The sequence below is a fragment of the Ovis aries genome, chromosome 11 (genome assembly GCF_016772045.2).
Source record: "Ovis aries strain OAR_USU_Benz2616 breed Rambouillet chromosome 11, ARS-UI_Ramb_v3.0, whole genome shotgun sequence".
Lineage (NCBI taxonomy): Eukaryota > Metazoa > Chordata > Mammalia > Artiodactyla > Bovidae > Ovis > Ovis aries.
In genome coordinates this window covers 60798675-61361553 of record NC_056064.1, presented here as the reverse complement: position 1 = coordinate 61361553, position 562879 = coordinate 60798675, and the positions used below count along the sequence as shown (strand labels likewise).

The window sequence follows — 562879 nt, the reverse complement described above, 5'->3', positions numbered from 1 at the left end:
AAAGGGCTCCTGTCCATGCAGGAAGCTGCAGGGTGGTTAGGAGCCTGGGTGGGACTCTGCGTGTTGTTAGGGACAGCTGAACGGAGAACCCTGCAGCCTCCCCAAGTACTCAGGGCTCGATTTGAGGGGTAGAATTCTGTTTCAAGCTTTAATGAAAAACATAGGACTATAGAACCAAAGATGGTGAACTGTACTTTTTTTTTAAGACTCTAAATATAAATTGTTTCAATCCTTCACATTGTTTTCACCAGTTGGCTTTGTTTTCCCTCTTGAACTTATTTTTTAAAACCAGACAACAATAAACACACAGAGGAGCAGATGGTGGGGGTGCGGGGCTGGGGCTCAGGGCGGCTCAGGCCTCCCCTCACCCTAGCACCCCGGCTCGAGTCTCAGCTGCTTCTGCCAGAACTCAGTACCTCTCTTTCCATCAGGCAGGACGGTGGTGTGAACTGGGTCCCCGGTGGTGGCTGGGGCTGGGGACGAACGGCACAAAGCCGCGCTTCTTCCTGCCCAGCACGCACCGTCAGGAGCACCGCGAAGGTCGGCGCCGCCAGCCCCGTGAGTGCGCAGGGGGTGAGCGGTGGGGACCTGGGCAGCCCCACCCGACGGAGACCTGGCATCCTCGCAAAGCTGCACAAGACAGAGCGTGGTCTTTTGTTTTAATTTAAACTATCTATTTTTAATTGGAGGACAGTTGCTCTGTTCGTTTCTGCCAGGCATCAACATGACTCAGCTGTGGGCGCACACGTGTCCCCTCCCCATCCCACCCCCAGGCTGTCAGAGGACCAGATCTGAGCTCCCTGGGCCACAGAGCAAATTCCCGCTGGCTGTCTGATTTTACATACCGTAATGCATACGTTCAGCGCTTCTCTCTCCACGGGCCCCACCCTCTCCTTCCCCGCTGTGCCCACAAGTCTGTTCCCCAGAAGACAGAGCCCGCTGCTGAGCGGACCCCACACTGGGGGTGAGCACAGGGATGGAGTGCTGGCCCCCGAGCCTGGAATCTGGCTGCGGGCCACTGGGTCGAACTCACCCTTCAGACCCCATCCCTGTGAGAGGGAACAGCTCCGTCTGGGTCGGGCTGAAGCAAAGCAGTGGAGGCGGGAAATGACAGACGACCTACAGCCCGGATTCCCTAGAGAAGCCTGCAGAGTCTGGAGGACACCCAGAAGACACTGTCAGAGCCTCACGGGCTGCACGGCCGCCAGGGAACGGCGCATGTATTCATTTCTTTTCCCCGGTTCGTCTCTCGTTGGCCTGTTCATGACGCCAAGGTCACCCCAGCACCTAAGGATGTGAAGGGGAGTGAAATGGAGGGCAGAGTGGAAACAGGTAGTGGTCTTACAGCAGCCACTTAAAAAGTTACTCTGGGAGGACTCCCTGGTAGTCCAGGGTTAGATTGGGTGGTTGTGCTCACTGCCGAGAGCGCAAGATCAATCCCTGGTCGGGGAACTAAGGTCCCCCAAGCCGTGTGTCACGGCCAAACACCAAACCAACCAACCAACCAACCAATGTGTAGTGTGCTCCGAAAGTGTGACAGAATGCGTGGACCCAGTTCTGAGGCCCCTCTTGTGTAAGTGATGGGCCAGAAGCTAAGGTCGCGCTGAAGGTGGCTCCGACGTCATCACAGTCCTTCCCGCTGAACGAACCTGTTTGCCTGGGGCATCGCTCAGGACAGGGCCTGAGCCTGTCTTTTCCATCCAAAGGTGCCCCCAGCAGGTGCTGGTGAATGCTTTACAACAGACTCTGTGGGGAAAAAGCATAAATAATAATAATTTATGCCTGCGTGCTCAGTCGTGTCCGGCTCTGCGACCCCAGGCACGGTAGCCCGCCAGGCTCCTCTGTCCATGGGATCCTCCAGGCTAGAATACTGGGGTCTTCCCAACCCAGGTCTTTTGGATTTGCAGCTGGATTCTTTACCACTGCACCAGCTGGGAAGCCCAATAATAATTACATTGATATTTAAATGTACAGGAAATTCACAAAATAAATACTTTTTTTTAACTGCCTAATTTTAAAATATTTTTAACTTAAGTTAGAGAGAAGAGAGATGAATTAGAAGTTTGGGATTAACATATACACACTATAAAATAACCAACAGGACCTACTACACAGCACAGGGGACTACACTCAGTATTTTGTAATAACCTATGAGAGAAAAGAATCTGAAAAAAACGAGATATGTACAAGTCAATATAGACACTAGATATAGCTTAACCAAGACCATTCTGTCGTTTTTGAGACTGCACCCAAGTACTGCATTTCAGACTCTTTTGTTGACTATGAGGGCTACTCCATTTCTTCTAAGGGATTCTTGCCCACAGCAGTAAATATAATGGTCATCTGAGTTAAATTCTCCCATCCCCATTCATTTTGGTTCACTGATTCCTAAGAGGTCGATGTTCACTCTTGCCATCTTCTGCTTGACTGTGTCCAACCTACCTTCATCTGTAACATTTCAGGTTCCTATGCAATATTGTTCTTCATGACATCGGAACTGACTTTCACCACCAGACACATCCGCAACCATGTCGGCTCTGCTTTGGCTCAGCTGCTTCATCCTTTCCTTTCTCTGCCCTCTCCCAGTAGCACGCTGGACATCTTCTGAGCTGGGGGGCTCATCTTCTGGTGTCCACGTCTCTTTGCCCTTTCATACTGTTCATGAGGCTCTCACAGCAATGATACAGCAGTGGCCTGCCATTCCCGCTCCCAGCGGACCACGTTTCGTCCGAACTCCTCACTAGGACCCGTCGGTCTTGGGTGGCCCTGCCCGGCACAGCTCATAGCTTCTCTGAGTTACACAAGCCCCTTCGCCATGACAAGGCTGTGATCCATGAAGAGGGGAGAAACTAGAAATGTACGTAAAACTGAATCCCTGAGCTGTGCATCTCGAACTAACGCAACACGGGGGATCAACTGTGCTCACAAAACAATGAAAACGAATGCTCCTTATTTCTATCTTTAAAAAACTTAAATAGCGGTTTTGTTTCACAATGAATTTGCAAAACTCCTGAAAATGTAGTAGTGGATGGCCCAGCTCTAGTGGGGGTGCCCCAGAGCCCAGCAGGGCGCCCAGTGCAGAAGACACTCTAAGCACGTGCTTGCCTGTCACCCGGATGCCTTCAGAACGGCTGTCTCTGCCTCTGAGGGCCTGGGCAGGTCACTTCCTCTCCTCTGCGTCTCCATCTCAGGCAAGAGGCTATTAGTGCCTACTTCTTAGAGGTGCTGGGAGACTTAATTAAGGCTCGCTAAGTGCTTTGAAATCCACGGATGAAAGGCCCGGTCAGGGAGAGCTGTGTTATTATTCCGCATACCATCTTAAGAAGCGGATGTGATGATACCCACCTGGCACTTTTCATCTTCAAAGTGTCCCCCAGACATTAGCCGATTACACGTCACGGCTCCCTGCCCCGTCAGTGGGTGTCCCCTGGAGGGGGGCCCCTCGGGGGGGAGGAGACCCCTTCTCCACCCCAGCCTCTGGGGAGCACCTCTGCAGCACCTCCGGCCCCTCCTGGGCTGGCCTGCAGCCACGGCTCCTCTTCCCCCACGCAGCCTTTGGAACCACCTGCGTCTTTGACAGTGTGCAGGATGCCGCCCATCGAATGCCTTTCCTTCTAGGGCTCGTTCCCTCCAGCTGAGCACCTTGAAGTCTGTGAGCATCTCAACGTGTTCACCGTTCAGTTGGAAGTGCTGTCCCCACTGGTGCAGAAAATAATAGTGTCACACAACCATCAGATGTCAGCCATTGTTGAAACACGCTTTTGCCGTTCATTCCAGAACTCGTGGGCTTCCCGGGTGGCTCAGACAGCAAAGAATCCGCCTGTAATGCAGGAGACCTGGCTTCAGTCCCTGGGTCGGGAAGATCCCCTGCAGGAGGGAGTGGCAGCCTCCTCCAGAATGCTTGCCTGGGAATTCCCATGAACAGAGGAAGCCTGGTGTCACAAAGAGTCAGACATGACTTAGTGACTGAACAAACAGAACTTACAGCTTTGTGAGTTATTTCCTGCTAATTATTTTTACTTAATTCTTACTTTAATTGTCTTTTATTCTTAGCTTTTAAGGTGCTGAAACTTTTATTTCTTCAAAAATGTTCACCTAGAACCTTTAAGTGGAATAATTTTATAGAATCACATAATTTTCAATATTTATGAGATTCATAGGAATCCAATTTAAAAATAAAAGAGTCAGGTTACGAGCATAAAATTCTAATTACTGAAAAATTTTGGATTTTGCACAAAGACTGAAATTAGTAAACTTTCTCAATTCCTCATATAGTCCTCATATAATTATTAATATCCAAATTCATACTTGAAAATATATAAATATAAGCACAGGTTCATAGCTAAGTTACTTGTTTTGTAAATGAAGGAAATGGCACCCCCTCCAGTACTCTTGCCTGGAAAACCCCATGGACGGAGAAGCCTGGTGGGCTACAGTCCATGGGGTCGCGAAGAGTCGGACACGACTGAGCGAGACTGAGTGAGCGAAAGTCTTTCAATTTCGTTTCTGGCTAATTTTTTACAAAAATCTCTCTGACCCCCGTTCTCACTGTAACAGGAACAGAGGGGCACTGTATTAGGAAGACATGCAGATGATGAAATACAGAAACGGCGCCAATGACCCTGTGCCTCAGTTGTCTGTGCTAGTCACAGTATATGGCCACAGAAATGACAGGCTTTGAACTGCCAGCTGCGTCGTCCGCATTTTCCCCATTACTCCCTGAGTCCAGAGAGTCCAGGGAGCCATACGCTTGGTCTGTAGCCTTTGCCAGTTTCCATGCTATAAACACGCAGAGATCACGGCCAATAGCTCGATCCTGTATTTCTTTCTACACTTTTCTCCTTTCTTTATTGGAAACGTTTCCTTCCTCTGACTATAAAAATAACTTATGCCCATGGTAGAAAAATCAGAAAGCAGAGAAACCAGGATAATGTAAAATGCCAGCTGTCAATGATCCAATTTGATCATTACTATAATCACAATTATCGCAATAACGCTTATGCCTCTACGTTACCTAAGTAAGCCACGTGAAGAGCCACCTGATGTAAAGGCTGACTCATTGGAAAAGCCCCTGATGCTGGGAAAGATTGAAGGTGGGAGGCGAAGGGGACGACAGAGGATGAGATGGCTGGATGGTATCACCGACTCGATGAACGTGAGTCTGAGTGAGCTCCGGGAGTTGGTGATGGACAGGGAGGCCTGGCGCGCTGCGGTCCATGGGGTCACAGAGAGTAGGACACAACAGAGCCACAAAACAACAGCAACAAAGTCGTGTTGATTATAAAATATGGACAAAAAGAAGGGAATTGTCTACAGGTGACTTTCTGATGAATTTTCTGCTGTTACATTTTGGTCTTTATTTCTGTCTGGAAACAGGCATATCTATGGCTTCCCTTGTAGCTCAGTCGGCAAAGAATCTGCCTGCAGTGCAGGAGACCGGGGTTCGATCCCTGAATTGGGAAGATCCCCTGGAGAAGGAAGTGGCAACCCACTCCAGTATCCTTGCCTGGAAAATCTCATGGACACTGGAACTTGGGCTACAGTCCAAGGGGTCGCAAAGAGTCGGGCACGGCTGAGCAGCTAACACTGGACTGACACTGGGCTTCTCTGTGGCTCAGCAGGTAAAGAGAACAGGAAACGCAGGTTAGATCCCTGGGTGGGGAAGGTCCCCTGGAGGTGGAAATGGCAGCCCACTCCAGTATTCTTGCCTGGAGAATCCCATGGACAGGGGAGCCTGGTGGGCTACGGTCCATGGGGTCGCAAAGAATCAGACACGATTGAGCGACTAGGCACATATGTGCTGATATCTATATACATAGAAAATTGAAAAAATAAGAGGGTGTATAATTTTTCCTGATTTTTAAGCTTAACTTGTGTGCATTTCAGCGGTATTTCTGTAGCTCATCACCCCTCTACTCTGTGACCTGGAAATCCCATCCTTGGGTGGCTGCCCGTATTCTTCTGTTAGGGCTGCCGTAACAGACTGGCACAGACTGAGTGGATGAGGCACCAGAAGAGTGTTTTCTCCCAGGTCTGCAGGTTGGAAGTCCAAGGTCAGGGTCGGCTGACTTGTCTCTCCTGAGGCCGGCCAGGCCCTTCTCTTCAGCTTGTAGATGGCCAGCTTTCTCAGGTTACACCCTGAGGAAGTGGTAAGGCCAGGACCGGAAGCCCAACAATCTGCTTGAAAGGCCGTACGCTCACCGCCCCGCTACACTGCTTCTCTAGCCAAGTAGTATAGAGGCCCCCGTGAAACAAGTTGAGGTTCGTTGTGTTTATCTAGCTGTCTTCCTGCTGCGACGCTTCCTTAGGTATAAAGAAAGCGGCAGTGGATGCTTCTGCACTCCCATCTTTTCCTTTCCCTCAGTCTAGCACTCCAGCGCTCTTGCCTGGAGAATCCCAGGGATGGGGGAGCCTGGTGGGCTGCTGTCTATGGCGTCGCACAAAGTCGGACACGACTGAAGTGACTTAGCAGCAGCAGCAGAGCCCAGAACACACACCACTGGATCCAGCCGTTGGAACACATTAAGAGCTCTTGCTCTCAATCTCTTCCAGCATCAGGGTCTTTTCCAGTGAGTCGGTGATGCCATCCAACCGTCTCATCCTCTGTGGTCCCTTTCTCCGCTAACTGTAACTGTGCGTGTGCGACACACAAGCGATGTCCTTCCAGAGAGGCCTTCTACCTCTGCTTCCAGTTCATCTTAGAATGAAAGGCCAGGAAATGAGTTTTTGAATGATCAGCACCAGAATTCCCAGGCATTGTGGTGGCTTCTTAGAACTTTAACAATTTGGTTCCAAGAGAACAATGGCCCTTTAGTCTGACGTCCAAGGGACCTGTAGGTATTTTAAGGTACGTTTTTTTCTAGTTGTTCACCTTCAGGCCTATCCTTCGAGGTTATCTAGTCTCACCTCTTGGTTAGTGAGACCCGAGAAACTCTTTTTGCTCACAAGGAACTTGCTTATGAAACATGCAATGGTGGCTGTGCGTACATGCTTCGGTTTGACATGAGTTAAACTTAAAAATCAGGAAAACACACTCTGTGTTTTCAGTTTTGTGTGTTTATAGATATTAACATATTGCTGCTTAGCAACTCAGTTGTGTCTGACTCTACTGATTGTTCAGGCTTCTCATCCTGCTTTGCCCTTTTCCTCCTCCAGAGGCTCTTCCCCACCCAGGGACCGAGCCCACACCTGTGTCTCCTGCAGAGCAGGTGGATTCTTTACCTGCTGAGCGTCAGAGAAGCCACGGCAGTGGCTGTACTGGGGTTCAGATCACACACAGCAGGTGCCTGACCCCTCGATCCACTGAACTCAAGAAGTTACACGTGTACTAGCCTGTGCTCCACAAAGTGCCGAACAACTCCGCCGCGTTTTGTTCAGTCATGTATGCAGACACACTTACTGATGATCCTCTGACTCTTGGGTAGATGATCAACAGCCAGTGGGCGGGGCTTCTCATCCTGCTTTGACAGCAAACAGGTCCCAGAAGTTGCTGGAGCCCAAGTGAGGAGAGGAACGGCCTGACGTTTGAGTGGGGAACATCAAAATCCCGGAACATACGACTTTCGCGGTAACAGATAATCGCCCTATAAAATGCATTGTAAAAATAGCTGCATGCCGTCTTACCACCAGTTGCTTTGAATAAATAACACCTCTTTCTCTTTCCCAAGTTCCAAATGGAGAGAGAGAGACAGACAAGTCAGGGAGCTGGAGAGAATCTGACGAAAGCTGGATTAGAAGCGGAGCTCGGGGGCCACGACCAGCTTGCTAATCGACCTTCCCGCACTAGACACCCCCACCCACTGCGAGACCCCCACCTGCCTCGGCTAAGAGCCTTCTTGGGGGCAAGAAGGAAGCAAACGAAGCGCCCCTACCATCCTGGCGGAGGGGAACCTGGGAGGCGGAGCCAAGCACCCCAGGTCCTTGGCCTACCTCTCTGGTCGGACCAGCAAGTCCCGCAGCCGCCAGGAGGGGCCTGAGAACGGAGGCCTGAAGCCGAGGGGGCGGCTCCTCTGACTGCACCCCAGGGTGTTCCGGACACCGTGTTCCAGAGAGGGGCATGACTCTTGTTTTCTTTTTTTTTTTTTAATTAAAAAACATTAAAAAAATTTTTTTTTCCACTATGCGTATGGAATTTTAGTTCCCCGACCAGGGTGCAAACCTTTGCAGCCTGCACTGGAAGCAGAGTCTTAACCCCTGGACTGCAGGGAAGCCCAAGGGTCTCGTGTGGGTCACCAGCCTCGCCAAACACGTCAGAGCTGCCTCATTCATTGCACGGGTGATGTTGCTGCTGCTTGGAGCGACCTCTTAAAATACTTTACAAGTCACACTTTCTGATTTCCAAAGAGGTGTCTATATGTGTGTGTGCGCGCACCCATGTACACATGTCCTGGCCACAGCTATTGCCAACTTTCAACCATTTATCTAAAATGGATCTATTTACTTGTAAGAACCTTCACATCCTTAGGCCTCTGAATTCCAGTAAATTCCTTTCTCCTTTCAGGGCTCTTTTCCACAAAGAGAAGTCGGTGGTGCTGCTGCTGGCCGTGGTGGCCGAGGGTCTTCCTTTATCATTTTCTTACGGGAAGAATTCCCAGAGGATGAGATAAGCATCGGAGGCTGGGCTCGGTCCCCACCCTCCCGGGACCCCACCCCTAGGCCGCCAGCATCACAAGCAGGATTCAGGCGTGCTCCTGGGTCACAGCTCGCACCATCCGGATGTCACACGAAGAGCCCCAGCAAGAAACGGGACATCTGCCGGTGTCAAGGGTCGAGGGCAGGGACTGGCAACCCTTCCCAGCAAAGGATCGGAGAGTCAATCTTTGCAGCTTTGTGGGCTACATGGTCTCCGCCCCAGCAACTCAGATCTGCAGCGGCAGCGGGCAGTGGGAAAGCAGCCCCCAACAATATGTAAACAAACGTGCCTGGCTGTGTTCCAATAAAACTTTATTTACAAAAACAGCCGGCCAGCTGGCTCTGGCCCGCGGGCTGCAGCTGGCCCATCCCGGTTCAGGCACTGGGTGACTCTTTTCCAAGCACAGTTGACTGAGACTATAACAGCCCCGGCGGCGAGGGGGTCCAGCCCCAGCTCTGCCGCTGACCAGCGACTTCGGGGCAGTCACTGACCGTGCCTGGGGCAGCTCGGCTTCCCTCCTGCGTCGGCGTCTGCAAGCGGGCACTCCGGGGCTGCGTCTGGCCCGCAGATGTGGGTTATTTGGCTCGCGTAGTATCCAAAACATTTTGAATTCGTTTCCAACATTTCAGATGGGGGAGATTGCAAACGAAAATCCAGATTTCTGGCTGCTCTTGAAATATCAGAAAATCTGGCACCCGGGGCGCACATGCCCTGTGCCGCCCTCGCCCAGGGCTGCGAGCCGGGTCTGGCTGTGGGAGGGTGTGCACCCTGGAGGGAGGCAGTCCCCGCGGGCCCGCCCGCCCTCCGCAGGCGACGTGGTCTGTGACACCCCAGGAGACCCCGTGACTTCCAGCTCAACAGTCTAGAGTTTGCTGATTAGCGCCACCCCTCCCCCGCCCCCAGCCCCATCTCTCCACCTTCCCTAAACTCCTCGTCTCCGAGATCCACGCAGTGCCCGCCTAGACAAGCCTGTGCATCCCGGTTCGCCAGCTGCACCTCGGGCTCGAGGCCACGGTGTGCGCTCCATCAGTGCGGCAGAGTGACTCCCCGCCCCACCGGGATCGCCGGGCTCCCCTCCCTGGGGTCGGCAGGGGGTGAATTTTTCTGACGAGAGCCACCTATCCTCCACCGATGAAGCCTGCCCAATATGCGCTGCCCTGACAAATCAGCAGGGCTGACTGATGAACAACAGCAACGGCTCTCTCGCAGTTCTGGAGACTGGAAGTCCAGGATGAGGGTCAGGCTCCGGGGAAGGCTCCCTGCCAGGACGCCGTCTACATACATCAGTATGGATCAGCCATACTATACACACGTCCCCTCCCTCCGGACGCTCACTCCCTCCTCCCGCTCCATCCCACCCCTCTAGGTTGCCACAGAGCCTCAGTTTGATCTCCCTGGTCATACAGCAAATCCCCACTGTTTTACATAAGTTGGTGTATCTGTCTCCAGGCTGCTCTCTCCATGGTCCCACCCTCTCCTCCCTCAACAGCCCAGGCTCTGTTGGACTTGACTCTGTGTCATCCGTGTTCAGTTCAGTCGCTCAGTCGTGTCTGACTCTTTGCGACCCCATGAATCGCAGCACGCCAGGCCTCCCTGCTCATCACCAACTCCCGGAGTTTACCCAAACTCATGTCCATTGAGTTGGTGATGCCATCTAACCATCTCATCCTCTGTCATCCTCTTCTCCTCCCGCCTTTAATCTTTTCCAGCATTAGGGTCTCTTCCAATGAGTCAGCTCTTTGCATCAGGTGGCCAAAGTATTGGAGCTTCAGCTTCAGCATCAGTCCTTCCAATGAACATTCAGGACTGATCTCCTTTAGGATGGGCTGGTTGGATCTCCTTGCAGTCCAAGGGACTCTCAAGAGTCTTCTCCAACACCACAGTTCAAAAGCATCAATTCTTTGGTGCTCTCCTTTCTTTATAGTCCAACTCTACATCCGTACATGACTACTGGAAAAACCGAAGATTTGACTAGACGGACCTTTGTTGGCAAAGTAATGTCTGCTTTTTAATATGCTGTCTAGGGTGGTCATAGCTTTTCTTCCAAGGAGCAAGTGTCTTAATTTCATGGCTGCAGTCACCACTGCAGTGATTTTGAAGCCCCCCAAAATGAAGCCTCTCACCGTTTCCACTGTTGCCCCATCTATTTGCCATGAGGTGATGGGGCAGATGCCATGATCTTAGTTTTCTGAATGAGCTTTAAGCCAACTTTTTCACCGTGTTAGGACTGTACCATCTCCCCCCTCAGTTCTGATGGGCAGACGCACCTCCACCTTTGTACTTTTTGCAAATCACTGCCTGAGAATCATTAACAAGTCCCATCCCTTCCCTGAATCCTAGGAACACTCTAGGGGAGTGTAAGGGAGTGACTGGGTGTGCCCCAACCGTATAATGCAATCTCAACTTTTAAAAATTAAGACTAGTTTAAAACCTTAAAACCAACAGGCTGCCCACGGGCATACTCTTCCAAATTGCAACCTGCCAGAGACCACCAGCAGTGTCTGAGCTTATTGTTCCTGGGCCTATATTTGAACTTCTTGTCAACGTGCCGTTCATTAGAAGGGATGAGCTGGTCTTTTTCTAAATTCAGGCCTGGCAAATTGCTCACACAAAGCTGTGCAGAACTCCTGCAAACAGAGGCGGGGCGTGGGCACAGCTGCCGCAAGCATGTGTTTGCTTGGTATGTACTTGTTTTCAGTTGCACAATAGTAAGTAAACTTCTAACGTGTCATCCTGACAATAGTGTACTATGGGTTTTTACACCTATTCAAAGTTGAGACTGTTGCCTCTCTCGCATCTGTATCTATGACAAAGAATGGAAGCCAAGGTCAGATCTGTATGTACTTCAAACTGGAAATGAAATTCCAACTGCTTCTTGTTTGAGTCTTCAGTTTAATCAAAGAGTATTTGGGGACGCAGCAGGAAGGAGAGGGTGGGGCGAACTGAGAGAGGAGCCCGGGCACACACACTGCTGCGTGTGGGATAGTGGCCGGCAGGAGGCTGGGGCGCCAGCCGGGGAGCCCAGCCCGGGCAGCCCAGCCCGGGAGGCTGGCTCGACAGCCAGGGACCCCAGCCTGGGGAGCCCAACCCAGGAAGCTCAGCCTGGGGGACCCAGCCAGGGAGCCCAGCTCGGGGAGCTCAGCCCAGGAGGTTGGTGTGCCAGCCGGGGAGCTCAGCCTGGGGAGCTCAGCCCAGGAGGCTGGCATGACATCCCGGGGAGCTCAGCTCGGGGCTCCGTGATGACCTGCAGGGTGGGATGGGGGGGGAGTTCAGGAAGGAGGAGACATATGTGTACGGACAGCTGATTCACTTCGTTGTACAGAAACTAACACGACATTGTGAATCAATTGCGCTCCAATTTAAAAAAAAACGTATTCTGGTTAAAAGTGCTAATGCGCTTCAGCATCGTCGAGTGCTTTTTCTGCATCTATTGAAAATCCAGTTCAGCCGCTCAGTCGTGTCCGACTCTTTGTGACCCCAGGAATTGCAGCACGCCAGGCCTCCCTGTCCATCACCAACTCCCGGAGTTCACTCAGACTCACGTCCATCAAGTCCGTGATGCCATCCGGCCATCTCATCCTCTATCGTCCCTTTCTCCTCCTGCCCTCAATCCCTCCCAGCATCAAAGTCTTCTCCAATGAGTCAACTCTTCACATGAGGTGACCAAAGTACTGGAGTTTCAGCTTTAGCATCATTCCTTCAAAAGAAATCCCTGGGTTGATCTCCTTTAGAATGGACTGTTTGGATCTCCTTGCAGTCCAAGGGACTCTCAAGAGTCTTCTCCAACATCACAGTTCAAAAGCATCAATTCTTCGGCGCTCAGCCTTCTTCACAGTCCAACTCTCATATCCATACATGACCACTGGAAAAACCATAGCCTTGACTAGACGCACCTTAGTCAGCAAAGTAATGTCTCTGCTTTTGAATATGCTATCTAGGTTGGTCATAACTTTTCTTCCAAGGAGTAAGCGTCTTTTCATTTCATGGCTGCGGTCACCATCTGCAGTGATTTTGGAGCCCGAAAAAATAAAGTCTGACACGGTTTTCACTGTTTCCCCAATCTATTTCTCATGAAGTGATGGGACCAGATGCCATGATCTTCGTTTTCTGAATGTTGGGCTTTAAGCCAACTTTTTCACTCTCCTCTTTTACTCTCATCAAGAGGCTTTTTAGTTCCTCTTCACTTTCTGCCATAAGGGTGGTATCATCTGCATACCTGAGGTTATTGATATTTCTCCTGGCAATCTTGATTCCAGCTTGTGTTTCTTCCAGCCCAGCGTTTCTCATGATGTACTCTGCATAGAAGTTAAATAAGCAGGGTGACAATAGACAGCCTTGACGTATTCCTTTCCCTATTTGGAACCAATCTGTTTTTCCATGTCCAGTTCTAACTGTCACTTCCTGACCTGCACACAGATTTCTCAAGAGGCAGGTCAAGTGGTCTGGTAGTCCCATCACTTTCAGAATTTTCCACAGTTTATTGTGATCCACACAGTCAAAGGCTTTGGCATAGTCCATAAAGCAGAAATAGATGTTTTCTGGAACTCTCTTGCTTTTTCCATGATCCAGTGGATGTTGGCAATTTGATCTCTGGTTCCTCTGCTTTTTCTGAAACCAGCTTGAACATCAAGAAGTTCATGGTTCAGGTATTGCTGAAGCCTGCTTTGGAGAATTTGGAGCATTACTTTACTAGCGTGTGAGAGGAGTCCAATTGTGCAGTAGTTTGAGCATTCTTTGGCATTGCTTTTCTTTTGGATTGGAATGAAAACTGACCTTTTCCAGTCCTGTGGCCACTGCTGAGTTTTCCAAATTTGCTGGCATATTGAGCACAGCACTTTCACAGCATCATCTTTCAGGATTTGAAATAGCTCAACTGGAATTCCATCACCTCCACTAGCTTTGTTCGTAGTGATGCTTTCTAAGGCCCACTTGGCTTCACATTCCAGGATGTCTGGCTCTAGCTGAGGGATCACACCATCGTGATTATCCGGGTCGTGAAGATCCTTTTTGTACAGTTCCGTGTGTTCTTGCCACTTCTCCTTAATATCTTCTGCTTCTGTTAGGTCCATACCATTTCTGTCCTTTATCGAGCCTATCTTTGCATGAAATATTCCCTTGGTATCTCTAATTTTCTTGAAAAGATCTCTAGTCTTTCCCATTCTGTTCTTTTCCTCTATTTCTTTGCATTGATTGCTGAGGAAGGCCTTCTTATCTCTCCTTGCTATTCTTTGGAACTCTGCATTCAGATGCTTATATCTTTGCTTTTCTCCTTTGTTTTTTGCTTCTCTTCTTTTCACAGCTATTTGTAAGGCCTCTCCAGACAGCCATTTTGCCTTTTTGCATTTCTTTTCCATGGGGATGGTCTTGATCCCTGTCTCCTGTACAATGTCACGAACCTAAGTCCATAGTTCATCAGGCACTGTATCTATCAGATCTAGGCCCTTAAATCTATTTCTCACTTCCACTGTATAATCATAAGGGATTTGATTGAGATCATACCTGAATGGTCTAGTGGTTTTCCCTACTTTCTTCAATTTAAGTCTGAATTTGGCAATGGAGTTCATGATCTGAGCCACAGTCAGCTCCTTGTCTTGTTTTTGCTGACTGTATAGAGCTTCTCCATCTTTGGCTGCAGGGAATATAATCAATCTGATTTCGGTGTTGACCACCTGGTGATGTCCATGTGTAGAGTCTTCTCTTGTGTTGTTGGAAGAGGGTGTTTGCTATGACCAGTGTGTTCTCTTGGCAAAACTCTATTAGTCTTTGCCCTGCTTCATTCTGCATTCCAAGGCCAAATTTGCCTGTTACTCCAGGTGTTTCTTGACTTCCTACTTTTGCATTCCAGTCCCCTATAATGAAAAGGACATCTTTTTTGGGTGTTAGTTCTAAAAGGTCTTGTAGGTCTTCATAGAACTGTTCAACTTCAGCTTCTTCAGCGTTACTGGTTGGGGCATAGACGTGGATAACTGTGATATTGAATGGTTTGCCTTGGAGACAAACAGAGATCATTCTGTTGTTTTTGAGATTGCATCCAAGTACTGCATTTTGGACTCTCTTGTTGACCATGATGGCTACTCCATTTCTTCTCAGGGATTCCTGCCCACAGTAGTAGATATAATGGTCATCTGAGTTAAATTCACCCATTCCAGTCCATTTTAGTTCGCTGATTCCTAGAATGTTGACATTCACTCTTGCCATCTCTTGTTTGACCACTTCCAATTTGCCTTGATTCATGGGCCTGACAATCCAGGTTCCTATGCAATATTGCTCTTTACAGCATCGGACCTTGCTTCTATCACCAGTCACATCCACAGCTGGGTATTCTTTTTGCTTTGGCTCCATCCCTTCATTCTTTCTGGAGTTATTTCTCCACTGATCTCCAGTAGCATATTAGGCACCTAATGACCTGGGGAGTTCCTCTTTGGTATCCTATCATTTTGCCTTTTCATACTGTTCCTGGGGTTCTCAAGGCAAGAATACTGAAGTAGCTTGCCATTCCCTTCTCCAGTGGACCACATTCTGTCAGACCTCTCCACCATGACCCACCCCTCTTGGGTTGCCCTGCAGGCATGGCTTGGTTTCATTGAGTTAGACAAGGCTGTGGTCCTAGTGTGATTATATTGACTAGTTTTCTGTGAGTATGGTTTCAGTGTGTCTGCCCTGTGATGCCCTCTTGCAACGCCTACCATCTTACTTGGGTTCCCCTTACCTTGGGCGTGGGGTATCTCTTTACGGCTGCTCCAGCAAGGCACAGCCGCTGCTCCTTACCTTGGACGAGGGGTATCTCCTCCCGCCACCCTTCCTGACCTTCAACGTGGGATGGCTCCTCTAGGCCCTCCTGCGCCCAGGCAGCCACCACTCCTCGGGCGTGGGGTTGCCCCTCCCGGCCGCCGCCCCTAGCCTCGGGTGTGGGGTTGCTCCTTCCTGCTGCCACCCCTGGCCTTGGACGCGGGGTGGCTCCTCTCCACAGTTTCTGCGGCCGTCGCAGCCTGCAGGTTAAAAATGAGCAAAGGACGTAGGAAGAGTCACTGAGGCCTTTCAGCAACTGTCAGAAAGCCTCCAGAACTCCACAATTTATTAATTTCTTACTATGGGCCCATGAGGGGTAAAGCACTTGATATGTATTATCTCAATCCTCACTACAACCCAGAGAAGCAGGTATTATTATGATTACTCCTATTTGAAAGATGAAAAGATTTGTGTAAATTTTCCTTCATTCTATTAATAGAGTGAATTATATTAATTAGTTTTCAAATGTTGAACTGCAATCCTGGACAAACCAGACTTGGTCAACATGCATTACACCTCTTATGTGTGTCTGGATTTTATTTGCTAGTATTGGATTAGGATTTCTTGTATTGACCTGTATGAGAAATAACTTTATAAAAAATTTTTTTAATAAAATCTCTGTCAAGTTTTGGCATTAAGGTTATGCTTGCCTCAAAAACGAGCCAGGAATTTTCTTCCTCCTCTAGTGTCTCAAATAACTTATATAATACTTGTGCCATTCTTTCCTTAAATAAATGAAAGAATTCAAGTAGAAACAAAAAAGTATTGTGAAATTGCAAGGGGAATTGAGTCAAAAAACAAGTTTCTATCAACCTCTTATCTGTGTAAACTTTTGTGTTACTGCAAAACCAAAATAAAACTGTGGAAATCACTGACACATTGGTGACTGAGGCTGCCTTAGGAATGAACTGTCATCTAGATCACAGATAGGCAGGCTTTCCCTGTGAGGCTGGGTCATAAATCTTCTTGTTTTGCAGGACATACAGCTTCTGCCACAATCACTCAAGTCTGCCGAGCAGCACAAAAGCAGCCACAGAAAGTCCGGAGCAGCAGCATGCTTCTGTGCTAATGGAGCTTTATTTGTGCACCGTGACATTTGAATTTCATATACGGGGTTGGTCAAAAAGTTCATTCAAATTTTTCCATACAATGCTGCAGAAAAACCCAAACATATTTCCAAAATAGAATTTTTACATGCCATTTGTTCTTCTTCTGGTTTTTTCCAACTGATTAAAAATGTAGAAAACGGTCTTCACCCACGAGCCGGTCTCACACCTGTAACTCTCAGTTCAGTATTGCTTTCATCTACTGAAACAGCCGCGTGACGGTGAATTCTAGGCGACAGAGAGGGTGTGATTGGAAAGGGGGAAGGTGTCTGGACTCCCAGCAAGCTCAAGCTCTTGACCTGGGTGGTGGTTACGGGGGTGTCTATTTTGTCAACGTTCAATGAACTGTATGTACACTCACGGTCTTCGATCTTTCGAGTGTCCATGTGTGATATTTTACAGTGAAAATGTTTGAAGGTAAAAGACATAGAAAGTGACACACACAAAACACGGTCATTCTCACTGGTATGAAGAGACCACTGCATAATGGTTGTATAATGTATAATAGTCATGCTATTAATTGGACTGTATAAAATAATTATACTACTTTTATTCAAACGGCACTTTTCTTTATTGGATACATTGAAGGTTAATGCAAGATTTTCTTAGAGAAAAATGACTGCATTGCTAAAAACATTTGACACCAGCTGCCTCCTCAGTGCTGTCTGCTGAAAGCCTGTGCAGCAATCGGAGGAAATATTCTGTCTGCCATCCCCGTGGCACTGAGGCTCCTGTATTAGACAGCACTCAGCACGGGTTTTGATTTTTTTTTTTTTACTTGTCCTTCCATTTTGCAATTTGTTATTTAAGCATGTTTGTCTGGGTTCAATTCTCAGTTGCCAGCGGGTTGCTGTGTGACCTTGGACAACCTACTAGACTCCTCTGTGCCTTAGTGTCTTCATCTGTAAAATGTAGACAACGACAGTACCTACCTTATGCTGTGGTTGAGAGGATTCAATAAGAAAAGCAGATGCGCGAGCGCCGCCCCTGGTCTGCACTGGGTGCTCAGGGACTTTCCATGTAAATTGTTTCTGTCAGCCCATCGTAGCCTGTGAGACCAGGGATTGAACCCTGCCCCAGCAGTGAAAGCCTCAAGTCCTAACCACTGCACCACCACTGGGGATTCCTGCCATTGTAATTTTGGACAACTTCATCTTCAGAGCGATCCTCTGAGGTTTACAAAACAAGAAGTCATGCCTTCCGCAGCTCATAAACGGTGTGCGTGCCTGCTCAGTCGTGTAGGACCGTTTGTGACCCAGGGACTGCAGCCCACCCGCCAGGCTCCTCTGTCTGTGGGATTTCCCAGGCAAGAATGCTGGAGTGGGTTGCCATTTCCTCCTCCAGGGGATCTTCCCCACCCGGGGATAGAACTCGAGTCTGCTGCGTTGGCAGGCAGGTTCTTATCGCTGAACTGCCAAGGAAGTGTACAAGGAAAGAAAAAGCGAAAAGTTTTTCGCTCACCTCCAGTTACAGGCAAGCCTTTACGAATGGACATTGACCATTGCTGACTTTCTAGAACTTTCCCCATGGCTGGCTTTCTCAGATGGGAAGGACACTGGTCCCAAAGGCCACCCCCGAGTCCGCACACAATGCGTGTACTCCTTGGCCTGCAGTGGGTGGGGTTCAGATCGAAGGATAAAGTTCTTGGGGGGTTGAGATGGATATTTATGCCTCTGTCTGTCCTCGCCGCCTTTGATCTGCTATCCTGAATGGACAGGGCAGCCCGCATTGTTTGTGGGAGGGACAGAGCTGGTGTTTTATCAGATTACTACACACAGAATAGAAGGGTGGAGAGATGACAGGGCGGTCTGGAATTCGGATGGGCTGGGTTTCTGGCCTTGTGGGAATGTGTCAAGTTGGAGCTTTGCTGGTGGGGGCTGGAAATGGGGTCCGGGGGATTGGCAGGGGTCTTGTGGACCCTCCTGGGCACCAGAGGCTCAGCTGTGCGATTCAGCTCGCCTGTAGCCTGGGCTCAGCCACAAGGGGCTCCTGGCTGGGCTGTCGGGTCTCTGCTGGGGGCTGGAGGGCCTGAGGAGAGATGAAAACAGCCCGCTCCCATCAACAAAGCCCGGGACACCCTCCGCCCCCCAGCTGCTTCCACAAAGAGCTGGAGGAGCTCGGCGGGCAACTGCTGGTGGACTCCGCCCCGAGCGCGGCCCTGGCATATGGCATCGCCCCAGCTGGGCGCTGACCCTCCCGCCCCGGCGCCTGGACCCCCGCAGCCTGTCGTGGCAACAGCTGGGGGGCGGGGGCGTGAGGATCCAGCCTGGTCTGACGGGCGAGATGGATGGTCACGGGCAACGTGCCAGAGGCTCCCTCCCCACTTCTGTCTGGGGTCGGCCGAGGGGCTGGGGTCAAGGCCTGGGGAAAAGCAAGAATTCTCACTGGAGGGGCTCGGAGCCGATGAACTGGGGTACTGGGGATGGGGGTGCAGTTCAAACTGCACATGCCCCCAGCGGATGCTCCCTGACCTACCCCACCCCACCCCCACCACGGAGCAGGCCAGCCAGAAGCTGGCCAGGGAAAGGGAATTTTGCTGAAAATGTCTTAAAGGGAGGACTGATTAAAGTGACCCCTTTGGGCCCCGGAGGAGCCAGGCCCAGTGGCTGGGCGGTGGACTCCTCCCCTCCCTGACCCCTCCTCCTCTGGTGAGAAGGAGGGACGCAGAGATTGTCAGGTGGCTTGCAGAGTCTGGGAGTGGTCCTCTCTCAGCTGGGAGAAGAGGGGTGTGGACCTTGATGCCAGGCCCTGTGCAGGCAATGCCCCCGGAGTCAGTGGCCCCCAGCACCAGCCTGGGTTTGCCCAGGAAGAACCTGCCGTCTGCTGTCAGAACCTCTCCAGCTCATGACTGTCAAAACCCCATATATTCAGTACCCAGCACAGAGAAGACTGGATTCCTTTCTCGGTCACTTTTCAACTCAGAAATACCAAGAGCCGTTTTTGGTACCTATATCGGAAACTTGAAGGCTGCGCTTCTTAATAATAAGTAGATGGACCATTCCCTGGAGTCGCTCCCAAGTTCACGCTCTGGTGAAAAGCCGTGAGCTGATCTGTCCTAAGCTGTAGGACTTGGTTGAGCTGACACTCTTGGAGGCATCAGGTACTTCCACAGGCAGGTAAACTCACCTTTGCTCAGTTGCAACCCTGGGTGTAATGGCTGGGTGCCTTTCCAGATGCTGATCCGTTTTGGATTCTTGTGTTTATACACACATATTTGAAATCAGGGCCTGCATGAAAGTAGGTCAACTTCTGATAAACTGATCACCTCCAAATTAGAAGCCTCTGAATTAGGACATCAAAACAGCCCTGCAACTAACGAAGAGGTCCAGCTGGAAAGAAGGAACAGAGAGTCAGCAGGAGGCATGGGACGCCGTCGGATCTCCTGGACGGAGCGCCTGAAATGGAAATTATCAAATGGGTCTTTAGAACATGCACCCTTTGGTTTGATCAGCCTGCTGTAGATAACCTTTATTAAACCTGATCTGAAATTACAGCCACGGCCAGCGCTTCTTTGATGCTGGGGCCGTTTCATTTCCTGTTTATACGACGATACACGTTGCACTCGGAGATAAGCACTTCTAAAGGATATTAAGACATAAAAGTCCCTTGGCTATTTGCTGGCACTGTTTTGATGTTTTCTTGCTCCCTGGAAATTAGCATATCCTTTTCAAAGTCTTCCTCTGATGAGAGTAATCCTTTGCCACGATGTACTTGCTGAAAGTCGTCAGTGATGGTGTATTATGTAAAGAGACGACACACAAAAGGCCCGATGCTAGATTACTGATGATGAGGCAACCTGTGTAACGGTGGCTTGTGGCTTTTCTGAAACATATTCTGACACCCTAAATACAATGGGCTTCTGTTAATGAGGATTTGATTCTTCTGAGCTTTTCAAGAAACTTGCACAGAACAACTTTTTGAAGAAAACACCAGAAGGGCAAAGTCGAACATTTGTACTCATCGCACCAAGCTATGTTCTATCAAGACATTTCATGGCCTTGGATGTAAAAAATGATTGTAGACTTTCTGTGTTCCATTTTCAGAGCTGAGAGTTAATAAGTATGGATGGATGTTAATGAGATGGATGGAGATAATCTGGAAAAAGAGGTTTGGCCACATACCTAGAATTTTCGCTTAAATAAACAAGAGAAGAGAGAATGAGAGGAAGACAATTAGGAAGAAAGGAAGAGAGTAAGAAAGAAACAGGAAGACGAAGGAGGGTGAGAAAGAAAGATTCTTCCCAAGAGAGGCAGGAAGGAAACAGAGAGAGAAGGAAAAGAGGAAAGAAGGAAGCAAGAAGGAAGGCAGGGTTCTTAGAAGGAGAAACCATGGGAAAGTAAGAAGCCAAGATCTGGGAAAGAGGAAAGGGAGGGTAGGTGAAGGGAAGAGAAGAAAGAAAGAAAGACAAACGTGAAATAGAAGGGAGGGAAGGAAACACCAAAGACAAGCAAGGGAGGAAAGAGAAACTAGAAGGCTGGGATAAAGAAGCCGGAAGAGCAGAAAAGGGGCGGGAGGGGGAGGAGAGAGCTCTGTCGTCCAGACACCGGAGCGCTGTTCCGGGCAACGAATCTGGCCAACTTCACTTCAATTCAGAAAACGTTTAGGAAAAGCATTTTAAATTAACCTTATCTGAATCAATCAGCTTATCCTTAATCTAAAGTTATTCTGGGTGTTTAAACTGAAGGTCACTGAGCTACGGTCTGCAGGGTCATAGCCACCTGTAGGCAGAGCCGAATCCAGACTTTTGCTGACAAGGGCAGTCTTGAATTTTATTCTCTCCGTTAGGGTTCCAAGCCGGGGGACACTTGTTCTCCCACACATGCTGTGTGTGGTTTAGCCACTAAGCCGTGTGTGACTCTGGCGACCTCGTGGACTGTGGCCTGCAAGGCTGCTCTGTCCATGGGCTCCACCAGGCAAGAACCCTGAAACCTGTTAAAGAGCAAAGCAGCCTGTCGTCCTCTGGCCACAGTCATCTTTCTCAGATGGTTCTTCCCACTCTGAAGCGACTGCCAGTTCATATGCAGCAGATACTGAAGGTCCCTGCAGCAGGCACGTTTCCTTAGAGATCTTCACGCTTGCAAAGGCACAGAGTCCCGGGGGCTCAGCTTTCTCTCTCCTCTGTGCACTGCACGTGTGTTGGATTTGCAGTTTAAGAATCAAAACTCTTTTCTTAATTACAGGCATACCATTCTGAAAGTGGTTTAGAATGTTTCTTTCTTGGACGTTTGAGTCCAGTGTGGTTGTTAGAAGACCCGGGGGCAATGGAGGAGGCCAAGTGAAGGGGTGGTGTCGGCTCTGGGTACCACACCTCCAGATGCGGTCAGCTTCTGGACACCTAGGGACTATATGGGCACAAACTCACCTTTAAAAATGCAAGCCTAGGAAAAACTCAAAGAAAGATGGGGGTCGGGAAGGTGGGTGTCTTCTTCTGCCCCCATTTTGCTGCTTCCCAGGAGGCTCTGTAGTAATGAATCCAGCTGCAAGGCGAGAGACTTGGGTTTGATCCCTTGTTCAGGAAGATCCCCTGGAGAAGGGCATGGCAACCCACCCCAGTATTCTTGCCTGGAGAATCCCATGGACAGAGGAGCCTGGCAGACTACAGTCCGTGGGGTCCCAAAGAGTCAGACACAACTTAGCAGCTAAACAACAAGGAAGATGGGGACCCTGTCGTGCCCGCCTCTGCCACCAATGTCATCATGAAGCACCCCTGATACTTGTCCTAGAGGAAGAAACCAGTTATGGGCGGTCTCAAGTAACTCAGCGACAAAAGGTCTGACTCAGCCTGCTCTTTGATCAAATACAGAGCCTGAAACGTGTTCCGTAAGGAAGAGTCTTTGTCCTGCATAGATATTCCCAGAAGTGAGAAGCTGGGAATCTGGGTGAAGCCAAGGAATTAAAGGATTTGTTTACTCACAGGGTTCAGCAGATCCTTGCTTTAGACCGGCGAGAGTGCTAGTCGCTCAGTCGTGTCTTTGTGACCCCATGGACCATAGCCCTCCAGGCTCCTCTGTCCATGGAATCCTCCAAGCAGGAATACTGGAGTGGGCTGCCATTCCCTTCTCTAGGGGATCTTCCTGACCCAGGGATCGAATCCGGGTGTCTTGCATTGCAGGCAGACTCTTTACCGACTGAACCACCAGGGTTTAACACAGAGGATGGAGTCTACACCGTTCTAGTTGCTGACCTGACACTTCCAGGGCAAGAGACTGATATTCCTCTCCTCCCCACCAGCTCCAGGTCTCCCCACATGCCCACTTTCCAGCTTGGAAAGACTTGTTCACCCCGCAGGGTTTTTAAATTAAGAATTCAGGCTTCTCCACCCACATCCGTCCAGCAGCAACAATCCTCATCTCGAGAGAAGATTGATGACCGAGTGTGGCCCCGTAGCCAACGTAGGCAGCAGCGGTGCTTCTCAAACTCTCTGTGACTAGTTTGGTTTTCCTGTTTGTTTTGGTTTTCAGTGCGTGGTCCTGCTGCACAAGCCTAGCAGACAGCTGTCACCACCGTGACTCACTGTGAGAGCTGAGCAGTTCCAGAAACGTCTGTACACAGTTTAGCGAGACAGCCCACTGATCTTCTGTTTGGCTGTCATAGCGACATTAAATTGCTATAAAGTTTCTCAGTGCTCACTCTCGGTTTCTGTACTTACCTCATCAGGAGAGTTAATAACAGTTCGTGAATCGACATCAGATTGGGGGCCACACTTTAGGGGCCCTGGTCTAGGGCAGGCATTCCAGACCTTTTAATTATTACTTTATGGGTCACCAATTACTTGGTTACTTATAATAAAACTCACGTCTAATGGGCTTCCCAGGTGGCACAGTAGGTAAAGAACCCGCCGGCCAGTGCAGGAGACACAAGGGAGGTGAGCTCAGTCCTGGGTTGGGAAGATCCTCTGGAGGAGGAAATAGCAGCCCACTCCAGTATTCTTGCCTGAGAAATCCCATGCACAGAGGAGCCTGGCGGGCTACGTCCGTGGGGTTGCACTCGTGGGTGCATGCACACACACACACACACACATACACACACACACACTGTTGTTGATGGTGGAGGCAGCTGTAATGGTAGGGAACGCAATAGTTTCTCATTTTATCAATGAATTTGTATGGATTCCAAGCCAGTCATGAAGTATTAACATAACTACTGATGTATCATTGAGAGTTGTGGCAATTGTGAATTACTATAATGCTTGTGGGTTGTGATTTTGATCAGTATAGTTGGTTTTTTTTGTGTGAATAATATTTGTAATTAGAAAGAGGAGAAGGAATGAGGAAAAAAAAGCATGAGCAAAAATGATGCTATTTATATTAATGTCATGTTGAAAACAGGTAAATTCTATGTGTAATTTTAAGCCAAAATGCTAAAGTTTATCTTTGCTCATCCTTCAATAATAATTCTCGCCTGACTGAAATGATCTGTGGAGGAGGGATATGGGGGAGAAAAATCAAAACTCTTTTTAAAAAATATTTTATAGTCTGCAAAATTATGTTAGCTTATTTTGTTCATTGTCCCTTTTAATGTGACCAATTTTGATGTCTTTCCCTTACACTTTCTTTCTTACGGACTTACAGGATGTTTCTGTGAGTGCCATGCCAGGCCCCCTGCAAGCTTTCTGCTTCCTCCCCCAGCATCGTCGCACGAGAGTGCACGTGGGGCTGAGAACACGCGCATCCCGCAGGGCAGTGTGCCGTGAGCTGTGTCACGCCGTGTCTGGGGTCAGGACGCAGCACTGGTTTGCAGGGCAGTCCTTTCTCAGCCGTCTGGGGCCAATAGAGGAGTGGACACAACCTCAGCGCTCCCGTTCCTCCTGGGCTGCGTCAGCCCGGCAGAGAGGCGGGGACCGCTGAACAGTCCTGCCGCTGTTCAGAAAGGGAGCTTCCGCGGGGACACAGGACAAAGCAGGAAGCTGGCTGGGCCTGGCAGCCACGTTCCATGGACCTTTTTGTGAGCCACATCCCGGAGGACGTAACTGCAGTGAATTCTGCTCTGAATATCACTGATGCCATAGGAGGCATGAGGGGAAAGGGTCCCAGCTGGACATTCGAATTTGAGGAGTCAGGCCCTCCTCCACACACCTGTTCTGTCTTCCACATCCACAACATCTTCGGGGGATGTTGGAAGAACATTAATGAGCTTAGGGTCCATAAAGGACTTAGGGATGCTAGGAGCTGTGTACAAAGCGCACTTAGTGACCTTGTAGGCTTATTGAGCAGATGTGCTAATTAATGGACCAGGAGGCTTTGAAAATGGAAAACGTGATATTAGAATAATTGGCAAGTTCCTTCAGCCTGCTGCTTCAGCTTCCTCGTCTGCAGAGTGGGGATAATGACGCACATCTCACTGGGGTGTCAGGGAGCCCCACGTTAATTCTGACCTGCCCTGTGCTTTCATATTCGGGAGCGACATTTACAATGTGGTGCAACTTAAAGTCGAGATGAACCTGTGGGTCCAGACTTTTCACCGATGTTGCCCTTCATTGTGTAGACTAAAGCTTGGATGATCTCTTTGCTTTGACAGCGATGAAGGAGAAAGAGGAATACTCTTCTGAAAACGTTTTGAGTTTACACAAGTTTACTACAATTGCTTGAGAACGCAAGTGTTACTTTTAGCCTCTGGGAAGAGGAAAATCAGCCAATGCGGACCAGCGTCACAGAGTGAAAGTGAAAGCGTCAGTCACTCAGTCGTGTCCAACTCTGGGCGACCCCACAGGCTGTAGCCCGCCCGCCTCCTCTGTCCACGGGATTCTCCAGGCAAGAATGCCAGAGTGGGTAGCCATTCCCTTCTCCAAAGGATTTTCCTGACCCAGGGATCAAACCTGGGCCTCCCGCACTGCAGGCAGATTCTTTACTGTCTGAGCCACCAGGGAAGCTCTGAAGACATCCCACTAAACCCCTGGGGAGATGTCCACCCAAGTATCAGCATCTTCAGTGAGGGAGAAGAGCGATTTCGTTTTTCTCCATGAAGTGTGCAAGTTGAATGTCTAAATCAGATATGTGGTCGCTCACTCCACAAACTCCTCCAAGCCTTGGACACTTCTAGTTCACTGCTCTGCCATCCCCTGGGGAGGACCCTGAGACCTTTCAGGAGATCTCTGAGACAAGAACTATTTTTATGTGACCCCGAGACGTCACTTGCCTGCTTACTCTCACTCTCTCAAGGGCGGGGTTTCTGGAGACCATATGATATGTAACGACACTATTGCTCTGAAGACTAATGGAATATGTGCTTGTGTAAACTTGTGTTTTTATCTTTTCTGTTTTAATTTAAAATACTGCAAATATCAAGGAATATAACTTACATAGGCGAAAGCTTTTTAGAGTGTTTAAAAGCCTAAAAGGGGGTTCTGAAGCCAGAATGTTTAGGACCACTGCCCTATGGTGTGGTCCTTGTCCTCACGGACCAAAAGTGTTGCTATGGCTCTGCTCATCATATCTGCATTCCAGCCACAAAGGAGGAGAAAACTCCCTTCCTTCGAGAATGTTCCCAGCATCAGCACAAATCACTCCCTGTAGCTCATCAACTATACCTCGGCCAACTGCAAGGGAAGATGTAGTCTTTAGGCCACAAGCCCAGTTTAAAAGGTAGAGAGAAGATCTCATGCTTAAGGGAAAAAAAGGCTATTAGTAGCCTCTGCTACAGGTGAAATGTATAGAAACAGTATTCCTGCTCTTGAGATGTGGACGCACCATCTGCAGAGCATAGATGGCCTTCCTCCCACCCCTGACAGATGGTCCTGGAGACCCTCAAGTATCTCAGAGCCCTACCCACCCCCCCACATCTGGCCGCCCAGGTTGCTGTAATTTTCACTGACCCCTAAAACTTGGCTTAACCTGTGAGATGCTCTTCAAAGTTGAGTTTGAGGAACCTCTGTAACTTAGGACACATCTGAGTCTCTCAAGCTCAGTAAGAGCACAAAAGGAACTGTTATTCTCCCAAAGGGGATCACAACGGAGCTTAGGGAGAAAGACCCAGGAGTGAACATCCTTTTATGTGATCAAGAACCTAGAAGGAAAAAGCAGTGAGTTAAGTAGAGCCTGAACTGGTTAACTGGGGAGGACAGGGCTAAGGAGACAAAGAGGGAGGGCTGCCTCGGCCCAGATGGACCAGATTATTTTGCTTTGACTCGGTCTCTAACCTTCATCGATCGCCACCTTGCAAACTCAAACTGCTGCTGTTTATCACAGGCAGACGGTGTGGAGAAGCACGGACTGTTCAGGGCAACCTGTTCTCACATGGGAACCAGCTCCGAGTGTGGCCCTGTGCGTGGAGGGCCCGCAGCATGATCTTCACCCTGACTGTTCCAGCAAACCGGAACGTCTATTCCAGAATTCACATGGGGCCACCAGGCTGCTTGATTCAGGTGACACAAAGCTTTGTGTGTAGAATTCTCTTTCTCCTAGTGGATCCATTCAAAGCCTGCAGTCCTTTGGCCTGGAAGAAGAACCGAGTTTTCCCAATTTTTTGTTCATTTTGCTAATATTATTTTTTGAGGTTCTCATGAGAAGTGGCTGAAATGGACACGGTTCTTCGTGTTACTTAGAGTACCTGCCAGCACATTAGGGGCACGTAAAAGGCATGCATGGATGTTCAGTCGTGTCTGACTCTCTGGAACCCCATGGACTGCAGCAATCTAGGCTGCTCTGTTCTCCACTCTCTCCTGGAGTTCGCTCAAACTGATGTCCATTGAGTCGGTGATGCCATCCCACCATCTCATCCTCTGCAGCTTCTTTGATGAGAATTTCGTATTTGGCAATTCCACCATTTTCCTCTTCTTTCTTTTTACCAAAAGTGAGCCACCTTCTCTGTACCTCTGGGCCCATTTCTCCTGAGAGACAGTCTTCCAAGAACGGCTACTGGGGGTCCCAGCGCAGGGCAGGCTTTGCGGCTTTCCTTCCGTCAGCCCATCCCAGCGTTGATGGGTCCTCTGGGGTGGTTTCGAGCCTGTTTGTTCTTGTTGTTTTGCTTTGTGAGACTGAAGCCTTAGCCTCCCCGCAATTTGAGTGTGGGCTGTGTTGGGCTTGACATTATAGAAGCCAAAGCCTAAATGCTTTCAGAAAAATCCAAGCTCAAAGTCAGACTCGCTGAGCAGCGGGTGCAGGCTGCAAGAAGCCAAAAAGAAGACAAAAGCAAGCGGTTTCCTTCCGGCTTCCGAAGGAATGGCAATTACAGCGTGTGTCCCCGCCCTGCCCCCATCCCCCCGCTCTGCCCCCATCCCGATCACACCCGAGCAGCTCAGGCGTCTTGCTCAGGTAGCAAGACTTCCCCCCACTAACCCATCCCCGACTGGAGTCTTCGAACCTCTTTCAGAAGTCTTCTTTCAACCCGGACCATTCAATCCTGCTTTTATTCCCCGGCTTTTATCCGTGTAACCATGGCAGTGCTCTCCGGAGAAGAGAGGAAAATCAATGGCTGACCTGCCTGCAAGCCACACTCAGTTAACCTGGCTTGAAAGGGAAGAGCCCCCTGCGTTCAGGCCCCCCTCAGCCACCGCTGACACTCCACTTCTCTCTGGAAGGAAAGATGCCAGGACTTTGCAGCAAGGAGGGAAAGCCCTGGGAGCTGCCGGACCAAAGAGCGTTCCCAAGGGCCTCGGGCGCTTCGGGACACATACCCCCGGGATGACATGGGAAATGAGGTCAGGTTGATTTTCTGGGTGGCTGCAGCCTTAGGCTGGGCCTGACTACGGAACCCAGGGCCGGTGGCCTCTCTAAAGCGAAAGGCTCCTCTTAGAGATGGCAGCAGTGGGTGGTGTCACTCGCTCAGTCGTGTCCGACTCTTTGCAACCCCACGGACTGTAGCCCACCAGGCTCCTCTGTCCATGGGATTTCCCAGGCAGGAATTCTGGAGTGGGCTGCCATTTCCTCCTCCAGGGGATCTTCCCGACTCAGGGGCTGCCAGTCCCTCCTCCAGGGCATCTTCCCGACCCAGGGGTTGAACCTGGGTCACCTGCATTGCAGGCGGATTCTTTACCGCCTGAGCCGCCAGGGAAGCCCGTGCAGGATCTGTGTGCTGTATTCCGAAGGCCTGAGTTCAGCGTCCAGGTCTGTCAGTCTCTAAATGTGGAACTTTGGACCAGGAATCTAGCTTCATGAAGGCTCAGCCTCCTCATCGGGGAAAGGGGCTAATAACAATCCTGATGTCACAGGTTTGCCATCTTACCTGGAGGACTCACAAAGCTTGGCCTGGCTCCATACACAGGCCTGGAGGCCTGGATTGGGGAGGCGAGTGAGATTTGGTTTGGGGGTGCGGTGGGGGTGGACATAGCCTTGGCGACCCCACCGCTCCCCAGTCCCTGCACTGAGGTGTCTGATGGAAGGCCACAGTTCTTTCCATCACCTCTTCCTTCTTATACTCAGCACAGGGAGCTCAGCCCGGAGCTCTGGGATGACCTGGAGGAGTGGGAGGAGGGATGCAGGTGGGAGGAAGGCCCGAAACAGAAAGGAGCTATATACAAATACACACATGGCTGATTCACATTGCTGTTCAGCAGAAACTGTCACAGCATGGTAAAGGAATTGTACCCCAATTTAAAAAAGAAATAAAAATACCCTTGATGACCAAAAAAAAGCCTGCCAGACTTTTCTAAGAGGAGTCCTTAGAAGCCCTCTTAAAGAGTTCTTGTCAAGCTGGCACAGAGTTCTAAACCCTGCACTGAGCTGCAAGGCTGAGTGCTCACAGACCATCCCCTGCAGTCCCCCTCCCGCCCCGCCCCTCCACTGACCCCGCAGCCAAACCCCTCTCTCCCCATGCTCCAGTTCCACGTCCGCAGCCTCCATGAAGCCACATCATTGTTCTGGGATGACAGTACTCCCCTCCATGAGAAACTCCTGAATGCCCCTGCTTCCAAGAAGCCCGCCTGGATTGATCCCTGCTTTTGTTCATCTGCAGTTGGAATTCCCTTCGCCATCTGTCTGCTTCACACCAGCTTGGTTCTTTGCTTATGTTTTCCCTCTATAGAGTTCCTGCCCGTGTGTCTCAGATCGTGAACTCCTGGAGGGCAGAGCCTCAGCCTTGTAATTTTCTGGGTTCACCTTTGATGGTGGGGATAAGATGCTGTGGCCTCAAGGGGTGCGTGGCTTTTGATGAGTGAAAATGAAAAGCAGGGGTTTCCACGCCCACGGTTACTTCCGGTCAGGGGACCCGTCCTAATCCGCCATCACGGCTGCTGTTTCTCCATCACTATCTCATTTCTGCCAAATCACGCACCTTGAAGCCCAGCTCCTGGAGCCCACCTAGCCCCTCAGCTGCTGATGTGCGCCCCTTGCCAGAGTCAGCATCTGTCTCGGGTCCATTTTAACCGCCGTTCACCCTCAGCTCCACCGGCCAGACTGCACACAGGAGCGCTCTCGCCCTGCCTCTCAGACTCTGAAGTTTCTATCCACCCTCCTGAACCAAGAGGTGGACTGTCTGGCTAGGGAAGGTGGGTGTAATGATGCTATCAAAGGGGACCTTGCAGCCGCGATCTGACATGACCCCACCCCTTCGCCGAGGACCGAGATGACGTGGCGAGGCCCCTCGCTTTGGTCTTAGCGTGGGAGGAGCCTCCCTTTGCCCTTTAATCTGGGGCTTTGCTGCATCACACACTTTGGCTGATGAAACGTTAGAGAACGCGACACAAGCAGAGGCTGAAAATGCGTTCGTGCGGCCGATACTGCCCTCTGAGCCTCTGCTCTCCACGTGAGAAGCGTGACCTCTGGCTGACCCGGGCCCCAGAATGGACACATGCTGAGCAGATCTGAGCCCAACGCATGGTGAGAAGCTGAGCCTCAGCTTGAAGGAGAGCATTCCCGGCCCGATTCACCCCAGGCCACTCACACCCCAGGTGCCCCAAGATGGCTGAACAGGAATAAACAGTTATTGGACTTCCCTTGTGGTCCAGGGGCTGGGAATCTGCCTGCCAATTAAAGACACAGGTTTAATCCCTGGTCCAGGAAAAATCCACATGCAGAGGGGTAACTAAGCCCAGGTGCCACGACTACTGAGCCTGCGCCCTAGACCCCGGGGTCACTGCACTGAGCCTGCCCTCTAGAGCCCGAGCTCGGCAACATGAGGATCCACCGTAATGAGACGCCTGCACATCACAGCTAGAGAGTTAGCCTCCACTTACCACAACCAGAGAAAGCCCACACGCAGCAACAAAGGCCCAGGACTGCCAAAAATAAACAAACAATTGAAAAAAAACAATAAACTCTTCTTGCTATAGGCCACCGAGTTTTGGGTGTCTGGTTATGCATCACTGTCGTGGTGGTAGCTGGCTGAGATGGATGGCAGATAGCTCACCCTCGTACATCAGCTCTGTTTGGTTGGTAGCGACTGAGGAGGTGCTCCACTGGGTGAAGAAGGGAGACCAGTCGGGATTCAGCGTGAAAGAATTCCAGGATCGATTAGTGATGTCTGCCACAGGAAGGGTCACGGCACAAGGGCCACAGAGCTGCTGTGGGTCTAAAGGCTTCCTGATGGCTCGCCCTGGGGCCTCCCGAAGACAGGGCGGAGCATGGAATGTGGCCTGTTGGAAAGTAGAAATGCACACGGGGTAACAGGCAGCGCGCAGGCTGGCGTTTGCATATTCATCTTTCAGGCTGTCCTGTGTGCAGGACGCCAGCAACACATTCAGCTTCTTAGGAAAATGTACCTCTTCTATATAGGTGCTGCCTCTGAGTTACCAACTTGGTGTCTCTCACTCTAGGCAGATGGCCCCCAGCCTGGGGTCCATGGTGTAACACACACACCGTTTGGGGACTGGGTTTCAGCCTCCATTTGCTCTCTTGGATGAGCACTTTTGTGCAGTGCACAAACTGTACTACGGTACATGGCTGGCTGACAGGCACAAATGGGATGGAGATAAAAAAGAGGAAATGAGATGAAGAGAGACAAAAGTCTACTTTTCTCTAATGTCACCCCTGCCTAATTCCTTTGCTCTGGGGTTTCAAATGAGTCATCTTAGCACTATTTGACCTTGCGTTGTTTCAGGCCCAAAGTGCTTGTATATTCTGAGTAGTTGGAAGACTGGCTTAATTGAAGTGGATTAGCCTACCACCAGGCAGACGTGTTGTATTCCAGAACACAAAACTTCCAGCCCACTCAATTTCCAGTCTGGAAATGCTGGAAACTGTTAAACTGAGAACCAACTCCTTTAAATCTTTTGCTCACTCCTGCTTGCCAGGTACCTGGGAAAAGCAAACTGGTCATGTAAAAGGATCCTCTTCTGCAAGGTAACAGAAAACTCAAGTAAAGACTGACCCTGGGAATTAGATCGCTGGAGTTTGAAGAGCCAAATAAAAAGGAGTCGCATCTGGTTCCATTTTTCTTGTGAAATTATCTCACACTGACCAAGTAGGTCCTTTCCTGAGTATATAAATACAGAAGACACACACATGGTTGTTATCAAACAGTATTGTGCAAAATTAAATGGGCTACTTTATGGTGAAATGGAGAAGAATGGCAGGCATTTCAAACACATGAGTTTCTCTTCGTTGGGTCTGGAAGTGATCACTCATGAAGACAGCTACTTTATCTGCTCCATTGTGGAGCATTCTAGAAGGGACTTCAGGTATTGGGTTAAAACCAGCGACGTGGTCAAGCCCAAAACAGACCAGGGGCACGTGGAGCCCTGAGTGCCCAGTCCCTGGGGGAGGGCGCCTGCGTGAGAGATAGAGGCCACGCCAGCCCTGTGTCCCGAGCTGCTGCTTTGGGCGAGGGCCCTAATGTGTTGACCATATGTGAACTTGGGGCCAAAGGGGACAGACTGCCTGGGGATTTTCAATTATCTTTTGGTCTCAGAGACTCGCTGCATTGTTGCTACCTGGCTCGCATCCCCAGATGGTTCCAGGGAACGCACAGGAGATGAGAAGCAGAAACCAAGGAAAGAGTCCCAGCCCTTGCTCTGGCTGGGCTGGAAATTGCTCCGCTTGGAGCCAGAGGGCAGAATGCGCCAGGTGGGTGGGGCTGAGTGTCCCAGCCGGGCATTCTGCTGAGATGATCACAGTCCAGCTGCCGTTCCCAAAGCAGTGAATGCCCCCCACCCCCACCACAGGAAGTTTCCCACAGGCCCTCTGCGAGCAAAAGGATGGCGCTGGGAGGTGGGGTGGGGGTGAGGGCGGAGGGGAGGGGTGGTGGGGTAGAGCGAGACAATGACCTGTGAAGCCATAAAAGGTTACGAGGTTGGGAGAAAGCAAGAGCCCACAAAGCCGCTTCCCCTACTACTCCGCCATGGAATTTCCAGATGTTCTCATTTTTACAGGCTGACTTGGAGGGTCAGGAGCTCGCAGTAAATGGGGATCCATGAATGGTGTGTCGGTGGGTCAGAAAGGAAGGGCGCTGTGAACCGTCCAGGGAGGAGAGCTGGGTCCTTGTCCAGAATTCCGTTCTTTCACTCTCCTGTTTCCAAACTTACTGCCCTGGTGAGATCCAACCCAGTTCTCCACATCATCCAAAACAGCCCCACGGTCTCACCCTGGGACTCTGGGAGCCCTGGGTGAATGAAGACACAGGAGAAAATGTCACCAGCCTCTCAGAGTATGTGCAATCAGGGTTGGAATTCAGTTCTTGGAATTTTTGCATATACTTTTCTGGAACATTCAAGAGGACTGTGTGTAACAGGGAAAAGCATTGGAGAGATGGGTCTTTTCTTCCATCCCAAAGGATGAAGATGGCATCTAGTGTCCTCCTTTGACACAGAAGGCAAAACGTAGAAATGGATCAGATAAGACCTGGGGAAAGCAGATGGTGGCCCACAGCCTTAACTAGAAGGCGAGAGACAGGAAAAACCCCATTCGTTAAGAGTTTAGACTGTTCTGAAAGGGTCTGGTGGGGCATTTGAAAGAAGGAATCTGCCTCATGGGATGGAGTTTTCCATTTCCAATGGTTGAGTGGTGATGTGATAGGGGAAACAGTTAGATTTCTTTCTCATTTAATTTTACTTATTTATTTTTCCCGTGCTGGGTCTCTGTTGCTGCATGCCAGCTTTCTCTAGTTGTGGTGAGGGGGCCCACTCTCTAGTTGTGATGGGGGGCTGCTTCTTGCAGTGGCTTTTCTTGTTGCAGAGCATGCGCTTTAGGTGTGCGGCCTTCAGTGCTCACAGCTCTGGGCTTTAGAACGCGGACTCAGCAGTGGTGGCACTGCAGCACATGGAATCTTCCCAGACCAGGCATCGAGCCCGTATCCCTTGCCTTGGCAGATGGATTCTCAACCACTGGACCACCAGGGAAGCCCCGCCATAGATTTCTTCAGGTAAAGAAACGCGAACTTTAAATGAATTAAATAGAGCTGAGGAGTGTCACTCTTCTAGCAAGCTGGCTGGGGTGCTTGGAAACGCAGGGGCTGACAGCCTGTGGAGGGTTGTGCAGTCAGCTGAACCCATGGCTTTGGGCCCCAGTGGTCCACAGACAAGCGTCACTCAGCCTGGAAGTCCTAGCTTTCATCTATCACTTAGCAAGTTTCCTTTCCAACGAGCCAAGAGCATGGACCGTCTCTACCGATACTTGCCAAGTACACGCGACTTCCACTTTCCATTTTAGGGATAACCCTGAGATTCCTTTCATTTGCCTTCCATTTCCTTTGAAAGAAGAAATGCAGATGATAACCAAGGTAATGCTCTCCTGGGTGTGAATTAACGAGCTGTTTGTCAAAAGCTCGAAGCCTCAACCCCAGATACCTATGCAGAGCTGCGGTCACGCCACAGACAAAAGGAAAAGAGTAGGCAGAGAAGGGTGGAAGAACACAGGTGGGGTCTGCAGAAAGGCTGCGCTGCAGGGCGATGAGCGGGCCATCCGCTTCGCTGCCCAGCGTCTGGCCCAGGTATCGGGCAGGCCGATGCCCTCGGACGCTCGGCAGTGGCTGCTGCCCTAGCCCTCCCTTCCCCAGGGCCTCTCTCCAGGACCTGGGTCCAGCGTGGGGTCCCCGCCTGCCCCAGTCTGACAAGCTTCCAACCTGCCCTGAGGACTTGAGGCTACTCCAAGGCTGAGAGGAAATAAAGGCTGGAAACCTTCAGGAAGAAAAGGGCCAGGTGATCCCACCTCGTTTCTTCAGCCTCTTCTTGGCATGAATTAAAGAAACTCTCTCCTTGAAGCTGCGGGTGTCTAAGAAGAACTTTGATATTTCTAAACATTTACAATTCTCTTTTATGCAGTCAGAAAATGGGCGAGGAGATCGAAAATGTAAATCTTTAAGCAAACGTGTGTGTCAGAGAGATGCCAGACCCCTTCAGAGGAGCAGGTTATCCTAAGAGGCAGCCAGAGAGAGAAACGAAGACCACGCCGTCCAAACAGCTGGCCCCGCCCGCCGGAAGGGGCGGGGCTTGTCCTGAGAGCCAATGGGAGGCCACGTCTTGCTACGACAAAGGACGAGGACTTCCGGGAGGTGCTGCCAGGGTCTTTTGGTCCAGATCTCACAGGCCCTCAAGAGTTAGAATGGTAGGGAGAGATGTATCTGCCTCTTCCCTCTCTCTTGTCTTGACATTGGTGTCCTTGATCGTACGGTCTTTCCTCTGGGGACATCATTATAATGAACTGAACCTTCTCTGGAATCTCTTAGGAAGACAGGCTCAGGGAAAACTGTGCTGATCAACTTGGTTTTGTCTCTCTTTCTGCCTCCTTTAATCCCGTCTTCATCCCTTCTAATGAAATACCTCGTGCAAACAGTAATCAAACGGAAAATATAATGCATATCAATGAAATATAAAACGCTAGTGATAAATTTAACACGAGTCATGCCGACCTTAGAGGAATAAAGTGTTTACCTTCTACTGGAAAACCTAAGGAGGATGAGTAAATGGAGAGACAGCCTTTGCTCTTGGATGTGTGGGTGCAACACTGTGCTCCGTGGCTCCGTCGTGACTGTTTGCGACCCCATGGACTGTAGCCCGCCAGGCTCCTCTTTCTGTGGGGATTCTCCAGGCAAGAATACTGAAGTTGGTTGCCATTCCCTCCTCCAGGGGATCATCCCAACTCAGGAATTGAACCGGGGTCTCCTGCATTACGGCGGATTGTTTGCCAGCTGAGCTACAAGGGAAGCTAGAGACAATATTGTTAAGAGGTCCTTTATCCCTAGATTATTCTGAAAACTTAGCACTAAATAAAATCTCAATTATGAATGGAGAGAGTAGCATGGAAACATATACACTAACGTGTAAACTAGATAGCCCATGGGAATTTGCTGTGTGACTCAGGGAACTCAAACCAGGGCTCTGTGACAACCGAGAGAGGTGGGATGGGGTGGGAGGGAGGCTCAAGAGTGAAGGACCATATGTAAACTATGGCTGATCCGTGTTGATGTATGGCAGCAACCAGCACAATATTGTAATTATCCTTAAGTTAAAAATTTAAAAATCTCAGTGAGAGTTTTGGGTGCTTAATAAACCCTCTGAATCATGAGGAAGCATAGAAAGATGAGAATAACCAGGAAATCCTTCAAAAGAAAAGATTATAGAAGGGTCAATAGCCCTCTCAGATAATGCAGCATGCTATAAAATTACATTGATGTACACAGTGTCATACTAGGAAAGAAAAGGCAGATTAATGGGACAGACTAGAGGGTCCAAAATATACCAATGTAAATTTCAACGTTCAGACTCTGTTAAAGGGTATTTTCTAACGAGTGGAGTAAAATAATTTATCGAATGCTATTGGTGCAACTGGGTTAGCCGTTTGGGGAAAAAAGTGCCATCTTTTCCCCAAATAAATTCCAGATGCTTTAAATGTAAAAAATAAAGCCTTAAAAGTACTAGAAGAAAGCATGGGTGAATATTTGTAACTCTTTGGATGGAAACTTCTAGGAATGGCACGTATGCTACAAACAATAAAGAAACAGATCGAAACATGTGACAACAGAAAAATTAAAACCTTCTGTATGACAAACACCATAAACAAAGTAAAAAGTAAAACACAAATAGGAAAAACATTTAGGACACAAGTCAGGGGGTTAATATCCCTAATACAGGGAGGAAAAAAACAACTCTGCTTTCCTGGTGGCTCAGACAGTAAAGAATCTGCCTGCAATATGGGAGACCTGAGTTTGATCCTTGGGTCAGGAAGATCCCCTGGAGAAGGGGGTGGCTACCCATGCCAACCCTTGCCTAGAGAATTCCATGGACAGAGATGCCTGGTGGGCTACAGCCTATGGGGTCACAAAAAGTTGAACACTGAGTTGACTGAGTGACTAGAAATAAATAAGAAACAAAAGGCTTCCCAGGTGACTCAGATGGTAAAGAATACGCCTGCAATGCAGGAGAGTCAGGTTCAACCCTTGGGTCGGGAAGATTCCCTGGAGTAGGAAATGACAGCGCACTCCAGTGTTCTTGCTGGGAAAATCCCACGGACAGGGCCTGGGGGACTTCAGTCCAGGGAGTCAGACATGGTCGAGCAACTAAACAGCAGCAGTGAGCCCCTTTGGGGGCCCCTCCCCAGCTGGGAGGCCCGGGAGCCTCCAGCGGAGGTGAGAGTGGCCCTCCGTCTTAAGGTGGATGAGCCCCTCCACCTCTGGGGCCTGAGAGATTCTGTGGACGGAGAACCCGTCTGCCCCCTACCCCCACCCCAGCACCCAGCACAGGCTCGAAATGCTAGGAATGAGCACGAGAGCAAGGAATGCGTTTTTTAATCCACGAAGATTCTACTGTGTCATGTCCTATCCTTTCCTGGCTAACAGACTCTTTCCTGTTTAGCTATAAATATTGGGAGAAGGATCTGAGTGGCCTGACATGGGTCAGTTGCTCACTTCTGGCCCAATAAGATGTAATGGGAATAGAGATGACTCATGATTGAAAGGGATTTGCCTTCATCACTTCGGAAAGGAGCATTTGCAGACAGAAACGTTCCTATTAAGAGAAGAGGCCAGACTTCTCCGGCAGCCCAGTGGTTAAGAGTCAGTGCTCCCAATGCAGGGGGCACAGGTTCGATCCCTGTCAGGGAACTAAGATCCCATCACATGGGAGGAGGCCAAAGAGAGCGAGAGAGAGGAGTCATCCAGTCTTTAGTGAGAAATGCAGTCATAATTTAGGAAAGGGGGGACATTTTTAACCTTCCGGTGGATTAAAGTAAGCCAGGATGGTTACGGCTATCCTATCATTTCTGGGACAGTCAGGTTTAAGACCTAGTCTCCACGTATACGCCTAGTCATAAGACCACTTACCCCCATTTGGGTTCAGAAATTAAAGTCCTATTTGCAATGAACTTGTTAGCTTTGCTTGTACACGAGTGCCATCAGCTCTTTGGTGTGCAATATCTTCTTTTTCTCTGTTGCTTAAAACATAAAGCCCTGTTTAGGGAAACGGACGGCCCCTGCTGCCTGTCTTCCCCACACCCACGCTAAACCACCTTTCCCCAACCCACACCCCTCCCCTGGGACCACGGGCAGGCTGGAAACTCTGCGACGATGCTTGAAGGAAGCCAAGGGCTCCCTTGGATCCCACACGTTCTCTTTCTCTAAACTGACTTTTCCTTTAGACGAAGGACAGCCACCGGCTTCAGCTTCTCCACGAACCCTCTTGCAATTATTGAGCTTCGTTGAAAGACCAGCCGTCCACCGTTTCTTTGTCACTGCCTTAATTGTCAGGGCCTCCTGTCTGCACTATCTCTGGTGAGAGAGGAGCCCTCTGCCACGTGGAAAGATAAGAGGCAGTGTGAGGAAACCGTCCCCAGCACACCAGAGCCTCCCAGGGCCTCTGGTGCGTGACCAGCTCAAGCGGCCACTTGCTGACTGGTAATTAGCTCGGTCGAGGGCTGCATGGCAGTCGCAGAGAACTAGAAAAGGCGCCTTTGGGGAAGCAGCCTCTTCCCTGAAGGAGAGGCGAGGAACCGCTCCAAGAGGAGCTGCTCAAGTTGTTCTGTGGTCCTGCGTGATGGAGCTAAAGCCTGGCGGAGGCAGGAAATAAGCGGCCACGTGTGCGCTCGCACGCACTCGCACGCTCACGCCCGGCCCAGCTCATCTATGTTCCGTATTAAAAGGCCTGCTGACCTCTGCAGTTTCCTCCCCCTCAGACTCAGAGCAATGAATAGGATGCCCTCTGACTTGAAATGCAACAGGGAGCTTTGAAAAGAGGGAAAATTAGCAACATATGGGCTGAAGAACCCAAAAGGACCTGAAAGGAAAGGAAAAGCCTGAAAGAAATTTCAGACGTCACTGTGATCTGGGGGCCAGGGCTAGGATGGCTCCGTGGCCTCGTGTGGTTATGAAAGGCAGCCGGGGCCTCTGAGCCCACCCTGCCTGGGCTCCCTATCTGAGTCTTTTCTTCTTCTTCTCTTCCCCAGGCTCCACCAAACAGGCACGAACATTCTCCTGCTTGAAATGGTCTCCACTGAGTCCTTTGGACATTCTGACTGATGCTGCAAAGATCAAGGAGACCCATTTTTCTCAAGCACGTGCCTTTCTCCTCTTTTCTGCAACACAGAGCAACGCGAGTCCTTGATCTTGTCCTCAGAGCTTTGCTGGAATGGAAAAGAATGCAGGCAAGGCAGTAAAGCCTGTTCTGAGAGCCCTGCGCTGCCCGGGGACATGGCTGTGGCTCTCAATCTGCGGGGTTAGTCTGAGTTTTGTCCAGAGTTCGGCCAGAATCCAACTTCGTCTAGCCTGGGCAGAAAGATTCAGCTTCACGGAGCACACCATGGGAACGGTGGAACTGGCCCCAGGGTCAACTGGACCTGGAAGTTTAAACGCCTTCAGGATATCCTCACTCTCGAAGCTGGCCTCTTGCTTCTGTTTCCTTCCGCACACTGGCCGCCTTCTGCTGCATACTGGCTTTCTCCAGACAGCACAGAAATGGCCTCCAGTCCCCTGGGTTCCTCATGCACCAGCTTAGCAGTCCCATTGGAAAGAGACGTGTAAACTCCCACCTGCTCAATCATATAAAAATCTAGGGAAGGGCTCTGAATGGACAGCTGCTTGGGTCACGAGTCACCCCTGGACCAATCACTGGCAGCTGAGGAGATGAGGCTCTCTGATTGGTCAGTTCTGGCTACTAGGCTTTTCCCTCTGTCTGGGGTTAGGATGGACCGTGAGAAGCACGTAGCAGGAGGCTGGGGGAGCAAGTCTGTCCATTACGCTGGTCTTCAGTTCCCCAGTGTATAGAGCTTCCTGGGGCTGCTATAATACATGCACACAATCTGGGGGACTTGAAACAGCAGAAATGTATTCTCTCACAGTTCTGGGGCCAGAAGTCCAAAATGAAGGTGTCAGTGGGGCCATGCCCCCTTCAGAGGTTCTAGAAGACACTCCTTTTCTTGCCTCTTCCGGCACGCGGTGGCCGTTGGCATTCCGCGACTTGTGGCTCCTCGCCCCCAGCTCCGCTCGTCTCGGCCTGGCCTTTTGCTCCCCTTGTCTGTGTCTTCTCCTCTTCCCATAGGACACCTGTTGAATTTAGGGAGGCCCGGGTTCAATCCCTGGGTCAGGAAGATCCCCTGGAGAGGGAAATGGCAACCCACTCCAGTATTCTTGCCTGGAGAATCGCATGGAGAGAGGAGCCTGGCGGGTACAGTCCATGGGGTCACAGAGTCAGACACGACTGAGCGACTAACACTTACCTTGGATAATCTGAAGTCAAAATCCTTAACTTAACCATGTCTGCAAATATCTTTTTGCCAAGTAAGGTCACACTCACAGGTCCCTGGGGTCAAGACATGAATATACTCTTTGGAGCAGGGTGTTCACCATTCAACCCGTGCCCCCCAGTGAGAGAGCAGCCCCTGGGTCACCAGACACTACCCAGGTGATAGGAAGGTTCTGCCTTTTTCCTGGTGAGCAATCCAGGCCCCCAGAGAACCAGGATGTGAGCACAAGCCCAGAGCAGGCACCAAGTCAGGGGCAGAGAGGAGCTGGCCCAGTCCCAGAGGACAGAAGGACAGAGCCGCTTTCTCCTGAGAAGCAAATCTGGCTCCCATAGCGAGTCTGGTTTCCTCCGAGGGCTTGCTCCTTCCCAACCCCTGGCTCCCCAGCACCTGACTAAGTGGTTGTCACTGAAGGTCAGAGGTCAACAGGGCCCTCCCGAGCCTGTGCCCACTGCTTGGCAGGCCTCTCTGGACTCCAGGTCCCTGACCCAGATGTTTGCCTTCCACACGGACTATAGACCTGGCTGCCTCCGAGCTGGGGTCACCCTTAAATTCCTCTCTTGCTCCAGCTCAGAGCTGCTATGCCATCTGTGCGTATGTGTGTGTGAGATTTAGTGATTTACATATGGATAAAATGGTGGCTCAGATGGTAAAGAATGTACTTGGATTGCAGGAGACCTGGGTTGAATCCCTGGGTCGGGAAGATCCCCTGGAGAAGGGAATGGCAACCCACTCCAGTATTCTTTCCTGGAGAAGCCCATGGACAGAGGAGCCTGGAAGGCTCTAGTCCACGGGGTCACTAGCAGTTGGACACAACTGAGTGGCTAACACTTTCACTTTCAAAATAGCTAAAACTTTTCAAAAGCAACCTAATTGAGATGTAGTTCATATACCATACAGTCCACTCACATAACAGCCTCCAATTCAGTGATTAGCGTATTCACAGAGTTGAACAACCATCACCATAGTAGTTAATTAGGGGTCATTTTCATCACCTCTGAAAGGACTCTCCAAGCCTTTAACTGCTCCCTGCCTTCCACCCTCAGCTCCTGGCATTTGCTAACCTACTCTGTCTTTATAGATGTTCCTATTCAGGACATTTCCTATAAGTGGAATCAAATACTACGTGGTCTTCTGTGTCTGGCTTCTTTCACTTAGGATCTGGGTCTCAAGGCTCACCTCTGTTGTGGTATGTGCTGTGACTTCATTCTTTTTATTGCCAAATAATATTCCATTGTGTGGATATACCACACTCCTCTCATCTGTCCGTCAGTTGATACATTCAGGTTTTTTCCGTCTCTGGGCTCTTGTGAATAATGATGCTATAAACACTCATGGGCCGGCTTTTGTGTGGACATCTGTTTTCAGTTCCCTTAGGTGCATACCTAGCAGTGGAATTGCTGGGTCATGTGCTAACAAAAGCTTTTAAAACAAGATCAGAGCTGTGCAAGGCACTGATGGTGAAAACCTGAGCTGCCTCACGAGATGTTTATTTGCAGTCTGCAGATATTTAGTGTCTGGGGGAAGGACGAGGAGGGAGGGACAAGGGAGCCAGAGAAAGACTCAGAAGGACGTGTTCAAAGTGAACACAGAATGCCTGGCCGCATCTTGTCTTCCCACCATTCAGCTGGCTTGGAGGAGGCGGATTCGGCGTTTTCATAAGCCCCCACCTCTGTTTCCACTCAGCGTGCTTTTCTTTTTCAGTGCGGAGCTCTTTAAGGAAATATTAGAGGCACCCAGAGCTGGGTGCCTGCAGAAGTCTCCTGGGGATGGTGCAAGAGCCCGTGGCCTGGTTGAGGGTCACCCTTGGCCCTTGCTCTAGAAGTGAGCATCTCACTTCTTGCTCCTTTTGAGCTTAGCCAGGGCTCATTGTCAGCCTCAGCAGCCTTGTGGCTGCCTGCTGGACCTCACATCAGAGACCAGAAAAGAGGGGCCACAGGCAGGACTCAAGACAATTTTTTGCTTCAGATTTTTCTTTGAGTCCATGGTTTGTTCTTTTATGTTTTATATTTGAGGGTGTGTGTGCTTTCTTCCAGTTCTGTTGAGATGTCATTGACGTATTGCTGTTGTTTAGTCATTAAGTCGTGTCCATCTCTGTTGTGACCCCACGGACTGTAGCCTGCCAAGCTCCTCTGTCCATGGGATTCTCTAGGCAAGAATACTGGAGTGGGTTGCCATTTCCTTCTCCAGGGGATCTTCCCGACCCAGGGACTGAACCCTCATCTCCTGCATTAGCAGGCAGGTTCTCTACCACTGAGCCACCTGGGAAATCCCTATCACTGACATACAATGATCGATACAGCATCGTCTCAATCAAAGGCGTACAGCACAATGTTAGATTCACAGAGAGCATGAGATGGCTAAAATGAATCCAGTGGTGAAAATCCATCACCATATGGATAAAGATAGAGGAGAAAAAAGTATATTCCTTCCTTGTAATGAGAGTTCTTTGGATTTACTCTCTTAACAACTTTCCTATGTGTCTTCCTGACCCAGGGATCAAACCCATGTCTCCTGTGTCTCCTGCATTGGCAGGAGGATTCTTTACCACTGGCCCTACCCAGGAAGCCCAGTATAACAGACAGTAGTGTTAACTAAGTTTTCAGTTCAGTTCAGTTCAGTCGTTCAGTCGTGTCCAACTCTTTGTGACCCCCTGAATCACAACACACCAGGCCTCCCCGTTCATCACCAACTCCCTGAGTTCACCCAAACTCATGTCCATCGAGTCGGTGAGGCCATGCAGCCATCTCATCCTCTGTCGTCCCCTTCTCCTCCTGCCCCCAATCCCTCTCAGCATCAGGGTCTTTTCCAATGAGCCAACTCTTCACATGAGGTGGCCAAAGTATTGGAGTTTCAGCCTCAGCATTAGTCTTTAGTTTTCTGTAAAAGGGGTCTTTTTCTGCATCCCTTCTAACCCCAAAGCTCTGACCACACTGTCCTCGGAGCAGACAGGATAACCATCCTCACCTAGTGTAACCAACACTCAGCTCCACATCTGCCGCTCCTGATGACATGCAGGTTGTCATGGAAATGTGTGGTCATCAGACCCAGGCTGCAGCATTCTGCTTCATCAGCTCTAATTTGTTGTGATTTTACCAACAACACCTTTTCTTTTCTTTTCTCACTATATTAGTTTTCCCAGACGGAACCCGTAATTAGAAACGATAGGACTTTCCTGCTCCCCTGTGCCCTTGGAGGATGCTTGCCGTGTTTCTCTCCCCGCTCTCACCTCACGCTCCCCCCACACCTCTGTCTGCGCTGAGTTCTCCCGCTCCCTTCCTGTGGCTGCCCTCCTCAGAGGAAGCTGGTCGATACAGGAGCCAGGCAGAGGATGTGAGGCCCAGGACACAGGGGCGGCCTGGTCCCCTGGCGGGGAGGAGAGAAACTAGAGGGAAAAGGCTGTAGGTGCCCAGTGCCAGAGGGCCTGGGAGCAGGGGGCAGGCCCGCAGTGGGACGGAGCAGGCGGCCAGCCCACCCGCCTCATCCAGTCTCGGTCACCCTCCCTGTGCGATCTCAGAGCCGTCTCGGGAGATCGCTTCCCTTGTGAGGGGGTGGGCCGTGGGTACACCCGATGCCCTTTTTATCACTCATAGTGTGAAGGGGACTGTGAAATGCCTTAGGACCCAAAACCTGGGAAAGTGATTCTGAGCTGGTAATCGGATAGAAACGGCCTCAGGACAGGAGGCAAGGGTCACGAGTCCTCTCTCAGCCAGCGATTAATGATGGCCTTACACAAACCTGTACGTCAGCTAATTTATCTATAAAGGAGAGATAAAAAATAGGTATCTGTGTGCTTAGGTTTGTGGCAAACCACCCATGAAACGGCAGATAAGGAATGTAAAGAAAATAATATCGGGTAACTCAGCCATGGTGGGATGGGTCGCAGGGGAGGGAAGAAGGGCAGGGCCCACCTTAGGGACTCACCTGGACACTCCCCTGCCCAAGGGGCCTGTCAGGACAGGCTGCCATGACAGAGATGATTCCATGGATTGTTGCTGAGGCTCAGGCAGACCAGAGGGGCCAGTAGCCACCTCCTGACCCTCGGGCAGTGCTCTTTTGGATGGAGAATTCCACCTGGGGGGGCAGGGGCAGGATGGAGGTGAGGGGCAGGGAGTGACCTACCACGGGGCTTGTCTTCAGCCCCATCCGGGGAGGAGGTGGCTCAGTTATTCCAGAGTCATGATATCAGGAGTGTTCTAAGAAATAAAAGGAGAAAACCAGGCTGCTCGCTAGGCTCTCTTAGAAGGGCTTTACCATTTAAGAAAGAACGCGGCAGGTCAGGAGCACCATTGGCCCCTGGGCATGGGGCCAAGCCAGGGCGGGACGGGGCCCCTGGGGTTCCCATGACTGGGCGGCAGGCCCGGCCGCACAGACGGGCATTGTTCTCTACGCCCCTCTGTTGTCCTTTCCCAGGCGCCAGGCGGGTGGAAACTGGGGAGGCACAGGCTACCCAGAGATAAGTCTTTTTATGAGCTTCCTGGTGTAGCGGCGAGAGGAGCTCAGCTGCCGGCCCGGACTGGGCCGCCGCTCCTACCTGCTCCTCCTCCGGGTCAGAGGGGCGGCGGGCACTGACACCCTCTGCAGGGGCTGCGCGGGGTGCCTGGCCGGGGTGCCTGGCCCAGGCTCCAGCAGGAGTGAGGAGGAAGCTGTGTTCCCCCTGCGGCGGCCGGCCCCGCCGTCCCAGCGAGCAAGCGCTTCAGAAAGCCCAGGTCCCTGGTGCCAGGGTCTGGACCAGCAGGTCATTTCCCAAGACATCTCTGGGAATGTCTCCTGACTCCTCCAGGGAGGAGGAGAAAATTCTTCTAAACACCCAAGAAGATATCCACATGTTTTGTCTAAATTCCAAATGGACAGGACAGGGTTGGAGGTGGACCCTTGAAACATTGTTAGTCAGGACCAAGGAACTTTTAAGTAGGCAGTTTGAAACTTTTGCCTATTCTGAGTAATCAGGAGCGGGCTGGAGAGACAGACAGAGAGGTTACGTCTACCAGCATCTTAGTCCTTCCTGCATAACTAGAAAAAGCTATTTCTTGCTGTTTGAGGGTGTGTGCTTGGATGTCTGAACGTTACACGCATGGAGGCAGCCTTCACACGATGCTTCTCTGACTCAGAAGCTAAGGGGACAAAGCTGACTCCCCAGGGGCAGCGACTCCAGGGAGGGAGGAGGGTGGAGGACCAGCAATAAACGGACACAGCAACAGACCCTAAAACTCGGCGAATTTAGGAGACGCTGCGAAGTGCTTTGCAAGGACGACCGTGAACGGCGGTGATGCGCAGCGGCCGCGGGGCGCCCCGTCTCTCTGAGCAGGTGGCTCCAGAGGTGACGCTGGCAGCGGCTCGTCAGCCTCTTCCTTCTCGGCTGGCTTGATGCCGTCTCCCGGCGCTGAGGCTGAGCACTGCCCTGACCCCGGGCAGCTTCTCCTCTCACGGCCGCGGTCGCACACTGATCTTCACACCTGGAGCCGAGGGGGCAGACTCGGCCGCCAACCCTCCTGCGCCGCCTCCTGTCGCAGCCCTCCCCTGTGTCAGCCCGCCCCGCTCCACCGGCCCTGCCGTCTAGGAGCTCCGAGCAGTGTGTTCACTACACACGGTGTGTGACCTGAGCTGGGGATCCGGAAGGCGGAGGAGAGCAACCCCGGCCGTGCCGGCCCTAAGCCTCCTTCTAGAAGCTTCTGTTTCTCTGGTTGCTGGCGAAGCTGATTTACATTTCAGATGTACAGAAAGTGAGTCAGTGATACACGCCTACTCCTCTGATTCCCTCCCTTTATCGCTTATTACGATATCACAGTAATCCAAGTCTATGCCCCAACCAGGAATGCTGAAGAAGCTGAAGTTGAATGGTTCTATGAAGACCTACAAGACCTTTTAGAATTAACACCCAAAAAAGATATCCTTTTCATTATAGGGGACAGGAATGCAAAAGTAGGAAGTCAAGAAACACCTGGAGTAACAGGCAAATTTGGCCTAGGAATGCAGAATGAAGCAGGGCAAAGACTAATAGTTTTGCCAAGAAAATGCACTGGTCATAGCAAACACCCTCTTCCAACAACACAAGAGAAGACTCTACACATGGACATCACCAGATGGTCAACACCGAAATAAGATTGATTATATTCTCTGCAGCCAAAGATGGAGAAGCTCCATACAGTCAACAAAAACAAGACCAGGAGCTGACTGTGGCTCAGATCATGAACTCTTATTACCAAATTCACATTCAAATTGAAGAAAGTAGGGAAAACCACTAGACCATTCAGGTATGACCTAAATCAAATCCCTTATGATTATACAGTGGAAGTGAGAAATAGATTTAAGGGCCTAGATCTGATAGATAGAGGGCCTGATGAACTATAGGATGAGGTTTGTGACACTGTACAGGAGACAGGGATCAAGACCATCCCCATGGAAAAGAAATGCAAAAAAGCGAAATGGCTGTCTGGGGAGGCCTTACAAATAGCTGTGAAAAGAAGAGAAGTGAAAAGCAAAGGAGAAAAGGAAAGATATAAGCATCTGAATGCAGAGTTCCAAAGAATAGGAAGAAGATTTAAGAAAGCCTTCCTCAACGATCAATGCAAAGAAATAGAGGGAAAGAACAGAATGGGAAAGACTAGAGATCTTTTCAAGAAAATCAGAGATACCAAGGGAACATTTCGTGCAAAGATGGGCTTGATAAAAGACAGAAATGGTCTGGACCTAACAGAAGCAGAAGATATTAAGAAGAGGTGGCAAGAATACACAGAAGAACTGTACAAAAAAGATGTTCATGACCCAGATAATCACGACGGTGTGATCACTCATCTAGAGCCAGACATCTTGGAATGTGAAGTTAAGTGGGCCTTAGAAACCATCATAATAAACAAAGCTACTGGAGGTGATGGAATTCCAGTTGAGCTGTTTCAAATCCTGAAAGATGATGCTGTGAAAGTGCTGTGCTCAATATGCCAGCAAATTTGGAAAACTCAGCAGTGGCCACAGGACTGGAAAAGATCAGTTTTCACTCCAATCCCAAAGAAAAGCAATGCCAAAGAATGCTCAAACTACAGCACAATTGAACTCATCTCACACGCTAGTAAAGTAATGCTCAAAATTCTCCAAGCCAGACTTCAGCAATACGTGAACCGTGAACTCCCTGATGTTCAAGCTGGTTTTAGAAAAGGCAGAGGAACCAGAGATCAAATTGCCAACATCCACTGGATCATGGAAAAAGCACGAGAGTTCCAGAAAAACATCTATTTCTGCTTTATGGACTATGCCAAAGCCTTTGACTGTGTGGATCACAATAAACTGTGGAAAATTCTGAAAGAGATGGGAATACCAGACCACCTGACCTGCCTCTTGAGAAATCTGTATGCAGGTCAGGAAGCAACAGTTAGAACTGGACATGGAACAACAGACTGGTTCCAAATAGGGAAAGGAGTACGTCAAGGCTGTATATTGTCACCCTGCTTATTTAACTTCTATGCAGAGTACATCCACTGTATAATCATAAGGGGATTTGATTTAGGTCATACCTGAATGGTCTAGCAGTTTTCCCTACTTTCTTCAATTTAAGTCTGAATTTGGCAATAAGGACTTCATGATCTGAGCCACAGTCAGCTCCTTGTCTTGTTTTTGTTGACTGCATAGAGCTTCTCCATCTTTGGCTGCAGAGAATATAATCAATCTGATTTCGGCATTGACCATCTGGTGATGTCCATGTGTAGAGTCTTCTCTTGTGTTGTTGGAAGAGGGTGTTTGCTGTGACCAGTGCATTTTCTTGGCAAAACTCTATTAGCCTTTGCCCTGCTTCATTCTGCATTCCAAGGCCAATTTTGCCTGTTACTCCAGGTGGTTCTTGACTTCCTACTTTTGCATTCCAGTCCCCTATAATGAAAAGGACCCCTTTTTTGGGTGTTAGTTCTAAAAGATCTTGTAGGTCTTCATAGAACTGTTCAACTTCAGCTTCTTCAGCTTTACTGGTTGGGGCATAGACTTGGATTACTGTGATATTGAATGGTTTGCCTTGGAGACGAAGAGAGATCATTCTGTCGTTTTTGAGACTGCATCCAAGTACTGCATTTCAGACTCTTTTGTTGACCATGATGGCTCCTCCATTTCTTCTGAGGGATTCCTGCCCGCAGTAGTAGATATAATGGTCATCTGAGTTAAATTCACCCATTCCAGTCCATTTTAGTTTGCTGATTCCTAGAATGTCGACGTTCACTCTTGCCATCTCTTGTTTGACCACTTCCAATTTGCCTTGATTCATGGACCTGACATTCCAGGTTCCTATGCAATATTGCTCTTTACAGCATCGGATCTTGCTTCTATCACCAGTCACATTCACAACTGGGTATTGTTTTTGCTTTGGCTCCATCCCTTCATTCTTTCTGGAGGTATTTCTCCACTGATCTCCAGTAGCATATTGGGCACCTAATGACCTGGGGAGTTCCTCTTTTGGTATCCTATCATTTTGCCTTTTCATACTGTTCCTGGGGTTCTCAAGGCAAGAATACTGAAGTGGCTTGCCATCCCTTCTCCAGTGGACCACATTCTGTCAGACCTCTCCACCATGACCCGCCCGTCTTGGGTTGCCCTGCGGGCATGGCTTGGTTTCATTGAGTTAGACAAGGCTGTGGTCCTAGTGTGATTAGATTGACTAGTTTTCTGTGAGTATGGTTTCAGTGTGTCTGCCCTGTGATGCCCTCTTGCAACACCTACCATCTTAATTGGGTTTCCCTTACCTTGGGCATGGGGTATCTCTTCACGGCTGCTCCAGCAAAGGATAGCCGCTGCTCCTTACCTCGGACGAGGGGTATCTCCTCACCACCGCCCTTCCTGACCTTCAGCGTGGGATGGCTCCTCTAGGCCCTCCTGCGCCCGGGCAGCCACCGCTCCTTGGGTTGCTCCTCCCGGCCACGGGCCCTGGCTCAGGCGTGGGTGGCTCCTCCCACATGGGTTCGTGACATTGTACAGGAGACAGGGATCAAGACCATCCCCATGGAAAAGAAATGCAAAAGAGCAAAATGGCTGTCTGGGGAGGCCTTACAAATAGCTATGAAAAGAAGAGAAGCAAAAAACAAAGGAGAAAAGGAAAGATATAAGCATCTGAATGCAGAGTTCCAAAGAATAGCAAGAAGACATAAGAAAGCCTTCTTCAGCGATCAATGCAAAGAAATAGAGGGAAAGAACAGAATGGGAAAGACTAGAGATCTCTTCAAGAAAATTAGAGATACCAAGGGAACATTTCACGCAAAGATAGGCTCGATAAAGGACAGAAATGGTCTGGACCTAACAGAAGCAGAAGATGTTAAGAAGAGGTGGCAAGAATACACAGAAGAACTGTACAAAAAAGATCTTCACGACCCAGATAATCACGATGGTGTGATCACTCACCTAGAGCCAGACATCCTGGAATGTGATGTTAAGTGGGCCTTAGAAAGCATCACTACGAACAAAGCTAGTGGAGGTGATGGAATTCCAGTTGACCTGTTTCAAATCCTGAAAGATGACGCTGTGAAAGTGCTGTGCTCAATATGCCAGCAAGTTTGGAAAACTCAGCAGTGGCCACAGGACTGGAAAAGGTCAGTTTTCATTCCAACCCCAAAGAAAGGCAATGCCAAAGGATGCTCAAACTACCGAACAATTGCACTCATCTCACACTCTAGTAAAGTAATGCTCAAAATTCTCCAAGCCAGACTTCAGCAATACGTGAACCGTGAACTCCCTGATGTTCATGCTGGTTTTAGAAAAGGCAGAGGAACCAGAGATCAAATTGCCAACATCCACTGGATCATGGAAAAAGCAAGAGAGTTCCAGAAAACATCTATTTCTGCTTTATGGACTATGCCAAAGCCTTTGACTATGTGGATCACAATAAACTGTGGAAAATTCTGAAAGAGATGGGAACCACCTGACCTGCCTCTTGAGAAATCTGTATGCAGGTCAGGAAGCAACAGTTAGAACTGGACATGGAACAACAGACTGGCTCCAAATAGGAAAACGAGTACGTCGAGGCTGTATATTGTCACCCTGCTTATTTAACTTATAATTCAGAGTACATCATGAGAAAGGCTGGGCTGGAAGAAGCACAAGCTGGAATCAAGATTGCCGGGAGAAATATCAATAACCTTAGATATGCAGATGATACCACCCTTATGGCAGAAAGTGAAGAGGAACTAAAAAGCCTCGTGATGAAAGTGAAAGAGGAGACTGAAAAAGTTGCCTTAAAGCTCAACATTCAGAAAACAAAGATCATGGCATCCGGTCCCATCACATCATGGGAAATAGATGGGGAAACAGTGGAAACAGTGTCAGACTTTATTTTGGTGGGCTCCAAAATCACTGCAGATGGTGACTGCAGCCATGAGATTAAAAGACGCTTACTCCTTGGAAGGAAAGTTATGACCGACCTAGATAGAATGTTCAAAAGCAGAGACATTACTTTGCCGACTAAGGTCCGTCTAGTCAAGGCTATGGTTTTTCCTGTGGTCGTGTGTAGATGTGAGAGTTGGACTGTGAAGAAGTCTGAGCGCCGAAGAATTGATGCTTTTGAACTGTGGTGTTGGAGAAGACTCTTGAGAGTCCCTTGGACTGCAAGGAGATCCAACCAGTCCATTTTGAAGATCAGCCCTGGGATTTCTTTGGAAGGAATGATGCTAAAGCTGAAGCTCCAGTACTTTGGCCACCTCATGTGAAGAGTTGACTCATTGGAAAAGACTCTGATGCTGTGAGGGGTTGGGGACAGGAGGAAAAGGGGACGACCGAGGATGAGATGGCTGGATGGCATCACTGACTTGATGGACGTGAGTCTGAGTGAACTCCAGGAGTTGGTGATGGAGAGCCAGGCCGGGCGTGCTGCCATTCATGGGGTCGAAAAGAGTCAGACACGACTGAGCAACTCAACTGAACTGAACTGAATACAGGTCCCTGCTGCTCACCTACTTTATATATAGCAGCTCCTGTCTCCTAATCCCATACTCCTAATTTACTGTCCCTTCGTCCCCCTTTGGTAATAACCATAATTTTGATTTCCACATTTGTGAGTCTAGTTGTTTTGTAACTAAATTCACTTGCATTATTTTTTCAGACTCCACATATAAGTGATATCATAAAACATTTTGCGTTTCCATCTGACTGACGTCACTAACCTAGTATGATAGTTGCTACCTCAGCATTATTCATTCTTTTCTATGGCAAATAATATTCCATTGTGTTCTAGATGTTATTTTTTAATAACTTAGAGTTTATCAAAATTAAAATATCGAGTCAGTGATAAGAGAATGAAAAAGCAAACTACAGATTAGGGGAAAATGTTTGCAAAAATATCTGATCTAGAAGTTATATACAAAAGATACAAACAACTCTTAGAACTTAGCAACAAGGAAATAAACAACCCAGTTTAAAAATGGGCAAGAGAGCTGAACAGATACCTCATGAAAAGAAGACATACAGGATGTTATTTGTTTTTAAGACACCCCTGCTATGAACTAACTTTGTCTTCTTTTGTTCCTCTAGAACACAGTAGAAGAAAATCTTCCCATTACATGAGCATTCTAGTTTGCAAACCTTGCTACCTACTTGTGTGACTGCATGCTAAGTTGCTTCAGTGGTGTCCGACTCTTTGGGACCCCATGGACTGCAGCCCACCAAGCTCTTCTGTCCATGGGGTTCTCCAGGCAAGAAAACTGGAGTGGGTTGCCATTTCCTTCTCCAGGGGATCTTCCCGGCCCAGGAATTGAACCCATGTCTCTTTTGTCTCCTGCACTGCAGGCGGGTTCTTTACCACAAGCACCACCTGGAAAACCCCTGCTACCTACTTGCTGTGTATCTAAACATCCTCTAATACAGGAACTCTGAGATCTCGACGATCTCAGTTTACCCCTATACCCGACACGCTGCCTGCCCGAGTCTCCTTGAGCCGGGAGGACACAGCCTCACTCCAGAAAGAAGACCATCTTCTTCCTCCCCATCCCCCCCGCTTCCTCCTTCTCTTCTTTCAGTGTCTCCACTTCTGTATACATCCCCGATCAATGTATTGATTGTTGCCAGTTTTTGCACTTTCATTAACAAAATTGCACTGATTTGTCCTCTGTGACTTGCATTTCTTTGTTCATTTCTTTGTTCTTGAGATTTATTTGCATTCCTGCCCTCCTCTGTGGTGCAGGCGTTTTCTCCAACCAGTAGCATATCTTGATAGGAATGCACCGTGGTTTGTCTCTCCTGCCGCCAAGAGACACTAAGGCTGTTTTTCATCTTCTGAATCTTGGGGGAAAATGCTGCGACAACCATTCCTGTCCTTGTCTCCTGGGGCCCGAGTGGGAGTGACTCTCGGGTATATGCAGAAGCATGGCATCACTGGCTCAGAGGGCTGGGACCAGACTCAACTTTGTTAGAGAAGACAGAGCTCTATTCCACAGAGATTTCATCTGAGGAAACCTCTCTGTAGTTGGAGAAGCAGAACCCAGCTCTGGTAGACTCGTGTCCTCTGTAGTCTTACAAAGAAAGTCATTGGTTTCTTCAAAGTAATTCTGCAACTTTAATAAATAGGAATCACTGTAACAAGATGCCCTTGGGTGTATATAGAAGGAGCTCACTTTGCAGGTTGTATTCATTAATACAGGTATTTCTAGCAAAGACTAGAATATCCCAATGAGAATCGACTGCGATGCACTCGATTGCAACGTGTCAGAGATAATGTCAAAAAGTGAAGGCACAAGTCTGTGACCTGGAAAGAAAGTCAGGGGCTTCCCTGGTGGTCTGGTGGCTGAGAAGCCGCCTTGCTGGGTGTCCTTGGGTGGCCTACTCACTAAGCAAGAGCTGGGGCCCAGTTTGCAGGTGGATCGGCCTACACATTGGACGGGTGCCCTGGCAGCTCAGTCAGCGTGAATTTGCTAGAGGGGCCATCAGACCCCTGAGCACACTGACAAATGTCCACTTTGGAGCCCAGCTGTGGGGGCCATGGGGTATTGTTCCACAGGTGGGTGATGCTCTACCAGCCACCTGCTGGGACCTCCTCCTGAGCACAGGCCCTCCTCCTGCAGGTGGCCCATCCCATCGCTCTGTTCATAGCAGTAACACCTGAATCCACCACTGTGATTTTTATGTTTCTTGTTTTTGCTCATCAGGATACAAATAGGCATGCCTACCTTCCTCCATACGCACAGAAGAGAATCAAGGCCATTGTTTGTCCTGAGTGGGTTTTAGACGCAACATAAACCAGAGTGAATCTCAGCGAAAGTGCTGTAGGGGACCCACGTGTGTGTCGAGTGCCCACGTGGGTGCTGCCGTGATGACGGCCTTCACGCATGTCACCTGCCCAGCACATGTAGGAGATGCTCTTTCCCTGCTCCACTTCCTGACGGGTGCACCTATCAGTTAATTTATGAAACGCTGTCATCAGCGCTCCCTAATACATTTGCACAACCCACTGAGCGGGGAAGAAAGGATTATTTCCCGTGACAAGGATGAAGAAACCAAAGCCCAGAGAGGTAGACAGACTTACCCTGAGTTACACAGCAGAGCCTTTGCTCCCCTCCCACACCATGTGGGCTGGGTCAGCCCATCTTTGATGTCCACCCATGCACCTTCAGAGTCCACGTGTGGCCACCGCAGAGCTGCACCCTGTCCAGGGTCTGCCTCTGCTCAAAGTGACGGGCAGAACTGGCCCCCCACAGAGCGTGATGCCCCCCAGCCTTATCAGAGGCCTGACCCCAACAGTGTCCTCAAGGGGCTCAGTGCTACTTCTGGGAAAACCATTTGCATCCCAAGGGTGACATGATTGCAGCTTCCCCACCTTGCTCTGATTTCAGCTCTCTGCTCTTCTGCTAAAGGTAAATATCCTGAGAAAGCCCAGCTTCAACTGCACTGGTCTCCGGGGATCTGTGTACCTTCAAGATAAGGTGAGTCTCCAATCATTTCTGTGATACTAATTATTGGTATTCACCCTCAAACACATCCCTGTGGCCAACACCCCCCACCCCAGCTTCCTCCTGCACTGATTAAAATAAACCTCCTTGCTTAGAAAGCCACCAGCACTGTAGCGTTTATAGTCATTTTTTTCCCCTAGAAAACCTAATTTCCAGACGGCGTGCCTCGCCCCAGCAGGCCTCTGTGTGGCTTAGACAAATAATGCAAAATCTCCAGCAACCCCTGCCAAGAGCGCGCTTCTACCACCGGCTCCCGTTTCATTTGCTTTGCTCGGCTTTGGTTTTCTTTTCCTTCTTCTTTTTTTAATCCAACGAATCATTTTGGGGTGGTTTTGTGCGTCCCTTTCCCCAGCCCCCACCTTGAGTTGTACACAGATTCTAAACTGTGAGCGACTCCTGCCCTAACTACTTACGAAAAACACTAAAACTCCCCGCCGCTTTGATGTCTGCCGAACGACAAAGGGGGGGAGTGACTCTGGGCCTCTGTAATCCTCGGTTTGTCACTAAGTTATGACGCCCAGCGGAGCAGAGTGACAGTGTGGATCAATCACGCCCTGCGCGCGGTGGGGGCTTGCCTGCCCCCCGCAGAGTCGCTGCAGTTTAATTAGCTTTTTTCACACCACCGTCATGTACATCTGCAGCTTCAGCAAGAAAAAGAGACGGGAGAGGGTTCACTGGAGAGTGGGGGAGCTTGGGGAAAAAAGTTCAGATTGTGGGGGAAAAAACGTCCGCAAGAAGAAACATCGGAGATCTTTGTAGTTTGGGCCTCAGACGTGATGCTGAAATGCACAGTCTGGGGTACCTCGTGTTGTGAGAGGCGGACCCTAAAAACAGCTCCTCGAAGCTCTTTAGGGAGGAGGTGTCTGATGCCGTTTACAGGGCTTTTTTCTTCTTTGGGGCCTGGTCCATATCGTCTGTTTCTTCTCCAGCCTCTGCACCTCCCCGCCCCGTCCATCCTGCAGAGGTGCCTTGAGCCCTCGCCCTCCCCAAGCCCACCGAGATTCAGGAGGCCAGACCTTGACGGTGGCCGAGTTTTGCAAAACTTCGCATGAATCCTTCCGGTCGAGGGCTGACCCCGAGTGAAAAGCTTGTTCCTCTGTTCATTTTGTGGGCATGAATGATGCCAAGCCAAGGAGGAAGCCAGGAGGGAGGCCGAGGAGGTTGGGAGTAATTGCCGGGGACCCCGGGGGTGAGAGCCATCCAGGCCGGCGTCAGACGCGGAGGGACACTTCTGTCTCGGCCCGGGAGGGAGGCGGGCAGATGACCCCCAGGTGGTTCGCATCGGGTGGGGAGGTTCAGGAGGCCGTCTGCTCCCTGCAAAGCCCTCCGCCCGTGGAGGGGGCGGGAGACCCCAGTGGCCTTCCGGGCTCAGGGCAAAGTGGATTAGGGGGTGGGCATTTTCCTCTCAGAGTGGTCTTTCCTTGCCAGGCAGGGTGTGGGGTGAGGTGGCTCGGGGTCCCCTTGTCACCACCCAGCATCCTCTGTCCTGTCCCCCCCCCCAGGGAGGGGAGGGCAGGATGCATCTGAGCGGGCAGAGCCCGTCTGCAGGGCTCCCCAGGAACCCTGTCCACACGTCTGGGGTGGGTTTTAGCAAAGCTTCCCGCGCTTTCCCTGTTCCTGTTGGTAACTCCTCGCCGGCTCAGTGGACCGCAGCACCGCCAGGCTCTGAGAAGACCCTGGCCCAGCCCGCAGCACCTCTTGCTCCACCTCGGTCACAGGGTCAGTGCTGGAAAGAGCGGAGCTTAGCAGGTTCCGAGAGGACAGAGGAGACATATCAACCAGTGCAGACTGCCAAGGCGAAGAAGCCAGTCTGAAAATGCTGCCCGCTGTGCGATTCCAGCTCCATGACGCTCCGGACAAGGCCAGACTATGGGAGCTTCCCTGGTGGGTCAGCGGTAGAGGAACCTGCCTGCCAACGCAGGAGATGTAGGTTTGATCCCTGGGTCGGGAAGATCTCCTGGAAAAGGGGCATGGCAACCCACTGCAGTATTTTTGTCTGGAGAAACCCCTGGACAGAGGGGCCTGGCAGGCTACAGTCCATGGGGTCACAGGAGTCAGACACGACTGAGCGGCTTTCACTCACATAGGCCCACACTTGACACTCACTTTCCATCTCTTTCTCTCACACTCACACACACAGGGGCCCCCCAAACCCAGGTTTCCCGGAATAGCACAAACGTTGTCAGGTGAAAGCACAGCTTTATGGAGTTGGTTTTTGTAAATTGCATGAAAAATATCAAGGTTAATCTTGTTCTATGCTGCTGCTGCTAAGTCACTTCAGTCGTGTCCGACTCTGTGTGACCCCATAGACGGCAGCCCACCAGGTTCCCCAATCCCTGGGATTCTCCAGCCGAGAACACTGGAGTGGGTTGCCATTTCCTTCTCCAAAGCATGGAAGTGAAAAGTGAAAGTGAAGGCGCTCAGTCGTGTCCGACTCTGTGCGACCCCATGGATTCCACCAGGCTCCTCCATGGGATTTTCCAGGCAAGAGCACTGGAGCGGGTGCCATCGCCTTCTCCGAATCTTGCTCTTATATGTTTGTCCAGTTGACCCGACTGTGTGAGAATGCTATTCCTCTGCACCGCTCTATGGTGCCACCTCAGTGGGCAATCAGGTTTCAGAGACGTGGGCATCTGTTTCGGGAGTCTCTGCTGTTCGTTTGCTGTTGGCCTACAATCTCACCATCACCGCAGTGTCTTGATTATAGCAACTAACGGCTTCATGTTTGGTAGAGCAAGTGGTTTCTCTCTGTCATTCTTTTCTAAGGTGGTCTTGACTATTCATGGCTGTTTGTATTTCAATATACATTTGAGGATCATCTTGTCAACACACACACACACACACACAATATCTGTTGAGGTTTAGATTGGGATTTCATTGAATCTAGAGCTTAATTTTTGGAGAACTGACATTTTTATAGTATTGACTCTTCAATATATGAATATAGCATCAGTCAGTTCAGTTGCTCCATCGTGTCCAACCCTTTGTGACCCCATGGACTGCAACACACCAGGCTTCCCTGTCCATCACCAACTCTTGGAGCTTGCTCAAACTCATGTCATTGAGTCGGTGATGCCATCCAACCATCTCATCCTCTGTCGTCCTCTTCACCTCCCACCTTCAATCTTTCCCAGCATCAGGGTCTTTTCCAATGAGTCAGTTCTTCACATCAGGTGGCCAAAGTATTGGAGTTTCAGCTTCAGCCTCAGTCCTTCCAATGAATATTCAGGACTGATTTCCTTTAGGATGGACTGGTTTGATCTCCTTGCAGTCCAAGGGACTAGCATATTTCTCCATATATTAGGTCCTCTTCAATTCCCTCAATAACGCTTTTGTGACTTTTTAAGTTGTCTTGAATACTTTCACTAGCTTTAGCTCTAACAAAATATTTAATTATTTTATAGTTTGTTGTAAGTCCAATTAAATTTTTATTACATTTTTAATAAAATAAAATTTTTGTTTTTTAAATTGTTAATCAAGACTTTTATTTTCCAGTTGTTAGAAGTTCCAATTGTTATAGAAATACAATTGATTTTGTATATTGATTCATATATTCAAATATTTCCCCAATTCCCTTATTATTTATTAATATTTTATTAGTTGTTAGCAGTTTGTCAATATTTTTTGAGATTTTCTGCATACATAATTTTATTTACTGTTTGTACATATTCATGCTTCTACCACTGTTTCTTTTTTAATATTTTATTGTTTGTTTATGGCTGCCCTGGGTCTAAGTTGCCGGATCTCCCATCTTCACCACAGCATGTGGGATCCAGTTCCCTGAGCACGGTCGGACCCTGGGCCCCCTGCATCGGGAATGCTGAGACTTCATCACGACCACCAGGGAGGTCCCCCATTACTTCTTTTTCTGGCCTGTTACAAGTTTTTCCAGTATAATGCTGAATAGAACATTGGTGCTACTTACTGACGTCTCTTTCCTGATCTCAGTTGGTGATTTTAATATTTCACTGTTAAGGATTATATTTGTGACAAGTTGTGAATTTGTTTTTAATTTGATTTTCATAAATACCATTTTACCAGGTTAAGGAAGTTCTCTTCTATCCCTAGTTTATGAAGACTTTTATGTTTTTAGCCATAAATGGTTACGTGTGTGTGTGTGTGTGTGTCTGTGAGCTCAGTGACTCAGTTGCATCTGACTCTTTGTGGCCCCATGGACTGAAGCCCACCAGGCTCCTCTGTCCATGGGATTTCCCAGACAAGAACACTGGAGTAGGTAGCCAACAAATAAATTTCCTCCATCTATGGAGACAATAGTAAATTTTTCTCATGTATTTTCTAGTATTTAAATCTAGTATTTAAATTAATTTTCTAATATCAAATGAACCTAACCCTACTGGAATTAATTCAACTTGGTGTCATACGTTGGCTTTTTTTGTATCTCAGCATTTGGCTTTCCAACCTTCTGTCCAGAATTCGCATCTTTATTCATTAGATACAGAGGCCTGTAATTTCCCTTTCAGGTTTTGGTGTCAAGGATATGCTGTCCTCATGAACTGAGTTGAAAAACATTATATTTTTCTCATTTACTGCAGGAATTTATGTAAAATTGGTGTTATTCCTCCCTCAAATGTTTGAAAGAGTTTGCTAGTGAAGTCTTCTCAACCCAGATCTTTCATTGTGAAAACTTCTAAATCACAGATTAATTTTTTTAAGTTAATTTAGGACTGTTCATGTTTTCCAATTTTTCTAGTGTCTATTTTGGTAAGTTAAATTTTTCTAAAATCTTGTCCATTACATTTGAATTTATTGGCATAAAATTCTTTATAATATCTCCTCTTGTTAGAAATGCAGTGACATCTTCCCTTAATTTTAATTCCTGATACTGCCCAATATTTGTGCCTTCTCTTTTTTATTTGATTAATTTTACCAGAGAATTACTCTTGGAAGGGAACAACAGAGAATGAGATGGTTGGATGGCATCACCGACTCGATGGACATAAATTTGAGCAAGCTCTGGGAGATGGAGAAGGACAGGGAGGCCTGGCGTGCTGCAGCCCACGGGGTCACGACTAAGCAACTGAACAACAACATTCTTCTTAAAGAATCGTCTTTGGTTTTATCAAATCTCTATTTTGTTTGGTTTCTATTTCCTTGTTTAGACCCTAACTTGTGTCTGGCCCTTTTGCGACGCCATGGACTGAAGCTTGCCAGGCTCCTCTGTCCATGGGATTTCCCAGGCAAGAATACTGGCGTGGGTTGCCATTCCCTTCTCCAGGGGATCTTCCCGACCCCGGGACTGAAGCCGTGTCTCCCGCATTGGCAGGAAAGTTCTTTGCCACTGAGCCATCAGGGAAGCCCCTCTGTTTCATTCATTTCTGAAAGCAGCTTTATTTCTCGTTACGTTCTGCTTTGCGGGGGCTTATTTCCGGTTTTTTTTCTAACTTAAGTTTGGTGCTTAGATCACTAATTTTCAGGTATTTAGTTTCCAAACGTATGAAACTAAAGCTGCGTGATTTCCTTTAAGCATCACTTGAGCTGCATCACACAAATTCTCTTATATTTCATTATCCTTCATTCTAAAGACTTTTTTTATTATTTCCATTGTGATTTATTCTTTTACTTATGGGTGAGTAGTAATATATTTTGTTTAACTTATGAACACATGGGGATATTCTACCCATTGTCTTGTTACTGATTTCTAGCTTAATGGCATTGTAGCTAGTGGATTTACCATGCATGATTCCATAGTTTTAAACTTGTTTTATGGCCCAGCATACAGTCATTTCAAATCCTTTTTTTTTTTTCCACAAATGCTTGAAAAAACCATGTGCTTCAAGTTGTTGATTCTAACATTTCACATATATATCCATTAAGTCACATTTGCTACTCATGTTGCTCAAATCTATCATATTCTTTCTGATTATTTCTCTGTTTTATTTGAGACATATTAAAATCTCCCTCTCCAATGGTAGGTGTTGCGAGAGGCATCAAGGGCAGACACACAAACCATAATCGCAGAAAACTAGTCAATATAATCACACAGACCACAGCCTGTCTAACTCAATGAAACCAAGCCATGCCTGCGGGGCAACCCACGACGGGCAGGTCATGGTGGAGAGGTCTGACAGAATGTGGTCCACTGGAGAAGGGAATGGCAAGCCACTTCAGTATTCTTGCCTTGAGAACCCCAGGAACAGTATGAAAAGGCAAAATGATAGGATACCAAAGAGGAACTCCCCAGGTCATTAGGTGCCCAATATGCTACTGGAGATCAGTGGAGAAATAACTCCAGAAAGAATGAAGGGATGGAGCCAAAGCAAAAACAATACCCACTTGCGGATGTGACTGGTGATAGAAGCAAGGTCCAATGCTGTAAAGAGCAATATTGCATAGGAACCTGGAATGTCAGGTCCATGAATCAAGGCAAATTGGAAGTGGTCAAACAAGAGATGGCAAGAGTGAATGTCAACATTCTAGGAATCAGTGAACTAAAATGGACTGGAATGGGTGAATTTAACTCAGATGACCATTATATCTACTACTGCAGGCAGGAATCCCTCAGAAGAAATGGAGTAGCCATCATGGTCAACAAAAGAGTCTGAAATGCAGTACTTGGATGCAGTCTCAAAATGACAGAATGATCTCTCTTCGTTTCCAAGGCAAACCATTCAGTATCACAGTCATCCAAGTCTATGCCCCAACCAGGAATGCTGAAGAAGCTGAAGTTGAACGGTTCTATGAAGACCTACAAGATCTTTTAGAACTAACACCCAAAAAAGATGTCCTTTTCATTATAGGGGACTGGAATGCAAAAGTAGGAAGTTAAGAACCACCTGGGGTAACAGGCAAGTTTGGCCTTGGAATGCAGAATGAAGCAGGGCAAAGGCTAATAGAGTTTTGCCAAGAGAACGCACTGGTCATAGCAAACACCCTCTTCCAACAACACAAGAGAAGACTCTACACATGGACATCACCAGATGGTCAACACCAAAATCAGATTGATTATATTCCCTGCAGAAAAGATGGAGAAGCTCTATACAGTCAGCAAAAACAAGACCGGGAGCTGACTGTGGCTCAGATCATGAACTCCTTATTGCCAAATTCAGACTTAAATTGAAGAAAGTAGGGAAAACCGCTAGACCATTCAGGTATGACCTAAATCAAGTCCCTTATGATTGTACAGTGGAAGTGAGAAATAGATTTAAGGGCCTAGATCTGATAGATACAGTGCCTGATGAACTATGGATTGAGATTCGTGACATTGTACAGGAGACAGGGATCAAGACCATCCCCATGGAAAAGAAATGCAAAAAAGCAACATGGCTGTCTGGGGAGGTCTTACAAATAGCTGTGAAAAGAAAAGAAGCAAAAAACAAGGGAGAAAAGGAAAGATATAAGCATCTGAATGCAGAGTTCCAAAGAATAGCAAGGAGAGATAAGAAGGCCTTCCTCAACAATCAATGCAAAGAAATAGAGGAAAAGAACAGAATGGGAAAGACTAGGGATCTCTTCAAGAAAATCAGAGATACCAAGGGAACATTTCATGCAAAGATGGGCTCGATAAAGGACAGAAATGGTATGGACCTAACAGAAGCAGAAGATATTAAGAAGAGGTGGCAAGAATACGCAGAAGAACTGTACAAAAAGGATCTTCACGACCCGGATAATCACGATGGTGTGATCACTCACCTAGAGCCAGACATCCTGGAATGTGAAGTCAAGTGGGCCTTAGAAAGCATCACCACAAACAAAGCTAGTGGAGGTGATGGAATTCCAGTTGACCTGTTTCAAATCCTGAAAGATGATGCTGTGAAAGTACTGTGCTCAATATGCCAGCAAATTTGGAAAACTCAGCAGTGGCCACAGGACTGGAAAAGGTCAGTTTTCATTCCAATCCCAAAGAAAGGCAATGCCAAAGAATGTTCAAACTACTGCACAATTGCACTCATCTCACACGCTAGTAAAGTAATGCTCAAAATTCTCCAAGCCAGGCTTCAGCAATATGTGAACCATGAACTTTCAGATGTTCAAGCTGGTTTCAGAAAAGGCAGAGGAACCAGAGATCAAATTGGCAACATCCGCTGGATCATGGAAAAAGCAAGAGAGTTCCAGAAAAACATCTATTTCTGCTTTATGGACTATGCCAAAGCCTTTGACTGTGTGGATCACAATAAACTGTGGAAAATTCTGAAAGAGATGGGAATGCCAGACCACCTGACCTACCTCTTGAGAAACCTATATGCAGGTCAGGAAGCAACAGTTAGAACTGGACATGGAACAACAGACTGGTTCCAAATAGAAAAAGGAGTATGTCAAGGCTGTATATTGTCACCCTGCTTATTTAACTTCTATGCAGAGTACATTATGAGAAAGGCTGGGCTGGAAGAAGCACAAGCTGCAACCAAGATTTCCGGGAGAAATATCAATCACCTCAGATATGCAGATGACACCATCCTTATGGCAGAAAGTGAAGAGGAACTAAAAAGCCTCTTGATGAGAGTAAAAGAGGAGAGTGAAAAAGTTGACTTAAAGCCCAACATTCAGAAAACGAAGATCATAGCATCAGGTCCCATCACTTCATGGGAAATAGATGGGGAAACAGTGGAAACAGTGTCAGACTTTATTTTGGGGGGCTCCAAAATCACTGCAGATGGTGACTGCAGCCATGAAATTAAAAGACGCTTACTCCTTGGAAGGAAAGTTATGACCACCCTAGATAGCATAGTCAAAAGCAGAGACATTACTTTGCCAACAAATGTCCGTCTAGTCAAGGCTATGGTTTTTCCAGTGGTCATGTATGGATGTGAGAGTTGGACTGTGAAGAAGGCTGAGTGCTGAATAATTGATGCTTTTGAACTGTGGTGTTAGAGAAGACTCTTGAGAGTCCCTTGGACTGCAAGGAGATCCAACCAGCCCATTCTAAAGGAGATCAGTCCTAGGTGTTCTTTGGAAGGACTAATGCTAAAGCTGAAACTCCAATACTTTGGCCACCTCATGTGAAGAGTTGACTCATTGGAAAAGACTCTGATGCTGGGAGGGGTTGGGGACAGGAAAAGGGGACGACAGAGGATGAGATGGCTAGATGGCATCACCAACTCGATGAACATGAGTTTAGGTGAACTCCAGGAGTTGGTGATGGACAGGGAGGCCTGGCGTGCTGCGATTCATGGGGTTGCAAAGAGTCAGACACGACTGAGTGACTGAACTGAAATGAACTGAAAATCTCTCTCTATGGCTATGAAATTATCCATTTTTTCTTACAGTTCTGAAAATTGTTGCTTTCTGTATTTTGAAGAAATTATCATGTTTGTGGCATGATAATTTAGAGTTCTTATATAATTTGCTTATGAATGGAAACTTTTAGTATTTTCAACAACTTTCTCTCTGGTGATGCTCTTTTCCCCTTAATATCTACCTTGTTTTAATATAGTCATATGAGCTGTCTTTATTTATTTTAATTGGAGGATAATTGCTTTTCAATATTGTGTTGGTTTCTGCCGTACATCAACATGAATCAGTCATAGGTATGCACGTGTCCCCTCTCTCTTGAACCTCCCTTCCACCTCTCATAAATATTAATAAATATTAAATATCACAAATATTAGTACAATAATAAAAATATTTTATTGAATTTCAGGAACTCAGCACTTTTAAATTTCAAACCTTTGCACACAAATCACCACTATATTTTCTAAAATAGTGGAGGTTAGGACTGGAAGACCGTCACTTGCCTTGAACTTTCTTTCCTTTTGTGTTTGGGTGGTTATCTTCTTCTGGAGAGCAGTTTCATTTTCATCCACGAGATGCCTGGGGCCACGAGCAACACGGCATCACCTCCATCCAGCTTCCATTGAGATGATTCTAGTGTGGAGAACAGCATCGCTGTGTCTCTACCCGTGACACCACTTTCTCCTTGCCTCCCATCTGCCCATCACACTCAAGTTATCCTTCACAGCTTAAAGGCAGCTTCCGTGGTCTCCCATGCAAGAAAGACTCCCCGCCCGCCCCCACGGGGCGCCCACTCCTGCCACTGCGCTCATCGCCCTGGTTTCAGCCATTGGTCCGTGTGTCTGTCTCCCCCAGCAGAGCAAGAGGCCTTTCTCTGCGGTCTTCTTATCGTCTTGATATCTGTCTCCAGCAGCCAGCGCACGCTCAACGCTGCACGAAGATGTGGAATCATCACCGTTTCCGAGAAAAGCAAACAAAGCCCAGAGGGCTGAGACAGCCCGCACAGGTCGGCTGGAGTCAGACAGGCTCAGAGCCAGGCCCCCCGGCGCCCACGGCCGGCGCCGCCTGGCCGGCAGGGTGCACGCTGCCCCTCGCGGAGGGCCGGCGCCCCCAGGACACCCCGCCGCCCGGCGCTGCGCTGCCTGCCGCGCCCGCCACCCGGCGGCTCTCCAGGGCCCCCTCCTCCCTCCAGCGAGGCTGACCCATCCACGCCCGGGGAGGCTCCCGGACTCCGCTGCGGTCCGACCTGCCCACCGCCCTCTGCTCGACGGCCGTGGCCGCGCTTACCGAGATGAGACCTCCCTGCCTCCGGAGTGACGGCTGAGCCGGGCCGAGAGCTCCAGGACGCACACCCGGCGGCCCGAGGCGTTGCCCTCGGAGGGAAGATGCTACGGCCCCAAACGGTCTGCTCTCCGCAGGACGTTTTGCTGCAAAGCCTCAGGTCCCGAAAGGGAGCCACTTAGACGGCTTTTGTGGGCTGGCTTTGTGTGTGTGTGTGTGTCTTGTCTTTTTTAACCTCCTGCTTCTGACTCCTGTCGGCGTCTCTCACTCACCCCGGAGCTTCCTTTCAACACCGGTCATTCGTGGAGTCGGGGCCGCCCTTCCTGCTCTGACCAGTGGAAGAGCTGGCCGCCCCCTCTAATGAGGGCCCCCAGGCCCCGCTGCCCTCATTCTTGATACATACCCCGGGAGAGGATGAGCAGGCGAGCCGCAGTTGGATCAGAAGGGCCCGCTGCTCAGACATCACAGCGGCGCTCAGAGAGCCAGGAAGTGGCATAAAGAACAGGCCCAGCACAGAAGCGCTCGCTGTCCAGGGGCGGGACCAGCTCCGCGAACAAGGTCAGTGGGGAAGGGAAAAAAGATTTTTTTGAAAGGAATGGCCCAGGAAAAAAAAAAGAAAAACTTCAAAAAGGGGGCCGAGGACTCAGAGCAGGGCCTGCTGCTTGGTTCCTGGCATATTTTCCTTGATACCTTCCCAGGAAGCACGATTTCTACCAGACTTCAATGCGCTGGAAAAGTGTGTGCAACCGATGAGAAGGAGGCTCAGGCGCAGTGAGTCACCGTCCTCGGCTCCGTGTGTGTTTGCTTTCAACGCCGGCTTCCTGCGGGACCACATGAATGGGGCCTTTCTGGTTCTTTGGCCTCTGCTGGAGCGGGGCGGGCTGGGGGCGCCCGGCCAGCCGGTTTCAAGGGAGCCGCTGAGAACGGACCAGGCGGACCTGCGCTGCCTCGGCCTCGACGTCGAAGAAAACCAGCCGGGTTTAGCTAGTGCTAGCCCCCAGGGCATTGGGCAATTTCCTTAAGCACGCTGCGCCTCGGTGTCTTTACCTACAAAACGGGGACAAAGTCAGCTCCTTTGCAGAAGTGTTCCGACAATGAGGACGCTCAGCCTGCTCCTCAAAGGGGCTCTCGAAGTCGCTTTCACTCTTCCTTGCCCCTGTGATTATTTGTCACTGATAATGGGAATGTTAAAATCGACCCTCTCAGTTCTTGGGCCTCTGAGCTAATGGAATGGGTTCTTCTGAGTCTGTTTCTAGGTTCTTCATGGGACAGACAGCCTTAGGTCTCAGCGGTGCTGCTGAATTCTGCTTTCTCACTGTGAGGATTTTCTGTGGCAAACATTTCAATCTGACTTCCTCTTTAAAGAAAGAGTTTTTTCTTGTTGCTGCTGTGTGCCACTTTTAAAGTCTTTATTGAATTTGTTACCATATCGCTTCTGTTTCATGGGGCGTTTTTTGGTATGTGGGGTCTTAGGTCCCTGACCAGGGATCAACCTGCAGCCGCTGCGTCGGAAGGTGGAGACGTAAACACTGAGCCCCGAGGAAAGCCCCTCATCTGGCTTCCTCTCGACCACCCCTCTGTAGCTTCCCTTCTCCGTTCATGCTTTATATAATGCAACTCATCTGAACATCGCCCTAACAAAAATGCCTGCAAGACGGGGCTGCCCCGGTTTCCTGAGCATCTGCTGCGCGCCAGCCCTGGGCCAGCCCTTTCTACACTTTCATTCTGTGTAGGATTTAACCCTGCAGCAGCATTCCTGGCCTGGTCTCCCCACTCACACCCTGCTCTTTTATTGGGGGTATTTATTTCCTCCAAACACACCACCTAACTGACTTAATGTAGTTATTGATTGTTCAGTGTCAGTTGTCCCCTCCCCACCCCAGCCCCCATCAGAATGTAAGTTCACCACAGCGGGAGGGGGTCAGGAGAGAGGAGGCGCGGACTGAGAGTTTGGGATCAGCAGATGGAGCTTTAATTTCTAGGATGGAAGAGCAACAAGGTCCTACTGTGTAGTACGGGGAACTATATATACATTCAATATCCTGTGATACACCATAAAGGGAAAAGATGCTTCAAAACATGCAATATATGGTTGGCTGAATCACTTTGCTGTGCAGCAGACTAACACAGCATTGTAACCAGCTGCGTGGTGGTGGTTTAGTCATGAGCTGTGTCCGACTCTTTGCGACCCCGTGGACTGTAGCCCTCCAGGCTCCTCTGTCCATGGGATTCTCCAGGCAAGAACACTGGAGTGGGCTGCCATTTCCTCCTCCAGGGGAGCTTTCCGACCCAGGGATTGAACCGAGCTCTCTAGCATTGCAGGCAGGTTCTTTGACATCCGAGACACCAGGGAAGCCCTTCTGCTTTAATAAAAACGAGTAAATAGGCTTCACTGCACAGCAGAAACTAAGACGACACTGTAACACAATCATACCCCAGTCAAGCCGCCAATGGATAAACACAGAAGTTCAAAGAACGTGAGTCCACGAGGGCGGGCCATTTTCGCGAAGGCAGCTTTACGTTTCGAAGCGCGTTGCATTCACCGCAAAGCAGCAGAGCTCGCAGCAAGAGGCCCTGCACGCCCAGACCCGGTGTCTCCTGCTGGAACGTCTTTCCTAGCTGCGCACTTCTACCGCAACTAAGGAAACAGTGGGAGAAGGCAATGGCTACCCACGCCAGCGCGCTTGCCTGGAGAATCCCAAGGACGGCGGAGCCTGGCGGGCTGCTGTCCATGGACTCACACAGAGTCAGACACGACTGAAGCGACTGAGCATTAGCAAGGAAACAGGACTTTGCTATTAACGAAACTGCAGATTTTATCCAGCTTTCACTAATTCCTCCAAACATCTGGCCTCAGCTCCAGGGATCCACCCAGGGTCCCACGTGGCATTTAGCCATGAGGTACCCTTTCTCGGACTTTCCTGGGTCTCGGTGACCTTGACCGTTCTGGGGCCTGTTGGTCCCTCCATGTGGGTTTGCCTGACGTTTCTCTCTTGGTGAGACGGGGGTGATGGGTTTCGGAAGGAAGACTATGTGGGTAAAGTGCGGTCATACCGAAGGCTGTACCATCAACATGAGTTGGCACTGGTGAGGCTGACCCTGGGACCCTGGCCGGAGGAGAGTTTGCCAGGTGTTGCTACCATACAGTTACATTTTCTTCTCTGTCCTCATAATCTAGTCATTGGAAGTAGGTCCCAAAACATAGCTGTTAGGGGTCACATATGTTCTCCCAAAAGTTCTGTGTTGAGGCCCTAACCTATAGTACTTCAGCATATAACTGTATTGGAGATAAGATCTTTAAAGAGTCAATTTAGTTAAAATCAGGTGGGCTTTAATCTCATAAAACTGGTGTCCTTGCACGCAAAGGACATTTGGACGTGACACACACGTTCACACAGAGAAAAGAGCAAGTGAAGACACAGCCAGAGGCAGGGAGAGGGGTCCCCGGAGAACCCAAACCTTGATCTTGGACTTCCAGCCTCCAGAGGTGTCAGCTTCCTCATAGCTCAGTCAGCAAAGAATCTGCCTGCAATGCAGGAGACCTGGGTTTGATCCCTGGGTCGGGAAGATCCCCTGGAGAAGGGAATGGCAACCCACTCCAGTGTTCTTGCCTGGAGAATCCCATGGGCAGAGGAGCCTGGCGGGCTACAGTCCATGGGGTCAAAAGAGTCAGACAGGACTGAGTGACTAAACCACCGCTGCCATTGCTTAAGCCACTCAGGGCTTTCCAGGGGGCACTAGTGGTAAAGAACCCACCTGCCAAGGCAGCAGACGTAATTGATGCGGTTCGATCCCTGGGTCAGGAAGATCCCTGGAGGAGAGCATGGCAACTCACTCCAGTATTCTTGCCTCAAGGATCCCGTGGACAGAGGAGCCTGGCAGACTACAGTCCACAGGGTTGCAAAGAGTCAGACACAACTGAAGCACTTTAGCACACATGCACGCAAGCCCCTCGGTCTGTGGCATCCTGTCACGACAGTTCCAGAAAATGAGTATAACAGCCTCCACCCTCTGAGGTACATGGAAGCTGTTGCTAAGTTGTTTCAGTCGTGTCCAACTCTGTGCGACCCCAGAGACAGCAGCCCACCAGGCTCCCCCGTCCCTGGGATTCTCCAGGCAAGAACACTGGCGTGGGTTGCCATTTCCTTCTCCAATGCATGAAAGTAAGTGAAAGTGAAGTCACTCAGTTGTGTCCAACTCTTAGCAACCCCATGGACTGCAGCCTACCAGGCTCCTCCAACCATGAGATTTTCCAGGCGAGGGTGCTGGAGTGGGGTGCCATCGCCTTCTCCAGTACATGGAAGAGTCATGTGCAAATTCCGAGAAAGGTCTTCAAGGGAGAGGATGTGCTCCTCCCTTTGTCTTTTGAGCTCTCTGCCGGCTGAAGGTGGATGTGACGGAAGAAATTCAGCAGCCATTTTAACCATGAGGTAAAACTACCTGTTGAGGGTGGTGAACAATAAAACAATGAGACTTGACTGTCTCAAAGCACCCACTGGGGCGTGTACAGGAGAGAAACAAGCTCTCTCATTAACTCGCTGTTCCTGTGGGCTTTCTCTCTATGCAGCTGAGTCTAACGCTGGGTAACGTGAACTATGAGCGCAGAGTCCCCGCAAGGCGGGAGCAACGCACATAGAAGGAACGGAAAGGAGGTCAGCACGGCTAGAGGGCAGAGCCCGGTCCGCTCCTCTCCCATTTTATGGGCAAAGCAACCGAGAGCCAGAAATCAGTCCGCTTGAGCTCAGACTCTAGTCTGAGCTTGCTTCTAATCAAGCCGATTGATTTCCAACAACAGTCACCTCCATGCGCTCCCGTGCCGTCTGTGGCGCTCTGCTCTCCGCCCAACAGTTGTGGCGGCTCACGCCCTCCCGACGCCACGAGGCAGAAATTGCATCGCCCCCTCGGCAGAGGAGAACCTGGAGGCTTAGCCCAAAGCCACAGAGCCGGCTGGTGACCGGGCAGGGAATTGGGGCCTGGGTCTGCCTGATTTCAAAGCCCTTTCTTTCCCTTCTCTCCCAAGTCCAGGGGAATTCTACTCAGCCAGTCCCCAGAATCAACCCAGATGTTTGTGTTTAGTGAGTCTCAGAAGGAATAGGGGAGTTTCAAAGCTCATTATTCTCAATTTTGTTATTTGTCAATCCAAGTCTGGGGAGTCAGCATGGACGAGGGCAGCTGCTTCGGCTTTTGTTTTCTGGATTTCCTCCTTAAAAATAGTTGGGATGCTATGCATTTAGAGCCTATGTTTCAAGCCTCCTGGGTCTAATGGGTACGTCTTTGGGACAGAAGTGTGCATTAGTCAGGGTTCTCCAGAGAAACAGAGCCAAGAGGGTGGATAGAGAGATAGGTAGATAGAAGGCGGACAGACAGGACAGATAGACGGATGGACAGGAAGATAGATGATGCAAAGAGAGAGAGAACAGGCAGATAGAAGATGGATGGAAAGAGAGACAGAGGATAGGCAGGCAAGGAGACCCACAGATAGTTTGATTATTGTTATTGTTCAGTCGCTCAGTTCCATCTCTTTTTCAACCCCATGAACTGTAGCCCACCAGGCTCCTCTGTCCGAGGGATTTCCCAGGCAAGAGTACTGGAGTGGGTTGCCACTCCCTTCTCCAGGGGAACTTCCTGACCCGGGGATCAAACTTGGGTCCCTTGCATTGCAGGCAGATTCTTGACTGCTGAGCCACTAGGGAAGCCCAGATCAATAGATGGGGGTTTATGATAGGGCTTAGCTCACACATTTGTGGAGGCCTAGAAGTTCCACGGTCTGCCAGCTGCAAGCTGGAGAACCAGGAAAGCTAGTGGTGTGATGCAATCCACGTCCAAAGGCGCTGAGAACTGGGGCGGGGCCGGCAGATGGTGTGATCTGAGCCTGAAAGCCTGTGTCTGAGGGCAGGAGAAGAAGCCTGTCCCAGCTCAGTAAGAGAGAAAGAGAATGCACCTTCCTCCTCCATTTGGTTCTATCAGGGACTTCAGTGGGCTGGGCGACGTCCACCTGCCTTGGTGAGCGATTCAAACGCTCATCTCTTCTGGAAACGCCCTCACGTTCACAGCTACTGTTTTCCCAGGGCTCTGGGCGTCTCCTGACACGGTCGAGTTGACACATAAAATGAACCATGACAAGGTGCATCGGGGAAGGGGGATTTTTGTACAAAGTCATGGATTTCCATGCCTGAGATACACACCAGCAGCAGCAGGCCAGCAGGGCGTGCCGCCGTGAACAGGGGTGCCCGGCCCGGGGGAAATGCTGCGATGGTCACGGTGACCAGGACTCCCCGGACAAGTCGCTCTGAACACCAAGCAAGGTCAGGCCGACCGAGGTCTTAGGAGAGACGTCCAGGCAAGCCGCTTGCTCCCGCCCTGGAGCCGCCTAGAGCTCACTCACTCAGTGCAAGGGGCATGGATGCCACACAGGGTGCCAGGGACGGCTAAGGGAGACGTCAAGGCAAACCACGGCATGACAGTGTGGGGTGGTCAGGGCAGGGAGGGCTGAGAATGCTCCCAAGAGTGGGGAGCGGAACTTTTCTTTAAAAAGCGAACTCTAAGAGGCAGAGGCATCTGGGCAGCAGGCCAGCCTGTGATGCGGCCACGGGGATGCGGGGCCTCAGGGTGCCAGCAGGCCGCCTCCTGGGCCTTTGCCCCGCCCACTTGTGCTGGTCTAAGACTCTCTCTGTGTCCGCCCCAGGTGGGCTGAGGAGGTCTCGGGAAGCGGCTTGTCTTCCCAGAGTCGGTGCTTCCCATTCCCGGCCCGGGAACAAAGCGAGCCCACCCCCACCTCGCGGGAACACGTTGTTTATTTCCCGATTTCCTGACGGCCCACGTTCTCCTCCTCGCTCCTTGGGCCTCTCTCCCAAAAACCCCTTCTCCCCACTCCCGCTGGGTTGGGAGGAGAAGACGCTGACCTTCCAGCCCAGATGGTGACCCCTGGGTGGCTCCTGGCTCCTCAAGCTGGTGGGAGCCTGGCCAGGCCCGAGATCCCAATCCAGCCAGGCCCGGCGGCCGCAGGAGGTCCCTGCGGACCTGTGGGCGCTGGGGTCTCTTTGTTCTTCGAGCCCCCCTCCCCCAAGCTGGAGGAGGCTGTTACAGAGTGACTTAGCACACAAAAATTAAGGCAAAAATTACTGATGATGCCTCACCCAGGAGGAGAATGCGCAGCATTTTACGCGTCCTCTCTTCTTTCTCTCTCACTGTCTTTGCAGCGAAGTTGACATGGGAATGTTTTATTATTGATCAATGTACGCATACAGCTGTATGGCACGTATTCATAGTATAAGTGATAGGAAATATTACAAAATACGTTCGCTCTAACGTGCCTGTTGTTGTGTGAGCAGTTTTCCTCTTTCGGCTAACAGCGCATCACAAGACAGCTGGTGTGAGGAGAGGGGCCCCAGCAGAGAAGCAGGTGCTGGTCTGAAGCCCAGGCTCCTGACTTCATCCAAAGCCCAGCTCGCTTCTTTGCTCCAGGAGGTGCCTGTGAAGTGTCCCAGCGCAGCCTCAGACCTGCAGGAGGGAGCGCAGAGTGGTGTTGGGGGTTCTCTTCCTCCTCTGGCAACGGTGGAACTTCAGGCCATCTCCTTCCGTCTCTAGAAGGCCGCTGATTCCTCGGGGTTTGTGGTTTGGGTTAGGCCTGCCCGGTAAGCTCAAGAGGCCCCAGCCTCCAGACCAAGCGTGTCCAGGGGAGGCAGCTGACCTTCTGTATTCCAGGACTGGGAAGAGAGAGTTCTTCTCGTAAGAACCCGCTGGGAGCACCGCAGCCTTCTCAGGCGAAGCCCGGAGCAGCAGCGTGGTGGACGGCCGGGCGCGGACGGATGGGAGCACCCGGGCAGCGGGGAGGAGGGCCTGTGGACCATGCTTCAGGCCAGGGCCGGAAGCCGCGCCCCCACAGAGGAGAGCCTGGGCTCCAAAACCCGAGGTAGGGTTCTATCCAGCGGGCCTCAGTCCGCAGCACACGGGCCCTCCAGCGGGAGAGTGTGCCGCCGTCGGCTCCATCAGCAGCCTGCCCCAGGTGGGGGCATTGCTGAGCCGTGACGGCTCCTGGATAAGGGCAAAGCTGATCCGAGTAATGCCCTCCTCTGCGTCTCTCACTCATCCTTTCTGAGGAGCTCAAAGGATGTGACTGGTCCAGCCACGGGCTGAGGGAAGTCTGTACCACTTCGCTGTGTTCAGGCGCAGCCTGGTGGATGGCCGTTGGCAGCCTTCACCTGCCGGGGCCTGCCTGCTGCATTTTGGAGACGAAATACGAAAGGGATCTGGAAATTGGTCTTTACAGGCAGAGTGATAAAGCTCCAGTTGGACCTGCATTTTGGCAAGATGTCATAGGAACCACAGGTAAGAGTGAGCAGCCTAGATGCCCGTCAACAGATGGATGCATAAAGAAGTTCTGGCGCGCACACACAATGGAATATTACTCAGCCGCGAAAAGGAGCGACTCTGAGTCAGCTCTAGCGAGGCGGATGAGCCTCAAGCCTGCCATACAAAGTGACGTAGGTCAGAAAGAGAAAAACAAATACTGCATATTAACACACATATATGGGATCTAGAAAAATGGTCCTGATGAGCCTATTTTCAGGGCAGCAACAGAGACGCAGACAGAGAGAACAGACATGTGGGCACATCGGGGGGAGGAGAGCACGGGGCGGACTAAGAGGAGCACGGAGGCGTCTACGTCACCACATGTAAAGCAGGCACAGCCAGCGGGGCTGCAAGCTGCTGCAGGACGCAGGGGGCTCAACCAGTGACAAGCAGGGGGGGGGGCGCGGGAGGTTAAACAGGGAGGTGACGTGTATACCCATGGCTGATTCAGGGGTGGGGTTGGGGCGGGCGGGAGGTTAAACAGGGAGATGACGTGTATACCCATGGCTGATTCAGGGGTGGGGGTGGGGCGGGCAGGAGGTTAAACAGGGAGGTGACCTGTGTGTACCCATGGCTGATTCGGGGTGGGGGGGGGCGGGAGGTTGAACAGGGAGGTGACCTGTGTATACCCATGGCTGATTCAGGGTGGGGGCGGGCGGGAGGTTAAACAGGGAGATGAACTGTGTGTACCCATGGCTGACTCATGTTGATGCATGGCAGAAGCCAACACATTATTGTGAAGCAGTCATCATCCTTCAATTAGAAATATGTAAATTTTAAAAGAACAGTGAGCGATGACATAGAAAGGATATGGTGAATGCTGGAACCAACCTGCCTTGGGGGAAAAGTCGGGAACCAGAATAAGTGTGTCAAGATCAAGTCTCAGCTGTAGAGGCTCTGTGTCTGGAGGCCATTGCAATCAGTACCAAGACCATTTTTTTAGCCACTAAATGGGAGCAGCTCGTGAGTCTGAGAATAAAAATGATACTGAGGTTAAGCTTTCTACGGAGTATCCACCCAGAGCATGACCATCACCGCAACATCTTAGGTCAGGAAACCCCAGTCAAGTTCCAATTCTGCTGTTTCCCAGCTATATGACCCTAGACAAGTCACTTCCTTTTTGTGAGAGTCAGTTTCCTAATTTATGCCACCAAGAGATTGAGCTAGTTCATTCCTGAGGGTTCTGGCTTAAGAATTCCAGTTGCCTTTGTTCTAGAACTCGTGGTTCAATCTGTAAAATATGACACCCACCAAGAAGAGACCAAGTATGTTCATGAACCTTGAACTTCAGTCCCCGCATCTTCCTATAGGACTGACATACCATCTTCAGTCAACAGTACCAGGATTTATCTTCCTGAGACTATGGCGCGTGACAATTCAGCTTCTCCTGAATGCCTACTGTTCTTGCCTCCCCGACCACCTCGATGACCTTCTTTGGTGCACTATTCCCTGCCAGCTCTACCTGCCAGGAGTTCATTGTGTGGCAGGAGCTAGGAAGGCCCTCCAGCCCCCAGCCTCTTCTGCATCCCATCTCAAGTATGCCTGTTGTAACTTGTTGTTGTTCAGTTGCTAAGTCGTGTCTGACTCTGAGACCCCATGGACTGTAGCCCACCAGGCTTCCCTGTTCTCCACTATCTCCAGGAGTCTGCTCACACTCATGTCCGTTCAGTCAGTGATGCTATCTAACCATCGCACCTACTGCTCTTCCTGCTCTCGGTCTTTCCCAGCATCAGGGTCTTTTCCAGTGAACGGGCTCTTTGCATCAGGTGGTCAAAGTATTGGAGCTTCAGCATCAGCCCTTGCAATGAATCAGCCCTGTTCTAATGACCACCCTTAACGGCCCAGTTCCCTCTAAATCATCCCAAAGGTGTCCCGCCCTCAGGTTTCCAGCTTTAGGGACGGAGCAGTTGCAGGGGGTGGGGGTGGAATTTCCCTTCTGGACAGCCCTTCCCACCCCAGAGATGTGTTTGAAAGGTGTCTGCATGTTGACTTGAACTCTGGGTCTCTGCACCACTTCCCCCTTGGCATTAATCAGCACACTAGGAAGAATGCTAATTCCCCACTCACGACGAACCCCCTAAATGCCGGAACCCAGCGTTTGTGTATCTTCAGGGCGTCCCTTCTCGAAGCAAAGTAGCCCTAACACCTTCAGCTCTCCTTCGCTTGAAGAGTCTCCAGGACTCTCCCCGTACCTGCTGATGCCCCCCAGTGTGCCCCAGGCTCCGCACATCCCTCCTCGAGTGTTTCCCAGAACCCAGGTCAGAGCTCCAGCTGTGGCTGGCTGAGCCGGGCAGGCTCTGCTGCGTTTGACACTGGCTGAGGTTGCCTTTGCCTTCTGGCAGACCCATCACCCCGTCGTCCCGCACTGATCTGCAAACAGCTGAAACTGGACAGCATGTTTTTCCTAACGTGTGCTCTTGTTAATCCCTTCTGTGCTTGGGTGGCGGATGTTTGTGGACCCGAGGATGCGATTGTCTATATGTCTGCCCACGAGCGCCTCTGTCCTGCTCTGCTGAGCTTCTTTAGAATCCCACGTCGGTCGTCCAACGGTCCCTCTGGCTTTGGATCAATAGCCATGCTTTCTAGAGCTTGATCCAAGTCACTGATTAAAATTGCTGAGTAGAACAGGACCGACAATATATCCCCGTGCTACCGGAAATCTCTCCTGGGGTTAGAGATCACGCAGGGATAGTCCAGCTGCCAAACACAGCCTGCAGGATGTTTTGCTTGGCCTGCATGGTATTTTCTTTCTTGTTTTAACTTTGAATCAGTGGCCAACATCTGGGTTCCAGCTTCTCCTGAAAGACTGAATGTATCTCAACACTGGGTCCACAGCCAGCTTCTCCCGAAAGACTGAAGATAGCTCAACCCTGGGTCCACAGTCCAGCACGCCGACAACCGGCAGGCGTGACCAGAGCAGCCCTGGGTGGTTGCGTGTGCTGTGGACTGCACAGCCCCCTGGAGGTGTGTGGAGGCCCTCAGCCATCAGTGACGGGCTCTCCGTTCGTCTCTGTCCCCATCACTGTTTATCATCAAGCACCCCGCCAGCCCTACCCGTCGATGACCCTGTCTGACTCCTGAAGGCATTCAGTTAGCAGCCCCACCTCCCTGTTTCAGCTTGCTCTGAGTACAAATCTGTCAGCTAGTCATAAATCCACCTGAATGTACCGTCTCCCATGCCATAGAGCCCCTTCGGGCTTTATGAGAGGTCTTGCCAAACACTGTACAAAACCAAGTTTTCAGGGTTTCCTGCATCTCCTTGGTTTGCCAGATTAAGACGCGGAGACGAAATCGAGATGAGCTTGACTCGTGGGATCATGGGAACCTGTTCTAATTCTTCCGCCATCACCGCGTGCCTTCCTAAGTGTGTACAAGCTGTCCTTTAAGACAGCATTAGTGCTCTCCAGGGCTTCACCAGGAACTAGTCACCAGCCCGCAGAGCAGGCCCACCCCTCCTGTGACAGCTCGGCGTACAACGACCTCTTTAGTTTCAGGGGCTCCTGGGGCTGGCCGTGATGTCTGGGTGACCTTCATTGTCACAAACCCTCCCGTGATCTCGGGAGGCGATCCACCGTGGCCACATGGGGTGGGAAATGCAGACAGAGAAGCAAGAGGAAGACCTTCGTTCCCTTTCCAGCGTAAGTACTGGACCACTAGATTGAAAAAAGCAGGTCCGCCCCTTCGAACATGTTCCGGTTCTAATCATCACTTAGAGAAAGAAAAGTCCTTTTACTGATGTCACAGGGACAGTGAGAGGCCCACCAACCATCTACGCTTTCCCTTTTTAAAAAATTATCATTAAAAAAATTTTTTCAGCCACGTTACTCAGCTTGTGGCACCTTATATTTCCCCAGCCAAGGACTGAACCCAGGCCCCGGCTGTGAAAGCCCAGGACCACCAGCCTTCAGTGTGCTCAGGCGCTCCGACGTGTCTGCCTGTTTGCAACCCTACAGACTGTAGCCGGCCAGGTGCCTCCGTCCCCGGGGCTTCCCAGGCAAGAATACTGGCGTGGGCTGCCATTTCCTCATGCAGGGGCTCTTCCCGAGCCAGAGATGGAACCCATGTCTCCTGCGTCTCCTACACGGCAGGCCCTGTCCCGCGGCCCCCGCCGTGCGTGCTTGCCGGCCCCTCCCCGCCGCCGCCGGCCTCGTCCTCGCCCTCGTCCCGCGCCTGCGACCGCCCGCGTTCCCGTCCCCTGTCTGGGCCGGCCTCGCCTCGCCTCACGTGGGTGTCGTCCCCCGGCCTCTGCCGGGCCGGTGGCGTATCACTGAGCCACCGAGGCCGCCCCACCCTCAGGCCATTCCGGCACTTTCCCCTTTACACTCCCGGGTTGTGTCTGGGAGGGGCTGCCCTGTCAAACACTGCATCTCCAGCCCCTCTGCCTCTGGGCGGTGCCGGTGATGAAGGCTTTCCAGTGGATGTGGAAGGCGGGACGCACAGCCCTCCAGGTCGAGGAGCTCAGGGTAAGTGCTCTTCCTGGGCCCGCCTTCCCCACCTCCACCAGCCCCTTGCCAAGGGCTCCGGGACCCTGGCCCAGGCTGCAGACGCGTCAGTCTCTTGAGAAAGGAAAACAGACTGTCCCTGAAGAGGCGGGAACAACAAAAACCCCCATGCGGTTACGGCTGGAGGAAGTTTAACCCGAGCATGCTGAGTAAGAGAACGTGCTTCCTTTCTGGGAGAGTCTAGGTGGAGAGGCCGGGCCCTCTTTTCCTCTTTATGAAGAAGAGCAGCTTCATCTCTGCAGAAAGAAGAGAGGAGGGGGGGAGCACAGAGAGCCTCAGCCTCACTCCCTCAAAAAAGAAAGGAACCCAGATTTCAAAACACTCGGACTTATTTCTCTTTGCAAAGGCAACTTCAGAAATTGCCCACCCCTCTGTCACAGAAGGGAGCCGTTTGAAGCCACCCCCTCCGCGAGCCTACCTGCTGACTATTCAGGAAAAGAGGATATTGACATGACTCTTTAGAATATAAAGGCTTTGCAGTGTTTGGGTACAACCCTAGGACTCTCTTGCACCCACACACGATTAAAAATTTAGATGGCTAACTCTGAAACAATCAAACGCGTTAGATGCTTCTTAATGAGCCTCTATCTGAACGAAAGCGCTGCAAACTTCAGAACTGCGCTTCTGTGGAGATTCCGTTGTCTTTGATCCGGTAAAGTCACGGCAGGGTGGATTTCTTTCAAGTTCACTTTTTGGTATAGCGGTCCTCCCAAAATATTGGGAGATATCTTTCTTAGCAAGATGTGGAAGAAAACAATGGCACTGTCTCTTTCATTACCTGCAATTTGACAGGAGTGCAGTTTATTAAGTTGAAAAGAGGCAGAGAATTTGTCTGAAGCCCTGAGACTCTGGTGGGGACTGCCTCCCCTCTGTACCGGTGGGAGTTGGCGACATTTTGAACCTGCTCACCATTAAACGCCTTCCTGATGGTGGAAAAGCCTTTAAAGGGAAAGCGGATGCATTTATGATGTAAATTTGTTATTTTGACAGTCTTTGAAATCTGTCATATTCACATCCAATTTAATGCCTCACACCAGAAAAAGTCCCTTTTCTTTTAAAACACTTTTAAGATTTTTCAAAGCCATTTTCATGTAGCAAACTATTGTTATACCTAATACATCCTGAAAGTATTTTAGCCGAGGAACTTATAGGATTCTGTTTTAAGTCGTGTCGAGTTTTAAAACATGGCAGTCTTCAAATACACTTTGACCAGGATATCTCTTTTTGATTAGTTTAAAGCTGTTCTTGATTCCCAGGTACACGAGTATCCACCACATAGTCATGGATGGGTTTAGGCAATTGTTTAGCATAACAAAAGCTGGCCTTCTGAGGGGTCACCTCTGCTGTTGTAGACTTTGGGTGGTGGAATCTTCTAGACCATTGACTACAGAGGCCTCCTACAGGCTACCTGAAGTACAGCTGAGGCCCTGGGGCAGTGGGTCTAAGCCAGGGGCCAGTTTGTCCCCCGGGAAAAACGAAGCAACATCTGGAGACATGTTTGGTTGTCGCGGTTGAAAGAGAGGTGTCACGGCGTCCTGAGGGATGGCCGGGGTGGTGCTAAACATCTTAGGGCCCACAGCCCAGCCTCTCCCAGCAAAGAGTTCCATCCCCAAATGTCGATGGCTGAGAAGCTCTGGGAGCAGGCAGTCTCGGGAAGGTCTCTTCCCGTGAGCGAGGTGTCTCCATAGCAACCCGCTACGCTAGCGCTCAGCAAGCTTGCAAAGTGTGAGCACACCTGGGCTACGCTTTGACAAGCAGAGATCCTCAGACCCCTGCCACATCTTCTGAAACAGGTCCTCCAGGATGGGAGGGGTGGGAATCCGCACAGTTCAGGCGCTCCCCAGGTGATTCTGACGCCCTCAACCCACGGTGAGCATCTGGGGGTCACCACACTGGGCCAAAGGCATCTTTTCATTTTTAGAGCATCTCTGCCCAGCTCGGAGGATAACTGCCACTTTGCAGACACCTGGAGTGAGCGCGCCTACCGCTTTGCCAGATCATGACCTCTGACCACAGGGTGGCCGGCACAGACGGGGGCCTGAGTGCAGCAAAAAGAGAGAGCACTCAGTAAAACAGAGGCGTCAGACAGTCTCCCCCAGAAGGCAGACACGCGCTCCCCAAGCGCAGCACTCATCAGGGATAGCTGGGCAGACAGGCAATAAACAACTGGGAGAAGACTCAAATCATTAAAACATCCAGTAGTGGGGAACACTGTGCGGAGATTTAAAATCAGGCGGTGGAGTGGATGGGTAGCTGTGTGAGTCTGCAGGGTTAGGAGGGTCTGCTTAGCTGAGATCTGAACAATCAAGCAGCTGGTGGCACCCAGAGGTCCAGAGGCGGGGGCTGCTCAGTCCTGGCACAGACCTCAGCCTTCCATAGACAGTGGTATTTACCACGGTGGTGCTTTTAAGAGTCTGGTCATCACCTGCCTTGGAGAAGGAAATGGCACCCCACTCCAGTACTCTTGCCTGGGAAATCCCATGGACGGAGGAGCCTGGTGGGCTGCAGTCCATGGGGTCGCGAAGAGTCGGACATGACTGAGAGACTTCACTTTCACTTTTCACTTTCATGCACCGGAGAGGGAAATGGCAGCCCACTCCAGTGTTCTTGCCCGGAGAATCCCAGGGACGGGAGCCTGGTGGGCTGCCGTCTATGGGGTCGCATAGAGTTGGACACGACTAAAGTGACTTAGCAGCAGCAGCATAACCTGCCTAGGGCTTCCGAGGTGATGCTAGTGGTAAAGAACCCTCCTGCGAATGTAGGAGACGTAAGAGGTGCAGGTTCCATCCCTGGGTGGGGAAGATCCCCTGGAGGAGGGCATGGCAACCCACTCCAATGTTCTTGCCTGGAGAATCCCATGGACAGAGGAGCCTGGCGGGCTACAGTCCATAGCGTTGCAAAGAGTCGGACACAACTTAGCATGCATGCACACACATCGCCTGCTTTAGAAGCCCCAGGTCTTCCTAAAAATCCAGCTCACTGAGTCCCACCTGTGCAAACAAGATTCCACGGCGATGCATGGAACCAGCTCTCTGGAGACACACATGCCTACGAAGCTTAAGAATCGCCACGTAGAGGAAAAGTGTTATGAGAGTGAAGATCTTTGTGAACTGGGAGGTGGGCGCCCTCTGAGCCTGCCTGGGCACCCCTGATGGTGGGATGGAGGTGGGCACTGGGTGATTAGAGTTCTCTGTTCGTTTTTGATTGAATCCAAACCTCCTGTTTTTCAACTCAGCCTTCCACCCAAACAAACCTTCTCAGGCTGGCTAATCCCTATGACTGAGTGGATTTCAGCTGGATCCGCAATTCTTTATCAGTTGGCAAGACATTTTCATCTCATACAGAGGTCTTCCTGCAGTTCAACTTCAAAGTGGCAAAGCCAAGAAGTCTGGAGAGAAAGTTTCAGAGTGTTTACAGACGCCTTATCACCACCCGGGAAGGGGGGGGGGGGGGCCTTGGGCAAAGGAACACATCTCTCCAAAGCAGTTCAGAACTGGCCTAATCTGCTGAAGCAATCAAACGGTGGCTTAAAAGATCTCTCCCACAAAGAGGGAAATTAAGTTTTCTGGCTTGTCAGTCACCCAGGATCGAGGCTGGGGGTTTCTGATTCATGGACTTGTCCTTCACAGGGTGCTAATCACGGGGAGATGTGTGCAAGAAGATGTGTAAGGGTGTGCAAACACACACATGTGCAGGCGTGTCATCTCTTGCTCTGTGTGTGTGCGCACGCGTGCTCAGGCCTGTCCGACTCCTTATGACTCCAGTGACTGGAGCCGCCAGGCTCCTCTGTCCACGGAATTCTCCAGGCAAGAACACTGGCACGGGTTGCTGTTCCCTTCTCCAGGGGATCTTCCTAACTCAGGGACCGAACCTGCGTCTCCTGCCTTGCAGGTGACTTCTTTACTGTCTGAGCCACCAGGGAAGCCGCATTATCTCGTGCACGGGTGTTTATATACACGAGTGGGTGTCCAGAGGATTAAGGGAATGAAGCGCCTTGCCTGCAACCACACTGGCAAAGGAAAATGCCCACTTTGGAAGCTGTAATCTCTATTTCTGAGTTGAATTGGATGTGTGAAGGGCAGAGGATTGATTTTACCAAGTCACCCACTGATACCTTTGATGGCCTGACACAGCCAAGAGACAGACACATCCGAGGGACAGACACACTTCCCTCTTCTGCTTTCTCACCTAGGAAGTTTCTCTTCCGGATGCGTCTGCCTGGAGAAGGGAAACTGAGTGTCTTCAAGGCTCAGAAAGTCTGCCAGGAGACCAGCCTATCCAGAGCTTGGAGGCACCAAGGACCCACTGGGACGCCCGGTGTCTTCCCAGCCTCACCCCAGGCTGTGAGCGTGGCCCAGAAGTGAAACCTTCCCTTCGGTGTCAGGGAGGCGCAGGCTGCTAGAACCAGGCCCGATGGACGTGGTTCTGGTTCAGAGCAGAGTCTGCTACATAAAGCAATGTCACAGTGTGAGGGAGAGAGAAGGGACCCCAAGCTCGGCTAAACCACAGGGCACTTCCTTTCAGAGAGCGGACTCAATCGGGTTTCAGTATAGGGTTGTTGGGGTAGGGGGAGGGAAACAGTTACGGTCATCACTGGCTTTCCCACAGAAGGGGTGGCCTTCCTGTGTCAGCCGCTCAGCTCTGGGGGTCCCTGGACGAGCCGGCCCCAGCCCCCCCCCTTCCCGGAGCGCCCCTGTGCAGACCATCTGGAGATGCTGCTAGCCGAGCCACAGAGCCCGTTACGGGGTCTCAGCTCGGCCTCTCCTGGTCTCTTATGAGGGCTTTCATTTTCGGGCTGACTTTCCCCACGTTTTATGTGATCTTTACTTTTACCTTTTTAAGCAGCTTTCTTGCCGTTGGCTCACAATGCTGTGTCAGCGTCTGTGCAGCAGTGACTCCGTCGTGTGTATGCGTCCCCTTGCCTTTCCGCGGCTGCCAGTGGCCTTCCCCGAGTTGCAGCGGCCGGGGGCTGCTCTGCAGGTTCCAGGTTTCTCGCCGCAGCGGCTCCTCTCGTGTGGCGCGTCGGCTCCAGGGCGCGCAGGCTCAGGAGGTGTGATGCACGGGCTTAGTTTGCCCTGCGGCACGTGGGATCTTCCCGGACCAGGGAATCGAACTGGTGCCCCTTGCTTTGCACGGCAGAGTCTTAACCACGGGACCACCAGGGTTACACGGTCTTTTCCAGATTCTTTTCCATTATGGTTTATCACAGGACATTGACTGCAGTTCCCGGTGATATATAGCAGAGACGTTGTTTATCCATCGAATATGCCCGTGTTTGCATCTATTATCCCAAACTCCCGCCCCATCCCAACTGCCTCCCTTTGCAACCACGTGGGTGGGCGTAGAGTTTATCATACCAAGTGAAGTGCGTCAGAAAGTGAGGGACAGACACACGCGGTGTCACTTACACGTGGGACCCAAACAGTGACACAGCGCTGGGTGTCCGCGCCGTGGGCTGCCGACAGAGCCCAGTGGGCCACGGCAAGACAGGAGGCACTTCTTGGAGGGGGCATCTCCTTGTCCAGAGTCTTGGTGGGTCAATAGTAGGAGCAGGGGGCAAAGAGAAGGCTTAGAGCGTTCCTGCTCCGAGTGTTTCTGAATGCTAGGCAGAGATGGGCACTCCCTAGGGTCTGCCAGAGCTCTGCACCCAAGCCTGCCTTGACTGGGGTGCAGGGGAGATGCAGAGAGAGGATGGGGGGAGGGAGAAGGCCCTGCGGCTGAGCCAGTGGAAAGGGCCTTCCGATTCCACCCTCTGCATTGATCCTCCCTTCTGAAGCCCAAGGTGGCTGAACTGCAAGCAAGAAGTCGGGCTGGGGGGGAAGCTGGAGGCGCTTCCCCAGTGGATTAATAAAAACCTCCAGAAGAAAAACTTCTCAAAACTCAAACCGTTGCTGATCACCCAGATGGGACTTTTGTATCCACACCGATGCCAGAGGCAAAATCAGACCATGCCTAATTATCTGAAAACAATTCTTTCCAGAATCACTCCAAAATGCAGTCTCTTTTTTTAGCTTTTGGGGGTTGGGGGTGAGAGTCCTCAGAGGAGAGGGTGGAGGGAGAGGGCGGTGTCGAAAGCAAGAGATTCTTTTTCAAAGGGCACCCACTGTAATTAAAATTGCAAGGTGAACTCACTTAGCTATACAAGCGCTTTCATTCTTCAAGGGTGAGACTGTAATCTTTCCTCTTTCCCTGTTCTCTCATTATATATAAATATACATTTATACACACATACAAAAATTCTTCTGTATATAAATGTATATAAATATATACACATTTTTCCTCCCCATTTCTGGACCATTTGAGAGGAGATGGCAGATAGCATACTTCTTTACCCTTTTTAGGGTACATTTCCCCAAAGCAAGGACATTGTCTTATGTAACTACAGTAAATTACCAAATTTAGGAAATTTCCATTCAAACCAGGCTTTTATCTAATCTACAGTCCATGGCCCGTGTTCTGATTTCATCAGTCATCCCAATAATGTCCTTTCTTGTAATTACCCTCCAATTAAAAATAGAATAAAATAATAATGTCTTTCTGGCAATGTTTAACTTCTCGTTCGAGCACAGTGTCTCAGTTGTGTCCAGCTCTTTGCAACCCAGTGAACTGCAGCCTGCCGGGCTCCTCTGTTCATGGAATTTCCCAGGCAAGAATACTGGGGTGGGTTGCCATTTCCTCCTCCAGGAGATCTTCCCGATCCAGGGATCGAACCCGAGTCCCTGCGTCTCCTGCGTGGGCAGGCAGGTCCTTTACCGTCTGAGCCACCCGGAAAGCCCCAGATCCATCCACAATCACAGGAAGCAAGAATGATTTTTCTGTCTTAATTGAACCCCATCAACATCCATTCTGTTTATATTTTCTCTGGTGCATTTCAGAACGCATTCCAAACAGCGTGCCAAGAAAGGGGGCACACATACAAAGTAAGAGAAAATACAAATTAAAAATATGCCATGAAGGAGATCAAACGGAAGGGAAGGAAAACCACAGCCAGGAGCCTGATTGCTTCAGAAAGAGACATCATGTGAAACCCTTCATGGTTGTTGCCAGAGACGAAGCGTGCCTCCATCTTGAGCTTCCCAGCAGCCAAAGCAAGGAGAGAAACAAGATCAGCTGCAAAGGCAGCAGGGAGGTCCCAGCTGGGGGTTTCTGGCTCGCAAAGCAGCCGTCTATGGCACCTCCTCTCCTCCCGCCACTCCTCCAAGCCCTCAACTCCCCGAAATCCAGGACCTCGGTAAATCAGCGCGATGCAGACTCCCTCCCTGGGTATCTCTCCAGGTATTCTGGTTCTTTCATTCAGGACACTGCGGTCCTTCGTCACTGCCTGTAAATTAGCTGAACTTGCCCCGTCATCCACATACACGCGAGTGTGCCTGGGATGACGACGTCTCTCCGGCTCGAGCAGAAGCTGCTGTAGGGCAGGGCTCGCATCCACTCTGTCCCCTAGAACCGCCGAAAGCGCCTGACCCTGCTCCAGAGCTTTGGGGGATAAACGCGGGTCCCGGGACTCGCCCTTCCGCCGCCGCACCCGCTGCGGGTCGGCCTTCCCACGCCCATGAAGCCCATAAACCCTGAGGGAGCCGGATCAGTGTCTCTGCTTGCACGCGGAATCCAGGCTCTCAGAGGACAGCTGGGCGGCCGGCGGACATCCGATAGGACGCGCTGACGGACGGGCGCGGGGCCTGGCCGCGGGGAGCACGCCGCCCGCCCCTCTGCGCGCCCGCAGGCGGGGCGGGGGGCCGGCGCCAGCCTTCCCCGCGGGCCGGGCGGGCCTCCCGCGGCGCTCGGGCCCTCGGCCGGCGCCCGGGGCTGGAGCCCCTCCGAGGCCGGGCTCCCGCGGCTGCCGCGTCACCCACCCTGGCCCCCGGGGGCCCGCTGCGTCCCCCGCGCCCCCACGCCCCGCCGCGCGTGGGCGGCCCCGGCTCCCCAGGACTCAGCCGAAGCCGCCCGCACATCTTTTATTAATATTAATTCTGAGAAAGTTTCTCTTCGGTGCTATTTACCATCTGCTTTTTCCCTTGGCTGAAAATAACGAGATGAAACGCCCGCCGCTCGGTCCCCCGCGTGGTCTCGGAAGGAACGCGGGGAAGAGACGAGACTCTGTTCTCTCCTCCAGCGAGGGGAGCTGGGCTCGCCTCTCCGCCTGGGTCCGGGCCCAGCGGCGGCCTTTCTCCTCGTCTCCTGGTCAGGGTCCCGGGAGGCTCGCGGGGGCGTGGGGCTGGGGGAGGGGTTGGCTCTTGGATTTCTATCAGCCGAGTTCCCCTGCGTTCCTGTTCTGACAACATCTGGCGTGTCTGATGTCCCACAGAAGTCTGCGCCATCTGTAAATATAAATAGCCTGGTCTTGATTCCATTAGAGGCCCATGAATGGAACAAACATATTTTGAGCTGGCTCTGCCATGAGGCGTGAGCTGCCAGGATCAGGCTCTCACTTTGGGGAGCGGAAGGGGAGGCTGGTGGGGGTGGGGGTGGTCCCTGCTTCCCATGGGGGCAGACCTTCAGGCTTCCAGGCTGGTGGGCTCCAAGCCCCCCAGAGCTGTCCTCAGTCGTGGCACCCAGAGTCCCTGTTGAAGGGAACCTACAGGCAGCCTCACTTGGTTGAGGACAGGGCAGCCCGTGATGTGGCGAGTTCATGGAGCAGGAGAGAAGCCAGTCTCTCTCGCCCCAGCGCTGCTTCTCAGGGTAGGTGTCCCAGGCTGCCCCCACCCCCCGGGAAGCCCCCAGAGATGGAAAGACCCCCAGGATCCTGCGCCCTGGTCATCCAGGGCACCATGGGCACCTCGCTGATGTGGCAAGCTCTCATCTTGCCAGCCTCATCCAGCTCCTCTGCCCTCGTCCCACCTGTGGGCTCAAGTGGTGCTGAGTTTGCAGCAAGGGCCTCCCATCCCTCCGGGCGCTGGGCATGCTGCATCCCATAGACAGGAGGGATCAACAGCAAGGTCCCGCTCTACAGCGTGGAGAAATGTTCAGAACTTGTGACAAACCATCACGGGAAAGAATGTAGGAGAGAGAGAGAGAGAGAGAGAGAGAGAGAGAGAGAGAGAGTGTGTGTGTGTGTGTGTGTGTGTGTGTGAACTGAAGCATTTTTCTTTGTCTCTTGTAAATCAGGGCTTCCCTGGTGGCTAAGAATCAGCCTGCCAATGCAGGAGAGAAGAGACTTGGGTTTGATCCTTGGGTTGGGAAGATCCCCTGAAGAAGGAAATGATAACCCACTCCAGCATTCTTGCCTGGAAATCCCCTGGGCAGAGAAGCCTGGTGGGCCACAGTCCGGGGGTTGCAGAGAGTCAGGCACCACGAAACTACCACCACATCGTAAATCAACTATCCTTCAATAAAAAAATATATTCATAAAAAAAAAAAAACCCTGCAAATCCGCACTAGGGTCAGAAAGGACTGTGTTTGCAGAGACGTGTGCTAAGTAGCATCTGTGTGTGTTCTGTCTCTGAAAGAGGCTTGAATCTCTTTCTCTCCGTCACAGTGGACGAATTACTGGTTCCTCCAAGACACGATTCCTCTTCTGAGAAGGGGGTTGGTGAAGAGTTTCTCGGTATGTTAGTTTGCTCAGGCGACTCTTACGGGTCACCGCAGGCCCTGGGGGCCATGGCGGGGGTGGGGGGGGGGCGTTAAACAGCAGAAATGTATTTGCTCACAGTTCTGGAGGCTGGAAGTCCAACATCAAGGTGTTGCCAGGGTTCTCCGAGGCCTCTCCCCGAAGCTTGCAGGTGGCCGCCTCGCCGCATCCTCCCGCAGCCATCCCGCCGCCTCCACGTCCTCATCGCCTCTTCCCAGGAGGATGCCGGCCGTGTTGGACGAGGACCCACCTCCTGACCTCCGCTGCCTTAGTGACCGTTTCAAAGGCCCCGTCTCGGGACCTCCTCGGTGGTCCACTGGATAGGAATCCGACTGCCAGGGCAGGAGATTACAGACCCAGCAGGAGCAAGACAGGACGGAACGAATTGAGAGATAGCATTGAAATACATACCCTAGGGCCTGTAAAATAGGTAGCTAGTGGGAAACTGCTGCATGACGCAGGGAGCTGGTGCTCTGTGACCACCCATGGGATGGGAAGGCTTCCCTGGTGGCTCAGATGGTAGGGAATTCCCCTGCAATGCGGGAGACCTGGGTTTGATCCCTGGGTGGGGAAGATCCCTTGGAGGAGGGCATGGCAACCCCCTCCAGTGTTCTTGCCTGGAGAATCCCATGGACAGAGGAGCCTGGCAGGCTACAGTCCACGGGGCCGCAGAGAGCTGGACACAACTGAGGGACTAAGCACTCACACACATGGGGCGGAAAGGAGATCCAGCAAGGAGGAGACATACGTGTACCTACAGAGAGTTCCTGTCGGTAAATGGTAGACTCCAACACAAGACTGTAAAGCAATTATTCTCCAACTAAATATGGATAAGCTAAAAAGAAGAATCAGCCCACCAATGCAGGGGACACGGGTTCTATCCCTGGTCCAGGAAGATCCCCCATGCTGTGGAGCAACTAAGCCCGTGCGCACCACAGCTACCGCGTGTACGCTCTAGAGCCCAGAAGCGGTGACTGCTGAGTCCTCAGCAACCAAGACCCAGCACAGCCAAAAATAAATGAATAGACAAAAATGCTTTAAAATGAAATAAAGGCCCTGTCTCTGAACACAGTCACAGTCTGAGGTCCTGGGGGCTAGGACTTCAACATGTGAATGGGGGCAGGTACACAGGTCCACTTGTGAGCGCCCAGGGGCTACACTGGTGGCGGGGGAGGTTGTGCCACACTGCAGAAGACACATCGTCAAAACCGAATCTGGTGACAGCTCAGTACCATCTGTCTCTTAACCAGCTTTCCTCGTTAGCTGTCCACAAGCTTCACGCCATACAGTGCAAGATGAGGGCGCTCCTGCAAAGGTGCCAGAGTTGGAAAACTGTCTGGAAGGTCATGAGGCTGACTGAGCTCAGATCCCAGCCAGAGCTCAAGCAAGTTGGGTGACTCCTGTGCCGGACCTCATCTGGGGCAGGGCCGGCGGAGGACGGCAGGCATAGTGACGTGAGGTCGTAATCATGCGAAGCTCTGAGCAGAACGCTCGGAGCGTCGTGTGAGCATGGCCACCCCAGGCTCTCGGGACGACTTCCGGTTGGCCCCTTGGGTGAAAGCCTTGGATGGAAGACTGTGAAGCTAAGGTGGGTTTTGTGAGTTGGGTGATTCAGACTCTCCCTGGCTTTTTCCAGGAGAAATGGTTCCAGTCCCTTTGACCTCGCTGCACTGGCCCTTGTTTCCACTGCTTTGATCATTTCTGTGGCTCCGGCCTGGACACCTTCCAGCCTCTCCGGACCCTTTCAGAAGGGTGACACAGACTCAACTCAGAGGCCTAATGAGGGGCTGACTCACTCGGACCCTAGAAGGGGGACGACTCAGGGGCCCAGCACATCACGGCCTTCCCTGCCTGTGGGATCCAGGCAGCCTTGAAGAAGGCAAGGCGCTCTGTTGACAGCGGCCAGATGCCCCGGAGTCTCCAGGATGGGCTTTCTGGAAATGTGTCAGATTTCAAAGATTCTGTTTGATGGTCCCCATAAACCTGTAACGGGCCCCAGAAGTTCTGACATCTCTGCTTCCTCACCACAGAGCCCAGAGGGCCTCTTACTAGGGGACGTGGCACGAGAGTGTCCACCCAGCCCGGTGGGGGACAGAGGCCTTCCTGCTGCAGCGAGGCCACGCGTCGGCAACCCGAGGCTTCAAAGGCCTGGCCGTGCTGCAAACCGGGAGCCATTCCTCATGCCGGACCGCTCCGTGAGGCGTTTGCATTCAGAAACCGTGGTTGCGTGGACAGCAGCTGCCCCCAGGACTGCCCTCCTAACCCTGTGTCTGGCCCCAATCCTTAGTTCAGGACCAAGCGCCTCGTAGGTGCCTACCTGGCAGCCAGAGACTCACTGGGAGCCAGTCCTGCCTTCTTCCTCAGCATATGGTGGCTGACTTTAGCCCTGAATATTTCACCTTCTAATTGTCCTATTGAATTTCATCCGGTTTTTGTAGGGTCGTGTTTTCAATTTGTTATGGTTGTTTTGAATTTTATTCCTGGCTTTGTGAGTGGGAGCCACCCCACCAGATTTAGCATCATGTGAGGCTCTGAAGAGCACAAGCTCCATCCTTTTGGTTAAGTCATTAGTAAAGATAGGCCCGGCACTTAATCCCCAGAGGAGCCGCGTCCTTTCAAGTCGATGCCACGGCACTGATTTCGCAATAAAGAGCGGCTTTTCTTTCTGGCCACAGAGTACACGTTCACTGTAGAACATTTACAAAGTGCAGATAAGCCTGAGAAGGAAATGAAAAGAGCTAGTGATCCCAGCGTGCAGGCACGGGTGCTGGCTTCTGCTGCGGGCCCTTCTCGTTGAACACGTATGTACATGCATTCATCAACACGGATCAGAAGACAGACATTGAGCTTGTTCGTGAACTTGATCGCATAGCGTGATCAGAGAGCTGGTGACTATCCATACTCAACTACGCCACAGACGTCTCCAAATCAAGAGGATTTATACCTAATGCGCGCGCACACACACAGGCAACCCAACTGCAGTTGACCCTTGAACAACATGGGTTTGAACTGCATGGATCCACTTCCACAGGATTTTATCTTCAACAGTAGACATTACAGCTCTCCACGGTCCACGGTTGGTTGAGTCTGAGGACGGGAGGACTCTGGGGTGGGGAGGAGCCCTAGACACAGAGCAGACACGGATAGGGAAGCGGAATTGAGAACGCTCAGATTCTCAACTGCGAGGTGGGCCGGCACCCCCCAAACCTGCCTTGTTCAGGAGTCAGCTGTGCACTCCATGAATACCCTCCAGGAGACGGTCCAAGAAAACAAGGACAGCTTTGTTCATTCCTTTGAGAAATGCTTTTCACTACACTGGCCTCTAGGAGATTCTCAAAGTGTGTAGACATAGTAAAGGCTCTGAGAAGTCCCATGGTTAAAAAAAAAAAAAAAAAAAAACCATGTAATTGTTTCAAACTCAGCCTTTCCCAAATTTAATTAGCTAGAAACCCTGTTTCTAGAAGTACCTATTACTATTCCTTCAAAAACCATTTGTAGTAATGCTGTTATGGATTAAATCTTGACATTAGGATGGACAGTAATAACAAGTTTTAAAAGCTCTTGACTTCAAGCCAGGAGACCAGACCCCAGCTTTGCCTTTCATGAGCTTATGACCTTGGACAAGTTACTTTTGTCTGAGCCTCAGTTTAGCAAAGTGACTGGATTCCTCTGGTATGCCCAACCTGCCATGTTTTTCCCTGAAAGCGAAGATGAGTGAAATTAAATCTGTCTGAGATAATGTGTTCTTCATGACGTTGTCTGGCTTTTCCCTCCTTTCACTGAAACACACGTCCTCACGTGGGTGACCTCACTGGTCCTTAGACCCTCCCACGTCACGCAGTAGGAACTGAAGGGATTAATGTGCTGCCCATGAGCACTGACCAGCATGGAATTAGGGTCTGGCCGAGGGCCCCTGCTCCTCACTAGGCCGCCCCCTTGGGCCCCCACCCCAGGTGGTTCTAGCATCTTCCAGGAAAGGCCCAGCCGGCTGCTCCTTGGGAAACAGGGCTTACCTGTGCCTTTCCTTCTTTGGGGGTGGGCAGCCGCCTGCCACGTCCCACCCCTGGGCACCTTGGTCCTCTGTGACACCGTAGGGTAGCAGTCCTGGCACACACCAGCCCCTGGGAGACTCCTCGGTGCCTCCCCACAGGCCCTGCTGGTTTAGGGAACCCTGGCCCTGAGCTCCCAAGCCCGAAGCTCTACCATGGAGACTACATCTAATCCCTGCTGGTATCCGTTTCTGTGCAACAGAAGGAAAAGGGTCCTTCCTATTCGCTGCCCTGTTTCCCTGGCTTCCTCTTCTTGTCTTTCATGGGAATGGGGGTAGGGGCAGTGGATAAGTTTGCACCAGCCTCTGCAGCCTGCCTATTCCATTTAATAAGAAAGAGCTGAGATTCCCTGAGTGCTTACTACGTGGCGGGCCCTGTTCATGTGGGCTCTTATCTCAAGGACGCTGTGAGGTATCACGTCTTCAATTTACAGATAAACCCATGGAAACAGAGAGGTTGAGTCATTTGCCTAAAGCCACCCAGCTTTAGGAGTTCGAGCTAGGATGCAAACCCGGACCACCCGTTCCTCCAGGGGTTGTGTGATTAATCCCTGTTACAGAGCCTCCCCCAGCTTCCTTCCCCAGTGGCTCAACTGGTAAAGAACCCGCCTGTCAATGCAAGAGATACAGGTTCAGTCCCTGGATCAGGACGATCCCCTGGAGGAGAAAATGGCAACGCACTCCAGTATTCTTGCCCGGAGAATCCCATGGACAGAGGAAACCAGCAGGCTGCAAAGAGTCAGACGAGAGTGAGCATATGCAGAGACCACTGCCCCGCTCTGCACAAACCTGCTCCCTCCCGGGGCCCTCCCTCCCCGGGCCCTGCAACGCATCGCACGTGGTCTGGCCCTCCCTCCCCGGCCCTCCAACACATCGCATGTGGTCTGGCCCTCCCAGGCTTCTCCCAGCCCCTAAAATGCCTGCTGCCACCTCCTGCCAGGAAGACACGACCTGAGGAGCTGCCAGAGCATCCTGGGGGCCCGGCGGGCGAGGCCAAGAGAGCGGATGCTGGGGCTGAGGTTACTGCAGAGTGAGCAGCGCTCACAGAGCCACCTACCGGCCGCTCGAGAACAGGCGCGGGCTGAGAGGGCAGGTGGGCACGGCCGCTGGGCAGGCGCTGCGTCTGCTCTGCCCCTTCTCAGGCCAGACTGGCCCCAGGTAAGGCCTGGGAGGACCCAGCTCTCCTCCTCTCATCCTGCTCTGAGAACAAAGCTGAAGGAAAGGGGTGACTTTACAGCAAATTGTCAGTGCTGGACGGTGAGAGCCTGCTCACTGCTCAGGCTGTTGGGAGGAAGAGGGCAGGGCCTTTAGAGCCAAACCAGCCACACAATGGAGGGGCAGCACCCCCTTCATGGGCGACTGGACCTGGAGCGCGCTGTTCAGAAGGACTGTCTTGCCTGGCAGCCCGTCTCCCTGAGTCAGGTTTACAGCCCTGTCTGTAGGGCCTGGCACCACGGGAGGCAGAGAAACGAGCCCCACAACCCTGCATAATTGCCATAATCCACCAGCACAAATATTGATCTGTAAGGCAGCTGGAGGAGAGATCCGCCGCTTCCTAGGAAGCCACCAACCTAGGAGGCAGCTGGGGAGACGGCACCTCAGATGTTCTGCCAGAGAACTGGGGACTCCCCGCTGGTAATGCCCCTGACCTTTCCCCTCGCAGAGGAGAGCTCCAGGGCTGGGCAAGTGCCCACGGGTACCTGAGTCATAGCACACAGGTGGCAATGCGTGCACCCAAAATACCCCCCAGGTTCTCTCCTGCCTGACACCCACCTCCCATTTGATTTGTTCTTCTTATTTTAAAATTCTTTATTTTTGACAGCGCTGGGTCCTTATGGCTGTGCACAGACTTTCTCTAGTTGCAGTCCGCATGTGGGCTCTTCCTGGACCAGGGATTGAACCGTGTCCCCTACACTGGCAGGTGGATTCCTAACCGCTGTACCACCAGGAAAGCCCTGATTTGTCCTTCTGGATGGGGGCCTTGTTCTCCACCCAGCATGTGTGAATCCCCAGATGTGTCTTGCACAGGGTTGGAGTTTTAGGAAATAGCAAGAGGCTTAGACATGACCCCCAGCATCTCCGATGGGAGAGCGAGAACTCTCATTTTAAGATACTGGGACTAGTTATTTTCATGAGTATATTCCTAGAAGGCTTGTCCACAAAATTTACAAACTCTGTGCTTAAAGAGGGACTTCCCAGGTGGTGCTGGCGGTAACGAACATGCCTGCCCAGGCAGGAGACACAAGAGATGCTGGTTCAATCCCTGGGTCGGGAAGATCCCCTGGAGAAGGAAGTGGCGACCCACTCCAGTATTCTTGCTGGAGAACCCCACAGACAGAGGAGCCTGGCAGGCTACAATCCATGGGGTCACGAAGAGTTGGACAGGACCAAAGTGATCTAAACTCAGGGAAATCCGAGGAGTGATACCGTCACTAAAGAATACCAGATACCAGAGCATCCTCAGGGTAGCCGGATGTCTGTTCCTAAGTGCTCAGTGCAGACATGGTCTGATGAGAAAGGTGACCACAGATGGTGTAAACACGGAAGGCTTCTCGGAGGAGGAGGGATTGGCAAGGGTCTTAAAGATGAATAGGCTTTGACAGGGGGGATGATGCCAAGGGCAGGGGACCTGAGAGGAAATAAACCCATTTGCTTGGAACAGGAAGTAAAGCCTGTGACAGCCCCCGAGGTGGATTGCAGCCAGCTTGCAACAGGCTGTGAGCGCTCAGCTAAGGAGTCTGGGTGTCCGTGGGACAGTGAGGCAGCCACAGAAGGCTCTTGAACGGGGGGCTAATAGGATCAGAGCGATGTACCTGGAAGACAGCAGAAGGAAAAGGGCTACGGAATCGGTGGAATGGGTCCAGAATGGCAGCACCGTAGAACCCGTGACGGGGGACACGAGGATGCAGACGCTGGTCGGGGCCGGGGGTCCCTGCCCACCCAGCAGGTGTGGAGGAGCAGGCCTGTTGGGCCCTTCTTCCCGGAGCTGGTGACAGCGTGACGTTTCCGGCACAGGGTGTTTCTAAGTGGGGGTGCCTGATGTGTCCAGGTGCGGATGGGGGCAGCAGGGGCAGGACAGAGGCAAGCCCAGCACAGTCACTGCTGAGGTCCCTGGAGCCCCAGTAGCAGAGGGTGTGCAGCTCAGTCGTGTCCGACTTTTCAAGACCCTTTGGACGGTAGCCCACCAGGCTCCTCTGTGCGTGGGATTCTCCCTGCAAGAATACCGGATCAGGCTGCCATTTCCTTCTCCAGGAGACCTTCCCGACCCAGGGACTGAACCCCAGTCTCCTGCATTGGCAGGCGGCTTCCCTACCACTGAGCCTTGGGGGAAAGACCCCGGAAAAGAGGAGGGACAGCTAACCTCGCGCTCCCCAGCAGAAGCAGCACTCAAGACTCATTGGTCCTAGAGGGATGGGATGGGTAGGTGCGAGGCAGGCTCAAGAGCAAGGGACACAAGTGTCCTTACAGTTGACTCGCATTGTTGTATGGCAGAAATCAACAGCACTGCAAAGCAATTGCCTTCCGATTAAAAGTTGAGAAAAGACTCATGGGTCATTTTAAGTTTTCTAGGGGTCACATTTTAAAAAAAGAAATACAGGAAATGGATGTTCTATTTTAATTAGCCCCATAGATCCAGAGGATATTCATGTTCGTGGGTAATCAACGCTGTAAGATTCTTACTGAGAACTTTGGCACTCTTTTTGGGTTTTGGGGGGTTTTTTTTGCTTTGTTCTCTGAAATCGCTTGTGAATGAGGGCCCCCCAGTTTGGACCAGCCCCATTCCAAGTGCCTGAGAGCCACGTGCGCCAGTAGCTACCACCTCGACCACACTGAGTTAACCTCGAAAGCATGGCTCTGCAAACCCCGGGCACTTTTGTTCCCCAAGAAGCTCCTGGTAAAGTCTGGGGGCAGTTTTGTTGTATCTGAGGATAGGACCAAAGACGTGCTAAACCTCCATCAGGGCACCCGGCAGCCTTGCCCCAACAGCAAAGAAAGATCCGGCCCAACCTGCTGACGGAGGCCGCGGGACCCTGGGAGCAAGCGGGCACTCAGGGCCAGGCTGTCAGGGCGATGCCACTGCAGACACTCCCGCTGGAGCGCGGGCCTCGCCTCAGCCCGGGCAGGCTTCCAGGCGCCAGTGTCGGGCCCTCCTGGTGCTTTGTGATATGGCGTGGACTACACCCTGAGCCACTCAGATAAGCCAGATTGTATTCAGAATGATTATAGCCCTGCAATTACCCTCACCCCACCCCACCCAAACCTCAGCATTGTGGTTGCTGGATTGCGTGGTTCCCGCTCAGGGCGACCGTGCAATGGACAACCGTGGGAACAGCCGCCCCAGCAGTTGTGCAGTGCACAACCCGTGCGACTGTGTGTGGCCGCTCCACTCCCGGAAGCTGGGGGACCACGTCTCAGGGTAGTGGCGGCCTCCTCTTGCTTTCCTCGCGGCCGTCCCCCTGCTAAGGAGCCGCAGAGTCGCAGAGCAACTGACGATGATTCTGTAGTAAAAGACTCTCTTCCAATGTGGGAGCCGCAGCCGAGGATCAGAAGCACTGCTGAGCATCTGCCCAGGGCTCCTGCCCTTGCAACAAGGAAGCTGCTCTTTTAAAATAAGGACCACTTCCCTCCCACCCCCACCTTTTCTCCTTCTCTCCTTTCCTGCAAATATTTATTACAGGGCAAAGCTGTGAGCTCGTAGAGAGTTGGGGTGGGTCTCTGAGCAGACTGAGGCAGAAGGCTTCCTGCTGGTTCCAACAGGATCTCTGCAGGAAATCAGGGTAAACTCAAGCAAACTGTTCTAGGTAAGAACCAGCTCAGTTGATGTTCATAGGTGTTTTTTAATCCATCATCCAAAAACAAAGGCAGTTCTGAGCGAAGGTGGGAGCCTGTGCCGCGTTCTGACCGTGGCCGCGCTCTGGGGCCAGGCTTCCTGGATCCGAGTGCAGGCTTCTCTGCCGGCTCGCTGTGCTGTCTCAGATGAGTTCCGCGGACTCTCCGTGTCTCGCCCCTGAGTGTAAGGCAGGATGATACTAAGGCCCCCCTCAGACGGTGGCTGTGGGAATTTCGGCATGTGACATTAGAATCATGTTTACAACAGAGGAAGTTTCCAATAAATGTTAGCCTGCTGGGTAGGCAGATTTGCTTAAACTTTTTATTTTGTATTGGGGTATTTATACCCAATTAACAATGTTGTGACAGTTCCAGGTGGACAGTGAAGTGACTCAGCCATACGTACACATGCATCCATTCTCCTCCAAGCTCCCTTCCCACCCAGGCTGCCAGGTAACGCTGAGCAGAGTCCCCTGTGCTGTGCAGGAGGTCCTTGCTGGTTATCCATTTTAAATATAGCCGTGTGTCCGTGTCCATCCCAGACTTCCTAACTATCCCTTCCCTTCATCCTTTCCCCGACCCACCAACCATTAGTTCCTTCTCTAAACTGTAAATTTGCTTCTGTTTGTCAGTAAGCTCATTGTTACCCTTTCTTTTCACATTCCGCATATAAGGGATGCCGCTCGGCATGCCCTTCTCCAGACAGACTTCTTTTTACTCCGTAATTGCTCAGTCTGTGATATGCTTATGTGGCCTGTGACTCCGGAAGCAGGGAGCCGGGTAGAAAGCGGGTTTTGCTGTTGCTGTTGTTTAGTAGGACTGTAGTCTGCCAAGCTCCTCTGTCCATGGGGTTTCCCGGGCAAGAATCCTGCTTGACCGCTGTTTAGACGGCACCCTCTGGAAAACTGAGCAGGAAGCCAGAGGAGAAGTGCTGATGCTTTAACGGCAAGGTGGGCAGTGAGGGTGGGGGGAGGCGAAAAGGAGAGATGCGGAGCCGTGTCATAGCCGTGTCATAGCCGTGTCATAGGCGTGTCATAGGGTGCAGCGCCCTGGGGACACGCGGCCGCAGGCTGCTCGGCAGGTATGCTCCCCTGATGTGAGGAGGCTGGGAAGCGAGGTCCGACGCGGCAGGGGAGAAGCCGTGCCCACCCCAGGAAGGATAGCTCCCTACGGCCAGTGTCAGAAAGCACCGCAATGGGTGGCTGAAGATCCCAGAAACTCACTCTATCGCTGTCCCGGAGGCCCGAAGTTCAAACATGAGGTGTTGGCAGGGCCAGGCGGGAGGGGAGGAGACGGCCTTGCCCATGTCCTAACTTCCTGGGGTGGCAGGAGGCTGGGAAGGCCCCTGGCCCGTATCGCGTGGCCCCGTCTCTGCCGCCGTCTTCCTGGGCTGCTTCTCTGTGCGTTTCTGGGTCTCTTCTCATGAGGACAGAGCCACACGGGACCCAGGGCCCTCCCGACCCAGCACGGCTGCGTCTTAACAAGTGACCTCGTCAGCAACCTACTTCCGACGAGGCTCCATTCCGTGCTTCTGGGAGGGACTCGAGTGCTGAGGGAACACTGTTCCCCAGCCCGGAGAGGGGCAGCAGGAAGAAGGCAGGGAAAGCCAGACCACAGGAAAGCTCAGAATCCGGAAGAGCAGAGACGGGCTGGAGAGATGAGGCTGGGCGTCCAGGAGCCTGCAGACCCCGGGCGTATCCTGAGCCAGAAGCAAGCCCCCACCCCGCCTCTGTCTTTGCTCCACAGAGACCCTGGGCCCCACAGGGCAGGCAGCGTGAAGGGATCCGATTGAGCCGTGTGATGCTGTGATTTATAATCAGAAAGTTTGGTCTTTGTCCTGCGCCTGGCACAGAGTTCCTAAAACTCTCTCAGTTTCGTATAGTGAGCGCAACCAAGGGGTCTTGCGCTGTGTTAATGAAATGACTTTGGACCTGTACCCGAAGGATGGGGGCTGGCTGCCTGGAGAACCAGCAGGGTGCATCCCATGCTCCCACCCCGGGAGGAGAGGGGCGGGAGGGCTGATCAGTGATTCCGCCAATCCTGCCCAGCTAATGCAGACACAGCCTGCTCCTGTATTCCTGCCTGGGAAACCCCACGGGCAGAGGAGTCTGGCCGGCTACGGTCCGTGGGGTCTCGAAGACTCGGACATGACTTACTGACTGAGCAAGCATGCCTAGGCAATACAACCTCCATAAAAACCGCAAAGGGATGGGTTTGGGGGCTGGTCGGTGAACAGGTGGAGACGTGGGCGGACTGTCTCACTGAAGAGGGAACGAAAGCGTTCCCCATACCCTGCACCCCGCGTCTCTTGCATCCGTCTGTTCCTACACCATAAGCTTCTACAATAGACCGGTGGTCTACTAAGTACATTGTCTCTCTGAGTCCTGTGAGCCTCTCTAGCAAATTAATTTAACCCAAGGAAGGGGTCGTTAGACCCTCAAACTGCAGCAAGTCGGTCAGACTCACTGGTAACAATTTGGACTTTCAAGTGGCATCCGCAGGGCGGAGGTCTTCACGCATGCGGTGTGATGCTGTTGCCAGGTGGACAGTTCAGGGCTGAGCTGGGCGGTAGGACCCCCGGCTGGCGTTGCGGAGGGTCGCATGGTGGTGAGGCGGTGGGAAACCCCCGTGTATTTTAATCGGTGTCAAAGTCTGCAGTAGGTTAAGCTGGGAAGACCTCAGGATGGTTCTGAGCTCTGAGCTAGGTCTTGACCACCCCACGGATGGGCGGGGAAGATGGGAGGGACACCCTGGATGGGCCCAGAGGGCCCAGGGCCCCGTCAGGTTGTACGTTCGCTCCATACACATTTTCGATTCAGTTTTGATGGAGATGCTGTGGCAGGAAGGGAGCTGTGCAGGGTGGACTCGGAGACCCAGGGCGCGGGGTCCCGTGGCCTGACTGGACTGTGAGCCGACTAGAAGGTGCTGGCCCCCAAGAGGGGTCCCTGACCCCAGACAGCCCCTGGGCACCCCTGGCTCTTCACGGCAGCTTCTGCAGGGCTTCCTGGAGGTGGACTTTCTGAGATGAAGCAACAGAGGACAGCGGCCCCTCGGCCCCTGGGGAGGCAGGGGCCAAAGCCTGGACCCTGCCCTCCCCCACCCCAGCCTCCTCGACACCCCCGTCGCCACAGACGGGGGAGCAGCAGAGAGCGGTGCTGGAGGTTTCGGGGTCAGGAACTCTGGAAAGAACGCCAGGCCTGAGCAGGCTCTGCTGACATGACTGCAGATTCGGGTGGCTGGAAGCTGCAGAGGAGTTTCGATTAAAAGAGTTTCTGAAGAAGCTTCTTCAAGGTCAGCAACAGAGGGTCCAGGCACACGTCCTGCCTCTTGCCAAGGATTCCAGAGGCCAGGACCCTCTTCTGGGAGCCGAGGTTGCAGAGTTTCCCAGGGAGCCCCCTGAAGGGGGCAGATTCCATCTTTCCTCTTTCTCCGCCTCTAGAGTCAGAAGCCGAGGAGACCCCGGCGTCGGAGGGGAGAGAGCTGGACAGGGATACGAGTCCCACATCCCTGCCGATGAGCTGTGTGGTCTTAGGGCACTGACTTAGCCTCTCTGAGCCTGTTTCTCCACCTATAAAAGTAGATGTGAAGTGAGTTGAGGCGCAGAGTATAGCGCCAGGTGTAGGTGGTAGGCGTGCAGAGTCATTTTTCTCTTCAGAAGATGGCTAACAGGGCAAGACTGTACCTGTGAGTCCCTCTGCCAGCCAGGGCTGCCGGGCAGACTTCATGCATGAACGCAACACGCGTGCGGAGAATTACTGCCCGCCGGCCACAGCCATGGACCCTAAGGATTTGCAGGGAACAAAACAAGGCCTTAAAAACTTATACTCGGCTGGAAGAAGACAAACAATCAGATCAATAAACACAGTCGGCCCTTGAACAACCCAGGTTCAAACTGCGTGGGTCTGCTTGGAAGCAGATATTTTCTCAGTAAGCACTGCAGTGTGATACAATGGCGCTTGGCTGAATCCTCTAATATGGAACCTGGTTGTAGTGGTTTGACTGTAAAGTTAAATACAGAGGCACCCCACAACCCCGCATGGTTGAAGAGTCAAGAGTATTCACCACATCAATTAATGATAAGCTGTCCAACGGGTTGGTGATGCCGTCCAACCATCTCATCCTCCGCCACCTTCTTCTCCTCCTGCCCTTAATCTTTCAGCATCAGGGTTTTTCCTAGTGAGTCAGTTCTTTATATCAGGTGGCTAAAGTACTGGAACTTCAGCTTCAGCATCAGTCCTTCCAATGAACATTCAGGGTTTATCTCCTTTAGGAGTGACTGGTTGGATCTCCTTGCAGTCCAAGGGACCCTCAAGAGTCTTCTCCAACACCACAATTTGAAAGCATCAACTCTTCAGCGCTCAGCCATCTTTATGGTCCAGCTCTCACGTTGGTACATGACTACTGGACAAACCATAGCTTTGACTGTATGGATAGTATCACCAACTCAATGGAAGGACTGATGTTGAAGCTGAAATTCCAATACTTTGGCCACCTGATGCGAAGAGCTGACTCATTTGAAAAGACCCTGATGCTGGGAAAGATTGAGGGCAGGAGGAGAAGGGGACGACAGAGGATGAGATGGTTGGATGGCATCACTGACTCAATGGACATGAGTCTGGGTAAACTCCGGGAGTTGGTGATGGACAGGGAGGCCTGGCATGCTGCAGTCCACGGGGTCCCAAAGAGTCGGACATGACTGAGCGACGGAACTGAACTGAACCAACTCAGCGGCGTGAGTTTGAGAAAACTCCAGGAAACAGTGAAGGACAGGGGAAGCGGGCGTGCTGCAGTCCCTGACATCACAGAGTCGGACAGGACCGAGCAGCTGAGTGATGACAACAGTGATAAGCGCTGAGAAAACAGACAGCAGTCTACGGGGGCAGAAGGGCGGAACCTGGAACACAAAGGGGGACCTGGCTGGCACTGGATTGACCGGGTAGGATTTTAAATAGGACACCTGGACAGGTCTCAGACCAGATGACCTTTAGAGAGGGAGCAGAATCAAGCCAGGCAAGAGTCGCTAGAGCTGCAAAGGCCCCGAGCCGACGCGCGGGCATCAGGGGCTGCACAGCAGCTGGGATGCCCAGAGCAGAGCGGGGAGCAGGCAGAAGGGAGCCGGGAAGGAACGAGACCCGCATCAGGCAAGGTCTTGTCACAAAGACCTTGGGCTCCATCCACAGCGAGATGGGAGCCTCCTTATCAGTCCTGTTTCTTCCACGTTCTTCGGGCTCTTCCTTGGGGCCAGGCCTGGGGCTGAGTGCTACACAGACACTTAGTTCTCAGAGAACCCCGTGGGGTGTGGCCACAAGCCTCAAGCCATAGGTGACAAAGGAGGCTTAGACTGGGAAGCCCGAGGTATTGCCCAGGACTCTATACCCTCCTTCTGTCTTGGGTTATCTTTGCCACCAGGCCTCCAACTCTCTACCTCATTCCGTTTTTATCCAGAGAAGAGCGTCACGCCAAGACTCGTGAGAAGACAAACACAGACAGAAGCGAGGCACCCATAGGCTCGCGAATGCCAGGCGCTTGGAGCAAGACAAGGAACAGAATCTGCTCTGGAAGGAACCTACCCACTGACACCTTGACTTCAGACTTCTAGCTTCCAGGACTGTAGCAAGAATGAATTCCTACTGTTTTCAGCCACCAGGTTGGAGATGGTTTCCCATGGTGGCTGTAAGTGATGAACACAGGTGTGCGCAACGTGATGTGACAAACCCTGAATTGAGAGCCAGCCGACCTTGTTTTGAGCTCTAGCTCAGCACCTCCCGGCCAGTCTTCACTCAGCTCCTTCACCTTCACCCTGGTCTCAGTATTTTCCTCTGTAGAATGGGTACGCTGACCCAGGCATCTAGCGTTGTAGTGACGATGAAGTGAGAGCTAAGGCCACTCAGGTTAGACCCAGCAGGCTGGACAGAGCTCCTAAATCGAGGAGGGGTCGGCTCGGGCGTGGACGGGGGCAGGCAGCGAGCTGGACTCCCCGGTGCTCCAGCCAGGCCTGGAAGCAGCAGCTCCCGGAGCTTGCCTCCAAGGGCTTCGGTAAGCTGTTGGCGACGTGGCTTCTCACTGACATCACCTCCTGCAGAGGGAGGGTCCAGGCAGAAGCAGCCGTTTGCAGAGTGAGTCAGGGGGTCCTGGCAGCTGGACCTTCAGCCCGTCCTTCCTGCCAGGAGCCTGGGTGTGTGCGGGGGAGGGAGTCCTGTGCCAAGGGGAGTCCTAGGGCTTCAAAGCCAAAGAGAAGGCAATTAGGTTTATGGTGAAATTAGTCAGGAAACCATAAACCCAGGACATTGCCCCCGTGCAGAAGATCCTTTTAGCACCAGCTCAGAGCACACGGAACCGCCTGGGACCTGGTTCCAACAAAACTGCCTCTTAAAAATAAGGTCAGAGTCTAGACAGGGTCACCATGACCTCCTCGCCACCCCTGGGCCTCCCTCTGTCATCAGGGTGGGGGCTGTGCTCAGTGATAAACCAAGGAACTCTGAGTCCGGGACCCCCAAGCCTAAGCAAGCCCCACCCTGGACCTGGCTCCCATTCAGCCCTCCCAGTGGAGGAGCACGGGAAGGAAGCTGGAGACGGCGCCGGGCACAGCCCGCCAGGGCCGCCAAGAGTAAGCGCGACTCGCCCCCCGTTACGTGCTGGCTCTCGTAGCAGCGGGGACTGGGGAAACCAAGTCTAAGCGTCCAGAACGAGCTTTATTGTGGTCACGTTCCTGTATCACTCTGCTGCTGCTGGTGGTGGTTTAGTCAGCAATTCTTGTCTGAGTCTCTGGGACCCCATGGACTGTAGCCCACCAGGCTCCCCTGTCCACGGGATGTCCCAAGAAAAAACACTGGAGTCGATGGCCATTTCCTTCTCTGGGGGATCTTCCCCAGCCAGGGACTGAACCTGGGTCTCCTTCATTGTAGGCAGATTCTTTACCAACTGAGCCACCAGGGCTCAACAGAGACCATAATCCCCTGTAAAGCCTGAAATATTTACTATCTGGTCCATTAAGAAGTCTGCAGACCCCTGGGCCTATTTATCAGGGTTTATTTTGGTATAAATAGTCTGTTTAACCAGGAAGTAATTTTAAGACATTTGATTTAAAAGAAACAGAGACCAGATGAACATTTAAATTATAGTGTGGACACACACACACACACACACACACATTGGAATATTATTCAGCTTTTGAAAAGAAGGAAATTCTGACGCATGGTACAGCATGAACTTTGAGGACACTACGCTAAATGAAAAAGCCAGTCACAAAAGGACATGTACCGGGGACTTCCCTGGTGTCCAGCGGTTAAGAGTCTGTGCTTCCACCGCGGGGGCACGCAGTCCGCTCCTAGTCAGGGGGCTAAGACCCCACACGCTGCGAATCACGGCCAGAAAATAGAAAATAAATAAACAAACAAAAGGGCACCGAAGGATCATTCCACTTAGGTGAGGCACTCCGTCCCGTCCACAGTGACAAACGTAGCGTAGTGACTGTCAGGACCTGGGGGGAGCAGGGAGTTGGCGCTTAATGGAGACAGAGTCTCAGTTTGGGAAGATGAGAAAGTTCTGGAGGTGAGTGACGGCCGTGGTTGCCCGACAATGTGAACGCATTTCATGCCACTGAACTTAAAAATGGTTAGGACGGCCGATTTTATGTTATGCGTATTTTATTACAATTGTTAAAAAAAGAGAAACAGGTAGGGGATGAAGTAGAAGGTAATTTTCCAGGAAGCTTTTTCTTTGGATAAATGGAATTTCTGGGCTTCCTCCATCCCCTGGGGTTCAGGACACACAGGAGGGTGGGAGCTGTCCGGGAGCTGTGAGTCCAGGCCTCGTGCCTGCCGCTCCAGGCCTCTGAGCAATGCCCTCTCTGGTCCAGGCAGGTGCCCTCAGCTCACGGGGCCGCGAAGGCAACTGAGCCCAGGCAGGCTTCTCAGGGAGGGTGGCGCCCATACACACCGGGAGGCGGCCTGTGGGGCATGGTGGGTGGGGGGTCCCTTGGGGCTGAGGTCGGCAGGGAGGAGAGACCATGCAGGTCCCATGTCCACCCCATCCACAGGCTCCGAGACCTCCCGGGAGCAGGAGAGGAGATAACAGAGGTGGACGTGGAAAGACTTTCAGGAGTTGAAAGCACACGATGATGGCCGACTGTGTCCTCGGCCCCGAGGAGTCAAGTCTGTTTGGACAGGTGCTGCCGGGGGCAGCCTAGAGCAGAGCTCAGAGGGCCTCCGATCGCCCTGCTCTGAGACCTCCGGTTTGATGGAGCTGATGAAGCGCTTGGCGGATCTGAGCCTGTTTTCCGGGGCGTAGATGGGAAAAGGGTCAGCTCTGGGGTGACCCCGATGAATCCAGGAAGGGTTGTGAAAATCCACACTTACTCCTTGAAAATGAACCTGGAGTCATGGCCCCCCAGCGTCAGCCAAGTCCTCTCTGCCCAGCCAGCCCACGGACGGGGGTGATGCCCCCCGAGTCTGCTCCATTCAGCCCAAGGGGGCTCCGCCCAGGATGCTGGTGAGTGAGGGCATCAGACACCTGCTCGGGACGCCGGGGACACTCGCATCTGAGCAAACCTGCCCATCCAGGGCCCCCCGGCCTGGTGGACTGTTGAATGAAGCTGCGGAATCCCACCATCGGGCCAACGTCTAAGTCACACAGAGCCGGGTGGTGAAGCCCGGGGCAGCGCTGACTGTTGTGACAGGGTGATGGACAGGCAGAGTCATGGGGTGCCCGCCACTGCTTTGTCAAGACGGAGCCTTCTGTGTGCAAAGGGGAGGGGGAACAGCAGAACTCAGACCGTGGCCCCGAAGCAGGACCTTCTGAAGCACAAGACACCTCCTCCTGGCCACCCACAGGACTGCACCTGCTGCAGACCCAGCGGGGCTCCCTGACTGGGGGTGGCCAGACCCCAGCACGCTGAGCCAGAATCCCACCGCTCATCACCCTTTGGGGGCAGCCCTGGAGAGAGCACCAGCAGCTGGATTCTTACAGCGCCCGGTGGACGAGGTTGCTGCTCAGTCACTAAGCTGCATCCGACTCTGCGACCCCCGGGACTGCAACTGCAGACTGCATCTGCGACCCCCGGGACTGCAGCACGCCAGGCTCCTCTGTCCTTCACCATCTCCCAGAGCTTGCTCAAACTCACGTCCATTGGTGATGCATCCAACCATCTCATCCTTTGTCACCCCCTCTCCTCCAGCCCTCAGTCTTTCCCAGCGTCAGGGTTTTTCCAGTGAGTCTGTGGGCAGAATCTAGACCGAGGGGTGTGGCTGTGATTGGCCTCGGGGGGCAGGGCTGGGACGGGGCTGGGGCGGGGCTGGGGGCAAGGGATGCTGACCGAGGAAGGAGGCCTGCCATGATGCTCCTGTATAGCGTTGGCTGACACTTCCGTCTTCAGAAAACGTGTGTTGACCCTCAAGAGGTTAAAACCTAGAAATGAAAACAATAACACTTCAGTGGAGGTTTTTAAAATTAAATAAAGGGCGAGAGCAAAAGGTAAAACCAGGTAGGTGGCTCTGGGCCAAGTCTCAGCTGACTCGAGCCAGGCGTCACGTCCGGGAAAGGACCGTCTCCCTCTCCCACTTTCTGCATGCGGTGACATCGTCCAATGACACTTTGTTGAAAATATTAAAACCTAGAGGTCACGCCAAGCCCAGCTTGAAAGCAGGAAGACATTCTTTCGCCGGAGCGCAAGTGCATATTTGGGATTGTAAATGCAGATTCTTTGGAGACAGACGTGCCTTCCTGGCCGTGAGTACAGACAGAGCGTTTAAAAGCCGGTCTCACTTTAATTTTTGACAAGTGTTAGGAAGACATACCCCTCGCAGCTTGAGAGAGACGGAGGATGAAAACCAGCCTGCGGGTCAGAGTGGGGAGGGTGGAGGGGAGAGGAGGAGCCGGCTTCGGGAAGGGACCGCGTGACTCAGTTTCCATGTCCGCCAAGGGCTCTCTCGGGTGTTAAGGGGGAGGTGGCGGGGACATCTCGAGGGGAAGTCCAGGGACATCAAGGCAGCCAGTGCGGCGGGGCCGGCAGCTGGCCATCTGGCAAGTAATCTGAATTTTTCCAAGGGAGGAGAGGAGGCGGCAGAAACGCGGGTCCCTCTCTGCTCAGCGCTCCCGATGTGTTCCTGCTCAGTTCTGTCTGCCTCTCTGCGACCTCATGGACTGCAGCCCGCCAGGCGCCTCTGTCCATGGGATTTCCCAGGCAAGAACACTGGAGCGGGCTGCCATTTCCTTCTCCAGGGATCTTCCCGACCCAGGGATCGAGCCCGAGTCTCTCACGTCTCCTGCACTGGCGGGCGGGTTCCTAGCCGGCTGAGCCATCTGGACCTGCAGTACACACATAAAACGTGGCCTGCTGCGGCTGGCTTCTCTCAAGCAGCATGGCGCTTTCAACGTTCACCCACGCTGCCCCATGTATCAGGATTTCATTCCTTTTCATGGCTGAGAAATATTCCCTTGTAGGAACAGTTTGTTGTCATCCGTCTATGGACACGTGGGCTCTTTCTACCGCTTTAACCGTGGTGAGTAATCCTGTTCTGAGCAGTCACGTACAAGTTTGTGTGTAGACACTTGTTTTCAGTTCTCCTGGGATGGACCTCAAAGTGGAGTTGCTGAGTCATAGGCTAACTCTAAATTTAGAGGAATTACTTTTTGAGGAATTACCGAACTGTTTTCCGAAATGGCTGCACAATTTCAGATTCCCCGCGGCAATGTAGGGGATTTCCAGTCTGTCCACATCTTTGCCAGCGTCTGCCGCTGTCGTTTTGATCGCAGCCGTCCTAGTGGGTGTGAGCTCTGCCTCACTGTGGTTTCTGACTTGCCTTTCTCTAAAGGTTATTGATGCCAAGCTTATTTTATGCCTATTGCTTATTTGCACATCTTCTCTGGATAAATATTTATTCAAATCCTTTGTCCATTTTAAACTAGTTATTTATTTTTGGCTGTGCTGGGTCTTTGCTACTTCACGTGGGCTCCTCTCTAGGTGCAGTACACAAGCTTTGCATTGCGGTGGCTTCTCGTTGCAAAGCGCTGGCTCTAGGGTGAACGGGCTTAGCTGCCCCGTGGCAAGCGGAGTCTTGTTGACCAGGGATCAAACCCACGTCCCCTGAACTGACGGACAGATTCTCAACCACTGGGTCACCAGAGAGGTCCCTTTGTCCGTTTTTAAGATTAGGCTGCCTTCTACGAGGCCTTCATGAGACACTGGATCACTTTCTTGATCATGCCCTTTGCAGCACTTCATTTTGATGAAGTTCCATTATCCCTTTTCAGGAGGTTGCTTTCCCTTTGGCATTATATCTAAAAAGCCACTGCCCGAGCCAAGGCCCTGAAGACTTACACCCAGGCTTTCTTCTAAAAGCTTTAGCTCTTGACATTTAGGTCCTCGGCCTTGCTGAGGCAGTTTGCACCTTTGGTATAAGGTAGGGACCCAGCTTCATCATTCTTCATGTGGGTGTAAAGTATTCATTCTCCACTGAATTGTCTAGACGTATTTGTCTAAAATCAATTGATCGTAAGCATATGGATTTATTCCTAGGCTCTCACTTCTTCTCAAAAACTTTTTATTTTACATTGGAATATAGCCAATTAATGTGATAGTTTCCGGTGGACAGTGAAGGACTCAGCCATACACACACTGTCCAGTCTCCCCCAGACTCCCCTCCTGTCCAGGCTGCCGCACACTGAGCCGAGTCCCCTGTGCTGTACAGGAAGTCCTCGTGGGTTTTCCACATCGAATATAGCACTGTGGTCCTGTTCTGACTCTCAGTTCTATTCCATGGACCCCTGGTCTATCCTTTACGAGGACCACACTGTCCTGATGCCTGTAGCTCTGTATACGTCTTCGATTTCCGCAGCTAACTGTTTTGAAGTTGAAAAAGTATGAGTCTTCCAACTTGGGTCTTCCTTTTCAAGACAGTTTTGGCTATCGAACCAGGAACCTCATGGCCCCCTTCACCGTGAAGGGTAAGGAAGTCAAGACCCACCTCCTCAGCCCCAACCTCAAACCAAATCCTAGGCAGTTGCCTTGACAAAGCCCAGGCCAGCCAGACGCACGGTCCCCTTTCCAGACCGACAAGCGTGGCGCATCTGCGTTAGAGTGCCATGGATCCCGCAGCCTCGGCACTCTTCCGACCATGAATCCTTCCAGGCTTTGCGTTTATCTGTGTCTGAACAAAAAAAAAGGAAACCACGATGCCAAAGTCCAGGCGTGCTTGTGTCCTTTACATCTCGCATCTGTAGTGTGAGAGCGGCCCGGAAGGTCCACCTCCGTGCCCTCCCCCTCGCTTTCCCGCCGCGTCCCCCCCGCCCCGCAGCCCCAGCCGGGCTGAGTCAGTTTCTCCCGGGTCCGCCCCTGCGGTCTCCGGCCCAAGCTGCCCGCCACCCCCTGGGCAGCTCCTTGGCAGAGATTTGAAACGTTTCTATTGAAATGACATTTGAACAGACGCGGAGGGGTTCAGCTGTACTTCAATCAAATTCCGTCGGATCCAGTTGGGAGCCGGGTCCCTGTGGACACTGCTCGCGGAGTCCCCTCTGCTTTCTGATTTGAATTGCTTTGTTCTCCGTCCAGGAAGGGGGGAAGGGGGAGGATGGGTTTGGCCCAAAATGAAACATTTCCCTTTTAAGTCAAAAACTTGAACATGGCTTGAAGGAGAGAGTTTAAGCTCGATAATCCCCGGTCCTGAGCGAAGCCGTAACAAGCCTGCAATTTCCTTTTTGGAGGAGGGAGTCGGGGAAACAGCTCCTGGGCAGAGCCGCCCGGCGCCCCCGCGAGTCGGCCCGGAGCTGGCGTTTCCCTGCTCCGGGGGCCAGCGCTCAGAACCCTTTCCTCTCCGTGTGTGCAGTCATGCTCTGAATTTCAGTTGTTGGGGGAGACGCCCAAGCAGCTTTTTGGGGGGCCCCAGCTCTTTTCCTCCACTTTCCGTTTCTGGGTGGGTGCCCCCGACACCACCATCACCACGGCAGCTGCTCCGCGTCCTTTCTGGGCCCTGCTGCCCGAACCAACACGGGCAAGTGATGACGTCATGGGGGTGGAGTGGGTGTCGGGCTCTGGGTACCGAAAGTTTGAGTGTTCTCATCCCAGAGATGATAAACTCGGACCTTATAACCCTCTAAGTTATCATCCATTCTGAAAACCGTCTGAATCATCACGGAACAGCCTCAAAGGGACATGAGCCAGTATCTAACTAGATTTTTCTCTCTCTTTTTTTTTTAATGCAAAAGAGGGCCCCAGCCTCCAGGCGCAGAAGGGTCTTGCTAATCTGATCATGACCTAGTGCTTCAAGGCATCTCCCTCGTGAGGGCTTGTGATAGTTGTTTTTTATTTAATTTCTATTTTTTTATTGGTGTATGGTTGATCTGTAGTGTCCTGCTGGTTGCAGGTATACAGCAAGGCGATTCAGGTATACATACGCGTGCATTATCCCTTCTCAGATTCTTCCCCACATAGATGATTACAGAGTATTGAGTATACCTGTGTTTACTCCTTTTCAGCGGAGAAGGCGATGGCACCCCACCCCAGTCCTCTTGCCTGGAGAATCCCATGGACGGAGGAGCCTGGTAGGCTGCAGTCCATGGGGTCTTGAAGAGTCGGACACGACTGAGCGACTTCACTTTCAGTTTTCACTTTCATGCATTGGAGAAGGAAATGGCAACCCACTCCAGTGTTCTTGCCTGGAGAATCCCAGGGACGGGAGCCTGGTGGGCTGCCGTCTATGGGGTCGCAGAGTCGGACACGACTGAAGCGACTCAGCAGCAGCCGCATTCCTTTTCAGATTCTTTTCCCACATAGATTATTACAGAATATTGAGTAGAGTTCTCTGTGCTGTTCAGTGGGTCCTTGTTGATCATCTGTTTTATATAAAGTAGTGAGTTAAGTCGCTCAGTCGTGTCTGACTCTTTGCGACCCCATGCACTGTAGCCCACCAGGCTCCTCTGTCCATGGGATTTTCCAGGCAAGGATACTGGAGGGGGTTGCCATTTCCTTCTCCAATGCATAGTAGTGTGCATCAGCTAACCCCAAATTCCTAATTTACCCCTTTCCCATCCACCTTTCCCCTTTGGTAACTGTAAGTTTGTTTCTAAAGTCTGTGAGTCTGGGACTTCCTGGTGGTCCACTGGTTAAAACTTCACCTTCCAACCCACAGGATGCAGGTTTGATCCCTGGTCAGGGAGCTACGATCCCACATGTCTCACAGCCAAAAAACCGGGACATAAGACAGGAGCAATATTGTAACAAATTCAATAAAGATTATTAAAAATGGTCCACATCAAGTAAAAAAAATTTTTAAGTCTGTGAATCTGTTTCGTAAATAAGTTCATTCGCATCATTTTTTTCAGATTCCGCGTATTATATGGTATTTGTCTTTCTCTGACTTACTTCTTTGTGTCAGTTATTTAAACTCTGTTGATATTTGTTTAATTAATGGGTAAATATAGAGATGGATGGATGAATAGAAGAATGGATGGAAGGAGATGCTATCAGACTTAAAGAGTTCTTAAGTTCTTACTTTTTGGCTGTGCCACGAGGCGTGTGGGATCTTAGTGCCCCCATCAGGCATCGAACCAGTACCCCCTGCATCAGAGGTGCTGAGTTTTAACCGCTGGACCACTAGGGAAGCTTCAAGGCTAACAGGTGGTTTCTCTCTTGCCTCAGGTTCAGCATCACAATAATAATGGTTAGAAGCAGGTTCAGAAACACAGCAGAACCAGGCTACCCGAGGTCCATTTGGCTGTAGGTTCGCTTCTTTCAGGCTCAAACTTGCTTCTGTTTCATCCATTCCAAGGAGGATGACAAGACAGTTTCCTTCCGTGATTTGATGTCCTTGGAACTGTGAGTCTTTTTTCCAAGAGCATCTTTCAGATTTCTGACCCAGTTTCTTCATGCTAGTATTTATGTAGGAAGCTCATTACATTCACTGAACACTTTGGGTTATAAGTGCCAGGAACGCAACCCAACCCAGCTCGAGGCCAGAAGGGAGCTTACTGGTGCATGTAAACAAAAGTTCCAAAGATGGGTTTGCCTCTGCTTAGACCAGTGGAAAATTCTGAAAGAGATGGGAATACAGACCACCTGATCTGCCTCTAGAGAAACCTATATGCAGGTCAGGAAGCAATAGTTAGAACTGGACATGGAACAACAGACTGGTTCCAAATAGGAAAAGGAGTACATCAAGGCTGTATATTGTCACCCTGCTTATTTAACTTATATGCAGAGTACATCATGAGAAACGCTGGACTGGAAGAAGCACAAGCTGGAATCAAGATTGCCAGTAGAAATAGCAATAACCTCAGGTATGCAGATGACACCACCCTTATGGCAGAAAGTGAAGAGGAACTAAAAAGCCTCTTTTTGAAAGTGAAAGAGGAGAGTGAAAAAGTTGGCTTAAAGCTCAACATTCAGAAAACGAAGATCATGGCATCTGGTCCCATCACTTCATGGGAAATAGATGGGGAAACAGTGGAAACAGTGGCTGACTTTAGTTTTCTGGGCTCCAAAATCACTGCAGATGGTCACTGCTGCCATGAAATTAAAAGATGCTTATTCCTTGGAAGGAAACTTATGACCAACCTAGATAGCATATTCAAAAGCAGAGCCATTACTTTGCCAACGAAGGTCCGTCTAGTCAAGGCTATGGTTTTTCCAGCGGTCATGTGTGGATGTGAAAGTTGGACTGTGAAGAAGGCTGAGCGCCGAAGAGTTGATGATTTTGAACTGTGGTGTTGGAAAAGACTCTTGAGAGTCCCTTGGACTGCAAGGAGATCCAACTAGTCCATTCTGAAGGAAATCAGTCCTGGGTGTTCATTGGAAGGATTGATGCTAAAGCTGAAACTCCAGTACTTTGGCCACCTCATGCGAAGAGTTGACTCATTGGAAAAGACCCTGATGTTGGGAGGGATTGAAGCCAGGAGGAGAAGGGGACAACAGAGGATGAGATGGCTGGATGGCATCACTGACTCGATGGACGTGAGTTTGGGTGAACTCCAGGAGCTGGTGATGGACAGGGAGGCCTGGTGTGCTGCAGTCCGTGGTGTCACAGAGAGTCAGACATGACTTAACAACTAAATAACAACAGAGTTGAAACCAGGTCCATAACAACATGATCAGAAACCTTTCTCTCCCTTGATCTCTCAGGCGCTCACAGTGGAACCTCAGAACGATGCTGCACACCAAGGAGGTGAAAGGTGGCTCGATCTTTAGAGCCCAAGACCACAGAGAAGAGTGGGACTCGCCCGTAGTCCCACTAAGTTCTCAGCTGCTCTGGTTTAGTGGACGAGCTCTGCTCATCAGGAGTGCCCCCCAGCGGCCATCTGATCAGAGTCTCTCATTGGAAAATGAGGCTTGTAGAGAAGGAGAGAGAGAGAAGTGTGGGCAACAGGGCGGGGAAACCACTGAAAGACAAAAGAGAGAAGCCCGGAGACACAGCAGATGACTTGAGGCTTAGAAGCCCAAACGGGGCGTCACCAGGGACGCAGGAAGAAGGAGAGCTGACACTGCTTTGTCAGCAGCAGCAGGGACAGACGGGCCAGGCAGTAACAGATGCCTTCTGCTCCGAGGGCCGCCGTAGGACCAAGCTTCTCAGTGGGATGACCGGCATTGCTATGGAGACCACCTAGCTCTTGAACCGCCCTATTGAAAAAGCCTGGCTGTTGAAATACCATAACTCTAGTTATGAGGAGAGGTTCCTGTTCCTTGTGGGCCGTGGCCGTGCGGCTGCTAAAGTGTTTGCCATCTTTCTAGCTTCCCTGGGTCCTTTATCATAAACCGAGCTAACCACGGCAATCCGGACACGCCCCCATTCCCCACAACTTCAACGCACGTATCAGACCCTCCTCTCCACCTACATGTTTGGGTCTTCCTTCAAAAGAAAGTGTGATGTAGACATCTCAGGCATCCATGGAAAGACTAGGCGGGACATGCGTTTTCAGTAAGGAAACATAAAAACCATACCACAGGGACTTTCCGGGGCTGACACGCCGCGTTCCAATTCAGGGGGCCTGGGTTCAATCCCTGGTCAGGCAACTAGATCCTGCATGCCACAGCTAAGAGCCTGCACGCTGCAGCAAAGGGTGGAGGTCTTGTGTGTCAAAACTAAACCCAGGCGCAGTCAGATAAATAAATATTTTTTAAAGCTTGCAGGTAAAAATAATCATACCACAGAGACCATGTATCCAATTAATCCAACAGAATCAGAATTATGCCACAAAGAATTATAGTAATTATTCTTTAAAATCGCTACCAAAGACTTGAACAGGACCTCACCACAAAAGGATATCCAAATGGCTGATAAACACACAAGGAGGCGTCCAGGTACTCAGCTTGAATGAGGCAACAACACACCCCTGCATACCCATCAAAGCAGAAAGCACCAAGAGCTGGCAAAGAGGCCGGGAACGAGAGTCTCTGAGGCACTCGGAGCCGGGATACAACCTGGTTCAGCCGCTTGGGAATGCGGTCTGACGGAATCTACCAAAGCGGAGCACGCGTAGTCTCCACGACCCAGCAATTCCACTCCTGGGGGTCTGCCCCAGAGAAACGCATTCACCAAACAACGTGAAAAAAAAGGGCAAACAGCCAAACGCCCATCAGCAGGAGAACGGGTGAGACCTTCTGAATAGACTCACGTTTGATAGACAGAGTCATTCGGTGGGTAAAGTAACAACCCACTCCAGTGTCCTTGCCCGGAGAACCCCGTGGAGAGAAGTGCCTGGCGGGCTACAGTCTTTGGAGCCGCCAAGAGTCAGACACAGCTGAAGAGACTGAGCGCACAAATACACACAGTGGATACTGTATGTCAGTGAGCCTGAAAAAAGATTAATCAACATCACAGGTAAATCTCATAAACATCCTTTATGATCCATTTGTACGGTGTTCAAAAGGTTCCATTCACATAAAGTTTAAATCCGGAAAACGAAGCTCAGGTGTTAGAAGTCAGGGGAGTTATTATCTTTGTCGAGGAGAAAGAATCTGAAAGAGGGCACCCGGCGGGCTCCTGGGGGCCTTGAAACGCCTGTGAAAATCCATCAGGCTGCACCCTGGCTCGCTGTGTGAGCTACTCTATTTATGTCAAACCTCAGTGAGGACGTACCTTAGAAAAAGGTTCGAAAATTGCACTGAGTGGATCAATGTTGGTGGAATTCATGTGCCTTTGTCTCTTAAAAACAGTTCAATTCTTTCAAAAACGGTTCTTCCATTGTTGCATCAGTATAATTCATCGTGGCAAGCCTTGCTTTCACACTGTACAGACAGCTGTGTCCCGGGCCCCACGCTGGCCCGCCCTTTGTACGGACTCGTCTGTTTAGTGGCGAGGCCAGCCCGGCTCAGCACCTGTGTTCTCGTGGAATCTCTAGCCCCAACCCAGATGCTCTGGCTAACTTTGCATTTCACAGGGAAAAAAAAACTTTGTCTGGTAGACAATGGGGTGAGGCGGAAAGGGTCCAGGACTCGGAGTCAGATCTGTGTGGCGAGCGCCTTTCTGCGGCTGTAGGCAAGTGAGTCACCTCTCTGAGCCTCCGGGTTCTGATCTGAGGACAAGGGCGTGTCCGTGGAGGGTGTGAGCGAGGAATGGGATGGCACACCGGCGGTGCACCGAGCCTCCTCCGCGAGGCGACCCCTCGTTCTTGCTGTTGAAGGACCTGGAACACGTGGGTCGTTGCTGTGTTTTGTTTTTTTTTTCTAATTTCAATATTAATGGATGTTCTATTGCCAAGCATCCAGAAGAAAACAGAAATCGCTGAGCGATAACCACTGAGTCACTGCTTTCCTGTCCATAAACCCTGGGTCCACGGCTTCAGGTGGGTAAGAAAGAGACGTTGATTTCCTGTAGTTCAGCTGGTCATGAACCTGACCCCCCGCAGGCAGGAATTCACTGCCACCCGTTCGGTCCCCTTCTTTCCCCTGGATCAGCAGCCAAATTCTCACCACGGGTGGAGAAGAGAAGGGGAGGAACCGGGGGTCGGGCATCCGGTCTGTAGGTCTTGGCAGCCTTCGACCAGTGTGCTGCCCCTCAGCAGGCCCTGCGAGGCCCCCAGGGCCGGGGAGAGGCCGGGTGGGCCACAGGGCGGACTGAGGCCCATCTCGGGTCCTCTGCACCCCGCTGGAGTCAAAGGGCTCTGAGCAACAGCCTCAGACGCTCTTGGTCCTCAGAACCTTTGGAGGAGAGTCCACACAGCTCCCAGCAGGTTCGGCCCAAGTGATGGGCCAAGCTCAGCATTTGATCTCAGGAACCCCCAGCCCCTCAGCCTCTCTCCATCTCCCCTCCTCCTCCATCCCGCCCCCTCCTTAACCCCAGAGGACCTTCTTTTCTGGAGTGGAGCGGGGAGAGGGGGTGTGGAGTTTATCCATCCTGCCTCCTTATTTCCGCTCTGAAGACTGTTATTTTCAAGCCCAAACCCTGACATGGCTCCTTCTCCACTGCTTTCTCTTCCACACCCCCTCCCCGAGGCAATGAGCACCAAAGAGGCGAACTTTAATTCGGAGATAGTGGGCTGGCGGGGGGCGGGGGGGCACTCAGCAAAGGAGATGCAGGGGCAAAACAGCCCTTGATGTTTAGGAGACACTGTGCACGCACGCGAGCTTGCACGCACGCGTGCCTGTGGGATGCAACTCCATGACCTTGTTTTTCCACTCAACGGCACAGACAGGGACCCGTCCCTGCGCCGTGATGGCGTTTTTATCAGCTCTGCCATTGTCTGGGGTGCGGTCACTTCTCTGCCAGCTCCCAGTGTTGAGAAACGCATGGCACGTCTTCCTTGGCTTATTGGTTTACAGAGCAACAAACTCTGAGTAAGTTGAAAACCTCTCAAGTCAAAAACGCATTTAATACCCCTCTCCCACCAAAGATCGTGGCTTCTCGGGTGGCTCAGTGGCAGAGAACCCACCTGCCGATGCAGGAGACACGGGTTTGATACCTGGGTCGGGAAGAGCCCCTGGAAAAGGAAATGGGAAACCACTCCGGCATGCTCGTCTGGAGAACCCAGTGGACAGAGAAGCCTGGCAGGCCACAGTCCAAGGGGCCACAAAGAGCTGGACAGAACCTAGCGACTAAACGACAGGAAACATCTTGGCTCAGCCCGGCCCACCTCAGACGTGCTCAGAGCCCCTCCGTTAGCCTGCAGTTGGACAAAATCCTCTGACAACAAGCCTATTTCAGAGTGAAGCGTTGGATGCCTCATGTGACTTATTGAACTAACGCTGGACTGAAAGGAGAGGCCAGGGTGACTGTCTAAGTTCGGGATGGCTGTCGGCGCGGCGGCTCTTTACCCTCGTGACCCCCTGGCTGCCCGGGCACCACAGGGGCAGCCTGTGCCCAGCAGAAGGGGAGACCAGATCACGTGTCATGGGCCAGGAAGAAATCCAAATTCCAGACTCAAAGCACAATTTCTGATGAATGAGCGTCACTTTCGCACCATCTTGCAGTGGAGAAATCTTAAGTTAAAACATTGCAAGTAGGCGACTGTTTGACCCTCCAAATGGTCATGCCTGTATATAACGTTGCCACACACCCTCACGGGCATGCCACTCTCAGCTGGGGTTCCAAGACAAGGATCATCACCTCTCTAAGCCTCAGCATCTCGATTCATAAAACATTGGCACTACCTCACAGAATGGTCAGAAGGACCAAACGAGAGAGTACATTAAAGATGTGGGGTGTGTGTGTGTGTGCGTGTGTGTGCGTGTGTGTGTGTGTGTGTGTGTGTAAGGCTCTTTGCAACCCCGTGGACTGCATCCCACCAGGCTGCTAGGTCCCTGGGGTTCTCCAGGCAAGGATACTGGAGTGAGTTGCCATTTCCTCCTCCAGCAGATCTTTCCGACCCAGGGATCTAACCTGGGAGTCCAGGAGTGGCCAGAGGGGTGGGCAGGCTGAAGGTAACTGAGATGAAGTTCAGAACGAGGCCAAGGTGAAAAGCGGGCATCGTGATCTCGTTCAGGTACATTTTGCAACAAGGATGCCCCCCAGATGAGCGGACCGCCCCGTGCCTGCACAGTGGGGGAAAGAATAAAAGCACACCCAACACTGCCTTCGGGTGGATCGGCCAGTGTCTCTCCCCCTCTCCGTGATGACTGAAGCACCCACCCTGTGCGGCCTTCTGCTCGATCCACACTGGTAATAGTGGCAAGACTTTGATGTGCTCCTCATTCGACAGAATGTTGTTTAGTTCAAAGCGAAGAACAGAGGCAATTCTTTGCTTTTAAATTATTAGCTCCCTACGTCTTCTGTAATGATATAGTTTGACTGAAGTGTGCAGTTTATTAACTACATAAAGACGACATTATCAGAGCCGAGAAAGGCCACTGCGAGTTCTGCTTTGCAGCCTAGCAGCAGGGGTTCTGGATGCTTTGATCTCAATCAATGCTAAATGTCTTTGTGAGATAGAGCGCAAGCTGAAATTATCTTTGGCATCGAGGCAGCATCAATTATTCAAGTCCTTTTCCTTATGAATTAAAGTGTTCTTCGACTTCCTACCCCACTTGTGGGTTGGGGGCTTTTTTTTTTCTTTTATTGTTGTTTTTCTAATCAGGAAAGGCCTTTGGAATAAACCTCCAAGCGTTGGCTGATCATACTCCAGCTGACCTTTGAAAATTCACGTCTCCTCCTCCTCCTCCTCCCTAATTGCTCTCCCCACCCTCCGTCGGAGCCCTGGTCCTCTCGGAGCTGACCCGAGGGACTGCAGAGAGAAGGGGGGGCATTGTTTCCATCTGGCGTCGTGCCAGGGTGGTCAGCAGAGGCCAGGGCAGTAGCCCCTTGACAAGAAGTGTTGGTTTGAAATCAGATGAAATGGAGGCATCCCCGGGCTGTGAAAAGCCACCCCGGCTGACCTCAGCAGCTCACTGTGCCTCTCAAGGAAGAGGTCAGCTATCAAACTGCCTTTCTGATCAAGACCAGCTCTTCTGAGCACGCCCACCCTCTAGGACAGCAGGTTTTCCATCTGCAGGCTGGGACCCACAAGTGGGTCATCAAGTCAGTGTAGCAATCGGGTCCAGCAGAACCGCAGAGAAAAGGAAAAAGGCCAGAACGCGTTTGATGTGTTAGGGAGAGTACTGTTCTCTAGACCCTGTTTCAGATCTGAGTACCCCCGGTCACCATTTATCATCAACACCGCCCCTCCTTCACCAGAGAAAGCCTGAGACGTTGGAGGTCACTTATTCGGGGGTGATTCCAGAAAGTCCCGTGAGGCCGTGGGGTAAGTGAGATAAGAACCGAGAAAACCAATGAGCTGTGTGTTGCTGACGAAGCTGCTGGGCCCCTGGGGCTGATCCCCCTGGGGAGGTTCTGAGTTGTCCCACCCAAAATGACGGAAGCTCTTCACTATTTATTTATTTTTAATTGAAGGATAATTACTTTAAAATACTGTGTTGGTTTCTGCCACATATCCACGAGTCAGCCGTCGGTACGCACGTCCCCTCCCGCTTGAACCCCCTCCCTCCCCATCCGCCCTCTAGGTTGTCCCAGAGCACGAGGCTGAGCTCCCTGCCCTATACAGACACTTCCCCCAGATGAGGGAACTTTAAACCAGTCTAGGAACCACAGCCGGATCGCTGCACACCCACTGAATTCTCAGTGTGGCACTTGGTACTGCGGGCCGTCAGGCGTACTGATGACCCGGAGGGAAGACAAAGCCAAGCAAAGCACACCAGCGGAAAAGCATCACACGTGCACCGAGTCACTCAGCCGTGTCCTGCTCTGTGCGACCCCAGGGACTGCAGCCCACCAGGCTCCTCAGTCCATGGGATGCTCCAGGCCAGAATACTGGAGTGGGTTCCCAGGCCCTCCTCCAGGGGATCTTCCTGACCCAGGGATCGAACCTGTGTCTCCACATCTCTCGCCCTGCAGCTGGGTTCTTTACCAGCAGTGCTACCTGGAAGCCCCGGAAAGCGTCAGGCAGCCAGCGAAAGACTGAGTGAGGACGTGGGACCTGCCCCGTGTGGTGGTTAGGGCCGCAGTACTCAGGTGTTCGGTCATTATTCCAAATCTTTTCTAAAGTCTAAACTTCATTCTAAATGTTTCTGTGAAGACAGCTGAGTAGTAAATGAACATATAAGTGAGTGGTGTTTTTTAAAAATATACTTTTAAATTGTAATACCACAGTAGGTGAGACGGGGGCTCACATATTCTGCTGAAGGCATATTCCTTCCTGGAAGTCAAGTGACCAACAGGTATCAAAAGCATTCAGATTTTTCCTCTCATTTGGCAAGCAATACTTCTAGGAATTTTTTGTGTGTGGTAAGAAACACCTGTAAAAGTGAGAAATTAGAAATACCCCAAATATCCAACTAAGTGGGATTAGTTCAATAAATATGTTATGTCCTTACAATTGAACACGATCTAATTATTTTAAATGATGTTGAGATTAATATTGTTGAGAACAAACAATATTTATTGTTCATGACAAATTAAGTGAAAAGAGCAAGTATTAAGCTGGGCGAAAGGTATATGGGAATTCCCTATACTACTTTCCAGCATTTCTGTAAATCTAAAACTATTTTCACATGTAAAAGTTTGTCTAAATATCTTAAAAAGCAGATATTTACAGTACTGTCTTATTTGAATCTGACATACACTCATGAAAGCGTATATCTGAAGGTGATCACGTGGGTGTTCTTTATGGTAAGATTGGGGGCTTTTATTTCCTTCCTTTTACTTACCTGAATTTTCTATGTTTTCTGCGATAAACATGTAGTACTTCTGTAGCGCTTTTATTTTCGAAAACATTTTTAGAGACGTTTAAAAATGTGGGTCATTTAAAAATCTTTTAATTGAATTTGTTACATTATTGCTTTGGCTTCGAGGCACGTGGGGTGTTAACACCCTGACCAGGAGTCAAGCCTGCAACCCTGCGTTGGAAGACAAAGCCTTGAGCGCTGGACCACCAGGGAAGCCCTGCACTGAATAAGAAAGGTGAGTAAAACTGATCTTAAATTCCTCCTAAATGTTCTTTAAAGGGAGTTCATCAAAGAGGGTAGAGGGAAACAGTAACAAGATGGTTTCACGTTTTACTTCGGCCTTTATCCCAGGTCTAAAATAATATATCCTTAACATGCGGAAACTAACATGGCTGAAGTGGATAAAAGGCGTCGTCATCACACGTCAGCTTGCTTCTCAGGGACCATGGCCGGGTGGTGGGCCCTGGAGCAGCACTGAGGCCTCGCGGGCCCCTGCGGCTGTTTCTGCAGCCCCTCTTCTGCTCAGCGTGGCTTTGCCCCTGACCACCAGCACCTGTGATGCCCTTGACGGGCTCCTCTCAGGTCCTGGTGCTGCTTCGCCCGAATGTGCAGGAAGGGAGAGGCAGGTGGGCAGACTGTAGTGAAGGGGTTGAAAGTGTGCCTAGGCGCAACACACACGCCAGATTCACGCCAGACTCCCCTGCGGGCAGAGGCCGTGTCCCGAGAGCACACTCTGGCGGGCTTCTTTCTTCCCCCCGCCCGGCCTCCCCATCCCTGACCAGGCCCTCCCGGAGCGCTCCCGTCAGGTATCACCTGCCCACACATCTTCATCTCAGGGTCTGCTTTTAGGAGACGCAGCATTGTTGTTGCTGTTGACGCTCCAGCTCATCTCCTCCCTTTTTTCCTCTGTTCACAGCACATGCTGTGCGGCTGAGACACACTGCATTTTTACAGAAGACGTGGCTCTGATTTCCCCAGAAGCCAGCGCTGAGACAGCCTTGATTGGTCACGCGATTCACGGCATCTATGGGATTAAAGCAATGAATTTGAGCAAACTCTGCGAGATAGTGAAGGACAGGGAAGCCTGGCGTGCTGCAGTCCATGGGGTCACAGAGTCAGGCACGCTGAGCGACAGCAATAACCCGTCACACAGTGTGAGTCAGGTGGGTGAAGAGAAAGGAGAAAGAAAATGCTGTTTATGACTGTACAGAAGTAATAATACCAGGGAATTTCAACTATGTCTTGGGGAAAAGAAGAAAGGGTTGAAAGTCACCAGAAATGTGACTTAGAGGCCGGATACGTAGAGTCAGCCTCCAGGACCAAAGGATACATTTTTGTTTTGTTTAATTTTATTCTTAGCTGGAGAATAATCGCTTTCCAATACCGAGATGGTTTTTGCACACATCGCCATGAGTCAGCCTAGGCACACACGTGTCCCCCGCTCCTAAGCCTCCCCCCCCCTCCCTCCCCACCCCACTCTCGAGGTCGGCACAGCGCTGCAGCTGGGGGCTCCTGTGTCAGACAACAAACCCCCCCAGCTTTCTGCTTTCCACGTGCCAATGTGTGTGTTTCAGGCTACTGTCTCAGATCACCCCACCGTCTTTCTCCCCCACCGTCGGACACACAGACACAGAAGTAAGTGGTGGGGCTGAGGCATTTGCCCGAGAAGACATCAGCTCACAGCCGCCCCCACACCGCCAGCCTGCACCCGTGGTCTCCAGCCAGCCCCCCACGCTCCTCCTCACTCACTCCCCCCACCCCAGGCTCTGCTCCTGAACCCCGCTCCTGTCTCCCTCCACCCTGCCTGCCAACCTGCTCTCGAACACCGGGTCTTTGGCACCCCCTGTCGTGTCTGAGGATGCCCACGAGGGCTGCCTGGGCCTTCCAGCTCCTCCGCTAATGCCCCTCGGGACTCTTCGGACTCAGCGTAGTGCGTAATCTCCCCCACCCGCCTCCTCCTCTTGGTCCCCTGGCCCATCGGAGGGCAGCTGCACCCTCTGATGCACTGGGCTCCCCGTCTCAGCCGCCTTCACCCCCAGCCTCTTCTGGCCCCTTTCGACGTGCCCAGGCCCGTCTGACCTCTGGCTGTTCTGTCCCTTCGAGCCCCCTGCTGTCAGCCTCCTGCGGTCCCTTTACCTCTCGAGCCCTGTGGAGGTCTCACAAGCTCGCTGTGGCTCCATCATCCCAAACTCTGCCCCAGACAGATTCTTCCAAAGTGTGACTCTGATCAGACGCACTCAGGCTCCATGACCCCCTGTCGCCCATCGAGTTAAGCCTGTCCTCTTGAGCGCAGCTCTGGGGTCAGCCTGCATCGCAGCATCACCTCCTCCTGGCCCTTTAGTGAACCTTAAGCTGCTAAGTGACTTCAGTCGTGTCCGACTCTGTGCGACCCCATAGACTGCAGCCCACCAGGCTTCTCCGTCCATGGGATTTTCCAGGCAAGAACACTGGAGTGGGTTGCCGTTTCCTTCTCCAATGCATGAAAGTGAAAAGTGAGAGTGAAGTCGCTCAGTCGTGTCCGACTCTTAGCGACCCCATGGACTGCAGCCCACCGGGCTCCTCCGTCCCTGGGATTTTCCAGGCAAGAGTACTGCAGTGGGGTGCCATCGCCTTCTCCTTAGTGAACCTTGGTCCCCCTCTACCCTGCAGCCACCCGTTTGTCCCTGTGGTCCTTCCAACGGGAATGCTCTCCTCCCCTTCCTCCCATCAACTGAGGCTCAACCTAGACTCACCTGTGAAACGCTGACAGCACCCGTGAAGTGATTCCCCCTTCTCTGAAGTCTCTAGGCAATTGATCACATGCTGCTTTGCATCATTTTAAAAAATCTTTATTGGAGTAGAGTTGCTTTACAAAGTCATGTTCGTTTCTGCCGTACAGCAAAGTACATCGGCCATACACATATCCTCTCTTTTCTTGGATTTCCTTCCCACTGAGGTCACCACAGTGCTGAGGAGAGTCCCCTATGCTATACAGCAGGCTCTCACTAGCTATCTGATCTATACGCAGCAGCGTACACCATTTTAACGCAGATTTTAGTGCCCTGGGCCTTCCCTGGTGGGGTAGACTGTGAAGAATCTGCCAGCAATGCAGGAGACCCAGGTTCGAACCCTGGGTCGGGAAGATCCCTGGAGAAGGGAATGGCAACCCACTCCAGCATCTTGCCTGGGAAATCCTGTGGACAGAGGAGCCTGGTGGGCTACGGTCCGTGGGGTCGCAGAGTCGGACACGACTGAGCAGCTAACACTTTCACCATCTAGTGCCCTGACTGCCCAGCAAGTCCTTAAGGGTTTAAGCCACGTGACTCATTCTGGCATCTTCCTGCGCCAACCACACAGCAAGTCCTCAGGACGGCTGTTCAGCGAACACTTAAATTACTCAGGTTGATAGGACTAGCTGAGCCAGGCCACATCTGGAGATAAACCACACTCTTCCTTGGCTCTGCCGCTAAACACACACAAAGCTTCTCATTGGTGCTTCCCTCTCACGCCGAGCAGTGCAGATGCGTGCCTCGTTACAGACCATTCAACTGCTCTCTCTGCAGACTCAAATCTCTTGCCCGGAGGGCTTCAAGCCAACTCCCCCTGACCAGAATCGCAGTCTCTGGGCTTAGCCGACTTCTGAGAGCCTTCTTCTTTGTCTTCCCGTTCCCAGCTGTCCACTGCTGGGACAATCCCCAGGCTCAGGAGCAAAGCCAAAGCTTGACCCCAGGGCAGTGTCCCCTTGGAGCCAGCTCAAGCGAAAGCAACCCTGCCTCCCCGAGATGAAAGCTCCCTGCAGCCGGGTCACCCGTGGCCTAGCACCACGCTGCCATGGCAACACGGATTTTAAGCCATCGTCGGCAGAGCCTGCTTCTTCGATTTTGGCAGCCCTGGAGCAGCCTCTCCTGGGTGGGTCTTCCCCCGACGAGGGGCCCGGTGCAACCTGAGGGGCCCAGATCATTCTCTGCAGTCAGGACGGCCCGAGCTGGCAGCTGAGACACTGAGGCCTGCTGGGGACTCCCATCAGGGGATGCCCCCTTCATGCTTGGACCACACGCATGTCTTCAGACAGACGTCACTGCCAGGGAGGGCGTGGGGGCATCAGCAGCCTCAGGGCCGAACCCGCAGAGAAGGAGGGGAGCAGCTCCTCACTTCTCTGTTCTCCAGGAACCTGGACCTTCTGTCTTCCGTGTCCACGCAAAGAGGCCGCGAGCCCCAACACCGCTTACTGCCCTGTGCCTCAGCCCCCGTCCAGGGGCCTCTGCGTGGCCCAGCCTCCAGCCTCGCCTGCTCGACGGGGGAGCTGACGAGCCACTCAGGCTGAGCGGGGAAAGACGCGCCTGTGTGTGCTCAGTCCTGTCCGACTGCTGTGACCCCATGGGCTGTGGCCCACCAGGCTCCTCTGTCCACGGCGTTCTCCAGGCGAGAATCCTGGACTGCGCTGCCGTTTCCTTCTCCAGCGGACCTTCCCGACCCAGGATCAGACCCGCGTCTCTCACCTCTCCTGCGTTGGCAGGCAGGTTCTTGATCACCAGAGCCACCTGGGGAACCTGCAGGGACGGATGAAGTGAGTTAATCAGTTTGCAGTCCAGAAGTCGGGGGTGGACATGCAGAGATGCCCTTCCAAGTGAGGATTCTCTTGGCCATGATCCACAGGCTGAGGAGGGAGCTTTCTTCCTGCAGGAGTTTTTCTGCAGAGTCTCAACACTCACCAAAGCCACTAGAAATGGCCCGGCCCCCCGGTCGCCCCCAGGACGCAGCAGCCAGGAGGCCCCCACAGGCTGCCATCCGCCTGCAGCTCAGCGGCTCCGGGGGCTCCGGGGCTGAGCACAGGGGGAGCCCGGTCCCTTCCGCTCCCCACGCCCCACCCGCCTCTGGCTTTCCAGCCAGGAGAGGACCTTCCTTTTGGCCCGCTTCATTCTCAGTCCCCAGGAGGAAAATCTGCCTCTCTGGGGATCCGTGAGCCTGGGACTCCCCCTTCTGGTGAAGCCTCAGGAGGGGACCGTCCCCAGAGTGCAGGGCAGGGCCTCTGAGCCCGGGACCCGTGTCCCCTCGCCCGTGTCCCGCTCGGCCTGTCAGCGCCCGAGGGCCCCGGCGCCCTGGCTGGCACAAACCCAGACCGGTCCCTTGCTTGTCTCTCTGCCCTGGAGTCCACTCACCCTGGGCCTTCCCTGCCTCTGAACAGCATGGGGTGGAGACAGAAATTCCTTCGCGTGTGGGCCGCCGCCTTCCTTCCTCCTGGGGTCTCTGTGACTGCACTTCCCCCGAACGCAGGGCTTGCCCAGGCGGCACCAGTGGTAAAGAACCCGCCTGCCAACGCAGGAGACAGAAGAGGAGCCCGGAGGCGACGGTCCCTGGGGTGGCAAAGAGTCGGGCACAGCTGAAGCGACTTGGCACGAACACGTGCTCAGCTCAGGCAACCTCGGAGTCCATCCTCCGTCCCTGCATGGTGGGCGGGGTTTCTCTGCAGGACCCCGGGCGCCCAGGGGCACGAGCGTGCAAGCCCGGTGCTGAGATTCTCCTTGTCTCCAGACACACTGGCTGCCGGGAGGACGTGGATTTGCCCTTCATCTGCTTTCAGACCAGCTTTGCAATGAAACACATCCAGCTGTGACCCCACAGACTGTAGCCCGAGTTGTTCTGTCCGTGGGAGTCTCCAGGCAGGAACACAGGAGTGGGATGCCGTGTCCTCTCCAGGGGATCTTTCCGACCCAGGGACCAAACACAGGTCTCTTGCACAGCAGGCAGACTCTACCTTCTGAGCCACCGGGGAAGACCATTTCAATGGATTGGCCTGCTCACCTTCCAAGAAACGAGGCTGACTGCTCACTCTCTGGGAAGAAGTTTCCCTTCCCCTTCCTGAGGGACTCCTGTGAGCCCAAGAGAGGGGACTCTGTAGAATCTGAAATGAGATGCTATTTCAGAGCTGAAGCCTCTGAGTTTCCCTGCAGGGCAGTGGATCCAGGTTTGGGGAACACACCTATCCACCCCCACTCGTCTCCTGATGTGTGTAGAGCGATGGCTCAGCCCCAGTGTTTGTGGGCTAAATAAAGAAAGTGTCTGAGGTTAAAAGTGAGAGGTTCTTGAATTCTGAGGATTAAAGGTGAAGAACATAATAAGTGGTTTGGCAAACCACTTACCTTTCTTCCTACGAGGACTTTCCAGGCAACTTTTTTTCAAGGTTTTTTTTTTTTTTTTTTTAATGTGAACCATTTTTTAGAGTCTTAGTGAGTTTGTTACAGTATTGTTTCTGTTTTACGTTTATTTTTTGAGCTACAAGGCCTGTGGGATCCTAGCTCCCCAACCAGGGATCAAACCTGAACCCCCTGCTTTGGGAGGGAAAGCCTAAAGCTCTGGTCCACCAGGGATGTCTCCAGGTAACTTTTAAGAAATGTTTTATTCACCATGTAACCCTTAATTTCAACCCACTGCCCAGTTCAAGCATGATCCCGGTGGACCCTTCAGGGCAACACTTCAGGGCTTTGGGCAGAAACCAGCAGTGCCCAGCACACGGCAGTGACCTGTGACCTCTGTTCCGGGTTCCTCCACTGAGGCTGAGACTTCAGAGCCATCATCCTCTGTCGAGGGTGGGGTGGCCCCGTGCATGTAGTTCACTCGGCAGCACCTCCCCTGGTGGCTCAGCTGGTAAAGAATCCGCCTGCAATGCAGGAGACCCCGGTTCGATCCCTGGGTCGGGAAGATCCGATGGAGAAGGGAACAGCTACCCACTCCAGTATTGTGGCCTGGAGAATTCCATGGACTACAGTCCATGGGGTTGCAAAGAGTCAGACACGACTGAGTGGCTTTCACTTTCACTTTGGTCTCTGCCTACTGGAGTTCAGGAAACCCCCACCCCCACGCTGACACAGGCCCACTCCAGCCATGGCAACTGAAAATGTCTCTAGGCACTGCTCAACGTTCCCTGTGACAAAGTTGGGCCCTGCTTGAGAACCAGTGTTCAAGAGGAATTCCACCAAGTGAGACGACCCGCTGCTTGCCCAGGGTCCTACAGAGACTCACCGTGGGGCAATCTGTCCAGCTTGCTGAGTTCATAACTGGAGAAAAGCTGGGAGGGAAGGGCGACCGGGACGCAAACCTCTCAGAGTGGCCCCAGCATGTCCACGTCACGGCCAGGCCGCCCGCAGAGGCTCCCAGCCAACGCCCTTACAGCGGGGTCCAAATGCACAGCCACCCTCGAAAGACACAGGCTCAAGAACACCCCAGCAACCTCGCCACGACGTTCCTGGAACTGCTCCGCCATCCGGGCCCCCCCCACCCCGCCTTCCTAGAGGTCGGCCCTGCGCTGTGGTCTGAGAGCCCCACCCCTTTCTCCAGCAGTTCCCTGGTCCACCTCATCCCACCTTGCCCTCTGCTTCTGGGTGGATCTGTGCAAGCCTGGCACTCCAGGAGCGTGTCTTTCCCAGCCCCCTCTTCCTGTGTGGTGGCCCAGCCCCAAGCTCCCCCTGCGGAGCTCAGCTGATAAGAGCATCACGCACAAACCGACTATACGTGCAGGGAGCTCTTGGAGGCGATTCAGTTCCCTTGGTGCAGAAAACCAAGACCTGAGTTTATGGCATAAGTGAGATCCGTAAAGGGCTTCCCAGGTGGCTCAGAGGGTAAAGCGTCTGTCTACAACGCGGGAGACCTGAGTTTATGGCATAAGTGAGATCCGTAAAGGGCTTCCCCGGTGGCTCAGAGGGTAAAGCGTCTGTCTACAACGCGGGAGACCTGAGTTTATGGCATAAGTGAGATCCGTAAAGGGCTTCCCCGGTGGCTCAGAGGGTAAAGCGTCTGTCTACAACGCGGGAGACCTGAGTTTATGGCATAAGTGAGATCCGTAAAGGGCTTCCCAGGTGGCTCAGAGGGTAAAGCGTCTGTCTACAACGCGGGAGACCTGAGTTTATGGCATAAGTGAGATCCGTAAAGGGCTTCCCGGTGGCTCAGAGGGTAAAGCGTCTGTCTACAACGCGGGAGACCTGAGTTTATGGCATAAGTGAGATCCGTAAAGGGCTTCCCAGGTGGCTCAGAGGGTAAAGCGTCTGTCTACAACGCGGGAGACCTGAGTTTATGGCATAAGTGAGATCCGTAAAGGGCTTCCCCGGTGGCTCAGAGGGTAAAGCGTCTGTCTACAACGCGGGAGACCTGAGTTTATGGCATAAGTGAGATCCGTAAAGGGCTTCCCAGGTGGCTCAGAGGGTAAAGCGTCTGTCTACAACGCGGGAGACCTGAGTTTATGGCATAAGTGAGATCCGTAAAGGGCTTCCCAGGTGGCTCAGAGGGTAAAGCGTCTGTCTACAACGCGGGAGACCTGAGTTTATGGCATAAGTGAGATCCGTAAAGGGCTTCCCCGGTGGCTCAGAGGGTAAAGCGTCTGTCTACAACGCGGGAGACCTGAGTTTATGGCATAAGTGAGATCCGTAAAGGGCTTCCCCGGTGGCTCAGAGGGTAAAGCGTCTGTCTACAACGCGGGAGACCTGAGTTTATGGCATAAGTGAGATCCGTAAAGGGCTTCCCCGGTGGCTCAGAGGGTAAAGCGTCTGTCTACAACGCGGGAGACCTGAGTTTATGGCATAAGTGAGATCCGTAAAGGGCTTCCCCGGTGGCTCAGAGGGTAAAGCGTCTGTCTACAACGCGGGAGACCTGAGTTTATGGCATAAGTGAGATCCGTAAAGGGCTTCCCCGGTGGCTCAGAGGGTAAAGCGTCTGTCTACAACGCGGGAGACCTGAGTTTACGGCATAAGTGAGATCCGTAAAGGGCTTCCCAGGTGGCTCAGAGGGTAAAGCGTCTGTCTACAACGCGGGAGACCTGAGTTTATGGCATAAGTGAGATCCGTAAAGGGCTTCCCCGGTGGCTCAGAGGGTAAAGCGTCTGTCTACAACGCGGGAGACCTGAGTTTATGGCATAAGTGAGATCCGTAAAGGGCTTCCCCCGGTGGCTCAGAGGGTAAAGCGTCTGTCTACAACGCGGGAGACCTGAGTTTATGGCATAAGTGAGATCCGTAAAGGGCTTCCCCGGTGGCTCAGAGGGTAAAGCGTCTGTCTACAACGCGGGAGACCTGAGTTTATGGCATAAGTGAGATCTGTAAAGGGCTTCCCAGGTGGCTCAGAGGGTAAAGCGTCTGTCTACAACGCGGGAGACCTGAGTTTATGGCATAAGTGAGATCCGTAAAGGGCTTCCCCGGTGGCTCAGAGGGTAAAGCGTCTGTCTACAACGCGGGAGACCTGAGTTTACGGCATAAGTGAGATCCGTAAAGGGCTTCCCAGGTGGCTCAGAGGGTAAAGCGTCTGTCTACAACGCGGGAGACCTGAGTTTATGGCATAAGTGAGATCCGTAAAGGGCTTCCCCGGTGGCTCAGAGGGTAAAGCGTCTGTCTACAACGCGGGAGACCTGAGTTTACGGCATAAGTGAGATCCGTAAAGGGCTTCCCCGGTGGCTCAGAGGGTAAAGCGTCTGTCTACAACGCGGGAGACCTGAGTTTATGGCATAAGTGAGATCCGTAAAGGGCTTCCCCGGTGGCTCAGAGGGTAAAGCGTCTGTCTACAACGCGGGAGACCTGAGTTTACGGCATAAGTGAGATCCGTAAAGGGCTTCCCGGTGGCTCAGAGGGTAAAGCGTCTGTCTACAACGCGGGAGACCTGAGTTTACGGCATAAGTGAGATCCGTAAAGGGCTTCCCCGGTGGCTCAGAGGGTAAAGCGTCTGTCTACAACGCGGGAGACCTGAGTTTACGGCATAAGTGAGATCCGTAAAGGGCTTCCCCGGTGGCTCAGAGGGTAAAGCGTCTGTCTACAACGCGGGAGACCTGAGTTTACGGCATAAGTGAGATCCGTAAAGGGCTTCCCCGGTGGCTCAGAGGGTAAAGCGTCTGTCTACAACGCGGGAGACCTGAGTTTATGGCATAAGTGAGATCCGTAAAGGGCTTCCCAGGTGGCTCAGAGGGTAAAGCGTCTGTCTACAACGCGGGAGACCTGAGTTTATGGCATAAGTGAGATCCGTAAAGGGCTTCCCCGGTGGCTCAGAGGGTAAAGCGTCTGTCTACAACGCGGGAGACCTGAGTTTATGGCATAAGTGAGATCCGTAAAGGGCTTCCCCGGTGGCTCAGAGGGTAAAGCGTCTGTCTACAACGCGGGAGACCTGAGTTTATGGCATAAGTGAGATCCGTAAAGGGCTTCCCCGGTGGCTCAGAGGGTAAAGCGTCTGTCTACAACGCGGGAGACCTGAGTTTACGGCATAAGTGAGATCCGTAAAGGGCTTCCCAGGTGGCTCAGAGGGTAAAGCGTCTGTCTACAACGCGGGAGACCTGAGTTTATGGCATAAGTGAGATCCGTAAAGGGCTTCCCCGGTGGCTCAGAGGGTAAAGCGTCTGTCTACAACGCGGGAGACCTGAGTTTATGGCATAAGTGAGATCCGTAAAGGGCTTCCCCGGTGGCTCAGAGGGTAAAGCGTCTGTCTACAACGCGGGAGACCTGAGTTTACGGCATAAGTGAGATCCGTAAAGGGCTTCCCAGGTGGCTCAGAGGGTAAAGCGTCTGTCTACAACGCGGGAGACCTGAGTTTATGGCATAAGTGAGATCCGTAAAGGGCTTCCCCGGTGGCTCAGAGGGTAAAGCGTCTGTCTACAACGCGGGAGACCTGAGTTTATGGCATAAGTGAGATCCGTAAAGGGCTTCCCCGGTGGCTCAGAGGGTAAAGCGTCTGTCTACAACGCGGGAGACCTGAGTTTATGGCATAAGTGAGATCTGTAAAGGGCTTCCCCGGTGGCTCAGAGGGTAAAGCGTCTGTCTACAACGCGGGAGACCTGAGTTTATGGCATAAGTGAGATCCGTAAAGGGCTTCCCCGGTGGCTCAGAGGGTAAAGCGTCTGTCTACAACGCGGGAGACCTGAGTTTATGGCATAAGTGAGATCCGTAAAGGGCTTCCCCGGTGGCTCAGAGGGTAAAGCGTCTGTCTACAACGCGGGAGACCTGAGTTTACGGCATAAGTGAGATCCGTAAAGGGCTTCCCAGGTGGCTCAGAGGGTAAAGCGTCTGTCTACAACGCGGGAGACCTGAGTTTATGGCATAAGTGAGATCCGTAAAGGGCTTCCCAGGTGGCTCAGAGGGTAAAGCGTCTGTCTACAACGCGGGAGACCTGAGTTTATGGCATAAGTGAGATCCGTAAAGGGCTTCCCCGGTGGCTCAGAGGGTAAAGCGTCTGTCTACAACGCGGGAGACCTGAGTTTATGGCATAAGTGAGATCCGTAAAGGGCTTCCCCGGTGGCTCAGAGGGTAAAGCGTCTGTCTACAACGCGGGAGACCTGAGTTTATGGCATAAGTGAGATCTGTAAAGGGCTTCCCAGGTGGCTCAGAGGGTAAAGCGTCTGTCTACAACGCGGGAGACCTGAGTTTATGGCATAAGTGAGATCCGTAAAGGGCTTCCCCGGTGGCTCAGAGGGTAAAGCGTCTGTCTACAACGCGGGAGACCTGAGTTTATGGCATAAGTGAGATCCGTAAAGGGCTTCCCCGGTGGCTCAGAGGGTAAAGCGTCTGTCTACAACGCGGGAGACCTGAGTTTATGGCATAAGTGAGATCTGTAAAGGGCTTCCCAGGTGGCTCAGAGGGTAAAGCGTCTGTCTACAACGCGGGAGACCTGAGTTTATGGCATAAGTGAGATCCGTAAAGGGCTTCCCCGGTGGCTCAGAGGGTAAAGCGTCTGTCTACAACGCGGGAGACCTGAGTTTACGGCATAAGTGAGATCCGTAAAGGGCTTCCCAGGTGGCTCAGAGGGTAAAGCGTCTGTCTACAACGCGGGAGACCTGAGTTTATGGCATAAGTGAGATCCGTAAAGGGCTTCCCCGGTGGCTCAGAGGGTAAAGCGTCTGTCTACAACGCGGGAGACCTGAGTTTACGGCATAAGTGAGATCCGTAAAGGGCTTCCCCGGTGGCTCAGAGGGTAAAGCGTCTGTCTACAACGCGGGAGACCTGAGTTTATGGCATAAGTGAGATCCGTAAAGGGCTTCCCCGGTGGCTCAGAGGGTAAAGCGTCTGTCTACAACGCGGGAGACCTGAGTTTACGGCATAAGTGAGATCCGTAAAGGGCTTCCCCGGTGGCTCAGAGGGTAAAGCGTCTGTCTACAACGCGGGAGACCTGAGTTTACGGCATAAGTGAGATCCGTAAAGGGCTTCCCCGGTGGCTCAGAGGGTAAAGCGTCTGTCTACAACGCGGGAGACCTGAGTTTACGGCATAAGTGAGATCCGTAAAGGGCTTCCCCGGTGGCTCAGAGGGTAAAGCGTCTGTCTACAACGCGGGAGACCTGAGTTTACGGCATAAGTGAGATCCGTAAAGGGCTTCCCCGGTGGCTCAGAGGGTAAAGCGTCTGTCTACAACGCGGGAGACCTGAGTTTATGGCATAAGTGAGATCCGTAAAGGGCTTCCCAGGTGGCTCAGAGGGTAAAGCGTCTGTCTACAACGCGGGAGACCTGAGTTTATGGCATAAGTGAGATCCGTAAAGGGCTTCCCCGGTGGCTCAGAGGGTAAAGCGTCTGTCTACAACGCGGGAGACCTGAGTTTATGGCATAAGTGAGATCCGTAAAGGGCTTCCCCGGTGGCTCAGAGGGTAAAGCGTCTGTCTACAACGCGGGAGACCTGAGTTTATGGCATAAGTGAGATCCGTAAAGGGCTTCCCCGGTGGCTCAGAGGGTAAAGCGTCTGTCTACAACGCGGGAGACCTGAGTTTACGGCATAAGTGAGATCCGTAAAGGGCTTCCCCGGTGGCTCAGAGGGTAAAGCGTCTGTCTACAACGCGGGAGACCTGAGTTTATGGCATAAGTGAGATCCGTAAAGGGCTTCCCAGGTGGCTCAGAGGGTAAAGCGTCTGTCTACAACGCGGGAGACCTGAGTTTATGGCATAAGTGAGATCCGTAAAGGGCTTCCCAGGTGGCTCAGAGGGTAAAGCGTCTGTCTACAACGCGGGAGACCTGAGTTTATGGCATAAGTGAGATCCGTAAAGGGCTTCCCCGGTGGCTCAGAGGGTAAAGCGTCTGTCTACAACGCGGGAGACCTGAGTTTATGGCATAAGTGAGATCCGTAAAGGGCTTCCCCGGTGGCTCAGAGGGTAAAGCGTCTGTCTACAACGCGGGAGACCTGAGTTTACGGCATAAGTGAGATCCGTAAAGGGCTTCCCAGGTGGCTCAGAGGGTAAAGCGTCTGTCTACAACGCGGGAGACCTGAGTTTATGGCATAAGTGAGATCCGTAAAGGGCTTCCCCGGTGGCTCAGAGGGTAAAGCGTCTGTCTACAACGCGGGAGACCTGAGTTTATGGCATAAGTGAGATCCGTAAAGGGCTTCCCCGGTGGCTCAGAGGGTAAAGCGTCTGTCTACAACGCGGGAGACCTGAGTTTATGGCATAAGTGAGATCTGTAAAGGGCTTCCCCGGTGGCTCAGAGGGTAAAGCGTCTGTCTACAACGCGGGAGACCTGAGTTTATGGCATAAGTGAGATCCGTAAAGGGCTTCCCCGGTGGCTCAGAGGGTAAAGCGTCTGTCTACAACGCGGGAGACCTGAGTTTATGGCATAAGTGAGATCCGTAAAGGGCTTCCCCGGTGGCTCAGAGGGTAAAGCGTCTGTCTACAACGCGGGAGACCTGAGTTTATGGCATAAGTGAGATCTGTAAAGGGCTTCCCAGGTGGCTCAGAGGGTAAAGCGTCTGTCTACAACGCGGGAGACCTGAGTTTATGGCATAAGTGAGATCCGTAAAGGGCTTCCCCGGTGGCTCAGAGGGTAAAGCGTCTGTCTACAACGCGGGAGACCTGAGTTTACGGCATAAGTGAGATCCGTAAAGGGCTTCCCAGGTGGCTCAGAGGGTAAAGCGTCTGTCTACAACGCGGGAGACCTGAGTTTATGGCATAAGTGAGATCCGTAAAGGGCTTCCCCGGTGGCTCAGAGGGTAAAGCGTCTGTCTACAACGCGGGAGACCTGAGTTTACGGCATAAGTGAGATCCGTAAAGGGCTTCCCCGGTGGCTCAGAGGGTAAAGCGTCTGTCTACAACGCGGGAGACCTGAGTTTATGGCATAAGTGAGATCCGTAAAGGGCTTCCCCCGGTGGCTCAGAGGGTAAAGCGTCTGTCTACAACGCGGGAGACCTGAGTTTACGGCATAAGTGAGATCCGTAAAGGGCTTCCCAGGTGGCTCAGAGGGTAAAGCGTCTGTCTACAACGCGGGAGACCTGAGTTTACGGCATAAGTGAGATCCGTAAAGGGCTTCCCCGGTGGCTCAGAGGGTAAAGCGTCTGTCTACAACGCGGGAGACCTGAGTTTACGGCATAAGTGAGATCCGTAAAGGGCTTCCCCGGTGGCTCAGAGGGTAAAGCGTCTGTCTACAACGCGGGAGACCTGAGTTTACGGCATAAGTGAGATCCGTAAAGGGCTTCCCCGGTGGCTCAGAGGGTAAAGCGTCTGTCTACAACGCGGGAGACCTGAGTTTACGGCATAAGTGAGATCCGTAAAGGGCTTCCCCGGTGGCTCAGAGGGTAAAGCGTCTGTCTACAACGCGGGAGACCTGAGTTTACGGCATAAGTGAGATCCGTAAAGGGCTTCCCCGGTGGCTCAGAGGGTAAAGCGTCTGTCTACAACGCGGGAGACCTGAGTTTACGGCATAAGTGAGATCCGTAAAGGGCTTCCCCGGTGGCTCAGAGGGTAAAGCGTCTGTCTACAACGCGGGAGACCTGAGTTTACGGCATAAGTGAGATCCGTAAAGGGCTTCCCCGGTGGCTCAGAGGGTAAAGCGTCTGTCTACAACGCGGGAGACCTGAGTTTACGGCATAAGTGAGATCCGTAAAGGGCTTCCCCCGGTGGCTCAGAGGGTAAAGCGTCTGTCTACAACGCGGGAGACCTGAGTTTACGGCATAAGTGAGATCCGTAAAGGGCTTCCCCGGTGGCTCAGAGGGTAAAGCGTCTGTCTACAACGCGGGAGACCTGAGTTTACGGCATAAGTGAGATCCGTAAAGGGCTTCCCCGGTGGCTCAGAGGGTAAAGCGTCTGTCTACAACGCGGGAGACCTGAGTTTACGGCATAAGTGAGATCCGTAAAGGGCTTCCCCGGTGGCTCAGAGGGTAAAGCGTCTGTCTACAACGCGGGAGACCTGAGTTTATGGCATAAGTGAGATCCGTAAAGGGCTTCCCCGGTGGCTCAGAGGGTAAAGCGTCTGTCTACAACGCGGGAGACCTGAGTTTACGGCATAAGTGAGATCCGTAAAGGGCTTCCCAGGTGGCTCAGAGGGTAAAGCGTCTGTCTACAACGCGGGAGACCTGAGTTTATGGCATAAGTGAGATCCGTAAAGGGCTTCCCCGGTGGCTCAGAGGGTAAAGCGTCTGTCTACAACGCGGGAGACCTGAGTTTACGGCATAAGTGAGATCCGTAAAGGGCTTCCCAGGTGGCTCAGAGGGTAAAGCGTCTGTCTACAACGCGGGAGACCTGAGTTTATGGCATAAGTGAGATCCGTAAAGGGCTTCCCCGGTGGCTCAGAGGGTAAAGCGTCTGTCTACAACGCGGGAGACCTGAGTTTATGGCATAAGTGAGATCCGTAAAGGGCTTCCCCGGTGGCTCAGAGGGTAAAGCGTCTGTCTACAACGCGGGAGACCTGAGTTTATGGCATAAGTGAGATCTGTAAAGGGCTTCCCCGGTGGCTCAGAGGGTAAAGCGTCTGTCTACAACGCGGGAGACCTGAGTTTACGGCATAAGTGAGATCCGTAAAGGGCTTCCCCCGGTGGCTCAGAGGGTAAAGCGTCTGTCTACAACGCGGGAGACCTGAGTTTATGGCATAAGTGAGATCCGTAAAGGGCTTCCCCGGTGGCTCAGAGGGTAAAGCGTCTGTCTACAACGCGGGAGACCTGAGTTTACGGCATAAGTGAGATCCGTAAAGGGCTTCCCAGGTGGCTCAGAGGGTAAAGCGTCTGTCTACAACGCGGGAGACCTGAGTTTATGGCATAAGTGAGATCCGTAAAGGGCTTCCCCGGTGGCTCAGAGGGTAAAGCGTCTGTCTACAACGCGGGAGACCTGAGTTTATGGCATAAGTGAGATCCGTAAAGGGCTTCCCCGGTGGCTCAGAGGGTAAAGCGTCTGTCTACAACGCGGGAGACCTGAGTTTATGGCATAAGTGAGATCCGTAAAGGGCTTCCCCGGTGGCTCAGAGGGTAAAGCGTCTGTCTACAACGCGGGAGACCTGAGTTTATGGCATAAGTGAGATCCGTAAAGGGCTTCCCCGGTGGCTCAGAGGGTAAAGCGTCTGTCTACAACGCGGGAGACCTGAGTTTATGGCATAAGTGAGATCCGTAAAGGGCTTCCCCGGTGGCTCAGAGGGTAAAGCGTCTGTCTACAACGCGGGAGACCTGAGTTTACGGCATAAGTGAGATCCGTAAAGGGCTTCCCCGGTGGCTCAGAGGGTAAAGCGTCTGTCTACAACGCGGGAGACCTGAGTTTATGGCATAAGTGAGATCCGTAAAGGGCTTCCCAGGTGGCTCAGAGGGTAAAGCGTCTGTCTACAACGCGGGAGACCTGAGTTTATGGCATAAGTGAGATCCGTAAAGGGCTTCCCCGGTGGCTCAGAGGGTAAAGCGTCTGTCTACAACGCGGGAGACCTGAGTTTATGGCATAAGTGAGATCCGTAAAGGGCTTCCCCGGTGGCTCAGAGGGTAAAGCGTCTGTCTACAACGCGGGAGACCTGAGTTTATGGCATAAGTGAGATCTGTAAAGGGCTTCCCAGGTGGCTCAGAGGGTAAAGCGTCTGTCTACAACGCGGGAGACCTGAGTTTATGGCATAAGTGAGATCCGTAAAGGGCTTCCCCGGTGGCTCAGAGGGTAAAGCGTCTGTCTACAACGCGGGAGACCTGAGTTTATGGCATAAGTGAGATCCGTAAAGGGCTTCCCCGGTGGCTCAGAGGGTAAAGCGTCTGTCTACAACGCGGGAGACCTGAGTTTATGGCATAAGTGAGATCTGTAAAGGGCTTCCCAGGTGGCTCAGAGGGTAAAGCGTCTGTCTACAACGCGGGAGACCTGAGTTTATGGCATAAGTGAGATCCGTAAAGGGCTTCCCCGGTGGCTCAGAGGGTAAAGCGTCTGTCTACAACGCGGGAGACCTGAGTTTACGGCATAAGTGAGATCCGTAAAGGGCTTCCCAGGTGGCTCAGAGGGTAAAGCGTCTGTCTACAACGCGGGAGACCTGAGTTTATGGCATAAGTGAGATCCGTAAAGGGCTTCCCCGGTGGCTCAGAGGGTAAAGCGTCTGTCTACAACGCGGGAGACCTGAGTTTATGGCATAAGTGAGATCCGTAAAGGGCTTCCCCGGTGGCTCAGAGGGTAAAGCGTCTGTCTACAACGCGGGAGACCTGAGTTTATGGCATAAGTGAGATCCGTAAAGGGCTTCCCCGGTGGCTCAGAGGGTAAAGCGTCTGTCTACAACGCGGGAGACCTGAGTTTACGGCATAAGTGAGATCCGTAAAGGGCTTCCCCGGTGGCTCAGAGGGTAAAGCGTCTGTCTACAACGCGGGAGACCTGAGTTTACGGCATAAGTGAGATCCGTAAAGGGCTTCCCCGGTGGCTCAGAGGGTAAAGCGTCTGTCTACAACGCGGGAGACCTGAGTTTACGGCATAAGTGAGATCCGTAAAGGGCTTCCCCGGTGGCTCAGAGGGTAAAGCGTCTGTCTACAACGCGGGAGACCTGAGTTTACGGCATAAGTGAGATCCGTAAAGGGCTTCCCCGGTGGCTCAGAGGGTAAAGCGTCTGTCTACAACGCGGGAGACCTGAGTTTATGGCATAAGTGAGATCCGTAAAGGGCTTCCCAGGTGGCTCAGAGGGTAAAGCGTCTGTCTACAACGCGGGAGACCTGAGTTTATGGCATAAGTGAGATCCGTAAAGGGCTTCCCCGGTGGCTCAGAGGGTAAAGCGTCTGTCTACAACGCGGGAGACCTGAGTTTATGGCATAAGTGAGATCCGTAAAGGGCTTCCCCGGTGGCTCAGAGGGTAAAGCGTCTGTCTACAACGCGGGAGACCTGAGTTTATGGCATAAGTGAGATCTGTAAAGGGCTTCCCAGGTGGCTCAGAGGGTAAAGCGTCTGTCTACAACGCGGGAGACCTGAGTTTATGGCATAAGTGAGATCCGTAAAGGGCTTCCCCGGTGGCTCAGAGGGTAAAGCGTCTGTCTACAACGCGGGAGACCTGAGTTTACGGCATAAGTGAGATCCGTAAAGGGCTTCCCAGGTGGCTCAGAGGGTAAAGCGTCTGTCTACAACGCGGGAGACCTGAGTTTACGGCATAAGTGAGATCTGTAAAGGGCTTCCCAGGTGGCTCAGAGGGTAAAGCGTCTGTCTACAACGCGGGAGACCTGAGTTTATGGCATAAGTGAGATCCGTAAAGGGCTTCCCCGGTGGCTCAGAGGGTAAAGCGTCTGTCTACAACGCGGGAGACCTGAGTTTATGGCATAAGTGAGATCCGTAAAGGGCTTCCCCGGTGGCTCAGAGGGTAAAGCGTCTGTCTACAACGCGGGAGACCTGAGTTTATGGCATAAGTGAGATCCGTAAAGGGCTTCCCCGGTGGCTCAGAGGGTAAAGCGTCTGTCTACAACGCGGGAGACCTGAGTTTACGGCATAAGTGAGATCCGTAAAGGGCTTCCCCGGTGGCTCAGAGGGTAAAGCGTCTGTCTACAACGCGGGAGACCTGAGTTTACGGCATAAGTGAGATCCGTAAAGGGCTTCCCCGGTGGCTCAGAGGGTAAAGCGTCTGTCTACAACGCGGGAGACCTGAGTTTACGGCATAAGTGAGATCCGTAAAGGGCTTCCCCGGTGGCTCAGAGGGTAAAGCGTCTGTCTACAACGCGGGAGACCTGAGTTTACGGCATAAGTGAGATCCGTAAAGGGCTTCCCCGGTGGCTCAGAGGGTAAAGCGTCTGTCTACAACGCGGGAGACCTGAGTTTACGGCATAAGTGAGATCCGTAAAGGGCTTCCCAGGTGGCTCAGAGGGTAAAGCGTCTGTCTACAACGCGGGAGACCTGAGTTTACGGCATAAGTGAGATCCGTAAAGGGCTTCCCCGGTGGCTCAGAGGGTAAAGCGTCTGTCTACAACGCGGGAGACCTGAGTTTATGGCATAAGTGAGATCGGTAAAGGGCTTCCCCGGTGGCTCAGAGGGTAAAGCGTCTGTCTACAACGCGGGAGACCTGAGTTTACGGCATAAGTGAGATCCGTAAAGGGCTTCCCCGGTGGCTCAGAGGGTAAAGCGTCTGTCTACAACGCGGGAGACCTGAGTTTACGGCATAAGTGAGATCCGTAAAGGGCTTCCCAGGTGGCTCAGAGGGTAAAGCGTCTGTCTACAACGCGGGAGACCTGAGTTTACGGCATAAGTGAGATCCGTAAAGGGCTTCCCCGGTGGCTCAGAGGGTAAAGCGTCTGTCTACAACGCGGGAGACCTGAGTTTATGGCATAAGTGAGATCCGTAAAGGGCTTCCCCGGTGGCTCAGAGGGTAAAGCGTCTGTCTACAACGCGGGAGACCTGAGTTTATGGCATAAGTGAGATCTGTAAAGGGCTTCCCCGGTGGCTCAGAGGGTAAAGCGTCTGTCTACAACGCGGGAGACCTGAGTTTATGGCATAAGTGAGATCCGTAAAGGGCTTCCCAGGTGGCTCAGAGGGTAAAGCGTCTGTCTACAACGCGGGAGACCTGAGTTTATGGCATAAGTGAGATCCGTAAAGGGCTTCCCCGGTGGCTCAGAGGGTAAAGCGTCTGTCTACAACGCGGGAGACCTGAGTTTATGGCATAAGTGAGATCCGTAAAGGGCTTCCCCGGTGGCTCAGAGGGTAAAGCGTCTGTCTACAACGCGGGAGACCTGAGTTTATGGCATAAGTGAGATCCGTAAAGGGCTTCCCCCGGTGGCTCAGAGGGTAAAGCGTCTGTCTACAACGCGGGAGACCTGAGTTTATGGCATAAGTGAGATCCGTAAAGGGCTTCCCCGGTGGCTCAGAGGGTAAAGCGTCTGTCTACAACGCGGGAGACCTGAGTTTATGGCATAAGTGAGATCCGTAAAGGGCTTCCCCGGTGGCTCAGAGGGTAAAGCGTCTGTCTACAACGCGGGAGACCTGAGTTTATGGCATAAGTGAGATCCGTAAAGGGCTTCCCCGGTGGCTCAGAGGGTAAAGCGTCTGTCTACAACGCGGGAGACCTGAGTTTATGGCATAAGTGAGATCCGTAAAGGGCTTCCCCGGTGGCTCAGAGGGTAAAGCGTCTGTCTACAACGCGGGAGACCTGAGTTTATGGCATAAGTGAGATCCGTAAAGGGCTTCCCCGGTGGCTCAGAGGGTAAAGCGTCTGTCTACAACGCGGGAGACCTGAGTTTATGGCATAAGTGAGATCCGTAAAGGGCTTCCCAGGTGGCTCAGAGGGTAAAGCGTCTGTCTACAACGCGGGAGACCTGAGTTTACGGCATAAGTGAGATCCGTAAAGGGCTTCCCCGGTGGCTCAGAGGGTAAAGCGTCTGTCTACAACGCGGGAGACCTGAGTTTACGGCATAAGTGAGATCTGTAAAGGGCTTCCCCGGTGGCTCAGAGGGTAAAGCGTCTGTCTACAACGCGGGAGACCTGAGTTTATGGCATAAGTGAGATCCGTAAAGGGCTTCCCAGGTGGCTCAGAGGGTAAAGCGTCTGTCTACAACGCGGGAGACCTGAGTTTATGGCATAAGTGAGATCCGTAAAGGGCTTCCCCGGTGGCTCAGAGGGTAAAGCGTCTGTCTACAACGCGGGAGACCTGAGTTTACGGCATAAGTGAGATCCGTAAAGGGCTTCCCCGGTGGCTCAGAGGGTAAAGCGTCTGTCTACAACGCGGGAGACCTGAGTTTACGGCATAAGTGAGATCCGTAAAGGGCTTCCCCGGTGGCCCTGGTGGTAAAGAGCCCACCTGCCAGTGCAGAAGACGCAGGAGATCCAGGGTTTGACCCCCAGATCGGGAAGAGCCCCTGGAGCAGCCCAAGGCAACCCACTCCAGTAGTCTTGCCTGGAGAATCCCCTGGACAGAGGCGCCTGGGGGGCTACAGTCCATGGGGTCGCAAAAGAGTTGGACACGACTGGAGGGACTTAGCAGGCAAGAACTCATAGATGGCTTATCAAAGTAGACGTCCGCTAGCATTCCAATCCAAAAGCACTCCGACAAGGTAGCCTTTTATTGGTTTTAAGGCAGCAGGTCAAGCCCTCTGGTGCACATGCCTGTCTTCTGATGACAGGAGGAAAGACGGGGGCAAGGGAAGGGCCAGCCACGGGGCACCCGCCCAGAGCGCTCTTCTGCAGGGTCCAGCCATCTTGACCCTCTGGCCCCCACGTGTGATCTTCATGCACTCTGGTCCCAGAGCCAGCGGGCCCCGTGGCCCCATCCTGCCGAGTCTGTGGGAGCGGCTTCCTGGCCCAAGGCCCCGGGCTCAGCCAGCGTGGCCCTCCACCGGGCTCTCCCAGGGGCAGACGACCTCCTTTTCTGCGGCCTGGTCACCTCGTGCTCTCAGGCAGGCCCCACTCCCCATGGGCACGTCCATCTTGATCTGGAAAAAGCTTCAGACACAGGAGCAGAGCAGGTGTGTGGAGACGGAAGGTCACCACACCCGGCTCACCCGACCCCCCGAGGAGGCACAGACCCAGGCGCCTTTCTGGAAGCTGTGTGTGCGGCGACCCACTCGGGGCTGGGGGGGACCCCTTTCACTGGGTGCCGAGGGAGGCTCTGTCTCCTGCTGAATGAAGGATAATTCAGAGAACACTTTATTTCCCTTTTCAAGGGGCTTCAGTTTTTTCTGTTTTGATGAATTCTATACATTCCTATAGAACAACCAGGACCCAGGCCTCAGCCCCTTTAAGCTGCCTTCTAATGAAGTGATGGCACTGAGCACAGAGGCTTGCAGAAGCCCCGAGACTGCCGTGGCCACAGACTAGAGCATCCTCTCAGCAGAGCCCATCCGGAGGAATCGACAGACAAGTTCTTTCCCCCTGGATCCCCCCCACCCCGGACACACAGCGCACAGACAAGGCTGGAGACTTGGGTATCCATGGCAACCTACGACCTCAGCACGGAGCCTCCATCTCCAAGGCCACGCGTGGCCAAAACGCAGGAGCGTGGCACAGGGTGGGGGGTGCTCCGCGCTGTCTCCCCCCAGACCGAGCAAAGGCGGGGCTGCCTCTGTGTTGCGTTGTCTGGAACTCTTCCTTCTGTCCCGGCCCGGAGCCCGCAAGTGCACCCTGGAGCTCCTGTTCTTCACCCAGAGAGCTGCCTCGGGGCAGGGGCTCTCAGAGGTCCGTCTTGCTTTGCCGCCCATAGTGGGGATAACAGGGGCCAGCCCTGAATGGAGGCTGTACACTGTCAGCCCCCTGTAGCCCCACTGAGTGCCCCCCAGGGCAGATGTGTGCAGGAGGTGGGAGGGGAGGGGAGGGCCCCCAAGGCAGGGGAGGGGACGGTCGCCCAGCACCACCTGTGGGTCCCACCACTGCCACTGAAATTCCCTGACCTTTAAAAAATGCAACAAATTCATTAGGCCAAGGTTTTAGGTGCCGCAGGGCGAGTGGAAGAGGATTGCATTGTTGTTTAGCTGCTAAGTCATGTCTGACTCTTTGCGACCTCATGGACTGCAGCCCGCCAGGCCCCTCAGTCCATGGAATTCTCCAGGCTGGAATACTGGAGTGGGCAGCCATTCCCTCCTCCAGGGATTGAACCTGGGTCTCCTACATTGCGGGTGGATTCTTTACCACTGAGCCACCAGAGAAGCCTGGAAGAGCATCTTAATAGAAAGGGGGAAAGATGGAAAAGAAAAACAATCCCATGGACTGTATAGTCCAAGGGGACGGAAAGAGTCAGACTCGGCTGAATTACTTCCATGTCACTTCACTTTCCTTTCCCCCAGAAAGACAGCAGAGGGAAGCGCTGAGTCTGGAAAGGGTCTGGAGGCCAAAGGTTTCTCCATGGGGGTCTGCTTTCCCAGAATCCTCCTCACCCAGCACTCTGCCCCCTCCATCTGCCCAGCCCCCAGGCCCTAGACCCCAGACCACAGAACCTGGGTCCTCACCAGACACCCGTGTGCACACAAATGCACAAGCCCGTGTGTGCACACACACTCCCCGTGTGCACACACACAATTCTCATGTTCACACATACACACAATCCCGTGTGCACACACACACAATCCCCATGTGCACACACACACTCCCCAAGTGCACACACACAAAATCCCTGTGTGCACACACACAATCCACTGTGCGCACACACACAATCCCGTGTGTCCACACACTCCCCATGTGCACACACACAGTCGCCTGTGCACACATACTATCTCCGTGTGTACACAAACACACTCCCCATGTGTACACACACACAGTCCCGTGTGCATGCACACAATCCCCCTGTGCTCACACACACTACCCACGTGCACACTCACAATCCCCATCTGCACACACACACAATCCCTGGGTGCACACACACACAATCCTGTGTGCACACACACACTCGCCATGTGTACACACACACAGTCCCGTGTGCATGCACACAATCCCCCTGTGCACACACATACTCCCCACGTGCGCACTCACAATCTCCATGTGCACACATACACACAATCCCCGTGTGCACACACACACAATCCTGTGTGCCCACACACAATCCCCTTGTGTACACACACACTCCCCACGTGCGCACTCACAATCTCCATGTGCACACACACACCATCCCGTGTGCACACACACACTCCCCATGTGAGCACACACAATCCCCATGTATACACACAGAATCCCCTGTCCACACATACAATCCCCATGTACAAACACACACAATCCCCGTGTGTACACACACACAGTCCCGTGTGCATGCACACAATCCCCCTGTGCACACACATGATCCCCGTGTGCACACACACAATCCCCACATGTGCACTCACAATCTCCATGTGCACACACACACAATCCCCGGGTGCACACACACAATCCCGTCCACACATACAATCCTCATGTACAAACACACACAATCCCCGTGTGTACACAAACACTCTCCATCTGTACACACACAATCCCCGTGTGCACACACACAATCTGGTATGCACACACACACTCCCCTGTGCACATACACAGAATCCCTGAGTGTGCACACACACTCCCTATGTGCACACACACACAATCCTGTGTGCCCACACACTCCCTGTGTGCACATACACACACAATCCCCATGTGCACACACAGTCTCCTGTGCACACACACAATCCCTGTGTGCACACACACAATCCTCATGTATACACCCACAATCCCCGTGTGCACACATACACAATCTCCATGTGTACACAAACACTCCCCATGTGTACACACACAGTCTCCTGTGCACACACACCATCTCCGTGTGTACACACAGTCCCCATGTGTACACACACAGTCCCGTGTGCATGCCCACAATCCCCATTTGCACACACACAATCCGAGTATACACAAACCCTCCCCATGCACACACACAATCCCCATGTGCACAAACACACTCCCCATGTGCACACACACAGTCCCGTGTGCACGCACACAATCCCCGTGTGCACACACACTCCGTGTGTACACACACACTCCCCACGTACGCACTCACAATCGCCGTGTGCACACACACACAATCCCCATGTACACACACAATCCCATGTGCACGCGCACACACACAATCCCGTGTGCACACACACACACTCCCCATATGAGCACACACAATCCCTGTGCGCACACAATCCCCTGTCCACACATACAATCCCCATGTGCAAACACACACAATCCCCGTGTGTACACAAACACTCCCCATGTGTGCACACACACAATCCCCGTGTGCACACACTCTCCCCATGTGCACACACAATCCCGTGTGCACACACATAATCCCCGAGTGCACACACACAATCCCCATGTGTGTGCACACACTCCCCATGAGTGCGCATCCACACACACACACACCACCCCCTCCATCCTTACTTGGCTGCTCTCCGGGACCTCGGTCGTGATAGCTGCCGGCTGGCATCCGCCAGGGGCTGCACCTTGCCATGGGCCACAGCGGGACACTTCGGGGAGAGCCGGGCGAAGACCGGGGAGGCCAAACAGCCTCGTCTTAGGAACCGGCCGAGGGACAGGCGCATGCGCGCCTTGGGCTGGGCCCGGGGCCGGGGCTGGTCCATGGTGGTCCCGCCGATCGCCCGCTCGGAGCCCGGGGAGCCCTCCAGGGCCACGCTGATGGGTGAGGGACAGACGGTGCTGCTGGGCCGCCGGATGAAGCGGCTGGGCGAGCGAAAGGGCCTTCCTGGGGAGCGGCAGCTCGGGGAGAAGGGGCTAGAGGGAGAGGGGGGCGCGCAGGTTCCGGTGTACACAGCGAGGTGGGGGCTGGGGGCCAGGCGCTGGCCGGGCTGCAGAGAAGGAGAGAGACCGGGAGTGAGGGCGCAGCTGGCCCCGCTGCGGGCTGCCCCCTGCCCACTCGGCCCCTCCCTGGCTGGAGCCCAGGCCCCCACCGGTTGCCCCTGGGGACCGGGGAGGGGTGCCCCGAGCCCCCTGGGAGGATGGCACAGCCTCACACAGGCTTCCCCAAGCCCTGGCCGCCTCCGCAGGGCACAGCTGGAGGCTCCTCCAGGCCTGGGAGCCGGGGGGCCAGGCTGGGGTTTCCCCTCGCCCATCAACTCCACCCTCCACAAGCTCGGCTCCACCCACCGAGCATCATCCTGTCTCCCTGTGTCCTCGGTGCCACCTGTGGTCCGCAGGCATGTGAACCCCTTTCCTGAGAGCACTGGAGGTGGCGCAAGGAGCCCTGGCTTGTGCGGACCCTTCCAGGCCTGACACCGGCCGCCGCATCCTGAGCCCTGACGCACGCCCACCGCCCCCTCTCCTGCGCTTCCCACGGGCACCGCAGCAGGGCCTGGGCCCCCGGCGGAGGAGGAGACTGGAAACACAGATAAGGCGGCTCCTTGAGGCAACCGCCCTGGGCGGCTTCGGCCCTGGTTCCCTGACCAGCGGGCCGGGAGCGGGGAACCGGGGCACCGTCAGCTGAAGGAGCCCGAGAGCTCCGAGCGAGCAGATGGGGGCGTCAGGATCCGAGTCCTGGGCAGGGAGGCTCGCCTGTCTCACCTTTCCCCCGCCAGGCTTGTGTCCCCCAGGGCCTGCCGCCACAGCTGTGCAGCACTTCGTAGCCCCGTGTGGTCGGGGCTGGGGGCTGGGGGCTGGGGGCTGGGGGCTGGGGGCTGGGCGGGTCCGGAGCCATGCCCGGGAGAGCTGGACTAACACTGCCTCCAAGACAGGACTGGCCTCAGGGAAGCACAAGCCCTCCATGAAACCGTCACAGTCGTGCAGCCCAGAGGGGCGTCTGCCCTGGGGGCCTGGGCATCGTCTGGGCCCGAAGGAGGGTGGCTGCGGGCACCCACACGCTTGAGGAGGGTGCAGGCCCCAGCCTGAAGAGGGAAGGGTGGGCAGGCAGAGCCCCCAGCAGCCCTCAGAAGAAAAGCAAGGCCTGGAAACCACCAGGGCTTAGCCCTGGGGGTGGTGTGGGGGCCTCACTTTTTCCCACCTGCTCCCTGAAGCTCAAGCAAGATTCTGAAACAGCAGCTCAGAGCCACCGATGCTGATCCACTGCTCAGACAGGCCTACCATCCAGAGCCTAGGCCCTGACCCAGAGCCACTGGGTTATTATGCTTATTAATCACCATCGTGATTATTGTTAGCATGCTTGAGAAGCTCAGAAATTCGAGTTTCTGGGCTGCAAACTTGAAGTGAATTATTGCAGGTACCTCCTCCAGAGCAGCTAACACTTACTATGCCCATTTTACAGATGAGAAAGCTAAAGCTTCCAGGAGCCAAGCCCAGGAATGCAGGGATGGTCAGCAGGCTTTGCAACCGGGCTCACTGACTCCACAGTTTACATGTGTGATGCCCAATGGATGCTTACAGGTCAGCATCGCACTGGGTGTCCGTTATAAATGCAGACCCCAGACTCACCCCAGACCCACCAGAGGGGAACCTGAGGGTGGGGCCTCACAAACACCGAGGGCGCTGCTTTGCAAGTAAGCAAGAGCCAGGTCGTGTGAGGAGCTGAGCCCTGTGCTTCTGACGCCACCTCCTACAGGGACTCACGTCTCCCCTGCAGGACAGTCTTCAGGGAATGGCCTTGATGGAGGGTTTGGGAGGCGACTGTCAGGCGTGTGGCCCTGCGGTTCATGAAGACCTACTCTGTGCCAGGCGTGTGGCCCTGCGGTTCGTGAAGACCTACTCTGTGACAGGCGTGTGGCCCTGCGGTTCATGAAGACCTACTCTGTGCCAGGCGTGTGGCCCTGTGGTTTATGAAGACCTACTCTGTGCCAGGCGTGTGGCCCTGCGGTTCATGAAGACCTACTCTGTGCCAGGCGTGTGGCCCTGCGGTTCATGAAGACCTACTCTGTGCCAGGCGTGTGGCCCTGCGGTTCATGAAGACCTACTCTGTGCCAGGCGTGTGGCCCTGTGGTTTATGAAGACCTACTCTGTGCCAGCTCCCTGCGAATCCACAGCTGCCACGTTTTAGAGACCAGAATGCTGAGGACCGGAGCGGTTTGGTACCGTCCCCAGGCTCCCACTGCAAACCGCTGACTGCAGAATGCAGAACTCTAAGGTGGCCACCAAGACCTCAGGATGGGTGTGCGCCGGGCATGTGCTGGGCAGCCACCGCCACGATCTTCCCATGAGATGTGGCATAGGGGACTCTGAATCACTCTGGCGCCACTGAGCTCTTCACTGAACCCTTCAGTCCCAAGCCTAGAAGCCAGAGGCAGAAGTCAGAGGCTCGTGATAAAGGCCCACTGAGCCGGGGTTCTCCATGGCTGGTTCTGAAGATGGAGAGTGGGGAGCAGGTGGCAAAGAGTTTGGGCAGCTTCTGGAAGCTGAGAGCAGCCAGCAGAAAATGGGGCCCTGGGTCCTACAACAAGAGATGGGATCCTTCCAACAACCTGGAAGCAGACTCTTCCTGAGCCCCCAGTAAGAACCCACACAGCGCAGAGACACCTGGAGTGTGTGCCCGGAACTCCTGCCAAGCCTCACCCGGCCAGCCGTGAGCTCGCAAGTGGTGGCTGTTGGTGCGAACTTGTTACTCGGCGATTGTTAACTCATACCGTGACCAAATGAGGGTCTGACCCCAGGTCCATGTAACCCTCAAAGCCCTCTTGCCTACTGATCTGCATTGCCAGCCTGTTGCCTACAGGGCCTGGGCAGGACCTGGGGTGCTGGGCCAATATGCCAAACTGAGACCAGGCTTTGTTCAGAGAGATGGGGGGCAGCAAGGTTCTCCTCCCTCCAGCTCACCGAGGACACCCGCACCCCAGGGCATCTCCTTAAACCTCATGCATTCAGCCTGTGGTCAACTCCCGTTATGACCCCACTTCACAGATTCAAACACTGAGGCCCACGGAGCTGAGGCAGCCTGACCCAGGGGACTTGACGGCACGCACCCCCACCTGACTCCAGGCTCTCCCCCAGCCCACCCCCCTCCCCCAGCACCTGCTCCTCCCCAAGACAGGTAAACAGGCAGCTCCCGTCCGGCTTCACTCACCTGTTCTGAGAAGATCCTTCCTTCTGGGGGGGCAGCCCTGGATACAGCCCACAGGCCCTGGACACTCAGGCAAGATGCCTCTTCCGCCCGCTCCCACCACGATCCCCCCTCGCCACAGCCCCGGCAGCCCAGGCCACACCCACCGCGGGCGTAACACGGCAAAGCAGCGCATCCAAGGTGTGTGGCAGAGAAATGAGACGACAGAGACGCAGTGATGGCGAGCTCAGCTTCATTCTGTGCTGCTGTTTATTTTCCCGGGAGAAGGCGATGGCGTGGAGCGGGCCGCTGACATGAGAACACGAGCTCAGGCTTTAATGAAAGGCAAAGCAGATGGTACAGGGATGCCATTCACGTCCCGTCCAGAAGCCAGCTGGGAATTTGGAGGAGACCCTGTGGCCACTTCCTGGGAGCAGGTGGGAGGAGGGGGCTGCCTTCCGGGGCTGCATGCTCTGCACCAGCCCCCCCTTCCCGCCCCCTCATTCTCCCTGTCTCCGCTGTCCCCCAAAGCAAGTGAGCACACTCGACCCCGCGGGGGAAAATCCACACGGGCCCACTCCCCGTTTCTTCTGTTGGTCATCTCCCCTGCCCCCGCCCACCGTCAGCCTTCCCACCACGGCCTGATCAGTCAGTGCCTGCTGCTGGTCAGCCCTCTCCCAGGAGCTGCAGGCAGACCACAGGACATCGACGCCCCGCTCTCCTCCCCTCGGATATATCCCAGCGGTCCCTGGAGAGCCGGATTCTCAGTGAGGACAGAGGCGAGATGGTTTGGGTCAGCAAGGCTTTACATGCCCTAAATGATCAAGAATGGTGAGTCACAGTACTGGGCAACACAGACACGCAAGGGAGCACGTGCTTCAAGAGCATGAAGCTTCTAGGGATGGTGGTGATGGGGAGGACAGCAGTGGTGACGGCGGAGGTGGTGACGGCGGCGGAGGTGATGACGGTGGCGGAGGTGATGGTGGTGGTGATGATGACGGTGGTGCGGGTGGTGAGGATGACAGTGAGGATAGTAACCGTAACAATGGAAGCGACGCTGCTCACGGCAGCCAGCACCTGCTGAGCACTCACGCCGAACATTTTCCAAAGCACGCTACTCGACTCTCTAGCCCGTGTATTCCCACTCAATGCTCACAACAAAAGCATTCTTCTTTCTAAAAGCCAAGCTTCAAACTGGAATTCTACAGAGAGAACCCTGGCACTCTGTAGCACAGCTTAGCTTCTAGCATCAGATATACCCCATATGGGTAGAGAAACTCAAACTCTCTAAAATTCGAGATTAACACAGCTGAGACGGTGCCTAAGTGCAGGGCATAATAAGGAGTATGACGGTGATCTAAATGTGGCAGCAATATTGCCCAGGTAAATACCGCTTTCGTATCACTTGAGAGTCAGAGGCCCTGCGGGGCGAACAGGGATGGCGAGCAGAGGCAGAGGCGGCGGGGCAGGGCCGCGGCTGGAGTCCAGAAGCAGGCGTGCTTCCGAGACCTCAGAACTGGGGAGGGACCTGCGGCTTCTCCTATGGAACATGAGACTTTCCCGGTAGACCCCTTGACTCCCCAGGCCAGACAGTTCTCCCGCCCCCGTGTTCTTGCAGCACGTCCGTGTTGCACACTGCCCAGCCTCGACGCACTCTGCCTGTGTGTGGCTGTTCACACCCTCGTCAGCCCCATGAGGGCAGAAAACATCTGTCCACTTTTGTAGCTGGGCCAGAGCCCCTACTACAGGCTGCCACACAAACCGAGTGCTTAAAATCCATTGGTGGATGTGGATTAAGAGGCACAAACTACTGGGTATAAAATAAGTCAGATGCCAGGGTGTAACGCACAGGACTGGCGTACGGGCAATGCTCCATAATAACTTTAGACGGAGTATAACCTATAAAGACACTGAATCGCTATGCTGAACACATGAAGCCAACGTAATATTGTAACCTAACTCTAATAATAACAGGATATAAATAAAAGGTGCGTGTGGGATGTAACTGCTGCCATCCAGAAGCGAAGACGTGTGTCATCTGCCCTCCTTCAGGCGGGGCTCACGTGTCCAGTAAAGAATGATAACCTACTCTGTTGACATGCCCATGCCTCTGCTTGGATTGTGGGGTCCTTGTGTGTCTGACATGAGGTTTCCAGCAGCATTTCTGCCAGACCTACTACGTGTCTGACCCGGAGCACCCAGTACTCTGCTGGAGGATGAGAGCCGTGTGAGGCAGACACGTCTCCCAAGTGACGAATGGGCAGGTGAACGGTTGAGTCAAAGATGAGCAAGACACACTCCACGACCTGCAGGTCCAAGGTGCACCTCGACAAGCCCACCAGCCACCCCCACTCTGCTGGGTGCACAACCTCAGCTCACACACGGTAACTACAAGGGGTGGCAAATACCTCCAGATCATGCTTCGCAAACTTTCCCCTGAAAGTAGGACAAACAGCAGGAGAGCCGGGGAGCCACGCTGTCCCGGGAGTCTGAGGGCAGAGCCTGAATCTGCCACAGCCAGGCATGAGATGGCTTTGATGTCTCAAATTTCATCTTAAAAATTCATGTACATCTTGCAGTCTAATTCATAATATATTCATGATTATTTTAATGCGAAATTTTAAAAATTATCTATCTTTCCTCCCATTCCAAATCTTCAAGTAAAACTGATGCCCCGGGCTGGGTATCCTCCTGGAATTCACTGAGTCTGGTCTAAGAAGCATGGATCTGGCCCAAAAGCCTCAGTTCACAAATCACAAAGCATAGAGGTGAAAAGACTTGCTTGAGACTACATGGCTAGCGGGAGAATGAGGACCAAAACCTAGGAGGCCTTCTCCGAACCCAAGGCTCCGTCCACTGATCCATCAACTTATCCCTCCATCCATCCACTCATGCACGCTTCCATCCACCCACCCATCCACGCATCCATCCATCCACACATCCACACATCCATCCATCCATCCATCCATCCATCCATCCATCCATCCATCCACGCATCCATCCATCCACGCATCCATCCATCCATCCATCCATCCATCCATCCATCCACCCATCCATCCATCCATCCACCCATCCATCCATCCACGCATCCATCCATCCATCCATCCATCCATCCATCCATCCACGCATCCATCCATCCATCCATCCATCCATCCATCCATCCACGCATCCATCCATCCATCCATCCATCCATCCATCCACCCATCCATCCATCCATCCACCCATTCATCCATCCACGCATCCATCCATCCATCCATCCATCCATCCATCCATCCATCCACCCATCCATCCATCCATCCATCCATCCATCCATCCACGCATCCATCCATCCATCCATCCATCCATCCATCCACCCACCCATCCATCCATCCATCCATCCATCCATCCATCCATCCATCCACCCATCCATCCACCCATTCATCCATCCATCCATCCATCCACCCATTCATCCATCCACGCATTCATCCATCCACGCATCCATCCATCCATCCATCCATCCATCCACGCATCCATCCATCCATCCATCCATCCATCCATCCATCCATCCACCCATCCATCCATCCATCCACCCATTCATCCATCCACGCATCCATCCATCCATCCATCCATCCATCCATCCATCCACGCATCCATCCATCCATCCATCCATCCATCCATCCACCCATCCATCCATCCATCCACCCATTCATCCATCCACCCATCCATCCATCCATCCATCCATCCACCCATCCACGCATCCATCCATCCATCCATCCATCCATCCACCCATCCACACATCCATCCATCCATCCACCCATTCATCAAGTCATCCATCTATCCACTCACATAATGCATTCATGCAGAGTTGATTAGACCCACAGCGTTAGACTCCAGATAGTAAGGTACTGTCCCCCCTCGTGTCCGTTTACAAGAGGTCCATCAGCTGCAATTTCTCCTTGAGGCGCCCCCTATAGGAGGACTCTAGCATTCTCCAAAGGCGAGGGGAACAAAGTCCCTCCAGCTGCTCTTTCAGAGCGTTGGCTGGTCTCTGCCTGGGAACAACAGAGCATGCCGCCCCGCCACAGGCTCGCCCAACCTAAAGCTATAAAGAAGGGAAGCACCAACATCTAGAAAACAGCCGAAGAGAACTATCGTTGACCCTGACTCACTTTGAAAATGTCGCAGACCTCCAACCATCCCTCCTACGAATGAAGACATCAGCGCCTTCATCCTTTGTCCAGAAAGATGCTCCGTGTTGCCTGGACCCATCCTGAGGCCTCCTGCCTGAGTCCTTCATTCCTACAAGCTACTAATTCCCCTGGCATCGTGTAACAGGGGGCGAGGAGGCAAGAACGAAGGATAAACCCCACCAGCCTTCACAACTCAGGACTGAGAACACTCTCAACAGAACTGTGTCGGCAGAGCTTCTCTGGGCTGCTTTGAGGAGGAACCTTGAAGCAGCCCCTTGGGCGGGTTTCCAACTGCTTTAGAGACAAAGTCTAATTTGGAGAGACTGGAGGAGGAGCTTCCTGAAGCCACGGGAAACAAACAGCAAACCTGCCTGAAGAACTATGCGGAGGGCGGGGAGGGCCCTTCTGAACGACCCGAAGCCAATGGCGGTTCAGAAGGCGGCTTTTCTCTCTGGCTCTCACCCCAAGGGGTCCGGAGGGACGCAGGCAGATGTCACAGCTATGTTGTCAGGTGCCCAAGCCCCTGCCTTTACCCACCTGAGGCCGCTGGGGAGCTGGAGGGGGAGGGGGAAGCCCAGGACGGGGGTCTGAGGAATCAGCGTGAACCCGAGCGGCCCACCGCCCCACGAATGCGGAAAGGGCTCCTCCAGCCCTGCCTCCCCCACCCGGGGAGGAAGCAGCTGTGAGTTTATTTGAGGGGCGGCTCTTTTCTGAGCTGGCTCCTGCGGTCCAGCTTGCTCATGACCTGGGTGATGTCCACCGTGGTGGCCGCCTCCCGCGCCTTGGCTTCCTCTTCCAGCTGCCGGAGGACGACGGGGCTGGGGCTGGAGCGCAGGTGCCGCCGCATGAACGGGAGGCTCGAGCTGGAAGGGAAGAGGGGTGGTCGGCGGAGCGCAGCACTGGACACCTGGCGGGACGAGGCCCCTCATCCTCCTGGGGAGGCCCCCCAACCGCGGGAGGATGGGGCCTGAGTGAGGCCCAGTGCCATCAGCTCTTAGAGGCCGCCAGAGGGCTTGGGCAGCGCCGAGCACACACCACCCGCCAGTGTCTGGAAACCAACGTGTCCCCTTAGCTTCCTAGAGGAAAGAAAGGGACAAGGGGGCCTGGGTACTGGAAGCCCAAGGGCTCTCGCCCCCCAGGGAGAACTGGAGCATTTGTTTTCAAAAGTCAAGGTTCTGGTAAGGAAGGAAAGTGCGAGGCCATCGAAGAGCGAGGCGGGACCGGCAGAGCAAGGGGAAGGGGCGGGAGGCCCGGGGATGCGCTGGCGGCCCTGTGCGCATGCGTCGACCATCCGCCTCTTCCACCAGCGCCACCCACGCATCTCCAAGACCACACTGTCCAGCATCACCTCGGGCGCCAGGACACAGCCCCGGGTATGTGATGGAGGCGACCGTGAGCAGGCTTGGAGAAGAAGCATTTCAGCCACAAAGGGCGACTTCAGGCCTAGGACCTCTCCAAATTTCGGGAGCATGGAACTTCCGTATCCGCCGGGGCATGGAACTTCCGTATCCAACGGGGCAGGAACCACCCCCGACCTGTGAGCCGTGCCTGAGGCTCGGTCTCCCCCTCCCCAGCCCTGCCTGCTTGGAGCTCCACTTAACTTGCTCTGGAAACCTTCCGTTTCGTGCACTGTCTCACGCCTGACAGTCATGGGTCACACTCACAGCCCCTGCCATCCCAGGCTGCGCTTGCTACCCAGAGCCCCGACAGCGTCCCCAGACCGCGGTCCTCGACCCTGAAGCCGAGCGCTGCACCCGCGGTCCAGCGCCGCCCCGGACCAGCGCCCAGGCACCCCACAAGAGACCCCGGCTGATTTCTCAGGTCTGTGCCAACCTAAAAACATCTGGACAGAGGCACACAACGCTCCCCTCCCTCTCCTACTGCTTTCTGGCAGGACGTCTGAAGCTATTGTGGCGATTTCTTGTGGCTTAAAGAAGGAGCTTTCAGGTCCCCAGGGACACTGAACTCCCGTCCTTACCCCGTAAACCTAGGAGAATAGCACCACCAAGACCTCCTTTCTCTCCTTTTCATAACAAGGCCGTTATCCTCAAAAATGAAATCAACTTGGGGTCTTTTAAAGCTCTTCTGAGAAAGGCTCTGGTCCAACCGGCCCCTCCTCTGGATTGATTGGAGACGCTGGAAAAGCGCCTGGTGTGGGGCTGAGCTAACAAATGGGAAGCATCTATGGGGGGGGCGGGCAGGGAGGACAAGCCCTGGGGCTGGGAAAACTGCCAAAGTCCCAAATCTTTGTTCAAGCTGTTGTTTGGTTACTCTTCTGAATCTTAAATCCCTCTGGCATTTTCTTTTTCACCTCCAAAGAGTTCAAACTGCCCCTCAGGACGTTTTATCCTTTGCCCAAGTGCTGCCAGACGGACATTCACATCTCCGGTGAGGAAGGTGAGCATGAATAAAGGGACAGAGGGACTTGATGAAAGGCAGTCCCCTGTGGTCAGCAAGAAGAGCTCCCCTGTTCGTCCCCTTGAAGGTCCAGCGTTTTCCTTCAGGAGCGATCTGCCCCTGTTCCCACAGTCTTGAGCCATCAGGAAGGACGTTACCAGGACACAGCTAAATTAATTCCTAAACACCAGCTTGGAGTGGAGAAGTGTGCCAATTGAAAGGCCAATGCAATGCTTCCATCTGTAATAAAGGTCATTATTCCACTTGATAATCAAGACTCTTTCCGTTAGGAAAACAAACTGACTGGCAGCAACGAGCGCGCGCATCTCGCCCGCAGCTTTCAGAGCGCGGTGAAGCCCATAGTGCGGCCAGACCCTACGAGTGCCTCCCGGTCTCAATATTTTCATCCAGAAAATATCTTGAAAATAGCCATTTGGCTGAAAAAGATCCTCCTTTCCCTGTAAACAAAACAGCAGGCCATGAGCGATTTCAGCCCATTCCACTTGCCTTTTCTTCGTAGTTTCCTGGGGTTCAATCGCTTTGGCCAGCATCTCCTTATAGATTGGGGATTTTAAGTAGCGAGCATAAGAGTCCTGGCAGGAACAAGAAAAAAACGAAAATTATGAGAAGGAAAGGGTCCAGTCAAAAGAATACACTTGCCTTTTCCCCAGCCTCCTCCCAGCAGCGAGACCGGAGTTGAAAGGATTTGTTTCCTTGTGCTCAAGGCATTCAGATCTATATCAAAAGCCAGGGTTCTCAAGTGTGGTCCCCAGGCCGGCAGCATCCATTTCACCTGATCAGCGCTGTGCTGAGTCACTCAGTCATATCTGACTCTCTGTGACCCCGTGGACTGTAGCCTTCCAGGCTTCTCTGTCCATGGGATTCTCCAAGCAAGAATACCAGAGTGGGTTGCCATTTTCTTCTCCAGGGGATCATCTTCTTGATCAAACCTGGGTTTCCTGCACTGCAGGCAGGTTCTTTACCGTCTGAGCCACCAGGGAAGCCCAGACTCCTTTGTGTGGCTATTTCCTGGGACCCTGGGCAGGTTCAGAGAAGTCACTTCCTGAATGCTGCCTCACCCAAACCAGCTGCAAACTTCAGTCCCAACAAATACAGGAGAAAGCCCAGAGCAACAACTGGGAGAACTTCTCAGCAACCAATGGGGAATAGATTTTAATTTCTTGAAATGGCACCATTCTAAAGACTAGGCAGTGACAGCAAAAGTCACGAGAGCTGTGGGCAGAAGAACTAACGGACAGATGGCCAAACAATCACAGGAAAAGATGCCCAACATCACTAATTATCAGAGCAATGCAAAGCAAAACCCCAACGAGGCGTCACTTCACACCGGTCAGAACGGCCATCATGAAAAAGTCTGCAAGCAAAAGCCGCTGGAGAGGATGTGGAGAGAAGGGGACCCTCCCGCACGCACGGTGGGAACGGAAGTTGGTGCAGTCACTCTGTCAGGACGGCCCTTCAACTGCAGAGTGAGAAGCCCTGAGAGGGCTTCAGCCGCAGCAGCTGCTCCTCCCTGGCCAGAGGGCTCGGGAGCACAGGGAGGGGCCAGCCCTGACACTGCGGACAGCTCTGCACCCAACAGCAGGAAGGCCGCCACCACACAGTCCCTGTTCCCCCGCATCCGGGAGCCGGGACGGGAGGACTTCCGGCCACGACCACATACGTCTGCTTCCCCCGCATCCGGGTACCCGGGGACGGGAGGACTTCCGGCCACGACCACACACGCCCCCTTCCCCTGCATCCGGGCACCCCAGGACAGGAGGACTTCCGGCCACGGCCACGCACGCCCCTTCCCCTGCATCCGGGTACCCGGGGACGGGAGGACTTCCCGGGGACGGGAGGACTTCCCGGGGACGGGAGGACTTCCCGGGGACGGGAGGACTTCCCGGCGCACTCTCGGCCAGCCCTGCCTACCTTCTTCATGAGCATGTAGATGTGTGTCTGCGCCGCGTCCAGCACGTAGCGGTGGGGGTGCTTCAGCCCCTTGACCGTGATGTCCATGGTCTTGCCGTCTATGTTTATCCACCGTCTTGCCCCGGGGGCCAGGAACAGCCTGAGACCGGGAGGAGAATGTCAGCCGAAGGAGCCAGGCCGGGAGTCCCCGGGGATGGTCCAGCGGTGAAGACCCCCTGCTTCTACTGCAGCGGGTGTGAGTTCCGTCCCTCATCAGGGAACTAAGATCCTACAGGCCGTGCAGTGAGGCCAAAACTGAATTTAAGATTTAAAAAGAAAGTAGCCAAACCAAGTCAGTGAATGGAACCTTCCCAGCTGCTCGGGAGAGAGGGGCTGGCAGACATAACTCGACCCCCCCCCAACCCTGGGGTGAAAGGGGCCCTTTTCCAGAATACTCAAGCATCTGAACAAGTTGTCAAGCAACATTTCCTACAAGCAAGAAGACTTCCCCGCCAGCACTGGGAATGTGAAATGTGCTTAACTTCAGAATTCCCAACCTCCTAGAGAGCAAACAGTGGGACCCACCCCCCCAGAGCCGCGGCGAGGCGGCCACACGCGAGGTGCACTGACTGCCCGACCCGAGATGTGTGGGGCCTCCGCCCAGTCTGACCTCGAGCGCAGGGCGAGGACCAGCCGGGTGTGGGGGGCCTCTGCACCCGCGCGGCTCATGCTCACTTGTAAATCTCCTCCGCCTTCTCCTTGACTTTGGACTGATCACCGTACTTCAGGTCCTCGCAGGCTTCCCAGAAGCCTAGGTTTTCCCCTGCGAGAGGCAGACGGTAGATGCCAAGGACAGCCAGACGGGAACCCGGGTGGGAGGTGGAGGGAGGGAAAGAAGAGACGCGGTCAGCGGGCGTGGATCCCGCCCTGGGCCGCGAGCGCGGGGGAGGTGGGACCACGGGCTCCTGGGTGCTCCGGCCAGGGCCCGGGAGAGGGCATGAACCTAGGGAGCGCGCCGACGGTGCCTCCTTGGTGCAGAGACCCCCTCTGAGAGCCCCTGCAGCGCGTGTTCCCGCCAGAGCCCCTCGCAGACGCGCTACTGAAGCCGCGCCCTGAAGAGCTCTCTCCGGGAAGGCCTGGCCCCGGGGGACTAAGCACAGGGGCGCCTGAGCCAGAGACCCTGCCCCTCTGGTCCCAGAAGGAAAGCCAGGCGCCCCTCCTGTGACCTTCCAGCCCGAGGCTCTCTGCCCGGTGCCCCACACCCGCGAGTGTGAACACCTGGTACATCACCCCAGGTGGCAGCTTCACCTGAGAAAATAAAGGAGGTCACAGCAGTGGGAAAGCAAGAGCCTGTGTCTGTGTGTGTGGACACGTGTGTACATGTGTCTGTGACTAGTGTGTGTGCGTGTGTGTGGGGGGAGTGAGTCACGGACCACCACCATGTAAGGAAACGTACCACCCCAGCCATCTGCTCCATTTCCACGTTCCCTGGAAGCCTCCCTGGCATTTCAGACCAGAGAAGGCTGTAGGAGCCTAAGCGAGTAGACTCTGTCCCCTAATTCTATAGCGACCCTTCCTCTTTGGCATAAAATCCAGGGAGTCCTTAGGACCAAGACCACCCGCAGGAGCAGACAGGCCAGGATGCTCTTGAGTGACAGCCAGTGGCCTTACATCAAGGGCCCTGGAGACCACCTTGCCCACAGCAAGAGACAGTTCATTGCTTAGGAGTAAAATTAAGTGCACAATTGTTCACAAAAGTCAAAAGGTGGAAACCACCCGAAGGTTCACCAGCACGAGAGCAGACAAACACACGTGGTGTGTACACGCAATGAGCGCCACTCAGCCCAGAGAGGGAGGGGGTCCTGGCACAGGCCACAGCGGGGTGAATCCTGAAGGAAGTGGGCGCCACTCAGCCCAGAGAGGGAGGGGGTCCTGGCACAGGCCACAGCGGGGTGAATCCTGAAGGAAGTGGGCGCCACTCAGCCCAGAGAGGGAGGGGGTCCTGGCACAGGCCACAGCGGGGTGAATCCTGAAGGAAGTGGGCGCCACTCAGCCCAGACAGGGAGGGGGTCCTGGCACAGGCCACAGCGGGGTGAATCCTGAAGGAAGTGGGCGCCACTCAGCCCAGACAGGGAGGGGGTCCTGGCACAGGCCACAGCGGGGTGAATCCTGAAGGAAGTGGGCGCCACTCAGCCCAGACAGGGAGGGGGTCCTGGCACAGGCCACAGCGGGGTGAATCCTGAAGGAAGTGGGCGCCACTCAGCCTCAGAAAGGAAGGGGGTCCTGGCACAGGCCACAAGGGGATGGACTCTGAAGTAAGTGGTGCCAAGTGAAACCGGCCAGACACGGTACGGTTCCATTTATACGAGGCCCCAGAGCACTCAGACCCAGAGGAAGCAGAATGGCTTCCGGGGGATAGGAAGTTCATGTTTAAAGGGGACAGTTTCAGTTTGGAAAGATTAAAAAGTTCTGGAGATGGATGGTAGTGACGGTTAATTTCACTGAACTCGACACTTAGAATGGTTACAATGGCAAGTCGTATGCATATTTTATCAGCGTGAATAAATGAGCACACAGAAGCGTGTACATGGATGTCCATACGGCCAGAAAGCGGAAACGACCCAAATGTCTGCCACCTGCGGACTGGGAACAAAGCCTGGCATCTTCAGAGTGGAGCGCTGCTGTTGCTTAGTCGCTAAGTCGCGTCCGACTCCTCTGCGGCCCCACAGACTGCGGCCGGCCAGCCTCCTCTGTCCCTGGGCTTCTCCAGGCCAGAACACTAGATGCAGCTCCTGGCCATTTCCTTCTCCAGGGGACCTTCCCAACCCAGGGCCAAACCCACGTCTCCTGCGTTGGCAGGCGGATTTTTGCTGCTGAGCCACCACAAAAGCACAAATGGAATATTATTTGGCCATGAAAAAAGGATGACGCATCCTTACACGCTCCAACACAGAAAGACTTCCAAAATACTATCCTAAGTGAAAGAAGACAGCGAGCCACACACTGTACAATTCCATGAATAGAAAATGTCCCAAACAGGCAAATCCCTGAAAATAGAAAATCAGTGGTCGCCTAGGACTGGGGCAGGGGGCTGTGGGGAGAGAGGCAGGCAGAGGAATAGGGAATTGACTCCCATGGGTCGGGGTTCCTTTTTCAGGGCACTGACAGTGTTCTAGAGTTACACGGTGGTGACTGCTGTGCAACTATGTGAGTCTAATACAGAGCACAGAACTGCACACTTTAAAAGGGCAGGTGGATTATATGGTCTGGATTTATAACACCTGAAGCATATCTCCATTTTTAAAATTTTAATGAAATGGACTGATTACTTGCTCTGCCTGTACCAGAAGCCGTGGGAATGTCGTCCAGAGATCATCAATAGCGCTCTTTTTTTCAATAACAGCCAGGAAATCACAGAGGTGAATCCTCACTGATGCCAAGTAAGGAGTGAAAGCGAAGTCGCTCAGTCGTGTCCGACTCTTTGCGACCCCATGGGCTGTAGCCTACCAGGCTCCTCTGTCCATGGGATTTTCCAGGCAATAGTCCTGGAGTGGATTGCCGTTTCCTTCTCCAGGGGTTCTTCCCAACCCAGGGATTGAACCCAGGTCTCCCGCATTGTAGACAGACGCTTTACTGTCTGGGCCACCAGGGAAATCTGTAAGGAGTGGGTGGGATCAACTCAGGGTGTGGTTCGTCAGCAGGCCACTAGATGGCACCCAGCCCACTTCCTCACCCGGTGCTTCTGGCCTAAGTAGCCCCCTCTCCATCTCTGGGTGTATTACATCCTGGCAACCAGGCTCAGTCAGAGAAAAGGCTTTTCCAGAATCCCTATTAGAACGTAATCTGCCACATCAGGCGGGCAAAGAGGCTCATGGCACGTCCCGTGGGGTAGTTTCAGGTGCAACCCACAGGCCAGTGGGTCTCGGGGAGCAAGGGAGGGGCAAGGGTGCCCCGGGGCTCGGGACCTGGCGAGAAGTAAGAGAACCACGAAAGCCAGGATTCCGGAGCAGCTGGTGAAGCCACGGGATGCTCCGCCCGCGGGACGGGGCCCCAGCCTGGCCTCCGCTTCTCCCACGCGCCTCCCTGCACGCCGTATCCACGAGGCTGCAGGGCCCCCAAGGCCGGGACATGAAGTGCGGGCCCACCAGTGGTCCCCAGCCTTTCACTACCAGGGACCCATTTCAGGGAAGACAGCTTTCTCGTGGACTGGGGGCAGGAGGGGGAGGGATGGTCTCAGGACGATTCGAGGGTGTTATATTCACTGTACTCTTTATGGCCACGCACTTCCCCGGCGGCTCAGACGGTAAAGGATACACCAGCGACGCAGGAGACGTGGGTTCCATCTCTGGGCCAGGAAGATCCCCAGGAGAAAGAAACGGCACCCCACCCCAGTATTCTCACCTGGAGAATTCCATGCGCAGAGGAGCCTGGTGGGCTACAGTCCACGGGGTCGCAAAGAGTCGGACACGACTCAGTGACCAACGCTTTCCCTTTACGTCTATTGTTACTTCCTCAGCTCCACCGCAGCTCATCAGGCATTAGACCCCCCAGCCCCCCCACTCCACTGAACCTGCATCTTCTAAGGAAGCAGGTTGGGAGCTGAGATGGTGGTCCTTGATCGGGGCCACATGTTACAGTCACTCGCGGAGTTACCAAAGCTTAAGAGAGTCCACCCCAAACCAATTAGAAAGGACCCAATGGGGATGGGGTCCAGGCGAGCTGAATTAACAGCCAGGGCACCCCGCACTGAAGAAAGCCAGGCGCGTGGCGGTGGCGGACTTGGGAGCTCGTGACCGGGTGACCCGGGGCTTAGGGTGAGCAGGTGCCGGCAGCCAGAGGGATGGGGCGCTGGGGAGGAGAGTCACAGCTCACACGGCTTCCGTGAGCAAAGCGACCCCCCTGCCAGGGAGCCCAAGGAGGGGGCGGGTCCAGAAAGCTCCCACCAAGAGTTGGCCGGAGCAGAGCCCTGAACACACCGGCCAGCATCCTCCAGCCCCGGGCTAGACGTACAGGAGTGTCTCCAAAAGCAAATGCTTCTATTAAGGAAAAAAAATCAAAGACCCACCACTGAACTCCTTCCTGAGAAAGTGCTGGAAGCTCTGCCGACCCTTGGGGTCCCGGATCAGCTCGCTGAAGTTGAAGGCCCAGCGCTCCACCCGCATCTTGGTTGGGATGTCCACCCTGCAAGGACCACAGCATGTAAGTTCTCCAGACACCTGGGCTGTGCCAAGTGGCGACCTGCGTGGGGTGAGGGGCTTCGACCCCGCTAACCTCCACGCGTCCCCTCCCCCATCCCTACACAGACAAGCCAAGTAACCCCCTGCTCAGAAAATGCAGCCTCAGACACGGCCCCTGGGTCTGGGGTCAGGAGCTGGCAGCCCGGGTGGGGGTGTCGGGGAGGCGCCCCGCTAACCCTTCAGAACAGAGGGACACGCACACCTCCACAGCCTGCGGAGGTGAGGGCGGCCGCCACACCAGGCCCAGGTTCAGGGGGCCTCTCTTATCCAAACCAGGCCACCCTAAGGAATCAACCCTGAATATTCCCTGGAAGGACTGATGCTGAAGCTGAAGCTCCAGTACTCTTGGGCCACCTGATGCGAAGAACTGACTCATTGGAAAAGACCCTGATGCTGGGAAAGATTGAAGGCAGGAGGCGAAGGGGACGACAGAGGATGAGATGGTTAGATAGCATCACCGACTCGATGGGCATGAATTTGAACAAGCTCTGGGAGATGGAGGGCAGGGAAGCCTGGCGTGCTGCGTCCGTGGGGTCTGAGTCGGACACGACTGAGCGACTAAACCCCAACAACAGCTCTTGTTCGATACACTGGGAGAGACGCAAAGGCTGAAGGAAACCATCCTCACAGCCAGATGGCTCCAGAGTCCTGGGCCCTGCAGCTGACCCCCGACTCCCACAGGCGCCCTCCTTGCCCCGTCAGCTGGCCACGGGGCCACGTGTAGGAGGGGAAAGGGCGCCCCCCAGACCTGCTCACCAGGCTGGGTCTGAGCCCGGGGTGCTCCGCAGGCCTCCTGAGGCGGCGGCCGTGGCACCGAGCTGCCCGTGGTTTGCTCCCACGCCCCGGCCATGCCCGTCCTCCCCCCACCTCCCCTTCTTGCTTCCTGTATCAGCTTGGCTTTTCTCCTCTGTCGATCGGCCTTTGCCTCCTCTTCCAAACAGCAGAATTATGCAGCAGCAACCCCTCAAGTTTCACAAACGGCGAAGGGATGAGTGGTGTAATTCCCCAAGGCAGGTGAGGGGCTCTGCCTTCCCGGAACTTATTTCCACTCTAATTAGAAATCGAGAATGGAAAGCCATAGAGATGACTGTTTTCTTTCCAAAAACAATCTCTGTATTGTTAAAACAGAGTTACCCTTTGACCCAGCAGCTCCATTCCTAGGCACACACCCCGAGAAATGAAAAATACATGTCCCCAGGAGAACGAGCCCATGAATGTTCACAGCAGCACATTCACAACCACTAGAAGGCAGAGACGACCTGAACGTCCGCCAGCTGATGGACGGATAAACAAAATGTGGTCTATCCGTACAATTAATACTTGTCATCCATAAGTTGAAATTGAGTACTGATATCTGCTTCAACATGGATAAACTTTGAAGGCATCACGCTAAGGGAAAAAAGCTAATCACAAAAGACCTCATATTGTGCCATTCCACTTATATGAACTCGAAGAAGAGACAAACCTGGAGAGACAGGCAGTTTAGTGGCTGAGGAGGGCAGGAGGGGCTTAAGGGATGGGGGCCTGGGGTGATAGCAAAGGCTGTGTGCTGAGTCGCTCAGTCGTGTCTGACTCTGTGTGACCCCATGACTGTAGCCCGCCAGGCTCCTCTCCATGGGATCCTCCAGGCCAGAAGACTGGAGCGGGTTGCCATTTCCTTCTCAGGGGACCTTCCCGACCCAGGGACCAAACCTGTGTCTCCTGCATTGCAGGTGGAATCTAAAGGGCAGGGGGTTCTTATTGGGCTGATGAAAATGTTTTCGAAATTGACCCGTGGCAGGTGCATGATTCTATGCATATAGTCAAAGTCACTGAAAATACAGTCAAAATATAGTCAAATATATATAGTCAATATATAGTCAATATAGTCTATGAATATAGTCAAAATCACTGAGACGTACACTTTAAGTGGATGAATTCTATGACATGAAAATTATAACGTGAAAAGTTTCTTTTAAAAGAACACACATATCTTGAGTACGTACAGTTTGGCATTTAAATCCCAGAACTGGGTGTCGTCCGTTATCCAAGGATTGCTGGGGAGGCAGCCCGACATGATGGCGTCATTGGATGAAAACTGCTCACTATACTTAACGATCCTCAAAAGCAAAAAAAACCAAACAAGTGATTTCCTAGAAGTCCAACACCCCAGAGACCAAATAAACCAACACTCAGGCCGGTTGACCAGCCTGCCCTCCTCCAACTCCGTCCATGTGGTTACATGCTCATCACTGTCTTCTCAGAAAAACACTAACAGTTCTCAGGACTGGCAGGTGCTTAACAAAATCCGTCCTGTTCTCATCAGGAAATGAAACGGCGTCTCCCGATCGGGTTCCTCCGTGACTTCTCTGTGCTTGGTTCCTAAAACACGGCCTCTGTGCCCTTGGTCGCGAGCCTTCACAATGCAAAGCTGAGCCTGCTCGCATTCAAACAGGGGTCTCGGCACCATCTTGGAAGCACGAGGTCCGGGGAGACTCAGTGAGGCTGTCACCGCCTTGGGGCCCACCCTCTGTCAAAGATGCCCGCGTCTGGGAGTTCAGACCCATTATCCCACACTGTGGCCTCCCTGAGACAAACGCAGGCAAGCGCTAATCCCTTCTAGCTGTGCTGGACCTCCTGAACCCACGCGTGTCCCGGTGTCTGGTGGTCTCAGAAAAAACCTGCGAGGTCTTCACCCTAAGGGTGGGCACTGCGTCCGTAATATACACACGAGGCGCCCACCACGAAGTCTGCCCACCGCCACGAGAGACTGCGGAGCAGGACCCGTGCCCCAGAGACACCGCAGAGCCCCTGTCCTCAGTCCCGGGTGGATCAAGGCCCCGGGCTCCACTTCTCACCAGACCTTCACCGTGGAAGAGCGGGAAGCAAAGGGGAAAAACAGGTGCCCACAGGTCCAGACACTAACGGTGTCGAAATTATGGGAATGAGGCTCCGAGACAGTGAGTCCAAAAGTGTCCATCAGCCTTCGAGCCTCCCCTAATGGACTGTCCATTTGGTTTCATAAGACTGACTTTCTGGAACAGGTCAGAGTACTAATGCCCTCTGGGAGACTGGATTAAGACAGCCTGAATGTTTGAGAAATCAAACATTAATTTCCAGTTTCTCCCAACTGGATTTTAATCAAAGGTTAACAACGGATGTTTATCAGTACCTGTGAACCATACCATCTAGCCCGTGAACGCTTCCCACGTTCCCATCCACAGACTGTCTAGCGCTTCACCCCTCACCTGACCCACAGCCCAACCCAACTTAATCCCTGTGAGACTGCTTTGTCCCTTTCAGTCCTTAGGAATCTCAAGCCAACCAGGACTTGTCAAGCCCTCCTTGAGGCAGTTCTCCTGCCTGATGACCTGCTGTGCCAACCCCAGCAAGAGCAACAGGTTAGAGACCTACCCTCCGAGAGACACGGACGACTTCACTGTGGACCTCATCAAGGCCTGTCGGTAATACATGATCTGAAAGAGACACAGTGGTTAGACTGCCCCGCCCGGGGTGTCGCCAACACTGACACCTACACGCGACTCTGAACCAGAAGCTGCTTCCCCATCAAAGCACCCCATCCCACCCCCTCAAGCCGGCCCCCCAGGACCCCAGGGCTCAGGTCTGTAGCACATAGGGGACCCCAACTCCAAATGAGCAGCCTTAACTCATCGTGTGTTCGTTTTGGAAAAGACACCACCTGGGAAAAATGAAAGTTCTAAACCGAGACAAAGGCTTAGCATTTCCCCAGACGCCTGTGACACACAGAAGCTGATCTAACGCCACGGCCATCACGGCGCAGGGCTCTGTCCCGGGCCCTGGACAGGAGGTCTGCCCACGCGGTCAGCCCGTCACCCAGGACAGACGCTGAGCTCCTCTGACGGTGAGCGGGATCCAGGGTGCGGGACCCACCCCACGTCCCTCAGATCTGCGCCTTCGGAGGATGCTTCGTGTCCCCATAGCAGCTCAACCGCACAGCTTACAGGAGACGCCTCGGCGCTCTGTGCCGTCCATTACCTTGTAGACAACTGTCTGAACCCTACACCTGGTTTTCATTTCATCGCTGAGTGCAGAGCAGGAACCCAAAGCGCACGTAATTTGTTGAGGATTAAAAATCAAACTTCCCTGAAACTGGGAGGCTAATTACCTCTTTCCTGACAGAAACAACGGTCTGTTTCTGTGAAAACAAAGAAGCAAAAACCATTAGACAGACGTCATGAAATCATTACAGTCCAAATACCCATTTGAAACATAAAAACCCTTCCCCAAGAGAACACGGCCCATCTTTTTATTTCTTTACGTAAAAGACAGAGTCTCCCCATCACCACTTATTCCACCCTATTCTGCACAACTACTGGAGGTTAGATCAGCTGAGAGGCTTGGGGACAGAGGGGGTCCCTTGCCACTATAACTTTATCCTACTCTCCTAAAAGCCAAGATGAACTGAAGACAAGTTCAGGATTGCTCCCAATCCACCACAGCGCCTACAGACCATCCGATGGGGAACTAGCCGCTTGACCAGTACTCAACGTTTCAGGGAAAAGCCACGCCACTGAAAATAAAACACACACTTCAAAGACTCAAGACCAGCCTCCACTGCAAGCTGAGTCCCAGAGCGGAGCCATAACGTGGAAGCTCTCACCTCGGGCTCCCTCCTCGGCCTAGACTTTCACAGCAGAGGAAGGGTGACTCAGAGAGGAGCCCCGTGTTTAGGATCCCGGAAGCTCCCGGAAACCACTCAGACCTGCCTCCTCCTGAACCTTCCTACCATCTGACACGCATCCCTGGTACCACTTGTCTGCCCCATCCAACTCTTGGAGGCTCGGTGCAGCTGGTGCTCCAAAAACCAGTTTTCCGAGGTTTGGTTGTGTCAGGGACCACCTGGTGTGACTCTTACGTGTCAAGCTGAGTGTCAGTCCCGGCAGCTAACACCCGTGCTGCTGAGTCCCACCAGGTTTGCGCCCCTGGAAAAGTCCAAGGACAACGGGATCTCCTTTAGCCAGCTAGTGAAGTAAGTCCTGGGCCAGAGCCCAGTGACAAGGAATGAAGGAGGGTCTGATCTGGAACGTCATACACGAGTCTCCTTTCTACTTTGGGTCATTTTTTTAACTTTGCATCATAAATTGTTTTTATGTGATTGCTTCTCTCGGGGCGGAAGCTAGGACAAGTGATCTCAGAAAGGCAACGGGTAACTTCCCTGGTGGTTCAGGGTTAGGGATCCAGCCTCCAGTGCAGGGGACGTGGCTTCGAGCCCTGCTAAGGGAACTGATATCCCACACGGCACAAGGCAACCGAGTGCCTGCGCCACAGCTAGAGAGTCCGTGCGCTCCGGGGGCCACGGGCAAAACCGAGACCGGACACAGTCAAAGATGAGAAGGACACACTTTTCAGCGAAGGAAGGGACGCTCAGGCACAGCTCTCTGATCCGACCCTCATCCCCACACGCACTTCCGCCTTCCCCGGACTCCTCACAACCGTAATTAGACACTGCCTCTGCACCTCTCTGCTTAATCTACGCATCGCCCATCAGGCGCCACGAGGAGCAGGAAGACCATGTTAACCTTCCCGAGCATGACCCGCGGCACAGAGCAGACGCTCACTAAATACAAGACACATGATGACTGCTGTGTGCTGGAAGCTGAGAAAAATGGAGATGCATTTTAAGGTTAAGAGAATATTTTTCTGCTTAAAAAAACTGAGAACACTCTCCAAATGACCCAAATATTTTGGCAGTTACGCTAATATCTGTTCCTGTGCTCTCCTAACACAGGGCTGTGTGAGAAGAAGCACATTTCAGGTGGAAAAGGACCCCAGGGACAGGGTGGATTTGCACGCAAATCTAATATAATCAGATGCTTCTGTTCAAGTCATGCGGAAGTGGATTAAGAGGAGTATCTCCTGGTTTATGCCTTCTGCTCAAAAGAGAAGTTGGACTTTTGTGTGATAATAATCACCTAGCTCTATACAAAGCAATTTACACCTCTCTGAGCCCTTAGAAAGTTAAAGGGAGGGAGGTTTTATTATTCTAATTTTCGGAAACCAAGGTTCTGACATCTCCTGGTTGGTAACTGGCTGAACCAGGATTCAAACCCGGATGTGACCTTGGCAAGTGGAGAAATGGGGTTTCCCTGGTGGTCCGGTGGCCAAGGCTGCGCTTCCACTGCAGAGGGCTCGGGTTCCATCCTCGGTCAGAGAGCTAAGATCCCACATGAAGCACAGTGTGGCCAGGAGAAAACAGGACCACAGCAAGAAAGGCTGAAAAAGGGCTGTTCAAAAACAAACAAGTCTGAGCAGTGACCCAGGAGAATCGGAAAATGGTGTGTTCTCTTCACCTGTTCCTCGCTTGCCCTGAGACTGAGGCTAGTGCCGAATGGGCTGCCCCGTCCAGCCACGAGACACGACTTCACATAAAACAGATAAAGAATGAGGGCCTGCTGCTCAGCACAGGGAACTCTGCTCAGCAGTCTGGAGTGGTAAAAGAATCCAGAAAAGAGGAGACACGTGCATATTTAACTGATTCACTTCGCTGTAAACCTGAGGCTAACACGGCACTGTAAACCAGCTACACTCCAATAAAAAACAAAGCCAGAAAGAAACCAGAAAACACAAACGAAACCAGAAAACAGAAAAGCGAGAGCCCCCACCCAAGAGGAAGCACACACCCGCCTGACTCCTTAATTAACGCAAACGACGGTAAAACACACTCCCAGCTGGAAGAGAAGGAAGACCTAGGATCCAACCCACAGCCCAGGACCATATTAACGGTGCTGTATTACATGTTGTGCACAGCACAGATCTTAACTGTTCCACCACAAAGTCAAGGGTGGAGGTGTGAATCAGCGGTGGAACTCACTTTGCCGTATCTATTCGCATCTAACCACGAACTGTCCCCCTGAAACCTTACACACGTAACAACGCCAATAATATCTCAACAAGGCTGGAGCCTAGACACACTGACGTCAGTAACGCCTGCAACTGTGCTCGGGTGCCCCGCGGGCAGGGCCTCAGACACCCTCCCTCGGTGCCCAGGCCCCAGGATGCGCCACTGTTCCTGGCCCTGCGCCCTGTGTGGGCAGCCGCGGACGAGAGGCGCAGCCCAGCCTGCCCACGGCCTCTGGGCCCCGGGGGCTGTCCTCACACAGCCCCGGCCACAAGCACACTTACTTCTAGTCTACCGTGTGGTCTCAGTTCGGCCTAATACCTGCTGTTTCTGGGGCCACTCTCTCGGTCTTCAGGGTGTTAAACTTTTTTATATTTTAATTCCCTTCTTGACTTCACTATCCTTTCAGGGCGCTGGGCTTGCTGTGGGCTTTCTGGTTCCCCCAAACTACCAGCGATCTCCTGGGAATCAGACTGCAGCGGGTTCCCTGGGGTCTAAGAGCTTGTCCACCTCCACCCTGGACCACCCGCACGGACGTCAGCGTTTATTTCTAACTTTAAAAACTGATGTCCACCGTCGGGTGGAAGGAGGTCAGGAGGGAGGGGACACAGGTGCGCTGGCTCACTTCGTCGCTCAGCATAGAATCAACACTTTCACGCTGCTGCGCGCCTGCTGAGCCGCTTCAGCCGTCTCTGACGACCCCATGGACTACAGCCCACCAGGCTCCTCTGTCCGTGGGAAGCTCTAGGCAAGAATATTGGAGTTGTCATTTCCTTCTCCAGGGTGTCTTCCGACCCAGGGACAGAAACCGCGTCTCTTGTGTCTCCTGCATTGACAGGCAGGTTCTTTGCCACTAGCGCCACCTGGGAAGCCCAACTATTAAAAAAAATTATCATTTAAAAAAACAACCTTCTGTCCATGGGACCTGCCTTCTCTAGGCTAACATACAGGGAGTCTCTCTCCTGTCTGGAGAGTGTGTATCTTGGCAGTAGGGGAGAGGTTCTGAACTTCTCTGAAAAGACAGAGAGAGAATTCGACAGGATGGGGGTCATTAAAAGAGTATTGACCTTCTGGGTCAGAAAGGTCAAAATCCCGGTTCTGTCACTTCTTGGCTACCTGACTCTGGATAAGTTACCTGGCATCTGAAAGCCTCTGCTTTCTCATCTGTAAAGAGGGACAGAAAAGGGGGACTGAGTGACATAATCCAGAGTGACTGGTGTGGGGCGGGACCCTAAGCACTGGCTGCTGATGAGGGCTCAGATGCTTCTGCCAAGAGCGTGCAGGTACCACTTTAGCCCCAGTCAGGAGGCACATCAGGATGCCCAGGCAATACCGGGGACACAGTCACACCAACAGAGGGATCTGCTGCGCACGTGAAATCTAAACCTAACTGGGCTTCCTGCATTTTGTTAAGCCTCACAGACCTACCAATACGATGGTTACTATCAATACAGAAAAGGCCGTGCCTGTGTGTGCGCTCAGTCGCTAAGTCATGTCTGACTCTGCAACTCTGTGGACTGCAGCCCACCAGGCTCCTCTGTCCATGGGATTCTCCAGGCAGGAATTCTGGAGTGGGCTATCACTCCTCCTTCAGGGGATCTTCCCGACCCAGGGATCAAATCTGCGTCTCCTGCAAGTCTCCTGCATTGGCAAGTGGGTTCTTTCCCTCTGAGCCCCCAGGGAAGCAGGAAAGGTCATAAGAAACATTTAATCAAAGTGCAGTTATTGCAAAGTACCGGAGTGGGTTGCCATTTCCTTCTCCAGGGGATCTTTCCAACAGAGGGATCGAACCCGGGTCTCCCACATTGCAGGCAGACTCTTTACCATCTGAGCCACCAGGATATCCCATTAAAAAGTACACACACATATTTCTAAGCAATTCTGAGAAAGCCATCTCATGGTAAGACTAGAGATAAACATGTCTTGCACCGTGGAAGGCACGCACAAACCCCACTGTCTCCACAGCTGGCCCTCCGGGAGTGAAGTCACCTGTTTATTCCTCAGCCCAGGGAGGACGCTGTCAAAGGAGGAGCACCCCACCCGAGGAATCTTAGCATTCTCGGCATTCCCCAAATTCTGACTTGGGATTTTTCCAGAGTTGCCCAAATAGGGACACGTCCAGAGCCTGTTTACACACAGCCCTGTGGCCCGCGTGCCGGCCCTGAGACCCAGATGCAGGCTGCAGACGATGGTCCAGGGCAGGAGGGCTCAAGGTCATGCCCTGGGGTGACGAGGGCAGAGGCTGGGCAACCCCGGGGAGGGATGAGCAGCGACCCTGGGGACAGGCAATCAGGCAGGGATCTGTGCAGAAACAGAGGGGAGGGCCGGGCAAGCCGCGGAGTGAAACATAAGGTGGGGAGGACCCCAGGGACGCCGGGAACAGGGCCCCAGTGGTGAGAGCAGAGGAAGTCAAAAGCCGGAAACCGGGAAATCCGAGAGCGGAAGCGGTTCAGGCAAAACGGACCGGAAAAGAGAAGGGGGCGGCCAGCCGTCCAAGGAGACGAGAGTCCGAGGCTGTGAGCATCGGAAGGAGTCCTTGTCCCGCAGTGTGCTTCCCGATGGGGGCGGGACTGACCGCACAGCTTCCAGGGGACCAGGGACCTAGAGAAGGTTCTAGAACAGCAGAGCATCAGGGCAAGCGCGGGCCTGCTGAGCGTAGAGCTGGGGTCCTGAGCACAGACCCTGCCATGAGGGAGCGCCGGGCGCAGGACCGCGGCTGGGGATGGGGAGGCGGTACCCAGAGGGGCAGCGGCTACAGAACCGTGAGGACCCACACGACCCCCGGCTGGCCCGGCCTGGGCAGACGGCTCAGTCTCTCCACAAAACGGAACTGGCGTGACCTCTCTCACCACGCTGCTGGGAGAAGAGAATAAACTCCAGCGAAGCTTCCAGAAGCCGTGCAGCGGACCCTGGGACTCATCAACAAGACCCAGAGGGGGCTGGGGGCCCGTCAGCTCTCACCGGGCTTCACCAGCCCCGAGAGTGTGTCTGGGACGGGCAGCCCACCCCCTGTGCCTGTGTCCCCAACTGTGAACACAGACGCCAGAGCTTCCACATCACAAGCCGCTCACAGAGTCCACACGGAGCCCCTGGGGCGAGGCACCCAGGGATACCCTGGCCACCGCAGGTCACATAGGAGCCAGAGGAAGACAGCTGTCTGTCCCCAGCTGGCGGGGACACACGGGGCGAGGGGTGTTGCTCACGGAGGGCTCCTGGCCAGAGCTCCGCAGGGCACAGCCCGTGACCGTGGAGCCACGTGTCTGCCCTTCCCCCAAAGGCCGGAGTGGCCGCCGGTGTGGACGGCGCTGTTCTCCGCAGCCGTCCACGGGGCCAGGCAGGGCGGCGGGGCTGGCGTGTGCCTGCCTCCGCTGCCAACAGTCAGGGCAGAAGGATGAGAAGAAAGGAGGATGAACGGGGACACCTGGGGTGAGGGAGACCCCCAGACAGGGCCGAGGGTCTCCGGGCCCCACAGATTCCCCTCCGGCAGCAGAGAGAGGGTCATGACAGCAGTGGGCGCCGCTGCGGCCAGTGTGCGCACGCGCCGCTCCCTCTGCAGGCGCTTGGCATAAATGACCTCGCTCAGCCCCTGAAGGAGGCACTCTCCTTATTCCCATTTTACAGACGATGAAACTGAGGCTTTGAGCTCTAGAGCTTGCCTGAGCCACAGCTTGTCCGAGATGACACAACTGCAGAAGCGGGGAGGGGGCCTCACCCTGATGTCAGAGCTCCCACCGGCCCTCGTCACAGAACGACCTGGAGACCCTGCTGGAGTCCGGGGGGCGGCCCCGGCACCACTGCCCACAGCCACGCTGGGGCGGGCCGCCACTCAGCCTGCTCCCCGTGGGGACAGATGCTCTCTGAGATTAGGGCACCCCACCCGCCGGGGTGGCGGGACCAAGAGGACCCGCTCCCTGGGCCACCCCACTCCGGTCGGCTCCTCCTCAGGCTGGGCAGCCTCCGTGACCACCAGCCTGAGGCACACGGTCCCCCAGGGCCCCGGGCACCTGCCAAACCCCAGCCTCTGTCCTCTCTCCAGGGTGTTTACAGTTTCTGGGTCATCTGCCTCTGTTTAAGGAAAAGAGGTCTTTCCAAGAATTTACGAACTGCCAGCAATGAGCCCTCTTCAGACCAGTGCAGGGAGACGGTCTCTGAAGCGAGGCAGAAATCCGACGCCTCTGGACACCCAGCCCCTGGGCCACGCTGCCCGCTCCCTGCACCCTGCGCTTGGGCCAGACAAGCAGGGACCCTGGGTCCAGCTGCAGGATGGGGCACACACACCCCCGCCCTGGGCCTGGGGGGAGGGCCGGGGGCCTCGGGCCTGGGGGGAGGGCCGGGGGCGGGCTTTCGGGCAGGAGAGTTTCAAGTCTTTCTTCTTCTTAAGGCGCCAGGGCAGCCCGGGTGCAGACGGAGGAGGGGAGCTGGTGGGAGAGAGACAGACAGACAGTGGGTGCTCGGCTATGACGCCCACCGGTGCCCCCCCCGCCCCCCTACCCCTCGGCGCCCCCGCCCCCGGCACCGCGGCCGCAGCCTCCCCAGCCTCAGCTGGGCTCCAGGAGGAGTGCGCCGCCTGCCTTTGCCCAGAAAGAGGCCCTCAGGGCCCTGCCTCAGCCAGGAGGGGCTGGCCACCCCAGGGAGCCGCCCTCAGAGCAGCCCCCTGAGGCCGCTCACTCAGCATCTCAGCCATCCCGCCACGGCCAGAGCCAGAGGGCCCGCCTCTGCCACAGACACACACACACACTCAAGACACATGCATGCACGCACACGTGCAACACACACATACACACAGAGACACACACCACACACGCACACACATAACACGCAGAGAGACACACATACATACACACAGACACACACAATACACATACAATACACATACATACATAGAACACACACACAGAGAGACATACACCACACACGCACACACACAACACACACACATACATACACACACATACACACACACACAATACACACAGACACACACAATACAGATACAATACACATACATACATACAACACACACACAGAGACATACACCACACATGCACACACATACATACACACACATACATACACACACATACACACACACAATACACACAGACACACACAATACAGATACAATACACATACATACATACAACACACACACACAGAGACACAGATACATATATACACACAATACACAGACACACACAATACACACACATACATACATACAACACACACACAGAGAGACATACACCACACACGCACACACACAATACACACATACATACACACACATACATATATACACACAAGACACACACAATACACATACACACATACATGCAATACACACAGAGACACACACCACACACGCACACACATAACACGCAGAGAGACACACATACATACACACAGACACACACAATACACATACACCACACACGCACACACACACAATACACACACACAGACACACATACATATATACACAATACACAGACACACACAATACACATACATACATACAACACACACACAGAGAGAGACATACACCACACACGCACACACACAATACACACATACATACACACACATACATATATACACACAAGACACACACAATACACATACACACATACATGCAACACACACACAGAGACATACACACACCACACACATAATACACACATACATACACACAATACACACAGAGAGAGACATACACCACACACGCACACACATAATACACACACACAGAGACACACATACACAATACACATACATACATACAACACACACATACACAGAGACATACACCACACACACACATAATACACACACATACACACATACATACACACAATACACACAGACACACACAATACACATACATACACACATACAACACACACATACACACAGAGACATACACACACCACACATGTACACACATAATACACACATACAGAGACACACATACACACAATACACACACACAATACACATACATACATACAACACACACATACACACACCACACATGTACACACATAATACATGCACACACAGACACACACATATATACACACAATACACACAGAGACACATACAATACGCATGTACACAAATACACATACATCCACACAATCCACACCCAACACACACACACGCGTGCACATGCATGCACACATAGAGTCACACACATACATATACACGCATACATAATACACACATACAGACACATACACACACATAATGCAAACACACATGCACATATTCATAAAATACACACACGTTCATACAATATACACAAGAGACATGCATATCCACATACCATACACACAGAAAGATACAGACACAATACACAGGCACACACAGGCACACATGCACACACACATGTGCGGTGTGTGGCTGGTCGGTGTGTGGCTGGTCGGGCTGAGTGGGGGCCTCCCCTCCACATGCCCTCCTCCAGGCCACACAGGTGTCCAGAGCTGCCAGCATCCACAAAAGAGCAAATCTCCCAGCCCTGTTCAGTATTTTCCTTGATGATGCTGTTTCCATGGCAACCAAGGCCTGGGCAATTATCTGTCATCTGACACAGGGAATGTGGAAAAGGCCGCTGACGGTGCCAGACATGTATCAAGGGAGGGGGGCTCTGAATTAGGGGCAGGGGGCCCAGTGGAGTCCCAGGGGTGTCCTCTGCGTATGGACGCCCTCCATGTGGACCCCAGCCAAAACCTGTACGCACTGGTGAGGGTCCCCGTGGGCTAAGAATACAAGTCAGACTTCCTACCAGCATTTCCAGGGACCGCCGAGGCTTACAGGTGACACACACGAGGCTAACAAGGCCCCTGGCTGCTTGCTGCCAAATTCAGCGGTGGACAGAGAGCAAGGGAGCCGTCCACAGCTAGTTTAAGTGGGGATAGGCTGGTTTACTGGGACCTGTGTTCTCAGCCTGGACAGTCTTGGCTCCCAAGGCCACCAGATGATGTCTGGAGACACTCTGGATCATCAGGACTGGGAGGCATCAGGGAGATGCTCGGAGCTACAGATATCCAGTGGGGGAGGCCAGGGGTGCTTCGGATCACCCCACAAGGCACAGGATAGCCCCACAGAACTATCTGCCCCAAATAACTGTGCCATGCCTGGGAAACCCTAATCGGGGTGCCCTCTGTTTCAGCAGCTTCTGAACCACATTTCCTTAAATAAAAACCCATCATAGTAAACAGTTCATCATCAGCTGTCCTTTAAAAAAAAAAAAAAAGCAAAGATCCCACCCGACTGAGATGCAAAAGAAAGTGGAGGGACCAGGTCCTGTCGTGTGGATTAAGGTTTAAACCGAAAGTTGACTCAAGGGTTGTGAGCCTGGAGCCTACTGTCTTTGAGGGGGAAGGGAACTGGTAGAAGCGGCTTGCAAAAGGCCTGTCTGTGGCTCTCCGGCTGACACGGGTTGATAAGTTTCATCAGACTTTCAAAGAGGGAAGTGATTCAGGAGTCTGAAAACCAACCATTAGACCCCACTGCCCTGGCCTGCCCACGCCCACTCTCCTGACCAGAACCCCTGCCCTGGCCTCCCGTCTCTGACACCACAGTGCGCACAGGCCTCCGCTCCCGGGCCGTCTCAGGGCAGAGGTTCCGCTGCCCTACAGACACAGACAGACAACGCCACACGGCCACCTGCCCAGCCTAAGACCCCCGGGCCCAGGCCTCGCCCAACATGCGCAGCAGAGACTGACCTGGTTTACCTGGGCTTCATTTGGGTTAGTCACTCGGTCCAGGCCGTAGTCCAGCACGTTGTTCACTCCTGGCTGAATGAGGGAAAAATCAGTGTAAGGACCACTGCAGCGAGAGTCTCCAGTTTCTGATCAACTTTGGATTCTGGCCAAGCTGCCCATCGTGAGACCAAGCTGAGGGTTGTGGCCCAATCTGTGGGGAGCTACAGGGGTATGTAAGGTTCCTCAGATTGGGGGGGGGCACCTTCCCCTTCCTCTGGGGTCCACCATAGCATCCCCAGAGGAAGGGAGGGAGGGTGGATGGACGGATGGGTGGGTGGGTGGGTGGTGGTTTGGCTCAGTCACTAAGTCAGGTCTGACTCTGTGACCCATGGACTGCAGCACTCCAGGCTCCTCTGTCCTCCACTATCTCCCGGAGTTTGCTCAGATGCACGTCCACTGAGTCAGTGATGCTGTCTAACCATCTCATCCTCTGCCACCCTCTTCTCCTTTGGCCTTCCATCTTTCCCAGCATCAGGGTCTTTTCTACTGAGTCGGCCTCTTTGTATCAGGTGGCCAAAACATTGGAGCTTTAGCATCAGTCCTTCCAGTGAATATTCAGGGTTGATTTCCTTTAGGATGGACTGGTTTGATCTCCTTGCAGTCCAAGGGACTGGGTGGATAGATGGATAAATAAATAGATGGGTGGATGGATGGAAGGATGGGAGGTTGGGTGGGTGGGTGGATGTGGGGTGGATGGATGGGTGGGCGGGGGGGGTGGATGGGTGGATGGATTAACACACAGACTGGATCAGAGTTCATGGGATTGGCACAGGGGCCTCCCAACTGCTGCGCTCCACGGCTCACTGCTCTGGAGAGTCCGGGCTTCAGTCAAGCACCCAGAAGTTCTGATCTGGACCCTGCCGACCCCCAGCTGGGGGGAGGATCTTGGAAACGACTTCTCTCTGTGCTGAGAACCAGAGACGACCCCTCCTGTCTGTCTGGTTCTTGTAGGATTTAACACGATGGACGCTCACAACGGAGGGTCGCTGTCACCAGGCAAGGCCTCGTGTCCACCCTGAGATCACGGTGGAGAGGCCGGGCCCAGAGCTGGTCTCCGGCTCTGCCGCCTCCACCAGGCCGCCTCCCCGGCCAGTCCTGCCCCAGCTCTGAACTCCTCCGGGCCAGCGATTCAGGCCTTTCACTTCCTCTGTTTGTTTGGTGCAGGCAACCATCTGGGACCTCCCATCCCCGGGAGACAGGAAGCAGTCTTACACTCTCTCTCTCTCTCTCTCTCTCTCTCTCTCTCTCTCACACACACACACACACACACACACACACACACACACACTTGACCCACACTCTGATGCAGTTTCTGGGACCCCAGAGGCAGCTGGAATGGAGACCCCTCAGAGCTGATGTCAGGGCACAGGAAACAAGGGCAGCGGTGGCCGTCAGCAGACGGGGAGCCGCCCAGCTGCGTGCAGCCCAGGGCGGACGCTCTCGATGAGTGCTCCCGGAGACTGTCTGACAGCCTGGGCTGCTGGCCTGTCAGTCAGATCGCTCCATCCCCGCCCAAGACAGACCTTCAAAGCGGATGCTCCTCAGACAAGACGCGGCCCTCATCCCGACGCTCCAGGCCACCGAGAGGCTGAGAGTTTTAAAAAAAACTCGGGGAGAAGAGATTCAGGGACACCCTGGTCCAGTTCCGATGGAGAGGGGCAGCCGGGAGGGGGCCGGGGTGTGAGAGCGGCTTCGTGTCTGCTCACATCTGTTCACATCTGTTCACGTGTGCTCATGTCTGTTCACATGTGCTCACGCTGTTGATGTCTGCCCACGTCTGCTCGCGTCTTTCACGTGTGCTCACGCCTGTTCACGTCTGTTCGTGTGTGCTCACGCCTGTTCACGTCTGCTCGCGTGTGCTCACGTCTGCTTGCGTCTTTCACCTGTGCTCATGTCTGTTCACATGTGCTCACGCCTGTTCACGTGTGCTTTCACATCGGGCCTCGTTCTGAACACAGCTCCCCAGGGCCACCCACGAGGGGGCAGGCGCCTCTGAGCAGCAGTCTCGTGATGCTCTCAGGCCTGAGGCGGTGACTGAGGCCTTGCGCGCCCAGTGAGACCACGTGGCGCTGTCGTGGGAGGCAGAGGAGCGCTGCGGGAGGGAGAGCCGGGCGCCCGCTCTCACAGGGAGTTGGCACCAGCCCTGGGGCTCTGCTCCCTCATCAGCAAACGAGACTAATTGCAGTGCCTCCCACCCGGCCGAGAGGTGACGCAGGAAGGTGCGCGCAGGGACGTGCCCGCTGCTCCCGTGCCCAAGACTCCGCGCTCCCAACGCACGGGCCCGGCTCCCGTCCCCGGTCGGGAACAGGATCCCACACGCCGCCTAAAAGCCCCGCGTGCCGCAGGGAGGACCCGAGACAGCCAAAGAGAGGACGAAGCTTTTTCTGAAGGAGGAGGAAATCGCATGAGGCCTAGCGCGGAGCCCAGGCCAGCACGGCGTCCTCAACAGCGCCTTCACGGGTGGAACGCGCATGGGCTCTCTGTTCTGAATCCAGAAAGAAAATGGGCGGAACGGCCAGACGCTGATGGGCTCCCAGTTCAAACAGTCCAGGAGCTTGGACACCGTGGGGGACGCAGTCACTCTGGTCCTGGGAACTCGGTTCCGGAAGAGGAGGAGCGCGGTTCTGGAGAGCTGACTTCTCCGAATCCCTTCGCCTGCAGCGATCCGGGTCCGGCGCAGGCGGGAACAGACACCGCCCCGGCTGCGCTGCGGGGCGAGGCCGGCCTTCCCCGGAAGGAGCCGACAGGGCACGTGGCCGCCACGGCGGGTCTCTCTCGGCCTCTTACCGCCCCCGAGCCCCGCGCTCGGACCCCCAGGCTGAGCACACGCGCACCCCCTCCTCGCGCCCCCCGCCAGCGGGACCGGACCAGACGAGGAAGGGAGAGGCGGCGCGGGAACCGGGGGCATGGCCCCCGCGAGGCGACTCCGGTTCCGCTATGCGTGCCGTGGCCTGGGCTCGAGTTCTTTGCTCATCTTCTTCTTTTAATTTTTTGGCCGCACTATGCAATGCGTGGCATTTTAGTTCCCCAACAAGAGAGTGAACCTAAGCCCCCGCACCCGGAGCAGAGTCTTAACCACTGGGCCCCAGAGAAGTGCGGTTTCTCTTCTCATATTCTTTTCCCAAGGCTTCGAGTCCCAGCCCTCACACAAGGCAGGCTCATTCCGGTCCCTCCGTTAGGGAACTTCGCTCCATCCTGGCACCAACGGAGCGGCCGCGGGCAGACTCCATCCAGTCAGTCAATTTCCTCTGCCAGCCAGAGGCCCCTGGACCCGAGCCAACACTGAGCTCCTGCAGATTCAGTTCCCGCCCAGAGAGATGAGCCGCACGTGGGTGGGGAGTATGGGTGGGGCAGGCGTAAGAGGAGGCGGGTGAGCCAGGAGAGGGTACTCACAGGGCACCGCTGCACCAGCCAGTACGCCTTCTCCTGGCAGTCCAGCACGCAGCGGTCCACTTTGTTCCGCTCCTTCCCGGCCCTGAAAAGCCACAAGCCACGTTGGAGGCCAGAAAGATGCCGCATCCCTTGCTCACTGATGGACCCCCTTCCTGATGGACCCCCCTTCCTGATGGATCCCCTTCCTGATGGATCCCCTTCCTGATGGACCCCCCTTTCCTGATGGACCCCCCTTTCCTGATGGACCCCCTTTCCTGATGGATCCCCTTCCTGATGCACCCCCCTTCCTGATGGATCCCCTTTCCTGATGCACCCCCCTTCCTGATGGACCCCCCTTTCCTGATGGACCCCCCTTCCTGATGGATCCCCTTTCCTGATGGACCCCCTTCCTGATGGACCCCCCTTTCCTGATGGACCCCCCTTCCTGATGGACCCCCTTTCCTGATGGACCCCATTCCTGATGGACCCCCCTTCCTGATGCACCCCCTTCCTGATGCACCCCCCTTCCTGATGCACCCCCCCTTCCTGATGCACCCCCCTCCGATGCACCCCCCTCCTGATGGACCCCCTTCCTGATGGACCCCCTTTCCTGATGGACCCCCTTCCTGATGGACCCCCTTTCCTGATGGACCCCCTTTCCTGATGGACCCCCCTTCCTGATGGACCCCCTTTCCTGATGGACCCCCTTCCTGATGGACCACCCCTTTCCTGATGGACCCCCCTTTCCTGATGGACCCCATGGACCCCCTTCCTGATGGACCCCCCTTTCCTGATGGACCCCATTCCAGACCACTCTCCGGATCTGCCCAGATAAGCTGTATTTGCCATAATAATAATGATGATGATGAAAAAAGCAAACTTCAATGCCACACTTAGGTGCTGAGTACCCTGCTCCCTGCTCAGAACTTTTTTTTTTTTAGAACTTCTACACATACTGACTCATCAGATCCTCCCCGTGAGCGAGCCTCACCTTGCAGCCCAGGGACTGAAGCAGAGAGAGAGGCTGAGCCCCCACCGAGGGTCACGGGGCCACCAGCGGGCAGAGGCGGGACCTGAACTGGGGATGGGTCCCAGAGTCCAGCTCCCCCCCGGAGCATGGGGCGTGAGGCGATCAAGGCCCCCATGACCAGCTGAGGGTCTGATCATCCCCACCCACGTCACCCCTGCAGGAGTAGGGAGGACTTTCCGGGCTGACATCCACCCACCCGGCTTCTGAACTTTCCCTGCCCTGATAAACAGCATCATCAACGTCCGAGGGAGGGGGCGGCCAGCAACTTCAGAGCCTGCACGGGGAGTCCCGGCTTCTCTCCAGCGTCTCTTCCACTCTACAGCTTCAGAGAATTTGTGCCAAGTCAGAGTTTTCCTGAACCCCCTAGCTGATTCCTGGGAAATGTTACTTGTGTTCCTTCCCATCGCAGTCTCCCCCGCCATCACAGGTAGGAAATGAGGCCGTGCTCCTTATCTCACCGTGGACCCATCAGCACCGTTTCCACGGCGACCTGCGCTCTGCTCCGGGAGGCTCTGTTCTCCCAGGCAACGCAGGATGACGCACACACCCTCTCAAGACTCGGTCGGCAGGTTCGTGTGCCAGCTCACGTGTTTGAGTAACTTCAGAACACCCAGCGAGCAAGGTGGGCGAGGAGGGCCCTTCCCGTGGGGCGCTTTGCAACCTCCTCCAGAAGTTAACTATAAACACTGTCCCCTTGCCAACCTAAGTGGGTCTTCTACTGGGTTAACTAGCCAGGCAGCTGGACCACAGATGGTCCGGGGCACTGGGGACTTTCCATGACGCTGGCAGCCCTGGAAATACAGTCGAGGGCTGACTTACTGCTGTGTCCTCCCTGGCTTTGCTTGTCTGCGACGGAGCTTATTGGAGGAGAATGGGCTCCTAGAGAACCGCGAGCGGGGAATTATCTTAGTTTGTCACTTTATTTAAAGCAAAAGTGTCCCTTAATCGATCAGTCATTCACTCATTCTCACAGTCATTTATGTTGTATTTATTGATCTCAACTCTGATCCAAGCACTGGGAGAACCAGACTGTGAAGGTCTGAATGTTAGCAACTCTCCCCCGAAATTCACGTGCTGAAGCCTTTGCTCCCAGTGTGACAGTACCTGGAAGCAGGGCCTTTAAGAAGCACTTGGAGTTTAGAAGCCGTTAGATGAGGTCATGTGGGTGGGGACCCTTAGGACAGGATTCGTGTCCCGGGAACAGAAGACACTGGACAGCCTCTCTCCTCTCCCCACCGCCCCCCCCCCCCAACAAAAAGGCCGCCAGCCATCTGCAAGCCGAGAAGAGAGGCAACATCAGAAACCAAACCCTGGCAGAACCGTGAACTCTGACTTCCCCGCCTCCAGGCCCGTGAGAAAATGAATGTCTGCCCTTTAAGTCACCCAGTAAATGGTCTTGCCAAACGGCGTGACACACAAACATGGTCCTGCCCTTGAATAGCTTCTGGTCTAAATATCAGAGAAAGAGTCATGAAATGAATACGAAATCCCAAGTCTCACTGTGAGCCCTAGGGACACATTCCGTGTGCTGCCCGAAGGATCGGGGTGGCCGCTGCGGCACCTCATAACTCTGCGGGTCCCCCCACTGTGAGGAGGGTCTGTGTCCTCCCCCACAGAGACCGGGCGGGCTTCCCGGCTGTTTTGACCAACAGAGCACGTCAGGAAGACGGCCCTGTGCAGCTTCTGAGGCTGGGCCACGGAAGCGGGCAGCCGCCACCCTCCTTCCCTGTGGCATCTGCCCTCAGAGCCTCCGACCACCTGTAGGCGGTGAGATGCCTGATGCTGTGAGGAAGGCCAAGGGACCTCCTGGAGAGACCCCGAGGGGAGGAAGGGGGGAAGGCCAAGCCCTCCCCCTCAGGGTGGACGGGGGTCATCGAACCGTGCGTGCTCAGGCCCGCAGGGTCCCACTCTCTGTGGCCCCTGGACTGTGGTCCCCCAGGCTCCGCTGTCCATGGGGTTTCCAGGCAAGAATACTGGAGCGGGTTGCCAGGCCCTTCTCCAGGGGCCCTTCCTGACCCGGGGATCAAACCTGGGTCTCCTGCACTCCAGGTGAATCCTTCACCACTGAGCCACCTGGGAAGCCCTCAGAACTGTGGACAGATTTTAAAAGCACCACAGGGACCATCCCTGACTCTGCATGAGAGTGCGCAAGCCGTGTCCTTAAAGTTCACGACCCAACGTGTCATTTTACATTTACTTCCTGGCTACTCGTGTGACTGTTTCGTGACTGCAGCCTCACGAGAGGCTCTGATTCACAGCCTCCAACTAAGCCGTCCCCGCGATTCCAGAGCTACGGAAACGTCCTTGAGAGGTAAAACAACTGTTGCCATTTGGAGCACGAAGCTTCCGGGTGATCTGTGTACAGTAACAACCGCTGATCAGAAAAGACAGACACACACTACCGTGTATAAACTAGGTACCTAATAAGAACCTACTGTCTGCGCAGGGAACTCGAGCCGAGACTCTGTACTGCCCACATGAGGAAAGAATCTAAAAGGATGGGCACGCGCGTGTGTGACTGATGATGCACTTTGCCACACACCCAACTAACACAACAGTTATCGTGGAGCCGCTCAGTCGTGCTGACTCTTTGCGACCCCGTGGACTGCAGCCCACCAGGCTCCTCTGGCCATAGAATTTCCCAGGCAAGAATACTGGAGTGGGTGCCATTTCCTTCTCTAACTACACTCCGATACATTTTTTTTTTTTTTAAAGATAAGCTTCTTTGAGCTCATGACGTGTGAACTGAGGCTGCTCACCATCCAGCAGTGCTGAGTAGAGTACCCTCTCCCAGTCTGGATGCTGACACCTCCAGCCTCACTCCTGCCATTCTCTATGCCAGCTCCGGCTTCAGGCGGGCACCCCCCACCCCGGCTCCTCGCCCTCCCTGCCCCCCCCCCACCGTCCTCCTACCACGCGCCCCCTCCTCCTCCTCCGGGCACCCCCCTCCGCTGCCTCCAGGCTCACTGCTCTTTCCGCAGCTCCTTCTCCAAACCCAAACATGCGCCTCAACTCACTGAGGCCTCGTGGCCTGTCCGCTTGCCCGCCAGGCTCCCCGGACGATGCCTCTCCCTTCCTTACGCCTAGCCCGCTGTTTAACACACAGCCGCCCAATAAAAGCTGATTTTTTTAAAAGAAACAAGGAAAGAAGGGAGGGCGAAGGGATACCAGAGGACTGGGGTGAGCGCGAACTCACCGGCACTGCTCTCTGGCCTGCATGATGATGAAGTCCCACTTGTAGTTGATTTTTTTGTTCAAGAAATTGTAGTTTTCCTAGAGGAGGAAGACAAAGTGAGAATGCTGAGCCTCAGGAGCTCCGCTGTGTGCAGTGGGCAGGGAGCCCTAAGTCAACCAGGAGACCTAGCCAAGCACCCCTCCCACCCCGCTATGCGAAGGCGCTCATTCGCAGGGTGATGCTGAATCCTCAACAAGCTTTCACAACAGAAGCCACAGGTGGGCTTGGACTTTTTTTTTAATAAATGTATCCTAGTCTGATTAGGAAGATGGGAGTTGTGTGGAGAAGAATGTGGAAACAGCAGAGCACCACAAACCCACAGAGCTACCACCTAACACTGTGTGATGCTGGCCCTTCTGAAAACGCGTCTGGGGCTTCCCTGGCGGCTCAGACAGTAAAGAATCTGCAGTGTGGGAGAGCTGGGCTCAGTCCCTGCATCGGGAAGATCCCCTGAAGAAGGGAAGGGCAAGCCACTCCAGGATCTTGCCTGGAGAATTCCGGACAGAGGAGCCTGGGGGGCTACAGTCCATGGGGTCCCAAAGAGTTGGACACAACTGGGCAACTAATACTCTCACTTTCAAAAAGGAAACACAGCAAGATTGTTGCCATCTGCCCAGAAACCCAGCCTTCTGAGGATTGGGGTGTGTTCTCTGAGAAATCTGACTTATTCTGCCTGAAACAAAAGCCTGCACTGCTGTTTTCCCTTCTCACACTCAGGTTCAAATCTCTCCATCCTGGACCTAGAGATAGTCATGCTGAGTGATGTAAATCAGACAGAGAAGCAGAAACAGCCTATGACACCCCTTATATGTGGAATCTTAGAAGAAATTATACAAAGAAATTTGTTTACAAAACAGAAAGAGACTCTCAGACTTAGAGAAGGGACTTATGGCTGCTGGCGGGGAGGATGCCGAGAAGGGGTAGTCAGGGAGTCTGGGGTGGACCTGTGCACGCAGCTCTGTTTAAAGTGGATAAACAAGGACCTCCTGCCCAGCACAGGGAACTCTGCTCAGCGTTGTGTGCCAGCCTGGACGGCAGAGGAGTCTGGGGGAGAATGGACACATGTGTACGGACGGCTGGGTCCCTTCGCAGTCCACCTGACACTATTCCAACAGCATTAATCCGCTATACTCCACCACAAAATAAAAGGTGTTTTAAAAAAATCTGTCCACCCTATAACATACATTATTATGCATGTTAGGTCCTCTTACTTGGGGACAGAAAAAGGAACATGGTCACTCCTGTGGGCCCAGGAGTTACTGAGACAAGGGCTTAAACGACAGCAGGAAAAACCGTAGCACAACGTGGGGGAGAATTTACTCCACCCAGCTGCTTCCAAATATTAACATATGGGCGGACGATGGATGGACGCAGGATGAGGGATGGGGATGAGGGATGGAGGGGCGACGAGCGCCCGTGAATGGAGTAACGGGGGGACGGGGGAAGCAGCTCACGGCCACGCGGCACTCAGTTACGAGCGCCTATACTTGAAAGCGTCTCCACACCTTCTCGTATTCCTCTAAAATCCCTTTCTTCTTGATATTCCGCTTGGCCAGATAGATGGCTGGAAAAGAAAACGACATCATTTTCCACCCTCATCGCGTTTCGAAACCCCTCTATGCACGAGGCTGCCGTGCTCAGCGTGGCAGACAGGACACTCCCAGACCCGCTCCCGCCCCCCGAGGAGCCACTCCTGACACAGACAAGGACGGACGTAAAAAAAGGTCGTGACGGCCGTAGACGCCACCAAGACGCAGTGTGCAGCTAGGCAGCATGGGGAGCCCTCGCCAGGCCTGGGGTGGGCGCGGTTTACCGTAGTCGACGTCTTCAGCCGGCCACTGCTGGGTGGGCCAGAAGTACGGCGTCTACGAGAGAAACCAGGGGGCTGAGCTGACACAGGCTGTGTGCCCCGGGCCCCCCACCCCGTAGCCTGAAACATGCCTGCACCTCTGCCACCGTTTCTAAAGCTCTGGGAGGATGTGAAGCCAACCAGTTACAGCTCCAGATGACATCCTGCCCCACCAACACCCCAGTGTCAAGGCCGAGGCTCACCTGAAATCGATAGAGGCTGCTGTCGGGCTTCAGAGTGAGGTTCTTGGGGTCCTGCAGGGGGTAAATGTAGCCGTACTTGACGATGAAGTTGCCCAAGTTCTGGGCCTCTGGGGAGGAGCAGGTGAGACAAGGAAGTTAAGAGCAGGGGCCAAGGGCAGAAGCTCACTGCCCCGCCCCCGCACAGCACCCCAAATGCCAGGACGGGCACCCCCATCCTCACAGCACTTTTGCCAAGTGGGAGCAGCGGTTCCTGACCTTCACTGTGGACAAGCACCAGCTGAGGAGACAGTCCCAGAATGCCCCCCAGCCTGGTCGCCCCAGTGACAGCTCAGTGCTTCTGGAGGGCAGCCAGTGAACCACAGGGCTGATGGGGGCCAGGTTAGGGATGATAGATGGGGACTTCCTGGAAGAACACCGTTGAGTCTGGAGAAACCCAGGAGCGTCTGGAGAAACCCAGGTCAGAGTGTCTCTGACCAACAGACCCTTCTTTACCCCGTGAGAGGCAGGAAGGGGCAGTCGACTTCTGCCCCAAGCTGGACTCTGCCTGCACCCTGGGTCCAGACCCTCCGAGCTCCCCTCCACACTTCACAGGCATCATCTCCTTCCAGACCAAATACACGTGTGCATGACCCCCTCCAGGAAGTCCTTCTTGACTGACTCCTCCCCAGTTAATCCTGCGACTTAGTAGTAGCAGTGGTCACGTTAGTCACTTCAGTCGTGTCTGACTCTTTGCAACCCCATGGACTGTGGCCCTCCAGGCTCCCCTGTCCATGGGATTCTTCCAGCCAAGAATGGAGTGGGTTGCCATTCCCTGCTTCAGGGGATCTTCCTGACCCAGTAATCAAACTTGGGCCTCTCGCCTTGCAGGCAGACTCTTACCATCTGAGCCACCAGGGAAGCCTGTGATTCACACACTCTCGGTATTTTGTATGAAAAAACAGCTGTGTCCCCCCAGTTATCACCCCTTCCAGTCTAGCTGTTTTACTCACAAAGGCTTCATCTCGCCAACTAAAAGGTCAGTTTCTCAGAGACACAGGCTGCGCCCCACCCAGCCGCACCCAGATATGCCCCGGGGTGATGCCACAGCAGCCCTTGGTCGGGCTGAGGACAGAAGGAGCTCTCACCCAGTCCGGAGATCCACAGGCGCTGGCTGAGCCACTGGAGGACGTCACTTCCTGCAAAGCAGAAGGGTCTGGCCAACGTCAGAGCCTCCCCGACACCTACCCACACGCTGCTGCCCAACTGGCCGCCTCCCTATCCAGCCGTGATCTCGTCCTGCTGCTCAGATCCTCCAGGGACCTCCCTGAACCCCACCCCCCAACTATGTCCAGTCCGAACCCCCAGCCCATGATTCAGGGCCTCCCACAATGTGAGTCCAGCCAGACTTTCACCCCATGTCCCTGCCACCCCCTCAGCCTTCACCTCTCCGAGGTACTGACTCTCTTTCCTTATTGATACAATAATGGGTGCCTGGACTGTCATTCATCAAGAGGGAGGTAAACACACTAAGTCTTGACCATTGGAAAAAAAAAAAACAGCCCCAAACAAGCTGTCCATGGAGCCCTGGACGGAGCTCAGTCCCAGCAGTAATGAGAACCCGGATGGGAGGGGAAGGGAGTGCGCCAGGGTTGGGGTGCTGGGTCTCAGACGCCACTACGTTCCCCTGCAAAACTCTGACAGCCAGTGCTACATCCAAGCCTGGCTTTTCAGTCATCATAAAGCCTTCTGTCAAAGCAGAAGGATGAGACACTTTCTTAGGAACACCCTGTAGTCTCAGTTGCAACTTCAGACCGTGGAGTGTGGGCTCCATCTGCCCTTGCGCCCTGCACATCTGAGGGCTGGCCCGGGGGCAACGCAGATGGGAGGCCGGCGGGGACAGGATCAGGGCCTGGGGAGCCCTCCCAAGGATTCACGCTGATCCACGGGCCAGGACAGGCCGAGCCCCACCAGCGGCCGAGAATGGAAGCGGGCCCTCAAGGAAGCTGTGCGTCTCCGGCTCAGCCAGGCCCCGGCCCCTCGGCAGGACACGCTCCTCGTCGGAGGCGGCAACGTCGTCTCACAACAAAGATGCACCCCAGCTCCAACGCCATCGAGCAAATGCCAACCACCACTCTTTCTAGCGACCCCAGCCTGCTTCCCAAGGGCTGAGCTGGGTGCCCTGCCTGAGTGGAAACTGGCCCACGAAACACACCACGGGGGGAGCCAGGGTCTGAACTCCACTGCCTGTGCCCTGGGGTGGGGGGCACAGCACGGCTGAGGGGGCACAGCCTGTACCCGCCCCTTCCTACACACGTCCTGAAGGCACACACATCCAGCCACCCACTCCCCACGTCCACGTGCCCACGGTGACGGCTCCCAGAGGGGCCCGTCGCTCTCGCCTTTATTCAGCCCCTTGCTTATTCAAAAGCAGACGTCTTCACTGAAAATCCAACTTAGAATCCCAGGACTGGGTGTGTTATTAGACGGTCCACCCCACGTCCCTACACAGAGGTGTGCACACCAAGAAGGGGAGCCCCCCACCCCCAGCTGGCAGCAGACGGGTTAGCACTCCCCGCCAAGGAGCCGAGGGCTTTTCGCATCCACTTGGGCGCTTCCTGAAATAGATCAGATGGGATTAGGGGGTTCCCGGGGCGTCCACCGCGTGGTCTGTGCTGATCTCAGCTCGCACGTCAGCCCCATCGTTCCCTAAGCCCCGGCCACCTGCCCTCCGAGGGGGCAGCGGCGCTGAGCCAGTCTGCTTTGAGCAGCGCCAATGCCGCACAACAGAGGCTCCGACTGCCGCTGGGATTCACCACGTAGGGCAAACGAGGGGGACCGTGGCTGAGTGGGCAGCGTCCCAAATCCGGGAACCGAGGGGGCCCCAGGTGCCAGGAAGGACAGTGGCTCACACGCCTAGACAAGGGATGAGAGGCTGGACGCTGGACTCGTGTGTGGGTGTGTGTGTCTGTGTGGGTGTGTGGGTGTTAACTCTGCCACCGCAGTGCAGAAGCAGCCACCGACAATACGTGAATGGGGATGTGGATCTGTTCCAATAAAACTTTATTCGCAAATACAGAACAGGGGCCGCTTCTGGCCTGTGGGCTCTAGTGTGCCAACACCTGTGTGTGGTCTGCTCAGGCCAAGACCAAACTGCCAGACACCTTACCCGTCATGGCGTGAGGGATGCTGACGACCGTGACCTTCTGGTTCTGCACCCTGACCCCTGTGTCTGGGTCCTGCATGTCCTTCACAAGGGCCTCGATCTGCAAAACAGAACTGCCCGGGTCAGCTGAGGGGCACCAAGGGAGCAAAAGACGGCAAGAGGAACATGGGGCGCTTACAACCAGGAGCCCACTGCCGTCTCAGGCCGCTGGGCCGGCCAAGAGGCTCACAGCAGAGGGGAGCGAGGAGACGCCCTGGGAGCGGGGTGGAGGGGGTGCTTCTCTTGGACACGGGTGGGGACCGAGGGGCCTGGGGCTGCAGGAAGCACCACTTCTGGACTCATGCCTGCCCGTGAGCCTGGGACGTGCCTGCTCCACCCAAGGCTGCCTGCCATTCGGATGTGAGAGCCCGGGGCCCCATTTCCCACGTTAGCTCCCAGAAGAAAATCCACGTTTATCCCAAAACGTGTATGAGATGAAATAGCAGCATTTCATGGAGTCCAAGCCCCCATACATTGGAGAAGAAATAGAAACCCAAGTTATGAGTTAGAAACCTGAGTTTCTCCAGCAGAAAGTCAGAGGGGTTGACTCCTTCTCTTTGCATCAAAAAAAAAAAAAAAAAAGAGAGAGAGAGAGAAATCTAGTTACAAAGGATTTGAAAATAACCTTCAGAGGAGGAATAATGAGAGTTATTTTAAAAACACGATGAGGGGAGTCAGATTTCTCCCTGACAGGTGTCACACTTCTCAGAAAGTGGAGCTGGCGGTGGGGGGGGGCAGCAAAGGGACCTCAAGAACATTCAGGGTTTGGGTCCACCGTCCTCAGACGTTCCCCAGGGAAGTCTCCCCGGGGTCTCTCCAGGGAGGAAACCACAGGACTCTGGCTGGTGGTCCCATCTCCGAGAGACTCTCTTATGGTGCCCACCCCTCAGATTCATAGGTTGAGGTCCTGGCCCCCAGGACCTCAGAATGTGACTGGATCCGGAGACAGGGTCTTTGCAAAGGTGGCCAAGTTAAAAGGAGGTCATTAGGGCGGGCCTGGCTGGTGTCCACTGAAGAGACGAAGTAAGGACTCAGACACACACAGAGCTTTCCTGGTGGCTCAGGCGGTAACAAATCCGCCTGCAATGCAGGAGAAGCTCAGGAAACACAGGTTCAATCCCTGGGTCAGGGAGATCCCCTCCTGTATTCTTGCCTGGGAAACCCCATGGGCAGAGGAGCCCGGTGGGCTCCTTGGGGAGCAAAGGGGTTGCAAAGAGTCTGCCGCGACTGACACACACACTGGGCAGGGGGAGGGGGCGCCACGTGAGGACACCAGCAGGGGACGGCCCCGCAGGCCCCGCAGAGAGCCACCTGGGGACCACTGCGCACACCTCGGCCAGGGCGTGCACTCCGGGCCCTGCCTCTGCCGTCGTGGCCCAGCACAGCCGCGCAGACCCGGGTTCCAGCTCTGCCTCCGGCAGGAAGGCCCGGTGCCCATCACAGATGGGGCTGTCTGAGCCGCGCCCCAGGTCCTCAGCGGGTGAGAGGCCCCTCCTTTCAGCTCCAACTGCTGCCAACTCCCCCCTGCTCCTCCCTGTGCCTGGGGGCCCAGAGACCCGGGGGGACAGCCACCCGCACCCCAGACGTCAGCCCCCCTCCAGCCCCCCAGACTCAGCCCCCCCACCATCCTGGGCAGCAAGAGGATGGAGGGGGACCCGGGCCTCGCCTGACGCCGGGTGACCCCGAGCTGGGGGCGGGATGGGGGCGTTGGAGGCCACGTGCTGAGCGTGACTACTCCAGGGTCACCAGGAGCGGGAACCGCGTCCCACCTCCCACGCCCACACCGCTCCTGCAGGAGGGAGCTGTCACTCATGGGGCAAGATCGCAGGCTGGAATTTTCCTGGAATAATCATCAGCCCTGTTCTGCACGGACAGCGGGCAAGTCTACAGCACCATGGGGTTGTCCGCCAACACGGGACGAGGCTCCCGCAAAGGAGCCTGCCCGCCAGGGGCCAGCAGACACCGGGTCACATCACCCCCGGGTCACATCACCCCCAGCTCTCCGACCCCGGGGGCACCACTCCCGGACAGGCCCCTCCCCAAATCCTGCTCCGCCCACTGGACAGACATCTGGGAAGCACCCCAGGCCCCACCAGCTGCTGCGGGCTCTGCATTTGTTTCTGCCGAGTCTCCCACTCACCAGTGGACGTGGCCCCCAGGAAACGTGTCACCTCCCCTGACCCCCAGGCTTGGCCACCCAGCTCTGCCTGTGCCTGGCAGGTCCCCAGCCTCCAGGGCCCCCTCCAGCACTGCTGCTGCTGACATGTGGGGCCAGCCAGAGGCCCTGTGCGCCCGGGGGCAGAGACGCCAGGAGCAGCCCCCTCCCCACAGCGTCCCCGGATGTCACTCAATGTCCTGTGGCCTTTTCTCTGCACCGTCATTCAAATCACCTGGGGACCCTGAGCTGCCCTTCACCACCAGCCCTTCCATCATCAACTTCTCTCGGCCCAAGCTAGTTGCCCACTCCTTGAGGCTCCCCCACAGCCCCACCCGACTCTTGCGTCCAAGCCCCAGGTTTCCCTAGGTGCCGCTCTTCACTGCGTGTCAGTGGTGTTCGACTCTTGGGCCCCACGGACTGCAACCTGCGGGCTCCTCTGTCCACGGGCCTTCCCAGGCAGGAACACTGGAGTGGGTCGTCATGTCCTTCTCCAAGGGATCTTCCTGACCCAGGGATCGAACCCTGGTTTTCTTCATTCATAGGGGGATTCTTGACCACTGCACCACCTGGGGATCCAGATAGCACCACTGACTCATCGGACGTGAGTTTGAGCAAACTCCAGGAGACGGTGAAGGACAGAGGAGCCTGGCGTGCTGCAGACCGTGGGGTCACAAGGAGTCAGACACGGCTGAGACACTGACTCAACAACAGCTCTCTAACAGATGCTCTTCCCAGGGAGACGACGCTGCGCCTGGGCCGTGCACTCTCACACCTCTACACCTGGCAGGCGCACAAGCTTACTGAGCTAAGTGGACCAAGGGCGGCCAGTGCCCCAGTGTAGCCCAAACCGCCCAGCTTTTAACACCGCAAGACAAATCAGGGCAGTTTTGACAACAATAGCTTGCTGAGCTCCAAGGGTTCAGGGCAGCTCTTACTGTCACAAAGGATTCAGCTAATTCTCCTCAGGATAAGCCTAAGACAGAGGACACTTCACTGCAGATGGAAGCGGTCGCGGGTGAGTGACCCAGGACGGAAGCCTCTGCCAACCTCCTCTGATACCAGTTATCCCAAGAGCCCAGAACCAGATGAGCCACTTTGTCCCCAAATACATCACCCTGCAAGATGCACTCCACCTGGCACAAGTCCCCAGGACAGACACCCAGCGCCTGGCCACCTGGTCTGAAAAAGCCTTGCGACAGGAGGGTCCTGACTTCTGCAGCGGCCCAGAGAGCCGAGGGCACAAATACACACAGCTGAACAAGCAACCTAGAGACGCTGGAAGCAAGGTGTCTGTCTAGCTTACAAATCACACCATTTCTGTGTGTACACACTAACCACACACACAGACACACACACACACACACACACACTTCAAATACTGCCGCTTTGAATCAGAAAACTGTAAACACGTTCATTTACTCTCTGGGAGCCTTCCAACAACGTCTGGAGACTGTCTCAGAAATGACCCAGCCGCGCCTCCTCTCCCGAGTAACAGGTTGTTTTCAGCCTCCAGCCGACCATCGATCGCCCCGCTCCAGACTCTCCACTATAAACAGGTTACAAGGAAAGCTAACCAATACAGACTGAGACACACAGACAGACAGACAGACAGACAGACAGACAGACACACACACACACACACACACACACACACACACACACACACACACACGGCAAACCGCCACTCAATAACAAGGGGCGCTAACCGACCACAGGGCCGCCCCAGCCCTGCCCACGTCCCCGCCGGCACTTCCGCGAGGTGGTCCCGGAGGGCCCAGCGGACGGCCCCGCGCTCACCTTCCGCAGAAACGCCATCCTCGGCCTGTACTGCTGGCCTTGGTGTCGGATGGTCATCCTGGCCCCCGGGACTCAGAACCGGGACGCACGGGACGGAAGGGGAAGCCCCCGGAGAGCGCGCCCGCGGCCCCGAGCCCAGGCGGAGCGAGGCTGCCCGCCGCGCCCGCGACCCGCGCCCCCGGGAACCCGAATCCGCGCCGGCCAATCAGCGCGCTGCACCCGCCCGGCGAGCGCTGCGCTGGCGGCCACCTGGCGCCAGGGGGCGGTGTCGGGCCGGCGGGCCGGGGGCGCCAGGTGAGGTGCCGGGATGCTCCGTGGTCCACGGCGCCTGGATGCCCCGCAGTCGGGGGCGAGCCCTTAGGCAGGATGGGACTTCGCTGGGGGGTAAGACAAGGGGCGGGGAGGGGGGGCGAGCGGGGCGGGGAGCGGCGAGGAGGAAGGGGGAGAAGCGGGGGCGTAAGAGGTACAAAGTATTAGGTGTAAAACAAGGATGTATGCACAGCACGGGGAATATAGCCAATATTTTACAGTAACTACCATTGGGGTGTAACCTTTAAAACTGTGTCACTATACTGCACACCTGTAACTTATATAATACTGTTCAGCAACTACATTTCAATTTTTAATTTTTTTAATTTTAAAAAAGGGAAAAATGACTTTATGGGAAAAGGCATTTTCGCGACTTCAAATAGGCTTCGGTTTTTAGGCAGCGCTAGGTTTCAGGGAAGCGTGAACCTCCTGGCTAGACCCTGCCCTGCCCCTCCCCAGATGGGTGACTCTTCTCCAGCAGCCTTACTGAGTGAGCACTGCCATACTGAGCCGCAGGAATTTAAAGTGAGCAACCTGATGAGCTTCGGTGTATGTATCCACCCAGGAAACTACACCCACAGTGAAGACAGGGAGCACATTACCCCCCAAATCTCCTTGTGGCCTTTGTCCCTCTTGCTGATACCGCCCACCCACCCGCGCCGCACTTCTGACACTTCGATTAGTGGGAGAGGTGGATTTGATCAAGTTACCTAATCTCTCTGAATCTCTGTTTTCTCAGGAGTAATAAGAAAGAGCCGGGCTCCATGAACTCAGAATTACTCTCCAGTCTTGAAGTCTCGAGGCTCTAACATGTGAAGGAAGACACACAGCTCAGTCAACCCGAAGGCTGACAGGATGGGATTTATCGCTCCCTACAAATCGAGGCCCTGCTGCCCTTAGACCAGCCAGCCCAAGGTTCCGCGTGGCTAAGAGCGGATGGAATCATGGACATGCCCCAACCATTCCTGCCCTGTGGGATGGGGGGGCGGGGCGAAAGGGAGCCCCACTCCTGATGCTCAGATGCCACTCCTGCCTCTGGGGTGGCTCAGGCTCCACAGCCCTGGGCCCCAGCCGCCACCTCTGTCCTTGGAGAAGTGCCCAGAGGGCCGTGGAAAGCAAGGGTCTTCCTTAGGGCTTTCCAGAGCAAGGGATTTTCCAAGTTTCTGCGCCTTCTGCTCTCTCTTGGATTCCCCAGGAGTGGCAATGTCTGGAAGCATACAGGAAGACGGCTGATACAGGAGATGCCCACAGGTAAAAACGTGATCCCTGCAAGACTTGTCTTCTAACATCCAGAGCTGCCACGTCACCCAGATGCTGGGTTTGAGGATCAGCTCCACCCACGCTCTTTGCTCCCATGTGTGGATCTAATACTGCCTTCTCTCTCACTCTCTCTTCTCTTTCTGGGTAGGTGGATGGATGGATGGATGGATGGATGGAAAGATAGAATAGTTAGATAGAACATTGATGGGACAGATGGATAGTTGGATGGATGGATAGATAATGTCTGGTTATATCAACAGAACCTTGGAAAAGCCACTTCTTTTTCAGAAAAGCCACTGTCCCTTTTCCTCTTTATGTTTGGAACACATAAACCCTCCTTGGTTCAAAATTCAAGTCTCTTCACAGGTAACCAAATTTGGTGTTTTGTAAAAAGTACAAATTATTAGTGGAGGAAAGGGTGGCTGCTAATGAGCATTGAGTTTCTTCTCGGGGCTGATGAAAATGTCCCGGAATTAGACAGTAGCAGTGGTCGCACCGCCTTGTGAACAGAACACTGGCTGATCGGTATACTTTAAAAGGGTGAATTTTATAGTGTGTGAGTTGTGTCTCAGTTTTTTAAAATGCAAGGTCAGAAAGATAATCTTCCCCAGGTCCTGCTCTTATCAGGCCCCGCCCCTTCCTTGAAAACCTCCCGCGGCCCCGTCACCTCTCTGAAGACGCACATCCTCTCCCAGTCTGGCCTGGCCTAATTGCCAGCTCTAGTTACACTGCCCCTCCACGTGGAGTCCCTCCCTCTCACCAGCCCTGAAATTTACTTTTTCTCCAGCACGTGGTGGGTTTTCTCCCCTCCAGATCTTCTCCCCTGTCTCAAGTTCTGCTCACGTCTCCCTCCTCCCCCCTCCTTCAGCACGGAGTAGGTGCCACCCACGTGGCATTTTTTCCATGCAGATCTGGGGAGAGACAACTGCTGCGCACCTTACACCCCCTCCTGTTCTATGAGTTTCGCCGAGGACACGGCCGGCCCGCAGCTTATGAGCAGCGGTTTCTGGGCTTCGGCTCTGGCAGATGGCAGATCTGACTGTGGCATCGCTGATTCTCGTGGTGTCGATACTCCTGTCACTGTGCCATCAGTGACTGCAGGGCCACCGGACGGGAGGTGAAGGTCCTTTCGTATTTGCAGCCGAAGCTTGCTGAGAACTAGCAGAATCTGAGTTAGGGCACCATAGCATAAAAGTTTAGTGAACAACTTTCTAGAAACTAGAATATTCCATAAACTACATAGGTTATTTCATGGACCAGGGAACCGGGAGTCACCGGAACATTCACAGCTTAAGCGGCCGTGGTGCTAGACATTGTAAAGGAGACCTGCACTCCTCAGCGCTTGTGTCTGTTCTGACTCCAAGGATTACTGAGTCTCAGACCGTGTGGCTCCACGTGAGTCTTGTTCAGCAGAGAAACAGATGGTGATATCACTCACCCAGCATCACCACTGGAGACTGGGCAATCATCCGTGAGAAACGGTTTTCTGGGGACTTCCCTGGTGGCTCAGTGGTAAAAAAGAAAAAAAAAAAATAATCCGCCTGCCAATGCAGGAAACACGGGCTTGATCCCTGATGCAGGAAGAGCCCGCATGCTGTGGAGCAACTGAGCCAGTGCGCCACAGCGAGAGACGCCACCGCCACCGCCGTGAGAAGCCTGCGCCCTGTGGCTAGAGAGCAGCCCCGGTTCTCCGCAGCTAGAGACAAGCCCGCACAGCAACGGAGACCCGGCGCAGCCGAAAACACATACAAATAAATAAACAAAATTAATTTTTTAAAAAGGGGGGTGGTTTCTGGCTGCCCCGATCCGCCTCGTCCGTGCCTGAGGAGGCTCACTCTCCACTCTGCATCAAGTGTGTGAACTTTTGCACCTGATTATCGGGCTCACAGGGCAGCATCTGGTGTCTTGAGGGCAGATCTGATATCTCTGAAGGCAGTGATCATTTCTCCTGCCAGTCCCCAAGAGAAGAAACGGGCTCTAAGGCAGAAAACAAGAAGCAGCCGTTCAGAAAGCCAGGCTCGGGCACCAGCAGACTGCTGATCACCAGCACCTGCCCTCCGTACGCGAGCAAGTCCAGGGCAGGAGGAGACGGAGCCTGCAGTCTCCATTTTCGGTGGGGAAGTGGCTCCAGTTTCATGCGGTTCCCACCGTCTCCCTGCGTCCCTCCTCTAGGGTCCACGGCACTTTCACTCATTGTTCCAGGGCTCTCCGCTCTGTGTCAGGGAGTATTCAGTTTTGTTCGACAAACTTGACCGAGCACCACTTCTGGGGTGGGAACTGTAAGCGCCCATGGTATAAAGGTGAGTAAGACACGGTCCTGGCTTACCAGGGGGCTCAGTGGTAAAGAACCTGCCTGCCAAGTAGGAGACGAGGGTTCGATCCCTGGGTCAGGAAGATCCCCTGGAGAAGGAAATGGCAACCCACTCCAGGATTCTTGCCTGGAAAAAAAATCCAATGGACAGAGGAGCCTGGTGGGCTGCTGGCCATGGTCTCGGGGAGAGGTAGGTATGACTGAGCATGCACGGAAGACATGGTCCTGTCTTGAGGGCGTCTCCAGCAGGAGAAAAAAGACGTAAAATAAACTCCTGGGGTAATGCAGCGGATGATGTGGGGTCATGTGGGAGGCGAAAACGAAAGGAAAAAACAGAAAGCTGAAGAGAGCACGCTGAGATGAAATCATAATGGTCTGGACTAACGGGCCTTAGCGTACCTGCTCATTCCCCAAGTGTGTGGTACAGTCTCGGAGTAGACGCCTGCTATTAATGCCCCCAATGTGGTAAAGCAATTATACTCCAATTAAAAAAAAATACCCCCAGTCAACAAATGAGTAAACAAGAGTGGAAAATGGGGGCTAAACTGGGAGGCTGGGATTAACATTCACACACTACCGCATATAAAACGGATAAGCAAGGACCTGCTGTCCAGCACAGGGGACTCTGCTGTGTTCTGTGGCAGCCTGGACGGGAGGGGAGCTTGGGGGAGAATGGACGCATGTGTGTGTATGGCCGAGTCCCTTTGCTGCCTGAAACTATCACAACACTGTTAACTGGCTATACTCCAATACAAAATAAAAAGTAAAACAATAAAATTGACAACCAAGGGCCTACTGTATAGCACAGGGAACTCTGTAATACTCTGCAATGGGCTACATGGGGAGAGAATCTGAGAAAGAGTGGATATATGCATGTGTTTAGCTGATTCACTTTGATGTACATCTGAAATGAACACAACATCGTACATCAACTGTTCAGGTCAGTTCAGTCGCTCAGTTGTGTCCGACTCTTTGCAACCCCATGAATCGCAGCACACCAGGCCTCCCTGTCCACCACCATCTCCCGGAGTTCACTCAGACTCATGTCCATCCAGTCAGTGATGCCATCCAGCCATCTCATCCTCGGTCGTCCCCTTCTCCTTCTGCCCCCAATCCCTCCCAGCATCAGAGTCTTTTCCAATGAGTCAACTCTTCGCATGAGGTGGCCAAAGTACTGGAGCTTCAGCTTTAGCATCATTCCTTCCAAAGAAATCCCAGGGCTGATCTCTTTCAGAATGGACTGGTTGGATCTCCTTGCAGTCCAGGGGACTCTCAAGAGTCTTCTCCAACACCACACTTCAAAAGCATCAATTCTTCGGCGCTCAGCTTTCTTCACAGTCCAACTCTCATATCCATACATGATCCCAGGAAAAACCATAGCCTTGACTAGAGGGACCTTAGTCAACAAAGTAATGTCTCTGCTTTTGAATATGCTATCTAGGTTGGTCATAACTTTTCTTCCAAGGAGTAAGCGTCTTTTAAAATTTCATGGCTGCAGTCACCATCTGTGGTGATTTTGGAGCCCAAAAAGATAAAGTCTGACACTTTCCACTGTTTCCCCATCTATTTCCCATGGAGTGATGGGACCAGATGCCATGATCTTCATTTTCTGAATGCTGAGCTTGAAGCCAACTTTTTCACTCTTCTCTTTCACTTTCATCAAGAGGCCTTTTAGTTCCTCTTCACTTTCTGACATAAGGGTGGTGTCAACTATACTACAATTTAAAACAAGTTTAAAAAAAAAAATGAGTAGAGGACAAATAATAAGCTGAAGTTGTTAGTGCCCCTATGAGGTAGCACCCAGGACTAGGACCTGGGCAGCCCAGCCTCTGACCTCACACCTCACCCCCCCCCCCCCCACCCCCCACCTCCCTGACGTACTGGGGCACTCCCACCAGGCACACCTGGGTCCTGTGCCCACCTCAGACGACTGAGAGCTAGCTGGTTTCCACAGAAAAATCGTCACATTAAAACTGGAACAAAAACTGGGTGTTGGGCAAGCAAACCCAACAGTCGTTCATGGGGGGATGACGTCAGAAACGCGGCTTTTCCTCTCTCCCTCTCCGCTCCTCTGCCCAGGATGAATCCTCCACAGATGGTATCTCGTGGGTCAGAGCCTAAGCGCCTTCAGTGTCTTTTGATAACAGTACGCCAAAGGAGTTTTTCAACAAGACTGCATATTTACATTCCGTTTGCCCAGAATGAACTAATTTCACCACGCCTTTGCTGTGAAGTTTTTTAAACCTAGACGACTCTACTTTAGGTTCTGTATTTGTATACAATACAAATTCCGTTCTCTTCTAGGACCAGAAAACCCAAGTCAGAGGGTGCTAACAGGAGCCTCTGAACCCAGGCGAACCAGAGGGCCCGCGGGGAAGAGAAGGAAGGTGTGTCTGTCGGCCCCGCAGACCCAGGGCGCCGGAGGGCCGAACCCGGAGGGACTCAGGAGCCGCGGGTGCAGCGGCCAGGCGGGGCTTCAGGCCCAAAGCTCACTTCACGGTGAGACCGCTTTAAAAAAGCCTAAGTGTGAGCGCATGGGCGCCAGACTTCACGTCGCTAGAGCCCCTACGGCCGCGCTGCTAGAAACGGGGCCCTGGCGCGTTCCCGCAGCTCCACGTTTAACATCGTGATGAGGGCAATTCCCGACTCTGCCAGCAGCGCCGCCAGGCGCGCACAGGTGCCAATGGGCAGGGAAGGGCCCCAACGCAGAGCCCCGCGCCGCGCTCGCTCCCCGCCGCCCGCCGCCCGGACCACGGAGACGCGGGCACCGCCCCAGGGCAAGAGAGGAAGGGCCGGCTCCGCCGGCGGACTTCCGGCGGCGGGCACTTCCGGCGCGGCCACTTCCGGCGCGGCCCCTCCCTGCGCCCGCCGGAGCCCGGGCGGGGCGCGCTAGCGAGGCGGGTGGCCCGCGAGGGCCTGGCTCGGGGTCGGCCCGTCGACCCGCAGCGCTGTGGGCTTGTCTCCTCGTTTCAACCCCTCGAGGCGACTGGTTTGTGGACAAGAAGGGCGAAAACCCGCCCAAAAAGGACGCGAGCTAGGGCTCGTCGTGCTGTGTCGGACCGGCCGCGCGTGTAAAACGCCTCAAGTAACAGACACACGCGTGCAGGTGTCGGGGGAAGGCCCCGCCGGCGCCCCGGAAGCCCCCCCACCCCGGCGCGGGCCGGGCGCTCAGAACCGAGCCCCCGTCCGGAAGTGGGCCTGGCGGGAGACCCGTTCAGAACCCGGCTTCTTCCTCCTCCGGGTAGCGGCGGGCCGCCTGCACCGCTGACCGCCCGGGCTGAGTGCCCTCAGCTGTGAGGAGCGTGGGCGTGGCCGTCCTGGGCTGCTGTGTGCAGCCTCCTCCTGCAGTGCAGAGCCCTGGCCTCCCGTGAGATCTGTCCTGCGTGTGACCCTGGCCTCCTGTATGGGACCCTGTCCTACTGTGTGTGACCCTGACCTACTGTGTGTGACCCTGTCCTACTGTGAGACCTTGTCCTACTGGAGACCCTGTCCTCCTGTGAGACCCTGTCCTGTGTGTGACCCTGGCCTCCTGTATGGGACCCTGTCCTACTGTGTGTGACCCTGTCCTACTGTGAGACCCTGTCCTACTGTGAGACCTTGTCCTACTGGACACCCTGTCCTGTGTGTGACCCTGCCCTACTGTGTGACCCTGTCCTACTGGAGACCCTGTCCTCCTGTGAGACCCTGTCCTGCGTGTGACCCTGGCCTCCTGTATGGGACCCTGTCCTACTGTGTGTGACCCTGTCCTACTGTGACACCTTGTCCTACTGGAGACCCTGTCCTGTGTGTGACCCTGCCCTACTGTGTGACCCTGTCCTACTGGAGACCCTGTCCTGCGTGTGACCCTGGCCTCCTGTATGGGACCCTGTCCTACTGTGTGTGACCCTGTCCTACTGTGAGACCTTGTCCTACTGGAGACCCTGTCCTGTGTGTGACCCTGCCTACTGTGTGACCCTGTCCTACTGGAGACCCTGTCCTCCTGTGAGACCCTGTCCTGCGTGTGACCCTGGCCTCCTGTACGGGACCCTGTCCTACTGTGTGTGACCCTGTCCTACTGTGAGACCTTGTCCTACTGGAGACCCTGTCCTGTGTGTGACCCTGTCCTACTGGAGACCCTGTCCTCCTATGAGACCCTGTCCTGCGTGTGACCCTGGCCTCCTGTATGGGACCCTGTCCTACTGTGTGTGACCCTGTCCTACTGTGACACCTTGTCCTACTGGAGACCCTGTCCTCCTGTGTGACCCTGTCCTGTGTATGACCCTGGCCTCCTGTATGGGACCCTGTCCTACTGTGTGTGACCCTGCCCTACTGTGTGTGACCCTGTCCTCCTGTGAGACCCTGTCCTGTGAGACCCTGTCCTGCATGTGACCCTGGCCTCCTGTATGGGACCCTGCCCTACTGTGTGTGACCCTGCCCTACTGTGTGACCCTGTCCTACTGGAGACCCTGTCCTCCTGTGAGACCCTGTCCTGCATGTGACCCTGGCCTCCTGTATGGGACCCTGTCCTACTGTGTGTGACCCTGACCTACTGTGTGTGACCCTGTCCTACTGTGACACCTTGTCCTACTGGAGACCCTGTCCTCCTGTGAGACCCTGTCCTGTGTGTGACCCTGGCCTCCTGTATGGGACCCTGTCCTACTGTGTGTGACCCTGGCCTCCTGTATGGGACCCTGTCCTACTGTGTGTGACCCTGTCCTACTGTGAGACCTTGTCCTACTGGACACCCTGTCCTGTGTGTGACCCTGTCCTACTGGAGACCCTGTCCTCCTGTGAGACCCTGTCCTGCGTGTGACCCTGGCCTCCTGTATGGGACCCTGTCCTACTGTGTGTGACCCTGTCCTACTGTGAGACCTTGTCCTACTGGAGACCCTGTCCTGTGTGTGACCCTGGCCTCCTGTATGGGACCCTGTCCTACTGTGTGTGACCCTGTCCTCCTGTGAGACCCTGTCCTGCGTGTGACCCTGGCCTCCTGTATGGGACCCTGTCCTACTGTGTGTGACCCTGCCCTACTGTGTGTGACCCTGCCCTACTGTGTGACCCTGTCCTACTGGAGACCCTGTCCTCCTGTGAGACCCTGTCCTGCATGTGACCCTGGCCTCCTGTATGGGACCCTGTCCTACTGTGTGTGACCCTGTCCTCCTGTGAGACCCTGTCCTGCGTGTGACCCTGTCCTCCTGGCCTCCTGTATAGGACCCTGTCCTACTGTGTGTGACCCTGTCCTACTGTGAGACCTTGTCCTACTGTGACACCTTGCCCTACGGTGTCATCCTGGCCTGTATGGGACCCTGTCCTGTATGGGACCCTGTCCTACTGTGTGTGACCCTGCCCTACTGTGTGACCCTGTCCTCCTGGAGACCCTGTCCTGTGTGTGACCCTGTCCTCCTGTCATCCTGGCCTCCTGTGTGTGACCCTGTCCTCCTGTGTGTGACCCTGTCCTGTGTGACCCTGTCCTGTGTGTGACCCTGTCCTGTGTGACCCTGCCCTACTGAGAGACCTTGCCCTACTGTGTCATCCTGGCCTCTGTGGGACTCTGTCCTCCTGTGTGACCCTGTCCTCCTGTGTGTGACCCTATCCTGTGTGTGACCCTATCCTGTGTGTGACCCTGTCCTCCTGTGTGACCCTGTCCTGTGTGTGACCCTGTCCTCCTGTGTGTGACCCTATCCTGTGTGTGACCCTGTCCTCCTGTGTGACTCTGTCCTCCTGTGTGACCCTGTCCTGTGTGTGACCCTGTCCTCCTGTGTGACCCTGTCCTGTGTGTGACCCTGTCCTCCTGTGTGACCCTGTCCTCCTGTGAGACCTTGCCCTACTGTGTCATCCTGGCCTCCTCTCTGGGACCCTGCCGTGCTGCGTGTGACTCCTGTGGCATGCATTTTTCAGTGAACCAGCTTTGCCTTCTCTGACACTGTAAGACTGCATTGGGGAGTATTTCACATAAAGAAGCTTTCACGCGGTGTGTTCCTGAGGGGACAATAAAAGACGGACAAGTAGGTTTGGGAACCGAGCTCCAGTCTCTTGCCACAGTTATTGAAAGAATATTAAACTGTTCTGAGAAGCTCTGCAGTAATGGAGCTCAGCTGACTTTGTTTAGCCGGGTGGTTTTCAAGCATTTGACCTCAGAGACTTGTGGGTAACACCCTGTGAATAGCCACCCCTCTCCCCACCACCAACCGTGGGTTTTTTCCCAGAACACACTTTTGGGGGACGCTGACACAAATCATTCACCTGAGCACAGACCTGTGCAAGAGTCACTCTCACTTCTCAAACGACATTTTGGAGCCCCTGTTCTGAAAATCATCGGACTGGATTTCCGTAAGGATGGTTTCAGTTTTACAGATGATTGAGAAATCAGTCCATAAATAATGAAGTACTACAAGCCATTAACATTTGGAAAAGGAAGTGAACCCTTGCCCTTCCTCCTACATATGTCATGAATAGATACCGTCTCAATATCATTGAGCCAGTGTTATCAATGTATTATTTATAAAACATAGAAACAATTACATGGAAAAAATACAAATTGTTCCAAGTGGAAATTCAACAGTTCAGGGCTTCTTAATGACAAACCTAGGAAATTTGTTCAAGGACCTACTTTAGTAAAACATGATTAACATTTCCTCCGATAAATAGAAGGTTGAGAAACACTCAAGTATGTTGTATGTGTGCATGAAGTAACAGTCACTGGAAACTTGCCCTAACATTATAGAAGAAAATTCGGTACAAGGAACATCTTCAGCCTTATTCATGATGGTGTAGTTACTGAAGTAACAACAGAATCTCTTAATGAGGCCGTTTTGGCCCAAACCTCTATCAAGGGGAGCTTTGAAGTGACGTACTATTAATAGTATGTTACTAAACTTGCAATTTCAAGCAAGACCTGTCAAAGGACGACAGTAACAAGACATGGCAGTGTCCTTGTTCCAGTGTCTGCTCTTCCATCCTGTAGGGCCAGAAACCTACACATTTCCCACAGAGATAACCAGGCTCCAGAGGACACACCAATGCCAACCAAACTCTAAAGGAACCACTGAAATGATTCCCTTTAAAAAGTTCTAGTCAGTGACTTCCCAGGTGGTCCAGTGGCTTAAAGCTCTGCATTCCCAATACAGGGGCCTGGGTTCCATTCCTGGTCAGGGAGCTAGATCCCACATGCCTCCACTAAAGAGTTCCTATGCACAGCTAGAAGATTCTGCATGCCACAACTAAGACCTGGAAATAAATATAAAAAAGTTATCAATCCGAAGTGCAAAAAAGATCACATATATATATATATATATATGACTGACGCCTAGGATCTCAGAACGTTCTTGATCTCCGTTTCTTAAACAGAAACTGTCCACCAACAGAAAACCTACCTAGACTTTTAAGCTCTCCACAGAGGCTGTTGCTGTGGCCTTCCTCCGGGCCCCCATCATCTCCGTGCCCTGCGTGCACCCCTCCTGAAGACCCCTTCCGCAACACATGGACACGCAGACACACAGAGATGACTAGACCACAGCTTCCCAGCTGTTAACAAGAGGTCACCATTGGCCTGTCTGACCCCTCAGGCAGGCCTGGCACTACCACTCTCAGATTCCAGCTCATTGAGCTGTGACCGCAAATGTTTCCAGGAATCCAGACAGTCACCAAAAGTATCAGAAGGGATGGTTTCAACATCTCTCCCACCCCGCACTGCTCACAATGCTTCTCACGTTAGGTGGCTGGCACTCTCCACGGAGATCTCAGCCAGGGGGAGCTCCCACCAACCAGAGAGGGCTCCCTGCAGACAAGATGCATCCCCTGCATCTTCATTCTGCCTCTCCTGGGCCCAGCAGAGCCCGATGCAGCGTCCTTCGGTCTAACATTCAAGGCGCCCTTCTCCGCGGTCCTCCCCACCTCCTGGAGTAGAATCTGAAGCCCCTTCCCACCAAACACTGTATTATGTTCCTACCGTTGTAAGGAGACTGTTGTATCACACCGACAGTTCTTCCAGTGTTGGTCCTCACTCGCCTCAGTCTCCTTGCCTGTAAAATGGGGACAGTAGTCAAACCTATCTTTCTAGTGTCCGGTGGCCAGTCTAATGCGCAGAAGTGGCCGTAGGGGCTGGGGGCCCGATCCAGGGAAAGAAAGCGGAATGCCTGGTGCACTCCTTTGCAGGTTCCCCCCGTGGGTCACTGGGGTCACTGGAAGCTTCTCGGAGCAAGTGTGGAGTGTAGACACCCTCAGGACAGTCGGGCCCACGTAGTCCAATATGGACCATGAAGGGGCGTGGAAGCTGAGATACTGCGGTTACTAAGACTACAAGGGACGCCCCCCACCCCACGAGGCCCGCCCCCAGCCCTGCCCACGTCCCCGCCGGCACTTCCGCGAGGTGGTCCCCGCGCTCCTCCCGGGCCCGGCTGATGGCACCGCGCTCACCTTCCGCAGAAACGCCATCCTCGGCCTGCACTGCTGGCCTTGGTGTCGGATGGTCATCCTGGCCCCCGGGACTCAGAACCGGGACGCACGGGACGGAAGGGGAAGCCCCCGGAGAGCGAGCCCGCGGCCCCGAGCCCAGGCGGAGCGAGGCTGCCCGCCGAGCTCCGACCCGCGCCCCCGGGAACCCGAATCCGCGCCGGCCGATCAGCGCGCTGCACCCGCCCGGCGAGCGCTGCGCTGGCGGCCACCTGGCGCCAGGGGGCGGTGGCGGGCCGGCGGGCCGGGGGCGCCGCCGATGAGGTGCGCCCGGGGCGCCAGGATGCTCCGTGGTCCCGGGCGCCCGCATGCACTGTGGTCCAGGGCGAGCTTGGACCCAGCACCAAGGCCCGAGGGCGTGAACAGTGCTCCCCGGCACTTGCATCCCTAGCTGGGCTGCCACCAGCTCCCTGCATGGGCCTTAGCAAGCTGCTTGAACTTTCTGAGCGTCTGTCTCCTCATCTCGCTGGAAAAAAGTGAGTGGATGGAAAGTGACGCTGTCTGTGTGTCGGGCGCTGCGAGGACAGAATGGATAACCCGGTGAACCGGCAGTGGAGTGGGGTTAGCGGGGAGGAATGCAGCTCCCCTGCCAGGTGGACTGGCTCTGAACTCCCAGTGTGCTCAAGCCGGTTATGTAACCTTTCTCTGCTTCGTTCTCCCCATCTCAGCGGTGACATTGCTGCTCCCTCCTTGTGAGCTTTTCTTGGGGAGGGGGAATTTTGTTTTTGGTTTTAGGATACCTGAGCTAATGCATGTGAAAAGCATTTAGCAAATATCATATGTGGAATCTAAAAGACTGATACTAATGAACTGATTTACTAAACAGAGACCGACTCACAGACACAGAAAACAAAGATGGTTATCAAAAGGGAAAGGGAGGGGGAGGGATAAAATTAGGAATGTGGAATTAACACGCACGCACACACGCACACATATGCTATGTCTGACTCTTTGCGACCCCATAAACTGTCGCCCTCCACAGGCTCCTTTGTCCGTGGGATTCTTCAGGCAAGAATACTGAACTGGGTTGCCATTTTCTCCTCCAGGGGATCTTCCCAACTCAGGGACCAAACCCTCATCTCCTGCATTGCTGGTGGATTCTTTACTGCTGAGCCACCAGGAAGCCCACACTCATTGTTCAGCCACTAAGTCAAGTCCAGCTCTTTGTGACCCCATGTACCACAGCACACCAGGCTCCTCTGTCCTCTGCTGTCTCCGGGAGTTTGCTCAGATTCACGTCCTTTGAGTCAGTGATGCCATCCAACCATCTCATCTTCTGCCGCCCCTTCTCCTGCCCTCAATCTTTCCCAGCATCAAGGTCTGTTCCAAAGAGTCAGCTCTTCACGTCAGGTGACTAAAGTATTGGAGCCTCAGCTTCAGCATCAATCCTTCCAATGCATATTCAGGGTTGATTTCCTTTAGGATTGACTGGTTTGATCTCTTTGCAGTCCAAGGGACTCTCAAGAGTCTTCTCCAACACCACAGTTCAAAGGCATCAGTTCTTCGGCACTCAACCTTTTCTATGGTTCAACTCTCACATCCATGCATGATTACTGGAAAAACCATAGCTTTGACTATATGAACCTTTGTTGGCAAAGTAATGACTCTGCTTTTTAATACACTGTCTTGGTTTGTCATAGCTTTTCTTCCAAGGAGCAAGTGTCTTTTAATTTCATGGCTGCAGTCACCATCCACAGTGACTTTGGAGCCCAAGAAAATTAAATCTGACACTGTTCCCATTATTTGCCATGGGACAAATAATGGGACATGACATTATTTGTCTACTTGCCATGATGTGATGGGACCAGATGCCATGATCTTCATTTTTGAATGTTGAGTTTTAAGCCAGATTTTTCACTCTCCTCTTTCACCTACTTCAAGAGGCTCTTTAGTTCCTCTTCACTTTCTGCCATAACGGTGGTGTCATCTGCATATCTGAGGTTGTTGATATCTCTCCCGGCAATCTTGATTCCAGCTTCTGCTTCATCCAGCCCAGCGTTCCATGTGATGTACTCCGAATAGAAGTTAAATAAGCAGAGTGACAACATACAGCCTTGACGTACTCCTTTCCCATTTTGAACCAGCCCATCGTTCCATGTCAGGTTCTCACTGTTGCTTCCAGACCTGCAAACCGGTTTCTCAGGAGCCAGGTCAGGTGCTCTGGCACTCCCATCTCTTCAAGAATTTCCCACAGTTTGTTGTGACCCACACAAAGGCTTTAGCGTAGTCAATGAAGCAGAAATAGATGTTTTGCTGGAATTCCCTTGCTGTTTCTATGATCCAGTGGATGTTGGCAATTTGATCTCTGGTTCCTCTGCCTTTTCTAAATCCAGGTTGTATATCTGGAAGTTCTCAGTTCACGTACTGTTGAAGCCTCGCTTGAAGAATTTTTGAGCATTACCTTGCTAGGATGTGAAATGAGCACACCTGTGCAGTAGTTTGAATTCTCTGGCGTCGCCTTTCTTTGGGATTGGATTGAAAACTGATCTTTTTCAGTCCTGTGGCCACTGCTGAGTTTTCCAAATTTGGTGGCGTATTGAGTACAATACTTTAACAACACCATCTTTTAGGATTTGAAATAGCTCAGCTGGGATTCTATCAGCTCCACTAGCTTTGTTTGTAGTAATGCTTCCTAAGGCCCACCTGACTTCGCACTCCAGGATGTCTGGCTCTAGGTGAGTGACCACACCATCGTGGTTATCCCAGGTCACACTACTATATATAAATAAAATAGATGATCAACAAGGACCTGCTGTATACAGCAGAGAGTGTTAATGAGGGCTTCCTAGGCGGCGCAAGAGCAAATAATCTGCCGGCCAATGCAAGAGACGCAAGAGACTCAAGTTCGATCCCTGGGGCAGGAAGATCCCCTGGAGCAGCAATGGCAACCCACTCCAGTATTCGTGCCTGGAAAACTCCTTGACAGAGGAGCCTGGCTGGCTACGGTTCCTGGGGTCGCAAAGAGAGGCTACACTCAGTAATCTATAATAACCCAAATGGGAAATAATCTGAAAAAGAATGGACATATCTCTTTATACGTATAACTGGATCACTTTGCTGTAGACCTGAAACTGACACAATACTGTCAGTCGACTATACTCCAATAGAAAATTCAACAATGTTTTCAAAACACTTAGAACTGTGACTGACAAGTGGTGACTGTCAGATGAACCACAGTTTGGGGGAACTGTTAAAAGTTACCATCTCTAGTGGCTCCATTGCACCCATGGGCTGAGTCCTGTATCTTTCCAGAATAATGTGAGGACTCTTGGAGCAGTCAATGGAGGGGAGAGAATGGGATCTGAAGTCAGATTATGTGGGCTCACATCGCCACACTGCTACTTACTAACCAACGAACTGTATGAGTCCGAGAAAGTTCCTTAACCCCTCTGTGAAATGGGAATGGCACAGTGACTGCCTACGTGATAGACAGGACGCGAATCGGCAGGTGCCAGTTGTGGCTGTTACTAATATTAGTGTCATTGGTGATAGACAGGGAGGCCTGGCGTGCTGCGATTCATGGGGTCGCAGAGTCGGACACGACTGAGCGACTGAACTGAACTGAAAGATGGTATAACAGAAAGAGCACGAAATGAATTAAAGCAGTGTCACCTGACAGCCACTGCCCTCCCCCCATCCTCAGTGTCTTCATCTGTAAAGGGGCGACTCGAGCCCCCAGTTTCCGACAGGGTGAGCCCTCCCAGGTCCAGCAGCAGCGTTCCGTGAAAAACGGGGCCTTGCCTAGAGCTGGGCAGCTGCCGTCAGAGGCGCAGTCAACAAACCAGGCTCTAGATAAACGGCTTCCAGTCCCAGCGGAACAGCAGAGTTCCTGCCAAGCTGCTCTGGCATCTCAGCTCCAGGCTGAAGTGCTAGAATAGGGCTGGTTGACTCATTGGGAGATGACTTGGCTGAAAGCCAGCAGATGTGACGTCAGCCCGGCCAGGCAGCCGCCAGGGAGCATAACGAGGGCGGGAAAGCCCCGCTTCAGCCGGGCTCCCAGACTCACGGGGGTGGGGAGAGCAGCCGATTGCAGAATCTCATAACTGGCGAACCTGTTTCCCCACTCTTTCATTTTTCGCCTTAGGCTTTCTGTTTTCTCAATTAGGTTAGGTGGTGACTTGTCTATTAGGAGATTGTGTGTAGTTTCCTTGAGAATCAGATTTTATTGAAAGACTGTTACGATCATCTGGTCACTGGATATTTCTGCTGTTTAACTTACTTAACAGCTGTGAGCGGGCTCTGTCGACTGGGAGAGAAGCTTAGGTGCGCAGAGTGGCCACCTGAGGCACTGTGTGTCGCCTGCCAGCCTGAAGACGTTCACGGTCCTCTGGCACTCTCTAAGGTGACCTTGCTCGGATGACAAACTGAACAGATTACTACTCCAACAAGGATCTCGCCAAGCAGCCTCATTTCCCAGGTGAAGGGGACAAGGTAGGGTGGGAAGAAGGAACGTAATTAGGACTCAAGGCACCTGGATGCTGATTCCAAACCTACCGTTGACCCACTGGGCACGTCAGGCAAGACTCGTCACCTCAGGAAATCCCAGCCCCCGGTCAGAGTTGCTCAGTGCTCCCCAGAGTCCGCTCTTCAACCTTCTCAAACTTTAATGCACATAGCAGTCCCCCAGGGATCTTGTAAAAACGCAGATTCTGACTCAACAGCTTGGGGTGAGACTGTGCTAACCACTAGACCACCAGGGAACCCCTTCCTTGTCTTGAGTTCTAATTTACAGCTTACCATTTTATATTAAGGCTTCCCTGGTGGCTCGGATGCTGAAAAATCCACCTGCAATGCGAGAGACCTGAATTGGATCGCTGGTTTGGGAAGATCCCCTGGAGGAGGGCGTGGCAACCCACTCCAGTATTCTTGCCTGGAGAATCCCCATGGACAGAGGAGCCTGGCGGGCTACAGTCCAGGGGGTCACAAAGAGTTGGACACGACTGAGCGACTAAGCGCACACGCGTTTTGTATTAAGCGTCTCCTGTGCGCCTCACTGATCCAACCGTGAAAGAGGCATAACGTGAAAGTCGCTCGGTCGTGTCCAGCTCTGTGCAGCTGACCCCATGAACTGTAGCCCGCCAGGATCCTCTGTCCATGGAATTCTCCAGGCCAGAATACTGGGGTGGGTAGCCTTTCCTTTTTCCAGGGGATCTTCCCAACCCAGAGATGGAACCCAGGTCTCCCTCGTTGCAGGAGGATTGTTTACCGTCTCAGCCACCAGGGAAGCCCTAAAAGAGGAAAGGCATAAACGAACCAAGAGTGTGGACAAGCACTAGACCACACGGACCCGTGTCCAGACGGCCACATCCCCAGCTCCTCCTTAGTCCCCACTTGCATGTCGCAGGATTCACCCAACGGCATCCTATTAAAAATCGTGATGACCTGGCCGAGGACAGTCACGACATAATGCTCGCACTTCCAAAGATGCCAAAGAAAACAGTGGCCAGTACATTACAAAATAACACCTGCCTCCAGAAATTCTTGCCAGTCTGAGCTTCCACCGGTGTGCTTTCAAATGCCCACGTTGAATCGGCATCTCTGGGCAAATCTACAGTGTGAGGGTTTCCAGCGGTTACCAGAAGTCATTACAGGAACAAATCACGTGGATTTCTTTTCGAAAAAATTCTGACTTGACCCCAAACTACTGTCAAGACAGTGTCTATTCTGTCTAACAAACACCACAAAAGAAATCTCCTTCCAAGTTTAGTTCCATGAAGATGGAAATCACAGCATATCCCTTTCCTTGGTCAAAAAGAGATGCGCACCCAGGCATTTCCCGCCCTGAGCAGCAGAACAAATCTGGCATCAGGCTCTCTTGCAAGAACTGGAATGAATGTTCAATTTTTCATGTTTTTTTCTCCAATCTGTCTTCCTATTTGAATTCATGTATGATTGGTTTCATTCTCTAGGTTTTGGTCCGCCACAAGTCCTTTTTGGAATGACTTGGGATGGAAATAAATTGTATTTGAATAGCGAATGGGAGTTGACTTGATGAACTGGACAAGGTGGGGGGAGAAAGGAAAACCTGTGCAGTCAAAGTGGTCTTCAGGATAAGTGACTATATTCATCCAAATGTTTGTGGAACCTACATTGTTTTATTTTAGTCCAAGATGCATGAGAGAAGGAGAATAGTGTGGTGAAAATACATTGGAGTTTGATGAAACTTTGCTTTCCTTGCAAGACAATTGATTAAATCACGCCTGTCTGTGGAAACCGATCAGCTCAGTTCAGAAGTAACAGGACGTCTTGTTTCTCAACCTGAGTTGCAACTCCATGGCTTCCAGGTGAGGTGAGTGAGTGAGTGAGTCGGGCATGGAAGCGTAGGAACATGGGAATGTGGCTTCAGGAACTCCACGTAAATGATCTTAGCCGAGCGAGACCTCCCAGTCGCCTCCAGGATGCCCCTCTATGATAAGGAATGATTCCCCTCCATCTTCTCCAACCTAAGGAGAAGAGCTCCTGCAGTGAGTCCGGGGCACACACTTCCCAGAAACACCTGCTGGAAATGATCAGAGGCAAATAGGACCATGTTGTCCCATCCTCTGTTCCCCAGAAGAGAGACTCTCCCGATGAGTCAAACCAGCCCTATTCTAGCACTTCAGCCTGGAGCTGAGATGTCAGAGCAGCTTGTTCCCCTGTAAATATATGCTCACTACTGAAAATATAGAAATAGAAGCGAATTTTTGAACTTCGCATGTAGTCTGGGAAAAGAAGTTTGAGTGAGCTGAAGTGGGATGGAGGAGGGAAAGAAGTGGACTGGAGCCCCTGGATTTAATATAGGGAAGGCCCTTTTCTAAAGGTTTTTGTTTTTTTTTAATGTGGACTATTTTAAAGTCTTTATTGACTTTAGTTACAATAGTGTTACAATATTCTGTTTTAAGTTTGGTTTTTTTGGCCTTGAGGCCTGTGGGATCCTAGCTCCCCGACCAGGGATCAAACACACACCCCTTTGTCGGAGGGCGAAGTCTGAACCACTGGACCGCCAGGGAAATCCCAAGTGTGTTTTCAAGAGTTAGTCCTCATGTCACATGGATGCCCTTCCCACCCGCTCCGTGTTCAAGAGAGAACCTGTACACCGCCGGAGGCCTGGCCCAGAACTAGGAAGGAGCGGAGATGAGATTCCAACCCAGCAGGCCAGGTCCGAAGTCCAGAGGAACCGCCGCGGGGCTCTGCGACTCCCCCGCGAAGCGCCTGTGGAATACAGACGAGGCGGAGCGGGGGAGCTGAAGGCCGCTCCCACCCCGACCTCCCACCCCGACTCTGCCCTCTGCTCCCTCCGTCCTGGGGCGGAGGTGACTCATCCCACGGGCAAGCCCTTTCCCCCCAAGCCGGGGCTTCCCACAGGCAGCATCGCTCCAGCGCTGCCCGCCCTGAGAAGCCCTGCCCTGGGCCAGCCGGGAGATCCCGTCTCCTTCCGGCTTCCGCAGGCCCGCGGGACCCTCAGACTAAGCTCAGGTTTCCAGCCACGCCCTGATCAGGGAGAAAAGCACTGTCTCCCCGTCCTTTTAACTGATGCTCCGAGTCAGGGACTTTCCAAGGTTCCCGCCCTGTTTCCTTCCGGCTCTGGTCTTCCTGGGAAGAGCCCCTCCGGAGGGCTCAGGAAGCTGACCGACGGCAGGAAGTGAAGACAGGAGGCGCACCTGCGAGGGCCCGTTTCACGGCCACCGCCAGTTTCACTTTCTTTATTTAGACGGGGAACTTCGGTTCCCTCCCCCGCTCCCCCCACCCCCACCCCTCGCCTCTCTGCCCTCTCCCCGCCCCCTCTCTCCCCGGGAACGTGAGCAGCACCTTGACCTCGGGGGCAGCAGTCCTATCCCCCTGCCTCCTCGCTCCTTGGGTAGGCAGCTTTTCTGGGACCAAAGCCAAGGCTGCCCTGCAGACACCAACCTTTTTTTTTAATCCAAACTCAGGAGAATTTATCTTCCGCAGGGACTGCCAGCATCCCTCCCGCAAAGGCCTTCTGTGGCTCCCTACTGCCTCCCGGGAGAAAACGGCGCCCCTCCCCTGAAACCCCAAGGCCACGGGGATCTGAGCTCATTTTCCAGCCAGCGCTGCCCCCTCACCCTCCCGAACCGCCCTCCTCGTTCAGCGCAGGGGGCGGCTTTGGGTCATGTTGGACCTGCGGTCGGCTCTGGCCTCCCCCCGCCCGGGTCTGACCTCGGCGGCCCCGAAGCCCCCCGCCTCCCCCCCGCCCCCGAGCGCTTCCTTCCTCCTCTGGGCTGGCCCGCGCCCGCGTGTGGCACACAGCTCCCAGGGGCCCGGGTCCCCGCTGCACTATGGGCGTCCCCGGGGGAGCGCGGGGGCCGGGACAGCTTCCTGTCACCCCCCTTCCGGCCCCTGCATCGCACACTCTCCACCCCCATGGGACCCTCTTTCTAAACGAACTGCCCCCTGCCCCCCAAGAACTCCAAGCAGCCGCCCCCGCAGGGCCTTCCACTGCGCACCCCGCCCCCGGCCCAGAGCAGAGGACCCCCCACCCGCCCAGGCTGGAAGCCCCGCTCCCCTGGGGCGCCCCCACCCCCGCCGCTCCGCTTCCTCGCACTGCCAGGTGTCTCCCCCGCGGGCAGGCTCTCGTCCTCGTCGTGAGTGACTTCAGAGCCCGCGTGCTGTGCCCCCCTTCCCAGCTTCACAGCCCCCGGGGCCCCTGCTGCCCCCGCGTCAGCCGCCCCCGCCCGGCCGCGCGGGACCCTGTCCTCACCAGCAACGCGCGCCCTTCGGAGTCTGGAGTCCGGCTCGGGCCTGCGAGCCGGCTTCGCCCCTCCGCTCTCCCCGCCCCCCCAATGCCCCCCACCGCTCTCTCCCCACCAACCCGCCCCACTAACGGCCCCCGGCTCTCTCCCCGCCCCCCTAATGCCCCCCCCCCCGCTCTCTCCCCGCCCCCCATGCCCCCCACCGCTCTCTCCCCGCCCCCCAATGCCCCCCCCCGCTCTCTCCCCGCCCCCCTAATGCCCCCCCCGCTCTCTCCCCGCCCCCCATGCCCCCCCCCGCTCTCTCCCCGCCCCCATGCCCCCCACCGCTCTCTCCCCGCCCCCCACTGCCCCCCCCGCTCTCTCCCCGCCCCCAATGCCCCCCCCGCTCTCTCCCCACCAACCCGCCCCACTAACGGCCCCCGGCTCTCTCCCCCGCCCCCTAATGCCCCCCCCCCGCTCTCTCCCCGCCCCCCAATGCCCCCCCCGCTCTCTCCCCGCCCCCCATGCCCCCCATCGCTCTCTCCCCGCCCCCCAATGCCCCCCCCCGCTCTCTCCCCGCCCCCCATGCCCCCCTCTCTCCCCGCCCCCATGCCCCCCATCGCTCTCTCCCCGCCCCCCAATGCCCCCCCGCTCTCTCCCCGCCCCCTAATGCCCCCCCCCGCTCTCTCCCCGCCCCCCATGCCCCCCTCTCTCCCCGCCCCCCATGCCCCCCATCGCTCTCTCCCCGCCCCCCAATGCCCCCCATCGCTCTCTCCCCGCCCCCCTGGCGCCCCTCCGGCCCTCCCACCACCACTCCGCCCCCTGACGCAGCCCCCAGCCCCGCTCTCCCTGGCCCCTGCCGCGGCGGGGCGTGCGTCCCTCTTGCTCCGAGTCACCCAGTGCCGGTGCTGTGTGCACGGAGCCCTTGGGGCTCAGACAGCCGTGGAGGCCTCGCCACCGTCGGACCTGCAGGCAGAGAGAGGCTCCGGGGCCCTGCTGGGTTCTTGTGTTCCCAAGGGTGCCTCACGGCTCCCAGGAGAGAAGCCGGCTGGGCTTCCCTTCCCCTTCTGTCTTTCCAGAAGCCCCTGGAACAGACGTGAAGCACCTCTCTCCGCGCCGCCTGGCACCCTGCTTCCAGAGGCCGGCGGGTTAACACTGGCAGCCCTGAGCTCCGACCAGCCCCCCCAGCCCCCACCCCGGCCTCGGGTTATACAGTCCGTCCCCGTCCTTGCCGTCAGCGGTCTGCTCCTGCCCCTCCCCGCACGTTCGGGAGGTTGGGAAGGAGCACTTGAGAAGCAATGGCTGAGCAGGTCCCCGTTGGAGGGCCCCTAAAGGACACGCAGGGCCTGGCTCAAGCCGGGCTCCCTGCAGCGGCCCGGGTCACCAGGATCCAGTTTTTCAGGAGACACACCCCCTCTTTTCCCCCAAGCTCCCCCCTCCTGGACCCCCAGGCCCCGAGGCAGGACTGGGAGGGAGCGGAGGTCGAGATGAGCAGTTGAGCTTTCCAGTGACCCCGCTGTCAGAGCGTCGGAGCCAGCGTCTGCCAGGTAGATGGAAGGTGCTCCCCACGTCCCCCGGGCCGCAGCGGGAGAGAAGGGCCCGGATGGGCAGGACCGAGGCGTGGAGCATCAGGGAACACCAGCGGCTACAGGTCAAACCCAGGCACAGGCTATGCAGGGCCCTTGTCTCTCTCCGTCACTCGATGAGACAGCTTCATGCCAGCCCAAGCAAGGCCAGGGGAGGTCAAGGCAACACCAGGAAGTGGACTCTAATAGCTTCCTTATATCAGGGTTGGAAGCTCGAGTTGATAAGGAAGTTGGGATCAAGTGCCCCAGCTGGAAGAGGCCTCTGCGAAGGAAACCTTGCGGTAGCAGATACTCTATTTCCACCGTGCTCCGGCAGGGCCTGCAGCTTATACTGACCACATCCTCGGGCCGCCCGGCCTAGAAAAAAATCCACATCTGCTGCCCAGCCAGCACCCGGGGGAAGTGCCCGTCAGCCCAGAGCTGCTTGACGTGCCCGGGGGCGGGGCCACGCTGCACACGCCACCCTGACTATGGACCCACTGCGCTGGGCAGGGCACGACCATCACTTAGGGTCGCCTTCGTGTCCTGCACAGAGCTACCTGCTCAGCTCCTCCAGCTAGGTCTACTCATCAAGACAATTGAAAGGAAAAAATGCTTGTGAATCAGTGTGAGGTCCCCACGTGCCCCCGACGTGAAGGCGAATGTGCTGCAGCCCCCAGGGTGCCCCATGCTGCTGGGTGGGATGGCCGGAGTCAGGCATTTCCTGATTTCAGTCAGCATCACCCCTTGAGTGAGACCTTGATGAGTGCCCCTGATGGCTCAGTTTCAGTCTACCCATCCGGGAAATGGGAACAGGGCTCACCCAACACAGAGCAAGAGCTCCTGGACCACAAACTTCCAGCAGCATCCTGATCTTTCCCCGAATGTTATTCCCCAGCCCAGAATGCTCACCTTCCCATCCCTACCTTCCCCTTCTTTTCTTTCACAATAACTCAAATACCATCCACCTGATTTCCAAGGCCACACCTGAGTTTCCAGGCTGCTGGACTTGCTCGAACACATCAGTTGTCCCTGTTCCTGACTTAGCACCGTGATGGCTGGTTGACCAGCTGGCCTCATCCACTTCGCCCTCCCTGCAATGTCCCTCCCTTCTAAGCCTACAACACAGGGCAAAGTGCCCAGCCCACACAGACGCTCCCCACACGTCCAGGCCGGGCAGTGCTGGGCTGGTACCGCGGGCCGTAGGTCGGTCCCTCCCTGTACGTCAGCCACCACGGGCTGGCTTTTGACCTGGACGGTCTGCAGAAGGAGACAGGTCACAGTGACTCAGGCCGCTGGAGGATTAGCGGAGCTGGGGCAAGGGGGAGGCCCACTGGTGGGTGGGGCAGCTCTCCCTTCCAGCAGAGTCTGCCCCCCTCCAATCCAGCAGAGCCCAAAGTCCTGTTAGAAGCCGTGCCTTTCCCCGGGGAAGCTATGAGGGGGATTGAAAAGCCAGCCAGGGAGCCGTCAGAGACTTGACTTTCCCTTCAACTTCTGATGTCTCCAGCCTGGACCCAGCACCTCCAGGAGTTCGATAGATTTAAGGAGTGTCCTTCACAATCTCAGAGGCTCTGGGCAAAGTCTAGGGTCACTGGTGTGATTCAGAGGGTGGGGTAGATGTCATAAATTACACATTTGTCTTAAAATACACAGGCATGCGTGCGCGCACACACACACACACACACACACACACACACACACACGGGCGCGCGCGCGCACACACGTCTCCTGGGCCTGCATGCAGTCCTTAGGAGAGGAGCTTTCTGACGGACAGAGGCACCCTGGCTCCTTAAGCCTTTCCGGGTCGACCCAGTCTTCCAGACCGGCAGCCCCCACGCCTCCCAGCACCTCTGCCTCTGTCCCTGCCCTCACTAAAGAGCCAGCCTGGCGAGCTACAGTCCGTGGGGTCGCAAAAGAATCGGACAGGACTTAGCGACTAAACAACAACATGGTTTGTATTTTTTTAACCTTCATGTTTATGTAACAAAACCACTAACCATTTTCAATCCCCCAATGCACAGCGGCACATGCTACATTACGTGACACCTACATGGGGCCAGCCAGGCACTCTGCCAGGTGCTCAGTTACCATCACACTGAACCCTCTCAGCAGCCCAGTGACGCGCCGGCAGAATCAGCTCCACTTTTCAGATGACAGAAACGAAGCTCTGGTGTCTGCTGGCTAAGGCTGCCCGCTCCCAACGCAGGGGCCCGGGTTCCATCCCTGGTCAGTGAACCAGAGTCTACAGGCCATGACCAAGACCCAGGGCAGTGAATAAATACATAAATAATTTCTTAAGAAAAAGAAATGAAGCTGAGGGAGTGTGTGTGTGTGTGTTTTGTTTTCAGGATTCACATGGTAGATGCTGGGAAAGATTGAGGGCAGGAGGAGAAGGAGGCGAGAGGATGAGATGTTTGGACGGCATCACCCACTCAGTGGACATGAGTTTGAGCAAACTCCGGGAGATGGTGAAGGACAGGGGAGCCTGGTGTGCTGCAGTCCATGGGGGTGGGGCGGCAGCTCGGATTGGATCCCACTCGCGCCCAACTCTCCCTGCCGCTCTCAGCGACCCAGCCTGAGCCTGACAGGACTGGGCAGCGGCTGAGAGGGGTGACGGCTCAAATTCTGTTTTCTCCCGGCCCTCGGGCATCCGGAGCGTCCTGCCTGCCCTGTGGGGGTGGCCACGTGATTGATCATTGATCGCAGTGAGTGATGGCACGGCCCAGTCGCCCCGTGGCAGGCACACCCCCCGGCTAGCTCAGGTCACCTGAGAGCCCCTCACGGGTGGTGTCCGGCTGTGCCAAGTTAGCAGAGCATCCCGCAGGGTCTGGACCCTGGTTCTGCGTCGCAAGGCAGGGCCACAAGGGCCTCTGGTCACCGCACACACGCCCCTCCAGGCTTGCGGGGCTGCAGATGCAGCTGGCAGCTGCCAGAAACGCAGGGAGACGTCTGGGAGCAGGCAGATGGTGACTACTCATTCCAGTGACACACTCAGTGAGTCTTTACCATGTGACATGGGATTCCCATGGGCTCAGTGGTCAGGAATCCGCCTGCCAATGCAAGAGACGAAGATCTGATCCCTGGGTCGGGAATAACCCCCGGAGAAGGAAACAGCAACCCACTCCAGTATTCTTCACTGGAGAACCCCCATGGACAGAGGAACCTGGCGGGTACAGTCCGTGGGGTCGCAGAGAGTCGCACACAGCTGAGCTCAGCACACGAGCGCGCGCCATGCTGGATGCTGAAGGCACCTTGAGCTGGCTGTGGTTCTGGCCTCGGGACCGGAATTCCGGGGCAGTGGGGGAGGGAGAGGAAGCTACCGCCTGCTGTGAACCATGATCTGAGGGGCGTGCAGGGTGGGGCGGGAGAATGCTGGGGGACCTCAGAGGCTGGGAACCTCGATCAGCCTGGGGGGTGGGGGAGGGAGGAAGGGAGGGAAATCTGCGACAGGCTGGGGAGGTGGGGAGGGAGATGGGGGCAGGGGTGGAGGTCCAAGAAGGAAAGGAGTGAGATAGAGGGCTAGGGCCTGGGAAATACAGCAGGGAGACCCCTGGCTGTTCTCTACCACTGCGGGCCAAATGAGACAAATGGCCAACACTGGACCGGGATGGCGTGAAATTCACCAGGAGCAATGTCTCCCTAGGAAAACGCTTTCATCCCGGACGACTTCCCAGGCTGTCCAGCGGTCAGGGCTCCAAGCTTCCACCTCGGGGAGCACAGGTTCCATCTCCTGTCTGGGAACTAAGATCTCACGTTGTTCGATGTGGCCGAAAGGTAAAAATCACCATCATTATCATCATCAAACTCCCATTTTACAGACAGGAAAAGCGAGGCACGCTACGTTCAGTGAGTTCTCCCCAGGGTCCCGCACCTCGCTCCTTTCCTTCTCTGGGAAAGGAAATGACCAGCAGACGATTTGATCTGCTTCACAGGGTTAAACCAGAGAAGCAGGTGACGTCAACTCATTGCTTAAAGGACTTTTCCCATCACCAGCCGTGTACAAGCAAAGAAAGGGCAAACAAGGAGTGCAAAACTGCTGGCAGCCAAGGAAACGCTTCCTCTTGCTCTTACCCCCTCCTCATCCTCTGGCGTGGGGTGGCGGGCCCGGCCAACCCTCCCAGGGCCGGGAGGAAGGCAGTAACTACAGAGACAGAGAAGGCCTTCGTGGCTCAGCTTCCAGACCTCTGCCGCTGTGACGCTGACTCAGCAGCTGGTGTCTCGCTGAGTCCTGCCGGGAGCCAGCCTGTTCTTTCCCTTAGTGGCTGACACAGGAGTCTGGAGACAGAACGTAGATGGCATTATTCACCCTGGGGAGCCAGGCTGCCACGGCCTGACAAAGGCCCCGGGGACCGCTTCTCGGCGCCCCTGGGTGAGCCCTGACCACATGATGGTCAGCATCCTGGGAGGTACAGAGGCAAAGGCCAGTCTCGGCGTGCCATGCTACACCTGGCTGCTAGCGAGTCAGGAGCACGGTTCACGGAAGCAGCAGGCCCGGGCCTGCCAGTCCATGTTCTGAAGAAGAAAAAACTGGATTGGGAGCAGACGGTGTGCAGACACAGGTGTCAGCTGAGACCCCGCACACGTCAGCTTCTCCAGAGAAACAGAACCTACGTTCAGTTCAGTTGCTCAGTCGTGTCCAACTCTTTGCGACCCCATGAATCAGAGCACACCAGGCCTCCATGTCCATCACCAACTCCCGGAGTTCACCTAAACTCATGTCCATCAAGTTGGTGATGCCATCCAGCCATCTCATCCTCTGTTGTCCCCTTCTCCTCCTGCCCTCAATCCCTCCCAGCATCAGAGTCTTTTCCAATGAGTCAACTCTTTGCATGAGGTGGCCAAAGTACTGGAGTTTCAGCTTTAGCATCGGTCCTTCCAATGAACACTCAGGACTGATCTCCTTTAGAATGGACTGGTTGCATCTTTTTGCAATCCAAGGGACTCTCAAGAGTCTTCTCCAACACCACAGTTCAAAAGCATCAATTCTTCAGAGCTCAGCTTTCTTCACAGTCCAACTCTCACGTCCATACATGACCACTGGAAAAACCACAGTTTTGACTAGATGGACCTTTGTTGGCAAAGTAATGGCTCTGCTTTTGAATATGCTATCTAGGTTGGTCATAACTTTCCTTCCAAGGAGTAAGTGTCTTTTAATATCATGGCTGCAGTCACCATCTGCAGTGATTTTGGAGCCCCCAAAAATAAAGTTGAAAAAACAAGAGAGTTCCAGAAAAACATCCATTTCTGCTTTATTGACTATGCCAAAGCCTTTGACTGTGTGGATCACAAAAAAAACTGTGGAAAATTCTGAAAGAGATGAGAATACCAGACCACCTAACCTGCCTCTTGAAAAATCTGTATGCAGGTCAGGAAGCAGGTTAGAACTGGACATGGAACAACAGACTGGTTCCAAATAGGAAAAGGAGGACATCAAGGCTGTATATTGTCACCCTGCTTATTTAACTTCTGTGCAGAGTACATCATGAGAAACGCTGGACTGGAAGAAGCATAAGCTGGAATCAAGTTTGCGAGAAATATCAATAACCTCAGATATGCAGATGACACCACCCTTATGGCAGAAAGTGAAGAGGAGCTAAAAAGCCTCTTGATGAAAGTGAAAGAAGACAGTGAAAAAGTTGGCTTAAAGCTCAACATTCAGAAGATCATGGCATCCGGTCCAATCACTCCATGGGAAATAGATGGGGAAACACTGGAAACAGTGTCAGACTTTATATTTTTGGGCTCCAAATTCACTGCAGATGGTGACTGCAGCCATGAAATTAAAAGACGCTTACTCCTTGGAAGGAAACTTATGACCAACCTAGATAGCATATTCAAAAGCAGAGCCATTACTTTGCCAACAAAGGTCCATCTAGTCAAAACTGTGGTTTTTCCAGTGGTCATGTATGGACGTGAGAGTTGGACTGTGAAGAAAGCTGAGCACTGAAGAATTGATGCATTTGAACTGTGGTGTTGGAGAAGACTCTTGAGAGTCCCTTGAACAGCAAGGAGATCCAACCAGTCCATTCTGAAGAAGATCAGCCCTGGGATTTCTTTGGAAGGAATGATGCTACAGCTGAAATTCCAGTACTTTGGCCACCTCATGAGAAGAGTTGACTCACTGGAAAAGACTGATGCTGGGAGGGATTGGGGGCAGGAGGAGAAGGGGACGACAGAGGATGAGATGGCTGGATGGCATCACTGACTCGATGGACGTGAGTCTGAGTGAACTCCGGGAGATGGTGATGAACAGGGAGGCCTGGCGTGCTGCAATTCATGGGGTCGCAAAGAATCGGACACGACTGAGCGACTGAACTGATCTGAACTGAAAAATAATCTGTTTCCCCTGTTTCCCCATCTATTTCCCATTGAAGTGATGGGACCAGATGCCATGATCTTCGTTTTCTGAATGTTGAGCTTTAAGCCAACTTTTTCACTGTCTTCTTTCACTTTCATCAAGAGGCTTTTAGCTCCTCTTCACTTTCTGCCATAAGGGTGGTGTCATCTGCATATCTGAGGTTATTGATATTTCTCGCAATCTTGATTCCAGCTTGTGCTTCTTCCAGTCCAGCGTTTCTCATGATGTACTCTGCATATAAGTTAAATAAGCAGGGTAACAATATACAGCCTTGACGTACTCCTTTTCCTGTTTGGAACCAGTCTGTTGTTCCATGTCCAGTTCTAACTGTTGCTTCCTGGCCTGCACACAGATTTCTCAAGAGGCAGGTCAGGTGCTCTGGTATTCCCATCTCTTTCAGAATTTTCCACAGTTTCTTGTGATCCACACAGTCAAAGGCTTTGGCATAGTCCATAAAGCAGAAATAGATGTTTTTCTGGAACTCTCTTGCTTTTTCCATGATCCAGCGGATGTTGGCAATTTGACCTCTGGTTCCTCTGCCTTTTCTAAAACCAGCTTGAACATCTGGAAGTTCACGGTTCATGTGTTGCTGAAGCCTGGCTTGGAGAATTTTGAGCATTACTTTACTAGCGTGTGAGATGAGTGCAATTGTGTGGCAGTTTGAGCATTCTTTGGCATTGCCTTTCTTTCGGATTGGAATGAAAACTGACTTTTTCCAGCCCTGTGGCCACTGCTGAGTTTTCCAAATTTGCTGGCATATTGAGTGCAGCATTTTCACAGCATCATCTTTCAGGATTTGAAACAGCTCAACTGGAATTCCATCACCTCCACTAGCTTGGTTCGTAGTGATGCTTTCTGAGGCCCACTTGACTTCACATTCCAGGATGTCTGGCTCTAGGTGAGTGATCACACCATTGTGATTATCTTGGTCATGAAGATCTTTTTTGTACAGTTCTGTGTATTCTTGCCACCTCTTCTTAATATCTTCTGCTTCTGTTAGGTCCAGACCATTTCTGTCCTTTATTGAGCCCATCTTTGCATGAACCTACATTAGAGAAGCTTTACTGGTATCAGCAAGGTGCGGGCCATTTACAGGCAGCACAACGTAAAAAGCTAACCTCACCTTCAGAAGCGGTAAGGGAAGAGGAGGCATGCTGAGCAGGATGTTCTGAGCTTCCCAGAAAGAATCTGATTTCCAAGCAAAGCCTCGTGTTCACGGTCACATAAAAAGACTTCCCACAAACACAACCAGGGCACTGAGCAAGCGAGGTGAGAGGGTTTCTCCGAGGACGGGTGTGTGTCTTTGCGAGGCAGGCTTCTGACTCCAGAGAAGCTGAGAGGTCACGACTGCCCAACAGCAGCCCATGGATCTTCCTTAGAGGCTGAGAAAAACACAGCCAGTAATTAAAGTCACGTTCTCCTTCAATAACACCAGCAGCAAAAACCACCACGAAGGCAATCCCACATGCTGGGTTTCATACAAAACTCTCCATATGAGAGGCTTATCCTGGTAAGGGCACCATCGCGTTTCGTAACAAAGAAAGTTGCCTCTTCATACCAGACTCACGTGAAGGGACCATCTGGGGTTTCCGTCACCATGTAAATATGGCTGCAAAGCCAGCCTCCTCTTTTCTTGTTTTCACCTCAGTCACCCAGAACAGTTTACAAACCAGAGTCTGAGCTCCAGTGCAGAGCATCTGACTGTGCTAGAATCAGCCTGCAAGCTGGTAAACTTTGAGGTGGCATTTAGCCCAAAAGGGGCTGGAAAAACAGACTGTGTAACCAACCAACAAATAACTTCACTTGCTCCTTAAATGCGATCTGCGTTCACCCGGGCACGCAGGGAACTACCTCTTTCTGGTGACTCAGAAAGGGCCCTGGATTAAAAGGAGGTGGTTTTGGTTCTGCTCTGCCCCTGCCCCCGGACAGTCAGAGGGAGGCTACGAGTCTTCAGGCCTCTCTTCCCCCGGCTTCCTCCTGCTCAGGGAGTGAGCTTAACACTGGGTGCTCCCTCAGCCTATTGTGAGCAGAGAATGAGATAAAGTAGGTCAAAGAGCTTTGGGGCATTTAAAACATCACACACACACACACACACACACACACACACACAGCTCAGATCTGTATTCTGGGAAGACTAGGGAATTCCCTTCCTTTCCTAGCACAGAAAGGAAGACACGAAAAACCCACGCCTGTTTTATCTGAAAAAAAGAAGCAGAATCCACCTGTTATAATAACACTTGTGATGAGACTGAAGAGTCAAGTAGAGAAAACCCTGGGTGTGTTGCCGTGTTTATCAGAAAATTAACCCACGGCTTCCCCATCCAGTAACGTGACTGATTTTTAAATAAACACATTTAAATGGGTGTTGTCCCATCCTGAAGAGTGAGTAGTCACGTTGGCAGGCCAAGCACTTATTTAAATTATGTTTCCCATCGTTCCAAAATCTTTTTTTTAGAACTCCTTTTTTGGAATCGTTCCAAGTGCCTCTGGCACATTCTTTTGAACATTTCTGAGGGTGACACATTTTTGTCCTTTGTGAAAAACACTGATTTTTGTAAACAGCCCAGAGTTATCTGTCACAGAGCCTGGTAAGTGAGCTAAGTAGTGCCACTATTTTAAAAAGTGTTAGTTGCTCAGTTGTGTCTGACTCTTTGCAGCCCCATGGACTGTAGCCTGCCAGGCTCCTATGTCCACGGGATTTCCCAGGCAAGAACACTGGAGGGGGTTGCCATTTTCTTCTCCAGGGAATCTTCCGGACCCAGGGATCAAACCGGGGTCTCCAGAATTGCAGGCGGATTCTTTACTAACTGAGCCACGAGGGAAGCCCACACTTCAGAAAACTGACTCTAAGACAGCACACCTGTCTTTCTCTCAGTTCCAACAGAAAATTACAAATAGCTGGGCTGCCCTGGAGGTTCTGCGGTTGGGACTCGGCGCTTCCACCACAGGGAGCACGGGTCCCATCCCAGGCCGGGGAACTAAGACCCCACAAGCCGTGGAGCGGCCAAGGAGGAAAAGAACAGACAGACAGAACAGACAGATTAAGGAATCGACAGTATTGCTAGACAGGGCCTGATCCTTCATACGGTGACATTAGAGTAGAAAAGTCGAGTGGAAATGTGTTTCTACTGTTAGTCACACCTTGGTTATTTATCTAGCAAGACTGTTTGCCACTAGACTTTGAGTTTCCAGTAAGAACAGAGCCACACTACAACTAATTAACCATTGAACTGTGCAATCTTTTTATCACAGCTCCTCCTCGGGCTATCTGAACCCCTCATCTACCCATGGATTAACCAGCTAATTCAGATGTTTCTGATGGATTCACATCTGTGTCTATCGGAAATACAGTAGCCAGCAGATCCAATTCCAAGCAACAGACTCTATATTCCCTTAAAAACTTTAGATTCTCTTGTCAGTTATGAAACAATGTCTGAAAATTATAATATTCACTAATATCATTACAATGTGACTTGGAAGCAATAGCTAGATTTGCTTTTGGTGCAAATAATTTTAATTGTTCAAGTTACTTTAAAATAAACATAACCAGAGAATTCCCTGGCTATTCGGTGGTTAGGACTCAGCTCTTTCACTGCCAAGAGCCTGAGTTCAATCCCTGCTCAGAGAACTAAGATCCCACAAGCTGCATGGCCAAAAAGGAAAAAAACTCATACTCACAGTTTCATTCACTGAACATCGTATACTGTGGGTCTGCAATGGTAGATGACTGCGGTGACTTTTGTTTTATGGAAGCTATTGTTTTCCCTACCTCGTTTTATTGTGGTGAAATTTACATAACATTAAATTCACCAGTCGACTGTTTTAAAGCGTGTGATTTGGGGGCATTTAGTAGATTCCCAGGGGCTTCCCCATGGCTCAGTGGGCGAAGAATCCGCCTGCAGGGCAGGAGACACGGGTTCTGCCCTGGGATGCGGAGGATCCCCTGGAGGAGGAAATGGCAGGCCACTCCAGCATTCTTTCCTGGAGAATCCCACGGACAGAGGAGCCTGGTGGGCTACAGTCCACGGGGTCACAGAGAGTCAGACCTGACTGAGCACACCCTATGCATACAGGACGTATATAATATATTCCCAAAATTCTGTGAGTGAACCATCACCACTGTCTAATTCTCAAACATCTTCATCACCCGGAAAGAAAGCCTACGCTCTTGAAGAACAGCCTGTGTGTGCCTGTTCTTTCTGCCTACTGCTGGCAAGTGCTAATCTGTGGCTTCTATGGATCTGTCTCTTCTAGACATTTCCTATAAATGGAGCTTACACCGTGTGGACTTTTACGACCAGCTTTTCCACACAGCGTCACGTTTTCAGGGTTTATCCACGCTGTAGCACGTGTCAGTGCTTCTATCCTTTTAATGCCTGAATAATTGAACTGCATCGATACACCACACTGTTCATCCATCCATCCATCAAGGGATATATGAGTTGTTCACCCCTTTGGGCTATTCTGAATAGTGCTGCCATGAACATAGGTGTACAATTTTTCCTTTGAACACCTGTTTTCAATTCTTTGTGGGTATATACCTAGGAATGAAATTGCTGGGTCATATGGCAATCCTAAGTGTAACTTTCTGAGGAACCATCAAACCTCTAGCTCTCTCTTTTTTAGATTTTTTGAAAAATGTGTACCATTTCTTTTAAAGTCTTTGTTACAATGTTGTTTCTGATTCAGGCTTGGTTTTTTGGCCAAGAGGCATGTGGGATCCTAGCTTCCCGACCAGGGATTGAACCTGGGCCCGCTGCAGTGGGAGGTGAAGTTTTGACCAACAGACTGCCAGGGAAGTCCCTCCAGCGCATTTTAAAAGTAATCCCTTTATTTATCTATTCGATTTTGATTGCCCCTGGGTCTCCATCGCGGCGCACGGGCTTTTCTCCACCTTGCATTTCTCACTTTGAGGCTTCTCACTTCAGAGAATGGGGCGCAGGACCCCGTGTGCCCACTAGCTGTAGCACACGGGGCTCAGTTGCTCTGCGGCACGTGGGATCTTCCCAGACCAGGAACTGAACCCTGTGGCCCCTGCATCAGCAGGATTCTTATCTACTATACCACCAGCTCATTTTAACGCTAGCTCTTTCAAGGTGGCTTGACAACCAGACAGAAGCTATTGGACGACTGCAGTGTGACCCCAGGCAGGGCCCAAAGAGGTCTCTTTTTTTTTTCTGAAGCGCTGAGGCGGGCTGCAGGGTTTGATGAGTCAAGCTTGTTCAACGCGGTTACAGGCAGGGCTCTGGACACCTTCCTCTGCTGTTCTACATGTCACAGCATGAACTGGCAGGGCGGGAAAGCCTTCCTGCCTGAAGAGGGATCCTTGGTGCTTCAATTACACTGTGAGCACTCCCGGAAAAGGAAGAAAAAGGATGCCAACTATCTAACTGATAGGTTCCTCTCTTCCTGTTTTTGTGGCATTCAGATTAGCATTCGGAGTCCAAGCAGACACACTGCTTGGGGGCCAGCGCTATAGCCTGTCCTGGGCAGAGGTCTGTCCTTTCAAGGGTGGAGAACCAAGCTTCCCAAACAGCAGCTGAAGCTGCAGAGAGCTCTTCCAACCTGGGTGGACTTTTACTATCTATTTTGCCTAGAGGCACGGCCTAGTGATACTGGAGGGGAACCTACCCTACTTTGTGTAGGGCAGCTTGTCCACCCGACGGGCTTGGCCAGGACGGCAGGAGATAACCCTACCACAGGTATTGCTTACTGCAGCCAATTTACTGAGTCATGGGGCTCCTCCGCCATTAACCCAATCCGGTCAGCAAACTGATTAGCACTTATTTTTTGTCTAAACATGTTCTTGAGCCTCTCGGGGCACTGACTTTGCTACCTCGTTGCCTGACACACACACAAGCTTCTGAGCCCCGGAAGCCCCAGGCAAGGCTCTTGGAAGGAGCTGGACTGTCACAGAGACCAGCCCAGAGGGCTTTTTCCACTTGAAACTAGGGCGCGGAGAGAGAAGTTGGCTTCCGGGGTCCTTGCGAGGGGTCCCGCTGCCAGCCCAGGTGTCACTTGTGGCCCCGCAGCCCTGCAGGTGTCCGGGCCCGAGTCTTGGCCGGTCACATCCTCTGCAGTCCGGCAGGAAACCTAACCTCCGCCGGCTCCGGTCCTCGGTCTGTCTGCTTATCTGCTTCCTCTGGGGAACAGCCGCGTCGGTGTCCGGTGCGGGGGGATTTTCGGGCTGACCTCACCCGTGCAGACGTGGGCGTCAGCCCGCGTGCGGACCGCGTCCGGGAGGCATCCACAGCCCGTCTCGGTGCCTCCCCGGCCCGTCCTCCCCAAGCAGCGTCTTGGCAGGGTCTGGGCTGGGTGGGGGGGGGGTCACTCCGGTTCCGATCCCGGGCTCGGGAGGGCGGGGTGTCAAGGGACCCACTGGAAGAAAATGCACCGAAACCGCAAACGCCCGCTCTCTGTTTGAACAACTTCGGAGCCAAGGGCTTCGGCGGCCGGTGGCGGGCACTGGGAGCAAAGGGCAGACCTGGGGGCCGCGCTCCGGCCCCCTGGATGCCCGGAAGTAGCCGCGCGCCCCGGGGTGGGTGCGGCTCCCTCCAGGGAAGCAGGAGGCGCAGCCGAGGAGCGGGCCACGTGACCGCCGCGCCCCACCCGGGCGCCCCGCCCCGCCCCGCGCGCGCGCCCGGCGGAGCTCGCGGGCTCGCGAGAGAACGCGAGTCTGCGGGCGCGGCGTGCGTGCGCGTCCCCGCCGGGCGGCGGGCGCGCGCACGCCCCGGGGCCGCCGCCCCGCCGGGCCCGCCCTCCCGCCCTCCCTCCGCGGCGCGCCCGGCCCGCCCTGCCCGGCCCGCCCTGCGAGTCAGACCGCCGGCTCCCGCCCTCCGCCGGCGCGCCCGGGCCGCCGCGGCGCCCCCCCGCCCCGCCCTCGAGCCGCCGAGCCGGAGCCGGAGCCGCGCGCCGAGCGGCCGGAGAAGCCGCAGGGCCCCGCCGAGGCGGCAAGATGGCGGACTTCCTGCCGTCGCGGTCCGTGCTGTCCGTGTGCTTCCCGGGCTGCGTGCTGACGAGCGGCGAGGCCGAGCAGCAGCGCAAGTCCAAGGAGATCGACAAGTGCCTGTCGCGGGAGAAGACCTACGTGAAGCGCCTGGTGAAGATCCTGCTGCTGGGCGCGGGCGAGAGCGGCAAGTCCACTTTTCTCAAGCAGATGCGCATCATCCACGGGCAGGACTTCGACCAGCGCGCGCGCGAGGAGTTCCGCCCCACCATCTACAGCAACGTGATCAAAGGTGGGGGGCCGGGGAGCGGGGGGCCGCGGCGGCCGGGGGGCCCGGGCGGCGGCGCCGGGCACCGCCCTCCTCTCCGGAGCCCCCGGCCGGGCGCGCGGGAAGGGGGCGCGGCCCGGGCCCCCCCGCCACCCCGCCTCTGGCCTCGGCCGCCGCCGGAGGGAGGCACCCCGGGGTGCAGGCTGGCCTCTCCCCCGGGCGAGCCAGCCCACCCCGCGCCCGGGCGCTGCCCGCCCGGCCTCGCGCCCCGGGTGGCGGGTGGCCGAGTCACATGGGGTCGGGGCTACTCCCAGCTCCCGGGCCGCGGAGCTCCGGAACCTTGTGCCCGAGACTCTGGTCAAGGGCGAAGGGTGACAGGCTCCTGGCCCGTTGGGGGCACGGATGTGAAACTCGAGGGTGTCCTGTTTGCTCTGCTGCCGTCAGGAAAGCGCACCATGCAGTCGGCCTAAAAAAGTTTTAGCATCAGTGGTTTTTCGCCCCAGTGTCACGGTCGGGCAGGATGTGTGCCTGTCATCACCGAGCACCTTGCACCCTCCTCCTGGTGCTGACTGCGGTGGGGGGAGCGTCTCCTGCTTAAACGGGGTTGTGTGTGGGTACAGAGGTCTAGGGCCTGAGACCGTGCAGGCTGAGTCAATGAATCAGTGTCGGCTTGGGTCATAGGTTCTGCTGCTGTTCGTGGGTATTTTTAAAACTAGAGTTGATCTTTGTTCTCAAGTGAAAAACGCACAGGAATTTTAGTTCTGGGCTTTCAAACAAATGGGGGAGATTTTACTTTTGTCATTTGAGCTATAATTAGCACTCTTTTTAGTGTCCAGCTGTTTTCTACTTTATAAAAGGCATTTTGGCAGAATTCAGATACAGCGCCTGATTCTTCAGGTGCCTGAGGGTGCTCTCTGGCGTCTGGATAGCAGTTTATCTAAGGGTTGGTAATGTCAAGCCTTTCCAAGCAGCGTTTTTTTTAAGGGGGGATTTTGTTGAGGAAGTACTTAAGTTACTCTTTCGAGTCACTTTTTTTTTTTCCCCCCTCCCAGGATGGAGTGGAGGAAAACTGCTTGGGGTGCGGGGAATGGAGAGGGGGAGCTTTGTGGGGGTAACGATGAGGGAGGGGCAGGACATCAGGAGCTCACAGACCACAGCCAGCCCTGGGAGTTCTGCAGTAAGCTGTAAAAAGAGGCTGACTTTATCCTTTCTTCAGGTTTAGTACAAAATTAATCTAAGGTCTCTCTCAAGGCCCAAGACTCTCTGTAGTCAGCCCTTAACCGAGGATACCTTTGTATCTGATGCAGCTGATCGTAAGGGGTTCTGTTAATGAGTCAGTTCAGTTCAGTTCAGTTGCTCAGTCGTGTCCAACTCTTTGCGACCCCATGAATCCCCACACGCCAGGCCTCCCTGTCCATCACCAACTCCTGGAGTTCACTCAGACTCGCGTCCATCGAGTCAGTGATGCCATCCAGCCATCTCATCCTCTGTCGCCCCCTCTCCTCCTGCCCCCAACCCCTCCCAGCATGAGACCAGCTGTTGACTGAGAGCTAGGTAGATACCTGGCTCTTGTTTAACACCTGGTTCCTCTTGTACACTGGCTCCTAAGTGTGACCTACTTCGAGTGCTGATGAGATGAAGTCACTAGCCGTCTGCGTTTTCTGAGTTGATGTGATCAGAAAATTGACAGCCAAACGGTTTTTCAGTCATCGAAACAAATGACCTGACAGTCACGTGACTGTCAGCAGGGACTAAAGGTGACAGTGTGGTGTTAGGAATAATGGGTTTGGAATAGCCTCTGGGAGTTGAAATCTCTGCTTCCACATCTTTTGTGCGGTTGGTCTTCCTCCTTTTAGGGAAGCCTCACGCCACCCTGAGCCTCACCCCGATTGGAAGCTTGCGGGGGGAGAAGTGTCTGAGCTCTGAGCGAGGTCCTGGAAGCCGTGGGTTGGGCTGGGCAGGGTGCTCAGGGACCGGGAGAACACAGGGCGCTGAGTCTCCTCTTGGCGTCTCATAAAAGTCTCTGAGAGACTCAGAGCCTTGGTTGCAGATCTTCAGAGCCTGGACGTCAGGTCATGCCATGGAGTTTCTTCTTCCTTTGCTGGTCTTGGTTGTCTTGCGACTCCCTTTGCCCAGGAATTATTTTATTAATTAGAACACGTTAAAATCCTACAAAAGAAGCACTTGTGTTAATTGTGTTTGCTTTTCAAGGTTCTGATTTTATGACTGAACAATTGTGAGTTTTAATTTTTCTTTTTTTTGCGCTCTGAGAAGTTACTTCTGTTTTGATGTCGGTCTCCGTGTTTTGGAGCCGCTGGGCCTAGAGTACTCAAGAGGTTTAAGGAAAGAATACGAGATCGGATCTCTGAGAGTGTCTAATGACTCCCATCACACTTTCTTTTTTCTTAAACAAAGGTATGAGGGTGCTGGTAGATGCCCGAGAGAAACTCCACATTCCTTGGGGGGATAACTCAAACCAGCTCAATGGAGACAAGCTGATGGCATTCGATACCCGGACGCCCCTGACCGCCCAGGGAATTGTGGAAACGCAAGTTTTCTTACAGTACCTTCCTGCTATAAGAGCATTATGGGCAGACAGTGGCATACAGAATGCCTACGACCGGCGTCGCGAGTTTCAGCTGGTAAGAGATTTTTTTTTTAATGTTGTGGTTTTATTTTAACAGCATTTATTACCATCTGATTGTAACACACCTTTTTCACTGCCTTCCACAATATGATGTATGTATCCAAAATTTTAGCCTCAGAAATGTGGATAGTTTTCTAGATGAGCTTGATAAACTAACCAAGGTAAAAATAAGGCAGACCCCCAATGGGTTTGATGAAGCTGTTATATTGAGTAATTAGTTGGTCATTTTTCTTTTTCCAGGGTAAGATCATAATGAGCTTCTCAGGCATTTTCATCTAATTTTTTCTCCTTTTAAAAATAATTTCATCTCAGTTATAGCAGCAGTATTGATCTTTCTAAAAACTGACTTTTTATTTTTGAATTAAGAGTTCAGTAACTTAATTGTTCAAGTATGCTCTTTAGCCATTAGAGGTATTTAATTCACAATTCATCAGTAGAGGTTAAAATTCTTAATGTTTAACAGTCAATGAGCTTTTTATAGATTTGCATGCTATGCTTTTTAAAAGCTTCTAAGCACATTTTACAAAATGTTCCTCCTTAAAATAACATGATGTTTTTTGTAATTCTCTTTTTCACGGGAAACAGTTAGAATTTATTTTGTATTTATTATTTCTACTTTGTTTTACACAAGACTGTAAAAGTTTGTAGCTATTACACAGCATTGAAGAGAGGGTGGAAGATAAGGTTCTGATCTAGTTTAAAGGTAAAAAATAATAATCGAAATAAATTACAAAGCACTTGATAAAAAAAAAATCTGATTGTGAATGTGTTGATTGTATTTGGGGTTTTATTTGCCAAAGACCAGAAAGGTCCCAGGAATGATAGCCATCTTTCCTGTATGCAGTTTGGAGGGAGTTCAGATGTAACGTAAGTTGTACTGTAATGTGATCAAAATAAAGTGACAGTTAAAAGTAAAACTGCTCAGAAGCTTCTTTGATGATGTCACGGTGTTAAGACAGTTCACATATCTGGGTGTGGCTGCAGAGTGACATGCAGCCAGCAGTCCTTGCTGTTACAGTTTGTACTCAGCAGCAGCCTTGGCCACCAGAAGTTCTCGGAAAGGGTTCGTGGCAGCTTTTGGTGAAGCTGAGACCTGCATCTCTGCTTTGTCTGCACGGTGGCCTCCGTGTGTGCCGCTCGGCCCAGCACTTGACTGTGTCCCGTCTGGCTCAGTTCTCTTCCTTGTTGTGTGTATTTTTTTAACTTAATGCATTAGTAAGCGGCAGAGGCGGTCCTACATCCTTGTTGAAGTTGAGTAGCTGGAAGCATGGTGTGTTGAAAGTTATGAATTTGACTTGACAAGGAGCCTCCATCCAACGCCTGGACTCGGGTTCATTTCTGTCTCTCACACGCCCCTCCTCAGCTTCCTGTACCCTCCCTGCTGTGGTTTCGTGCGGGTTAGGCTCCTTTCTTCTAAATTCATTTTCTCAACAAGCCCCGCGTCTCACCGTGCCCTTCGTCAGGAGGTGGTCCATCCTTGCAGGTCGGGGAAGAAGCGTCTCTGTGGAACAGCACACTCTGCATGTTGGCCCAGAGAGTGGCCAGCCTGCCACCCTGCACAGGCCTCTGGGGAAGCGCCTCGAGTCCGCTTAGGTGAGGACAGGCCTCCCTGGCGCCCCTCGCGTTTGAACGTTCACCTCCGACAGTCTCGTGGCCATCACTGTTGAGATATTCCTGAGAATTTACTTGCCGTTAAGAACAGACTGTTAAACCGCTCAGGCTGAGGACCTGCAGATGGTTGGCTTGAGCCAGCTGATGCGTTCAGAGTAGAGACAGCCTCCGGGACAAGGAGAGGCAAGTTCACGATAAGGAGGAGGCGCAGGGAGCGAGGGGCAGGGAGAGGCCTGGTTAGGCTCCTGGGAACGGGTCCTTCCTGCCTGCCCCGCACTGTTGATGGTGCCTGGCACAGCTGGTCGGTACTGGGTCGTTGCGTGAAATTAATGGCTCCCATACTTTGGGAAGCTCCGTGGTGCCTGGCACGTGGCTGACACTGGGAAGTCACTTTGCTTCTTTAAAATTTCCCCCAAGGCCTCTCTGTTTGTTCTCCCATCTGCACACACAAAGCCCGAGTCCTGTGTTTTCTGGAGCTTTCTTGCCTCCTCCGCTCCGCCCCTCCTTCCCACGGGCCTGGTGTCTCCTCCCTGGACCTCAGGTACCTTGTCCAGACCTGGCTGGGTTTGCTGGGAAGCTCTGCTCAGCTCCGCTGCTTCTGAAACACAGGGCCACCTCTTCCATGAGCCTGGATGCTGAGGGGCTCGCCGGTGACGCCCCACAGCCCGCGCCTGCTCAGACCCCGCGCGCCGAGGGCTTCTGCCCACGGCCGCCCTCGGCAGGCCCGCTGCCCGGCTCCTTCACGCCCGTACCGTTCATCCGGGCTCCCCTTCACAGAACAGGGTGGACGCAATTCCCTGCAGGCCTGGGCCCTCTCCATGGGCTCAGCTGGAACCCGAGGAACAGAGCAGTTTCTGCGACGACCCCCTCGTCACCTGGGGAGCCTGGGAGGGCGCCTGGTCGGTGCAGTGTCTGTGGCAGGCCCACGCGAGGGTGAGGGCTGGCGTGTCCGGCGCCGAGCGCCCTGCGAGCGGCCTCGCCTGGTCCTCCCGCTGGACCCGCAGCAGCCCGGCCTGCCTGCCGGTACCCGCCTGGGCCGCCCTCCCTCTGAGGCAGCGTCCCCTTTGGGCGGCCTTCTGTTTGGGCTCTCTCTCGCTGCCACAGGGTCTGACACTTTCTTATTTCCTTATTTTGTTAGGTGACCTGAATTATAATGCTCTTCTTTCTGGGAAACACGGGTGTTTCTGTATGTTGTTGCCGTGTTAGTCGGTCAGTTGCGTCCAACTCTTGGCGACCCTGTGGACTGCAGCTCGCCAGGCTTCTCTTCCATGGGGTTCTCTGTGTGCTGGTTTGCTAGTTTTTCAGGAGACGGGAAGTTCTTGTATTATGGAATCGATTTTTCTTTTTTGTTGTGTTTAACCGTGTAGTATATTCTTGAATCTTGGATAGGAAAAGTAAACATCAGGGGAAATGAGAGGATTTAGCAGCTAAAGTAACGAAAATAACCTTTTTGTTTTTGACTACCACTTGATTATTAAGCTAATTAATGCAAATTTAAATGCAAAAAAATGGGGGCAATTTCTAAGCTCTTGACCACTTTTTTGCTTAAGAGGAATAACTGCCCTTGAGTCAGTTTTTGGGCCGAGGGTAGGGGAGTGATAGCATAGCATAGGTTTTTAGTTTTTAGCTGTTTGTTTGTTAGTAATAACTTTGGGTGCAAACATGACTGTTTTCTTTCTCTAGCTCCCAAAGGCAAACATTTCCTTTTCTGGTTAGTATCATTGTGAGTGAGCTAAATGCTTTACTGTGGAAAAGAAAAGTCTAAAGGTTCACGTTGTTACAGCTTATATTGTCTTTTTCTCCTTCCTCTGAACTCGCACACTGAGGGCAGTGCACCCTGAGAGGGGTCTCTTAGTGTCTCAGTTAAATGTCTGTAACCCTCTGCCTGGGGCGTGCCTTCGCCATAGCCTGCCACTGCACTGGAGAGATACCCTCTCTAGAAAAACAAGGTGACCGAAGCTAGGGAATTCGCTGAGATGGCTCCAGAGATGGGAGTCAGAGGTTGGAGAAACTAACAGCACGGCTAGGCGTCACTGGGGTGTGTAATACACAGTTGCTTATTCAGGAGCCTAAGCAAAACGTGCAGGCCTCCTTACACAGGGCCAGAGAGTGCGTGACCCTGGGGGGCGCGCTCCTGGGTCTCTGCACACACACTGCGCCGTCAGCGTTAGTGCGGCTTCCTGTGACGGGCGGTCTTGCCTTTGCAACTCCCGCAGCTGAAACTGCCTCCTGTGTTGTGAGGTGCCTTGAGCTTGACGTGGTTTCTCCTGCTCCAGGGGTGCAGCTGGTGCTTGAGGACGGCTTCACCTCTCCAGGCTGATGAGCTAGTCTTTCTTAGGACCGAGCTTCCTGCAGTCTGGGTGATAGAAACTGTTTGGCCTCAGGCGGGGGCCTGTGAGAGGCGCGGAGAGCTCAGTGTAAACTAGGAACTTCCTTCAGGCTGAGGCGCTTCTTGTTGGCGCTGCAGCGAGGATTCGAGGCGCTGTGGGGAGAGAGGCCTTCGTTTGTTCCGTAGCACCGATCAGGGTTTGCTCTCAAGGGAGAAGCGCTGGTTTCAGTTGTGAACTATTTTAGAAAATAGTTGGAGGATTTGGTCCATTTTCTTTACGAAATGAAATCAATAAAGGACTTTGACTTCAAGTCGCTAAAAATCTACTGAGGGTAGGCTTAGGGTGAAATATTTCAGTGTGTATTACAAGGGTTATATGTAACATTAGAATTTGTAGAGATTTTTTAATTTAGGTCTCGGTAGAATTTGTGTTTATTTTTTCGGTGAACTTGTTCAGATGTCAGAATGGTTATATTTTATCTAAGGCTTGGAAACCCACAGCAGTCTGCTGTTCACGTTGGAAACAGAGAGGCTGGTCTGGCACGTGCTTATAGTTTCAGTGTGACTTAGTGAGAGTGTGTGTGAGAGGCAGACACAGGGATCCCTGGTGGCTCAGCTGGTAAAGAATCTGCCCACCATGCAGGGAGACCCCGGTTCGATCTCTGGATTGGGAGGATCCCCTGGAGAAGGGAATGGCTACCCACTCCAGGATTCTTGTCTGAAGAATTCCGTGGACAGAGGAGCCTGGCGGGCTGCAGTCCACGGGGTCTCAGAGCCAGAGACGACTGAGGGACGACTGCACACTGCGTGTGACACGCACACGCGTTCTGAGTGTCGCTCCTGGTGCGTCATGTCAAGTTGGCGTGCTCGTGTGTAGGTCACTGTACTTTAGGTAGAAGCTGGGCTTGCCGTGGGTGACCTGAGCTCTGGTGCTGAAGAGTAGCACCCTGTGTTGCTGTGTGTGTCGTGCCTGTTACTGCTCTTCTTGACTGGAGGGTAGCCCTCACTCGGGAGAAGGGCTGGGAGCTCGCCTGTAAGGAAAGCAAAGCGGCCCCGGGGCCCCGTGCGCCGCGGGGTCCTGCCTCGCCTTTGACAGAGAGGCGGCCCAACCGCTGTGCGGTGTCTCGTCCTGTTGGCCCACGGCAGGCACCGGTCTGTCCGGAAAACTCAAGTGCTGCTGACTAATTACATGACGTTTTAGTTCCTTACATTTTGCAAAAATGGCTTTGTGCTTTTCAGAGCACATTAATTACTTCTATCACGTGCATCGTCACTGAATCCTTACGTAAAAGAACACACACAGTGTGGGCCCTGGTCCTGCTCTCACAGGTGAACAGACTCGGAGGCCCCGCGGCCGTGCCTTCCGTCCCGGGGTGGCCGCGGTGACAGGGAGGGCCTGGCGCCCAGTGTCGCCTCCTGTCCGGGGGCCGCCCCGGCCTCGGGTGCTCCCTGCCCTCGGCCAGCACTCCCCGGGGCCGTCCTGGCGCCTTGTTCTGAGCGCGGGTCCTCTCGGACGGGAGCACCGCCCTCGGGCACAGGGCTGCTCGCGTGCTCTGAGCTCCCCTAACGCCCCGCGCCACTGCTCTGCTGCTGTGTTGCCGTGTGTGTGATGCTGGTGGCAGTAACCCCAGAGGCGCTGGCAAACTTACTAGCTTCAAGAGGCACAGTTTGTCCCATCCAGCGGGCGTCATGGTGAAGGCTGCTGGGACGTTCTCCGCCTTGGAAGCTAGCTTTGGTGATTGTCACCTGATGTTTCATCAGTGAACATGGTTTTAATATACCCTGAAGAGTAGGGTTATTCCAGTTGAGCTGTTTCAAATCCTGAAAGATGATGCTGTGAAAGTGCTGCACTCAGTATGCCAGCAAATTTGGAAAACTCAGCAGTAGCCACAGGACTGGAAAAGGTCAGTGTTCATTCCAATCCCAAAGAAAGGCAGTGCCAAAGAATGCTCAAACTACTGCACAATCGCACTCATCTCACACACTAGTAAAGTAATGCTCAAAATTCTCCGAGTCAGGCTTCAGCAATACGTGAACCGTGAACTTCCTGATGTTCAAGCTGGTTTTAGAAAAGGCAGAGGAACCAGAGATCAAATTGCCAACATCTGTTGGATCATCGAAAAAGCAAGAGAGTTCCAAAAAAACATCTGTTTCTGCTTTATTGACATGCCAAAGCCTTTGACTGTGTGGATCACAATAAACTGTGGAAAATTCTGAAAGAGATGGGAATACCAGGCCACCTGACCTGCCTCTTGAGAAATCTGTATGCAGGTCAGGAAGCAACAGTTAGAACTGGACATGGAACAACAGACTGGTTCCAAATAGGAAAAGGAGTCCATCAAGGCTGTATATTGTCACCCTGCTTATTTAACTTCTATGCAGAGTACATCATGAGAAACGCTGGACTGGAAGAAACACAAGCTGGAATCAGGATTGCCGGGAGAAATATCAATAACCTCAGATGTGCAGATGACACCACCCTTATGGCAGAAAGTGAAGAGGAGCTAAAAAGCCTCTTGATGAAAGTGAAAGAGGAGAGTGAAAAAGTTGGCTTAAAGCTCAACATTCAGAAAACGAAGATCATGGCATCTGGTTCCATCACTTCATGGGAAATAGATGGGAAACGGTGGAAACAGTGTCAGACTTTATTTTTTGGAGCTCCAAAATCACTGCAGATGGTGACTGCAGCCATGAAATTAAAAGACGCTTACTCCTTGGAAGGAAGGTTATGACCAACCTAGATAGCATATTCAAAAGCAGAGGCATTACTTTGCCAACAAAGGTCCTTCTAGTCAAGGCTATGGTTTTTCCAGTGGTCATATATGGATGTGAGAGTTGGACTGTGAAGAAAGCTGAGCTCTGAAGAATTGATGCTTTTGAACTGTGGTGTTGGAGAAGACTCTTGAGAGTCCCTTGGACTGCAAGGAGATCCAACCAGTCCATCCTAAAGGAGATCAGCCTTGGGTGTTCATTGGAAGGAATGATGCTACAGCTGAAATTCCAGTACTTTGGCCACCTCATGTGAAGAGTTGACTCATTGGAAAAGACCCTGATGCTGGGAGGGATTGGGGGCAGGAGGAGAAGGGACTACCAAGGATGAGATGACTGCATGGCATCACTAACTTGATGGACATGAGTTTGGGTGAACTCTGGGAGTTGGTGATGGACAGGGAGGCCTGGCGTGCTGCGATTCATGGGGTCGCAAAGAGTCGGACACACCTGAGCGGCTGAACTGAAGAGTGGAAGCTCAGTGGCAGCCAGTCATCTGAACGCAGGCGCACAGTCTCCTAGGGGAGGGACGTGGGAACTTGGCACGCGCGTGTGCGCAGTTGCTCGGCGCTGTTCTGGGGTTGGAGGGTGTCAGGCGCTTTCGTTCTGTTACGTTTATGAGCCCCTTCACCACGTTTCCCACGTAGCTGCCACAGACTGCATTCTGCTTATGAGCGTTTCCGATTCAGATGACAGTTTGTTGCGAATTTTTCCTCCGATTATAAAGTGCCTGTTTCTGGAGATCAGCAGTGATTTTTGTTGTGGGGCCCTTTCCTAGCCGTGTGATACAGTTCTTCAGTCTGTGTTGTGGACATTTTTTTTTTTTTACAAGATGCTTTTTTTGAAGAGCTTGTGTTACAGCCACATTATTAGAATGGGCTGATACGGATCAAGGAGATAGTTTTGTTTTGAAACTGGCCTTTAGTGGCCTTGGCCGAATTTGCCAGTCCCTTTCAGTGATGGTAGTTGTTTGTCTTAATCTTTCCAATTCAATTTCTCTTCTTTTGCAAAATGAATAGAAGCAGTTTTGAATCAGTGCAGTGGGTTACCTTTCCATCCACAGCTGCTGTGCGTGGCTGCGGAAGCCTTCAGTGGAACGACTCTTGTCGCCTTTGTTTTGGTTTTGGTCTAAGTCAGAAGCCTTGCACCGTTGGTTTTGGTGCGTGGAACTTTACTTTGTATCTTCCAATCAAGTTAGAAAGCACCCGTGCCTGCATCTGTTGATCCATTTCGCAAACTGGAAAGCATTTTCATGGGCACTGTACAGTGTGGTGTGGTTTCCGGCTGTGCCACGGGGTGAAGTGGACTTGAAGGCCACACGGAGCTGGCGTCCTGGCTGCGCCTCTCCTGTGTGAGCCCTGCAAGGCCCCCAGCCTATCTGACTTCCTCTTTCTTCCACTGTGAAGTGGGGACGATTCTGAGACTATTAGGGGTTGCAGGGATTCCATGAGCTCAGATCATCCACGTAAATAAAGCCTGTGGCCCAGTGCCTGACACCCACTGACCATGATACCACCATTGGCTGTTAACAGTCCTGCCACATCCCCAGGCTGTAAGTCGCTTTCTACAGTATAAAGCACTGTCAGCCTTGATTTGACTCTCTGAGCTTGATTTCCAGTGTGAAAATCCTGCGTTGTAACCAGTGCAGAAGAGTCCTCCACTCTCATCAGACCCTGTGGTCTCTGGCGGCGGCAGCACCACGGAGGGCGTGAGGTGTTCATTGCTGTGTTGCTTCTTGTTTCCTTTCCAGCGTCCCTGCGCTTGATTTTCAGATTGAGAGCTCGAGATGTGGTTCTTGACGTTTGCACGCGCGCGTGCTTGGTTGATTCAGCTGTGTCTGACCTTTCCCCCCGCCCCCATGGACTGTGGCTGTGGATTCGCAGGCAAGGGTACTGGAGTGGGTTGCCATTCCCTTCTCCAGGGGATCTTCCCAACCCAGGGATGGAACCTGGGTCTCCTGCGCTGCATGAGATGCATAGCCGGAATTGTTTAATTGTTTGGAGAATGTGCTCCGCGAACGCTTCAGGTGTGTGGTCTGCGCTGGCCCCAGCCGGGAACTTCTCCAGCACCGCTGCCCCCAGCCTGCTGCGCACAGAGACCTCCTTCCCTTTCTGCCATTCCCTGGAGGAGATGTTGTCGGCGTTCATCTTAAGGAGGGTGTTTGGGGTTTTCCAACCTAGAAAAATTCGTTTTATTGATAAAACACAGAATCTCTGGTTTTTTTTCTTTAAAGTTTCATGTCACTTTCTGAGAGATTTCATAACTCCTGACCATTTTGTTAAAAAAATACCAACTAGAAACATTAATAGAGTAATGGAGCAAAAGAAACTCCACATTTGCAAACAGAGCTCTCTCGTTGCCAGCCCTGCCTCTCCCAGATAGCCTGGTGTCGCGGGTTCTTCCACCGAGGCAGCTGCGTCAGCCTCTTCCTGGGGTGTGTGTCTTCTCTTTTCTAGAAAATTCAGCAAGGGGTGCTGGGAAGTGAGTACTGTCGCGGGCTGAGAGGCTTTCCCTTTCCCTTTCAGTATCCTGCTTACCACTTTTTATCCCCGAGTGATCTCTTCAAGCTGGTTTCCTGGTACGTGGGATGAACCGCCTCAGCAGGAACCGTGCGGCGAGTCTGCGCTCTGACATCGCGCGGTGCGCGCCGAGGCTTCTGGCCGAGGCTTCTGGCCGTGGAGCGCAGTGGTTCGCGCTTACCGACGTTAAGTAAAAGGAAACCCCGGGGCGGCGCCGGCCGTGAGCGGTGGCGCCAGCCTCGCCGGTGTCTGGGGAGCGGCTCAGAGCGGTGCCCGGCTGGCGGGCCCCACAGGTGAGCGGAGGCGCACGCCACGCCAGGCGGGCACGGGGCTCTTCAGGTGTGAGGTGGCTTCTCAGGGCATTTTCTGTTAATTTTTTTAAAACCTTAATAGTCAAATGCTCTGTATTTACAAAGCTGCAAATACTGTATATCCTCATTGAAGTATGTTCATAAAAGGACTGTGATTGAGGCTGTGAAGTTAAAATACTGCATTGCAAATGATTTGCCGTTTTCAAATGATACTAATTTGTCACATTTGCAGTAAAACTCTTTGTTAGCTGCAGCTTCAAAAATGACGGGGATGTTGGATTGTTGTCGTATACATTATATGCGTTTCGACCCTTCGCTAGGGTGAGGAGTATCATACTTAATTGTTTTCTTAACTTTTAAATTGTTATGATCTAATATTGCAATCAACTTTAAGACTGGTGTTGCAATCTAGTGAGAAGCCAAGGTCCCCACCTCTTGTATTTTGCACATTTGACCTTAATGTAAGATAGCTTTATTTTGAAAAGAGTTATATAAAAAAAAATTCATCCTGTATAACTTCATTCTCTGTATAGGAATATACATGAACATATCCATTTGATATTTTTATGTGTAAGTGTTTTATACTCTCTGCAGATGTGACGGTTTAGCCTTACTTTTAGAGTATCCATTTTTCATCATGATAATCTGAATTCTTTTCAGATGTGTGAACTGAAGAGCAAGTGTAAGAGGACAAGAAGGCCTTATGTAGCACTTTTCAGGAGATGAGTTAAACCTTAAAGAAACCATGTCAGCTGCCAGCTTTCAGCAGCTGTTCGAGGACATGGTCCTGGCCACCCACCAAGCAGTCAGGCACTTTTTAGCAGGCTGAGTACTTGCTAGTGAATCGAATGAAAGTAATCTTTGTTCGCATCAATTTTAGATGCTATTCGGAGGAACCCACATTAAAAAGCAAAGAAGTAGATAGCCACACACGTGATAAATGCTCTGGAGGAAAAGGACAGCGACAAGAGCAGGAGGGTGGTCACAAGAGGCGAGGGTGAGGTTGAGACCCCAGGGATGGAAAGGTGAGGGAAGAGTTGAGCCCGACAGGCAGGAGGAGGACCACGTGTGCGGGGTCTGGGGGTGGGCACCCGGGAAGGAGCAGCCAGCCAATGCCCGTCTGAAGCCTGTGCGCCATCCCGGAGCCTGGCCCTGCTTAACCTGTGGGCATGGCTCACGATCCAGCGATGGGGCGTGGCGCCCAGGAGCTCCCCCTCCTCACCAGGCGTGTGTGGGGCAGCTGCCACGCCGTGTCCTGGGATGGGCAGGCCCTGGGGACCGGGCACCCACCTGCTGGCCTGCCATCACAGAGCTCGGGGTCCAGTGAGGGGCAGGTGAGTCCCCTGCGGTGCTGCTGGTGACCCAGTGAACGGTATCGAGCGCTGATCTGTAGCCTCCCTGCCACGAGCGTGCGGAACCGGCGCACGTTTGCCAGCTCAGGAAGGACCCAGGCGCGCAGGCCCTTTGAGGGTAAGGTCATGGCTAGTGTGGGTGAGTGGGGTCACGGTGGGATCCTGACTGTGGTGCCCCCTGCCTCCCTTAAGAGCACAGCCAACCCTGCCCGCGTCCGCGCCTTCTGGCCTGCCTGACTGGAGCTGGGGGTGGCTCCCTACTACTCAGGCCGGCTTCTCTGCTGTCCCGAGTGTGGGGCGCTGGATTGAAGAGCAAACTGGGAATGGAGTGACCCGGGTTTTCCTCTCACCTGCAGTGCGCTCTCAGGCGTAGAAAGACTTGGTTAATTAATGTCGACTGTTGCATGTGTTTGGGCCTTGCGGATTGCTAGGGGCAGCACCATACGGCTGTGCAGAGGCCCCCCGGGTCACAGTGCACTCCCGCCTGTGGGCTCCTCCGTTCAGACGGCAGGGGAATTGAAACTTGATTTGGGAAGTTATGTCTTCGTTGGAAAACTGCATATTCCAACATAATATGCAGTTTTTGTTTTGTTTTTCTCAGCAGTTAAGGATGTTTCTTTCTGAACTCACAACAGTTCTTTGTATGCTATTGGGATTGTATATGATTGGTCCTTTCCCAAAAAGTTTTTAATTTTGAGGACTTTTTCAGGGTTCAGGACTCTTAAGCTTCTTAGTGTTGTCATTATCTGAAAACAAGGTGGTTGGTTTTTGTTTTTATTTTATTTTCTGAGGGAATTACTTGTAATAGGCTCCAGAATCCAAAATAGCATTTTTTTTCTAATTTAGATTTTAAAGCACGTCTGTGCCCACGGTAGGCACCGTCTGGTCAGCCGCTGAGCCTCCGTCTGTGTTGGTTCGTTGCTGTGTTTTCTTCCAGTCTTCGGGTACAGTGTTGCCTGTTGAGTTAAACTCCCCTGTACTTTCTGTACAGAATTCATATCCTCTTCATTTAATGTTGTACCATTAGCATTTACTGGAAGGAGGTGATTTTCTCAGGACCGGTACGGTGTTAAAGTGGATGTGGATTTCTGATGTGCACGGCCAGCTCCTTCCAGCAGCCACACGGGAGTGTCTTGTGAAGCGTGGTGGTGGTGACGGGTCGTCCTGTCGTGATGCTGCCCTGGTGAGAGGGTCGCACACGACGTCCGAGCTCACCCACCTCTTAGGACTGCCTCCTGCCACACTCCGAAAATGTGCATTTGATTTTTCAGGGAGTGAGGTTTTATAAGGAAATACTGTCTGCCACTCTGAAGCCTGCATTTTAAAGAAGGGGCTGTAATTCTTTTATAGGCTTTTGAAAATAACTGATACTTTAGAAGTGAAGTTGCTCAGTCGTGTGTGACTCTCTGCAATCCTATGGACATTATCCACCAGGCTCTCCCGTCCATGGGATTCTCCAGGCAGGAACACTGGAGTTGGTGCCATTCTCTTCTCCAGGGGATGTTCCCGACCCAGGGATCAAACCCAGGTCTCCCGCATTGCAGGCAGACACTTTACCCTGTGAGCCACCAGGGAAGTCCCAGTTGAAACTTTAAGATAACAAAACTGAACACCATATAAGTGTAAGACATGTGCATTTATAACTTATTAAACCTACGGCCAAACTGTCTTTTTCTGTCTCTCCAGGATGAAGCATTTTAATAAAGTCCTTCATTTTTTGGTAACATCTGTAGTAGAATTATTAAGCTCCGTTTACATTTTGTGTTATATGAATATTGGAATTTGCTGGGACTACAGGAATACTGTTATAAACTAAGATCATTAGCTTTAAGTCATGTGGGTGATAAGTCTAATTAGAAAACCTGATATTAAAAGATTGTATTTGTGAGCAGTGGCAAGAAAGTGTCAGTTTATAAAGAAAAGCGCTAACTTCTTGCCCAAAGTCTTATTACTAGTGGTGTGTACCACTTGGTTTTTCTAGCTTATATGCAAGAGAAAGCTGAAGCTGTTTAAATTAGAGGTATTCTTTCCAAAATTCTGCTTAGGTTCTTATAACCTAGCTTATACAGAGGTATTTAATTTGAAAAAAATGTTTGGGTGCTTTTTAATATGACCGACTAATTTTGGCTCTTTTGAGTGGTGCACATAGAAGATGCTCATGGGATATTTGTAAGCGCATTCAGCTGGACTCCACTTAACTTAGACCTATCCACGGAGCAAGGGAAGAGTCCTTGTATTTCTTTGAATGTAAATAAACACAGTCTTTCTCCCTGTGAACCACGCACCAGGCGTGAGTGGTGGCACTTTGAAGGATACTTTGGCGGTGAAGGTGAGGCAGCCGCCCTTACCAAACTCGTGCTGTGCATCACTGCAGTGCCCGGCGATGTTTTCTCCAAAGAAAAATGAATAAAGTCATTAAAAAAAAAAGAGTCGGTCATCTCGAAGATAAGGAGCAGTAAAGTGGGTCCTTTGTGGAGACCAGGCAGAAGGAGCTGTCTGGAAGGGCAGGGGAAGGAAGGAAGTGAGCTGCGGGAGGTGGGAGCCAGGCACAGGAGCGCACCACGCCCACTGGCGCGGGGAGCTCGCCAGCCTCAGCACCGCCTCTTTCTTCAAAATAAAAACTATGGGGGAGACACCCTGGGGCCCATCCAGCAAGAAGTATTGCCTCCTGCCTTTACTACCAGCCACACCCTTAGACTGGAATGAGAAGTCCCGACTCATTGACCAGCTTTAACCTCAAACGCTTCCATTTTGTTCCTTGTTTATGTTTGGCATTTGACTCTTGCTGTAAACCTTATGGATAAGCAAATGCCAGGTGGAGAGGCTTATGCTGCACAGAGTCTATTCATAGACTATTTAAAGTCTCCTCTAAAGTCTATTTAGATGTGGCTTCACCAGGATATTTGCAGGGCTGAAATTACCAGTGTATACAAATATGAATTACTGATTTAAAAAAAAAAACCTTCTAGGTCACTTTTAAAGGCAAGTCAGTAAGTTTCCTATTGAGTAGATGTTCTTTGAACAGACATATGGTGAAGCCTACTAAATGAGTATTCAGGAAACATGTCTACCTGGCCTAGTTTGAGGATTGTAAGACGGATGGAAAGTAAAGGCGCGTTATAGGTGTACAGAAACACCTTCCAATGACAGGCGGGGCACCACCGCCTGGCAGGCCAGCTCACAGCTGGGATCAGTGTAAGAAGGAAAGAGCTTTGTCATTTTCTCTCACCTCTTGATTCTGTTTCCTCTTTGAAATACTCCAGACTTGGCGGGTGGAAGGGCTTGAACTGCACAGCAGGCGTGAGAGCCGCTGCGCCGCTGGGCTTGGCTGTTGGGGGCGCAGGCCTCTGCTTTGCAGTGCACTGCTCCTCAGGACGCATGCGCTGTCACGGTGCTTGCCTCGTGGCCGCTCTCTACGTAAAGAAGAGCTGGATGTTGACTCGCCTTACCTCATTGTTTTCAGAATCACGCATATGCTTAGATCTCAGAGGAAAACTTCTCACTGCTTAATTATCCTGATGATTCAGGTTTTCTTTGAATTCTAGTATTTCTTGTACTACCATATTTACTCATAAAAACTATTACGTAGTGCTAGTCTCGTAACTGGGGCTTCGCTGGAGGCTCAGTGGTAAACAGTCCACCTCCCAAAGCAGGAGACGAAGGTTTGATCCTTGGGTCAGGAAGATCACCTGAAGAAGGAAATGGCAACCCACTCCAGTATTCTTCCCTGGGAAATTGCATGAACAGAGGAGCCTGGTGGTCTACAGCCTGTGGGGTTGCAAAGAGGCATACTTGGTGACTAAAGAGCAACAGCAGTCTCGTAACTAGAAGGGCGTCAACACATTAAAATGGGATGCTTCCATTAAGAAGCACTTACATTTTTCTAATTGACTTTCAGTTCAGTTCAGTCACTCAGTCGTGTCCGACTCTTTGCGACCCCATGAATCGCAGCACTCCCGGCCTCCCTGTCCATCACCATCTCCCAGAGTTCACTCAGACTCACGTCCATCGAGTTAGTGATGCCATCCAGCCATCTCATCCTCGGTCGTCCCCTTCTCCTCCTGCCCCCAATCCCTCCCAGCATCAGAGTCTTTTCCAGTGAGTCAGCTCTTCTCATGAGGTGGCCAAAGTACTGGAGTTTCAGCTTTAGCATCATTCCTTCCAAAAGAAATCCCAGGGCTGATCTTCAGAATGGACTGGTTGGATCTCCTTGCAGTCCAAGGGACTCTCAAGAGTCTTCTCCAACACCGCAGTTCAAAAGCATCAATTCTTCGGCTCTCAGCCTTCTTCACAGTCCAACTCTCACATCCATACATGACCACAGGAAAAACCACAGCCTTGACTAGACAGACCTTAGTCGGCAAAGTAATGTCTCTGCTTTTGAATATGCTGTCTAGGTTGGTCATAACTTTTCTTCCAAGGAGTAAGCGTAAGAATTGACTTTATTCACAGTGAATTTTCTACCATTTATGAGACATACCTAATCAGCCTGCAGTTAGTTCTAGACATTTTACAAGATTAAGCATTTTAGTAACAAGCTAAAATCCGCTGCAGTACTTACAGTTCACATTTGATTGAATTTTATCAGCTCTTTTCTTTCTAAAGTGTAATTTTTACAAGTTTACCTGGTAAAAAGATAGACTGCTCTTGAACAGATTGCTTTGGTTTATTTACCTGTCATGCTAAGTTCAGGTGTGTGTTGAAGAAGCAAATTAATTTTATAACAAATCGAGGTTTTCAGTTCCTTAGGGCCCTGCTGCTAAAATATTCGTAGCAGTTCTGATAGTTCTTCTTGTCTGCGCTTTTTTAGCTGCTTACTTGATTACAGCTGTAGCACCAGTTTCATTGACTTGTAACCACGGGAGGCTCTGGGAGCTTACCTTTGAAGGCTGTGGGCTGTGTGGGACGTTTGAAAATGGGCTCTTGGGGCACGGAGAGGAAAGCGGCCGGAGCTGCAGTAACACAGGCAGTAAAGCGCCTCTGAGCCACTGCGCCAGTCTTCAGAAAGAGAGCTCTGCTCGCGGGCTTAGTTCCGTCTTCAGGTCACAGTTCAGATACGGCAAAGGAAGGCCTGATGCTTTTCCTGTGAGACCTAGTGCAACTCAAGTAAATGTTGCTTGAAATCTCCTTTGGTCATAAGATAAAGCTGAATAAGTTTCTAATATCGATTCTTAATATTCTTGGCATTTTCACAAAGCTTTTTAAAAACCCTAGCTGGTTTGGTATCAGTCACTCAGTCGTGTCCGACTCTTTGCGACCCCATGAATCGCAGCACGCCAGGCCTCCCTGTCCATCACCATCTCCCTGAGTTCACTCAGACTCACGTCCATCAAGTCCGTGATGCCATCCAGCCATCTCATCCTCTGTCATCCCCCTTCTCCTCCTGCCCCCAATCCCTCCCAGCATCAGAGTCTTTTCCAATGAGTCAACTCTTTGTATGATGTGGCCAAAGTACTGGAGTTTCAGCTTTAGCATCATTCCTTCCAGAGAACACCCAGGGCTGATCTCCTTCAGAGTGGACTGGTTGTATCTCCTTGCAGTCCAAGGGACGCTCAAGAGTCTTCTTCAACACCACAGTTCAAAAGCATCAATTCTTCAGAGCTCAGCCTTCTTCACAGTCCAACTCTCACATCCATACATGACCACAGGAAAAACCATAGCCTTGACTAGACGGACCTTTGTTGGCAAATCGGTATCAAAAGATAAAATTAATATGAGGGACTTCCTGGTGGTCCAGTAGTTAAGACTACGCTCCCAATGCAGGGGCCTGGGTTCGATCCCTGGTGGGGGAACTAGATTCCAGAGCCTGCATGTTAAGATCCAACATATCTAAATGAATAAATAAAAATAATTTTTTTAAAAAGAAGATAATATGAAATCCAGTTTTGAATAAAATATTCAATATGTCCAGACCTGAACTGATACTGGCATTGGCTCCTCAGAATCACTTCTTGTGGGACTTGTTAAAATTTTGATTTGGTGGAACTGTGCTAGGCCTAGGGAATCTTTGTTGTTAAGGAGGACCCTCTTCAAAAATTCCTGTCACAGGCTCAATGGTATGATATTTTAGCCTTCACATGCCAAAGGACAAAATCAAGGGCATTTTGTAGGTATTTGTGTTAACAAAGAGAGAATTCAAACTTCCACAGCCTTTTTATTGAAGAAATCCGCAATAGTAAGTTGCACACCGTGTTTCTTAGTGCAGGTTTACTGATGAGAGTTAGAGTCTTCTGGAAGGGAACAGCGTGCTGCTTACGGGAGGCCTCTGCTGTCGCCAGAATCAGGGGCGGGTGCTCACCGTTTGTGTGGATCTGGAGCGAGGCCGCGCATCCCACCCACGGACGGTGGTGCGGTCGGGCCTGTGGTCCTAGCGGGAGAGACCCGGGAGAGTTCCGTGGGATCCTCTCCGTGTCTGCCTCTGGGCATGGCCTTTACGTTGCAGCTTTGCTGTCGCCATAGCTGAGTGCATTTTGAAGTATGGATGCATTTTTTTTAACACTTGCATTTTGGTCTGAAAGATGTCGCTAGAACTATGTTTTATTTTCGAAATATCCGTCTGCTGTATGTTTGCATGAAATGGAGGCCCACTGTTTTAACTTGACAGCAGAGAACATGTTTTAAGTGGTTGGACATTGCTTGTAATTCCAGGAATGCTGATTGTCAGTGATTTTTGCATGCATGTGCGTGCTCAGTCATGTCTGACTCTCTGCGACCCCAGGGACTGTAGCCCGCCAGGCTCCTCTGTCCGTGGGATTTTCCAGGCAAGAGTACTGGAGTGGGATGCCATTTTCTTCTCCAAGGGATCTTCCCCACCCAGGGATTGAACCCTCATCTCCTGCATTGGTGGGTGGATTCTTCACCACTGAACCACCTGGGAAGCCCCTACCTACATAATGCATTTTGCCTTTAGGTTCGGATTGAACTTACTGGGAAGTGTAGTCAAGTCTTACCCAAAGCTGATTTTGAAAAGCCGTTCATTGTTCTGTTTTAGTGGTTGAAGGTGGGTTCTTGTTGTAGAAAAAATTGGTTTCATCCATTAGTTCAAAAATCTCACTGAAAATTTACATCTGCTGAGACATGGGACTGGTGTAATAGGGCAGGTCAGCGTACTCAGCTTTTCTTGGTGACCCAGCTTGTGGGCCTGGTGACAGTCCCATCCGTGAGAGTGGATTAAATCTTTCCTTAACAGCGCTGGTTCTGTAAGACAGTGTAGACCTCAGGTGTTGCCTGCAGAGTCCGTGCTGGTGAAGAGTCGGGGGGTGGTTTAGTCGCTCAGTCGTCTCTGACTGTTGTGACCCACGGACTGCAGCCCTCTGGGCTCCTCTGTCCGTGGGATTCTCCAGACAAGAACACTGGAGTGGGTTGCCATTCCCTTCTCCAGGGGAATCTTCCCGAAGAATCTGGTGTGACCGTTTCCACAGTCTGAAGGGGCCTTTCCTGCCCCACCGCCTTGGCCGCTGGCGGTCGCGCCGCAGGCCGCGCCCTCTGGCCCGCAGCTCGTCTGCGCAGACGGCTCGCTCGGGCTCCGTCGTCGGGCGGCTCGCGCTTGGCGCCGACCCCTTGAGGAAACCGCCGCTGGGCGGTGCGGGCCGTGCTCCCGCGGCTCCCGGAGGCCCGCCGGCCCTCAGCTGCAGCGCCGTTTCCCTTTTTGCCTCGTGGGAAGAAGTCCTGTGATGCGCTGTCCGCGTAACCTGTCGGCGCTCCTGCCTGGCTCTGCGCGCGGCGGCGTGCCGTTCCGAGGGCTCGCTCTGGCGCCGTGCTGCCCGGCGCCGTGCGCCCGCGGTGCGTGTGGCGCCCGCGCCCACTGGCTCTGCCCGCGGAGACGGCGTGCCTGACGCGGGCGCGCTGCCCGGGGGCGACGTCGGCGCGGCGCGGGCCCGCGGGCCTCACCCGTCGGCTCCGGGGGCGCCGTCAGGCCCGGCCTCGCCAGCAGCGGAGCCTGTCGTGTGAGCAGCGCCGCGGCCCGGCCGCCCTGCCCCGGGGGCGCCGAGCCGGCCGCGGGGGGAGCCGGCCGCCGGGGGAGCTCGCCGCCGGCTTTCGGACAGAGAGAAGCCCTAGGGGTGGCCTCAAACGGCGTAGATGTGAACAGTCGTACTCGGGAACCGGCTTTTCTTTGGAAGTTGAGGAAGTTCTCTTCAGTGATACAGCGCACACCGAGGCGAGTGAAGACGGCGCCTCAGTCATAACCGAAGAAGAGCGAGCCCCGCGCCCCGCGCCGTCACCCCCCGCGGACGGAGCAGCGCGCGCGGCGAGTCCCCGCGGAGGCGCCCGCTCCGGGCGTCGCGGGCCGCGGGGGCGGGAGAGCAGGCCTTCCCCGTAAAGCGGCCGCGCAAGCTGAAGCCGCTGCTCGGGCGCAAGTTCGGTGACTACCCCGCGGGACCAGGGGACTTCCTCGCTTTACCGACCGTTAGATGGAGGCTCAGCGGAGTTTAGGGGCTTGCCAGCTCGCCCAGCGCTGAGGAGAGGCCTCGAATCAAAGGTGACGTGAGACGGGGAAGACTCCGATCACCTCGGAAGTGGTCCGGGCACAGGACTGCGGGGGCCGGCCGGTTCCGGCCGGTTCTTCACGGGTGGTTCCCGAGCCTGGGGGAGCCGAGGGCCCGCCGGGCGTGCTGGGGGCGGCGTGGGGCCTGCGCGCTCCCCGGGGCGCTGGCCCAGGCAGAGGCTCCTGAGAACAGGGTGCCGCCGCTCCTTTCCCGTGTCCTTCGTGGTTCCGTGGCGAGTAACACACATTTTATATGTATCTTAAGAAATGTTTGTTGAGCTGCTCCGGATCTTAGTTGCCCGTTTGAACTTTGGTTGCGGCATGAGAGCTCGAGTTCCCTGACCAGGGATCAAACCCGGCCCCTGCCGAGGGAGCGCGGAGTCTCAGCCACGGACCACCGGCGAGGTCCTTTTTTATCTTTTAATTTGTTTTGTTTTGATTTTGATGTTGCAAAAATAGATTTTTCTCTGTTGTTTCCCCAGTGGAGGTCTTTAAAGCTCCTGTAGGGAATTTCTCGAGTTAGCAAATTCAGAAGAGTGTTCACCCTCTATAGCTTGTGTGTGCACACCGCACGTGTGTGTTTAAACTTGTATTGTCTCAGGGCAGGTTTGGGGGAAAACTTCATGCCTTAACAGCCAGCGGCCTCCATTATCACCACACCACGTGCAGTGAAAGGTCATTGAGGTTATTAAGATTATCATTCCTACTTCCAGTCATATCACCTGTGATACAAAAGATAAGTTAACATCACTTTTCTTGACTGAGGAGTTATTTTAAACCAAAACATGTTTTTCATAGGAATACTATTTTAAAGCATTTCTTGTCCTTGAATAGATACTGGCCAAATGTTAGGGGAGAAGGCAAAAGGCACCTTATTTAGGACTTAAAATGTTAGTGATAATCCGCACACTGAAATGTGTGAAAATGAATTAAAACGTTTTTATTTAGATTTTGAACACTGTTGAGTGCACAAAGGGCTTTGTAGATGATACTGACGCAACTGTCTGCAGTAGAAGTTGAAACTTGTTAACGGACCATATGCGTGTTTGTATAATTTCATCACGGGATTTTGGTGAGGTTATGAGTTCCCAATAAACAAAGGCACATTCTGAGACCTCCCCCCTCTTAGGGAGTGCAGTTAAATCAGGAAGTTTCAGTGAAATTTAAAATATTTCTTTGTGTTTGTATAATAATACCAAGAGGAGACCAAATGGGGGTGATTTTCCTGTTTTGAGAAGAGAATATAGTCACTCAGAACTGCCAAGTTACCTTGTCCATATTTTAAAACACAAAAACCAAAACCTGTGTACTGCAGAGTTAATCTTATCATGAACCCCCAAGTCCACATTTATTAACGGAAGTAGGAATTTTCTGGATTACGGGTAGATACTGCGTGCTGTGTGATCGCCGTCGTGTTTTGCAGCGAAACACTTGAGTAGTTTCACCCAGGAGGAGAAGTCAAGACCGCAGAGTCCTGTGGCAGCTCAGGTCGGCTCTGCTGCCGCGGGCGTGCTGGGGCCAAGCTCACAGGGGGCCTGTGGCCCGTCGCTTTGTAATCATCTGCCTCAGTTTAGCAGTTAAGTGTTAGTCATCCCCGACTCGCTTCAACCCCACAGACTGTAGCCCGCCAGGCTCCTGTCACGGGATTCTCCAGACAGTGAGACCCGAGTGGGTAGCCATTTTCTGCTCCAAGGGATCTTCTCGACTCAGGGATTGAACCTGGGTCTCCCGCATTGCAGTTCTCCAGGTGTGGTCCCTGGGCCACAGGGATTCCAGAAAGCCTTTAAAAGGAGGCTTCACGTTCTGCACTCTTTGTGGTGTCCCTGGAATGTCCTCTCCCGTCGCCGGGTGGACGCACGCCAACAGCCCCAAGCGGCATGGCTGCCGCTGCTGGAGCCTCTGCGCAGGGTGAGCCCCAGACACGCCACTCAGCGTCCTCAGCTGGAAACACGCACCAGTGAACCAGTGAAGTCGCTCAGTCATGTCCGACTCTCTGCAACCCCGTGAACTATAGCCTGCCAGGCTCCTCTGTCCACAGAATTCTCCAGGCAAGAGCACTGGAGTGAGTTGCCATTTCCTTCTCCAGGGGATCTTCCTGACCCAGGGATCGAACCCAAGTCTCCCGCATTGCAGGCAGATGCTTTCCTGTCTGAGCCTCCAGGGAAGCCCCAAGGAAAACACCCACCAGGCTCCCCTAAGACTGTCCTTGACCGAGCAGTAAAGACTGTTTCAGATCTCCACGGGAAGAGCTCTGGACGCAGCAGGCTCCTGCACAGACCAGTCTCTGGGAAGCGCCTTGGTGACTGGCCGTGTTGTGTCCGAGTTCACTGTATTTTTCATGGAACACCATTTTTCCTTGATATAGGCAACCAACTTACTCACACTTGGGCATTTGATGCGCCTTTTTTTTTTTTTTTTTTTTTTAAGAAAATGAAATTATTAGCCCACCAATTTGAGGAAAATAAGTTTGTTGACACTGATAAAACTTGAGCTTTCAACTACAAATCAGAATTTAGGAAAGCTTGCGTCTGCTTGCCACCGTGAGCTTGTCGACTTCCCGAGCCATAAGGCTTGTTATGAGAGTGTGATGGCAATGAATGTGATTTTCTCTATGTTATGTCTTGTACACTTGATGCCTGCTATATTCCAGGGCTTGATGCTACAAAATTGTTGGGGGGGTAAAAGACCCATTCCAAGTACAAAGTAGGCTTTTAGTAAGCTGTCATTTGTCAAATTCTGGTGTAGAAACAAAAATACCTACAATTGCAGAGGCTATTAAGATACTCCGTTTCCGGTGGCCAGACCTGCTTAACTGGCTGCTGCTGAAGTCCCCTGTGGTGACAGGGCGGGTGTAGGAGCAGTCGAATGTCTCACTGTCTTTACTAAGGTCGCGTGAATGAGTTTATTATTGGTATTTTTGAATGAATTAATGAGTAAAATATTTGTTAAGCTGCCTCATTTTACTTTCTAACATGGTATTATAGCTGTAATCCACTTAAACAAAGTCTCTTTGGGGTCCTAAAAAATCTTAACTGTGTAAAGGGAATCCAGAGACTAAAATTTTGAGATCTGCAGCTTTAAGGCCTCATGACTCAGAGTGTGGCCCCAGAAGTCACCTGATTGCAGAAACTGCCTACAGACAAGACCTCCCGCCGACTGTTCTGCATCAGGGAGGTACTGCCTTCTGGAGCCAGACCTGGGGAGCAGCTTCCGGCAGACAAGCGCGGGGCTGCAGAGACCCAGCGGGGGCTGAGCCCACAGCCTTCTCTGCATGGGTGCTCCCCACTCACCTGTCTGTCTGCTGTTCAAGGATTTCCTTGAGGAAGGTGTTCCCATACGCTTGAGGTGTCTAACACTGCCTGAAATCTAGGAGCAGTGTGATCCTAGAGAGTGTAGGCACTGGGGCTCAGGGCTCGGGGGCGTCTGTCTGGGCTCGCCTGTCCCTTCAGCGGTCCCTGCCTCATCCACGCTTTGCTCCTGTCTCAGAAGACGACCAGCTTGAGATGGGAGGCACAAACAAGTCACCCCACTGGGACTGCAGTCGCACGTTCATCTCGAAAGCAGCTTGCACCTTTCTCTCAGGTCTTCCCTGGGCACTTGCAGCTGCGTGGAGATGCCTACGTGGAGTCCTCTTTGGGGGGTGGTCGCAGGGGATGCTCGTGCAGAGACTGAGAGACTCCAGGGCTTTGGCGGAGGCCGGCATTTCATACGCGTTTAGTGGGGTCAGCTGCTCCGTCTGAAGTTGGTGACTAAACAGAGTATGTTTGGATTAAGTGTACAACCAGACAGTTTAACATAAACTGTTGTAGCAAAGTCTTCCATTTCTCAGAGCTAATAACGATTTATTTTCTTCTTGTTTTCAGGGTGAATCTGTAAAATATTTCCTGGATAACTTGGATAAGCTCGGAGAACCAGTAAGTTTTCAGGCAGTGTTTATGTTTACTGTCGTTAGAAAGTAGTAGCCAGGATGAGGAAATTTGGAGAAATTGTGCACTGAGCTATTTCCGTTTTCCTCGTGGCTGTATTCGGATTGTTCCTGCTTCATTTTTCCCTCCCTCTCCTCTCCTGACCGCTGCATTTCCACGAGGAATGCCCTGCCTACGGTTTCATGAAAGTAAAACCCTTTACAGAAAGAACTTTAGGCTCGAAAAGAAGACGGCACAAGAGCAAGTCCGCGCGCAGGCTTTGCTCTTCTGTAAGCGGAGGCAGAACACAGTGCCCACTGAGCTCAGAACTTTCCGGCAGCAGTTTTCCCATTCGGGACCCCCGTCTGCAGGGTGGGAGGGTAGGAAGCTGGATTCTCGAGGCTGTGACGCGGGCGAGTCACCCTTGCCGAGGGAGCCACCGGCTGGACTGTCCGGCGGTGCATCCCCCGTGGCCCCGAGCGGCAGGGGCTGGCGCTGGCTGCTCTCCACACCGGGCTCAGGCAGAGGCCTCCCTGGAGGAGGCGTCACGCTGCTCAGAAGGCCCCTGAGGGCTGCTGCCCTGGTGCCTCGCCAGTCCTGACCCTCCTTGTTTAACCCTGAACATAAATCGGAAGGAGAGCAGGATGAGCCCTGTTGTGGGTAGGAAGCAGCCCCGTATCCAGCTGTGTGGAGAAGGACCTCCTTTTGCTCTCGCAGGACATGCCTTGCATTTTCCCTTGTATGTTGCTCAACGGCACTTGTCCCCCCTGCACTCGGGACGTGTCTCCCCAGGCGCGGGTGTCCTCTGGGCGGTCTCTGTAGGCCCCTGTGTTTGTCTCTTTTGTCTGCTCCATCCACATCAGTGAGACTGTGTGAAGACCTACCTCACCGACACTCTTCCATCAGGTTAGATTGTAGTCAGCCTTAAAAAAAAGTTAGGTACCAGCCAAGTGGAGAGAAGCTTTGGTGGATAAACTCAGCTTTTGAGAGTTATTTCGTGGTTTCCAACTGGCCTGTTCTGAGTTGGCCTTTCCATGCAGCCTTCCTTGAGCACACTGCTCATGGCCCCTCCTCTGCTTTAAGGCTCCACTGCTTGCGTTACAGTTGTTGATTCACGTGAGGTTGGCTGGTCTTTCCCCCTCTGTCCTTGAAGGCAGGGACCCTGTGTCTTGGTTCTGAAGAGCTGAGTTCTTGCTGCTTAGCGACAGGGCCTGGCGCCTCGTCGACACTCAGCAAATGCCCTGCAGCCTGCCAGACTCCGCTGCCCTCCACTGTCTCCCAAGTTCGCTCAGAGTCATGTGCAGACCAGTTAATGGCACACTCCACTTTCTCATTATTCCTGAATCGCTGAGCAGGAAACACTTTCCTTTTTTCCAGGAGTACATTCCCTCCCAGCAAGACATCCTGCTCGCCAGAAGGCCCACCAAAGGCATCCATGAGTACGACTTTGAAATCAAGAACGTGCCTTTCAAAATGGTCGACGTGGGCGGCCAGCGGTCAGAGCGGAAGCGCTGGTTCGAGTGCTTCGACAGCGTGACGTCCATACTGTTCCTTGTCTCCTCCAGCGAGTTTGACCAGGTGCTCATGGAGGACCGCCTGACCAACCGCCTGACCGAGTCGCTGAACATTTTTGAAACCATCGTCAATAACCGGGTTTTCAGCAATGTCTCCATAATTCTCTTCTTGAACAAGACAGATTTGCTTGAGGAGAAAGTGCAAATTGTGAGCATCAAAGACTATTTCCTAGAGTTTGAAGGGGACCCCCACTGCTTAAGAGACGTCCAGAAATTCCTGGTGGAGTGCTTCCGCAGCAAGCGCCGGGACCAGCAGCAGAAGCCCCTGTACCACCACTTCACCACCGCCATCAACACCGAGAACATCCGCCTGGTGTTCCGCGACGTCAAGGACACCATCCTGCATGACAACCTCAAGCAGCTGATGCTCCAGTGACGCCCCAAGGGCCCGCCGCCTTCCCGCCTTCCTGTTTTCTGTTCGTTTTATTTTTAAAATAGAAGTTTACAGCAGGAATTAGAACAGTCTTGATTCTGGGTTTAACTCCTTGGAAATCTCAGTCCTCCTCCGGCGACTCTGGCCCCTGGCGGAGGGCTGCCCTCGGCCGACGCCCGTGGGTGCAGCTCCGGCCTCCGTGGACGGGCCCTCCTCCCGCCAGGCCTCAGACACGCTGTCCTTCCGGCTTTGACCCTTCCCCTTCTCAAACAGTGCTCCTGTGGCGCCAAGCATGGCAGGCGCCCTTAGCGCCGCAGGGCGAGCCCGAGGCCGAGCGCGCGCAGGCCCTGGACCGCGCGGGGCGCCGCGGTCGCCGCATGTGGCAGCTGCGCCTGTGCCCAGCCTCGGTGGGCTGGTGGGGAAGGAGGGCCGCTGGGGAAGTTTGCTCTGAGCAGCGGCGGTCCGTAGACCTCCCCGGCTTCGGCCTTCACGTTCTTCTGATTGCTCGTGTCCCCAGCAGTTCTGAGTTTTCTGTGGCTCCTGAAGGCAGTGCTCGGCGTGTGTCTCAGTTCACATAAGGGTGTCTCCTCTGGCGCGGGTGGAAGCTCCCGTGTGGTTCAGGGTGCACAGGCGCGTGCCGTTCCCAGTGTTTTGATCAGAAGCCAAAAGAGTGGAGGGCAGGCTGCCTTTCCCATACTGAGACCTGTCCTCCAGGTGCCATGCAGGAAACACTGGCCGTCACAGCAGCTAGGAAGCGCAGCCTGGCAGCAGAGCTTTCTGAGTAAACCCAGCCCTTCCCGAGGAGAGTTCGTGTTACTCTCAGACTTTGAGCCCCCGGCTCAGACACGGCAGGTCCCACAGTGGGAATCCCTGTCGCACCATCATGGACGTGGTTCGTTCACGCTCCTTCTGTTCCCGTCAGCTCCAGAGGGCAGCATTTATGAGGGGTTTTGGGTTTTTTGGAGCTTGCCAAGGGCAATGTTTTCCTGTCAGACTATCCAGGAAGCCGTTGCTTGAGGTTCTCGTTCCTTCTCGGTGTGTCTCTTCGGAGGCTGTATGTGTTGGCAGCACTGTTGTTCGTGGAATTCCAGCTCTCCTGAGGTGCGTTTGGAAGGTTCAAGGATTCTCTCAAGAATGAGGAGTCGTGTTCAGTTCCTGCTGAAAGATGGTTACGTGTGACCTCCCCCACCACGCCCCCAATTAGAACGCACCCCAGGGAGCTCTGCTGTTAACAGACGCACCCTCTGAGCGCCTCAGAGTGGCTGGGTTTCGGCATTAAGAGGCCCGCCCTGTGGGTTATGTGTGGTGTTGCAGTCGGGTAGAGGAACAGGTGTACAAGGTGAGTTTGGAGAGTCTGGTGGTTTTTCTCCCTTTCCTGAAAACTGTGATTGACTGTGACACCTGCCCCTTCACTGCACAGCTGACTGTGTTCTCAGGTGTTTATAGGCGAGCAGTCCTTGAAAGGCTGGTCAGAGTTCTGGATCCCCCAGCCCTCCCCGGTCGGGCTCTGGGTCTGTGTCGCGGGTGGGTTAGGCTAGGACTCTGCTGGGACCTGACCAGCGCTTGTCGGGCGCCTGACTTTGCTCGCATTTGAAGCTCCTCCATCGCTGCCCCCATAGCTGCCTGTGTGTCCGTGTCCTGGTGATGCTGTGCTGCTGACGTGAGCCCCGCCCTGTGACACAGGCGTCCATGGAGCAGGGCTCGCGCATGTCTGAGCTCTGTGTCCAGTGCTGCTCACTAAACACAAGTGTGTTGTTTAACCTGCAGAGTGAACCATTTCAGGGCACAGCACGTGTGTGTTACACGGAGACTTGGGTGGAGGTCTGTGCGTCAGTTTATCAGGAGGTGGTGTTTCACTCCAGTGAGGGCTAAAGTCAGTTCCGGGTGTGTGCAGTGAGGAGGGATGGTCTCAATCAGGTCCTTGTTCAGATCTCTGATACAAGCCGCACACACTGCCCAGCAAAGCAGAAGTCCCCATTTTGACCACCACAGTCAGATGTTAGAGCACCAAAGAAATGGCATACTATTCTAAGCATTTGAGATTCCTTTCCTGATGGGTGTGGAGTCTCAGAGTCAACTTTCTTTTAAAGTAAAACCTTGAGTATATTCTGAGGCAGTAAATTACTCATACAGGCTTGCTGGTTCAGTCTGAAGGCTTTAGTCACATGTTTTGTGTACTGTATATTTAAACCATGTGAAAGAGTCCTGTACCTGTATCATGAAAACCAGATCTGTTTAAAATACACTGTGTGAAGGGGAGACGGAGATTCGGGGCCAAGCTGCCAGGGTGCCTGCTCCCCCACCCCAGTCTCTAAAAATGTAATTTGAATTTAAAATTCTCCACTGTATTTAACTTTCTAAGTCTTCATGGTTACACTTTGGAGTAAACTGTGCCTAATTCTCCATTACATTCTGTTCTTAGGTCTGAACGTCTTGTTTAATTCTTAAGAAATGTCACACAAGTGTCTTCATTGACCTTGAAGAACCTTACAGTATACAGAGTTGCCTTATAAAGCAAAGAACACCTCAAATTTTGCCTTTTTTTTTTCTTAAATAGGGAAGAGTTTTTGTCAGATATTTTTTCTGAAGATCCAAATAATTTAAAGGCATGCCTCTGCCACTTAAATATTATTTTTAACAACCCACATCATTGCTTGCTGCCAAGTGCTGTATTAAAATGGAATCTTTAGTTGTGTTGTCTGGAACGGGCACCTGATAGCTGGGGCACAAGAGCAGCCGAAGAAGGTGTCACGGAAGCCGCACCACGAGTCCGCCACACGCCGAAGGTCCTCTGGTTAGGCTCTGGTGAGGTTGCCGAGGGAAGTCCTTGTTCAGTGGTTAGTATAAAGCAGGAAGTCAGATTCCCCCACCCCAGGAGTGATTAGAAGTGTTGATTTACATGCACAGAAATCATGGGGTCCATAATTGTTTGTAAGCAGAAATGAGTAAGTCTTAACTTCCAGCATCTGCCCAAATACTTGTATTTATGCTTTTGGTAGGATGTTATTTTCAGCATTAGTACAAATATCCGGTTATGCCTTATTTATATGAAGAATAAAGTTACCAAGTCATGTTCTGCAATGTTCTGAAATTCAAATCACTGTGAGAGAAACCCTCAAATTGGTGCTTTCATTATATAATGAGACATTGCGGCAAAGCCCCAAACCAAGCCATCTGAAACAAGATTCTCTCCTTGCAATCTGTAGAAGTGTTACTTCTGTACATGTATTGAGAAGGCTGCGAATCAGTGTTAACTCTCCATTTCCTGTTTGAACCCGTGAAATCATGCCTGTAAATCTCAGTCACGTTTGTAATAATCTCCCTAATAAACCTAGAGAAAGCCACTCCGTTACCTTTTTATTTCTTTTAATGAAAGAAAGTTTTAGTTGAGGGATCAAAAGCACAGCTTCTGCATGTCTTTTTTTTTTTTTTTTTTTTTCCAGTTGAAAATCTGGCTTTATCTGTCTTTCGCATCATTTCAGCATGCAGAGTTACGTTACTCACAGGGGGTCTGTCCACAGGTCTGTGCTGCTGGACTAAACGTGCTGCTTTTTCCTCCCTTCGTTCTTGTGATAGGATCCAGACTGGCTTTTCAGTGTAGTAAACACGAGGAAGGGAGGGAGTGTGTGAGTGAGTCTCCACGTTCCAGATAAACAGGAAGCATTCCCATTATTTTATGGTACGAGGTTAGGGCTTCATAAGTTTATAGAGAGTAAAAAGTGAAGTGAAGTTGCTCAGTCGTGTCCGACTCTTTGCAACCCCATGGACCGAGGAGCCTGGTACCTCAGTCCATGGGATTTTCCAGGCAAGAGTACTGGAGTGGGGTGCCATTTCCTTCTCCAGGGGATCTTCCCGACCCAGGGATGGAACCCGGGTCTCCTGCATCGGAGGCAGACGCTTTACCGTCTGAGCCCCCAGGGAAGCCCAGTAGATAGTAAAGTCAAGTCTAAACCTGGACACTTGTAATCAAGTTGAACTTCGTGGGTTTTTCAGACACCATCAGCTTGCTGCTGGCCTTAGCAGATGAGTGACTGTTCACAGAGCTTGCAGTACACACTAGCGTTCTTCTGTCTGTACTTGAATGTAGTTAGCATGAAGAGCTCATCCTCGCAGCGTCTAGGTCTAAGCGTCTGATTTCCAATGGCAGGGCTTACATGGAACAAAAAATGTCAGTGGTAGGGCAGTGATTGCTGGGTTGGCCAGAGGTTTTGCGACCTTTCCGAAATGGCATCAGCTCTGATAGTGATGAAGGTTGCAGATGGACGGAAGCAGGGCCCCGGGAGGCAGTGCGATGGTCGTCCGAGAGTCTCCTGATAGAAGGATGCACCTTACGCAGCCTCTGATCTGGGCTTTCTCTGGAAATCCTGTCTGTAGCACTTCTTGCCACAGTTAAGTGTTGTGTTCATCCTCAGTCATGCCTGTTGAGGGGTTAATTCCTGGAAAGGACCTGTAACTGCAGCAGACTATACCGTTTACCCTTTCTTTACCTCTTACTTGAAAGTAGAATTGCAAAATGTTGAAATGGCTTTTCCCTGCTACTCCAGCGTGGTGGAGCTCATTTACCACAGAAGCCTTATCAAAAAGTCTTATTTTGTAACAACCTGGTAGATACTGTACCTAACAACATGATTTGTATTAGCTCTGTATCAAAGTATTCGCGGCTTCAGATTTTTTAACATCTCTCTGTTTGTAACTCCGAGAACTGAGCACATCATCTGGTCATTGTTGTACATTTTTTTTTCTGTCAGTGTTTTAGGATTGGCAATAAATTATCTCTACAGGAGGTCTGAAAGTGGAAAGAATGACTTGATAAAATGAATTCCTAGCCATCAAGGCTTTTTAGTTTTGTACATATTTTGCAAAAATTTTGCCTCTTGCTATTAATATTTGCTTTGTAAAAATTACTGACGTTTAATAAACATTTATAAACTGTTCCATACTATGATGTTATTTAAACTAACTCTTTGATTCATGTCAAGAGTAAAGCAGATACTTAACGTCTGAAAGAAGCTCCACCCAGTAGCTGGAACCTCAGAAATCTTGCTTCTGGCAGATCTCTGGTGAAACTCTGACTTAAGTTAGTCAGTAAATGTTTCCTCGCTGAAGAAGGGATGTGGACTTCAAGGAAGTTCCCACACACTCGTTTTGCTGTGGCAGCCGGGAGCAGGAAACGCCGCCTTTTCTCTCTGCTGCTCTTAGAATCTCTGAAGTTGTGCACAGGTGTCTGAGCTCACAGTTTGCCCTTCTGCAGGTCTAACACTGTTAGGTCTTTTGAAGCTGAAATGGCGTTTTAAGAGCAAACTGATAGGATACCACTCCTTTTATTGTTTCAAGGAACACTATAATTTACCGAAAAATTGCAAAAAGAGCAGTTTCCTAAAACTCCGCACTGTGGGTGATAGTTTTCCCCGGGTAACATCTTGAACTGTCCTGGTTGATGTCATCTTGCGTTACACGCATGTCCCATCATAGTGCATGTGTTAAAATTAATGAACCAGTGTTGATACTTTATTCTTAACTAAACCTGTACTTCATTCAGATCTTGGTTTTTCCCTGCTGCCCCTTTCTGTTCGGAGTCCGTCCACCCAGGACACCATCTTAGGATGATGTGCCCTGTCTGTCTGGGCTCCTCTGGGCCGTCACAGCCTCGCAGACCCCCCTCACTCTGGTGGCCTCGGCGGTTTGAGGAGGGATGCTGGCCGGCGTTGAGTCGGCCGTCCCTCTTTCAGGAGCAGCCTGGTGTCCTCCTCGTGATTAGACGGGGCTCTGTGTCCGGGACCTCAGAGGTGAAGTCGCGCTCGTGCAGGGACGCCAGTCGTCCTTTCGCTTTGCAGCTTCAGCTCAATTAGAAGTCGTTTGTCGATGACTGGGTCTGTGTACTCCTCTCCTTAACTGCTGCTGCAGGATTTTTGTTCCCCGGAGCAGAGTAAACGGGCTTTTCCTACCATGGGGACTGCAGATCAGGTGTGAACTGCAATTCGTGGTGATGGCTGTAATCCAGGGCTCGTTGGTTCCAGGCGTTTCTGGCAAAAATTGTGCCCAAGGACTCAATATTTACTGTGTGATTTCCCTGATAACCGCAAGGAAAATTGAGAAAAATCTGGAGGTACTTCCAAATCTACAAATACGTACCAATCTGTAGGCTGCAAACAGGCTTTCTTTGTGAAATTTAAGATCTTTTAAAATTGAAACTAAACTCACTTGTGCATTTGAATTGCCCAAAGCAAACCCAGAGGTCTTAAAAAAAAAAAAGAAAATCCCACAACCTTTCTTCTTCTGTTGTTGGAACAAGAGAATGATCATTTGTCAATAGAGACGGCTAAAAACCTGTTGTCCAGGAGAGTGCTGGGCACCGTGGACATGGCTGATTGGCAGTCACGTCGCCATGGCAAAATGGCCTGCTCCGCAGCCCAGAATGTGGGTTTCTGAAAGAGAAAAGAGACTTCTGTCCCTTGAGAATGCAGGAAACTCGCAGTTGGGTTAAACCAGAAGTTTGTTTGGGTGACAGGAAATTTGGCAAACCCTGGAAAAAACAAAAAGGCTTGGGCACTGTTTTAAAAGCCATACTATTTAACTTTCCCTTGGGAGTGAGTGGGGCCCCTGGCAGACAGAGCTGCAGCTGGAGCAAGGAGGGGCAGAAACACTGCCACGACCCCCCGAGCGTCCTTATCTTCACACCCACCACGACGACGAGAGGCTTCCGCGGGGCTCCATCCGAGGGCACCTCGGGGCAGAGGCCCCAGGGAGGCAGGAGGCTGTTCCCACCAGGATGAGCGACTGTGCGCAGTGTTGCTTGGTCTCCTCCCCATGAAGTTACATGAAAGGAAGACAAGCAGGGAAGCCTCTCTAAGAGTTGATCGTTTTGTCAGCCGACTTCACGGCCACTTTAGATTTGGGCTGGACTTCCCGCCCGTCAAACGTGGGAGAAGGGAGAGAGCAAACTCCTAAGATGCTACGAGGCCCGACACTGTCGACCTCGGGAGAGGAGCGGTGTGCGTGCTCTCTTCTGTTCTCCGTGGAAAATCCCAGTTCTTGTCAGCTTTGTGAGAATTCACTCGCTGGTTTCGTTTTACGCCAGAGTGAGTCCACTGAAACGATCTTGAGAAAGAGACCATCACAGCACCCAGGCTCTGCAGACAGGAAAGTGTGTGGTGTCCAGGCCGTCCCTGCATTTCTGTAGTGGGTGGTAGTTCTGGGGGACGATGCAATGAGTCAGTGTCACAGAGGGTGAGGGTCTTCTCAGGTGGTCCAGCAGGGACGATGCCACACTGCCAATGCAGGGGGCGTGGGTTCCATCTCTGGTCGGGGAACTAGAGCCGGCGTGCCACCACAAAGATCCTACATGCCACAGCTAAGACCCAGCATGGGCAAATAAATATATACATTTTTGAAAGAGGGGTGGCTGCCTGGTTTCACGGCAACAATGACACTCGGTGTGGCACACGCGCCCTAGACGCGCCCCTTTCTTTACTCATCGACACTCTGTTCTGTGCTGTGCTGGGTCTTTGCTGCTGCGGTGAGTGAGGACTACTCTCTGGAGGTGGAGCACGGGCTCTGGAGCACAGGAGCACTCTGTGGAGCACTCTCTGGAGCACTTCACAGATCAGAAGTCAAGCCCGTGTCTCCTGCTTGGGCAGGCAAGCTCTTTACCTCTGAGCCACCGGGGAAGCCCCAGCACAGCCCTTTCTAAAGCACAGGAAACAACTGCTCAAACCTCCGCCCAACATTCAAGGCATCATCCTCCCTCTCCAGCCAGCCTGCCCCTCCTGCTTCCTTCATTCCAGCTGAACCACACGGCTGTTTGCCGGACGCCTCTCCCCTGGTTCTCTCTGCTACAGGCAAAATCCTGCTAAGGGCTTCCCTTGTAGCTCAGCGGTTAAGAATTCACCAGGCCTTGCAGGAGACGTGGGTTCCACCCCTCGGTCGAATTTATGCTCTTGAACTGTGATGCTGGAGAAGACTCTTGAGAGTCCCTTGGACAGCGAGGAGAGCCAACCAATCCATCCTAAAGGAAATCCACTCTGAATATTCATTGGAAGGACTGATGCTGAAGCTGAAGCTCCAATACTTTGGCCACCTGATGCGAAGAGCTGACTCACTGGAAAGACCCTGATGCTGGGGAAGATTGAAGGCAGGAAGAAAAGGGGACAACAGAGGATGAGGTGGTTGGATGGCATCACCGACTCAACGGACAAGAATTTGAGCAAGCTCTGGGAGACAGTCAGTGATAGACGAGCCTGGCGTGCTGCAGTCCATGGCATCACAAAGAGTTGGACATGACTTACGACTGAACAACAGCAAATCTCACGTGCTCTTTGAGGCTGCAAGAGAGGGAGACGGCAGGACGGCTTCCACCCCAGGCTGCAGCTGTCTCAGGGCAGTTCCTGTGGAGCCGCTGATGTCCACACTGAGCTCTTCTGCTCGGTGGTGATGCGAACCCAACATTATTACATGCATGCTTTCACGGTGCACCCGTCTGACATGTCTGACTCCCCAAGAGGCACAACACAGGGTCCCCTTCTTAGAAGACTTGCTGCCCCGTTGGGACGGAGACTGAGGGGAGCCAGCCTGAGGGGTGAAGAGAGCTCAGCCCGCCCTTGGGGACAAGCGGCCCGTCAGTGGATGGCCGCTAACTTAGAGTGGCCTGGTTAGACTGACTGTCAGGGGATAAGGAGCTCGAGCTCCAGGGCTCCCATGTTCTTTGCTACTCCCAGATTCTTGAAAGCCTTCTGGAATATTCCAACTTGCAACAAAAATAGTCCATAGTGTAATATAGGATTTTGGTCTATAATACAAAATTCCTATGATAAGGTCTTCAAGTTTTCCTGAAAAAAAAAAAAAACAACAGGATTTTTTTTGGGGAAAATTATAACTACATGTCTCTGAAGACTCTAGGGGTAACTCAACAGATTTTTGGAAAATTTATCATCACTTCCCCCCACCACCAGGGTGTTGTCATCTTTTCCTGCCCTCTTTTCCTCATGGAGAATGTCCTTGTAATAGGCCACAGATATTCCAGTGTGTTGTCTTTCTGAGGTGCTGAAAGTTAGGTTCTGAGGTCCTCAAAAACTCACTGGAGCATTCAGGTATATGAAAGTCAGATTCACTCATTGTCTGGTCATTATCTCAGTTCAACCTGCAGTAAAAAGTACTCTAGTAGGAACTGAAGTCCGTGCAGCCACTGTGGAAAGCAGTATGGAGGTTCCTCGTAAAACTAAAAATGATTCAGCCAGCCCACTCCTGGGCCTGTATCTAGAGAAAACTATGATTCAAAAAGATACATGTATCCCAGTGTTCATAACAGCACTGTTTACAATTGCCAGGACGTGGAAACAACCAAAAGATGTGTCGACAGAGGAAAGGCTAAGAAGTCTGGCCCATAGACACAGTGGGGCATCACTCCGCCATAAAAGAGACCGAAAGGATGCCATTTGCAGCAACGTGGACGGACCGAGAGATGAGCATAATGAATGAACCGAGTCAGACAGAGACAAGCACCATGATATCACTTACATGTGGAATCCAGAATATTACAGATGAACCCACCTAGGAAGCAGGAACAGACTGACACTTGTGGTGGCCAAGGGCGAGGGGCTGGGGGCTTCGGGAAGCGATGGAACGGGAGATTGGGGTTAGCAGATGTAAGCTTCTGTATTTATTAATACAGTGGATAGACTACAAGGTCCTACTGTATAGCATAGGAAAGTATATTCAATGTCCTAGATTAAACCATAATGGAAAAGAACATTTTTAATATGTGTGCATGCATGCTAAGTCCCTGCAGTCATATCTGACTCTTTGTAACCCCATGGACTGTAGCCCACCAGGCTCCTCTGTCCATGGGGTTTCCCAGGCGAGAATACTGGAGTGGGTTGCCATTTCCTCCTCCAGGGGATCTTCCCGACCCAGGGATGGAACCCAGGTCTCCCGCATTGCAGGCAGATTGTTTACCACTGAGCCACCAGGGAAGCCTGTGATGAGAATCCAGGAGCTCCTGGGAATCTTCTCTCCAACGCCTCTTGGTGAAGCTCTGTCTGTTGTTCAGCCGCCAAGTCGCGTCCGGCTCTTCGCAGCCCGTAGGCTGCGGCACTGCACTCTCTCACCCTTCACCGTCTCCCGGAGCTTTGCTCAAACTCTCGTCCATCGAGTCGGTGATGCCATCCAGCCATCTCATCCTCTGTCGCCCCCTTCTCCTCCTGCCCTGTTTCCCAGCATCAGGGTCTTTTCCAGTAATCTGGCTTTTCACATCAGGTGGCCAAAGTATTGGAGCTTCAGCATCAGTCCTTGCAGTGAATATTATATTCTCGATATAAGACCAAAAACTTTTGGTTTAAAAAAAAATCACCCCAATTTTACTATTCTACACAACCACTAAAAATAAATTCAGTATTTCTGTCTAGTCCATTTTCTGTATATATGATTCATTAACATGTCATTAGCTTAAGTCCCAGTGATAATTAAATAGCTGTTTATTTCACCTTGTGCTTGCCTGTATCTTTCTACTTCGACTTCTTGCCAAAGCTAGTGGGGCGAACTGTTCTTACAGAAGCAACTATGGGACTTCCCTAGTGGCCAGTGGTTAGGAGTCCTCCTGTGAATGTGGGGGACTTGGGGTCTCTCTCTGGTCCGGGAAGATCCCATATGTCTCGGAGCAGCTGAGCCCGTGCACCACAATGACTGACCCGGCACTCTGGAGCCCGGGAACCATAGCTCCTGAAGGCCGGCTGCCTGGGGCCTGCGCTGCATACGGAGAGGCTGCCGCCTCGAGAGGCCCATGCACACACCCAGAGAGCAGCTCCGAGAGAGCCCTGTGCAGCAGTGAGGCCCAGAGCAGACAAAACAACTTAAATTAAATAAGTAATACAATTATTTAAAAGAGAAACGATGATTAAATTTCTGTTCACATGCCTACTTTGTGTTCAACTTTCTGCAAATCAGATGATTTCTGAGTCCGGGCATTTGCTTCTGAAATCATCCTATGTTCTCATAAATCCCACATCTCTATGGCCTTCCAGGTTTTCCTGAGCATCCAACCTCAGATTCTTTGTGGTACCGTTGAGCAGAACTCTTTAGAACTGACCCTGCATTCCATGTTATCGCTGGTATTGTGAAAAACATTCTCGCTTTCCGTACGCTATCTCTAGATCTGATAGAAAATAATTTTTCACCCATTTAACAATGAAAAATAATGACTTTTTAAATTTACTTATTTATAATTGAAGGGTCATCGCTTTACAGAATTTTGTTGTTATCTGCCAAATGTCAATGTGAATCAGCCATAGGTACACATATATTTATACCGATGCATATACATTTTATTTCAACGTCATAAAATTAAATGTCAGTATCGTTTCATCGCTCTTCTGTTGGTTTGGGGGCTTCTTGTGGTGGTGAGTTCACGTGCCCAGCAGCAGGGGTGTGTCCAAGGAGGTCCTCATGGTTGTTTAGAGAAACCAGCTCTAAACTGAGAGCAGAGCTCAGAAGGGTGCTTAGTTACCAAGCTTGGGTTTTTATTCACTGGCGACTTGATACTTGTCTCTGGCACAGTAACCAAGATCTTTGTAGCAATGCCCAAATAAGAATTTGAGCTCTCAAAAAGCACATGAAAAGATGCTCAAAATCACTTAACCGTCAGGGAAATGCAAATCAAAACCACAAATGAGAACCACTTCACACTTACTAGGATGGCTGCTGCTAAGTTGCTTCCGTCGTGTCCGACTCTGCGACCCCATAGATGGCAGCCCATCAGGCTCCTCTGTCTATGGGATTCTCCAGGCAAGAATACTAGAGTGGGTTGCCATTTCCATCTCCATACTAGGATGGCTAGAATTTTTAAAAAAGGACCATAACAAGTGTTGGTGAGATGGAGGAGAATCTGAACCTTCATTGACTGCTGGTGAGATTGTTTTCCTTTAGAATACAGTCAGGGCCTCAAAATGTTAAATACAGTTATACTCAGCTGCTCAGTCGTGCCCAGCTCTTTGTGACCGCGTGGACTGTGGCCCGCCAGTGTCCTCTTCAATGGGATTTTCCAGGGTCCTCTTCAGTGGGATTTCCCAGGCAAGAACACCGAAGAGTGTTGCCATTTCCTCTTGCAGGATCTTCCCGACCTAGGGATTGAACTTATATATTTCTTGCATATCCTGCATTGGTGGGTGGATTCTTTACCAGTGAGCCACCTGGGAAGACAGAGTTATCATATCATCCAGCAATCCGCCCCCCGCCGGGTGTTTACCCCAGAGAAGTGTCAACACATCCATACAAAAATGTGTACGTGAGCAGTCAGAGCAGCTTTATTTATAATAGAGAAAAAAAAGAGAACAACCCCAACGTCCAGCCACTGACGTGGATAAAACGGGGAAGATTCGTACAGCAGAATATTACTCAATAAAATGAATGAAGTACTGACGCGCATTACAACATCGATGGCCTTGGAAACATGTTAAGTTAAAGAAGATGGGTATATCTTTATAATCACATTATATGATTCCATAAATATGAAATATCCCACACAGGCAAATCTATAGAGAGAGAACGCATGTTAGTGCTGGCCTGGGGCTGCTGGGATGGGAGATGGGATGAGTCTCTTTGGGGTCTGATGGTCTTGTTCTCAAATAAGAGTTTCCTATTAGTCCAGTGGTCAGGACTCTACTCTTTCACTGCTATGGACCCACGGTGCAATCCTTGGTCAGGGAACTAAGATCCCACATGGCCAAAAAAAAAAAAAAAAATTTAAAGTCTTAGTTCAGCTGTACTTCAATTTAAAAAACAGATTAAAAAGTAATAAAATAGATTAACGCATGGCACAGAAAAAAAAATCAGGTCTAGGTCACAGATATGGTTGCCTAACTGTTAATTGACTAAAAACTGTTGAATTGTGTATTTAAATCTGTGAATTTTATAGTATATTAATTAGATACATGGTAGGACTGTTTTTGCAGGAAAGAATCTGAGCCTTCATTCAGTCACACACACAAAGACTAAAACTAAACACCAAAATGTTAACTTTTTTTTGGAGGGATGGTAATCACAAGACACCTTGTCTCCTCCACACTTGCTAACTTTTCTATAGAGACAAGCAGGACGAAGACATTCTGGGCAGAGGGCACAGCAGGTGCAGAGGCCCTGAGGCCTGGGCTCACCCGGGAGGAGGGGGCGGGCTGCGGGGGGATAGGACGGAGCAGCAAGACCCAGAGTCAGAGACAGAACAAGGGCAAAATCAGAAGCTTTCAGTCGGGGCGACTGACTTTCCATCCGAGAACCATGGCCCAGTTCATCCATAACTTTGCAGAGAAGCCCCCAGTGCTGGTTAAGTCTGCAGCAACTTACTCAAAGCCTCAATTGGCTGCATTTTGGGACAAAATGCCAAAAAAGATGATCCATATGCAAAATGGAAGCAGTGACAGACTTTATCTTTTTGGGCTCCAGGATCACTGCAGAGGGTGACAGCAGCCATGAAATTAAAAGACGCTTGCTCCTTGGAAGAAAAGTTATGACCAACCTAGACTGCATATTAAAAAGCAGGGACATTACTTTGCCAACAAAGAGCCGTCTAGTCAGAGCTATGGTTTTTCCAGTAGTCATGTATGGATGTGAGAGTTGGACGAAAAGAAAGCTGAGCACAGAAGAATTGATGCTTTTGAACTGTGGTGTTGGAGAAGACTCTTGAGAGTCCTTTGGACAGTAAGGAGATCCAACCAGTCCATCCTAAAGGAGATCAGTCCTGGATGTTCACTGGAAGGACTGATGCTGAAGCTGAAACTCCAATACTCTGGCCACCTGATGTGAAGAACTGACTCATTGGAAAAGACCCTGATGCTGGGAAAGATTAAGGGCAGGAGGAGGAGGGGCGACAGAGATGGTTGGATGGCATCACTGACTCAATGGACCTGAGTTTGAGGAAGCTCCGGGAGTTGGTGATGGACAGGGAGGCCTGGTGTGCTGCAGCTCATGGGGTCGCAAAGAGCCAGACACGACTGAGTGACTGAACTGAATAGTGTTCAAGCCACTAGCTTCAATCAGTTCCCAGTTAAAGCAGCTCTCCTGGGTGGTTTGGTGACCACTGAGCTGTGGATGTGGTTTCATGCTGGTGAGATCATAGCCAAGTGTGGCATCACTGGTTGTGATGTTTGAAGACCAATACGTAACGTGATCATGTTTGCTTTATTATTCGGGTGTTCTTGGACCATGTGTGAGCAGCCTGGTATTTGAATAAAATAAGACAACAGGTCAAAAAAAAAACTGTTTTTTGTGCTATTCTTTATTTTTTTAAGTTTTCATAATTTTATTTATTCATCAATTTTTGGCCATGCTGAGTCTTCATTGCTGAAGGGGCTCCTCTCGAGTTGCGGTATGCAGGCTTCTCCTCGCGGCGCTTCTCGCTATGGAGCCTGGGCTCCTGGCCGAGCGGGCTCCGGTGGTTTGCGGGCACAGGCTCTAGGGCACAGGGGTATCGCCCCTTGGCCTGTGGAATCTTCCTGGACCAGGGTTCAGACCCATGTCTCGCACACTGGCAGGTGGGTTCTTTACCACTGAGACACCAAGAAAGCCCCTCGTTGTGCTATTCTTTTAAATGCTGTGATCGTTTGGAAATTGTTCATAGAAGAAGTTAGCAAAAAAGAAAGAGATCATAGTCTTGTGCGGGTAGTAAGTGTAAAAACCACCTCAGAGCCGAGCCGGAGGCGTTTGGGGTGGAGTTTCGCCGGCCCCCTAACATCAAGACGCTTTCAGCCCCGGTCTGGTCCTCACGTGGTTACCCTGTGTCCCCCAGGGGGCTGCACTTTTCCCCACCAGGCTCTGTGCGTGTTGTTTCTTTAATGGTCTCTCTGTTCAATGACACAAGAGGTGCACACGGCCGAGGCCAGCACAGGACAGGCACACTAAATGCTTTCCACCCAAGTTTCGACTCTGAATGATTTCCTGGGGACTCCACTGCTATTTCTTTCCTCTGTTTTAAGGGCTGAGGACAGGGTGCTTCTGCCATTGATCAACAAGAACATGGGCTTTGAAGTTTTAAGAAGAACATGGATTCAAACCCCCAGGCTTCTCTGCTGTGTGACTTTAGGCAGATGCCTTGCCTTTCTGGGCACTGGGCGCCTCACCGCAGACACCTGTACGGCAAGTTTGTTTGTACACCATCAAAGCAGAAACGGCCCCGGGGCCAGAGGTAGAAACTGAGGGGAGCTATTAGGTCAGCCAAACCATTTGGGTTTTTTGCAAGATGTATTGGAAGAACCCAAACAAACCTTTTGGCCAACCAAAAGTAATATTACAATTATCTTTTTTTATTTTTTATTTCATCTTTTTAAAGTTATTCTTTTCACTCACTTGAATTTGTCTTCCTTGTACCTCTTGGCCTCCTTTCTGCTTCCTTTGTTTTTCACCTCAACAGGTTCCCCCCAGAGAAATCAGAAAGCAACACGTGAAATTGCCAGTCTGTAATCCCACCTTTGTTACCCAAGGTGATAGTGGGTTCACGTCCCCATTGTGGATACTGGGGGGAGGGAGGAGGTGGGGAAGGGAGAGTGTCGTTGGCCACGGTCACCCTTCTAAGAATGGGATCCCTAGGCAGAGTCCAAGAATCGTTTTCTTTTGTATTTTAACATTTATTCATGAAAACAAGTGATCCTCCAGCTTTATTGAGGTAGATTGACAAGTAAAATTGTATGAAACCAATCTGTTGATTTTCGGAATCCAGTAGAACTCTGTAACACAGGGTCAGTGCCAAGGCTGAACTACAGACCCAAGGAAACAATATCTACTTGTTCTCAATTATTTTAGGAAAAAGAGGCCTATATTTTCCTCTCCATATGGTGGGGGAGCAGAGTCTCATACATGTTTACCGTTGTTCCAGGTCTTTGAAGAGAGTCTCTGGGTAACAATTAGAGGCTCTGCCTAGACAGGGGCTCAAGTGAAGAGACTTTAGAGGAAATGATGCTAATAGGACATGCGCCCCAGCCCCTGTGGCCCGCCAAGCTCACAGTGTAAACCCGGGTCATGTCCATGACCGACAACCAACAGAGCTCAGCTCTCCTCTGATTTTACTACAGAAAAGCACAGAATAGGTATTTTTTTCCAAGTTAGCATTGTGTTCAGGCAGATACTGAACTTTCCTCCATGGGTGAAGGGTTTAACATTCGTTTTTCAAGCATTATTCCTTCAGGAACATTGATATAGAAAAAAATGGGGTCCCAGGTTGCCCCATCTCATTCTGGCTCTTAAGAGTGTGAAAAAGAGGAATTCGAGGAGGTCTCCGCCTGAAACTGGTTCTGTGAGGGGCCCTCTCAGGACCTGTCTCGGGAGAGGGCTCCCTTGCAAATCTGACTTGCCCAGGTGGATTCATCCGCAGGGGTGACAGGCAGCAAAATTAGTTCAGGAAGGCATTTAAGAACATCACCTCCAAGGGGGAGGGCCAGGAGACGGATGGAGGGGGAGGTCAGCGTTCGGCGATGCAGACTGTTAGGTGCCGGATGGGTAAAGAGCAAGGGCCTCCTGTAGAGCACAGGGCACTACAGTCAATGTCCTGTGATAAACCAGAATGGAAAAGAACATGCAAAAGAATGTGGGTATGTGTGTAACTGGATCACTTTGCTGGACAGCAGAAATGAACACAACATTGTAAATCAGCTCTGTGTCAATAAAATAACATTTAAAATAGACTATCACCTCAAAAAGAGTTAAAGATGTAGACATCTCAATGCAAAGATGCAAAACAACAATTGGGGCGGACACTGTTAACTGTGTAAGTTTGCCTCCGCTTTCTGTCCGGTGACCTACACAGGGCGTGGGGCTGGGTGGTGGGGGCGGGGGGGTGTCCTCAGATCCGCCTGGAGGAATGAGAGTTGCTGAGGCTGCCTTAAGGGTGGTGGCAGTGAGGACACAGAGGTCTCTTTTGGCTAAGTTTTCAGGATGCAAGGCAGCTCTGCAATGAGACAGGTTGCTCTGTGTCATCTGTCCGTCTGTCTGTCTCTCATCAATCTTCTCCGCCTTCTCCAGCTCACTCTGGTGAGCTGCCCTGCTGAATCCAACAGCTCGCCTCATGGGAGGGCACCCTGGTGGGCCACCAGTCAGCCAATGGAGGGACCTGTTTTGGCACGTGACTCCCCCCACCACCCATCCAAACCGTGGTCTGCGAAGTGCCCTGTCCTGCTTGCCTTGCACCTCCCAGTGGGGGCGAGCATCATACCTCACGTGTGCAGGATGCCTGTGTCCAGAGAGTACATCTGACTTCAGATCCTAGTTCTGGAGCCTGGTCTTGGGACTGCCTTGGATGGCAAGGGTCTCGTAACCAAGCCAGTATCTCTTTTCATATTTAAGCTGCTCAGTTGCTTCTAAAATAGACCTGAGGTGCTGGATTGGAACATCTTGAATCTGCTTCTCATTCTGACTGTAACACTGGGGACCAGCTTTAAGGCAGTGAACAAAACACTCCCTCTTAGGGTCCCTGTTTGCTCCCCTGGGACAGAGCAGGTGCCAGGAGACAGACGCTCAAGGTCCCAATGGGACGAATGTGCTCTGAGTGCAGTTGTTCCATGTAGTGGCTTCATGACTTGGGCACTGAAAGAAGGCGCCATTCCCGTCACCAGGGCCTGGAAGCCCGAACTGTGCTCAGTCGCTCAGTCGTGTCCGACTCTCTGTGACCCCCTGGACTGTAGCCCGCCAGGCTCCTCCGTCCATGGGATTCTCCAGGCAAAGATACTGGAGTGGGCTGCCATTTCCTTCTCTGGAGGATCTTCCTGTACCACGGAATGAACCCACCTCTCCTGCACTGGCAAGTTTGAAGGATTAGGACTTAGGTATCTCTTTATTCTCTTGGGCTCCAAAACCACTGCAGATGGTGACTGCAGCCATGAAATTAAAAGAATGCTTGCTCCTTGGAAGAAAAGGTATGACCAACTTAGACAGCATATTAAAAAGCAGAAACATTTCTTGACTGACAAAGTCTGTGTAGTCAAAGCTATGGTTTCTCCAGTAGTCATGTATGGATGTGAGAGGTGGACTACAAAGAAAGCTAAGAGCGGAAGAATCGATGCTTTTGAACTGTGGTGTTGGAGAAGACTCTTGAGAGTCCCTTGGACAGAGAGGAGATCCAACCAGTCCATCCTAAAGGAGATCAGTCCTGAATATTCACTGGAAGGACTGATGCTGAAGCTGAAACTCCAATATTTTGGCCACCTGATGCGAAGAACTGACTCACTGGAAAAGACCCTGATGCTGAAGCTTTGGGAGTCTGTGCAGTCCCTGGGGTTGTAAAGAGTCTGACATGACGGAGGGACTGAACTGAACTGATGTCTGTGGGGCGGGGGGAAGTCGCGAGGATGTTCTCGTTGGCTGTGATCTTCTACCTCCACTGCCCACTGGGAGACACATCCTCCTCCTCTTCAAAGTTCCCTAACGGCGAACACGTCGGCTTTCCCACCCAGCGCAGCCCCGTCCTCCCCTCTGGCTTCCGGTTCCTGCTGACGGCTGCATCATCTTCTCCACGAGCCTGCCCAGAGCTGTCTTTGATCCTCCTGGCTCCTGCCCTTCCTGACACCACCGTATCGCTCTCCACATGAGTCACCAGGCCTCAGAGCCACCAGGTCCCCGAGCAGAAGGGACCCTCTCCCCTTCGGTTCAGACACAGCTGAGCCCTGCAGAGAGGTGGCTGCCGGCCCGCGTCACCTGGCGCTGGGATGCGCAGGCTGGAGCAGAGCCTGTGGGCCCGGACACCCCTCCTACCACCGCCCCTCCTGGCCAGGTTCTTCCTGAAGACAGTCCCCCATCCTTTCTCTCTGGCCCCACCGCGCCCTGCTCGGGGCCTGATCCCCCATCTCCCCTTTGGCTGGCCCCCCCAGCAGCCGTTTCACGACTCTATTCAGCGCGGTCCCTCCACTCACCCTTGTGGAAACGGCGTCAGTGCCTCCCCTTGACCCGGAAGTGAACTCCTCCCTTGACCCGGAAGTGAACTCCTGTTCAACAAAGTGCATGGAGCATGTCTCCCGTGCGAGCTGCAGTGGGTCGATGTCTGATCCCTCCGTGGGCTCAACCCGGCCGGGTCCCTTCTCACCTGCCCTCCTGCCCCAGGGACGGCACATCCACGGCCAGGAGGCCTGCCCTCCTGTTTCTGCACCTTCAGGGGCCTCCCCGGGTGCAGAGAACCCTGCCCCTCTCGAACCCGCGGAGTGAGCGCTGCCTGCAGAGGCCCCCGCGCGTGCCCTGAATTTAGGCCCCTTCTTGGCGGGGTCCCTCCGGCCATTCTCCCTCCTGCTTCCTGTCCTGGGGGGACTGAAGGGACCCCAGGAGCTGCCTTTGCTGCCGAGCGGGGTGACTTTCCGCCTCCGTGCCCCCGCCCACCGCCCCCTGTCTCCTTTAGCTCTTGCTGCTTGCTGCCTCCTGGAAGGTGGCAGACTCAGTACCACCCCCCCCACCCCCACCCCCCCGCCCACCCTGCCTCTAGTGAACGCAGCCCCGGAGTCACTGTGTCTGGGGAGGCACGGCTGCAGTTGAACGAGGTCAGGGCGGGTCCCTCAGCCCAGGGTGCTCTGAGAAGCTCACCTGGGGTCCTGTCACCCCTCAGCCTGGAGCCCAGGAACCCGGGACACAGGGAACGCCTGCTTGGTTCCCAACAGGATATCCTCCATTCTGTGGTTTAAACTCTGCTCGCCTTTCTTCTGACCCTGAGGAACCTGACCAGCTGGACGGCGCAGATTCCTGGCATATTTTGGGGGGAGGGCGGTGTACCTTTCCAGAGAGCGTGGGGTTTCATGACCTGTCATTGGACCTGAAGCGTCAGGGCTGAAAATAGCCGCGATGCTATTTGTTCACAGATCTGGGGGGAATTTAAACAAGACCACAGGGTGCCTGGTCTCTGTCTTGGGGAACATCCTAGGTGCTGTCCCTGCCCCCGGGTCAGGTGACTCAGAAGTCAGAGGCAGGGTGGTGGACGATGGCCTGGCACGGGGCAAACGTCTGGCTGGGTGCTCAGCTCTCCACGGGGTCCAGGGCATCGTCCGCCCTGTGGCCTCTCCATCAGGACTCAGGACACACGTTTGGTGGTGGCTCTGGTCTCACAAAAGGGCGAAAGCAGGATCCACCGAGCTTCCTTAAGGCGACGGCTGAGAGCTGGTACAGGGTCCCCCTGTCCCTTCCTGTTGCTTGAAGCAGACGGAGTCAAGCGGAGGCACCTTTCACCTGGGGGGGGCTTGAGTACAGAAGGCATGGTCGACTGCAGAGCTGTGCTGGCCACTGGCAGGCGCTCTGCTGGCCTTGCCTTTCCAGGGGGTCGATTCTTCAGTGGGCGGAGGGCTGGGCCCGCTCAGCACCCTTCCCGTGGGCTCCTGGTTCCCAGACCAGCTTCCCCTCCAGCCACCTTATCCAGAAAGGACGAAGGGAACCGCAGGTGCCCTGGGCCCTCCAAGCGGGCCTGTCACCCCCCAACTCCTCCCTCACCAAGAACTTTCCTTTGGGTCAGTTGGAGGGGAATGTAGAGACATGGGCCACACGCTCATTTTACAGATGAGAAAACGGAGTCTAATCTGGGTTTTTAGTCTGATAAGAAATGATCGAATTAGGTTTGAGAGCCCAGGACTCTCTTTTTTTTTTTTAATCGAAAAATTAGGAAACAGGGCAAAAATAGAGATGCAGATGGAGAGAATGGACTTGTGGCCACGGGGGGGAGGGGAAGGCGGGATGAACTGACAGTGGAGCGTCAGCACGTGTACACGACCACCTGCAGAACAGGTAGCTGGCGGAAGCTGCTGCATGGCCCAGGGAGCTCAGCTCTGGGCTCTGTGATGACCCAGAGGGCTGGAATGGGGGCAGTGACAGGTCCAAGGGGGGCACTGGTATACTTTTAACCGCTTCCTGTTGTTGTGCAGCAGAAACCAACACTGTTGTAAACCAATTATACTCCAATAAAAAATAATTCTGCCAAAAAGAAAAATCGGGAAACAAATTTTCTTTTCAAAAATTCATTCCCTGGCCGGTTTCTCTGGATGCATCTAACCTGTCAAGCGAGTGATACCCTTGCAGTCTTCAACGGCCACCTTCACCCAGACATAGCTGGACCAGACTTGATTCTCACACCGTTCGCTGGACCCCAGGAGTGAGTTCACCCGGGGCACCAACTGTGTGTGAACAGAACTCACTCTCAGTGGGATGAACCATCTGCTCGGAGGACAAGCTGGTTCCCGCCGCCTCTCGAGTGAACATTTGGGAACACTTCCGTGTTTGACAAGCATGCACACGAACGGTGGGGTGACTCTGGGTTCTTCCCTCAGCCTGTTTTCCGTTTGTGCATTTCTTGATCTCACCCCCTTTTTCCAGACTCACTTCCCCTTTGCCTCTTCTCTCTCTTCTGCCCAGAAGAAGCCACCGAGGACACGTCACTCTTTCCCCTGACTTTGCATGCATTCAGGTCACTCCTTCCACCTCGTGACACTGTGGGGCAGCCAGAGGTCGCCCCAGCAAGGAGTCCTTCTTCATCCGGCCCCATCCGGCCAGTGCCATCCTCAACCCCTCTGATCTTGGGAGGCTTGGAGACCTCCGCAGGGCTCTGTGCTCTGCTCTGGCGTGGGTGGTTAGATGTACTATAAGGCTTCCCAGGTGACTCACTCACCTTCCAGTACAGGAGATGTGGGCTGGATCCCTGGGTGGGGAAGACCCTCTGAAGAAGGAAATAGCAACCCACTCCAGTATTCTTGCCTGGAGAATCCCATGGACAGAGGAGCCTGGTGGGCTGCAGTCCATGGAGTCACACAGAGTCAGACACTGTAGTCACACAGTGTAGTCTACACTGCAAGCCCCCTGAAGACAGAGACTGGGAGCACCCAGCCTCTTCTCTCCTGGAGCCACCCAGCGCCACGCCGCGCAGAGGGAGATATTATCTGTTTGTGTGGATATGTGTCCTTGTGCATAAAGAGTGACTGTGCTTACCTTCCCAGAACTGCAAAAGCGTTCCCAAGGGCACCACCCACTCCAAAAATTTGGAAACAGGGAAATAACATTTTTGTGTTTTATTTTTAATGTTTTAAATTTTTGTTTCATGCCGGGGGTATCGTTGACTTACAACGTCGTGTTAGTCTCCTGTGGACAGCTGAGTGATTCCGCCTTACACACACGTGCATCCGCTCTTCAGGTTCTGTCTCCGTACCGGTTATTACAGAGCAGAGCTCCCTGCGCTGCTGAGCAGATCCTCACTCACTGCCCCGTTTACACACTGCAGTGTGTCTGTGCTAACCCCACACCCCGATTTACCCCACATTCCCCCGGGGCAGCCACAAGTTTGTTTTCAGAGTCTGTGGGTCTGTTTCTGCTTTGTAAATAAATCTTTTTAGAGTCCACATATAAGTGATATTGTATGATATTTGTTTGTCTCTGTCTGACTCGCTTCCGTTAGTGTGACCGTTTCTGGGTCCATCCATGTTGCTGCAAATGGCGCTATTCCATTCTTTTTATGACTGAGCAAAATTCCATTGTAGATACAGACCACGTCTTCTTTACCCACTTATCTGGCGATCGGCGTTTCGGCTGTTTCCATATTTTGGCTATTGCAAGCAGTGTTGCTGTGAACATTGGGGTGCATGTGTCTTTTTGAATTACGGTTTTCTTCGAAGACATGCCCAGGAGTGGGATTGCCTACAGTCATATCGCCCTGAATATGCCCAATCTCCTTGATCTTGGAAGCTACGCAGGGTCAGGCCTGGTTAGTCCGTGGAAGGGGTGAAATAAGATTTCTCATGGACATAGACTGGCCAGATACAGCAAAGAAAAGAGGATGCCCAGGTTATTAGAATTTCAGATCAACAACAAATGCTGTTTTGGTCTAAGTATGTTGCATACAATATTTGGGACATACACATGAGAAATCATTCACTGTTGATCTGAAATGTAAATGTAACTAAGAACCCTGTCTTGTATCTGACAGCCCTGCCTGGAGGGTTAAAGTATAACACTAACACGTGCAGATTGGAGCAAAGTCAAGGTCACCTTAGGGAGTCAGCATGGGTCCTTCAGCAAGACCTGGCTGTAACTGCAGACTGTAAAAAGAGCACATTGACATCAAGACTTCAAACCTCTTGTAACACATCTCAGGAACATGCTGGTCAGAAAGGGGATTGGTCAGTGATGGAAAGTGCACAGTCAAAGTGACAAGCTTTGGTCACTCCAAGTTTGTCCAAGAAAATCCACTTGGAGGTCAGGAGTAGCTCTGATCCCTCGCGTCTCTGGGGGGCAGGGGTCATTGGAGGTCACCTGACAGATTCCCCTGGCTTTCGGAGAAGAACTGTTGTGATTCGGGGAGTGAATGTGCTGAGCCGGGCGCTACTCCTCCAAGGGTGGCACTAACTAACCCTGGGGTTTATTCCTCCCCGTCCTCTCTGTGAACTTGACCCTGACCCATCCTCCACGTGCTGGGTCAGCCCAGTGGGGCAGCCGGTGGCAGCGCCCACGTCCTCGAGGTCCAGCCAGGAGCACTGAAGGAGTGCTTCCTCTGTGCTGTGTAACTCGAACAGGAGGTCTCCCTCCAGCCTCAGTGAAGTCTCTCAGTGGCACCTGACTCTGCAACCCCATGGGCTGTAGCCCACCAGGCTCCTCCATCGGTGGAATTCTCCAGGCAAGAGTGCTGGAGCGGATTGCCATTTCCTTCTCCAGGGGATCTTCCTGACCCGGGGATCGAACCCAGGTCTCCCGTATTGCACGCAGACGCTTTACCGCCTGAGCTACCCGAGAAGCCTCAGCCTCAGGGACAAGGAAACAGAGAGCTTTCGTAATCCCCTGTAAGGGGCGTGGCTGGGACTCAAGCCGGTGGATTCTTCCTATGGAAATTGACTATTAACATTTCCGCCAACATCTTTTTAAAACAATTAAAAAATTTTAATACTGATTTTTAAAGCCCTTTCCATTTATAGTATCACAAAATAATTGGCTGGATTCCTCTGTGGTGCAACACATCCTTGTACCCTGTCTCACACCCGGTAGGTTGCACCCCACGCTCCCCCTTACCTTGCTCCTCCCGACCCCGTTGGTCACCCCTAGTTTGTTTAGACCCATGACTCTGCCTCTTTTTTTGCCAAAAGTCTTTTTAAAACACATGCACACCCGTGTTTTTATGTAAGTTTGTTGTCTAGTCACTCACTCTTGTCTGACTCTTTGCAACCCCATGGACTGCAGCCCACCAGGCTACGGTCCTTCTGTCCATAGGATTCTCCAGGCAAGAATACTGGAGTGGGTTGCTATTTCCCTCTCCAAGGGATCTTCCCAACTCAGGGATCGAACTGGTATTTTGTATATTGGCAAGCGGATTCTTTACCACTGAGCCACCTGGGAAACCCTTTTATATAAATAGGCTCAAGTTACACACACACACACACACACACACACACACACACAGAGTTTTGAAACTTTAAAAGAAAATCCAGCTGGATCTTGGGGTGTCCTTCTCTGTCTGTTCTCCTAAAGGCCCGGCCACAGAATCCGGAAGAGAAAAGCCTTCTATGTGATCCAACACCTTGACAATTCAGAAAATAAGCTCAGGAAGACTCCAGAGAGGAAATCCAAATATTTAGGAGGCAGAAATATTTGCCCTTGAAAGAAAGGAATGCCACACGCCCTCTCCCACCCAGGCCCAACCATCAAAGGCTGTTCCTCTCGCGGCCCCTTTACGGAGTCCTCCCCGTGAAGTTGACTTTTGCCCCCTGTGTGTTTTACAAGTGGACTGAAGTCATGTGAATTGCCGTTTGTGACGACTGACTCAGGTGACCAGGCCGGATCCTGAATCAACAGAGGCGTGTATTTAAGAGGGGAGACTCCGGGCCAGAGCAAACGCCGGAGAAGCGAGTTCAGGGGAGTCAGAGCGGTGAGACGCCGCAGGCTGTGTTCTCCTGCAGTTTCCGAAGCCCATTGCTGTCGGGACTGCACACTCACCCTCCCGGATGAAAAGGACTTCAGGTCACCGCTGTCTTGTCATGAGGATGCGCATATCCTCAGAGCAGTCTCACGAGGGACCTTGGCCTTGAGCCTTAAACACCCAGTGACTCACGTCGACAGGCTGTGTGTCAGACAGTTCCCACAATTAGAACCTGTGACCCACGCGTCCGCCCACGAGGCCGCATCACAAGAGCTTGTCGTGAGCGTGGGTTTTTTAGCAAAAACTGACCTGTTGAAATGTCAGGGCTTTGGGCTTTGGGGTTTTGTGGGACTGTTCTTGCTAGAGTCAACTTTGGATTCTATACGGTTCATTGAAAGGGGCATTTTCCAAGTCTTTAAAAATATATTTATACATATATATGTGGCTTCCCAGGCGGTGCAATGGTAAAGAATCCTCCTGCCAAGGCAGGAGATGCAAGAGACAAAGATTTGTTCCCTGGGTGGAGAAGCTCCCCTGGAGTAGGAAATGGCAATTTGCTCCAGTGTTCTCGCCTGGAAAATTCCATGGACAGAGGAGCCTGGCAGGCTACAGTCTGTGGGGTCGCCAAGAGTCTCAGACACGACTGAGCGCAGGACAGCAGCAGCATGCTATTTATTCCCTTGTCTTCAGCCGTGCTGGGCCTCGCTTTCTCTAGTTGTGGCGACTGGGGGCTCCTCTCCAGCTGGGGCGTGCGGCAGCTTCTCCTGTTCCTGAACGCAGGCTCTGGGCGGCAGGGGCTTGTGGGGTCTTCCCCGACCAGGGATCAAACCCGGGTCTCCTGCACTGGCCAGCAGATTCTTTACCACTGAGCCACCAGGGAAGTCCCTTTCCCAGTCCTCATTCACCTCGTCTGCAGCCCTGTGGAGGGGAGGTTCTTATGGTCCCATTTTGTGGATGACGACACTGAGGTTCAGGGAGGCAGAGCATCTTCCCTGAGACGCACGGTGGGGTAGGGGGGTGTCTCACCCGAAGCCGAGTTTCCTGACACGGACTCCAGGTCCTCCCTCCTGCTGTCCGGGCCTCCAGGCCACTGTGAACGAGGTCGGTTGCATCCTCGTGGTCAGTACGGAGTTCAAGCCACACACAGCCAAGGTCGCGGTCCTGACCTCATTCCCCACAGCCCCAGTGCCTGCAGGGCTGACTGGAGCCGGTGCAGCCTGGAGAGAAGGTGACCCAGAAAAGCCAGGAGGGAACTTCAGAAGCAGAGGCAGCTCCGTGGTGTCAGATGCGGGGCGACAGGCCGACAGACGAACCCGCTTTGTTGTGACTTTGTGCTTTGGGGACGTTTTGTCCCCTCAACCCAGACTGCCTGCACGGGCCGGGCCTACTCCTCCAGGACTCGGCCCAAAACATCGCCCCCTACCATGGAAATGTCGCTTTTGACTAAAATATAATAGTCTCATGATTTTTTAAAAAACCACATACAATAGCAAGTTTTTAAACTTGTTTTTATACACACATGTAGAATGGATAAGTAAATTTCATACTTAACACTAGTAACGTACTTATTTTTGTACTCACAGATTATATATACAAAACACGCCAATTTGTATGTAGAAATGTCAAACATCCAAATGGTATTGTACTACCTACAGGTTTTGTATCTCATTTTCACTTACTTTATAACGGATATATCTGATATCAAAAGTATGGATTTACATAAAATATTTCTGAAAATGAATACCTTAAAAATATAAAACTAGTAAATGCTCCTTGCAAGAAAAAATGTGAACAGTACAAAAGTATATTAAAATAGATAGCGCAGACAGCCTTCCTTCTGGAGAATCATTAACATTCTGGCAAATACTTTTACACATGTATACACCTATGTTTTTATTTGAAAAAACGCAAGTTATATATATGGTTTTGAAAACTTAAAAAAAAAAATTCAGCTGGATCTTGGCAACATCTTTCCATGTGGATAGCTGAGATCAATCTTTTTAAAGACTGCATATTCTCCTGTGAGATTATAACTTGCTTTACTTGGCTGAAACACTAATGACGAACGCTTTTTTGTTTTTCAGGGTTTTCAAATGATAAATGATGCTGTGAAGAACATCCTTGGAGGCAGAGAATTCTCTCTGGAAAAAGAAAGACATGGATTGACAGGTCAGTCTGTACGAGTTCTCCTTGAAAATGCACAGCATGGGGACGTCTGCTTGTCCAGCCAGTGCTCCCGGGTTGTCTCCCGGCGGGATCAGGACCGCTTCTGCTCCTCGCCTCCTCTCCCGTCCCTTCCACGTTTCTGGGAGAAGCATGCCTCACTGGCGTCTACTGTCACTCGGACTCCAGGAGAAGGGCATGTTTATGCCCCACAAGAAACGAGTGCTTTCTAACCGCGCAGGTGCCCCCTGACGATTCCCTTTCCTGTCTGCTTCACGCCACCCTCTGCCCTCCAGCAGCGTCTCACACCCGCCCCGCGTCCCTGAGTTAACCCAGCTGCGCCCGGGCTGCAGGGGGCGGGGTGCTGTCTGGCGTGGAGAGCGGGCGCGGCTTGAGGCCCAGGGTGGCCCCCGGGAGGGCACCTCCGGGGACACAGGCTGGCATCGTCGGGAGCCGACTGGACTCCAGCTCCTGCGAGAAGCCGCGAAGACCACACCCGGGCAGAGAGGCTTCGCGGGCTCAGGTGCGTCTGAACCGCGCCCCGGCCCCGCGCCTCCGCCTTCCTTCCACCTCCGGGCAGGCGGCCCTGACGACCTGGCCGGAGAGAAGCCGGCGGCTTCTGGCGGCCGCCCCCGCCCCCGCCCCCGGGACGGCCGAGGGCACAGCGGTGTCTTCGGCGTTTCCACCGAGGTCACTGGCCTAGCGGCTTGCTGGCTGTTTCGTCTGTGCTCAGACACTTCCTCTTTCATTTGCGTCTCATCCGCGCCCACCCCCGGCCCCCCCGCCGCCCGCCCGCCTTCCTGGAGACTGAAAAAGGGGAACGTGAGAGAAAACCGTGACTCTCAGATGCAGCTCCAGCGCGGAGACGGTGCCGTGATTTCAGGAGCGGGGGGGTGCGGGCGTGGGGCGGAGGTCACGCCTCCTCACTCACTTCCCCACCGCCCACCCAAGGGGTCCTCGATGCGCTCCTGGGGACCTGACTCCTGGGTTTCAGGAGTGACATTCTTTAAGTCAAAACCGAAGGCTGCCGTTCCTCATTTCCCTGGGTTTGTTCATTTGCAGGACAGAGACACAGACACGTGTGTCTGTATACATGTGCGCACACACACACACGCAGATTGTGGCAGCTTTGGGAAACAGGCTGAGGCTCAGAAAATAACTTGCCTGACAAGACATCAAAGAGCTGCAGAAAGAGGCCGCAGCACCCGAGGCCGGGGCGGCGGGCTGCTCTGCAGTGTGCCGCCGGGCCGATGATAAGCATCGGTTTGCTCCCGTCAGTTGAATCAGAACTGTAGCAGTTTGTTTGTTCCGGGAAACAGTAACTGAAGTCACAAATCATAAATAATGAAAGCTAGAAAAATCCCCTTTTAACCTAATGGACTCAAAGATGTCTTGCTTTTCATTTCTGCTAATAGCTTTGCTGCCTTGGCACCGCTGGAGCTGGTCCATTACAGGCGAACCGAGCCTCGGTTTGCAAACAGGATGGGGTCCAGAAAGTGATTTATAAGCTGGGTGCTTGGGACGCAGGATGTGTTTCCCTAGCAACTGTCCTTCCCAGTGTGCCTGGGTTCTCAGCCTCACCGCGCGCGGTCCAGCCCCTAATGAACCTGGGCTCCGGGTCTTGGACCGCAGGTTGTCTGAATGGCAAGAGGGAGAAAACGAGTCAGCTCCTCCCTCCTCATGGAGCCCCAGCTCTGAGCACACTGGAAACATAGGTTAACTTTCTTTTCTGTCTTCCCTTCCAGTAATCAGGTAGAGATGTGAGAGCTGGACCGTAAAGGCTGAGGGTCGAAGAACTGATGCTTTTGAACTGTGGTTGTGGAGAAGACTCTTGAGAGTCCCTTGGACTGCAAGGAGATCCAACCAGTCAGTCCTAAAGGAAATCAACCCTGAATATTCATTGGAAGGACTGATGCAGAAGCTGAAGCTCCAGTACTTTGGCCACCTGATGTGAAGAGCCGACTGATTAGAAAAGACCCTGATGCTGGGGAAGGTTGAGGCAGGAGGAGGGGCGACAGAGGGCGAGACGGTGGGATGGCATCACTGCCTCCATGGACATGAGTTTGAGCAAGTTCCAGGAGGTGGTGAAGGACAGGGGAGCCTGGCGTGCTGCAGTCCACGGGGTCACAAAGAGTGGGAGACGACTGAGCGACTGAACACCACCACCTCCCTTGAGGAATCCAGGTCCCAGTGCCCTAGACCCCTGGATCACAGCACCCACCCCAACCTGACTTACCTGCTCTGGGCTGCTTTCCTGCTGAGGGACTCTGTAACCTCAAACTACCCACTTTTCCCCACCTCCTGACCCAACTTCCATTTCCTCAGTGATTGATAATCAGATGAGAGCTGGAAGAGAAGCAAACTGAGCAGGGGGATGCTTACTAGCAGCCGAATGACTGAAACTCTCTAAGCCCCTCACTGCACTCTCGTGTTAAAATGAGCTGCTCGTGAGAGCCATCGTGGGCAGGAAGGTAAAGGAGTGGAAACTTGGGGTTAAGGACTCAGAATCTTCACACTGACGCGCCTCTCATGAGTGACTGACGCTGGCAGCGGTTAGGAAATGACCCTTTCTTGGGAAGAACACGGTTGCAGGTTCAGACACCCGGGGATCTCCCCCCAGTGAATCAGCGGGTTCTCTGCCAGTTCACGGCCGTGAAACCTCAGTGAATAAGCCACTTTTATGCACACAGAACCCTCGACCAGCTTTCTGTGCCTAAGATAACATCTCAACAGACAGCCAAGGACCACCAGCTGTTTGTGGAACATTCGAACATCAAAGCAAAAGACCCGAGTACCGGAAACAGCAAAACAAAACTTCAAAAGTAGCGTAGTTAGTCTCTGTAGAGAGATAAGAGGCAACCTTTTACCCCTGAAGGGAGAGAAGGTGCAAAATAAACAATCAGAAGGAGAAAGGGCTTCGGGCTCTTGAAGAGTAGAATGTCTGAAAATACCTATTCAGAAGAAAGGACAGTGGATGAGAACGTCAGAAAATTGTACAGAAAGACAGATGGGAAAATAGGAACGGAAAGAAAATGAGGGGATCCATCCTGAAATCCCCGTATCTGGGGTGGGGGGGGGGCGGAATTGGAGAGAAGAAAATTATAAAGAAATAATACGAGAAAATCTCAGGATGGAAGGATAAGCATCTCAAGATTGAAGGGCCCAGACCTCCCTGCCAGTGCAGGGCACGTGGGTCCCATCCCTGGTCAGGGGAAATCCCACACGCCATGGAGCCACTAAGCTGCTGCACCACAACTGCAGAGCCCGCAGGCCTAGAGCCTGTGCCTTGCCAGAGAAGGCGCTGCCGTGAGCGGCCTGCGCCCCCAAACTAGAGAGAAGCCCCTACTTGCGGCGACTAGAGGAAACAGTGGTGTCTGCTGTGTGCGACCCCAAGGACTGCAGCCCACCAGGCTCCTCTGTCCATGGGATTCTCCAGGTAGGAACACTGGAGAATAGCCACTCACTTCACAAGAAAGCCTGTGCTACAGCCGACAGGCAGCGCAGCACACCCCGCCCACCAAAAGCAAGATAAAAAGACATACAGAGTGTCTTTTGAAAAAGAAGACTGAAGGGCCCAATGAGTGAGCAATAAAATGAAGATGGGGCAAACCTCTCAGACTAGGACACATCTTTAAAAACTTAAAAACTTGAGTTCTTCAGCACGCCAAGGACAAAGAGAAAATCGTAAGATGTCCCTCAAAAAATTAGGTATTATTAATAACATACCAAGGATGAGGCGTCAGAGTGACATCACTGGAATCAGGAAGAAATTAAAGAGTCATCACGGTTCTGAGAGGAGACGACTTCAGCCTAAAATCCCACATCAATCCAGGGAGACTGTCAGTCAGGGATGAGGGCAGAACAAAAACATTTCAGATCCGCAGGATTTCCAAATGTTTACCTATATGTGGAACATTCTGAAAGAGGTGGGAATACCAGACCACCTGACCTGCCTCTTGAGAAACCTATATGCAGGTCAGGAAGCAACAGTTAGAACTGGACATAGGACAACAGACTGGTTCCAAATAGGAAAAGGAGTATGTCAAGGCTGTATGTTGTCACCCTGCTTATTTAACTTATATGCAGAGTACACCATGAGAAACACTGGGCTGGAAGAAGCACAAGCTGGAATCAAGATTGCCGGGAGAAATATCAATAACCTTAGATATGCAGATGACACCACACTTATGGCAGAAAGTGAAAAGGAACTAAAAAGCCTCTTGATGAAAGTGAAAGAGGAGCGTGAAAAAGTTGGCTTAAAGCGCAACATTCAGAAAACGAAGATCATGGCATCTGGTCCCATCACTTCATGGGACATAGATGGGGAAACAGTGTCAGACTTTATTTTGGGGGCTCCAAAATCACTGCAGATGGAGATTGCAGCCATGAAATTAAAAGACGCTTACTCCTTGGAAGGAAAGTTATGACCAACCTAGATAGCATATTCAAAAGCAGAGACATTACTTTGCCGACTAAGGTCTGTCTAGTCAAGGCTATGGTTTTTCTAGTGGTCATGTATGGGTGTAAGAGTTGGACGTGAAGAAGGCTGAGTGCCGAAGAATTGATGCTTTTGAACTGTGGTGTTGGAGAACTCTTGAGGGTCCCTTGGACTGCAAGGAGATCCAACCAGTCCATTCTGGAGATCAGCCCTGGGATTTCTTTGGAAGGAATGATGCTGAAGCTGAAACTCCAGTACTTTGGCCACATCATGCAAAGAGTTGACTCGTTGGAAAAGACTCTGATGCTGGGAGGGATTGGGGGCAGGAGGAGAAGGGGATGACAGAGGATGAGATGGCTGGATGGTATCACTCACTCGATGGAAGTGAGTCTGAGTGAACTCCGGGAGTTGGTGATGGACAGGGAGGCCTGGCGTGCTTCGATTCATGGGGTCGCAGAGAGTCGGACACGACTGAGCGACTGAACTGAACTGAACTTTATTCCAAAACCTGGCTGGGGGCAGTGCCACTGCATTTCTTTATCTTTCTAATTTTGTTAAAAATTTTCTTTTTGGACAAGGATGACTGGCACACAGACTCATTTCTAATCAGGAGAACCTCTTCCAAGAGGTTACTTGGCAGTGGCAGGACAGGGGCTTGGAATGAAAACCTGAATTTAGAGGTATTTTTGAGTGAATGCTGGGGCGGGGGAAGAGGTGAAAGTGAAGTGAAAGTCACTCAGTCATGTCTGACTCTTCCAGACCCCATGGGCTAGTCCATGGAATTCTCCAGGCCAGAATACTGGAGCGGGTAGCCTTTCCCTTCTCCAGGGGAGCTTTCCAACCCAAGGATCATACCCAGGTCTCCCACATTGCAGGTGGATTCTTTACCAGCTGAGCCACAAGGGAAGCCCAAGAATACTGGAGTGAGTAGCCTATCCCTTCTCCAGCAGGTCTTCCCGGCCCAGGACCCAGGAATGGAACCAGGGTCTCCTGCATTGCAGGCGGATTCTTTACCAGGGAAAGCTGAGCCACCAGGCAAGGTGGGGAGGAGAGAGGGGCAGCAGGGATGTCTGGAGTTAGGTGCCGGGAGTCGGGCGCCCCTTTAGGACAGATATGAAAAAAGGTATAGGGAAACGGTTATAAAGGGTTAGGTGTTCCCCGGGCTTCCCTGTAGGAAGCTGCCAGGACAGAGTGCGAGCGCATGAACTGGAGGGAGAGTGAAGGGAGCCGGTCAAAGAGGAGGGAGGAGGAGGCGGACAGGAGACCCCCACGTCGAAGGGGAAGGGCCGGGGAGCGGATGCGGCCAGCCGTCTCCTGGGCAGCACTCGGCCTCCGCCAGCACAGCATCCGCACAGGCCGACGCGGGGATGAGCTGGCCGTGCGAATGGGCAGCACCGGGCTGGGCCGGGGAGCCTGCCCTTTGATCCCGCGCCTTTTCAGCCTGCCCAGGCGCTCGGGATCGGAGCTGCTCCTTCCGTCCTGCACTCTGAGGCGGCGGGGCTTAAGTCCCACCAAGGAGCGCGTCCCGGGAAAGAGAGGCCCGGCCCGGGTCGCGTGCCCCGGACGCCACCTCCCCGCCTAGGCCGCGCGTCCACCCGAGGACTCGCTCCCGCGCCGGGGACTCGTCTCGCCTGGGGCGCCGCTCGCACCCACGGCCCGCCCGGCACGCGCACGAACAGCTGACCCCGCGGCGCAGGCGTGGCCGGACAGCGGCGCCCCCGGACGGCAGCGCGGAAAGGGGAGCACGGGGCATATCTCGGCGCCTGGCCGCCCCCTCGCGACCGCGCTTCGCTCGACGGCGCAGGGGCAGCAGCGGCCACTAGTACTCGGGCTCCGCGCCTGCGGGACGGCCTCTCGCGGGGCGTGGCGGGCGCGGAGGGGCAGGGCGACGGAGCGTGCGTGCTACGGCATTGCGTGAGGGGGCGTGGCTGGCGCGGAGGGGCGGGACGACGGAGCGTGCGTGAGGGGGCGTGGCGGAGCGGGGAGCGCAGGGGCGTGGCAGTGCGCGGAGGGGCGGGGCACGGCGCAGGCGCGATGCGCACGCGCCTGGGGCAGCCGCCGGGGGCGGGAGGCGTTGACGCCCTGCGGGGTGAGGATGACGGGAGCGCTGGTGGAGGAGGGGACAGTCGCGTTCAAGCCGCGGGGGAGAGTGTGAAAGGAGCCGCCGCCGCGGCGGGCGCGGGGGCGCGGGGGCGCCTCGGGGGAGCCGGGCTCGGCCGGGCATCCGGAGGCGGCCTCTGACCCCTGACGTCGCCGTTTTCCCCTCAGGGTGGCGGCTCCCGCGCAGGCGCAGACGGGCCGGCCCCGTGAGGCGGGGCCGCGGCAGGAGCCGCCCCGCCGGTGAAGGTGGGCCGACCGGACGGGGCTGGGCCCCACAGCGGCGGTGAGGACCCGTCTCTGCTCCCAGGCGAGCCCCGCCGAGAGAGAGCTTCGTTCTGGAGGTGGCCCTGGACCCCGGAGTTCAGCCCTCAACGGGGACAGCCATTCGCTAAAAATCTCCCCCCCACCCCCATCGTTAAACTGCAGAAAACCCGGTTAGGCAGCGCGGCGGGCTCTGCACGCTGACGTCCCGTTTCTCTCCTTCCCTCACCCAGTCCCCGCGGGGAGCAGCTGTGAGCCGGTCACGCGGAGGGATGACCTCTCTAGGGGACGCCCTGTGAGCGGAAGAGACCTGTCAGTGTGAGTCTGGCTCCTGGTCGGTCCCCTGACCGCCTCCCCAGGGTGACACCACCTCAGTGGCCGAGATCCGTTATCAGCCTGCAGCCAAGTTACAGAAACGCAGGACTTAACATGAGTTGCACTTCCCTTTGATCTGGAACGTCTTTGAGTCACGTGGGAAAGGATGTGTTTCACGTGGCTCTCTTGAGTCAGCTCCTAATATCATTACCCAAAGGGCGAGGAAATAGGGAATCGGGTCATGGCTTGGGGTGACCACGAATGTTTATAGTGGGAGCAGGTTCCCTAAGAGGTGGAGGAATGAATCTCATGATTGTCTTTCCACTCTTTCAGATACCCTCCCCGAGAAATTGACTTTTTTATTTTTTTAATTTGGCTGCTGTTGGGTTCTTGTTACATCACACAGTATGTTCCTTGCGACCTGTGAGATCTTTCATTGGGCCTCATAGACTGTCTAGTTGTGGCTCACAGGCTTAGTTGCTCCGAGGCATGTGGGATCTTATGCTTGACTCGGTATGGAAGCTGCATCTCCTGCGTTGCAAGTCAGATTCTTAACCACTGGACCACCAGGGAAGTCCCCCTAAGAAACTGATTAGAAATGGTGGGAGCAGGCAGCCCTCTGGTGATGACGCCCAGGCATTAGCGATCAGTCATTCCATTCTCGGGGGAAGTAAGTGATGTCTGTAAAGACCCCAGTTTGGATATGCATGTTCTGTGTGACTACGTGTGTCCTTCTGGCAGATGCAAACAGTACGGCACTCTGAACACACCCTGAAGACGGCCCTCATCTCAAAGAACCCAGAGCTTGTGAAGCAGTATGAGCAGTTGGACCCCAGGGAGCAGCGCTTGCTGAACGAGGCCTTCCGGCCAGGCAGCGATCTCTTTGGACCCATTACTTTGCATTCACCATCGGACTGGATAATCTCCCATCCTGAGGCTCCCCAAGACTTTGAAGAGTTTTTCAGTGATCTTCACAGAAAGAGCCCTTCTTCAGGGAAGCAGACTATTTACATACAGTGCATTGGTGCGTCTTGCCAATACGCTGGGTTTGGTTTGGTTTTGTAATGGTGCTGTTGCTATGGACAGTTTGCCTTGTCCATCTCATTCAAGAGGGCAGTTTGTATAATCATTTTTGGCATTCGTTCCCACAGTGGAAGTTTGGTAACCAAACTGCCTTGAGAGAGGTGGGTTTGTTTTTTTAAGCAAAACTGTGTTTATTCACTGATGGTGCTGGTTCTTCGTAGCTGCACCTTGGCTTTCTCTAGCTGGGGCAAGCAGGGCCTGCTCCCTAGCTGCGGTGCCTGGGTTTCTCACTGGCGCCCCGTTGGAGAACACAGGCTCTAGGGCACGCGAGCCTTGCTAGTTGCAACACGTGGGCTGGGTAGTCTCTGCTCCCGAGCTGTCGAGCATGGGCTCAGGAGTTGTGGCACGTCAGCTTAGTTGCTCCCAGGCCCCGGGGATCGTCACAGACCACGGATCCAGCCTGTGTCTCCTGCATGGGCAGGCGGGTTCCTTACCATTGAGCCACCAGGGAGTCAGGTTTTCTCTCTAATCTGTGTTCACCTTAGTGAACGGTAACTATGTATTGAAAATTTAGAGTTGGTCTGTTCCTAATTCCCCGTTTCTGACTGTAGACTGGGGTAAAGACTGTTCTGATCATCTCAAAATTTCTCTTTAAATTTTCTTCTGTATCTGTCATAGGATTGCTGGGAAACACCAGAAGTATCAGTGAAGAATATTTGAAATGGCTCAAGGGCTACTGTGAAGCCTTCTTCTATGGATTGACAGTCAAACTCCTAGAGCCGATTCCTGTCTCTGCAACCAGGTGTTCCTTTAGAGTCAACGATAGCACGCGGAACCTTCAGATTCATGCAGGTGAACTGGGCAGCCTTACAGCTTGAATTGAGTAAAGTATATAGGTATATGTACACACACACATAAATATATCTTAAACATACTTTTTTTTTTAAAATAGGGCAGATCCTGACGTTCTTAAAAAAGAAGAAACCGGAAGATGCCTTTTGTGTTGTGGGAATAACGATGATCGATCTTTACCCAAGAGATTCCTGGAATTTTGTCTTTGGACAGGCCTCTTTGACAGAGGGTATTCCTTTTTGACATTGTTGGTAGAAATTTGCTCAGCTTGAGACTCTTTGTGAAGATTTTGAAAGAGAGAAAAAATTCCAACCAATTACAGTGTTTTTTCCCCTTCCAATTACAGTTTAGATGTGAGGGCCTTGTAGTATTTCTGGTGCAGCATCCTGACATAGTGGAAAGGATGCTCTGGATAAGCCCTGATGATCTGGGTCCCTTCCCTTCCGCCCAGCTCTGCCGTTCACCGCCTGCACCACCTTGGAGCTAATAATACCTGTTTCGCTGTGTTGTTTTGAGATAATTTGCATAAAAGTGCTGATCCATAGAAAGTGTGTACTTATGGTTGGCACATGTGCAGACAGTCAGCGCAGCAGATGGCGAATGTAGGTAGCTGAGTGACAAGGTGAATTAAGTAAGGGTATTTGAACTGTCATTAATGGAAGCAGAACGCCGCTAGTTGTTTTTAGCCCTTTCCGTAGTAGTCTCGTTAGATGAGGTCGCTGTGCACTGGTTTGTAAGTGTGCGCCTCACATCCTGTGTCTCAGAACAGACGCTTTGCTATTGACGGTCAGTTTCAGTCTTTGACTTGAAATAAGCTTAGCTGTGGCTCACGGGGAGCCCTGCATTTTACCACTGGGGAGGAAAAGGCTGTATAGGGAAGTCATTTTTGCCTATTTGGGTTTTTTGTTTTTTTTTTGCCTTCTCTCCACTTCTCCCACCCTTCCATTTCTGCTCTTGTTTTCCTGCCTACATCCCTCAGGATCTAAGACAGGTTCGAAGGGGAGAAGTCCACTGAGCTGGGGGGCATGGTTGCCCGCTGGCGTTCTGGGGGCAGGAGCAGCTAGCAGGGGCTGGGCTGTGCGAGCTCAGGGTTCACAGACGGACTGTCAGTCTGGAGTGTGTGAGCCCCAGGGTGGCAGGGTGGGGAGCTCTCGCTACCAAGGGCTTCCCCCCGTCAGGTCCCCCTCTTCCCCATTCATCGGATCTGGGGCCCGGGGTGCTGGGGGGCCTCTTTTTCTACCCTTGCTTCATTCCCGTTCTCCATTTGTAGTCTTCATAGCCCTTCAGCCCTACACCCACTAAGCCACGGGGCTTCCCAGGTGGCAGTAGCGGTAAAGAATCCCCTGCCAGTGCAGGAGACACAGAGATGCAGGTTAGATCCCTGGGTTTGGAAGATCCCCTGGAGGAGGAAATGGCAAGCCACTCCAGTTTTCTTGCCTGAACAATCCCATGGACAGAGGAGCCTGGCGGGCTGCAGTCTGCGGGGCTGCAAAGAGTCGGACACGACTGAGGGACTGAGCCCGAGGCAGTACCCACGCCCGCCCGCCCGCCGTGACCCGCCTGTGCTCTCTGAGGCCTGGGTCAGTGCTGTCGAGCCTTCTGTCAGAAAACAAAGAGGGAACCAAAAAGTTGTATGAAACAAATCCTTTACTATTAACCTGAGAGAAACAGAACCATTAAAAATTTTTAAACAATATTTATCTAGATATTGTTAACCAGTTTGTCTTATGCATTTGAGGAGGTCAGGAAGCATTCTCCCCAAGTGTTTCTGCTTTGTTTTTTTTCCCCAATAAGTTTCTTAAATTTTGCGTGGCGTGAGAGAAGACGTAATGAGGGAGCAGGGTGGCTGTGCCCTGCGGTGAGGGGGATCTCCTTACTGCAGGTCACTTTGTTCTCAGCAGGTTTATAAAGATAGGTATTTTAAAACTGAGATATTTAATTACTCAGGGAAACAATGTATTTGTAGGATTATTAGAAAAAAAAATGTCTTGCTCAAGGTATTATGGGCTTCCCTGGTGGCTCAGTTGGTTAAGAACCTGCCTGCAATGCAGGAGACCTGGGTTCGATCCCTAGGTTGGGAAGATCCCCTAGAGAAGGAGCGGCTACCCACTCCAGTATTCTGGCCTAGAGAATTCCATGGACTGTCCATGGGGTCACAAAGAGTCAGCCAGGACTGAGCGACTTTTACTTTGAAAGGTATTGTAGTGAAGTGTGCCAACTTTTGTTTGGTCAAAGGACGTCGCTTGAGGGTGAGTAGGTTTAGTTTTTTCTAAACTTCTAGAACATCCTCTTCCCTATATTTCAAATATGCAGGTGGGGTGAGGCGCATTCTCTTTGGATCAAATTTAGGTTTGACAAACTTACTATGAATTCATTTCCTTAACGAAAAGTTCCTTATTACTTTCAAACTAGCAACTAAAAGAGAAGCCTGCGTGAAAGAGACCGAGTAAACCAGCTGGACTGTAAAGCAGTCGCCATGTGGCGTGAGGCGTGTGTGTGTCTGTCCCCATGCACAGAGATGGCTGAGACCAACTGAAGTGTCACAGGAAGTCAGTTACGGGCGTGTTTGTTCTGGTCACTGGCGCCAGCCATAGAGAGAGCTGTGCTGTTTACAGATGGGAGGATGGGGGAGGTTCTTCAGTCTGAAAGTGGGGTGCAAGTGTGGTCTCCAAGGTGTTAGGGGGCAGCAGAGGGAAGAGGGAAGGACAGGCGCCTTAGGGGCGTGCCTGCCCAGAGACCCATTTCCTGCAGTTTTCCAGGGAGACCGTGAGTGCCCGTGGTCCTGACACCCTGCTGCTCCTTTTGGAATACTTGATTGGGGTGATTTAAGAAAATTGGTTGTTTTTTTTTTTTTTTTGGCTGCCCCACAAGGCTTGCAGGATCTTAGTTCCTCAAGCAGGGATTGAACCCAGGTCCTTAGCAGTGAAAGTGCAGACTCTAAACCACTGGACTGGCAAGGAATTCCTGAGAAAATAACTTACTTTATGGGGAAAAAGAAAACAAACTCTCTGGAACTTTCTTTTTCTGAAGAATTTGATCTCAAGGCCTGAGTTGTACAGAGCAGAGCAGGTTGGATGGCAGAGGACTCAGGAAGCTGGGGCCGGAGTCCCCTTGTTGGGCAGACCTCCCTGAGCCCGGGGGGCTGCGGGCATGCCCTGGCCAGGTGCCCAAGCGGGCCCTTAACCGGTAGTTCCCCCAGAGGAGGGACCCTTCCTCTCACCCTGTGCTGGCCTGTTGTTTTCCCCAGGCGTGGGGATATTCAGCTTTGCCAGGTACGGCACGGACTTCCACAGCTCACACTTCAAAGGCAAAGTGAAGAAGCTGGAGCGGAAGTCTTCGAGCGACTACTCGGTGTTCGATGACTACTACCTTCCCGAGGCCACCAGTGTGCTGCTGCTCCGCTCATGTAAGGTGCGCGGCTCTCGCGGCGCGGCGGCAGTGGCTTTTAGGAGATGGGAGTCCTTTGACGGCATACACCCCCAGTCCTGAAGGTCACTCTGTCAGTGCCTTGGCGTCGTTTATACACTTTTGCTGGATATCGCTTGACTGAAATTACCAATAAAAACAATTTAAATGGGGACACTCTCATAGTGACATGTGCAGCACCTGGGCCTGTTTTTTGTCCTGTAACACACAGCCTTGGCTGTGCCCACCTCCTTGCTGCTGCTGCTGCTAAGTCACTTCAGTCATGTCCGACTCTGTGACCCCATAGACGGCAGCCCACCAGGCTCCCCCGTCCCTGGGATTCTCCAGGCAAGAACACTGGAGTGGGTTGCCATTGCCTTCTCCAGCCCACCTCCTTACTGTTAGCTTAATTCCAGAGTTCATGGGCATCGAGTCAGGCTGCCCCACCGCCAGCCCCCAAGCCTGCAGGACCCCGCACCCTGGTTTCCCTTCCTGGAGAACAGGCCTCCCCCGGGCCTGCGCTGGCTCCCTCCCCGAGACTTCCCTCCCCAGGGCTTGGTCCTGCTGCCTGTCCTGACGCCTTCCCCATCCCGCTCTGAAAAGCCTGTCTCCTCGTGTCTGTCTGCTCCACGGCTGGAGACACGGGCTTCTCCGCATTCACTAGGGCTGTGTGTTGGGGTCGAGAACAACACCTGATGGAACAATGGTTTCTAAGTACAACTGACCCAAAGCAGCGTGGCTTCTAGCCTCGAGGGTCCATTCACACAGGTGTCTCTCTGACTCCATAAGTACCGCTACCCCGCATGGCCCAGGGAACCGTGGGTGCAGAAGGCTGGCTGTGCAGCTGGAGCAGAGTCTTGACCTTGTGGGTGTCGGGTGGGGCTCAGCTGAGCCTTCCCTGCCTTGACCACTTGTCATCATGCAGATCGAGCCCCTCCCCTCCCCGGCTGCCCCGGCATCTGGGGGAAGGGCCGCAGAACTGAGTTTCAGCGCGTCTCCCCCCCACCGTCTAGAACAGCGGTCTCCACCAGGGCGAGTTTGCCACCCAGGGCATATTGGGCAAGTCTGTAGACTTCTGGTTGTCCCAGCTGGGGAGGGGTGCTGCCAGCATCCAGGGGGTAGAGGCAGGGAGGCTGGCGCATAGGACCACCCCCTGACCCCTGGATGTCCCCGGAGGGAGGTGGAGCACCTGCCCGGGAAGCAGTGGTGCAGAGAGGAGGGCGGCAGACACGGGCAGGGGAGGGGCCAGCTGGCAGGCCCTGCGGCGAGCGGGCGGAGCGGGCTCCCCTAGACCCGCGTGTGGGTGAGCTCGCTCGCTGCTGCTGACGCGGGCGCCTCCGTGTGGCCGTCTTGCAGACTCTGACCCATGAGATCGGACACATCTTTGGCCTCCGGCACTGCCAGTGGCTCGCCTGCCTGATGCAAGGCTCCAACCACCTGGAGGAAGCCGACCGGCGCCCACTGGACCTCTGCCCCATCTGCTTACGCAAGCTGCAGAGTGCTGTTGGCTTCCGGCTCAGAGACCGGTGCAAAGTAAGTGGGGAAGTGGTTACGTAAGGAGCAAGCAACCAGTTGCTATTAGGCCCTTCTCTGGAGGTGATTTATCAGAGGAAGTTAGCACAGAGGTAAGCAGGATGCTGTGGTTTAAAAAAATGCAAAGAGATATCTTAACAGCTTTGACTTGCCTTATGCTTGGACCGCAGTGAGACCTGGTGAAGAGGTTTCTGCATTTGCTGTTTGTGTAGGGCCAGAGAGCTTGCCTTTGCAGAACACAGTGAAATACTGAAGAGCAAAGTCCATGTTTAAACACTAGAAGTATGTGGAGGTGGCTCATCTTTCCAAATGTGGGGCAGCAGTGTGATACTCCTTAGGAGGGAGGGATGGCGTTGAGGAGGCAAGAATGTCCCTATGTCCACAGGTGCCCACAAACATGCCAGTGTATGCTGCGTACTGCATGGGTATGGCCCCCCACACGGGGGGCTGCAGTCCCTGTCTGCACGTGTGCATGCCTGCCAGCCCAGCGTGCACACTTAACTTCAGGCGTGGACACGTCCCCATGCACACTGCAGTGCCTCCTGCAACCCTTGGCAAGTCGAGAAGAGAAAACACCTTCAAACACGCGTGTCATTCCTTCTCATCTCCTGTCCCGTGCGTCCTGTGACTGTCCCGGGTGTGCACCGCAGGCGTGGTTCTGGTGCACACTCTGATGAGCGTGGTCTCTCCTTCACAACCAACTCTATCAGGTGGAACATCTTCGTGGGTGGCATCAGTCACCCATGCAGATCACATGATTTGGGAGATCCGGTTTTTCTCGTGCCTGAGTCTGTTCTGCTGTGATTTGTTCAAAGATGCATCTCTTCTCTGATTTTCCAGGCGCTGGTCAAGTGGATTGATGCCGAGTCCACCGACACTCCTAGAGTTACTCCAAAACACAGTCGTGAGGAGCTGGTAACTTTGCCAAAACCTGTGGAAGCCTTTAAAGAGTGGAAGGAGTGGATCACAAGATGCCTGGCTGTTCTCCAGAAATAAGGACCTTCAGTAGGAGTAATTCAAATAAACACGTGCACATCATGCTTTCGTTTGGCTGGAGTACTTCATTGGAATAAACTGATTCTGCGTTGGGTCTGGGCAGTGGAGTGGAGGTTTTCTTTTGTTTTTATTTTTAACAGCAACTGAACTTTGAACTGTGGCTCATTTAGAATAAAAACTCAGAATTCTCTCTTACTCTGGTCTGAGGGAGCAAGCGTGTCATTCTTCAAATATGTTTATGTCTCATGAGAGGCGAGGACCAGCAGAAGTTAGTAAGTACACAGATCCTGTGAAAATAGCCATCTCTGACCTGAGAAAGGGTTTCTGAGGAGCGTCATTTCTGGGGGGTGACTGCTGGCTCAGGTTTAGAAAGAGGCTGCCCCTGTGGCCGGCCCGGCCTCATCACCCTCCATTCACATTCCTTCTGCTCATCTGCAGTCTCTTCCAGCCTCGGGCCCGCTGTGCCTGTTTTTTTCCTCTGCTGATGGTTAGCTGATCCCCGAAAGAAGCAACAGCTCACTTCAGTTTTTAGCAGCTCAACATGGAAGCTCCTCCCAGGAGTATTTGCAGGCGGCATTGACGGTGCCCGTCCTGCCCCGCTGTTGGTGCTTGTGGGGACGCCGCTGTTCTCAGCTTTCACAGACGGAGTCCTTTGCCAGGGGCCTTGCAGATAACGTGTCATGATTGTTGGCCAGTGCGAGCTCATACTGCTTGCTGGCGCGACAGGCTAGCAAACCAAGAGATGAGTTTTGGGGGCAAGGAATAGTGACTTTTCAGAAAGCCAGCCAGACCAAGAAGATGGTGGACTCGTGCCCAGCAGAGTTAGAAATCAGGCTGCGTTTGTACTAAAAGGGAAGGGGGTGTGGGTGGTGGTTGCAACTTCTTGGTGTCCAAATGCTTTGCTCTGGTAGCTGTCCACTTGAGTCACATCACCACCTTCTTACGAGCCTCCAACAGAACAGATGGTGCCCTCTGTTCTCCAGCGTTTCTTCTGTATATGGATAGAAAAATGGTACACCTTCAAAGGCCAGAGCCTTGAAAACGGGCTCTGCTGTGCACTTCTGGCCACAGGTCCGCACCTGGGGGCACGTGGGATCTGAGCTCCCTCACCAGGGCTGGAGCCTGCGCCCCCTGCCGGGGAAGTGTGGTCTCAGCCACCGGACTGCTGAGAGGGCCCCAGCACTCTTGGTAGCAACAGAGCGCAGAGGTCAAAGGAAAGGAGACCGTTCCAGCAGGGACTCAGATTTGCTCTTCCCTTTTAATCAATGGTGCTTGCAGCTGTGTGAGCTGCGCTCCTTCTCACAGCCTGGAGCAGGTGTCGGGTTTATGCCTGCAGTAATCTCCCGCTCCTCGGTGCTAATGTTTGCATGAGTGAGGGGCAGCGTGGGGCCGCTACCTGTGCGTCTGCCAGAAATGCTCACATCAGGCTGGGAACATGGGCTGGATGTCCAGAAGGGGAGCAGATTAAAAACCTGAGACCAGACAGACTGCTGGGTCCAGGAAATCTAGAAGCTAGAGCAAATCACGTGACCTGCATGCTGGCTGATGGACTTCCACTTCTCATTTAACCTGGAAGGTGAAACTAAAGGCAATTTTTATTTTCTCCCTTTTATGCCTGAATTCTAGCACTGTTGTTATTTACGCAGCTCGATTTAAAGCACATTTTAGAACGAAATCAATGGCTTCACCTCCAGACTCCTGCTCGGTGAACCTCTAGTCATTTAGAAAACGGTGGCTCGTCATTAAAACTAAGCGGAGGGCAGAGACCAGGTCTTCTAAGAAACACTGCAAAGGGGACCGAGCAGCATGGACTCTGATGGATCTGCTGCGGGTTTTATTTCCTCCCGGAGTTACGCTTTAGGTCTCCTCCATTCCCCCCAGTTTCCTTTCACTGCCCTGCAGGGTGGGCACAGTGTTAGTCCAGTAGGTCGGCTTTAGTTGCAGACCTACAAGAACTCAGATTCGACTAAATGTGTAAGGGGGCCGAGTTTCAGTTGTTTGGTGAAGACGTCAGTCTGCGCTGACTGCACCGTGAGACCAGCAACAAGGTCTGTTAAGAGGTCTGCTCCCTCCCGGCGCAGGCTGCAGTTCTGGCGTCTACTCTGCGATTGCCACTTGGGAGTCGTGTGTAAATGCATTGCATTACTTTTGGAACACTTCTTAGGGTTAAGTTAAACAATATAATTTGTTTCTTGCAATTAAAGTTAAAACACTATGGATAAATGTAGTTTTTAAAAATGATTCTCACTTAATGACAAAACCTAGGCAGTTTTTCCTCTGCAAACGCTGAGCCAACAAGGTATTTGAGAGGAAAACATGAGTAACTTTCCACCTTGTGAACACCATTCTAGAAAACAGTCCGAAGCGTTCCCGGCGGCGCCCAGGGACTTAGCAGGGTCGCTCGGGTCACGGGAAGGGTCGGGGTCCAAGCTCAGGCCGCGGGGACTCTACGCGGAGGCCGAGCGCCGTCCCGGCCCCCGCTGCGCCCCCGAGACGCCCGCGCCGCGAGCGCGCGCTCCCGCACCCCGGCCCCGCGCCGCCCCGCGGGCCTCGCCTCCCCCGCCCCCCGCAGGAAGCGCCCGGCAGCTTCCGCCCAGGGCGCCCGGCCCGGCCCGTACGCGCGGCGGGACCGGACCGACCCGGCCGGCGGCCCCGGCCCCGACCCGGCCGGCGGCAGCCGCGCGGGGCCGCGGGGCGCGCGCAGGGCCGTGAGGGCGTCCGTGCGGGCCCGGCCGGCCGAGGCCAGGCCCCCGGCGGCAGCGCTGCCCGCTCCTCGGGGCCCGCGGGTGCTCGGGCCGCCCCGGCCGCGGCGCCGGCCCGGGAGCCCGTGAGCGCGTGCGGACGGAGGCGGGTGCCATCGGCGTGGCGGCGCGGCTCCGGTCCTCAGGGCGTCCCGGGATCAACAGGTGACCGCGCGAGCTCCCCGAGGCGGCGGACATCCCGTGGGCCGGGGGTGGGGGACTAAGGCGGGCCTCCTGGCAGGGCCGATGTCCTGCGACAGTGTCGTCTGTCCTCGCGGCACCGGGCGCTGCTCTTCGGGACAGACCCCCTACTCCCTGCGACTTCGGACCTTGAGCCGCGTCGCTCCCGCTCCCCGCCCCCAGCCCTGACGACCACCGTCTATTCCCTGCTGTTAGCAGCTCTGCTCTTTTCGGTCCCAGACGTGTGTGAGGTCCCACACCGTTTGTCCTTCTCCGTCTGACTTGTGTCACTGTCCATTATAGTCTGGACTAAGCCTGCACATTCCGTGTGTATCCTGCTGGCACGGCGCGCCTGGGTTCCCAGTGGCCGCGTGCCCAGCGCTGTGCAGCCCGACGGCTCCTAGCTGCTGTGTTGGGCAGTGCGGTTTGTGCTCAGTTGTGGCCGGTTTCCAGTCTGCGTGGGAGGGTGTCCCTTTGAAGTTGAGTTAACAGGAGAGTGAGGCTTCTGGAAGGAAAAGGTTTCCGGGTCTTCAGTGTGTGCAGACCGTGTTCATATAGACTGAAAGCTGGGGGTCCCTGTGAAGGCTTCTGGATTCCCCATGAATGTGCTTTGGGGACCTGCTGTGATTCCCTGGAACAGATGGGTTTTTTTTTTTTTTAACTCTCTTTCCATTGCCAAGGGCCTCCTGCGTCGTTTTCGCTTTTGGAAAGCGAAGTTGTGAAGTGTTAACAGTGTGGAAACAAGTGCAGGCTGGTGTGAACTCGTGTGTAGTTAAACCAGCAGCCGAGATGACCCCAGGGCTCCCTCCCTTCCAGGTTCTGCTCTGTCTTCACTATGCTGCATGACCTCATAAGAAGGACAGCGCCACAAGCAGGAGGTTCAACTGGTTGTTTTCAGATTGTTTATAGAAGAGGTTGTGAGATTAAACTTTCTTTCAACCTCTTTTCAAGTGGGACCATCTGGGGCTGCTCAAAGTCAGAGAAATCCCAGTGCTTTGCTTTAACACCAAAACGAGAGAGATTCAATACATAGAAAATTACTTGCTCCCAGTTGAACCACAGGGGAAAGGAAGCATCCTTGAGGGAATTCCCTGGTGGCCCAGTGGTTAGGACCCCAGCCTTTCACTGTGGAGGGCCCAGGTTCAGTCCCTGGTCTGGAAACTAGGATCCTGCCTGGTGCGGCAAAAAAAAAAAAAGCGATAGAGAGAGACATCATGAAAGAAAAAAGTCTGCTGGAAAATAGCTTGTGCCGTGTTAAGTCATTTCCGTTGTGCCTGACGCTTTGCGACTCCATGGACGGTAGCCCCCCAGGCTCCTTAGTCCACGGGATTGATTCTCCAGGCGAGAATACTGGAGTGGGTTGCCATGCCCTCTTTCAGGGGATCTTCTTGACCCAGGGATGAAACCCATGTCTCCTAATGTCTTCTGTGTTGGCAGGTGGGTTCTTTACCACTAGCGCCACCTGGGAAGCCCCAGAAAAATGGCTTAAGTCCAGCAGGCTACAGTCCATAGGACTGCAGAGTCAGACACAGCTGCAGTGACTTAGCATATGTGTGTGCATGAATATAGAGTAAATTCTGCACCAGAAATATGTTCACATCACAGCCCTCCAAGCATCAGTCTTTCTATCTGCAGGTTGGTTGGTTCCAGAACCAAACCCCTTCCCCGCCCCACAATACCAAAATCCAGGGATGCTCACGTCCCTTTTGTAAAATGGTGTAGTATTTGTGTATTTCCTATGCGCACGCTCCCGGACACCTTAATCACCCTTAGATTACTTATAATACCTAATACAATATAAATAGTTGTAAATACAGTGTAAATGCTATTTAAGTAGTGGCCAGGTGTGCAGGAAATTCGAGTTTTGCTTTTTGGAACTTTCTGGAGTGCTTTTTCTTTCTTCTCCCAAATGTTCCTCCTGTTTGGTTAGTTGGCTCCTCTGCTGTGGACCCGGCACATACAGAAGCCTGGCGCCTGCCCTAGTGGTGCTCTCTCTCACTGTTTAGTCTCCAACGAACTTGGATTTTCTTCCTCAGAGTGGACCTGCCCATAGTAGGGCCTTACCGGGAGCCCTTTGAGGCTCGTCTTTGAAAAAGTCAGTGAAAACTGAGAAACCCACTAATTCATCCATTCAGCTGTATGTTTTGAGCATCACCTCCTATGTGCCAGACTCTGTTCAAAGCCTTGGGAATATATACCAGTGAATAAAAGAAGTTCTGCCTTGATTGGGCTTCCCTGATAGCTCAGTTGGTAAAGAATCCACCTGCAGTGCAGGAGACCTCAGTTCGATTCCTGGGTTGAGAAGATCCCCTGGAGAAGGGAGAGGCTACCTACTCCACTCTTCTGGCCTGGAGAATTCCATGGACTGTATAGTCCGTGGGGTCGCAAGGAGTTGGCCACGGCTGAGCAGCTTTCACTTTCGCCCTGATTGGGGGTGGGGTGGGAGGGAGGCTGGGAGGGGAGGGCTGCCTCACGTTGCTGTACAGCAGAAACTAAGAGCACTGTGAGGCGACTCTCCTCCAGTCTAAAAGCTCGAACCTCCCTCTGGTAAAGAATGAGCAGACGAGTCCTGGTGGAGATCCGAGGGGCAGAAACAAGCGCTGCGTCTCTCAGGGCCCAGGCGTGCCTCCCTGGGGGCTGACATCCGGGCAGCGGCGGGGGCACAGGCGGAAGGGTCGGCTCGTGCACACATGTAAGGGGCGAGTGGACCAGGCAGAGGGAGCCACACTCGCTGAGGCCTGAGGCCTGAGATTTCAAGTAGCAATAACAAAACCAGTGCAGCCAGCGTGGCAGAACCGAGGCAGAAAATTGTAGCCCCAGGCAGGGCGTGGGGAGCCCACATTAAGGCTTTGTAGGTTGTGAATGGGACTGGGTATGGCTTGTGCTTTCAAAGGATTGTTGCAAGGCCTCCCTATGGAAAAGGGAGGCCGGGGCGGTCAGGGGTGGAAGTGGGCACACCAGCTGGGAGGCGACCAGTCCTCCAGCTCGGATCACACTGACTGTGGGCTGCTGGCGGACTTGGCAGAGACGGTCTGGCTATGGATAGAGTCAGAAAGCAGAGTCAATAGGATCTGTGGAGGAAGGAGCAGGTCTGGGGAGGAGGACCAGGGGCTCTGCTGAGGGCGGGTTCAGCTGGCTGTGGCATGGTCCGGAGGTCAGCGCTGGAGTCAGGACTGGCGAGGGAGTCCCCGGACTTCCCTGGCGGTGCAGGGATTAAGACTCCACACTTCCGGGGCAGGGGCCAGGGTTCCATCCCAGGTCAGGGAACTAAGATCCCACGTGGCTGCACCACGGTCAAGAAATAAAAATAAACGCTTATTATTATTATTTTTTTAAAACAGGGAGTCCCCATGTAGAGACAGTCACATTTGGATCAGATTCTGGGGGTAGGTTGCTCGTCTCGTCAGTGTGCCGTCGTCTTGAGTTGCTGGAAAGGGAGATAGTGTAGATTCATAGCCACAGTTTGTATTTTTCCCAGTAATCTCAGGTGAGCTGCATTTTATCTCAAGCTTTTTCTTTTATACTGGAGTAGCCAGTGAACGATGCTGTGAGGGTGTCAGGTGGACAGCGAAGCGACTCAGCCGTGCACACCTGTGTGCCTGTTCTAAAAGCCTGCATAGATAGTGTCCTGGGGGGTCGGTTTTCCCATTCCGTTTCCCCTACAGGAGATCCGCAGGCACTGTGGTCACTGTGGTTTGGCTGAGACTTTCTCTTACACGAAAGCTGAAATTTCTAAGTTCCTGACCTTGACAGTTCTTGTCTTGCACCATCAGGCAGTCATGACAGACGCTGAACACCAGAGGGAGCCAGTTTCCTTGTTTATGCAACAGTCTGCCGTCCACCTGTTGGATTGGACTCCTGTTAAAGATCAATCTGGAAACTGGGACAGGTTCTTTTTTCCCAACGGATGTATACTCATGGGAGAGACCTTTCAGCATGTGTGGTCCGAAGGTCGGGAAGAAGGAAATGCAACCCACCCCAGTGTTTTTGCCTGGAGCATCCCGTGGACAGAGGAGCCTGGGGGGCTGCAATCCACGGGGTCGCAGAGAGTGGGACACGACCGAGCATTAGCAGGTGCCATGTTGGAATTGTCTTTATCTGGTGGTTTTAATTAATGCTTGTAACCATTTGGAATTTTAAAGGCAAGCTTCTAAACTAGGCATGCTCATGAGCCCCGTATCTGACATGACTTCTGACATGACCTAGAGCCTGAACTGAACGTACCTAGGAGCTTTTAAAAATAGGGATTCATGATCATTTCTGATTTAGAATATTTGAGGAGTACAAAAGTCTAGATGTAATAAATATGTCTAGGTGGCTTGATTGGATGACTGGACGATGAGAACTTTGAGTTAGAATCCATCTTCTATTTTATCAACAGGTATTAAGCTAAAGGGAGGGGAGATAAATGCACAAAGCTGGGAATTCCCTGGTGGTTTTTAAAAAAGCATAGATGCTCTATTTACATAATTGATAACCTTGTTTAAAAGCCTGGGAACATTGATTCAGAGATGCATTTGTCTTAAAAGAGCACATGATCTTAACTCATTTTTACAACTGGATTAATTTTATTTGGGGGAAGGAAATAGTCTATATTTGTAGAGAAATTATCTAGTCAGCAAGGTGGAAGCCAGACTGCCCTAACTGCAGGAAGTGGCGCCTGCTGGCGGGCTGGCGGTTGCTTGGGCTCTCCTGTCTCTGGCGCCTGTGGCCTGGGGGTCACTTTGGCCACAACGACCTTTCCCTGTAGGTCAGGACTGTTGTTAGGTCACTGTGTCGTGTCCGACTCTGCGACCCCAGGGACTGCAGCGCGCCAGGCCTCCCTGTCCTTCCCTGTCTCCTGGAGCTTGCTCACACTCGTGTCCATCCACCCAACCATCTCATCCTCTGTTGCCCCCATCTCCTCCTGCCTTCAGTCTTCCCCAGCATCAGGGTCTTTTCCAATGAGTCATCTTTTCACATCAGGTGGCCAAAGTATTGGAGTTTCAACTTCAACATCAGTCCTTCCAGTGACTATTCAAGATTGATTTCCTTTAGGATGGACTGGTTTGATCTCTTTGCAGTCCAAGGGACTCTCAAGTCTTCTCCAGCACCGCAGTTCGAAAGCATCAATTCTTTGGTGCTCAGCCCTTTTTATGGTCCAGCTGTCACATCCATATGTTGGCTACTGGAAGAATCACAGCGAGGCTATACGGACCGTTGCTGGCAAAGTGATGTCTCTGCTTTTCAGTGTGCTGTCCAGGTTTGGCATAGCTGTTCTTCCAAGGAGCAGGCGCCCTTTAATTTCCTGGCTGCAGTCACAACATGCAGTGACTTTGGTGTTCAGTAATAAAACCTGTCACTGTCTCCGCATCTGCCGGCCGGGACTGTTGGTGTAGCCTGCCACTGGTGGTTCCTCTGTGACCGTGTCGCAGACGCTGTGGAGCGGCGCACAAGCCAGCTACGACCCACTGCCAGTTTTTCTTGACAGCCTTCGAACTAAGCATGGTTTTTGTATTTTTATGTCGTTAAAAACTATTTCACAGTGTGTGGAAAGTTTATGGAATTCAAATTTCAGTATCCACGAACTAACTTTTTAAAATTTATTTAATTGGAGGATGATTGCTTAGTACCATTGTGGTAGTTTTGCCAGAATCGACATGAATCTGCCAGGGGGGTGTGTGTCCCCCATCCTGAACCCCGCACCTCCGTCCCCACCCTTCCCTCCGGGCTGTCCCCGAGCACCGGCTCTGAGTGCCTGCTTCAAGCGTCGGACTTGCACCGGTCATCTGCTTTACATACGGTAATAAACACGGTTCAGCTGGTGTTCTCTCACATCGTCCCGCTCTCGCCTTCTCCCCCCGAGTCCGAATGTCTGTTCCTTACATCTGTGTCTATTTTGCTGCCTTGCATATAGGATCCTCATTACGGATTTTCTGAATTCCATGTGTTCGCGTTAATATACTGCATTGGCGTTTCTCTGACCTCACTTTGTAATGGGCTCCAGATGCACTAACCTCATTAGAGCTGACTCAGATGTGTCCGTTTTTTACAGCTGAGTAATATTCCACTGTGTACACGCACCACAGCTTCCTGACCCACCCGTCTGCCGATCCCGGCTGCTTCCATGCCCTGGCCCCTGTGCAGTGCCGCGATGAACGCTGGGGGCCCGCTGTCTCTTTCACGTGAATTGACTTTCATGGAGGCGGCCATCTTCACCCATTTCACATTCTGTCTGCGGCGCTTCTTGCCCTGCTGAGGCGAGCTGAGCAGCTGTGCCTGAGCCTGTGGGGCCCGCAAACCCTGCAGCAGTTCCTGTCTGGAGTTTAACAGAAAAGGTTTTCATGGACCCCCACGTGCAGAGGTCATGCTGTTTCCTCACAGATTAGGCTGGTTCTTAGGCCTGTTCTGTTACTGCATATGGTTAGTCTAAACTGTTTACACTTACTACTTTTTTAAAAAAATATTTGGTTCTTAGTTGGGGTGTGCAGAATCTTTAGTTCCAACGTTCGAACTCTTAGTTGCAGCCTGTGGGATCCAGGTCCCTGACCAGGGATCGAACCTGGGCCCCACGCACCGGGAGCTCGGAGTCTTAGCTCCTGGACCACCAGGGAAGTCCCAGTTCTCACCTGCTGCTTGTGATGGGCTTAGCTATCATTCTGCGGTCACTGGATCATTTCACTCATTTGCTACTCATCCATGAGATAATGCCGTTCAACGAACACATCTTAGAACTGTTTATGTGCCTCTAGTACAGTTAAAAGACGTTGTAGAAAAGCTTCGGAAAATGTTATTTTAAACGAGTCCTCCCTGAGTTTTTAAAAGCTTTGTTGGACCCAACAATGCATGCTGAGGTGTCAATGAGAAACAAACCACTCCCTCTAAATAAAAAAGCCATACATTTATTGCAAATCTAGAAGTACCAGAATGTCACGGAATACAGAACAAATCAGCAATCCTGTTTTCATTTTCTTCCAGACATTTAAAAACCTCAGTTACCGACATACTGAAATTGGCATACATTTTTTTTTTCCCATGCACTTAACAGAATGGACGTCTTGAGCAGATCGCTCTGAAACCAGTTATAAATATCAAATTGTATCGAACATTCATAGTAAAAAATGTAGTAAAGTGCTGAAGTCGTGAAGCCTGCGAGCGTGCCACAAGCTGCGAGTCCCTCTGGGCAGTGACGTCTGCCCCGCCTGCCCGTCCCAGCTGTGCCTGTCTCTGACGGGCACGCGGTGATTGCCTCCTCCCCGCCCTCCCCAGGGTCTACAGATTGTCCTGTTTCTATGGCTGATCCAACGCTATACAGAAACGTAGCAGGCGGAGGTGAGCTATGCCACATTCGTCTCAGTGCAGAGAAACATTCGAGCTTGTGTGTACCTGGAACCAAACTAGGCTTGTTATATTTTTTTCCCCCTGAGTTGTCAAAAATTAACAGTAAAATGAGTAGACACGGAGCAGCGGTTCTGACCGTCACCTGTAGATCAGGACACGGGAGTCCTTTTACAGAAACCCGCCCTTTTACAGACAAACAAAAACAACAACAAAAAACCGTGCACATGGGAAATACTATCCGTGTAGTGTAACGCCAAGAATAGTGACCCTGTAACACAGAGCAATCAGGCTTTCTAGGATGCAACTCACGACGGTGAATTAACTGTCTCTGCTACCCCATGTGAAACACAGAAATGCTTCAACAGTGAGATCGTAAAAAAAAAAAAAATCAAATGCTTCAACAATTCAATGAGATATAATTCTGATCAAAGAAGATCCTCAAGTATTCTTAGGTGATAAATCATTTAAAAAAGCTAAGGCGATTTGCTGTTCATCCCCCCCACCCCTTTTAAATCACACACACTGCCATCACACTGAAGAATCCTTACAACTCGGCCTTTTAGAGAGTAACTTTACAAGTTAAAGAGGCGTGTCAAGGACTGCAGAAGGGAGGTGAAAATTCTGCTTATGTCTCAGACTTTCTTTTGATTACTTTATTCATTCTAGAATAACTTAATAATAAATAGTGGTTTAAATTAAAGACACTACAATCACATATTTCTGAATAATTAAAAAGCAATAGGAAATCCATTTCTGAATGCCGTGCTGTGTGCTCTGTATTGAGATACTGGTGAATGACTGGCTGTACAAAGAACTGATCATCTTCACATTTCTGAAGTTCAAGTTACGTATATTTTTAAAAATTTCCATTTACTGGCCAAAGGTTTGGTCTTAGATTGTTCTTTGTTTCCATGGAATATCTGGAAAATTCAGAGGCCCTAATGTGTTAATGGAAACCTCAGAATTTTTCAAAGGGTTTTAAACAGTATGTTCATAGTTCTGCAAATGAGGAATTTTTAAAATGATGTAAGTTGGGTTTTTTTGTTGTTGTTTTTTTTTTTTTTTTTGAGTGGCTGATTTCATTTCAGTGGCCTGGGCCAGATGTCAGTTTCTACGATAGCGGCTTCTCAAACGTGAGAGCTCTTCAAACCACTTTGCCAGTTCATGTCCCTATTTTAAACCCGGAGGGGGGCCCAGGGCCCTCCTGCCTGTCTTTGTGTTGCTGCTGAACCCAGCCAGGCTGATGCACAGAAAGGCTTTTGTTTTGGCATAAAAAAAACAAGCAAAAAAGAAAACTTATAAGAAAACAAGAAGGATGTTGGTAGTGGTTCTCGCATACATTCCCTTTGAAGTGCAGTCGGAAAGCGGGCGGGCGGTCCACTGCTCTGCCGCCCCGGGGCCGCCGCCCCGGGGTCCCCACCCCACGCCCTCCCCAGCCCGGCGCTGCAGCGGCGGGCGCGGGTGTCAGACGGGCTCCGTTCCTGCAGGAGCTCTGGGCTCGGTCTTCCCCAGGTCCATCTCCAGAAAGTCTTCGGGGATGTCCTGCAACGCTTTTTTCCCGCGGGGACCCTCGGCCTTGCCCTCCCGGGCTCGGGGCCGGCAGCACAGCCCACGTTTGCAGGGTCTCACGAGGGCGAGGCACACGGCGGCTACCAGCATCCCGGCCGCGCAGGAGTAGAAGGCTCTGCTGTACATCCTGCTCTGGTCGACCAGCACACCTGTGGGGGCAGCGGACGTCAGCCACGCAGACCCTCGCCCCGCCCCGGCTCCCCCCGCTCGGCACCTCTCAGGCTCTCTGCCTCCCTGGTTCTGTCTGGCTTTCTAAAGGAGAAAAGAGCTTGGAAGGTAGGAGTGTTTTCTAGACGGGAGAGGAGACACCTAGCACCTGAGAAAACTCTGTCCCTTTGTATGTTCTTTGTGGGCAGGTCTGTCCTGGCCAAGAACGTAAAACATGCGATCAGGGAGACGTTCATTTCCTTGGGAAGAAGCCTGACATCCTCTCCTGAGAGCAAGGAGCTCTGGGAACTTCACCCTGGTCCACCTTGGGTCACTGGGTACGATGTGTAATCGTGGTAACCTCAAGGACTTATTTCCGGTCCAAGATATAAAATGGGGCTTCCCAGGTGGCGCTCGTGATAAAGAACCCGCCTGCCAGTGCAGGAGACGTAAGAGACCTGGGGTTCGATCCCGGGGTTGGGAAGATCCCCTGGAGGAGGAAGTAACAACCCACTCCAGTATTCCTGCCTGGAGAAGCCCAGGGACAGAGAGGAGCCTGGCGGGCTACAGTGCACAGGGTCGCAAAGAGTTGGACATGACTGAGACTTAGCACGCAAGATATAAAACAGACACGTCCTTCCTACAAGGATATGTTCCCAAGTGACCCGCGGAGTCTCCGTAGAGTGCTGCTCTGGGTTCAGTTCCCTAAAAGCCATTCCCCGAAGGGACACTGGCTTACAGAAGCCCCTCAGTCCTGTTTTCTGAAAAGTCAGAGTGTAATGAGGTCAAAAATCCCTGTGTCCCCTGCCGAGCGTCTCACAAGGCGACCGGGTAGCAAACGCCCAGGCGGCTCAGGCTGCAGACCCCAGTCCCTCCCGACCGGGGCGCCGATCCTGCCTCGGGCTGGGGGCTGACACACCCTGGGGTTCACATCCTCACAGTAAGTCAAGAGCAGTGGCTCAGATACTGTCCATCCTGACACCTCTAAAATGCTCTGCAAGTATCAAGATCAACAGACGCTGTTTCTCATTCGACTTGAATAGGAAGCTGGCATGACTCGTAACAGGTACTCTTGTACGTGGAATCTCAGACACAGGGGAAAGCCCCTGTGAAACGGGTGGGCTCACAGACGACAGACCCGTGGCCGCCAGGAGGAAGGGCTGCGGGGCAGGGCAGCCTGGAGTCGGCAGGTGCAAAGGATACACGCGGGACGGACGACACAAGGCCTACCGCAGGGCACGGGGGACTGCAGTCAGTATCCTGGGATTGAACCACCGTGGGAAAGAAAGGGGAAGCTTAGCCCACAAGGGCACTCCCTTGTGTACGCAGCTTACCTGCCAGGGGGGGTCCGGCCAGCCCCGAGATGCTCTGGAAGAAGACGTAGACCCCGGCCGCCGACGACATCTTCTGGATGCCCACGACGTCGTCCTCGGCGAGCAGCGGGATGTGGGTGCCCGCCACGGTCCCGATCATGGCCCCTGAGAAGACGCTGCAGGCCATGAGGCCCCAGAAGCCCGCGGCGAAGGTGAAGGTGAACAGGGACAGGGTCAGCAGGACGACGCAGACGAGCTCGATGTAGACCTTGCGGATGGGCTCGCGGTTGAGGACCAGCCCCGCCCCGATGCGGCCGAACACCTCGGCCACGGCCATGGCGCACAGCAGCAGCGCCGCGCGGTCGCGGTCCAGGCCGAGGCTGAGCCCCAGCGGGATGACGTACAGGGACGGGGCGAAGAAGCCCAGCGTCACGAAGAGCCCGAAGAGCGTGTAGCAGACGAAGCTGCTCTCCGTCAGCACGGAGAAGTCCAGCAGCGGCGCGCCGGGCCGGCCCCGGGCCTGCAGCTCGGCCGCGGGCTCCGCTGCGGCCGGGTGGCCAGGCACGCTCTTCGGTGAGGTAGTTAGCTCCACTCCGGAGTCGATGGAGTCGATGGAGGTGCGGGTTTTCTCGTTCTCCAGCATATACTGCGCTTCCTTCCGGTGCTCGGGGGCGGGGGTCTCGGGGGTCCCCAGCGTGCCGACGATGACGATGGGTCTGAGCAGCGCGCCGCAGACCACAAGGTTGAGCTGCAGGAGCCCCACGAAGAGCATGCTGTACCTCCAGCCGACCATCTCCTTCAGGGCCGTGATGGCTGCGGGGCGCGGGGGAGACGCAGAAAGAAAACCCAGGGTCAGCGGGGGACTCGGGATGCGGAGGAAAGACAGCTGCGGGCCGGGGCTGAGGCTCCGCCTGCCAGCGCAGGGGACCCGGGCTGGAGCCCTGCTCCAGAAGATCCCACACGCCCAGCAGTGACTGAAGGCCGTGCGACGCGACTGCTGGGCCCACGAGCTGCAACTCCTGCAGGCTGAGCGCCCGCGCTCGGCCACGAGGCGCCACCACAGGGAGATGCCCTCGGGCGACGCGGCCAGAGAAGCGCCGGCGCGGCCTCAAAGCCCCAGCGCAGCAAGGAGGAAAGCCGGCCCGACACGCATCGTCCCTGGGCGCCTTCAGGGCTCGAGAGGACGAAGATGCATCAGGACGAGACGGGACAAACACCTCCAGCCCAGGCTTGCAGGGGAGCTTTGGGGGTGACTTCCTCAAGGCAGAGGCACAAGAAGTGAACGAAGCTTGTGACCCGCATCAGGGTGCACGGAAGGCGACCTGCCGGCCAGCCCCAGCCCCGGCCCGGCTTGGGTCATAGACCTCGACTGGAACACAGCTGGGAGCATTCTTCAGCGCCGTCTGAGCTGTCCCTGTGCTGTCACCGCAGAGGTGAGCAGATCTGACAAGGACTTGTGTCCGGGAAGCCTGAAATACTGACTCTCTGGCCTTTCAAAACGGAACTTCTACCCTTTGAGCTGGATCCTTCTCCAGACACTCCTTTAGCTCTCAACAGTAACAGATGAAGGAGAGAGCCAGCTAAGAATCCGAAAGCTCATAGGGCTACCCTAGAATTAACAGTTACTGTGTGATCGCAGTGCAGGGTTGTCAGGAGCTGGGTTGATGCTATCCTCCGCTTTCTAGTCTGCGGGATGCCCTAACTACCTTCCTGCCAGCCTAGAGGCATCCTGGAAGCCAGGGCAGGACCCTGGCATGGGGAGGGGGGTCGGGCCGAAGGATGCCTCAAGCTCCCCAGTGACGAGAGGATAAACAGGCCCCATGAGATTCCAAGTATCTCTGTCATTATCCCAGGAAGGTGAAACGATGTTCCTGAGAATCTCTCTTCACTCGATTCTCAGTGTGAGAGGTGACAGTCAGGTTTAAGAGACGCGGTAACTTGGTTACTAAGAAGACGGGCTCAGCGAGACAGCCCCATCTTCTGGGCCGGGGGTCGGGGGGGCTCCATTTACTACTTCAGCACTTTTTTGCTCCTGCCTCTATTTCTCCCGTTAATACGGCAAACTCCGAATTGTAAACTCTTTCAGGCTTGGGTATTTCCAAGTGCTTTTGACCCTCTTCAGGCAATAACTGGTCTCCTTTTCTCCATCTGACGTTGCTTGGTGCCTGCCTGCCAGGTGCCAGGGATGAGCTAGGGAATAAAGCCGGACCCAGATGGGAGTTTCCACCTTTAGGGGGTTCGCAGGCCACTGACTGTCCCTCAAGGTTTTATTCTGAAACATTTCAAACCAACAGAAGGTGCAAAGACGGACACCCATGTGCCTGCCGTCACCGAAACTCGGCGAGGAACAGCTTCCTGTCTGTGTGCTTGTAGCCACGGACGCACTGGTTCTTCTGAACTACCTGAAAAGCTTCCGACGCGACGTGCCACCCTGAAACCCTGCGTCTCCTTTGAACGCCACTGCCATTCACGACACACTCACCAAAGAACGGCAGGGTAAGAGGTGAGTCCAGGTCTCCGAGGTCATTTCTCTACCACTGGTTGGTGAGAGTCACAAGCTCACAGTTAAGATGGGGAACTAAACCAGGGATAAAAGTCTCCCCGAGAGGTCATCCACACATAGCTAAGGAACCCGACTTCACCAGCACCAGTTAAATCTGCACAGAATATGGCTCTCTTGACCAAGGAGAGAAACAGAATAGTATAAGCAGCCCCCAGATCTATTTCGGAATCGACAGTTCAAGCTTCCTCGCTGAGTATATGCCGTGTACCTTCCTATAGGGCTGCAAGGAGTTGGACAAGACAGGGTGACCGAGCACACACACACACACACGCACACACGCTGCTTCCTATTTATGTAAACTTGGATGAGTATTAAAATGTTTGAACTCCTAAAACAGGGGTGAGGGAGGACAGACCCTGAAAAGGTGCCGGACTGGAGAAGACACTTATCCTGCGCTTCTGCGCGACCTCGAGCACGAAGGGCCGGCTCCCAGGAACACGCGCGCTCTGGCCGTCCGCTTACCTGGCGCGAAGGCGAACATGGCGAAACATTCTCCCGTGGAAGCGACCGCCGTGACCACCGAGCGCCTCTTGTCGAAGTACTGTGACAGGATGGTGACCGTCGGCAGAAAGCTGAAGCAGAACCCCAGGCCTGTGATGGGACGCGGGAGACAGTGAGAACCGCTCGCCGGCTGATGCCCGAAGGGTGCGTTCAGAGCGCTGGGATTTGGGCGCTTATTTCAGAAATGATTACATTCGGGGAGCCCAGAAATTCATTCTGGAGCAAAGCAAAGCAGGTTTCATCAGAGGTCTGGAAAAACTGCAAGAGCTGTTTTGGGAAGCTTTTTGTAAGGAAAAAAAAAAAAGGGAACAGAAAATCTGTTTCGTGGAATTTTTTTCCTACTTTTCTGCAGTTTTTCCCCCAGATTTATATAATTCACAGTGCACAGAACCCTTATCAAATATAGTTTTTACATAAGACTTCTATTTGGAAATAAATTGAGTTTTTGTATATGCAGAAATATATGGGAAAAAGCCTGCAGATCTTCACTATGTACGTATATATAGTTATATAGAATCTGAGTAATGCATGGACTCCACTAAAGGGGGAAAGTTTTCTATGTATACGTGCATGTATTTAGTTATATAGAAAGAATTATCTGTGTGTGTGTTCAGTCACTCAGTCCAACTCTTTCTGACCCCTTGAACTGTAGCCTGCCAGGTGCCTCTGTCCATGGGATTTCCCAGGCAAAAATACTGGAGCAGGTTGCCATTTCCTTCTCCAAGGGATCTTCCCAAACCAGGGATCAAACCTGTGTGTCCGGCGTCTCCTGCATTGCAGGCAGATTGTTTGCCACTGAGCCACTGGGGAAGCTGGTGTGTGTGTGTGTGTGTGTGTGTGTGTGTGTGTGTGTGTGTGTGTGTGTGTGTGTGTGTGTGTGTGTGTGTGTGTGTGTGTGTGTGTGTGTGTGTGTGTGTAGGGATAATTATATATAATCTGTGAGTAATGTGTGGACTCCTTTGAAAGGGAAAAAGTTTTAGTTATATACAGAATTACACATATACAGAGTTTTATATATACATAGTTATAGAGGGTTATATAGAGAGAGTTATATATAGAGTTATGGAGTTTTATATATATACTTATGATATATATAAGAAAGTGAAAATTGCTCAGTCGTGTCTGACTCTTTGCAACTGTATAGCCCATGGAATTCTCCAGGCCAGAATACTGGAGTGGGTAGCCTTTCCCTTCTCCAGGGGATCTTCCCAACCCAGGAATTGAACTGGGGTCTCCTACATTGCAGGCAGATTCTTTACCAACTGAGCTGTCAGGAAAGTCAGTTATATGTGTGTGTATATATATATAAAATCTGTGACTTATGTACAGACTCCTTTGAAATGGGAAAAGTTTCCTCAGACCCCTCGGTCCAGCACTGGCCCCTCCCCTACAGCTCAGACTTCTCACAGCCAGACTTGGGAAGCGCTGGTTGAAGACATTCAAACCTTACTTTGTGAAAAGGACGTCTTGTGCCTGCAAACTCTTGCGAAAGAGAAGTTCTCTTTCTCATCGGTAAATATTAAAACAACATCAGACAGAAAGTCCTGGGCGTTGAGAAGAGGAGCACTTCCGGCCCAGTTCAGAAGCAGAGATGTGGGACAGCCCTCACTTTAAAGAGGAAAGAGAAGGGGAGGGAGAAATGCGAATGGGTCCCTCCTTCCCCACTGCCCATTCTCGACACCGAGTCTCCGGAGAAGGTGCGAGCCCGGGGGAGGTGCTCACCAGAGACGACGCCGATGGCGATGTACATGTGGTGGACCTTCTGCGAGAAGGCGGCCGTCACCATGCCCGCGCTGACCAGAAGGCCGCCCAGCATCACCACCGGGCGGTGTCCAAACCGGCTGCTCAGGACCGTGGAGAGCGGGGCTGCAGAGGAGAGCGGGAAGGGCATCAGCCTCCAGGGCCTCAGCCCCGCCTCCCCGGGTGTCTGTCTTTTCACCTTGTTACCGAAGTGTAGTTGACTCGCAACAGAGTGATTCAGTTGCATAAATGCTTTAGAATTTTCTCTCACTGTGGTTTTCGGCTGCACTGCAGCTGGTGGGATCTTAGTTCCCCATCAGGGATTGAACCCGGGCCCCCGGCAGGGAAGACTCAGAGCCCTAACCACTGGACCACAGGGAGTGCGCCCGCGGAGGCTCCTCACCGGCGCTGAATGCAGGTCCCTGTGCCGCACAGGAGGCCCTGGCCCTTCATCGGCTCCGCACACGCTAGTTTGCACCGGCCGACCCCACACCGCCTCCTTCCCGCCTTGGGAACCACAAGTCTGTTCTCGTGCCTGTAAGTCCGTCGTAAGATCCCATCCTCTAAAATCTCTTTTGGGGGCTCCTCAAAGAGAAAGCCAGAGTCACAGTCTAAAACGTACACCCATCTTCTTAGATGACAGACTCTGACCCCCCAGGAGCCCCTGTGAAACGGGAGATGGATTACAGTTGAGTCACTCCGCAATAAACACGCGATTTCCAACGACTCTGTCACTTTTTCCCTCTCCACTCATGGCTTTGGATTCTTTTGAACAAGACTCCATTTAGGGTCAAATTCCACTTGACTTTTTTGCAAATGGTATGAAAGTATGGTGGGTTCTGTTTTGCAAAGCAGAAGCAGGCGAGCCATGGGACGGATAATTCAAAGTGGCTGATGCATTTCAGTTGGCACAGCTTCTATGCACGCTGTCCCCCAGGACATCCAAGTCTGGCAAAAAGTTTCCTAGTTATATGTTACTTGGGTTACCACTGCTACCCGGCCCCCTGCCCCTGAGTACAAGGAGACAAGGGGACCCTCCAGACTCGGAGGGGGAAGAAAGAGCAGAACCACCAGGAAAGCACTCAGTGGTGTTGAGGTTGGGCCGTACATCTCTCTCAATGCTGGCAGAGCATCAGCTCATGTGTTAATACAGCAAAGAATGAAATCACCAGGGCCACTTTCAGGCAGTGCGCAGACTCAGGCATTAGTGACCAGGATGGAAGCATTCTGCGTAAGTCCGTCTACTCAAAGCTCTGGTTTTTCCAGGAGTCATGTACAAATGTGAGAGCTGGACCATAAAGATGGGCTCGATAAACGACAGAAATGGTCTGGACCTAACAGAAGCAGAAGATATTAAGAAGAGGGGCAAGAATACACAGAAGAACTATACAAAAAGATCTTCATGACCAAGATAATCACAATGGTGTGATCACTCACCTAGAGCCAGACATCCTGGAATGTGAAGCCAAGTGGGCCTTAGAAAGCATCACTAAGAAGAAAGCTAGTGGAGGTGATAGAATTCCAGTTGAGCTATTTCAAATCCTGAAAGATGATGCTGTGAAAGTGCTGCACTCAATATACCAGCAAATTTGGAAAACTCAGCAGTGGCCACAAGACTGGAAAAGGTCAGTTTTCATTCCAATCTGAAAGAAAGGCAATGCCAAAGAATGCTCAAACTACCACACAATTGCACTCATCTCACACGCTAGTAAAGTAATGCTCAAAATTCTGCAAGACAGGCTTCAGCAATACGTGAATCGTGAACTCCTAGATGTTCAAGCTGGTTTTAGAAAAGGCAGAGGAACCAGAGATCAAATTGCCAACATCCGCTGGATCATGGAAAAGGCAAGAGAGTTCCAGAAAAACATCCATTTCTGCTTTATTGACATGGCAAAGCTTTAGACTGTGTGGATCACAATAAACTGTGGAAAATTCTTCAAAAGATGGAAATACCAGACCACCTAACCTGCCTCTTGAGAAACCTATATACAGGTCAGGAAGCAACAGTTAGAACTGGACATGGGACAACAGACTGGTTCCAAATAGGAAAAGGAGTACGTCAAGTCTGTATGTTGTCACCCTGCTTATTTAACTTATATGCAGAATACATCATGAAAAACGCTGGACTGGAAGAAACACAAGCTGGAATCAAGATTGCCGGGAGAAATATCAATAACCTCAGGTATGCAGATGACACCACCCTTATTGCAGAAAGTGAAGAGGAACTAAAAAGCCTCTTGATGAAAGTGAGAGAGGAGAGCGAAAAAGTTGGCTTAAAGCTCAACATTCAGAAAATGAAGATCATGGCATCTGGTCCCATCACTTCATGGGAAATAGATGGGGAAACAGTGGAAACAATGGATGACTTTATTTCTCTGGGCTCCAAAATCACTGCAGATGGTGACTGCAGCCATGAAATTAAAAGACGCTTACTCCTTGGAAGAAAAATTATGACCAACCTAGATAGCATATTTAAAAGGAGAGACATTACTTTGCCAACAAAGGTCTGTCTAGTCAAGGCTATGGTTTTTCCAGTGGTCATGTATGGATGTGAGAGTTGGACTGTGAAGAAGGCTGAGCACCGAAGAATTGATGCTTTTGAACTTGTTGGAGAAGGCTCTGGAAAGTCCCTTGGACTGCAAGGAGATCCAACCAGTCCACTGAAGGAGATCATTCTTTGGAGGGAATGATGCTAAAGCTGAAACTCCAGTACTTTGGCCACCTCATGCAAAGAGTTGACTCATTGGAAAAGACTCTGATGCTGGGAGGGATTGGGGGCAGGAGGAGAAGGGGACGACAGAGGGTGAGATGGCTGGATGGCATCACTGACTTGATGGATGTGAGTCTGAGTGAACTCCGGGAGTTGGTGATGGGACAGGGAGGCCTGGCGTGCTGCGATTCATGGGGTCGCAAAAAGTCAGACACGACTGAGTGGCTGAAATGAACTGAACTGGACCATAATAAGGAAGGCTGAGCGCTAAGGAACTGATGCTTTCAGCTTTCCAATTATGGTTCCGGAGAAGACTTTTGAGAGTTCCTTGGACAATGAGGAGATCAAAGCAGTCAATCCTAAAGGAAATCAACCCTGAATATTCATTGGAAGGACTGAAACTGAAGCTCCAGTATTTTGGCCACCTGAAGAGCCGACTCATTGGAAAAGACCCTGATGCTGGGAAAGACTGAAGGCAGGAGGAGAAGGGGGCGACAAAGGATGAGATAGTTGGATGGCATCACCAACTCAATGGACGTGAGTCTGAGCAAGCTCTGGGAGATGGTAAAGGATAGAAGAGCCTGGCGTGCTCCAGTCCATGGGGTCGCAAAGAGTTGGATATGACTTAGTGACTGAACAATAGCAACAACATAACAGCATTCAGAACATCTTCTGGGACTTCCCCGGCATTTCGGAGGCTAAGAAACTGCACTCCCAACTCGGCGGGCCCAGGTTCGATCCCTGGTCAGTGAACTGGAACCCACATGCTGCAACTAAGACCCAGCGTGGCCGAGCAAATCAGTCAGTGAATCAATTAAAGTTAAGAAAGTTATCTCTGTTACAGTAGTATTAGCTGGGTATTTCTTGCTGACTGTATTATCTTTGGTTAGAAAAGGGCTAAAGTTCAACTTTGGAATTTTCTTATTTCAGTTAACAAATGTAAAATTTTGGTTCTAGTCCATGTAAGTTATCTTTCCAAGAAAGTAAACAGGCCGCCAATTAAGAAATCATCTTAATCTTCACAGCAGAACTCGGAGCGCGTCCATGAAGCATGTAGGAGACGGAATCGGGACCAAGGGGAGGAAGTCTGACTCCAGCAGAGAACAGTGGCGCTGCCTCTTTCAGGCAGTGCAGGGCAGAAACCTGAGTACGCTTAGACAGGAAGCTTGCGCCTCCCTGGGGGCTCCGATGGCAGACCGTCCGCCTGCGATGCAGGAGACCTGGGTTGGCTCCCTGGGTCGGGAAGATCTCCCGCAGAAGGGAATGGCAGCTGGCTCCAGTGTTCCTGCCTGGAGAACCCCATGGACAGAGGAGCCTGGCGGGTTGTCCACGGGGTCACAGAGAGTCAGCAGAGCGAATGACACTTCAGAAAACTGTAGCGGCGACGGCTCCGTGGCAGGATGTGAACCTAAGTTAGGGAGGCTGAATGCGGCCCCACTAACACGGGGTAGGTGTGACGGCCTGCTTGCTCAGGACAGCCTGCCGTGGGCCCGATGGACGGATGAACCATCACGAGGCCTCACTGCTGTGCCGTGTTGCTAGGTCTCCAGGGGACGAAGCGAGAGTGAGCGTGTTAAGAATTACACTGCCACGCATTGTGCCTGACGGGAACTCCTTCAGGGAAAGCGGTGTTTGGAATTCACAACGTCCCCTCTGGAAAACGTGTAATTTTTCACGCTCTGCTTTCACACACTGCATCTCTCTCCTGCCCGCAGCCACACCTGCAGTTTCCACCCATTTCCTCAGCACGTTTTTACGAGACCAGGGCCCGGGATGCCGAAGACTTTGTGACGTTTCTTCTCTAGGAAACGACTAGCTTCCCCGTGAGCTGGAACTTACCGCTGTCCTCAGGGTACTCTGCAGGACCCTAAGAGCGCGCACGGGAGGCCTTTAACACGCGTGCCCTGAACTGACGGTGGTCAGGTCTGGCAAACAGACCGTCTTCCTCAGCCTCTCTTGCCTCATTAGGCAAACTGCCAAGACACACATGCTTATCTGGCGTTGAAGCTGAAAGACGTACTAACCTGTGAATGTTAAGACGAACACACAGATGGAGATGACCCACGAGATCCTGCTGTTGGATTCATCGAAACTGTCCATTAAGTCATTGAAGAAGACGCCGAAGGACTTGATGATGCCGTAGGTGAAGACTTCAACGAAGAAAAAGGAAACCGCGACCACCCAGCCCCACCCACCGTCAGGCACTTGAGTGTAAACATTGGCTCTGCAACAAAGCTGCAGTCTCTTATGGGACATTCTTAACCTGAAAGAAAAAATTAAAACAAAATTAGACCAGCAATGGCCTGAGGGTAGATGATTCTAATACTGGACATCACGGATAAGAGCTACTTACTACAGTTCTTAGGTCGATGAACATTTAAATCATGTGCAGTTAGGGTAATGTCTTTGAATAGCATCTACCCAGCTATATCTGTCCATTCATCTGTACGTCTGTCACCTGTTACCTGTCGTCATCTGTCTCTCTCGTCTACCTATCCATCCATCCTTCTGGCCAGTTAGCTATCACCTAAGGAGCTATCTCTGTGTTGTATATGGAGCCCTTGGGGAAGCTGGGTTTCCAAGCCATGGCAGTTAATGGGAAAAACTAACCACACAAACATAAAGAGCCCGGGCAGGATATTTAGAGGCACTGTGGAGGATGAAGAAAGGCGTCCATGCTGACCGTGAACCTGAAGACAAGTTCAGGTTCTGAACTGACCAGAAGACACGTGGGTCGGAAACGAAGCCCAGGAAGAGGCGCACAGGCCACCCTCCAGGGCCAAGTGCGGGAGACGCCCTGCGTCTGCCCGGTGCCACGGGTCCTTCAGAGCCGCCTGCTTCCCATCCGATCAGGGTCTGACGCACCTGCAGGACCGGAATGGGGCAGATGAAAACGTGGGCACCTGTCTCCTGGGAGCCGGCTCAGCACGATCAAGCTCCTCACAGCGCCGTGATGTCTGAGGGCTGGACCTCCTCCACACAGAACCAGCACTCTAGGATGTAAGGGCCAAATCAGGCACCATCGACTCGGGGGTCTGGGCAGCCAGGGCACTTAAGCCAGTTACCCCCGACTTCACTGTGCTTTTCAAGTTGCAACAAACATCAGAACAGACAGGGCTGTATCACCACTAAGGGGACACACTCCAGTTACTCCTGGAGGCGGCTGCTGCTGCTGCTGCTGAGTCGCTCAGTCGTGTCCTACTCTGTGCGACCCCATGGACTGCAGCCCACCAGGCTCCTCCCTCTGTGGGATTTTCCAGGCAAGAGTACTGGAGTTGGGTGCCATTGCCTTCTCCGAATCCTGGAGGCAGGGATGTTTAAGTCCCTGTGGTTCTGCAGTGGACGGAAGCCCATAAACACAGGCATTTTCAAGACCTTTGCAGCTGCAAACACTTTCAAACAGTCGTGTATGTTCTTAGCCCAACTAAACTCACTGACAGGAGTCAATGAGTCTGTGGTCTCTGAGCTCTTAATGTCAACCCACCAGCCAACTGGAAAGGAAATCAACCCTAAATATTCACTGCAAGGACTGATGCTGAAGCTCCGATACTCTGACCACCTGATCCGAAGATTTGACTCATTGGAAAAGACCCTGATGCTGGGAAAGATTGAGAGCAGGAGGAGAAGGGGACGACAGAGGATGAGATGCTTGGATGGTATCACCGATGCATTGGATGTGAATTTGAGCACACTCCAGGAGATAGTGAAGGGCAGGGAAGCCTGGCATGCTGCAGCCCGTGGAGTTGCAGAGAGTCGGACACGACCTAAGGGACTGAATGACAACACCTTGAGTTTAAGGATCCTCTGAAATTGTGCAGCTGTATCCCCGTGAACGTTCAGAGTGTACAGGCAACCTAGCCCTGCGCTGCAGGGCGCATGTCCTGAGGCAGGGCTTATTACTAACGGAGGGCGAAGGAGAATTAACAGGACAGACTCGCACCTGGCTGGTGACTGGCCAGTTTCTGATGCAGGGATCCAATATTCAGAATTTGCTCTAAGACTCTTACAAAGCAACTAGTCTGACCTCATTTCATCTTGTTCAGCCTACCGACAGCACATCAGCCTAGTCCTTTGAAAGGACTATATACGCAGTTTACCCTCTTACTGTTAGCTATTTGGTTGCATAAAATAGGGCACACGATGCTTCAAGAAGCTTATGCTCCCTGCAGCAAAGGCTTCTGTTTTGATGAGTCCGCGTGTCATGCCTGAGAGTGGAAGGGGAAGATGGGACGCAGAGAACTCGGTGGCTCGGGGTGGAGGCCGCTGCCTCCTTCCTTAGACTTTCTGAGTTCACCCCCAGGATTAGGCGGCTGGGGCAGAGGCACGCCAAGAGTAGTGGGCTTACGACTGAGAAGCAAAAAAGAACATGTACTGGGGGCACCAGAAAGTTCGTTCCGGCCTCTCTGTGAGCTGGTGTGGGAAACAGGACCGAGCTTCGCGGCCACCCGATCCGCACCAGTGTCGGCTTTGGCAGCACGGTCACCCCCGGGAGGGAAGAAGTGGGTGTCGGGGGGCCCACAGCCCAGGTCACCTGCCCCTCTCATTCCCCGACTCGGCCATTCCTTTGAGCTCCACCTTCACTGGTGTCTTAACTGGCTCCACGTGTCTGGTATGATTAATCTTGCTGAAATGCTGCACCATCATGACATTTTTCTGCTCGGACTTTTTCAGCGCTTTCCTCTTTCTGAAGGACAGAATCCACGGGACCAGCTTGATGTTCCATGTCCTTCCTAGCTGGACACCCCCCCGACCCCCTGTCCACGGACCTCTGCAGCCTTACCCCTGCCTGTTCTAGGACTCAACTAGCCAGCCAGGCCACCCTGGACCCCTCCAGGCCTCGGAGCCTCCAGCCCCCTTGCCTGTGGCCATGCCCCCTCCCCAGGCTGGAGGCCCCCTCTGTACAGCTGGCGCCCACAAGGTGTGGCTCCATTGCGTCCTCCTCCTCCGTGAGGCTTCCTCTGATCCACTCAACCTCAGGGGTCTCTTCGTGGGACAAGCATCCTTGAAAAACAGGGCACTGTCTACTTGTATGCACTTGTCTTATTTGCTCAGTTAAGTTATAAGCTCATGGAAAACAAAAGCTGGGGCCCGGGTCCCTACAGACCCCTCAGGTACCTTGCACACAAGGACGTACCTGCCAGGTGCCTGGGCCTACGGGTGGGGGGGTCGGTGACAGCACAGAGGTGGCCTCCGCCTCCACGGCTCAGCGTGTGTTGATGATAATGATAAAAACCCTTAAGGCTGAAATCCCATCACATCTTAAAACCATTCAGCCGTGTCCTTCCGGAACTCAGCACATTTCCGGCCAGCAGTGGCGGCTAAGTCCAAGGCCACATGGGCACGATCTGACCCAGAAGGGGGCCCTGGAAATCTGAGCATTTTAATAGCGGGCTCAGGCCAACCTGAACAAAAACACATTGGGCTGACATTGATAAAGGCCCCAGGGGGACAAAAGGAGCCTCTCTCGCTTGCTGCGGGACGGAGGCACGGAGGCACGATCTTCGGTTGGGTGGTGCTTAGCGGAGCGGAGCAGGGCTTCCCTGGAGGCTCACCTGGTAAAGAAACTGCCTGCAATGAGGGAAACCCGGGTTCGATCCGGGTGGAGGGCATGGCAACCCACTGCAGTACTCTTGCCTGGAGAATCCGATGGACAGAGGGGCCTGGCGGGCTGCAGTCCAGGGGGTAGCAAAGAGCTGGACACGACTGAGCGACTACTGCGTTCACTGGAGAAGCAGGAGCAGCCTGCAGTCTCCGCACAAAGCTGAGGCCACCTCCTCTCAGCAGGCCCTGGGCGAGGCCGGCGCTCCGTCCTGCTCACGGGCCCGTCTCTCTCTCTCACCCCCTTGCTGTGTGGCCTGGAGAAAGCTGCTGCGCCTCTGTGGGCCTGAACACCTCACTAGTCAAATGAGGAGGTTGGCCCTGGGACCCCTCAGAGCTCCACCCAGCTCTGGCAGCTGACCCTTTAGTGCCCGATCACCTGTGTCCTCAGGTTGAACCTGGTGGCCCAGGGTGCCCAGGGAGCTGGGAGGGAGGCGTGAGCGCCAGGTGATGCCTGCAGGCGTGGGTGGACAGGCGTTGACGCTGGCGAGGTCTGTGCCAGGCCGGCTGGCAACAGGATGGCGGCCGCTGCTTCCCTCCTGTCTCCTCTCTCAGCCCTCCTGGGTGTTTGATGCCTCTGTGTTGTTTTTTTTTTTGCAAACTTTGCTTCATATCCAGGCTCCTCCCCTGAAGCCAGACACGACTGTAACTGTCAGCTGCATTCTTAGAGTTGGGGAGGTCGTTATTACTGCGATCACCTTAAAGGGAAGGTGACCCCCCAGGACCCAGAGACCCCCCAGTGTTACTCCTGTATCGCCCGAGTGCACTCTGTGCTCTGGTGTAGCGAGTGCTGGAGAGCGTGACACAGAATGGTAACAGAGGAGCCCGGACGCTGTGACACACAGTGGGGATGCCCTGCACACAGGGGCTGCTGCCCCAGACCCAGCACTGGGCAGTGTGCTCGGCACGCCGTATGCGCTTGATAAAACTTCACTGAACGCAGTATGTGTCCTGGGGCGCTCCTGAAGCAGCGCATGGCTCTAGCCCCCCAAAGCCCTGCTGGCAGAACAAACCTTCCCTGGACTCTGCTGCTATGCACTCAGCAGGCCGGCCGGCTTAACAAACAGGTCAGCCTCTACAAACAAAGCCAGAAACCAAGGCCTGCAGCTTAAAAGGCTCTAAGAATTCTAGAACACGGAGATATCTGTCTGCTTCTATGAGTACATGCATTTCTCTGACGGGAAGGGATATTCCGTGACTGTGTGGGGATACAGTCGCGCGACCCTGTGGCCTGGGGAGAATCACTCTGCTCCTTGACCTTCAGTCTCAAGAGGTGAACAGGGTGCTTGAACTAGACAGGGATGATCTTAGCTCTCGTCCTGCCCTAGAAACCTCCACTCCTAATAGCCTCTGACCCTACGTGACGCTTACATCTTTCTCAATTCGTTTCTAAGCCCTTTGACCCAAGGCCCACAGGTCTGCCTTTGTGAGGTTCTTGTGCATTTGTTGAATTTCTATTTACCATTAACTGGGGGAATGACTTCATCTCTTAAGTTTCACCCTCTAAAAGCAGGGGTGAGGCGTGGCTACTCTGGAGGGTAAGACGCTCAGACTCCAAACTGGGGTTCCTGGCAGCCATCCCACCCTCACCCTAACGTTCGTCCAAATGAAGAGGATGAACACAACGCGCTGGGCCGTTTGGAGTGATTTCTTATGAGTATTTGGTCATCTAATCTTAAATAAATGACTGTTCTGCCAAGGCCTGGAAAGCTGCTGGAGCTGGGAATCTCTCTGCGATTTGATTTCCTGAGAAAAGCTTTGCCTGGAGGCATAAAGAATGCGAAATATTGGACTGGGCTGGCCCATCAGGGTGCTTGCCCAGGGTCAGAGCAGCGCGAAGCCCAAAACGCAGGCTCTGGTGGGCAGAGGTGCTGCTGGTGCAAGCGCAGCCTCCAGAGCCACCGCCTCCCTCCAGCATTCTTACAGGCGTACCCTGGAGAGCAGCTTTGACAAGTTGTTTCCGGCCCTAGCAGTCAGAACTTGTCTGTCTTCAGGTGAAGTTCACCTCCATGAGCTATTAAAAAAAAAAAAAGTCCCAAGCCTAACCTGGACAGCCACCCCGACCGCGCTGAATCATTGGCTAAACTGGTTCACCCCTTTTACAAGACGGTGACTGCGGACCCAGAGCCCCTAATTTAAGTGTCCTCCTCAGGAGTTCCAGCGAGGAAAGTCCTTTTTGGGAAACCACAGAAGGAAAACTCAGGGTTAGTGGTTCTCATGAAGAGAGAAGAGCTTTTCCACTTGGCTGCATTGTTTATTTACATACTGGAACTCTCTATCTTGGACAGGCTTCCCTTAATTATGAGAAGTATTTCTATATCCACCAGGCAGGGTAACTGTTCCCCCGCCTCACCACCAGATGCTGGGGCTGGAGCTTGGACCCGGGGAGACCCCTCCCTTACAGATCTCTGCGCAGCACTTGGGACTATTTTTTGCCAACAAGACCCTGCACCTAATCCACTTACTATGATTTGCAAAATGATGAGATTACAGAGAAATCCCATTCCCAGGGCAGAAACCGTCTCCGTGCAGAAAGAGCTGCCCAGGGGTGTCTAAAATGGTGCACACAAAACCGGCTCCCAGGTGGACGAGTCGTCACCGCTTGTTCTGCCCCACTTGGCTCCGGGGAAGTCTTTTCTGAGACTGACCACTCCCCTGGTCCTTGCATTTGCTCACAAGTTTCAGTGCCACCTAACAAACTTCTATCACCTGTCTGCTGGGGGAGCGTGGGGCTCTCGTTTAAAAAAGAAGGCTGCAAAGGAAACCAGAAGGAAGTAACCCATTTCCTCCGCTAGACCATCCTCCCTGGCCACGGCTCCGCTCCGCTCCCCGGGCGCTTCCCCGTGGTGGGCAGCGCCGGGGACCGTGGAAGTTGAGCGCGACCAGCCGTCCGCTGGCAGCCCTGCCGCTCGGGGCAGGCGAGCGGCTGTCGGGCCCGACCCTGCCTCCCGGTTGGCCGCCCCGGCGCGTGCGGCGGGTGGGGGGAGGCCGGGACCCCCGCTTTCCCCGGCGCTGCCTCCGGGGCCGCCCTGCGCGCGCGCCAGCCTGGGGACAGTGCCTCTGACATTTCGCTCCCGTGACGCGCGGACAACTTCATGCGGAAAATGCGTGCAGCGGGCTCGGCGCGGCGCCCCCGCTGCCGACAGAGACCCTCGCCGGGGCGGGGGGCGGGGGGGCACGCAAAGGCCAGACCTGCCTTTAGGTGTCTGCCAGACCCCTGTTCCGGGGCCGCCGACAGGCGACTCTCGGCTGCCCACACCGGCGACAGCGCGCCATCCCGGGGCCCCCAGCGGTACCAACTGTCACCGAGGATTCCGGGAGCACGGTCTCCAAAACGCTCGGCTTCTCCGTGGCTCCCTCCCGCGCCCTCGAACCACCCTCCCCGCCGCGCTAGCCCCCCGAAAGCCCCGAACACAGGTGTTCACACCACCACCCAGAACCCACCATCAAACTTTTAAACACGTAAAATGATAAAAACCAACTCACCAAGTTAGGACGGAGGAGAATAAACCCCAAAGGCTCTCAATTAAGGCGGAGGCCGGGCCGCCCCCTCCTTATAAGCAGTTCGGGAGCGCGAGAAAGGATTAACCCCTGAGGCGTGGGCCCCAGCCTATGGCAAGTTGGTTCCGGCGGGCGAGCCCCGGGCGCCCGGCCCCCCGCCCGCCCCCGCGCCTCGGGCCCCCGGGCCGCGCCCCCCGCCCCCCGCCCCGCCGCCCGCGCCCGCGCCGAGCCGTGCGTGCGGCCGCCCGCGCCCCGGCCCCGCGCCGCTGCCTATCGCTTATCCTATACCGGCTGCAGCCGGTCTCCGCCGGCCTCGGGGGCGCGCCGCCGACCATGTGCTGCGAGCGCGGAGCGCCGCCAAGGAGGGGGCCGGCCTGGCGTGCGCGCGCCGGCCCACGTGGACGAGGCCGTGCCGGGCGCGCGCCCGCCCGGAGCCGGGGCCGGGGGTCACGGAAGGTAACGGCCTCGCCGTTCCGATCAGCCGCGGGGTCCCGCAGGGCCGCCCCCGCCCCGGCCGCCGGCATCCTGGGCCCGCCGCCCCCCGCCCCTCCTGGCCCCGCGCATCCCTGCGCGCCCAGCCGGGCCGGACGCGGGCGCTGGCCGCGCAGAAAGCGGGGACCTCCGGCCGGGCGCGCGGGTTCCGCGGGCCGCCTCCCTGCCCGCAGGTCCCCGGCGCGCGCCCTGCGCGGCCCTGCCCGCGCCCGCAGGGCTTCGGCTTGCGGCTCCGCGCCCGCCGCGGGCAGAACAGGTTCCTTCCAGTTTGGGTGTGAGCCGCGCGCGCGGCGCCGGGGACCCCGAGTTCTTCCTCCCGCGCCCACTTCCCCCGGTTTCGTCAACACGCGCATCCCCGCGGTTCCTCTTGGCGGGGGCGACGGGGACCGCAGGGGCCCCGGGGAGCTCGCGGCCCCGCTGCACGGGAGCCTCGCTTCACCCCCTTTGCTGCAGCGGCGACAGCATCGCGTGGCGCGCCGGGGATGTGAGCGAGCGGCCGGGCTGAGTCAGCATCCCCGGCCCGGGGCGCGCGCGTCCTCCCCTCCGGGCGGGAGGCGGCGTCCTCGCAGGTGCGCGGCCGCCTAACTCCCGGGGGGCTCCGCGGGGACGTGGCGGGGGCTCCGCGGGGACGTGGCGGGGGTGCGCGCCCCCGTCCGGGGGCCCCGACCCCTGGGTCACAGTGCACTCAGCACGCGATACTCAGGAAACCTCAGTTACGAGCTCGTGGCGGGGACAAAGCAGTGTGTTTCGGAGCCTTGGGGCCCCAGGCTGGGCCGCCTGGCGTCCACCTCGCGTCCCCGGGGCCTCGTGGAGACCTGCTGGGAAGCAGAGGCCTCCTTCTCCGCACCCGCCGGCCGCTCCCTTGTCTGGGTTCGGAGAATGTGCTGCTTATGTCTGCAACTCGGGAGACCCGAATTTGGCGGTGCGTGTACGGAGGGTCGCCGCCGGGCGGAGTCGGCGGTCCGAGTCCTAATACTGATCTCTTTGCAGTCGCTGCCTGCTTTCTCTGGTGGTTTGGGTCCGGGTCCTGCGGGTCAGGGGTGGCCCAGGGGCGGGCTCTGAGGACGCAGGGCTCCCTTGGGACTCGGACAGTGCGCTGGGGACCGCGGGGGCGCTTTGCAGCCTTGCAGAGGCAGCCTGATTCCTGGAGCGTCAATTTCCAAATCTATTCAGTAGGGACAGCGGTGGTATTCCCAGAACCGGAGAGCGTGATTGGTGACGTCGGTAAAGTACGGATCCCAGAGACTGCCTTATGCTAAGCCCTCAGTCGCCGTAGCTGCTTCTCCTCACTGCTACTTCTGACTTATCAGGTCCAACGGCCTGGGGATCCTTTTCGAGTTATTCTTCTTAGACTCCAATGTAATGATATTTAGACTCTCATTTTAACCACCGGCATGCAAGCACTTAGTGCTGAATCAGGAGTGCCTGGAAACATAATCCTTGAAACTTAGGATGTTACAGTGCGTCAGGACACAGCCCTGTCGGAGCGTGGAAATGCCGTATCCAACATGGCACAGCACATACTGTACTGAGGCCTGCTTAGGAGCCTAAGGGAGCACGCAGTCCATTGATTTAGCTGAGTGACTGCCGGCAAGTCACAGAAGATCTTGGTCCTTCAGCTTCTTGGTTTTAAAAATTAGACAAAAAGTGCAGAAAGTCCTGGGGGCAAATGAACCTTTGGGAAAATCACATCTGGGTCTTTGACCAAGTGAAATGACTAGCTTTTGGAGGAGCATAAATATAATAATGGGGAGGCCTGGCGTGCTGCAGTTCATGGGGTCGCAAAGAGTCGGATACAACTGAGCGACTGGACTGAACTGAGCTGTAATTATAATAACAATAATAATGGGTTGCTGCTGTTGCTGCTGCTAAGTCCCCATAGACGGCAGCCCACCAGGCTCTCCCGTCCCTGGGATTCTCCAGGCAAGAACACTGGAGTGGTTGCCATTTCCTTCTCCAGTGCATGAAAGTGAGAAGTGAAAGTGAAGTCGCTCAGTCGTGTCCGACTCTTAGCGACCCCATGGACTGCAGCCCACCAGGCTCCTCCGCCCATGGGATTTTCCAGGCAAGAGTACTGGAGCGGGGTGCCATAATAATGGGTTGCTATTTTATTAATATTAATTATACCTGTTAGTGGCAAAAGGAGGAGAGGATGATAGAGGGTCAGATGGTTGGATGGCGTTGCCGCCTCATTGGACGTGAATTTGAGCAAACTCCAGGAGATGGGGAAGGACAGAGGAGCCTGGCGTGCTGGAGTCCATGAGGTCGCAAAAAGTTGGACACGACTCAGTGATGGAACACCGCCACCTGTTAGTCACTTTTTGTCTCCCATTTGCTTTGCTGCCTGCGTCGGGTGCCATTTTTGTGCCCATCTGTCTGTGTGCTCGGTCGTGTTGGACTCTGTGACACTGTGGACTGTAGCCCGCCAGGCTCTGGCTGTTGGAGTGGTTTGCTGTGCCCTCCTCCAGGGAATCTTCCCGACCCCGGGATGGAACCAGAGTCTGCTGAGTCTCCTGCGCTGGCAATCCAGTACTTTACCACTAGTGCCCCTGGAAAGCCCGTCACTAGCCTTCTACAGTTGGCACTTATGCCCACTTTACAGATGAGAAAGGTTGAGGCACAGAGCCCGAGAGGGATTCTGCCCAGGTGCAGATACGCCGGCTTCTTGCAACGAGAGCCCATCAGGTGTGACCCTTGCCACCTGTGTTTGGACAGCAGCAGGGTGTCTGGGACCCCGGCTTCTGCCTGGTATTGCCAGCCGCAAACCTGTGACCTTTGCCCACCCTGGTTAGGGCTGGTGTCACCTTGTTCCCTGGATCCTAGTGAGACCAAGGGTGGACACCCTGCTTCTCTTCCCTCTTCTCTAGGGAAAGCGCTGCATCGCCATGTGAATCGATTGCCCCACCAACTGCCCCCCAAACAAAACTAACTCTGTTCAGTCCTCAACCTGAACAAAAGGACCTTTGGAATCTGGAGTACGGAACCAGAAAAGTCAGGAAATTAAATTCCGAGTCCAGCGCCCCCTTCGCCCCTCCTGTTGTGTCTGTCGCAACCCAGAGGCAGCAGAGCCCCAGGCTTCACTTGCTGGGGCCAAGGCTATGGTGAGCCCCTCAGGCGGTCCAGAGGCACCTCTGGAAGCGCGCTGGCTCCAGAGAGAGGTCCGCAGGGCTCTTTTCTACCCTCTGGCTTTGGCTCATTTGCATGAGAACAGATTCCTTTGTGCGCACTTGGCCTGCCTGGTCCCAGCCAAAGGCAGAGTCCTCCTAGTCTTCACGTTGGGTTGCTAGGCAGATATGACCCTGGCTTGCAAATAAGCTCTCTGCATTTACCAGCCCGTGAGAACCTCAACTTGGGGTAAGTAGCCTGAAAGGAATCTTGTCTGGAGCTCAGGGAGGCTCAGGCCTGCTTTAAGGGCTGGGTCTTCAGAGCAGCCAGTGAAGAGCAGAACCTGGAGGGGCTTGTGGGGAGACCCTGGTGACCCGCCTGCCCCCCGTCTCCCTCTTTCCTGTGTCTGCCTCTGGCGCCCATGATCCAACCACGTGTGTTCCATGGACCCAATTTTTTTTGTTTTAGATTTTTAAAATTTTACTTTAAAAGCATTTACTCCTTACTTATTTTGGGTGTGTTGGGTCTAGTTACAGTGCCTGGGTTTCTCTCTGGTTGTGGCCTGTGGGCTTAGCTGCCCGACTGCACGTGGGATCTCAGCTCCCCAACCAGGGGTTGAACCCACGTCCCTTGTGTTGCAAGGCAGGTTCTTAACCACTGGATCACCTGGGAAATCCCTTGATGGACACAAATTCTTCCTTTAAAACTTTCAGTGTCTGCTTCTGCAGGCAGTTGGACTGTGAAGAAGACTGAGCACGGAAGAATTGATGCTTTTGAACTGTGGTGTTGGAGAAGACTCTTGAGAGTCCCTTGGACTGCAAGGAGATCCAACCAGTCCATCGTAAAGGAGATCAGTCCTGGGTGTTCTTTGGAAGGAATGATGCTAAAGCTGAAACTCCAGTACTTTGGCCACCTCATGCGAAGAGTTGACTCATTGGAAAAGACTCTGATGCTGGGAGGGATTGGGGGCGGGAGGAGAAGGGGGACGACCGAGGATGAGATGGCTGGATGGCATCACTGACTGGATGGACGTGAGTCTGAGTGAACTCCGGGAGATGGTGATGGACAAGGAGGCCTGGCATGCTGCGATTCATGGGGTCGCAAAGAGTCGGACGTGACTGAGGGACTGAACTGAACTTTGCAGGCAGCAGAGAATGTTACTAATTTTAACCTCTAGAAATCTTTTCAGGTGGAGGTACTGAGTTTTTCTTGATGTTTATAGGAGTCCCCCAACCCAGACCCATCTGATGGTTTGAAGGAAGGCAGCGACCTTCAAGTGACCAACCTAGATAGCATATTAAAAAGCAGAGACATTACTTTGTCGACAAAGGTCCATATAGTCAAAGCTATGGTCTTTCCAGTAGTCATATATGGATGTGAGAGTTGAAAGATATGCTGGAGAAGACTCGAGAGTCCCTTGGACTGCAAGGAGATCCAACCAGTCCATCCTAAAGGAGATCAGTCCTGAATATTCATTGGAAGGACTGATGCTGAAGCAGAAGCTCCAATCCTGTGGCCACCTGATGCGAAGAGCTGACTCACTGGAGGGAAAGACTGAGGGCAGCAGGAGAAGGGGACAACAGAGGATGAGATGGTTGGGTGGCCTCACCGACTGAGACATGAGTTTGAATAAGCTTCGGGAGTTGGTGATGGACAGGGAAACCTGGCATGCTGCCATCCATGGGGTCGAAAAGAGTTGGACACGACTGCGCAACCGAACTGAGTGACCTTCAAACAGAAATGCGTGTTTTGTGGAAAATCTGGAGATTCGCCAAGGGGAAAATTTGTTCCTAGGTGCAGAGGTGGGGGGATCGCTTTTCCGAACATCAGCTCTTTTCTCAGCTGGTTTGTGTGAGAGTCCACTGCAGTGCAGGGCGGTGTTTCTTTATCCCTTCGCAATGGGCCTTCTCTCACTCAACCAGAGCCAAGGTCTCACCAGGGTGCGCTGCCCCAGCTGTAAACACCTCTTGGGGGAAGATCAAAATGTTCTGTCAGGGAAGACTCCTCTCTGCAAGTCAGTATGGCCCACCCCCCAAGTGCTTCTCCTTAAAGATGTATTTCCAAGAACGTTATCTTGTGCTTAATGATAACCTGTCAAAGTTTATAATATATGTAGCTTGATTACAAATGACTTACAGTAATAATGACAGTGCCTTAATCTAGAAGGGATTTTTTTTTTTTACACTTGGAGCAAAGCATTAAACAAATTTCAATTTATATACAAAGTCTGGCTTCCCAGATGGAGCTCGTGGTGAAGAACTCGCCTGTCAACGCAGGGGACGTAAGAGATGAGGGTTCAAGCCCTGGGTCAGGAAGAGTCCCTGGAGAAAGGCATGGCAACCCATGCCAGTATTCTTGCCTGAAGAGTCCTGTGGACAGAGCAGCCTGGGAGGCTGCAGTCCCTGGGGTCACCAAGAGCTGGACTCAGCTGAAGGGGACTTAGAACCAACAGCACAAAACAGGATAAGGTAATTAACTACTTTTGGACATAAAGGCCAAGTATATTGCGATAAAATGGAAACGCAGTTTTGAAAAAAAAAAAACGAGAGTGAAATGAGAGAAAATTTCTAACCTAATGAGAACCAAGTGATTTTTAAGTGAATAATGGTGGGAATTCCCTGGCGGTCCAGTGGTTAGGACTGGGCACTTTCTCTGCTGCGCCCGGGTTCAACCCCCGGTCAGGGAAATAAGATCCCACAAGCCACGTGGTATGGCCATAAATAAATAGATAAAAATGAATTAAGGAGGTTTTGCTCTGGTGTTTCTGTGACACATTGCTCTGGTGATACATGAGGAGAGTGGTTTAATAGTTTAGATAACACTATTAAATACAGTTGAAATCTTCTGTGCTTATTTAGAGCTGTGATGAAGCATTGAAGGTACCTTGGAACCATGAGGGTGTTAGGGGCCTAATGTCTGTGCTCCTCCCCTTTCAGCCCCACCCTCGGGTCCCCACCCCAGGCGATAGTGTCTGGAAATGGAGCCTTGGAGAGGATTTAACATTAGATTAGATCATAGGGTGGGGCCCCTATGATGGGATTAGTGGCTTTATAGGAAGAGAGAGGGACTTCCCTGGTGGTCCAGAGGTTAAAACTCCACGCTTCCAATGCAGGAGATATGGGTTCAATCCATGGTCTGAGAACTAAGATCCCACATGCCCAGGGGAATGGCCAAAAAAAGGAGAGGGTTAGAGAAGTCAGAGCGTACACGGAGAAAAGGCCGAGGGGAGCTGCGGCGAGGAGACGAGCCGGGGGACAGCCTTCCGGCCTCTGAGCACCCTGACCGCAGCCCTCCGCCCCCAGGGCCGGGAGGAGACACGTTTCTAGTGTACACCACCTGCTCAGCTGCTCCAGTCTGACTGTGTGACCCCCTGGACTGTAGCCCGCCAGGCTCCTCTGTCCATGGGATTTCCCTGGCAAGAAGACTGGAGTGGGTTGCCATTTCTTTCTCCAGGGGCTCTTCCTGACCCAGGGGTTGAACCTGGGTCTCTTGCATTGCAGGCAGATTCTTTACTGTCTGAGCCACCAGGGAAGCTTGGGGAATAATACTACGAATAGTACTAATAATGATGGTACCTCCCGCAGCGAGTAGCTGTGTGAGGAGCTCGGTGCTGTGTTGCTAGGGTAACTGACTCGGCGTGTGATGGCCGGTGGTCCAGCACTGTGCTTGAGAGGCTTTCCTGGCTGGGGGCTGAGGAGGCTGGAGCTTGGGGAGCCTGGAACAGGTGGCAGAGACCCTGCAAGGACTTCAGGGCAGAGTGGGGGAGGGAGAGAGAAGAGGACGAGAGGCAGGTGCAGGCGGGGCAGAGAGCGGACAGGCGGTCACCTCCCCGCTGGGCACTGGGGGCCTCTGGGGTCTGAATCGTCTCAGGCTTGGTTGCCTCGCCGGGCAGTGTTGATGTATCACTGGGTGCGTTGAGTCCATGCTGAGTTTTAACTTGGTTGTCAGCACTGATATTTGTTATTTTTTTTTGTCTCCATCCTTCACTGGTCCTGTAGTTCTGTCCTCTTCTCACCGTTTATAAAGAGAGAGAGAGAGGGAACCATGCTGCCTCTATACATGATCTCTAACCTGTTGCAAAAGTCCTAAAAACAGAACAGAACAGAGAAAAACAGAACAAAACAAAATTCTCTGAACAAAGTGGTTTTAATCACATCACTTTCAGGATCAAAGGCTGGTCATGTTACTCAGTGGCTCAGTGCCGAGTCATGCAGCCCCCGGGATTGTTGGAAGGCGCTGGGTGCGGGACCACTCCATCAACTCAGGCTGCCTTTGGGTAACCGGTGAAGTTCTCAAGTCCGGGGAATGAAAACCTGCTCCTCTGCTCTGTCCTTGCTTAAAGGGAGATGCTGGCTTTCCCCACCTCGTCTAAACACGCACAGTCCGTCCTGCTGCTCCCGGGAGCAATGCAGTGTTGAGCTGCTGTTTTAACCCTGTCGGAGCAGCGCATCCACGCATTTCCAGATGACTGGCACGCGTGCCTGCCCAGTCACTTCTGTATGTCTGACTCTGCCACCCCATGGACTGTAGCCCGCCAGGCTCCTCTGTCCCTGGGACTCTGCAAGCAAGAACACTGGAGTGGGTCTCCATTTCCTTCTCCAGGGGATCGTCCCGACCCAGGGATCGAACCTGTGTCTCCTGCATTGGCAGGGGGACTCTGGGCAGTGAGCCAGCAGGGATGCCGTCCGCAGTTCAGTTCGATGCTGGGTCGGGGTCCAGGGCGGGGCAGGAGCGGGGAACCCACCGGTCCTCCGGCCACACCCACTGCTCCTCCGTCAAAACAGCCTCTGCCCATCACCCACGCGCACTGGCAAGTGCAGTAGTTTCCCAGGCTGCAAAACCACACCTCAGAGGATGTGGTCCGCCCTCTCAAAGTGTTTACTCGTTAGATCGGGAGGGAGGACACGTGTGGTCGTCACCTTAAGCGGCGCTGCAGCAAGGGTGCTTATGAAAGTGTGAGTCCGCAGGCCGGGGAAGGTCCTCTGGGTTTAGGGAAGTGTTGAGGTGGAGCTGAGCTTTCATGGTGGGAGGGGGCCTTGGTCGTAGCTCGGTTTAGACAGAGGCACTCTGTCTGGCAAACACGAGTTGAACCCATGCTGGGCTGGGGGACCAGCCTGGGGAGTGCCCTCATGCGGTTCACATCTTAGAGCCGGGCCCTCCTTCGGGAGCACCTGGCTCTGCATCGGTGACAGCTAGTCCTTCTGGATGTTTCTGATATTAAAATGTTCAGTTCAGTTCAGTCGCTCATTCATGTCCAACTCTTTGTGACCCCATGAATGTCCCCGTGATGGACAGGGAGGCCTTGTAGCACACCAGGCCTCCCTGTCCATCACCAACTCTCAGAGTCTACCTAAACCCATGTCCATCGAGTCAGTGGTGCCATCCAACCATCTCATCCTCTCTCGTCCCCTTCTCCTCTGCCCTCTATCTTTCCCAGCATCTGGGTCTTTTCCAATGAGTCAGCTCTTCGCATCAGGTGGCCAAAGTATTAGAGTTTCAGCTTCAGCATCAGTCCTTCCAATGAACACTCAGGACTGATCTCCTTTAGGATGTACTGGCTGTATCTCCTTGCAGTCCAAGGGACTCTCAAGAGTCTTCTCCAACACCACAGTTCAAAAGCATCAATTCTTCCGTGCTCACATCCATATATGACCATTGGAAAAACCACAGCCTTGACTAAACGGACCTTTGTAGGCAAAGTAATGTCTCTGCTTTTTAATACGCTGTCTAGGTTGGTCATAACTTTCCTTCCTAAGGAGTAAGCGTCTTTTAATTTCATGGCTGCAGTCCCTATCTGCAGAGATTTTGGAGCCCAGAAAAATAAAGTCAGCCACTGTTCCCCCATCTATTTGCCGTGAAGTGATGGGACCAGATGTCGTGATCTTAGTTTTCTGAATGTTGAGCTTTAAGTTAACTTTTTCACTCTCCACTTTCATCAAGAGGCTCTTTAGTTCCTCTTCACTTTCTGCCATAAGGGTGGTGTCATCTGCATATCTGAGGTGATTGATATTTCTCCCGGCAATCTTGATTCCAGCTTGTGCTTCCTCCAGCCCAGCATTTCTCACGATGTACTCTGCATATAAGTTAAATAAGCAGGGTGACAATATACAGCCTTGACGTGCTCCTTTTCCTACTTAAAAAAAAATTTTTTTTCAGAGTATAGTCGATTCACAGTGTAGTGTTAGTTTCAGGCGTGCAGCACAGGGAACTGGGTCACTATACGCGGCCATGTGTCCACTCTCTTTCAGATGCTGTCCCCACATAGGCCGTCACAGAGGACTGAGTCTCCTGGGCTCTGCAGTAGGTCCTTGTGGATGACCTATTTTATATGTGAAAGTGAAAGTCGCTCAGTCGTGTCCGACTCTCTGCCACCCCCTGGACTACACAGTGCTTGGAATTCTCCAGGCCAGAATACTGGAGCAGGTGGCCTATCCCTTCTCCAGCAGATCTTCCCGGCCCAGGGACTGAACCGGAGCCTCCTGCGCTGCAGGCGGCTTCTTGACCAGCTGAGCCACCAGGCTTGCGTGCAGCCGTGTGTGTGTCAGTCTCGTCTCCTCGCCCCGGTAACCGTGGGCTGGTTTGCTCAGGAGTTCTGCTTCTGTTCCACAGTCGAGTTCGTTTTTCCCCTGATGAAGTCCATTCGGTTTGGCCGTGCTGGGGCCTCACTGCTGCGCCGGTTTCTCTCTGTCGCGGCGAGCGGGAGCGTCTCAGCGCAGAGCTCAGGCGCTTGGGCGAGGGAGTTTGGGTCGTCCTGGCTCCCAGGCTCAGCTCCTCCGTGGCACAGGGGATCTTCCTGGACCGGGGATCAACCCGTGTCCCCTGCACTGGCAGGCAGATTCCTCACCCCTGAACGGCCCGGGAAGCCCCACATGTGCCTTTTATTATCCCATATATAAATGATGCCATGTGACATTTGTCCTTCCCTGTCTGACTGACTCCCTCACTGTGACACCCTCTAGGCGCATCCGTGTTGCTGCAAATGGCATTATGTAATTCCCACTTTCCGTTGGCATCAGCAGAGAGTCAGTTCCCCTCACATGCCCTCTGCGTCTTGACTTCACCTCGCGCTGCTCTGCTGTCCAGAGCCGGATGCGTTGGTAGGCCACCTGCTCCCGATACCAGGCCGGCCGTCGCCTGAGGCTGCTCGGGGGCACAGGGACCCTCTAGGGTTTCCCCGAATGGCCCTGACAGCCACGGGACGGTGTGACCAGCTCTGTGGATCAGAGCATTGAAAATGCCAGTCGGCGCGCCTGCTTGCCCTGTGCCCTGGTGGCAACCACAGTGTTTGTGGCCTTTACCTCTTCTGGGTTCAGAATCCAGCGGCACAGAGTCAGGACAAGGCCTCGGCCGGCAGCTGCAGGCGTTCTGGATTTCACTATCTGCACTCGCAATCGTTTCGCTGAACAGTCACTGAGGTAACGCCTTGGCTCTGCACAGTGCTTTTCTCAGTGTTCTCACGTCTGTTATCTCTTTATCTTCGAGACAGTTGGCGGAGGGAAGGATGGCCCCCATCTCGGAGCACGTCGGGGAGCCAGCCCTTGTACTGGGTTGCTTCATGCTCACCGTTGGGTTTGGGCTGCACGGACTTTTCTGTGGTCCTGCTTTTCAGGCAAGTGGGAAAACTGAGGTCCAGAGAGATTCAGCAACTTATCCAAAGTCACCCGGCAAAGGAATGACTCTTCTGGAGCCTGGACACATGTTCTGCAAAGTCAGTCAACGTCAACACATCCCCAAAGTCAGTGGTACAAAAGGCAGATTTGCCGAGTAACTACTTCACTGAAATGAATTTTTTTTTTTTTCTTTTTTTGCAAGGGGTGGGACGAGGATGAGGGGCAGGACCACACAGTTTTCAGGATCTCAGTTGCCCAACCAGGGATGAAACCCCGGCCCGTGGCAGTGAGCTCCGGGAGATGGTGAAGGGCAGAGGAGCCTGGCGTGCTGCAGTCCATGGGGTCGCAGAGAGTCAGACAGGAATGGGGGACTGAATGGCAGCAAATGGCAATGGCGGCGGAGTCCTCACCCCGGGACCGCCAGGGAAGTCCCTGAACTGAGCATTTATTTCTTCCCCTAAGTTTTGGGCTGATCCTTACTTCCGCCCTGGCTTCAGCCTCAGAGCTTCTCAGATAAAACAGCTCAAGTCTCTGGGTGGGCGCAGGGGCTGCCACAGTGAACCCGGTGGAAGGGGCGACTGAGAAAACGGAGCCTGTCTCCCACTTCCGGAGGCTGGAGGCTGAGAGCAAGGTGCCGGCCGACTTGGCTCTTGCGGAGGGTTCTGGCCGTCACACCTTCTTTCTGTGTCTCCGTCTGTGAGAGCGAGAGCAAGCTCTCTCCTGACTCTTCTTGCAAAGGCATGAGTCCCATCAGGAGGGCTGTGCCCTGTGTCCTCATCTAACCTGCAGTGTCTCCCAAAGGCGGCTCTGCGAGTTTATCCTAGTGAGGGGAAAGGCGCCAATACGTGAATTCATCTATCTGACTGCATGAGGTCTTAGTTGCGAAACATGGGATCTTTTTTCAAAAATTTTATTGGCAGCAGGTGAGATCTAGTTCCCCGACCAGGGATTGAACCCAGGCCTCCTGCATGGTGCGCTCAGAACCTTAGCCCTCGGACTCCCAGGGAAGTCCCACCAGTAGAACTCTGAAAGGACACAAACATTCAGTGCATAACGAAATCTCACGTTTCACTGCAGAGGTGCAGCAGATATGGGGAGAAAAGAAATCTACACAAATAGAAAAGACAGTTGTGGTGGTTGTTCAGTCGCTCAGTCATGTCCGACTCTTTGCGACCCCATGGACCGCAGCACAGCAGTCTTCCCTGTCCATCACCAACTCTCGGAGCTTACCCCAACCCATGTTCATTGAGTCGGTGATGCCATCCAACCATCTCATCCTCTGTCGTCCCCTTCTCCTCCTGACTTCAGTCTTTCCCAGCACCAGGGTCTTTTCCAGTAGCATTTAAGAGAAAGTTTCCCTCTTCTCATGCAGAAATGACACGGGGAAAAATGAAACTCTGACACACACTCCCTTGATCAGTCTTACCAGGGGGAACAGAAGTATAAGGTCGGCCTGTCCCTCCCTCCTGCCAACAAACCTCACCTGAGGGAGTCCCTGGTGGTCCCTTGGTTGAGACTCTGCACTTCCAAACTAGGGGATTCAGGTTCTAACCCTGGTCAGGGAACTAAGATCCCACAGGGCCCACGGTGCAGCCGATAAATTAATAAAATATTGAGAAGTAGAATAAGAAAATAAGTTGGAAACTCACCTGAATCTAGTCTCACTTCTAGATTGACAGATTAACAGAACAGAGTTCCAGGAAACATTTTAAGGGACACCATGGAGGTGAAATCAGCCAGATCCAAAAGTTCAGAAATTTTACAGGACAAACAACCAAATTTTTTTACAAATATGTTGTAGGGAAGAGAGAGGAGAAACATATAAATGAGAAGGGACACTTGAGTCCAGTGCAATGCAGAACGGACTCTGTTTGGGTCACGATTAGAACAAACTGTTCATGCTAAGTCACTTTAGTGTTGACTCTTTGTGACCCCGTGGACTGCAGCCCATCAGGCTCCTCTGTCCATGGAATTCCCCAGGCAAGAACACTGGAGTGGGTTGCTATTTACTTTTCCAGATCGTCCCGACCCAGGGCTCGATCCAAAGGGTCCTGTGGCTCCCACACTGCAGGCAGGTTCTTTACCACTGAGCCACCAGGGGAGTCCAGAACAAACTAGGAAAACCCAGGACCAATGGTGAGATTTTGAGGACACTGGGTTTTCGATGGTGAACACAAATTACTATATTATGTTTTGAAGGGGCTCTTTACTGAGAATTGTAAGTATATGTAGAAACAGTTCTTATAACTTAGAGAAGCATATAGGAATGATTATCGATGAGATTTCATGATATCTGAGATTCGTTTGCGAATACCGCAGTGTAAGTGGAGAACGAGGGAGGGGGCCTGGGAGAGGAGACGGATGAAGCGGGGTGCCCTTGTGCTGATGGCTGTTGAGTTTAGATGTTGGGCGGGTACGTGTGAGTTTCTCAACTTCTGTGTGTTTGACAAGTTCCATTACGAAAAGTTTGATAAGTAATAGATAAACACTGCTTTGTAAAAAGTCCTTAAACATTTGGCAAAGAGGCCTTAAGGGAGTGGATTTCAGGTAATTGACTGTAAGCCCTTTGCTTCTCTTTTTTTAAAGGTTATTTTTAATCAGGGGCTGTTGCTTTGCAGCATTTTGCTGGTCTCTGCCGTGCATCAGCGTGAATCCACCCTCCGTATACGTAAGTCCCCTCCCTCCTGACAAAAGTCCTTTTCATCGGATCCCACCCTTCATGGGTTTTCTTCCCAGTGGAGGACGGAGTTTTAGAGAAAGGATGTTGTTCAGAGGCCTATCTACTCTTTTTCTGACCTGTGTTCAAGGACCCAGATATAACTTCTGCAGCCCGCCGAGTATTCAGAGCTGTGACCTCAGGTCACCTCTGCTCTCCCAGACTGGCTCCTGCTGCGCTGGGCTGATCCCAGCAGGTGGTTCCAGCCCAACTCCAGGCAGGGTGTCATCTGCCCCCTGGCATTGCTGGGGCCACAGAAGCTGATGTTCCCAGCCACAGGGCCTGGCTGGACGTCTTCAAGCTTAAATTAAAAAAAAAACAAAAACTTTCACTTGTTTATTTGGCTGCAGTGGGACTGGGGATCTTCGATCTTAGCTGTGGCATTTGAGATCTTAGTTCCTCAGCGAGGGATTGAACCTGTGCCCTGGGCATTGGGAGCGTGGAATCTTACCACTGGACCACAGGGGAAGTCCCTTGAAATTTTTTTTTCAATCTTCTGAGTGGAATTGCTCTCCCAATTTGGATGGAGGTATTCAAAGATTTCCTTTGTCCTGGTTAGATGACTGAGTCGTGGGGATGAGACGGATGACACATGACTGTAGGGAGCCCTGCCCTGTGGAATATGTGCAAGTTGTTAGGAGAGAAGATTCTCAAAGTTCTCATTACAAGGGAAAACCCATTTGCTTTTCTTCTCGCTTTTCTTACTTGTATCTATAGGAGATGATGGATGCTAACTGGATTTATTGTGGTCATCATTTCACAGTACACGTTTGTCCAGTCCTTACGCTGCCCTCCTTAGACTTCCACAAGAGTGTGTGTCAGTGATATCTCAGGAACACAATAAGAAAAATACAGAACAGAAAACGAAGCTTTTCCTTTGCATCCTCTTTTGAACTGAGACCGCAGCACCCCAACCCAAACACTCCTTTTTTTTTTCTTCTTAATTTTGGCTGCACTGGGTCCCTACTTGCAGCGTGCAGGCTTAGTTGCCCCGAGGGAGGTGGTTCCTTGGTTCCCCATAAGGGATCGACCCGAGTCCCACCAGGGAAGTCCCCCCGCCCCCGCCCACCACAGACACTCCTAGGGGATCTTTCCGAGTTGGGCTGGCCCCAGAGTGACATGTTGGGGTCTCAGGATCAAGGAGGAGCCCCGAGGAGGTTCATCGCGCTCAATGGCGAGGAACCATCTGACGCCGGGCGCCAAGTCGGCCGCATCTTCCCGGCTCTGGGCTTGGTGGAGGGCGAGGCGAGGCTGAAGGCGGTGCTCTTGCCAGAGCTTGCAGGCGGGCGCCCGGGCGGGCATGCCTCCGCCTTCAGTGCTGCGCCCTGGGCCCCTGGCAGCCTCACCTGGCGGCCGGTCCCACCTGGACTCACGCGGGCTGGCACACGGCTCCTCACCCCGTCGTCTCCCCGCCGCTCCGCGTCCCCAGCCAGGCAGCCGGGGGCCCTGTTCCGATCCCACGCTGGCGCGGGAGCGGCCGTCTCGCCCTCGCCCTTCTCCGCCCTGCTGTTGCCGCGGGGCTCGCCCGCCCCCGCGCTGTGCTCTCCGTAGGGTGTGCGTTCCTGCAGAACCTTCCAGAACTGCGAGTCTTGCTCGCTTCTCTCCCGGGGCCGCTGGAAAGGTCCGCTCCTCAGTGGGGCCGCCCCTGACCTTCCGTAACCCTCGGCCCCTCGCCTGCCCACTCCTGGTCCCCTCCGGGTTCGTCCTCTCCCCGACTCGCCCCCTGGGATCTCCCCACCCTCTCGCCCGCCCACAGCAGGGGGTGCCAGGCGGGCAGTGGGTTCCATGTTTCACTCACTGCTGAAGCACAGCGCCCGGATCGAGTCTGCCCCGCGGTCCACGTCCCCCCGATGGGTCGTGTCGGATCGTTTTGGACGCGTGGGCAGCTGGTGCCCCGGGGCCTCCCGCGTGATTCGCGGCTGCGGCAGCGCCCCCTCCGCCCGCGCTCCGACTTGCCGGGCGAAACCACAGAGCTCTGCCCAGAGATCACACCCCCCTGGGCCTGTGTCTTTCTTGGCCTCAGCTCATCCGAAGCTTTGTCTTTGGAAAACCAACAGAGCCCTCTGCCAGAGAGGGCCGCCGGCTGTCTTGTTGTTTCAGCTGTTTGGAGGCCCTCTCGTGGGCCGCTTGGCCAGGGGCCCCTGGGCAGCCAGGGTCAGGTGACCGGCCTCCCGCCGGCGTGCGGACTGCGAGCGCAGGTGGCCTCCTCCGCGGGTTCTCGGCGCTCCTGGCCACAGATTGCATCGTTCCCTCGTCATGAGCACCTCTCCCCATCAGCCCGCCCGGATCCGAAGAGAGCCAGGCATTAGCAGGCCCAGCGCCTTGCTTGCTTTCCCCCGGCTCCCGAAGAAGAGCACAGGCCCGCGCAAAACTGATCAGCAGCTGGAGTTCCCAGACAGCCTTTTGTCTTGGCCCTGCCCTGAGGCTTTCGGGATCTTGGTTCCCTGACCTGTACCTCTGTGTTGGGAGGGCAGACTCTAAACCACTGGACCATCAGGGAGTTCTGCTTGGATGGCACACATGGGCCTTCCTTGGAGGGGTTTGTTGAGTAGGGTGGTCAGGTAACTTCCAACCCAGTGGAAGGAGGGGGTGAAGGCTTTATTTGCCTTTTTTTTTGGCCCCACTGAGGAACACGTGGGATCTTCCTTCTCTGACCAGGGACTGAACTCTGGGATCTTCGCTCTCTGACCAGGGACTGAACTCAGGCCCCCTGCGTTGAAAGCGCCAAGTCTTAACCGCTGGGCCACCAGGGAAGTACCGCCCCCTCTCTTCCTAAGCCCCCAGGAGATCTCCTTGCCTGTGACCACACCCCCTTCTGAGCTGGGAAGTGTGATGTATAAAGAAAATTGGGGAAAGTGACCTCAGATAAGACACTGAGCTCAAAGTCTCAGCCTGAATATTTATTTGTGAATTTTTATGTGTTATTATTATCATTTGGCCTTGCCATGTGCACTGTGGGGCTTCCCTGGTGGCTCAGATGGTAAAGAATCCGATTACCATGCAGGAGACGTGGGCTCCAACACTGGGTCAGGAGAAGCGCATGGCACCCCACTCCAGTGTCCTTGCCTGGAGAATCCCATGGACAGAGGAGCCTGGTGGGCTACAGCCCATGGGGTTGCACAGAGTCGGACACGACTGAGCGACTAACACACAGGACCTTGTGGGATCTTTGTGCTCACCGACCAGGATGGAGCCCGTACTCCCCGCATTGAAAGCACAGAGTCCCAACCCCTGGACCACCGGGGAAGTCCCTGAGCTTGGATATTTAAAAAAGCAATAACAGCCCAGCTTTACGGACGTACAGCTGGCAAATGAAAACTGCATTGCTTGCCTGCCGTTCAGTCACCGAGTCGTGTCCGACGCTTTGCTACCCCACGGACCGCAACACGCCAGGCTTCGCTGTCCCTCACCATCTCCTGGAGTTTGCCCAAGTTCATGTCCACTGTCATGAACTGTATTTGTTGTCTGAACAATGTATTTTTTGATATATACATACATTATAGAATGACCGCAGTCAAGCTAATCAACACATCTGTCATCTCATATGGTCACCTTTACAATTGTTTTGGAGGCAGGAACACTGAACGTCTGCAGTTGGTGAATCTGCAGTTGGCAGTGCCGTTTCGTGAACTCTGCTCAGCGTGCTGTCCCTTAGATGCCCAGAAGTGGTTGATTCCATAAAACTGAATGTTTGTGCTTTGACAAGCTCCCTTCCCCCACCCCCGGCCCCTGGCAGCCACCATCCCCTCTCTGCTGTGTGTTCTGCTTTGTTAGAGTCCGCATATGTGAGAGCACTATGTGAGACCAGGAGAAATTTGTCTTTCTGTGCCTAGCTTATTTAATTTCGCAGAACATCCTCCAGGTTCATCCAGGTTGCTATAAATGCAGAATTTCCTGCTTTTCTTAAGGTCCACTAATTCCATTGTGAGTGTGTAATATGGCGCATTTTCTCGACCTGTTCACCGTTACTGGATACTCGGGCTGCAGTAAAGGCGGGTATGCAGGTATTTCTTCAAGATCTTAGTCTCAACTCCTCTGGATATACCCTGAGAAGTGGGATTGTGGGATTCTCTGGTCATTCTATTTTAATGTTCTGAGGAACCTCCATACTGTTTTCCATAATGTCAGCCTGGATCTTAATCAAGGTTCGTGGCTTGGAGTCCTTTCTTTGAAGGTCTGACTTGCTTTTTCCCTTTAGTTAAAAACAATAAGTGGGGGAAAGTATTAAATGTCTCCCTGGAGGCGTGGGTGTGGAGGAGAAGGATGGTGTACTGGCTAAATTAGCTTATTTCCATTCTATAAAAATTGTAAGGACTAATGATCCTCTTTGAAAAACCTCAGAGGAATGTTTTATCATAGAATTCTTAAGAAAGACAATCTGTTTACTTCTGTTCCCACCTTAATTTTAACTTCCTTCTTCAGTGGTTTTCCTCCACTCCCCGGGAGGTTTCATGTTGGGTCATTCTGAAATGGATTATGGATGAAGAACTGGAGCGCTCTAGGGTTCCAAGCTAAGTGACTTTGAGAAGAGACGCTTCCTCTGACTGTTGCTCATGGTCGGAAGCCAGTACAGTGAGACAAGTCAACAAGTGTTTGTAGGCCCGCTCTGTGTGCAGAGGCTTTTCCTTCTAGAAAGGGAGAAGTCTTTGGGGCCTCAAGATCAACAAAGACCAGTTGAATCTAATTGAGTTTGAAATATTAACTTTCCTTTTGGAAAACGGAGGAATTTGCATTTCTGAACAATTGATTCATTGCCCTCCAGATGACCGTGACTGTTGACTTGGAATTCCTTTTATTTTGATGAAGTGCATATCTGCCTCTCCTTCTGAGTTTATCTGGATCTTCCAGAACTTACATTGCCTCCAGCCACTCCCATCCAGCCTGTTGGCCATTGGGTTGGCTGGCTGGATCTGTGGGCTGTTCATTCCTTCCTCAAAGGCAGGGATACAGATGGCATCTCTCAAAACCCCAGCCCTAGTGTGTGCTGTGCTGAGTCGCTTCAGTCGTGTCTGACTTTCTGTGACCCCATGGACTTTAGCCTGCCAGGCTCCTCTGCCCATGGGCTTTCTCCAGGCAAAACACTGGAGTGGGTTGCCCCACCCTCCTCCAGGGGACCTTCCAGATCCAGGGATAGAACCCATTCTCTAACCCGTCTCCTGCGCTGGCAGGTGGGTTCTTTACCACTAGCGCCACCTGGGAAGTCCCAGCCCTAGTAGCATCTTTATATATTATAATTTGGCTCTCCTTTAATAGCTTGGGTATTCCATAGAGACTTTTAAAATCTGATCCAGAATTTCAGTCTATGTCTCCTCACCAACCTAGTCAACTTAGGGCTTTTAGGTGAACTGGGGGTAACATGGTTTTATTCTGCGTTTCCATTTGCAGCCTGCAGTTGAAAGCATAACCTTCCATTTCTGTCTTTCAAAACTCAACCTGATTCATTGCTTTTGTGTTTTTCCACGGAAGCTGAATCATCTCTAGTTATGTTAATTGCCTCCAGTCAGGTTTGTTTTCTTCTGGGACCAGAATCTTAATTTTTGTTTGTCTGTTAGTGGCTTCCCTGGCGGCTCAGATGGTAAGGAATCTGCTTGCAGTGCCACAGACCTGGGTTGGGAAGGTCCCCTGGAGGAGGGCGTGGCAGCCCACTCTAGCGTTCTTGCCTGGAGAATCCCAGGGACGGAGGAGCCTGGCCGGCCACAGTTAGTGGGGTAGCAGAGAATCGGACACGCCTGAGCGACTAACATGCTTCCCTTCATTTGTCTTGAATTATTTGGTTTATCGTGTGTTGTGACTGTGTAGGGTCTTTTACTGCGGGTGGGCTTTCTCTAGCTGTGGGGAGCGGGGGCTGCTCTCGCTGCGGAGTGCCGCCGCTTCTTGTGGCTCTTGCCGTGGAGCACGGGCTTCCGCAGCTGCAGCACGTGGCTCGGGGGCTGTGGCTTGTGGGCGTGGCTCACGGTTGTGCCCCACATCATGTGGGGTCTTCACCGACCAGGGGTCGGACCCGTGTCCCCTGCATTGGCAGCTGGACCCTTAGCCACTGGACCGCCAGGGAAGTCCTTGATTTTTGTTTTTTTTTTTTTTCCCGTAAGTATCTTGCTACTCAAAATGCGATCCAAAGGCTACATTAGAAACACAGCTTCCAGGTACCAGCCTCACCTGATGAACCTGCATTTCAATAAGCCCTCCAGTTGATTTGTATGTGCATCAAAATGTGAGACGCACGGGTTGATTTAATATTTTCTTTTTACAAATTACATCGTCAAGATGTAAAGGGACACGTTTCCATTAAACGCTCTTTGGACATTTTTCCCTCACATTTTATTATGAAACATTTCAAATGTACAGCAAAGTGGAGAGAGTTCTACAGAAAGCTCCCTGGACTGTCCACTCAGATTCAACCATTAACTTAATTATTTTCCTTTCCTTTCCCGCCAGTTACTTTCTACCAAGAACTTCGCACAGAGGGACTTCCTGGGCGGGTCAGTGGTTCAGACTCAGAGCTCCCGCTGTAGGGGCCTGGGCCCGGTCCCCGCTCTGGGCGCTGCAACCCTGCATACACAGCGCAACAAAAAAAAAAAGTGCAGAGCGCTCTTTCATTTGGGATTTCCAAATAAATGCCAATCAATTCCACGTCGTCAGGACTCGGTGCTCTCACTGCCAAGGGCCCAAGTTCTATCCCTGGTCGGAGAACTAAGGTGCAGCCGAAAACCAAAAGAGCAACAGCAACAAAAACCCCAAACAAACAAAACTCTAACAGCTTGACTGTTAGAAAGAAGCAGGACTTGGTAGTAAGGGTCTCACCCTTTTAGAATCCTCGATCGGTTTGACACGTTTGCACTTGGTTTCTCCTAAGTCAGAGAAACGTGATGGGGTGGTGTTTCGCAGAGTGGGGTGCTGGGTCTTGCCCCCCGATCTGGAACACGGGGCCTCAGAATACTCCCCCCATACGGTGAGCGGGTTCAGACATCATCCCTAATGTTGATTCCAGCCCTGTAATCATCAGTCTATTGCAAATATTATTAGCATCACTAATTCTCAGGTGGAGAAACTGATGAACCCGTTCAATACTCGAATAAGAAGGAAAACATGTGTTGGCATGGGAAAGTGATTATTTCCTAAGCTACTGAGAAAACACAGCTGCACTGGCAGCTTTAACTCTGTTTTCTTGTCGATTTCTGTTCTTTCAGGAAACCTTACAGACACACGAAGCCTTCCACCATCTGGAACTCAGAAACTCGACTGAGGAGGACTGTGGCTTCTGGACCATCCAGGTGTTTCACAGATGTGAGCATTTGTCCCGCACTCGCCAGCTGGAGCCCTGAACAGCTGCATGGCCTGTGCTCCGGCTCACACAGCCCTGAACTGAGGGGTCGTTTCCCAAGTGGCCGAGAGCAGCTGCTGACACTGTGGTCTGACGGCCGCACACTGCCCACCGCCTCCCAGAGCTGGGCTGGAGAAAGCCTCCTTCGGGGCTGGAGTCTCCTGACTCTTGAATTAGGATTCCAGGTGGGGGCCTCGCTTCTGTAGCCCCCAACATCCCTGTAGGCATCCCCATCACCCCCCGTGTCTTGCCGGCAAACTCCCCCACCACCTCACTCCACAGGCTCGGAATCCTCCCCGATCACCATGGCCTGGCTTTCCCTAAAGGTCTTGTTGGTGGGGCTGAGTTTCCTGGGATGTCTTTATCCTCTTGTGGATTTTAGCTTCAGTGGGGAAACAAGAGGCCAGAAACCGAATTTCGTGATCATTTTGGCGGATGACATGGGGTGGGGTGACCTGGGAGCCAACTGGGCAGGCACGGAGGACACTGCCAACCTGGACAAGATGGCCACAGAAGGAATGAGGTGAGTGCTGGGGGTGCCAAGCCAGCTTTCTTCAGATCCTACCCTGACCCTCTGGGGGAAGGGGGCTGTGCGAAACCACTCAGAGAGCAATTGCTGGGTCCATGTTGATTTAACTGATTGACTGATGAATCGGTTTTTCAGCCAGTACAGCATCATGAAGAAATCCATCCATCCATCCACTCATCCATCCAGCCAGCCAGCCATCTATCCATTCATCCATCCATCTATTCTTTCATCTATCCATCCCTTCATCCATCCATCTATCCATTCATCTGTCCATCCACCCATCTCTCCATCCACCCATCTCTCCATCCATCCATCCATCCATCCATCCATCTATTCTTTCATCTATCCATCCACTCATCCATCCATCCATCCATCCACCTATCCCTTCATCCATTCATCCCTCCATCCCTTCATCCATCTATGCATGCATCTATCCAATAATACTTTTTTTTTTTTGGCTGTGCTCCTCAACTTGTTGTGATCTTAGTTCCCTGCCCAGAGGTCAAACTCAGGGCCCTAGCAGTGAGCACACTGAGCCGGAACTCGGATAACACTAACTTTGTGTGTGTGTATATTAGGAAGTGGAAACACAAAGGTGAACAAGATAAAAATCCTTGCCCTCAAGGCTCTTAGTGGAGACAGGTTGGAAGGAAAGCACAGATTACAGTCTAGTCCACGAGCTTGCATCAGAGTCTCTGGAGTCTGTGGGGAGGGTGTGGACCCCAGCCTGGAAGTTTAAGGGAGAAGGCGACCTTTGGAGAGTGACTGAAAGTCAGTGGGGCACACAAAGGCCAAAGGACTTAATTGTGAGCTCACAGGATTTATGGCCCATTTATGGCGCACTTAACTCTGAAGACCGCAGAAAGGAAGAGGGGTGAGTATCTGAACCAGTCCAAGTGTTTATAAATTTTTTGCTCCAATACAGCTTTCCCCTCTTTGAAAGTGGGACTGAGAAAAAGTGTCGGGCTTCCAGACTTTGGGTTTTCCTTATTGGGTGGATGTTGCCCTGACTGGCCGGATCCCGTCTGTCAGGGTTAAAGTCCACTGGTGGGGAATCACCCCCGCCGGCTTGCTGGGACAGTACACGGGCTTCTCTGGAGTTTCACCCACGAGCATCCTCGTGCTTAGAGCTTTCCCTGAGATACGGACCCTGTGGTCCCTGCATCTGGTGTCGCTCACTCCCATCCATCCTCCTCCCCTTGGCCAAGAGGAAGTTTCTAGAAACATCTTCAAAGGCGTTTGGTAACCCTAAGGATAAAATCTGAACTCCAAGGAGCAGCGAACAAGCCCAGCCCATCCCCTGCCCTGGCCGTCCGCAGGGCCCCTCCTGCTGGACCAGCCGTGGTCCCCTCCGTGCCTTCAGCTGTTTCCTCCCTCTGTTTAATCCTCATCTATGTAATTAGTTCTTTCGTGGTTGTTCGGTTGCTCGTCTTGTCCAACTCTTTTTTAAGTATGACTATTAGTTTGTATTAGAGAATGGTTGATTTACAATGAGATAGTTTTAGGCGTCCAGCAAAGTGATTCAGCTGTGCCTGCACGTCCGTCCGTTCTTTTCCAGGCTCTCTTGCCGTGCAGGTCATTGCAGAGTGTTGGGCAGAGCTCGCTGTGCGGCACAGTAGGTCCTTGTGGGTTATCCATTGTGTGGATAATGATCAGTTTTTCTTGATACACTTTCCACTTGTTTGTTGTTACTCAGTCGCTAAGTTGTATCCGACTCTGGGACCCCATGAGCTGCAGCACACCAGGCTTCCCTGTCCTTCACTATCTCCTGGAGTTTGCTCAAAGTCGTGTCCATTGAGTCGCAGACACCATCTAACCATCTCATCCTCTGTTGTCCCCTTCTCTTCCTGCCCTCAATCTTTCCCAGCATCAGGGTCTTTTCCAGTGAGCTGGCTCTTCACGTCAGGTGGCCAGAGTATCTGAGCTTCAGTTTCAGCATCAGTCCTTTCAGTGAATATTCAGGTCTGATCTCCTTTAGAATGGACTGGTTGGATCTCCTTGCAGTCCAAGGGACTCTCAAGAGTCTTCTCCAGCACCACAGTTGAAAAGCATCAATTCTTCAGTGCTCAGCCTTCTGTATGGTCCAACTTTATGGTCCAATCCACTTTCCTCTGCTGTTTAATTGGTTTCCTTCACCGTCTGGTTCCCAGTTCCTCGTGGGGTCCTCGGGATGGCTCACTTGGCTGTCTCAGGTGTACCTGACATCGTCTCTGCTGCTCTGCATGGTGGCTGCTTGACCAGCTGACCACCTGTGTTGGGTGCAAAAGCATCAGCCCCAAATTCACGTCTGCCCAGAGCCTCAGAATGTGACCGTGTTTGGAAATCGGGTCTTTGCGGATGTCGTTAGTTAAAGATCCCTGTGATGTCTTACTTGACTGAGAGTGGCCCTCAGCCCAGCCACCGCAGTCCTTGCAGGAGGAGGAAAGGACGCAGAAGAGAAGGTGGAGTGAAGATGGAGGCAGAGGCTGGAGTGAGGTACCCCCAAGGGTTGCCAGGCAACCATCAGAAACCCGGGGGGAGGCCTGGGGTGGGCTCTCCTGATAAACCTGCAGAAGGGATCGACCTTGTGCCATCTTGATTTCAGGCTTCTTGCCTCCCAAACTGTGAATCAGTTTCTTAATTGCAGGCCCCGCAGTTTGTGGTCTGTTACGGCAGCCGCAGGAGGCTATGCAGACCCCTTCTAGCTCCTTCAGGAGGAGGAATGCCTCGTCTGCCCTCCTCGCCTGTACAGCTGCACCGTGCCTGGCGCCTTGGAGACAGTTCATAAATATCTGTTCGTCAATAATTGGGCTTCAGGAGTTCCAGGTTCTTTGAAATGTCAGCCCAGATTTTTCATGTCAGAGTTTTTCTTTTTCTCCCCGGGGAGAGTTAATCCCTAGCATTGACCAGAGCCTCAGCGGGAACTGGGTTGCCTAATGCTCAAGGACTTCTGCTTTCCACATCGAGTGGGTTTGTGGGGAAGTATGTGGCCCCTTATTTAAACCGAGATTTGTGAGGCCCCGGGCTCTCCTCGCGAGCCCTCCCCACCTGCGTGCTCAGCCCCAGCGGAAAGGGCCTCTCGAGGACCAAAGGCACACGCGCTTGGGGGGCTCTCCTCCCTTCCTCCTGGCTGTTGCAGCCTGTGACAGGGCCCTCGGGCCTGTGTCGACAGCTTTTCACTCTGCACTTTGTTGACAGGAAAGCGCGCTTCCTGTGAGGCCAGGGTTGATTCATTGCAGGCTTTTCCCTGCCTGCCTGCTCGCCGCTGGTGGGGAGCCGTGACTCTCAGAAAGAACACTTATTGCCAAACAGGGGCCAAGGGGGACTTGAGAAACTCTCTCTCCTGTCATCTCCCTTTCTTCCGTGTGCTCGTTTCTTAGGATTGTGGCAGCCAGTTACTACAGACGAGCTGGCTTCCGTGAGAAAGAATGAAATATCGGGGTTTCCTGGCGGATCAATGGTTAAGACCCCTCACTCCCACTGCACAGGGCGAGAGTTTGATTCCTGGTCATGGAACCAAGATCCCGCAGGCCGAGGGGCATGGCCAAAAGTAAACGAATGCGTGAAAGAGTGAGATAATGCCATTTGCAGGAACGAGGGTGGACTCAGACACGGTCCTAGCAAGTGAAGTGAGGCAGAGAAAGACAGATACCATGCGATATCACTTACACGTGGCATCTGAAAAAACTGACACCAGTGAGCTTGTTTACAAAACAGAAACAGGTTCACAGATGTAGAAAGCAAACTTAGGGTCGCCGAAGGGGAAAGGTGAGGAGGGGTGAGTCAGGAGTTTGGGATTAGCAGATACGCAACAGTGTATATGAAACAGGTGAATGAGAAGGACCTGCCGTGCAGCACAGAGGATTATATTCAGCGTCTTGTGATAACCCATCACGGGAAAGAGTCTGAAAACGAGTGTCTAAAAGGAAGGGAAGAAGTGGGGGTTTGGGCATGCGAGCTAGGAGGTGTAGAGTGGATGAACAGGACCCTACTGTGGAGCACACGGCGCCGCCTTCAGTGTCCTGTGCCAGCACAGTGGGAAAGGATGCGAGAAAGAATGAGCGTGTGTGACCGCGTCGCTCTGCTGAGAGCAGAAATTAACAACACTGTAAAGCAGCCACACTCCAGTAACCTTTACCAAAGAAGGAGAGGTATATAGCGGTGGCGCAGCTGGTGGAGAATCCGCCTGCAATGCGGGAGACCTGGGTTCAATCCCTGGATGGGAAGATCCCTGGAGAAGGGCATGGCTGCCCACTCCAGCATTCTTGCTTGGAGAGTCCCCATGGACAGAGGAGCCTGGCGGGCCACAGTCCGTGGGGTCGCAAAGAATCAGACACGGCTGAGTGGCTGAGCGCAGCACACAGTGTGGATATACGGACTTCGCTGGTGGCTCAGTGGTAAAGAATCCGCCCGCCAATGCAGGAGACTCGCGTTCAGTCCCTGGATGGGAAGATCCCCTGGTGAAAGGAATGGCCCCCGACTCCAGCATTCTTGCCTGGGAAATCCCACGGACAGAGGAGCCTGGCGGGCTACAGCTCATGGGGTCGCAAAGAATCAGACAGAACTTAGCGACTAAACACCAAGAGCAACTGGAGGTACGTTAGCTGTGGTTTTTGTTCTTAGAAACAGTACACATTTGAATTGTCCATATGAACTAGCTTCTCTGCATGTTGCGAAGTCTGAGAGAGGACTGTGGAGGAGAGCAGACCCAGGGGAGGCCCCAGGGAATCTGTGTGGACCGTGCATGCCGGACCAGCACCTGCCATAATAGTAACTAGCCCATCCTGAGTGCTTGCCAGGCGCCAGGCCCTGGGCATTGCCCTGTTCAGTTCTTGCCACGACCCGAGGCTGCACTTCTTCCACAGGTGAGAGACTCAAGGTCAAATAACTGGCACAGAGTTAGTGAGTGGCGGAATCAACATCCTCCCGTCGAGAGCCTTCTTGTTAAGGGCTGGGTGGGAGAGGGGAGTTTGCCAAGAGTGTCCTTCAAGGCCTGGGCTGGCTTTGCCAGGAAGAGGGAAGGCAGCTGTTGAAGGGGGTGGGGATTGGAATCTCGGTAGTTTTCCTCCGTGTGAAGCTGGCAAAGGATTTGTGTGCTGCGCAGGTGGAAGGGGCGGCTGAGGGATGTGGCTTGGTCGTCAACCATTGTTTTCTGGTTTGGTTTTCTTTTTGGCCTCACTTTGAGGCTTGTGGACTCTTAGTTCCCCAGCCAGGGATGGAACCCCTCCAGTGCGAGCCTGGAGTCCTAACCACTTGACTACCAGAGAGGCCCCCATTCATTTCCTTTTCAGTCTGACTATGGTCCATGCAGTTCCCTGCTTCCCTGATTAGCAGCTATTTGAATCTGACCTTCAGAACTTAGGGGCTTCCCAGGTAGCTCAGACGGTAAAGAATCTGCCTGCAAGGCAGGAGACCCCGATTCAATCCCTGTGTTGGGACGATCCCCTGGAGAAGGGACTGGATACCCACTCCAGCTTCTTCCCTGGAGAATTCCATGGACAGAGGAGCCTGGTGAGCTGTAGTCCACGGGGTCGCAAGAGTCGGATGTGACTGAGCAACTGGCGCTAACACGTTCGGAACTCAGGGAAGGTCACAGGGGCTGAGTGGAGCCTGTTTTCTGCAAACGAGAAATGGGGGACGTGGAAAGGCTTTCATGCCTGGGAGGGCCCCGCAGGGCCCCGCACGGTTTCGTAATTCACCTACAAGACTCTGTTATTTCTTGGTGCACGGGCAGGGATCAGCTGTTTCTGTGACCTATGCAAGCATCCTCTTGGTGGTCGTCTGTCACCATGGAGACGTACGACATAATTCGTGACTGTGTTATTCACACCGTACATTTCGTTCCCATGACTCGTTTATTTTGAAACTGGGAACATGTCCCTGTTCATCTTCCTCGCCCGTTTCTCTCGTTCCTGCTCCCCTTGGGCAAGAACGTGTTTGTTCTCAGTTTTGTTGTCTTGGTTCATTTGTTTTCCTGTTTTGCAATCGCATATACGTGGAACCATACAGTAGCTACCTTTTTCTGTCTGACTGACTTCACTAAGGACAGCATCCATCCAGGCAGCTGCAGATGGGAAACGCTCATCCCTTATTGTGGCCGCGTAGGAGTCCGCTGCGCGTGTGCACCGCGTCCCCTTTGGTCCATCAGCGGACACTCAGGCTGCTTTCCTGGCCTGATTGCTGTAGACAGTGCCGCGCTGAGCATGGGGGTTTAGGTGACGGCACCTGGTAGGCATGCTGGCTCCTGTAGGTTCACTTGTGATCTATCAACTGTGCGCAGCTGCCTTCTCGGCTTCCCTGTTTTGCCTTCTCTGCCCTTAATTTCCTTCTGAGGCAAGTCCCTGCTGCTCTGAGAGTTCTAGGCAGTGACTTAGAATCTGAGATCAGCGGTCACCCCTGCAAGGTCAGAGGCCCCCAGGAGCTTGAGGCTGTTTCTAAAAACGGCCCTGGTGAGGAATGAATTGAGCTGTCAGTTTGCAGCAGGAGAGAAGGGGGCAGGGCACAACCTTTAGAAGAATGACACAGCCTGAGGACAGGACACCAGCTGATTGGAGCCCAACGGGCCCAAGATGGCAGGCCAGCTGGCTTCCGCTAGCTCCTGCGCCTCGGTATATACTCACTGAAACACGCAGAGAGCTACACGACACACCCTCAGGCACCATGATAGTTACACAGCTAACCACAAAAGGTCAACAAGTGGGCGGTGGCCCAGTTCCTGGAAATCCCCACCCCTTCCCCAAAATAGCTGGCATGTTCCTCCCCCTGATTAGCCTGTGAAGTTGCCCACCTCTATAAATACCGACAGCCCCCATCCCCTGGAGCCACACTCACCTTCTCCATGGCCTCACTCTGTCTGTGGAGTGTGCCTCTCTCTAAATAGACCCCCTTCTTACCTATCACTTTGTCTCTCACTGAATTCTTCTGCCATGAGACATCAAGAACCTGAGCTTCGTTAATCGGGAGACCAGGTGTGTTCAAGGCCCAAGCTGGGTTTCGGCTTGTGCCCTGGCCAGTGGGTTCAAGTCTCAGAATGAGGTGCATGGTTTCAAGTTCACTCCAAAGCTGGGGTGTGACTTCTCTTTCCAGAACTGACTCTTTGCAGAAATGCACGTGCTCTGCCGCCTCTCAGGGCCTTCTCAGCCATTCTGCTGCTTTGGGGAGGTTGTAGGACCTGGGCAGGTGCTGGGAACTGCAGGAGAGGGGAGTCTGATAGATGCCCGAGAGCGAGGGCAGGAGGGACTTTCTGAGGGAGACTTACATCAGCCAGAGAAAGACCCTCCCCTACCAGGGCATCCCCTTCCAGCCTTCTCTACTCTGGCCCTGACCTTATAACTCAGCAATCCAGGGGGGAGGGCCCTCCTTAGGGAGAAATCCTCTCCTCCCGTGCGCTTCACCATTAACTCTGAGCTGTTTGCTCTGGGATGTCCCGTTCTGTCTTCCCTTTGTAAATCCTCAGCATCGCGGGGTGGGAGGGTTACTTTTTTGTCCTTGAGGCAGCGCGCCAAATGGGCATAAACATCATGTGATGCCTGCCAGTCCACGGGGACAAGGTGAAGACTGGTTTTATGCCTGTGTAGCAGACGGGGACATGCAGGGACACGCTGGTCTTGGTGACAGCCAGTCTCAGAGAGGAGGAACTGAACTGAGCACCAGCCAGCGCAGTGGTCCTGCTGTTAAGTCTCCCAGCTGTAGCCGTTCAACACCGAATCTCTGCTGAGGGCCCATCATGAGTCACACTGGGAGGCTCCGGCCAGCTCGGCTCTTAAGAGAGTTTTACAGTCTGGTGGAAAATCAAGACAGGAAAGGCAGCCTTTAGCATGCAGAAGGAAGAGCTGGAACTCCAGAAGCATCTCCCACCCCTGAGGCTTTTATCACCTGAGTTGGATGTAATAGGCTTGACATTCTGGGGGGACAGAATTAGCATATCACTAATACATCTCACAGGCGCAAATGAGAAAGGTCTTCTCACCTTTCGAACAATAAGGCCCAGGGCGAGAAGCGCATGAAAGATACAGCTGTGGGACCACAGGAAAGAAAGGCCGCTTCTCCAGAGGGGAGCTGGGAGGGACTCCCTGGAGCTTACTGGTTAGGACTGTAAAGATGAGTAGGAATTAGCTAGCAAGGGGAGGAAAGAAGTTGGAGGTGGCGGGAGAAGCAAGAGACCCAGCGTTGAAAGATGCCCCTTCTCTCTACAAATATCCATACGGGCCCTCCCCCGCCCTGCCCCCAGCGTCACTGTCCTCGGTGCTGAGGATCCATCCAGACGATACGCAGCCGGCACTCTGCTGGGTCTGGCTGGCAATCTCGTGGTTGAGGACGGCTGCTGGAGGTAGTGAGTGTGAAGGCTGGATGGAGGACCTGTGGATGAAGCAGCTGCTGCAGGGCCGTCCCTCACGTGTTTGAGGGCTCTGAGCACCGAAGTCACCCACGACGTTTGGATGGACTATTCCAACTCACCGCGTGGCACACACTGGTGGCTGGGAGGGCAGGGGGTGTGTTTCCAGGATGGCTCAGCTTGCGGTGGCGGCTGGCAGAAGTGTCCATCTAGGAAGCCCCGAGATGCTTGTGTGCCCATCTTTTTAGTTTTAATTTTTGAAGCTTCAGTAAAGTTATTTCTATCAACTGGAGAAATGTATGTTTTGCTGTTATCCAACAACTGCAATCCCAAAGAAAGGCAACGCCAAAGAACGCTCTAACTACCGCACAATTGCACTCATCTCACATGCTAGTAAAGTAATGCTCAAAATTCTCCAAGCCAGGCTTCAGCAATACGTGAACCATGAGCTCCCTGATGTTCAAGCTGGTTTTAGAAAAGGCAGAGGAACCAGAGATCAAATTGCCAACATCCGCTGGATCATGGAAAAGGCAAGAGAGTTCCAGAAAAACATCCATTTCTGCTTTATTGACTATGCCAAAGCCTTTGACTGTGTGGATCACAATGAACTGTGGAAAATTCTGAAAGAGATGGGAATACTAGACCACCTGCCCTGCCTCTTGTGAAACCTATATGCAGGTCAGGAAGCAACAGTGAGAAGTGGACATGGAACAACAGACTGGTTCCAAATAGGAAAAGGAGTACGTCAAGGCTGTATATTGTCACCCTGCTTATTTAACTTCTGTGCAGAGTACATCATGAGAAACTCTGGGCTGGATGAAGCACAGGCTGGAATCAAGATTGCTGGGAGAAATATCAATAACCTCAGATAAGCAGATGACACCACCCTTATGGCAGAAAGTGAAGAGGAACTAAAAAGCCTGTTGATGAAAGTGAAAGAGGAGAGTGAAAAAGTTGGCTTAAAGCTCAACGTTCAGAAAACTGTGATCATGGCATCTGGTCCCATCACTTCATGGGAAATAGATGGGGAAACAGTGGAAACAATGGCTGACTTTATTTCTCTGGGCTCCATAATCACTGCAGATGGTGACTGCAGCCATGAAATTAAAAGACGCTTACTCCTTGGAAGGAAAGTTATGACCAACCTAGACAGCATATTAAAAAGCAGAGACATTGCTTTGCCAACAAAGGTCCGTCTAGTCAAGGCTATAGTTTTTTGAGTAGTCATGTATGGATGTGAGAGTTGGACTGTGAAGAAAGCTGAGCGCCGAAGAATTGGTGCTTTTGAACTGTGGTGTTGGAGAAGACTCTTGACAGTCCCTTGGACTGCAAGGAGATCCAACCAGTCCATCCTAAAGGAGATCAGTCCTGAGTGTTCATTGGAAGAACTGATGTTGAAGCTGAAACTCCAAAACTTTGGCCACCTGATGCGAAGTGCTGACTCATTGGAAAAAACCCTGGTGCTGGGAAAGGTTGAGGGCAGAAGGAGAAGGGGACAACAGAAGATGAGATGGTTGGATGGCATCACTGACTCAATGGACATGGGTTTGGGTAAACTCTGGGAGTTGGTGATGGACAGGGAGGCCTGGTGTGCTGTGGTTCATGGGGTCGCAAAGAGTCAGACATGACTGAGCGACTGAACTGAACTGAACAACTGCAAAACATACATCTTTCTCAAACTCACGTGGAACAGTTGACAAGATGGGCCACATTCAGGCCATAAGTTGTGTGCCCATCTTATTGTTGAGTACCTGGTGGGTAAGTGTGGAAGGGAAATGGGAGACTTGCCAAGGATCATACCAAGCTCAGCTGCCAGGGACTTTTTTTGGAAAAGAATAAGAGTAGGAGTGATGGATGGGTGGGTGAGTGAATGGATGGAGGGGTGGATGGGTGGATGGATGGAGGGGTGGATGGATGGATGGATGGAGGGGTGGATGGATGGATGGATGGAGGGGTGGATGGATGGATGGATGGATGGAGGGGTGGATGGATGGATGGATGGAGGGGTGGATGGATGGAGGGGTGGATGGGTGGGTGGATGGAAGGATGAGTGGGTGGATGATGGATGGAGGGGTGGATGGGTGGGTGGATGGAGAGGTAGATGGGTGGGTGGATGGAGTGGATGGATGGAAGGATGAGTGGGTGGATGATGGATGGAGGGGTGGATGAATGGATGGATGGATGGATGGATGGTTGGATGGAGCGTGGTTGGATGGAGGGTGGTTGGATGGAGTGGATGGATGGAAGGATAAGTGGGTGGATGATGGATGGAGGGGTGGAGGGGTGGATGAATGGATGGTTGGATGGATGGATGGTTGGATGGAGGGTGGTTGGATGGATGGATGGTGAGGTGGATGGGTGGGTGGATGGAAGGATGAGTGGGTGGATGATGGATGGAGGGGTGGATGAGTCAGCAAAACACACCAAGTGGGCTATTTGCTGCCACATTTCCTTTTATTTATTTATTTATTTATTTTTGACTGCACCCCTTGTGGGATCTTAGTTCTCCAACCAGGGATCGAACCTGTGCCTCTGAATTAGAAGCACAAAGCCCCAACCTCCGGACCACCAAGGAAGTCCCTGCTTACAGTTCAAAGGGCCTGCCTATGGTTGCTCAGTGGTCCCACTTAGCATCCTTCTCAGTGAACAGCAGCAATGTGGCAGCTGAGCTGACCGAGTCCGTGGAAGTCCTGCTCCTGCCTTTTCCCAGGTCCCCCGCCCACCTCTGTCCCTCTGCACGCAGAGGCCGCTCACCCGCAGATGGGCGTTAAAGCCCGTTTCCACCTCCACACCTTTAAATTATGAATGGAGCCCAGAGAGCTTTTATTCCAGTCACACAGCCATTTAGAGAGTTGAAAGAGCAGGGCTCGTCCTCTATTTAAAATTCCCTATAAACGAAGGCTGGACACGGCTCACTCCGAGATGTTACATCTCTCTGGGGCTTTCGAGGCTGTTTCCTGTGCTCATGTTCCCCGATTCTAAAATGAGCAGTTGATGCAATGGCGAGTTGCTCTGGCCTCTGTCTGGCTGTGTCTTAATTTGCGTTGATTTTCCTGTTCACGGGTTGCTGTAACGTCTGGCTCTGTATTTCTGGCTTCGCTTTACAATGTCGATTTTCAGGCTTTAATTAGGACCCCTGTTGGTGAACTGGCCCAAGCCTGCCCAGAAAGATTTGGGAAAAAACAAAGGAAGCTTTCCAAGGAGCAAGACCATTTTATTGCTTATTAACGAGTCCCTGCCAAACGGAGACAGAGGCTGGGAGGGGGAAGGCGACCTGGAGGTCAGTGCGTCGGGCTGCGTGGGGTGTTGGCAGGTATTTTTTTGTGCCGGGGGAGGTGCAGCCAGGGCTTTTCAAAGACTTGGAAATAAAGGACATGAGGTTGTTGCTGAGAGTTAAGCTATGAACTTTAACTCTCAGTGGGGAAGGAATTGAACCCTAAAACTATTCGCTTAAGCGATTATGTGGAAAATGGACTAATGTGCTTTTTCCAATCAAATGACCGGGGCCTCTCTCTTCAAGTCTTGTTCATTTTGCTGGAGCGGCACCATCACTCGAGGCACTCTGCTTGGGGCTGGAGTGACCCCTTGAAGCCCCGTCCTCATAGAACCTGCAGTCTGAGGAGGAACTCAGAGTTCCTTTTATAAAAATAAATGTTCACTTATTTATTTATTTGGCTAATCTGGGTCTTAGTTGCAGTGTGCAACCAAGATGCTCTCGTTGTGGCACGTGGGAGCTAGTGAACCCTTATGGGGGCTTCCCTCGCGGCTCAGTGGTAAAGAACCCGCCTGCCAACGCAGGGGACACAGGTTCGATCCCTGGGTCGAGAAGATCCCCTGGAGGAGGAAATGGCAACCTACTCCAGTGTTCTTTCCTGGAGAATTCCCTGGACAGAAGAGCCTGGCGGGCTACAGTCCATGGGGTCCCAGAGAGTCAGACAGGACTGAGTGCTCAGAGCCTTCGCCCCTGGACCGCCAGGGAAGTCCCGCAGAGTGACATCCTTCCACAGGAATGTGCCGTATCGTTTCCAAGAGGATGGTATGAGCATATTCAAGGAGAGACCACTCTCAGCACAGTTGGTAGGTAAAACCAGGCAAGCAGAGAGGCATCCACCTGGGACAAGTGTTTTGGGCGCTGCCTGGGTACCTCAGTCAGTTGGGGCTGCTGTAACAAATGCAACCAAATGGATGGCTTAAACAACAGACATTTTTTCTCACAGTTCCAGAAGCCGGGAAGTCCAAGACCCAGGTGCCAGCCGGGTCAGGCTCTGGGGAGGCCCCTCTTCTGGGCTGGCAGACGGCTGCCTTCTCACTGTGTCTTCACTTGGAGCAGAGGAAAAACTCTTCCTTTTCTGCTGTGCTTAGCCGCTCAGTCACATCCAATGCTTTGCGACCCTGTGGACTGTAGCCCACAAGGCTCCTCTGTCCACGGGACTCTCCAGGCAAGAATACTGGAGTGAGTTGCCTTTTCCTTCTCCAGGGGATCTTCCCAACCCAGGATCGAACCTGGGTCTCCCTCATTGCAGGCAGATTCTTTACCAGCTGAGCCACAAGGGAAGCCCCCTCATGACCTCATCTAAAGGGAATTACCCCTGCAAGGCCCCACCTCCAGACACAGTGACTCTGGGGGAAGGGCTTCCACATACCTGATTTTGGAGGACACAAACACTGGGGGCAAGCACCTGGCAAGAAGATATGGTCACTGCTGCCTTGGGACATTCCAGGCCCCCTGGCAAAGGTCAGCCCACAGTGGGGAAAAGTCCCCTAAGTCTCGCAACTGTTTCCTGTTTAGTTGCTAAGTTGTGTCCGACTCTGTGGCTCCATGGACTGTAGGCCGCCAGGCTCCTCTGTCCATGGGGTTCTCCAGGCAAGAATCCTGGGGTGGGTTGCCATTTCCTTCTCCAAGGGATCTTGCCGACCCAGGATTGAACCCCTGTCTCCTGCATTGGCAGGCGGGTTCTTTACCACTGAGCAGCCTGGGTAGCCTAGGTTTAGCGACCAAGGACCCTTGCTGTGCCCCACATGAACTCTCTGTGCTCATTAGCTCCTCACCCCTCAAGGAAACTCTGGACTCTGGTTTCCCGTGTTCAGGGAGAAGACACACCAGCCCGGCTGACATTGGTTCCTCTGTCTGCCCTTGGACGTCGGCTGGGAAATGGGCATCCGGGGGTTGCTCACACGGGGGGTGTGTCTGTGAGTCGGGCCGGCAGGGTGGGCAGCAGCGGGCACGAGTCCCAGACCAGTGCCTGGTGTCTGGGTGATTCTAGGGTCGTGCCTTCTGTGGACCAGCCCAGCTGCTGGGCTCCTTCCCGGTGGGAAGGGACACGGGAAGAAGGTGGAATTTGGGGTGTGGACAGGCCTGGGTGCAAATTCCAGCTCTGTTCTTTCCCAAGTGTAGGGATCTCCAGCCTTTATTAAATTTTTTTTTAATTTATTCACTTTTAATTGGAGGATAATTGCTTGCCAATGTTGTGTTGGTTTCTGCCAAGCGTCACCATGAATCAGCCACTGGTTATGCATATGCCCCTCCCTCCAGAGCCTCCCTCCCACGTCCAACCCTGTTTTTTTTTTTTTCTTTTTAATACTTATTTTTATTTATGTGTTTATTTGACTGTGCCAGGTCTTGGTTGCGTTGTGGGATCTTGGTTCCCTGACCGGGGATGGAGCCCATACTCCCTGCACTCAGAGTGCAGAGTCTTAGCCACTGGACCACCAGGGGGTTCTGGGTCTTACAGCCTTTGATATGAAACAGGGATTAGACAGAGCAAGACGCATCTGTGTTCATGCCAGCTTGCATAGTCTTGGGAAAGTCACTCACACTCGCTGCTTTACCCTCCGTATCTGTAAAATGGAATTCTGATGATTTGAAATGATATATGTAATATGATTAGGGTAGTAGCCACTTGATTAATGGTAGCTATGTGTTTTGGTGTTTTTGGCATGTGGGATCTTACTTCCCCGACCAGGGACTGAACGTGAGCCCCTGCATTGGAAGCTTGGAGTCTTACCCGCTGGGCCACCAGGAAGTCTCAACGGAGGCTCTTTCTAGTATCCTAAGACAAGCACGCATCAAGTCAGTGGATTCTTATTCTCCTTACTTGGGCTTCCCTGGTGGCTCAGATGATAAAGAATCTTCCTGCAATGCAGGAGACCTGGGCTTGATTCCTGGGTGGGGAAGACCCCCTGGAGAAGGGAATGCCTGGCTACCCACTCCACTGTTCTTGCCTGGAAAATTCCACGAGAGGGGCCTGGTGGGTTATGGTCCATGGGGTTGCACAGAGTTGAATGCCACTGAGAGATGATCACTGGTTGAAGAGCCGGACACGACTTAGCGCACACGCACGTGTGGAGTCTAAAATATGGCACAAATGGCCCCATCCGAAAAAACAGCAACAGACTCACACGTAGAGAACAGGCCGGATATTTACACTCCGGTCTCAGCTTCTGTGCCACATTTTTGAGGAGCGCTTGCTGGAATTGCCCGCCCCGAGCCGGAACCACGTGCAGCCCGGGGGCAGTGACCGACCTGCTGCTGCTGCGCGCTGTTCTGCAGGCCCCGTCCCTGTTCATCGCCGTGTGACAGCGGGACTCCCGCAGCCCCAGCACAGAAGGGGCGCCACTGCGGCTCCTGAACCCGACTCCGGAGAGGCCTTGTCTTTGGTTTGCCCTTCTGGGCCATTTAAGCCAATATTTCAGGCTCCAGGTTACAGTGGGTGGTGAGCCCCTTGCCCTTCTGGGATTATATCACTGTAGCTTGAGACTCAGGGGGAAGAAAGAGCTATTCCTCTCTCTCTGGGTCGGAAAATTCCAGGTTTGGGGGGCTTCCCTGGTGGCTCAGTGGTAAAGAATCCACCTGCCAATTCAGGAGACACGGGTTCGATCCCTGGTCCAGGAAGATCCCACATGCTGCAGAGCAACTCAGCCCATGCGCCCCAACTACAGAGCATGAGCTCTCCACCCGGGAGCAAGATTACTGAAGCCCGTGTGCCCTAGACCCGTGGGCAGGGGGCGACGTTCTGAGAGAAGCTGGTGCCTGGGAGTCTGTGCTCCACAAGAGAAGCCACCCCGTGAGGAGCCCTCCCACCGCAGCGAGAGAAAGCTCTGGTCCTGCAATGAAGACCCAGCAGCGCCCAAAGTAAATAAATCAAATAGATATAAAGAGAATACTATATCTGGACAAAATATATTAAGAAAAAGAATTTGGAAAAAAAGGGAAAAGAGAAGAAGATTACAGGTTTGGGTTCTGAATTGCCATGCTCGGGTCATGGGTCATGGGTCCGGTTGTTAGGGAGGGGTCTGTGCTGCTCTGCTGGGCCCAGGTCTGGGTGGGCGGGTGTGGGGGCAGGGAGCAGGTGTCCACAACCCCAGGGCACCCCTGTTAGCAAGTGCCTAGGTGCTGTCCGACCAGTGTGTGCACTCAGGCGTGAGGAAGCTTCCCGAGCCCAGAAGTCAAGGTGAAGGCCCTCCTTCTGGGGAATAAGAGCCTCTGCGGCAAGGGCTTCCCTGGTGGCTCAGTGAAGAGTCTGCCTCCCAGCTTAGGAGATGCGGGTTCGATCCCTGGATCGGGAGGGTGCCCTGGAGAAGGGAGTGGCAACCCACTCTGGTGTTCTTGCCTGGAGAATCCCATGGATGGTGGAGCCTGGTGTCCATGAAGTCTCAGAGAGTAGGGCACGGCTGAGCGACTCTCACTGGCTTCTGTGACAGTGGTGGGCTTTGAAGGTTAGGTCGGAAGGGTGGGAAGAGAGTCCGGGTGTGCAGGGTGAGCTCCAGCCGCGGGAGGCGTCGGCCAGCGAGCTGCCTGCGGTGGAGGGGAGGCAGAGGTGAGGCTGGGAGGTGCCCGAGGACCCTGTCCTGTTGGGTGAACTTCGGGGATCTGTAGTGTGGTGTGTTGGTTGCCAGGAGCCGCGGTAACCAAGCCCCGCAAACTGAGTGGCTTAAAACACCGGAAGTGCCTTGTCTCGAGGTTCAGGAGGCAGGAGGCTGGACACTGGGGTGGAGGAGCTGGCAGGGCCTCGCCCCTCTGAAGATCTAGAGGACGCCCCTCCTTGCCTCCCTGCCTCCCAGCAGCCGAGGGTGTCCCGAGCAGGTGGTGGTCCAGCCACAACCCGCGGGCAGGTGGTGATGCTCTGAGAGAAGCTGGTGCTTGCGAACCGCTGGGAGCCCAGTGATCACGGGAGGGCAGGGAGGCAACTTCCAGCCACAAGGGACAGAGGGTCAGGAGGGAGGTGCTGGCTGGGTGTGAAGGCAGAGCCGGGGCCCCGGGCTCCCCGGGGGCAGAGGGCGGCCGCACCTGGCACACGGACCCTGTGGTGCGGGAGCCTCTGCCCATATTCTGTCAGGTGGAGGCATCACTCACCTGCTTGAAGAGCATGGCCGCAGGCCCAGGTCAGTGCTTCCAGACGGCACGGCTGGGGCCTCACAGGGCACGTCTCTGCCCCTGGGGGCTGCTGTCCCTTCTTTGCCGCGTGCCCCTGTGAAACATGGTGTCCGGGAACCCCCCATCTTCTAGAGCCGATGCCTGGTCTGTTTAGCAAGACTCACCGTGTTCACGAAAGCAGAGAGGGCAGGGACATCACCCAGTCTGCACGCGCTGGGTGCTGTCCACCGTGTGCCGGTCTGGGGGCCCAAGGGGGAGGGCTGCTGTCCTGCCATCTCGGCCTGGATGCTGAGCTGCTGAGTCATAGGCCGTCCCCAAATTGTAGCTCGTGATGCCCGGGGTCAGACGTTCAAGCATCTCTTGAGTGGGCAGTTCTTTTCCGCCTTGTGTTGACTGAGGCCACTCTGGGGAGATTCAGCGGCCAGATGGCTGGGCTGGGAGGTCCAGGTGGCCTCGCTCGAACGCGTGGTGTTTAGACGCCAATGACCTAAGCTGGGGTCACGGACCATAGCAGCTATGACGGCCCGTCCATCCAGGCAGTCTTGGGGTACTTAATTTCTCACATGGCAGACAACATTTTCATCACCCGATCAGTACAGAACTTGGGTTTACGTGTGTTTCTGTTTAAAGACATCTCGTTTAATATATGTGTCAAAGTCACTCAGTCGTATCTGACTCTTTTTGACCCCATGGACTGTAGCCCACCAGGCTTCTCTGTCCATGGGACTCTCCAGGCAAAAATACTGGAGTGGGTTGCCCTGCCCTTTATCAGGGGTTCTTCCCGACCCAGGGATCGAACCTAGGTCTCGTGAACTGCAGGCAGATTCTTTACTATCTGAGCCACTGGGGGCTTCCCTGGTTACTCAGATGGGGGAGAAACTGCCTGCAGTGCAAGAGACCGGGGTTCAATCCCTGGGTCGGGAAGAACCCCTGATAAAGGCCAGGGCAACCCACTCCAGTATTCTTGCCTGGAGAATTCCATGGACAGAGGAGCCTGGCTCTTTCTCCATAGAGGCTACAGGCCATGAGATTCCAAAGAGTGAGACATGACTGAGTAACTTATTTAATATATATATATATATATATGTATATTTGATTCATCAACATTGAACTGAAGGTCAACAGCACCATACTTATTGTTGAATGAAGCTTGTCTGACACATGCATTTTCTCCATAAGGCCCATCACAGCCTTCTCAAGCTTAGACACACTGGCCAGTCTTGAGTATCGTGCTTGGGATTGTTTTAAGCAGTAAAACCATCAACAGAAAGAAAACAGTTACAAAAACCATGGTGCTGAATTGCCTGTGACAAGGAGGGCACTTGCTTGGCATGTGAGAGCCAGGAGTACTGATTTTGGAGTTACAGGAACTTTGAGCAGGTGAATTCAGAATACACAGTCTACGGACAAAGGGGATATACAGTCCATTCAATACGTTGGATTAAATCTATTTGAATTAGCTATGTGACCTTGGATTAATCGCTTTCTCTGTGGGCTTCATTTTCTTTTTCGGGGAGGTCACGCTGCAAGGCTTGTAGAGTCTTAGTTCCCCAACCAGGGATTGAACCCTGTTGCTTGCGATGGAAGTAAGGAATCTTAACCACCGGACCACCAGGAAAATACCAGTGGGCTTCATTTTCTTTTTTGTTGTTCAACTGCTGTCGTGTCCCACTCTCTGCGACCCCATGGACTGCAGCACACCAGGCTCCTCTGATCTCTCCTGTCTCCTGGAGCTTGGTCAAATTCACGTCCATTGAGTTGGTGATGCCATCAAACCATCTCACCTGTTTCCCTCTTCTCCTCCTGCCCTCAATCTTTCCCAGCATGAGGGTCTTTTCCAAGGAGTCGGCTCTTCACATCAGGTGGCCAAAGTATTGGAGCTTCAGCTTCAGCATTAGTCCTTCCAATAAACACCCAGGACTGACCTCCTTTAGGATGGACTGGTTGGATCTCCTTGCAGTCCAAGGGACTCTCAAGAGTCTTCTCCAAAACCACAGTTAGAAAACATCAGTTCTTCAGAGCTCAGCTTTCTTTATAGTCCAACTCTCATATCCATACATGACTACTGGAACAACCATAGCCTTGACTAGATGGACCTTTGTTGGCAAAGTGATGTCTCTGCTTTTTAATACGCTGTGTGGGTTTGTCGTTTTCTTTACCCGCCCCACACCTGGATATCTTGGCGCTCCTCCCCAGCACCAGGGCCCTGGGAACTGAGTGGGAGGTGACTGCTGTGGCTCTCTGTGTCTGGACACCCCCATCATTCTCCTCTCCCCCCAGGTTTGTGGATTTCCACGCGGCGGCCTCCACCTGCTCGCCCTCCCGGGCGGCCCTGCTCACCGGCCGGCTGGGCCTCCGCAACGGGGTCACTCACAACTTTGCGGTCACGTCTGTGGGGGGCCTTCCACTCAACGAGACCACGTTGGCTGAAGTGCTGCGGGGGGCTGGCTACGTCACGGGGATGATAGGTGATGTGACCTCCACTGCCTGGACCCCCGTCCCCTGCGCCTCCTGTGCTGGCTGCTTCCTTCACGTCTGCAGAGCCATCTCTTCTGCTTGAGTCCGCCTGTGTGTGCATTTCTTGCTGTGGGAGCTAGAAATGCCTTCAGCTCTCAGTGTCAATAATTGACGAGGCCCAACAGTAGACTGGGGCTTCCCAGGTGCTGCTAGTGGTAAAAATCCTCCTGCCATGCAGGAGACCCAGGAGATTCAGGTTGATCCCTGGGTCGGGAGGCGGAAAAGGGAACCCACTCCAGTGTTCTTGCCTGGGGAATAGCATGGACAGAGGAGCCGGGGGGGCTCCAGGCCGTGAGGTGGCAAAGAGTCGGACATGAGTTAGCGGCTGAGCACAATCGTGGACTAAACCGCGTACAGCACTAGTCCCTCCCGCCCCTTTCAACAGTGGCCAAGACCACCCAGCATCCCAGGGGCATCCTCAGCCCACCTGCGCTTTTTTTAAATTGGAGGACAATTTTTTACAGTGCTGTGGTGGTCTCTGCCGTACATGGGCTTGAGTCAGTCACAATTACACATATACCCCCTCCCTGTGTGCCTCCCCCCGCCCCCATCCCGCCTCTCAAGGTCATCACAGCGCAGAGGGGAGCTCCTGAGCTGCACGGCGGCTTCCCCCGGCTCTCTGTTGCCCGCGGTCCTGTATGTGTCCATGCTGGCTTCCCAGTGGTCCCTCGCCTCCGTCTCCTCCTCTGTCCACCTGTCCGCTCTCCACCTCTGCGTCTCCATTACTTCTCTGGAAATAGGAACCTCGAGCCTGTCGTACAGAGTGAAGTCAGGAAAATTAATACCGTTTGTTAACGCCTGTGCTTTTTCTCCTAACTCTCCGACAGAGGGTCCCACAGGATTCCCGCCGCCCTCCCCGCCTCCGCACAGTGTGTGGCAAGGAGGGTCCCAGGCATTTCTGTGTCTGCTCGACCCCCGCTCTGGGTCAAGGAGCCTGGCATATGCTTCAGACCATCAGACTAGAGTGGGGGTCTGCACTGTCCGTGAGGATGAGCCCCAGTCCGCAGGAGGCGGGACCGTTAAGGTCCCAACCTGCTCTCCTTTCGGCCCCTTGTCTCCACGCCTGGAGGCACGGATCCCGGTGAGGCTCTCAGTGTGGGCTGAGCATCCTCGGGAGCCGGTCCTTGCATCTACGTGACTCCCAGCGGGGGAAGGGCTTTGGTCTCTAGGCTCTCTGACCTTAAGAGTGGGGTAGGCGGATGGGTTCTTCTCAAGCTGGATTGGATGGTCCTTGCCCCGCCCTCTGCAAGCCTTTCAGACCCAGGAAGGCAACCGATTACAGACCGACTATTCACCCCTCTCTAACCTTTTATTGTTTTCTGGGACAAGATACCAAAGCGTATCTCCTTGCTGAGACTATGGCCTTCCCAGAAGCACACTTACAGGGGACGTTAAAAGCCTGCTGAAGCAATATGGGGTCCACTGACACCACTCTCTCCTTGCTTATAATCTTTTTATTTTTTAAAATTTATTTGGCTGTATTGGGTCTTAGTTGCAGCATGCAAGATCCCTAGTTGTGGCATGCAGACTCTTAACTGTGGCCTGTGAGGTCTTAGTTCCCTCACCAGGCATTGACCTCGAGCCCCCTGCTCGGCGTCTTAGCCACTGAACCACCAGGGAAGCCCCTGTTTGCTTCTAACCTTGGTCTGTGTTAATGGGTTTTTCCCTAGTTGTATACGTACCATTCGGTCCTACTTTTCTGCCTTTCCTATTATTTCACATTTCCTGGGTGTGTAATTTTACATATTTATTGTCATTTTAGAAAGAATTTTAAGATGGTATTGTATTTTTGTATTTCCACATCATACTGAATCTAAGTAGTCCATCTAATGCTTAATTCACTTCCTCTAACTTCATATTGCATGTTTTCCCCCAAACCTCTAGACCAGTTGCAAGAAGGGCCTCCTCCAGCCCCTCCGCCCCCCTGCCCCCCGCCCCGCCCCCATCCCCTCCCCGCCCCCCGCCCATACACAATTTGTGCGAATGCAGCAGGTCTTTGCGCGCATGCATTGGTCTAAAGAAGATGGGTCGGAAGCATTTCACGGAGGCCGCGTGAGGGCATGTACTGAGCCAGACTCCTGCGGTTGCGTGTTCATTTCCGCCCTTCATGCTGGTTCACACTCTGCCGGTTCGGTCTGCGCACCGCACCTTTGCTTCATCCCCTCGCCGCCTGGATCAGTCAGAGCAGGACGGACAGGGCAGCAAATCCCGGGGTTGCCACGCGTCCCCAGCAAGCACGCTCACAGGGCCGGGAGCCGACGTGCGGTGCGGTGCGGTGCGGCGCGGCCAAGTTTCCCATCTGCCGGCCGCTGGGCCTCGGGGGGCGGTCCCTGGCCCCTCGCTCAGCCCCTGCAGGCGGCTGCTGCTGGCCTGAGCGGGAGATGCTGACACCAGGAGCGAGCAGCATCTCTGGGGCTCCGTGGGCGGGGCGCCTGCTCGCAGGGTCCCCGGCAAGGTCCCCAGCGCCAGGTGGCAGAGCGGCCCGTGATGGGGGGGTGGGTTGCCGTGGGCTCTCCACCCTCACTGCGGCAGAAGCTCAGCCTGCTCACTCATCTGGGCTCCTGGTAACCTGTCTTCTCCTTCCCTGGGCCATCTCCTGTGTGAGTCCTGAGTCATCCTGGCTCGCTTTCTGCCTCCCTGGGAACTCCTCCGCTGCAGAGTCAGGCTGGGCGTTGGCACAGCGTGTACAGCCTCTCTGCGAGTCCTCAGGGAAGGGCAACGACGGTGGACACCCGAGCGTGTGCTCAGCGCCCCAGCGGGGCGGGGCCCTCGGGCTCTCCTCTGAGAGCCTCTCTCTCTTGTCTTTCTGCAGGGAAGTGGCATCTTGGGCACCACGGCTCTCACCACCCCAGCTTCCGTGGTAAGGATTCCCCAGGGCACTGGTTACCTGGGAAACAGAGGTGTCTGTGTGAAGAGACTCATCCTGGGCGGCCTCTCTCCTGAGTCAAGACATCCTCGCTCACAGGGTCGCTTGGGGGCATCTGGGGTACCTCGGGCCGCGTCTCCTCTCACAGGCCTCTCGCCTGGCCCTGTCCTGGCCCCCCTCTGTCTCCCCTCGGGGCCCGCTCATCGCGAGGGCATCAGTATTTTCCTTGACCCAGTTCTCCCGTGTCGGGGAACACTGGCCCCCGTGAGGCCCCATGTGGTACGAGGTCAAATTGTCTGAGGGCTTCACTGAGGCAGGGACTGGGGGGTTGGGTAGGGAAATTCTGTGAAAACGTCACACGGGAGCTTGTGCTGCAGAAGGGATGGGATGAGCGGAAGGGTCTCAGAAAAAGGTCAACACAGGGGTTTCAGGTCTCACTTTGACCCTCACGTCCTCCCCCGTCCCAGGTCCAGTCCTGCCAGCCCTCGGCATCCAGCTGAGACGCCAGCTATTTTGAGAAGCATTTTGAGCTTCCGTCTCAACCCCAGCCCCGCCACTCCCAGCATCCTGGGGTGCCTTCCTCCTCTGATCTCTCTTGCTGGCTTCCTGGGAAGCCAGCTCTTCAAGCTAAATCTCTATTTCTTATCTCCCCTTCAGATGGGAAGTTTCCTGAGGGCAGAATGTCTTTTATCCCTCAAAGTGTCGTGCAGTTCATAGATTTGCCCCAGGTATTTCCTGCTGTGTCCAGGACACCATTGGGCATGGTAGGAGTCCAGGAATTCTCCCCGCTTCCTTCCCTTCCGGGTTAGCTCTAATCACAAGATGTTTTGCAAATCTAGTCTTGCGGCCAGGAGCCAGCAACATATTTTCCTTGCATACTTACCGAGGGATATTCATCAAATCCTCTTTTAATTACACACTCATAACACTGCAAAATTAAATCATGGAAAATTAAATTTCTGCCCTGGGTGTAAGAGCGCAGGCCCCCAGCCTAACCGGTGCTTCTGTTCCAGGCTTTGACTACTACTTTGGGGTCCCGTATAGCCACGATATGGGCTGCACTGACACCCCTGGCTACAACCACCCCCCCTGCCCGGCGTGTCCCCGGGGCGATAGACCATCCAGGTAATTCTGGCCAAGGTGTTGGCTCTGGGCATCAGAGCAAGGGGAAGTCCCGGGGGGTTTGGTCCACCCAGAGGAGACGAGAAGTCGAGGAGGACTGGTGACCACAGCGAAGAAAGGTCGCATACCTTTGGTGCAAATTTTAAGCGCATTCCGTGTATGGCGGGCAAGAACACTTTCTGTGGAGATGAGGGGACAGCACTTTTTTAGTTGGAATTTTCCAGTTTCCTTGGACTGTTAAGCTCAGTGGGGGAGGGGGTGCTACCAGGTCTCACGCGGATGGCCTCCCTCCTCTTGTCCTGGACCACGCACCTGTCCCGCCAGGGGACGGAAGGAGGGAGATGGAGGAAAAGCCCGCAGGGCTCCTGGTGCGCCCCACCCCCGCCCGCAATAAGCCGGCGTCCCAGCGTTGGAATGCCGCGCAGGCACTCAACAGGATGCTTTCAAAACATTTTCAGTGAAATGGGGAAGTGCTCACAATAGAATAGTAAGTGGAAAAAGCAGGAAACAAATCATCAACACGGATCTGAACTACGTCTGTATTTACACCTCCAATAGCCCCAAAGGAAATACGCCAGAATGTCGATGATGGTTCATTCACTGCGGTTGTGCCATTAAGAGGTTTTCATTTTTCTTCCTCTCTCATTGTATTTTTCCTATGTTCTGTAATGAGCATGCAACACGTTTCCTATCAGAAAAAGGCAATATACCGTGATAAAGCCGGGTGCTCTGCCTGTTCAGAGCGTGCACTGCGGTTATTGGCAAGGTTTGCAGGTGTCTGAGCCGCTTGGGGCAAGTGAGTCTCAGGTGGCTTATGAAGAACGCAGTAGTTAGTGTAATAATGGCCATTTATTGAGACACTGTTACATTCTAAGCTCCCTGCGTGCTGATCTGTAGTCTGTGTGCCCATGGACCAAGGCAAGTGTTTCTCCTGGTTGTCCAGGGAACGGCGCTTACCTGGTGGCCCAGGTCACAGTGGAGCGGTGACGGGGAGCTGGAGCGTCCACCTGGGTCTCCCTGAGTTGGGAGGGTGGGGTCCATGGGAAAAGTCAAGGCTCTGGGACTCTGCTTGAGTATCTCAGTTTGTTTAGACCTCAATTTCTCTCCCAGCAAAATAGGAATAATAACATCCTAGCTCAAAAAAGTTGTTGGGAGCCTCATACAGCAACCAGGCTTGCCCAAGACGTGCTCACTTCTGCTGGAAGGGAGTGGATGGAGGCATTGTTCCGGTTCTACACTCAGAGGAAGTGGGAGGCTGGACAAAGCACCTGGGCCAGGCTGCTCGATGCTTTGCATTCACGGGCATCGCTGCATCACGGCGTTTTGTCCGACTCCATGACTACCCGGGTGGTGGGAATGAGTGCTCTACCATCTGTGGTTTCCACACAGGAACCTTGAGCGAGACTGCTACTCTGACGTGGCCCTTCCTCTGTACGAAAACCTCAACATCGTGGAGCAGCCCGTGGACTTGAGCGCCCTTGCACAGAAGTACGCCGAGAAGGCCACCCAGTTCATCCAGCAGGCGAGGTGAGGAGCCCCGCATCCACCCCCGTGTCCCCCGTGCCCGGGTAGGCTCAGAGCCTCGGCAGAGTCCCACTGCCCAAGAAAGATGCATGCGTGCCTCCTGGAAGAGACCCCGATGCTCAGAAAGACTGAGGGCAGGAGGAGAAGGGGGCGACAGAGGATGAGATGGTTGGATGGCATCACTGACTCAGTGGACATGAGTGTGAGCAATCTCCAGGAGTCGGTGAAGGACAGGGGAAGCCTGGCGTGCTGCAGTCCATGGGGTCACAAAGCGCTGGACACGACTGAGCAACAACAAATAAAGCTGGAAACCAGCCTGTCCTGGGGTCTCCTGGGTCACCTGACCTGGGCTAGCAGGGCCGCAGGTGCAGGTCCTTTCCCAGGGTCCCGCTCAGAACACACCCTAGTCATTGTCACGGGTCCTCGCTGCAGCGTGTCGCCCCCCGAGGCCAGGGCCCATTTACTGCCCTCTGTGCATCCGGAGCGTTTGTTGGGCTCGTTAGTTGGCAGGGCATATTCGCTGCCGTCACAAACTTACCCCCAACTTATTGGCTGAAACAACAGCAGTTTGTCCTCCTGCAGATCTGGAGACCGGACGTCTGAAATGCGTCTCAGGGGGCCCAAGCCCAGGTGTCAGCTGAACTCTTTCCTTCTCAAGTCTCCAGGGAGAATCGTTTCTCCTTCTTTTATTAAAAAATATTTGTTTATTTTTTCGGCTGTGCCGGGCTTAGTTGCAGAACGTGCATTCTAGCTCCCTGACTGGGGATTGAACCTGGGCCCCCTGCGTTGGGAGGGTGAAGTCAGCCCCCGGACTGCCTGGGGCATCCCAAGGATCGGTTCTCCTGTTTCCCAGCTTCTGGTGGCTATTGACATTTCTTGGCTCTGGTTCCATCATTCTGTTTTGTTTTGTTTTGTTTTGTTTTTTTTCTGGCCACACCAAGGGGCTTGCAGGATCTTAGTTCCCCTGCTAGGGATGGAACCCAGACCCTGGGCAGTGGAAATGTGGTGTGCTGACCACTGGACCACCAGGGAGTTCCTGGCCCCTTCCTTCTGGTCTCTGCCTCTGTGGTCTTCTTGCCCTCTCCTCTTCTGTAGTCAAGGACCTCCGCCTGCCTCCCTGTTAGGAGGACATGTGTGATTATGTTTAGGGTCTACTGGGCTTCTCTGGTGGCTTAGACAGTAAAAAATCTGCCTGCAGTGAGGGAGACCTGGGTTTGATCCCCTCATCAACAAGATCCCCTGGAGAAGGGAAAGGCTGCCCACTCCAGTGTTCTTGCCTGCAGAATCCCCGTGGACAGAGGAGCCTGGCGGGCTACAGTCCATAGAGTTGCAAAGAGTCAGACATGACTGAAGTGACTAACACTCTCACACTTAGGGTCTACTGAGACAGTCTAAGAAAAGCCTCTGATCTCACAACCCTTAGCTTCATTGCATCTTCAAAGTGCCCTTGGTTGTACAAGGTAACAGAGATTCTAGGAATTAGACCCTGGATATCTTTGGGGGCCAGTATTCAATGGGTCCGTTTCGCTTGATCACACCACCTGCTTGGGACCCAGAGTCTAAGGGCAGTGCCTTAGGCTTTAGAGATGGCATCTTACGAGTTTTTCAGGCCTTTCTGAGAAACACTGTTTTGATGATCTGCTTGTTGTTGTATTTTTCAGACGGTTGGTATGAAAAGGGAAAAGCCCTTTCTCCCACCCGGGCGCTGTGTTGGCTTCCCGGTGCCCTGGGGTGGGCGGCCAGTTCGTGGCTGGTGGGGCCCGTCCCCTGCTGCGTTCGCAGTAGGGTCTCAGTGCTCCTGGGGGATTTGGGCTGCTGGCTGAGGGCTGACGGAGGCACTGAAGAGGGTGCGGTGCTGTTCGAACCAGTTAACTGACCAGTTGAAAGACAAGCACATCAGCAAACAAACTCTTGGTTGTAGGAGAGAGGCCAAGCATGTGTGAGTTTATTAATTCGTTATTTAGTGAAAAGTCACATGAATCCTGTTGGCTTTTAACTTGGTGGAGAATAATCCTCAGGCACCTGGTGTCTGTAGGACTTGACCTGCGAGGTCACCCGTGGTTTCTGAAGAGTCAGCACACACCAGGCCCCATCTGTGTTCCTTTCTCCTCCGTGACCCTGACCCACCTGGACTTGTTTGTCAAATCCCCTGTGGGGGTTGAGGGGGGGGTCACTGGACTGTGGCTTCCTGCCCGTGCTCAGCAAGGGTCTCACCCCAGGACTTTGAACGTTTTTCCTTGAGTCTTTACTTGAATTTAGATTCCTGACCTAGCAGGAATGCTGAAGGCTGGTTCTTTCTTGTTGTTTTTAAATGAAAGTGTAATTTACAGTGTTGTGTTAATTTTCACTCTGTAGCAAAGTGTCTCCGTTGTACTTTTGTTCTTGTATCCTTTTCCATCCTAGTTTATCGCAGGACATTGACTGTAGCTCCCTATAGTCATAGGGAACCGTGTAGTCATGGCTAATCGGCAGGACCTTCGTGTTTATCCACCTGCTTATAGTAACTTGTATCTGCTAATCCCCGAATCCCTGCCCTCCTTTTCCACCCCCAACCCCGCCAGCCTGGGCAACAACACATCTGTTCTCTGTCTGTGAATCTGCCTCTGTTTCTTAGATAAGTTCATTGGTATTATATTGTAGATTCCACATGTAAGAGATGTTCTTTGTTGTTCAGACGCTAAGTCACGTCTGACTCTTTGTGACCCCATGGACTGTACCCGCCAGACCCTTCTGTCCATGGGATTCTCCAGGCAAGAGTACTGGAGTGGGGTTGCCATTTCCTTCTCTGGGGGATCTTAGAGGCTCCCGTTTATTCAGTGCTTACTCTGGGCAGTCAATACACACAGCTCTGCCAGGGAGGCTTGGCTCTCCCCACTGAGCTGACAACCGAGGTTAAGTGAACGGCCCAGGGTCATCCATACACCTCTAGAAACTTTTCGTCTTCCCAGACTGAAACCCTGTCCCCATTAAACACCAGCTCCCAGTCTTCCCTTCCCCGCAGCCCCCGACAACCACCGCTCTGCCTCCTGTCTGTCTGAAGCTGACCGCTCCGGGTACCTTCTGTGAGTGGAATCTGGCCGTGCTTGACCTTGGGCGACGGCTCATTTCACGCGGCATACTGTCTGCAAGGCTCATCCCTTGCATGCGAGATGCTGCATTCTTTTATTTCATTTTCATGGGTCGAAACAGCCACACATGGTGTGGCTATGGCATTGGACATTGAAACTATAGAAATGTAGCAGGAAATTGTTGATTTTTTAAAAAATTTATTTTTTTGGAGCATAATTGCTTTACAATATTGTATCGGCTTCTTCTGTACAGCAAAGTGAATCAGCTGTACCTACAGACATATCTTCTCCTTTCTGGATTTCCTTCCCATGCAGGTCACCACAGAATGTCAAGTAGAGTTCCCTGGGCTATACAGTAGGTTCTCCTTAGTTGTCTATTTTTTTTTTAACTTTTATCTCTTGTTAATCACTCAGTTGTCTCCAACTCTTTGTGACCCCATGAACTATAGCTTGCCAGGCTCCTCTGTCCATGGAATTATCCAGGCAAGAATACTGGAGTGGGCGCCATTCCTTTCTCCAGGGGGTCTTCCCAACCCAGGGATTGAACTCATTTCTCTTATGTCTCCTGTATTGGCAGGTGGGTTCTTTACCACTGGCACCACCTGGGGAGTCATCTGTTTTATACATAGTATAAAAAAGAAATTGTTGATTAAAATGGGGAAGAGGAGGTCCGAATCCAGGATGTCTGTCCTTCAAAGAGAGCTGAGTCCACCCAGTCCCAATTGGAGGACCCCAGGAGTCGGGATGCAGGGAGTCTCCAGGTTTGAGGCAGAGCTGAGCCTGGGGGGACTCAGAGAATGTGACGTGGTGGGGGGTGTGAACCGAGGTGAGCCGGGAAAGCTCAGGCCCATTTGAAAGTTAAGTGCCAGGTTCAGTTCAGTCCCTCAGTTGTGTCCGACTCTTCGCGACCCCATGAACCGCAGCACGCCAGGCCTCCCTGTCCATCACCAACTCCTGGAGTTCACTCAGACTCACGTCCATCGCATTGGTGACACCATCCAAGCATCTCATCCTCTGTCGTCCCCTTCTCTTCCCACCTTCAATCTTTCCCAGAATCAGGGTCTTTTCCAGTGAGTCAGCTCTTTGCATCAGGTGGCCAAAGTATTGGAGTTTCAGCTTCGGCAGCACTCCTTCCAATGAATATTCAGGGTTGATCTCCTTTAGGATGGACTGGTGGATCTCCTTGCAGTCCAAGGGACTCTCAAGAATCTTCTCCAGCACCACAGTTCAAAAGCATCAGTTCTCCGGTGCTCAGCCTTCTTTATGGTCCAACCGGTGACAGAACACCCACGCCTCTATCCCTCTGAGAGCCTGCCTGAGGCCTCCCCGCCCCTCGCAGTGTCCTCTGAAAGCCCATCCCTCCACAGGCATGGGCTGTGGGAAGGGCTCCCCGAGGGTCCCTGCTGCTGCCCTTGACCCTGCCCCCGCCCCGGGAATGCAGGTGGGAGTGGGCAGGAAGCAGAACCCCTGAGGATCCTACAGGATCAGCAGAGGGGCGGCCGGGCGCCAGGCCTCCAGCAGGACCGTGGTCTGGACGTTCCTGGCCATGTCCTTGGAATTCCCTGTGGTCACCTTGACTCATCCGTTCACCCCCGAGAAAGGCCCGAGGCTGGGAATAGACTCGGTGGCCCGGATGCCCTGACGGAGCAGACAAAGCCTGAAGCATGTGTGTGCTGGGCGTCAGCATGAGCAGCTCAGGGCTGGCACACTGCTCCCAGCCAGGTCTGGGTCTGAACCCGAATGCCGCTGCTTACGAACCTCGGGTCTCTCAGTCTCCCTGAGCCCCTGACACCTCATCCGGAAAAGGGAACTCGGGCGTTCTCACGAGGGTGAATTCAGGCTCCGTGAGTCAGTTTTGCAATGTGTTAAAGGGCGGTTACGATGAGGACAGTGACTCGCGGACTCTCACCCGCTAACCAGATCACGTGCCCGTTGTCTTTGCAGGTTGTAGACAGGTGTGTGCTTCCTGGGCCCCAGGGGTTCCGGGCTCTCCGCTGGGCCCCGGGGCCCTTCTAAGGGGTCATGGTCCGGCTGTCTCATTTCAGCACCAGCGGGAGACCCTTCCTGCTGTACGTGGCCCTGGCCCACATGCACGTGCCCCTGGCCAGGACACCACCATCAGCAGGATCCAGGGGTCAAAGGCCATATAGCGCGAGCCTGCAGGAGATGGACCACCTTGTGGGCCGGATCAAGGACGCAGTTGACCTCGTGGGGAAAAACAACACGTTCCTCTGGTTTACAGGTGAATAGAAAACCACAGCCAGCCTCCCTCGGGTCTAATGGGTAACCCTGCACGTACCCCAGAGGAGCAGCGTCTCAGCAAGTGACCCTCTGCACCGTGGCAGGGGGCTTGCCCTGAGCGTGGGGCCCCACTGGTGTTCACGGGCCTGTGTGTGTGGGTCCCTGAGGCCGCACCCCCGGACAGGCTTGCACGGAGAGCTCGGTTCCCCTGCGGCCCCTTGGGTGCTGGTCAGCGTCACATGGGTACTGCTCCTAATTGTTAACGAGAGACTTTGACGTCACGAGCCTGTGTCCCCCTGGGCAGTCCTTGAAGGCCCGCTTCACTGCCCTCCTCAGCCCAGACGTTACCATCGGGCACAGCTCACATCTCCTGGCTGATCAGACCCGCATGGTGGGCTGTTTCGAGGACCCACTCAGGAACGGTGGGTCGGGGGTCCCTGTCTGGCGTGAGGGCTGTGGACACTGGTGTTTGAACCTCTGCGTTGGGAAAGTTCCGTTAGCGCCTCTGAGCCCCTCTTTCCTCCTCTGCAGAGTCGAGCCTCTTCCACCACAGGTTGGAGGGTCAGGAGGTGCCGTGTGGGAGGCACTGGGGCATCACAGGTGCTCAGGAAGGAGTCGCTGGGGACATCCCTGGTGGCCCAGTGGTTAGGACTCTACACTCCCAGTGTAGGGGGGTCAGGGAACTAAGACCTCACAGGCTGTGTGGCTAAAACAGAAACAGCAAACAGTTGCTGAGTTGAAGACACTGGTAAGGGGACTGCTGAGTCCTTAGCCAGAAGCCAGAGCTCCAGCGTGGGGCGAGCTCGGGGCGGGGACAGCCCACGTCTCTGCGGGCCGTGGGAGGCAGACGCCCTCCCCCTCAAAAGGTGGTCCTCCAAGTTCACGGTCACACTTGTTTTCACAAGTCCTTTCTCCAGGCAGTGCCAGGACAGGGGTGTGGGGCCACGGTTGGCAGTGTCCTGCAGTGCCCTGACTCTGTGTTGCCTTTCTTGGTTTCTAGGGGACAATGGCCCGTGGGCTCAGAAGTGCGAGCTGGCTGGGAGTGTGGGGCCCTTCACCGGATCGTGGCAAGCTCGTCAAGGTATGGTCTCCACCGGGGGTGGGGACAAGAGACACAGCCTCTGGGAGGACCGATTTCTCTCCTGGCCTTGGGGCATCTTTGTGACACAGGAGTAGATTACTCACAGCCACCAGCTCCCAGAAAAGAAACAGTTTGGGGCGGAGAAAGTCGGTGTGCGTTGGGTCATCCCTTCCTTTCCTCCAGGGCGTCAGCCCTGCCCCCAGAGGCCAGGATGAGGACCGTCCAGCAAACACGCTTGCCTTTGTCTTCATCCTGGCGACCTTGCTCTTTCCTCTTGCGTTCTTTCCTTTCCTTGTTTACAGTCATCCCTTCATCCATGATCCGCACTGCCTCTCTTTGTTTAAACATCCTTCACTCTCAGCTCAGCACCCATTTGCTCCGGGGTGGTCTCCTCACAGGGACCTCGTCCTGTGAAAGGACCTCACCCTCTGAAAGGCAGTCCTGCAGGGGATAACGCGACAGTGCGGCTTAAACCATATGCATGACTGATGGTGCTTTAATTCCTCCTTAAAGAATTTGTTTTCAAGAAATAGTTAGCCAAGTGCGCAATGATGTATGTAAAACAGTGCTCACTGCTGTAGGTTTAAACAAACAGACACGTAACCCAAGTGTCCAGCAAGACAGGAGTGCGCCAAGAAATTACGGTACGTGCATCTCAAGAAACAGGCGGGAACCACTGAGAATGGTGCCTGTGACTCACCTGGAAACAGTTGCATAAAATGCTTTCCAGTGAATAATGCAGGTCACAAAACCGTATGTAAAGTGTGATCTTATCGTATAATACTAAGTATACGTGGTCTCAGAAAAGTCGTGACAGAGGCAACAGAAAGCGAGGCAGCGGTTACCTCTGGGTGGTGGAGAAAGGGTTTTTAAAAAGTAACCTTCTGCGTTTGCTTATTTCTGTCTGTGCTGGGTCTTCGTTGCTGAGCAAGCTTTCTCTGGCTGCAGTGTGTGACCTTCTCACCACTGGCAGAGTGTGGGCTCCAAGTCACACGGGCTCCAGAGCGCAGGCTGGGTAGTTGGGACGCACGGGCTCCGTTGCTCCAAGGCCTGTGGGATCTTCCTGGACCAGGGATCGAACCTGTGTCTCCTGCATTGGCAGGCAGATTCTTTACCACTGAGCCACCTGGGAAGGCCAAGGAAGGGTTTAAGTGTAGTTTTCCCTATCTTCATTTGTCAAATACATTGGTATTATTTTATAATACCAAATATAGTATTTATTAATATTAATATCTTATTTTATAATAAATATACTTTATAAAATTAAAAATTATAAAATTTTAGAAAGTATCTGTGTCCAAGGGGTTCAGAGGTGGGCTTGACAAGATTATCCTCTGGGGCTGGGTTCGCCCTGTCGTCCTACTGGCTGGCTGGCCTGACCCGTGGCCCCCAGCTCTCTCCAGGTCAGAGGACATAAACCCCCTTTCACATTAGTCTGGCAGGAAGTTCATAGCTCCCTAGAAGCTGGAACATCCTTGTGTCCCATGGCCAGTGGTGAGAAGGAAAGGCTTTGATCTGGCGTCCCTGGCTCAGATCCCTTGAGAACTTTACAGGTGAGTGGCTGCTGGACCCTCAGCATGCCTCCTGTCTGGACACGAGTGATGGGAGCCAGGAGAACTGGGTGGCGCCTCCTCCAACCTGTGCAGTGACCAGGTGCCTTCATGCATGACTCTCGTTGGCCCCGCCTGTTCGAGAGTGCTGGACAGCTGGACCAGGAAGAAGCGCCACACCCAGACTGGTGGGAATGGGTCCGGTAGCTGCAGCCATGGTGTGTGTCAGCAGCTCTGTCGTGTCTGACTCTCTGCGACCCCATGGCCGGTAGCCCGCCAGGCTCCTCTGTCCATCGGATTCTCCAGGCAAGAATACCGCAGCGGGTCGCTGTTTCCTTCTCCAGCAGGTCTTCCTGACCCGGGGTTTGAGCCCAGGCCTCCTACGCTGCAGGCAGAGTCTCTAATCTGCAGCCGTCACCTAGAGAAACACAGTGCCAGCCCCAGTGGTTTTCTGCACTCCCTGGTTGCAGCTCCTCTTCTCTGCGCCTGGCGAGCCCTCGGGCCAGGTTCCATCCTCAGTACCCAGTTAGAGGGGCCCGGGATCACTTTTACTCTCCAGGGTGAAAATTCTGAAGGCATGGAGGCCAAGGCTGAGGGGACACAGCTGTCAGGAGGGGGCCCCTCTCTGGGGAGCTTTCTGTTCCCTAAGAAGGGGACCTCTGACCTCCTATCTGAGGACCTGTCTCACCTTGTCGCTTAGGAGGCAGCTGTAAACTAGTGAACCAGGCTTGCAAACATGCCGTAGGGAAGAGAGAGGAGGAGCTTACAAGTGCAAACAGAAGAGGCAGGAGAGTCCAGCGCAGTGCGGAGCAGACTCGGAATCGTCACTGGAGCAAGCTGAGCGCACCAAGTCACTTCAGTCGTGTGGGCTCCTTGTGACCCCATGGGCTGCAGCCCGCCAGGCCCCTCTGTCCATGGGACTCTCCAGGCAAGAGTCTGGAGTGGGCTGCCGTGCCTGCCTGCGGGGACCTTCCCCACGCAGGAACCAAGCCCACGCCTGCTGCATTGGCTGGCCAGTTCCTGACCACTGAGCCGCCGGGGAGGGTCCGCCCGTCCGTGAGTGGATGGGGAAGACGCCGTGTGTATGGATATGCACACTGCTCGGCACGTGAGCAGGCGGTGGGGCCAGGCGCCTCTGCTTTTCTTGGGGGGTCACGCAGGCACCCCTGCCCCGACCTCGACCTCCGCATCGGCTCCCCGCCACGCTGGCGGCAGCTGTCTCCCTCCCCTCTGCCGGGGACGCTGTGGGGAGCCCGGGGGACCAGGGGGTCCGGGGGGCCAGGCAGGGCCCAGAGGACGGGGCGTGGCCGGGGCCCCGGGGGCAGGTCTTCAGACAGGTGCCTGTGCGTCCTGCTGGGAGCGCGCCCGGCCCGAGGGTCCCGAGGGTCAATGAAACCGAGAAGACGGGCCATGTTTTCACAGCAGAGCGGGACAAACAGTACCGGGAGCGCCGCCCCGCTCCCCCCCGCCGCCAGCCCAGACGGCAGGCCACGCGCTGGCGCCCCCTCCCCATCCTCCCTTCCTCTCCTGGCCCGAGCGGTGCTCAGCTGATGGGATGAGGCAGCGTCTCCTGGAGCGGCGTTTCGTCCCGTGCTGGGCGGGACGCTCCGCGGGGCTTGGCCGGCACCCGGCGGGGGTGCGAGGCTGAGCCGGGGCAGGGGGCACTGCTGGGCGGCCTGGCCTTCCCCCAGGCGGAGGGGCCCGCCGCTGAGCGCCCCCCGCCCCGCCGCGCCCCGCGGCACAGCAGCGGCCCTCCCCCTCCCCGCTCCAGACCTAATTCCTCTTCGGGACAGAACCAGCACCCTGTGTCCCCTAACGGAAGGCTCCGCTGTCTGGAGAATCTTTCCTTGTTTTATTTGAAGAGCAGAGCGGTTCTTTCCTCCCCTGGTGATGAGGAAACATGCTGTTGAGTTTGGCACCCTCCCCTTCTGGGAGACCTTGGTGTAAGGCGATGCTACCAGGCGGTTACGTAACATTTCCCACTGGGAAGCTGGCTCTGCGGCCCGGCTGTCTGTCCAGCTGGGGGTGCAGGGGGGAGCGGACAGGGGTCGAGGTAATGGACAGGGGTCAGAGGGGGTGCAGGGGGGCGGACAGGGGTCAGACGGGGTGTGGGGGAAAGACAGGGGACAGAGGGGTTGCAGGGGGCCAGACAGGGGTCAGAGAGGGTACGGGGGACGGACAGGGGTCAGAGAGGGTGTGAGGGATAGACAGGGGTCAGGGGTGTCTGGAGGGGCAGACAGAGGTCAGAGGGGTGCGGGGTGGGGAGGATGCTGGCAGCCAGCCCAGCTGGGGGCAGGGTCCGCTGACGGGACCAGTGGGAGTCAAGTGATGTCCCCTTTTGAGCCACTGGCCACCAGGCTCGGAATGCCCCCACCCCGCCCACGGGCACCCAGGCCAGCTGGAGTCCTTGGCCCCACCAGAGGCCTGGCTTCCGTGTGTTTCTAGAAAACTAGTGTGTGAGCTCCGGGCATCCTTGGCAAAGGCACTTGTTTATATTTAGAAACGAAGCCTGCTTCTTTAGAAGGTTATAGAATATGGACTCCTCAGAACAGACGGGTCCTTCTGCCCCGAGACACTCGTATAACGGCTTGAGGGGCCAAGCAGGTAGTTCGAATGAACACACGCTTGCTTTCGTCCGTTGTGGGCAGGACTAGGGACTCGGTCAGTGGGACGGAGGGCTCTTGTCTAATGATATTCAGACTCAGCTTAAACACAAAGTCCGCTTCGCGCCAGAGCGCATTGTCAGAGGCCTGAGTCCAGTGCACGGGCCGCCGGGGGCACCTTCTGCCCGCTGCTGTCTGTGCGGGATTTTGTGGTGCCTTTGTTTTGTTTGGGTTTTTTCGGAGCGCTTTTGTTGGCCGCTCCTGTGCCAGGCACCGTGCCTGAGGGCCTTGCTCAGAACTTTACATACATTGTCTGAGTTCAGCTTTCCAGCGTCCCATGAGACCAGTACAGTCACTTTCCCCCTTCACGACTGAGAAGGAGCAGACAGAGGGACGTTAAGATTTCTGCCTGGCCGTCCCTGGCGGTCCAGCAGTTAAGACTCTGCACTTCTGATGCAGGGGCCATGGGTCTGATCCCTGGTGGGAGCACTCAGATCCCACATGCTGCCCGAGATCTCACAACGAGAAGGCCTTCTCCTGACTACCTTGCTGCTTTTTCTCGGCCTCTGGTCCCCAGATACTGCTGTCAGAGCGACCTGGAATGACAGTCCCACCCGAGACTCACAAAACCAGCGTCTCCAGGGGTCCTTTGGCGGCTCTGTGTGCTGACAGGCTGGCCAGCCTCTGTGAGCAGCCCCGCCCTTCTGACTCAGGGGGCCCTGGCGTTTGGGAGGGACCCTTTCTGGGAAGCGCCTATGTGTCTGAACGTGGACGGTGGTGGGGCTTCCTCCGCGCATCACGGAGTGGCCTCTCCTTGCACAGCCAGGGAGGAGGAAGTAAGCACACTCATGAATCATGCTTCTGTTCGTGCTTTGGTTGCTGAGGCTAAATATTTATGGCTTTAAGTAAGAGGTTCGGCCTTAATTAGAGTCATAACTAACCCGAAGTGCATCGAAATGCATGCTCGTGTCTGTCAAGCGTGGTTTCTCTGCAGAAAGCCAAATTCGACAGATGCTTTGGATATGCCAGTGCGACTGGTCCAAGTGTGAAGGTTGCCGTCCACGAAGGAAGAGCTTTTGAAAGTAAAAACGGCACATCTTACTTTATGGGCTGGACTCAACTGTTGTTCTTGCTCACTGTAACGGAGAAGGTCATATTTGTTCTCCGGGGCGTAAAGGCGTAGAGGCGCAGGCCACATGAAACCTGTCATTAGACACATGCTATGTTTAGTTTTGAGATGTATCATGTCCCCTTTCTTACTGCCCTGGAACTGGCGCGCTCTACGTGAACTCCCCAGGAGAGCTTTACAGGGCTTTCCTGGTGTCTGGACCCCAGCTCAGGTCAATTAACTCACAATTTCTGGGAAATGGACCTTTGCATGAGTATTTCTCCAAAGCTCCCCTAGTGACTCGAGTCTGCATATAGGGATGGGAACCACAGTCCTAGAGGGTCCTAGAAGTTCTTAATGACTAAGGGTGCCGGCCGTGTAGTCAGCCTTAGACTCAGATCCTGACTTGACTGTTTCCTTGCTGTGTGACCTTGGGCAAATTATTTAACCTCTCTGAGCTTTGACTTCTGCATGTGAAAAGTGAAGAGTCACAGTGCTCAGCTTACAAAGTTGTCCTAAGGGTTAAGGGAGGGAGTTCAGGGAAGTCCTCAGCACTGCAGGCAGGCGCACTCAACTTGGTGCTCGGGAGAGGCTCCGTTAACTGGAGAAATCACTGTCACTAGAGTCTGTGTGCCAAGTTGCATCCGTCATCTCCAGCTCTGCGACCCCATGGACTGCAGCCCGCCGGGCTCCTCTGTCAGTGGGATTCTCCAGGCAAGAATACTGGAGAGGGTTGCCATGCCCTCCTCCCGGGGATCTTCCTGACCCGGGGACTGAAATCACGCCTCTTGCGTCTCTTCCATTGGCAGGCGGGTTCTTTACCACTAGTGCTGCCTGGGAAGCCCAGGGGCCAGGGCACCCTTCCGGAAATATCTTGGAGGCAGAGATGCAGCTCCAGTGCCAACTCTGGTGCCCACAGTCCCACCACAGTGCAGATCCCCAGCTTGGGCCTTCTGGTTGACCCGCAGAACCATTGGCTGGTTTCTTGGAATTGAAGCCTTCACTTTTCCTTAGCATCTGGCCTCAGAGGCTAAGCAAGTTCATCGGGATACTGTGTTCCATGGACTTGCAAATAAATGGACTCCATATTCTCACCCACCTATTTCCCAAGCGTCCCTAGAAACGCCCCTCGTGGGTGGGGGTGGATGTGTGCAGGGCTTGCGCGCGTGCGATGCTCCCACCCTCTCTTGGCCAGGGGCAGAGGCATAAGTCATGCATTCCGCAGCCACGTGGGAGTGTGATTTATGCCCCAGCAGCACCGGGTTCTCTGCTGCTTGTGCGTGAAGAATGGGAGGGGGCTCTGGGCCCTTCTGGGCAGCGGGACTCTGGATGGCGACCAGGTGCTCGAGACATCCCAGGCCAGGCCGCAGAGCTTCCCCCCCGGCCCACCTGGTTCCGAGAGCCCCACACCCCTACACAGGAACCGTCCACACGGACGCAAGTTGGTGTGCGTTTTGTTTCTTACTTAAACACTTGGGGGGACTCCAGAGCTGGTTATGAGAAAATTCCAAGAATGCTGGGCACTTCCGGTGTTGGGAGCTGGCCCGGGACTTCAAAGGTTGCCTTCGCTGTGGGGTGGGCGCTGCAGAGCGCCGGCAGCCTGGTCTTCTCCCCCCACCCCTGTTCACGGCAGCCAAACATAAGGCCGTCGCATGACCGCGGCCTGTGTGAGACACACACAGCCTTCGCCTTGGAAGGCCTCTGACACGCTAGCTGTGTGCAATTCCTGGCTCAGCTGGGCTGAAGTCGGGGCGTGTGTGGGAGTGGTGGGGATGGTCACGGCTAATTCAACACGACGTGTATTCAGGATGTTTCCATAAGGCATGACCTCATCCCTTCCAGCCCGCTGGTCACCGTTACACTGCTGGTCACTTTGACTCGGTAGTTACAAAAAGAATTCCTTTAATTACCCGGTGGAAATTCGTAGATTGCACATAGATTGTTCTTACCTCCCTGAAAGAGGTAAGAGGTCAAAGCTATTATGAATGCTGTCTCCACAACATTGGAACAACTCATTCATTCAAAAATAGAGGCAGACAAAAGGGGGGGTAAAAAGTGAGGCAAAGGGAAAATACAACAAAATCTATGCCAGGTCAGTTGTTGGCATCAGACAGATCAAATAGCTGGGGGGAATTTCTGCCTTTAGTCAAACAATTTTATTTCCCATCCTCAACATGACCTGCAGGGAGACACTTTTGTTCATGCTTGTTTGACAGGTATTTGTTGAGCGCCTACCATGTCTCACCTGTGTTCCCCGGTGGCTCGGAGGTTAAAGCGTCTGCCTCCAATGCGGGAGACCCGGGTTCAGTCCCTGGGTCGGGCAGATCCCCTGGAGAAGGAAATGGCCACCCACTCCAGTGTTCTTGCCTGGAGAATCCCCTGCACCAAGGAGCTTGGCGGGCTACAGTCCACGGGGTTGCAAGAGTCGGACGCACCTAAGTGACTGAACATACACACACACATTGAAAGAGATTAACTAGGTGAATAAAAATGGCTGATTACCAAGGGAAGTCGGGCCTTTGCTGGAATTATTGGGAGCTCTCAGAGCATCCCCGTCAGGAAGGACTGCTCTTCCCAGAGAAACGACTGCCTCCTTGTCTTGCAGGGGGAAGTCCCGCCAAGCAGACCACCTGGGAAGCAGGGCACCGCGTCCCGGCCCTGGCTTACTGGCCCGGCAGGGTCCCCGTCAATGTCACCAGCACAGCTCTGCTGAGGTACGACCCCCCCAGTTTCCTTGAGATGCAAGGAGAAGGCGTATGTTCGGGTGGCTGGAGACCTCCCCATCACTGACCCTGGGCAGGCGTCCACAGGGCCTTCCCAGACTCAGACAGCAGCTGCGCGGAGCTGCCTGCAGGCCAGCCTGTGAGCCCCTGAAAGCAGGAGCACAGGGGGCTCTACAGGCCCTCCTCTGGGGAGACCGTCTCTGGGAAGAGGGCGCTGGGCGGGCTGCACGGCCATCAGCACTGGTCGCAGTGGTGTCCGCAGGAGCCTCATCACCGCTTTCGGCGTGGGCTAAGCTTCCCTGGTGGCTCAGATGGGAAGGAATCTGCGTGCAATGTGGGAGACCTGGGTTCGATCCCTGGGTCAGGAAGATCCTCTGGAGAAGGGAATGGCAACCCACCCCAGGCTTCTTGACTAGAGAATCCCATGGACAGAGGAGCCTGGCGGGCTAAGGTCCATGGGCTTGCAAATAGTCGGACACGACTGAAATGACTTAGCATGCACTCACGCCAGCTGGTGGTGGGGAGCGGGGGGGGAACAGATCACTGAACCCGGATGACTTCCCCCTTGGGGGTAGGGCAGGTGTCCTAGGCGGGTCACTCAGATGGATGTCCCTGAGAGAGGGGTCTAGGCATTCATGTACCCTGGAGGGGAGAGAGGGAAGGAGGGTCCCCCTGGCTGGGGAGGAAAGGCTGAATCCTTGGCTGAGGACCTTCTTCCTGCCTCTGCCTAAGAAGCTCCAAAAAGAAGCGCCCCTTTCTTCGAAGGACAACTGTCGGCGTGACCACATGTCAGATCACGCCGACCTCCTTATCGAGGCTGACCCGGAGGCCACGTCCTGGCACGGAGCTCGGCCGTGGTGAACATCCTGACCGCAACGCCACGCGGCCCTGACTCCTAACTAGGGGGGCGTCCTCCTTGTGCTCTGCCCCATGGCCAGGTGCACCCAGGTGCTTGCTCCCACGCTCAGAGGCTTTGTTAAAGACTAATTTTCTAGTTCCAAAGGTCCTTCGCCATCAGCCAGCTGGGTTCTGGACTAGAGAACGCAGCCCAGAGGAGGAGCGCACGTCTCACAGGTGTCCTCCAGCGTCCCGGGGGGAGGGATGGGATGGGGGGCGCTGAAGTCAGGGGTCAGAGGGTAACCAGCCATGATGCCAGAGCAGCAGGTGGCCAGGCCCTGTCCCTGGCACCCTCTTGGCTCCCAGGAGCCCGCGGCCAGCCTAGTACCGTTGGGGAGGAGGCTCCCAGCAGGTATGACAACAGTACCTTGGGCTGGAGTTTGTGACGCCAGGCGGCCGGGAAGTAGGCCAGGCGGGCTGCTTTTCCTGGGCTTGACTCGCTGCAGTCAGGCCAGGGGTTCACGGGCTGGGCCGGACATGCACAGGGAACTCGGCCACCTCGCGGGTGACGTCACCAGGGGCCAAGCACGCTGTTGTCAGTTGAGAATGGCGTCTGTGCCTACCGTCGGTCACCGTGCTGCGATGGAGCAACATCCCTGTGCTCATTATTTCAGGCTTCAGAGGTGACAGCTGACTCAGGGGCTTGCTGGTGAGTGTCCCATGGAAGCCTGTCTTAGGGACCTCCCTGGCGGTCCAGTGGTTAAGCCTTTGCCTTCCAATGAAGGCGGCACAGGTTCGATCCCTGGTCAGGGAGCTGGGATCCCCCGTGCCCAAAACCAAAGCATAAAAATCTTCAGTGAAGATGGATCATTGTGTCCAGTATGGATCAGGCATGGCTCCAGAGACCGGATGTTGGAACAGGCTCATCAGACTGATGGAGAAGGAAATGGCAACCCACTTCAGTATTCTTGCCTGGAGAACCCCAGGGACAGAGGTCCTGGTGGGCTGCAGTCTGTGGGATAGCACAGAGTCGGACACGACTGATGCGAGTTAGCAGCAGCATCAGACCGAAAGCTCCTGCTGTTTTGGAGCCGATGTCCCTTCGGGAGGGCGGGGCTTGGCAGCACACGCCGAAAGGGCCCTGGGATCTGACCCTAAAGCCCTGAAGCAGGGTATCTCGACCTTGGCACTGTTGACGTTTGGGGCCGGACTGTTCTCTATGGTGGAGGGTGTCCCGGGTGTTTGAGGATGTTTGCTAGAATCCCTGGTCACTAGATGCCAACGGCTCCCCCAGCCCCAGCTGTGACAACCGGGATGTCCCGAGGCAGCTCCACAAGCCCCCTGCGAGGACAGACTCGTGCCGGTTGAGTCGGAGCTCTCGTGCGATGCCCTGCGTTGTGTGCAGAAAGGGGTGTGTCTGCTCACACCTGAGCTGGGAGCCACGTCTCTGTCCGGAACTGAGGACCACTCTCGTGGGGACTCCTGGGCCAAGTCCACAGCGACGATCGGGGCAGGAAGGACGTGAAATAACCTCATGTGAAAAACAGCTAAGAAGAGCGGATAGTCCCCCGGGTGAAGAGGGGTGCAGCTGTCTCCCCAGATCGGAAAGGCATGCCGCTGTGTTGCGGGGGGCGAGGCTGCCTTGAGGCAGAGGTTCCGGAAGAAGGAGCCACAAGCAGGCTGTGCCCTTCAGGGAGTCCCGTGGGCTAGGCGCCACCCTCCCCGGCAAGGCCCAGCCTTTCCTTTCAAGATTCCGTCCCTGTTGCTGTGTCTGGCAGCAGGCTCCAGGGGGACGGGTGGTCCTGACGACCCTGCTCTGGGCTATGTTCTGCTCGGTCACGGACGTGCGCGCTTCGGTGTTGGGTTTCCCTGGCGCTCTGGGAGCTCTCTGCCCCCTGGAAGGCGCTGCTGGAGCTGCTGGTCTCCCAGAGGGACCCGGGCCAGGAAGGGGGGCACCTAGATTCCCCCGGGGGTAACGCGAGCGAACCCCACGCAGGAAGGATGGCAACTGAGAGAGGCTGAAGAGCGTGCTCCCCACGCCCTGGGCTGGTTCCCGCTTCTCCACAGTTCAGAGGGGGTTCTGCCGGCCCCTCCCTCGCTCCAGACCCAGAATTCAGGCCTGTGCACCCCAACTGACCCGCCAGAGCCCCGCTTCTCACTGCCTGCCTGCAGATCACACCTGCCCCGAGGTCATGTCCTCGCTTCTAGGAAGCAGCCTCCCACATCCCCTCCCTCACCCCCTCCCCACCCCCACTCTGGACTGGCTTCTGGGCTGCTCTGTACTCCATGAGGGCTTGCTGCCCTTCCTGCCTCTGCACATGTGTGGGGTGCCAGCTCCTGGAAGGAGCATCGCAGGCGATAAGCTGCCGGCCCCGTGGAGTCTGGAGGCCAAAGGGAGAGCAGAGACCCCTGTTCCAAGTCAACGGGGAGGGTCTGCTGTGGGCGGAGCCCTGGGCTGGAGGAGGGGAGCGATGGCCTGCCAGGTCCCTTCTGAGACCCCTTCCTGGAGGGTGAGGCTCCCCCCAGACCCTGGACTGGGGAAGCCAGAGCCCATCCTCTCCCAGGGGCATCCAGCCTCCTGTGGCCGGGCCCTTGGGTCTCCATCGAGTCCCACTGACTCTTGGTGGGCCCGGCCCTCAGATTCACAGCTCTGTTCCTGCTGGGACTTGTTTTTCTGACCAGAATGCAGGAGGGAGATGTGCCCTGGTGTGGAGGCGAATGGTAGCACGTGACTTCAGAGAAAATCAGACTAGGAAGACCCGCCGTCGTGGCTGCCTTCGGGTGGAGGGGCTGTGGGCGCGGTGCTCTTCACGTCGCTGGGCATTACCTTTTCTCCCGCCCTCAGCACAGACCAGGGCTTCCTAGGTGGCCCACACGGTAAAGAAGCCGCCTGCCGATGTGGGAGATGCAGGAGACGTGGGTTCGATTCCTGAGTCAGGAAGACCTTCTGGAGGAGGAAATGGCAACCCGCTCCAGTATTCTTGCCTGGGAAATCCCATGGACAGAGGAGCCTGGCGGGCTACAGTCCCTGGGGTCGAAAAGAGTCCAACACGACTGAGCACCTCCCCCCCGCCCCCAAACATGGACTAGTTTGTAAAAGGAATAAAAGGGCTGAATGAAAGGGGGTGGCGGGGGGCACCCATGACCACGTTCTAAACACAAGCGAGCTGTTTGCAGCATGGAGACCCAGGGAGGGAAATGAAGTGACTGTCCCCCTGCAGGTGCTGGTCACACACTGCCCCGCTCAGCGGGCGGTGGTGGCCTAGGCAGTGACCGGTGGAGCCGCTTAGCTCTCTTTTTATTTATTTTTAAAAATGAATTTTTATTGGAGTCTAATGTTGTGTCAGTTTCTGCCGTACCGCAAAGTGAATGTCACACACACAGGTCAGTTCAGTTCAGCTGCCGCTCAGTCGTGTCCGACTCTGTGAGCCCATGGGCTGCAGCACGCCAGGCCTCCCTGTGCGTCACCAGCTCCTGGAGTCCACTCAGACTCATGCCCGTTGAGTCGGCGAAGCCGTCCTGCCGTCCCGTCCTCTGTCAATCGAGCCCCTCTTTAGAGCCTTTCCCCGTGTGGGCCGTTGCCGAGAATGGACCAGAGTTCCCGAGCTCTGCACTTGTTCAGCCGCTCAGTCGTGTCCGACTCTTTACGACCCCATGGACTGCAGCAACCAGGCTCCTCTGTCCATGGGATTCTCCAGGCAAGAACGCTGGAGCGGGTTGCCATTGCCTCCTCCAGGGGATCTTCCTGACCTAGGGACTGAACCCCGGGCAGAGAGACAGCCCGTGCTAGGGGCCGTCCAGGAGGGTCTTGCCCCAGGGTGGCCAGGGAGAGGGCCTGGGGACACTGGGGCTGACTCCGCCTGGTCTTCCCGCAGCGTGCTGGACGTCTTCCCCACCGTGCTGGCCCTGGCCGGGGCCCCCCTGCCCCGAGGCCGAAGCTTTGATGGTCTGGACGTCTCGCAGGTGCTGTTCGGCCAGGCGCAGACGGGACACAGGGTGAGTGGAGGGGGTGCGTGTCCTCCGGGGCTCGTCCGGAGGCCGGCCTGCCGCCCCCATCCAGGTCTGCCAGCTTGTGTGCAGACAGACCCGTCCTCAGAAGATGCCCACCAGTGGCCGCTGGAGGTCCAGCCTGCCAGACCCCCTGGGAGGGGCACTCCTTTGAGAGGAACCTCTTTCCACTCCCTGCTCTGCTTCGAGTCAGCCCAGCTCATCACCCAGATTTCTAGGTAGCAGTTTGGCCTAGGGCGGGTTACTTATTCCCTGCAACAAATGGTTTTTTTTTTCTCACCGTCATTTAATTTTCTGACATGACTTCGGCAGAAGGCACAGGCTTTAGCTGGATGGGATGTATAAGCAGTGTCTGCACTGTATTATGGGGCTCCCTGCCTCCCCCCGCCACTGACCCCGCCAGAACGAAAGCTCCTTAAGGGCAGGAATCTCACCGTGGAATTCTCAGTACACGTAACACGGGGTCTGGCACCCAGGCAGCAGGCAGTGACTGAGAACTGAGTGAGTGACTGGGTGACCGAAAAGATGTGTGAATGGGTGAGTGGATGGATGGATGATGTCCTGGGGGCGGGGCCCCTGACCTCTCTCGGCTCCTGGAGCGCTCAGCGCACACAGCCCTCCAGCCCCCAGGCCCCTCTCGGGTGTTTCCGGAAGCATTCGGCGGCGGCTGTCTCTCTCTCTTTGTTTTACTTTTGCCAAAAGGAAGAGGAAGTGGGAGGAGGGAAGGGGGCGGGTGGGATCCGGGGCTGGCCTCCCAGTTAGGGACCAGCACATCAAAGCGTCTATTTCTGGCCTCCCGGGAGTCACAGGGAAGTGAGTCGAATGTCCTGAGGCAGTTCCTGAAGGTGCCCTGCCCCTCTGCCGGTGCACGGGTCAGAGTGGGCCCTGGGCTCCTTCATGGAGGCCCGGGCTGGCCCCTGGGACAGAACAGCTCCTCCCAGCTGGTCTGACCCCCCTACCCTGCTTCCCGAGCTGCAGACCCTGCCAAGCCCAACCCTATTCCCCGCCCCACCTCCCCCCAGGACAGCTACGCAGGAAGGTGGCTTCCGCCCCTGGGCTGGGAGCTGGCGGTATGTGGCCCTGGGGGGTTGTCGACTGCGTCAGTGGAGAGATGCTCCCAAGTGTCCAGGAGGGTGACTAAGGTCACCAGGAAGCTTCGACGTTGGCTCCTCAACACGGTCCCAGAGCCCGTGGGAGCTGGCGCGGAACTTCCGTCTGCAGCCGGCAGAGACCTGCTTTCTCAGGCTGCCTCTTTCCGCAAACTCACGGGGGCCCCTCTTCAGGGCTGCATGGTGACTAACGTGGGCCCCAGGGACCCGGCAGGACGGCCTGATAAAAGCCACAGCGCCGTTTGGGGTTTTGTGGGGATGTGTGATGGGTGGGGACACAGCTGGAGTGGGGCTGACGGCACCCCGTGACCCAAGGGGAACAGCCACGCCTTACTGCTCACCAGGAGCTCTGCGGGAACTCTTAGGGTGTGTCTCCTGTGGGCCCGGCCCCCCCAAGGACTAGACTCCTGCAGTGTTAGTAAAGACACCTGAGAGGTCAACATAGCTTGCTGCTGGCCCTGGATTTGGCCTTGGTCTTTTCCGAGTGTGTGCTAAGTCGCTTCAGTCGTGTCTGACTCTTTGCTCTCCCGTGGACTGTAGCCCCCAGGTTTCTCTGTCCATGGGATTCTCCAGGCAAGAACAGCAGAGTGGGCTGCCATGCCCTCCTCCAGGGGATCGAACCTGAGTCTCTTTCGTTTCCTGGGGTGGCAGGAGGGTTCTCACCATGGGCCCCCCACCTTGGTCTTTCCTAGTCGGCCCCAAGAGAAACGATTGTAAACCCTCTCGAAGTTGCTGATGGAAGACCAGGAGGGAAACACAGGATTATAAAGATGTGTGTACATATACCTGTGCGTTCACACACACACGCACGCCTGTGCTGTTCTGCATTCAGTGACCACTTACTGAGTCGCGTGCAAGGCGCTGTGTGACATTCTGGGACATCCAGTGGCACAAAACAGCCTTAAAGGTTAGATTTAAACGCTTCCGCCTGTCTGGAACATCCCTTAAGATGCAGAATATATTCATTCGCTCCCACAGCACGCACAAGTATGTTTTAATAAACACAGTTTGTTCACCCTCAGCTATATTCTGGGCTTACAAGGTTCTGGTATGGGTTGGTTTAGAAAACCATTCCAGTTTCAAGAAGCTCGAAGGACCCCTAGACTGTCATCTCAAAGCTATGCAAAACGCTTCAGCCCTTGGGTGCTTCCGTTTTGCAAGCAGGTAATGGCAATGGCAAGTTGGCGAGCTGAAGCAGCGTGGGGCTGTGTGCACACTGACCCCGCCCCTTGGGCCCTGCGATGAGAGCAGATGCTGGGCTGTGGGTTTTCCGGCGGAGCGGTCTTCTCACTCGCAGACAGCCAGGGCTGTCTTGTCTGTGATGTTGAAAACCACGGCTGCTGACTCTATGCTGTGCATTTCTGCACACCCTGCAGTCTGGGGGGGTCTGTGTCCAGGCACCGAGGGCAGCCGCAGCAGGGAGGGGGAGTGGAGGAGGGGGAGCAGGGAGCGGGCGGGCAGGGGGGCACACAGGTCCCACTCAGGGCTTGCCTGGCTCCCGGCTGGAAGCTGCGGGTTGTGGCATCGTGGCTGGTCACGTCTTATCCCCGCCCCAGGCTGACACGTCCAAGCCCAAGAACTGTCAGCCAACGGAACGCTTCCGTAGCAGCACTGCACCTGCTCTGCCCTGACCAACCTGGGCCGTGCGGTCACACAGTGCGCAGCCATCCCTGGAGACCACACGTCGGAAAAGCAGTTAAGTCCTCAGTCTCTGGACCACCGATCACCTCTCTTAAGGAGAAGAGAGGCCCCTAGTGGTCAGAGATGCTGTCCAGAGCGGCTGGCACAAGGCTGACCACTTCTGGAGATGGGGGTCTGCGCGCCCGCACCCGAAGGCCTGGGAGCTCTCCTGGCTTGCTGAGGATCTCACCTAGGCACCGGCCTCCAGGGCTTAAAGTAAGGAGGTGCCTCCTGCTTGAAAAACGGCGATTGGATAGAATAAAGCTAACAGGTAAGAAAAGCCACCAAGAAGATGCATGTGTTTGCAGAAGATAAAGTTATCTTTGAAATTCGGACTGCGTGTCCCCTGGGGAGGAAATGTCTCCAGCTGTGAATCGTGTGTAAATTCGCCAGCCTCCTTCCTCTGTTGATATAAACAAGAACGCCTTGGTCGGTCGGCTCAGAGGGGAGAGCAGGGCACGTACAGAGTCCTCCAAACCCATCCGCGGGCTCGAGGGCGAGCCCCCCTGCTTCCTCTTGGGTTTCGGAAGCGGTGCCTGGCAACGCGTAAACATCCTGCCCACGGCAGTCCGCCCGTGCGGAGCTTCTGTTACTGAGAGTCACACGGTGTCAAGGGTTCTAACCCGCAGACCAGGGCTCCCGTCTCCTGGGTGTCTGAGTAAAGTTGCAGCTCAGCTGACAATAGGTTTTCCAAGCGCCCCCCCCCCACCTTCCTGTCCTCTCCAGAAGGAAACAACGCAGCCTCCTGCGGTGAGAGGCTTGGCTTCCTTGGGCTGGAAGGGGTGAGGGTTCTGAGTTATGATCCTCTTCCTGTTTGGCCGGGGCCCGCTGTCATCACGCCGCCGGGATCGCGGGCGCTGTCACGAGAGCTCGGAAGCAGCAGGTGTTGGGGGGGCCCACCCTCACTGGCAGCCGCTCAGGGCTGGGAAACTTGGGGGGACAGCTGTTTACCGCTCCAACAGATGTTTCTCATTTTTTTTTTTAGCTCCATGGAAACTTTGAATCACATAAGCGCCTTTCCAGTGATATATATCAGTCATGATTCATAGCAGGGCGGTCTCACGCTTCCAGCCCAAAGCCCCCAGCTTTCCAAGGATGCTGGTCATTTATTTCCTACCAGACCTTGCCCTTGGGAACCCTGAACTCCACTCTGAGTCTCTCCATTCTGGAGGGCGATTCTTTTTTCTTTTTTTTTTTTTTTGGCAGGGTAGGGGGAACCATACCCTGTGGCCTGTAGGATTTAGACCCCCCACAACCCCGCACCAGGGATCGAACCCATGCCCCTGGCATGCCCTGGCCACCTTGAAAACTGTAATTTGGGGACCAGGGGTAGTAAGTAAAATAAAATAGTTATTCTTAAGATTTTATCTTAGGGGACTCCCCTGGTGGAGCAGTGGCTAAGACTCTGCGCCCAGTACAGGGGCCCGGGTTTGATCCCTGGTCAGGGAACTGGATCCCACGTGCCACAGCTAAGACCTGGGGCAACCAAATAGTAAATAAAAATGAAATCATAAATACTGGAGTAGAGTTGGTTACAACACTGTTAATTTCTACTGCACAGCAAAGTGACCCAGTTATACATACGTGTACGTTATTTTCATATTCTTCTCCATCATGGTTTATCACAGGATAATGAACATAACCCCTTGTGCTGACCGTTGAAATTCTTGATTTGGGGACAAGGTTTGTCTCATCCTCATTTTGCACCAGACCCTGCAGATGACCAGGCTAGTTCTGGGCTTGGAAGCCAGCCAGACCTGTGACCCACTCGGATGAACTGACCGGGAGACGCGCCGCCTGCTTACGCTCCCGGGAACAGGCCGTGTGGACCGGAGGCCTGTGTCTGCCGCGTTTGGGGCGGGGTGGGCTCGGCGGTGATGGGGAGCAGGGACCACGACAAGGACGCTCCTGCTGTCCAGGGAGGGCATCGGGCGCTTCACCAGGAAGCCTTGTCCCCTTCCCCAGGTGCTGTTCCACCCCAACAGCGGGGCTGCTGGAGAGGACGGAGCGCTTCAGACCGTCCGCCTGGAGCAGTACAAGGCCTTCTACGTCACCGGTGAGTGGAGGGGGTGCCCTGCGGACCCCGCTCAGGCCTCACGGCGAGGGCACGTGCCCTCCTTCAGGGACGCGGCGGCATCTCTGACGGCGTCGCCCCCAGATCCGGTCCCAGGGGCCCCGCCACACCCACTGATACACAAACAAGGTCTTTGCACTCTTCCCGAGCTCCCCAGCCAGCTCGGAGCTGGCGCAGCGCGTCTACACTGCCCTTTCTCCCGAGAAAAAACGCTTCACCCCATGGTTCTACTTGCCGGGCCCGTGTGACTGAATGTTCAGTGGAGGCTTGGAGAGACTTTAAAGTGTAATTTGCCTGACAAGAGACTGAGAAAGTAGCTGTAGAAGGTCTGTTTAGCAAACTGAGGTTTCCTGCTTCTTGGCTCACCCTGTGGGTGTCTTAAATGTTAACGTTTTTTAGAAACCTGCTACCCGATCAGGGACGGTTCTTAAAACCCTCCAGTGGCTTCTTGCTTCCAACTGAATTCAAATTCCCTCCATCCTGGGTCCCTGCACATCTTTTTTTTCTGGCTGCAGAGCATGGGGGTCTTAGTTCCCCAGCGGGGGATCAAACCCGCGCCTCTTGTAGTGGAAGCAAAGAGTCTTAACCCCTGGGCCACCAGGGACGTCCTGTATTTCGTTTCTGTTTTAGAAAGTTTTATTTATCTGTGGCCGTGCTGGGTCCTCACTGTGTGCGTGATGGTTCGCAGCTGTGGCGAGCAGGGGCTGCTGTTCGCTGCGGTGCCGGGCTTCTCACCGTGACGGCGTCTCTTGTTCCGGAGCGCAGGCTCTAGGGCACAGGGGCTTTGGTAACCGTGGACACGGTCTTGTTTGCCTAGCGGCAGGTGGGATCCTCGCGGACCAGGGACCAGACCTGCGTCCCCTGCATTGGCAGGCGGATTCTTATCCACCAGACCACCAGGGAAGCCCGTCCCGTGCTTGTCTAGTCTTAGTTCCCAAGAGCAATGACCCTCCTTGGCCTCCAGATTAAAATCCCTCTCAGCGTTTCAGGCCGCCTGGATGGCAGAATGCCTTTTCATCTTCCCAGCTGGTAGGATGTGGAGAACTCTGATATTTACCACATTTTACCATCTGCGCCAGTTATTCAAGTACATCTTTTATCCTTCCTAATAGTTTTAAGCCCTCTAAACTCAACGGCCAGGGGTGCTAGTGGTAAGGAACCTGCCTGCCAATGCCGGAGACGGAGGAATCACGGGTTTGATCCTGGACCAGGAACATCCCTGGAGGAGGAAATGGCAGTTCACTCGGGTTACAGTCCATGGGGTCTCAAGGAGTCAGATGCCGCTGACCATCTAAGCACAAACTCAGCTCTGTGAGCTCTTTAATCTTTGTCCTCTTGATGTGCCTCGCACAGAATCTTGGATCTGGTAGGAACGAACACTAACACTTTTTTTGTAATGAATGAAAAACAAGACCTCTCCCCACCCCATGCAAAAAAAAAAAAAAAAAAGCCCTTTCAAATCTGGAATCTGATATGGATTCCAGTTTGATTCAGTTATTTGAGGTTAGAGCTTTCCAAAGAATTATATAATGAAGAACAAACATTATTTGCCTTGAGCATGAATAAGTGACCCCAAAGAAAATGTGTCACAAAAGCAAAACCGGCTCTTCTGAGTTCATCACTTGAGAAATATTAAAACTGCCACAGGAATGTGCAACTCTCCGAGACCTAAAATGCAAACCAGTCAGATATTTGTTATGCGTTCAGATGGGAAGCTCTAGATTACAGCCCTTACATTACTCTATCGAAGAGGTATGGTTTCTCCAGGCTGAGTTAATTTCAGAAGTCGTAACCCAGCCAGAAAGTCCTTGGCACCACAATGCTGGGGTCACACGACGTAATAAGCCTGTTGGAAACGATCACAATCAGAAAGGAATTATGACACCCAGGGGATGCCTGCTCCTCTCTACAGTCACCCGGCTCCCAGGAGAGTTAGCAGACGGAGAAGGGAGACGTCAGCAGATGGGTGAGGGAGCTCTGATTCCTTCTCTCACCTCCCATCCTTGAAACTCTGCGTCCGGATGACTTAAACCTGCTTTGCGATGAGATGAATTGACACCTGCTACATTAGACTGCTGCTGCTGCTGCTAGGTCGCGTCAGTCGTGTCCGACTCTGTGCGGCCCCACAGACGGCAGCCCGCGTGTCTCCCCCGTCCCTGGGATTCTCCAGGCAAGAACACTGGAGTGGGTTGCCATTTCCTTCTCCAATGCAAGAAAGTGAAAAGTCAAAGTGAAGTCGCTCAGTCGTGTCCGACTCCTAGCGACCCCATGGACTGCAGCCCACCAGGCTCCTCCGTCCATGGGATTCTCCAGGCGAGAGCACTGGAGTGGGGGCTACATTAGGCTAGAGAAAGACATGTGTGTCCTGTGATGAGGATGCAATTTTAGATTTTTCCGTGAACTAGGTTGCTGTTTAGGCATTGTCATGTGTGAGTCTCTTCTGTGAGCCCATGGACTTAGCCCACCAGGATTCCCGGTCCATGGGGTTCTCCAAGCAAGAATACTGGACTGGGCCGCCATTGCCTTCTCTGGAGAACCTTCCCACCCAGGGATCAAGTCCGAGTCTCCTGCATTGGAAAGGGGATCCTTTACACTGAGCCACCAGGGTAGCCCCCCCACGGGCTGTTAATCACCACCTAATCTCCTTAAACTTGAGGAGGCTGGCTCTTATACTTTGTTAGAACTGGGGTCTGTTGAATTTTGTCCCTCAGTTCAGTTCAGTCCAGTCGCTCAGTCGTGTCCGACTCTGCGACCCCATGAATCGCAGCATGCCGGGCCTCCCTGTCCTTAGGTAAATGTCTCCGTCCTGGGACATAGTCTTCGCTCCTAGCATGAACACTGAAGGACTTCAGTGGAAAACACGGTGTTCATCAGGCCTGTCTAGCTTAATAGCATTCACACTGTGAGCTCCACCACCCTTCCTTGCTGAGCCCTTCAGACTTGTGTGGGGAAACCGGTCTCTCCGCTGCACGCCCATTCTGGGCTCACTCCAGTTAGCACTTAGAATTCGTCGGGATGCTCTGCACACCTCGGGCCGACGCTGGGTTGACGGGGTCTCTGCCGTCCCCTCCCCAGGCGGAGCCCGAGCCTGCGACGGGAGCGCCGGCCCCGAGCGGCACCACGAGCGCCCCCTCATCTTCGACCTGGAAGCTGACCGCGCGGAGGCCGCGCCCCTGGACCGGGGCGGCGCCGAGTACCGGGCGGTGCTGCCCAGGGTCGCGGCGGCTCTGGCCGGCGTCCTCGCCGACATCGCCCGCGACCGCGTCTCGCGGGCGGATTACAGCCAGGACCCTTCCGTGCGGCCCTGCTGCGACCCCCGGCGCCCCGCCTGCCGCTGCCGGGCCGCGTGAGGGACACACTGAGCCGGGGCGCCGGCGCTTGCCCCCGCCGCGGCCCCGCGCGCTCCGAAGACGAGGCCCCGAGCTGTTCCGCGCTCACCGCTCTGCGTCCCCGTCTGAGAGCGCACCGCGCCCGCGCTGTGAGCAAAGGCAGCGAGTCAGGAGTCAGACCAGCCTCTGAACTTGGGCGATTACGTAACCGGACTCGCAGAATGACGCTGAAGGAGACCGGGAGACGTGAAGATGCCTGCCTGGAACAGGACGTGACCCCAGGCAGCGCACAAGACGCTGCAGTTCCTTTTCCTTTTTTAGATGTGCCCAGTTTTGCTGGTCCTTTGATCGGAGGCCCGTGCCCTCTGGCGTCTGGAGCAGCCCCGCCCCGCCTTTCCTGCGACCAAGCGGCGGGGTGCGACCGGAGATGCTCCGCGGCCGGGAGGCTCCCCTAGGGATGCTGGGGCAGGGTGGACACCTGACGTAGGTCCGCTTGTCTCTGAGCGGAGGAGCCGCAGAAGCCTCCCCACCCCCCTCCATCCCTTCCACAGGCAAATGTCTGTACTCTGTAGATTTTAGGAATTCTTCCTGCCTCCTCAAACCACAAAGTAAAAATTTAAAGCCTCAAACGTGCATTGCCATGATTTTATTATTAGTGTCCTAGATGGGACTGAAAGGTCATGAATGGTTTATTCCGATCACTGCAAACACCTTTTGCCTGGCCACAACAGCCTGAGTCACATAGAACGGAATACAGTTCCGAGAGGTGTTCCTATAGGTACGTTTTATACACAGCATACATGTTCAGAAGGATGCCCTCGTTAATGTAAAATCCGGGTTGCCGATGGATACGATTCGTTCCCGTGGACGCTGCAGCTGGGACACACTTTCCAGGGCAGGCCGTGGGTCTGCGCCAGCCCCCGCGCCCACCGGCTGAGAACCGCGTCCCGGGGCTTCTGTCCCCCCCGCTGCTCACTCAGCCGCCTGCCTGTCCATCTTCCTCGTCTGCTCCAGAACCACCTGACCCGGGCGGCCCTGCTGCCCGTCAGGACGGTGTGGCTTTGTCCTGCTGATCTCCACGGCACGAAGTGATCTGCCGAAATCAAAACAGAGCGGCCTTACCCTTTCTGGGGGTGCTGGCAGGTGGGCGGTGTGCCGGCGGGTCAGTGTCCACACGGGGCTGGTGGAGGTTCCCCATCTCAGTCCACAGACCGACCCTTGCGTGTGGCCACAGGGGTCACCTGTCGTCTTTAGGTGCAGAAAACACTATTTGTAAAAAATACGTGTGTGTGTGCATGTTCGGTTTTCTCTCTTTGCGACCCCACAGACGGCAGCCCACCAGGCCCCTCTGTCCATGGGATTCTCCAGGCAAGAACACTGGAGTGGGTTGCCATTTCCTCCCCCAGGGGATCTTTCCAACCCAGGGACCGAACCAGGTCTCCTGCACTGCAAGCCGATTTTTTTTTAACCGTCTGAGCTACCAGGGAAGCCCAAAATATATATGCATACTGACATGTATATGTGTATTTTTCTTAAAGGCTCATCTTACTTGTAAACACAGACTTCTAAGTCACTGTGAAAAAGTCAGTAAACACCCTTGGTCCCAATCCTTCACTCCTGCTCCCAAGAGCAAGACGAACGTCAGATAATACGCAGACTCACCAAGGGCGACTTGTTACTGACCCAAAGCTGCTCCCTTCCCGAATACAGCATCTTTCCGAGGGACCGGAAATGATCGGTACGCCTTTCTCTCACTGTGCTCAGAGCAAAGTAAATCCCAAGGAGGGAAGCGGGATGGTACCCAGCCAAGTGCCAGTGTGTTTAAAGAGGAAGGTCAGCAGTGACTATACAGGGACCCCTCGGGACTATCCGGGTATACCTCCGCTCCTGTCTGTGAGCTACTAAGACCCCAGGATGCGTCAGGATCCCGGAGCGCCTTTAGGAATGTGGGTAGAGGTGAGACTTCTGGGCCGGTGTTTGTAACGGGCCTGGCACTTCAGGACAGGCAGAGAGAAGTGTCTAGACTCTCCGGGGATGATCACAGCCAGCAAGGGCATGACTGAGACAGTCCCTCTCATGAAAACGTACCAGGCCTCTGACCCGCCCGCTCATTACCTGCTGCTGTGCCTGCAGCCTCAGGGCAGGGCTGGGGGCCAATGGCCCCTGCAAGTCCTCCCGCCTTCTCTGTACAATTTTGGGGGCTGCTTCAAAATCATTAGGGCCTGACGAGCATTCCAGGGAACCTCCTTCGGTGACGGGCACTCCCACTCGTGTATAAATAAGAGGCCTCCATGCAATTTAAAGCAGCTTCCACTCATCTGGTCCTGACGCGGGAGACGGGACGACTGGCTCCTCCCAGGCTCCCTGGCATGGCCTAAGCAGACAGGCCTCCCATTTTGTCGCTAATTCTCAAGCATCTCCAGTTTTTTGTTTTTTACTCCAAATGATGTACCAAATAACAGGTACACCAAATAACATGGGGTACTTTTAATTTGATACAGGTTTTCTTTGGCAAGAGATCACCTCTGAATGCCAATACCCAGGGTAATCCGGTTCTGTAAATATAAGAGGTCTCCAGGTCTGCTCTGGTTACAGTGGAGAGTCTCACAATCCAATCATCTTTTAGAGCAGTCCCAGACTTTTACAACTGCTGATGACGGGTAGGAAGGTCCCATAAGCCACTGCGTCTGACCTGCTCTGGGTTCCAAGGATGCAACTTCAGGACCCAGATGCCAAGTTTTGGGGAACAGAAAAGCTCCCTCTGTAGTGAAGAGGGGCGAGAGAACCCCCAAAGCAAAACAACTGCCCTACTGGGAGGCGTTGAGCCAACAAATGTTTTTAAATGCACAGTTTTAACGATGACTGCTTTCTGGCCCTGAAATGTCAGCTTCACTTGTTGGCACTGTGTGTGACGATCTATAAAAAGCCAAAAATGTCCGTCTCACGCAGCACCCCGTGGAGCCTTTTGGGAAATGACGAACGTGGCCTTTCAGCCCCTGCATGAAGGGCCCATGGCAGCTTTTCGTTTTGTATTTTTTGGCTGTAACGTGGCATATGAGATCTTAATTCCTCGACCAGAGATCACACCTGCACCCCTGTGTGAGAAGCGTGGAATCTTCACCACTGGACCACCAGGGAGGCCCCCTCCCTTTCTTTCCTCTGCGTAGACTGTCCTACAGATCTATGCAAGAGAGAAGCCAGACCCACCCTCCATCCTCTTGCAAATGGAATCCACCTGGCATGAAATCAGCACTGAGAGAAAACACTGGCCCCCAAGACCTGTGCCCCAGTGGCTGCTCCTCTGCCTCTAGGAGGGACGGTCCGGGAGCCCCCCACGTTTAGGCCTAAACACTGCTTCCATTTCGAGATGATTCCAAGCTGACCATCCGGGCTGCTCTCTAACTAAAGCTCACAAGAGGGGCTCTCTGCTGCCCCGAACAGAAGCTTGAAGGCTCAGAACCAGGGGCACAAGCTTCTCGTCTCCCAAGATGTGAGAAGGACCCCTGCCCAGCGCCCAGCCCAGCCTGGGGTACCCCCGCTGCCCACAGGGCTGAAGCAGGGGATGGGAGTGACCGGGCTAGAGGGGCCGGGGGTGGGGGAGGTCCCAGCTGACACGTGGCTCTGCAGGGTCTGTCAGAGAGGAGGGGCTGAGGGCCCAGTGCTGTCTGAGCGTCACCTTTAGCACGAGGGCGCTAGGACATGTGGCGCCCCGGGAAAAGGAGTTTACACGGGCAGGTTCCCCCTCTGTGAGCTGCGAAGACACTGCTAAAGAAGAGGAACTGAGGCCTGGTCTCTGAACCGGGGAGGCCGCAAGAGCGCCTGGGAGAGAACGCGCCATCCTAACACGCGGGTGGGCTGGTTTGGGTGGAGGCCCACCACACGCTAAACCCCGCTGGCCTCCCGGGTGTCCCGGCAGGATTAGGTGGTGCGGAGCAGACAACGGGGAAGAGGCTCCGCCCGGGCCGAGGGGAGGGCCCGTCCAGGCGCAGGGACTCAGCTCTAGGGGCGTCCAGTGCTCACAGGAGGGAACTCGTTCTCATCGTCCAGACAAATCGGTCCCGTTGCAAACTCGTGTTCGGGAATGACCTCCCCGCGGAGCGCCCCGCCGTCCTCGGAGTAACCTGCAGAAGGGAGTGAGGCGTGAGAGACGCTGGGGGAGCTGATCTCTGGCCTAGGTCGCGGGCCCGCCCACCCGGCACGGTGACCACCCAGGCCCCTCGGGCCCGCTCACCCTGCACGGTGGAGGCTGCGGACGCGCTCGGTCTGGCCACCGTTGCGGCGTAAGACTGAGGTAAGGGCGGTTTGAGGTCGTTTTCTTTATTCTCTTCGCTGGTTCCTGAGCCAAGCAAGCTGCCGGCAGCGATGGAGGGGGCAGGGAGAGACGAGCGGTCACCTCCCGCCCAGGACACCTCCCGAGGAAGAGGGGGGAGGCCGGGCCTGGCCCCGGGTTCAGGCGCAGCCCCCCGTCAGTTCCCCGGACCAGCACACCCTCCGACGGCCGGGTCAGTCGCGAACGTCCCAGCCCTGGTTCCGGAACCTGCGCCCACCTGTGCGCCCCAGGCGGGGATGCGCAGGCCAGCTCTCCAGGGGGCCCAAGCGAGGGGCGTCCTGCCCGCAGACGGCAGGAGAGGTCTCCGTTCAGTTTGGCAAACACGTCCCAGGGACTCCGGGGAAAGAGGGGCCGGCAGGGCGGCGCCGGCAGGGATAGCCCGGCATGCCTGCTGCTTAGTCAAGGGAGCCCGGTGCCCAGCGGGCCCCTGCACCCCAGCACCACCCCCGCACCCCGGGACACCCCCCGTGCACCAAGGGGCCCCGCACCCCGGTGCCCCCAGCATTCTGGCCCCCCTCTGCACCCGCCCCCCCCCGCACCCCCGTGTCCCCTCGCAACCCTCACACCCGCACCTCACACCCGAGTGCCCTCCCGCACCCCGGGGCCCCGCACCCTGACCCCGCACCCTGGCAGCCCCCGCCCCCGCCCCCCACACCCCAGCGGCCCCCCCCACCCCACACCTCGCACCCTCAGCACCAGGGGCGCCCCCTGCTCTGGGCTCAGGGGACACGACAGCGAGTCCTGAAAGCCCGGCTTTCTGACAACTGGCCTCTTCACCTGTGGGTCTTGATTAGGACACAGTCTCCTCCGTCCTGAGGGTCCAGGTTGTAGACATAAAGGTGCCCACTGGATGAGACGACCAGGAGCCGCGGCAGCTTCTGGATCCTGAGGGCAGACAAGACACGCGCTGCGGTGCCCGTGCGTGTGTGGGCTCAGACGTTTCCAGGGGCCGAGCCCCCTCCCCCACACCCAGCGCCCGGTCCCGCCCTCCACACGCCAGAGGCCCGCCGGCCGGGAGCCTGGGTTGCTGGAGCTGTCCTTGCCGGCTTGTCTTTGAATGTAATTGTATGGATGAGACAAAAGGTCGAACCTGACCCTGCACAGCAGGCCGAGTGGGGTGCTGTCTCTGCCTTTAACAGCGAAGGAAACGGTGTGGGCGTGGGGGGGGGGTAAACTGGCCCCAAGCGACAAGGGCTCAGTTCAGTTCAGTTCAATTCAGTCGCTCAGTCGTGTCCGATTCTTTACGACCCCATGAATTGCAGCATGCCAGGCTTCCCTGTCCATCACCAACTCCCGGAATTTACTCAAACTCATGTCCATCGAGTCAGTGATGCCATCCAGCCACCTCATCCTCTGTCGTCCCCTTCTCCTCCTGCCCCCAATCCCTCCCAGCATCAGGGTCTTTTCCAGTGAGTCAACTCTTCGAGTGAGGTGGCCAAAGTATTGGAGTTTCAGCTTCAGCATCTGTCCTTCCAATGAACACCCAGGACTGATCTCCTTTAGGATAGACTGGTTGGATCTCCTTGCAATCCAAGGGACTCTCGAGTCTTCTCCAGCACCACAGTTCAAAAGCATCAATTCTTCGGCGCTCAGCTTTCTTCACAGTCCAACTCTCACATCCATACATGACCACTAGAAAAACCATAGCCTTGACTACACGGACCTTTGTTGGCAAAGTAATGTCTCTGCTTTTGAATATGCTGTCTAGGTTGGTCATAACTTTCCTTCCAAGGAGTAAGCATCTTTTAATTTCATGGCTGTAATCACCATCTGCAGTGATTTTGGAGCCCCCCAAAATAAAGTCAGCTACTGTTTCCCATTTCCCCATCTATTTCCCATGAAGTGATGGGACCAGATGCCATGATCTTCGTTTTCTGAATGTTGAGCTTTAAGCCAACTTTTTCACTCTCCTCTTTTACTTTCATCAAGAGGCTTTTTAGTTTCTCTTCACTTTCTGCCAAAAGAGTGATGTTGTCTATATATCTGAGGTTATTGATGGGCTAGTTTTACAAAAATCTTTCCAATGTTCAGCTTTAACGGTCACGCTTAAAGGTCTTAGATAAGACGTCTGTCCACCCCACAGGAGTTTGGACCTGGACTTTGGAACTAGAGCTTTTTTACATAAATCCATAGAAATGGGAACCGTCTTCAAGACAGTATCACTGGAATGAGGAGTTTAAAACTTCCATGCCAGCTTGCAGCTGCCCCCGAGGAGAAGAGACCAACCAGACAGACACTGGCTGATGGGGAGGGGGGAGTTTGGATGGCAAAGTGGTGAGGTGGAGTTGAGGGGCGGGTCTGCCTTTACTTGCCCTTCCTGGTTCCCTTCTCTCGATTTCCCTTAAACACGTCTGCATGTTTGGGGCACCCCACACTCTGGGAAATGAATCAGTGAGGGTTTCTGCCTGGCGGGGGCGGGGGTGGGGTGGAGGGGCTGGACTTACGTGGCGAGGGCGCAGATGTTCCTGTGGCCGGAGAAGCCCAGACGCCCGGTGGCAAAGGCCCTGTCCTGGTTCATCATGTCGGACACCTGGGTGGGGAGGTAGTTGGATGCAGCCAGGAACATCTTCCCCACGTAGCCGGTCCAAGTGGAGGGCTCCTCGGGTCGGCTGGGGAGCAAGGCGAGCAAGGGTGAGGCCGAGACCCCCCGTGGCTGTCCAACACCCGAGGCCTCCGAACGGGAAGGGCCCGTGCCCTGCTGTGACATCCTGCCCACGACGGCTGGGGACGTGCCCTTCTGGCCGTGCCCCGAGGGCTCGTGTGTTCCGGGGAGTGGCTCCAGGTGCGTCAGCCTCTCTCCATTCAGGAGATGGAAACTGATGATCGCTCTGATTTCTGGGCTGCTGGGAGGGGGGCTGGGGAGAGGGAGAAGGAGTCGGTCCCTGGCCGCTGTAACAAGTCCAGGGCTGTTCTGGGCTCACCCAGAAAAGAACAGGCCGATCTCAGAGTCAGACCTCGAGGCCAGACTGTGTGGGCAGTGAACCCCGGGGGCCAGAGGCCTGCGAGGTGTCGCATTACTGTCCCGAGCCACCTGGGTGGGCGCCGGGATGCTCACAGGTGGGGGAGTCCACAGGGCCTGCTGCGCCCCCTGCAGCCGCCACCTGCGCCCTATCCCAGGGTCTCTGCCAGACAGGAGGGTGGGGGGCGGGGCGGCTCCGCCGTGAGCTGGAGGTGGACGCAACGCACACCTGCCTCAGCGCTGGGCAGGACAGACGCACACCCGGGGCAACCCGCTGAGGCTGAGGACCGACAAGAGGACACGGGACGGACGGGGGGGACGCGGGACAGACGGGGGCGGGACACAGGGCGGACGTGGGGGGGAGATGTGGGGAGGACGTGGGGCGGACGGTTGGGGGGAGATGTGGGGCGGATGGGTGGACGCGGGACGGATTGGGGACGCGGAACGGATTGGGCGACGCGGGATGGATTGGGGGACGTGGGACAGATGGGGGCGGGGTGGACCGGGTGGACGCGGGACGGACGGGGGCGGGATGTGGGGCAGACCGGGGGGACGCGGGACGGACAGAGGGGACACGGACAGTCGGGGAAGCGGCCCCAGCTCAGGCCCCTGGGGTTTGCTTCTCGCCGTCACCACCTGGACATCCCCTGGCCACGGGGTCTCGTCCGCAGGCGCCCAGCGCTCCCAGGCCCGTGTCCTCCCAGGGTCCTGGCTTCGCGGACAGGCCTGCGGTCCCTGGGGCTCCGCGCCGAGGGGCCGGGGTCTACAGAGGCCCTGGCTGCACCCAGGCCCCGAATCTGAGGCAGACGCAGCCCAGACGTGCGGAGAGAAGACGTGAGCGCGTCCGCGGGGACGCCCAGCCGGGGGGCCGCCGGGAGCACGGCCGGGGTGCTCCTCCCAGGGAGGCGGGGCCTTCGGGTCGGCTGCTTGGAGGACTGAAGCAGCCACACCGTGGGGCGGGCGCACGGTAGGTGCTCTCTTGTAATGGGGTCTCTGGGGCTGCAGTGAGCAGGAGGCTTTGGGGGGAGTCCCAGGCTCGGCCCTGAGGCAGGTCTGACTCAGAATCGGGGTGGGGGGCTGGTGGGAAGACAGGTCGGATGCAGAGACAGCCACGCAGTGGGAGTCAGCGCCCCGGTGGAGGAGGCAGGGAGGCCTGACGCGGCTAGAGAGGAGTCCCTGGGCCGCCACTGAGCCCAGCGCGGCCCGAGACACACAGACACTGTTTGAGGCGCCCTGACCGCTGCACGGTGGGCCGCGAGTGTGAGCTGCTCTGCGCCGTGAAGTCTTTGACATCAACACGCGCGCCCGGGCTGCCGCCCAGCACAGGCTCTCCCTGCCCAGGGTCAGCCTCGGGCCCTGGAGGCCTAGGCAGGCGCGGTGCTGGAGAGGAAGCGCTCAGGCAGACCGTGGGGATGCTGCCAACTCAGATCGAGTCCCCGCAACACAGCGTGTCGCACACCTGGTTTGTGTTTCCCGTGTGTGATGGTGATGCTCTCGCGCTCTTGCCGCCTGGTAAGAGTGCACTGGCGTGATGTCTAAAAACAGCGTCCATGCCTTTATTTAAAGCATGCCTCATCGCTAAAAGCTGCCGACCATCACCGGGGCCCTCTGCTGCTGCTGCTGCTAAGTCGCTTCAGTCGTGTCTGACTCTGTGCGACCCCATAGACGGCAGCCCACCAGGCTCCCCCGTCCCTGGGATTCTCCAGGCAAGAATACTGCAGCGGGTTGCCATTTCCTTCTCCAGTGCATGAAAGTGAAAAGTGAAATTGAAGTCGCTCAGTCGTGTCTGACTCCTAGAGACCCCATGGACTGCGGCCCACCAGGCTCTCCCGTCCATGGGATTTTCCAGGCAACAGTACCAGAGTGGGCTGCCATCGCCTGCTCTGCACCTGAGCCCTCAGCGGGTCGTGAATCCTTTTGCAATCCTCACACCAAAGGTCACTGAAGACAGACCACCGTGACAAACGGAACAATCACGCCAAAGTGTGAAATACGCTCAGGACGACCGAAAGGCGACCGAGAGACAGAAAGCAGCAGACGCCGGGGGAGGCGGCCCAGGGGCAGAGCGGCCACAGAGCTTCAGTTTTAAAAGTGCAGCAGGGGCGAGGCAGGGCCACGCTCAAGGCTCCAGCACAAGGCTGGCCTGAGCATCGCGGTACTGACAACGAGACTGGCAAACGCTTAGTTGGTTTCCCTCTGAGCCCAGCACTGCACTACAGGGAACCTGCTAGAGACTTCACACGCACACATGATCGTTGCTACGTCAGGCTCTGCAGACGAGGACACGGGCCTCCAGTGACAGCAGCTCGCCTGCCTGCGGTCTCCTGCCCAGGGGAGCGTGGCTGCGGCTCAGGAGGCGGCCCCCGAGCCCCGGGGATCACCCTGAGTCTGCTGCTGACACACTCACCACGTTGGTGGAGACAGCAAGTAACACGGGCTAGTGGCCTTAGCAGAGAAGTCAGCTCCTCTCGCCCAGCAGTCCCCAGCCTTTTGGGCACCAGGGCCTGGATTTGTGGAAGACAGTTCTTCCACGGACTAAGGGTGAGGGGGTGGTTTGGGGATGATTCAAGCCCGGGTGGCACTGATGTGGGTTGGATCCCTGGGTCGGGAAGATGCCCTGGAGGAGGGCGTGGCAACCCACTCCAGTATTCTGGCCTGGAGAGTCCCATGGACAGAGGAGCCTGGCGGGCTGCAGCCCATGGGGTCACACAGAGTTGGACACAACTGAAGCGGCTTAGCCTGCATGTACGCAAGCGCATCCCATTGACTGTGCACTTTATCTCTGGCTTAACACCGCAGCTGGCCTGACGGGAGGAGCCCGGTCCTCGGCCCGCAGGTGGGCCCCGCTCTGGTCTCCGGGTGTTTCCGGTCCTACCTGTTGGAGAGATGCTCCAGCTTGAAGATGTGCACGGTCTCCGTGTTGCTGGAGGCACAGAGGAACTGCGAGTCCATGCTGAAAGCCAGGGAGCTGATGGTCACGTACCTGCAGACACAGCCACGGGGGAGGGTGAGCCCGGGAACGAGCGAGGCGAGCGGCCTCCTGCTTGGAAGTCAGCTTCAGAAGAAAACAGACACCTAAATGCTGAAGGCTCACGTGATGGTCGGCATTGTTTAGCAATGAGACATACTTTAAAATCCAGGCCTGGACCCTGGTTTTTAGGGCTTCCCAGGTGGCCCCAGCAGTAAAGAACCCCCCTGCCAGTGCAGGAGACACAAGAGACTCGGGTTCAGGCCCCGGGTCGGGAAGATCCCCTGGAGAAGGGCATGGCAACCCACTCCAGTATTGCTGCCTGGAGAATCCCATGGACAGGGGAGCCTGGTGGCCTACAGTCCACAGGGTCGTCGAGTCGGACACGACTGAAGCGACTAAGCACACGCCGACACACACAGTGAACACAGACCTTTTCATCCCTCTCCGGAACTCATAGAGCTTCTGCCCCTCAGGAACGGAGAACACCCGGATGACAGTGCCCTGCAAGAGAGAGCAGGTGGGCGTTTCTTCCTGCAGACCTGCCCCTTTGGAGGGGAGCTTGCTGGATTGGTCTGGAGCATCTGACCCCAGAGAGGAAACAGGGAGGGCTGTCCACGTGCCGTGTAAGCTGCTCTTGGAAGGTGACTTGAACACCCTCTGTCTCCCTGTCCTCCCCACCTAAGCCCAAGGTGCTGGCTGCTCCATCCGTCTGCTGTGGCTTCCCAGAACCCCGATCTGTCTGTGAGGACGGGCATGCTGGTTCTTGGTCAGACCGCCAGGCTCTGGGCAGAGCTGCTCACGTCCTACACGCAGAGGCCCTGGGTCTGCGGAGACGATAGATGAGGCGGCACTCGCAGGGGCCGAGGGCCTCCCTCTGAAGTGAGGTCCGAGCGCTGGCGCCACGGTCCCCCCCAGCAGCTCCTTGGCGCCTGGGGCCCTCCGCACCCCTGGCAGAGGGGGGCCCCCAAGGACACGGCTGTGGGCAGCACTCACCTTCTCGGAGGCGCTGGCCAGCCTGGAGCCCGAGGAGTTGAAGGCGATGGCGGCCAGCGTGCCCTCGTGGGCAGCAATGGTGCAGACGGCCTTCTGTTGGCGACAGGGACGGCGGGTCGATGGCGGGCGCGGGGGGTGCCGTCCACCTCCCGCCCCTCCCCCTTCCTTCCGAGACGCCCGCCCCCCTTTGCTGGGCTCTCCGGGCTCCGCCGGGCTGTCTGGGTCTAGGTTCTACTCCAAGGCGGCTGCGTTTCTGTCCCTTCTCCTGCCCTCGGGGAGACGGTGACCAGCCGTGGGGCTGGTGCACCTCTGGGGCCCGGCTCCGGGGAGCTGGGCGGGCAGGGGCAGCACGGGCGCAGGCGGCGCAGGCCGCACCGCGGCCCGCAGGACACGCGGCACCCGCGTCTGTCGGCCTCGTGGCGACGTGGACGCGTGGCGGCGGGCGCAGAGCGCGTGACCGCCCCGTGCACGGTGACCGCCCCGTGCACGCCCGGGGCTGCGGCCGGGGCCGCGCGCGCGCCGCTCAGCCGGAGCTGACCCCGCGGCCGCGCGGACTTACCAGGGAGTGTCCGTCGTAGAGCACAATCTCGCCCGTGGTCAGGCTCCCGGGGTAGGCCACGTAGGAATTGGAATGGTTGATGGAGAGCGCGCACAGACCTGGCGGAGGAAGCCCCGTGAGCGGCCGGGTGCGCGGGGCCGCGCGGGGGAGCAGCCCCGGAGCGGCGGGGCCCGGCGGCGGCCGGGCCGGGGAGAGCGGCCCCCAGTCGGCTGGCTCCCCGGGCCCGGCGGGGGCCGGGCGGAGGGCAGGGACCGCGGGCCGCCGTCCGCACGCGGCAGGGCCGCAGCGCCACCTGCTGGCGAGGGGGGCGCCGCCCCGCAGCCCCGGGCGCGCCGTGACTCTTCTCCGAGGGCCGCGCGCGCTGAGCTCCCAGGCGAGACCGTGTCCACGCGCAGCTGAGGGGTCGGAAGGCAGAGTGCCCTCCCTGCTCCCCTCTGAACTGTGCCCCAGGGCCCTGACACGACGTCTGCCTCGCTTCCAACTCGGCCTCCGGGCCGTAAGCCCCCAACTGAAATAAAGGTTCCTACCGGGAAGGGATTTCCCACACGGCTCAGCCTGCAGAGCAGGAGGCCCGGGTCCAGCCCCCGGGCGGGGAAGAGCCCCTGGAGGAGGAGATGGCAACCGCTCCAGTGTTCTTCCCTGGAGGATCCCGTGGACAGAGGAGCCTGGTGGGCGGTGGGCCACAGTCCATGGGGTCACAAAGAGCGGGACTTGACTCAGCGACAATAACAGCAAAGGGGCAGGCTGCGGGGAAAGGGGGAGCCCGGGTGGCGGGGTAGGCCTGTTTAGAGATTATTTCTGCGCAAAGGTCCTGCCTTGCTGAGGGGAATGCCCCCCAGCAGGGGAAATTCCCTAGAGGGCAGTGAACACGGTGTGTCAGCCATCCGACAAAGTGAAGAAAGGGGACCTTTTGGATTTAAGACGGTTCAACGATATTTGGAAGCGTGAACACACAATCGAACCACTGAATCAAACCTAAGCCATTTTTGTTTACAAGGGGATTGTATCAGGGCAAGTGGGGGAGGATCCCAAGAGCATTTAAGTAGAGGATTTTCACAACATGAGTTTCGATGAACACAGGTGTTTGTGACAGAAGTGAATTCAGAGAATCCCCAGAGCCAAAAGCGTCACCAGAACAGGAACCTGGAGATCAGACAAGAGAGACATCTTTTTAAATAAAAAAGCTGGCTGATTCTCTGTTACAAGTGAGCCTGTTAAGTGGGTTTCTTATAAAAGCATAAGAGAAACTTTAGATTAGGCTAAAATGGACCTGACCCTAATCTGAGCAGAAGAGCAGAGGTTTTTTTTAAAAAACAAACAAAAAAAACGTCGAGAATGGGAACCAAGGTCCTGCCAGGCTTGGGCTTTGCCGGGGACTCGGCCAGCGCTGGTCCTTGTCACCTGCCCCATGGCCGTGGAAGGGACAGACTGAGGCCTGCGCCCTCTCCCGAGGCCCCCTGCAGCCTGCCTGCCTGGACAGGGCCCCCCAGCCTTAGAAGAGACCACCCACACCTTCCCAGTTTTGCTCTGAGAACTCCAATGCTCCATGTTATGTGGGGAATTTGCCATCAAAATGCAATTTCCATAACAGCTAGCCTAAGCAGGCAGAAGGTGTTCTGGCCTCAAGGAAATGGGGAGGGCAGACAGTGAGATTGGTGGCCTGTCTGGTGGATGCCCTCGCAGAGGGGCCCTTAGCAGGGAAGACGCTAAGGTTGAATGGGGGCCTGAGCAATGGACCAGAGCAAAGAGTTACGATCTTACAAATGCAGCCGGTAACTGCTGAAGGGCTCTGAGCACATGGGTTAAAAAAGAAAAAAAAAGCACTGTTAATCAACACCACGACGAGACGCCGCTTCACACCCACTAGGACGCCTCTAATCAGAAAGACAGGCGATTGGAGCCCTTGGGAACGTAACGCTGCTGGGAACGTAGCGTCGCACAGAGTGGGGCTTTGGGAAACAGCTTGGCGGTTCCTCAAGAGGTTAACATAGAATGATTATATAACCCCCAGCTTCCACTCAAGAGAAATGAAGATGTACAGCCTCATAGAAACTTACACACGGATGTTCGCAGCAACGTGATTCGTCATAGTCAAAGTGGGGAAGCAGTCCCAGTGTCTATCAACGGATGAACGGACAGACAGAACCTGGTATCTTCTTACAATAAAATAGTGTCAGACAGTGACAAGAAATGGGGCCCTGATTACACACAGCGTGGGTGAGCCCCGAAGATGCTGTGCTGAGTGCAGGAAGCCCGTTCGCAAAGACCAGATGCTGAACGGTTGCACTGAATTCCACTTACATGGAGTGTCCAGAAATAGATAAGTCTATGGAGACAGAAAGATGGTCAGGGGCGCCTAGGACAGGCCTCAGTGGGTGACGGCCACGAGTTAACAGGTTCTGGAGGGGACTGATGAAAACGCTCCAAAGCTGACTGCAGCGATGGTTACAACTCTCTGCATGTGAAAGCTACTGAACTGCATGCTTTAAATGGGTGACTGATGTGGCATGTGAATGAGACCTCAGTGAAGCTGTTGGGAAGCTGTTCTCAGAGCATCTGGCTGAGAGAGGCGGCAGCTGTGGGTTCAAGCCCTGGTCTGCTCCCCACCGTGTGACTGGGGCCATCTGTGCCCTTTCCAGGCTTGATTCCGACCCCTGAGATGAGTGAGTCAGGGGGCTGTGGGGATCCAGCCTTTTTTCTAGCTTTACTGTTCCAAGAACCCCAGTTCTCATTAACCTACTTCCTCCACTAAAAATATTCGAGGCCCATCTCCAGCAGGCATGGCTGGGAGGCCTCTGAGCAGAAAGACTTGGACAGACCCTTCAGAGTCTGTTTCCCTTTTTAACTGCGGTATAATTGACACAGAACATTACATGTTTCAGGAGTCGCACACGATGATCTGATCTTTGTATATATTACCAAATCATCACCATGATAAGTCCAGTTAACATCCTTCACCGCACACACACATTTTTTTTCTGTGATGAGAACTTTGATGGCCTACTCGCTTAGTAACTTTCAAACATGCGGTGCAGGAGTCTCAACTATCGTTTCCACATTGAAGGGAACACCCCCACGATTTATTCATTTTTTAACGGGAAGTTAGTATCTCTTGGCCCTGCTCACCAATCGCACATCCTCCTCTCCCGAGCCTCCGGCAGCCACCGACCTGCACCTGTGAGTCTGTGTCTACGAGTCTGTCTATGAGCCTGTTCGTTTTGTTTGAAGAGTCTGCGCGTAGGTGAGATCCTGTGGTATTAGTCTCCTTCTGACTGAATTCACTTAGCATGATGCCCTCGAGGTCCATCATGCCATTACACGGGCAAGGCCTCATTCTTTTTCATGGCTGGTTAGATTCCACTGTATCTGTGCCCCACACCTCTTTATCCGCTCACCCACCAGCGGACGCTGAGGTGTTCCCACGTCTCGGCTGTTGTTATTAATGCTGCTATGGACGTACACCTGCAGCTATTCTTTTGAGTTAGTGTTTCCATTTTCTGTGGATAAATAACCAGACGTGGGATTACTTAGTCATAAGGTAGCTCTAGTTTTAGTTTTTAGAGGACTCTCCATACGCTTTTTCACAGTGGCTGCAGGAATTTCACTCCCGCCAACAGTGCCAGAGGGCTCCCTTTTCTCCACACCCTCGCCAACACCTGTTATCTCGTCTTTTGGTAAGAGCCATTCTGATAGGTGTGAGGTGACCTTCAGAGTTTTGTATAAAAATGTGAGCTTCCCAGAAAGGAAGGAAGCTTGAACGTCTTCAGCTACCACGGAACTTTCTCTCACACCTCATGGAGAGGGAACGGACGCCGGATTCTGGCAAGGAGGGGCCAAGGGTGGTGGCGAGGGCAGGTGGCCCTCGGTGACCACAAGCCGACCGCCGCCTCTGGCCTGCACCTCAGCCAGCCCACCTGAACTCAGCCCAGGGGCCTGCACGCTGACCCCCCCCAGACTTCAGGAAGGTCCCTGGAAATGCTGAATGCGAGCCCCTTTGGTTGTGTGTGGTCCAGTTCTCAGAAACTGGATGTTGCTACAGGTTTAGGGATTCCTGTTCTGTCACAGGTACCCCCTGAAACCTTTGGTAGGAAGGGAAATGTGCCTTTTCTTTGATATTATTTTATAAAATAAAAGGGATAGTATAAGCAATTTGTAGAGCCTAGAAATTATAAAGGAAGAGAAAAAAAAGCACACATAATTCTACAACCCAGAGGCTTTCCACCATGCTCAATATTTGAGTATATTTTCTTTTGACCTTTTGAATATATAGATATATAATATATATATAAAGTTGGGTTTTTATGTGGTTTGGGGACTTTAGGCTTGACACACATTGCCATAGATCATGGCCAGCTATAATTCCACCAGAATGGTCTGGCTGCAAGCCTTCTGCAGCTGGAGAAGAAATGCCTGCTTTTCATTCGAGAGCCACCGGCATCCTCAGCTGGAATGAGAAGGAGGTCCTGTGATTCTAAGTCATTCTTAACTTGGTATTTACAGTTGTCGTTTTGTTTAGTTGCTAAGTCGTGTCCAACTCTTTGAGACTCCGTGGACTGTAGCCCACCAGGCTCCTCTGTCCGTGGGATTTCCCAGGCAAGAATACTGGAGTGGGTTGCCATTCCCTTCTCCAGGGGACCTTCCAGACTCAGGGCTCGAACCTGCGTCTCCTGCAATGGCAGAAGGATTCTTGACCGCTGAGCCACGAGGGAAGCCCCAGTATTTAGAGCATTATACGTCAAACTTCAAGCAAGTTAACAGTTGTTTATAAAGTGCAGCTGCCTCTGGGTTGATTAATGGGATATGCTTTCCAGTTTCTAAAAAGAGAAAGGAGAGAAGGCATCTCTGGACTCACAGGTGCTCTGTGCTCGGACCCCACCTGAGGTCTGTCTTCAAAAGAGCGCTCACTGGGGAGCACAGCCACCCTACCCAGTTACCCGCACTGCCATGGGGTGCAGACCGCTCCCCCAATATTCCCTGAAAGCCTGTGAGGCGGCCAACAGTGTCCCCACATTCGGCGGCCGGTGGATTTTTATGGAGATTTCCACCCTCAGCTGCTCAGGGCGTAGACTGCTGTGCTGCCAGGAAATTGGCTTGGACTCCGTGGGGCAGACCCTTTGGAGGAAGCGGCTGGCTGCCTCTGACACAGGAGGGGCGGGCACCACACGGAGGGACAAAAGGAAGGAAATTCACAGCCTCGGCGAGCTGGGCGGGAAGCGATGGTGGGACGCGAAATGTCCTGTACCCAAGTGCCCCAAATCAAAAGACACTCAGAGTCTGTGTGCCTGAGCCTGTTGGCCACGCGGTCCCATCTCCTTCCTGAACCCACGAAATTCATCAGATCCAGAGCCCCAGTTTCCACCTCACAGGTTTTCATGCAGAAAATCAACAAGAGGCTGGGAATAGACAAAAGAGACTCGTGGCCTCTGATCTTATGTTGCTGGTTTCTGCCGCCTCACAGGGTCTGCTGGGGGTTCCTGGTTGAGGCACAGTCTTGTCCTTGCAGGGGAGCTGACCGTCCGGAGGCTGCTGTCCGGATGAGCCTCGGGGAGCCCTGCCCATAATATCTCCACGAAGGGCTTTTCAACTGAGGTGGGAACACAGCTGGCAAGAAGCCCCGGGGCATGAGACACGGGGCCCTTGTCTCAGGCGGGGGCTCACCTGTCGGGTTTGCGGGAATATCCAAGATGGTTTTCAGAAGCTTCATGTCCTTGATGTTGTGTATATAAATGGACTCCTCCAGGCAGACCAGCAGCCTCTGAAATCACACGGACCGTCGGTTACTGGGGATGGAGAAGCACCCGGTTCTCTGAACTCACCCCTCTGTCCCGTGGGTCCTAACTTGATTCTGAGCCTAAATGCGCAGGAATTGTGGCCATCAGTTTGAAGGTTACGTTACAGACATGTGCCCACATTTCCATCACCATCCACTGGACAGAAGCGCAAAGGATTTGGGGAAATTTCATTTAGAAATTGAGATTTCTTTCTTTTCTTCTTGTACTTTGCATGTTCGGTCACTAAGTCGTGTCTGAGTCTTTGTGACCCCAAGGACTGTAGCCTGCCAGGCTCCTCTGTCCACGGGATTCTCCAGGCCAGAATACTGGAGTGGGTTGCCATGCCCTCCTCCAGGGGATCTTCCTGACCCAGGGATCGAACTCGTGTGTCCTGCACCGCAGGCAGGTTCTATCCCATCTGGGGAGGGGCTTTCAGCCTGGGGGCTCCTGCCTCCAGCAGCCTCTGCTCCCCACTCCTGCAGCCTCGGCTTCCTCCAGACCACTGCTTCTTAGGCCCCGATGAGCACCGAGCGTCCCGGGGCAAAGCCTGGAGACACTGGTTCACGGGTGTTAACACCCACCCTGGGAGTGAGGACCACAGCTCCCAGTCTGATCCGTTCATCCCGGGAACGACGCTTGGGAAGGAAGGACCTAAAATTACTCTGAGAAGCAGCAGGCTCTCCTTCTGAGAAAGCCTGATGTTCTCTTCTTCCAGTAAGACTTTCCCCGCTCACAACTTCTCAGGAGACTGCCACTCGAACCAAGCAGGAAAATAAGACTGAAACACCTCTCTCAGTTTTATCTGAGGCTCTGCGACCACAGTGCTGGATGCCCAGAGGTGGAAAAGCAGATTCTCACAGGGTCTCCAACTTGACGGCATATATTAGCGTTCCTCTGTAAAACGGACATGCCCCGACTTACCCAGCGCTTTGCCATCTTCCCGTGCTTACTACGGCTTGGCTAGCGTGTTCTATGCTCCATCACTAACCAGCGGGCTTCCCTGGTGGTTCTGATGGTAAAGAATCCACCTGCCAGTGCAGGAGACTGGGGTTCCATCCCTGGGTTGGGAAAATCTGGAGGAGGGCATGGCAACCCTCTCCAGTATTCTCGCCTGGGAAATCCCATGGACAGAGGAGCCTGGAGGGCTGCAGTCCATGGGGTCAAAAAAAGACTTGGATGTCACTTAGAGAGTCAGACAAGGCTGAGCGACTTTCACTTGTTAACCACACAGTCTCCGTGGAACCCGGGGCCGGCCTCCAGCTCAGCTCACTCCCTGTCGCCCTTGGCTCCCATCTACTTTCCTAGGTTCTAGAAGAAAAGCTCCTTTTATCCTAAACAACTAGGAAACGATTTATAGAGCCTGCTCTCAGAAGCATCGATCCAGTCACTCCCCGTCTACACAACGAGGGTCGCTCGAAACAGAGGGTCAAAGAAGCGTGGATGTTTGCAAACCCAGATGCGTCGGGGTTGCTGTCTTTACTCCGCAGAACACGCTTCCTCTGTTAGGGGATCAAGAGCCACTAAAAATGAAGAATCACAATTACACAGTTTTCTTCCTTTTTACCCAGATTTAGAGGAAGATGGGGGTTTTCTTTCCTCTTAACTCCCTGTACAAACCTTGGGCTTTCCCCCCATTTTTCAGAAAGGAGCTGCACTGCCTGAGGACCCAATGAAACAGACGAGCTGCCCCCTTCCTCCGGGGGGCGGGGCGGGACCCCGGCCTGGCAGGAACAGGCTGAGGCTGCCCCCCTAAACCAAAAGTGAACGTTGTTCTCAAATTTATCAGTCTTTTATTGATTTTGGCTCTTGTTAGAAAAACTCTTCTCTATACACAGGTTAAAGAGGAATTTTATTTATGCTTTCCTTTTTAAAAAAATCTTAAAAAATTTTTTTTTAAATTTTGTAACCAGTGGACTTCCCTGGTGGCTCAGTGATAAAGAATCTGCCTGCAATGCAGATGACCCAGGTTCAATCCCTGGGTCAGGAAGATCCCCTGGAGAAGGGAATGGCAACCCACTCCAGTGTCCTTGCCTGGAGAATCCCACGGACAGAGGAGCCTGGAGGGCTACAGTCCGTGGGGTCACAGAGAGTCAGCCATGACTGAGCAACTAATGCTCACTTATAGTCGGTTAACAAACAATGCTGTGATAGCATCAGGTGGACAGCAAAGGGACTCAGCCACATACACGTCCTTTGCCCCCCAGACTCCCCTCCCGTCCAGGCTGCCACGTGACACTGAGCAGAAGCCTCTGTGCTGGAGAGCAGGACCGCGTTTGCTATCCGTTTTAAATAGAGCGGTGTCTATAGGTCTATTCCGAGCTCCCTAACTATCCTCTCCCCAACCCTTCCCCCCACCTCTGCGGCAACCGTAAGCTCGTTCTCTAAGTCTGCGAGTCTGTTTCTGCCAAATCAGAACATTTTTAAGAAAAGCAAACCCTGAAGACTTCTCAGATTTGTTTCAGATCATCGCTCAGCGGAAGGAACATTAAGGGAGCGAGCCCTGCTTGGCCTGAGGTCCGCTTGGCTTGGCCTCGACAGCGAGAAGTTCTAGGGCGGGGGTGTTCTTTAGGAGGTGGGGGAGGGGAGCTCGGAAGTTAATGAGTGTTTTATTAAGGAGAGGCTGGCAGCAAAGTTTAACAGCCTCATTTGCTGATGAAAGTATTGGAGAGTGAGCAAGTGAGACCTTATACAAATAAGCATCGTGGATACTATTTGAGGGTTCTGATCTTGAAAGGACATTTGCCTGAACAGTCTTAAGATTTATACCCTGGCTATCAGCATATGCCAAGATAAAATGCTCTGCGAAGAAATTTAATGTGCAACCAGTAGATATCAGAGACAGCACCGGAGCCAAAAATTGTGCTTAAAAGCCTTCAAGTAAAAAAAACAACAACAACTTTCAAACTGCCTTTCTCTCCCTTGCCAGGAACCCGGGTTTATCTTTTTTATCTCCTGCTACTCCTCACTTAAAACCCTCATATTCTATTTCTCAGGCCATTTTCTGCCACCCTGGCCTTCAGGGGATAGTCAGTCAGAGCAGTGGATCAGCCCAAAGAAACCATCACTTCCTTCTCACAAACCTAAGACAGCACTTTGTCTCATTTCTTAAAAGAAAAAAAAATTAAGCACTTAATAGTTGAGGTACAAAGGGGAAAGCGATGTCCTTGGTGAGGGCAATGGCCTCCAGCATCCTGGGACCATGGAAGTGAATAGACGGGTCGGCTTCATCACAAAACACCTGATTTATTTGTTTTCGTGTTTAATGGGCTTCCCCGGTGGCTCAGTGGGAAAGAATCCACCTGCCAATATAGGAAACCCGGGAGACGTGGGTTCAGTCCCTGGGTGGGGACGATCTGGAGGAGGAAATGGCAACCCACTGTGGTACTCTTGCCTGGAAAATTTCACGGAGAGAGGAGCCCGGCGGGCTGCAATCCATGGGGTCGCAGAGTCAGACATGATATTCAGCTAACAGACAGGTCTGCCTAGTCATCTAAAGAACTGGTTTGTTTGTTTACGTATCTGTTAGGCAGCTGGGAGACAGACACTCACTGAGCATCTCCCTACCGAGCACTGTCTTTTTTGCCAGGTCTTACGACAGTTAGCAGAATGGGGACAGGCGCTGCCCTCATAGGATTTACTTATTTATTTTTATTTTTTTGGGGGGGGGTGTTTCCTGCAGCATGTCAGATCCTTGTTCCCCTGCCAGGTATTGAACCCGTGCCCCTGGCGTTGGAACTGTAGAGTCTTAATCACTGGATCACCAGGGAAGTCCCCTTTATAAGATATAAAATCTAATAATTCAAGGGAAACTTGACTAGTACCTCAAATGCTTATTTAACAGGAACTTGTAATTTGTAAAAGAATGTGCATTACACATTTGAGATAGTACTAAGGCTTTGTCCAGCAAAGACAGTGGGAGTGTTGGTGGTTCAGTCGTGTCCGACTCTCTGCAACCCCACGGACTACAGCCCCCCAGGCTCCTCTGTCCATGGGATTCTCCAGGCGAAAACACTGGAGTGGGTTGCCATCCCCTCCTCCAGGGGATCTTCCTGACTCAGGGATTGGACCCAGGTCTCCTGGATTGCAGGCAAATTCTTTACCGTCTGAGCCACCAGGAAAGCCCCTAACAAAGAAAACACCGCCAGAAACATCTTCAAGGCGCCCTCCTGCCCTGGACTCGATTCCTGGCCCTCAGGAAAGGCCTTGCTCACGGCAAGGCTTCAGCACTCATCTGGAAGGGCCACACTTTCTCTGAAAGAACTTACTCTGGGAGGCATGGCCGCCAGCCTGTGAGGACTGCTCCCATCTGGGCCCCAAAGCGGACAGGTGTCCCTCTGGTTTAAGGCCCCTGCAGGGGCTCACGAGATGGTTTCTGAGCCCAGCCTGTTCCCCTGGGGGGGGACAGCGTTCACCCGGCCCGGCCAACGTTCAAGAAAGTGCAGCAGGCGGGAGGGCTGGGGAGGTCCGGCCACCGGGAGGAGCTCGTAGAGCAGACTCAGCCCGCGGCTGGGACTTAAACCCGGCAGAGCAGGTGCCTGCGGTCACGGTCATGCTCAAGCGCCTCCTCGGTTTTGGCGACCCGAGGGATGCCCGCCGCGCCCCCGGAGCCCCCGCCCACCTGCCGGTTCAGCCTGATGGACAGGATGTTGCCCGAGTAGCTGTAGTTGCAGATCTCTGTGCCCTTCTTGAAGTGGTACACGTTCATCTGGCGCGGCTTCGTGTGGCTCACCACCACCACCAGGCTGCTGGAGAAGAGGCGCTCCACGATGTACACGTCGGGGGTGTCATCTGCAGGGCGGGGGGCGCAGACGTCAGCCCGCTGTCCACGGAGGGGGCGAGGGGAGGGCGGGGGGGGCGGGGGGAGGGGGGGGGGGGGGGCGAGGGGAGGGCGGGGGGCGCAGACGTCAAGCCCTGATGGGGGGTGGGGGGGGGGGCAGCGGCTGGGGGAAGGCCGGGGAAGCAGACGACAGCCCGCTGTCCATGAGGAGGCAGAAGGGGGAGCAGTGCAGACTTCAGGCCCTGCCCCAGGGTGGGGTGGGTAGGGGTGCTGGGGGAGGGCTAGGGGCGCAGACGTCAGGCCCCTGTTTGGGGGGCGGGGGACACAGACGTCAGGCCCTGACGGGGGTGGGGGGAGGCAGGGGTAGAGGTGGGGGGGCAGGGGTAGAGGTGGGGGGGCAGGGGTAGAGGTGGGGGGGGCAGGGGTAGAGGTGGGGGGCGCAGAGGTTGGCGCCCTGCCCTGGGCGCCCTCCTGCCCACTGCTGGCCTCCTCGGGGCTCGCCTTCCTCAGCACCCACTTGCAATGGCTTCCTTCTCTTGCACCCACAGTGAAGCTCTAACCACTTCCCGAGTCCCCACACCCTTCAGGTGGTGGACAGGCAAGTGTTGTCCACCTGTGATCTGAGCACAAAGCTGCTCTCCCAGCCCCCCTGAGGCCGCAGCGCTGGAGCTCCCTCCTCTCCACCCCTCCCTGCCCGGGGCCCTGCTGGCTCTGTAGAGCACATCTGGGAGGTTTGTCGTTGGTGGTTCTGACTCTTTGCGACCCAGTGGACTGTAGCCTGCCAGGCTCCTCTGTCTGTGGGATTCTCCAGGCAAGAATCCTGGAGCGGGTTTCCATTCCCTTCTCCAGAGGATCTTCCCCACCCAGGGGTCGAACCTGTGTCTCCAGCATTGGCAGGTGGGTTCTTTACCATTGCCACCAGGGAGGCCCCATCTGAGAGGGTTAGACCTTCTCAGTCTGTTCTCTCTTCTTTAGAAACTGTTTTAAATTTGGGTTTTATTTGGCTGCAGGAGGTCTTAGCCTGGGCTTGTGGGAATCTTAGTTCCCTGACCCGAATCCTCTGCATTAGAAGGTGGATTCTTAACCACTGGACCGTCAGGGAAGTCCCTCTTTTTTAAACAACAGGTACATTTGGCGTATTTATTTATTTTTTGGCCGTGGGGCCTGTGGGATCTTAGCTCCCCCACCAGGGATTGAACCCGAAGCTCCTGCATTGTGACTGGGTGTCCTAACCACTGAGTCACCGGGGAATTCCCTCACTCTACTCTTTCTCCTTGAGCGGTTTCCAAGGAGTGACAGCTCTGTTGGAAGTCTTTGCTTCCAGAATTCTTCGGGTCCCCGTTGCTAAGAGCTACAGGTACCTTAACAACGGGGGCAGGAGCACAGTGAGCTCTGCGCCCACTCCCCAGCGTGCTGTGGCCCGACTCTCTCTGAGTCCCTTTCTTGTTGAAAATAACTTGGATGTCTGTGTTGCGACCAGCACAGTCCTGGACCCAGGAGCGAGGCAAACCACTAACAGGAAGCCTCCTGAGCACCGTGGGGGGCCTCTGTGTCTTCCTGGGAACACTCTTTGCACACAGGCCTCTCCTGGGCTCCATCAAGCCCCACGGGGACAACGCAGGGCAGATACAGAGCATGGTCTTCCCCACAAGTTATAATAATGACAATAACATCTTACGAATAAACTAGGAGCCCAAGACATCATGTGCCAAGCCGCTTCCTTTCCAGGAAATCCAGAGTGATGGATTTCATCACTATGATGCTGGCAAAAATGGTGACTTTCCCAGAGACAACAAGAGAGTCACATTTCTAAGCTGGACTTGTTTTTAATATTCGCTGGAAGTACCTCAATGTTTTTGATATGTACTCTGTGATTGGGGCAGTATTGCTTTATTAAAACCAAGAAGTGACTTCCAGGACTGAATTAATGTGACCAGTATTCTATAGTGCCAACGAGAGGGCAGAAAACAACAAAAACCTTCAGTCATCTTTTGCTTTGACAGTTGTAAGAACTGATGACTATGCATGTAAGTATACAAAAAAGTGTCGACAACACAGTGTCAAAGGCTTTCTTAATGTAAAAAGAAAAATGTTGCCTAAGCTAAAGAGTGGGACACGACTAAGCGACTGAACTGAACTGAAGCTGTAGTCAAATCTCACTGGTGCTTTATGGTGGTTTTTTTCCTAAGCAAGTGGAAGCAGTGATTTATGTTTAAACCTGAAAAAATGCTGACTCTGTAGGTGTGACAGCTCGTGGGGCTGGAGGGGAACAGAGAGCTCAGGAGCCTGGCTGGGAGTCCCGCACGAGGACGTTATGCTCCGAGAGCCACACACACACTTACTGCTTCCGTGGACATGGTCCAGCTGCTCCACGGAGCTCAGGGAGAACAGCTTGTAACCGGCCTTGGTTCCGATGGCGAGGGACCTGTGAAGACACGGATGGCCCAGGAGTGACCGCGGTGCCGGGTCCAACGGCTATGCCCGCGACAGACACAGCCGTCCCTCGGGGCCCCCAGGGGGATAGGGACACAGCCTTGTGCGCGTGTGGTGTGTGCATGTGTGTGTGTGCTTGTGGCTCAGCTGGTAAAGAGTCTGCCTGTGATGCAGGAGACCTGGGTTTGATCTCTGCGTTGCGAAGATCCCCTGGGAAAGGGAAAGGCTGCCCACTCCAGTGTTCTGGAGAATTCCATGGACTAGCCCATGGGGTCACAGAGAGTCGGACATGACTGAGTGACTTTCACTTACTTACTTAGTCGCTAAGTCGCCTCCGACTCCTTATGACCCCATGGACTGAGGCTCGCCAGGCTCCTCTGTCCATGGGATTCTCCAGGCAAGAACAGTGGAGTGGGCTGCCATGCCTTCCCAAGGGATCTTCCCGACCCAGGGATCAAACCCAGGTCTCCCGCATTGCAGGTGGATTCTTCAGTGCTGAGCCAGTCCTACCTGGACCTAAAAATGAGCCCAACTCTCTCATTTAAAATAACTATATGAAAAGTCAAGCTTCGCTCTTCACAGGGGGGCACAGACTAAAATAAGCCGCTCACTGCTACAGGCCTGGATGCCCGAGGCTCTGGTTTCACTAGCCTGAGAAAGAGAAGGTCATATGATTTTCATGGGAAGTTTTTTTTTTTCCCTTCCTAAACATTTGTTCTTCCCTGGGATGACAGTAGACTGTTAGGCGGCAAGGTGGCCCCTTCTGCTGAGGGGCTAGCCTAGGGGAGGAGGGAGGTCAGAGGTTCGCCTCAGGCAGCAGTGGGCTCAGAGCTGGAGCTTGGCTCCCAGAACCGCTGCGCCTTATGGCCACAAGCAGCACCTGGAAGCGCTGGCCAGCAGCACCTTAAACCTTCAAAACATACCTACTCTGTAGCCAGCGCTGTTTTTAAAGCTTCTTCCTATAAAGACTTTTTAGGGAATGGCAACCTACCCCAGTTATTCTTGCCTGGAGAGTTCCGTGGACAGAGGAGCCTGGCAGGCTACAGTCCATGGGGTCACAAAGAGTCTGATGTGACTCAGTGACTACACTTTCACTTTCTTCCATGTGTGCATTTAGTTGCAAACTGAGGTTTCTGAAGTTTTCAAGTAAGGGGAGGAAAGTTGTAATTAAAGAGTCTTAAAATAGCAATCAAAAGATCTGGCAACTTAAAATCATTTTCAAACATATGCTCTGCTCCAGAAGAATTTTAAACATGGGAAATGGCGCTGGGATCACTATTGTGCTTTTTTTTAAATTTATTTAGCCGCACCAGGTCTTGGTGGCTTGGCGGATCTTTAGTTGCAGCGTGTGGGATCTAGGTCCCTGACCAGGGATTGAACTGAGCCCCCTGCATTGCAAGCACTGAGTCTTAGCTGCTGGACCACCAGGCAAATCCCCCTACTGTATTTTAAATGGTTAATCAATGGTCACAGAAAACTCTGACTCAAGGAATTCAGATTAAAACTTTATTTTATTCATAAGAACTTTTTGCAGGGAAAAAAATATATTTTTCTCATCACTTCTCATGAAAATGGGATGTGGGACAAATACATATCACAAATGAAATGAGATAAAATATACCCAAATTGTCTAGCACAGGGCCAAGCATGAAGTATGAGTGAAGCAGACTAGTAAAGCTTAATTGTCATTACTCCCTTATCTTGACATACTGGACCCCAAATTCGGCCTATACTTACAGCTTACACTCCTAAATGTATTCGGTAAGGGGTGTGACTTATTTTAAAATCCAATGTCATACCCTCTAAGGCTCAAAGCAACTGACTGTGACAAAAAGTTTTATTTATAGGTGAGACAGAGCTGTCCAGCAGAGCCTTCATCCAAGAAAACAGAACTGACCGTAGAGACGAAGGAAATTAACTTCCCGAGCACCCTAGGGTTTTGAAAATAACATGCTTTTCCAACTGCTATAGAAAGCTGGGACTCACCTAGAGTAAAAATTAACACCCTTAAAAACAGCTAATAAAGAGTGCTGCAAAGCAGAATTGAGAACACTTCCTGCTAAGAAGCAAAATAACTCTCCTCCTTAACCCGCTCTCCTCCTGAAGCTCAGTTCAATTGGGAAGGCAAACACCCAGGCGTTTCAACAGCCACCCTCTCTTGCAAAATGTTTCTTACAAAACATCAGAATGGTATCTAGACTATCATTTTTGTAAACTGTTGGTCTCAAACCATGAGGAAACAATTCAGTGAGTCATAAGTGGCTTAAAAGAAAAAAAAAAAAGAAAAGAAATACAAATTCCAGAAGGTAGCGCACATAGGAAGGGTAAATAGCTGTGAATTGCTTTTCAGTGATATTATATATATAATATTGGAGAAGGAAATGGCAACCCACTCCAGTATTCTTGCCTGGGCAATCCCATGGACAGAGGAGCCTGGTGGGTCCATGGGGTCAAAAAGGGTCAGGGGACACCACTGAGCGACTAAAAAACAATGTATATTATAAATATATCTGTGCGTGCATATAGATAGATAGATACATATTGGGTAATGTTGTAACCTGTATTTCTTATTGTGGGCTGTGGTCAAGGAAAGCTTGAAAGTCACTCATGGAACCAAATTGTCTGGCCACCAGCTTACATGATTACACATACAGTTTTTTTTGAACAAAGGCATATTGTTTGGCATGGGGTGTTTTTAAAGAGAAGACAAAGGGCATGGAAGGCCAGGGTTGCTTATGGCACATGACGGCCTTAATGACACCGCTGAATGTTCAGTATTAGCACAGTCCGGGCACAGATGGCCAGCACACCTGCCTGAAGGCGAGCCCACGAAGGAGCCCCACAGAAACTGGTACAGCAGGAAATGGGGGACTAGGACCGGCCATCGCTGCCTGATGCTGTGTGGCACATTCCAAAGAGGTTAATCCATATGGTCCCCAGGACGTCTAACAATCCCACGAAAGGAGGAAAGGGAGCAGCCTTCTGCTTCTAAGGGACTGGCTCCTCCAGACGTCTCAAACACAGTCCAGCAACCCCTGGCTCACTGGCCAAAGTCCGAATGTGAACATCAAGGCGAGACACTCAAAATCCACTCAAGAAGCAAGAGGGCAGCCTGGGCCGGGGACAGGGTTCCTGGACTCCCAGGAGGAGTTCCGTCTGGCCGAGTGGGCTTCCTGAAGACGCGCTGGGGGCAATGGGAAGGTTCCTGACAACCCGGCCGGCAGGCAGGCGCCCAGGCTGGGCTGGGCTGGGATCAGGCTGGACTGGCTTCGGGGATAGGTTGCCTCCTGGTCGTTGGCCCTGCCCAGATGCCACGTTGAGATGCTCAAGGACAAATGGGAAAGTTTTTCCTGAACTCCCATCTTCCTGGGCCCTAGCTATCTGTCTCGCCCGGGGTCAACTTGCAACTTCCCTGTCCGCTCCCCTCTCCTTTGTCTTTACCACCAACCCCTCCTGCCCAGACCCTCGCTTTGGTCACTCCCCGGCTCCCCAGCTTCCCCAGCCTCCTTCTGCCCGCTCCCTGGGCTCTGTCCCCCCCTTCTCCCGGCCGGCCCCTCCTGGCTCCCTGCCGGCAGGGGGACGGGGGCGCTCAGCCCCGAGCCGGAGGAGGGGCGGCCGGAGGACCCGCACCGGCCCAGGCCGCGCCGGCCGTCACGCCCAGGCCCCCGGGGCGCAGGCCTGCGCCCGCTGTCCAAGTCGCCGACTGCACGACAACCCTGATCGCGACTTTTCTCCCCCAGCTCCCGGCGGGGCAGGAGGCCCGGCTTACGTGCAGTCCTGGTTGAAGGAGAAGCAGCTGAGCGCCGCTTCCGTCCCGCCCGGGGCGCCTTCCGCGCCCTCGGCCTCCATCGGGGGCTCGACCCGGGAAGCCGCGGCTCCGATCGGGCGACAGCCACCTCAGCAGCCCGCTGGCGCCGGCCCCGCGGGCCGGTCTCCGGCCCGGCCCCGCCCCTCCCCGCCAGGCCCCGCCCCGCCAGGCCTCGGCCGGGCCGCCTCATCCCGGCCCGGGCCTGCCAGGCCACGCCCCTTCCCCGCCCACCCGGGCGACCCTACCCCAGCCCGGGCCCACCCAGGCCCCGCCCCGGGCCCGCCAGGCCCCGCCTCCGCCCCGCCAGGCCCCGCCCCGCCAGGCCTCGGCCGGGCCGCCTCATCCCCGCCCGGGCCAGCCAGGCCCCGCCCCGTCCCTCCAGGCCCCGCCCCAGCCCTCCGGCTGGACCAGCTGACTCAGCCACCGAGAGGGCGGGGTCCCACCGCCGGCCTCCATTGGTGAAGAGCCCACAGCGCGGCTCACAATTAGCCAACGGGCGACGGGGGTGGGCGGACCCACTCCCCTGGCGACCCGCCCCCAGCTCCGAGGCACGGCTTGCCATTGGGTGGAGGAGAGTGACGCAACGGCTGCAGGCCACGTGGTGTTGTTTTCATTGCGGGGGCGGCGGGGCGGAGCGAGGGAAGGGAGAGACCCGGCAGCTGGGCCCGGCCTGCGGGGTGAGTCCAGTACGCCGTCTGCGTCGCGGTCGCGGCGAAGCAGACGGGCCGGTGCGCCGGCCTCACCCCACCCGACGCCCCGGCTATTAAACTGACAGTTTAGGGGCGCGCGTTGGACGCTAAGGCCCCACCCTCTTCTGGAGTCTTCGAGCTGCTTGGAAACTGTTTCTAGCAAGGGTGCTGAGGCCGGACAGATAAGGGGCTGTCTCATCCCTTGTCCCGCCGTTACAACTCTTACCGCAGGTTCAGAGCTATATTAACAATGAACTTTATCTCGTTGAATTCTTATAAATGTGTGTGAAGAAGGTATGATTATGCCCAGTTTAGAGAGACTGTAACAGAAGCAGAGAACGGCTACACAGTTCTGTCTGAAATAACACAGTAAATGGTAAAATGTGGAGTTGCCTGATTTCAAGACCCGTACTCCAAACGACTCTGCTAGTCACTACTTGGCAAAACCTGTCTGAACTGTAGCTGAAAAAAAAAAACCCGAAAGAAAATGTGTGTAGCATAGTATTTTTAATGAAAGGGATGGAGTTTTGTAGACAGCACAGTAAAAACTCAGGTAATTGGAGGTGAGTCCTGACGAAGGGTCCCTTTTCCCAACCTAAATACATGTTGCCATCGAATTACCAACACAGCTTATGAATCAGCAGGTCTGCTAGTTTTAGCTTCATATAATTACTGATCAATTTTTAAATTCAGGCTTTTCCAGTTTTGAGATGAAATGGTATTTTATTGTTGTCTTGCCACAGTATTCAAACTGGCATGGTTCAATTTTTCTATTATGTGACAAAGCTATATATATATATAGTTTTTGAAACAGTGAACAAAGCGGGCTTCTTCTCTTAAGCTTTTCTGGTTGACTTTTGGTTTTGTTTTTCTGAAACGCAAATATAACAGTTTCTTCTTTCACTGCTATTATTCTTTCTCTCAGCTGATGTAAGAATAGCTCAGCTCATAGATGGCCAGATGTTGATTGCTCTTTAGTTGAATGTGAGGTGGTGTGTAAATTGTTGTAAGGGAGGCAGCTGCTGCTTGGATGGTTTAACTGAATCGCCCTTGTAACCTCTCAGCTCAGAGCTGATTTCCGGCTCACGTCCCAGCTCAGGCAAATGCTGCAGCCCTTTTTGTTCTATTTAGAAACCAAAAAATATGGCATGCTAGGTGTAAGGTTGTTGGGAGAATCACATAATGTGCCCAGGAGGTTTTTAAAGTCTCATTATTGCCAAGAATTTGGACTTGATGGAGTAGAGATGGGAGCTGGTGTTAGTTTTTGAACAGGAGTGTTTCATGATAAAAGCAGTGTTTTAGGCAGATAAACTGGGCCAGGGTGTGAAAAATAGATTAGAAGGGGAAAAGCCTAGACTAAGGTGAAATTTTAGGAGTGAAAGAAGTGAGAAAGTGGGCTCTAGGATGGGGGCAGGATTAGGACAAACCCAAGAGGTGTTTTTTCCTGTAATATATTTGACATAAAACATTGTCTAAATTTAAGGTTTACAACATATTGTAAGGTTTACAACGTGTTGATTTCATACATTTATGTAACGTAATATGACTGCCATTGTAGATATAATTAGCCCCTCATCACGTCACACTAAGGGCTATTTTGAAGCAGTGCTATCCAATAGAAAGAAATGAGAGCCACAGGTGTGAACCCCAAATGTAATTTAAAATTTTAGAGACATATGCCATTTAAATTTTTTGAAACCCCACCTTGTTAAAAAGGGTAAAGAAAAATGGGCAAGTTAGTTTTAATAATATGTAACCCTTTAAATGTTATTAAATTTAACCCAGTATGTCAAAAAGATCATTTTAGTAAGTAACCCACGTAAAATTGTTGATCAGTCAGTTAAACTATTGATCAGTCAGTTTAGATTGTCGTTTTTTAGCATAAATATTTAAAATCCCATGTTTCTGGGACCTCCCAGGTGGTCTGGCGGCTAAGACTCTGAGATCCCAGGGCAGGGTGCCCAGGTTTGTTCCCTGGTCGGGGAACTAGATCCCAACTAAGATCCAGCGCAGCCAAATATATAAATTAATAAATATTAAAAATAAACTAGCAATTAAAAAAAAATCCCGTGTGTCCTTTTCACTCCCTGCACATCTCAGTTCACAGTAGCTACGTTTTAGGTGCTGTCTCATTGTCCAGGGCACTTTTGAGAGCCTGAGCTTCAGGGCCCAGTGGCTGATGGGGACATGGGGGTAGTTGGGAAGAAGAGGGAAGATTTAAAGCCATTTCTGTGGGAACCCACTCCGGTATTCTTGCCTGGAGGATCCCATGGGCGGAGGAGCCTGGTGGGCTACAGTCCATGGGGTTGCAAGAGTAGGACACGCCTGAGCGGCTGAACCACCAACCTCCGCCGTGGTCAGGAGGCCCACTCTGCCGCCTTCAGCAGCCAGACGTCCGGCAGGTGTTTAGGAAGATGCATTCAGTTTCAGACCCGTTGGGGAGGTAGACTGGATGCTCATCAGAATCAAGGCTCCGACCTAGAGATGCGGACGCGGAAGAAAACTGCTCCCCTTCCCGGCTCCACATTTTCTTGCGGATGGTCTGCCTTATCTGTTTCCTACCAGGTCACCACCCGCCAGGTACCACATGGGCATAACATCCCAGGGCGGCCTCATCTGTTTTATTTTTCCCAAGACACTACAGAAATCTGTATCTTACGTCAAGGTATATAGAAATATTTGTTTATAGAAACCTGTATTTTTATGTAAAAATTTTAAATGCTGACAATGAATTCTTCCTTTTGAAAAACACTCTGTGAGCCAAACTCAATGCGTCCGCTGGCTGGCTGTGGCCTGTGGACAGCCAGCTTGTGACTTCTGTGAGAGACAGAAGGTGCCACTTTGAGAGGTTCCACCCTCAAATTAAAAAAAAAAAAAAACCCAGAAACCCATTTGGATAAAAAGCCAAGGGAAAGATTATAAATAAATTCAGAGGTGCTGAATTCATTTACTGTCAGGCTGTTTTGGCTTTTTCAAGTTCTAGTTCTTGTGTGGTTTCTGTGTGAGTGGAAGCTCCTGATTTAGATTCTGACTTACGGCATCTTTTTTTGTTAAAGAATTAATTTTTTGATGTGGACCACTTTTAAAGTCTTTACCGAATTTGTTACAGTATTGTTTCTGTTTTGTGTTTTGGCTTTTTGGACGTGAGGTGTGTGGGGTCTCAGCTCCCGGACCAGGGACGGAACCTGCAATCTTTGCGTTGAAAGGTCTCCTCTTAACCTCGAGACCGCCAGGGACGTCCTCGGTTAGTTCTCAAGGTTAGTATGGCAGGTTAGTCCTTCCATACTCTTGGAACAGAGTTCTCAAGGCCAAGTAACAGAAGCAAAGGAATACTGGAGGAGAGGGAGGGAGAGAACACACAGTTTACTGAAATGGGAACAGGAGTCTGACCTTTTCTCTTTTTTCTCCAATTAGAACTCCTACGGCCCATCTTTTCCCAGACAAAATATCCATTCTCTCTAGGGAAACATACCTCAGCAGAAGATTGGGAGGACCAAGCCAGGGTCTGAAAATCTAACATCCTTGGTAAGATAAAATTGCAGGCCACAGTTCAGCAAATGGGACTTCCTATTTGTGTAACCATCAGGTTGTAATTGAAAGATGCTGACCAGGGCGTGCGCAGGCCATTAACAGAGGAAGCTGGAAATGAGACATCCTGTCTGATGCAACCGTCCGGACACCCAATATGGTTGACCGTGACACCCAACTGCCTATAATTAGAGTGATTACTAGGTGAGTAAGTACCACTCCTGGCTGGTGCTTCTTTTTATAAAATCCATTCTATTTTTATAAAATCATGTCACGGGAACCGATCTCCCTTTTCTCTTCTGGTTGAAGTGTTTCGGCACTCGGAATGAGAGCTGGGAAAGAATAGACCCGCGATGGGTAAATGTACGTGGCAGTCTGTGGTTAAAGGGGAGAGGAGGAGCTCTGAGAGCAGGTAAGCCTTGGGGGTGAGGAAAGGGCAGGGTGACGGCTCGCAGTGCGGAAGGAGCTCAGGAAGTCAGCCCCACAGCTCTCAATAGGGGAGGACGAGCTGGAATATAGGGTGACTTCTGGGAAAGGAGATGGTCCCGTGGGCTTGGCCATCAGGAAGTCCCCAGTCAGGGCAAAACGGGACTTTCGTGTTACTCAGCGTGGGCCCCATCTGTGTGCGAGAGCGTGGCTGCAGTGAGTGAATAGACCCTGGGATGTGCCTTTGTTCCCCAAATGGAACCATTATTTCTGGTTTTATTGGTTGCATAAAGGGACAACAAGGGGCAAAAATCTAACAACCTATCTAATAATCCTTGATGTGTATATTTCCTCTCGAGGGAAAGAAACAATGATACGTCACTGAAGAAGGGGTATCTTTGTTTTCACCTCCCTCCCTAATCTGCCATATTTTGGCTTCCAGAACTGTCTTCCTAAAACACCAAAACATATCACAGGTTCTCCATAAAGAGTTTCTGATCAGCTGGCATTCATGAAGTCAGCAGCTTTCTATGCCTGTGTTTACAGACAAGCCTTGAGCTAATGGTCTATCATTCAAGACAATGCAGGGAGCTTCAGTCACCGAGTTTCTGTTCGCTGGGACCTCTGAAGACCAGCCGGATTACAGACTTGGGTTCATCAGATCAGCCAGTCACCCAGACTTAAGTGTTAGCGTACGGATATAGGTGGTATCTGCAAATGGAAAAGAAAGCTTTATAGAAAACTTGGCTCGAAGCATCTCAGTAAATGCCCATGACATTCCTCCTGTCCAGGGGTTTACCTGCGTCGTGCAGCTGCGTAAACCAGGTGGAGAGATGCTGGGTCAACCTCTCGGGGTCTGGGGGCAGGTAGTGATGGAGACGTTCACTCGGTCAGACTTGTTCTCTCCGCTTCACCGTGCCTCTCACGCGGTCACGACTTGAGGCCAGAACCAGAGTTGGAATCCAGACCCCTCAGCCGTTCTCTAGAGAGGCAGGGTAGAGAGAGAAAGGCAGGCCTGTGCCCCGAAGGCCAGAGGTCAGGTTCAAAGGGGAGGCATGGGGCTCTGCTGCTTCTCTAAAAGGCTCACAGCTTTGCTTACCTTTGCTGGGTTATCACTCCAAGGACAGCTGGCCCTCCGTATCTGTGGATTCCGCATTCATGAATTCAACCATACTTTGATCGAAAATCTCAAATAAGTGAATTCCAGTTCTAAAAGGCAAACTTGGAATCTGCCATGCCAGTAAATATTTACAAAGCACTTACACCTTATCGAGCTTCCCTGGGGGCGCAGACGGTAAAACATTCCCCGGCAGTACAAGAGATGCAGATTCGATCCCTGGGTCAGGAAGATCCCCTGGAGAAGGAAATGGCAACCCACTCCAGTATTCTCACCTGGAAAATCCCATGGACGGAGGAGCCTAGTGGGCTAGGTCTACGGGGTTGCTGAGAGTCAGGCGTGACTATGCATGTCTGACGCTAACACTACATCGTATTAGGTGTTACAAGTGATGCAGAGATGGTTTAAAGTATGTGGGAGGTGTGCCTAGGTTGTGTGCAAATACCATGCTGTTTTATGTAAAAGATTTGATTTTTTTTCCTTTCCTGCCTTGCACAGAGTGTGGGGTCTTAGTTCCCCAACCAGGGTTGGAATCTGTGCCCTCAGCAGGGGAAGCGTGGAGTCTTACCCACTAGGCCGCCAGTGAAGTCCCTAGGGAATTCATTTTGATATGGGGAAAAGTGAAGTCGCTCAGTCGTGTCTTTGCAACCCCGTGGACTATAGCCCACCAGGCTCCTCTGTCCATGGGATTCTCTAGGTAAGAATACTAGAGTGAGTTGCCATTTCCTTCTCCAGGGGATCTTCCCGACCCAGGGATCGAACCCAGGTCTCCCGCATGGCAGGCAGACGCTTTAACCTCTGAGTCACCAGGGAAGCTTGATATGGGGAAGGTTCCTGGAACCAGTTCCTGGGGGTACCTGGGGTCGGTTGCACTAAAAACATCTTTTGTTCCCATCAAAGGGTTAATCTGTGCTCTGTGGTGGGCGTGGCTAGTTGATGTGCGATGGCACTCTGGGTTTCTGCCTGGTCTGGAGAGATGGCCTAGGGAGTGGTCACCGTTCCCTGGAATTCATCCTCTCCAAGAAGGTGATTTCAGAAGTCAGGACTCCAGGATGACAGAGTCCAACAATGCCTGGTGAATGGCGCCATCTAGTGGTCTGAAGTATTCCATTCCAGGCTGGTGGCTGGATTTTGAAGGAAAGACTGACTTGAGTGAGAACTGGAGACTTGATTCTAAAGCTTTGGAGGAAGAGTCCCCGAGGTTCTCCCCAGACCTCTTCACAGGGTGTGCGTTGAAAACGTGGGCTTCACTCCCCACTGCCTCTGTTGGGAGGGGTTTGCCTAGTCACTCACTTGACAAATTTGTATCCTGTGCCTGCCGGTGGCTCACCCACCGCAGTTCCAGCCCTGGGGACGCCCCACGGGGCAAAGTGTTTAAAAATCCCTGACCGAAGGTCTAAACAGACATTTCTCCAAGAGAGACTCACAGGTGGCCAACAGGAACGTGGAAAGACACTGCACGTTGCTAACCATTAATATTAGAGGAATGCTAATTGGAACTGCAATGAAGTATTACCTCACACTGGTCAGAATGACCATCGTTAAAAAGTCCACAAACCGTAAGTGCTGGAGAGGGTGCCGGGAAAAGGAGCCCTCCTGCACTGTTGGTGCGAATGTAAATTGGTACAGCCGCTATGGAAACAGTATGGAAGTTCCTTAAAAAACTAAAAATAAGACTGCCATATGACCCAGCAATCTCACTCCTGGGCATATGTTTAGAGAAAACTATACTTTGAAAAGATACATGTACCCCGATGTTCATTGCAGAACTATTTATAATAGCCAAAACATGGTAAGTAAGTAAGTAAGTGGAGTCACTCACTTGTGTCCGACTCTTTGCGACCCCATGGACTGTAGCCCACCAGGCTCCTCTGTCCCTGGGATTCTCCAGGCAAGCATACTGGAGTGGGTTGCCATTTCCTTCTCCAAGACATGGAAGCAACCTAAATGTCCATCAACAGGTGAATTGACAAAGACGTGGTACATGTATACAGTGGAATGCTACTCAGCCGTGGAGAGGGTGGGATGATGCCATTTGCGGCACCGTGGGTGGATTTAGAGGTTATTATACTAAGTGAAGCGAGTCAGGCAGAGAAAGACAGCTGTCGTGGGACATCACTTAGGTGTGGAATCTTACGAGTGATACAGCGACCTTATTCACAAAGCGGAAGCTGACTCACAGACATAGAGACAAGCGTGGCCACCAAAGGAGAAAGGGAGCGGGAGGGACGGGACAGGAGTCTGAGATTAGCAGATGCGCACTGCTGCACGGAACACAGATGACAGGCCAAGACCCACGCCGGGCCTCCCCGAGAGCTCCGCTGGTAAAGGAGCCGCCTGCAACGCGGGAGACCTGGGTTCGATCCCTGGGTTGGGAAGATCCCCTGGAGAAGGGAAAGGCTTCCCACTCCAGTATTCTTGCCTGGAGAATTCCACGGACTGTATAGTCCATAGGGTCACAAAGAGTCGGACATGACTGAGCAACTTTCTCTTTCAAAGCTGTGTTGTACAGCACAGGAAACTCCACTCAATATTCTGTAATAACCTAGATGGAGAAAGAACGCGGAAGAGAGCAGGTGTCAGAACCTGTAGAACCCAATCGCTTTGCTACACACCCGAAGTGAATACAACATTGTAAATCAAGTTCCCGGGAGAAGTGAAGTCACTCAGTCCAAGCATTCAAGTGGAGTGAAGTCGCTCAGTCGTCTCCCGACTCTTTGCGACCCCATGGACGCAGCCCACCAGGCTCCTCCGCCCCTGGGATTCTCCAGGCAAGAGTACTGGAGTGGGTTCCCATTTCCTTCTCCAGGGGATCTTTCCGACCCAGGGATCGAACCCAGGTCTCCCGCGTTGCAGGCAGACGCTTTAACCCCTGAGCCACCAGGGAAGCCCAAATCAAATATACTCCAATATAAAATAAAAATTAAATTTAAAAATAATAAAAAAGTGCATGCCCACATAGGCAGAAAGACCGTAAACAACAAAAAAAATAATAATAAAAAAATAAAGTGGAGAGTAACTTAGATGTAATGAGTGCTCAGAAGAAAAATTAAGCAATGACCACAGCGTTTGGAGGCGTCGGGGGAGGTGGGTTTCTTGGAGCGAAAACAGGGAGGCCCTCGTGGAAGGTTCCATTTGCAAAAGGCCTGAAGGAGGGGAGGGGATGGTTTTCTGCAGCCACGTGGGGAAAAGCATTCTGGGAAGAAGGACCGGAAGTGCTTGTGAAACGCGAGGAGGCTGGGTGGTGAGAGCAGAGAGGGGTGGGCACAGAGTGGAGAGGAGGAGCGGTCAGAGTGGAGATGACCGCGGGGAGGGGAGAAGCCCCGGCGGCTCCGGCTTCTGCTGGAACAGAATCAGGCGTCTGTGCTGACCCCGATGGGGGTGTCTTGGGAGATTTGAGTCTGTAAAAAACTCCTGGAAGCCCAGTATTGTGTTTATTTAACACTGTGTCACAGGCTTATTCTCCAGGCTTATTTAGATCTCCTTTCCCCTCCCCCCGCCCAACACCGACTAACTTCTTGTGGGGCTTGAGAAAATACAAGTCAGCCCTGGTAAGACGGCTCTGGTGTTCCCGACAGTCATAGAGGCGCGGTCACAGCGTAGCCGAACAATGGCCGGGACTGACCCAGGCCTCCTTATCACCAGCTTTGCTCCCCAGGCTCGCTCTGTTCCTCCCGCCCCCGGACAAGGATCCCTGGGACACCCGATGGTTAGACCACCCCACTTCAGGACCACCTCCAACTCTGGCTGATTCCAGTTGTCCCTGCCCTCCCCGCCTTAGAATAAATCGGCACAGACCCAAGTCCTACAAAACCCCCTCCCCACACAGCCTCTTCGTGAGACTCCCTGTCTGGTGTGCACACCCCCTTGTAACCAGTTTTGTTGGTTACAAAACCGACACTGACTCTGTGAGCCCAGTTCCTCGAACTGGGGTCAGGCCTCAGTGTTGTGTGCACTCAGGCCGAAGAGGAGCTGGATGAAACGACCATTTCCTGCTCTTGCTGTTCCGTTGCTCAGTCATGTCCGACTCCTCGTGACCTCACAGACAGCATCGGGCCAGGCTTCCCTGTCCTTCACCATCACCCGGAGTCTGCTCAAACTCATGTCCATCGACTTGGTGATGCCATCCAACCATCTCATCCTCTGTCGTCCCCTTCTCCTGCCTTCAATCTTTCCCAACATCAGGGTCTTTTTTAGTGAGTTAGCTCTTTGCATCAGGTGGCCAAAGTATTGGAGCTTCAGCTTCAGCATCAGTCCTTCTAGTGAATATTCAGGACTGATTTCTTTTAGGATTGACTGGTTTGATCCCCTTGTAGTCCAAGGGACTCTGAAGAGTCTTCTCCAGCAACACAGTTCAAAAGCATCAATTCTTCGGCACTCAGCCTTCTTTATGGTCCAACTCTCACATCCATACAAGACTAATGGAAAAACCATAGCTTTGACTAGATGGACCTTTGTTGGCAAAGTAATGTCTCTGCTTTTCAACATGCTGTCTAGGTTGGTCATAGCTTTTCTTCCAAAGAGCAAGAGTCTTTTAATTTCATGGCTGCAGTCACCATCTGCAGTGATTTTGAAGCCCCCAAAAATAAAGTCTGACACTCTTTCCACTGTTTCCCCATCCATTTGCCATGAATGCCGTAATTTTCATTTTTTGAATGCTGAGTTTTAAGCCAACTTTTTCACTCTCCTTTTTCACTGTCATCAAGAGGCTCTTTAGCAGGGAGAAAATCAAGGCTCTTCTTCACTTTCTGCCGTAAGGGTGGTGTCATGTGCATATCTGAGGTTATTGATATTTCTCCCGGCAATCTTAATTCCAGCTTGTTCTTCCTCCAGCCCAGCACTTCTCATGATGTACTCTGCATATAAGTTAAATAAGCAGGGTGACAAGTACAGCCTTGACGTACTCCTTTCCAATTTTGAATCAGTCGGTTGTTCAGTGTCCAGTTCTAACTGTTGCTTCTTGACCTGCATACAGGTTTTGCAGGAGGTAGGTAAGGTGGTCTGGTATTCCCATCTCTTTAAGAAGTTTCCACAGTTTGTTGTGATCCACACGGTCAAAGGCTTTCGCATAGTCAATGAAGCAGAAGTAGATATTTTCCTGGAATTCCCTTGCTTTCTGTGATCCAATAGACGTTGGCGATTTGACCTCTGGTTCCTACTGTACTTCCTGTTGCACAGTTCCTCAAGTCTAAAGCTGAGACATTGCATCCCACTCAAGTGTCTGGTGTGTCCATTGGAGAGGGCTTCCCAGTGGCTCAGATGGCAAAGAATAAGCCTGCAGGGTGGGAGACCTGGGTCCAATCCCTGGGTTGGGAAGATCCCCTGGAGGAGGGCATGGCTACCCACTCCAGTTTTCTTGCCTGGAGAATCCCGTGGACAGAGGAGCCTGGCAGGCTACAATGGAGGAGCAGAGGCTACAGAGGAGTCGGTGGGGTAACAAAAATCGACTGGAGTGACTTAGCGTGCACGCGTGCAAACGTTAGTAGCCTCTGGTGACCAGCGCTGGGTGAGACTGCAGTTTGGGTGGATGTGTGTGGACCCACCCCAGAGTGTGAGACCCTGCTGACCCTGAACAGGGAGTAATTCTTCTACTTTCTTGGTGTCACGATGGTCTGGGCCCCCAGGCTGCTTTGGCACGACCACGTGGATGATGGTAACTCACCAAGTGGCAGTTTCCATCCGCGGGCTGCAGAAACGTGTGGCCAAGATCTCCTGATAAATCACAGTCCTCCGCCTGCCAAATGCTCAGCGCTTAGATAAGCCGCTGCTGTAAGGCCCTGTGGGCGGGAAGAGGCTGGCCTCACTGATCACGTCCTTGTACCCAGCTGGTCTGCGGGGACGTTCGGCACGGAATTGTTCTGGTGTTGGGAGAACAGGACAGAGCCGTGCTGTGACTCTGCCTGTGAACCTGCTCCAGAAGAGCGAGCAGGGGGCTGGGGGCTCGGGGGGGGGTGGGGGGGGGCGGGTGGGGGGGGGGCGCTGTTCCTGGCTCTCCTGGCGGCCTCAGGCTAGTTCCTCTTGAGCTGATTTTCCACAACCAGAGACTGCCGCCATTCGAGCTCTGCTGGTGCATCTTAGCGGCTTGCTTCCTTCCCGCCTCTGTCAATCTCGGGCGCCTCTGATTTGTGAAAATTTCAGCTTGTTCTTGCTTTGCTATTCCATTCGATATTTCTGTAAGAGGCCCCTTTTCAGCTCATCTTCGTCTTTCCTTGGGAATGCAACCTCCTGTATTCTCACGTCTCTTCTTCTCAAGGCCTTCACGTCTCTTCTGGGCCATGCCCTGGGCTACAAAGCTTTGTGTCATAATAGAAATTCGTTCCGCTTCAACACACAGGCTCAGAGGTGAACCCACGGGGCTGCGTTGAGGGCTCAGTATCTGAGCAGATCCTGGGCTGCCATCTGGCCTGTTCGTTTCATTCTGGTCCTTTATTCTCTAGCTAACTTCTCCTGGTGCACCGCTGGTCCTCTAGATATGCTGGGACAGGATCTTCAGATAAGCCCAGCTTTGGCTCAGCCTAGGATCTCCGCTCTGCAGGTTGCTATCTTAGGACGAAATGTGGTACCAGGAGGAGAAATTGCATTGGGAACCAGAGCCTTTGGTTCCTTTGAACCAAAGATGCGGGTGACATCAAAGAGGGAACGTCTCAGTGGCAGCTGATACCTGTGTCCCGGGCACGGAATAGATCTATGGGATTGAGAGAGAAAGACAGAAAGAGAAAGACAGGGTTGGGGGAGGGAGGGAGAGAGAGAGCGAGAGCCGGATCAACGGCGGAGAGGAAGTAGCTGAAGCCATGAGACCAGGTAACCTGTGATGGAAAACAGGCCAGGGGCCGGACAACTGGAATGCAACGTCCCGGTTTGATGTCTAGACTGTTCCTTTAATTTTAGTTACACTATCGGAAGGGAAGCTGGCTTGTGTGTTTAGCCGGCTGTGGCAGCTCTAAGTCACACATTGCTGACGAGTGAGAGCCTCCGTTATAAATGGAAACAGGAACTGCCCGACGCTCATCAGCTGAAACTAAGTGCCCAGGTTTATTTTGGTGCCTATTAATTACCCACAGATCACCTATTTTCCTTATTGCTTGCAAATACATGCAGGGAATAAAAAGCTGGTGTGTTCTCCAAAAACACAACTGGGAGTTTTCACGGCTGCGTACCCGGAGTGGGCATGATTTGGGTGTTTCATGATTCCTCTGAGGCTGGAAGCATCCTTTGGTGGGACTCTAATTTCCTGTGGAAGTTTGGCTGCTGAGGTTATTGAAGACATTGAGTCAACAAAATGTATCTTAAGATGGTGGCAGCTTCCTGGGCTTTGAGTTCTTCTCTTTTTTGCTCTCTCCCCGGGATCTCTCCCCACACTTGGTGCTTTAAGTCAGCCTCTATCTACAGTTGACCACGGTCTGACCTCGCTCTCTGGAATGCCCCGCCTGGTTCTGACATTCAGGGCAAATCCGCATGCCCACCCAGCGGCATTCCTGACGGGATCACTTTCTCCTGAGCTCTTGAAAGAATCCTGCTTCAGCGACTCCCAGGCAGAGGTGGGAGAGGTGCTTTTTAAAAACAGATCTGACGCACACCAAGAACTTGTTTATTGGAAGGACTGATGCTGAGGCTGAAACTCCAATACTTGGGCCACCTCATGTGAAGAGTTGCCTCATTGGAAAAGACTCTGATGCTGGGAGGGATTGGGGGCAGGAGGAGAAGGGGACGACAGAGGATGAGATGGCTGGATGGCATCACTGACTCGATGCACATGAGTTTGGGTGAACTCTGGGAGTTGGTGATGGACAGGGAGGCCTGGCGTGCTGCAATTCATGGGGTCACAGAGTCGGACACAACTGAGCGACTGAACGGAGCTGAAGACCCAGCGTCACTGCCTCTGCCCTCCCACGCAGGGACTGTCCTGTGCTGAGCTGTTCCTCTCCTGTTCCCCCAACCCCTGAACATAGTACAGATCTTAAGGTCTTCTTGGCCCAGGTCTGTACTTTCCTACGGACATGTAGTGCCTCCTCCCCGCAGGGATTCTTATCACGTTAGCCTGTGTCCCCGCAGGGATTCTTATCACGTTAGCCTGTGTCCTTCAAAGCAGTTGTCGCAACCTGAAATTATCTTCTTTGTTTATCTGTTTATCTATTCACTGTCTGTTTTGTCCATCCAGAAGGTAAGGTCCATGAGAGCATCGTCTTCTCCCAGCATCTGGAATGATGCTTGACCACATAGTAGGTCGTGAAATATTTGCTCAATGACCTACTTATAGGATCAGTCATTTAAAAATAAAAAAATTATTAATTTTATAAAGTCAAGTTTTCCATGAACTCATCATCTGTGCCAGTTTCTTGTCTTTCTTAAACAAAGATATTTTCCTAATTTAATTGGTATTGTGTTGTTTAGATGCTAAGTTACGGCTGACTCTTTGCGACCCCATGGACAGGTAGCCCACCCAGCTCCTCTGTCCGTGGGATTATCCTGGCAAGAATACTGGAGTGGATTGCCATTTACTCCTCCAGGGGATCTTCCTGACCCAGGGATCAAACCTGTGTCGCCTGTGACTCCTGCATTAGCAGGCAGATTCTTTACCATTGAGCCACCTGGGAAGCCGCACATTTTTATAGTATTCTTTTATTCATATTAATATGTGAAGGAATCTATTAGTGTGTCTAAGTCAATTCAGTACACGGTTGGCCTCTCATTCCTACAATGTAATAATGTATCATTGATTTCATAATAAACATCAGTATTAAAATAGAATCTGTTGCATGGATCATATAGTGTTCTTTTTATGTGAGACATAGCTATCTATCATTCAGGATCTTCAGTTCAGCTGAAAAATGGCAAGCCTGAAAAACTGCCAAACGTAGAGCATTAAGTCGGATCAACTGCTGTTTCCTGGGGCTGAGTTTTTGGAAAGGCAGGGAGTCAGCTGTCATTTTGGTGACTGTTTTTAAAAAGACGAGGTGTGCTTGCTAATGAATGAAGAGGATGCTGACAGAAGGTTATATCCTGTGCTGGCCGTGCCGCGTGTGCGTGTGTGTGTGCGTGCGTGCCTGTGCACAGGAGGGCCAAGGGCTGCCTGCCTCGGACAGCGGTGCCCAAGGGGCCGCCCAGTCCCTGCAGCTGCCTGGTGTCAGGCATAGTGAGAAGGCTGGCGGCTGGCAGACGGGCACCTCCGGTCGTGTGACGAAGAGTCAGCCCAGCAGGGTGTCTGGCGCTTCCTCTCCGGAAGATCGCCATCGAGTCCTCCAACAGCTCCTCAGATGAAAACCAAAGAGCACCAGCTTTCAAAAGCAAAACCCCAGGGCGAGCAAGGGGTGGGCTGAACTGGGAGATTGGAATGGACACATGTTCGCTGTGCTTAGCCCCTCAGTCGTGTCCGACTCTTTGCGACCCCATGGACTGCAGCCCGCCAGGCTCCTCTGTCCACGAGGATTCTCCAGGCAAGACCACTGGAGTGAGCTCCATTTCCTTCTCCAGGGAGCCTTCCCAACTCAGGGAATGAACCCACATCTTCTGCGTCTCCTGCACTGGCAGGCAGGTTCTTCACCGCTGTGCCAAGGGGGAGGCCCCATACATTCATCACTGTGTAAAAGAGGCAACTAATGAAAACCTCTGTAGCACAGGAAACCCTACTCAGTGCTCTGTGGTGACCTGAATGGGAAGGGAATCCAAAAAAGAGGAGATAGCTGAGTCACCCTGCTGTACCGTAGAAGCTGCCCCAACATTGTAACCCAACCAGACTCAGTAAAAATTAATTAAAAAGTCAAAACCCCTGAGTTTTCCTATTTGTTTAAATAAGTAAGTATAACATTTAAAATGTCTTCTAAAAGTTATAAAAGCCGAATTGGATTTATTTTTGTTGATTTCCATTTGCATGGAGAATCTTTTTTCCATCCCCTCACTTTCAGTCTATATGTGACCCAAGATCAGAAGTGGGTGCCAAGGTACAAAATGGGAGCAAAGCTCTATTTTAAGGAGTCTCTCATTGAGTAGAGAGAGCTAGGGGCAGACAAAGACGTAGGTCCTGGCAGTGTGGCGACAGTCACATGCTCTAGTGGGGAGACACAGGCTGTCAGGGGAGCAGTGCCTTCAATGAGTTTCTTGAGTTGAATTTTGAAAGATGAGTGATCAGTCACCAGATGAAGCGCTAAGGAAGGACGCTAACAGTTTTGATTGCATACAACTGAAAATTTACATGTGCAAACAACAGTGGTGGATATTTACTGAGCATTTAATATGTGCCTGCTATGGGAGAAGGCAATGGCACCCCACTCCAGCACTCTTGCCTGGAAAATCCCATGGACGGAGGAGCCTGGTGGGCTGCAGTCCGTGGGGTCGCTAAGAGTCGGACACGACTGAGCAACTTCACTTTCACTTTTCACTTTCATGCATTGGAGAAGGAAATGGCAACCCACTCCAGTGTTCTTGCCTGGAGAGTCCCAGGGACGGTGGAGCCTGATGGGCTGCCGTCTGGGGGGTCGCACAGAGTTGGACACGACTGAAGCGACTTAGCAGCAGCAGCCGCAGCTATGGGTTTTCCATGGTCGTCCTTTTTATCAGATTATGGATGCTCAGCTTGGATCAGTTTTGAAAACTCATTGCTTCCCCTGTGGCTCAGCAGTAAAGAATCTGCCTCTAATGCAGGGGACACAGGAAACACGGGTCAGATCCCTGGGTCAGGAAGATTCCCTGGAGGAGGAAATGGCAACCCACTCCAGTATCCTTGCCTGGGAAATTCCATGGACAGAGGAGCCTGATGGGCATTCATAGGGTCGCAAAACAGTTGAACATGACTGAGGGACTGAGCATGCCACCTAGCAAGAAAAGGCTGATCGTCAGAATAGCGTCCTCTAACGCAGAATAGACTCGTGGAGCCAGGGGGAGAGGGGAAGCGGGAGGGACAGACTGGAGTTTAGCAGGAGCAGATGCAAGCTATTTTATGTAAGACGGGTGAGCAGCAAGGGCCTGCCATATGAAACAGGAAGTGTACGCCGTGTCCTGTGACAAGCCACAACGGGAGAGATTGTGAAAGGGAATACGCATGTATTACAACCGAATCACTCTGATGTCAGCAGAAACCAACATCGCGTTGTAAATCAGCTATGAAAGTGAAGCTGTGAGTCGCTCGGTCGTGTCTGACTCTTTCTGGCCCCATGGACTATACGTCAATGAAATAAAAGGACAGTGTTCTCCATCGTGATACAGCAAAACAGTAACAAATTAGTGGCCTAGTTTGTAAGAAATTCCTGGAATACACGAAGACATCATGGGTGAATCTGTTTCTCCAAGGCCTCAAAGAACAGCCTGAACTTTTATGATTTGCTTGTCCGATTCAAGGGTAGACGGTGGGCTGCCTCTCTGCCAATCAGATTATTTCACCGACCGAATCATCCTGGAGAAGAGCCGTTGCTTCTGCACGCGGTACTATTTGTCTGGAGTCACAGGAAAGTTCAGCAGAGAAGGAGCGTGGGGGACCGTGCCTAACTTCCATCCCCCAAAGGTTGGGTGCCCCTTGACCTCTCAGACCAGCCTCTCTGTCTGTGCAAGGATATCATCCTAGACCTCGGCGTGACTACGTTATCCCTGGATGACGTTCATTAAGACCGCAGTGGGTCTTCTTTGTGGAGAGGGAGGGCAGAGCGGGAAGAAGACATCTGTTACTTCTGTGAGTTAAGCCTTCTAAAAATATTTCTCGTGCAGTGACCACTTGTTCCTTTGACCTCTTTGATCTTTTACTCTGGAAATAGGACCTTCTAAGTGAAGAACTGATGCTTTTGAACTGTGGTGTTGGAGAAGACTCTTGAATTGCAAGGAGATCCAACCAGTCCATCCTAAAGGAGACCAGTCCTGATTGTTCATTGGAAGGACTGATGCTGAAGCTGAAACTCCAATACTTGGGCCACCTCATGTGAAGAGTTGACTCATTGGAAAAGACTCTGATGCTGGGAGGGATTGGGGGCAGGAGGAGAAGGGGACGACAGAGGAAGAGATGGCTGGATGGCATCACGGACTCGATGGACGTGAGTCTGAGTGAACTCTGGGAGTTGGTGATGGACAGGGAGGCCTGGTGTGCTGCGATTCATGGGGTTGCAAAGAGTCGGACATGACTGAGCGACTGAACTGAACCGAAGTACCCTAGTCCCCTTCTGTGTTTGTAAAATGGTGGTGACACCTGAGCCACAGAAGCAGAGACCTCACTTTGCGTCCACAGCTCTTAGAGATGAGAGGTTGTGGGGAAAAAGGGAGGAAATCTTCCTATACTTGCAAAATCTGAAGAACTTCAGATACAAAAATTATATTGGTTCCATTGATTCTCAAGAAATATTCCTGAAGCTCAGTGATCAAGTCCGACACATCCTGTGCTTCAGTGAACCGTGGATGGGTCAACGTGGCAGAATAGACCCTCTCAGCAAGCAGCCATCTCTGCAGTCCACTTCACAGCTGATGTTGGGACCAGGCAGAGAAGACCCCATGAGGTTTAGAAATGTCTGTGTGACTGTGGAGTCTTGAAAGCTTTAGGGCTTTCCAGGGGACTGTACTGTGAAAGTCACTGGGCTCTCAGAGTCCCTGGGACGGCAAGGAGATCACGGGCTATGCTGTCAGGAGACATGGGCTCCTGATTTCAAGGAGACCCTTCCTCTTTGTCTTCCTCTCTCTTCCTCCTCCCTTTCCCCTTCCCCTCTTTTCTCCTCTTCCTTTATCTCTTTTTCTTCTTCTTATAAATAAGTACTCGCCTTCCCTCTTCTCATTCAAAGAATAAAGTATGCTCACTGAGGAAAGTGACGACACAGGGTGGCCCTTGTTCCAGAATTAAGCTTGAGTTAGAAATCTGGGGGACTGCCCTGGCCGTCCAGAGGTTAGGACTCTGCGCTCCCACTGATGGGGCACAGGTTTGATCCCAGGTGAGATCCCATGAGCCCGCTGTGCAGTGTGGCCCCCCAAATTGTTCTGTTTTTAAAAATTAAAAAAAAAACAAACAAACCAGGTAACTAAGACTACTTGGGGTCCAAAACCTCTGCAGATGGTGACTGCAGCCATGAAATTAAAAGACGCTTGCTCCTTGGAAGAAAAGCTGTGACCAACCTAGACAGCATATTCAAAAGCAGAGACATGCCTTTGTCGACAAAGATCCATCTAGTCAAAGCTATGGTTTATCCAGTAGTCATGTATGGATGTGAGGGTTGGACTGTAAAGAAAGCTGAGCACGGAAGAATTGATGTTTTTGAACTGTGGTTTGGAGAAGTGTCTTGAGAGTGCCTTGAACTACAAGGAGATCCAACCAGTCTATCCTAAAGGAGATCAGTCCTGGGTGTTCATTGGAAGGACTGATGATGAAGCTGAAACCCCAATACTTTGGCCACCTGATGCGAAGAGCTGACTCATCTTTCCCGGATGTTGGGAAAGATTGAGGGCAGGAGGAGAAGGGGACGACAGAGGATGAGATGGCTAGATGGCATCAGCGACTCGATAGACATGAGTTTGGGTGAACTCTGGGAGTTGGTGATGGACAGGGAGGCCTGGCGTGCTGCATTCCATGGGGTTGCAGGAGTTGGTGATGGACAGGGAGGCCTGGCGTTCTGCAGTCCATGGGGTTGCAAAGAATCCAGGTGACTGAACTGAAAACTATCTGTCCTCCCGAAGGCTGGTAAATACATTGTATCTGCAAGTTCACTTTTACAGTCTGGAGTTTTCAAGTGAAGGCCAATCAAATGAATTAAGGGGTATTTATTTAGCCAGACACTGCTGTGTAGTGAGAGGTATATAGCTATAATTTAGTGAACATTTTATGTCTTTCTCCTGTGCTAATTCCCTTTCTAGTATTCATTCATCCGTTACGGACTCTTTCAAAGATATTTTTGGCACTTTTATGTACCAGATGCTGTTCTAAGTATCAGAGGCACAACAGGGATCAAAGCAAAAACCTTGCCCTTGTGAAGCTTTCATCTCTGTCTCTCTGTATGTGTGTGTGTATGTGGGGGGTGGGGGAGAGACAGACAGAGACAAATAGTAAGAGAGAGAGACCCACAGAGAGATCAAACAAACTGGCGAAATACACGCGTCACACAGCGATGAACAGGGAGTGAACAGGACTGGGATGGGGCTAGCACAGGAGGAGAAGGAAGGCTGCGTTTGGAATAAGACAGGTGACCTGCAGGGGTGGGGCAGGAGCCCGGAGGCTGTGGGGGGGTCAGCGGACGGGACAGCCAGTCCTGACGTGGGCGTGGGTCTGTATTGTTTGAACAATAGCAAGGCTTCCGAATGGCCCGAGGATATGTGGGCACGAAGCGGCAGGGCTAAGATCTGGGGCCGCCAGAGACCAGATCACAGGGGCCCGCAGGCTGGCCTGAGTCTTCTTGGCTCCGTTTCCAACTTCCCTGACGCAAGCTGCGCTTGGACCAGTGAAACGCACTAGGAACCGCTCTGGGTCCCTCCTCTAGGGAAGCTTGGAGAGCTAGTTTTTTCCCTCTGCCATGATGTTCTGGACAGAGGCCTCACGTAAAAACTGAGATCTGATGTGAAGATAAGACAGAACGGAATTGCAGGCTCTCTGGGGTAGATTTGTAGTGTGAGTGAGAAATACATTCAAGGGCCTCTTTCTCCAGCCTGTTTCTGGACTGGCCTTGTGCTGGTTGCATCTGCAAAGCCTTTTATATAGTGTTGTTAAAAGTTGAAGTGTCCACTGCTGTTTAGTCGCTCAGTCACGTCTGACTCTTTGTGGCCTCCCGGACTGTAGCCCACCAGGCTCCTCCGTCCGTGGGATTCTCCAGGTAAAAATACTGCAGTGGGTTGCCATTTCCTCCTCCAGGGGATCTTCCCAGGGATCGAACCTGCTTCTCCTGCATTGAAGGTGGATTCTTTACCACTGAGCCACCTGGGAAGCCATGAATTGTCCAAAAACCTAAGTGTGGGGAGGCTCCTGGAGCAGCTAACGCCACCCCCTTCTGCAGCGGAGCCGTCGCAGGCTGTCGTGCCATCACAGCGATAGCTGCCTGGCTTGTCTGCCCGCCAGGTCGTTTCCCCGGGCTGAGGCCGAAGTACCGTTTCAACGTGCAAATTTAATAACGTCTTCTGCGGAAAAGTGAGGAAATACATGAAGAGTCTGGGAAGGTGGACCTTCAAGGGTATCGAAAGGGAATTCTGCACGATGTCATGGCGTCAATTCCAGGTAGTGGACTTGGGGTGATTTCTAATGCCCTTTTTTGTGTTCTTCCACATTGAAAATGTTTTTGAGAAATCCCATAATCCAAAAAAGAAAAAAGAAACCCTTCACCAGCTCCCTGTTCCTCGATGGGGCAGATTAAAGATGGTCCAGGATTTTGGGGGCTCCTCCCATTGAGAGATCAGGCTTCATTTTTTTTTTTAAATAAAGTTTTTAAAATTTTGTTTGTTTATTCATTAATTTTATTTTTAATAATTATTTTATTAAAATTTTCTTATTAAAGTTTTTATTTTAACACTCATTTATTACTTTTTATTTTTATTTATTTTTAATTCTGGATCTTAGTCTCCTGATGAGGGATGGAAACTACAGCCCAGCGCTGGAAGCATGGAGTCTTAACCACTGGACAGCCAGGGACGTCCCAGCTTCGTTTCTTGGTTGACATGAAGATGGCATGTTAATGAATAAATCATTTCTTACCTTATCCAATAAGAGCCTGGAGATTTTAATATTGTTATTTTCCAGGACAAGATCAGGGACTTGTATCAGTCAGAGTTCTACTAGTAAGCAAACGAACAATTCCTTGATGACACGAGTAGAAAAGGAATTTATTGAACATATCGCGTAACTCACCAGACTTCGGGGAAGACCTGAGAACCAGGTTTGAGCGAGAATGTGCCGCTTGGGGCAACACCGAAAAGCACAGAGTGGGAGCGGCTGGGATTTGCTTCACGGGAAAAAGCAGTTAAGAGAAACAGCGCAGCCTCCATATTCTGTGTCTTTTCCCCGTGCTTTTGAGGGAGACGAGTTTCACACGACTTTAATCAGCACAATAACCTCATGATTGTTCCATGCCTAATCTCTAGTCCCATGGACTGCAAGGAGATCCAACCAGTCCATCCCAAAGGAAATCAGTCCTGAATATTCACTGGAAGGGCTGTTGCTGAAGCCGAAGCTCCAATACTTCGGCCGTGTGATGTGAAGAGCCGACTCATTGGACAAGACCCTGATGCTGGCAAAGCTTGAAGGCAGAGGAGAAAGGGGCGGGACAGAATGGGATGGTTGGATGGCATCACGGACTCAATGGACATGAGTCTGGGTAAACTCCGGGAGTTGGTGATGCACAGGGAGGCCTGGCGTGCTGCAGTCCATGGGGTCACAGAGAGTCACACCTGACTTAGCGATTGAACGACAGCAGTCCTTTGCTGGCTGGTCATGCAGAGACCACGTGGAGGCGCTGTGGGCGCCCCTCCCCTCGGTGGTGGCTCCCAGGACCGCGCCTGCGCTGTGAGCTGCCCTGACTCTCCGTTTCTTGCTCCTGTTCGGCAGCCTCTGCTTCCATCTCTGGACACGTGCTCCGCGCGGCCCCTGCGGCCCCCACCCTCCCCCAGGTTGCCGCCTGCGTCCTCGCATCCCTCCTGGCCCCCTTCTTCTCTTCTCCTCTTATTCTCTCGGTCTTCCTCACGCCATCCTCCTGCTTTCCCTTTGCTTCTCTCTCAATGCCCACAGCCAGGAGGGATTTCATTCCTGCCCATGGCTCTATAATTAATAAATGGATGATTTCAAAGCCTTTAGCTGTCTCTTGAGCTTTCAACCAGCCCCTCGTGGATGAGTCACGGCCCCTCATCCCACCCACCTGCACTGCTCCTCCCCTATCCTCTGACTCAGGGAAGGGCAGCAGCATTGATTCACTGGCTGAGGCAGACATCTCGGGATCATCTCTGAGTCTTCCCTCCTCTGATCCTCCACGTCAGGCCCGAGGTTCCGTCTCTCCTATTTCTTAAACGTTTCTGGAATATACTCAGCTCTTTGCTGTCGTTCAGTCACTAACTCATGTCCGACTCTTTGCGACCCCATGGACTGCAGTACGTCAAGCTCTCCTGTCGATCACCATCTCCCAGAGTTTGCTCAAACTCACGTTCATCGAGTCAGTGATACCATCCAACCATCTCGTCCTCTGTCGTCCCCTTCTCCTCCTGCCCTCAATCTTTCCCAGCATCAGGGTCTTTTCCAATGAGTCAGCTCTTCACATCAGGTGGCCAAAGTGTTGGAGTTTCAGCTTCAGCATCAGTCCTTCCAATGGATATTCAGGATTAATCTCCTTTTAGATGGACTGGTTGATTCTCTTTGCAGTCCCAGGGACTCTTGAGAGTCTTCTCCAGCACCACAATTTGAAAGCATCAGTTCCTTGGTGCTCAGCCTTCTTTATGGTCCAACTCTCATATCTGTACACAACTACTGGAGAAGCCTTAGCTTTGACTAGACTGCCCTTTGTCAGCAAAGTGACGTCTCTGCTTTTTAATATGCTATCTAGGTTTGTCATAGCTTTCCTTCCAAGGAGCAAACGTCTTTTAATTTCATGGCTGCAGTTACCATCCACAGTGGATTTTAGAGCCCCACTCTACTCAGCTGCATCAAAACTTAATTAGTTTAAGCCAGCCCCACCCCTCACCTGGATCACTGCAACAAACTCTAAATAAGTGTCTTTGCTCCAAGCTCCCTCACACACCTTGCTCCTGCCCTCACTTCAATAAAGGCAGAGTGATAAAGCATGCATTAGACCCCATCTGTTCGCTGCATGTGACTGTGGGCTGATTCCCGAGTGGTTCTAAGAAGAAAACCCAAAATTCTCAGACAAACTATGACCTATGGGTTGACTCTGCTCCCTGACATGTTCTTGTACAGCTCACAAGCTACAGATGATTTTACACTTTAAAATTGTTGAAAGAAGTCAATAGAATGTGACATGTGAAAACTATATGAACTTTATTCAAAATATACAAAGAACTCTTACCAACAGGAAAACAAAACAATCCAATTAAAAAATGGACAAAAGATCTTAACAGTCACCTCATCAAGGATACACAGAGGGCAGATAATCTATGTTGAATCTCATAGGCTACTCATTTCAGTTCAGTGCGACCCCATGAATCGCAGCATGCCAGGCCTCCCTGTTCATGACCAACTCCCGGAGTTCACTCAGATTCATATCCATCGAGTCGGTGATGCCATCCAGCCATCTCGTCCTCTGTCGTCCCCTTCTCCTCCTGCCCCCAGTCCCTCCCAGCATCAGAGTCTTTTCCAATGAGTCAACTCTTTGCATCGGTGGCCAAAGTACTGGAGTTTCAGCTTTAGCATCATTCCTTCCAAAAGAAATCCCAGGGCTGATCTCCTTCAGAATGGACTGGTTGGATCTCCTTGCAGTCCAAGGGATTCTCAAGAGTCTTCTCCAACACCACAGTTCAAAAGCATCAATTCTTCGGCACTCTGCCTTCTTCACAGTCCAACTCTCACATCCATACATGACCAAAGGAAAAACCATAGCTTTGACTAGACGGACCTTTGTTGGCAAAGTAATGTCTCTGCTTTTCAATATGCTATCTAGGTATGATCTAAATCAAATCCCTTATGATTGATTATACAGTAGAAGTGAGAAATAGATTTATGGGACTAGATCTGATAGAGTGTGTGATGAACTATGGGTGGAGGTTCGTGACATTGTACAGGATCAAGACCATCCCCAAGAAAAAGAAATGCAAAAAAGCAAAATGGCTGTCTGAAGGAAGAGAAGCCAAAAGCAAAGGAGAAAAGGAAAGATATACTCATCTGAATGCAGAGTTCCAAAGAATAGCAAGGAGAGATAAAAGCCTTCCTCAGTGATCAATGCAAAGAAATAGAGGAAAACAATAGAATGGGAAAGACCAGAAATCTCTTCAAGAAAATTAGAGATACCAAGGGAACATTTCATGCAAAGATGGGCTCAACAAAGGACAGAAATGGTATGGACCTAACAGAAGCAAAAGATATTAAGAAGAGGTGGCAAGAATACACAGAACTGTACAAAAAAGATCTTCATGACCCAGATAATCACGATGGTATGATCACTCACACTCACCTAGAGCCAGATATCCTGGAATGTGAAGTCAAGTGGGCCTTAGAAAGCATCACTATGAACAAAGCTAGTGGAGGTGATGGAATTCCAGTTGAGCTGTTTCAAATCCTGGAAGATGATGCTGTGAAAGTGCTGCACTCAATATGCCAGCAAATTTGGAAAACTCAGCAGTGGCTGCAGGACTGGAAAAGGTCAGTTTTCATTCCAATCCCAAAGAAAGGCAATGCCAAAGAATGCTCAAACTGCCACACAATTGCACTCATCTCACATGCTAGTAAAGTAACGTTCAAAATTCTCCAAGCCAGGCTTCAGCAATACATAAACCATGAACTTCCAGATGTTCAAGCTGGTTTTAGAAAAGGCAGAGGAACCAAAGATCAAATTGCCAACATCCACTGGATCATCGAAAAAGCAAGAGAGTTCCAGAAAAACATCTATTTCTGCTTTATGGACTATGCCAAAGCCTTTGACTGCGTGGATCACAATAAACTGTGGAAAATTCTTTAAGAGATGGGAATATCAGACCACTTGACCTGCCTCTTGAGAAACCTATATGCAGGTCAGGAAGCAACAGTTAGAACTGGACATGGAACAACAGACTGGTTCCAAATAGGAAAAGGAGTACATCAAAGCTGTATATTGTCACCCTGCTTATTTAACTTCTATGGAGAGTACATCATGAGAAACGCTGGGCTGGAAGAAGCACAAGCTGGAATCAAGATTGTAGGGAGAAATGTCAATAACCTCAGATATGCAGATGACACCACCCTTATGGCAGAAAGTGAAGAGGAACTAAAAAGCCTCTTGATGAAAGTGAAAGAGGAGAGTCAAAAAGTTGCCTTAAAGCTCAACATTCAGAAAACAAAGATCATGGCATCTGGTCCCATAACTTCATGGGAAATAGATGGGGAAACAGTGGAAACAGTGGCTGACACTATTTTTGGGGGCTCCAAAATTACTGCAGATGGTGACTGCAGCCATGAAATTAAAAGACGCTTACTCCTTGGAAGAAAAGCTATGACCAACCTAGACAGTATATAAAAAAGCAGAGACATTACTTTACCAACAAAGGTCCGTCTAGTAAAGGCTGTGGTTTTTCCAGTGGTCGTCTATGGATGTGAGAGTTGGACTACAGAGAAAGCTGAGTGCTGAAGGATTGATGCTTTTGAACTGTGGTGTTGGAGAAGACTCCTGAGAGTCCCTTGGACTGCAAGGAGATCCAACCAGTCTATCCTAAAGGAGATTAGTCCTGAGTGTTCATTGGAAGGACTGATGCTAAAGATGAAACTCCAATACTTTGGCCACCTGATGTGAAGAAGTGACTCATTGGAAAAGACCCTGATGTTGGGAAAGTTTGAGAGCAGGAGGAGAAAGGGGTGGCAAAGGATGAGATGGTTGGATTGTCCATCACCGACTCAATGGACATGAGTTTGAGCAAGCTCTGGGAGTTGGCGATGGACAGGGAGGCCTGGCGTGCTGCAGTCCATGTTGTTGCAAAGAGTCAGACACGACCGAGCCACTGAACTGAAGTATGACAATTGATTTTACAATTCAACTTGGCTAAGCCCTGGTACCCAGGTTTTGTTCAAATACTATTTGAATGTCGTTGAGAAGGTATTGTTTAGCTGTGATTAACCTTTAAGTCAGATTATCCCTGATAGTGCGGGTGGCCGTACCCAGCCAGTTGAAGGCCTTAAGAGGAAACACTGAGGTTCCCTGAGAAAGGAGTTCAGCTTCCAGACTATCTTCAGAGTCAAGGCTCCAACACCAACTTTTCCCTGGTTGCTAGCCTGCTGGCACGTCCGACAGGTTGGGACTTGCCAGGACCCACAACTGTGTGAGCCAATTTCTTCAAATAAATTCCTCTCTCTCTCTTCCTCCTGTTGCTTCTATTTCTCTGGAGAACCTGGCTGCTAATGTAACTTTCTCTCTCTTGTTGAACATTGTGGATTTAAATATGCTGTTCTGGGTGAAGATATATTTGGGATGAAGATATTTTTACTTGGAAAACTCTCTTTGGTATTAGAGTGAAAATTGCCACTCCTCTGGTTTTGGGGTTAATATTTTCAGTGAATACTTCGGTAAACACCCACCTTCAGGTTTTATTCTGTTTTGGGGAGGAGGCGCGGTGTGGCCTTGCTAAAAGATGCAGGATCTTAGCTCCTTCACCAGACTTAGTTCCTGCACTCCTGGCCTCTACAGTGGAAGCCTGGAGTCTTAACCACAGGACCACCAATCCTCAGGTTAGGTAAGCATTTGCCAGTGCGGAAAGTAGAAAGACTTCTGGCGTTGGAAAGCTTGCTGGAACCAGGTTATCTTTGAAACCACAATCTTGGGTTCCACGGGAAGCGTATACACTCAGCACAAGAAGTTTGATAGTCTGAAAAGTACCCCTTGGGGATCTGAAGTAGGTGCATCTATCTTTAGCCAACGGCAGCTTCAGCCATAACGCCAAGAAATGGTCTCCCAAAACCTTCCTTCCATTTATAGACTTGCTTGCCCACTTTGGCTAAATGCACAATTGATGTTTATTTTGCTTCTAAAATTGTTTGCTATTGTTTCACAAACATTGTAACAGCAATTAAAGAATTTTGTTTTAAAGAAAAAAAAATTGACTTACAGCCCCCCTACTGTAGAAACTCATTTTGTTGAGCCTTTTCTTTTAACAAATATTTACTTAATTGGCAGCACTGGCTATGAGTCGTGGTACGTGGGCTCTTCAGTTGCAGCGTATGGGATCTAGTTCCCTGCTCAGGGATTCAGGGAACCTCAGACCCCTGCACTGGGACGGCCAAGCTCTTTTTAGCCACTGGACCAGCAGGGGAGTCCCTTGTTGAGCCTTTATAAGGACAGAGACCAAAAAGAAAAGGCTGGCAGACCTTGGAATTCAGGGCAGAAGGCCTCTGGAGAGGGTAAAACCACACAGAAATTGAGGAGTTGAAATTCTCCCCAGGGCAGGGTGGGACTGAAAGAGCATTCAGCCCTCTTGGAACCCCCCAGGGCTGTTTGGGTTTTCCGAACAGCCATCTCAGTGGGGTCTTCCCAGGCTCAACAATCTGCTGCCCATTTTCATGTTTCGTCTTTCAGAGCCCCAGCTCAGGAGGGTTTGGCAGCTACAAGAAGGTTGAGCTCCACGGACACAGGAAACGGCCTGTGGCTAGACTGGAGCCTGAGTGCAGGTGAGCGGGGCCACAGCCAGGCCACCCAGCACGGGTCAGCTGTCCCTCAGAGCTGCCGGCTCCTCGTCAGCAGCCTGCTGGTCTCCTTACTCTAAGGGTCTAGACTGTGGCAGGAAGGTAACACTGTCCAAGGCCGTCCTAACCTAGTGACACAGGGAGCTGATGAGAGGTGGGGACAAATGGCAAGCAAACCAATTTGTTTTCATTGTAGCCCCCGCCTGGGCTGGACACTTGGCACATCAGTGGCAGAGCAGAGCGATGAAGCTCGCTGCTGGGGATGAGCCATCCCGACCATTCAACTGCTCCTGCCTCCTTTTCCTTTGGTAACAGTCACAATAATGATGCTGATGCTAGAGCTATGATGAAGATTCAGTTATGATGCATGAAGTACTTAGAACAGCCAGGAACATACTAAGTGCTACAGACATGTGTGCTGTTACTATCTTTACTTAAGTAATAATCTGAGCCGCACCCTGATCTTCCTTTCCCACTGAGGAAACTAAGGCTCATTGGGATTAAGTCAATTACCGGAGATGGCAGAGCCTGAAACCAAACTCAGATTTAACTGATAGCCGTGTTTGCTTCTCGGAACATGACTGGGCCTGCTCACTGCTACTGAAGTCCTCTCTTGCTTGCCAGCTTAAGCCTGTTTGTTCTCTTTGAAATCCTATATGAGGGAGGCTCTGCCTTTAATCTGTCATTCCACCCATCCCTGGGGGGAGATTCATGGGGGTGTGGGCACTTCCCTATACACACTCCTCTTATCGACCTAATCTGGCCCTTCTGATAATTGTCTATGCTTCCTCTGACTTTCAGAAAGCAGGGGATAACCACAACTAAATAAAACAAATACTCTGAGAAGCTGGAGCCCTATCAGACTGCTGGATCTAGGGGAGCAACTGGCCTGTTAGGACAGTGATGACCAACAGAAACAGTATAAACACGAACTTAAAGGTATTTGATATTTTTCTAATAGCTCTATAAAAAGGTAAAAAAAACAAAGGCGAAATTAATCTTAACAATATTTAACCGAATAGATCCAAAATATAGTTTTGATCTGGAATCAATATAAAATTATTCATGATATATATCTCTTATATACACATCCCATAATATGTATCTCATTATATATATATATATATTGTTCAACCCCATGGACTGTAGCCCGCCAGGCCATCGTGCCCTCCACTGTCTCCCAGGAATTTGCTCAAGTTCATGTCCTTTAAGTCCAGGGATACAAGGGTGAAATCCATTGTGTATCTCACACATGCAGCCCTAGATCTATATACCCCAAGAGTCCAACAGGTACCAGCCAGACACAAGGATGCGCTTGTTCCAAGGGTCTTCATTTATTCTGTCTTTCTGCATACCCTTTCTTCAGGGGCAGAGTCTGGGATGGAAAAAAAAAATGGCTGAAGCGGTGACGGACGCCGCCCCCCCGCCCCCCGCATCGTCCCCGATTGGGGCCGTTTTGCAGGCGACTGAGATTTCTCCTGCGATCAGAGGGTCTGCGCCCATCAGCACGGTGTGCACTTCTCACCGCACTGGGTCAGGGGTGAGGATGGGGGCGCTTCAAGTTCTAGGGGCATTCGGGCCTCTCCCGGACGCCCACAAAGTCCTTCCCCGCACTTGGTGCCCAAAGGGGCAGAGCGGCCTCCGCCAGCCACAGCACCCTGGGCGGGGGGCGCGGGGCGGGCAGCCGGACCTGCCGAGCGGACACTCGGCCGGGCTCGGGTTTCCGGGGCCGGATGGCCGGCCGCAGCCCGGAGGCCCCGAGCGCCGGATGCCCGGCGGGCGTGCGCGGCCCACACCCGCCCGCGCGCGGCCCCCGGCGCAGCTGCCGCCTCCCCCGCGCCGGAGGCGGTGGGAAGCCCCCTCGCCGGCCCCGCGCCCCCTCGGCTGGGCCCCGGGCGGAGCCGCCCACCTGTCCCCCGGGACGCCCCACGGGGGCCGAGCGGGGGCGGGCGCGGAGGGCCGGAGAACAGGCGCGGGCGGCGCGCGGCAGGGGTGAGGGCGCTGGGCGAGCGCGGGACGGGCGCGCGAGCTGCCGCGCCGCGCGCACAGGGGCCGGGAGCCCGCGGAGCAGCCGGGAGCTCGCGGCGTCCGGACGCGCTCAGGTGAGGGGCGGCAGGGGACGGGCGACGGGAGCCCCGAGCCGGAGGCCGCGCGCCGGGGGCTGCGAATCAGGGCCGCGCTGGGACCGAAACAAGGGCAGACGGAGGGCCATTCCGGGGGGCGGAGGGGCGCGGGTCCGCCTGCGGGGCCGCTGCCCCTTTAAGGTTGCCGGGGCGACGGCTCTGGCCAGAGCGAGGCGCATTGACGTCAGCAGCCGGGTGCTGATTGGCTGCGGCGCGGCCGTTTCCGGTGGCGCCGTTGCGGAGCCGCTGTCGCCGAGTGGAGCGGGGCCGGGAGGGCGTCGTTGAGGGAGCCCCGCCGGCCGTCTCCGAGCCCGCAGCCCGAGCCCGCCGCCGCCCGTCCGCAGGTGAGGGGGCTCGCGGGCCCCGGCGCGCCCCGCCTCGCCGCCCGCCGCCCGCCCGGGGGCGCCGGGCCGACCCAAGATGGCGTCGCGGGGAGCGCCCTGCGGGGGGACGGCCGCTCGCCCGGCGCCGCCCGCCCGCGCGGCCTCTCCCCACGGCCGCCGCGGGCCCCGCGCTGGCGCGGCGTCCGCGCCCCGGGCCGCCCCGGCGGCTCCCGGCTCCCGGCGCGGGCCCGCCCCCGCCGCCGCGCCCGCCCTCCCCCCACACGGGCGGCGGCGCGGCGCGCGGAGCCCCCAGCCCTTCCGGCCGCCGCGGGGGCGGGGGCCGTGCTTTCTCCCCGCGGCCGCCTCCGCGCCCGCCCGCGGCGCTCCCCGCCCGCCCCGGCCTGCCGCCCGCCCCGCCCCGCCCCCGCGGCGGCCGCCGCCCGCCTCCCCGGGCGGTCCGCGCTCGTCCGCCCCCTCTCGCCGGCCTCCCCCGCCCCGCTGCCCGCCTCGGGGTCTCCCCGCGGCCTTCCGACCGGAGCGAGATGGGCGCCCGCCCTCCCGCGGCCGGGGCCCAAGTGCCGCGAAGGGCACGTCCCCGCGCACGTCCGGGGGCCCCGGGAGCCCCCCCACCAGCTCGGGGCGCGCGCGTCCGCGCCGGGGGGAGCCCGCGGGAGTGGCCGTCTCCGCGGTCCCCGAGGATGACCCCCAGGAAGGGCTCCTGGCCGCGGCCTGAATCAGCGATTTTCTCAAAGGGTCTGACATACATCCTCGCATCTAATCCCTTGGACACAGCGTTGTGTTAATGTCACAACTGAATTTCCAGAAGAACGAATCCCAGTGTTTTCTTAGGAGACACAGTGCGGTGTCCGTTTTTCAGCAGTTGAGTAACGGGGCGAGGGAGAGCTAAATTGTAGGCTGTAGAGGAGCCTGGTGGGCTGCGGTCCATGGGGTCGCGAAGAGTCGGACACGACTGAGCGACTTCCCTTTCACTTTTCACTTTCATGCAGTGGAGAAGGAAATGGCAGCCAACTCCAGTGTTCTTGCCTGGAGAATTCCAGGGACGGAGGAGCCCGGTGGGCTGCCGTCTGTGGGGTCACACAGAGTCGGACACGACTGAAGTGACTTAGCAGCAGCAGCAGCAGAACTGAGTAGAAGTGCAGAGTGAGTCTATAGTCCGTTAAGAAATTAAGACCATGAAACAGGGATTTTCCGGGGTTCACACGATGAACGCATCAATCCTGGGGCATTTCTAATAATATGCCGCCAAATTTCCAGTGTCCTCTTTTTGGTCTTTTAAATTGTTGCAAACAAAAAACCAGTTTCACCTCTTGGACCCAGTCATTTCTACCACAAACCTGACCTTTGAATGGTTTCTCTGGTCAGTTGAAAACATGTATTGATGTTCCCACAACGTTTTGAAACACAGATCTCATTGACTGATTTTGGTGTCTTTCAGTACGATATATTTCCTAATGCAGAAAATCCTGAAGTGTATTTTCAGTTGGTATGGTTGTCTGACCTGTAAAAGAGGCGGTATAAATCTAAAAGTAATCTGTGTGTGTGTGTGGTGTGTGTGTGTGGTGTGTGGTGTGTGTGTGTGTGTGTGAGCTTATTTCTGAAGGAGCAGCAGGAATCTTTTTCTGTGGCCTCTTTACTTTATGTGCCTGTCAGGCATCTACAGACTTTCTCCTGGTCTGTTAATCAGCCTGCTGGCCTGTTAATTAGTTAGTGACCTTTACCGTGAAAGCTGTCAGAACTAAACGAGTAACAGCACAGTGCTGTCCCCTTCACTGTGCTCGCTCTTTGTCCTTTGAAATTTAGTTTGATCTCATTGGTTTTGTGAGCGTTGTATTTGGAAAACATGGGTTAGTACTGAATTCTCTTGCAGAGTGGAGAGGACCTGACCTTAATCTTCTGATCTTAATTACATGATAATTAGGAAGGAAAACAGTTTGTGACTCTTTTGTTAAGTCAGTGAGCTTCGAATTCCAGGCTCAGGTTAGCCGCCCATTACTGCATCTGTTTAGCTTACTTTCACATCGAATCCTTTAAACTCAATTCAGAAGGTGCAGTTGATCTGTTTAGTCTTCACGTGAGTTAAAAACTTGATGTTTTAACATTTCCCTATTCAAATGTTTTATAATTTACTTGTTAAGGTGTTTATATGGTGTTTTTTTTTTCTATTAATAACGTGTAAGATTTTCCCTTTTACTCGTGGATAATTGTATTATCATTTAAGGCTGGCATCCGGTACAAAGAGTCTGGGGTTAAAAATTGCCTTTGTTACGCAGGAATCCAGGTTTCTTTTGTGTTTTAAATCATTTTGGTTGTGTTGGCTGATCAAAGCCTGTGCTTGGGTGGTTTGCTGGGTGAGATCGGCCTGCTCCCCTGGGATCCGGGTTACGTGAAGGGGACGTCAGACGGTCCTCTTGGTGCTTACTTGCTTTCACCAAGCGCTGACTGCCGTGCCTTGTAGTTCTCTGTCCTGTTTGCTCTTTACACGTGTCCCATGTCCAGGATCCCTTTGCAAAAGAGAACTGAATGAAATTCCCTTGGGGGCCTGCCTGCCTCCTCAGCACCAGCACCAGCCCCTGCCGGGGAGAGCCGGGGGCCGGCCAGGTCGGTGCCTCTCGGGGCCTGGGCCCTGTGCAGCACTGCCTGGCCGGAATGCGCCTTCTCTTCATACTTCACTCCCTAGCCCTCACCTCCCTGTTTTAAAATTTAAAAATCTACCTAGTGAGAATGAAATCTTTGTGAATCGGTTGCCTGGTGAGTTTGTTAAGTCGAAGGCCAGCTTGACGGTTGCTGTTTGTGACCAGCTTTCCCGAGCTGCTGTGTCTTCTCTGCAGTGAACCATGGCTTCCGGCACCACCGCCAGCGAGGAGGAGCGCAGCCTCCGGGAATGCGAGCTCTATGTCCAGAAGCACAACATCCAGGCGCTGCTCAAGGACTCCATCGTGCAGCTGTGCACCGCGCGGCCCGAGAGGCCCATGGCCTTCCTCAGGGAGTACTTCGAGAAGCTGGAGAAGGTGAGCCGAGCGGGGAGCGAGAGCTGACCCCCACGGTTGCTAAGCGCAAGGCTGGAGCGTGTTGCCGAGCGCTCTCTCTGGGAAGAAAAGGAATTCTGACCAAATAGTCATTTATAATCATCATCATCATTTAAAATAGAATTTCAGGGAACAAAGGCAGGCAGTGCATTTGCAGTAACTTGTAGCTTTGTAACCAGTGGAATTTATCACATCTACTCTGATGCTCAGTGTACTTGGCTGGCAGGTTTTCCAGCCACAGTTCCTTGTAACTGCTTTAATTAATACATAAAAAGGACCAAATAAAGTAACTGAGTTGGTTCAGTTGATTGGAAGTAGTACAGCACTGGTCAGCAGAAACTGTCGCAAGACTGTAAGTCGATTATACTGCAGTAAAAATTAAAAAATAAAAATAGTACATCAGTGGCGTGAATTGAGAACTTCTGCAGTACTTGAAAGCATTTAATGTTGTTTTCTTCAGCAAAACAAGTAAACTTGTAGGCTTTATCCTACGTTAGAAATCACTGTACTGGAGCGTATAAGTCTGGCTTGTGACTAGTATCTTAGAAACCCTGAGTTGTCCAAGTGTGTCTTATTGTAAGATATGTCCCAACATAAATCGACTGTGGAGCAGAGAGAGCAAGATTGATGGCTGTCAGAACCCTGCTTCATTTACAGTTCTGGTCAGGACTTGTTTTCTCTTGAGAAAAAAGAGATTGAGTTTTTACTCATTGTTCATCCTTAATGCGTGTGCGTCGGTGGGACCCAAGCATGGGGTCTGTGCTGTTCTAAGCACAGTGGTCATTTTTCTTCAAGGTCAGTGCTTTAGTTCAGTCCCCTCAAAAAGATGATGAGTGAGAAAGTCTGGATTGTTAAAAGTTTTGAGTAGTTTGTTTGATTTGCTCCTGAAATTTCAGCAGGGTAAAGTTACAGATTTTCTTAATGCATATTGAAGTTGTGACGTGGTTCATAATGACAGTGTACCACTTGGGAGGCATTTTCTCAGGTGTATGGTTGTTAATTATCTAGTTGTATAGCAGAAACTTTTATACTGTATTCCACTGGTTTGGACAGCTTCTCAATCAGCATAAGTAGTAAAAGAATCTGTTTTACTAATGTTCAAAAAATGTTTGGGTGGCTCAGTGATTGGACCCTTTTCCCCGTTTTCTTGGAAAGCTGTTGAAATTGGTGTCTAGTACCATGATTAGAATAATTAAAAACAACAGGAAAACCTAGCCAGTCCCAGTGACTGTAGCCGTAGTGTTTTGGAATCGTGGTGGAACGTCTGGTTTCCTCTTATTTCAGCGGTTTCTGGTAGTGGAGCGCTGCAGCGCCAGGCTGCTGTGGGCCTTCCCTCCGCTTGGAAGTCAAGTGCGTTCCTGGAGGTCTGGTTCTGAAGTCGGTCACAGGTCACCGTAAGGTGATCCCTCTTCTCTCTGCACATCAGTAGCAGCCACCTGCTGAGCGGACGAGGTGGGCGAGGCACGCAGTGTGTGTCTTTCTGTAGGGAGTGTGGGTGCCGTGCTGCCTCAGGGCTGCGCTTTGATGGCCCTGCTGGAGCACTGCCTGCAGGGGAAGCAGGAAGGACCCTGAGAGGCGTCGCTGTGCCCGTGGGGTTGCTAGCTGTGACCTGTGTCGGCCTCTCTGCCCTGAGTAGGAGGCACAGCTTAGCACTGTTGTGTGATTCGTGGGCTTTTGTTCACTCGCATCCATTCCTTTAGCCAGGGTTGACTAAAGATAAGCGGATGTTGGAGAAACTCGGGTTTCAGCTGTGAAACAGGTCATTTTTGTACGTTAGGTGTTGAGGTGTATGTCTGAGAATACAGGCTCACTCTTGTCTCCTCTTTGCATCTCCTCTTTGCCGTGCTAACCAGGGCTCATGTTTCTGGTTCCCGCAACTGCTCAGTGAGAGATGCCCCAGAAGCCTGTCAGCTGGTCCAGTGAAGCGTCTGCAGCTCCCTTCAGGCTGTCGTTTGTGACCCGAGTCCTCTCTTGCGTGTGTGTTCACGTGAACCTTGCCAACTGGTGGATGAGAGGCTTTGTGATGGCTCTGACCGTGGTGCCTCCTGTGTGCCAGGCGCTGTGTGAGCCACTGACCTTCTGCAGATGCGCATTATTTCAAACGTGCGAGGCTGGTGACCGTCACCGCTTTAGGGAGGAAGCAGGAAAGCTGAGCGAGGGGTCAGGGAACGTGGCTGTGGCCCCCCAGGGACCAGCTTCTGTTGCAGCACCTCGTGCCGCCCGCGCCTCAGTGGTTTACTCCAGATGCCCTGACACTTGGCCGTGCGTGTGCAGCGCGCTCTGCTCGGCCCGTATTGTCTTGGCTGCGTATGTCTTGTTCTGGGGCTCAGTGGAAGGAGCAGCCGTGTGTAAGGCATGCTGTTCTTAAGGCAGAGCGGTCAGAGGCTCCAGGGGCCAGAGTGCAGCCTCACAGGAGGGCGTGGCGTGGCAGAACAGGCCACGTACCAAACCCCATGTCAGTGGGCTGGGACGCTGGCTTCACCCTCTGGGAAGAATGGATGTCAGGGCAGGGAGGACGGTGGGAACACGCTGAGTGAGCCACGGGCCAGAATCAGGACTTAGTGTGCTGGGATGCCCTGACAGTAGGTGGACTGGGAGGGCTCTTTGGAGGAGTGAGGACCCTGAAGAACGACAGCAGCGCGAAAAAGGGCGTGAGAACGTGTCGCGATGCTCGGGAGAGACGAGTGACCTCAGCCCTGGCTCTGCGTCATCAGGATCAGGACACATTGAGCGCTGTTGAAGCTGGAAACCCAGGAAGCATTGTTACCACCTCAGTGCTCTTGGCACTTCAGAATCGTCTGAGACAGTAAAAACTCCCTTAGATAGACGGTACTTCCAAACGAAGGGTTACCTGTGAGATTTTTCATGAATTTTTGTGAAATATCAATGACGAATCTTGGGGGGGTAGAATCTGTGTTTTCATTTATGCTCTTGAACTTTAAACTTTGGGGAGACTTGAGTTTTAAAGTTCTCTGTTAATATGGAATGAGAAAAACCTTACCTGTTACTATAATTACCAGAATGACAATGAAGTGAGTTTTCTTTGAAAATTTTTTAAAAAACAATTTGGTTACATATTTGCCCGTGGATCAGCAGGACAATGAAAAGTCTTTTTCCTATGCCATTGTCTCCCTGGAGCGCCGCCCGAGTTCCATTGTATACGGGCGTTTACACACGCGTGTCCAGTGTGTGCATGGCGTCCCATTGTATGGACATACGTTAATTATGGGCGTTATTTGATCGCCACATTGATGACCATTTTGGTGGTTTCCCGTATTTTGCTGTTAAAAGCTTTGGTATAGTGAATAACTGTGTGTATCTGTAATTTCACATACATGCATGTTTAAATGCCTAGCAGTAGACACACTTTATTATTTGATCAACAGGTAAATGCATTTGTAACTAAATATGCAAATACATTCATGTTAGTTTTGTTATAGGCCTTTGTTACTGTGTTTTTAATTGAAAAGTCTAGATGAGAAAAATAAAGCTGGTTCCTCCCTCCAAAAATTAAAAAAAAAAAACCATCGGGCACAAGTCTCCTGATAGAAATAAGTGCTGTTCTTGCCTCAGTGGTGGTTGTTCTAGATGGTTCTTGCTGCACTGGTGTGTTCTTTGTCTTGATGCCGGATGCAGAGCTGAGTACCAGGCAGGAGAAAAAGCCGCCACCTCCTTCAATTCTTTTTTATCAGAATTTTTCAGAAATAATTAGTAAATGCTGTCATTTAGAATTTCAAGGCTGATTTAGGAAAAGAATGGAGAGTGAGTCACAAATGAGGAGGTGATAGCTCGCTGTTCTCGGCTTGTTTCATTCGGGTTTGGCGTCAGTCATAACTCATTCTCTGCTGCAGACCTGAGGCGGATTTCTTTTTAAGGCCCTAGATATGAAAAATAAGATTGTTAAACGGTTGATCTTGGTTTCATTTGGATTGGTTTAATCAGTTGTTAAAAGCAGGTAAACCGAGTGTCAGCCCTGCCCTTTGTAAAGAAAGCTTCCACCTCTGTCAGGGCAGGTGTGGAGCCCAGGCTCCCATCCCATTGTGTTATCTGTTGAACATGCAGACCACAGGCTCAGCACTCTCTGGCGCTGGTTCTGTGTTCCCCTTGCCTCGTGTGATGTGGCGTGGCAGGTCCACGGGCTTCGGGCTGAGCTAATGGGGTCGCCTGATGGTCTGGACTTTGCTGTGTCACTGCTGTGCCGGAGTGCTGTTCCTGGTGGCGTGCGTGGGCGAGGCAGGGGGCTCACACCCATCTCCCAGGCTTTGTTTTGCAGTTTATCGCCGCTGAGTGCCTGCAGATGACGGTCGCTTTGCGGCCGTGGTGCGTGTGTAGCTCTTCTGTGCGTGCTGCGTGCCCTTGTGCCAGTGGCTGTTTGTTAGTATCGCGTCTGTTACCGTCTGAGGAGCAGTATAACCTTTCAGAGTATTTTTCTTCAAATTCGACTCTCCGTTTTCTCCCGTTCTTGATTGGCCTTTGCCCCTTAACTTTCACGTTGATAAGGAGAGATTTGCAGTGACTGAGGACTGGCGTTAGAATAGGAGAACGCCAGTAAAGAGCACCAATGCAGGGTCTCATTTTATAAACTTGTAATTTTTTAGGAGGAGGCAAAGCAGATCCAGAACCTGCAGAAAGCAGGCAGCCGTGCAGACTCTCGGGAGGATGAAATCTCCCCGCCGCCCCCTAACCCCGTGGTGAAGGGCCGGCGGCGACGCGGGGCCATCAGCGCTGAGGTCTACACCGAGGAGGATGCCGCATCCTATGTTCGGAAGGTACCTGCACTCCGGAGTGTCTCCTCTGATGAACGTGCTCTGTTCCCAGTAGTAAACACAGACAGAGTGGGCCGTACTCCATCCTGCGCTGTTCCTGGGTACTGGGGAGCACGTTTCTGCAATAATAGGCCATCAGTACTTTTTGTCTTGAATTGTGGTGTCAGGGTTTGACGTCCTCTCATTCGTGGGGTGCCTTTAACCTTTTGCTCTGTAAGCGTCATCCATCTCCATTGGCTCTTTCTGAGAGCCAGGCTGCCACTTCCAGTTACGCGATTAGCCTGAAGGGGGAAGATAATTGGGCCGGCAAGAGGTTCTGAGACTAACAGTACATGCTCGTACTTTGGAAGATGACCAGTTATCATAAAACGCTTAGGTGTGCCTCAGTAATGACCTTGGGTAAGGTGATTTTGGTTTGTTTCTTTGGTTGTTGACTAGGAACCAAATACCAGCCTTTCAGTGCAGGCCTAGTTGTAGACAAAGGGGATTGATTAGTATTTGTTCACTCAAAGTCAGTATCTGTGGGTCAGAGATAGTATGAGAGTGTTGTGTTGAAAATACTTAACTGTGGCGAGCTGGCGCACTGAGCCTGGCTGAGAGGAGCTACCCCACGTCCAAGGTCAGGGGCAGCGGCCTAGAGTGCCAGGCTGCAATGGCTCAGGAACCGCTGAGAGGAGCTACCCTGCGTCCGAGGTCAGGGCGGCGACCGAGAGGAGACACCCCGCGTCCGAGGTCAGGGCGGCCAGGAGAAGTCACCTTGCGCCTGGCCAGGGGCGGTGACCCCGAGGAGCCACCCCGAGTCCGAGGCCAGGGGAGGTGGCTGGGAGGAGCCACTCACGCCCGAGGCCAGGGCCAGTGACCGGGAGGAGCAACCCGAGGAGCGGTGGCTGCGCAGGCGCAGGAGGGCCTAGAGGAGTATTCCCATGTTGAAGGTCAGGAACAGCGGCGGTAAGGAGATACCCCTCGTCCGAGGTAAGAAGCAGCGGCTGTGCTTTCTGGAGCAGCCGTGAAGAGATACCCCACGCCCAAGGTCAGGGAAACCCAAGTAAGATGGTAGGTGTTGCAAGAGGGCATCACAGGGCAGACACACTGAAACCATACTCACAGAAAACTAGTCAATCTAATCACACTAGGACCACAGCCTTGTCTAACTCAATGAAACCAAGCCATGCCTGCGGGGTAACCCAAGAGGGGCGGGTCATGGTGGAGAGGTCTGACAGAATGTGGTCCACTGGAGAAGGCAGTGGCAAACCACTTCAGTATTCTTGCCTTGAGAACCCCATGAACAGTATGAAAAGGCAAACTGATAGGATACCAAAAGAGGAACTCCCCAGGTCATTAGGTGCCCAATATGCTACTGGAGATCAGTGGAGAAATACCTCCAGAAAGAATGAAGGGATGGAGCCAAAGCAAAAACAATACCCAGTTGTGGATGTGACTGGTGATAGAAGCAAGATCCGATGCTGTAAAGAGCAATATTGCATAGGAACCTGGAATGTCAGGTCCATGAATCAAGACAAATTGGAAGTGGTTAAACAAGAGATGGCAAGGGTGAACGTCGACATTCTAGGAATCAGCGAACTAAAATGGACTGGAATGGGTGAATTTAACTCAGATGACCGTTATATCTACTATGGCAGGCAGGAATCCCTTAGAAGAAATGGAGTAGCCATCATGGTCAACAGAAGAGTCCAAAATGCAGTACTTGGATGCAATCTCAAAAATGACAGAATGATCTCTGTTCGTCTCCAAGGCAAACCATTCGGTATCACAGTTATCCACGTCTATGCCCCAACCAGTAATGCTAAAGAAGCTGAAGTTGAACAGTTCTATGAAGACCTCCAAGACCTTGTAGAACTAACCCAAAAAAGATGTCCTTTGCATTATAGGGGACTGGAATGCAAAAGTAGGAAGTCAAGAAACACCTGGAGTAACAGGGAAATTTGGCCTTGGAATGTGGAATGAAGCAGGGCAAAGACTAATAAATGCACTGGTCATAGCAAACACCCTCTTCCAACAACATAAGAGAACATGGACATCACCAGATGGTCAACACCGAAATCAGATTGATTATTTTCTTTGCAGCCAAAGATGGAGAAGCTGTACAGTCAACAAAAACAAGACCAGGAGCTGACTGGCTCAGATCATGAACTCCTTATTACCAAATTCAGACTTAAATTGAAGAAACTAGGGAAAACCGCTAGACCATTCAGGTATGACCTAAATCAAATCCCTTATGATTATACAGTGGAAGTGAGAAATAGATTTAAGGGCCTAGATCTGATAGATACAGTGCCTGATGAACTATGGATGGAGGTTCGTGACATTGTACAGGAGATAGGGATCAAGACCATCCCCATGGGAAAGAAATGCAAAAAAGCAAAATGGCTGTCTGGGGAGGCCTTACAAATAGCTGTGAAAAGAAGAGAGGCGAAAAGCAAAGGAGAAAAGGAAAGATATAAGCATCTGAATGCAGAGTTCCAAAGAATAGCAAGAAGAGATAAGAAAGCTTTCTTCAGCGATCAATGCAAAGAAATAGAGGAAAACAACAGAATGGGAGAGACTAGAGATCTCTTCAAGAAAATTAGATGGGGTGGGAGGGGGGCTCAGGAATGGGAACTCATGTACACCCGTGGTGGATTCATGTCAATGTATGGCAAAACCAATACAGTATTGTAAAATAAAAGGAAAGTAAAATTTTTTAAAAAGATACCAAGGGAACATTTCATGCAAAGATGGGCTTGATAAAGGACAGAAATGGTCTGGACCTAACAGAAGCAGAAGATATTAAGAAGAGGTGGCAAGAATACACAGAAGAACTGTACAAAAAAGATCTTCATGACCCAGATAATCACGATGGTGTGATCACTCACCTAGAGCCAGACATCCTGGAATGTGAAGTCAAGTGGACCTTAGAAAGCATCACTATGAACAAAGCTAGTGGAGGTGATGGAATTCCAGTTGAGCTGTTTCAAATCCTGAAAGATGATGCTGTGAAAGTGCTGGATTCAGTATGCCAGCAAATTTGGAAAACTCAGCAGTGGCCACAGGACTGGAAAAGGTCAGTTTTCATTCCAATTCCAAAGAAAGGCAGTGCCAAAGAATGCTGAAACTGCCGCACAATTGCACTCATCTCACGTGCTAGTAAAGTAATGCTCAAAATTCTCCAAGCCAGGCTTCAGCAATATGTGAACCGTGAACTCCCTGATGTTCAAGCTAGTTTTAGAAAAGGCAGAGGAACCAGAGATCAAATTGCCAACATCTGCTGGATCATCGAAAAAGCAAGAGAGTTCCAGAAAAACATCTATTTCTGCTTTATGGACTATGCCAAAGCCTTTGACTGTGTGGATCACAAGAAACTGTGGAAAATCCTGAAAGAGATGGGAATACCAGACCACCTAACCTGCCTCTTGAGAAGTCTGTATGCAGGTCAGGAAGCAACAATTAGAACTGGACATGGAACAACAGACTGGTTCCAAACAGGAAAAGGAGTACGTCAGGGCTGTATATTGTCACCCTGTTTATTTAACTTATATGCAGAGCACATCATGAGAAATGCTGGGCTGGAAGAAACACAAGCTGGAATGAAGATTGCTGGGAGAAATGTCAATAACCTCAGATATGCAGATGACACCACCCTTATGGCAGAAAGTGAAGAGGAACTAAAAAGCCTCTTGATGAAAGTGAAAGAGGAGAGCGAAAAAGTTGGCTTAAAGCTCAACATTCAGAAAATGAAGATCATGGCATCCGGTCCCATCATTTCATGGGAAATAGATGGGGAAACAGTGTCAGACTTTATTTTTGGGGGGCTCCAAGATCACTGTAGATGGTGACTGCAGCCATGAAATTAAAAGATGCTTACTCCTTGGAAGGAAAGTTATGACCAACCTAGATAGTATATTCAAAAGCAGAGACATTACTTTGCTGACTAAGTTCCGTCTAGTCAAGGCTTTGGTTTTTCCAGTGGTCATCTATGGATGTGAGAGTTGGACTGTGAAGAAGGCTGAGCGTTGAAGAATTGATGCTTTTGAACTGTGGTTTTGGAGAAGAGTCTTGAGAGTCCCTTGGACTGCAAGGAGATCCAACCAGTCCATCGTAAAGGAGACCAGTCCTGGGATTTCTTTGGAAGGAATGATACAAAATCTGAAACTCCAAAATCTGAAACTCCAGCACTTTGGCCACCTCATGCGAAGAGTTGACTCATTGGAAAAGACTCTGATGCTGGGAGGGATTGGGGGCAGGGGGAGAAGGGGATGACAGAGGATGAGGTGGCTGGATGGCATCACGGACTCGATGGACGTGAGTCTGAGTGAACTCTGGGAGATGGTGATGGACAGGGAGGCCTGGCTTGCTGCGATTCATGGGGTCGCAAAGAGTCGGACACGACTGAGCGACTGAACTGAACTGAACTCAAAGCAGACTTGTCTAAATACCTAAGGTAGCTTGACATCTAATTGAAATGTTGGTTTCAGTCATGAAGTTGTTTTGGTTTATGGAACATATGGAATGGTCATTGGACTTTCTGCTCTTTCCTAGGTTATACCGAAAGATTATAAGACAATGGCTGCTTTAGCTAAAGCCATTGAAAAGAACGTACTGTTTTCACATCTTGATGATAACGAGAGAAGGTAGGTGATATTTTTTTTTCCGGTACAGTTGGGATCCCAAACTAGCTGCCTCACTGTTGGAAGTTTTAAAGCGTCTTCATAATTGTTGACCTGGTGCCACTCCAGGCTGAAAATCTGGAAGCTCTAAGGTTAACTAACAGACTAAGGTCTGTTAGTTTTAAGGTTAATGTTTTGTAACACGAAGCCTTCTCTCCCTGCAGTGACATTTTTGACGCCATGTTCCCAGTTTCCTTTATTGCTGGAGAGACGGTCATTCAGCAGGGTAAGGGTGGCCGCTTTTATGGCAAGTGCTAGTGTTAATGTTGTGGAGTTTTTTTTCCTCTTGAAGCCTACCTTCTTCCTTTTGGTATACTGTTGGATTTTCTTATTTCTTGAATTAAAATCGTCTCAGCTAAAAGTAAAAGGCACACTTTGCCTAAGGGACTAATATTTCCCTAATGTCAGTGTAGTCTGGTTCATAGTGACTATTAAAGAAGATTCGTGCAGTTTCACTTCGTAAGGAATTCCAGGGCCACATAGGTTTTATGTATGCTTTATATTAATCGTTAATGGGTCCGAGGAAGATAAAGCAGGGAGTGAGCCACACTCAGACTCTTGCTCACCGAGCTCGTCTCTGTGGAAGGCTCTGTCCCTCCTGCTGGCTCTCTGCCCACACACACTGACATGGAGCTCAGCTTTGGGTATTCCTCTTTTCCTTTCTTATTTAGTCTCAGTATCTTCATGGGGTTTCGTAAGCCATGTAATTTCTTTTTTAGTGACAGGGTGATACGTTGTTACTATTGTATCTTATTTGTTGTTTTAGATGACATAGCAGTTACCATTACCATTTCTATACATAAGCGGCTTGCTTAAGTTATTTTTCAGAGGCGTCTTCACTGTGAGATGACTGATGACCTGGTCAGTTTTATGACTTGTAAAATATATTGCTGGACTTCTTGGTTTGATTTGTTCTTTTTTAATTTATAATTTGCTTCTGACTTTTTTACTCTCCTCACTTTTAGGTGACGAAGGGGATAACTTCTACGTGATTGACCAAGGAGAGATGGACGTAAGATTTAATAATAGCAAAAATATGTCGAGACTCTTTTAAAAGTCAGCTTGTCACTTACTGCTTCTGAGAGGCCTGAGGGCTATTGCATCCTCGTATGTTAGATTCCTTTTGCCAGATGTTTCACTGACACCAAGAAAGGCCATTTTTACTGACACATAAACTTTCTGAAGGTAGCTTCTTTGGCTGAATGTACAGTTCGGAACTTTTGCTGGGTTAGCAGTTCAGGCACGTGTGCCTGCTTTGCAGGATAAGGTCGGGGGTCTCGACAGGTCATCAGCCGGGAGACTTGGTACAGCCTCTGTCCTGTACATCTTGTCCCTCCCATAAGAGCGTTAGAAAACTCAGTGGCACAGCAAGTAAAATGCTGACCAGCCCAGTGCCTGGCACAGGGCTCTGTAAATACACCTGCTCAGTGGCTGTGTTGTGTCCGACTCTGCGGCCCTGTGGGCTGCTGCGTGCCAGCCTCTCCTGTCCTCCGCTGTCGTGGAGGTTGCTTATGGTCATGTCTGTTGCACTGGTGATGCCGTCTGACCGGCCTCTTCTGCCCCCTCCTCCTTTTGCCTCGTAAACACGTAAGGAGCACTGCCAGTGCCTAGGTCACTGCGCTCACCATCCGTGCTGAGGGCCTTTTTCTCCCCAGATAATTAGACCAGCTGTGTCATAGACACTCTGGACATGTCTGACTTGTCACAAGTCGGGTGTTTTGCCCTGTTGTGGTCCGGAAAGATAACATCTTATTTTCTACAACAGAGTTCAGGATTCTGATCTTTGAAAAGAGTGTGCAGGTCTTTAATCCGTATATACTTGTGTGTGTAGAGATAACCAGCGCTTTTGTATTTTAGGTCTATGTCAACAATGAATGGGCAACCAGTGTTGGGGAAGGAGGGAGCTTCGGGGAGCTTGCTCTGATTTACGGGACTCCCCGAGCGGCCACTGTCAAGGCCAAGACGAACGTGAAGCTGTGGGGCATTGACCGGGACAGCTACAGAAGGATCCTCATGGTGAGACCCGCGCGAGTGGGTGCAGCCCACTGTCCAGGCTGTGTGACTCGCGTTCGACAGTGCCACCGCGGGAAGATGGGAATGCTTGTGACGATTGAATGCTTGACCTTAGCGTTGCCCGTTACACCGTTTGCGACAGAGATCTCTTAGAACAGAACTTGGGCTGAAATGATACGGGAGACAGACGCAGGGTGTGTGTGCAGCGGTCAGCTGATGCTTGGAACTGTCTGCGTCGGGCAGCGCGTCTCCCTTTGGCCAGTCTTCACACAGACGGACGGCTTGATGGACGCTGCGCTGACGTTTCTGTGATAGCAGTTTGAGTCCTCCTTTCTGTGGAGGATGGGGGTTGTGGAGAAGGACCCTAAGCTGGAAGTATACTCAGCTTTACTTGGTTTTTTTTTTTTTTTTGGCAGAACTGATAATTTGCTTTTTTGATGTTTCAGTATTTGATTAATTCTTTGGCCATATACTTGGTGTTCCTTTCAGGAGCAAGTTACCGAGAGCTTTTTATTCAATGTAGACCTTACCGTCTCCAACAGGAGAAAACAAGCAAGCTCTGAGTAACTGCTGTCAGTTTACCTGAAACAACATTTCTTACTCCACAGAGTTCTGTGATTTACACAGTTTAGAGATATGACTTTCTTTTTTTCATTTACAGGGAAGCACGCTGAGAAAGCGGAAGATGTATGAGGAGTTTCTTAGTAAAGTGTCTATTTTAGGTAAGTTGGGAAGTTGCATGGAGAATCGCTAAATTGAAGTGTTAGTAATGCTTAAGGAAGTAGATTCTGTTTCATAAAAATGGCTTGAGTTATCAATATATTTTCACAGTCACAAAAAGCACGGGAATGTGAAACTGAAGTTTGGCTAAGAAGTAATTTCAACTTGTGTTTAATTTGCTAGTGGATGGCTGACCTCTTAGTTAGAAATAAGTGCTGTTGATTCTTCCTGGAAGGATAGGAAGGCTGGACCTGTCCTCCAGACGGTGGATGGCTGGTTACCCCCGGGACTGGGTCTCCATTGCTCTGTCAGTGAGTTTTTTCAGTTCAGGGAAGTGAGTGTCACCAAGAATGTGTCTCTTCTGTGGAAAGGTTTGGTGTCACTTGCTGGCTTTCTCTGAAAAAATGCTAGAGTTTGAGGAAATGCAGAGCAGCGTGATTGGAAGTGCTGCTGTGGGGTCTGTGGCATGGACGTGGAGACCGTCGTCACAAGCTGCTCTTCGTGGAGGGAATGGTAGATTTCACACGGCCGCATGAGTCGTTGCTTTCACAGTGACTTGGCTTCGTGCCCTTCCTTTCCTTTCTCAGAGATGATTACTTCTAGTGTCTTGAGTGTTAGTTTGGCCTTTGGGAACATAGGTTATTTTTAGTTATTCTTACTGGTTTTGTAAATGAATCTGAGTTATTTCTCTGCATTTCTGGAACAGAGTCTCTTTGGGTCGTATAATTGCAGGTTTGAGTTGCATTGATGGCAGTCTTTGGCAATACTTAATGATCACGTTCTTTTCATTCCTGTCCCACTGGATGAGTTGCTGTAGATTAGCTTGGCTCCTGGGCCCCTGAATTCAGGAGGGTGCATGGGCCATTTGCACGTGACAGGGTGTTGCTGAGAGAGGGCTAGTTGAAGACAGGTGCCAAGTTGAATCTGAGCCACACTGGAGTGTTTCAGTTGGCTTTTTGTACTTTTTGTTTTGAAATTTTTAGCAATACCAAATAACGTAGAGAAACTCTTTTGCTATCTGCCTTTTAGAATCTCTGGACAAGTGGGAGCGTCTCACGGTAGCCGATGCGTTGGAACCAGTCCAGTTTGAAGACGGGCAGAAGATTGTGGTGCAGGGGGAGCCGGGTGATGAGTTCTTCATTATCTTGGAGGTAAAGACGGGGCAGCCCTGGAGGGGGAAGGGGGCGCTGGTCCCCAGCCGCAGCTTCTCTTCTAGGGTCGCCTGGCAGTTCCAGGTGAAGGCCGTCCTTCCCTTTGAAGTGCTGATGTTTGTTTTTCTGCTAGGCCACCACGTTTTAAATGAGTTTAAGTCAAAGTCAGAATTGTGGGAGGTATTAGCCAGATTCGGATCTACTTAAATTAATCCTGCTTATACAGGCCGAACAGAACTCTGCCATTCAACGTGCAGACTGTGAGGTGATGTACATTTTTGTTAAAATCATGCTTTGGGGCTGTTTGGCAATAAAGGGCCCAGCTCAGGTCTTTAAATTCTCTGTTTTCCTGTGTTTTATGTGCTCATGACCATGGACATGGAGACCCACACAGCTGGTATGTGCTGTGAGGAGGGTCAGGAGAAGCTGCCGGTACCTCTCCAGCCAGGGGTCGAGGACGTCTTAGTGAGCAGGGCCAGGCAGGAGCGTGGCCAGGCTCTTCTGAGCCCTGGCATTTCTGTGGCAGACAGAACTCTTGTCACTGTGAGGCAGCAGGCAGGGACAGTACCTGGAGGAGCTGGGGTGTCGCTCACGTACACCTGTGTCCATGAGGAACCGGTGTGCCTGGGTCTGGCCCTCCTCCCGCAGTTTCTCGCCTCAGTCCAAACCCTGGCGGTCCCTTGGCTTGATGCGAAGGAACTCTGGGGATGGAGGTCACGCCTGTGCTGACTCTCCAGTCCTCTCCATCACATGAACACAGAAGATTTGAAGTAGCTGCTGGATTCTGCTTCTTTTGGCAGCGCCCTAAAGTCGCAGAGGGCGCCGAGCATGCCCCCTGGGCGTGGGCCGCGTTAACGTGTCTTGCTCTCTGGTGGTCCCATCGCAGGGCTCGGCCGCGGTGCTGCAGCGGCGCTCAGAGAACGAGGAGTTTGTGGAGGTGGGAAGGCTGGGCCCCTCGGACTACTTCGGTGAGTGGCCCCGCGGGGTGACGTCCCTGCCCAGCGTGCGCCGCGGTCCTTCCTGCGCCTGTCTCCCTTCTCCTGCGCTTCAGTGCCCACTTCAGTTGCTTGGCTCTCGGAGTGTTTGACCTTGACTCAGTTAAGAATTACATTACTGTCTCAGGTCTGTCGTTTGGTGGTTTTTCTGAAGTGCGGATGTCGTGTGGCCTGGATGTCGTGTGGTCTGGGCGAGTCTCTCTCTGCTCTCAGGGTGCCTCTCGGGAAGCGTTCCGGGAGTGTGCCCGCTCTCAGCCCCCTCTCCCCTCCAGGCGAGATCGCTCTGCTGATGAACCGGCCCCGTGCAGCCACCGTGGTGGCCCGCGGCCCGCTGAAGTGCGTCAAGCTGGACCGGCCACGGTTCGAGCGCGTCCTCGGCCCGTGCTCCGACATCCTCAAGCGCAACATCCAGCAGTACAACAGCTTCGTGTCCCTGTCTGTGTGAGGCCCGCCCCGGCCCCGCGCAGCGCCCGCGGCCCCGGGCACCGCAGCTTCCTGTCGGCTTCTGCTCAAGTTGCTTTTGTGGCACCGTTTTTATTTTGGAGCATTACTGAGTGCTCACACAGCTAAATAAATAGAAGGGTTCTCTGAAGACTTGGCTGTCCCCGCCTCTCTGTGCAGTGTTGGTGTTCGCCCCCCAGCCACCGCCGCCGCGCCCCCAGCCCGCTCGCTGTCTGCCGAGGGCTGACCCCGCTCCACCGAGGGACCTGGGGGCCAAGGCGGCAGTGCGAGCTTCCCTTGAAGTGACGCCCGCCTTCTGCTACTGTACGTGTTCTTTAGACTGTGGCCGTGTGTGCCATCTGTCTCTATGGAATAAATGCTTTCTCATGAAGCTCTGAGGATTAGGAAGAACAGGTATGGAAGAACCTTCATGTAGCAGGACATCTGTCTGTAGTTAAAGTAGCCTAAGGGTGGAGAAGCCCCTTGTTGCTGTGATATGACCAGTTCTTTTCTTGTTTAATAAGAATCTGTATTTGTCGGCTGAGGGCCTGGTTCTGTTTGTCTCTGGTGGTTAAGGTCCCCTCTTCAGCTCTGCAGCATGTCGAGGTGTGGCTGTCTATCCCTGCTTTCTGCATTTCACACCAAATCATAAGCCACAGATACCAGTTCTGATTGAACGACAGATGCCTCAGCTCGCAGATTCCTTAGACTTTCCTCTTTCCAGCCAGTGCCAAATGCTCATCAGCAGGTGCCGAATTGGTAATGAGAATCTGAGGTCTGCGTTCTTGGCTGTGAACTCAGAGCTTCTGGTTAGTGTACACCCTTCAGGTGACTCCAGGATGGTAACCTCTCATGCCCTGTAAGCCCTGACTCCAGGAAAGATACACTCCATGTCGATGTGAAAGGGAAGCGGGGTTGCCCACGGGGCGACGGGCAGGCAGCTCAGTGTCGGGACCCTGCCCCGAGCTCGCTGGGGCAGGGGCCTGGGGCGGACGCTCTTTACTTGCTTCAGCACCGCCACCACCCCTCGCCCCGCTTTAAATCCGCTAGACTATGGGGCTTGGGGGTGCGGTAGGACGTGTCTGTGTTGCACGTCCGTCAGAGAGGCCATCCTGCTGAGAAGTTCTGCTTCCCTCTCCACTGTTTTATTCCCTGGGAGGCTTTTCTGTGTAAACTTGTTTTGAGTCTTAACTGTATTTCAGTATTTTCCAGCCTTATCAACCTTGTGTTGTTAAACTATTCCCTGGGCACCAATGATAGCCCCATTGTTCATCTGTTGTTTTTAAACAGCATCTCACAGCTCCGTAATGTAGGCACTCTTGTTTGCCTTGTGATCTTTGTAACATAACGTGGGGGGGTATATTTGGGAATGACTGCAAGCGTTTCTTTCTCCATCTGTATGCAACTGGCTCCAATTATTAATCCTTTCTTACCCTTTCCTGGGTCATTAAATTGGTCATGGTACATGTTTTTCACGGATTTGAACAGTTTTTAGGTTGTTACTAGTTTGGAGTATAAATCTGGGAAACATTTTATTTACCTTTTAGTGTGGAATAGAAAGCCACCTTATTACAAAGTTTTTATTTTTCAAAATTATACTAAATGAGGATTTTTGATCTGTATTTTGTGTTTAGCTGCCTTTTTATATTTAAAATACTAAAAATTGTTGGTTAGCTTAAAGCTTAATTTGATCTTTGTTTAAACGCCAAAACTGTACTTGAGAATGTCATGCGTTTGCAGTTTCCTGTGTGTATATGATCACGTCCATGTGTGCTTAGATGGCCACAATGCTTCCTAAATGAATTTTGCTCTTAAGTCATTTGGCTTTGCTGTTTACCCCTTTTTGTAGTTTTTAATCTAAGGAAATTGAAGTCTGAATTTAAGAATGCTCACATTTTGAGCTTTCCCTTTGTGCAGTCTGGGTGCATATGAGGAATCGCAGTGGCGTCGTCTGTCTCAGTGGACATCCCGAGCTTCAGCAGCCAACCTTTCTGGGCTTGGTAAGGGAGCCTGTGAGACCTCCTGCTCTGGACAGCGTGGGCCGCCCAAGGGCCGCTCCGCATCGTTTGCTGGCTGCGAGTCCGGTTATACTGTGTGTGCTAATATACTCTCTTCTTTTTGCTATAGATTGTCTCAACAGTGGGTCAAGTAATAAAAAGACTAAATAATTTAATCCTTTAACGAATCAGTCTTTCTTCCCTTTCTCCTTTGCTTCTCTTCTCCATCCCCACTCCCCCAGAAACTCTGAATCCAAATCCAGTGCGCAAGGATGAGAATTTATTGTGAATTAGGGGATGAGGGGATCATCGAAAGATTATGTTTCTTGTCAGTGTTTTCCAGTTCAGTTTGTCAGTGAATCTAAAACCCTTACTTTCAGGATAATTGAGATGTACCGGATCTGTTTACTGAATGATGGAAGGAAAAGATTAAATCAATAATTCCTTTTTGTTAAGGGTAGACTGGTTCTCTGGCCTTGAACCTTTCCCAGACTGAATGGAAAATACTCCTAGGTCAGCATGCTCCTTGGTTTAAATTTAATAAGTGCGTTCATATATTTAGGTGTGTGTCTGCTTTGCACACAAAGTCATTTCTAACGTGAGGCGTAGGAGGCCTAGCTGAGTCTGAGAATGGTAGGCGGCTGCTCTCCGTGCCCTGCGGGAACTGGGTGCTGCTTCACAGCACGAGCGCTTCCTCCGGGTGCAGTCACCTCCTCCCGCAGCCCACTGGAGCTGGCGTATTTAACAGGACACAATTGAAGAGCATTTTCCTGGGTTGACTATACTGATTGTGGATTAATTGTCCCTCTCAAACACTGGCTCATATGCAATCCTTTTTTAATGATGTGAGTGTAGTGATGTCATAAAATTGAAGTTATGTGATGTTAGTTTGCTTACATCGCCTTCTCTCCAACCGCAAATTGACAGCTGAACCCGTTCTGTGTTTTTGTTAGGCCCTAGCAGGTGTGTTTCTAGGTGGGCTGAAACAGCATTGAGAAGCAGCGTCTAGATCACCAATTAATGTGACCCCCAAGTAGCTGTCGTAATAGTGAGCACCAGGGAAGACTGGAGGAGGAGAAGCTGAAACCTCTCCCTTCTTTCCCTCTGGGATTTTACAGAGAAGCCAGTGTTGCTGGTGAAGGACAAGTTTGTGAAGTGCAGACTCCTCACAGTTCACAGTCGCGGTTCAGTCTGTGGCCCTGTGTGCAGAGCTGTGCCTTCATCCTGACACAGCCTAAAACCCAAACCCCAGACTCCTCTTGTGAAAGCTCTGCCAGCGTGGGTAAGCAGCGCTGTGGTTTCCCCAGTCACCACTAGGTGGAGAGCTTGTCATCGCCTTTCTTCACCTCTGCGTCATCACTCACAGCTGATCCTCACAGAAGCTGGATTTGCACATTTTGCAAACCTGCCTGCCTGCCTGCTGGGACTTGTCTGCACCTCCAGGTCAGCCCTTGGGGCACTGTCACGGCCACACCCAGGCTGGAGCGGGGCAGAGGAGGTGCTCTCCTGCCCGCCGTGCGCCCGGCATCTCAGAATTAGGTCTGTGATCCAGCGCCCTTTCTGTTGGTCTGTTTAATGCCTTTTTTTGTTGTTGTCGGCATTTTTGAGCTGTTCTGTTGGTGATTTCGCCGTTTGAAAAGCCCCCAGAGGAGCTCTCAGCTTCTGGCTGGTGTTCTCGAGTGTAACTGGCTTCTCTGAGGCGTCAGTTGCAGCATTCATGAAGCAACAGCAGTAGCTGAGGTGCCTTTGCACACCCAGCACAGACAACAAGGATCACGGGTAGGTTGGTGGGCAAACGTGTACTGAGAGGCTCTGGGGAGCCTGCAGCCCTGTGTCTCTAACGGGAGCAAACAGCTGCCCCCACTCCCTGCCTCTGGTGGCTGCGTCTACCATTGTTTGGTGCTGGTGGTTCGGCCGCTCAGTCATGTCTGACTCTTTGTGATCCCACGGACTGCAGCTCGCCAGGCTCCCCTGTCCTTCACCATCTCCCAGACTTTGCTCAAACTCACACCCATCGAGTTGGTGATGCCATCCAACCATCTCGTCCGCTGCCTAAACCACCGCCAGTAAGAGAAGCGACTGCCCTTCCTACAGTCCTCAAGCCCGGACGCCCTCCAGGTTTGGGGGCGGCTGAGCTCCTCCAGACCTCTCTCCACCAGCTCACAGTCTGTCTGTTCCCTTTCAGTTTTCCACTTTGCCATCAGTAGTAAGGACAGGAGACCACAGAAGTTTCTCACAAAGACAAGAGTTTTCAGTCATGGATGTGCGGGAAGAACCTGATAACTGGGGTCTTCTGTTTTATGGTATTTCTGACAAATAAGTGGAGTCTTAATCTTGGTGTTATTGAAAGAATAATGGTGTGTTTAGGACAGGTGAGTCAGGAGGTACCTAGGTACTGGACACGCTGGTCACACTCAGCTCTGTTTCCCTCAGTCTGTGAAGTGGACCAGCGCCTCTTATTATCACAGGCCACCTGAACACGAGAGGCTGGCCTCACGTGGAGCTGGGCCTAACCTGTCTGGGGCCCTGCCGTTTGGGTCTTGAGACCGCTGGTTCCGTCCCTGGCTGCCCCTGCCTGCGTGTGTCCCTGCCGTCCCTCCGTGCGTTGTTACCTGGTTCCCCCCACTCCAAAAGGAGACGTTGGCTCGAAGCAGGAGAAACAGTTCATGAGGTGGGAGCCCCAGGAGCAGGGACACGCCTCAGTGATGCATGCCTCTGGGGTTAAGGTCCCTCTATACTGAAGACTGATTTTTGTTGTAAAGTCAACAAACAACAGCTTCACAGGCTGGGTGCATTTTTGTGTTTAGTGGAAAGAGCACTTTGGTGTAGCTGTGACCCCCTAGACTGTGATTTTAGTTAACCTCTCTGAGCCCCTCAGGTCCTTGGCAGTCTGGATGAGGTGGGGATTCTGTCTGTGGGGCGGGAGCTCGTCGTCGTGTCCGCACCCTGGGGCGTGGCAGTGGGGGTCCCGGGGGGCTGGAAGCCTGTCTGGAGCCTGTCCCCTGGGGCCGTCTCTGGGTGCACGGCCGAGGTCCTGGATGAAGCCCAGAGAGGTGTTGACCTGGGACCCGCCTCCGCGACTTCCCACCCCTTGTCACGAGCACCTGAGCCCCTGGCCTTCACCAGAAGAGCCGATGTGGCATCGGCAGCCTGGTCACCTGCTGACCCGCTGACCGATTGATGCGAGTCCACTCCTGTCCTGCGTGTGGTCATGGGCTGTGGAGTGAGAAACACGTCCTATTCAGACGTGAGCAGGTCAGCAGAGACAAGGCTGGTGAGACAGGAAGCCCCCGGAACGGCTGGGAGCTTAGGAAGTGAAGTGGAATGAGCCCTGTCTGAGCGGGCAGCGGAGGGGCGGGCATCTGGAGCGGCAGACTGCTCCGGGCAGCCCGCAGCGCTCGGGGCCCGGCGTGGGCACTGCCGGGCCTCACGGCAGCCAGCGCTGGTTGGCAGGCTGGACGGGCCCCTCTGCCCTGCTCCTGTCCAGGCTCCCGCCCCTGCCGGACCTGTCCTTGTGTCGTCCCACTGCAGGACCCCCTCGCGTCGCCTCTCATAGCTGCCGATGCCAGTCCTGACACCCTTGCTGCCAGTTCAGTCGGTGTCCACTCTCTGAGATGGAAACGTCCTTTTCGGACACCCTGAGCAGATCCGTCTGTTTACCTCTTGTGGTAGCACATCTGAGGAATCAGAGCGGACGGCTGTGTTGAGACTGGGCCACAGTGACTGGGACGTGGATCACGTGTGGAGTGCACTTTAAACCAGTCGGAGAGTTGCCACGTGTAGTTCCCTTCTTTGCTTCTGAGACGCCGGATGTTTCTGTGTCGATCAGGAATTATCCTTGTGGCCATACTAAACACCTAGAGGAGTCCATCTGATGTCCTGTCATTTTATTTGTGACAGTTAATGCTGTCCCGGGAGCCAGGCCTCCAGGCCAGACCTGTGTCCAGGTTCCCAGTGGGCTCAGCAGGTGTCTGTGGCCTTGATGGAGTAGAGCTTCCCGGGGGGGGGGACCCAGGCCAGTGCTCCAAGGAGGGAGGCTCGCTGGGTCACACTTCCGCTTTTTCAGAATCATCCCCTCGCCCTGCCTGCCTCGTGAGCTCCTGACCCAGGCCCCAGCCTGTATGGGGGCCCCGGGGAAGCGGTGGTCCACACTCGGAGTTCACCGCGGCTCTGGTCCACTTTCTGGGGTGTGCCTCCTCCAGCCCCTAGCTTGTCGCGTTAGCCCGGCTCGAGTCTGGGGCCCACTGTCCCACGGGGCCGTCGGCCACCACACTCTGCTCCCCGTGGGCCTCAATGCAGTTCTGCACAGTCCTGAGGATGGTCTGCAGCCTGCGGTCCAGGGCGAGGAGATGGGGCTCCGTGAGCACGGGGCTGAGCTGGTCCTCCAGCAGCGACTCGCGCATCACATCGCTGAGCCTGTAGTCAGCCTGGGCCAGCAGCTGCAGGTGCAGGAGCGTCTTCCTCTTTATCCTGGAGGCAGAGTCAAAAACCCGGTTAGTAAAGGTGAAGGGGGAAGCTTCCCGGACTCACTTCTCTCCCCACTGCCTGTTCTGGGGGCCTCATGCTGCAGAGCCGTCTCCTCGCCCAGCGCCTTCTCGGGCACTCTTGAATGACACCCGGTAAGAAGGGACTGGGTGGGGTGGCGGTTAGCGCCCTGCGGTCCTTGCCCAGCAGTCTGCGGAGCCGTCCGGACTTTCAACTGTGGTGCCCCAGGCATCTGGTGCTTCTTGGGGAATCCAAGCAAGTGCTGAGTGAGAGCTTTCCCAGGAAATTTGAAGCCAGTGCGAGAAGCCCCCAGTAGGTGAGATGGCGCGGGTGCCGGCCTTCTCAAAGGTGGTGGCCACTGCTGGCCCCACCTTGCTTCTGCTCAGCTCTGTGGTTCTGATTTCTCTGCATCAGACTCTGAAATGGGATTGGGCCAACCTTTAGGATTCCGATCTCTTTTACGTGGGGCTGTGACTTCGACTCAGGTGTAAGCAGCTTAAGTGTCTAGCCTCAATCACACAGAACCCCTGCCTTTCCTGCTCAGGAGCGAGGTGGCAGGGAGAGGGGTACGTGTAAGTCAGCCCAGGAAGTGGAGGAAGAAAGTTCAGGCTCAAACTTCCCAACAGGGAATGGAGACACTTTAGCTCCCGGTGAGCCACGTTTCTGTTCAGCCTCGGACACGGCTGCCCAGCAGGTGCGCTGGTCCTGACACACCACCCAGGCTGGAGGCGGTCAGAGATGCTGTGGAGACATGCTGGCCAGGCGGAGGCCTGGGGGCTTCCTCTCCCACAAGAGCTTATAGAACTTGAGTCAGGATTCTGCTTAGACGGTGACAGGACAGCGGTGTTTACAAACTACGTGAGCCGGGACACAGCAGAGGCCACCAGGCTCTGCGAGAGTGAGCACGTGCTTATCTGCGGGGGCAGTTCTGCGGTTAAGGGACAGGAGATGCCCGGCTTCCTGTCGTCCGCCCGCCCATGTCCTAGAGCAGCGGAAACGGGTGGAGCCCTGCAGAGCCCTGTGGGCACCGGAGCCACCCCGAAGGGGACGCTCACCGGCAGCACTGGAAGAGCGGCGCCAGAATGGAGACCTCGTCATGGGAGTGCCGGCCGAACCTGCGGGGGAGACGGACAAAGGGTGCTGGGGGGGAGCGGCCCCTGCCCCGCCCCCTTCCCCGCGCGCCCTCCCCCCCCCCCGCCACGCCCGCCACCACCTGGCCTCTGCTGCGCGGCCCTTGGACACGGCTCCACGTGCACGCCGGGCTCCACGTGCACGCCGGGCTCGCGGCCACTGCTCCTCCCACGCCTCTCCTCCTCAGGTCACACAAGCCTCCTCCAGAGGGCAAAAATAGCACCCACTCGTCCCTGTATCCACCAGCCTGAGGGGGGAGGCTGACGGGAGGCTGACGGGAGGCGGGCGCTCTGCGTCCAGCGGTGAAGGCGGAGGGAGATGGGGAGAGGGCGTGCAGGCCGCCTCCTCAGCAAAGACGAGCGAAGGGAGGGCTTCCCTGCTGGCGCAGCGGGTAAGCGTCCGCCTGGCGATGCACAGGGCGTGGGGCCCATGCCTGGTCTGGGGAGATCCACGGGCCGGGGAGCAGCTAAGGCCAGGCACCACGGCTACTGAGCTAAGCCTGGGCCCCGGAGCCCCGGAGCCCCAGAGCCCCGGAGCCACGACCACTGAGCGCGGTGCTCCAGAGCCCGTTACAGACGGCGCCCCAGTGAGCAGCCTGGGCACGGAAAGAGAGCAGCCGCGCTCTCCACATTAGGGAAGAGCCACCGAAGCAACAAAGACCCGGGGGCGGCGGCCAAAGAAAAAAAGCAAAGGCTAAGCGGCCAGGAGGGCCCCGCGGGGCGGGGCGGGGTCGCTCACCCCCGGGCGTTGTCCAGGTGGACTAGGAAGCCGTCCTCCCCGAACCTGGTGAACATCTCGTAGTGGTGCCGGTCCATGTTCCCTGCGGGGGAGGCAAGGCGCTGGGGCGGGCCAGGGCCTGCGGATGGGGCGCCCGCCTCCGAGCTCCCTCTGGGGCCGAGGCTGCAGCTCTCCAGAGGCCGGGGTTCTGCACCTGCCCGAGCCTCTCTCCCAGGGCCATCCCCCCGCCCCAGCCTGCTGGGGTCCTAACACCCGCCTGGAAGGTTGGGCCTCCTTGCCCGGCACCCACGCTGGGCCTGGCTCCCCGCCTTTCCAGAAACTCACCGGCCCCCCCGGGCAGCGGCCTGCACCCCTGCCCTTCTCCCTGGCCTGCCCGTCCCCCAGGGGCCTCCATGGTGGGTGACAGTCCCTTCCCTGGCTCCTCCCGCCGCTGCACTTCCTGCCTGCGCCCCACGCTCCCACTGTGAAGAGGACGACTTCCGTCCACGCCCAGCCTCGGGGCCACGGGCCTGCCCCTCCAGACGGGACAGCCATTCACTCCCAGGAGAGGGTCACAGGAGTTTCCCGGCGCTGCACCCACCGATCAGGAAGTCGAAGATGGCCATGTCGATGATGTTGAGCAGGCGGTTGCTGCTGTTGTGGGGGTACGCCTGCTTCACCGCGTCGCAGTAGAGGGGGTTGACCTCCCACCTGGGGGAGGAAAAGCCAGGGTGGAGGAGTCCGCCCTCACCTTACCCGCGTCCCTGCCTCCCTGCTCCTGCCTGGGCTGGGGGCTGTGGGGACCCCCAGGAGGAACCGGGAAAGGGCCCCCGGCAGCGGCAGACTCGCTGCGAGGAGGCTCCAGCCCTTTCACAGTGACCCGCCCAGCGGGGTGCTGCACTGACCCCGTGCTGGGGCCGGCTTCCTCTGCAGCGGCCCCGAGCCGTCTGCAGCGCCCCCGCCAGCCACCCTCTGCCACTCTGTCCATCAGAAGGCCCCCAGGTCCCTTTCATCTGGGGGGCTCCCCCTCAGCCTTCACGTGTCCCTAAGGATCTGCCACGGCCCCCAGAAGTCCTGCCTGTTGGCTCCTCTTCCCACCCCGGCTAGGAGTCTGGAGGGATGAACCCATTCATCCAGTCGGCTCGTTCACTGAGCACCTGCCCTGTGCCCGGCCAGGCCCTGGAAACGACTGCCTCGGGGAGCCCGGGTCCCCCGCGGGCATCTCTGCCTTCTCCCAGCCTGGCTACTGTCTGCCCCCATGCTGGACCGAGGGGCTTCTCGAAGGAAGAAACTGGGCTGTCCTTTCTGTCTCCCCCAGCCTCCAGTGCGGGGTACACAGGGGGCTTTTTATAACAACCTGTGAACTAAAAGGGCGGCAGCGACACCCAGCATGCATGTGGGGTGAGGTGGAGGAGTGGACGGCGGCAGACCTCCCGAGGCCAGGGGAGCTGCCCTTGGTCCCAGGACCAACTCACTCCTCTCTCCCTGCCAGCGAGTAGGAGCGGATCCAGGGGCTGGGCACGGACAGCCGCGGGGCCAGGTTGAGGGACGGCAGGAAGGCGGACAGGGAGCCCTCCAGCAGGTGCGGGCTGCCGCACACGGCGTACTCCGTCTTGCACATGTACGGACATTTGGCAAAGAAGCACACGTTGTTGGCTGGAGGGCAGAGGAGGAGAGGGCGGTCAGAGGAGGAGCGGCCCCGGCCCTCCTGCCCCAGGGGATCCCCAAACTCGTGTCGGGAAAAGGCAGGAGAAGACGCGGCCTCCGCCACCTGCGGAGGACACTGCGGAATCGCGTGTCCTGGGAACCACCTGTCAACTGTCTTGGAGTCGAGACTCGTGTGCCCAGCTTGCTGTGTCGTGCCCACACTGGCAGGGGCCTTCCCTGGTGGCTCAGCTGGTAGAGGCTACATGTAAGGTGGGAGACCTGGGTTCCATCGGGAAGATCCCCTAGAGAAGGGCATGGCAACCCACTCCAGTATTCTTGCCTGGAGAGTCCCATGGACAGAGGCACCTGCTGGACTACAGTCCATGCGGTCACAAAGAGTTGGACACGACTGAGTGACTGACAGTCTCTCTTTGCTTTCTGTCTGGACGGGTGACATCTGCCTCCGGGGCTGCCGGCATCAGAGTTCAGGGCCTACACGGGCTGGGCGGGGGCACCTGGTACCCAGCCGCCTCAGTCCACAGATCACCGCGTGTGACCGTCAGGAGGCCCGTCTGCAGGTGGCAGGCAGCACCCAGGAACGGGGGACCGCCGGCAGGAGGTCAGACCATGCGGCGGCCCATGCTCTCAGACCCAGAGAATCGCTCTCGCCAGAAGCCCACCTGGAGAGACAAAGAAAACGCTCTGCAGGATTTCATTCCTGGTCACCTCCAGGATCTCCTTGGTGACGTTGACCAGCCTGCCCACGGTCGGCGGCACCCGCCGGAAGTCCAGAATCCTGAAAGAGACGGAGGCCTGTTGGGGTCCGAGGGATGACCGCCTGAAAGACACGGCTGCCACTGGAAAGGGACCTGCTAAGAACCCAGCAGCGGTGCAGTGGTTGGGACTCTACGCTTCCACTGCGGGGGCACAGGTTCGGTCCCTGGTTGGGGAACTAAGATCCCACCAGCTCCCAGGCACAGCCCAAAAAAAAAAAAAAAAAAAAGAAGAAATGGGCGGGCCCTCCTGACTGCACCCAGTCGAGGGTGGGGGTCTCAGTGTCCAGGGCAAGCGTGCATCCCAGGGGCTGGCGGCGTGGGGAAGGACTCTATCCCATCAGCCCTTCCGGGCAAACCCCCAGCATGACCCCGTGCTCGGCTCAGAACTCCTCACGCTTGTGTGCACGTGAGTCACCCCCAATCCTGTTCAGAAGGGCCTCTGAGTCAGCGGGGCCAGGCTGAGGCTGGGATTCTGCATTTCTGGAAAGTTCCAGGGAGGGGGCTGGGGGGCTGGGCTGCCAGTCCCCAGACCACACCTCAGCTAGGAATGACGGGCAGGCCGGGGGCTGGGAAGTCCAGGAATGCGCTTTCGCCTTTTCATACCGCAGCCAGGAGGTACTACATGGGGAAGTGGCAGGGGGCGCATTCTCCCCACTCTCAGGTCAGGACACTGAGCCACAGGCAGCCTGGCAGGTCTCCTTTCCGTACCAAGCACTCCTTGTTACATTCAAAGGCCTTGTGTTTTGCAATCCCCAGGGTTGATGGGTTGTGTTGGGTTTGAAGGCATCACTGGGATCCACCAAGAAAATCCAGCAGGAGGAACGGACGGGAGAGGTGGGGGTGGGCGGGCTGGGGCACCTCTTGGGACTGGCCTCTGCAGCCAGCGCCACCTCCTTGGGGCCAGCGCTACCTGTCCAGGTGGAAAGCGGCGATCTCCGCGTTGTGTCTCTGAAAGTCGATGAAATAGAAGAAGTCCTCGGGCGTCTCTTCATCTCGCTGCTGTCTGGAGGGAAGGGAGGAGTCAGGCCCTGGACTCAGTCCTCAGGTAGGAGCCTGGGAGCAGAGCTGATATGTGTGACCGGCCAGAAAGAAGATGCACGTCTGTGCTTTCCGAGCTCGCACAGGGGAGGGACGCCACTAGGAGCGGCGGAGGCCCCTCTGCTCAGCGGGACCTGCAAGTGGGAGGAGCCAGGCTGCTTGTAGGACGCTGGCTGTCCTGTGGCCCCCTGCCCCCTCCTCACCAGGCCTCCCACTCAAGCCGCTTTGATGACTGGCTGATTCTCTGAAAAGCCCAGTCGTTGAGAGTGAAGAAATGCACTCCCTGCAGACACAGGGAGGACGGGGTGCTGGCCAGCAGACCAGAGGTGGGCTAGACCCGGAGGCCGAGGACTGAGAGGCCAGGTCCGAGCAGAACCTCATGAAAGGACAAGTGCCCCAGAGATGCGATCCAGCAGGACGGACACTGGAAGAGCAGGAAGGTCCTGGGTGCGTGGACCCACTGTCCGCACAGACAGAGCTCCACTGGGTCGTGAGACCGGCCCTGCCAGAGACGGGAGGGAGACTGGCGTCGAGGGTATTTGTTTATAAACATTAAGAAATCTCGACTGCATCGCTGAAAAGCATCCCCTGCCTGGTCGTGAGGAGCCGGCTGCTGGGTGTGTATGCTCAGCAAGGCGTCTCCCACTAATGCAGGGCGCCCTGCCTGCTGGCCCCGCGGTGACTGGCCTGGACGCTGATAATCATCTGAAGAGGGACGGTCTTGGAATAATTTTATAATCCACCTCATGGGGCTGCACGGTGGCTGCAAGAGTGATGTCAACGTCAACAAATGTCATTTTGTGGAAAGCCATTAAGCAAGCAGCACCTGCCAGGGGAACAGTGGCGTGTGATCTGCTGAAACCAGCATCCTTGGAACTCCCCCCCACGCTCGGGTGGTTAAGACTTCGCCTTCCAAGGCAGGGGTGTGGGCTCCGTCCCTGATCCAGAGCGAGCTAGGATCCCACATGCTTGTGGCCAAAAAACCAAAACATGGAACAGAAGCAACATTGTAACAAATTCAATAAAACTTTAGAAAAGGCCCGAATAAAAGAAAACCTTCAAAACAGAACATAAAAGAAAATCACCAGCCAGTCCTGGAAACCACAGCAAGGGGCTGCCCCAGCCACTTTTGAAGTACAGGCCCCCAGGGCCAGGCCTGACCCTGAACTACGTGTTAGCATCGCCCGATGTCCAGGTCAGTGAGGACTGTCTGTGCGTCCTGAGCTTGCTTTAATTCCTGAATTCTGTATGTAAGAATACACGCTCTGGGAGTTCCCTGATGGTCCAGTGGTTAGGACTGAACCCTTTCACTGCTATGACCCATGGGTTCAGTCCCTGGTCGGGGAACTAAGATCCCGTAAGCCAAGTAGAGCGGCTAAAAGAAAAAAAAGTAAGTAAAGAAAAAATAAAAATTGAAAAAAGAATATACAGTCCTTTGGCTGCCCTTCCGAATTCTCTGAATCATCATTTCATCTTTGCATGGCGTATTTAGGCGTGATTTTAAATTTGAGAGTCATTTGCTTCCCAAAGCCTGACTAGCATGGATGCATTTATCACAGTTGCTGTTCAGTTGCTAAGTCATGTCTGACTCTTTGTGACCCCATGAACTGCAGCCCACCAGGCTTCCCTGTCCTTCACTGTCTCCCAGAGTTTGCTCAAACTCGTGTGCATTGAACCAGTGAGGCTGTCCAGCCATCTCGTCCTCTGTCGCCCCTTCTCCTCCTGCCCTCAGTCTTTCCCAGCATCAGGGTCTTTTCCAGTGAGTTGTCTCTTCACATCAGGCGACCAAAGAGCTGGAGCTTCAGCTGCAGCATCAGTCCTTCCAACGAATATTCAGGTTTCTTATTGTAGGTACTGTGTTGTGGACTTCCGAGGTGGCTCAGTGGTAAAGCATCTGCCTGCAATGCAGGAGATGTGGGCTTGATCCCTGGGTTGGGAAGATCCCCTGGAGAAGGAAATGGCTACCCACTCCAGTATTCCTGCTTGGAGAATCCCACAGACAGAGGAGCCTGGCGGGATACAGACCATGGGGTTGCAGAGTCTGACACGACTGAGCAAATAAGACTTTCACTTCTGTACTGTATTATCAGTTCAGCTCAGTCGCTCAGTCGTGTCCGACTCTTTGTGACCCCATGAATCACAGCACACCAGGCCTCCCTGTCCATCACCATCTCCCGGAGTTCACTCAGACTCACGTCCATCGAGTCAGTGATGCCATCCAGCATCTCATCCTCGGTCGTCCCCTTCTCCTCCTGCCCCCAATCCCTCCCAGCATCAGAGTCTTTTCCAATGAGTCAACTCTTCACATGAGGTGGCCAGAGTACTGGAGTTTTAGCTTTAGCATCATTCCTTCCAAAGAAATCCCAGGGCTGATCTCCTTCAGAATGGACTGGTTGGATCTCCTTGCAGTCCAAGGGGCTCTCAAGGGTCTTCTCCAACACCACAGTTCAAAAGCATCAATTCTTCGGCGCTCAACCTTCTTCACAGTCCATCTCTCACATCCATACATGACCACAGGCAAAACCATAGCCTAGACTAGACGGACCTTAGTCGGCAAAGTAATGTCTCTGCTTTTGAATATACTATCTAGGTTAGTCATAACTTTTCTTCCAAGGAGTAAGCGTCTTTTATATTACATTAAAAAAATAATCTCTGTGCTCATCATTTATATTACCCAAAGATAAATTTCTGCTTTCCTTTTATAAAAAGGGACAAATTCTGTCTACATTACTTAATAGAAAAAAAATGCATGCTTTTTCAAGAAGTACATTTTAAAATGATACTCTGGCTTGGGACTAAACTTTATAAAATGAAGATTAAACTTTTATTATGGCTGCCACAGCTGGGCGTGGGGGTGCAGAAAGGAGTCCCTTACCTCATCGGTTTGAACATGGCCTTCCCGAAGTCCGAGAACCTCAGAACCAGTTTGAGGTGGACGCCACTGGGTTTCACAACTGCATGGGAAGAATGGGGAGTTAACGGTGCTTCTGGGCCCAGGCTTGGGGCTGTGGCCCTTTATTCATTCCACAAGCCCAGCCCGTTTCTTCTCTTCTCTCTCACTGGAGACCCTAAGACTAGAATTTGCTCTCAAAGCCTACGGCGTGAAGTCCAGTCCGGTTACGGAGAGTGTCCAGGGACTCAAGATAAGACTTTCTCTGCTGTTATCGGAGACAATGCAGGTTTCCCCAGAGGGACGCTCTCTGAAAATCCCAAAAGGACATTTTCCTGAGAAGATCTGACCTCTTCCTCTCTGCTTCAACCTCGCCTTAGAGACTCTGAACCTGCCACCTGTCACGTCGCTCTGGACTTGTGACCAACATCTCTTCCTAGTAAGAGTGGACACCTAGGCGGTGACGGGGCCTCATGACACCTGAGGGGCCCCTGCGAGACCCTGCTGGCAGGTGCTACCTCCTGGCTCCCTAACCCTAACCCTGACTCCCCTGGCCCTGCCCCTCACCTTTGCCTTCCAACGAACAGCGGATGGCAGGGGCGGAAGTAAAGAGCAGGGAAGCCCCAGGCCCTACAATCTTGTGTCTTTTAAGCCTTTGACAGGTCAGGACACACGGACATTTCTGACGTGTGTTCAGTTCACTGAGGCCAATGGAGGAGGTTCCTGGGCCAATGGTGACTGGCTGTGAGCTCCGTGTCCGTGAACATCTGAACCCCAGTACAGAGCACCCCCTCCCAAGGACTGGGCTGCACCCCAGGCCCATCGTTGGCCTGCATGAATCTCCACCCCAGGGAGTCAGCCAGGCTGCCTGAGACGCTGTAGGGTTTCTGCCATGCTGACGCCTGGGCCTCCTTCCCCAGGCCACTGACCACCGCCCCCCCCCCCCCCACCCCGCCCCCGGGTCACTGTCGCTTGTCGCAGGCCGGGTTGAGAGCCACGGCCCTGCCCCACGGCTTCCTAACTCTGAAAATGTACTCCAGTCCCTCGAAGATTTTGTGAGAACCCAGATTCTGATTCAGAAAATCAGAGTGGAGACCGAGACTCCGCTTTTCTAACCAGCTCCTCGACCCCGAGACAACGCTGGGTAGGGGCCGCAGGCCGCCCGATCCGGCCCACCTGCGAGCTCCTCTCGAAGGCCTTCCCTTCTGTGCGAGTGGGGAGAGGAGGCAGGGGGCTCATGCCCCTCCGCTCGCTACCCGGTCCCCTGGGGAGGCCCGTGGGACCTCCAGGCTGCCGCCAGGTACCGGGTTCCCAGGGCTAAGGGGGCGGGACAGGGGCGGGGCCACGGCTAGGGAGGAACCAGAGACGAGGCGGGGCCAGGGATGGGGTGGGGCGGGGCCAAGGCCAGGGGCGGGGCCACAACTAGGGTGGAACCAGAGACGAGGCAGGGGCGGGGCCAAGGCCAGGGGCGGGGCCAGGCCTCTTACTCTGGGAGCAGTCGCAGGCTCCAAGCAGGGCCTTCTCGTCCTGACTGTAATCTGCAAAGGACAAGAAGGCCTGTGAAGACATCAACTCTAGTTCAGACATCAGAGGAGGGAGAGTGGGAGGCGGCCTGGGGCCCTTGACTGTTCCATAAGGAGTCTCCCCAGGCCCCATTTGGGGCCACAATCTCCCACCCTGCTCCATCCTGGCCTCACGCTCCCTGGCCCTTCAATGGACATTCCAGCCACGCCTGTTTGGGAAGCGTTAATAGCTGGAGTCTGCAAATCCCTCAGTGTGTCCCTTAGACTGGCGTACTGCTTGTGACCTGAGACAGCAGGCCACCACTGGTTCTCGGCCAGGTTGCCTAAGGTTTCTGAGTCTTAGTGTTCCCATCTGTGAAACGGCAATGATATTGTCTACGCTCAGTGGTCCCCAACTTTTTAGCACCAGGGACCAATTTCGTGGAAGACAATTTTTCTACCCACCTCGGGGTGTGTGTGTGGGGGGGATGGTTTCAGGATGATTCAAGCGTGTTATACTTATTGTGCACTTTATTTCTAATCTAATGCCGCTGCTGATTAGGCAGGAGGTACCAGTTAGTGGCCGGGAGGTTGGGGACCCCTGGTCTACATCATAAGATCACTGTATAAGAGACAGTGGCCAGACAGGAAAGGCGAACAGGGTCAACAGTGACATCACCTTTTTAGGTACAGACACCTCCTGTGCCTCCCTTATGAGATCATGGTCGTAAGAGCGCTTTCAAAGCTTAAAAGATCAGTGTTTGTGTTTTCCTTCTTCTTACTCTGTTGAGTGTCAGAATCAGCCCTCTAATATTTCACCCTGGAGCCCACCCTGAGATGGTTCCCCAGCCTCCCGGGGAGAAAGTCTCCCTGCTGGTCTGTGACACTCACCAGCGCTGATGGTGGGAAGGTGCCTCATGTCCTGAAGGAGTTTGCTGACGACGGGGCTGGACCGGGGGTACAGGCCGTGGCGGTTGATCCCCAGGTGGAACTGGACCCAGCTGGCATCCTGGCGGAGCTGCACTGGGGGTTCCGGGGACGTGAGGTTCAGCTGCTCTTTGTACATCTTGCGTCGTCTGAAAGCGTGAAGAGTGTTGTTTTTTTTTTTCAGTTGGGGGAAAGAGAACGCAAAGACCTGCGGGAGCGCCGCACCTGGACGCTCCACCCGCCCTCTAGTTCCTTCAGCAAGACCGTGAAGCATCTGTGTGCACGAGGCTCGATATGAGCTTAGATGCCGCGGGGGCACAGCGGCCACCAGACTCCCTGCCCTCAGAGCGCTTGCAGTCCAGTGGGTGAAGCAGCCCGGCAGGTCCACAGTGCCACACGCGCCTACACAAGCACCTAACCACAGGCAGTGACACGCTGCAAGGGGGCCGGGTGGGGCTGAGAGTAAACTTGGGGGCCTCGTACACTCTGCTATCTCCGGGAGTGATCCTGGGCCTCTTCCTGGACTTTCCCATGAGAAAGTCTATCTTTTATATTTCTCAGTAATTTCTTGACCTTAGGAGGCAGGAGATAGGAGAGAGAAGGTAATTGGTGACAACGAAAAGGATGAGGGTCAGGGTCAGTAAGGAGAGCTGGAGGCTGAGTTAGATTAATTAGTATGTCCTATAAGATGAGAAGAATTAATTAGCCAGGTACCGACTGTTCTGCTCAGGAAACTTTTCTGCCAGGACAAAAAGAGCAAAGTGAAAACCAGCACCACTGCAGGGCAGAGGCTCAGAGTCTTGTCTGGGAGACAAGTTGCGTGTCTGAAATATTCAGAGCAAGTGTGAGGCAGTTCTAGATCAACCGCTAGACACGTGTTCAGACGAAGACGTCTTGACCCGCTGGGGAAGGGACGGGCGGTTGTGCGGTCAAGTGTCAGAGGAAGGCTCGGGTGGGAGAAAGTGGGCTTCAGGGGGTTCACATGGGTGGCGTTTGGACTGAAGGGGAGATGTGCTCTGGGACTGGGGACAAGGTGCACACAACCACAAGAGGCAGGCAAGGGACAGGTGTACCCAGGATCGGAGAGCAAAGACGGATGAACGGATGGGTGCGTGGAAAGATGGAGCCCTTCATGTTGGAAGGCAGGGCAAGGCGGTGCTGGTCATCTGGCGAGTTAAGTGACGGTGAGGGTCCTGTGGGTTGATGGGGCAGGATTTGGGTCTCCTGCTACATCCTTATTTCTCTTGGGAGTGATCTGAAAGACCCTTGAACCTAATGCCTTGTTCCACTTACAATATTCCTACCAAGGTGCTGTCTGTTTTGTCCTTGGTCAGCTCCTGTGGAGGGGGTGTATCACACCCAGAGTTGTTGTTCAGTCGCTCAGTTGTGTCTGACTCTTTCCGGCCCCACGGACTACAGCCCCCCAGGTCTCCCTGTCATTCACTGTCTCTCGGAGCTTGCTCACATTCATGTCCATTGGATCAGTGACGCCATTCAACCATCTCCTCCTCTGTCACCCTCTTCTCCTCCTGGGCTACACCCAGGAGTAGCCCGATTCTTCGGGCCAGGTCTATGAGAAAGCACTTTCCAAAACTGAGCCAAGATCTTTCCAGAGCTTCCCCCGCGGAGTCTTGGCTCTACCCCGCGGGCTGATGCAGAATAGCTTCCTTCCTTCCATTGTAGCCTTCTGAATATTGGACGATGGACCGCACAGGCCGGTCTCCGGGGTGGGTTTCTGCATCCTGTTCACCTTCCCGCCAGGCCACAGTGCGCCTCCGATTGTGACCTGGTCCTGGGGGTCCCTGAGCTCCTGCTGCTGGCGTCTGAAAGGTGACCCGTTAAACTGCGGCAGCCCCCGACGTGTACCTGCTGGGCCACACCGGCCAGCTTTCACTTACTTTATTCACACTCGTCTGTATTTTATTCCGGTTCCCAAGGCTGCTCTGAGGCGAAAACTCTGGGACTGCTCAGCTCTGCTGGGAGCCTGGTGGGAAGACTGCCCAGTCCTGAACTGCGTCAGGCTCCCTGAGGTCGGGCAGCTCAGAGAAGTTCAGAGAAAGAGAGACAAGGATCACGGCCAGACTGGACTGGGCGGTGGGGGGCAGGGTCGAGTTTTCTTAAGTGGAGCTGAGAGCTGACGGGGTCTGGTTATAACAACAGGCAGGGTTCCAGCCTCCAAACTGAAAAATAAACGTGGCAAATTAAGTGTAGCTTGTGACAGCGGACAGGCTGCTCTTTTTAAAGGTCCGTGCTTACCTCTGGGTGGGGACTCCTGGCTCTCTGGGTAGCTGTTCAGCCCCTGCCAGAGCCCGAGTCACAACCTGGGCAGCGCGGGGTGGGAAGAGGGAGAAAGGCTGTCAGGGGATCCTCCCCACTGAGCCTTTTTGTTTGTTTGTTTGTTTAATGGCTAAGGTAGAGCTGCTGAGAGTCATCTTCTTTTTTAGAAATGTTTGTGTGCCCTTTGTTCCCTGGGGACAACCCGCAGAGAGTGCCTGAGCTGACTCGGACAGGGAGCTCGACAAACACCATCGTGGGAGCATTTACATTGCGGAAAGTGGCAAATGGCACACGTCGGAGCTTTTCCCCTCAAGGAGAGCCCGCTTTGCAGCCCCCTGACCTGTGTGCTGATTGGGGTTGTGTGCCTGCAAAGATAAAAACGGTAAAATAGGTGACCGACTAGGACTTCCTACACAGCACAGGGAACTCTGCTCAGTGTCTGTAGTGACCTAAACGGGAAAAGATTATGGGGAAGGATAGATGCCCGCGCATGTGCCCGAACCGCTCTGCTGTGCGCTTGAGGCAGACACAACACTGTTAGTTGTTTGGTCACTCAGATGGGTCTGACTCTGCGACCCCATGGACTGTAGCCCGCTACGCTCTTCTGTCCATGGGATTTCCCAGACACGAACACTGGAGTGGGTTGTCATTTCCTTCTCCAGGGGGATCTTTCCCACTCAGGGACTGAACCCATGTCTCCTGCACTGGGAAGTAGATTCCTGACCACTGAGCACCAGGGATGCCCTAATCAGCTGTACTTCAATACAAAATGAGGATTTTTAAAAATGGTGAACACAGAAGTTACCTGCTTTCTACCCCTGTTTGCTATACCCAATGAAAAAAATAAAGTAGATTTCTAAAAATGCAGCTTAACGTGGCAACAGTAAATATCACTATATGAAAAAATATTATATATATGAGGATTGCTACATATAATATCAGCCAAGATATTCCTGGCAAAGCAGCCTTACCTTTAAAGGAAGACCCAAAGTAGATGAAAGAGGAGAGTGAAGAAGTTGGCTTAAAGCTCAACATTCAGAAAACGAAGATCATGGCATCTGGTCCCATCACTTCATGGAAAATAGATGGGGAAACAGTGGAAACAGTGTCAGACTTTATTTTGGGGGGCTCCAAAATCACTGCAGATGGTGATTGCAGCCATGAAATTAAAAGAAACTTACTCCTTGGAAGGAAAGTTATAACCAACCTAGATAGCATATTAAAAAGCAGAGATATTACTTTGCCAACAAAGGTCCGTCTAGTCAAGGCTATGGTTTTTCCTGTGGTCATCTATGGATGTGAGAGTTGGACTGTGAAGAAAGCTGAGCACGGAACAATTGATGCTTTTGAACTGTGGTGTTGGAAGACTCTTGAGAGTCCCTTGGACTGCAAGGAGGTCCAACCATTCCATTCTAAAGGAGATCAGTCCTGGGTTTTCTTTAGAAGGAATGATGCTAAAGCTGAAACTCCAGTACTTTGGCCACCTCATGCGAAGAGTTGGCTCATTGGAAAAGACTCTGATGCTGGGAGGGATTGGGGGCAGGAGGAGAAGGAGACGACAGAGGATGAGCTGGCTGGATGACATCACCGACTTGATGCACAAGAGTTTGGGTGAACTCCAGGAGATGGTGATGGACAGGGAGGCTTGGCATGCTGTGATTCATGGGGTCGCAAAGAGTCAGACACGACGGAGTGACTGAACTGAAATGAAAGTAGATACCAGAAAATAAAGCACGAAGTACTGACGGGTGTTGTTTCATCGATAAAAAGAAAACCTGGGTTCCAAGTCCTGTGACCTTGAGGGAAGGAGGAAACAGCACTCTGCTCCTTTTTCTCTGCAGAACTGGATTTTCCACGAAAATTGTTTCCTGGAAGGAGCAGCACCTCTTTCAGATTTGAAATATATATATAACAGTCTTTAGTTTTGAATAGGAAATATTTGCACGGTTCAAAATCTTACATTTCGGAAACCTCTCTTCCATCCGTGTCTGCTCATTCGCCAGCTTCCCCTCCCCAGAGGTAACTGCTGCGGCCAGTGTTTTTTCCCTTGTCTCTCTCCACTTTTATTTTATGGATTTGGTAACAACATCCACACTGTCCTGAAACTTGCTTTCCTCTCTTGTCAGTAGTTTTCCTGTACAGCCCAACTTGTGTAGTTATCTGCACAAATTTTACAATTACAAAACCCTTTTAAAATGGAAACCTTAAAAGGGTTTAAACAGGCGTATTGACTAGTATTATTATAGTGCTTTCTTGCATCATTGATGAAAGTGTAATTGGCACATCTTTGCAGAGGGCAGTTTTCCAGTTCAGAATTTATACTGAGTGGGGCTTCCTAGGTGGCTCAGTGGTAAAGAATCTGCCTGTCAATGCAGGAGACGCACAGGAGACCCAGGGTTCAGTCCCTGGATCGGGAAGATCCATGGGAGTGGGAAATGGCAACCCTCCAGTATTCTTGCTTGTAAAATTCCCTGGGCAGAGGAGCCTCGCAAGCTAAGAGCCAGACACAGCTGAACAACTGAGCGTACACATACACGCCCCTTGACTCAGAAATTTCATTTCTGCAGCTTATCCAGTTTGCACAAGTGTGCAAGAAAGTGTGTTCAAAGATGTTCACCACAGTGCTGTTTGTGTGTCCCTGGTGGCTCAGACAGTAAAGAATTCACCTGCAGTGCAGGAGACTTGGGTTCGATCTCAGAGTTGGGAAGATCTCCTGGAGGAGGGCATGGCAACCGACTCCAGTATTCTTGCCTGGAGAATCCCATGGACAGAGGAGCCTGGTGGGCTACAGTCCACGGGGTAGAAAAGAGCTGGACACGACTGAGTGAGTAAGCCCAGAGTGTTGTTTATAACTACACAAGCAGGCGTCTATGATACGGTATTCCAGGGATGGCTCTGTGTAATTTCCAATTTCAGCACAGTTTGTTTTTGTTGTTGTTAAAAATATCGTTTACATATACATGTAAACAAAAAATTTGCTGTGCACGAAAAGTACACAAACCATTAATGAGAGCTGGCCTTAGGGGTGATGAGGAGTGACTTTCCCTTTTTACTTGATGCATTTCCGTAATTTTGCACAACTGCCTTTGCAGGGGGTCCTCCCCGCCTCATGCAGCTTCTCCCGTGGGGACGCCCGCCTCCACATTTTCTCCTGCAGCTTCCAGGGCCAAACTCCCTAGGAACGTCCTCTTTGAAGCGTTTGCAGTTCTACAACTGAATGTGAGCCTCTATCTTGAGCCTGCAAATCTGTACACTCGTCCCATCTCTGCTGTTGGCCTTGCCGCATGTAACGGGTACTCGATAAATCCCTGGGGAATGGATGAATGTCCTCCTTATCTCAGTTGCACTGAGAAGTACCCTCTGTATTTTTCTGGAAAGACAGTTAATGGGAATCACAGGCTTACTCAGCAGAAGCTGACCTGCATGCTGTTCGGATAGCGTAGGTTTGCTCTGATGCTAAAGTTCCCTGAAACCATGCCTGCCACTCTTCCCTCTAACTGTATCATCTCATAAATTTCTCGGTTCTCCTGAGTCAGGACAGCCTGAACTGATCTTGAGGATTAATTTCTGTCCTTTCTGCTGAAATAACCAGTCTCGCTTTGGCGTCTGGACACATGTTCCCTGCCAAAAGCAAGGGTGCCAAGCCCTCTTAGGCAGAGCTATTTCAATTGCATGACTTAGAATTTACATTTTGCTACAGTCACTGGTTACAAACCAGTGATGAGAAGTGACATCCTCTCTGCCTTACTGAGGTCCCCTGGGGAGGAATCTGGTGATTATCCATGAATTATTTTCTAATTAATTGACCCCCCCGCCAGCACCCCGCTCTGTTCATTCCCCAGCATGTCTGAAAGATGCTGAGCCAGGTGCAGAAGTATGATGGGGCTCCTGAACCGCATCACCTGGCTCAGGACAGATGATCTGTGGAGGTTCACAGAGTCTAGACCATCCGCACGTAGGATCCTGAACAGCAGGAGGGAGGCGGGAATGGCTGGCCGGCGCTCAGGCAGATTCCCTCTGCTGGACACAGTTCCATGGTCCTTGTGCGGCCGCATCGGGAGGGAGACGGGGGCGCCAGGGGAAGATTTCAGAGCCACGTTGTGTGTTTTCTTCCCAACTAAACTCTTCGTTTCTTGAGGGCAGGAACCTGCCTAAGATTTCTGCATCTTCCTTAGAATTTGACAAAGTGCTCTGCATGCAGGAAATGCTCTATAAATAACGGATCCTTGGATGCCCGAACAATTTTCCTGCTGCAGAAACTCCACCAGACTCCAAAACACCAGCATCAAAACACTCAAGGGGAAAAATGTTTGGAATACAGGGGTCACACTGTCACACCAGAGTTCCATCTCTGCTGGATGGGAACGCGCAAGGTTCTTTCTGACTTATTTATTATCTTACTCATTTCCTGAATTTCCATAAGCATTCTGCCATAAAGAAAATTATGAAAGCATTACGGTGAGCCTCTGAGGACTTGGCTTTCTATCTAAGTCTGTGCCTCTGTTTTATCCATATTGTCTGTTTCAATATTCTTATCCTTGACAATGGTCACAGGAAGAACATTATCCCAGAGTTATTTTGTTTGGGTGGTGGCAAGTTTGGAAATACCTTCCTCTTTCTTATCCTATTTCTCTTGTGAATAAGAATGATCCAGGTTTAACGGGACCTGATGGCTATATATTTGGAAGACAATTTCTAAGAAAAAGAGTACAAAGCTATGATCACAAAATCAGGCATGAGAGTGACTATTTCTTTGGAATGAGAAAAGATGTCAACAAATTGCTAGAACCTTGTTTTCATACATACATAAGATTTCATACATAACATAGAAATGCATCTTGATTGTAACCTGCCTCGGAAATGCACTTTATTTCTGAGACCACTGGGCCCATGCAGGCTGCATGTCCCCACGACAGAATTATCTGGAACAGAGGATTCTCTCCAAATGCCCCTCAGCAGTCTGGTGGGCTCACCACTGAAATCCTGACGTCAGGGAACTATAGTCAATATCCTGGGATAAACCATCATGGAAGAGAATGTGAGTAAGAGCATGTATCTATGGGCTTCCCTTGTGGCTCAGTTGGTAAAGAATCCGCCTGCAATGTGGGACACCTGGGTTTGATCCCTGGGTTGGGAAGATCCCCTAGAGGAGGGCATGGCAACCCACTCCAGTATTCTGGTCTGGAGAATCCCACGGACAGAGGAGCTTGGTAGGCTCCCGGCGCTGTCGCAGAGTCAGACACGACTGAGTGACTAAGCAGAACATTTATATATAAACTGAGTCACTTACATCCAACCAGGCCACCCTGAAGTAGATCAGTCCTCAATATTCACTGGAAGGACTGATGCTGAAGCTGAAACTCCAAAACTTTGGCAAACCTGACGCAAATAACTGACTCACTGGAAAAGACCCTGATGCTGGGAAAGATTGAAGGCGGGAGGAGAGGGGACAATAGAGGATGATGAGATGGTTGGATGGCATCACCAACTTGGTAGGCATGAGTTTGAGCAGACTGTGGGAGTTGGCAATGGACAGTGAGGCCTGGCATGCTGCGGTCCATGGAGTTGCAAAGAGTTGGACACGACTGAGCGACTGAACTGAACTGATATATATAAATACTGAGTCACTTTGCTGTACAGCAGAAATTAACCCAACGTCGTAAATCAACTATACTCCAATACAATTAGAATCAAATGAATCCTGTGACTTTCCACAAACAGGCCAGGATGTCTCCCTGCTGCTCTGGCCGGCAGACTCCAGCAAACAGCATAGCCCCACTTTATCCCCTTCTGCTCCCCTGCCTCCTACTGCGTTTATCCCTATGTCTTTGAGGCCAAGACAAGCCCACGGAAGCCTTGAGCCCACCTTACACCCGATAGCTTCCACCTCCCACCCCGGCCCCTTATACTCCCCCCTCGACTGGTGACCCGTCTGTTCCGTACATCTGCGAGTCTGTGTGCTATGGCGCTGTATGCTAAGCTGCTTTTATGCTACACTCGCTAGTTCGTCGTGTTTTTTAAGGTTCCACGTATGAATGATGCAGTGTTTCTATTTCTTGGTCTGACTTATTTCACTTAGCACGACGCCTTCCAAGCCCACCCGTGTTGCTGCAAATGGCAAAACCTCGTTCTTTCTAAAAGCTGATATTCCACTGTATAAACGACATCTTCGCTACCCATTCATCCGTGGATGGACACCTAGGTTGTTACCATGTTGTCAACAGACCTTGCTGACTTTGGATGGCCCATCACAATGAGCTGGATGCTATGGCAAGCCTGGAGGGACATTCCTGGAGCTGGGACTCTGGCCTCAGCAAGAAACCTGTGTCTCTATCCAAGCAACAACTTCCAGACCTATCGCCGAAGGTGACAGTAGATTGGACACCCTGGAGAAGATGGCAGGGTGATCTTTGTTCTGAGGGATCCCCCGGAGTCGAGGCAGGGGACTAGCAGGTAACTTCCAGCTGGGCCAAGCTTCCCAGATTCTGGTCCTGGGCCCAGAGCTAAGCCCTGAAGTGACCAGCAAGCATCACTTGCTCCATGCAAGTGAAACTGGCAAGAGTTGCAAAGCGTAACCTCTCAGGGAGAGGCTCAGTTACACGGACAGTCAAGGCTCTGAGAAGTCCTGCGGTCAGGCCTCCTGTGCAGGGGGCACTTCCTAAACCTTTCCGTTCTGAGCACAGGAGAGCATGCCCTGGATTCTGCGTGGGCACGACGGACTTTGAGAAACATCAGACTTAACGCTGAGCCCTCACTCTCACCCCAGTGTGACCATTTACAGAGCGGAGGGCCCAGGCTGAGAGCGAAACGTTCCCATAGGATCCCGCCTCTGTGGTGTAGACCTGAGGTTCTCGACTAGGGGCAACTGCACCCCTCGTGGGTGGCACCCCTGAGAGACGTCTTGGCATCACAGCTGGTGGAGGCAGTGCTGATCGGACGCTGCCAAACATCCTGCAATGCATTCTCCTATTTTATTCACTTTTCTGTTGAGCCCAGCAAGACAGAACATCATCTTCCGCAAATGTCAGCAGTGCTGAGGCTGAGAAGCCCTGGCCTGGAGCCACAGAATCATGAGCAAACGAAGCACTTAATCCTCTGATAATGACCTGAAAATTGCTATGATGGGCTCTGGACTCTGAGAAACTCAAGATTTTCCATACGCAGCCTAAAAGCCTTCCTCAGGCTCTGCTACCCTCCCCCCGTACACTCTGCACAGCAAAACTTTAAATATTATTTTATTGTTTAAAAAAAGACAAATGTGAGCCAGCAGTTGTCTAGCTGTCAGGCTTGTACCAACCCCACAAGCATGTGGATAAAACAGCAACACACATACTCGCAAAGGATGCAGCGTTGGATCTTGGCCTTTTTCGTCCTCTGACTGTGAGACCTAAAATAAACAAATAAATGTTTCTCTCTCTCCCCCTCACACACACGATGAACAAATGACGCTGACACTGGATGGCTATTTCACCATTTTCCCAAGGGCAGAAAACAGAACTTTAAGTCTAAAGGCAGTGTTCAGAGTGAACTAAGGAAAAAGAAGAGCCTTAAAAGCCCAAACGCTGGATCCTTCAATGAACAAACGGTGACCCAAATACACTCGTTTTCAAAAGTGTTTGAACTTGGCCTTACCGCCTGTCACCCAGGCCTTGGCTGCCCCAGTAGAGAGGGATCTTAATTAGGGGGTTCTGGCTGGGGGGGTGGGGTCGCATAATTCCATGGTTGGCAGGCAGATTTCCCAGCAGCTTCCCTGCAGGTTAAATTCTCCCCAGCCCTTGGCCTGTGCACTGTGCTGATTTGCATGTATTATTTTTCCGTCTGATTTCCCCACGGAGAGGATAATTGGTCTCTCTTCCTCCTCAGCACGAGAAGTGACCTGTGGGGGAGGGCGACCTGCTGAGAAATGACTGTGATTTCTGTTCTGGTGGAATTTCACCCACCCCTGTTCCAAGAAGGTGGCGGACTCTGTGTTTCCTTCTCTTCTCCTTGCTGTTGTTCAGTCCCAAGTTGTGTCTCGTTCTTTGCGACCTTAGCCAGCCAGGCTCCTCTGTGCATGGGATTCTCCAGGCAGGAATCCTGGCGTGGGTTGCCGTACCTTCCTCCAGGGGATCTTCCCAACCCAGGAACCGAACCCGAGTCTCCTGTGTCTCCTGCATTGGCAGGCGGGTCTTTACCACTAGCGCCACCTGGGAAGCCCCAGCTTTTGAAGGTTCTGGCCAGGAAGTGACATAGCTCATTTCCGCCCACAGGCTGGGCTGGAAGTTGGCCCACGGGTCTCCCCGCTCCCAGCCACGAGGAGGCTGGGACCCACTCGGGGGCATGTGGATTCTGGGGCTTCTGCCCCCAGCCCTGGGTGCTTGTTTAGCATCGGAGGCATCACTTTATTTAATGCTCTTATACCTGCATTTCTGAAATGGATTTTGGGGTTTTCCCCTGCATTCTCTTATTCTAGCTCCCCGAAGTCCTGGGACCAAACTACATTTCTCCAAACTACACAGGAGGAGATGGAGGTCCGCACGGGTAAGCGGACGACACAGTCAGTGAAAAGGCAGAGACTGACACCACGGTTCTGAGCCGAGACCTCCCTGCTCTTCCACGGAGGCCGCACAGACCGTGAGGCTTTGCAAGGAATCCTGAGGCTGTGAGGGCTTCTCAGGTGGTGCGGTGGTAAAGAACCCGCCTTCCAATGCTGGATAGATAAGAGTTCTGGGTTCGATCCCTGGGCCGGGAAGATCCCCTGGAGGAGGAAATGGCAGCCCGCTCCAGTATTCTGGGAAATGCCGTGGACAGAGGAGCCTGGCGGGCTACAGTCCAAGGGGTCGCAAAGAGCTGGACAGGACTGAGCACGCACACACGCATGTTGAGAATGTTGATGGGAACTTCTTAAACATCAGGGTGGTGGTGGAAACACTGAATCCGCTGGTCTGTTTTCTGTTGAGAAAGTAATAACTGTACCAAGATTTCAGTGAGATTTTGCTAACTGGGCTGATTTCCCAACACAAACCCCTTCCTTTCTGGTTGAAATACAGTCACTTTCTCCCTGGAAGCGGTGTCGCAATAGACCTGGCCCGTCCTGACCTCCCGGAGTCACGGCTCAGGCTTGGGGCGCTCAGAGGCTGGGCCAGGCGGGGAACCACGAGGACCTCGGTCACGAGAACAGACATTGGGAGGAAGAAGAGCAGCAACCCTGACGGGGCCCAGAGGCCTGGATGAGAGGAAGGAGCTCGCTCCCCCTCGCCTCACTCTTAGAGGCGCCCAGTGCTGCCTGAAGAGGAGTGCAACCTCGACGGGGCCGAGAGGCCTGGATGAGAGGAAGGAGCTCGCTCCCCTCACCCCGTTCTTAGAGGCGCCCAGTGCCGCCTGAAGAGGAGTGCAACCTCGACGGGGCCGAGAGGCCTGGATGAGAGGAAGGAGCTCGCTCCCCTTACCCCGTTCTTAGAGGCGCCCAGTGCCGCCTGAAGCACGTGGCGGGTGTTACTCACGGTTGTTGCTCAGTTGCTCAGTCGTGCCCGACTCTCTGCGCCCCCGTGACTGCACGCAGCACGCCAGGCCTCCCTGTCCTTCACCATCTCCCGGAGTCTGCTCAAACCCATGCCCGTCGAGTTGGTGATGCCACACAACCATCCCATCCTCTGTCGCCCCCTTCTCCTCCTGCCGCCAGTCCCTCCCAGCATCTGGGTCTTTTCCAGTGAGTCAGCTGTTCGCATCAGATGGCCAGAGTACTGGAGCTTCAGCTTCAGCATCGGTCCTTTTGTCAAGCACTGTCTGAAGCAATCTGCAACTGTTACTCCTGGACTCCTCCCAGAAACTCCTCGTAAGCTCAGTGTGACTGTTACTACATCCGCCCTAAAGAAATGGGACCCGGATGAAAGCCGCACAGGTGAGCTCTCCAAGGTCGCCCGGCTAAGAAGCGGCAGACCTGTGCTGAGACTCCAGGCTGGAGTCAGAATGCGGGCAAGAGATTCCAGTAACGCTTTCACCCTCGATTATAAAAACAAAGATGTTACAGTATAACCATACAAAGCAGGTCTACGGCGTGTAAGGGCGGACGAGTTCGGCTCTTTCCATAGCTTTTGCTGCTTACTGACAACCTCCTCTCTCGCAGGACGGCACAGGATCTCTGCTTCCAGAGCAGAGAGCTGGACGCGGTGCTGGCCATCCTGCCTCTGGGACCCTGACCGCCGCCCACCAGTGCACTCCGGCGGCATCTCAGCTTTGTCTCCAGGACCCGACCTGAGACACGAGGCAAAGCTGGCATCGCTGGTGCACCACTGCCTTTGACGTCTGGGCTCCGGTGAGACCCAGCTTGTCTGAGCGGCCGTCCTCACGTGAAGATGGGATACCAGTGCCTCTCGTGGCAGGCAGTTCTGAGGGTTAAATGTGACGGTCCGTGGGGTGGGGCCAGCCCTGCACCCGTGCAGAATGGATGTCAGCCACTGTCAATCCCACCAGCTCAAGGTCAGAGGCAAAGGTCCCCAGTGAGGCAAGAGCAGCCTGCTGAACTGGCTTGATAAATGCTTTGTGAAAAAAAGAGAAGAGGAAAAGGAGGATTTCTGCCAAGTCAGTGAGAAACATCAGCTAATGGCTTTCCCCAGGTGTGTGTGTACGTGTATGTGTGTGCACTTGTGTGAGCACGTGTGTGTGTGCGTGTGTGCATGTGTGTACGTGTGTGCACTGTACACGCTCATGTGTGTACGTGTGCATGTGTGTACGTGTGCGTGCGTGCATGTGTGTACACGTGTGTGCATGTGTGCGTGCGCGCGCATGCGTGTACGTGTGTGCATGTGTACATGTGTGTGCATGTGTATACGTGTGTGTGCATGTGTGCACGTGCATGTGTGTGCACGTGTGTGCGTGTGCGTGTGTGTGCATGTGTGTACGTGTGCATGCGTGTACGTGTGTGCATGTGTGTGCGTGTGTGCATGTGTGTGCATATATGTGTGCGTGTGTGCATGTGTGCACACGCGCGTGTGCATGTGTGTGTGGGGGCATATAATTTCTGGAGTTGTTCTTTCAGTTGCTCAGTCATGTCTGACTCTGTGACCCCATGGACTGTAGCCCACCAGGGTCCTCTGACCACAGGATCCTCCAGACAAGAATACTGGAGTGGGTTGCCATTTCCTTCTCCAGGCGATCCTCCTGACCCAGGGATCGAACCCGCGTCTCCGGCATTGGCAGGCGGGTTCTTCACTACTGAGCACCAGGGAAGCCCTGTAATTTATGGGGCAGGCAGACTAATTGCAGATGCCCCAGTCTGTGTTTTCCCCCTCTGCAAGCTCTAGATATCACAGTGGCCACAGAGAGATGAACATGCATATTTTCTCTCTGGAAGCAGCAGCGGAGGCTGAGGTAGGCCAGGGCTGGGCTGGAAGCTCCGGGGTTTTTCCCTGGCATCTGGGGAACGCAGATCCTGCTTCCTGCGTCTCATGCACCCAAGCAGGCATTAAATGAATATGGTTGGCTGTTGATGGAAATCAAATCACCCACATGGAACGCAGGGCAATAACCAGCTAGTGGTGCTTTACCCGCTGCTGGCTTGGCGGCGGGAGCCAGTGCCCTGTGCCTTACCCTGGAGACCTCACTCTGCCCCCGTACCTGCTGGGTGAGGTCTGCGGCCCACTGTACGGAGCAGGAAACCGAGAAAACGAGCCTCAGGTCTCCCAGTGCTTAGGTAGCAGAGTCAGGATTTAAACCCAGAGCTGCCCAACCACAAGGCTCTGGGGTTCTCATGTGTTCACTCATTCTTTGCCATTCAGTTGCCAAGTCGTGTCCGACTCTTTGTGACCCCATGGACTGCAGCGCGCCAGGCTTCCCTGTCCATCGCCATCCTCCAGAGTTTGCCCAAGTTTATGCCCATTGAGTCGGTGATGCCATCCGACCATCTCATTCTCTGTCGTCCCCTTCTCCTCCTGCCCTCAATCTTTCCCAGCATCAGGGTCCTTTCTAATGAGTTGGCTCTTTACATCAGGTGGCCAGAGTATTGGAGTTTCAGCTTCAGCATCAGTCCTTCCAATGAATATTCAGGACTGATCTCCTTTAAGGTGGACTGGTTGGATCTCCTTGCAGTCCAGGGGACTCTCAAGAGTCTCCTCCAGCACCACAGTTCAAAAGCATCAGTTCACCAGTGCTCTGCCTTCTTCACTCATTTGCAAGCGATTATCAAGCACCTGCTGTGCACAAGCAGCATTTTAGACTCTGGGGTCACGTGGCCAAGAAGCAAGCAAACATCCAGCCTTCTGCCTGTTTCCCGTGGCAGCCCTAACAAGCAACTCAGACTTGGGAGCTTTGCAGACACGCGTTCTTGGAGTTCTGGAGCCAAGAGTTTGAGATCGCGGTGTCAGCAGGGCTGTGTTCCTTCCAGGAGGACCCGCTCTTTGCTTCTTCCAGCTCCGGTGGCTGCTGACAATCCTTGGCTTGTGGCCACGTCCCTCCAGCCTCTGCCTTCTTGGTCCCAACATCTCCTTTCCTGTGTCTAAGCTCGCTCTGTTTTTCTCTTGCAAGGACACATGCCGTGCGATTCAGGGCCACCATGCACTCCAGGCGGGTCTCTTCAAGACACTGAAGCACATCAGCAAAGATATTTTTTCCAAAGAAGATAACGGTGTTCTGGGGATCAGGGTGTGGTTACATCCACTCAGTTCAACACGTCCTTGAGAAGCTGACAGTCCAGTGAGGGTGTACCCGAAGCACGCCAGTAAGTGAGGGCCAGTACGTCGTGACGAAAGCCCTGGTGAAAGAGGCCGGGCCTCTCTTTGGCTTGGAGGAACAGGACAGATTCTCCGAGTGGGCAGCTCTGCAGGCTGTCCTGAAGGACAGGAGTCAGCTGACCACCTCCAGTGGCACCCAGGCTTCTGGCCTTGTTCACCTGCTCGCTTATTTACACTTTAAAGAGTAAATAACATTATGGGGTGTGTTAGGCACAGCAACCTACTCCCCCATTGCCCAGACAGTGGGAACGAAGCATCGTCACAGATGCAGATAAAGTGATTTTAAACATCACAAATCACAAGCGGCCTAAACAGAGCGCTAGCTCAGTTCCTGCCAAAAAGAAGGGCTGCAGATCAATTGCTGTAAATCCAAGCCCATCATTTTTGGCCGACCTCCCTTGACCCTTTGACGGATTTACAGCCCACAGCAGAACAGAACGCCACCTCATCCAGTTACCTGGATTTCCGAGTTTAACCTGGAGGGGCCCCTGGTAAGTTACACTGCTCAAATTAAGCATCCGACGGTCGCTTTATTGATGGCTTTTTAATACCTAAGGTGAGCACTTGCGTATCGTCTATTCTGGTATTTTTCCAGCCAAACATTGTGCAGTCACATTCCGCAGCACACGGGTTTCACGTGCAGACCTCCCGTTGGCTCGTGCGTCACAGCACATCCAGGAGAACCAGCCGAGGAGGCCCCAGGCTGTCCCGGTAGTCTGGCCCCTGTCTGGGCTCTGTGGCTTGAGGCTGGTGGCTTGACTTCCCTCGCCCATCCCGTTTGACTCTGAGACCTTCATAAAGAGCCTTTGTTCCCACATCCAAGTTCAGTTAATTAGCAGATTTACTTCCCTGTCCCAAATGAAAACCCTGACGACCACATTCCAGGCACCGCCAGGAGAATCATCCTAAATGCACTGCTGCTCAACGCCTATCAGAAGCTCTGGCAGAGAGAGCAAGATCTGCTGTGTAGATGGTACAGTGCTCTTTTGTGTAAACAGTAAAACAATCCTTTTAAAAAATGAAAGTAAAATGGCAACTGCATGGCCTTCCTAGGCATCATGAGATGTGCGTGACTACAGCAGGCTTCATGGGGCTTCCCCTAAACACATGTCCATGACCTAACCTTCAGGTGGTGCTAGTGATTAAGAATCTGCCTGCCAATGCAGGACCCACAGGAGACAGGGGTTCAAGCCCTGGGCCAGGAAGATCCCCTGGAGAAGAAAATGGCAACCCCCTTCAGTATTCTTGCATGGGGAATCCCAAGGACGGAGGAGCCTGTGGGCTACAGTCCACGGGGTTTCAAAGAGTCAGACATGACTGAATGCTCATGCCTATCCTATCCCTAACCTCTGAAACCTGTGACAGTGACCTTATTTGGAAAATAAGGGCTGGGAGCAGCTGGCCTCTCCCCAGCCAATTCTTTTGGATCTGCTATGGCAGAGGTAAGTGAAGTTCTTGAGATGAGACTCGGATTATCCAGCTGAGTCCTGAGTCCATGACCTGAGTGCTTATAGGAGAGAGACACATGGAAGAGAGAGTCCCTTGGACAGCAAGGAGGTCGAAACAGTCAACCCCAAAGGAAATCAACCCTGAACGTTCATTTGAAGGAATGATTCTGAAGCTGAAGCTCCAATACTTTGGCCACCTGATGTGAAGAGATGACTCACTGGAAAAGACTGTGATGCTGGGAAAGATTGAGGGCAGGAGGAACAGGGAGCCACAGAGGGTGAGACGGTTGGATGGCATCACCGACTCAGTGGACATGAGTTTGACCAAACTCTGGGAGATGGTGGAGGACAAGGAAGCCAGGTGTGCTGCAGTCCACGGGGGTCACTGGGGGGACATGACTGGGTGGCTGAACAACAACAACCTGAGTTCACAACCTGCGTCCTTGTAGGAGAGCGACACGGAAGCAGAGACAGACACAGAGGTGAAAGGAGAGGCGAGGTGATCAGGGACGCAGGGGCTGGAGTGATGCACGCAGGCATGAAGCTGGGAGAAGCAGAACGGATTCCCCCATAGACCCTCCCGGGAGCCTGCTACCCTGCCCACACCTTGGTTTCAGAACACAGACTCCAGAATTGTGAAAGAATACGTTTACATTGTTCCAAGCAACCAACAGTGACTTAAACAGGGGCAATTTGCTACGGTAGCCCTGGGAGACGAATACTGTGACTGAATTCCCTTTTTAGACCTTGCTCAGGAAATGCCAAGAGATCCGATGGTTCAGTGTGCATAAACAGCTGGGTGTGCTCTTTCTCATATTCTGTCAAAATTACCTTGAAGCACACGTTTTCAAAATGCAAACTGAAGCAATCAGTTTCAGAACCTGCGAAGCACCTCCAGAAACCCTGGAAGTTCATGAGCAAACTTGGAAAGCGCTTGTCCAGCGTTTTCCCTCAGACAGAAGGGATCCTGGTTGAAGGTGAGCAGAGCTCGGAAAACAGGACTGCTGGAGCTTCCAGAAGAACCACAGACTCACCCTCTTCATGTTAGAAAGGAGGCAAGTGCTTCCCTAGGGACTGACACAAGGCATCATGGGTCCCAGTGGAGTTCTGGGAGAAAGACACATGAATTCACATCCGCTCCTTCTTTGGGCTCCTATAAAGAGAGCACGGTTGATTTAAGGGAAAGTCCAAATTAATAAAGATTCCTATCCTCTTGCAGGAATTCTAATGGTTGGTGTAAAAGATTTGCACAATCGGAACTAGTGAACAAATTTGCTTTAAAAATGTCTTACTGGGCTTTCCGAATGGCTCAGTGGTAGAGAATCTGCCTGCCAACACAGGAGATATGGGCCCTATCGCTGATCCGGGAAGAGCCCACGTGCTGCGGAGCAACTGAGCCGCTGCCCCACAGCTGAGCCTGCGCTCTGGAGCCCGCCAGCCGCAACTAGCGAAGCCCTCGCACCCCAGAGCCAGTGCTCCGCGGTGACAAGAGAAGCCTCCGCGGCAAAAGCCACCGCAGTGAGAAGCCCCACACTGCAACGAGGGAGTAGGTCCCGATCGCCACAGCTGGATAAAAGCCAGAGCAGCAGCAAACACGTAGCGCAGCCGAAAGTAAACAAATAAAAATGGAAAAGGTCTTATTAAGACTCCAGAACGGTGGCTACCAGAGTCAGAAACTGCAGCAGGCACAATTTGAGAAAATGTCTACCATCACGCCCGTCACAGAAGTTCTTCCAGGTCACTTGAGGTCTGAGCAGCCAGCCTGGTTTGGGGGAACTGTTCTTCCCACACTGAGCCATGTGGCTTGAAGAGAGCATGAGTAGAGAGTTTCCAATGACTCCACCTCCCCAGAGCCAGTGATTGGTTGAAGCGCCTGTATCTCCTCAGAACTGGACCAATCATAACCCTCTAGAGCCTGGTGTATTCCCAGGTCTGGCCAATCAGCGACTTTGCCCAGGATATTTCTTTTTGGAAATCCGAGAAGCCCTGTTCTCTCTTGGGTCCCAGTGCTCTTGGGGCTGGGAACCTGCAGAGGGGATTAAGGCAGGCAGAAGGACTAAGCGACAGAGAGTAGAGATAGCTGACCTCACCGAGCTTTGCTTACTTGATTCTCCACTTTTAACTGCTTGCATTGGTTGGAGTCGGATTTCTGTCGCTTGACATCAAAGTATCTTGAAGAGAGTAGGCAGCACGTTGCAAATATCATGTACTATTTCCTAAGAAAATAAACGTAGCCACAGAATGCAAAGTATGCGTAAAATGTAATGGAAATATAGACCTCATCAGCTGAACTGGGTAGGATCCAATGATCCTGGTTTAGAAAACAACGCTGCAATGAAGTGGTGGTGAATCGGGGCTTGACTTGGTGATGGAATTGTAGCTGGTCAGTCTGACTTCCTCCAGAATCTCTGAGTGCCCGGAGAAGCGCAGGAGGCAGAAATAAGCAGCTGCTGGTGGTGCAGGATTCAGAGTTAAAACACGAGCTGGGCTGTGAGTGAAGATAAATACACTTTCCCGACAAAGTCGCTACTCGGCCACTGAAGAAAATGAGCCAGAAATAGAAAGATGCCTGTTATCCTGCTGCGCAGCACAGGGGACTCTGCTCAGTGTTTTGTGGCAGCCTGGATGGGAGGGGAGTTTGGGGGAGAAGGGATGCATGCGTATGTGTGGCTGAGTCCCTTCGCTGTCCGCCTGAAACTATCACAATATTGTTAATCACCTATATTCCAGTATAAAATAAAAACCCCACTTAAATGGATGAAACTCGGATGACAATCTGTCTCTCCACACAGACTCCGTTGTGGTGAGCATCACGAGAAATGAGCTTACCACGGCCCACGCGCTTGACCCGGGTAGAGACAGCTGAAGGCCAGGGTGCCACCTGAGAGCTGAACTCGGCTTCCCAGGGCTGAACAGCTTTGCTTTTTCTTCTGCCAGCGGAACGCTTTTCTCACCCACCCACCTCGCCCAGGTTTCCTGAAACCCCGCCTCTTCCGGGGCCGTCTCACTTTCGGCGGCCAGCTCTTCCGTTCATCTGCCCCCGTGCCAAGTCGTTCGGTTTCGCTCTACTCTCCACACTTTGCTGAATTTTCTTACAGGTTCTTGGCTTCTTAGCAATCAGAGTCCTCCACCATTTTCTATCCCCTGTGGCTGTCCAAATGTATCGGGTTTGTTACGAGAAAATCCAATAAAACAGGCCCTTCTCTGGGCCCTAGCTTTGGGTCTTGCTCAAGAGGAGAGACGCTGGCCGGCTTCAGGTCTTGATTTCCAAGGTCGGCCTCCAGGGACCCACACTCCCGGATCCCGGTGTCTCCAGGGCACTCAGACTCAGGGTTGTGTTGATTTCACATTTCCACCGTAGGACATCCTGCCAAGTGACAGGCCATAAAAAGAACTAGGCTTTTTTTTTTTTTTCCATACTGTGGTTTTCATTAGTCCTGTGTGTGTGTGCGCCTGCCTATAATAACAGGTACTCAGATGCTCTGGCTCCTGGAACTTCTGCTCCATCCAGGCTGCAGCTGTTTGGAATGGTGTCCCCCCCTTGGCTTTGAGCCATGCGAAAGCCGACTTCAGCAGAACCCTCAGGTTCTTAGCAGTGTCTGGTTTAACAGATGATCTCAGGGAAGACACAGGTCGGCACCTATGGAGGGGTGAGCGGGGAGTGCTTTTGGCTAAGTCAGGGTCCCTCCGTGGTTCCCGCTTTTTTAAATGCCTGACTTCTTGGCTGCTCTTTCCTCAGAAAATGCAGGAAGCTGAGGAAATTCTCTCTTCTTGGCAAACAGCACCTTCTCAACTTTCTTCCAGGGCTTAAAAAAAATTTTTTTTTTGGAAGTTGATTTTATTTATGCTACTGCAATAGAGAGAGCACCCCTGGTCTAAATGCCAGGATGTCTCAGTAGGAGGGTTTCACCTGAGACTTTCAAAGGAGAAAGAGGCAGGTTATAGGTGGGATGACTTGTTTTTGTTCAAGATTGTTTTTGTTCAAGGCTTTCATCCCCAGCAGGGGCTACAAGGATGTTGAGTAACAGCCCCCAAGTCCTGAGGTCGTCTGTTCCCAATTATTTGTTCCACAGATATTCACTCTGGCTCTCCCGTAGGGGAAACCACAGAACAGATGTACTCCTGCGACCACGTGCAGGCTGGGGGCTTCTCACGCCAGGCGCGAGGGCCATTCGTGCTCATGCGACAGCTACCGTGAGGCTGCACAGTCGTGACAGCTTCCTGCTGCTGTAGGGGAGGATGCACCCCATCGGGGAGGGTAGGGGAGGATGCACCCCATCGGGGAGGGGCCAGCGTGGGGGGAGGTGGCCGGAAACGCCTTTCCCAGAGAGGAGAAACGAGGACCTGGAGCTTCCAAGGATGCAGCGGGCTGGAGCTGATGGTGAGACCTCGTGGATCTTGGCCCCTCGGGGTGCCAAGCCCGTCTGAAGTTTGCCAGCTACCTGACATAAGAAGGCAAGTGGCAACCAGCTTCCCATCCCCAGTTTCCTCCAGAAAACGAAGTCAACGGCACTGCTGCCTTTGTTTTCTAATTCCACTCAGCGTGGCTGAGTGCCTTCACGCTGACACTGTCCGCTGACTCGGTCTGCAGGGTTCCTGCTCAGCGTGACTGAGTGCCCAGCACAGGCTCCACAAGGCTGAGGTCGAGCTGTCCGCCAGGCTGAGTGCTCATCTGGGGACTCTGCAGGCCAAGGTTCCAGCTCAGCGTGGCTGAGTGCCCAGCGCAGGCTTCACAAGGCTGAGGTCGAGCTGTCCGCCAGGCTGAGTGCTCATCCGGGGACTCTGCGGGAGGCTCTGCTGCCATGTTTGTTAGAAGAATTCATCTCCTGGTGGTTGTGCAACCGACGGCCCTGCTTCCTGGCTGGCTGTCAGCTGGGGCCCAGCTTAGGTCCTGAAGGTTACTGTCTCTCTTGCCACAGCCCCCTCCCTCCCTGGCCCCATCTGCAAGTCAGCAGAGGCACTTCCAGCCCTTAATCGACTTCCTCTTCTTTGATTAGCTGGAGAAAACTCTGCCTTCAAAGGGCTCATGTGATCAGATCCAACATAGCCAGGTCAACATTGCCAGCATTCACTGGATCATAGAGAAAGCAAGGGGGTTTCAGAAAAACATCTATTGCTGCTTCACTGACTACGCTAAAGCCTTTGTGTGGATCCCAATAAACTGCGGGAAATTCTTCAAGAGATGGGAATACCAGACCACCTTACCTGCCTCCTGACAAACCTGTATGCAGGTCAAGAAGCGACAGTTAGAACTGGGCATGGAACAACAGACTGGTTTCAAATCAGGAAAGGAGTACGTCAAGGCTGTATATTGTCACCGTGCTTATTTAACTTATATGCAGACTACATCATGTGAAATACCAGGCTGGATGAAGCACAAGCTGGAATCAAGATTGCTGGGAGAAATATCAATAACCTCAGATATGCAGATAACACCACCGTTATGGCAGAAAGTGAAGAGGAACTAAAGAGCCTCTTGATGAGGGTGAAATAAGAGAGTGAAAAAGCTGACTTAAAACTCAAGATTCAAAAACCTGAGGTCACGGCATCCAGTCCCATCACTTCATGGCAAATAGATGGGGGAAAAGTGGGAACAGTGACAGATTTTATTTTCTTAGACTCCAAAATCACTGTGGACAGTGACTATAGTCATTAAATTAAAAGAAGCTTACTCCTTGGAAGGAAAGTTATGACAAACCTAGACAGGGTATTAAAAAGCAAAGATATCACTTTGCCCACAAAGGTCCATCTAGTCAAGGTTGTGGTTTTTCCAGTGGTCATGTAAGGATGTAAGAGTTGGACCATAAAGAAGGCTGAGCACTAAAGAATTGATGCTTTCTAATTGTGGTGCTGGAGAAGACTCTTGAGAGTCCCTTGGACTGCAAGGAGATCCAACCAGTCCATCCTAAAGGAAATCAGTCCTGGGTGTTCATTGGAAGGACTGATGTTGAAGCTGAAACTCCAATATTTTCACCACCTGATGGGAAGAGCTGCCTCATTGGAAAAGACCCTGTTACTGGGAAAGATTGAGGGCAGGAAGAGAAGGGGACGACAGAGAATGAGATGGTTGGATGGCATCACCGACTCAGTGGATGTGAATTTGAGCAAACTCTGGAAATGGTGAGGGACAGAGGAGCCTGGTGAGCAGCAGTCCATGGGGTCCTGAAGAGACGGATACGATGTAGCGACTGAACCAGAGAGGGTGACCTTGGGATAGGGAGATTACCCAGATATTAAGGACAAAGGACAGCAAATATCTGGGTAATCTCCCTATCCCAAGGTCACCCTCTCTGGGAGAGAGGTTTAGTTACATCTGTAAAATCCCTTTCCTGCAGGGCCTGGTTGCACTGGATTGAGCAAGGAGGCTTGTGTACACCAGGGCCGGGCCTCCAGGGACACATCTCGGAATCATAGACCTTCTTCCCAAGAAATCGTGAGGCCTGAGTTAGCAGGTGTATTTCAAGTACCTGGCAGCTATCACGCCTGTCTTGGGCAGGATTTGCATGCAGAGAACTGGCCAGCCCTTCTCGCAGATGGACGAGGACTTGGCTGGGGGTGAAGGAGGCGGGGTGGCAGCTGTTGGGACCAGCAGAGGAGTCGATGAGCTCCTTCCGGCTCTCGGCCAAAGGGCTTCTTTCTGATGACGCTGGAGACAGGACGTGCGGGTCTGCCTTGCGTGGTGCCCTCCCTGGTTTGGGTCTTTGCCACGCTGACCGCAGTGAGGACTGGGCTTTGGGATGAGGCAACAGGAAGCTGGCCCAGCCCTCTCCGAAACCATCTGCTTGGAGCTCTTGGCTCTGACAAGAGTGGGGAGATTTCCTCCAGCTGAAAGTCCAGGGACTCAGAAACCACTGACGTCATAGCTTTCCCCCAACCAGCCCAGCAAGGCTCTAACTGGGAGAGAAGAGAAACGGACGCCCAGACTCCCACCCCCTCTGCTAACCACACGCAGGTGGTGGCCGAGGGCCCCTTTCAGACCCGTTCTCAGCCTGGCGTCACTGGCGGAAGAACCAGCAGGGGGTGCTGGCCTTGCTGACTCTGGGCAAAAGATGGACAGCAGTGTCTCTGAGCTGGGCCCTGGGCTTCTATCCAAGGCTCTGTAGGGGAGCTGCCCATTCCCAATAACCCTGCTCTCCAAGTGATCTGGGCAAGCGTGAGATCAGTAGGAAAGAGGCAAAAGAAGAGGTGAGAAGAGACTTTATTTTTCCTCGCCCAGATGCACGGTGGGAAGCAGCTTTCCCTCCGCCGAGTCCTAGGCCAGACGGTTCTGGTGTCTGGCTGAACTCTTTCTCATCTCGGCTGGCTCTCTCCCTGCTCGCCTATCACTGCTCCGGCTTCTGGAGCTTCTCAAAGCTTCTCCTACGAAAACTGGGGCCAGTTTACTCCCCTCGAACGCCTGTCATTTTCGCAGAGCTGCAGTGTGTCTTTGCTGTGACTTTCAAAGAGAGTCTCGGGCCAGACTTTCTTCAGTGAGAGCAAGTACGCAGGAGGAGGGAGACAAGGCATCTGATGGCGGGAAGAGCACAGACAGACGCAGTCGGTAACTGCAGGAAAACAGAACCTTCTTGATCCTGGAGGAGGAGGTCCAGAGAGAAAAGCAGAGAGAAGAGGATTTGTGTCTGTGTTGTAGCTGCTGGAGTTTTTACACCAGGGAGGCATGACCCCATTTGACCTTGACTGTAAGAACCAGTGTTACAGAGGAACCGACCAAAAATATGTGGGCGCAGGGCCAAGCCGAGCTGACTGGCTTTGACAAGTCAAAGGACAGATGTGGTCTGGCTTGGGCGGCTTCTGGGAGGGGGCGAAACCCGGAGCTCAGCCTCAAAGCTGTGAGGGTAGTGGTGCCGTGAACCTGGGCTCCAGGTATGTGCTGCCCTTCATCACTGCTTTGACAGGAAAAGGCGGAGAAGGCGATGGCACCCCACTCCAGTACTCTTGCCTGGAAAATCCTATGGACGGAGCAGCCTGATGGGCTGCAGTCCATGGGGTCGTGAAGAGTCGGACACGACTGAGCGACTTCCCTTTCACTTTTCACTTTCTTGCATTGGAGAAGGAAATGGCAACCCCCTCCAGTGTTTTTGCCTGGAGAATCTCAGGGACAGGGGAGTCTGGTGGGCTGCTGTCTCTGGGGTCACATAGAGTCGGACTCGACTGAAGCGACTTAGCAGCAGCAGCAGCAGCAGCAGCTTGTTGGTTTAAGGTCTGAAATACTGACGACCGCATTTCCCCGGCTCCCCGTGGCCCCCCGGCTCCCCGTGGCCCCCTGGCTCCCCGTGGCCCTCGCGTCCTCACGCCCATCGAGGGCTGGTGCTGGACCACTGGCAGGATCAGCGGCCGACGATGTGACAGGAACATTGTCCCAGATTACTTTTTCAACTTGGATTGTGCCTCACTGTGGTGTTGGAGAAGACTCTTGAGAGTCCCTTGGGCTGCAAGGAGATCCAACCAGTCCATCCTAAAGGAAATCAGTCCTGAATATTCATTGGAAGGACTGATGCTGAAGCTGAAACTCCAATACTTCGGCCACCTGATGGGAAGAGCTGACTCATTAGAAAAGACCCTGATGCTGGGAAAGATTGAAGGCAGGAGGAGATGGGGAAGACAGAGGATGAGATGGTTGGACGGCATCACCAACTCTATGGACATGGGTTTGGGTGGACTCCGGGAATTGGTGATGGACAGGGAGGCCTGGTGTGCTGCAGTCCATGGGGTCGCAAAGAGTCGGACATGACTGAGCGACTGAACTGAACCGAACTGTGCCTCACTTAGTTACATTTTGAGGGGGAAAGAGAGGAAGGGAAGGAAGGACGGCATTTAAGGAGGTCTGCAAGGAAGCTTCAAGTCAGCACGGGGATCGCCCACCCGACCCACGACGTGCCTTTCGCATTGCTTCAACTTAACTAGATACTGACATCCCATGAATGAATATTGATCGAGGACCTGAAGCATGCAAGTGTGTAAGCTCCATCTTCCACTGAAATAAAAGCGGGATGTGCTGGGAGGCGGCGGGTAAGATGGGACATACCCTAACTCTGGTCACAGGCTCAAGTTATAGGAACGTACCTCTGACTTCACGCATTACTCGCTAGGCGCTGGTTAGGAGAATCAGTCAGGCAGACCTAACGGGCTCATCCGAGCACGTGGTGGGGAGGCTGATTTGGCTACTTGTTACCTGCACTTCTCCAGGTGAGGCAGCTGCTTTGCTGCCAGTTATTTTGGAAAGCAGTCAATGGTAAGTGACCATCGGCACGATGGCATCCACATACGTGTGCAGAGCTCTGGGTTTTCAGTACTGGCTGGATAGCGGCTGCAGGCAAGGGAAGGGGCGCGGGCTTGTGTGTGCGAGAGCAAGGCGGCCGGCATGGTCCCTCCCTGCTTCCCTCCTCTGCTGTTTGTTCTCGCCATCGGCACCGAAGCCTGCAGCGCTCGCTGGCCCTGCGCATCACAGCAGGTACGTTCATGTGTCCTCATGTCGATGGGGCACCGACTCACGTAAGGTGGCGGTGGCTGTCTCTCCTAGCGGAACTCTGAGTGCGATGCAGACGCACCCTGGCTAGTGAGTCTCCCACGTTCCATTGATGATCATTATCTTTTGTTAAAAATTCTTCTACATCATGGTTTTATTTATTTATTTATTTATTTTTTGGCCACACTATGCGGCACGTGGGATCTTACTTCCCTGATCAGGGATTGAACCTGGGCCCCCTGCATTGCAAGCTCAGAGTCCTAACCACTGGCCCGCCAGGGAAGTCCCCCACAGTCCACTTCTGGCCTGATGAAGTTGTGTCCGACTCTTTGCAAGTTCATGGACTAGCCCGTCAGGCTCCTCTGTCCATGGGATTCTCCAGACAGGAACACTGGAGTGGGTTGCTGTTCCTTTCTCCAGGGGATCTTCCCGACGCAGGGATCGAACGCGGGTCTCTGCACTGCAGGCGGATTCATTACCAGCTTAGCCACCAGGGAAGCCCCGATACGCACCACACGAGCTGGAATATGATTATTAACACCCTTGCCTGGACGCTTACCATGCACTCTGGGTGAAGCTTCTCTGCCTCTAGGGTCCAGTTTCAACACTTGGAAGAACAGCTCCCCCTCCTGTTACAGCCCACAAACCTCATCTGAGCTCTCATGGATTAAGAGGAAGTCATGGGCTTCCCTGGTGGCTCAGCTGCTGCAGCGCAGGAGACCTGGTTGGATTCGTAGGTTGGGAAGATCCCTTGGAGAAGGGATAGGATACCCACTGCAGTATTCTGGCCTGGAGAATTCCATGGACTCTACACTCACAAAGACTCAGACACGACTGAGCGACTTTCACTTCACTAATGAGTCAATATCACAACTGTTCACATTCAACTGACCACACAAACCCATCCCGTTGCCTCCAAGTACAGCGAAGGCCCCAGCCCCCACCCATCCACTGTTAAACGGCCAAGATCACTCCTAAGCAGCAAACGAGGTATTCTGACACGTAATAACACAGAAGTCAAGCTCAGAATGGTCTGTAGGACAGACTGGTGAGAAAGAGTCTTGCTTTTCTGCCAAAATACTCCTCCGACTCTCCTTAAGGACCAAAGTAACACAGAGAATTTAAGGCCACAGCTGTGGAAGAAGTGGATGCTGATCAACACTGACACGGCGCAGTCTCCCGCGTCCCCCAGATCCTCAGCTGACGTGTCGATCATTCTCCAAGGGCATAATTTAGTTTTTCACTGATCCTCACGTGGTTGATGAAATAAAGGTGATATAGAAAATGACAGCGTCTGAGAAGCAATCTCAAGCCGCCTTTCCACTGCGTTCAATTAGCAAGAGAACCACTTCCTAATATAAAATTATCAGCCATAGAATTGCAATCGAAACGCACTGTAGCGACTGCAGCTGATAACTCTCATTTTTTCTCTTTTTACTTTCCAAAGGCCCCCTCCACCCCTGGCCACTCTCAGCACTATAGAATGATGAGCAAACAGGTTTTACTTGGACAAGCACTGAATTTCCAGAGACTTTCGTTTGCCCATCCTCTGGGGGGCCCATAAAACCAGCGAAGAGGACTCATTTGGAAATCTCTCGTGTCAAGAAAAGTGATGAATGTGTCCAAAAGTGAGCTGAGTTATCCTCAGACCAGTCCATACTCAACCAGAGTCCTAACTCCTCCAAGGCCTCTGTCATCTCGGAGCTGACCATCCCAGCTTCTCCAACACCCTCCCTCCCCACCCCTTCACACACACACACAATCCTTCTTGATATTACCCTACATATGTTTGGCATTTCCCCCTCTATATTTAGTCTTGGATATAAAAAAATTTCCAGGTAGTCTATGAAAGCATGGAGCCTCAGCTCCAAGTGAGCCAAACCCCCACAATAATAAAACTGCTTGTAGGTTATAACACTCAGGAGAAAGGGGCAAGCCACGCTTTAAACTTAACAGAATGGCAACCACTTAGGGAAACTGTCTTTCTGGTCCGCTGACCTCTCCTGATCTCTGACCAGGGGCAAGGGAATAAACAAGAGGGGAGAGCGGGGTTTCCGGGAGTATCCCTGGTTTCTGGAAGGCGCCCAGGTCTCGAGCTAAGGGCTGGGTGCAGAGAAGCGCTGGAGTTGCTCTGTTTGGAAACCTCATCCTGGAAAACCGAGATCCCACATCAGGAGCGGGAGAAAGAGCGAGGAGATGGCTCGGGAACGGAAGGGGCCCGGGGCGAACCCCGGGGGCTCAGGAGCGGGTGTGCGAGCATCTCCAGGCGCGCTACTACTGCCTGCAAACTTCTCGCCCCGAGATGGGCGCGGGCGCAGCGCGGGGCGCGCGGCGAGGCCGGGTGCCCGGCGGGGCTCACCTGTTCCAGCGGGCCACCTTCCTCCGGTAATAGCGCAGCGCCTCCGGCCCGGCCAGCAGCGAGTCTTCGGGCCCCAGGAGCGGCGGCTCCTCCGGCTCGTTGTACAGCGGGTGCGCGAAGAGGGCCCGCAGCTTGGAGCCGGGATCGCCGCCGCCGCCCGGCTCGACCCGCCGCGGGGCCGAGGGGGCCGGGGCTGGGGCCGGGGAGGCGGCACGGCGGGCGCACGGGCAGCCGAGCGGGCGCTCCCGGTGCTGCAGGCGGCGCCGCACGCGGGGCCCGAGGTGGAAGTAGAGGTCGGCGGCCAGCAGCGCGCCCAGCAGCAGCAGGGTCAGCAGGCGGTCCCGGCGCAGCCCGGGCATGGCCCCGCCGGGTGCGCGCGGAGGCGCCCGAGCCCCGGGGCCGGACGCGCCGCGCGCGCAGAGCCCCCTCCGAGGGGGTCGCGCTTGAAGTCGCGGCCCGGGCGCAGAGCGCGCGGGCTGGGGCGGCGGCCCCTCTCCGCGCCCAGTGGCCCCCGGGGGCCGGTGTCCCCGGGCCCCTGCGTCTCACACCCTCTGCGCCCCGGGAGCCGCGGCAGGTGGAGGGTCGGGGCGCCGGGGCGCGGGGACGGGCGGCGCTCGCCTCCCGGCGGCGGCGGCGGAGGGCGGGCGCGGAGCGCGGGGCGTCTCTCGGGAGGATGCGGTCGCTCCGGCTCCTCCGGCGGGCGGCGGGGACGCCAGTGCCCCCGGCTCTTCGGGCCGAGCTGGTGTGCGCGCCCGGCCCCCGGGGGAGGGGTGACGCCGCCGCCCCCGCCCACTGCCGCTGGCACCTGCCCCCGGCGCCGCCCGCCCGCCCGCCGACTCCGGGCCCTCTTCCGGCCGTGCCCGGCCACCTGGTCGCCCGGCCGCCGCGCCGGCCTCTCGCCCGGGACGCGCGGGCCCCGCTCGGGGCTCAGCCAGGCGCTTGACCGGGCTCCGAAGCTGCGCGCGAGAGACCTTCGATTTTCGTGTTTATTTCCTAGAAACAAGACAGCTCCCTGAAAGCCTTTCCCCTTAAGATCTGCCAGGTGTGCGTGCGTGCGTGTGTGTGTGTGTGCGTGTGTGTGTGTGTGTGGCCCTTTCGCTGTCTGCGTCTTCCCGCAGAGCCCCGTCCAGATCCAGAATGACCGGCGCTTGGCGCGTAGTAGGCGCTCAGGGAACAGCCGAGCTCAGCCAGGGAAAAAGTTTGACCTTTGAAAAGAAGGCCCCGGTTCTACCTAGAGTCTTGCCGACTTCCTGCCTGGATGCAGCGCGGTTCCCCGGTGTGCCCGCGTTTACGGAGCGGGAACGTGTCCTCCCGCGAAGGAGCGGGCCCTCCCGCTGACCCCACTCCGAACTTCGTGCTCAGCTGGGTGCGAAAGCGGGTCCGCCCAAATGAATCACTGAAGGACTGTGTTAGGCTTTCCCCTGGTATCCTGTGAGGTCATTCACACCCCTTCCCAGCCCTCTTCCCTTTGAGGAAGACGGAGGGCGAGGTGGTTGCCCGGCCCTGAACTCCTGGCTCCTCCGTTTAATGAGCTGGTGGGATGGAGACATGCTGGTCTGACGGCGGAGGTAGCCCACCCCGCCGCCATCCCCCAAGCCCTTCCTAGGTATGAAGAGACATCTCTGCCAGGAGCTGCCCGCCCAGGCACAGAACGTCCCCCTTCTGTGAACTTGGCTCTTTAAACCCCTCCTGCCCTCCTGGAGTCAGAACTCTCAGACGCACCTGGACTTGTGGGTTCAGATTCGAGGTCCTCCCCCTGTGGCTTGGTGGGAGATCCCTGTGGCCTCTGGCAGCCCATCATCTGTAAATGAAGCTAATGATAGAGCTTACCCCATAGGGTTGGGCTTCCCTGGTGGCTCAGGCCATAAAGAATCTGCCTGCAATGCAGGAGACGGGGGTAAGATCCCTGGATCAGGAAGATCCCCTGGAGGAGGAAATGGCAACCCACTCCAGTATTCTTGCCTGGGGAATCCCATGGACAGAGGAGCCTGGCAGGATGCAGTCCATGGGCTTGCAGAGACGGACACAAGAACACACACACACACCCATAGGGTAACTGTGTGGCTTAAGGTGGCTCAGCTGGTAAAGAATCCGCCTGCAATGCAGGAGACCTGGGTTCGATCCCTGGGTTGGGACTATCCCCTGGAGAAGGGAATGGCTGGCTACCCACTCCAGTATTCTGGCCTGGAGAAGTCCATGGACTGTGTACCCCACGGGATCGCAAAGAGCTGGACACAACTGAGCGGCTTTCACTTTCACTAAGGGACTTTAACTATATAACCCGCTTTGAACAGCCCCCAGCACGTGGTGAGTGTGAGAGATGTGTTTGCCAGAAATACAATTGCTTCTTGGTTCCTGTCATACACGGGAAGGTTGGAGACTGTTCATGAGAGGGACGAAGACAGGAAAGTATCGAAAGGACCGACCTCAGCAATACAACGTGGTGGCTACGGGGCCGTGTCCACACGAGCGGTGCCCGGATGATCCCATTGTCAGCTGCTCTGCTCAGCTGAGGACCCTGGCGGGAGTTTCCGGTTTTTGAACCACCTTCTTTTTTGCAATCAAATTTGAGCAGGCCTCCAGTTTCTAAGACGCTTCGGACGTGCCTATTAGGCCTCGTGGCCAGGATGAAGGAGTCAGGCACCCGTCGGCATTGTGTCCGTAGCAATGAGGAGGAAGCGTGGTTTGCGTTTCCGGGCTGGCAGAGCGTGTGGGCACGGAGCCATCACGAGTCTTAAGACTTCCCTTCTTCCACGCCCATTTTGTCTGGGCTCCATTCAGGAAGCAATATTCCTAACTCAAGTAGAAATTGTCTAAACACCTTTTCCTCTGCTCGGTAAAGGTCAAGGGCAAACTGCACATGTAAGCCGGATATTAAGCGTGGTGGGGGCTGTGGGCAGAGAGAAACCTAGGGGCGGGATGGGGCAGTGCGTGTCACCAGCCTCAAGGTCTGTCTAAGCCGCTCCTTCTCCCTCCTGGAAATACGCGTTCCCTTCTGCTCCTGCTCCGGCTCTCCGCATCTCGGCCCGGGCTTCCTCGCCAGCCTCACCTGTGGCCCCTCACTTCACACCCGTGTTGTCCCCAGCTGCTGTGTGCCGGAACCCCGGTCTTTCTACCACCACTGCCTTGTGGGGTTTTTCCAACAGCCTCTGTTGACAAAGCCCCGCGTGGTGCCAGCTGGTGGAGGAGAAACGTGTGCAGGGCTGGGCTCTGGTTTCACAAGGCAGGGGAAGAGGGATAGATGTGGAACGGAGATAAGAAATTGACAGTCGGCACAGACTTTGGCCTCTAAATTCCATTTTAAAAACTGTAAGGAAGTCATCAAAGGTGTACATGAGTATTTAGATAAAGAATGGTTATTGCTGTATAGGGGAGAAAAAAGGAAATAAACTCAATGTTCCAAAACTGAGAACTACTTAAGCAAAATGATGGTTCATCTATAAAATGAAGTTCTATTTTTATTTATTTTTAAATATTTTTTTTATTTTTAATAATGTTGTTTATTTTTGGCTGGGCTGGGTCTTTGTTGCTAAGCAGGCTCACCTGTAGTTGTAGCAAGCAGGGGCTGCCCTCTCCTGCAGTACACAGGATAGCGCGATGCCGTCATCGGGATGACGTCTCCTGTTGTGGAGCACGCGCTCCAGGGCACTCAGGCGTTAGCAGCTGAGGCTCCCGGGCTCTAGACACCAGCTCAGTAGTCGTGGCGCTCAGACTTAGTTGCTCTGCAGTATGTGGGATCTTCCAAGCTTAGGAATTGAACCCGTGTCTCCTGCATCGCCAGGCAGAATCGTTACCACTGAGCCATCAGGGAAGCTCCTCTATTTATTTATTTTCATGAAAATGTGTCTATATTATTAGGTAAAAAGATGTAGTAACTGCAACTTATACATTATTGCCCATTAAAATATATTTTTGCATATATTTCTATATAGAAGTAGAAAGATCGAAAGGTTTGGTGTCTTGCAGAAAATTCCTTGGTAGAAGATCCAGCTCACAGTTCATGCTCAGTAAGTCTTTACTGGACAGACTTGTGGCCTGTGCAGCCCTCACTGCCTAGAGCCCGGATCAAGGCTGGAACCTCCCTGCATCACTTTCTTTCAGGGCAGACCTCCTGCCTTTCCTCTTCATTCTCAGGCTATGATTCATTGATAAGTTCCTAGGAAGATGTTGCTCCATTAAAATAAGAAGGTCTGCGATGTCAAAAGATCTGGGGATGAAAGGCATTTTAAAAGGCTGACATCTTTTATTTAGAGAGGTGATCTTTCCAAAAGGAAAGAAAGGAAAACGTGTCAGTTAGGGGATAATTATCTCTTAATTTTTCTTAAGGCTATAGTTTTATTTCTGGCCTAATTTGGAGATTAATCTCTTTTTGTTTTAAAGCTTAAAGCTAGCCTCAAACATGGATAAATATTGAGCGCAGTACTCAAAATTCTGAATGTCTTCTGGGAGGTAGATTTTTTTAAAGATTAGGTTCATTGAAAAATAATAATCACCTATTAATCAAAAGTAGAGGAGAGCATTCATTGTGATCTTCAAAAATCATTGCTAATTTCAGGTTGACACGTCAGCAGTGATGTTAAGATGTCAGTTAAAATGTTATGAATGAAAAATGATGAGTGAAGAAATACCCAATATGTGAGAAAATACCACGATGTTTTAACTATGGCAGTTTTTATTGTTGTTGTTGTTAAGGGCCAGACAATAACCATTTTAGGCTTTGTGGCTTGATGGTCTTCGTTGCAACGATTCAACACTGTCAGTGACGTAGGAAGCAGCCGGAGACAATATGTAAACTCACTACATCTCTGTGTTTCAATAAAACTTTATATATAAAAACAAATGGTGGGCCAGATTAGGTCCCTGGTTGGTAGTTTGCTGACCCCTGAAAGTTGAGTGTGAAATCACTCAGCCGTGTCCGACTCTTTGCGACCCCATGGACTGTAGCCTCCCGGGGTCCTCCGTCCTTGGGATTTTCCGGGCAAAGCTACTGGAGTGGGTTGCCACTGGTACCAGTAAGACAGTACTGGCTCTTTAGAATCTGAGAAAGCAGATTTTTACCTGCTTTGTTGTTTTCCTTGTAAGAAGGAAATGCCAACATATTTGTAGTTCTATGTGCTTTTCTTGGAAGATTAATCTGAGATCAATGATGACTGGTGTAAGAGGAAGAAAGAGAAAATGAACCTCTGTCTTTGTTAACTGAACGGTTTGATTCTCAGAAACAAGAATCTTTTCAGTTACTCCTACTGGCAATGCGTCTGACCGCGATGTCCTGGGAACAGACATAATACATGCCTTGTATGTTCATCCCACTATACAGAGCTTTTGCCACGTGGAGTTACGTGTTGAATGATTGAGCTACTGCTACTGCTGCTGCTAAGTCGCTTCAGTCGTGTTCGACTCTGTGCGACCCCATTTATGTCAAATATAGTCGAATCTGGAAAATAATCAGTAATGACATACACAAAGGGGCTTGAATGAATTCTGTTAGCCATGATTTATTGATTCATCCCTGTTTATTTTTCCTGTGTAATATTTGATTGCAAGGTAAATTTTAAGAACAGAGTAGGACAACAGAAATGGATGATATTTTGGAGGGAATATTGATGGGATGTGGTTATATTCTAAGTTAAGAGAAGTAAAGAACCAGGGAGGACTGAGTACATTAATTAATAGAAAGTGAATTGCTTTGAGTAAGAATCGCTGTATTAGGTAGTTCTGGTTAGTTGAGCAAATCACCAGCCTCTCACCTCTTTAATGTTTATTAAATGCTTATTTAACCAAATCAAATAATAGGCGTTAACTCACGTACATGGTGTCAGCTGGGTTCTCTGGGGTGCAGAGGCCAAGCACACAAGGTTTCCTGGGCAGAGGGGGCCATCTGACTGCGCGGCAGCTCTGACAGTCTCCGAGCCCCTCAGAGAGCTCTGGAGTCAGGAGTGCCTGGTGGAGGCGTCCATGTCGGTGGGGGTTTTCACCGTGCTTAGCTCCGTCGCTGGCAGGGCTGCCTTAGCTAGGAAGGGATCTTGGCAACTGCTGCTTGGCTCAGCTAACTGCCTTGAGAGCTCCGGTATCTCAGGCTTTCATCTTCTGACCCATTCTCCATGCTGTCGATGAAGCTATTTCTGCAAAATGTAAACCTGATCATGCTGTTCCTCAGCTCAAAATCTGACACAGTCTACGCTGCCAAAGCTGAGCTCTTTAGGAAGGCGTCTCTTGTGGTCTCTTGATGGTCTTCATTTCAGCTTTATCTTTGGCCACTTCCTGCTGGGTATCCTGTGCGTCATCCAGGTGTTTACACCCAAATCCATTGTGAAGTACCCAGCACACCCAGACAGAGATAAGCCTCCTTAAGACGGGAACGTTGAATTCTGTCTGTCGTGTCTGCACACTGACCCCACCCCCCACCGCAACTAGCTGGTTGGAAGTGCACATCCTTCTAATAAAGCTCAAAGGGCTTCTTAGTCTTTATGAAGGTGACTGACGACTGCTGACTTTAGGGGAAAACTGGTCGGTGTGGATTTACACATGCCGCTTTAAGCTGATGGTGTGAGAATCCGAGTGGAAGCATCTAGGATCTGGGGAATCGAGGGTGGGAGAGACATTTGGAAATAAGGATTTTGATGATGTCAGCACAGACACTACAATGTATTCTCTGAGAGTGGATGAGGCAGAGCATTTTGGAAGAATGTTTCAATGTATTTGGCTGCAAGTGATAGAAATATAGCCGATAGTTATTACTTACCTCTAGACCTACTGTTACTCAAACCTGTCAGAAGTTACAGCATTGACTTGGAAGCTTTCCTTGATCTCAGAAACAGTCTTGGCTTCCGTGCTCTTCTGTTGACCTTCCTTCTTGGTGACAAGGTGGCGCAGCTCAGGACCTCATGTTCTTACATGACAACATCCCAAGGAAAAAGGGATGGGCAGGAAAAAAAGTGCTTTTCTCCTTGGGCCTCCTCTTACAGGAAGTAGAATGTTTCCCTGAGCTCCTGAGAGGCCTTCCCTTTATCCTGGATCAGAAATGGCCCACCTGCTCATCCCTGCACCGCTCACTGTCAGATGCGAACAGGTTTCCATGACTGGGTTTAACACCTTGTGCTGTAGACAGCGGCAACCAGGAGTACTTCCTTCAAGCTTATCAAGACTCAGGACTGGGCCACAGTGTTGAGAGGAAGAACATGATACTAACACGAAAAGCCAGGCAAAGAAGCTGGTGGTGTTGGTGGGGTGGGCAGTGGCCGTCAGTGTTGAAAGAAGCAACGAAATCAAGAAGAATAAGGATTGAGTAAAAGCTGAGGAATGTGTCAGTAAAGAAACTGCTGTGAACGTTAAGAGTAATTCTTTCCACTGAATGCTTGGGTTGGAAGCAAAAGGTCATGGAATCGTGGAGCAATTCAGTCATGTGGAAATACAGGTAGAACCTGTGTGATGATGTTTTTAAAGCTTTGATAGTGAATGGAGGAGAGGGAAGCAGCTAGAGGTGGGCAAGGAACAAAGTGAAAAATGAGAGGTTTTTCAAAATGAGGGGATCTGGGTATGTTTAAAGGCAGGTGGGAAGGAACCAGGGGAGAAAAAGAAATAGAAAGGACGCAAGAGGGAGGGAGTCTCCTGGGTTCAACGGAAGGTAGAAGTCAAAATCTCACTTTGGAGGGAGAGAGGCATATGTGTAGTCAGAGGCTGGAGAGAGGGATGAAAAATGTTGGCAGATGTTTTGAGATGTTAAATACAAAGGCTCAACATCGATCTTAGCGAAGCAGGAGGTCTGGTCATCTCTAGAATTTATAGAGGAATAAAAGTGGGGAGTGGAGGTGAAAGGAAGGGATAAGCTAGAAGATACGGAACATCAGAGAGAGGAAAAAAAAAACTCCTGGGAAATTAAATTTGATGACCAAAGGGAAAAGGAAGCCAGAAACCTATAAATTTCCCCAGGAAGGGAAGGATTTATAGATGAAGAGAAATTTGACATGGAAAATCCATTTTTGGCTTTTCCCAACCGCCTGCTATTTGTGAAATAACAAATGATGTTTCTCAAACCCCAAATGTTTCAGTTTCCTCAGCTGAAAGATTCCATGTTGCTGTTGGACTATTTATAAAGTAAGGCTGTTTGCTCAATCTCACTCAGGATAAGAAAGCTGAAAATAAGTCTTTGGGATAGAATTCAAGTCAGTTAAATCAAGGACACATATAAGATACACACTGTCTGTATGAGACAGTAGGGCTTAAGACAACCTAAACTATAACGTCCCTCTAACCTGCCTTAATTGGAAAGAGTTGAAAATTGATGTAAGAGGCAGACAGATGGAGATAAAAATATCACCTTTCTTACTCACAAAGCGCTCTGTCAGAGGGCAGGAGTTAATCTGGCCAGTAGGTTTGTTTACACATCCCTGGTTCAAACTTACATCCCTCCCCCAAAGTGGAAGTCTTCTCTGCTGGAATGATCCCGCCTGAATAAACTTTCTGGATGGCCAAGAAGAAAAGAGAATTCAGCGCGAGTAGAGGTTAAGTATAAGTGGCTGTTTCCTCAAAGGGAGGGTGGAGGAAGGGATGCTGAGCTGAGGACATTCAGATCCTTTTGCCAAACTCCTGAGCCAGCCCCGGGCCATCTTCTCCCTCCCTGGGGTGGAGTCACCGATGGTGGGAGAGAGACCCCTGAGTGTGAATCTAGCAGGTGTCCTTCGTGTGGGCTGCGTATTAAGTACCCCTCCCCAAACCAGGCACTCGCATTGTGTGCGGCGGCCCAGGCAGGCGTAAAGATAAATAGCACATATGCTGGGGTTCAAGCGACTTGTGAGCTCCCATGAGAGCGAAGCAGCGTAGGGCTCGGATAGACCCACAGAGACGCAAGAGCGTAGTGGTGTTCCGTACAGGGTGACAGAAACGGGACAAACTGAGGTTGGAAGGAGCTAGAAGGGGCCTTCCCAAGATTCATTAAGGAATTTGGTCTTTATTAGACGGGACGTAAGAAGCCATGGCGAGTTTTTAAGCAGCGGAGTGAATAGTTGGGTTTTGTTACTGAACACAAATTCATGTGCCTGACGCAAGAGGTCAAACAAAATGGAACATCAGTTGGAAGCAGAGAAAGCTTTATAGCAGGGCCATGCAAGGAGATGGGCGACTGCTGTCCCCAAGCCCAGACTCCCCAGAGGGTTTCAGCAAAGCATTTTTAAAGGCCAGGTGAGCAGGGATGTGGGGTTGGGGGGGAGACAAACTTCTTGCTTCTGGAATCCTTTGTTCTTGCAGCTGTCTGCCTAGGTCAGGTCTAGATCTTCCCGTAAACATCCAACAAGACAAATGTTATTTTCTGTTCTGTAGCTCTGTATCTCTGCATGAATGGAAAAGTGTCATACCCTTAAAGGTCAGAGCCTTGGGAACGAGCTGTCCCATATATCTCAGGCTATGGGCAGCATTCTTATACAGAAGGTGCCGAGTCAGCATGACTCAGCCCAGGCAACAGAGCACAAAGGCTAAAGCAGAAGCAGCAGATCCATGTGGAGTCAGGCTTCTTCAACCCTGTACATTTCTGGGAAGCAGTGTGTAGGATGGGCCAGGATGAAGGGAGGCTTGGGGAAGAGGCTGACTCAGGCAGAATTCAGGAGAGTAGTCAGAGTTTCCAACCATAGTGGAGGGCGTGCCTGGGCCACTGAAGAACATGGAGGCAGTTAAAGGACCTTCTAAGAAAAAGGAGGAGCAAGTGAGGAGAAGACATTGCGTTTGGGTGTGTTTATGTTGAGTTTGAGAGGTGGCAAATGTTGAGCTTTTGTAACAGGGAGTTCGAAGTGAACAAAGCGTCACATGTAGGGGAAAACAAAAGAGCATTTGCTGTGGGGTGAGTCCTGCCTTAGGGACTAGACACACGTGGTAAAGATGTTAGACGCTGCGCGTGTCTTCATCCAGCTTACGGTGACCCCAAATCTCGCCATCTGAGAGTGGAAGGCTCTCAGTGTCAGTCACTCAGTCGTGTCCAACTCTTTGCGACCCCATGGACTACAGCCCACCAGGCTCCTCTGTCCATGGGATTCTCCAGGCAGGAATACTGGAGTGGGTAGCCATGCCCTCCTCCAGGAGATCTTCCCAACCCAGGGAGTGAACCCGGGTCTCCTGCACTGCAGGTGAATTCTTTACCACTGAGCCACCAGGGAAGCCCCTACTGTTGTTATAATCGTTTCTTTTCCACATACCAGTCACTGGGCTCGGCACAAGTGTCCATATCATTTATTGAATGCCTACAGTTTGCTGTGCCCTGTACTTAATCCTTAGTAGTTATGAGTGTGGTATCTACACTCAGATGGCCAGGGTATGACTTTGGGCCTCAGATGAATGATGTTAAACAAGTTACTTGATCCTGTTGAGTCTTACTATCAGCGCTTGTAGAATGAGGGTGTAATAAACGTATCTACAGGGTAGTTATAAACCATGCCTACTTTAGCACCCAACCTAGCACTTGGTAAATAGGTGCTCAGTAAATATTAGCTATGATGGTGACAACAACGCTGCTGATTGCTGTCATTACCGACCAGGGTTCTTGGCCTCCTTAATCAATGGAAATTGCTAAGAGACTGGACAGGAGATCCAGGTAAGCCTTTACGGGGCCCTTGCTGCAGCAGGAAGGAGCGAGAACAAGTAACAGTTTTCCTGGCCCACTCAGGCGGGCTGAGCTGGTTCTTACCTGGGTTCAGGGTAGAGAGGTGTCCAGGAATGAGGACGGAGCGGTGGCTTGGGTGGTTTGCCCACCCCTGACGTGGTGGTGTGTGCAGGGGGCACTCTGCTTTCGCTCCTGGCTCTTCAGAAGTGGCAGTTGGACTTCTCGGTCTCTTTGTATCTCATTGTCCAGCATTTGCCCCAACTATGCATGCATGCATTTATAAATATTTTCAGTCCCTTGGTGGCTCAGGTGGTAAAGAATCTGCCTGCAGTGCAGACCAGGGTTCGACCCCTGGGTCAGGAAGATCCCTTGCAGAAGGCAATGACAACCCACTCCAACTTCTTGCTGCAGAATTCCATGGACAGATGAGCCTGGTGGGCTACAATCCAAGGGGTCACAAAGAGCTGGACACGACTGAGACAAGTAACGCTTTCATAGTTACTTTGCATTTTGTTGCTGAGGGAGACGTTCGCCCAGGGGCAGGCAGGGCAGCAAAGAGTCCCAGGCCCCATCTGTCTCACCGCGACGCTGATGACGAGGACTATGCCCAAGATGACTGATGGTGACAATGCCATCGTGTTGATAACGGTGCCAGGGATGAAGATGGCGCTACTGACTTGAGAAGCCGGAGTGTGGAGGTCATGTGCTCTGGGCATAGCGTCAGAAGATTCTGGAGTTGAGCATCTGTGTTAGCTCAATGGCTCTGCGACCTTGAGAGAGTTCTTTTCACTAGTTACATTTCAGCCTCTTCATCTGCAAACACAGTAACTACTTCACAGGGCTGCTGGGAAGCTCAAATAGGACACTTAATGTATCCAGGCTCCTTTGTCCATGGGATTCTCCAGGCGAGAATACTGGAGTGGGTTGCCATTTCCTCCTCCAGGGACTCCTCCTGACCCAGGGGTCAAACCCGAGTCTCTTGTGTCTTCTGCACTGGCAGGTGGGTTCTTTACAACTGCGCCGCCTGGGAAGCCCCAAGCAGGACACTCAGTGCAGCTCAGCTCAGCCGCTCAGTCGTGTCCGACTCTTTGCGACCCCATGAATCGCAGCACACCAGGCCTCCCTGTCCATCACCATCTCCCAGAGTTCACTCAGACTCACGTCCATCGAGTCCGTGATGCCATCCAGCCATCTCATCCTCGGTCGTCCCCTTCTCCTCCTGCCCCCATGCCCTCCCAGCATCAGAGTCTTTTCCAATGAGTCAACGCTTCGCATGAGGTGGCCAAAGTACTGGAGCTTCAGCTTTAGCATCAGTCCTTCCAAAGAAATCCCAGGGCTGATCTCCTTCAGAATGGACTGGTTGGATCTCCTTGCAGTCCAAGGGACTCTCAAGAGTCTTCTCTAGCACCACAGTGCAAAAGCATCAATTCTTCAGCGCTCAGCCTTCTTCACAGTCCAGCTCTCACATCCATGCATGACCACTGGAAAAACCATAGCCTTGACTAGACGGACCTCAGTCGGCAAAGTAATGTCTCTGCTTTTGAATATACTATCTAGGTTGGTCATAACTTTTCTTCCAAGGAGTAAGCGTCTTTTAATTTCATGGCACTATATGTCATCAGTTCTAGGATGTATATAGTACATATTTTAACATCTCTGAAGTCAAAGATGCATCTTGCAATTATTGCCAGTTGGTGCATAAATTAGGTATTTGTGAAGCAAGAGTTCATCATTACAGAAATGATCACAGTTCCATGGTTTTTTTTTTTTTTTTTTTCTTGCCAGATGATGACTGCTATGAGACCTAAGGAAAGAATTCCTAAGTTGATAAAGCTGTTATTTATTTTTTTATTTATTTTGAAAATGCATGCAAGAGGGCTTTTTTTCTTTTTTTTATCCCATGCTAAGCTATGTGATTGAAGGCAGGAGAAACTGTGAAGTTCCACAGACTGGATGAAGAAAATTTCAAAGCCATGAAAGGTTGTTGTGATGGATTGTAGCTGATCAAGAAAGCACCAACATCAAAAGCTGCAGAACGGGTGTCAGCGTTAAAAGAAAATCCTGGAGGAGAATCATCAGTCACTTGACGGGTGATTTTGGAGAAATGTGATGGTTGCTGACTTGAATTGAAAAACAATTTAGATCATTCAGACTCTGAACATTTTATAACTCATATTTTCTTTCTCTTTAAGAAACACGAGGAATCTGTGATAAATAATCACTGATGTCTAATGCAGCTTTTTCAATGAGTAGATAAAAAATTCAAAGTGATAAGTAGACTTTGTGCCATAATTTTATGGGGAGTGTTTTATTAGGAGGAACAGAAAATGCCAGTGTGTCCTTTCTTGCTGTTCAGTTGCTAAGTTGTGTGACTCTTTGTGAGCCCAGGAACTGGAAGCACGTCAAGGTTCCCTGTCCTTCACCATCTCCTGGAGCTTGCTCAAACTCATGTCCATTGAGTCGGTGATGCCATCCAACCATCTCATCCTCTGTCGTCCCCTTCTCCTCCTGCCCTCAATCTTCCCCAGCATCAGGGTCTTTTCCAATGAGTCAGTTCTTCGCATCAGGTGCCCAAAGTACTGGAGCTTCAGCTTCAGCATCAGTCCTTCCAATGAATATTTAGAATTGATCTCCTTTAGGATGGACTGGTTTGATATCCTTGCAGTCCAAAGGACTCTCAAGAGTCTTCTCCAACACCGCACTTCAGAAGCATCAGTTCTTTAGAGCTCAGCTTTCTTTACGGTCCAACTCTCACATCAGTACGTGACCACTGGAAAAACCGTAGCTTTGACTAGACAGACCTTCTTCGGCAAAGTGATGTCTCTGCTTCTGAATCCTCTGTCCAGGTCTGTCAGAGCTTTCCTTCCAAGGAGCACTCGTACACAGTAATTTATAGGTCAGAGCAATTGGAATAGCATTTTCATGCCATTCTCATAGCCAAGATATTTTCACCTCCTAGAACCAACTTTGCCCCCACTGAGGACACATGATTTAGAAAAATACAAATTCTTGTGACCTGGAAGCATTTAACACCTGTGGCCTGTCTGGGACCCTCAAAACATATTTCCAGAGTTGAACTGAGAATTGATAATACAGTGTGCAAGGATGTTCTCCTGCTTGCCATAGCGCAGAGCAGAAAGACAGTGCTAATTCACCCTCATTGCTCAGACATGAATTAATATTGCCAAGAATCACTAGAATATCGCTAAGAAAGTCACAGAGAAAAAAACTTTGAGAAGAAATAATTGGGCCAGAGGCTGTCACTCACGGGAGCTTGCTCACACATTCCTTTTGTAGGAGCTGTTTTTAAAAAACATGTTTAAGGAGGATAGAACTTGGCCTGGGAAGATCAGCCTTTGAAATCTGCTCTGTGACAAGCAGCATGGCAGGAAGAGCAAGACGTGGCTTTGGTTCCGTGAAGAGAAACTTTGATGTGCTGCTCTGAAAGAAATCGGGCCCCTCGGATGTCAGAAAGCTGCAGAATGCAAGCCTTGACACTCGGGAATAGTGACTCCTCGCCCTGCGGTACAGACCCACCAATCATGCTGACGTGAAGGGAGGGCTTCTATACACCAGCAGGAACAAGACCCCAGTCCCGGAGCGGCGGGGCTTGGAGTGGGCTGCGGACGCTCAGCCCTGCGGTGAGGAGCCGCACTCTCGTCTTCCCGCCTCGCAGCAGGCGCATCACTTCGGCGAATCGATTGTCAGTTCTGGTCCCTGACTGACCTGGACGAGCTGGGAGCCAAGAAGGTTTGCTCCTGCCACTTGGGTGAAGAGAGTCAATGTCAAAACAGAACTGCCGCTGAGAGCTAATAAGATGTAAATGTAGGAATGAAGGGACATCCTGGAATTCTAAGTCACATTTTTATGCAGGTGTGACTGTTTTTATTTCCATAGTAATAGTTCCCCTTTAAAGTGGATTAGGAAAACACACACACACACACACAACTTAGAGCATCAGATTTCTGATTTTATCGGTCTTATTTATTGACTGGAAGGTTGCCTCTAAAGAAACCAAATTCATTGTAAATTGACTAATGAAAAATAATGTATAAGGGCTGTATATGGAAATGGTTTTTAAAAAAAGAGTGAATGTTTCTAGAAGGAATGAAGTTTGAGAAACAGTGATGTAAACCTCTCCTTCTTAGAACTGGCTGAACTGCTCACGGTTTTTGGGTTTCCCTGGTGGCTCAGAGGATAAAACATCTGCGGGCAATGCAGGAGAGCCCGGTTCGATCCCTGGGTTGGGAAGTTCCCCTGGAGAAGGAAATGGCAACCCACGCCAGTGTTCTTGCCTGGAGGATCCCATGGACAGAGGACCCTGGCAGGCTACAGTCTATAGGGTCGCAAAGAATCGGACACAACTTAGCTACTAAACAACAGTAGCAACGATATTTTTTAGAGAAGTTTAGGTTTAAAACAAAGCTGAGAGCAAGACAGAGAGTTTTCTCGTATACCCCCGCCGCCCCTCCCCTCTCCCACCTCTCCATACACAGCCTCCCCCACCCCCGCCCACCGAGGTCCATATCACTCACCAGAGCCGGACGTTTGGTGCAACGGACCAACGTACATTAACACGCCGCAGTCGCTCCAAGTCCCTCGTTCACCGTTGTGTTCACTTTCTTTTTCAAAAGCCACCTTTTGGCCGTGCCACTTGCTATGCAGGGTCTTAGCTCCCCGGCCAGGGACTGAACCTGTAGCCCTGCGGTGGAAGCAAGCAGTCTTCTCCACTGGACCACTGGGGAGGTCGCCGGGTTCACTCTCGATGTCGGACATCCTGTGCGTTTGGACGAATTTATAATGACGTGTGTGCGTGCGCGCGCGCGCGTGTACGTGCTCAGTCGTGTCCGACTCTTTGTGACCCCATGGACTGTGGCTCCCAGACTCCTCTGTCCATGGGATTCTCCAGGCAGGAACCCTGGAGTGGTTGCCGTGTCCTCCTTCAGGAGATCTTCCCGACCCAGGGATCAAACCCAGGTCTCCCACATTGCAGGCAGATATAATGACTTATCATTGTAATATCAAGCAACATATTTTCACTGCTATTAAAGTCGTCTGTGCTGCGCCCTGGGGCATGGTCCACCATCCATTTCTAACAAGCTCCCGGGCGATGTGATTCCTGTGGATCCTGGGAACACATACTTTGCACGTAATGACCCAGAATCATCCATCTGCAGGAGGCACCTCTGTTTTCATTTCTGTCCTTGCGCCGCCTCCAAGCCATTGATTGAGTCAAAAGCCTGTAGGAAATTGGATGCACTTGTTTGCAATCAGAGGGGGCGAGACTCAGCACCTGTGTTTCTATGGATTTCTCCCCTCGTTTTTTTGGGCTAAACATGAAGCCTGTCCAGCTCCTCTTAAGGAGGAAAGCAAGCTGTGGCCTGGCGTCCGCAGAGCACTGAGGTGGAGGTTAGCGTGCAGGGAAACAGGGCTCCCAGCGCCTTCAGAGAGGGTTCAGCGCTCACTCGTCTTGGGGTTTGGGCTGCACACTGGTTTTTAACTTTATGTAACATCTTGGCCCTTTCCCTGAGAAGAAGTGTTTCGAAACCGCTTGCCGTTCCTGCTGTGGGACATCTGTAAAGAGACAAGTTGTCCTTTCACCCGAGCTGACTTGGCAGGAAAGTGTGGCCCGTCCCTTCGGCTGTCCAGAAATTTCCCTGACTCTTGGCCTGTAGCCTTTTCCTCTCACTCCTTCCCTGAGAAACCCTGGGGACAGCAGCCTGCCAGGAGGGCACGCCTGGTTTGCAGTTGGTTGTGTGAGCTGCTGTAGGTGTGAATCGGATCTTAGCCCAGAAGCCCGAGTACACAGAAGAAACAACTTACGATAGGCTTTTGAGATTCAGCCTAACTTCTCTTTCCAACCCTCATTTCTCCAGGGTGGAGAGCGTTTCCCCTCAGTTAATTTTTTTTTTTCTTTCTCTGCTCCAGGATTGTATTTAAATCTGGGGAAATAAACGTTCCGTGGGCACGTCTCCTCTTTAATCTGGGTGTCAGGGTCCTGGATGAGACCTCTGCCATCCGCTTCGGTCCTCCTTGGTTGGCCCAAGCTTGTCTCTGTAGAAACTTCCTTTTTCCTGTCTGCAGAGTTCCTACCTGGCTTTTCTCTTATTCAGGATGTTTTCCAAGAAGTATTGTGTCAAAACTGAGAGTCCTTTCCAGGCTCCTGCCATCCAAAGCTTTTAAAACAGTACACCCAGGAAAATACGATTTTTTCCCCCTTTACTTCCTTCTTTACATCATCCCCTGAAACAAAAGCATGCAATACCTTTGTGTTAAAAACGGAAGAAGGGCCAAAACGGAGAGGCCTGAAGTGAAGAGTGTTTGAGATATGCTAACCTTGCTGCAAAATCTAATGTCTCAGATGAATTGCCATGTAATCTGTGTGTAATAAGCATGTTTCGACTCCTTTTCCACCTTGTAGGCGTTTTAATGATGCTATGTTTCTCCTAGAAGGTACTCTTCACATTTGTGTTTTTCCCCTTTAGTTTCACCCCATGTCTGCTAAAATAGTACCAAATCCCAAGAGGTGGGAAATTCAGGGCTAGAGAAGGAAGGAGAATAAAAGAACTCACCCAGGAACTTTGCTGGATTACGCTTTCAAAAAATGTGACTTACACCGAGGCCCCAACCGCTGTGCATTTGTAGCAATGTGAGATAAGCTAACTCAACTCAATTCATCAGGACAGTACTGGAGGCAAGTTCATTCTACTGTGTGCTGGGGGGTGGTTAAGGATGCCAGCGTTGGGGTGGGAAAGCCTGTGTTCGGTTCCTGGGTCTGACACGCCTCACATGGTTGACCGTGGGCAAGCTACTAGGAAGGCAGTACCCACCCTCCATGTCCCGGGGTTTTATTTCTGGGAATTCAACCCACTGAGGATTTCCAGTCGGGAAATTTAGATCTGTGCTTGGTTGAGTCCCTGGTGGCTCAGATGGTAAACAATCTGCCTCCAATGCAGGAGACTGTGGTTTGATCCCTGGGTCTGGAAGGTCCCCTGGAGAAGGGCATGGCACCCACTCCAGGCTTCTTACCTGGAGAATCCCATGGACAGAGGAGCCTGGCGGGTACAGTCCATGGGGTCGCGACACGACTGAGGACTGAGCAGCTCCGACTTTCACTTTGGTTGGCCCTGCAGACGTGGAGGTTCTGCTCACTCATTGTTGCTGCTTAGTAGCTCCGTTGTGTCTGACTCTTTCGTGACCCCACAGACTGTAGCCCTTCAGGCTCCTCTGTGCATGGGATTTCCCAGGTAAGAATACCGGAGTGGGTTGCCATTTCCTCCTTCAGGGGATCTTCCCGACCCAGGGATTGAACCCAGGTCTCCTGTATTGCAGGCACATTTCTTACCACTGAGCCACCTGGGAAATGCACTTCTTCACTTAGGAGGTGATTCCATGAAAGGCTTCAGCATCGTTGAATCTCAGCATCAACAGGGACCCCTGGGGCCCCTTCCCCATGGGTGCCAAGGGAAGGGCGTGTGGGTCAGAACCGTCTGATGACAGAATGAGCTGCGTAATGCATGGCAAGAGCTCAGGACAACAAGTGCCTGGACTTTGGCCAGCACAGAATAAATGTTAATTTATGATGAGCGTTGTACAAATAGGGTTGGTTTTCTGAAAATTTCCCCCCTTTAGTTATCATCAAGGAGGTCCTTTGTTTGGTCCTTGTTTATGAAGATGGAAAAAACCCAAGAGACACAAAGACATTATTTAACTTGTGTGAGGTTCTGAAAGCGAGCAAAGCCTCTGATGTACACTAACCACTGTTTCTTTCCCCGCGGGAATTACGGCGCTCACATATTTTATTGTGCGTGTGTTGATTCAACAAACCTCAGACCCTGGGTTTAACATACAAGATCTGAAGCATGGCCACTTTCAAAATATTCCCGAATGCTTGTGTTAGGTAGGCTAGGTTAGGCTGAACCTGCTGACCTCATGATTGGCTACAGCCAAAAAGCGAGGCACATGGTTTGGAGTTGGTAAGGGAAAGGGTATTTTCACCCTAAACACACAGCTCATTTCAGTACCTGAGGCTAGATATTCACAACTCTAGACAAGGGTTCACAAGTCCATGAGTAAGGACTGATAAAATTCGCAGAACTCTGAGTCTTATCATTGGGAAGTTTATAAATATGGAGGAATCGCTGTCTGCTGTCATAAGTGTGATTTCTGGGCTTCTGCTCAAGTTCTATGGACTCCTCCCCCCTTTTTAACTTCTAAAGGGTGAAATTTATTCATTTTTAGCTTTTGGTTTGGAGCACAGCCGCTTTACAGGGCGCTAGATCCTGCTGCGCAGCACAGTGAAGCAGGTCCCATGCGCGTCTGTTTCCTCTGTTCTAGGCTTCCTTCCCACCGAGGCCATCGCAGAGCCGCGAGTGGGTCCCCGTGCTGTGCCGCATGAGCCCGTCGGCTGTCTGCTTCACACGCAGCATCAACAGTGTGCACATGTCCGACCCGACCTCCCGATTCACCCCTCCCTCTCTGTGCCCCCATGACCCACGTCCGGTCTCTACGCCTGTGACTCTATTTCTGCTTCACAAATAGGTTGATCTGTACCATTCCCCTAGATTCCACATGTAAGCAACTCCTTTCATGGAGTTTAAGTCCAGGAACCTAAGCTTGGGAGTAATAAACATCTGCCCGCCTCTGAATTCCGGCTCACATGGGTTGCTCTTATGTCACCCAGCTAAACCCCCTGGAGTGTCTCCATAGGGCCCCACTTCCTACCGATAGGCTCTCCTTCACTTCATCACAGAAATCAATCAGTATCATTTGGCATGGCACAAGTTATATCTTTATATAGTAGAATAATACTCTACCTCTTTCCAAAAAAAAAAAAAAAAAGAGTTTGAAATTTTGATCCTGCCTCCATCCATCTCAAATTGAAATGGCTAACAGCAAAAAGCGTTGGTGGGGGCGTGGAGAAACCAGAACCTAACTTATCACTGCAGGGAATGCAAAATTGTAGAAGCTCTTTACAAACAGCTTCTTATAAAGTTTACGCATCACCATACAATCCAGAAATTTCATTGTTAGGTATGTACATAAAGTTTATGCATTCACCAGAAATTTCATTGTTACGTATGTACATAAAAGAAATGAAAACATACATCCATAAAAAGAATTATGCAGAAACGCTTATTGCAGTTTTATTTATGATAACCAAAAAAGAAAAAACTGGAGACAACCCAGATGTTCATCGGATAGTGGATGAGTAAAGAAGCTGTGATGCGTCCGTTCAGTAGAATACGTCAGCAATAAAAAGAAACAAAAATGACTTACATATGCAACAACGTGGCTGCATTTCAAGAATATTCTGATGCACGGAAGCAGAGTAAATGTGTGGCTCTGTTTATATGAGATCTGTGGCAGAGAAGCTCACCCCGCAGTGGCGGTGTAGTGCTTGCCTGGGGCTGAGGGTGGAGATGGGGGACGTTTTGGACTGAAGACAAAGCTCCACATCTTAATTGTGGTGGTAGCTACTCAGATGTGTGCGTTTTTCAAAAGCCACTAACTGTATATGTATTTTCCCAGCACTCCTGAGAAATAAGGGGCTTCCAAGGTGGCCCTAGTGGTGAAAGAATCCGCCTGCCAGTGCAGGAGATATGAGGCGTGGGTTCGATCCCTGGGTCGGGAAGATCCTCTGAGGAGGGACTGGCAGCCCACTCCAGTGTTCTTGCCTGGAGAATCCCAGGGACGGAGGAGCCTGGTGGGCTACACTCCACGGGGTCACACAAGGAGTTGGACATGACTGAGCAACTTTCCCTTTTTCTCACTTGTAGATACAACAGAAAGAAAAGAAAGCAAATGTTCTCCTTGTGATGGAAATGTTTAGACTCTGCTCTCTTAACTCTCCTATGTATCACACAACAATGGTGACTATAGTCATCCTGTTGAGCATAGCATCCCTGGTGCTTATTTACCTTTTTTTAAAAGTTAAAGTTGATTTACGGTGAGTCGGGTAGACAGCAAAGGGACTCAGTTCCCTGCGAAGAACCCCTGTGAATGTCCATCGTAATGATACTTATATCCTTAGGATTGGTCTATCCTTAAATTTATGGCTGTAAAGAACATACAGCAAGATGGAAAATGCTTATTAAAGAAAATATGTTACGAAATTGGACCTCCTCATAACAACTTTATTTGAAACAGATGCTTAAGAAAAAGGATGGGAAAAAATGTACCAAACGCCCAACAATGGTAGTGCGAGAACGGTAGGGCTCTGTGCGATGCATCCTTTTGTTCCTCGTTTTTTAAACGTGTTAGTTACTTATTTTTGGTCGTGCTGGGTCTCCGGTCCACGCCGTCTTCCCTCTAGTTGGGTCGCGTGGGTCTCTCCCTGCAGTGTCTTCCCTTGGGGAGAAGCGCAGCCTGGGGCACGCAGGCTTCCGTGGTTGCAGCGCGTAGGCTCAGTAGCTGTGTGTCCCGGGCCCTAGAGCACAGACTCAATAGTTGGGGTGCACAGGTTTAGTTGCTCCAAAGCATGTGGGATCTTCTTGGACCAGGAATCGAACGTACATCTGCTGTATTGCAAGGCAGATTCTTTACTACTGAGCCCCCGGGGAAGCCCTCCTCTAACTTTTACTGAAACAAGGATAGTTCAAGTAAGGATGACTCATTAATTCTGTTCAACAGCAGGGCCCACATCCTTGATTTCAGAAATGCCTCTCTGTGAGGCAAGGTGGGAGGTAAGATGGAGTGAGCTGACCTTTGGAAGGACTGAAGTTTATCTCTTGCCATTTAATCTTTAAGAGCACAGTCAGATAATACAGGGGTCAACAGTTTCCAGCCTTGAGTCCAAGAGAAGAGGTACGCAAAGCCTTTTTCCCCAGGTTCCTCTCTCTCTGAGCTGCTATGACCTAGAGATTTCAAGGGCTGTGGCCCAGCATGGAATCCCAGTCCTGACCAGGAGAATGGGAAGCAGCAGAGGAAGGGAGGAATGAGATTCTCTCACTGGATAACTTACTGCCTGGAGCCAACAAGGAAATCAACGAGACAGTGTTCCCAGATAACTCAGACCGCTATGGGCTTGGGCACATCCTGTGCTCATCAGCTCAGTGGAAAGACCGCAGGCTTTGAGTTAGATAAGCTTGGTGGTGGGGGGAGAGGTGGAGAACCATTTGACCTGGACCAAGTCCCTTCTCTTCATTAACCCTCTGTTTCCTCATTAAGAAAGGGGACTCGTAACATCTATCAGAAATATTTAGACTTCCTCTGTTATAAACGTTGGAACCTCACTCAAGACAACCTCAGCAGTCTATCTTATGTCTGCATCTATGTCTCATGATGTTGTTCAGTCCGTAAGTCATGTCTGACTCTTTGCAGCCCCATGGACTGCAGCATGCCACACTTCTCTGCCCTTCACTATCTCCTGGAGTCTGCTCAAACTCATGTCCATTGAGTCGGTGATGCCACCCAACCGTCTCATCCTCTGTAGTCCCCTTCTCCTCCCGCCTGCGATCTTTCCCAGAATCAGGGTCTTTTCAAATGAGTCAGTTCTTCACATCAGGTGGCCAAAGTATTGGAGTTTCAGCTTTAGCATCAGTCCTTCCAATGAACATTCAGGACTGATTTCCTTTAAGATTGACTGATTTGATCTCCTTGCAGTCCAAGGGACTCTCAAGAGTCTTCTCCAGCACCATAGTTTGAAAGCATCAATTGTTTGGCACTCAGCCTTCTTTATGGTCCAACTCTCATATCCGTACGTGACTACTGGAAAAACCATAGCTTTGACTATAGGGACTTTTGTCAGCAAAGTGATGTCTCTACATTTTAAATAAGCTGTCTAGGTTCATCATACCTTTCCTTCCAAGGAGCAAGCGTCTTTTAATTTCATGGTTCTTCCGCCACCCCAGGTTTACCTCATGTAACTTAAGAGGAAAAAAGAACCAGGAGCAGGAAAGTCAGTGGCAATCCAGGAATAAGAACTTTTTTTTTCCGTTTCCCTTGCTGAAATTTTCATTCTCTCACCCCACCTATCAGACTCACTTCTCAGCTACATTTTGTGGGGAAGGGAATTTGGGGAGGATATCTGCATGAACCAGGCTCTGCATGTTCATATTGTTGTTATTAATGTTAATAATACTGTTGTTGTTAATGACAAGAATAAGTGTTGTCATTGTTTCACAACACGTGTTTCGGGACTTTCCATACTGGTGACACAGGTCTTCTTCAAAGTCATTTGTCGTGTTGACTGATGAGCCCCAGGTCACACGCTTCTGCTCATGTGTTCGCTGCGGCAACAATTTGCACTGGTGCCCGGGAGAAGCCACACAGAGTTCTCTGTTGCTTCCAGGTGAACTCTGACCTGGGAAGCAGTCTGTCTGTTTTCCCTGCGCTGTTTCTGTCCAGCCACAAGCTTGTTTTGTTGGCTCATAAAATATCAACCGCTGGTGGAGAGTGGGAGTTGTGCATGAGAAAGCTTACCATGGTTACTGCTTTCTCAACTTGCACAGAGATGGGGGACAGTTGTTCATAACAAGTACAAACGTTCTGTGACTTTCTCTGCCCCTCTGTTTATGTGCGTGTTTATCAAGAGACTGATCAGAGAGACAGAGAGGAAGAGACGGAGGGAGAGGGAAAGACAGAGAGGAAAGCCAGGGCCAGAGCCACGGGACAGGCTGTGAGCTCTGCTTCGCCTCTGCTGTAACCCCTCTGCGGTGAGGCAGGGCCGGGTTGCAGTGCAGGTTCAGGGTTAAAGGTAACAGCCTCGGTCAACAGAGAGGCTGACCTTTTGCGAGAGTCTAGAAGAGATGCTCTGATTGGGCCAGCCTGGGCAGCCACCCCTTTCTCACCCTGTGACCAGGGGCTGAGGTCACCATGCCCAGAATGGGCCCCAGGCTTTCACAGCTTTGCAGAGGGACCCAAGGACATGTCCTGCGTTTCCGGACCCACCCTATTCAAGGACCCACCACATGAACTCAGGAGGTGATGCGAAGGTTAGATGTATGTCAGACCCCCAGCTTGCTACAGAATCAAAGCAGCAAGCGCTTGCTTCTTTTCCTGAACCTTAATCCTGGTTCCTGAGAGCTCAGGGTGGGTTGTCCTTTCTGCTCACTCTTGGCGCTGCTGACGCACAGGTGCCAGGCACGGGGTAAACCGTCGCTGGTGTTTCTAAGAATTAGGAGAAACCATTTCCTGAAAGGAAGCAGTTAGCTGTCATGCCTATCTTTCAGCTTTCACTTTATTGCACAAGAGACTCAGCCCTGATAATACTCCAGGTCTCCATAGAGCTCGATCTCCTAGTTCGTGTCATGAATCCTCACGAGAATCCTTCAGAAGGACGGGTGTTATTATCCTCATTCTGCAAACGTGTTTGTTGGAGGTCAGGGAGGTGAAATAGCTTGCTTAAGGTGACTTGGAAATGAAGGAGGAGGTGGCAACCCACTCCAGTGTTCTTGCCTGAGAAATCCCATGGGTAGGGCAGCCTGGCGGGCTGCAGTCCACGGAGTCACAGAAGAGTCGGGTATGACTTAGCGACTGAACAACAAGGGGATTTGACTCAAGTCGTCCAGTTCTCCAATTGCTGGTTTAACTTCATCTTCATTGGACAAAGCGTAGTCCTTCTTAGAGCCTCATGCTCTGGTTCCACTGCTAAGTCGTGTCTGACTCTCTGTGACCCCATGGGCTGCAGCACACCAGGCTTCCCTGTCCTTCCCTATCTCCTGGAGCTTGCTCAAACCCATGTCCACCGAGTCAGTGGTGCCATCCAGCCATCTCATCCTCTGTGTCCCCTTCTCCTCCTGCCCTCAATCTTTCCCAGCATCAGGGTCTTTTCCAATGAGTCAACTCTTCATATCAGGTGGCCAAAGTTTTGGAGTTTCAGCTTCAGCGTCAGTCCTTCCAGTGAATATTCAGAGTTGATTTCCCTTAGGATTAAGTCTCATACGCTCATAAATAGCTGAAGTTATTTCTTTCATTAGAGTTGGGTGTTTGATCAGGGCTGGGAAAGTTTTGCTTATTCCATAATGACCGTCAGGCCCAGGCTGGGCGTGGCCTACAGACCACAGTGGAACTCTAATATCACTGAATGAATAGTTATAGGGCAGTTTAACTATTTTTATCCTGAGTCCTGTGTAGAACATGCATAGAGTATTTTTTGAAATGGGCCAGTTTAAAATAGAGGACTTAAAAATCTTCCTACCCTTTGACCAAGAATTCTACCTTTGGACGTTTCTAATTTTTTAAAATTATTTTTTCATTTTAATTTTTTATACAATTTCTAAAGATTATACTTCATTTAGTTATTTCACAGTACTGATCATATCCCCCGTGTTGAACAGTAAAGCCTTGAGCCCGTCTTGTACCAATTGCTTGTACCCTCCCCATCCCTACATTGCCCCTCCTCCAATCCACTGGGAACTACTAGTTTGCTCTCCATATTTGTGAGTCTGCTTCTTTTTAGTCATATTTGCTTGTTTGTTGTGTTTACTATCTTCCACATTTAGGTGATATCGTACAGCACTCGTCTCTCTCTGCCTGACTCGTCTCACTCAGCATAATGCCTTCTAAGTCTATCCATGTTGCTGCAGATGGAAATAAAATTGTTCTTTTTTATAGCTGAGTAGTATTCTATTCGGAGAAGGCAATGGCACCCCACTCCAGTGTTCTTGCCTGGAGAATCCCAGGGACAGGGGAGCCTGATGGGCTGCAGTCCATGGGGTCACACAGAGTCGGACACGACCGAGCGACTCAGCAGCAGCAGCATTCTATTGCCTGTGTGTGTGTGTGTGCAAGTGTGTACGCTAAGTCACTTCAGTTGTGTCTGACTCTTTGTGACCCTGTGGACTATATAGCCCGCCAGGCTCCTCTGTCCATGGGATTCTCCAGGCAAGAATACCAGAGTGGGTTTCCATGCCCACCTCCATGGGATCTTCCCAACCCAGGGCTCCTGAACCCTCGTCTCTTAGGTCTTCTGCATGGGCAGACAGGTTCTCTACCGCTAGTGCCTCCTGGGAAGCCCGTGGTATACCATATCTTCTTTATTTGTTCATCTGTTGATGGACACTTAAGTTGCTTCTGTATCTTGGCAACAGGCTACTGCACATTTTTTTTTTAAGTGAACTTTTCTTGGTAGTACTGATATTTTCGGAGGATAGACTCTTAGAAATGGAATTTCTGATTCCGGAGATGTGGGCATTAATGAGTTAATATTTATGGGGTTACAGTCATATCAAGAGTGTGTGGCAGGGTCTTTGATCTTGCCTTCTTGCTAGCAGGGGATATTATCAATATGAAAATGCCTGCTGTGACCATTTTTGTCCTTCTAGAGTTTAGACGGAGTTTAGCGCATTTGCGTGTGTGCTCGTGGTTGGGGTTCCTTTGCTGCCGCCGCGTCTCACCCTTCACCTGCTCTCACTGTCTGCTAGTTTCCTGTGCCATGTTCGGCCATCTCTTGCCAATTTGTAATAAACACGGCATTCTGGATAGCGCCTCTTTCTCTTTGCTGGAGACTTTTCTTTTCAGGCTGTTATCGGTTTGCTGGGTTCCGACTGTGTTGGCGTCTTTGACTCTGGGCTGCCCTCCACGGGTGGTGTCCCACACTGGGGTCTGACTGCTGGCGTCTTTGACTCTGGGCCGCCCTCTGTGTGTGGGCGTCCCATGCTGGGGTCTGTGTTGGCGTCTTTAACTCTGGGCCGCCCTCCGTGTGTGGGTGTCTGATGCTGGGGTCTGACTGCTGGCGTCTGTGACTCTGGGCCGCCCTCCGTGTAGGGGTGTCCCATGCTGGGGTCTGACTGCTGCCGTCTCTGTCTCTGGGACGGCCTCTGTGTGCAGGTGTCCCATGCTGGGGTCTGACTGTGTTGGCATCTCTGACTCTGGGATGCCCTCCGTGTGGGGGTGTCCCATGCTGGGGTCTGACTGCTGCCGTCTCTGTCTCTGGGACGGCCTCTGTGTGCAGGTGTCCCGTGCTGGGGTCTGACTGTGTTGGCGTCTCTGACTCTGGGACGCCCTCCGTGTGCGGGTGTCCCATGCTGCTGCTGTCTAGTCAGTCGGAGTCTCTCATTTTGACCTTCTGAGTTTTATGTCCTCATTGTGAAGTCTTCCTTATCCTTAAAGCTACAAAAATATTTTGTCCATTTTTTCTAATTCTTCTGTAGCTTGTGGTTTGTCTCTGATTGTTTAATCCAGCTGGGATTCATTTTTGTATACATGGGAGGGACCTCACTCCTTTCACAAAATGGAAAATCTCTACACAACTGTTAAATGCCCGCCTTCCCCTCACTTTGACAATGCTGCATCCTACTTCATATGCCGACACATTCACGCTTTTGTTTCTGGGCTGACACGAATTAATTTATATGTATGTGTGTGTTCAGTCGTGTCTGACTCTTTTCGAACCCATGGACTGTAGCCTGCCAGACTCCTCGGCCCATGGGATTCTCCAGGCAAGAACTGGAGTGGGCTGCATTTCCTGCTCCCGGGGACCTTCCCGGCCCGGGGACTGAGCCCCCGTCTCCTGCATGCATCTCTTGCCTTGGTAGGTGGGTTCTTTACCACCGAGCTGCCGGGGAAGCCCTAATTCTTTTAATACATAACTGTCACCAAATCAACATTGCTAATGAAGATGTGGGGGTTCCCTGATATAAAATCAAGCTCTTTTTGCGAGAAACAGCCCCGTCCAATTCTGCTCAATCTTTCACCACTTGCACCCTCAGCACTTATGGCTGGCTTCCTTTCTCCTGCTGGCCTGTTACTCTGTGTTCTTCCCGTAACGTTTCACTGTGTGAATAGACTTGATTTCCCCAATAAATGGTGGCAAGTCTGGTAGCTTTTTTTGTTTTTTGCCGTGACTACACAGCACGTGAGATCTTAGTTCCCCACCAGGGATGGAACCTGAGTCCCCTGCACTGGTAGCTCAAAGTCTTTACCACTGGACCACTTGGGAACTCCTGGTAGCTTTCTCTCTTGCATATTCCCCAATACTGTGTGGTTTTCTATGGAGCTCTGCATTTAGCCACTTTCAGCAGACTTTGCCTCTGGATTATTCTTTTCACCTTGTCTTATTTGCTTCCAGGACAAACCACAATACCCTGGACTCTAAGGAGTGAGGAGGAGTTAGATTATCAGAATTGCATTCCGGTTCCTAGTTCTACCCCTACACTTGGCTGGTTTGCGGTTTTGCCCTAAAATCTGCACCTTTGAAAAGCTAGGGCTTTGCCGTTCCTGGGCTTCCTTGGTGGCTCAGCAGGTAGAGAATCCCCCTGCAGTGCAGGAGACCTCGGTTCGATTCCTGGGTTGGGAAGATCTGCTGGAGAAGGGATAGGCTACCCACTCCAGTGCTCTGGCCTGGAGAAGTAGTCCGTGGGGTCGCAAAGAGTCAGACACAACTGAGTGACCCTCACGTCCACGTTCACTTTGCTCTTCCTGCTGGCTAATCTCTCATTTGTAAATAAAACAACTGGGCAACCAGACCTGTGAGAAGAAAACATCTGTGGCAGCGAATGATCCTCCAGGACCGCTTTACCTGGTTTCCCAACAAGAGATGGTACAGATACACTTCTGAGTCTTGTTATTCCAAAGGCCATGCTGACGTTCACTTCAGTGGAACAAGCTGGGGTGCCTTCCTAACAAGATTAAACAGCAAAGCCACAGAAGAAAGAAAGGAAAATCCAAAGCGCTAGATTGTAAGTGTCTCTGTGGAGTGTCTTGCATCCTTTCGGGATAAGGGGATTGCTCGTTACACGCCCACATGCCTCTCCCTTCTGAGGATGTCTTTGAAGAATGATTCTGACGCTAGCCTCAGTCAGTCGCTTGGAAGCTGACCCCGGGTGAACCACTGCTGCTTTTTTCCACCGCCTCTTCTGGAAATCATTAAGACGTAGATGACAGAGACCAAAATTTGAGAAAGTGCCAGGAGTTTGTTTATTCTGATCTGGTTCCTTAGAGATGCGAATGCATGAATTATGAACATGATGGATGGAATCATAATGTTTCAACCTGCCAGCCCTACATCAAGGCCTGCTTGAGTCTTACTAAAAAAAGACAAATAAATAAGTGCTCATGTTTGTCAACAGAAGAGACTTCTTAGAACTTTTACTTCAGACAACTCAAAGCCAGACTCAACCAACTGGTTCCTTTATAAAGGAATCCATTTCTTAATGCCAGTGTATATGCAAAAAAGCACCCTCGTCTTGATGGCTCAGCTTAAAAAATCTGCCTGCCATGCAGGAGATACAGGAGAGAAGGGTTTGACCCCTGGGGTCAGGAAGATCCCAAGGAGAAGGAGACGGCAAACCCACTCCAGTATTCTTGCCTGGAAAAATCCCATGGGCAGAGGAGCCTGGTGGGCTACAGTCCATGGGGTCGCAAAGAATTGGGAACGGCCGAGCAGCTAAATAATGACAACAACAAAGTGCTTTGAAGACGCCCTTATCTTCCAAGAACAGGCTAGGAAAGTCTTGCAAGGCTGCCGCCCGTCCGCTCAGAGTGAGCAATCTCGTGTTCAGCCTCTGACACCGGAACATTTCCAGAGGCCTGAGTCCAGCGGGGAGAGCTGAATCCTGCTTCTACAGTTGTGTCTGTCCTGACCAAACCTTTCTAATAAATGAACTGTTCATCACGCCCAACAGACATGGAGCTGGGGCTTTATTTGTGTCTACAGAGCTGAATGCATGAACTATTTTGTGTCTGCTTGCCAAGAGATGTTTGTTGAATAAATGTCCACGTGATGGGAAGAATTCGGTCTGAGGTTCTTTTTCCTTACACCCCGACAGGGAGCTTACGAGAGAGTAGCTAGACCTTCCCCACCCTCAGCTTCTTCAGCAGCTGTTGTGGTCTCCCTAAACAACTTCCGAGTCGTGCGTGAGCCCTAGACCAGTTCACAGCATAAGTAGATTCAGAAATAACAGGCCAATTCATGCATCCATTTATGAACTGAAAAATTAGACAGTGCATGTGGGCTAAGTTGTTCAGTGGTGTCTGACTCTCTGGGACACTATGGGCTGCAGCCTGCCAGGCTCCTCTGTCTATGGACAATGGACAAGCACACAATTGGGAGTTGTTTCTCTAAAGGGAAACTTCTTTTATTTTTTATTTCTTTATTTTTTAAACTTTTTATTTTATATTGGATTCTAGCCGACTGGGCTTCCCTGGTGGCTCAGAAGGTAAAGAATCTCCTGCAATGCAGGAGACCCAGGTTCAACCCCGGGGGCGGGAAGATCCCCTGGAGAAGGAAATGACAGCACAGTCCAGTGTTCTTGCCTGGAGAGTCCCGTGCACGGAGGCTAGAGTCCACGCAGTTGCAGAGTCAGACAGGACTGAGCCCGACGAACGCTTTCACTGTCACGTAGCCGACTGACAACGTGGTGATGGTTTCAGGTGCAGAGCAGAGCTACTCAGACCTACCATACACGGATCCATTCTCCGCCAAACTCCCCTCCCACCCAGGCTGCCACATAACACTGAGCAGAGTTAAGGGACGCTTCTTTAAGCCCCGGGAACTCTGTAGCAGGAGGTGGAGGAGGAGGAAATCAAAGTCTTGCCAATGGCCGCATTGAAAGCCACGAGGCCCAGGGCCCGGACGCCCGCTCTGGGGGATGAAGTCCGGTGCCGATGAGGAGCAGACTCTGGGTAGGAAAAACACGGCCTATGGCAATTATCTTTGCCCATAAAGATTTGTGACTTATTTCCTCCTCTTAAATCAAGACCAGACCAGACCCACATGCCAGTGAGTCCACAGGAGCAGAGACCTGGCAATTAGTAGGACGGCGGGAGTGAGGACAGGCCCATCCAGCCCGGGGACCGCCGTTGAGGTCTACGCTCGGCTTTGCCCGTGACCTGTTGTCCCTCATTTCCTTTGGTCTGAGATTTGAGGTCAGCAGGCAGGGGAGTGATAAGCGAGCAGAAAACCACTCACGAGAGATTTTGTTTTGGGTGAACATCGTCATGAATAAACAAACCTCCACTGTGAAGACGTGGCGTTTGCAGCTTCAGTGGAGACAGGGAGACATAAAGAGAGACTGGCCAGAGGGAAGGGCGGAGGTGATGTGATTTTGACAAACTGCAAAGGACGGCTGGCAGACTTTCCTGAAGGCCCTGGCTGTTCACTTTCCAGACGCTAAATTCTCCGTTTTAAGCAGACGCTCAGAGAAGTCACACCTGAGAGTGGGTCGCGGTTGGAGGGGGCTGGACTAGAAGGCCGGCGGATTGCCAGGATGCCAGGGTTGGCTCCTGGATGGAGATGCGTGTGACCAGGTCCCTTGGTGTGCGCTTCTAGGGGCTCACCTGTGAAGGAGGTGGGGACGTGGGGTGGGAATGAGAGGGCTGAGCTTCGATGCCGCTGCGAGTCCAGTGAGCTCCCACCTGACACTGGTCGGAGTGGCCGTCATTCAAAAGTCCAGAAAGAGCAAACTCTGGGCAGGGCGTCGAGAAAGGGAGTCCTTCTGCGCTGCTGGGGGGAACGGGCATTGGTGCAGTGACTATGGGGAGCAGCATGGCAGGTCCTTAGAAAACTAGAGCGAGAGTTGCCGCAGGACCCAGCAGTCTCGCTCCTCAGCAGGCGCCTGGGGAAACCTATCGTGTGAAAGGCACACGCGCCCCAGCGCTCACTGCAGCACTGGCTACAGTAGCCAAGACACGGCAGCAGCCTCAGCGGCCGTCAGCAGAGGAATGGAAAAAGGCGGCGTGGTCCATGCAGACACTGGAATGTTCCTCAGCCGTAAAGAGCATGGAATAATGCCACTTGCAGCAACAGAGACGGGCCTAGAGGTTGTCACGCTGAGTGAAGTCAGCGAGATAAAGACAAATATCATGTGATGCCACTTATGGGTGGGATCTAGAAAATGATGCAAATGAACTCATTGATGAAACAGAAAAAGACTCACAGACTTAGAGAGCAAACTTACGGCTGCCAACAGGGCAAGCGTGGGGAGGGCAAGGATGAAATTGGAGTCTGGGATTAGCTGGTGCACACTCTCAGCTCAGTTCAGTCGCTCAGTCGTGTCCGACTCTTTGCGACCCCATGAATCGCAGCACGCCAGGCCTCCCTGTCCATCACCAGCTCCCGGAGTTCACTCAGACTCACGACCATCGAGTCTGTGATGCCATCCAGCCATCTCATCCTGGGTCGTCCCCTTCTCCTCCTGCCCCCAATCCCTCCCAGCATCAGAGTCTTTTCCAATGAGTCAGCTCTTCTCATGAGGTGGCCAGAGTACTGGAGTTTCAGCTTTAGCATCATTCGTTCCAAAGAAATCCCAGGGCTGATCTCCTTCAGAATGGACTGGTTGGATCTCCTTGCAGTCCAAGGGACTCTCAAGAGTCTTCTCCAACACCACAGTTCAAAAGCATCAATTCTTCGGCGCTCAGCCTTCTTCACAGTCCAACTCTCACAGCCATACCTGACCACAGGAAAAACCCTAGCCTTGACTAGACGGACCTTAGTCGGCAAAGTAATGTCTCTGCTTTTGAATATGCTATCCAGGTTGGTCATAACTTTTCTTCCAAGGAGTAAGCGTCTTTTGATTTCATGGCTGCAGTCACCATCTGCAGTGATTTTGGAGCCCCCAAAATAAAGTCTGACACTGTTTCCACTGTTTCCCCATCAACTTCCTATGAAGTGATGGGACCGGATGCCATGATCTTCACTTTTTGAATGTTGAGCTTTAAGCCCACTTTTTCACTTCTATGTATAAAGTAGATGAACAGCGAGGACCCGCTGCACGGCACGGGGACCCTACTCAGGGGCCTACAGTAAACCACGGTGCAAAAGAATACACATACACGCGTGCATGTGTGTATGTGACTGAGTCCCTTTACTGGGCATCAGCTGCTAACACAGCAGAGTGAATCCGCTCTACTCCAGTACAATAGAAAGATTAAAAACCAAAGCAACTTGGTCCTCAGCTAGACAAACTGATGGTCATATTTGTTCTCCTGTGAATATGAAGGAGGACGCGTCTCCAATTTGTCTATTCGTGTTCAACTATGATGCTATTCTTACGTGAAGACCAGACGGGCAGCTCCAAGCAGAAAGACACGTCAGTGCCCGGGCCGTGAGGAAAAGGGAGAGAACCAAGCTGAGTGCTCCTCAGGGGCAGGGGAAGTTCAGCGCCAGCGGGGACCGCGCCCGGCTCAGTCGGGACCGCTTCACGGCAGACGGCTCAAATTATATCTCTCAGATGAAGCTCCTCATTAAGGCCCTGCACCTCAGAGACGTTCTGGCCTCCCAAGGTGCGTCATTAAGGAAGCCAGCACGATGATAGTAATTTACATGGAGCTGAAAGAGCCGTCTAACTTAGAACAGGTATTCACAGTTCAGCCGTTCTCAAGAGGAGGCTCCCTGGGATAAAGAACCTTCCTGAAGGAATCGTGGGCAATCATCTTTTGAAGGCAAAGCTTATCCAGCCCGGCGAGTGAGAAGCAGGGAACGCGGCCAGTGGCTCTCAGGGCCGATCGCTTCCTTCCATATCATCTCATCACAGGATAATTTCCAGCAGCAACTTGTTCTGCCTTGGGACTCAGTTGTGTCCTGGATGGGGTGTTTCATTAAATGCTACTTTGTCCCCAGAGCCACTGCCAGGAGCCCTCAGCATCCCTGGGAGGGCCGGCTGCTCAGTGACTCTCTTGAGGGATCAGGGCTGGGGGATGGAGACTTTCCCCGCGCTGTCTCAGCTGCGCTCCCCTGCTTCTCCTCACAGACACTACCCAGCAGGGAGACAGCTTCTTGGCAGCAGGAGAGGAGGCAAGTGTTACTCTCTTGCTGCCCTTTATGACGCCCAGCAGAGGAAATGCACCGCACAGGTGTGGGAGTTTGGCCGACTTGTAGCAAAAAATAAACGTGGTTTCCTGTTTGCCCCTTATTTTCATTCTTAAGTGGTGAGGAGCCGCCGGCACTTCCTGCCAGGACCAGTATTTTATGCAGGCAGAGTCGGTGTCATTTGGGACCAAAAAATGTCAATGGCTGCAACCTTCTGAAATCTCCCACCTCTCATTCATGAGTGTCATTCCTCAAAGTAACATTGAGGATTCGGGCCGAATCATTGTGTTACTTGGAGTATTGAAAGTTTGGCACCTTGAAGCGTTATAATTTTCTCATGTATATGATCACCTTAAAGCAATTCTGGGTCCTGAGAATATCAGTGGTCCATCCATCTACCTATCCCTCCACCTACCCATCTATCCATCCACCCACCTATTCATCTATCCATCCACCCACCCACCCATCCATCCACCCACCCACCCATCCATCCACCCACCCACCCACCCACCCATCCATCAATCCACCCACCCATCCATCCATCCATCCACCCACCCATCCACCCACCCATCCACCCACCCATCCATCCATCCACCCACCCACCCACCCACCCATCCATCCATCCACCCACCCATCCACCCACCCATCCACCCACCCATCCACCCACCCATCTACCCATCCATCCATCCATCCACCCATCCATCCATCCAGCCATCCAGCCATCTACCCATCCACCCATCCACCCACCCACCCATCCACCCACCCATCCACCCACCCATCTATCCACCCATCCATCCATCCATCCATCCATGCACCCATCCACCCACCCACCCATCCATCTACCCACCCTTCCATCCATCCACCCACCCCTCTGTGTGTTGAGATGTCAAGCAGTAGGCTTGTGTTGGTGCCCTGAGGAGGGGAGCCTGTCTGCAGACAGTTACTCCCATGACACAGAGCTCTGAAAAGACCCTTCCAAACACTGAAGTGGGTTCTGCACAGCTCTAGCTTTTCCCAAGTTTCCAACCAAAGCAAACAAACCAACCCAGAAAATCACCCTGGGAAACTCTCCCAAGATGGATTCCCTGGGCTTCTGAGGCCCTGTTTCCTCACCTTCGTCACTCCTGGAAGAAGGCTGCAGATTCCAGGATTGGAGCCCTGAGAACCAACTCGTGTGCTCCCTTTCTGGGCATTCCAGAAAAAAAAAAGATTAGAAAAAAACCCCAATGACTACTGTGCACACAGCAGCCCGCAGCCGTGACTGCAGTCGCTCGATTACATGGTTATTCACGGAGTACAGATTACAGGCTTTCTTAGCCAACGGCTCCGTGACTCGACCAGATATAACTAAATAAGAAAAAGACCCGACATGCAAACGCTGGATGTTTTCTCAGCATATGGCAGCGTTTAGTCCCAGTCAGCAAAATCTAGGAACAAAACAAAACTGTGAGCAAGTCTGGTTTTCGTTTTGTTGTTTTTTTTTTGTCTGCTTTGTTTGGCTTCACAAGGATGTGCATAATGTGAGACCCAGGCCTGCTAATGAGGAGCAAGACTTGTTTGAAAATTCCTGATATAACAAAATCATTAAGAAATGGGACAGGCTATTTGCTGTTTTTGTTCTTCCGTTCACTTTTTAAATTGAAGTATAGTTAATTTGGGCTTCCCTGGTGACTCAGCTGGTAAAGAATCTGCCTGCAATGCAGGAGCCCTGGGTTCGATTCCTGGGTTGGGAAGCTCCTCTGGAGAAGGGAAAGGCTACCCAGCCCAGTATTCTGGCCTGGAGAATCCCCACGGACAGAGGAGCTTTGTGGGCTACCGTCCATGGGGTCCCAAAGAGTCAGACACGGCTGAGTAAGTGCAGCTCAGCACAGCATGGCTAATTTACTGTGCTGAGTTAGTTTCAGCTGTATAGCAAAACGATTCAGGTACAGACACATATATATATGTGGATATATATATATATATATTCTTATTTTATATATATATATATTCTTATTATATCCATATATATTCTTTTTCAGATTCTTTTCCACTATAGGTTATTGAGTTTAGTTCCCTGTGTTATAGGGTAGACTTTTGTCATTAGCTATTTTTGTAGGAAAAATAGAGCTTTGTAATAGCGGTTTGTTGCTAATCTGTGTCCTAGAACTTGGGGCTTAGTTTTGCAGAGACGGTGGTATGTGGTTCCCCAGGCCGGCCTTATCTGCCAGACGCCGGCTCCGCCCTTTGGGCAGGAGAATTTCTCCACTTTGGGGAGAAAAGTGAGCATCAGAGAGAAAGGTGGGTTCCTCTGGGGGGGCTGGGAGGGAGTGTGTCGCAGACTGAGGGCTGCAGGCAGCTTTTCCCTGAATTCATGATGCGTGCACACCCTCACATACACGCACACACACACGCGCGCACACACCCACACCCACATACATACACGTGTGTGCACACACACATACACTTGTGCACACACAACACTCACACACGCACGTGCACACACACGTGCACACACTCACATACATGCGCACACACGTGTGCACACACCCACACCCACACACTCACATACACGTGTGTGCACACATACACATACACTTGTGCACACACAACACACTCACACACATGCGCACACACACGTGCGCACACACACGCACACACACGTGTGCACACACCCACACCCACACTCACATACACGTGTGTGCACACATACACATACACTCGTGCACACACAACACACTCACACACATGTGCACACACGTGCGCACACACGTGCACACACCCACATACACGCACACACGTGCACACACCCACCCACACACTCACATACACGCGTGTGCACACATACACATACACTTGTGCACACACAACACACTCACACACACGTGCACACACGCGCGCACACACACGTGCACACACGCACATACACATGTGCACAGAGGTCTGGCTGTGAGGCTTAGAATCAAGCCTTGGAAAAGGTGAGGGAAAAGGCATGGCAGCAACGGCCCTGCGCTGGACGCCCTCCAGGCTCCCCGTCACCCCCGCCGCTGGAGAAGGGGCGCGGGCACGTCTGCCTGGAGCTCAGGGAGCTGGACACGGACGCCGAGCCGCTGCCGATCCGGGGCAGCAGCCGAGAATGAGGGAGTGAAGCCTTCAGACACGAATGCGACGGGCCCAGAAACAGAAACGGAAGGAGAGGCTGAGCCCCGTCCCATCTTCCTCCCTGCGGCAGTGCCCAGAGCGGGCCTCTGCCCCTGCGAGGGGAGCCTGAGGCTGGCTCGGGGGCGGCCGGGGGAGGGGAAGGCGGGGAGTGGGCGGGGTCCTGGGTCAGGGCGGGGCGGGCGCTCAAGGTCCTCCCCGCTTCTGCCCGGGAGGAAGCCTAGCTCCTGAGGAAGCCCTCGACCGCACGAAGGCTGCGGAGAGAGACACCAGGAAAGGAAGCGCCAGGGCTGGGGCTGCCAGCACCGTGGGCCCTCCGTGTCTACGCATCCCTCATCTTTGCATTCAACTCTCTGTGGGGAAAGGCTCCAGAAAATTCCACAAAGCGAAACTTGAATTTGCAACCTCCCTCCCCACTGGCAACCGTCCCCATGGTGCCAACAGCATATTAGGGGCTGTAATTAACCTGGAGGCGATTGAAGGGTGCAGGGGGGTGTGTGCAGGTCACAAGCAGAGAGTTTTGAGTAAGGGGCTTGAGCATCCTGTAATTTTAGCATCCGCAGAGGGGCCCGGGGCCGGTCCTTCCCCCAGACACTGAGAGACGAGGGTGTGAAAAGCCAGCAGGCCAGGGGGACCCTTCAGAGTCTGTGGTGCGTGACTGCCAGCAGGCCCGGCCTGGGACCTGCCAGGAAAAGCCTTGCAACTGCGGACGGCCAGGCCTAAATAATCAGACCGAGGTTGTTCACCAGGAGCTGGACTCCTCAGCATTGCACAGGCATCACGCCCAAGGCTGTCCTGTCCTGCGTGGCAAAGCTCTCCCTGAACCAGCTCGAAGCTGCTGGCAGTACCCAGAGCTCCCCTCCTCTCCCCCCGTCCACCCCGGGCCCTGTCCCTGGGGACCCTGCACATTAAGGGCCCAGCGTCTCCCTTCCGGGTCCTCGCCCCCTCCGAGACCAGGAGGGGGGGTGCTCACGTTGAGGCCTCAGGTCTAGGTGGCAGCAGCGAAAACTGAAAGACGTTATCTCCCAGCAGCGACAGGTGACTCCGTTAACATCTGTCGCGTACGCGTGGCTCATTTTATCAAGAGAGTGCAGGAAAGAGCAGAGGACAAATACGCCACAGGGCAGGAGCGGGTGGGGATGTGTGCGGCGGTTTCCAAACAAGTGTGTGAGCTAAGCGATGCTGGTGGGGCTGCTGTGCTGCGGCAGGCCTGGGGGCGCGCGTCTGGGCTGTCGAGGCTGCCCGCCCAGTGCCTGCCTGATGCCACTATAATCTCTTTAAAGGTCCGTTTGCTCATCCTTAATGGTGGTGGATTACTTTAGGGGAATAGTAGTGTGGACTAAACGATATGTCGTTTTATTTATTCTGGCTGTGCCGGGTCCTCATTGCTGGGCGGGTTTTCCTTTAGCTGCAGTGAGCGGGAGCTCCTCTCCAGCTGCGGTGCTCGGGTTCCTCGCTGCTTCCCCTGTCGCAGAGCACACACTCCAGCGTGCAGGCTCCAGGAGCTGCAGTTCCGAGCTCCAGAC

General features: G+C 52.9%; 9 protein-coding genes and 12 long non-coding RNA genes across 69 annotated transcripts; 13 read left to right on the top strand and 8 right to left on the bottom strand.

The window, feature by feature from the left end:
• The first annotated feature begins 64296 nt into the window (after positions 1–64296).
• On the top strand, positions 64297–65864 carry LOC121820677 (uncharacterized). The gene is made up of 2 exons (XR_006061347.1): positions 64297–64993; positions 65134–65864. It is a non-coding gene; the product is annotated as an uncharacterized LOC121820677 (long non-coding RNA).
• Positions 65865–114291: 48427 nt separating this feature from the next.
• LOC132657382 (uncharacterized) lies at positions 114292–122217 on the top strand. Its single transcript, XR_009595432.1, has 2 exons — positions 114292–119611; positions 120293–122217. It is a non-coding gene; the product is annotated as an uncharacterized LOC132657382 (long non-coding RNA).
• Positions 122218–140511: 18294 nt separating this feature from the next.
• On the bottom strand, positions 140512–214106 carry RGS9 (regulator of G protein signaling 9). Of its 4 annotated transcripts, none has more exons than XM_060395082.1 (20): positions 214051–214106; positions 204850–204922; positions 189052–189148; positions 187031–187081; positions 185907–186013; positions 185668–185719; positions 185360–185418; positions 183816–183892; positions 179611–179692; positions 176188–176250; positions 165719–165748; positions 164986–165047; positions 163578–163691; positions 161421–161536; positions 157091–157178; positions 156377–156515; positions 154952–155037; positions 152793–152910; positions 144323–144747; positions 140512–140908 (listed from the first exon to the last, which is right to left on the bottom strand). In XM_060395082.1, the coding sequence occupies exons 3-20, from the start codon at positions 189125–189127 to the stop codon at positions 140782–140784; spliced, it is 1872 nt and encodes a 623-aa protein (XP_060251065.1). In that variant the 5' UTR covers positions 189128–189148; positions 204850–204922; positions 214051–214106; the 3' UTR covers positions 140512–140781. The 4 variants fall into 4 exon arrangements, with proteins under 4 accessions (XP_060251065.1, XP_060251064.1, XP_060251063.1 ...); XM_060395081.1 differs by lacking the exon at positions 214051–214106 and adding an exon at positions 205317–205475; XM_060395080.1 differs by lacking the exons at positions 189052–189148; positions 214051–214106 and adding an exon at positions 205317–205475.
• LOC132657381 (uncharacterized) lies at positions 175982–181438 on the top strand. The gene is made up of 2 exons (XR_009595431.1): positions 175982–176386; positions 177169–181438. It is a non-coding gene; the product is annotated as an uncharacterized LOC132657381 (long non-coding RNA).
• Positions 205611–211329, top strand: LOC114116809 (uncharacterized). Its single transcript, XR_003590595.3, has 2 exons — positions 205611–205828; positions 209579–211329. It is a non-coding gene; the product is annotated as an uncharacterized LOC114116809 (long non-coding RNA).
• Positions 214107–228669: 14563 nt separating the features above from the next.
• Positions 228670–261968, top strand: GNA13 (G protein subunit alpha 13). The gene is made up of 4 exons (XM_015098989.4): positions 228670–229182; positions 231574–231800; positions 255045–255095; positions 256464–261968. The coding sequence occupies exons 1-4, from the start codon at positions 228900–228902 to the stop codon at positions 257034–257036; spliced, it is 1134 nt and encodes a 377-aa protein (XP_014954475.2). The 5' UTR covers positions 228670–228899; the 3' UTR covers positions 257037–261968.
• A 10646-nt stretch (positions 261969–272614) lies between these two features.
• LOC105610545 (uncharacterized) lies at positions 272615–278640 on the bottom strand. 2 transcript variants are annotated; one of them, XR_001043783.5, is made up of 3 exons: positions 276570–278617; positions 275912–275983; positions 272615–273555 (listed from the first exon to the last, which is right to left on the bottom strand). It is a non-coding gene; the product is annotated as an uncharacterized LOC105610545 (long non-coding RNA). The 2 variants fall into 2 exon arrangements; XR_009595430.1 differs by having other exon boundaries at positions 272615–275983; positions 276570–278640.
• Positions 278641–278841: 201 nt separating this feature from the next.
• AMZ2 (archaelysin family metallopeptidase 2) lies at positions 278842–298987 on the top strand. 6 transcript variants are annotated; one of them, XM_060395078.1, is made up of 9 exons: positions 278842–284028; positions 291055–291139; positions 291878–292160; positions 292838–293011; positions 293112–293240; positions 296259–296417; positions 297342–297475; positions 297773–297949; positions 298790–298987. In XM_060395078.1, the coding sequence occupies exons 3-9, from the start codon at positions 291878–291880 to the stop codon at positions 298943–298945; spliced, it is 1212 nt and encodes a 403-aa protein (XP_060251061.1). In that variant the 5' UTR covers positions 278842–284028; positions 291055–291139; the 3' UTR covers positions 298946–298987. The 6 variants fall into 6 exon arrangements, with proteins under 6 accessions (XP_060251061.1, XP_042112450.1, XP_042112447.1 ...); XM_042256516.2 differs by lacking the exon at positions 278842–284028 and adding an exon at positions 290497–290549; XM_042256513.2 differs by lacking the exon at positions 278842–284028 and adding an exon at positions 290497–290549 and having other exon boundaries at positions 290729–291139.
• On the bottom strand, positions 283351–284778 carry LOC121820676 (uncharacterized). Its single transcript, XR_006061346.2, has 2 exons — positions 284355–284778; positions 283351–284000 (listed from the first exon to the last, which is right to left on the bottom strand). It is a non-coding gene; the product is annotated as an uncharacterized LOC121820676 (long non-coding RNA).
• Positions 298988–301529: 2542 nt separating the features above from the next.
• ARSG (arylsulfatase G) lies at positions 301530–403358 on the top strand. 19 transcript variants are annotated; one of them, XM_060395878.1, is made up of 13 exons: positions 301530–301851; positions 314510–314718; positions 315116–315423; positions 349939–350595; positions 369570–369757; positions 372619–372666; positions 373686–373797; positions 375184–375321; positions 380432–380628; positions 381628–381708; positions 394405–394525; positions 399292–399382; positions 402476–403358. In XM_060395878.1, the coding sequence occupies exons 4-13, from the start codon at positions 350378–350380 to the stop codon at positions 402917–402919; spliced, it is 1638 nt and encodes a 545-aa protein (XP_060251861.1). In that variant the 5' UTR covers positions 301530–301851; positions 314510–314718; positions 315116–315423; positions 349939–350377; the 3' UTR covers positions 402920–403358. The 19 variants fall into 19 exon arrangements, 18 of the variants coding, with proteins under 18 accessions (XP_060251861.1, XP_042112436.1, XP_042112434.1 ...); XR_003590597.3 differs by lacking the exons at positions 314510–314718; positions 315116–315423 and adding an exon at positions 397203–397597 and having other exon boundaries at positions 402476–402496; XM_042256502.2 differs by lacking the exons at positions 314510–314718; positions 315116–315423 and having other exon boundaries at positions 349939–350035; positions 350455–350595.
• On the bottom strand, positions 308728–329165 carry SLC16A6 (solute carrier family 16 member 6). 10 transcript variants are annotated; one of them, XM_060395888.1, is made up of 7 exons: positions 328814–328855; positions 323393–323501; positions 321754–321992; positions 317002–317145; positions 315241–315369; positions 312237–313028; positions 308728–310904 (listed from the first exon to the last, which is right to left on the bottom strand). In XM_060395888.1, exons 2-7 carry the CDS (start codon positions 323398–323400, stop codon positions 310651–310653), a joined length of 1566 nt encoding a protein of 521 aa, XP_060251871.1. In that variant the 5' UTR covers positions 323401–323501; positions 328814–328855; the 3' UTR covers positions 308728–310650. The 10 variants fall into 10 exon arrangements, with proteins under 10 accessions (XP_060251871.1, XP_042112445.1, XP_060251875.1 ...); XM_042256511.1 differs by lacking the exon at positions 323393–323501 and adding an exon at positions 322633–322722; XM_060395892.1 differs by lacking the exons at positions 323393–323501; positions 328814–328855 and adding an exon at positions 329117–329165.
• On the bottom strand, positions 366077–369599 carry LOC121820675 (uncharacterized). The gene is made up of 2 exons (XR_006061345.2): positions 367269–369599; positions 366077–366710 (listed from the first exon to the last, which is right to left on the bottom strand). It is a non-coding gene; the product is annotated as an uncharacterized LOC121820675 (long non-coding RNA).
• On the top strand, positions 389690–393865 carry LOC132657444 (uncharacterized). Its single transcript, XR_009595650.1, has 2 exons — positions 389690–392101; positions 392526–393865. It is a non-coding gene; the product is annotated as an uncharacterized LOC132657444 (long non-coding RNA).
• A 2-nt stretch (positions 403359–403360) lies between the features above and the next one.
• WIPI1 (WD repeat domain, phosphoinositide interacting 1) lies at positions 403361–431458 on the bottom strand. Of its 3 annotated transcripts, XM_060395885.1 has the most exons (14): positions 431292–431458; positions 427432–427514; positions 424931–425100; positions 420200–420296; positions 414542–414639; positions 413983–414075; positions 413420–413490; positions 412894–413001; positions 409504–409668; positions 407837–407944; positions 407277–407450; positions 406961–407079; positions 406750–406850; positions 403361–403822 (listed from the first exon to the last, which is right to left on the bottom strand). In XM_060395885.1, exons 1-14 carry the CDS (start codon positions 431369–431371, stop codon positions 403775–403777), a joined length of 1515 nt encoding a protein of 504 aa, XP_060251868.1. In that variant the 5' UTR covers positions 431372–431458; the 3' UTR covers positions 403361–403774. The 3 variants fall into 3 exon arrangements, with proteins under 3 accessions (XP_060251868.1, XP_042112438.1, XP_027829795.1); XM_042256504.2 differs by lacking the exon at positions 407277–407450 and having other exon boundaries at positions 409504–409914; XM_027973994.3 differs by lacking the exon at positions 407277–407450.
• A 495-nt stretch (positions 431459–431953) lies between these two features.
• On the top strand, positions 431954–452733 carry LOC105610547 (uncharacterized). The gene is made up of 5 exons (XR_006061344.2): positions 431954–435276; positions 435606–435751; positions 435857–435959; positions 451891–452250; positions 452590–452733. It is a non-coding gene; the product is annotated as an uncharacterized LOC105610547 (long non-coding RNA).
• Positions 452734–454986: 2253 nt separating this feature from the next.
• On the bottom strand, positions 454987–461591 carry LOC121820674 (uncharacterized). The gene is made up of 2 exons (XR_006061343.2): positions 461240–461591; positions 454987–460705 (listed from the first exon to the last, which is right to left on the bottom strand). It is a non-coding gene; the product is annotated as an uncharacterized LOC121820674 (long non-coding RNA).
• PRKAR1A (protein kinase cAMP-dependent type I regulatory subunit alpha) lies at positions 461378–481751 on the top strand. Of its 3 annotated transcripts, XM_060394674.1 has the most exons (12): positions 462409–462655; positions 462784–462937; positions 464626–464805; positions 469422–469592; positions 474126–474217; positions 474418–474479; positions 475219–475265; positions 476111–476269; positions 476928–476988; positions 478016–478137; positions 479024–479105; positions 479405–479724. In XM_060394674.1, the coding sequence occupies exons 3-12, from the start codon at positions 464632–464634 to the stop codon at positions 479575–479577; spliced, it is 1143 nt and encodes a 380-aa protein (XP_060250657.1). In that variant the 5' UTR covers positions 462409–462655; positions 462784–462937; positions 464626–464631; the 3' UTR covers positions 479578–479724.
• Positions 461874–462509, top strand: LOC132657446 (proline-rich protein HaeIII subfamily 1-like). Its single transcript, XM_060395919.1, has one exon. It carries the CDS (start codon positions 461874–461876, stop codon positions 462507–462509), a length of 636 nt encoding a protein of 211 aa, XP_060251902.1.
• Positions 481752–481828: 77 nt separating the features above from the next.
• Positions 481829–525356, bottom strand: FAM20A (FAM20A golgi associated secretory pathway pseudokinase). Of its 9 annotated transcripts, none has more exons than XM_042256495.1 (12): positions 524941–525031; positions 498582–498863; positions 496648–496832; positions 495742–495792; positions 494240–494318; positions 491237–491329; positions 490231–490346; positions 489379–489559; positions 488505–488614; positions 487925–488006; positions 487111–487170; positions 481829–486040 (listed from the first exon to the last, which is right to left on the bottom strand). In XM_042256495.1, the coding sequence occupies exons 3-12, from the start codon at positions 496820–496822 to the stop codon at positions 485776–485778; spliced, it is 1212 nt and encodes a 403-aa protein (XP_042112429.1). In that variant the 5' UTR covers positions 496823–496832; positions 498582–498863; positions 524941–525031; the 3' UTR covers positions 481829–485775. The 9 variants fall into 9 exon arrangements, with proteins under 9 accessions (XP_042112429.1, XP_060251858.1, XP_027829796.1 ...); XM_060395875.1 differs by lacking the exon at positions 524941–525031 and adding an exon at positions 499932–516094; XM_027973995.3 differs by lacking the exon at positions 498582–498863 and having other exon boundaries at positions 524941–525356.
• LOC132657443 (uncharacterized) lies at positions 491260–492419 on the top strand. The gene is made up of 2 exons (XR_009595646.1): positions 491260–491371; positions 491654–492419. It is a non-coding gene; the product is annotated as an uncharacterized LOC132657443 (long non-coding RNA).
• A 22982-nt stretch (positions 525357–548338) lies between the features above and the next one.
• LOC121820673 (uncharacterized) lies at positions 548339–558309 on the top strand. Its single transcript, XR_006061342.2, has 2 exons — positions 548339–548460; positions 552537–558309. It is a non-coding gene; the product is annotated as an uncharacterized LOC121820673 (long non-coding RNA).
• The last annotated feature ends 4570 nt before the right edge of the window (positions 558310–562879 follow it).

Excerpts from the sequence above, each read along its gene's own strand:
- RGS9 (XM_027973984.3), bottom strand. The coding sequence starts at position 193,099 with ATGACCATCCGACACCAAGGCCAGCAGTACAGGCCGAGGATGGCGTTT. Across the intron at positions 185,419-185,667 it reads GGCTGAAGACGTCGACTACG|CCATCTATCTGGCCAAGCGG; the intron begins GTAAACCGCGCC and ends TTTCTTTTCCAG. Across the intron at positions 156,516-157,090 it reads AAGGCGGAGGAGATTTACAA|GCTGTTCCTGGCCCCCGGGG; the intron begins GTGAGCATGAGC and ends TCCCGGTCTCAG.
- GNA13 (XM_015098989.4), top strand. The coding sequence starts at position 228,900 with ATGGCGGACTTCCTGCCGTCGCGGTCCGTGCTGTCCGTGTGCTTCCCG. Across the intron at positions 229,183-231,573 it reads CTACAGCAACGTGATCAAAG|GTATGAGGGTGCTGGTAGAT; the intron begins GTGGGGGGCCGG and ends TCTTAAACAAAG. Across the intron at positions 231,801-255,044 it reads GGCGTCGCGAGTTTCAGCTG|GGTGAATCTGTAAAATATTT; the intron begins GTAAGAGATTTT and ends TCTTGTTTTCAG.
- AMZ2 (XM_060395078.1), top strand. The coding sequence starts at position 291,878 with ATGCAAACAGTACGGCACTCTGAACACACCCTGAAGACGGCCCTCATC. Across the intron at positions 293,012-293,111 it reads GAACCTTCAGATTCATGCAG|GGCAGATCCTGACGTTCTTA; the intron begins GTGAACTGGGCA and ends TTTTTAAAATAG. Across the intron at positions 297,476-297,772 it reads TGCCACCCAGGGCATATTGG|ACTCTGACCCATGAGATCGG; the intron begins GCAAGTCTGTAG and ends GCCGTCTTGCAG.
- SLC16A6 (XM_060395892.1), bottom strand. The coding sequence starts at position 329,163 with ATGGTCGGCGGCGCGCCCCCGAGGCCGGCGGAGACCGGCTGCAGCCG. Across the intron at positions 321,993-329,116 it reads GCGGAGACCGGCTGCAGCCG|GTTAAGAATGTCCCATAAGA; the intron begins GTATAGGATAAG and ends TTTTTCTTTCAG. Across the intron at positions 310,905-312,236 it reads GGCCGGACCCCCCCTGGCAG|GTGTGCTGGTCGACCAGAGC; the intron begins GTAAGCTGCGTA and ends CTGCCCCCACAG.
- ARSG (XM_027973987.3), top strand. The coding sequence starts at position 350,378 with ATGGCCTGGCTTTCCCTAAAGGTCTTGTTGGTGGGGCTGAGTTTCCTG. Across the intron at positions 373,798-375,183 it reads CGGGGCGATAGACCATCCAG|GAACCTTGAGCGAGACTGCT; the intron begins GTAATTCTGGCC and ends GTTTCCACACAG. Across the intron at positions 381,709-394,404 it reads ATCGTGGCAAGCTCGTCAAG|CGTGCTGGACGTCTTCCCCA; the intron begins GTATGGTCTCCA and ends GTCTTCCCGCAG.
- WIPI1 (XM_042256504.2), bottom strand. The coding sequence starts at position 431,371 with ATGGAGGCCGAGGGCGCGGAAGGCGCCCCGGGCGGGACGGAAGCGGCG. Across the intron at positions 427,515-431,291 it reads TCCTTCAACCAGGACTGCAC|GTCCCTCGCCATCGGAACCA; the intron begins GTAAGCCGGGCC and ends GTGTCTTCACAG. Across the intron at positions 409,915-412,893 it reads CTGGAGCATCTCTCCAACAG|CCCCCCTCCCAGCAGCCCAG; the intron begins GTAGGACCGGAA and ends CCCTCTCCCCAG.
- LOC132657446 (XM_060395919.1), top strand. The coding sequence starts at position 461,874 with ATGGCGTCGCGGGGAGCGCCCTGCGGGGGGACGGCCGCTCGCCCGGCG.
- PRKAR1A (XM_027973930.3), top strand. The coding sequence starts at position 464,632 with ATGGCTTCCGGCACCACCGCCAGCGAGGAGGAGCGCAGCCTCCGGGAA. Across the intron at positions 464,806-469,421 it reads ACTTCGAGAAGCTGGAGAAG|GAGGAGGCAAAGCAGATCCA; the intron begins GTGAGCCGAGCG and ends GTAATTTTTTAG. Across the intron at positions 476,989-478,015 it reads TAGTAAAGTGTCTATTTTAG|AATCTCTGGACAAGTGGGAG; the intron begins GTAAGTTGGGAA and ends TCTGCCTTTTAG.
- FAM20A (XM_027973995.3), bottom strand. The coding sequence starts at position 525,299 with ATGCCCGGGCTGCGCCGGGACCGCCTGCTGACCCTGCTGCTGCTGGGC. Across the intron at positions 488,007-488,504 it reads CATCTTCGACTTCCTGATCG|GGAACATGGACCGGCACCAC; the intron begins GTGGGTGCAGCG and ends CCTCCCCCGCAG. Across the intron at positions 486,041-487,110 it reads CCGCTCTTCCAGTGCTGCCG|GATAAAGAGGAAGACGCTCC; the intron begins GTGAGCGTCCCC and ends CTCTGCCTCCAG.